Source organism: Lepisosteus platostomus, chromosome 10 (genome assembly GCF_059453375.1).
Source record: "Lepisosteus platostomus isolate fLepPlt1 chromosome 10, fLepPlt1.hap1, whole genome shotgun sequence".
Lineage (NCBI taxonomy): Eukaryota > Metazoa > Chordata > Actinopteri > Semionotiformes > Lepisosteidae > Lepisosteus > Lepisosteus platostomus.
This window is the reverse complement of record NC_142620.1, coordinates 56,009,291-56,586,006: the sequence shown is the minus strand read 5'-3', so window position 1 is coordinate 56,586,006 and position 576,716 is coordinate 56,009,291. Positions and strand designations below refer to the sequence as shown.

Genomic DNA, 576,716 nt, shown 5'->3' with positions numbered 1-576,716 from the left:
TGCACTGTATCTCTGCACAGTTAAAAATAACATTGTCTCATTCAGCAGCTGGGGGAAGTTCATGCACAACAATACAATGTCCAGTGTTAACTGATAAACTATAAGACTTACAAGGGAGTTAAACCGGGCTCTGGGATTAGTGATCAGCGTGACCTGTAAAGCATTGAGAGATTGATGAGGCAGAACACTCAGCAGCTGTGATGGTGAGTGAGCAAGTGACTTGCCTTGCTGAACAATTAGCAGAGATTTAGTGTTTTTAACTGATAAATAGATTTGGCTAAAGGCACACTTTAGGGAACGTCATAGGACAATAAATCAATATGGAGAACAGAATACTGTATCAAATAATTATCTGATTTTCAGAAGGCTATGCATAGAAATTCAAGGAAAAGCATACAGTATATCTGCTTTAAAATTTAGAGAATGTGATGTATTTCAGGGAGTAAAACGAGGATCTGTATTAGGACTACTGCTTCTCAATATGTGTCCTGTATGCTACAGTAGTAGTCATCAACTATCTAGATTCTGTTGCGGTTCCTAAATGAATCAAGTTAATTGATATCAGAATATTAGAACTAGCAAACACGTAAGAAGCTGCAAATGAGTTTTAAAAAGATCTAGATAGAATTCAGGAGTGGACTAACAGTTGACAGATGCCATGTAATGTAGCCAAGGAAAGAGTGTAACAAGCACGTAGCAAATGCCTAATCTATAAAAAATAATATTGGAACACTAAACTTAGAGAAGCTGCTTCTAAAGACTTGGGTATTTATGCTGACACATTTTTTTCATCTTCCACAGAATGTAGAGAAGCAATAAAAAAGATAAACAGAATGTTAGGGTTAACAGCAGACAATTGAAATCAAATAAATTTGATAGGTTAAATGGTGTTCTTTCGTCTGTAACCTGATTGTTTTTTTACGTCTCTGGGCTGCCTAACTATTACTGTACATCAATGGTATATAGCTTCAGTATCTGCATATTATCTGGTTATTAGTTGCACCAGATCCATACTGGAATGCTCTGTACAGTAGCTGAAGTAAGATCATAAGACTATAAGGAACAATACAAAGGAGGAGACCATACAGCCAACCAGAACGTATCTCGTTGCTAGTAGCTAATCGATCCAAGGATCTCATCAAGTTATTTCTTGAAATAGATCAGGATAACAGCTTCAACAACACGGTAGCCTGCCACAATAATCTTACAATCCTTTTCATTAAGAAGTTGTCTCTGTTCTTGGTTTTAAGGCATTTACCCTTAGTTTCTATGTCCCACTGCTGAATTTGGTAATGCCCCTCATGGTACTCTATTCACTGCTAAAAGATTTAGTTATTCTATTCTGTGAGTGTAGAACATTCCTTTTGAGCCCAGGAATATACATGTGTCAATTACTTAATTATCCTTCACATCAATTTCACTAGAGAAGACTGATTGACAATTTGGCAGTTTCACTGGAAAGCAGGTGGGTCAGGACTTTATTGCTGCATCGGTGTTTCACGGACATCAAATACACATAGATGTATTCTATTACAAAAGGGAAAGTGTCAGATTTTAGCCCTAAAAGCAGGTATTGTTAATGGCCATAGGTTCTTCTGAGCCAAAGAGTCTACATCGATCAGTGACCCTACAACAAAAAGCCATCCATTACTGTTCTTCACCACTCTCTTTTATTGACTTGAAAGAGAAAAATGAGGTTGTTTTAACTTCTATAGTAGTGTGTATTCTTGCTTTTCGTCTCGTCTGGAATGGCTCACTCATGGTAGCTGCTATTTTTCACACAGTATACAGCAAATAATAGTGAATACAATACTATCCCTCTACTTGCAATTAGAAGGATTACAATTAAAGGAATGATAAGATATCCTGTTTACAGAATTATTTTTAAAAAGACTTTTCACCTGTCTGTGAGACTATGTTTAACAAGGGGAGGAGTGAGTAAGAAGACAATAGCTTATTGCTTCCATTAGACTCGCATGTACTGTATGCTCTACAAATGGCCTTTTTAACTGTTTGAAAGGTATGTGAATGGTCATACAGTAACTCAAAAACAGAATAATAAAATGTAAAAAGGTATATATTAAATCAAGCTTTACCGCTCTTTATTTTAAAATAATTAACCTAAGTCCCTGCAGATTAGTTATTTTTTCTATATTGTTAGGCAATTCAGAACATTTTTACTACAAGGTATAATACTGATTTTAGTAAATTAACTTTTCTTAAAAATAAAACTGAATCCTCCTGAAATGTTATTAGTCCTACAATTAGCTGTATAACTTACAATGATGGTGAAGATGCATAATACTGATGTACAGTAATTCAGTCAGTTTCTTCAGAAATATTGCTAAAAAGGAAATATGAGAAAATAATATTTGAACTTCTTTCATTTGTTTTGATGATATTGAGGTCAGCTGGTTGGAAATAGCAGTAAATATTGTTTTTGTACTGAGAATAGACATTAAGCAGGTACTCAAACATCTTTTTCCTTTTGCTTAGAGGGGTGAAATGGGCTTGTACTTCTACAATGCACTGTATAGATAAGAAGTGTTTACAGAGTTATAGAGAAGGAGAGAAGATTTTTAATGCGTACTACAGTATGTCTTGGTTTAGAACCCCGCCTACTCCTTCTCTCTCACAGAAGCGTGTGGAGGCTGTGACTCAGACTCATGAAGTTGTTCGCCCACAACACCCTGGTTTCATCCTATCCCCAAAGTGCTCGTGTCTGTGAACAGGGTCGCTAAGACAGCTTGTAGTGTTGAAGGGTCAGGGGCTGTGCTGCTGGGTAGCATGGTTATGAGAACATGAGACGGGTTATAGAATGAGAATGAGAATGGCCCTTCTAGCCCATTTGCTAGGTACAGTAGCAGCTCATAGATCTGAGGATCTCACCCAGCTGTTTCCCGAAAGATGCCAGAATATCATGTTCAACAACATGGCTGGGTTGCCTGCCCCATTCTCTCACCTCTTTCTAAAGAGGTTCATTTGGCTGACTTTGGCAATTCCTTTGAGGATTTTAAAAATTCAGATCAAGTCCCTTCCTATTCCTTTCTGTTTGAGACCAAAAGGTTACAGATCTTTTAGTCCGCCAGAGTGGGATATTCCCTTAAGCTGCAGCTGGGCCAATGACATTGGTCAGTGCCAGTTATAGAGTTAGCAGGTATCATCCTGTACTGTTCACATGTTGCCTCCCTCCAGTCCAGCACAGATGGTCACACTAGATCTTTCATGTATAACTAACCCAACAGGCCTCACTGTATGCTTAAGTCGCATCATACTGTAAGTCGTAATAGTTAAAATGCAACCAAACTGTTCTGGAACTGAAAGAGAAAGAGATCGGATTCATCTTATTATTATTATTTGAATTCAGGGTTCAACGATATAAGGAGAGCTCAGCACATGTGGGGTCCCAGGACCAGGGTTAGGATTACAACAGACTGTAATTTCTAGCTGAAAGAAACCTTTTCACTGACAGAACAAAGTGGTGTAGCCGGTGTAGCGTAGGTCAGCATTATTAAAACACAAAGTGCATAGCAAAGAATATAACTTTTAATGTTAGGATGGCATAGCCTGGCAGATCACAGGTATTTCATATTTTGTATTGCAGGTAATATGAATCTTATACAAGATGTGTGTGGTAATAAAAACAGGGCAGGAGGCAATGGCACCCAGGGACCCCTTCGCTTTGTGTTTTAAATGATGTCTCAACGGTAAGAAATGTGTCTGGATTCACAATCCTGCTGCTTACAACAAAAATGAAAATAATAAAACAGCAGGAGTTGAAAAGTCCAGCTGAGAATGAAAAGACAAGTTGTGCCGCTTTTTATTTTTTTTATACAATGTGGTTCTGCTTTTACTAGTTTTTTTTTATAAAAAGAGAAAAAAATACAGTATGTAACATATGAGTGCCAAATAGATCTAGTTATTTAAGGGGAAATCCAGAGCAAACCAAAAATCAAATGCAAACAACAGCCAATTTGCAGAACATGCGATCAGAACATACTGTAGGAAGAGCTTCAAAGGAGGCCATTAGGCGTATATTTGGGACAAGAGCCATTTTGTCTAGGCCACTAGGTGGCGGTATTCTGCATTCATTCTTTCATTCATTCATTCTAATTCGGGACCTCTCTCCTTTGCTGTTAATTACCTTTTAGGGGAGGGGTTTTAATAATGAACAAATAATATATATACAGTATATAGTAAAGCATTTTTAGTTAATTTAGACAATGCATTCAATAGTAACATCATTGTTCTGGTCTCAGAAATATACTAAAAGTTTGATTTAATCACACATCAGACCTCATACAGCATTGTTTTTTTTTAATTATTTTGTAAACAAAGCAAGTTCGATATTATATTGCATTAATGTTATTTTTTTGGTTAATTAAGTGTTACATTTACAGCATACATTCTGCCTTTGATTCAAAATTAAAACAACTGAACCCCTTCCAGCAAGATACAGGGTGAAACATTAGAGTATTTAAATATTCAACCTTCTGTAATTGGCAGAATTGGCCATCTAGGGTTGTTTTATCTGGCATGGCAATCACTTTTTGGAGTGACTCAAACACCAGATATAATATCGAGTGCCCATTTGGTGTCTCTGTGCTACTTTATATTATGTGAACATAAAGGAGGGGATCGTCTCTTGCTCACTTCAACTCTCTCAGCTACTACGAATTCTCATCATATTGTTTGTGAACAATACTAGAAAAATGTGTGTACAGTGTGTAAGCACTTTGCTAGCCAGTGTTATCATACTGTATAATTATGGGTGGCTATATTTTTCAATATGCATATGTTGTATTCTAACATGTAGAAAATCATTTTTAGCATATATGATGCTATAAATTTGTTGTCTCAATTACAGTAGTTTTTCATTTCTACATTAAATTATATGTACTGTACCTACCTATCTCCAGTGCAAAGGAAGTTATACAGTACAGGCAGTTGTATAATTACAGTGTCCAAATTTGCAATTTTTGGCTCAATGCACCTCCAGATTATATATTAATTCTTAATTTATGACAAATTAGTTATCACTTTAAAACACTTCAGCACAGCCAGAAGCGGGCAACATGACAGAGTGTTGAATCACAATAAGCTGTGTGTACCAGTTGTTTCCAGGGATGAATAGAGATACTTAGGTGACATCCAGACACCTGAGCGATCTTTGTCTCTGTCAGCCAGCACTCATCTTCCATCATTTCATGCTTGCTATATCAATCCATAAAATGGCTTTATAATATTAGTTTTACCATATGTTTACAGTATATGGCATTAAACCTAAATAAATTCAATTCAAAATTAAGAGACAGAACACAATCTGTAAATAAAACATTGTTAAATTAGACTTAGCTTTAAAAAATACTGAAAAAACAAAATCACATACATTTAATCAATAAAATGGGTAAAATTAAAAATCACCTAAAAACCTAAAGTACAAATTTATTTTTAGTACTAATGAGACTTTATATTACGTGTATTTTAATACATTGCTACCTTGTACCTAATACTGTACATTTGAAACTGCAATTTTGTTTTTAGATTTTTTTTTGCTTTGCACTGGTTTTCCTCTTTAATTTAATCCCTTGGTCTCTGTAGGGAAACATTTCTTTTATTATTTTATTTTTCTTTAAATTGCATCTCTATATTGCCTGAGGTTTTACTGAAAGAACACACTGGTCTCCCAGGAATTGTCTACCGGATAAACTCTTCAATAAATAAATATGAAAGAGCTGAATGGTGATTTATAAGGTTTGGATGACAAAGGGTATTTTCAAGCAGAACTTTGTCCCTGTTTTTTTTTAAATCTAATATGATTGGAAAAAATCGAATTGCATACATCAAGCTATCAATAAATCATTAGTTGATAAATGCACAATTTGAGAGAGGTGAAATTTAATTAACATCACCATTAATCATTAACTGATTGGATGGACAAAGCCAAACTGTCAGAGGTTCCATGACAAAACTAGTACTCCTTTCTGGAATGAGATATCAGTCATGCTGTAAATACGTGAACTAAAGACAAGTGAATGCTATTGATTTCCAATAGTCTTGTTAAAACCCCAGACTACCGTAGAGAAGTAATACATCATACTTAGCTTCAATATGGATTTTTTTTTCTTATATGCTGTTGGACTTGCAAGATATCGATTATGTCTGTTTTGTCAAAACACAAAAATATTTTCAAAAACATTTCTTTACCAGGATTGACCAAATCTGAGAGGAAATACCAAGCAAGAAGAGAACTAGTATGTAAATTGTTCTGTTGCGGACTAGATTGTATGAAACTAAAACTGTTAGAAGCATGGAGGGAGAAAATACAGTAGCTCAGTATTTCAGATTAAGGTTTGTTCGGGAGACCTCTTTTTATTGTCTTCAAGAAGCTCGTCCTAGAATTGAACCTCAAATTCCTGAAAAATGCTTAAATGCTTCAGATGCTTACAAGCCTCATGAGCGTTTTACTATTTTGGTCAGTTTAATTTTGCCTATCTTGTACTTAGTTTTACAAAGCTCTAAATTAAAGAATGCAAACAGATTTTATTTCATTTTTTTACACTCTCAAATCAAATGTTTCAGATTACTGACAGTAATACTGGCATTGTACAGCACAACTGGATTACTATTAAAACAGGTGCAGTTACAAGTTGTTATTAAACATGTGAAGGGCATTGACCAGGTGTTAAACTTATTCAGCTAGATCCTGCAGACAGTACAGTAACAGCCCATAAACTAGGGTATCAGAACAGATTCACAGTTCATATTTACCTGTGTGCACCTCTAGACTCCAGATGAACAAAAACCCATCATTCCTATGTAGAACTTGCTGGGGACATGAAACAGGTGGGAAAAGTAACATACTTTATGCCTTATGTACGATTCAAGCACAAGCTTTTCTTTCATTTGGAGTGGTGTAATACAACTTTATATGATAATTTCCAGTCAATTTACAGGTACTGTATGTGTGCACTGTGACACATTAGAACATGCAGAGGAAACGGATTCTCAGATCACACTCCTTGTAAGGTCAGATTCCTTTCTGCTTGTAAAGGTCATTTGTCTTGTGCAGAAATTGACTTGTGTGTGTTTAAGGACCAGAAATTTTGATAAATGTCAAGAGGCAGTAATCAGCAATTATCATTTCTAAAAACATCAGTTATTTCTAAAACTCATGGTTAGCACAAAAAACAACAGGTCAACAAAGAAACAAAAATGTAACAAACTCCTTTGAGGAAGGTTGGCTCTTGCTTCTTCTAGAAGCCTTTTTTAGACTGTGAATGAGCTGTTAATTAGATATCAGACATGTTGCAAATAGGTAAGCTAAAGACAAGTGAATGATATTGATTTCCAATAGTCGTGTTAAAACTCCACACTAGCTTAGAAAATAAGTTCTGTATGTTTCTGCTTAAGACAGTCAGATTTAGTCAGTATACTTAAGAAAAAAACATTGATGACAACTTCCAGATAAGTTATTTGTCACTAAGTAAAATTATTCCACAGCCCACAACGTAAGTGTCATCTTTAATGATTTCTAATTGTGGAGTAGGAGTAGTTTTTATGATTTACTGATGTAATTCCAATTATTTCTTTAAGATCTGAAGCTGTGCAGTATAATAAAGCCAGTTAGGTCTTTGCTCTTTGCTTAGGATCACAAATTGTGTTACTGTTACAGTATATAGTCAGAAATTCACATTCCAGAGTGAAAAGAAAAAAGGGAACTTTGAAGATAAATACTGTAGGATGACTTTTCTTGGCAGAAGTGAACTTAACTTTTACTTGGTGAAAGGTTTTCTTCTCATTGTTTCTTCTTAGCCTCAATGTATTTGAAAGCAATTTACAATAGTGACCAAAGATAAAAGTTGTGGCTAAACCACACATCATTGAAGAAAGACCTCAAAGCTATGCTATAGTCATGGAAGCACAATAATTTCATCCATGGCTTAACTCTCACACTGCAGAAACTGTACAAAGGCTTGTGTATCAGTAGTTTGATCATTTAATGGCTCACTGGGATAGGAAATTATACCACCACCAAGAAAAAGCAATGCCTGTGCTCAAATTAATTTATAAGGTACAGAGAGCTGTGGTTTGTTTTGTCTGCTTAACAACAAACAGCTTTGTACTTTTTCTGTGGAAACAGGATTGATCCAGTCCTCAGAAATGATCTTAAAACATCACTAGATTTAATGCATTTTCATTAAACAATATTCTTTAAAAAGTATTATGTTTGGTATTTTACTGCTTGTCTTATGAACATCAATAGAAGTCACTACACACAGTAAAGAAATGAAACAAGTACGAAATAATTAGAACTAAAATAAAAATGTGTCTTTAATTTACTAGACCAAATTATTATTATATGTAAAGTTTCTTTTAGAAAATGATTGTGTTCTCTAAGCCTTTAACAAAGGTCACAGGCATACAGTGCAATTCTAAAAGGAAAATAATTTAGAGAGCTTTTTTAGTCTTTTATATGTAATATTGTTCTTGGTCAACTTCGAAACCTCTATGAAAGCCTTCAGAGCAGCACACTTCGGCAGTGTCCTACAGCTGACACTAGTTCTGTACAGTGCAACCCGACAGCACAGCATGCAAAAACAATTTGAATTCTGTAGCTGAAATCAATTCACCTTTAAAGAGTTATTGATGAACTCCATTGGGATTTTTAAGTAGTATTAGGAGGTTTAGGAAGCCTGCCTTGAAGACTCGATACAGAAATTAAACTGGGTGCCTGACCTTCACAGTAGACATTGTGAATAAAACCACTATGCCCTTTTCCACAACAGCTGGGTTGTAACCTCTGCATTCGTAAATGGCTTAAACACTGTTTTTCTCAACTTCCTCCTTTATTCCATTTGCTGCTAATAGTGACAAAATGGAAACTGGAAAAAAAAAAACTTTTTTTTCAGCTTAATCTCCCTTAGCTCCAATGTGTATCTGTTCCCTTACCACACACATTATTAATTAGAGGAAAACTCTTGTGAGCAAATTTCCAAGCCACTGAAGAATTTGTTCAGAAGCTGTAATAATGGACTCACATCAAAATCATTTTTTTTCTTTCATTTTAATTCTAACATAATGGGATAAGAAATAATATTTAAAATCTCATTGGTTCTCATCTACATTTATTGTTCCACATTTTTATTTGTATAAAACAAAATTTAACCCTTAAATTATGATCTTTTTAAAAGCAAGGCAATGTTTCTGTACTGTACATCATATCCACATCATAACAGCACGCCATAAGATGTGGTCACATCGAAACATCAGTTTAATAGAAAAAGAATACCCTTACTCAGTGGTGTTTACTTATTTAAAATGGAAATCACATTTACTATGCTATTTCATGTGAATACTTTTGCTTAATTAAGTGATACTAATGAATAAGAAATGTAAAATATGTTACCCATTTATTTTATTTTGAGAAAACAAAGTCTCTCTCTTGGTAAAAGTACTCAGAGCAAGTTCCATGCTGTGATAATCTAGGACAGGTTTACTAATTCATTATTAAACCACAGCTGTAAGTGAACTGTAAAGAAAATTGCTGTCCTTATAAATGAAAAAGGAAAGTGTTTTCCCACTGTTTTGTAAGCCCATGTGATGTGATGTTTCTAAAATGATACACGTTCCTTTTCCTGGTCTCTGTAATTTTATTAAAATATATTAGGGTTCCCCAAATCTGGCAGAATGGTGACCTTTTCGTTCAACTTCCGAAATTGGGCCAGACCTGTAATATCCAGCAGCTGCCAACCGTGGGGTTTTACCTTTGCTGACTTATCTTCCTGAAGTGTCCCATTTTTGTGAACAACACATTTTTACAGATCCCAGTAAAGGAACAAAGAGCACCAGGTGTGTGTGCATATGAAAAGTAAAGGGTTTATATTTACCACAGGTACTTATTCCACTGCAAAGCATCAAACCTGAGTTCATCCCCATGATATTCCAGGGGTTTCCCAAATCCTCCCACTGACATGCAAGAAGGAGACGGGAGCACCTGGGACCGATAGAGGAAAACAGTCACACAACCCCACAGAAGGAATATAAGAAAATGTGTCAGCAATCCAGAATCTCACAATACAGTTAGCAATATTTAGAGTTCTTAATAATATTGTGCTATTTTGAGAGACTTGTGTTTGTCTTGTGTTTGTTATCACACACACACTCTTTTTTTAGAAAGATTTTAATCCAGTTTCATACATAAGGCTCACAGGATTAAGTTGAAAGCCAGATATTGGTATTAAGCAATTAAATCCGATGTCTGACAAAGCCAGAGAAATTCAATGTTGCCACAACGTCCTTTTGAAAACCATTTTTTTTGTGTGCATGTTAGAAAATACAGCTCTGGTGGGATGATGGAGCATGCTGGTGACCTTCTTTCAAACACAAAGAAATTACTGTGCATAACTCTAAATATACATCCCTGCGTGGAACAGCAGAGCATAAAATTATTTAAGGGATTTGCAATTAGAAGAGCATGCTATGAATATATGATTAACAGATAAAAAACTTATAAAGTATTTTCAAGTGCTCACTTGCAGCCTGTGAAGTAAAGTAATTTCTTTTAGAAATTGCTTAGAAATCATGAAAAATATTTTTTGTGCATTACTTGAAGCATCTTCACAGGGTGTCAATTTTGTGCTCTCATTTTCATGTAACAGAATCCTCATGCCTTTAAAGAATGTTTCCATATAAACACCACCTTCTTCAAACAGTGTGTGAAGGTCTCGCTCGAAAACCTCTCAAAGCTGTTTATGAGCTCTCTTGCAGACCAAAATAGAAATTATCAAGGCATTCCATGACCTAAATAGGCAATTAGAGAGTAAAAAGGTGTCATAAGCTACATCAGATCATGACGAATTCCCCTGGCTGACAACAATTAAGCCAAGAAAAGGCAAAGAAAACAATGAGAAGAATAGGAAATAGGGGCAAAAAAACTGAAATGACAAGGAACCGTCTCTAACGGTAACAAAAGCCCTGGGGAAATTGAGTTTTCCAGTTAATAAATGTGAGAACTGTCCACGAGTCATCATTGCTCTACTCTGATAGTTCTGTAATGAATTGAACTTGTTCGCAGTTGTCTGAAAGGAATACTGAACACTGAGTGCAGAATGAATGTAGTTTAGAGCACAATCAAGAAGCTAAATGTTAACATATTAGGAGACATTCACATCATAGCTGCTGCACTTTTAGAGAGCAAAGAATCTACTTCTAAATTAATTCTCAGTTTAGTGTTTTATTGTTTGCACTTTCTCCTCAATATACTCTATGTTCCTTTATAATTTTCTTTTTGGGTGGCGATTTGTGAATTGATTCAAATCTGATGCTTTTTTAGAATAATAACATAACCGGTTGTACTTTATATACAGTATGTACTGTATTTCGTTTAAAGTCTTGATGTAAACAGAAATGTTCTGGAACTCCATGTTGATAGTAATGCTTATATTATTGTTGGTGTACATTTTGTATTGTTTCAAAATCTGAAAGTTTTACAGAATTCCATGAAAGGCTCAGTTTAGACACATCATAAAGAAATGCACCTCTCGTTTTATGTAATGCTATGAACTCTCTTCCGAGGTTGCTTTGTATCAGCTGAATATGACTGAATATGATACAAAATGACCAGGCCATCATTACCCTTTGGTTCTATTTCTTTACAGACCCATAGCCAGTGGTGGTTATACTTGGATGGGCCATCAGACCTTAATTCAGAGGCAGGAGGAAGCTGAAGGCCCCTAAGAAACCCCATGCAGACAAAGACGCAGGACCCAGAGAAAACCCAGGACACTGGCGCTGTGAGGTAATACCACTTTCTTGCTCACTCATCCAGTCTCTCTGTACTGTAGTAACACACAGATCACCTTTGGGGTGAAGCAGACAAATTAAATGTGCTCAGTTTAGCCTTTTAACAAAACAGATATGGCATGACATGATACCATGCCACATTAATAATAATGTGTTTTTATTAGTGGTTTTAAAAAACACACACAAAGCACTGTATAATGGTGCACACGTACAAGGCATGACAGAATAAAAAAGAAATAGAAAGAAGGAGCACAGTAAACTAAATTCTGTACTCAAATCTCCTGCAGAGCTTAAAATATACAGCAGGTACAGTATTTAGCGTTTTGAGCAAGTTCAGTCTCAAGCCTTTGGCAGAATAAAAGGGTCTGAATCATCAGATTTCCTCAAGCAGGTTGTCCTTAAAATAACCTAGAGTTAGACCATTCTGTGCCTTATGCATGAGCAAGAGAGGTCCACTTAAAGTCCTCTCTAAATATCAGAGGAAGCCAGTACAATTTACGGAGGACAGAGTTTGTGCTGATGCAGAGTACTTTTAGTTGGCACATGAGCCGCAGAGTCACAGAACTCTGGACATACCAAAGACTATTTTAGTACCTTAATAAATACCCCAGTAAATGAGGCATTACAATAATCTCGGTTAAATTAAGGAATGTATTAATATTTCATCATCAGATAGACAGCAAAGGCTTTAGCCAGGCAGTATTAAATAGATTACTCTTAATGCCCTTCTGATATTCCTGAAAAGAGCTTCATATGAAATTACAGGGTCAAAACTAACAACTACTGTAGGTTTCTAACTTCCATCAAGGGTTTAGTGTCAGCACTGAAAATAATAATTAGGTCTTTACAAAGCTGATGTTCGCAAGTGTCTAAGCACACTATAAGAACATACGAAAGCTCAGAAACCTTTGACCACAAGACTATTTGGCCCATTTGGATGTTTGTAGCTAATTGATCCAAAGATGTCGCCCATCTTATTCTTGAAAGAATAATGCTTCCTTACAGCCAACTTCAATATAAATAGCCTCTTCACATTCTTTGTCTTCCATTTTATATGTGAAGTTCATATTGGAGTTACTGTACATACAGTACAGTACATGCTCACTACACTCAATGTGCTTGTTAACAGTAAAATCCATCTGACATATGTTTGCCCAGTCCTGAGTATGGTCTGAATCTTTCTAAATCTTTCTTTTTGGAGCTTCTACAACATTGGCTAATCTCCTAGTCTTTTCCTAGAGAAAAACAGCTGTATTATACAAATCCTTGAGCTACTTCACTAATTCACTTCTTCACGGCAGAGTGGTGGCTCTGTGGCTAAGGGTCTGCGCCTGTGGCTGGAAGGTTGCCGGTGTAAATCCCGTGGCCGACAGAGGAGTCCTACTCTGTTGGGCCCCTGAACAAGGCCCTTAACCCCAGCTGCTCCAGGGGCGCCGTACAATGGCCGACCCTGTGCTCTGATCCCAAGCTTCTCTCCCTGTCTGTGTGTCTGTGTCTCATGGAGAGCAATCTGGAGTATGCGAAAAGATGAATTCCTAATGCAAGAAGCTGTATACTGTAGGGCTAATAAAGTGATGTTATGATGTTATGTTATGTTAGTTATATCACCCCAATATGAGCATGCACCATTCACCTTTCCATACTCCTAGTTTCCAACTCAGTTATATGCATTTCCTTGAATGCCTGCCTTAAATTTTAAAACTAATTGATTATGAGAAACTTTATATTTCTTTTTTCTCAGGTTCAAAATTTTCCATATCATATGCTGCATGTACAGTAACAATAGCTGCCGCTGCTTGTTGAAAGATGGTTCAATGACAATTTTACTAAGCTTCTGAAATGAAATTAATTAATATTGTGTCTTAATACTTTGATGCATTTTCTTGGATGTCACACAAACGGATTGGGCACAAGTTATTTTATAATGCAGAAAGAGCATCTTAATATAAAATGAATCTCTGAACAAATGTTCAAATTGCAGCCTGTTACAATAATACCAAGATGATTAATTATGCCAGTGCAATTTTCTCAGACGACATCAAGAACACCTGGTGTAAGCTCAGAGACCTTTTATGTGTAAAGAGAGTAGTGTGTTGGTTCCCTGCACTATATACAGTAGTAAATTATTCCTGAAAAACAGAAAGAAGAAAGATCACCTGTAGCTGGTTTCGATGACTTTCAACTGTGAATTGGTGCTTTAATATGAAAGATTACAGACTGGCCTAGATTTCTACTGATTTACATTAATTCGTTTGCTGGCGAACGCAATGTTGACGTAGAATCGTTTGTTCAGCCACAGACTTGGGCTTCATTTTGCATGCACAACACATTTTTGCATTGCCTCGAGATAAAAACACAGCCTAATCACTTTTTTGATGGATCAAGATTGGGGAGGGATGGAGAGAGGGAAGTTTCTATGGATTAGGAGTGTCAAACAAAAGATCTAAGAGACTGCTCAGACAGGTATGCATATTTATTATTTTTCTACTGCAAACACAAAGCAAATTCCACAGTGTTCTTAACTATTAGGCATTAAAAGGCTTTTTCTTTGTTTACTTGTGTTATGTCTTTCCCTATAGTTTGTTGTTCTCGCAAAGCTATTCCTGTCATTTATCTTGCTATTACTATTCTGAAATAGAAATTTGAACAACCTGTGCTGTTTATGACAAAAAATTAAAGCATAAAACATACAGAGGATTAAGGGAGTAAAAACTATTATATACAGTATATGCATGTTTGTGTGTAAAGACAGCAAAAGCTGAAAGAAAAAACATGCTTGGTCTTTGTGTTGGTTAAAGTTAATGACTAATTAATAAATTGTACAAAGACAAGTTTCTTCATATCTGGAAGTCTCTATTTTGTAGCTGGTATTGATTACTTTAATCTGTGAATTGGTGCTTTAATTTAATTGTAGTTCTAAGAGAATGTCACCAGAAACTGAGCTCCAGCTCGTGACCATTGTCAGAGCTGCTTGGGATTTCCTGTTCCAGCTCCACTGAAGCCACAGTTGACACTAAGCCTCCTGAAATGACAGAGGGAAAGAGCTCTCTCATGAGACCCCAGGATTCCCAGTGTGCAGCTCAAGTCCAGCCCTCAACACCCCTGTTAATTGGCCTGGATCCCGCTTCTTGGAATCAATAACCAGCTCATTATGAGCAGCAGGGTGAGCAACCAAAACATACATCAAACAGTTTTAACACTAATTCTTAATTTACACAAGTTTTACAATAACTCAGTATAATCTTTGGCTGTGTTGCAAAAACCATTTGGGGGCACAGCAGTCATCTTCCCTGACATCACCTGCCGACGCTTGCTCAGAATGTGCCTTTGGCATTAAGTTAGAGGAGCACAGCTCTGATCTGTGTTTTGATCTGTGACTTGGGGCTGATGGGAAATACCTATTCATAAGATCAGTCTGCACTGGCCTGCCCTGTGAGGAGCAAAATGATCATTCACAGGAGGGTGTCTCTTGTCATCACAGGGAAAGAATCACAGGGACCTGTGGTTCAGTAGCATCTCAAATCATGCGATCAACAGCATTGCCATTCTCTACCAAGGAAACACAATTTTGTGCTATGCTGTGCTGTATGTGCTATAATTGTAATAATTATAGTATGTTATAAGTTCTAAAAATATACAGTCAGTTTCTCCAATCATGAAACATGTTTATTAACAGAATGTCAGGGCACTAACACTGGATTGTATGCAGCCGGGTGCTGTCTGCTGTCAGAAACAAAATCAGGATTGTTGTATTAAAGTGCAAGGCAAAAAAATGAAATAATCTTAGTGGAACAATGAATTCTGTGTTCTTTGAGAAAAAAATACCTAGCAGAAACTCAGCAATGTCTGAATTTTATTCACGGCCATATATTTATTGTATGTATGCTTAGAGGTCTTACTCTAATTTTTAGACTATACTGTACGGCATCATTACAAACATGTTTTTGGTTTTGAGCGTCACTGCAAATGGTCTTGCAGCAGGAGTCTGAATACATTACTGATCCAGCCTCTGACTCCTATAGCAGACTGAAGGAAGAGGGGACTTAGTGTGAGAAACAACAGGCTCTTCCAGGAGTCAAGGAACTGCAGACCAGACTCAGTGATGTAATGCAGATCATGTCTAAAGCTGTTCTGCATCACTCTAGGAATATGTAAGGATTTGCAAATCATCGCAAATCCCACTTAAGAATGTTTAAGACTATATAAGAATTTAAAATCTTAAATCAAGCTGATGCATTAGTCATTACATTTATGGTTTCTTGGAAATGTCTCTACAAGACCTTTCAATCTTAACACAAAACAAGCGAATAAGAAACCCAGTGGAATGAATCAAGTTCTGATTTTGAACTTGGCAAGGAGGCACAGACACTCATCTAAAACAGTGGCTTTCTGATGGGGCGAAAGCTTCACCTCTCTGCTGTGACTCATTGCATCCTACGGCTGAGCAAGCCAGCTGGATTTCCATTAGTCAGAAAGTAAATGAGATTGAAATACAAAAAAGGCCATCCGAAACTAGTGCAGCAATGCATTTAATTTCCCTCCACTGTTTCTTCACCTCTTTCTAGAGTACCATAAACCTAGGAGCGATATACAGTATGTCACTTTCTGTAATGAAGGAGGAAATGTTTATACTCAGTACAAGCAGCAGCCTTTCTCAATCCACTGCATAATGAAGTCCACCCCAAGACTTCTCCACTTATATTTTTATCGTGTTTTTCGCTGTTATTAGAGCTATTCGGGCTCTTGAAAGCACTCTGATCTGGTATTTATAGATCAATTGGATATCTGGAGAATTTGCCTGTCTAATGACCTACTGCAGTGCTTACAAGAGCTAAAGACTGCTGATAATGCTGTAGTTCCATAATCCTCAGTAATTTAATGAGAATTTCTTTTCTGCCAGAAATAGAGAAAAAAACTGCTCCTTACCACCTAAAGCATGTGAAAGGAAAGTGGAATTATGATTATTGATCAGTAATAGGAATGAAAAAAAGTGTATTTGCTTCATAAGAGGCACTTTGAGCCTTCCTGAGTGCCAGTGATAAAAGCTTGCTTTGGTTTCTGTAGGTCATTGGTAATCTTGTCTTGACACATCTAGTTTCGGAAAGATGATGTTTTAAAATCAATGACCGGACAGCATGTGTCTAGGACACCTGACGCAAAAGAAACAACTGCAGCAGTGTCAAGCACCTTGCCTGTCGTCAATGGATTTCTTGCTGAGACATGACTCCCAATAGTTCTCACCCTGATCTGTATTGAAATCTGAAAGCAGAGCAAATTAACAGGACACATTTTTGTACCGTACCTCTGAAGAAATATTCATTTTGGTTTCCCGGAAGTACAGTAACTGTAAAATCATAAAGGTGTAAAGCCAGCAGGCAGCCAGTAAAAAAAAAGGGGAAATGTGTTTTTTTTTCCAGCTTTTGCTCATGAGTGTCACTCACTGTGGTATTTTCATTGGGATATTCATTGTCCTAGTAATTTTAAGTTTTTGTTATTTACATTTTCATGTTTCAAACAAGTACTTTCAAGTGTATGGGAAATTTGTATGTGTTTACTCTCAATTTATAGCCACAGCAGTCCACAAGTTTGAATGCTGTTATAGTGTTTTATGTAGCTTCTGTGAAGATGTGATGAATAGGTACTGTAGGCAAACCACTTTAAAAACTAAAAATAAAGAATACTGGAAAACACATGTCCATTAAGCAGTGGAGTTTCTTCGGGTGTGTTGTGGAATAAAAGAGAGTGGAAACATGGGACAAAGGCATGGTAAAATGAAATCACGGGTGAGGCAGGAAAGATGCTAGTCTGGCTGTGAATTCCACAGGAAGTCTGGAAGACAGCAAGCTGTAAATGAGTGAACAGGTTAGTAAGAGTTTATTCAATTGTTGAGTGCTGGGGTAATATTCTTCTAGGTTATTGCTTACATCTCAGTGGAGTCCAGACCAACTTCTGTTTGTTTCAAATGGTGAAAAATATTTTTATGCTTTTTTTATTATTCTGCAAACACCAGTGGATTTACTGCTCTCGAACGTTTTAAGATTGGCAGGGTTTTAGAGTCTGGAGGATGAGTTTATTAGATGGGTCAGTGCAGAGGCTCAGTGTAATAAAATCTGAGTGCTTGTGTCCCTGTGCCAGCCAGGGACCAAACCTCTTTCTATCACAATTACCTGAGTTTGACAGCAGTGTGTTGGAAAGCCCGTAGATTTATCAGTAGTGTAGATGCACTTGAAAAAGTCTCACTGGACTACACCCCAGCCTTTTTTCTCAACAGACCGTAAGGTGAAGAGTAAGAAGGGTTTTTATCACACAGGCCTTCATGGACACAGTGCAACTTAAACTATGCTATAAGTCAATCTGCCTCTTGTTACTGGTTGTCTAAAGCTTTGATCTTTCCTCTTGGGTTTACTCATTAGTGCCCAGTTGGAGCCACAACAATCTTGCAGCTCTGAAACAAGCCCATCAGATGAGTTTTTCTCAAGATCAGAATTCTTTCTTCTGTTTTCTGCCACATTAAAACAAACCTGACATTAACTAAAATGGGCTTAAATGTAGTTGTTTTCTGTAAGGTAATGTCAACAGATCACTTGTTCCTGTTCTTTAAATAATAAAAGGGTCGCCACAAGCATTATGAATCAAAAGTGGAAAAAGTGGAAAGTGCTCAGGGGGAACCTTGACTCTCAGATTTTGAAAGCTGTTTCTGCAGAGGGACATCTTATAAACCTGTTCAGAACTGTAACTGGTATACTCCAGAATGTGTCTAAAGTTTCCCTTTAGGTATTTGTTTTCGTGAAAGGAAAAAAGCATCCATTGATATTAGAAAACAGCTTGGGAGTGTAATTAAAAGGTTCCTTAATTAAAAGATTTGATGTTCCTGAGACTAAATGTCAAAATCTCATTGACAACATTGATAAGCTTACTCTCAAGTGCATTTTTAAAAATCAAAAGATGAAATTGCTAAACCAGAAATTGTTTTGTTTTGTTTTGGGTTGTTTTGGTTTGTTTTTGTTTTTTTTGCGGCTGAAAGTCATATTCACTTAGCTTTACTGGGAAATTATTAACAAACAAAAAGGCTCCACAGCCAAAACGTTGTGTTTTCTTTCATCTCTTTTCAGCACAGAATAAACCTATGACTTGTTCCTTTGCAGCCTATGCATGCTGACACAGCTCCCCACCTGAACTAAAAGTATATTTATGCTCACTTCTCCTTAACTCACCTCAGATTGCCAGCTTGCATGGAGGTAACAGTCTCCCTGGCCTGAGGTCTTATTTAGTACCTCTGGCTTCTTCTGCAGAAACTGCTTCCCCCAGTTTGCCAGTCACAACCAATGCAGAACACCTAGCAAAACGCTCAAGGACTTTTTAATACTGGGAACATTTTGCTTGTGTGTTTATGTGGTTGGAAAGACACTTCTGATGTTCACTGCACATTACAGCATATTGATTAACCACCAATTCAAAAAAATACTGCTGTTATGTATTTTTGGAAATGAGTGAGTGGCCCCCAAATAAAAAGGGCCATGAATCTTTGTCTTTGAGTCAACCAGAACCTCTTTTACTGACCTTTTATTAAAGATTAAAAGAACACATATACAATATGTTTTTCTTATGACAAAATAATGCATTCTTTTCGTGATCTTATGCACCTCATAGCTTTAAATTGTTATATTTTAAGTTGTGCAGTTTATGTCTGGATATGATTTCTTTTAAACTCAGACTAAAGCCATTGACCATAAAACATTACCAGAGCCTGTTTACAGCTTTTACCAATGTTTTCAAGAATGCTACTTGTGTTTATGTGTTTAGTAGTAGATCATTTTAAAGAAATTAATTCCTGAGTTTGCTGCTTCCTGACATGCAGTTGGGCTTCATTGATATTCTGCAAGAATTCCTGCAAGCTCTTGCCAGAGAAAACAAAGTTTAGTTGCTGTTCAGGAAAGAACTGTTTGGCTTTGCTAATGAAGACAGCTTGTGCTGCAATGAGGCACAGCCCTTCTGACAAGGATTCATAAAGCAGAGAAACCCACACAATATATTGATTGTATTTTAATTCTGACTGAAAAACAATATTGTTAGAACAGCAACAGTATAATGCAAAACAATCATTTATTTTGTAATGGGATCCAATCTTGTCCTAGAAATTCCTTATGAAATGTCTTCAGTCCAGTGCAGCGCATTCTGATCACACACCATCAGCAGCTCTGCTGTACATCTGCTTGTTTTTTCATCAGTCAGTCCATTAAGGTGGAGATAATGTGGTGTCAGTTATTGCTGACTTACTCAGTCATCGGAATGTGCTCCCTCAGGTTGTTCATTAGTTATAGAGCCTGTTAAATATTTCAGCAGCGCAAAACATAACCAACTATCTACTCTCTGCAAACTGACATGGTAGGGTACATTAAGCTCCAGGAGCACCAAACCTTTGTATACATACATACAGTACTGTATATCTGTGAAAGTAATAGAGGAATTTAAGGAAAACCCATCCCACTCTGTTCACAAACTGTGTGTCCTTTTGATTGAAATGACTGATTAATCATCACAGTATAAATAGCTGCAGGTGCTTAACCTAAGACCCTTTAAAGCCACATTGTTGCTAAACAAGCCAAGGTCTTTCTCCTTTGCTTAAAATGCTTTTCAGTAAGAAAGCTTTCAGTCAGTAATATGCATTTGTCATCTAATTTCTGTCTCCAGTAATGATGTACGTCACTCCTGAGAAGAGTTGCATGTTTATTTAATCAAGAGTTTGTTTACTGGTAAGTGAAATTGCACAGCTTCTGCAAGAAATTAGAATTTAAAACAACTGTGCAGCTAAACAGCTATAAAGCCTTGGCTGAAATTTCATTAGATACAGTATGTGTTTGAAAGCTTTAAAGTAATAATGCGATTGTGTTCTTTTTCAGAAATTTATTCTTCTAATGGTGAATATGGCAGCCATTGTTGGTACTTTACTGTATGAATTATTTCAAAGTATAACACCAAGGTCAACTACAACACCAGCACTTAGAGCAGGATGGGGAATCAAGGACGACTGATGAAACAAGGTTCCATAATTCAGCAGAACTGAAGTTCTCTTGAATTGGGGGAAAAGAGTACCTACGGTATTTTTGAAGAGCCTGGCGATATTATAAATAATAACGAGGTAAGGAAGGTTGAAAATTAAAGGAAATAATTTGGCAATTATTGCTATGAGAAGCCCATTAAGATGCTTCTTGAAGGATCCCAGTGAATACTTTATGAAAGACATTTAAATCCCTTAATATAACTCTAGAGGCATATTTTCAGATTTTTTTGTTTGTTAAAAGGGGCTTATTTATTATTAAATCCCTCAGCAGGTGTCTATCCATATCACTATAGCACTTCAGCCACACCAGCAATCAGATTGTCATTGAGACTGATGTTTCCACTGGGATAAGATGGATACACATCTACCAGCTACATCTTTTTTACAGGAGAGACTTTTTGTTTAATACATCTTCACAGTAATCAAATAATCATCATAGGTGAACATTACTGAAACAATAATAAATAAATATGGTAAATTTATTTGGGGTTCAGAAAAAGGGGCCACAAATCAGTAATGGAGACACTTACTGTATAAGACATGTATCACTGCATAATTAATTAAACACAGATTGTGGAGTGCTGGTACAAATTGTTGAGATAGTATCATTCAGACATAACTAACATTTTGCACAGCCTGCTGGTTTCTGGCTCACTGCAGCACAGTATTACAATAAAAAGTTATTGAAAATGGTTGAATGGATTTTCATTGAACTCTGCCACTGTCATGTTCTTCTGAATTGTAGTAGCTGCCACATTGATGATCTAGAAAACTACAAAAAGTTTTCTATGTTGAAAATAAAAAAAATAAAAAGGAAAACAAATTTGAACTCAATGAGTATTTGATTAACTGTACAGCAATGCCAGTATGAGCATCAAATGAGACAATTCAGGGAGAATTGCTTTACACACATTGTTCAGTAAGGGATCAATAAAGCATGAAAGCTGGCATTTCTATCTCCATCTCAGTGTTAAACTCCTGGGTGGACAGTTTCAACAACTTTTAGCCCTTGTAGGATTAGGGTGTCGAGTGATATGGATTATAGATCACATTACATTATTTTTCTCTCCAGTGTGCAGGAATTATGTCACACACAAGCTACAGTATCATTCTCTTTTTTATCCACTTTTTCTAGGTAAAAATACTACTGCTAGTATTAGTCACAATAAAATTAATCATGCTTTTCTACATCAAGATGTGAACGACTGGCTTTCCTATTAATTAAAACAAAATACTTGAAATGCCAGCCCCCCACCCCCCACATTTTTAATTTCTTTGCACTTCTGTAGTTTAAATTCTTGTGTTAAATACAATACAATGTTATACTGTACTTTCATACCTAAAACAGCTGTGCTATTGATGCCAGGAGAATGACTATCTTGAAAAGTGGTTCTGTAAGACACTCCCATGTCTTTTCCTGAACATCAACTGTAATGTCTTGGGTGCTGTATTTTTCCCTAGGTTTGGTTCATTAGTGGGATGGTTTAAGAGGTTTTAAGTATTATGAGCCTACTAATGTCACTTGGTGAATTCCTGGCAGGCTCAGTGTCGTTTTTTTATAATTTCTATTTTATTAGAGCTACATTTTAATATGGTTCTCACTGAAAACACCTACAGTAAGTGATGATGTTTACTGTCAGAAAGAGGCAATATGGAAGAAACAAGGGAATTATGATTTGTACATACTGTATCAGGGATGTTTGTATCAATTATTTTATTGCACCACCTCACCCTCTAGTGTAGTTATAATTGCTAAATAGAAAAGCAGATGTTAATGTACTGACATAGTACAAGGTTTATCTGAACATGTAGACCTTAAGAGGACTTGACAACTTTGCAGTCCAGAACCTTCTTGAATTGACTTTCCATCCACAGCTTGTAGATGATAATCATTAGACTTACAATGGCAGGCTGCAGGAAGATTGTTTCACACGTCGCAGGCAGCAGAGCAGCATAGTAGAAGTTCAGCACCAACTGGAGAAGATGCAGGTCCATCACCCACAGCACTGCGCGCTTATGTTAATATTTTGTTTGCATTCGAATGCATTAATGATTGTCCCATTTTAGCTTTAGTTAGATGTGGGCTGGGCTTACCTGTGGAGACTTTTTTTACTGTGGAGTCTTTCCAGTCTCTCAGTGGGGAGGAAAACAGAGTGATGAAGCCAATTCACAGAGGGGGATTATTAGGAGGCCATGATTGGTAAAAGCCAGGGAAATTTTGCCAGGACACCGGGGTTACACCCCTACTCTTTTCAAGAAACGCCCTGGGATTTTTAATGACCACAGAGAGTAAGGACCTTGGTTTTACGTCTCATCTGAAGGACAGCGCCTTTTTACAGTGTAGTGTCCCCGTCACTATACTGGGAGATTAGGACCCACATAGACTGCAGGGTGAGCGCCCCCTGCTGGCCCCACTAACACCTCTTCCAGCAGCAACAGGAGGTCTCCCATCCAGGTACTGACCAGGCAGTCTGTCTTTAAATTTTTTTCTTTTATTTTTCATCAACCAAAGTGCTCTTGAAAAAACTGAAGAAACAGAGTCTCACTGGCTGTTTCCTTGTAGGACTGTTTTTTTTTATTTAACTTTCAGAGCCAGTGTCAGGAGTAACAAAAAAATATTATTATTATTATTATTATTATTATTATTATAATTATTATTATTATTATTATACCCCTGTCATCACCTCCTGTATTGCATATAGATATTAAATGATTGCACATGAATTAATATATATCTATACATCAGTACATTAATAATTCAATTAATACATCATTGTGTATATGTGTATGTTACTACCTGGAGGATCATGTCTGGTGGCATGAGTTTAATCCTGTTGGAAAAGATAAAAAAGTATATTCTTACATATTCAACAACACTTTAGCAATGAATAACCTGACTAGTATTATTATATATAATCAAACATTTTGTTTTTTAAATTATTATATTTTAATGTCTAATGTCTAACAGTTTTCACTGTTCTTTTTTATTTTTGCAGCAGCTGAAGATAAAATATTTTACCCCTCCAGTTTTTTCCTTCTAGTGCACATACAGTAATGCAGATCTGGTGGGTAGCTGCATACATTTCTTACAACCAAAGAAGGCTCCACAACTGAAAAGTTGTGTTTTACTTCTCTTTTCAGCATGGAATAAACCTATTACTTATTCTAATGCAGGTCTGCCTTGTTATAAAAGAGCAGGAGCTCACGGAATCAATACACTTAGTAAAAGAAATTGACCCATGTGGAGTCTGTGAGCTCTTCGCACAGTGCACACAGCAGAGAACGCAGACAGGGTGCTTGGAAACATTTTTACGAGCAGAAAACATTTCATCTGTAGACATCACTGGGCCCTTTCCAAGGCCCTTTTGTTTTATAGCAAGCTTTGCAAAGCAAAGACAAACGCTGAGTACAAAATTAAAGCTTGCACTTAGAGCTGCATAAAACAATGGCCATAACTATACATGAGGTACAGCTAAGGTGTCATTTCAATGTGTGGGTGTGAAACAGGAACGGAAGAGTGATAATAGTAGGGCAATTGGGAGCATTAACACAACTCATCATTTTGAAATACTTACTGTATGAAGATTAAGTTTCATACAACATTTGATTGGCATTAACACACCTGAAGAAGGCTCCACGGCCGAAACGTTGTGTTCTCTTTCTTCTTTTTTCAGCATGGAATAAACCTATTACTTGTTCCTTTGCAACATGTAAAGGTATATTTCTATCTCATACAGAATATACTTGGAACCATGATCTTTTTTGCACTTGTTCAAGTTACACTTCATGATTTAAGCTTCAAAGATTTCTTGTTGAAGTGACATAAAATATAATTTTACTGTAATCCATTTTGCTACAAAGTATGTTTTTTTTTCCTATTATAATTAACCTTTGAGATATACATTGCCTTTAAGCAGATTATAAATTAATTAACAGTATTAAATTGATTCTTTCATCCTACATGGGCCATGTTAGTGCCCTAAATTCAAGCATCTGATGCCTAAAATGTATAATGTTGCATTGACATTGTTAAAAGTTGGTTTTGCTGTGCCATACTGTAGTTCAAAACATTAGCAATAGTGTCAAACACCACATGCCCTTATTAGGATTTGCTTCAACATCCCACAGGCTCTAAGCAATCATTTTGTCATATTAACTTGTAGCCATTGTACAAAAAAGATAAAAAAGGAATAGGTGTCAGGAACAAAAATCTAAAGTGGTTCCTTGTTAAGAAAAAACTAAAAAGAACCATTAAGTAGGTTAAAGAGGGTGACTTTGCTTTTCATGCATAAAAAACCTACTGTAAAAAAAGAAGGAAAATTTGAATTAGCTGAAAAATGAAGCCCAAAACAAAATCTTTCCCTTTATTGCTTCACCTTCATGGTAACTAGAATATGAGCCTCCTAGAGCTGCGATGTGTTAGTATTCTGGGCTGCTTGTTTCACAGCAGGCAGATCAATAGGAGGTGTCAGTACATGAAAGCCTTTTTTTCTATTTTACTACATAAAAGCTTTGCTCTCCAAGTGCCTGAAATATGGAAAGAGATCTTCACCTGCCCCTCGACTACAGGTCTAACAACCTGACAGTTTCTGGGTGCATAAATTCTGGTTGCTATCTTGCAATATGAACCAAGCTCTGCGGTTGTTGCTCAGGGCCGGATACAAAAACACAAAAGAACAGAAGTCTTCCAAGGTACAAATATTTCCAATCCAAGGAATCATGCCAGGGTCAGGAAAGACAGAAAAGCTTTGAAATAGATCAGGAGATTTTGCTTAAATTGTTGACAGTCATCTCTGCTCCCCGAAAGCTGAAAACAGGATGTGCATAATTGCCGACACATTAGCCACACAATCTCATTAGGAGTGCAGAGAAAGTGGATTAGTTTGCTTAAACCAGTGCACAACACCCACAGAATGTGAATTTTGGCCTGCTTGGTACAATACTTCATTGTAACGGCATGGGCTGCCAGCATGTTAAATACCAACTGTGCTTGCTGACTGTTTACCTTCCTGAGGTACTCCAGGGAAAGTTAATGCTCATATAAGGCATCGTTTCCAAGCCTAGATTAGACAGCACCTTGGATTTATGATCCAGTACAAAGAAATACTGAGGGACCTTCAAATCCATTGAATTCGTATTTCACAAATTTTACATGAGGGATACCTGCTGCAAAGAGGCAGTCAGTACAACCTTTCTGAAAAATGGAAATGTTTGTTAAAAGTGTCTGATAGATCACTGTTAAACAATATGTATGCACTCATATTCTATCTATAATTTTGCGTCCAGATTGATATTGTTTGTCTTTTCTGTAAACTCAGATGCCAGTATTTTATGTTTATTTGTTCTGTTATTTCGATCTTGGCAGGAGACCTCCTCAACAACAAACTCACTTACAGTAATTTCCTTTCTGGATTTGCTTTAGGAGTAAGTACACAGAGATCTACTGTAAATGTTATGTGATAAACATAGACAGATAGCCCTATATTATTACTGTGTTTCTTTTCAGAATGTTTTCACAGTTATCTGGTGTTTCAGCTCCTTTGATGAGAATGTCTTTCACATTTCAGCAACTTTCTACCTGAACAACGCAGGTGTTCATGTGATCTTCAAAGACAAAACATCTGCAAGGAAGTGGCATCAGGTATTTAATAACTTATTTAAAACAGTATCAGCAATACAGAAGGATCCTGATGCACTTCCATTTGAATTCCCCATGATTGTACAAGGCTTAGTTCTAATCGCAGTGCAGATCAGTGCATAGTGGGCTCCTAGAAAGCACCATTATAGCACATGACTATATGAGTCACATTTACATTAATATGAGCATGGATTGTATTTTTATAAATCATTTTTACTTTCTTAAAGTTTCAGTCATTTTAAGAAGAAATGTGGATTAATGAAACATACTTTATTTGTGTTTTATATGGATGTTTACCTAGGCATGTTATTGTGATTATTTTTTGGCTTTCTAATATGGATAGATTTACTGCTTACTGTATGTCTTTATTGATTTCAATTTTTTTCAGTTGTATACAGTATCTCGCCTGTGTCTCACTTGCAAAAGAGATTTTAATCTCAATTTAACTCCATAGCACAGTATTTAAAAAAAAAAAATCTTGTAACCAGGGTAACTGTTACTGGGGTAACAGTATGTCCACCGGGCTTGAGTCAGTCAGGGTTGCCGGGCAACACCAACTTTAAGAACTTACGGGTACCTGTGAGCTTGCAGCACTGTCAGTAAGAGCTGCATCATTCCTCCAGTCATGCTAACTGTGTTGTACAGCACTGTGCATAGACAACCTGTGACTCTGACACGTGGCCAGCTTAAGGGGAAGGAAGGAGCACATCTGTGGAGGAAAGCAAAAGTTCTAGCATGAGGGTCACAATGGCTAGACAAGATGAATGAAAACAAACAAAGAAAAGAGCATTGCTGCTGCCATTACAAGGTGCTATCATCCAAACCCACAGGCTTTCACTGGGCAAAAAAGCATAAAAATAAGATATTTAAATTCTCTCAAGCAGTTGGAGCTTAAAGAAAATCAACTCTTTATCAACATTTTTCATGTCCTTCTTTCTTTTTTCATGGTTTTGTGAATAAAGGAGAATTAGAGAAGAGAAGAGCCTTCTCCTTCGTTTCCATGTTCTTTGTCTGTTTTTCTTCCAGTTCTGTCTCTTTGAAAAGCTCTAGATGACTCTGTTCTTACATAAATTACACCTATAGTAAACTCACATGATCATGTATATGAAGAATGGAAAATGAAACCTTGCTGATACATATTATAATTTAAAAAGGGACCTACAGTAACTAGATGTCTATCTGATAATGGTTCTATCAAATTCACTATCAGCTTATATTTAAAAAATGACGGTGGGAGGTGGGTATTTGTAATCCATAATGTTTACAAAATCCCAATGTATGTTGCCATATGTAACAATTTGAAAATAGATTTTAGCATAAAAGAATGTATTATTTCTGAGGCAGTAAAAGGAAACCTCTGTTGGCAACAATGCTCCCATGTATTTGTTTAAGAATAGCTTTAATATAATCAAGTGGCAGGTATCATCAAAGACGATGAAAGTTAGTTAAGCAAATAGCTAAATTACTAAATTACTGTCCCACTGTCACATTCATAAATCTGTAGGTATGTGCTAAATATTTTCACTGTGTTACATGAAGGGTTTCTTTCTTTCAGCTTTGTACAGTATGTCCACTTTAAAATCTTCTGTGTTTGTTAGATAGCTGTAATAACACAGACCTTCACTCTGAATCATTGGCCTACGACACCTCACACAAATACAACTGCTGTCAGGAAAAAGATTACCAACATGGCTTAAAACTGTGTATCACAAACCCCCGTAGTTCTTATTTAAGTCAAAGATTCTGCTCCACATAAGGTCTCTCACCATACTTTCCCCCGGAGTGCTAAGCTGCCTTGATTTGTACAGACAATCAAATGGAATCCTCTACCAACTTTGGGCTTTATATCTACCAGTCCTTCATGATTGGCCTCTAAGGGGTTGAGTAGAAGTAATGTCATTGAGACAATGTCATTGAGAATCTCATGGTCAAATTCAGACAGTGTGGCCAAAAATCGCATTGAGTTCAAATAGTCTAATGTAATAGAGTCAAATGTGTATGTTTTTTATTTTTTAATAAAGTCAAGTCACATACTGCCTTTCCATCTGGAGTTTTGTGCATTGTTAGTGCAGAATTCCATGTTCAGGGAAAAAAAACTGAAAATATAGTCACATGCTCACAGGAGTATACCAACTCCTCTTTTTCCATGTTTTCTTCTTCAGAGAAAATTTGACTTCCCTCAGAGAACAAGGCAATGATAGTAAATTACCTTTCATTTTCACTGTCGAGACTCGTGCGTTTATAGAACCATTTCATTGTTTCCTCTCTTATATAGTGAGTCCGTTTTGATTCAAAGCACTATGCAAGGACTTTGCAGAAAAGGTTCAGAAAGCATTCCAAGCAGGCTGTTTTACAACCAGGAAGAAATGCACATTTATATAAAAAAAAGCTTCATTAAAGCCTCTTGAAAAAAAAATTCTCAGTGGCTTTACAAAAACTAGCTTGGAAGTAAACCATCAACTGCACTACAAGCTGATGCAGAAGCTGGGTGGCTGTTGAAAGCTACAGTACTATTATAATTTAAGAAAACCTTCTATCTGGTGCCTTGTGAGGCAGAAGAAACCTTCATTTAGACAAGCAAAGTTCTACTGTAGGCCAATAAGGGATCCACTGGCCAATTCATGACAACAAGATTCCTGCCACAGCTTTTCACTTCACTTGTGAAATGAGATCATTTAGTAGGTATTTGTTATGTACATACTCTCTACCAAACCATGAACATTAATATGTTGCTTCCCTTACGAGTTTGTTGCAAATTGTATCAAAAAGAGCATTGCTTTCAATGGCAGAAATACAGTGCCTTGCGAAAGTATTCGGCCCCCTTGAACTTTTCAACCTTTTGCCACATTTCAGGCTTCAAACATAAAGATATAAATTTTTTATTTTATGTGAAGAATCACCAACAAGTGGGACACAATTGTGAAGTGGAACGAAATCTATTGGATTTTTGAAACTTTTTTAACTAATAAAAAAATGAAAAGTGGGGCGTGCAAAATTATTCGGCCCCTTTACTTTCAGTGCAGCCATCTCACTCCAGAAGTTCAGCGAGGATCTCTGAATGATCCAATGTTGTCCTAAATGACTGATGGTGATAAATAGAATCCACCTGTGTGTAATCAAGTCTCTGTATAAATGCACCTGCTCGGTGATAGTCTCAAGGTTCTGTTGAAAGCGCAGAGAGCATCATGAAGACCAAGGAACACACCAGGCAGGTCCGTAATACTGTTGTGGAGAAGTTTAAAGCCGGATTTGGATACAAAAAGATTTCCCAAGCTTCAAACATCCCAAGGAGCACTGTGCAAGCGATCATCTTGAAATGGAAGGAGTATCAGACCACTGCAAATCTACCAAGACCTGGCCGTCCCTCTAAACTTTCAGCTCAGACAAGGAGAAGACTGATCAGAGATGCAGCCAAGAGGCCCATGATCACTCTGGATGAACTGCAGAGAACTACAGCTGAGGTGGGAGAGTCTGTCCATAGGACAACAATCAGTCTTACACTGCACAAATCTGGCCTTTATGGAAGAGTGGCAAGAAGAAAGCCATTTCTCAAAGATATCCATAAAAAGTCTCGTCTAAAGTTTGCCACAAGCCACCTGGGACACACCCCAAACATGTGTAAGAAGGTGCTCTGGTCAGATGAAACCAAAATCGAACTTTTTGGCCACAATGCAAAACGATATGTTTGGCGTAAAAGCAACACAGCTCATCACCCTCAACACACCATCCCCACTGTCAAACATGGTGGTGGCAGCATCATGGTTTGGGCCTGCTTTTCTTCAGCAGGGACAGGGAAGATGGTTAAAATTGAGGGGAAGATGGATGCAGCCAAATACAGGACCATTCTGGATGAAAACCTGTTGGAGTCTGCAAAAGACCTGAAACTGGGACGGAGATTTATCTTCCAACAAGACAATGATCCCAAACATACAGCAAAATCTACAAAGGAATGGTTCACAAATAAACGTATCCAGGTGTTTGAATGGCCAAGTCAAAGTCCAGACCTGAATCCAATCGAGAATCTGTGGAAAGAGCTGAAAACTGCTGTTCACAAACGCTCTCCATCCAACCTCACTGAGCTCGAGCTGTTTTGCAAGGAAGAATGGGCAAGAATTTCAGTCTCTCGATGTGCAAAACTGATAGAGACATACCCCAAGCGACTTGCAGCTGTAATCGCAGCAAAAGGTGGCTCTACAAAGTATTAACGCAAGGGGGCCGAATAATTTTGCACGCCCCACTTTTCATTTTTTTATTAGTTAAAAAAGTTTCAAAAATCCAATAGATTTCGTTCCACTTCACAATTGTGTCCCACTTGTTGGTGATTCTTCACATAAAATAAAAAATTTATATCTTTATGTTTGAAGCCTGAAATGTGGCAAAAGGTTGAAAAGTTCAAGGGGGCCGAATACTTTCACAAGGCACTGTATGCGTCACCATTAGTACACTGATGTAGGCTCCTTTCTACATGACGTGGATGAAATTTGGCTTTGTGTTTTCAGAAACCCTTGAGGGTCACAGGTTTATGCTCTGACAGCTGAATCTCAGATTCTGTGGCTCTGCTTCTCCACTCCAGGCACTAACTCCTGCAATTAGTGAACAGAAGGAGATACTTAGTGGTGAAAGAAAGAAAGAGGCTTGAACATCACTGATCCCTTCACTGGGAAAAGGGATTGAATGTTAGAAACTATTATTGTGCTAGTGTTACTCTTCATTCCCCCCCAAAAAACAGGAAATAAATGAGATGACAACTGCCAAATTACAGAGCAAAGAAAACCTATCGCTTTTAATCCAGTTCGTCTTAGCTGTTTTAATTATCTGCATCAACCAAGAAAGAGACACTATAAAAAGAGACAATATGTCTGTGCACTTCAAAATGCAATCAGACCTGCTTCAAGGAATGCACCTTTCAAGGTTAACAGAGATGCTGCTAATAAAAACACAGAAAGTCAATTAACTAGAATAGAGCAACATTGCACCTTGAATTGGTTTGTCTTTTGTCTTACATATCTGTCCTTGAAAGAAAGAATTCTGTTTACAGGCCACCTGAATGATTCTTACAGCAGCTGAGAACCATTAGAATCATTTCTATATTTTAACTCCATGGACTTTACATTCCTCAACATTGAAAAACAAGTAGAATCTAAGTTGGTATATCTATTTAGTGTCAGGCCTTTCTTTAAATGGCCCCATTTTAAAAGGTTGAGTACTGTATATTTCATTTTATTACTGAAATTTCTCAAGAGTCCTGTTATTTCATCTCACTGCTTTCAAAAGTGACAGACCATCAGGGTTGATTGAGGTCCCCAGATTTGCAGTGTAACATTAATTAAGGCAGCTTTAGTCTGCAGAGGAACTTGTTTGTATAAATAATAGAGTGAAGGTAGATGCCTTGTCAATTTAAATAGTAAAGTCTTTTGAAAAGGCCTGGTATAACTGACAGCACCTGACATTACTGAGCTCAAAGCCATGTGCCACAAAGGACAAAGAAATATTACCTCTGTAATTATAGTCATTAACCGGGTGCCTTATTGTCAGGAGATGATAGCAGCCTTTTGCCCTCAGCCATGTGGGCACAGGGAATAATGAATAGTGGTAGCACTGTCTAATAACTGGGCTTTGGAACCTTGCAAGCACTTTGCTACTTTTCTGAAATGCATTGGTTTTAAATATTGACTTTAAGCACTTTGCTTTACTGTATAACAGGTTTTATGGAGACTGCAGGATGTACTCACGAACGAAAAATTATATCAATGCATTTTGTACTTTCTGTAGATCAGCATACTTTTTCATTTGTACTTGGAAACGCATGGTTTATCACAGTGAACAAGAATTGTCAGTGGAGACTTTACAAGGGAATCTCCTCCTAGCCAATACAATCGGACACGCAGGTGCACAAACTTCCACTCAGCCATTACTTGTAAGCTGCTTTACCCGGAGGGGGGATGAGTTGGTCATAGCAGGACAGGGCTCTTGATCTCAATTCCTTATTATTGGGTCTTCATTATGACAATTAGTGGATCCAGTTATTTGATTAACTTCACAACAGTAATATTTCTAATCTGGTGTTTTCTACAGTTGGTAGTTGTACCTTTAGTGAAGTGAATAATTAAGCAGCTGTAATGTTACTGAGTAAGAAAACAGCATCCCTGAGGTCAGCAGTGAGAGCACACAGCCGTCCTCCTCCTGCGCGGGACATCGTCAGAAGCTTGCCTGCAGTGGCAGTTAAACCCAGGACCCTCAAGCCATGTGGCACCAGCACACTCCCCCCCAGCCCTAACCCTGTCATCAACCCAATGTACTCTGCCAGTACCTTTTGAAGATGTATTGTTGACATATAAATATAATTTAGTAAATATTATTTTCTGATTAAATTAGCAATTACCCTTGTGTCAGAGATCAGATATTACTCAGCAGCATGCAGTCAGTCCTGCCATTGTTATAGGAGGTTTACATTGTTACGCAAGCAAAAGATACTTTTTGATGATGTGCAGTGTCTAAGTAAGGCATCTAACTTTCTGTTTTATTCTAGTACAGTTGCCCTGTCAAATATTGTACACAGCTTCATGTTTTTTGGTAAATCCAATGCTAAAGTACCTGTTAAACTACCTCAGTAAAGCATCGCTTGCAAATCTCTAGCAAATAAGCAAATAAGAACCTAAGTACCTTATAACTTAGCAAATAAGTAAAGAAATCCCCTTCACACGGACATTTAACCTTCATTTCAAATTGCTCTGGAGATTCTATTCTCTTGTTGCTACATTATATTAAATGTATTTCTTTTTTTATGTACTGTATCGCACTGCAGCAAGCTTGAGTTTAAAGTGATGTGGAGAAGGCAAATTCTTAATTTCTCTTGTGAAAGAAAATTGATTTTCATTGTATTTTCAAATAACAATAATACGAATTTCTAACATGTAACAATGCTTGTGTGTTGTATGGCACGCAGCATTAAACTGCCTATAATCTGTAAGAAATTAATGCATTTTTTTAATTATGTGATACATGTTGCAGAAAATAGTCCTTTTTTGTACAGTATATTCAGAGCAAGTGCGAAAATTCAGAAAAACAGTTTAGGGAACATCTACATGTAAAGGAGATAAACATTACTGAATACAATTTAAAACGTTTGCCACTATTGATTTTGGACCCCTCTTCCAACTGCAGGAGCTGAGCTGGAGAGCAACAGTCATTCAAGAAAGAGCTCCTCTTATCAAGAGCCTTTTTGACGTGATTCTAATTCAGATCACAAGGAAAGACATTTTCTTGGATAACAAAATGAATGATTTTTTTTCCATTTGAGTGTGCTTTGGTACACTTCGGCTGCAGTCCAGTGTTTTGGCTCAAAGCTCCTGCAGTGCAGTGAATCATAGAAAGTAAAGAACCAGCAGGGTGTTTTGTAAATTATAATCTGTCTTTAATCAGCCAGGTTGAAGCCTCGACATATTTGTGTGTCATTTTATGTCAACTAAATCAAGTGCATAACCAGACCAGAATTTAATGAAACTCTGAAATCAGTAAAAGCTAAGTTAAGCAACTTTTTTTTACCTTTTGAATCAAAATAAACCATGAAATACAAAAGAGTACACTTGGGTGGAGCGGTGGCTCTGTGGCTAAGGGTCACTTGCTGTGGCTGGAAGGTTGTTTGTATCTCGTGGCTGGAAGAGGAATCCTACTCTGTTGGGCCCCTGAGCGAGGCCCTTAACCCCAGCTGCTCCAGGGGTGCTGTATAAATGGCTGACCCTGCGCTCTGACCCCAAGCTTCTCTCCCTGTCTGTTGGTCTCATGGAGAGTAGGTAGGGGTACTTAAAAAGACAAATTCCTAATACAAGAAATTAGATATGGCCAATATAGTTATCTTATCTTAAATGAAATTCACATTTTTGATAGTCCCAAAATCTTCTGAGGATGTGTTAAGGCAATAAACTTTTTTTATTAAAAAAACATGGAATCACCAAATATGCCAATACCCCCCTAATGGGCATTGTCAATCACTGAACAGTTCAGTTTTGTCCTGCAATGCTTGTGCCTGCAAAGACGGAACAAGGATGTTTAACTCTCCAATGAGACACAGGCTCCACGGCGCCTTCCAGGAGCAGAGGTACTGTACATCACCCACTGATGGCATGATGCAATTCTGTGCATGTGATATTCTGGAATAATACAGTATATACTGTAATACAAGACATATAGGTCACATTTTCTAATAATGGCTCAAAATCCTGATGAAATTCTACAAAACAACTGAAGGATGAGCACATAAATACCTTGTGCATTTCTGCATTTCCTTGGAGTTCCGATGTTGATCACTTGTACAAGGTTCTCATTGGGGTTGTGGCAAAGGTCAGGAGGCCAGGGATGGGCTGAGAGACTAGGACGGGAGTTAGCGTTTACACATGTGAGGAATTCAGAGAAAGGGCAGAAGGCCTCATCCTTAGTCTTTACAGCCATCATTATAAAGTGTTAAAGAAAACTGCATGTGCACTTACTATACTGTATATTCATAATTTTATAATGTGGTTCACATACAGTTTCATTCCAAGAAAATCTCAAACATTTCAGACAAGGCTGAAAAATATCTCTCCCAGTTGTCACAGAAAACCTTATAAACATCACCTCATAAATAATATAATTTATTGACTTGAAAGTCTTATACCATTTTAGTTAATTTATAATCAAAAAGGGATGTGCTTCACATCATTCTGTTACAGAGCCTTCCTCTCCTACGTTGTGATCATATCTCCTAAATGAGAAACCCTGCTTATTGATTATTCTGCATTGTGCTTCAGCCTTGCAGTGCATGCTCTGCAGTGAGGTTTTTATTTTTAGAATAATTAAAATGAATAGTTGGGTGTTTGTTTAATTAGAGGTTACTTGAAGCACAAGAATCAGTTAAAGGAAAGGAGACAACATTGTCGGCAACCTTATTATTCTTTAATTGGAAGGATATGTACCCTAGATAATAAATTTGGCTTCCTATTGAGTGTTGAGCAATACCATATCTTGTGTGGGTTATGAAAAGGGGGGGCAGGGGAATCTTCACGTATCAATAATATTAAATGTGACATTACCTATAGAGAAGTTCGAGTGGGTAGCTGTGTTAGCATGCGTAGGCTGCTCACACCTGAAGAAGGCTCTACAGCCAAAACATTGTGTCTCTTTTCTTTTCCTTTCAGCATGGAATAAACCATTACTTATAGAGTGCTAGTACCTGCTGGACATTCCTATTATAACAGTTCTTACATAGCACAGTATAATATAGTAAATATAAGGTAAGTAAATTCTCTTTCTCTGAGTGCATCACAGTTAATGTAAATTATTTACTTAATAATCCCTTATGGTCACTTGCGTTGTGATTCAATTGCTTAAAGGTACAGTGGCAGAGTGTTACAGATAGGATTCTTCATTAAACATGTGCTATTGAAGTAAATAGGTCTTTGTCCCTGTGCAACAAAATTAATGCCAATTATTAAGGTCTTGAAGGCACTGCTATTTACAAATTGAATACCCAGGTTCTATCGCCAATCTGGCAATTGAATCATAGTCAAAACATAGGGGAGCTTGTTAGATACTAAATGCTTCCTGTATCTCCAAATGTCAGGCTGCATCACTGCTTTAAAACCTGAGGTGAAGAAGAGTCTCGGTCTCACTTTCTTAAGATGTGCCAAGACATAGCCTGATGTTAATGAAAAGACTAGGATGATGGAAAAATTCATTTACTGTAGTATTTAATTAGTATATAGGCCGTTAAAGAAAGCTGAAAAGGTCTTGCTGTCAGTCTGCTTCAGTTGCATTAATTGTTGGCAACAATGTGTTTAATTACTCTAATTAATAAATCTGGCTCTCTTAATTCCTAATTAACCATTCTGAGCAGATGTTGCCAACATGCATTCTTAAAAGTACAATTTCATGAATGAAATTCAACTTATTGTACTACTCACAACTTATCAATGAAGTCTGTTTCCTGAATTTAGTTTTCATCCAAGCCACTCTGAATTTCACCAGATGTTACATGCTCTCTCTCTTTCCTAGCGTTAATCCCGCATCAGCAGGGTCCACTTGTCGGCACGCCCGTCTCCATTTGGCGGTTTGAACCAAATCTTTGAGCTGACGTTGCCATTAAATGCGACCAGGAATACTCCAACCGGCGCGTCGCTCCGCCAGCTGTCGGAGGGGGGGAGAAGAGCAGAGTCATGAAGCCATTTCATAGATGGGGATTATTAGGAGGCCATGATTGGTAAGGGCCAATTGGAAATTTGGCCAGGACACATGGGTTACACCCCTACTCTTTTCGAGAAACACCCTGGGATTTTTAATGACCACAGAGAGTCAGGACCTCGGTTTTACATCTCATCCGAAGGACGGCGCCTGTTTACAGTATTGTGTTCCCGTCACTATACTGGGGCATTAGGACCCACATGGACCGCGGGGTGATGTTGCATGCTCTAATATGTGTTAACATATTGAGGCCTGGACTGAATCAAACCCACTTCGGCGATTTCCCATTAGGAAAGACAGCCTGCCCTACTGTGACATATTAAAAAAACTTTTTTGGTAACTTCAAAAAACAGATTACATCACCAGGAGTGAAGGACTGTCCTACACTCAAAGTTTAAAATAACTAATATACTGAGGAGACTTTATTCAGAGATTCCAAATTTTCATAGGCAGTGATTAGTCAACCCAATTGACTTCTCTGGGAATAACAGTATAACCCAGAGAGGAAAGAGGCTCACATTAAGAGGAACTGCATTACGGACAGAGAACAGAAGGCCTACCGCAGCAAGTGACCCAGACACATTTTTTACACTGAATTCTAGGAAGCCTTAAAGAATAAATACACTATTAATCCTTCAGAGGCTATTGAAGTTCTAGCCATATAACCATTCTTATGTTGTGTTATGAAGTCAAGACTGGCCAAGTTCTTGTTAACTAGTCCTAATTGAGAGCCCATAAGACAGCTTACTGACAGTTTTCCTTAATGTTTTGTTAATGTAACAGATCAAAGCACACCACTTATATTACATGCAATGCCTTAATTAACTTATGGTTTGATTTTAGATGTATTAGAAACCAGCTGAGGTAGCACATGTTAACAGTGTTTATAAAAACCAAGCAAAAACAATAAAAAACGGTAGTTTTAGGACAAGGAATGAGAAGTTTCCACCCTGTCTTTGACTCACCCAAATTCCACTTTTGTGATGATTAATTTTGGTATGTAATTTATTTTAGAGCTTTGAGGAATGTTCACTTATTATGTTGTTCTACAAAGTTGAAAGGGAATCAAAATACAGTATAGCAAGGAAGATTGACACATTCCTGGATTGAGTCTCATCAGTTCCAGTATTCAGGAACTGTGAGGAAATAAAGAATCTCCACTTACTTCACGTCTGTTCACTTTTGCACATTGCAGAAAAAGTAATTGATTAACATAAGCCTTATCTGTGCCATTAAAAATACTACTTCTTTAAATGGATGTGACAGACTTTAACAGGCATTCCCAGTTAAACAGACAAGTGACTGTTCACCAAAATCATTTGCCCCCTACAGCCACCTTGACAGCTGTCAGCAGGTGGCCAATTAATAGCCTACAGTCTCAGGTAAGACACATTGCTTCATTAATGCCTCTGTCCCTTTCTGAGGCTCTGGCGCTCAGCCATGTAATTAAAGCACTTAATTGAGAGAAGCTCTGAATCTTTCGGATGGGTTCCTTTGTTTTGTTGTTGTCTTATTTAATTTAAAATCGATCCATAGTCAAGAGTATCCCTGAACACAGAGCATATTAAATTCTTGTTGTTTTTGTGTGGTTGGACATATTGCAGGCAACTTTGTCCCAGAGATGTGCATGGACGTGTCTACAGCAGTGGTGTGCCACACTGTGCCTTTCATTAAATTGGACAGCAGTCCAGCGGACAACAGGAGAGAGCAGAAGCACAAACCATTCCAGTCAGTAGCCCTGCGCAAGGAGGGGGGAGACCGCGAGAGAACAGTGTGGCTGCTTCCAGAAATGCAAGATTAGGAAGGGGAACTGGGAGTGCTGGTATAATTTGCAATCCTCAGTGTGTCAGAGCAGGATAATGAACTATGGTTGTTATGAAATATTTATGGAGGAGAGGGGTAAAATCCCAGAGCAGGATCACTTCTGCTTTGCAAATACTGTATCTAAAACCTGCACTGTACCCAGTTGTAAGCAAGCCTTTATCTCGAGGAGCCAGGAGAGTAGCGTTGCTCTGTGAGGCTTGCTCTCCACACTGACTGACATTTTCTAAATGGCATATGTTTGTCAGGATACACAAGGATAGCCCAGCTAATTCTCTGAACAGATTTTTTTTATTTTGCTGTAGATGACAGGGTCCAAGGGAGATAAATAATAATTATCTGTTAAATATTTTATCATTGAAATAAAATATGACAAAGGTCCTCATCGCTCTTTGTAATAATTATTATGTAAAATGAAATGACAGATTTTTTTATTCATTTCAAAATGTTACCAGAGCTTGTTCTTCTTCAGAAGAGAAAAGAGGGAAAATAATGATAGGGAATGATAGAAAAGCATAAGATACAGAAATTGAGCTTTGAATGAGGCTAGATCAGCATAGAGCTATTCTTTATCTTGATGAATAGAAACCAAAATCAAATAAAAGTCTGAAAAGCAACCATCAATTTCTAAACTGCTTTATCCAATACGGGGTCTCAGGGGAGCAGGAGCCTATCCCAGCAAGCAATGGGCACAAGGCAGGATACACCCTGGATGGGACGCCAGTCCATTGCAGGGCACACACAGGCACAAACATTCACATTCTCACTCCAGCGACAGTTTTCCCAATTAACCTCCAATTAACCTCCCAGCCAATTAACCTCCCAGTATGTTTTGGAGTGTGAGAGGAAAACAAAGCACCCAGAGGAAAATCCACACAAATATCACCCCAAGAATTGAACCCAGGACTCCAGGGCTGTAAGGTAGCAATGCTAACAACTGCACCATCATGCTACCACTGCTTTGTAAGCCTTTGGGATGAAAAGAGCTAAATCAATTTCACTCCTAATTTATTCATTAATAACTCATTACCCGAATCCTAATTATTACTTCTGAAGTTAGAATCATGATCCAAATACACCTCATTTTACTTGGCTTATATTTCTCATAACACCAAGTACAGTTCAGCATATGTTTTATCACAAGTTTTTGAAACTCAAAAAACAGGATGAAAGAGTCACGTGTAAATGAAAATTGAAGTTCTGGGTCAGCTGAAGCAAGTCACCTTGTGGAGCTTCTCAGCAGAAAAAAATGCTTAAAACAGTCTTTCTGTAGCTACAATGTGAAATTATTGACTCTCTTAAGACTGATTTGAATAATGTTAGAACTTGATGTACAGAAAGGCCACATTTGTTGTTGAGTAAACAATTCAGAATTATTGGACTTCAGCTGAGCCCAAATCGTCTGTGGTTGGTGGTGAAAATTGCCCCATCTTTTGATCTCCTTCCAGTACAAAGAGGCTCTTAACGTCAGGTCATATTACTGATGTAGAACAGACTGTTTTTAATACACAGACTCAGAGGACTATCCATGCTGGACTTCTGCCCTTGAAACAGCTTTTGTAGAGGAGACAAAGGTTCTGCATCCCTTCAATAGTGACATTACTGTCATCTGTTATTTTCTTCTACACTTGACCAGCACATATTTTGTTTATACTGTATGTCTATTTCACTTATTTTGTTTAAAAAAAGAAACATGCGAAATGGATTTTGATTTACTTCGTTGTAATTGGACATACAAGGCAGAAAGAATTACAAGAATTGCATGGGGGGGCATCAAAGCCATTGGGGTGAATAATCTTCAAGATGTCCTGGGACACCTCAGTGTCCCCACCTGGGTTTTACACCGCTTTGGGCAAGACAGTGCCCTTTACTACTGTATCCATTCTGTATTGTATCAGATTTTTTTGGTATTGTCAGCTGGGAATGGTGACATTTAACAGGATTAGGCTGCCTACCAGAGATATATTTCCGACAGGAAATTCTTTCAAGTCCCTGTTCTTTACAGTAATTCAAGTAGAGGGTTGGAGATCATTCTGAAAGTGCTGGTTTATTGAAATGCCTCCTTGCACAAGAGAATTCACAGGGATTAAATAAGATGAGCACATTGTATGCAGAAGTCATTATTTTGATGTCCTTTACCACTGCTGTGGAAAACACAGAGCAAAGTTTGCTTTCAAAAGTTTGCATTTAACCCGATTCATAACTCAAAGGGAAACAGGGAAACATTATTTTTGGTATTTAAAACCAGAACTGTTAATCTAAAAAATGATTGTACTAGTACAGTAAGTAAAAATGATTTTGAAAGCTTAATTATAAATTTAATAAAAATGCAGCACATTTCTATCCCTTTAGAGATCTATAATGAACAATATGTTACATAAACCTACAGTAAAGTGATACTAATATTAATCATTTGTGCTGGCTTTCCTATAGCTGTGCTGTACTTCATCAAGGGGCTCCTTTCAACTCTGCTAGTCTTGTCGTGCTCAGTCCTGGACTGGCATAACCTTTCTGTATGTGAGTTTGTCCCAGCTGAGTTCTTAATTACAGGCTAAGTGCTTCTAATTTATTACTTTCATCCTACTTTTACATTTGCTTTCAGTTTATTCAGTACCAGCCCTGAACCAAGCAGTGAGCTTAATTAACATTAAGCTTAATTGATTATTAGTTATTAGTGATAGGAAACACTCGCTGTGGACGTGTTCGGCTCATTATCATTCCCACCTGTGTCAGTTCTTCATAAACAGATCACCTATTGAGAGTGCTAAGTCTGGAAAAAGGAAAGATATTCTTAATTGCCGAGTTTTAGAGAAGACTGCACAAAGTGTTCTAGGTTAAACTATGCTAGTTTTGAAACCAAGGACCGTGGGCAGAGAAAGTCTAAAACTGTTAGAGGCACCACCCAATTATCTGTGGATCAGTGGTAATTAACAGTCCAGAGGGGTCAATAAAAACCCCAGCAAACACAGAAAAGGTCCCTAGGGGACACGACTGAGAGCCACTGTGGAAGAGGCTGGAGGCCCCTTCTGTACCGCGATTAGTGTTTAATGCAAATTGCCACTTTAGAACTACTACTGTATATGAACAAATACGAAAAACATCACCTCCTCCAAAACTGTGATATCTTCCTAAAGCCTTTCATTTTATTTATAATACATATTTGAGGTATTGTAGAAAAAAGTACTGTGTTTTCCCACCGATGTGAAGAATAAATGGAGGAAACAACTCCCCACCGCAGCCCCAGGCCACAAGAGGGCGCTGTAGAAGTTAACCAGTGGCGTCCTGTTCCAGTTTCACATATATATTCTGGACATGGTTTGAATGCGGTTTTGATGTGCCATGTCGGCGTGTGCAAAAGTTTGAATTACAAACAAGCATAATTCTAACAAACATCTACAGCTATTTACTCGTCTGCTTTCAACCTTTTCCTGGACTGCTGATGTGGATCCCGTGAAGCACGTTTTCGGAGGTGCGTTCGCTTTTAATTTGTTTTGCAGCCAGGTGCACAGGTGTTCTGATTGTCCTGTTCAGAAGATATTCCAGGCCGTGTGCGGGCGCACAATTTACATACTGTAATACTACAGCACACATCTGCAGTGTGCTGTAGTATTACCTAATGCTAACTGATGCACTTGAAAATATGAATGCTGAGTGATAAAATGAATTAAAAACCCCAGCCCCACCATAGAAAAAACAAATATACTGTTGTACAAAAGTTGCAAACGGTGAACTGGCATTGCTCTGTACTGTAGTGTGAGAAACAGGCACTTTTTCATTACAATTAAAATAACCTACAACACCTACCAGAATTCTTGTTCTGGTAAACCTCCTACCTTCTCCAGCTGTGCTCTCCACATTGTTGAACTTTTCCACAGTGCAAGTGACAAGAGATGCCCTATCCTACAGTATGTGAAAGATCACATAATCCCCTGTGATTCAGAAGTTCAGATCAGACTGGTGTCATTGCACCCTTCCATTTTAAGAGGGAGAGTAGTGAAATAAGCAACTTGCAGACCCCAGATGCAGCCCACACCAACCTGCATAGATTTTTTTCTGATGCTAGTTTATTCAAATTGTTCTGTGTTTTTGTTTGTTACACACGACTTAATAAAATGGGTTTATACAAATGCTGTCCATTTTGCAGGCTCTCCAGCAGAACGGCTCCCAGCTTCACCCTTCTTGAATTCAACTCTCGGGTAAGTACAGCACATTGGCTATTGTTTTTAATGAGTATTTATTCTCATTGTGTGCTTTTCGTGTAGTTCTGTTCTCTAACCACCTGGTTAAAATAGAATCAGCTTGAAAGTTTTTTTTTTTCCATAAAGAAGTCTGACTGTGATGAGCTACTTTCACCTTTCCCCCGTACACACTGATATCTTTAGCAGACAGAAGACTAGAGTGGAACCACATGTTTCTTAAACCTCCAATGTTTGGCCATTGGACCTGGGCTTCAGTTCAGCCCTGTAAAGGTCTTCTGTTTGATAAAGAAATTCAGTTTTTCCTTTTTGTACTCTGGAGTATTCACACCATTCATTATTGTTAAAATCAGAGCAGAACAGCTCCTTGGTAAAAAATCTGGTAAACTTGCACAAAGCGCTGCCTTCAAGGTCATTAAAAGTCAACTATGTGCTTCAGCCTTCTTTGCACTGTCTTGGTGATTTGAAACTACTAGATCATTGCCTAAACTGACGTTAGTGGGTGCCATGACAGTCTGAACTCTTACCACTGACCTGCCAAATGGGTCTTCTCAACCAGTACAAGACAAGTGTCCTGCAGCTTCTCCCATTTACATGCTAATCCAACAGTCTGAATGATTGCAGTCTGAAGTCAGTGTGCTGCAGCAGCTCTGGCTCGCCTAGTTTCCGACACCCTGGATTCCAGACAGAAGGACGGAAATGTTCCCCAGAGAGATGCTTCTGCTGTTGTAGTAAAGGCAAAACTCTGTCAACCTTGTGAACGTGTGAAGTGCTTTGCCTGTCGGGCAGCAGCTTATCTGTAGCACAAGGCAGCTGCTGCAAACAAAACATATTGTGCTGCTACATCAAAACAAAGTAACACAAAGGTTTTCAAGTCAAAGAGAAGCTACTCCATAATTCTGGCGCCTTTGCAGAAACTGTCCTGCAGTAGAGAAGAGTCCTGAGAGCTCAGGGGTAGATAAGAAAAGAAATTGAAAAAAGTTTTGCTCAGAAACCATTGCTTTCTTCCCAGTGATGGAAATAAAAGCTTTCCCATTAAAGGTGAATTAGCATGTACTTCTGATGGCATTGATAGATATTTATGAAAACATGTCATGTGCTTTGCAGTGTAGCTGGGTGAACATTTGGTTAATTTAGAAGCATTGAAGCGAACAGCAGTGTAGTAAATACAAATTAAGTAGCAGCACAAAGAGAAAGAAGAAAAAGTGATTCCTCAAGTTCTCTGCCCTTCCACTGGTTTCTAAACTCTCTGCAGGCTGTCCTTAATGGCTGCTCTCTACAATATGAAAGGAAAAAGCTTGCATGGTGCCAGATTTGATGGATGCAGGAGATGAATAAAATGTTCAAAGTCCATTTCCTTCTTTGTCTCTTGTGGACTCGCAGTATACACAGTCTCAGAATATTTCTGGAGGAAATAAAAGCCTTACTTTATTACAAATATTCTTTGGATATTCCTGACCTGTGTCTTGTCTATGTGATCTTGTGCTATATCTCTTTTTTTTTAGTCAGTTGAGAGCCTTTCCTTCTAGGGTGCTGACAACAGTCATGAAAATAATTAAATCAATACCATTGCATCACACATAAAAACATGTAAAATCACTTTACAGAGATCTACACAGCCTTTATCTGAGTGGACCATAGTGTGGGGAAATACATTTTTAGTAGAAGAGAAAAATGATAAAACTAGTTTATCCACTTCAACACCTTGCAGATGTTCCAGATGAGGCTGGCCCGAGCCTCAGATGTACTCCTGGTGTGATTGACACCTGTCCCAGGTTTTGGCCGTGCTCTATGATGGAATGGTTCTGGCTTGATGTAGCTGGTATACTATCAAACATATCTGGTGCAAACATAGCAGTGAGTCCCAAACTGATCCTGCTCAATGGCAACTCGAACATTGCTGTCTACTTTCATAAACTGTATTGTGACTTTTGTTTGCGTGTTTCACTGTGTCCAGATACTCTGTCTTGCTGGTCTGGTTGTAAACTTAAATCTTTTAAAGATAATTATTTTTTTTACTACAAAAAAGAGTGGGGACTATGTACATGTCACTCACAAAGTAGCATTTAATACTCAACATCAAGCAGAATGTTGCCACACTTAGTATGTGAGTAGATTGAAGCCAGGATGTACCCCTTGATCTTTGTACAAGTCTGTTGTTTTTGCATTGACCCATGGCTATAAAGATTTTAAAATCAAAATTAAGTGTAATGTTGTCTGAAGTGTACAGTATTTGAGAGTGCACATTGTAAAAATCCTTGAAACAGACTACTTTGACCTTACTTAAGAAACTGTTTCAGTAATATTTCATGGTGCGTTGGTGCTGGGTGGGTACTGTGATTTATTCTGACATTTTTAGGACGTATAGTATATGGTGGACTCCATTCTAGCTGTATGCCAAATTATGCCAAAGTAGGGCATGCAGAATATCTGAGATATGTGGAGACGAGGAGAAATGTTGTTGGTCCTTGAATCATTTTTATCATGTTTATTTGTTTTGACTTTTTTTTTGCAGCTTCACAGTCAATTTGTAGAGATGCACGCTGACTACATCCAGGGACTTCTTTGCAAATCCTCTGTGGACGGCTCCTGCTGTTATTACTTAAAGTAGATGAACAATTGCTTTGTATGCCAAATAAAGTAAAAATATGAGTACATACAGTACAAATGATCTTGAGCAACCCTGGGGAGATGGACAGCTTCATTTGTTCCAATAAGAAAGTAAAAATTGAAAAAAACTCCCATGACCCTTTTAAATAAAAGTAAGAAAAGTTACAGACATTTGGTCCATCTAGCCTATGTGGTAGTTAGTAAGTAATTGATGATAGAATCTCATCCAGCCTTTTTTTTTCAACAATATGGTTGGGTAGCTTATTCTTCAACTCTGTAAAAAATGTGCTGTTTCTTGTTTCTCCTCCTGATGCTGTTGCTTCACCTCTTAAATATAAATAGAGGTTAAAAGGGTGGTAAAGGTCACACTGAGAAAAGTGTGTTGAGCCAGTTGTTTACACAGAACTGAGAAACTCTGTTTGTCGTTAATGTCTGGATGCTTTTCTGTCCTCTTCCACGCACACTTTACCAAAAACTGGCTTTGAAAAAAGAGGACAGTTCCTGCACGAGCACAATCCGATGTACTGGACATGTAGAAAAGGAGTAAGGAAATGTAAGGGTGTCAGGAAATGTTTTGCTGGTGTTCTGTTTACAGAAATGTTGATGAAACTGAATGCTGAAATTCCTGCATATAGCAGGGCAGAACTGCACAGTCAGCACAGAGAAACCCACTGTGTTCGACCAGCCTCCTCCACCAACAGCTCAGCATCCCCTTGTTCACAAGCTACTGGGGTATGGATTGAGCTGTCAGCCACAGAGAGCTCCTCAATTATTCATGGAACAATATTGTCGTCTTAAGCGCTTCATCACAGCAATGGAACAAACTATGGAATTCAGCGCAAAATTCAAATAAGGCAATACAGTAGTTCAAATCCCGTCATTTGTTTATTGCTTCCACACCAAGACAAATCTTGTCACTCTTGGTGGGCTCTGAGACTTATAATTTCTTGGTGTTAGACAGCTTAAATATAAAATTGTAAATGCTTTTATACACACTCTATGATCATGTGTTGCAACATTACAGAATTACAGATTAGTTGTGTATAAAAATAAATGTTTAAATGTTTAAGCACAACAGTACTCAGGAGCATGTTTGGAAAAATTCTCTTATATTTTTCACATTGCGTATTTTACCTATGAAGAAGTATCTGACTTAAAGGCAGCGTTGTTTTTTTTATTGTATGCATGGTTAGTTTAATTGGAAAGCTAGGCATCTTGAGCTGAGCAGTAAGATAACCAAGTAGAGAATATAGGTGAGCTACCCATGACTGAGCCCCTTCCAGAGAGTCCATTGCACAGTGACAGCTTGTGTTTTTGCAGAAGCCTAATCGAAATACCTCATTACTTCCAGGACCCTGCAGCAGTGACAATATACACTACCGTACATTCTTCTCATTCTTTCCTCTGACAGAGTGCTGGACAGTCTAAAAACAGGACGAAGCCAGGACATACTTTTGGAAAAAATGGGGATGACAGATAAAAAACAGTGAACATCAATACCAATCAATTCAGGATCTATTCTGCACTTGACTCTGCTGCATGAGACAGCTGCTGGCGATAAAACACAGAACCGTGATTTTCTGCGTTCAGGAAAATTAAATCCATGCTCTTCTATTGCACACAGTTCACTGCAGCCAACTAATGGGCCAAAATGAGGTTCTGTGTAAGCATTTCTTAATGGGTTTCTTTTTAATACACACAGAAAATTGAGCACATTATTGCTTTTGTATTTATCAGTTTTTAATTACAACTGACAGCATGCTGGGACATTAGCAACTGCTTGAAGTGGCCCAGACTGAAGCGAGCGTTGTGCTGCTCCTCTGTATGGAAAGGCAGTGGCTGGCCTCACTAGATGAGAAGTCTGCCATAGCCTTGCTGAGTGGCTGTTTTTACAGCACTCCAGAGGAAAGTGGTGGGTCCTGCAGTGCTTTCTGGGAATGGCTAGACAGGTTTGCCGCTCATCACTGCGTGATACGTGCTTCCAAAGAGATCTGTCCTCTCTTCCTCGTGCACGGCTGGACTCTGCACTCTGTTCAAAATGTGCTTAAAAATCTGAATAGTTTTTGAATCAACAGATGTATGAATTATAATAGTTTTCACTATGAAGGGTTTTTTGTTTGTTTCTTTTTGAATTTGTATGTCTTAGTCAAGCAGCTTAAATTATTTCTATCTTGGTAAACTAGCATTAGCTGTTACTATAAAAAAGAAAGCACAAAGTTTTTCTATAAAAGTTTGATTTTATTGAAACAACTTAAGTTTGGTTTAAGAGCTCTCAGCTCTCTTAATGATACATTTTTCTGACAAAATAGTTGTCTAAGCTTCCACAGCTGAAGTCTGTTAAACAGGGGGTTAGTGTTTTGCCATGTGTGAAGTAATGTGTATTGTGGTGGCCTCATGCTGCTGTAGTTGACAGCTGTATTGATGTGTTTTTTTCACAACGTGGTTTTTTGCAGTGTACCTCTATAAAGATACATTGTGTAAACATTTTCTGAATCTTGTCTTTGCCTTCAAGGACAGATTCTACATTGCTGATAAAGTTCTTAATTTATGTTCATGACATTTCTGCATGGATTTCAGTGAGCAAAAGCCCTGGGTTCTCAAAGAAGATGCTCTAAGGCCTTCTTGCCCTCAAGAAAGGTTTGATTTCTGAAAAGAACCACAGACAGTATGTGATGCATATGAAACTTGTGATAGGTAAGTCACTTAAAGCCCCGTGCTGAGTCTGAGCCTATGGCTAGAAATAGATTAGCTTATAATACATAAATAGTAACTTGAAATGAGCTTTTTATTTGAAAACACATTAGCATATCAAATTATTAACATTATTCCAAAATAATTGATTCAAAGAAAACCCAGCAAAATAATAATAAACTGCTTCAAAATTACCCAGAACAATCCTATTTTAAACATTTCAATTAAAATCAATTTGAATTCGACAGACTCTGGAAACAGTCATTCAGGCTTTGGGTATGTTAATTACACTGCACAGTATATGATGGGATTGCCTGTCTCATGCACAATTTCTGGTCAAAGCAACTGTTTACTTGTCCCATTAAATGTCTTTTTTTTCTTGATAATATAGGTGAATTCTTTGCCAGCTACAAAATCTTCAGGCCTTACAATGGAATTTCACATGTGTTAACGTTTTCTAAAGTCTAAAAAAGATTTCTTACATACAAAATAAAAGGAAAAACACACTCAAACTGTGGCTTTGGGTGTAATTGAGACTCTGCATAGGTCTAATGCGGTGGTTGGAATTGTGCCATCATTTTGCAATTAAGCCATTTTCTTTTTTAGATGCTGAGCATTTTTCACTTCAGCTTTCAGCATATTTTTAAGCCATGTTTATGAATAAGCCTGAAACGGGAAAAGATGCATTCTTTCATTAAGTAAATTGGCAATTAGCAACCCTTGTATAGTTTACAGCTCTATAACAGACTTCTTCTTGGTGTTGCAGACTGATAAATTTTAAAATTAGTCATGGGATAGGCATTTCTGGATTCTTGCACCAAAGATAAGCATATTAACTTCCTCAGCATTATAATTAAAAGTTGTAAATTACAGAGTATGTATTCAGACTTCTGTTTTGTTAGACTAATCTGTTTTCTGTGATTATGAATTTTAAACATATGTAGTGTTTTAAAACATTATTGAACTGTTAACATTTTTTTAAATCACATTGGTATGAAGTTATTATTAGAGCTTATCAGTGCTATTTTCCAATTGTATTAGCATTACAAAGTAGTAAAGTTAAAAAAGTAAGGCAAATATTACATTTGAATTCCCAAACTTCAATTTTTAGTAAATTATTTTCCAGTGTTACAATCCATATCCTACGGATATTTATCATAGCTTTACAAAGTACTGTAAGTACTTTATTTACACCCCAGAGTTCATTTGTTATCGTAGTAATTGCTTTTATTGTTGGGGGGCTAAAAACTCCAAGAACTGTGCAGAGCAATTTAGTTTTGTTTAGAAACTTGCCATGCTCTTTTGACATACACCTAAAACTCAGGACAGCAACCCAGATTCAGACAAGTGTCATTGTCTTTTCTCAGTGGCTGTTTTTTACTGCAGAAAAAGGAAAAAGGTCACCCACAGGCATACAAAAGTATTATAAACTCTGAGGCACCCAAGCAAACTGCCACAGTGTGTATGGAAAATAAGATTGATGTGATGAAAGAGAAACATACCCCATCAAAGGTGGTTGCCAAGCAGCACAGCTTTGTAAATAAACAGTTCCAGTCCTGTCAATCTGTGAAACCTTTCATGAACAGGTAAAAATAACAAGTTACACTGTCAGTCTGCACCGTAAGCAGAGTGAATGGTCAGTTTAAGGCTTAACTGTCCTTATTGCACTGGGCCTCTGCACCAGCCCTCTGAATAACCTTTAAAAAAAGAAAACTTTGTCAAATGTGCTTGCTGACCTTTCGCCCAGTGGTCTGCATTTCCACTCTCCTCTTCTTTTCTAGGGTCAGTGTTGCAGTCTGCAGAACCCTAAACACTCTGTTAATGCACTCCATTTGAAAGTGACAGTAACAGATGGGTAGGTGTTATTCTGATTAAGAAATCTGCTGCGGTCTGCGATTTCCGCTTTGGTGCTTTGATTTTGATTGATAACAAACATGAGGAATCCTTGGAGAATTTATCAATGCAAACTCATTGTCTGCACTTGTGGACAGCTAGGGAGAAAAGTCTCATTCCCAGCATTGTACCAGATATCAGCATAAAGTAAAATCGGGAAATTTGTGGATTTAGAATTGTCCTCTATCATAAATTATGATAACCCCTTTAAAATAAAGGATAATTCCTTGTGACAATCCATTCATTTTGTAAACTGCTTTATCCAGTACAGGGTCACAGCAGGAGCTAGAGCCTAACTGGGTAAGCAACACAATTCATTGCATGTGAAAAATAAATGGTAATGAAAGTGTACCTCTGTCTTTTATCCCATTTATTTAACTTCTTAAGTTCCTTCTTTTCATAACAACAAATGTTATAAATGAGAGAAGGCCTTTCAGCCTGTCTACCTCATTTGTTTTTCAGTAGTTAATCGATCCAAAGATGACATCCTGGTGTCTCTCGAAGGAGGCCAGTGTATCAGCTTGGCTAGGAGGATTGTTCCATACTCCCACAAATGTTTGTGTACAGAAATGCCTCCTGTTTTTAGTTTTAAATGCACTTGCATAGTTTCCATTTGTGTCATCTGGAAAGAGTCCAGTAACTTGACTTTTAATACTTTAGTCTGGTCTGACATAGTCTTTCGTTCAAAGTTAAAAACATTTGATTTTTTAGCTGTTTAGTGTACGATGTTCCTTTGAACTCAGGAATGTATCTGGTTGCTCATTTCAGAACTAACTCAAAATATACTGTATATTCTGACACCCTCTTTTATTGGTTCCCTGCATGCAGATGTTTACATGAGCAAGTCTTTTTCACAAGCAAGCACAGCATTTTCCATTTCATGTCTGTATTTTGTTTTTGCTACCTGCATTGCAACACCATGCACTTGTCTACATTGTCATTGGCCAGGAGTTTTTCCCCATACTGAATATTGTCTGAGCCGTTTTTAATTTCTTCTCCAGCTTCTACAGTGTTTGCCATATTTTCTCCTTGGCATTATCTACAAACTTGAAATGTTTGCCTACCATGCAGGAATCCTGGTAGCTGATATAATGTGGAAGGGCCGTGTTCCTAATAAAGATCCTTGTTGCACTGTACTAATTACAGCAGTTTGATCATTTACTTATCTTTATCCTGTCCATTAAGCAATATATTATTTAAGTGCAAACATTACTTTGAATGTCTACTGTCTGCAATTTGAGAATTTTTCATGAATGATTATCTATCAAAGCAGTCTGCAAATCTACATATAATATATGGCATGTTCTTTATGTCAATTACTACTGATTTTTGGTCAAAGAAATGTTAATTACTCAGAACTTCTATCATTAAATCCATGTTTACTACCCCTTAGAATCCTACTGCCACAGAGATGATTCTCTAGTTTAGATCTAATTATTGTTTCTGTAACCTTGCATATAATGAAAGAAAAGACTTATTGGTCTATAATTACTTACTTCAGTTTTGTCACCCTTTTTATGGAGGAGCACTACATTAGCAATTTTCCAGTCAGTGGGTATTACCCCCATCTCCAGAGACTGCTGGAAGACTTTGTTAATGGCCTATGAATAACATCTCGTGTTTTCTTAAGTGGGAGGGGTATAATACCATACGGCTCAGGAGATTCTGAGCTTTTACATTGCTATATGACTGTGCCTTATAATAAGAAACGTCATCTTATAGCACAAATTGGCAATGCCAGATAATTCCAGGAGTGCAACACCATTCTGAAGCAATACCCTTGGGGCCTCCGAAGCATTTTAAACCTGTCATGTTAAATCTTTTGTGGTGCCTTTAAACCTTGTTTTTTCCGCCCATGTGCAGTAAATGTTCACAGCTCACTTCCTTTGGCATGAGACAATGAACTGCGCGGTGCTCTAGTAGGGTGATCCTCAGTCTCTTCTCAGTTAAGATTTTAATTAACTTATTTCCATCATTGTAGGAAGCACTTTGTATAAACAAATACTGTGGTGTAACTGGTTCAACTGAACTGTGAAACATCAGGTACGATATTGAGTCTCTTCAATAAGAGAAAGAATGTTTCTTAAGAACACAAGGAAGCTGCTCAAGGAAAGGGCACTCTCAGGGGGCTGAATGTATAATAAACACTGTTATAGATAAACAGCCCTAGGATAATTTCAATTACTGCTGCAGTTTTAAAGGACTGAATGTCTTCTGTTTAGAAAAGTAAAAGTTATCTTACCTGCTTTGCTTTGATTAAACTTTTTGTCTTATCCTTTTCAGGAGGTTACCCAAGGGTTTCCAATCCTTGTTTTAAGTGAGTTCACTCTCACGCTTACCCTTAACAACCAGGTCTCTCACTGGGACCAATTTGATTCTGTTGCTTTTCTGTATTTGCCACAGTAAATATATGGGATAAGATTAAAGGTTAACATTCTGTTTTTTGCCATGTTTTCTAAATTTTCTTGAGTCCTTTTAATAAGGGTGAAAGATGCTCTGCTTATTGTTAGGTTTTTATTGTGTGCTTATTTTAATTTCACAAGGAATAACAACATCCAAGAATCATATGCTTTTGCAAATGTTTGAGTATTTAAGTACAATAAGTTTTGGTTTAAGTTGTAGCCTGAGCAGTGGGGCTCAACCCCCCATTCAGACATTCAGAGAGAGGAGTTCACCAACAGGGAGCTGCAAAGGTGGTGGTTGGGTGAATGCAAACAATGCAGTAAGAGGTGTGCAAGAGTTATGTACAGTACAGTACATAGTAAAAGTCTGAAATGATGTGATTTGAAACAGCTGGGTGAGATTGTGTTGTCTGTTGTTATCCCTCCTGAACTTCAGTTAAGAACTTTAATTTAAAAAAAATCCAAACTTGAACCCCATATGATCTGGGGATTTAATATTAAAACTGGATTTTTTTTTAAATGTGTATATATTCCCAAAAAATCTTTTTCAGTGCTTGGGTTGGTAGTCACTAATTGATCTGAGGATCTTATCCAGCACTTTCACGTTAGGAGCCAGGGAATCAGTTTCAACATCCATCAGCATTAGCAACAGAGCTGAGTTTTACATGGTATTTCTTCAGAGGTTAGATACCAGAGCAGCATTAGCATGTAAATGAGTTGCAAAAGAACAGTGAGTATTTTACTTTTCAGTGCGGAATTAACTTCTACTTATTCCTTTGTCTTACACTACTGTTTTTCATAAGTAGACAAAATTAATGAATTCTTATATTTTCTTTCTTGGCCAGAAACTTAGTGACGCACTGAGAGCTTCATTCAACAACATCAGTATTCATTGGCATGAATATTCCCCATATGTTCTCATAAGCATCTTTCAAAGTATGTATTACAAAAATATGATCTTTTTTAGTACAAATTAGTACAGATATATTTGTTGTTCTCCTTCCAGTGGTTTTGACCATGGAGAAGTTTTGAGACACAGACACTGGGGGGGAAAGGCAGTCCATTATTTTTGCACTGCGTTGAGTCATGTGTGTGGAACAAACAGTGGTGGGATAGGCAGCAGTAAGGTTGGTCGAGATATGGGTGATGGGTTGGTGAAGGAGTGAATCAATCTGTGCGTGTTCTTGAAGTGTGACTGTATAGTAAACTGAATTAGTTTTGCTGAATGAAGTGGCACCTAATGAGATGAGCCTGCAGTATCTAGACAGAGACAGCAGTGCTCCAGTCAAGTAGATTGGCATTATGGTCTGGGCCGTGCTGACCAGTGTGTGAGCATTGCACTTCCAGACGAGGTGAGCCAGCTGCACTGGGAGTCCTGTGATGATCACAGAGAGGACATCTCACAACATGCATCATTTTCTTCTGTACCCACTTCAAGGTATAAATGCCTCTTTGATTCTTGTTTGTTGTGATGTTTTTTTCTAATTGTGGGGGAATTAAATACAGTAGCTATCAATCTCCGTAAGAGGTTCTGTTGTTTGTATTTTCGTTTTGTTTTGTTTTGTTTTGTTCGGTCGTGGAAAAAGGACGGGGCTGGTGGTGAAGCCCAACTTGTAGCGCACCCATCGTGGGAGGTGTTTCGAACATACAGTACTTATTTTGTTGCTTTGCTCACAGACACTTAACAAGGCCATGTGGTCAATTTTTAATGAAGACGGGCTACCACGTATGTGTGCCTGGGATTTGGAACGGAAATCACTGTTATGTTTTTATGGGGTGAACAGCCTTCTTAGTAAGTCAACACAGTCCTTTGAATAAAGTATTAATGCACTCCAAGGGATGTTATTTTTCCTTTTCTTACCATCTGTCTAGCCTGATTCATCACTATTTTTAGCTCACAAATTAAAATGCTTTCAGAGCTCTTACGTTTTGAATATGCAGTCGCAGTTAAGAAGCTATCATGCTTAAGAAGCTATCTAAGATATACGGTTCTGTGCAATATGTCCACCTCTTGCTTGTTGTTGATATAAGGTAAGTGCTTAAGAGGAATGTAAAATTATCACATTCTGTAACTCTAGGAGAGGCACACTGGAGAGGAAGGCTATTGTCAAAACATTTTAAATGAGAAGAAAATCAGGTCAGGGTGAAAAGCAGAACTTCCTTGAGAGAGAGAAGATGCAATAAAAAAGTAGACCTTCACTCTCACTATGGCTATAGTTGTGTTTACAGACCACAAAGTAAGAGACGGTAGTAACAAGGATAAAAATTGGAATGGAATTAAAGCCTATATAAATAAAACACAAATCAATATTAAAAAATAAATGTTTGGGCCATTTCCAAATTGAAGTGCATGGGCCGCTTGTTTCTGCAGCCTTGTTCCTTTGCTCCCATTCCGTCTCGGTGTCTGACGTGCGTCTCTCCATCACAGCCTGCCAGCTGCACCCCGGGCCTGCGCTGGCTGTGCTTGCAGCTCCTGACAGGGAGACTGTCAATGAGGGTTTTCACAGGGGAATGCAGAGGATGCTAATCAGTCTAAAACCTGTGAGGCTGGCTAGGACAGCCTCGCCCAACCTCACAGACACAATTTAATAAAGGCCCTGGAAACATAAATACATTGAGAGAATGTGATGCTTTTTATGGGTTAATTTGAAAACAACATGAAAGTACGGTTGTTCACAAATCAGAAAAGTTCCCCTATTAATTTTGGAGACCAGGTAAAAGATGGCGTTCACAAAATTGATCATTGTGCATCTCCAATTGTTCCGAATACTGCAGAGGTCACATGTTTGAGCAACTATTATGTTTGAGTTAGTTTTGCAGGTCTAAGTGAAGGACTATTCCAAATGTTTTTGCAAGGTCCGCTTTTGCATGCAGTCTGCTTTAGCATGTGCAAGAGCTATGGGTTCTTCAGCAGGAAGCAGACATTTTTTATCCATATCTAGTGAGCTGCAAGCCACAAGAATGTGTAATACCCTTTAATTACCAACACACTCACCGCTGGTTCTCATTCACAGAGAGCAAAAAAAAGACAGCAGTCACTAGGAAATACTGTCCTTCCAGACCTGAGGGAAGGTCGCATTAGTCACAGTCCTGTCCTGTCTACTACATGAGATCCAGAGGCTTCTGGGCATCACCGTACTTTCTATTTGGAAAGATTACACCTTGTCTTCTCTAGCTTTCTACTTCTTAATTTTTGAAGTGTTTTAAAAATTCTTTATCCCATGTATGTATTGAAACAATAAGAAGGCAAGTTGTAAATTAGTATTCTTTTCACACATTGTCTGAAGTTTTCCTTGGGCTGCCTATGTATTGATGCTTGTTTGAGTCTCAGCTCTCTTGTTTTGCACATATTCAGCACATTTGATTTGGTTGCTCCACATCTTTTCCAATTAAAATGCAGATTTCTCTAACCCAGACATTCAATTCTCCACAGCTGTAAATATTCAAATACCTTTACAAGGCTTTCAGAGCAAAAACAGAAGATGGGTATGAAACTCAAGTCACTGAGTTAAAGAGAATTAAAGTGCAGAATATATCCTACACCAACATGCTTTTTCAAGCTGCATCTCATACTGCAGGGTCTCTGGGATTCCTGTGCCTTTAAATCCTGTCAAAAACATTAACAAAGCAATATTGTCTCCTGTTTTTTTTAAACATCGCTGGAGGTTTATAAGTAAAAGCCTGAGAGATGTATCAGAAAATAAAAAGTAGAAAGTCATGCACAGCCTGCAACACTGAATGTGCTCAATCTAGGAAAGAAATGAATGTGTCCTTCTGGCATCTGATGGCTTTGTTAAGGTGTTAATTTGTGGTGCTGTTTTTATATTGTTTTTGGGATAAAGGGAGATGTATGACATGAAAATAAAAGCAAATAAATAACTGGGTCCAAACCTCACCCCAGAACTGTCAGTGTGCTTGAAAACTAATAGAGGATGACAGTGTCTTGGCATGTGGAGATGGTCCCTTGGGGAAAGACTGAGCTAATGGAGGTGACAAACACCAAACTGATAGAAAGGTACAGACTGCCTGCCAGAGGATAAGTCCTGTACATCTATTGTTTGGACTAAGAGAGAGGACAGTGTGGATGTTTCATTTTGTATGCGTATTTTTCATAATATAACTAATTTTAATAGAAAATAGCTATTTAATATCCACTTAAACAAGTGTCTGGTACAACATAAAATTCATTTGATCTGCAGCATTTTTATTTTGTGATTTTTCTGAGCGATATTAACTCCATGTGCAGTTCTCTTGCAAACTATTTTTTATCAGATGTTTCCTAATTGACAGCTGAACTGTTCAGTGCGTTATTGTTTATTATTTTAATTTGTTGTGGTTACTCCATCAATGGATTGTTGAGGTATTAATGCTAAGTGCATTAATATTTGAATTATTATTGTGGTTTTGATTGAGATTATAGTACATTTTGGTATAAAATGTGTGACATCCACTAACAGAGTACTTGGAAGCCAAATGCATAAAAAATGGTTTCTAGAATTTCTACCCCAAAATAAAAACATGAGCAAAACCAATATTTAGAACTCTGAAAAGTAACAAGGGTGGAATATCATTTAAGAGCAGCTCTGTTCCTTCTGCTTCCTTTGCAGGAAGAGCTCATCGTTTCCATTTTCCAGCCATTGCACCTGATAAACTTTCTCTCTTTATATCTGCAAGTGCATACTGATATCCCCTCGCTTTTTCTTGAATCTCTCCTTCATTAGACTCGTGGAGAAGTCTATGACTGACGCCTGCTTGACAGCAGATGATAGTGGCTTGAAATACTGTGAATTGAGCTCTCACTGGTCCACAGAACAAGAACATTTTTAAATGAACACTGCAGGAGGAGAGCCCACGTGCTGTCTGTCACCTCTAGACGATTCATGCTTTCGGTGTGCATCTGAGTATGCATGTTAATTAAGAAGGCAGGGAACAACAAAACACTTGTAAATACTCTTTTCCGACGTGTTCCCAAGGATAAGGAATGTCTTTGTCTAAAGAAAAAGCATGCGTATTTCAAAGGTGTTATTTAAAGGATGGCTTGGAATATAGCAACTTTCTATACTGTGTGCGCTGTATCCTAAATGTTCTGCTGCTCTTTCGCCATATTGTGAATATGTTTAGGTTTCGTTGTGCAGCAGTATTGAGTAATTTAAGGTGAGGTGGTTAGGGTTGGGAGTGGGCTTAAGCTGTTATCGCAAGTGCTGTGCATGTTTTCCACTCCTGCTGTATGATGCATCCTTGCGGTTGTGGAAAATGGCCATTTGATGCCAAGTTACCTGACAGTGGTTACACTTCTTGTCTATCTCGTGGGGGGTTAAACAGTTCTCTTTCCTGCTGGTATATAGGATTTGCCTTTAATTTAAAATGATTATAAAGGTGGCTTAAATTCTTTTGGTTTTCAAATTGAGTGACTTCATGCTCTGGCTAAAATTGAGAAATGTGTTGATTCTTTATTTTTCTTCGTGTTCTTGTTTTGTTTTCTATTTTGGAATAATGATTTAAAAATTAATACTAAAGACAACGGCTCTTGGCAGCCCGAGTTTTCAGCCCCAGTTGTGGATCAGTAGTTCACAACACAATGCAACATTGAATGAATTGACAGGTCTATGCAGCTGTTCAGCAGCAGTGCTAGAAAATATGAATTCTTGAATTCCACAAAGAATGTGATAGTGGCAGGTTGTCACCAGCCCTTCCATCAGCTCAGCTACAGATCTGATCAGCTTGCCCATCGAAACCATCTCCCAAGTCGAGCCAAAATAGCGATAATAGTGGAAATCAATTGCCAGAAAGAGCAGTCTCTTTCAGCTGGGCTGTGGCTTATAAATCCTGCATGCAAAGTGTAGCCCAAGGCAATATGCTATAGAGCCCTAAATAACTTTCAAATTCTTCACTCACAAATTGTGCTGGCAGCTATAGATCTCAGAACTGTGTGCCACATTCTTTGCTTTGAGCACTTACATTCAGCTGCCCAGACTGTCAACATTTAATACAAGACAAACACCTAGTAACCTATTTAAAGCATAAGCTTAAGGCTGTAATTTTTTCCAATATAGAGCTGTTTTTAAAGCATGTTTTTTTTTCATATTTCTATAGTTAGAAAACTTTTTTGCCATGAAACAAAAGTTCAAAGCTCTTAAATTTTGTAACACTTGAGTCTGATCTTTCAGTTGCACTTTCTAATTTTAAAGGAACAAGTAACAGGTTTATTCCACGCTGGAAAGAGAAGAAAGAAAACAACGTTTCGGCCGTGGAGCCTTCCTCAGGTGTCAGGCACACCTGAAGAAGGCTCCACGGCTGAAACATTGTATTTTCTTTCTTCTCTTTCCAGCGTGGAATAAACTTGTTACTTGTTCCTTTGCAGCTTACCCATCCTGACGCAGCTACACACCCTTTCTAATTTTAGGCTAGCCTGTATTTAAGATATGTCTGTAATTTATATTAAGGATTAAGTGTAAAAATTGCCTTATCATGTGATCTAAGAAAAAGATACAGTACTTGTGTCTAACAGGCCTTTTAAAGAGGTAAAATCTTGAAGTGTCACGTGGGGCTTTGCATCAGTGAGACTGGAGAAAAACTTGGCAAACATCCATATTTTTCAATTTCCTGCTTTATTAGTATTTTTATCTCTGGATAATTCCCCACTAATAATGTTTTGCTTGCAGTCTAAATCTTGGTTATGAGTTGTGGCATTCAAAAATGTGGGATGATAATTAAACAAAGCTCACTAAGCTGTCTCTCAAGAAATATGTTTTGATCGATTTGCATTGTTTGGATGCTGCATAGCCGGGTTACAAACAAGAATAGTTTTGATGACTAAATGCCTTACACTTTATTTTAGACCTATGTTTTTTATTTCTATTTTATTGAACTCTGTCCAAGTGCCACAGTGATTTTTCAGGAAGCCCTAAGCACCACTAAAGCCAGGAGTTACGTTCCCACACTCCTCAGCAGTAAGGTTAACATCAAAGACGCGAACAGTTCATTAAACAAGCCAATAGAGTGGTTCAGTCTGAACAAACCCACAGGCCCTAATGCACTTTCTGGTGTAAATCCTACCTCTGAAAAGGGAAAAAGCTTTTTTAGTTAACTTATTTTGAGGCCACTTAAGAAACTTCACACACCGGAGCACTCGCAATTCTCGATTTTGCATCTGAGTTACAGTTTGTACCCCCCTGCCAGAAACAGCACCAGGCCCAATCCATTCTGATGTCTCTTCTCGTTGCATCCTCGTTTTAAAGTGTCAGCTGCCAGAAGCATTTTTTTAAGGAGCAAGACAACCACTTGCTTTGATTCGTCTCGCTGCTTAGGTTTAACGCTGACCCAGAATAAATAAGCTGAAATGAGATAAAATGTGATGGCAGTAAGATACGGACTGAAGGACTGCAGTGAAGCCTGTCAAATGACAATTTTTCTTTTGGAGCCAGCGCATTGCAGTTTTGTTTCTTGTGCTTTGTTCTGTCCCACAGCTTGGTCAAGCTGCTGTTTTCTTCACTAGAGCAGGGCTCTTCAGCCCTGGTCCGGGAGAGCCCCACTCCAGTCATTAGGGCATCCTAGATCACCTGTCATTTAAAAATTATAGACACTTGTTTGAACAATTGATCAGTTAAGCAAGTAATATTTTAATAAAATCTTTGAGGGCTGGAGGATATTCTAATTTTTATTCCAAACAATCTCTAAAACACTTAGTTGAACAGGCAACATGTTTAATTGATCATAGATAAATTGCTCCAGGCCTTTAGAAATGTTTTATTTAAAGTCTATGAAATCTGCTGGTCTTGGGGTTTCCAGGACCAGGGTTAGAAACCCCTGCATCAGAGGATGCTTTGTGATCTACGCAGTTGTATACCAGGTGCATATATAGAAAAGACTTGCACACTTTACCCTTACAGATGATAAAACTTGTTCTGTAATGCGGATGGGAAAATGGCAGCACAGGCTACACAGAGTCCCTTAGGAATATATTCTCTACATCCTTCTGACGAAGGTGAAGTCTGATATGAATTCTAATGGGAAATGTCTTTGTAAAATAACACCAGAAAGCCAAATTGTTTCCTTTATTCTTTATTCTTATGCAAATGTTTTTGCACTAAAGGCATGCCTTTGGATATAATGACCAGAGCTAATGGGTTGGGCTGCATTACTGAGTTAACCCACTAGCGTGAAACATGAAATAAAAATAAAAGTCTATCATTGCATGCAAAAGGATTTATGAGCAGAAAATAGTGTGGTTTCAAATGAGCATCTGGGACCCTGGAGGATATAAATCCATCGTGCCAAATTAAACGTTGATGAAAAGTCATTGAAAAACAAAGATTCTCTCCTGCCAGTAGAGTTTCAAGGGCCTCATTTCGAAAGCCTTAAATCTAAAGTTCTTTACTTTATTATCTTTTTTTTTTTCCCAAGGTCTGATTTTAATATCTAAAAAATATTTCAGTTTCCCCAAAGTGATTTTTGATATTGGTGGGAGCGGATCAGAGCCATTTTTTCTAAAATAAAATTTTATTTTAAACTGATTATCCAGAAAGCTTTCATGACACAAAACATTTGTGTTTTTTGCTCAGTACTTTATTGTAGATGATAGAGCATCTACAAGTATTTCAGTGCTCGGATGCAGGAGGGACCGCACTTACTGGGAATCCCTTGTTTAGAAAGGGATTCGGATTCTGTAATTGTCAGCCTGGCTATTTCAGATATAACAGACTGATTATTCTTAATCAGTAAGGCATTTGGCAGCCCCAACCTCTGTGGTATTTCAAATCAAACATGAAAGGCTTGTTTGCAGCTATCAATGAGAATAATATTCTCTTGTCATGTGTCAGATTCAACATGTTCCTGGGATGAGCAGACAGCCTTTCACTTACAAAGCTCTGTTTTGGTACCAATTCAATTTATAGCAAAACTGAAAATTCCCTTCCCCCATCTGCGTACTGCCAGTCACTGTGGGATTATCCTCAGTCTGCTTTGGTTAATTTTATCTTTTATTAATATGTGTATTTGGGCTGCGCAGCAAGCTCTTGATAACAGAGGAAGACATCTGCTAACAAAAAAAGGGAATAATTAACTGGTCCCCAAAGCGGCAGGAAAATGCATTTTCCTGAAAGATTTAAAAATGATTTGCAAAAGTTAGGTCCATTTTCAAATGACTTTGAGTCATCTGTTATTTGCTATGGGAGTATGTCTCAGACAACAATGCACTAGTTTTAATGCTAAGATTCCCTGTGGGTTTTTTTAGATCTAGCTCTGAAATGTCTGATTCATCGGAGGGGGGTGTAATAGTCCAATCCAATCCATACATTTCAGGATTCTTCCTGCTGCCCGGCTTGCAGCAGCAAAGAGGGAATTTACGTGGATTTAAGTGGACAGAGAGGGAGACGGACACAAAAACAAAAATAGTTTGTTAGGAACCTTTTATTCTTCTTGCATCAACCTCTCTGTTGTGGGAACAGAAGACAAAAACCTTGCTCATAAAGAATTTTGGAAAAAGCAAGTGAGCAGACTATCTTTAGGGTGCAAAGTTACCATCAGCAAGACTGAAAACGATAACCTGGTCTCTTTACATTTCAGAAGCTAAGCAAGGCTGGGCCTGGTCCATACTAGGGTGGGAGACCTTAATTTCAAAACCAAGTCAAGCCCCAGTCAGGTGATCAGGGACTTTGCGCTGTACAAGATGCAGAGGTGCTGTCTAATGGGTGAGACGTTAAACCCAGGTCCTGACTATTGGAGACTAATTAAGACTAAGTGATAATGTTCATACTGTAGAGTATTGGTGTAAATCCTTGTAACTTGGATACTCACTCTTAGCACTGATAAGCACTAGTATTAGTATTATATACAAAACTGATCCAATCCTTTACATGTCAACATTTCCAAAGCAAGTGATGAACCCCATTTTGTTTTCAAACTCTGAAGTTCATCTCAGGTGTGTAGTGGCTTAGCTCCTGGATGTGAGGTTCACTGGTGATGAGGCAGAGCTCACAGCCCCTGGTCTCCACGGATACCAGGCACTTTCGCACAAGGAGTCAGACGCCTCCCAGAGCTGTATAAACTGTCTGGGGCCTGTTGTTCCGGTTAACAGGTGCTTATTCCCTCAGCCCAGGATGTTTAAACCCTGATCTGCCACTGATCAGGTGCTCTGTCCTTGAGTTACCTCCTGACCAGGGTAGTGTTTGCAGCACAGCCACCCCCCTTTCCAGAAGGACACTCAGCCAGAATTCAGCCCAGATATGTCTCCATCTGTCTTAATTCCACTCTGCCTGTCAGCACCCCATCTGCCCAGCCAGGCCCTGGACCACAGACGCTGAATCATCCTTCAGTCGGCAACCCTGCGTGGAGGCACATCCGCCCAGCCCGAGCGTCTCCGATGGCGGCACTCGTCTGTTAACGCCTCCGCCAGGCTTCGCTCTCCAACCTGCTTCAGCTTCTTCCGTCACCTCTCGTCACTCTCCAAGCCTTTACACGGATCGAGCTTTTGGATTTTGGATTGCTTTTGGATTATACAGCCTGTCGGCAAGATGCAGCTTTCTTCATCTGCTCGCTGCGTCCTAACAGGTGACACAGGCGATATTGTGTGGGACGTTTTCCTCTGTTTACTGACACTTTATGCAGCAGAGTGAGAAAAAAGATTGTGTTGGTGGCTGAAGTCCTGTCCCTGCCAGTACCTTGAATGTCTGAGATAGCTGAGGTTTCATATCCACTCATAATTTCAGAATGCATGATTGCGAGATGCCCAGCTTTTCAAATTGTTTAGAAAAAAGGAGAAGCTTGTATAGCAATAGCTGGAAGGTGTCGTAATCCGAATTATGGACGTAACACCTTTTGATTTTACACAGTATTTAACATACAGAGTTGTATTTTATGTGTGTTTGTCATGAATTAGAGCAAAACTGTAGGACAGTGCTTCCCTCCACATGCCTGTGATGTGTGCTGTAATTACAGCTCTGTAGGAGCACATACCTTGTGATTATGATGTTTTGGATTTTTGTTTCTCCTAGAAAATGACAGTGTTTACTGCCTCAGTCACCATTAAGAACTAATACAGCTTTGGATTTCATCCACTAATGCTGTATCATTAAAGAAAGTGTTTAGTTATGCACAATATTGTGATGTAGTATTGAATGTTTCCATGTCAACAGAGACTTAAGAGGAATCTTTATCTAGCAATTTTGAGACATATTATTTATATCCACTAAGTGTTTGGGGAAAGTTGCTTATAAATAAAATACGTAAGTTAAAATATTTTGCTGAATTGCTTTTAAGAGGTATTGTACTGTATACTAAATATGGAAATAAATATATTACCTCTTAAAAACAATTTACCCCAATTTATGAATTGAAAAATTAATACCATGTAAGTAATTTATAACTACTCTGGATTACACTGGATTCCCATTGGTTTCCATTCCCACTTAAGTGATGTGAGCTAGATTTCCTTCTTTCTTGATTGTACTGTGTACTGTATAGTGCAGAGTAGTGCACAGAATCCTCTATGTGTGTCTGCCAGGAGCACACAGGAGCCACGGAATGCAGCTCAGTTCTTTAACCCTGGGCGGCACTAAAACTCTGCCTCAGGTCATGTCAGGCACTTCGGGTCTTGATGGAAGAGTTAGACAGCAGGGCTAGTCCTGGAGGCCCAGAGTGCCAACAGGATGAAAATGATTCAGTTCTACTCTGTCCAACAATTGTATAGATTCTGTGTTGGGCTCCTTGACTTCAGGCACTTTTCTGAAGTCTAACATTTATCTTTCTATCCTCCTCTTCACTTCTGTACCTGGACATGACATTTAGCGGTGCTGTTTAATCTCCTATTATCCCTAAACACAGACTGAGTTTATTTTGAGTCAAAGCAAACTCAAGTCAAGCTCAGAAACTTTCCAACAAGATTACAAAAGATTTTGGCAGCTTGAGCCAAGTTTTATTTCCTTTTTAAAGCACAAAAGTAATAATGTTGTTTCTTAAGCTAAAAGGCCACAAAACTAATAGTATATATTTATAAATTCCTTATTTTTGTTTCTTTTAGCTTGTATTGAGAATTATTTTGTCCTACGCAGTAAAAATAACATGTATGTTCTTGTATTTTGTTTTTCTTTTTTCTAATTATGAAAATTGAAAGGGAGTAATATTAAGTTGCTTTTTTAATAACAATAGGTTTTAAACAGCTAAGGAAAATAGCAGACAGCTGTAATTAAACTAAGCGAACATGGATATTCCTGAACTGGATTGTTGCACCTTATCTTTGGCTGCGGAAACTAATATTGACATGCAAACCAAATAAATTTATTTTCTGTATCTTTATAGCAAAACATTCTCCATTACCCAAGTGCAGGTCTCAGTATCAGTGTTTGTGTGCAACTGTACACAAAACACGGTTTGCAGTGCCAAATCATGCAGCTCTCTAGAACAGTGACATGATGCTGTGTCATGTTTAATATCAAGGTTTTAGAGCACTTCGCTGCCTTTTTCACAAGCACTGTACCACTTTCTTCGTCTGGTGACGATTAATCTTGCAGACCCAAAACTCAAATCACTAAAAATACAGTTCAAAAATATTCCAAAACTTTCCAATCATTAATAAACCCTAACAGAGCACACCCAAAACTTTATTGTGCTCAAATTACAATACTAAACACAAATATTTGCAACATAACATTCATTGAAAATTAAATCACTTCAAATACATTGCATTACAAATTAAAAAAAAACTTTGCAATTCAGATTTTTCACACTAGCTCATTTAAAAAAAACAAGACAAATTCTCACATCACTAAAATACAGTACAGCTTAAAGCAATGACAATGACTTTACTGTGCTCAAAGATGTTATATGCTATTTTGTTCTTGTCCATCACTATACAGTATATATATATCAGTATAAAACTGTAACTAAAACATAAAAAAATCTTTAGTTTATGTTGAGAATAATTTCCTTTTCTTTCAGTTGAGATCGTGCTCAGGCTATCTGAAGATGGCAAGGAAATATATTTTAAAATTCAGGCCTCATGACATTGGATGTTTCACTGCAGGATGAATATTATATGTTTGAAACCCCTTACCAGAGCTTTTAAAGTCCCTCATTATCAGACTTTTTTTTTTGTTATACTTTAGTTGAAAAATGAGAACTTTCTGCGGGAGCCTTTCTACCTTGAAAAAATACTAATCAAAGCTGAAGCCACATCAGAGAATAATGATGAATTATGGATAAAGTTATATGAAACAGCCAAAACATTAAAATACAGAGAATGCCATGGCATGCATCAAATACACAAGAACGTATTTTATCACGTTTTCATTTCTGTTGGGACCGGAGCTAAAATGTCACCCCACGCTGCCAGTTTTGAGGACTCAATTCCAGCTGCACTTGTCTGAAGGCTGAGGGCTCTTCCTGCAGTGGAAGAACGTGGACGTGGTAATGTCCAAACCCGACGGTACTGTAACAGGCCGCACAGCGCTGTGGCGCGCGGGCGAAGGTTTCAGGGTGGGTGTCTGCAGAGACCCCCCAAAGAAAGAACAGCGCTGCGCCCCGCTCTCCCAGGGCTTCCGCCTTCCCACAGCGCAGCCCCGGGTATCGGGAGGGGGAGGGGGACTCCCGCCGCGCGCTGCCCCTGCTGCTGAAACGCCAGCCGCAATCTCTAAGGGGAGAGAAAGAAATACTCTGCCGCCTTATCTGTGTCCCCATGCCTTAAATCCCTTTGGGCAGAACGCTGAGATAATTGCATCTTCTGCTTTTATAGCACTGTGGCAATTGATTGCATTACTCAATTAATGAATGTGTTCCTTATTTCAATCACAAACTTAATCCCACATACTTCCGTTATCTGCTTCAGAAGCCGCTTGTTTGTTGTACAAAGTGGGATGGTCCTTAATGAATTTTCTAAATTATTCCACCCAAGTCGCACTCATCAGCCTGTGTCCCAGCTGTTCTGCCTGGGCTCTGTGTTTCTCTGTGTTTTGGCTTGTCTCCCCAGTTAAGCTATGAAACAGCACATGTCCGTTGCACCTCCGAGACCCAATGCAAGACTTAGATTTCCTGAACTGGGAACTTCTGATAGATGTGAAAAGAACATGCTTACAGAGCAAAGGAGGTCACAGCTTGTTGGGTTGCTAGGAGGTCATTGACTTGAGGATCTTATCCAGCTGTTTCTTGAATAAAGCCAGGGGTTTCTTTCTTTGATACTTAATTACAAGTCTTGTTCCATGAATGCTAGATATGCAAATCATACCAAGAAAACTCTCATTTAGATGGAAGCTGATTTTGTATTTTTACCCCCCAGCATCTGTGACAGTGATGCCTTGACTCCCGTCATGCAGTTGAAGATTGTATGCTCTCACCAAACTGACGCCCTTGTGTAAGTCCTGCTTCTGCACCTTCTGTTCTGCCGTGTCTGTATTTAGCTCAATAACAAACACCTTGAAAAACGTACACTGCCTCAGATGGAGCTGTGTGCAAGGTTGCGAGGCGATTTTCTATCCCTGAGATCTGAAACTTCACAGCCCTTGTTCCTGTACTAACGTGCTGGTGTTTTTACTGATCTTGCTGAGCTGGTTTCATAAGTGCTGAGTTTCAGACAGACAGGTATATTTTGAAGTTTAATGATACAATATTGTCAGGAAAAGCCAAAGCTAATACTAACATAAAAAGAATGAAATGTGTCAAGGAAAACTGACTGGAAGACTTGTTTTGAAAAATAAAATCTGTTTAGGTATAAAGCTTTTTTTTAAAACAATGTATAGCGTGTATCATTGAAATATCCTGAATACGGAGAGATGACAGGAACCAAGGCTTCACTGTCTAATGCTTTCTAAAACATCCATTTATTTTTTTAGGTTTTCAAGAATGCTCTGAATGCTCGTGCTTTGTTGGTTTGTGTGTTACTTTTGAGGATGCAGACTCCTGCCCAGAGGTGGTTGAAAAGAAAAAGAAGTGGCAGGATAACTTTTCGAAGGGCTTTCGAAGCTGTGGTCCAACATGAGAGAATAGAGAGGGGTGCTTCTGCCTAACACAAACCGTAGGAAAACCTGGCTAAACCTTATGGTGGAGGAATGGTAAAAGACAGCCAGAAGACCACAACTGGCATGAGTGCAGTACAGGCTCTCTTACCCTCTCACATGGAATCTTTCTCCTGCCTGCTGGTGGCCGTTCTGGGCACACCCCCGCAGGGCCTGCAGTCCCTGGCTTGCTTGGCAGCCTGCGAGCCTCCATCTCTCTGCCCTTCAGGGTTCCAGCTCTCAGCTGTCAGCTGGCTCAGCAGAGTGCTGTGGGAGAGTCCAGCCGCCGCTTGATAGCTGCTGGAGTGACTTGCAATGATTAGAGGTGCTTTGCTTTTTTGCCAGCGCAGGTACTTGGAAATTCAGCTATTTCACTGTCATTGCAGTTTTTGAGCCAGATTAATGCCGTTATTACTATTATTATGGTGATGACTGTACCATTTGAAAAAGCAATAGTGAAACAAGGATCCATCAGCATAAGTGGATAAATAAGGGCTTTCTGAACTGAGAACTGGAGACTTCTGGGACAAGGCTGCCCACACTGGTGTAGCTGAACCTCTGGAATCCTTCAAGATCCTTGATCCCACCAGTTACTAAAAGCCGAAGAAGCTAAATGGGTCAAATTGCCTTCGCTCTTTTTTGGCCTTTACTCTTTCACTTTGGTACAAATCCTTAATCTCTCAGAATTTTGCAATAATTCCTCAGCTCCACAGGTGATTTCACAGGTGTCTTCTATTATGCAAAACAATTGAAGCTTATTACTCCTTATTTTAGTAAAATGTTTGCTATCAGAGTTTCTTTTGTATTATCTTTCTGTTCTCAATGTGTTACTTGTTGCTGTGTAGATAAAATGTGCTTCTGACACAGTCAAAATAACACCTTGTACCTCGATGTACGATAATTCTGCATAGAACGTTTACATTGTTTTTTAATAAGGCATGAAAATGTATTTGAACACAAGTCTGTCTTTTACAGAACTCTGCAATGCATTACAGCTATTTAAAAGAGAGTTAAAGGAAACAGAAAGTTAATTAAACCCTTAAGAGAATATCCTGTCTGATTAATTCGCTGTTTTATCAAGCAGCAAAATGAAGCTTTCAGCAAAGCATGGTCATTTATGCAGCATTAATCTCCAAAAACAATCAAAAACACCTTTACAAGATTACAAAAATACAAAATCTGTGTTTGGGAACTTTGTTTGCGACATACGGATTTAAAACCAGACACAGGGGGTGGGTATCTGCCCATTTAGTTTTTCAATAACTAATTTCTGAGGTTCTCATTTGCACATTTGTTAAAAGAAGCAAAAGGTATCAGCTTCAATAATGTTGCTGGACAGCTTATTCTAGTTCTCAGTTTTTTGGGCAAAGTTTTTTGCGGCCAGTTTTACAGCAGTTTCGGTTTTGTGTCCTCTGGCTCATGTTTCACTGTTGGTGCTGAAGTCTTGATTTTGAAGTCACTACTTTGTCAGTAGCTTTGAAAATATTAAATACGTGAACCCTGTCCCTCTGCTTGTTTAAGCCCATATGTGTATGACATTCCCCAAGGCTTCATCTAGAGCAGCTGCATCTCTCTGCACTGATTCCATGATGCCAAAGTTGTGAAAACATGTTCTCTTTTCTGTGTTATGTCATTTGCACAGCTTGAACAGAAGTGGTACATGTACTGTACTCGTGCCTTCTAATATCTCTTATTTGAATCCCTAACATTTGTCTACTGATTTCAAGAAAGGTTCAACTATCTTTTATTTATTATTTATTTTTAACAGAATCCTAATAATTGTAAAATGTAAATAGTCCAAAACTGCTGTAGACAGTGCTATGTCTACAACATATAGACAATATATAGACAATTCTATGTTTTAAATTATGTGTTAGTGATCAGCATGGAAGTTGCAGTTTTGACTAAATTGCATGTGCATGAATTCCCATATGTGTCTCGGATGCACATACTGTATTTCTGTGCTTAAATTAAAAATATAATTTTTGTGTGATCTGCAACTGGGCAATAATATTAAAAAAGATTATGAAGTATAGTGTGAAAAAGGAAGGAAAAATAGCAGGTACTGTATATACAGTATATCATCAAAACCATAATGTGCAGCCTGGGATCTGTTTCTATATGAAGCATAATGAATAGGCAGATACAAATTGCAGCTTGTCAAAGTGAGAGGGAGAACAAGGCACTTTCTTTCATTAGAAATGCTGTTTTCTGTGCCGCATCGGTATAAAAAAGATCTCTAGTTACAAGGAATAAGAGCTGCTGAGAGAATTTCATAGTCTTACTGGAGTACAGGGACTCACAGCACAGAAGATAGTGAGAGAGGTGTTCTTCACTTTGCCTGTTGAAAGCAAGATGCACCTGGGACCATCTTATTACCCAATGAAAAATAAAGATTTCTGTTTAACACCGATATCCTTGGGATTGATGAGAGAAGCTTACACAAGTAACATTGTTCGTGTACATGAAAGAAAAGATTAGCTCTTCCTAAAACCTGCATTCTTATTTATAGCAAAAGCCAATTAAAACTTAAAATATGCTTGTGCATGTTTTCAATTTAGCATACATTTTGGGGGAGTTGGGATAATGTAACTAGATTTGCTGCTTGATAAATATACTTAAAACCTGAAAAGATCTATTACCTAATTAACGTAATGCACTGTTAGCTGAAGAGAGGAAAGGGAAATCATTATTCAAAACAAACTAGACAAAATAGAAAAGGGTTCTAATCAATTCTTGACAAATAATTTATTAAGTAAATGCTTCCAATAAAAGCAAAAAACAATTTTCATGCAAAATGATTTGCATCTAAAACTAAACGTTAAGTTTTAGTGGCATCCTTTCTTAAAAAGATGTTATGCCTAATAGTGGCAGGAAGTACTAAACTTTAGTTAAACGTTTGGATTTCCAGGTTCACTACATTGTTGAATTTTACTTTAAATTAAACTAATAACAGGTAGAATAATTATTTACAATGTTCAGTAAGGTTATATGACCTGCTGTAAACCTGAAAATCATTTGTTTATCATTTTTTGTCTTTTCTTGTACGTTATCGGATACACACATTCTACTATATAATTAGGTTAGCAAATTTGAGAAAACTATCACTACCCATTTAAGAAGTTCTCAATACCAATTCAGAACATATTTTCCATGTCTTTTTTACAGTTACATTTTGTTTTTCCTTGCAAAATGTAATCTGTAATAAATATTTATCTGCTATGTATGAAGTTATGAAATACCCCTAACAGTTGCCTTGTCCACCTGCAACCATGATAATAGCTACATTATCCATTCCACTGGACCTTCACAGATATCCAGGGAGATAGAGCACCACTCAGCCAACAGTATCTAGTACCTAAGGCATGTACACCAATACTCATTCTTCTTGTGAAGCTGCTTACATCAGATGGTCTTCTGTCCCATATATAGTACATTGAGAAAAAGTCTGGGTGCTTTAAAGTACTATGAAATCATGGAACGTGACACATGCCTGGATATGTCTACTACCATTTAACAGGGTGTCACTCCTGTAGAACATACTGTACGTTTCTCTATTATTTTATATAGAGGCAGTGTATTTCATATTAAAAAATTAAAAGCACCATTGGCAGTGAATCATTATAGCTATGCCTTTCTTCCTTGCTTTGTGCTTAAAGATCGATATGGGAGGATGTACAAAAAGCCCAGAGGCAAGCGAATGGCTCTTAGCGACAAGGTGCAGCAGGAGAAATTTACTGGGAACGTGTCTGACCCTGCCTCATGTTTTGGGAAAACAGCTGCGGGGCCTGGTTATGCATTATCTGTAGCCTATAGCTTCATAGTGGATTTCAGCCGCTTATACTTGTGTCCGCTGGGTTTCCTCTATTTATTCATGAATTGCAATCCATGCTAATACCAATACCTGCCCATCAAATCGAACTACAAGCCTAGAACACACTCTCTTTTTCTTACCTTTCACTTCTTCACTTGTGATTTCCCAGTATTGATTTTTCTTTCCTGAATAGTATCCATTAAACAGTACACACAGTATTACTCCCGTTCACTCATTCTATTGCTCATGAAGAGGATGAATACTAAATTTTACACTATAGTCATGCAGTTTCCTTCTGATCTGAAGCAGGGCTGCATCACTATAGTGATTCTGTCTTAATGAGCACGTTCATCACACCAAGCTGAGGTAATGGGTTCTTGCCTTGGCACAGTCAGCTCTATCCCGACGCGTCTGAAACCACAAGTGAAGAGATTTGGAATAAATAGCACAGAGGAGAGGAGAGAATCTAATTTTATCTTGCATATAGTTCAGCCAACTTTGATGTGTTATCCTTAGAATTAGTAAGAAAAATGTACTGCCTGTTTTTTTGTAGTGTCTGACTCATTTAATCTTAAAGAAAAGAAGACTAAAGAGTAGAGGCAGTTAAATTGCCATTGTTACATTGATCTGTTTTTGAAGTCTTGTTAGTGGTATTTGGAAGACATTGTCGTAACATTTTAATGTGGTCATAAATGTATACATGCAGTTTGTAATGAAAGCCACTTGATTTATGAGTCATCTGCATGCCATTAAGACCTTTTCTAACTGGTTTTGTCTGAGGAAGATGTCAAAGAGTACTGCACCTGCTCCTGAAATACCATGGCTGTCAAAACAAGGATTATTAGGAAATTGTAATGCGAATAATTCACCTAATTTGCATGCAGCTAAAATGAACCTTCCTCAGTTTTGCTCAAGGATCACAACACCTGCTTGGAGCATAATTCACCTTTTTGAAGACTTGAGACTACTGTAAGAGCTTGCCATTAGAAAAGGTAAGACTATGCTTAAATGATAAATTAAAGTGGTGCATTTTAAGTGACAGGTGTCTGAATTATGATTCACTGCAGGAAACTCAAATGACCTTTTAGAGTTCCTGATTTTCTCTGAAGCCCATAGCTCCATAGTGGATATATGATCTGCTCATATTTTAGAAGTGGAAGCAAAGCAACTATGAGCAACTTCACTGTCACACACTTTATCTCGACTTTGGCCTGTCAGTCGGCAGCTAATGAAGTTTTTGGGAGTACAGTCCAACCATGGTCCAGAACACGTGCTGTATTTGACCACCTGATTGAAGTCAGAACAGCGCTTTCCATAGCTTGACACTCTCTCTACCATTTGCCTATATCACTTAAGCTGAAAAGCACTAAATATGAACAGACACTTTGCAGCTTGTTAAAACATGAAGACTGTAGTTGTTTGATAGCTGGATGTGCACATGGAAGCATGCAGTGTGATTGCAATTTAAACAGACACATCTGCTCTGAGCCCAGCCAGCCTGACCTGAGCAAAGAGAGAGGTCCTCTTTCACAGAGGACAACCTTTTCAATAACACAGCAGCCTCCTCTTGAGCCCTCCTTTGGTCATCAACCCATTTTAGTTCCTGTGCCTTTGTGAGACCCTATCCATCAAAAAAGAAATGGAAAGTCTCAAACGAATGAGTTTAATAAAACGTTCAATTAATTCTTATCCCTGGGGAGCTGTATACTGTGAATTTACTACCTCATAGTCACAAAGTAAACGTTTTCCACTTGGCTGCTATGTTATCTAGGTTGGAAGCGAATCAAAAATAATATGTTGTAGAAACAGTGAACTTTAGCGGCATGCAATCAGAAGCCTTGATTTCAGTTTGGACCAAAAGCACACAGAGTTCTTTGTATAATTGAAGAGCAAGTCAGCTTAGCACTCAAGAAAGTCTGAGATGGTAAGCTATGAGATGGAATAGTCGACAGGCCATAAACTAGATGTGAAAGAGGTTAATGGTCCATAAGTAACATTTAAAACTTCAAGGCAGACTTCACCAAAGTTGAAAGATAGGTCATAATAGCTAAGCAGAGGGACAGAAACATGAGAATCCAACACCCCACACATCAGTAATGTCTGCCCAAATAACTCCCATTAAGACAAACGCTCAGATAACGCTCCACTCTTTCCTCAGTATGGCTCCCAAGATCAGCAAGACATACAGTTGCAACAGAATTGCTGCTGAGCTCCACACCCCAGGCAGCTGCATTTCCTTAGATATTAAAGGCAGCATCTAGTTCCAGGTGAACTCCAGCTTCAAAGATAGGCAAGGGAGAGCAATACAGCATCAATGCTATTCACTCATTCACTCTCCCAGACATGAATATCTGCCAGTCTAACACTGTGCCCCATGTCATTCAGAAAAGCATCCTCCTTTAAATGATGTTCCTTTCAGTTTCTCTCTTATATTATGGGCTTCTAGATTTTTAGTTTAAAGTCCCAAAGACAGCAGACACTGTAATATATTGTTTTGTTCCATTATCCAGTCAGATTCAGTAATTTTGTTGTCTTCTGTCAAGCAAGACACTATGAATGGTAACATAGATGCTAAAGAGACCCAAACCTTAGAACTGCAAATTGCACATCTCTTACCAATACTTCAGTTATTTCTTATAACTGATCAGTTATATCAGACATCTTCTTAACTCTGTCCATCATATTTGTAATCCCCACTCTAGACACTAATGTTTTTTTATAGCATAAGTAAACAAGTTGCTTTTGATAATCTTCTGCTAGAATATATAAAGGTATTTAAAATGAGCAGAAACTTGACATGGAGGCTATGCGGAAGGGCAATGCGAGCTGGAAGCTGGTGGCACTTGTTTGTCGAAGGGTTGTGAGAGGGCAGAATAAGCTATCTTGTTGGAGCCTATTCCCTTGCTACGGCTGGAGGGGATCCTTGCATCAGTTGGCTACTGAACTAATTACCAAACATTAGAAAATGTATAGTAGATTCTAGACTATTACAATAATTTAAAAAAATATATCCCCTTTTAACTCGCAGTTAGTTGCTGCAGGTCATGCTTTTGTAGAATGCAAAGGTCTGTAGATGTTTGTTATAGCTGTCCTCTTTAAAGATATTCTCTCAGGGCATTGATCTCAGCTAATATCTTTTTAAAAATACATTCATGTATATTCAGACTTTTTAAAAAGATATATACTCCCACTACCTGCATTTACTGTATATCTGTCTAAGTTTCAGAATCTTTCCATGAGTCTGTCTCTGTCATTCTTGATTCAATCCCTTTTAACTGTAAGCTTTCTTCAGTATATCTCTAATTATGTATAATTTCCGATCTGCCTGTCTGTCTGTTTATCTTTCCTTTATTAACAATCTGCATCAGTCTAATAGCCTGTCAGTCGGTCCTGATGTCTGACTATCTCTGTAGAACAGGTGAGCATACATTATTGAGGACAGAGCTGTGAAGGATTCCTGGAGCCTTTCTTGTATGAAATGCAGCTAGGAGATGTGTGTGTTTGAATCCCCTGAATGACTTTGATATTAAAGTACTTAGGATCCAGCCCAGAACCTTCCAGCTTTAATGAATAAGCTATTTAAAAAAAAACAATACCAATCCACAGCCAGACATGAACAGCTGCCTCCCTACCTGCCTGAACTTCATTTGTTTGTTGAAATGGATTCTGCTGATGAATAGAAAGATAAACCGATTGATAGAATTTGCTTTGTTCACCCTACAAGCCCACTGTAAAACACAAAGCAGTCAAACCTTGTAGCTTTGGCAACGTCCCTATAGAAGTGCCCTTTAGAGGTATAAATTAGTCTTACCCACACATGCTTATAAAATACATTAGCCAGTGAGAAAGAGAGGGGATTGCTTCACACTGATATTACTCAGCCCTAGTGCTGACAGAGAATGAAGAATACCTTCCCTGTAGCGAAATGGAGGTTGCATTATGATTTATTGACACAAAGACTTGCTTTTACAGCAGAAACCTTATTCTCCATAGCATTATTTATTTAAAAGCATCAAGAGTTCATTATTCAGTTTAGACAAAGCAGTCAGGTGGTTGAGAGAGGGGTTTTCAAAAGTGGACTAGTGTCAGAGGTTGAAGGAGTAATTATATTCTGCTACAGTGCCTTGCGAAAGTATTCGGCCCCCTTGAACTTTTCAACCTTTTGCCACATTTCAGGCTTCAAACATAAAGATATAAATTTTTTATTTTATGTGAAGAATCACCAACAAGTGGGACACAATTGTGAAGTGGAACGAAATCTATTGGATTTTTGAAACTTTTTTAACTAATAAAAAAATGAAAAGTGGGGCGTGCAAAATTATTTGGCCCCTTTACTTTCAGTGCAGCAAACTCACTCCAGAAGTTCAGCGAGGATCTCTGAATGATCCAATGTTGTCCTAAATGACTGATGGTGATAAATAGAATCCACCTGTGTGTAATCAAGTCTCTGTATAAATGCACCTGCTCTGTGATAGTCTCAAGGTTCTGTTGAAAGCGCAGAGAGCATCATGAAGACCAAGGAACACACCAGGCAGGTCCGTAATACTGTTGTGGAGAAGTTTAAAGCCGGATTTGGATACAAAAAGATTTCCCAGGCTTCAAACATCCCAAGGAGCACTGTGCAAGCGATCATCTTGAAATGGAAGGAGTATCAGACCACTGCAAATCTACCAAGACCTGGCCGTCCCTCTAAACTTTCAGCTCAGACAAGGAGAAGACTGATCAGAGATGCAGCCAAGAGGCCCATGATCACTCTGGATGAACTGCAGAGAACTACAGCTGAGGTGGGAGAGTCTGTCCATAGGACAACAATCAGTCTTACACTGCACAAATCTGGCCTTTATGGAAGAGTGGCAAGAAGAAAGCCATTTCTCAAAGATATCCATAAAAAGTCTCGTCTAAAGTTTGCCACAAGCCACCTGGGAGACACCCCAAACATGTGGAAGAAGGTGCTCTGGTCAGATGAAACCAAAATCGAACTTTTTGGCCACAATGCAAAACGATATGTTTGGCGTAAAAGCAACACAGCTCATCACCCTCAACACACCATCCCCACTGTCAAACATGGTGGTGGCAGCATCATGGTTTGGGCCTGCTTTTCTTCAGCAGGGACAGGGAAGATGGTTAAAATTGAGGGGAAGATGGATGCAGCCAAATACAGGACCATTCTGGATGAAAACCTGTTGGAGTCTGCAAAAGACCTGAAACTGGGACGGAGATTTATCTTCCAACAAGACAATGATCCCAAACATACAGCAAAATCTACAAAGGAATGGTTCACAAATAAACGTATCCAGGTGTTTGAATGGCCAAGTCAAAGTCCAGACCTGAATCCAATCGAGAATCTGTGGAAAGAGCTGAAAACTGCTGTTCACAAACGCTCTCCATCCAACCTCACTGAGCTCGAGCTGTTTTGCAAGGAAGAATGGGCAAGAATTTCAGTCTCTCGATGTGCAAAACTGATAGAGACATACCCCAAGCGACTTGCAGCTGTAATCGCAGCAAAAGGTGGCTCTACAAAGTATTAACGCAAGGGGGCCGAATAATTTTGCACGCCCCACTTTTCATTTTTTTATTAGTTAAAAAAGTTTCAAAAATCCAATAGATTTCGTTCCACTTCACAATTGTGTCCCACTTGTTGGTGATTCTTCACATAAAATAAAAAATTTATATCTTTATGTTTGAAGCCTGAAATGTGGCAAAAGGTTGAAAAGTTCAAGGGGGCCGAATACTTTCGCAAGGCAGTGTATATTCGTGTACAAGATTAGTATGTTGTATTTTAATAAAAGATGTACACAAAAATAAATTCAGAGTTATGACATTCAAATTTAAGAACTTTTTTAACCAGAAAGCTGATGATTTAGTTAGAGTCTCTCCAGAGTAACTTTCAGAGTTCTGCTTGCTGACATTTTTCAGTGCAGCCTGACCCATTCCATTTCTGAGATGTGGCTCGGTCCCAGAGATGTTTGTACAAAATGCTGTGCCGCGCAAATTCTGGCTTGGCTGTGCTGATTCACAAGAGACGGATGTTTTTCATGTGAGATTCCATCCTCTGTCTTTTGTTTCCAGTGTTTCTGGGTTGCCACTCAGGGCAGTGTACTCTGACTGATTTGCGCTGTATTCATTCTTCTTATCAGAGGTCAAAAAGCTTTGCAGAATCCTTTAATAATGGACAAGTCACTTAGCCAATTCCATTTGATTTTGAATTCAGCTTTGAGATTAGTGAAATTCCCTCATTAATAAAGCTTCATCTCACATGTAACTATTTTGCTTTTACATCTGATCCTCATTAATTTGTGCAATCCTTCTGAAAGTTTAACTTGGTAAATTTAGCATAGACTTTGCATTTACGATGGTAACATACTGTAACAACATAGCAGTCAGCATTTTATCATAGTTTTTCTGTTGTTTCTGGTTTCTGGGCAAATGTGCCCAAGAGGCACTTATCATGATCAAGTAGTGTAAAACATAGTGAAGAGATGTTGAAATTATGGCAAATAACAGTGAAAACACAGCATAACTGTAAAGGTCCACAGAGAGGTCCACTATGAGAATATATACAGTATATTAGGCAAACTGATGAAAATGCTCTGCTTCCACTACTGCAGTAGTTTTGCGGTGCATCCAAAAAAAAGGATGTACTTCCTTAACAGAAGGGATGTACAGTAGTGCATCACGCACCCAGAGGCAATGCATATCAAAGAAAATATTTCAGCACAAAACGGAAGGTAGGGCAGGGACTGGTCTCAGTTCAGCAGATGGTGGGAATCGGAGAGCTCCCAGGTGAAGAGTATGGGTGGACAGGAGCAGAGCAGCATTCAGCACATCATTTGAATTACGAGTGAAACAAAGCAGGGATCGTGTGAGGTCACAGTTGTTCCGCCTCAAAGGTGTAATCACAACCATCTTCAGTGGAAATGAGACGCAGAAGCCCAGCAAAAATGAATGAACTGTAACAATAGTGATACAACACCCAATAAAACGCAGCTGCCAGAAGGTGGCAGAATCTAATGGCATTGGAAGAACCCAGATTCCGACTGACAGTAAAAATGATCTGTTTCAATCCTGTGAAGAAAGTACACTGTTTAAACTGCCAGTTTCCTAAGCTGTTGGTAAGCTATAAAAAGAACATTAACACTAAATCAATAAGATTTATAAAATGTCATTTTGCAAACCTTTATGTCTGACATATTGATTTCTCATTTTTCTCATGATTCTTATTCGATGTTGGATGCGTTCAGGAAAAAATATTTCCACACCCCTGTCACTAGTGTTCGATGCAGCTTAGCAGTACATTTGCATTAAAAGACCCTCGCTTATCTTAATTCCACATTTGTTGCCATTTCAGCTGTTACCAGTCTTGCATGATTATCTCTGACGTTCCAGGAGCTGAAATTGTTTTTATGTATTAATTTCCATCTCTGCAGTCAGTGACCAACAGGGAACATATTCCATTTAAATTTTTCTGGGTCTTTTTCTCTCAATGTCACAAGCATCCCTAATGATTTTGTAGCTTGTAGCAAAACCCTGAAGACTTTAGCTTGACTGTTTAAATTAACTGGATTCTGAGAATTATTAGTTATTCTCATTACCTGCTCTGTTTGATATGCATGAGAAATTTGATCTCTTTCTTTTGTTTGTGAATTTAACACTCATGGTGAGTTGAGAATGCCCCTTGGTGATATACAGGCATGCTTAGGTTGGTACTTGTACATTTTCTAGTTTGTCAGTTCTAAACCATCCCTTGATTGCAGAAGTACTGCAGAAGTAAGTTTGCACTATAGAGGTTAGAGTAGAAATGGAAGATTTTATCAAATAAGCTACAGTGGTGCCCGTTACCAGGCAGAGCTCAGAGTTAAACTTGGGTTGATGCAGATGCCTTAAATGATTTTGCATAAAAAAACTTGTTTTGTGTATGTCCTGTATATTTCCATTAAAATTAAATGCATAGTAAAGATTCCAAAATATCCAGTTAGAAAACAGAAACAGCCCACTATATAAAGGTTTCAACTTGATTAAAGTCTCTGAGTCATGTGCCTGTGTGTGTATTTGCCCCTGCGGTGCACTGCCATCCCATCCAGAACACCATTCTGCCTTGAGCCCTGCACCGAGATAGAATTCAGGTTGCTATGACCCTTATCAGGAATACTGGAAGTGGCTTTCTGATAATGGATGGGTGCAGAGAGACATGATTTCACTATAAAATACTGCCTACAGAGCAAATACGTAGCAGAAAATGCAGAAAGACAGACTGCAGAGGGATCATGGTGGCTGTTGGTTTCTGTCCTGTAAACTGCTACAGTTTTGGAATTCATTATATTAGATTGAAAAACACAAATCTCTCTTGATAGTGTCTTTAATGAACAAATCCTGAATTATCCTGCCAGATATACAGTAACAGTGTCGCCCAAATGATGTGATGTACTGTTCACGCTGCATCAGATATGACGGTTTGTGTGAGCTGTTTAAAAATGTCAATTTAAAAATCTACATGCTCACTTCATAATACACTATAATTGTAACCTTGCTGTGATGTCCTCATTATTTCTTCAAAATGAAAACTGTAAATCCTGTTATATTGGTAAGTTATCAGGAGGTACATTCAAAATGACTGTTGAGATAATATGAAGCATATTTTAAACTTTTTTTCTTCTAAAATGAACTGCTTTAGATTGCAAGAGTGGCTTTAACACCCCATATAAATAATTTGTTTATATTAAATATATATTTTAGTTATTGGCTTAGCAGACATCTGTATTTAGGGGGGACTTACAAAATATGCAATGATACCAAAGGTAAATACAAAAAAAAACAATTCATTCGTAAAAGGTATCAAAGACAGTAAAATTCCAAAAGGAAAGAAATACATTAAGGCAGTGAGGGTAAAAGTGCGATGTTATGGTGCGATGAATTAAATGAGCATAAACCGTGTGTTCTCTATGGCTTTCTTGGATTTCACACAGATACTCAGGCTTTGAGTGACTATACTGAGGGACCTTTTTACATTTCTGAGTTCTGTTAAAAATGCCCTCTTCCTAAATCGCTTTACAAAATCAATTTTTGTAGCAGGCTATTACTTAATTGTGATCCAAGATATGAAGATGCTAATTCTCATGATGTGAACATTAAGGCAACCCCACAGACAAATGTTGAATCGTAAGGTGTGTTTTAGGAAACATGGTATTGCTTTAGTTAAAGTAATGTTGATTCCGAGAATGTTAAAGTGTTTCATTTTGCAGACATCAGAGAAATTCACACACTCTGATCTCTCAGAATATGAGAAAAGCGTAAAGCCTGAAGGTGTAAGAATCCCAAAGCACTCTTTCTTGGTTACAAGTTTATAGTCATGCATAGTCTCAGAGTTACAGCTGGAATATAAATTAGAAACGGGGCAATTACTGTCAGAGGCTGACTTGATAAATCCCTGGTATAGTTGCTGCTGTGTTTAAAGTACCTACACTGATGTTTGATCCACTTGGGTTTGAGAAGCCGCACAATATTGTCATCATTAGTCACTTACTGATTTGATTGCCACTTGAGCAATTTTAAGACTGGTATTTTAAATAAATGCAAAAAAGCATGTCCAGACAGTTTATTGTAGGTTTAGAGTGGAATATTTTGCAACTCTCACAGTTTGTAGTTAAATTAGCTTTGTTTTCCAAGGCAGTTGTTTGTATTAGAGGACACAAAGATCTATGCCTGTGTTTAGTTAGCTTGACTCTTAAGCAGAGATAACTTTTTAGTGGTAATGATCTGTGTTCTTTAGACATCAGTCTTTCTATCCCTTTCTTTTACCAAAATTTCAGATTCCTTTTGTTCCCACAGATTTTTTTCCCACTCATTAAGTTGAATTACTGCAAATTGTAGCTGCTAGGAAGTGAAATAAATTTATTTTTGTCCTCTAACCACAATAACATTGAAAATTCAATAACATCACAAATATTTCTGAAAAATGCAAACTCTCGTACATATTCAGAACAGCTTGAAACATTCTGTTCTTGATCTGTCATTTCAATGATTGTTCTGATGATTTTTTTTTCTTAGTTTTGTGTGAGTAATGAATTCTGTGTGCTCTTCATTCATGCCTGCAGGACATTCCACAACTTTAAAAACAGTCTGTCATAGTTTGAAGTGATTTAGAATGAAGTAGAAAGATGTCAGGACTAACGAGTTGGCCACAATATGTTTACTGAAATAGTAAAAATTATCTGGATAGAAGAAGAGCTAAAGAAAACTTCTGAACTATAATTGGTCCATGCTTCCTGCCTCACTCCAGGGTACTTCGAAGGTTTGTCTGATGTGTCCTGTTCATTCTCAGTTTTGAATGTACAAAGTAACAGTCACAAATAAGGTAACCAGGGATTTGTATAAATAAGGCAAAGCAACAAATTACTTTAATCGAGGTCAGGAGAAGGAATTCTCAGATGGCTTCTCAGAATCTCCAGTCACAGTCACTCCACTTTATTCTTTATATTGCCTCTCACTCACTGTAATTGTGCTTTTCAGCTGCTATGTTGACAAAGAATCAATTAAATAATCCATCAATATCATGTTCACAAGCTGGGGCTTCAATGCCCCCTGCAGAAAATGCAGGACACGGTAATGAGAGCTCCATTCATTGGGAACTTTTTAAACATGGAAATTGCATTAATAAACTTGAAATTGCCCAGAGCTCTATTTACCTTTCAGAGCCACTCTGGGGTAATTGATCCACCAAAGGGTGAGTTTGCAAAACAGGATTTAAACCTGATTAAAAAAAAAAGAGAATGACTGTAATCTAAAAGAGAACCTGCTAATTACTTCTTTAATTATTTAACTAATATAGGCAATGAACGGTTTTGACATTCAAGAAAGGAAGAAAAAATTGGATTTTTTTTCTGTAGGCACCAAGTACATCAGTGGGTTTAAAACGGTGCTCTAGAGAAATTGCATTCACTGAACCTCACTCTCATGATTACATCAGTCAGCATTAGGCTACTGAAAAAACAGATGAATAAGGATCTTTAAGTATGTTTTACACATTATTAAAATGGAACTCTACCTCATAAGCTCTCTGGCAAATTTAAAGATTTTTACCTCAAACAGAACATGCATTTTAAACAGCTTTAAAAGAAGTTGTTATAAAAGGTGACTGCTGCTATAATAATAATAATAATAATAATAATAATAATAATAATAATAATAATACATGTAAGTTATATTGCTGAGAATGATTTAAGTAATTGTCAGTCTTTTGTTTAAAATTCTGATGTTCCTAATTCCAATCCCATCTTGCTCTGCTCCGAGACAGAATCTTGCAAGATTTATTGGGGCCTTTATTTTATCGGTTATGCTGAAAATCTGAAAAATGCTAAGAATACAACCAACAATTTGTTTTAAAAAAGAACTTGTGTGGAATGAAAATCAAAGGACCATAATCTCTGCAGGATCAGGACCATCTTGGATCTGCTGTGTGGAGATTGCTGAGTTTCCTGTGCATAATATGTGCACAAGAGGGATGTGCAGACAGGCATTCTCCTTCAATACTTGATAGCATCCAGAAGTCCAGTTGTGGCTGGTTTCTGCGAAGGACTGAAGCTTTTTCTGGAAGTTCAGGATGATTTGGGGAGTATGAAATGTAAAAATGGCTTTCGTGCTCAGGAACACAATTCATTACTTATTGTCTTAAGTCATGAATGAACAGCTGCAGTTTAGTTTTTTAACAAAAATCTGTTTCAGACATAAACACTTCATTTCTAGATCATTCAGCATTGCAGAGGTAGCTATTATAAATGTACTTGTATATGGTTTATCATGTTTTTTAATCATTGAAGCTAATTCTAACTCCTTTGCTGTTCTTAATTTCAGTTTTATTTTTTTTAACTTGGTTCTTATTTACAATGGAGACCCATTAATGCAGCAGGGCATTTCCTGGAGTGAAGAGAGTGAAGCACCTTGCTCAAGTACCTGGCCCACCTGGGAACCCACAGGCCACTGCCCTGCTGCTGGGTCTGGAGCCCCTACTCACTGCTCCATCCCTGTGCAGCTATCCTGCAGCGTGAGCTGTTACCTACCTGTCAGCTAGCCCTCTAATTGCCACAAATAAAAATACAAACGTGGCAACCAAAAGATTCATTTTTAATTTTTAACTTCATGGCCCGGGTTTCATTGCCTGCAAGATGCCTTTTATCAGGTTTAGGCCAATACATCCATCGGAAGATAAATTATTTACAAGAAACAACCAGATGCAGTTCGCCAATATCATGGTATTGCTTTGCAATTTGTCACCAAGGGATCTATTAAGACATCTTCTCATCTTCATAAAACAATCTTTGAAATTCAAATCCAGTTCCCAGTCAATATCTGCACTGGTTTTAGCTCAGATGTTTCTTGCTGAAGATGGGTAGAAACTCATGCACAGTACCACTGGCACAACCAATGGCTTCTCTCTCTTCTCTTCTGCCAGTTACACGCGGTCGGCTACTTTTTGCCTTCTCTCCTGACATGCTCTGTGCTTCCCTGTTTCTTGGCCCAGGACTGCTCCTTTTTCGTTGATGTGAGCAGCCATGCGTTTCTATCTGGGCTCCACATGCACACAGGCCATTTGACTGTGATGTGAGAAAAATCAAAACTCAGGAGCACAAGGGCTCTGTGTTTGAAAACAAATGAGGAAGCTTAGACTTTTTGGTAAGGAGGTTTGGTGCTCCAGAAAATGGAGCACCAAAGAATTGGGTGTCTTTAAATATAGATTGAACACCTTAGGTCCATCTGTTATGTGCTGTAAGTGAAGTGAAGAGAATGTGTATTTTGAACAAAGGGATAATGAAACATTTATAAGTGACAGAGAACTCTGAGAAGCAGGGATGCTATGAAACTACCCATCAGGAAGCTAGCATTCCCTATAATATTGTCTCCACAGGCAAACCCACATTTCAAAGTCCCTGCCCAAACACCACCTCAAGCGAACTTTTTAGAGTTTGCTTTTAATATTGATTTTCTTTTCAAAGGACACTTTTTTGGGATGGAGAGAATGTTAAGTTTGTGCTATTAAATCGTAGGGTGTGCAGTTTGCAGCGATATGTTGCCTGCTCTCTGGCTTTCAAGAGTATTTTTTATTTTTTAGAGAGCCTGCAGTGTGAACTGCAGATCGTCTTTACCTTAACTAACAATTGGAAAACCAGCTGCACACAACAGCTGTATTAACCTAAGCGATACACTTTTTCATTTCAAATTTCTTTTAAAATAATGTTTAGACCCGATGCAGAAGACAGTTGTTACAGAATTTTATTTTCCTCCATCACGGAAGACTATATTAAACATTGATTTGAAAAAATACATGCTGAAAAAAAGATACAGGATTAAAAGATTTATAGCAATACTATATCTCACTGAAAGACTAATTAGTTCTAAGAAAATGTTATTGTGATCAATGTAAAAGATCTGACAGCAAATCTAAACTTAAAGAACCCTTAAAGATGTTCCTTTTACTGCTGCACCATACCAAGAACTACTCAAAGGAAGATACGATGTACAGTATATCTATTAACAATAATGCTTCAAAATAAGTCAGATTTTATAGGGATTCGTTTAGACCAGCCAAACAAACAGGCAAAAAAATTGATTTTGTAAGATGAAATTTCTCTTAATGCATTAGTCAAAGATGTGCAATTCTTTGTCATGGGACAGCTATACCACCAGCCTTGAGATTAGTAAGGATATTATGTTATATTGTACTGTATCTAACAAAAATGATATATATATATATTAAATCTGTAAATGAAATGCTATATGCTGTATTAAAATGTGTAACATATTGCAAGAATATAGCTTTGTAAACCACTACAGGGAGGGTCAAAATTATGGCCACAGCCAAGGCAGTAATAGAACTATGTGGTATGACTCTATAAACAGTATGGACAAAATTATGTACAATCTCTTCTACTAATAAGAATGTCAAGTTGTTGGTAAATAATGTCGTTACTCCACAAAACAAAGGTGCACTGAGATGTCACAATTAGAGGAAGCCCTGGTTTGTTAAATTAAGCGAACATTACTGCTACAAATCTGCTTCTCTGATAAGGACAGGAGGCTATTTGCAAAGGATATACAGAATTTTTGTCCACAGCTGGAAAGAATACTGACATGTTAATGAGACAAGACAAACAAATGTTTTCTTTATTTGCATTTGAAAAGAGGTGATCTGGTTCATGACAGGAAACAGAAGGGAAACTATGATCAAATATCAATCAGAATAAAAGAAGTGGCTTGTCCAACAATCTAATGAGGTAAAAAATATGCATTAACACTAGCACAGCAACATACCGTTGTCTTCCATGATTGCAATTTGAGATTGGGATGAAACCTCTCCACGAGTATGTGTTTCTCCTTCTGTTTTAACAATGATCAAAATGTCACCCTTTCAAACCACTCTATAATTTCTTATTCCGGCAAAACGTAAAATTAACACCTACACTATTTACCTCTATTGTGGGCGATTTTTTCTCCTAATGTCTCATTTTAAAGACTAATAACAGCAGAATCAGGTTTTTTAATAATCTCCCTGTCTTCCACAATATTAGTATCTTTAACCATCAGAATCATTTTAATAACATTGGCCTCCCTGATTAAACCATTCAGTATTCCTTCTGGTGCTCTCATGTGTTAAGTCAGGCTCCATGTTTAATTAAAGAAGGGCTGTTGTATTATTCTGTACTGCCCTGTTAAATTAAATAGTCACAAAGACTGAATCAGTGGCTAGGTAGATGCTTTTACGGAGCACCATGGCAACAGGTAAATTGTGCCCCAAGAGCACTGAATGTTTCTCTCACTCTCTCTGCCCAGGGAGCAAGGCTGTGCCAATAAATTTTCAGTGGCAACTACAGTACCTACCCTGTAGGAATCCCTGTGTCGATTCATATTCACTGATCAGCAGGTCTGAACAGAAATGTTCCTGAAGAGCATTGTTATTTGAGCTGGAAAGGTCATCATTTCTTTGTGACCAGGCAAGAGACCCAGTACCTAATTATTATTTACGTCAAAGTTAATCTGTTTCACTTGCTGGAACAGATCTGGGGCATGTCTACATGTAACCACCTGAGGCTTGGACTAAAAACACTGGTGGCATTTGACATATTTGCTCTCTTTTTCTTTAATGGAATCCTAGCAATTTACAGACCTGGAAGACCAGCAAGTCATTGCATTATACTGTAAACTAGCCTTGTGTCTAGCCAAGATACTGTAAATGCATCTTCTATTTAACAAATTTAAGGATTTTGGTGTAGAAGAACATTTGAAAAGTTGCACATTTGAAAGAGGTCATTCCTCACATCTACTGTAGCTTTTTTGGTTGCTAGAAGCTAATTGACCAACTTCAACAGCATGGCTAACGCACACGTGAGGGGCACAGCTTTGCATATTAGATACCCAAGCTGGATTAAAACACTTGAACACTTGGAAATGTTAAGTTCACTCTGTGTCATATTGTACTGTACCTTGAATTGGCAAGTCACTTTGGTTGTCTTTAAAAACTACTTTGACTTCACTGGTAGTGTTAGTCTCTGTGACCTTTTCTCCTGGCCTTCAGTCATACAGACAGAGTAATTTGGTTTGCTTGTGTTTATATAATCATATTAAATGTTAGCATTTAAAGAAAATGCTTCCTCCAAGCCATTGCACACTGATCTAAAACCAATCTTGCCTTATGTTTACCCACCTCTGTATCCTGATTGTGTGTTCCTGTACTACATAACCATTCAGCCTTCAATTCCCACTTTTTCTTCCAGACTGCACTCAAGAGCCTTATCATTTCAGTGCCACTCTGGTCTGATCTTGCAATGTGCTGCCCATATTTGTTCCACAGTATAACAGAAATGTAGCTGTTTGTGTGTGTGAACTGAGTGCTTCTGTGACAGGATGTACCCAGCTGGCACCCTGGAGTATTTCTTTCAGACACTGAAGAGAGGTGCGTTTCTATGTTGTACAATAAAGTACAGTAAGCGACGCAAGAAGGAAACCACAGAGGCAAAGAGGTTTACGTTACCTCCTGTGGAAGATCACAAGATGTTATTGAAGGTAAATTAAGATTCTTACGTCCACCACACCGTGGTCTTGCCCTTTAGAGCTCCCTTTCAAAGAGCGAATCAGGATCATCACAGGTCATTCAGTTATTCCTTTTCTGTAGTGGTGCAAATTCCAATTAGTGCAACGGACCCCCAACTTGGAGCGATGTAGTGCCTACGTGAGACTGTAGTTTTAATCCAGTTGGTAAAGTCATTACTGTTCATGGATTTGATAGCTCCAGATGGCACACATGAGATGTGATAGGTGCTTTAAATAGAAATGTTCTTTCATTAAAATGAGATAAACAGTTGTGCTCAGATGAAAAAAGCTTGCAGACAGATAGCAGTTCATGTGTTAAAACATGGGGCTCGTACACAGAGCTCGACTAAAACCTTTTTTTTAAGTTTGCAAATAGAGAATTCGTGTATGAACTAGTAAGCAATTCATAGATGTATATTTCATGAGAAATTATGAAAGTATACACAATACGTTTTCCTGTAACTTATTTAGAATTTTAGAATTTTATTTTTTCAGTATGAGTTTTGTGTGATTGAAAAAGCACGTTCTAGCAAAAGCAGGTGCTCCCCTGGCTTCCAGCTTTTTTTCAAGACTGCATAATTTTTCATGATTCATAATCCACGTTCAACTCGGGGATCGCCTGGGGGTGAAAAATGGAAATGAAAACTATTCAAAATTGAATATTAAGATTTGTAAAGAAAGATCTCATGAACCTTAACAAAACAGATATATAACCCAAAGAGGACAGGGTGAGTTAATTGTTATTTTACATGTAGTATCTTTTGTCAAATTCAAGGTGTCCAAAAGAACTTCAGGAGAGGTGAAGAGAATTATCCTCCACTGAAATTGTGTTTCGAGGGAAGATAGGTGGTAGTAGCCAATTGGCAACAGCCAGTAGCAAAACTCTGCTTGTAGTTTGAAATTAAAAATGTCTCACAAACCTTATTTCATCAATGAGGAAAAGTGTCTCTGAGGTTTAGGGACCTGGGCAGTGGATAGGAAAGCAGACAGTGAGGCATTATTACCCTGAGAGCATCTCTGAAAGAATTAAAAATCAATCAAAGAATTAAGCCTTTAGATAGGCTCTGTAAAGACATTTAACACGTTATCTCCAATGCTGTCCGCTTACCTTGACATTGTCTTATCATGCAATTAGCCCAACTGTCAAGAAGGTCTGAGGCAACTAAATCATCTTTTGTCTTAAACATCTACTCAGTTTGAAATGTCTCTCTTAGCAACAGTAAATCTGTAAACAGTCCCACTCCCATATAAGAAATTGGTATTGCAGAGTTATTTATAATATGCTGTAGGAGTCTGATGTCACGTGGCTAGGCCACACACAGGCAAAAAAGAGAGGTTTCCTGTAAGAGATCTGGCATTCAGTGGTTTTAACAGGCAACAAAAGTAAACTGCTGTTTTTCAAACAAAACCAAGAGCAGTTTTTAAAATGACCTTTCACCCCGTCGGACAAATTGCTTCATTACTCCCTAGCTTTCGGTGAGGAAGAAAGAAAGCCGGCTGCTCTTTTGTTTGTTAGAGATGCGTTTTCTTTTTTTGTCTCTTTCTTGTTATCTGAATATGGCTTGATTTCTAATTACCAATGTGACCCATTTTACATCAGGCAGTTCGATTTTGCAGTGGAGAGCCGCTGTCAGTTACAGGAAAGACGGGTCATAACGTGTGCACCTGCTGTCTGCCAATCATGGAGACGGCCCCCTGCCTTCCTTCTCAATTTACAACACAAGAGCCCAAGGCCTTACCCAATTCACATCACCTGTGCTTGCCCCTGCTCCTGGAGATATTTTGTGGCTGAGGTGTGGAGTAGGGCAAACCTTGTGACTCAACTGAAAGTGAAATGTGGGAAAAGCCATTTCATTATTTCTGTGCTCAACCAGCAGTGTCGAGCAGCAGCAGGCTAAAGGCACCACACTTTGAAACCAGCAGACTCATTTCAGGGCAAACCGTGAAGACCCACAGCTGCATTACACTTTGGCCACTTATTTTCAGCCTCACAAGCTTGCCTTCTGTTTTTAAACCAGGGAAAATGAGGCAACAAGCAAACTCGAGTGGGCTGCAGCAGAAAGATATTAACAGGTGGATGTTTGCTGAAAAAAATCATGCTTCTTCGAGAGACTGTTTTTCATTTTTCTGTATTTTTGTTTTCAGAACTGATGCATTGTCTTTCCGAATCGAAAGTGGTTTTCCTCGTTCTGTGCCTTTAGAGGGATAATTGTGCTTTTATAAACAAAATAATCACTTAAAACATTGGGCTGCCTCTTATGGTTTAATTTCAACTTAAAGATCCATAAATAATTCATAACATGGACAAAAGAGGTTTATAATGTATGTAAAGCAATGAGTAACTAATAACAGCAGACAGCAGCAATGAAGTGTTTTGCTGGAGCAGTTTTTACCGAGTGAGAGACCAAGTAGCACAAGTCCCTCCATCTCTCTACTTAATGTTTGTTTCCTGTCACCCAACCACTGGAGTCCTCTCTCACAATAATTCCTCCTCTCTTTAAAAACAGAAAGCACTCTTTCAAGGCATTTTTATTGAGAGAACAGAAACTTGCACAGCATGGCGTTCGCTAAGCAAGAATGTTTTCTTTCTCCCTGGACACCAAGCTCCAGTAAAAGGTGGACCCCGGCCGGCTGGTCCCCAGTCAGCTTCCCCTCGCTGGTCTCGCCAGCCCCCCATGGTCCTCACCTGCAGCTCCACTCTCTGCCAGCCAGCAGGACACGATGCTCCGAGAATTACCACACCGTTTCAGAAGGGCAGAATAAAAAGCAGCATGGACTGAGTGAAGAGCCCTGTTGGTTTGTCAGAAAAGCTAAAGTATTCCCTGTCCGTACACATCGGGATTTATTTTACTGATGCTCACTGTGAAGGTTACAGTTGCCTGGTTCTTTTTCCCACCCAGGCTTTGACTGCCGCAGTCTTGCAAACTTGGGTTTATACCCCAGCCACTGCTCTGTGCTGCTGCACTGTCCCTCTGGCCCCTCTGCACAGCAGCGTACAGGAGGGGATCCACAGTCACGGCCCTTCTGCTGACTCAGTCACCAGCCAAGCAAATGCAATGTCATTATTACTAATTTATCTGGCTGTGACTTTTCTCTCAAGAGACTTGCTTGTGCAGTGTTACTCCCTCGCAGGCTGATCTCATCTTACTCCACAGGCTGAGCCCTGATCGGCCCAGTCAGGCCCAGTCAGACCTGGGCTGGGGGCTGCTGGGTGTCACCCAGCTGGGGGGCTGATCTTCAGTGGTGCATGATCTGGGCACCTGTGTGTCAAAGCAGAGTGCCTTGGGAAGAAAAGTGCTGCATCAGCATCAGGAAATCATTACAGTTCTTCATTTTTATTGTGAAAGTACAAAGTAATCTTCGAGCAACTCCATGAGAATTTCTGATGCAGTTTATCAAACGACTGTGGCTTCCTGCAGCAGTGGTGAGCCCGTTTAACTCTAACCTGAGACAGCTGGACGCAGTTGTCACAGACAGCCTTCCTGTAGAGCACCTGCCATTACCTGTGGTCACACCGCCTGTCTCATCACGGCATAATGCATCCCCACACGTAAACTGAAATTAAATGTGCTGCGTGGATTTCACCGTTGATTTCCATTTTGCCTAACTGAAAAAAACATTACTTGTGCTGTCAGATTATGATCTTATAAATAATAACTATATTAACCGGTATGGCTGGTAACTACAGTGAGAAGTACAAACCACATGGTGCAACAGGACAGCAGCTGTTCCTCAGAACTTCAATTTGACATAAGCGCCATCTGCTGACGTTTTGGAGGTACTGTGTCCATATGCGCTACAGTAAGTGGCTTTGGTCTGTGCTGGACAAGCCGAAAAAGATCCATTGCAGCAAGGCTCAGCTGTTGTTCATTTGGTATATATTTTTTTCTTTTCTTATTCAGTGGCACAACTCTTTTTTAATATTAAGTTCTTTGTAGTCTTGGCTCTTTTTAATTGTCCCATTGATCCATCAAACCTTACCACACCTCTGTGGTTTACATGCTGTTGACATGCTGTCACTGTGCTTTAAAGCACGGGAAACTGTAGAATTTTGTTACCAGTATTAGTGAATAAGTGCAATCAGTGCACTGAGCAGTGTCGTGTCCTCTGTTGTTTTAAGCTGTCGTTTAGCCGAAACAGCAAAGTGAAAAAGGCTTTGTCTCGATAGGTAGTTTGATTGTTAAGTAGCATGCCAAGTGGATTAAAAAAAGCAGGTCCATAAGCAAAAGTAGATTTGTGCTGTGCACTTTGGTGGAGATGTATTTCACCTGTGAGATTTCCTGCAACAGACAACAGTGCCCCCGACCTCCTTTCAGGTGGACGCGGAGGGCTTCAGCCTCCTCTGCAGTGAACACCTGTAGCACACAGAGGAGAGTGATCTCTACAGCAGTCAGTTCTCAAGCCTCTTCTTACTGAACAACGTCTTCAAAAATGTTAGTCAACAGGTCACTCTAACTTGTAAAAGCTTCTTAATGATTGATTCTGTATGGATTTTCCGACCTATTTTTTGTTCTCCGTGATCAATATTACAAATACACTAGGTATTAAGAAAAGATCTTTGCATAGAAGAAAAATCTTATTGATTAGCACCGCATAAATAGCTCTCTCTGCTGTGGATCTCCATGGAAAAGTGAAGTTTTCAGTCTGTTTTATGAAAGGGCATTGATGTTCATTCAAGGACATAGAAGGTATCTGTACAACTTTAATTTACTGTGCAGTAAATCTTAACCCAACCATTGCAGTGTTTCTGCTTGTCACTTGTACACTGTTGCAATGACATTAAATGGTACCACAAAAAGACAAGTATTCATGCTGTGGATGATACCTCTGCTTTTGATATGATGAAAAGGCTATGCTCAAGTTGTTCTGGAGCATGACGGACAAATAGTGAGCTAGAGGACCTGGGCACAGGCACTGTGAGCCTTAATTCCCTAGTCTTTCACCTGTGATGTCCTGGGCTGGAGCCTCACTGCCATCCACTGGAATGTTTCTTGTGTTGGCAGGTTGCTAACACTGAAGACTCCTTGTGCAGTTTGTGACCAGCCTGGCCAACACCCAGCAGTGACTGGTAAGGAGTACTGGGTCCAGGACAGAGCTGCTGTGGAAGATCAGGGTGTTACAGATCTTGCGGATGTCAAAGTCTGTGATTGCAGACAGCGTGCAACATGCTAAGTAAATTAGCAGGATTTCCAAAGGTGTTTCTTGACAACATACACATTAATATATTGCTAACTTTCATTCGAATGTGTTAATAATTTCAATCAATTTTGTTAATAATGTAATTAAGGCTGCATATTTGTACAAAAAATATTTTAATCACACTGCTAGCAAGAAATCTCTCTTTGATTTCTGCAGCTGAAGTGTATTTTTCCTGAGCCTTCCTGATGGCGAAAGGATGGTGTTTGCGAGATGGGAGGTGGGAGAAATCAGTGACAGTGCTGCCCACTGTGAGGTGTCATGAGGGAGGTCCCACTTTTTAATAGAAATATCCTCCTCCAATTTTAAATAAAGGACAGCTATTGCCCTGACTTTCAAAAAGAAAAGATTTTCTGTCTTTTTAATATTTTTCTTTTCCACAATATACTGTCATAACGTCCAGCTGTTGAACTTCTGTACATCCGATAATATGTCATTGGCAGGCAAGGGGCAAAAATGTAACTATACAGGAATATAAAAATATCTTAAATGTCATTGCAGTCAGCTTGCTTAATTCACGATGTGTGTTGATTATTGTGAATTTTGCTTTTGGCGAAAGAAAGGGAAGACACTAGCATTTAAATGTAGACCCATGTGACAACTGGCTTAAATGGGAACATATGGACAGCATCTCTCACTTTCCTCATCTCAGTAATCCAGGAGGTATGTGCCCAAGCAGTGGTCCCTGACAGCTGCTGATGTGCAGTTTTGTCTTTCTTTTTTGCAGCATATTAAATAGAAGCAGAAGAACCCACAAAACAATCTGCATTAAGCACACTTGAGTAAAGGTACCAGGGTGAACAGCCTCTTACACTTTTCCCAGTTCAGTATTTTGTCACAAAAATTGAAGACTGAAATGGACTCTTGTTTGGGAGCTTCATCCTCAGTGAGCTGGCTTCAAAGTTTCACTGAGCTGAGCTTTAGCAGCCTCCTCAGGACTGACACTCCTCAGAGAAGGTATCAGCTCTGGAGAGGTCTGTGCCAGTCCTGAGTGAAAAGGCGTGTTTGCAGCTCTGAGATGAGCTCCTAGTTTTGGCACTGGATTCTGCACAGTGGAGGGAGATCAGTGGTTATAGCAGATGATTCAGGACATTGTGAACCAGAGTGCTCTCTCTCTGGATAATATGCAACGTGAAGAGCTTTGGAAAAGTGCAGGGAATCCTTGCAGAGCTGCTCAGCAGAGGAAATCTGGAAGGAAATCAAAAACAAAATCAAGGCTCTCTGCCTTTGAGGCTGGGGAGCCTAACTGAGCAATAATGCCAGAGCTGTAGATTTGCTCAGAAAGCAAAGCGCAGCAGAGTGTTGGCACTGACAGTGGTGAGGAGTTTGTGGGAATAAGAAATGGAGTGTTGTGGGAATTAACATACTGGGAGTTCTTCCTCTCTCCAAATGAGCTCTCTCTTTATATAATCGTTATTATTTAAATGCCCAGTTTTCCGACTAGATTTTATAATTGCTGCATTTAGTGGCGGGGGGTCATTTTGTTGTTAAAACCAGCTGTGTTGGAAGCATCTTTTTCCTGTATAATTAGCAAGTGTAATTTTTGCTTTTTTAAATTTTGTATAATTAAATCTTTTGTCTTTGATAGGCTCAGGGCTGCTGGATAATGTGTTTGCTTTATGAAGATGTTATTCTGCTGGTTCTCATGCATAATATTTGTCCTCTGAAATGGCTGATAACAGCTTAGTTGAAAGCAGTAATATGTCTGTTCTAGTGTTTGGGCTGAAATAGAATATTGAATGCTTTATTTAATTGTGTTTCAATGTATTAGGCATGTCTGTTTTGCATTTTCATCAATTTGTGGCAACTTGCCTGAATGCAGTATGCAATTAATACTGTACGTCCATGATCAGACTGATATTTAATGGACTTCCTAAGGCTCAAGAGCAGTCACATCAGACGAATCCAGGATACCAGTTAATATTGAGACCAAGAAACTATTGGTAACCATTAGTAAAAAAAACATGCAGAAAGCAGACAGCTTTGTAGTATTATGATAAATCAAATAAGTGTAGGACAATAAAGATGGGGATAAGAACCATATTAAAATTCTATATCATCTAGCTCAGATTTCAAGACAGAGCCATTTCAAGACTGTTCTCAGTCAGGCTGTATTTTCAGCTGTGCAATGCTATGGCACAGAAAAACAACAATAAAACACTCCTGTCGCCACAAAGCATGTCTTCTGTTCAAAAGCTTCGACATTACAGTATCCCACAAGTGAAGAGAGAAGTTGGGAACCAAGAGGGAGCCTGGTTTTTAACAGATAGAATAATACATAGACACTATGTATAATTAAGCAATTGCCAGAGGGTGTTGAGTGCACTAGTGGAGAGAAGCATCTGCCTGGCTGATGAGCTAGCAGACTGTAGGCGTGGCTGTTTAAACCCACCAAGGAGCAGATCTCTTCTGTTCAGAACGAGGGGCTCTGTCAGGGGGAGGTGAAGAAATAGTGTGTGCTGGAGGAGTGGGGGCAGTGCAATGGCTGCATGAAATGAGTGTCCTGCTTCAGATTCCACCACGAGATGGAAAGTAGGAAGTGGATGATCTACGCAGCCCAGTGGGCAGAATGGGTCATTTGATATGAACAAACAGCCTTTTGTGAGGTGGGGGGCTGCCTTCTACCAAATTGTTTCTTACCGGATTTAATTTGTTTTCATTCCTTTATTATTTTTGTATAAACTCTAGTGAGAGATCAGGGTAGAAGGGAGAGAAAGAGAAGTGATCATCTCGCTGGACTGTCAGACTCATCCAGTGCTCCACGAGTCTGTTGCACTATGTGGCTGTGAGACAGCACCCTTGGTGTGGATGCAGTACGGCACTATTGCAGGATCTCAGGAGCAAAGCTTAGATACACAGTGGCACATCCCTGACTTTCACAGCTTCCTGGTCACAAGGCCCATAGTCTGTCTGGCTGCTTCTCTCTCAGGGGTCCCTCTGTCCTGACGGCAGGTTCAGCTGCAGTGCAGCACAGCCAGAATACAATCATAAAATGCAGAAGAATAGAACAGGTTAATACGAGTAAGATTTCCATATTTTTATTAACGCAATGAATGCATATGTTTTCCAGGGAGGAACCGGAAAATCTCAAGTTGACACCATGAAGCCTGACTCAACAATCTTGTTCCACTTTTGTTTTAGAAAGCTGCATACAGTACATTCATTTTTTCAAGCTTTTTCTGCAGGCTGGCTACCTCAGTCTTACTGGTAGTGTGGCATGTGTGTGTTTGGGTTTTTTTGCCCTTTCCAATAGTAATGAGGCCAGGTGTTGCTATGGGAACCAGTGTGCTCTGATAAGATGTCATTTATCTTTGTATATGTTGGTGTTTTATGTATATAAATAAGTGAAGTTTGACAAACCCTGCTAACAAGACTGAACACTGGGGACAAAAAAATGCATTTAGTGATTATTAGCAAATGTCATTCCAAAGAACAATGCATAAGCTAAGTTTGAACCTGATTTAATTGTTTTAAAAATGAGAAATTGAGTAATCTAAAATCTTTCAGTGCCTACTGGTTTACTTCTTTTTAATTTCTCAAAACTAAGAAGTTGTCTTGTGATTGATCAACTATAATTTCAATCCAGTTTGAACTCTTCAATAATGCTCAGAAGGAAGAAAAGCCAAACAAGTAAGGCTTTCAACCAGTGTTGTTCTTAGAAGATAGTCTGTTAAGCTCTTTATTTACTACAATTACTATCTTTTAGTTTTACCTATGATTAAAACTCCACTGTGAGCAGGGTGGTCAACAGCAGTGTGAAAGTAATACATGAATAATTAATTCCATTTGATATCATGGCATGAAGATGAACACATGCCTTTGTGCTCTGGGCTCTCTCTGTTCTGCTGTGCAAGCAAGTCAGGGTGTCGGGATACATATAATTTGGCTTTAGTATTGAACAAAAGAGGGGAGAAAGCTGTACATTATTTTTTAATGATCTTATGAAATAGTGTTCCTTTGTTTGAAGAAAAAGGAAAATTAAAGAAAGGGAGAGAATCTGGGGGAGGGGCAGCTCACAAAGCAAGACGTGATTTTTATTTTATCAAGCGCACGTGCTGTGTAAGCAGTGCTTGCAGGGCTTTGCTGGATGGATGTGGTTGTATGAAAGAGAGACACTTTTAAATATTAAGACCTCATCTACATGCATTCACTCACTGTTAGAGCAGAACTTGTCTTTGGAAGTGCCTTCACTCTGGGGTAGCACTCCACATCCTGTCAGCAGTCAGGTAATCGACTGAAGATTCACTAGCAGCTACAGTACGTCCAACATCTGCACCTGTCCCAGATGAGGACTTAAGGGAGAGTGCCTAAAGCGATCCTTTAATATTTCACTGGTGAGGGACTTACCGGTGTCACCAGCTGTCTTGGAACAGTTGCAGTACCTTGTCTGTGGGGGTAATGCGTCTCTTGAAGTGCTGTGTGTTGTATATCAAACCACAGTGGAAGCAGAAGCTAATTTGTTTTGTTTTTTAATTCTGAAATTAATATATACTGTATATAAAAGTTATACATTCCAATTGCAAAGTTCATTAGCTGTTAATTAAAGGGAAAAAAACATGTTTCTTGGATAATTTACCAAAGTTCATGTACTACAAAGGGAATATGTTTTGAACAGTCTTTTTTCACAGTGAGGAAAGTAGTAAGGACTTTCTCGTGTATGCTGTCACACTGACATGTGAGTTTAATATTATTATTTTTTTTCATTCTGGTAGAAACACATTTTATAAGTGAAGATATTTTCATCTTTGCACACTTCCGCATCCTACAGTTCTGCATTTTCCAGTGATTAGTTTTTCATTCATCGTTGTTCTAAATATGATCTAACAGCTGAAGTGTTGTGAGGCTCAGCTCATGAACGATTCCAGGGATGCAGAAAATTGCAGCAGCAGTCAGAGGTCAGCAGCTCACCATTATGCTGTTTTCTTGATGCTTATCTCATTGCACTCTAACCATAGAGCTTGCAATCAATATCTGCTAAATGTCATGTAATCCATCTCCTTGCAGCAAGGCTCATTTAAAAAATGATGCAGTTTTCTTTTTAAAAGTGTAGTGTGGGGGGTGTAGGCAGGCCTTTTTCTCCTCTTTTCAAAGACTTTTGAATTTTAAAAGGATTTCTTAGGGAAATTTCATTTTCATGCTCATTTCCGTGCCTGCCGTGTGCTTCTACTAATTTTACGTCTTAAGAAGTAATCCCTTCCACTACAGCAGCAATCAAAAGGAGACAAGTATGGCAGGTAATCCCTTAAATTAAATGCTGCGAGTTCAGGATGATTTTTTTTTTCTTTAGCGAATGAACAGCATTCAAGTCATCAAAAGACAGTAGCTTTAATTTTAAAATAAATGAAAAATCCAAGGCACTGGAACGTTTTCCCAACATACTGACTACTGAATTAGTCAATAGGTATTGAACATTGTGTTGAAATTCCTGTATCCAAATAAGTATAAAAAGCTGCCTTTTACAGTTCCTAAAGAATTCATTACTTATTCCGACCAAAATTGAATTGTTTAATTACTCAGACAATAGGAAAATCTGAACAGTATCGCTTGGAAATGCAAATAACTTTGTAGTGGGTGTGCGCAATGACTACAACTACACAAGCACATCATTATGCCAATTCCTATCACTAGGAGGAAATACCAAACAAGCCTAGTGTTAGTGTAAGGAGCCTAGTGCACCTTAAAACTGGGATACAGTTGGAAAGGTCTAGGATATGAAGAGGATATTTGATTTAACTTCGAGTCCTTCGAGTTGTCTGACATGGTTTTTTTTCTTTCAGACAAGAGCTGCAACAGCGTAGCCATTTCCTGTTCCTTTTTTAAAACAAATTTTCATTAATTTTTAAGACCAGTACAAGAAAACACTCTTTCTGGCAGTGCTTCTTTCCATGAAAACAGCTTCTGTAAATGAGTGTAACCGAGTGCAATTTCAGGGAATCTCAGTTGCATAAAAGTGAATTTTGCTCTGCTTCACAGGGCATGGTTGGAAAGCACGTAGGAAGATTCCAGGTATACCTTGAGTGTGACAAAGTTGAAAGCAATCTTCATCTGGAGTGGCAGTGTAGTCTTTTGTACATTCTGTGTGCAAGTTGACAACGGGTTAGCTAATGTATTTCCTGTAAATGTCTACAGGAAAACAAAGTATCATCTAGCTTTTCCTTATTTAAAGGTAACTGGGAGGGGGCTGATTTTAGGTAAGAGCAGAAAGTCACATGGAGACGTGACCAAATCCAACGATACAACTGCTTACATGATCCATGGTGAAGAGACTGCTGTCCAAGAATGATTTCAGCCTCATAAATGTGCATGACCTTTCCTTGTGCATCTTTAGGTCACATTAGTGGAACTAAGTAGTCTTCTGCTTTCAGATACTCCATAATCCGAGCGTTAAAACCGATTATTTTTACCAGCTCAGTGCAGTCCATGCAAGTCTGAAGTGCTGGGCATCACCTTCATGGGGAATCAGGAGAGGCAGGAAGAATGTAAAGCAGCTGTATCTTTCCAGCTGAACATTTTGAGCGTTCAGTCTGGTGTTGATTGCCAGCACCACATACCGTCGTGTGACAGAGCACGTAGTTGACAAAGCGTGAAGGCTGCACTTCTGCAGATTAGTCAGATCCATTCAGGGCAGGTCCTCCAGGGAAGCAGTGTCACAAAGTGTAAGTTCATCGTTGTACTTTGCTGGGAAGTCTCACACATGAGGGACTTGAATTTGTCCATGCGGAGAGCCTGGCACACAATCTGCAGGTATTCTTGAAATTATAGGAGCTTTTAAGGCTTGGCTGTGGATCAGTTTTTTTTTTTGCATTGCAGCAGCCTTCCATAAAACATGTGAAATTAAACCTTGGGCAGTGGACATATTCAAAAAGCTTTCTGATGCAAATGCAGTGCAGGACTTTGCAAGTGGCCAATCTGTATCAGAGCTTGCTTTTGTGCTGAGAATGGCACTCATTGAAACAGCTCCCATCTGCCTGGTCTGCTGCTGCCAAAATCCTTTAAAATACTGGTCTGCAGATCCTGTTTCCCATTGTGACACCATGGTGTAGAACTATTCTCAATTACATGCTTCCAGAAGAAACAAAGGAAATGAAGAAAAGTTGCAATTACAGAAAAAAAATGTTATTATATCCCAGTACATCCCAAATCATATCTTTTCAACAACAGTTTGTTAAATCTTGTTAAAGGTTACAAGGACTCTAGAATAGGGGTTTTAAATCCTGGTGCTGGGGACCCCACACCTGCTGGTTTCTTCCCAGCTGAGCTCTTGTTACATAATTGAGCCTTTGATTGACCTAATAATGGGGTTAATTAAAGCCCTACTTTCAGTGGACTATCTTCATTCAGTATCTCCAGGAAAAGCAGCCTTCTGTGTACTGTTATCTAGCCCAATCACAAAGTATTTTACTGCATTTTCCCATTTCTCAATCCTTTAAAACTAATTTGAAAACATGCCAGCCGTTTCAGTGAGTTTGTTTTAACTGAGACTACCAGCTTAGGAGCCAAGTGCTATTTTAAATATAAAGACCTCTGGGATTCCCTGAACTTCATATATGAGCAGGAGCTTTCCTTGGCAACACGTTCCACAATGTACCTAAAAACACAAATGTTACACAATAGAGATCTATTTAAAGTATGTTTTTTCCTTCACAGAAGAGACGAAAATACAGGGGATGGTTTATCATATGTGATCTATGACTCAGGAGTACGAAAATTAAAACTAGCTCTCAGGAGCTGTGACCTAAGGCCTACGTAATATTCATAAGACCTTTAGCTTGCTTAATGAATGACCTGAATGCATTACTTTCACAGATGTATAATAGTTCACATCATCTCAGACCCTAAAGCATTACAGAGTGATCTCCAAAGAGTCTCACCATGAGACTGTGCAACATTGAAGAGATTAATCTTTCTGTCAGAGTCCCTGTAATGCAAATGGAACAGTCAGGCATCAACTGTTGACTGAACTTGAAAGTAAGTCATGCTGTAGCAAGTTAGCACTGTTAAGGTAACAGTGCTAAGAGTCATGTGCTATTAATATCATTTGCTCAGTGGTAGGTATAGTATAGATTATGACTATGCTTTACATCTAACAACACTCACACCTATTTTTACTCATGTCGGTTTCTCGTCATTCATCCATGTTGAAGCATTTTGTTTTATTCATATTGCACTTTCTGAAACCTGAAACATGCTTGGTTTTTCTTAAACTCAGTAGTTATTTTATGACGGGCTTCGCATTTTCCTTTTGTCCTGCAAGTGGTTTAGAAATGATTAAACGTAGTCTTGACGTGAAGTGAAAGCGTTGAAGTGTTGTCTGCTGTGATGCCTCATCGTACTCGGGAGTTCCGTCTGTTGCTTCTGAAAGGCGGATTATAGTACTTGAGCTGAGAGGATAATGAAACAATGAACTGAAAAGGAAAGGGAATTATGACCTGTGAAAGTATTAATTGCATGCCATACTTCAGTGCAAAGGGCAATCCAGTGGGTTTAGGTACTTTATTGGCAGCATTCTGGCACAGTTGTTTTAATTTGACTAATTAATGAAAATGAGATTTGCCGATTTGATCCCAGTCTCAGTAGTTGCAAAACCCATAAGCCAGCAGGGGAGAAGGGGGTTAAAAATATTTTAGTTGTTAATTTAGATGCTTAAAGTTCTGAGATTCCAGCACCTTATTTCACCAATTTGTTTGCTTTTCTCCCTTTTCCACACATTGCAACATTGTAGGTACAGTGAGCTGTCTGAGCTGTTAAGCAAACCAGAAAGCAAGAAAAAAGCAGGGTATTGAAGCATGGGGGAAAATGTATGCCAATAATACTATCTGAAGACTACTAATAATAATTTCTAACAGGTTGCCCAAGCACACCTCGCTATTCAATAATAAAATATTGTCTTTTACCCTGCAGGTTACTTTATAGATAGAAGTTTTTTCTACTTCAATACCAGCACTACAAAGAGCAGACACTCTGTTAGATTATACATTATATGTTGATAGTGTAGTGCAGAATGAAATTGCTATATGCTTTTAGTGTGTTTCCGAGTAAATGGGTCTCTTTCATTTTAGCCTCTTGATATTTGCAGGTCTGTGGCCAATGTGAAATACAAAAAAAAAACTAAAATTGATTGCACTCTCAGCAAAGAGTCTGAGACTTTGCCATGGATTTTAAGTTTGCTTGTTTTTTGTTGCATTAGAATGTGCTGAAGGATGGCTTGAAGCCTTATAGCTGGAGGGCTGATCTACAGGAACAGTAGAAAGGAACAGGTCTGTCAAAGCCCTTGAAATCGAAAGAAGATAAAAAAAAACAGTTCTAGCTTTATTTTAAGTTCAGAGAGCAAAATCAGCAAAGGAAAATGTTTTCACCCGTGTCTTTGCTGTGGGAAACTGAAACTCTGAAATTCACCATTCTCTTAACCCCCACCTCTCCACACCCTGATACACACTTTGTAAGAGATGAAAAGGCCGGTGACCAGTCTCTGGGGTGCTTTAGCAATCCGGGAATAGATGGGACAAAGTCTCCCAAGCTTGAGCTCTGAGCAGGCTCTTTTTGATCAGTTTTTCATGCCCGTGTCTTTCAGTAGTTTTTAGTGTAGTCCTACAGCACTGCCACCACTTTCGTACTGACATGTAACTGTGGTGCTTCAAGGCCAATATACTGTAAAGGCTGGAAACTTTTTTGGAGTGCAGAATAAGCTTCTAACTCAAAAATGGGAGCTCATTCTGTAAGCAGTATCTTGTGTTTGGGCTAATTCTGAGGAAGGAGAGTGTAATAATAATAATGAGGGATGAGAAAGAATGTTGCATGAAGCTCTGAAAGTTATTGAGGAAATGCTGTTGACTGAAGCACAAATATGAAGTACAAATCTCCTTTCACTCCATTTCCTCAAATCCACCTCAGGCAGGGACTATTTCAGGGGCTTTTTTGTTCATTTCCAGGACACTTCACTGGACAAAATTCAAATGATTAAAAAAAAAAGTAAGAAGAAGCAAAATAGTGATCGACCTAGAGCTTAGATTGTCATTATTTACCAATATTTATCTTCAGAAAGTACAGGCGTATAGAAAATAAACAGATTGTTAACACAGTGAAAGTGATAGACATATGGTAAATGATTGTATTGGGGTCCCATGGTTAAGACAAAACTAAAAGCTCCTTCCGTCTGCCATGGTGGAACTTTGCCAGGCTTCAGATGGTCAAGAGCCCTAGTGCCCTGCTTGTACGTCCAAATTATCTTCTGCAGTCGAGTGAAGGAAAGAAGAGTAAAGACCTGCCTGAGCTGTGTACCTGCGTAGAATCCAGGGAGGCTTTCACACAAACACGCAATACTGTGATCAAATATAATAGCACAGTACTCTTATTTGATTTCCTTGGGGAAGCTTATGAAGATTAATGCTTTTATTTCCCAGGCTCATAAACTTCAGCCAGTCTCTCTTTTTTCTTTAATTTGATTTCTCAAACTCCTATGGGTAGACAATGTCATTTAAAATATGCACACACAGCCCCACATATGCCATTGCTCACATATCACGTGTCTCTGCACCTACTGTTCTGTTTCTACAAATATAATGCATCAGGATTCAGGAAAACACTTTTGTTCTGCATTATATATTTATATCAGTACATCAATTGTTTATGTTCCATGTCAAACTGAGTTTTGTACAGTATAAGCAGGGCACTGACAGGCAGAATTAACTAGATTGCTGTATATTAAGATAACAAAATAGCTGTAACCGAGAATGTTACTGAATTTAACTTTATCAGAAACTGTCTACGTGCACAGTAGAAAATATGTGTATGATATCAAAATGTTAGAAACGCAAGAGCCGTGCATCCTATACTGCCTCATGATTCAGTTAATTTAAAGCCTTTTGTGTAAAGCCATTATAGATTCAGGAGTGCAAGAGAGCTTGTCAACTTTTAAATCTTATAAAAGAGTAATTCCTGACAGGCCTGGGACTGGGATCAGAGCTGCACTCCATCATTTTCATGTTTTAAGACTGCCTGCATCTCACACTCTTTACCACATTATTGTACATATAATTTGTGACACCAGAAGTGCTACTAAATTAGTCGTCGGGGGAAAAAGGCCAAACAAGATTGTAAAAAAACTGTAAATCAAAGTATTTGTTTGCTAAATCAGAGTATTGCTGCATCAGTGTGTTTGCTGCAGTGTTAAGAGAAGCCTCCGTCTATTTTCCTTGTCTTCAAGCCGGTTTTCTGTGCTTTGCTTACGCATTAGTGGGAAGACTTAAGACTGGCAGCCTAGGCTGCTTGGGGACTGTGTCATTATGCCATCTCTCAGTGGAGCCTGGCATTAATAAGATGTGTTTATCTCGGAGTGAAAGCAGGAAGTCAAGGCAGAGCAATTATCAGGTTTTCCTTCAGCACAATAAAACAAAGAGTATCATGTTTCTCCTTCATTGTGGGTTTTTGTGGTTTCAAAACAATAAAACAGCTGTAGTTCTACAACATTTCTGACCCCATTTGGCATAAGTTGCCCTGACTGCCACCTCTCGGTGCCAACAGCATGCAAATGCTCCCTTTAAAAATATCCGGTGCCCTTATTGGATTGTACAAGCTGCAGGAAGAATGACGTACGTCTTCACCGGCTTGTGAAGAAACTCTACTGAAACTACAATTTAGGGTTGAAACTAAGTTTTACTTGGTTAAATTAAGGACTTAATAATTTATTGTAATATTTATTACAATAAATATTACAATTTAATTAAAGTCAGTCACTGCTGACTCACTGGGTGTTCTCCCAATTCAGTCTAATTCTTGGTTAGAAAGCCTTCTTATTTGCCCTTAGATGGTACTTTGCATCTAAGAACTTAAAATGAATACACCTTCAAAATAGAACTAATCAGCAATTTGCATCTGTATAGTATCTTTTTTTTCTATTTTTCCAAGACCTCAACGCTTCTTTACAGTAAAACAAATGCAAAACAAATCAATTCAACTAAGAAATGTCTTCCTCCTCTAGGGGTGACGGTGGCACCTCTTTCTGTAATGGTATGCTTTGTAAATATAAAGCTTATTAACGCGCTTCATCAGGTTGGTCTGACTTTAGGTTTACAAATCACATACAGTAGAAGGCGCAGACTTGCTGCAGGGCAGATTCACCCAGGTGAGCATTTATTTACACATGATGCCAAACCAGCTCATTCATAATCAGTTCTGAAAGGCTTTTTCCCTGGGTGTAGACTGTGTGGTTGTTAATGAAGCGAGCATACAGGATATCCTGCTGGCAGGAGAGATGAAGATAGAACTGCTTGTAGCTTATTGGTTAAGTGCTATTGTGTGCAGGGGTTTTGCTCACACAAGTGACCACAGTCCAATTAACTGATGGGGAATGTGGTGCAAGCCTGAATGAGTGGCAGATTGGATTTTTTAAACTAATGAGCATGTTACCTTTCCTGCTGAGATGTGTCTATGATGTGATGTCTGAGGACATTAACCTTAATAAAGCCACATCACCATCACAGAAACTCCACTGCCTGTGCTGCAGAGAACAATTGGCATGTGTTTTGCTTTTGCTAACACTATATACAGTATTTAATTTAAGCAGGAGGTCTAGTAACTCTGTCGCTTACTTGATAATGTGAAGGAAACGGTCATTGAATAAATAATGTAAACAGGCTTTGAAACTACAAAACAGCAGGAAAGTTCTACTTCACACTTCATGCTTGATTGTTACATAGACAGGAAGTTTTTGTTCTTGATCAAGGTGTTATTGGCCTTATTTTCTTCAGTCCATATGAGGGTGACATTAAACTTACTGTGCCAACAGGCATTTCAAAATTTTTGCCAAAAGGAGTAATATGGGTGTTAGAACAGTTTCTTTCAGTATCCTATTAGTGTAAAAATAAATTCCATTCACATTCTGCTAGTCATTTTTTAACAGAATCCTAATAGCTAATGTTACAGGACACCAAAGTCACTGCTCCTCTCCATAAATAGACAAAGTGTGCAGTGAATTTTATATTAGGTCAGTACAGCAATGCAATCTTCTGCCATAACACTATTGAAAAGGTTTTTTGTTAATCTTTTGCAGAATTATTTGACTCTACGTTGGTTGTAGTCATCTAGCATAGAGTGCTATGACCACTAAGTCAAACACAAAAACAAAGTAATTTTTCTGCAACTTCTAATTTTCATAATTAGAAATGTCTCGTGTTCTTTCTGAACACCCCTCTCATGTGATATCTACTACAGAAGTCTCATTTTCGGAGACATGCTGAAGCCAATCACAAAGAGTGAGTATGAGACACTCATTCCGAGTGTCCCAGATTAAACTGTGCCTTAGAAGGGTCATCTACTGAGACTCAATTTTCTTTTGTCAGAACACAAAGAAATGTCAGGCTAATCATTTTCACCTCTTTTAAATTATGTCACAGAAAATTGTTTTATCATAAAAGTACAGCACGTCTAATGCTGTAACTGACAAAAAAGGTAGGAGCTTCTTTGCAGGAGCACATACAAATATTACTCTCTCCCAAAAGTACCCTTTACTCTTACTGTGTACAGATGTCTGCCTCTGAAAGTGAAAAACATACAGTATACATGGAATTGTCTGTGAGTTTATAATCTGGGAGTCATGAACAGTTCTTCAAGCAAAGATGTTATTCATTTCATTTATTTGTCAATACTGAGATGATGAGTATTGATTTCTGCTTTATTTATAATAAGCCACTGAAGCAGATGAATTGAAAGAGAGGAAATTGACTTGTATAAGTGGAAAACACAAGCATGTTAGGATTATGATAGTTCAATACACAGCTTTCACCTCCATCATCTGTGTGTTTTGAGATTTTCTGTTTTATATGCTTTTAGACACTACTAAATATAGTCATAATATGGTTCATTATTTTATTAATACTCCATAAGGCTTTTATTAGCCTTATAATATATAATAAAAATATGAATTAAGCATTTATGTGGGGTTTCCTGACAAAAAGTGAATTTATGTAGCTTTAAGCCATAGAATAAAATACAAAGTGCAGCTTTCTGCAGCTTTGGGTTTATTCATATTTATAGTGACTTCCGATTCAGCAGACAGCCTGTGAAGGTGATTGAGGTGAAAGGGGAACTGTAACGCTGTAAGCAACAGGATTTTTAAAATTATTTATTTTTAAATCACCATTCCCATATTTTACCGAAGTCCTTCCTTCCTTCCTCCCTCCCTCCCAGTCATTAAGAGATGAAACAAAGGCCACAGAGATTCCTGCCTTGGGTAGTATATAACATGTTGCTGACATGTTAATAGAGATACCATTCAGGTCACCGAAGCTCTGTCAAATTTCCCAAGAGTGCCTCTTCAGGAATTATTTAAGAAGTTGTGGTTGAGACAGACATCATCTGAAAGTCTGTCTCTCGTGTTCTCCCTGTTCTGTCGTATGTATGGCAGGCACAGAGCCGCTGGAAGACAGCGTCACCTTGACGATGACCTGCTCCCCGTCTCACCACGGCACATCTCCATTAGTGAAGCTTTCATGCGTCCGTTTGGATGGCTGATGTGGTGCCAGAGCCCCTTTCACTGGAAAACCACTGTTAGTCTCTCCTGCAGTTATTAGCCATCTTTTTATTATATATATGTATGACCTGCAGTCAGGGTGGATAGTAATATCTATCTGTTGTCTGACATCTGACACAGCCATTAAGACACCCATCAAGATTTTTCACTGGTATGGTGAGACAATAAATTACTGTACAGCTTATGTTAGACCCCTCTCTCTTTTTCATGACCAAATTAAAGTACAGATGTGCGTTGTCTCCATTAGCTTATCAAGGCTGCCATGCTGATTAATCCTCCATTGCTTCGCTGGGGCCTCTGTACACAGAGGCAGAGATTCATGTTGTGGAGGAGAGCGGAGGTGAGGGCTGCATAATTAATTCTGAGCTAATCGGCACGTCGTTACTGCAGTGAGGCTGAGAAAGAGCAGCTCTCCCAGCTCTTTATCGCGGGTACGAACCCTCACCAGGGCTGACGATTGGACACAGAGGCAATCCTGCCCAGCAACACGTTGGCATGGGTGAGAAACCAGGGGTGCTCTACAGAGCTGTAGAGATGGCAAAGGTAAACAGGCAGCAGGAGATAATATTATATCATTCTGTGATTTTCGTTCACTGCCAAGAAATCTGGAGCTCACTGTAACCCTGTAGCAATAGCTTGCTAAATGCACACAGCCTTTCAAGCCCTGCTCTTACACCCCCAATTCTAAAATAAAAAAAAACTGTCTATTTCGGACAGACACATTTCTCCAGTTTTAGCTGTGGGCATTAACCATCAAAGTGAAGTAGCATTAAGCCAAACACAGCATGATCATTTTCAAGTACTGGGAATGACTGCTTTCAGTAATGTAATAGCATTCCTGTTGACTTTTATATGACAGTGCTATTGTTTTCTCTATGTTTCCATGACAGTGTGTTCATAAGGCAGTTGTACATTAGATTTCTAAAATGTTTCAGTACTGTGGCCCCTCCTGACACTTTAGTAGATAGGTGGATACTGTGTCTTTCCATTGTCCCCCAGACCATACATCTCTTTAAACCCCTAGACACCATGCTGACATCTCTGACATGAGATCTTCACAGTGCACAGTCTTCACACCTGTAAATGCATATTAAAACAAATGTGGAAGTTTGTTAATAATAACGCTTGTTGATAAGACCCTGAAATATAGAGACATTGACCCTGTTTTTCAGGAAGATCTCAGAAATGACGATGATGTATAATTTTCACATGCTGGAGTAACAGACTATAACCTTGTGTCCAGTAAGCACCTCTTCTTGTGTTGTGTAATTCCAAGAAAGTATATGTTAAATTATTCAGTTTAACACTGAAGACTGCTCTGTTGTGTGCCAGCCCTTTATGAAAAGCATGCATTTGCTCCAGTCAACAGTGAATCCCATGACCAAACTGATGTGTCTAATAGGGATAACATATGAACTTGCCTAGACATGAAAAATGAGCACCTTAGTTCTGTGGAAAAAAGCCTCAAGGTAAATCCTAAATATAAGGCAAATCGTCCCTGTTCTGAAATTAGAACCATTCATTTTCTTTATGGAAGTCTGCCTTGTACTATCAGCTCTCTAGTTTGATAAAGAAACTGGATATCTGATTCAGTTCCGGATTCAGGTGTCCTAACATTCTGTAGCAATAATTATTTTGTAGGAATCAAATGGATTAAATCTTAGTGTTCTCTGCCATTTACCCAAGCTATTTTAAATTCTGTTCCACAAACCTAGTAATTGTGTATGGCTCGCAAAGACATTAAATAATCTCTTTAACATAAGAAATATCCTTGGTATTCATTATAAAGAGATTCGTTATGAGTCTCAATTCCTGATTTCCACATACTGTATATTGCAGACAGGTCGTGCTCTGTACCATATGAACTGTATATGTGACGTCACTCTGATGAATCTGCTAGTGCTAATGAGTCAGATGAAGGAGTTGGCCATTTCTGTGGTTGCTACAGGACCTACTGTATTGCACGCAAAATATCACAGCAACAGACAATAATAATAATCATAATTGCTTACACTTTTCTGAACACTCCACTCAAAGTGCTTTACAGGTAATGGGGATCCCCTCCACCACCACCAATGTGCAGCCCCACCAGGATGATGCGACGGCAGCCATAGTGCGCCAGAACGCTCCCCACACATCAGCTACCAGTGGGGAGGAGAGCAGAGTAATGAAGCCAGTTCATAGATGGGGATTATTAGGAGACCATGATTGGTAAGGGCCAATGGGAGATTTGGCCAGGATGCCAGGGTTACACCCCTACTCTTTTTGAGAAACGCCCTGGGATTTTTAATGACCACAGAGAGTCGGGACCTCGGTTTTATGTCTCATGCGAAGGACGGCACCTGTTTACAGTATAGTGTCCCCGTCACTATACTGGAGCATTAGGACCCACATGGACTGCAGGGTGAGCACCCTTTGCTGGCCCCACTAACACCTAGTTTTTTCCAGGAGGTCTCCCATCCAGGTACTGACCAGGCTCACACCTGCTTAGCTTCAGTGAGTTGCCAGTTGTGAGTTGCAGAGTGATACAATGTCTCCAATGACATGAAAGACCAGGAATCTGAATAGTTTAGTTTTGCAGGTGATCACTCCTGAGCTAAACAGGTTAAAGCTTGACCAATACCATCATCACTGCCATTGTATCAGTGAGCATCCTAATGACACTGCGTGTAATTGTTAGAGTTGCTGGAGTCAGAAGCACTTCTGTTAAAATCAATATATTTATCTTGATTTCCTCATATTGTGAGGGCAAAAAGAGAAGGTTCATCAAGTCTTTAACTTTTGTATTAATGGGTGTGGAGATCGAACCTGGTCAGTCCCCTGCCAGGGCAGGCTGACAGTCTCCAAAGCTCCCAGCCAAAGCTGTCTTAGCCAAGCAACATCCATGCCAGTATATGGGCTGCCAGGGAATTCACAACAAAGGGCTTAATTAAATGAAGCCTTAATTAACTGGCAACTTACTGGGATCCTCATTACAAAGATTCTTCATTTAGGGTGAGTGAATTAGCAAATGCACTGTCTTTTTTTATATAGGACTTTGGATAATGCTTTTTGAAATACACTGAAATGATGAATGAAATGATGGCATGTGACCCTATTGGTAAAAAAGACAGGGGTCTTCTTGTTCTATGTAGGCATGCTGTGAAGTGAATCAACAAGGTTGTTTGCAGGGTTTTTTTAAGGAATGCTTACAGCAACAAGGAAATAACTGTGCTGTCCGTAGTTTGATTAAATTGCACCTCTCAGACTATTTAGGAGATCCAGCTTCCAGGCCACTGGAAAACTTTAAAATGTGAGGGTGCATGTCTGAGGGGGTGGAGGAGGTGACTGTGTTTAATTTGATGACACAAATTGAATTGGTAGAAGCAGTAAACGGAGATTAAGAGTGGGGCTGTACTTGAGGGCCCAGAGGTGCCTTCTCTTTAATATATATATAAAAATACTGAGCAAGTAAGCATGTTCCAAAAGCACGGCAATCAATTATTTCCCTCCTCTGCAAAAGGTACCGGGGAGACAGCAAAGCTTTGTGGGAAGGGGTGATGTTTCTGTTTACGCCAGCCAATTACCGCGCTGCTGTGGTGACTGCTGTGTGGAAACACAGGGGGTGCTGTGACCAATTCTAGCCAGGGAGGAATGTAAACAACATGTATTATTATATGTGAGTCACGGCAGTGTGGGCGCCTGTCATTAGCGGATCATCATGCCACGCGCTCCTTTGCCGGCTCTGCCAGAAAGCAGCTTTGTGGCATTCCATCTCAGCGTGCCTTGGGTGTTCGGTCTGCCGCTAGCACTGCATGACAGTCTTCTCCTTGCCGGGGCCTTGGCATTCAGCGCGGCCCGGCCCCTGCAGTGAAAAGAGCGACGTTAATGAGCTGTGCTGCAGCAGGACACGGCATGCAGGAAGAGCTCCTGGAGGCTGCGGGAGAGTCCTGCAACACTTACAGTCCGCTACCCCGGCAGAAATACATTAGTCTCCGCTTTGATTCCTTCCTGCCAGAAGAAAAGACCTGGTTAATAATCAGAGAATTAAAAAAAAGATTTACAGAAACGTATTGCCGTAGGCTAATTGAAAAGGCAGGGAGCTCTGAATTGAGCTCTCGCATGTCTTTGAGCATCAGAACTTCAAAAGATTTCTGAGCCCATTATAAATCAACAGTTTCAGCATTGGGATCAGCAGGTGCAAGGCAGGTATTAAACCTCTGGAAACCTCAGTGAAAGAGAGACTTTGAAGTTTTCTGTGTAATAGAAATTATCTCCTTTTGCCTCACAATAATGTAAGTAGGACCACAAATCTCAAGGAGAAAAATAAATTAATGAGATATTAGGGATGACCCTGACACTGAAGAGACACAACTCTTAACCAGTGTCCCAGCTGCCCCCTTTTTAACTTAATCCCCAGCATTGTGCTTTGTGCAGGTCTGACACAGAAAGGGAATGAGAGGCACATATAAACTGTGATCTTAAGACCTGCTTTGCTGGAAACAAAGCTATCCAGGTTGAAAGAGTGATTTCTCCTACTCTCCAGTATTTTGTTTTTACAAGCACAGGCTGGTGTCAGAGCTCACAGTGCCTCTGGATCACAAAGTCATGGATATTTTAGGAACAGAGAAACTCTGCATTACCACCTCCCACCTCCCAGAAGGAAAACCAAGAAAAAAACTGTGGAAGATGTACTTGAAGGAAGTACACCTGACTCAAGTTTCAAGACAGGTACACAGGCCTGCCTCTCATGAATACTCCCCTGTTTTCCTTTCAGTCAGCTATGCTGCATATTAGGATCTAATCGCCACCAAACAGATATTTAGTTTCTCCAACCGATTTAGCAAAAACCTAATCTTACGGTTTAGCAAGAGGGTTTTTTTTCTTTTTTCCATCTGGGCATTGACGGATCATTAAGTAGTAAATCTCTCAGCCTGGGCCGTGTCTGTCCCTTGCTGTCTTTCTGAATGCCAGCGCCTGCAGCCGTGCAGGCTGTCAGAACCGGGCTGGAGCTGGGCTCCTGCTCTCCCCGGTCAACAAGCTGCTTGGCTGCCGCTTCTCGTTTCGCGGCTCACCGATCGATCCTCTGACAGCCACTCCAGCCAGAAATCTGCTGTGCCTGTGGGCTCGATAGCTGGCAGGCTTTCCCTCCCCATCAGGGGCCGAGGCTGCTGGGACGGTTTCTGAAGTAACTGGCACACCGGAGCTCAGAGAGCGGCTCTTTTCATTTTCATTTGCTCTCATCTCTAAATAAATGTCATTTGGGAAATTGTAATAAAATCTTTATTTTACATTGGTTACATTTTAATCCTGTGAAAGGTTGATGCTACGGTCATTATTTCATCCTGTGTTAACTGGAACACTTTTGAAGGTTCGGTTCTATTATCCTATTACAGTAAGTAACCTTACTGTAACTTTACTCACCTCAAATAAAGATTTCTGGCAAATCCTCATTTATGTCTCTAATGTTACACTGTGGCATTTTTAAAAATCAATTAACCTTATACATGAGTGGATATGCTTTGCACCCAGTCTGCCTTTTATTTGCTGCTTTTTACAATTTTTATTTTTTATTTCTATGTTTGGAAAGGGGCCACAGATATCTCGTCGATTTGCTCAGAGGCTGGATTCATTGCTCAAAATCTGATTCAACAGTCTTCAAGAAGCCTTTCCTTTGGATGAGTAATGCATTCCTGTCTTTCAGAAGCATGCCCAGAGAGGAGGAGGAGAAGATAAGGTTCTTGTCCTTTTTTCTTTCCTCAGTCAAACTTTGGCTAGAAAGAGCAGAATTTCTTCTTTGAAGAAAAAATATCACAAGCTTTTGTTACCTAGGTAACCCAGCATTAATTCAGTTAGTCATTGATTCTAAGTTATATTTATTTATTTCCTTCAAGTGTTTAGCTTCAGAAGCAAACAATATACAGGGGAAGAAATCCTACAGATCGATCAGATTATAATGAAAATCCACAGACTCCATATTAAGGGTCTATTTTAATCCCTGTACTGCCTGCAGCACACATGTGCAGTGTGTATGACTATAGAACGAGGGCAGGATGGGTATTTCACAGTGCTAGATGGCCAGCAGGGGGGGCTCCTGTCAATTAACAGCTCTTTATGAGCACACTCTCTGTAATGGAGTCTCCTTTGGCCCTTTTCTGCACTAGCTAACATCTTCCGTTTGATCCTGCTTCTGTTGTACACACAAGGAATGGACAGACAATTACAATGGGGTTTCTGCTAAAAAAAGAATGTAGCTATTATGCAGGAAAGTTTTTTTTTTCAGTGTAATTTTCATGACAAAAATAATCAATTTAAACAATAAGTCTTATGAGGGATGCCGTCACTGTCAGATGCCATGGTAACCAACTGCTTGAGTCCTGGTACACACCTGCCTTCAGAAAGCGCCTGTCAGCCACTTTGAGTCAAACGCTGTCACCCAGCACTTATTAGCATCAGTAAATGCCTTTTCAGTGTTTGCTGCCTCCCACTCCTCTCATACTCCTTCGGGTCTAGTCAGGCCCGTCGTGATGATGTAGCATTACTGAGGTGGATCACTGCAGGGGCAGACGCAGGCAATCAGTCAGTCTTTGTTTCTGTGGTTCCTACCCCAAATCCCATAAGAATGCAAAGATATGAAACCAGTAGTTTTTACTTTGTGCTTTTACACATTTTTCCAACGTTTCATTAATTTAATTTGTATTGGCTTGATTTTCTATGGCTTGAATTGGACTGACTCACACCTTGGTGCTTTACTCTGATTATTATAACATGCAACTTTCTTCACTTAAACTGACATACATATAGTACAGCTATTTAAAACATGAAATCTTCAGCTCTCAAACCTCCACTTACTGTATATGATTACAGAGCTTTTTCAAGCAATCAAGCAGTATCTTGATTGATTGACTCCGATTTATCTAAACAAAGTATAGCCTGTAGCTGTGTGAAACCTGCTGGATTTGGTCAGTATTGGGATAAGACTGCTTGGAGTGGAATCAGTGAAATAATTGACAGACACTCCCTGCATTCTGACCATCTGACTTACAAACATCCATAGATACAGACAGAGCTTCCTCGGATATTAATTTAATAATTCAGGCTTATGAACGGCACCTGCACATGAGAATGAGTCATCAGTCTCGGGAGCTACGGGTGGCAGCACAGGGGACTAAGTGCTACTAAGTTGCTTTGTTCTTGCTTTGAGAGTTAAATTATGTGTTTCTGCCATACTGTATGTAATCCAAATTGTTTGGCATAAGTTGCTCCATGATCACAGAGACCAGACGTTCAGCTGCATTATAGGTTAAATAGGCTTGTTATCTAATCTAACCATCATTTATAAAATTGTTTCTGTGGAAAAAAGCTTTCTTAGTTCATCACAACCAACTAGCTGTCTGTCCAGTGGGATCTTCCTGAACTATTGAAGGGGGGCTTGGGCACCTGTAGGTGGCACCATTCATGCCCTGTCCAAGTATGGCAATGGAGGATTCTGTGGTACAGTGCAGTGCAGACCGCCTGACAAATGAAATCTCTCAATGACATAACCAAATGAACAGCCCTTGCTGATAGAAAAGACCTGCCTGTGACCCTCAGAGACTGGACGGCCCCTGTGTGTTAGACTCACCTGGCCATCCTGTTCAAACTGAATGATGTCCCATGTCTTCACCTTAGCAGCAATGCAGTGAATGTTAACTTCCGAAGGTGGTATTATTATTATAGTAGTTCAGGTGGGTAGCTCCATCAGCATGTGAAGGCTGCAAAGGAACAAGTAATAGGTTCATTCTGTGCTGAAAAGAGAAGAACACCCGAAGAAGGCTCCACAGCCGAAATGTTGTGTTTTCTTTCTTCTCTTTTCAGCATGGAATAAACCTATATACCTTGTTCCTTATTATTATATACATTTCTCAATCATTACTTCTCTGATCTCTTGTATTTTAGCCTCCCTTTTGAAGTTCTTTGCTGCTGATGTTAATGGGATTTGGATTATTTTAGAATTGTGAGAGTTACTATATCTTTACTTTGTACTTTATCCCCTGAAAGGGTTGTTTTAACCAGTGCTCTAAGTTAAATGCAGATGGCGTCTACCTTTTTTTTGGCTTTTATTCTAAATTCGGTTTTCAGCATTTGGAGGCGGGGACCTCTTTCCACAGGGAAAGTCGCTCGGCGTGTCCGTGCGCATCAGAATGCGTCAAGGCGGCTGTGTGGTCGGTAGTAATCGCTGAAGAACAGCGACATCTAGTGGACTGCTAGTGTGATACATGTAGGGGTGGAAGTTTTTTTTAAATCGGAGTCATTGCTTTGTGTTCCCGTTTTACAACAAAAACAACGATCGTTTCCTAAAAATAATCTGTGTACAAATGGTACTTTACATCCATAAGTATTGTAAATGCTCTGTACATGGGCGCAGGCTGCATTTACCCAGAAATACGCATTATTCAGTATAGATACCTACTGAAAGAAAACAAGGCAACAACAACAGTACATTATGTTCTTAAATTCAAATCGCTCTGGGGAGGATAATAGCTTTGGCAGTAGCCTAGCTCTTTTGGTCTTGATGCTTTTAGACTGAATGGAAATTGGGCTCATTTATTTTTATTTACGAGCATTTGCAGTTGAATTTAGTGCTGGTGCTCAGTAAACGGCGTTAATCCCGCTGACAGCAGAGGAGCTTGGACCCCCCCTCCAGGGCGCGAGTCTGCGGTGTCCACGCCGGCCACGACCCTGTGTTCCGGATCGCAGGTCAAGGGCAGCAGGAACACGCGGGACTGGCCACTGCGACAGAATAACGCTGGGAGAAGGATGGCTTTATTCTTGCTCTCTTCAAGACAGCAGCTCTTGTCTTCTTGTCCCCACCCTGTAAAACGAGTGCCCACAAACACCTATTCACTGTAACGATCATCAGCATCAATGCTACTCTGCATCCATACCTATGCAATTTAAAAAAATAATAATAATGCCTTTTATGATCCCAGTATACCCTCAGGACCAAATAATCATCTAAGCTTTCCATTATTCTTTTGCAGTACAGGGTGCCAGACAAGTCTCTCCCTTCAGCTGAAGTCTATCAAGCACAGCACAGCACCCCTGCGTCTGGAGTCTCTCCCTGGCAGGTTCTGGGAACGCGATGTCCTGAGAGACAGCTCAGCCACAGGGCTGATTTGTTCAGTGCTGGGCTTTATTAGCACAGTTATTCAGAGTTACTCTTGACCACATCATGGGCACAATGTTTGCAGCGTTTCCAGGATTTTTATGAGCTGCTGCAGGAACGAAGTGAAACCTAAATTCACTGCTCTCTCTGTAAAATCAGTGTGAAAATCAATTTATTTGATGAGGGGCTGAAAGCTTGCCTGTTAACTGAAAGTCGGCTCTCATCTGTGTAAGTCCCTCTCGATACAGGATTGAAAGTGTGCTGGTCGGAATCTGAGTTTATTTCCCAAAACCGAATCGACGGATATCAATTCTCCATCTAAAACACTTAGAGGTACTGTTAATCTGTCATGGACTCAAGTTGTTACCCCTTGGCCTGCTTCAGTTCAGCCACCGCAGTCCGAAGAGGTGTTGGCTGGCGCATATAACCAAGCAACAGCACAGGACTTCGCTGCTCCTTGGCTCTTTCAGCTGGTCCGGGCACTGTCCTAGTACCTGCTCGAGAAGCTGAGGTGGAGTTTAAGGAAATCCATATTCCACAGACGCTGGCTCTGGAATGCAGACACAGACGGATGGAACAAATCTGGAACTTTCTGGGCAGCAGAGACCAGGAAGTACTAAATACAGAGCGGGGGAAATATAAATCTCCCTCAGTCCCCAGACAGACGCCTGCTTGGCCGCTGCAGCCCTGTTCACGTGCTCGTCCACATCTGGCCTGGCTATCAGGCCCCCTCATGGAGCCATTCCTAAAGTGGGCTTCCCCGCCCCAGCTCTCCTCTCTGTCTGCGGGGTCTCTCTCACATGCCTCCGTCACCGGGGATGAAATCTGAACCTCTCCTGCTTCATGGGACCACCTGCTGCCCGTGGCTGCTGACTCATTGTGCGGACACCTTCAGAGGCCCACGTACTGTACATGGCACGCTCCGCACTGCCGATTAAATTACCGCCAATTGTATTAACTTCAGATAATTCAGAGATCAGAATTAATGCGAGTACTAATTACTAATAACAAATCTATCAGTACTGTATTACGGTCTGTCTCTTATTTCCAAGTTTCCTATTTAAAAGTTACAGTATACTGTGTATAAATGATATACTGTATTCTTTTTCCCATGACATCCTTTTCTTATCTTATAACGCAAAGTGTTTGCACATCGGTTTTAAAACAAATGGCTTTGTTGCTCCTCTGCGTTCAGGTAGCTTGATTAAATATTGTACTGTAAAGGCATTTGTGATGTGTCATTAGTGATTTTTGTTCATATAGAAATAGGAATTAAAAGTGACTCCATAATCCTGTGAATTCCAGTGATTGCACGGTAGACTGTTTTCATTCTGCGTCTGCTGCCTTCCTACAGCAGGTAAGAAAGGCTGTATTTTGCAAGCTCTGTATTCCTCTTAATCACTGACCCTCAGGGGAGAATTGTTAGCGGGTGGGTTTAACCCCATCGCTCTCCTGTAGCTCTCCGTATGGAGCTGCAAGAGCAGGCTTGTTGGATGGCATGCTTCGGAATGTCTCCGCTCAGCGAGGCAGCATTTCCAGCTCTGCACAGGTCCCAGGAAAGGGGAGCTCTCCATTCCCAGCTCTAAGAACGAGGTGCCGGAAGAGCACAGTGTGGACACAGGGCAGGTGGACCTGATCCCTTGTAGTTGCTCTGAAAGCGGGAGTCCATGTGCACAGTCCTGAAGCCAGATCAGCATGTCCCTCCTCTATCACTCCATTTGGCCGGCTGAGATGAGTCAAGAGAAGGGAGGGAGCGAGGGCAAACTTTCCCAGCAGACATTTTTAAAAACTGCTTTTTGCCACACATTCAAGCCTTTGAGGCTAGCAGTTTTGGATTTGCATAATTACACAAATGTACAGCCATCGTGGTCATTTCTTAAATTTGTGATTTAGCCATTGGCAGATTGCTTTACATCCAGGCAGTTGTCTGAGCCTGCTTGTAAATTCTAGGGAATAACACCAGTCATTCCAGATAGGAGCCTCTGCATATTTTAATAATAATCAGAATCATAAAGGCCTTTTATTTTATATGACTATTTCTCTTTCCTGCTTACAGTATGCAAGAGTTTTGTTTGCTTTTCCTTTTATATAAAAGTATGCTGGGGTTTAAGAGGTTATGGCCCTCCTTTATTGACAGCTACTGTGCAATTGAGTCTATTATAATTGAGTCTATTACAGTTTAAGTTCATTTCCCTATGTGGACTTTTTTTAAAGTAGATCAGGAAATGAAATGTTATTCTTGTGGTAAATGAGATGTTTGTCAGATGATAATGCTTTTTCTTCAGCTCGGAATCTGCCACAGGAACAGGCCCACTCTTCCCTTCAGTGCCCTTGGATTTTAATGAATACCTGAAGACAGCTCAATTCCAGCGAAACTGAAATCCTGCCTCAGCCTCCTAATCCTGGCTCTAATCCCTCTTTATGAGGTGCTTATTTTAAACCTCCAGCCTGACAATTAGGTCTGTAGTCTGCAGCGTTAGTCAGGTGCGCTGCGGCTGCACCAGTGGCAGCAGGGGCAGAAGCCCTTGTGGAGAGCGAGACCGTGCCAGGTCGTGTTCAAACACTTTAGCAACAGTAAGAGGCCATTAACTCGAGCTGCTGCTGTCAAGGATGGTTCCAAATGGATGCGGGCCTTGTTGCCATCTGCCAGTGAGACTGGGATGGGCCATTCGGTTTCATCCCTGTCCCTCTCCATATGCGCCCCGCATTCCTCTTCTTTATTCACACTGTAAGTCCCCACACTACTGGGTGTTTACAGTGTACAGGGCCTCAGTTACATTGCTCTGCAGTATCACCGAAATGAATACATGCACCTTAAAGTGTTCTTGCTTTGTGAATACTGCATTTAAAGTTCCCATGGCACTCCCATGGTGGTGTTGATGAAATGCCCAGAAGGCCTGACTCTGATGTTTTCAGATAGCTGCAGCTTGCACCGAGGCACATGGGGCAAACCCACTTTCACCGTGTTCCCCTTCCCTGCCTGTGGAGTGGCAGGAACGAGGGCAGTCTGGTGTTCACAGTGCTCTGGAAAGGGAAGCGGAACTTCCGAGGGACCCTGCTCGGGAAAGAGAAAGACCACATTTCTGTGGCCCCGGTGGCACCTATTTATCGCAGTATTAGGGAGCCAACAAAAAATTTTCTTGTTATGGCACTTTAACTACAAACAGACCGACATCGTTTCCCAACCCGGCAATCTTGCTCTGAAGAGATCTGGAACAGATGGTTGCTAATTCAGAGACCATACTGAAGGGATTAGTAAGAGCAGTTTACTCCTCGGAAAGACAAGAAACCGGCACTTCCTGCTGCAGAGCACATAGCGGCGAGAGTGGAGGCAGATGGGAAGCAGTCAGTAGGTGCCTGAGTAGACAGCGCCTGATGGCGTGGGGAGCTCCGCAGTCGGGGTGTAGTGTGGCAGGGCCCTGGGTGGTGTGAGGTACAGGCACAGATTGGAGACTGTGGGGTCAAAAGTTAAGGTCAGAACAATATGACACTACCTCACTGGTGACCAATCCATTGCAGAGAATTCCCTCTCCCCACTTTCGTGACCTAATCCTTCCTGTTTGAAGAGGAGAAAAACAGGTGAAATCTTTTGTGACTTAAAATCGCAACAATTCCTTCATCAGCTCATTTTTTTCCTTCTACTGCCGCGCTCCGTCTTTGCTTGTGAAAGCGTTCTGGGGCGGACAGTGCTGAAAGCAGAATGCAGTGTAGTAAAGGAGGTGTAGAACATGGTAAAAGTATGGTAAGCATAAAGTGTGGGATCCAGGGTGGTGCCAAATAAACTAAGCAGTGTGAATCCAGAGGCTCAGATTCATCATGGACCTCAGGAGGAGGGTGGCAGAGTTTTAGCTGTTCCTCCTGCCCTCCTTCTGTCTCTCATTCATTCCAGAATCTGCCTCCTCTTTCTCTTCTTCTGTCGCCATAATTAAAAGGACAGACTTGGTACATAAAAACTGCTAAAAAGCTGAAGGAATGCAGACATTCCAAAACACCCACTAACTCACTGAGAAGCAAGGAATGGGGGGCTAGATGCCTTTTTGATGTGGTTTCAGAAGAAAGGAAGAAAAAGAAAGATTTCACTCTAACGAGGGAATTTCAAAGGTTTATTTGGAAGATGCTCAATCTCAAGTAAGCTGACTGTACTTTTCATTTGTGCCTTTCTTTCTTTTTGTCTGACACCTCTTTGGGAACAGGTTTCAAGAGCACTTCTCTTCCTGAGATGAGCTGGGATGTGTGCTGTGACATGCAGGCTTATGGAGCTGGACACAGCTGTTCAGTCTCTCTCTGTATCTCATTGCTACCATTTTTTCTTGCTGCATTCAACCTCACAACATTTATCTCTGGGGCTCCTGCTGCTTTGAGTGATAAGCCATGAGTAGGCAATGATGCACAGTACACACCAGTCCTTTCACACAGAGGCATTTCTCTTGACAAGGCTCCACTGACATGTTACAGTCTGGTATCTGCTGCGGACAGGAATTGTCCAAATTCTCACCTTCCCTTAACCTTTGTTGTTGCTGGTTATATTGTTTCTGTTTAAAACCTGCCTATCCTGGATTTTAAAGTATCTCATCATTATTAAAATGAAGAATATTTATATACTCTACAAAGAAAAAGCCCTAATCACAGCTCCTTCAGATAGCGTTGTTACAAGAGCTTCTGGTAGCAATTGTGTTTTCTAAGCCCTGAACAAGAATCCAATATTTAATATTAAATATTTCCGTTTGTGTTGCTTTACCCGCGATGCCAAGGAATAGACTAGGGAGCGAAGTCACGGAGTCCTTCCATTGTCTGCTTTTCTATTGTGGGTCAGTTCAGAAAATGATATGGTAGCTGCTGCACTTCATTTGCAACTCTCATGTGCTACATCTTTCAGAAGGAAGGCGATAACCCAGGGCTCAAAGATTCTTTCCGTTAATGGTTTATTATGAAAAGCTTGAGGAAGATCTGGCAGCAGCTGTTAGCAATAAAAAATGTATCTGCTGAATCCCTTTATAACTCTCACCTGGGACTGAAGAGAAACTGTTATGCCGAGTAACACCTGTAGGCTCTCCAATGGTTCTTCAAGCATGTGGAAAAGAGCTTTCTGACATCACATGCTTCCGAATGCTGGGCATCACACAGCAAGTCTGTGGTCAGACTAAAAGAGAAAGCAACCCATTTCATTCAGTGGCTGTCAGTGGTGTAAGTCTGTGAAGTGGCATTCATTTGTTTCTGTTGTAGGAGTCTGTCCCTAGTGGCTCATGAAAAGCATCTGTTAAAACTGAGGTCGTTGTTGGTCCTAGCATCCAGAAATTACATTTTAATACATATATTTTAGAAGGCCAATGATTCTTAAATAAAGATCAATTAAAAACAATTATTATTTATTGATTGGGTTGAACATTTTCTCCCCAAATAGACCAATTAGGCAAGAGAATCATTTTTCATAGCAGTTCAAGCACACAGATCTGGCTTGGTGACTCTTGGATGTTTCAGCATTTCTTGGCATGTATGTGCCACTGTGTCTGACTTTTCCTTTTCCCTGTCACTGTGATTTACACCACGAGTTCAAGCCCCCTCAGAGCTCACTGCACATGTAAAACAAGAGCGTGGATAAACAGACCAGCATGTCGGCAAGTTCCAACTCATCATCCGTCAGTAGCTCCTGACCTGCCACCTTTTCCTACACATTTGGGGAAAGTGAGACCAAAGCAATAATTAAACCACTGTATTAACTTACATGCTCTAAAACACCCACACCCACACAAGGCTAACGATGTCCTGCCCCTGACCCGAGGAGATTAATGGCTCAGCAGTGGGGTGGGCGTGGCTGAGTGTGGAGCTGGGTTCAGCTGCTGAGAGCTGCCTTAATTTATCGTCTGTAGGAGTGTCACCTTGGCTGCAGTCCTCCTGGCAGGAAGAACAATTTACAGCTGGAAACGGTTAGACAGATCCCACCTCCTGCTCTGCTAGGACTGAGCTGATCGGCGTTAGCAGCATCTGTTAATGGGCAGGGAACAAGCTAATTGTGAAATAATGGGATAGAGGGAGAGAAAGGGATGAGGGTCATACTGGAAGACAAATATTTGGGTGCTTTTACGGCCTTGTTTGTTTTGCTAATCTCTTATCATCCAGCTTTGATTTTCATCTGAATACCCTGTTAAACAGCCATAAAGTAGGCTGTGATTTCTTTTTATTTCCGGTAATTTAAGGGATGTACTTTAGCATCCCACATTCTTATTCCTCTTTGCACTAAATTAGTTCAGCTAGATTGGTTCTGAATTAATTTACCTTAGAATGTCCTTGTTATGGATTGCAGCTCTGAAGAGTTTACTTCTTCTTTTGAGGTCCTGTTTTTTTCCTACATTGCTTCACTCTGGGTTTTGTAGTTTGCCTGAAGTTTAACAGCATTGCATCCACGTAACGGATGATGAGCAGCATGGTGGTATGAGAGTACTGTAGCTCTGCTGCTTCACAGCTCTTGGGTTCTATGTCTGCATAGTGTCCTCCTGTTCACATGGTCCTCCTGCTCTTCTCCAGCTGCTTCCGTTTCCTCCCATCTTCCCAAGCCATGCTATGTGGACCGTTGGTCCGCTGTCCAGGGTGAGAAAAGTCCTGTGCTCAGTTTCCTTCCTTGTTCCCTCTAATGCAGGACTGGCTCCAGAGTGCTGTGATCTTCACCGGGACATGGGGCTTATGATAATATATATGGAATCAACTAATGACTAAAAATGAAAGCAAACATTACATTTACAAAAACTCCCATTTTAGTAATCAAACAGTATTGACAGGATTTATGGCAGCTCTGGCTATATTAAACCCCTCCAGTGTTTATCTGTGATGAAACATTCAGTACATGTGGGCAGACACATGACCTTGCTGCAGACTCTGCTTACATTCCGTGTGTTAAAAGCTCTGCTTTAAAGGGAAGAATTGACTTGACTCCCACTTAGAGCTTGACCTTGTCTGTGTATGAGGCATCCAGGCAGCAGCCTGTCACCTATCCCAAATGTCACAAGCTTCAGCAGGTCCCGAGCCACTTTCCCCCTCAGTGGAGGCTGGAATAATGAGTCGGCCCCCCTGTTGTATCCGAGGATCAGAGCGCCGCCGGAGCCTCGCGGAGGAACGCACTCCACCGTGTAATTACTCCACTGGGGAAGGGAATGCCCAAATAAACTTTCAAAGCTTTCAAGACATGGCTTCAAACACGAATGCAACACACAAAATATCAATTTTGAGATTTAAATTTAATCCCTTACTTCTCAAAGAGAACTTCGGAAACTGGTTCCGAAGAAGTGTGGCTTCTCTGCACGGGGATAAAAAGCAGCTGCGTGCAGCAGGTAGGGTGCAGGGCTTGGAACTGTAGGGCTGTGGGTCCAGGTCACTGGAGGGGCGAAACGGGGCGCTTCAGAGGAATGCACAGCTGTAAGTGGGGACACTTGCAAGTCACTTTAGGTACAAATGTCAGCCAAGTTATGAATAATCTGTGTCCCTTTTTGCACAAATATTTATTAACTGTGTCCTCGCTGCAGCAATCTGTGGCTTTCTCTCTAACTCATAGATTGAAGCCAGTGGTTTCTATGATGTGGAGACAGGCAGCACATCTAACATCATTTTTTAAATGAATTTAATCCTCCAGCAAGCATCAGTTCACCGGAGACAAGGAGACGGCAGTTGTAAAAAGCCCACACAGCAACCTGAACAGTTCCTCTTTTTTCCCTGTTTTGACTAATACGGCCACACTCTCAGAGGAGCCAGGTAATGACAGGGTGCAGGGTGGGGACTCACGTAAACACTCATTTGTACCCCTGTGAGAGTTTTTGGCTCAGGATTTCCCCCTTGTTTGGATCTAACGTGCTCATCGCCAGGGGGTGTTCCTGAAAATTAGTGGCCAGCCCCTGCTAATTAAGTGGTTCATGGACCACAGCACAGTGGGAGTGAAAAGGATTTGTTAGTGTGTGAAGAAACAGCAGTGTAGGCCACTGTACTGTAGGAAAAACATATTGGCAAGGCACAGTAGTCTCAAGGGCATCTCATGATATAAGGCACCATTGGTAGTTTTCTCTTATTCCAATCCATGATTGTGTTTGTTTCGCACAGGGCTGTTGCCATGCTAGTTTCCTTCCAGGTATTACTAGGGGTAGCCAGTACAAGGTGTGGGCAGCAGACCTTGCCTAAGTGTGACCCCTGTGATTTCGAACCACATGGGAGGAATACTGGTGTGCTCCTGAAGACCATGCGGAGAAGCCAGCGATCCAATCAGGAAAACTTAATGGCTGAAAGCATGAACAGTTTCTTAGACGTAGCCTGTGCTGCACGATGGTAGCATACCCACACATACTGTACCGATTACAATGTCCTTGGGTTTGGAAAGGCGCTTTAATAATAAAACGTTCACATTGTTATTAATTATATCAACACTAACAAGTATGAAACATACAGTACGGCACCTGCTGCAGACCTGCATAGCAGAACCTGAAACAGCCTAGATATACAGTATACAGAAGGGGAGTTAGTGGAAAAACACTATGGACGGCCGAGGGAGAACGACAAGCCAGGCTTCACAGTGTGGGGTTACGGGGCTATGCTGAAACAATCATGTCCTCAACAGCTACTGGCAGAAAGTGCTTGTAGGCAGAGCAGCAAGGCATGATTCTGTATCAGCCAGAGCTAATATGAGCAATTTGTAAGCACTCACTCCCTCCAGGGTAGGTGAAAGTGTGTATGATGGGATCAGAATAGAACATTTTGGAAATGTGCCCATGCTCTCACGACAGTCTCCAGTGTGGTTTAACAGGATTACATATTTCAGTGAAATTCTGAGTATTTCACCCATTTACTCTGGAACTTGAGTGTGGATTAAAGATGGAGTTGTTCTTTGTAACGTCTGCTAATCATATCTTCATCAATCAAAGAGCTCAGCTGCTGTCAAGGCCATATGAGCTCTGGGCTCCATGGGAGTGGCAGGGCTCCGCCCTGGAGGGGAAGAGGAGAGCCCACACAGGGGTCTTTGTACAATGGCAATTCAGAAACCTTATACAACAGGTTGCTATAGCACTGGCAAACAGTGAATGGAAACTAAATTAGAAACATACAATATATTAGTGAAAATGAAAAGATAATAACAACTGTGATAATAACCAAACCCTCCTGTAACTGAATTGTATATCAGTACAAAACCATAACCCTGACCACAGCCTGAAACATAAGCCTAAATAAAAGTTAGCTTGTCCCATATCTAATACTTTCTAAAAGTATTAACAGCTGGCTTACTTTATGAGGTGTAATTTTGCAACACCTGAACTAAAGTGTAATTCTAAATTCTCCACAGTCATATTCTAATGGCTAGCGGTGGTCGTTGGGCAAAATCAGATTTACGTTCTTCAGGAAATATGTGTTGGTTTATCCATGTAACACTGAAAGGGCAGAAACGTATTCAAAATGCATTAAATGTTTAGGATGCAGTATGCATTGGTAAGGGATACTCACACTTGCTTTGCTCCGCAGTAACCTCTGGGATCAGGCTGAGGAGGACAGCAGCGCAGCCTCGTGCTGGAGTTGGTGAGGGGGTCTTGTCTGGTGGTCTAGCACAGACACCAGAATGTGAAGGGTGGCGACTGTTTTCACCACTTTGACAGAATGCCTGTAATCTGGTGCTGATTAATAGCACCCTCTCAAGAGGAGGGAAAACACACATTAGGCCCCCGATAATAGTTTCATCTTTTCAACCTTGAAGTTGCAGACAGTCTATAGTTAAAGGTAGGAGATTTTTCCCAAGCATAAAACTGTGGAAATGCTGTGTAATTAGACCTCATTATGTTTGGTATTAGACAAGGGCAGGGTTTTTAATTATCAGTTATTGTTTATGTTATTCCAGAAGACCTGGAGTTTGTAATTAAATCCCATTCATGAGGATGGATTCATGTGGGATAGAATCTTGCTTTAATACTATCTTTCCAGACAGGGACTATGAATGAAACGTTGTTTTTTTCCTTGATGATAAAAGAATGATAAAAATGGGTGGGTTTGGTTACTCTCTCTGTGGAGAGCTCCACACTCATTTGGAACAGTGCTTTATTTCGCTTGAGGGGCCTCAAGTGTGATTGAAAGCTTTCTGTAGCAAAGCCATTTTAAACACAGTCAATATCCAATCCTTTTATATTCCATTTAATCTTACAGATTATACAGATTCTAAGTATCCCTTGCTGAAAGTGGCTGAAATCAAATCTTGTTTGAATGCAGTCTGTTTCTTTCAAATACAGTTAAAACGGCTGACGTGAAATTTTAGAAGAAATCAGGTGCATTTTGGTGCCAGTATAAACTCCACACTGTGTACCTGCTGATTCATCTGCCTGGGTATAGCCGTGCAAATGGAGTTTCCACCAAGGCATGAGGAAATATGAAACACGTCTGTTTTTTTCTTGTAAATATCTCTAGATTTCGTAGATGATCTATGAGCCGGCATTGTACCACATTTTAAAATAGAGAGCTTGACAAACTGAACTGGGATTCTGAAAGGAATAACAAGAAAAGCTCACAATTCTACAGGCTTATATATGATGGGAATCAAGTGGGGCTCTAAAAAGCTTCTTCTATTACTTTGCTGAGTGAAAAAATGGCATCAAGGGAAACAGCAAAAATGAGGAATTTGTGCACCTCAGTTGAAAATTTGTGCCATTCATAAAAAACACATGGCAAGATACGCCGTAGGCAAACTTCTGCTACATTGCTGTGAAATCGGATGAGGTAAAACTAGATTAGTGGGTCCCAATATTCTCAACAATTATTAACAGAGCAGGCAACAGAATGTGGCACCAAACAGCTCAACATTGTTCCTTGTAAACCTGAATTTGTTTTCACAAATGACCATTAAAATGGATGTGGTCTTTGATGAGTTTTGTAAAACAAGTGAAGTTATAATTCACGGCTAAATAAAAACACCATAAGTCCATGCACCATGCACCGCTAGACCTGAAGGCTGAGGTGCGTTTATCACTGTTGACTGTATTTTCTTTACAGATGTGGGGGGGGGGTGCTTTTATAGCAATACTGAAAACACAAATATTAAATATTTATATAAAATAAATATAAACTTAAACATACACTAGACCCCTTTTGCCTGCTGTGACTAAGAAATCCTTTGACAGATATTGAACTGTAATTCTCTCTATAAAACTGCTGGAATGGGCTTAGAAAAGCCCCCTTGGCAGATAGGAAGAATAGCCATCTATGTGTGGTGCAAGACTGAGATTAGCTGAGGGCAGCTGTTGGATAACCGTGTACATGAGATGTGAGGAGACAGTGTCTTCAGGTAAGCAGGAAATGTGCAGAAAGATCCAGCAACAACATGGAAGCCCCCACTGGGTCATGCACTACAGAACCCTGTGCAGCCCTGGGAGGGGAGACAGACTGAAGTAAATGAAGGCTGCTGGTGTGTAGGACCAGGTCAAACACAGGAAAATATGAATGACATGGAGGGGCTGGACGATTCTGATCTCCTTAAGGGGGACACAAGGCACCAAACTGCGCAGCTCATCTAGGGAGGGATTCTAAAAATCCACTCCAGCAATGAGGCTGAACAGCAGATCAGCAGAGAATTTTAGAAAGCAAATGGACCATGAACTGCATCTTCAGGGATGGGGGCAGGAGAGAGAACAGAGTGCAAATACAGCACAAAACCCCTGTCAGTCAGGGAAAGCAGCCTGTAGCACAGATCCAGACAGCTTGGCTGTTTCAGAGGCAGCACAGTCCCAGTGGCATACTGCGCATGCTGAGTTCATACTGAATAACTCTTACCTTTGACGAGGCTGCTGTTTGCATCAGCTGCGCTATTCTTCCATCCCTTTTACTGGTCTGACATCTATTTGAAGGAGACCTTTCCTCAGGAAGCCATTCATTCAGCTCAAAGAAAATACTGGAGAAAGGATTTCCTTTGGTTCACAAAGATTGCATTGCCTTGTGTTAAAAGTATGAAAAAAAGTTCAGATTCATAATATTGTTTGAATTGTTATTTTCTCAAAGGGAACTAAATGCAGGAACTGCAAATGTCTTTGTGAGTGTGGCCTAACTCCCATAGCTACATTTACTTTTGTGCCAGACTTTGTTGGATGTCTTTGAATCTCTGGTTCTAAACCTTCTGCATAAAGCTGGACATTTTGAAAACTATACGTGGGCTGAGGAGCAGTGAGCTCTGCCCTCACAAGGCAAATCACTTTTTTATTCACCATCTTCTGAAACTCTGTTCTGTGTCTACTGTCCCCCCGTGCTGAGTTTCATCTGGCTGACGCATAAAGCAGTAAATTAAAATAGAATTTGAGACAACGCTGGTCTTCACAACTATAAATGTTTGTGTGTCTTTAACCTAAAACTGATAGAAACACGGGTTCACAGAGTCACCTGTGCAGTTGATTTCTTGTGCTCAAAAATAATAGCCCAGTCAAGAGAGCTCAGCAGAAAAGACCAAGAGGAACAGGGAGGGGTAGCAGGGTAAATGTCTTGAAAGAGGGGAGGGGGAGAGGAGTCCCAGTGGGTTCGGGGAGAGAGAGAGACTCACAGGGAGAGGCAGCACCTGAGAGGGAGTGAGCACCTCCCGACTCCAGAGGTTCTGACGAGACGAGGAGAGACGGGGCAGAGCGCACAGAGAGGAAGGCAGTTGAGCTCGGCTCCGCGCAGCGCTGGCGGCTGGGGAGAGAGGAACTTAAGCACTAATCCAGGTGTGGAGCACAGGAGCTGCTGCCAGAGTACAGCTCTTTCTGCGATTCCTGCTCCAGGACTCGTCCTGAGGAGGAACAACCTTCTCCCTGTCTGCTCTGCTCTGGGTCCCCTTTCTGAAGGGAAGGTTTAATTGTCACTGGTCGTACTGGGCAGTTATTCCACCACCTGTGGAAGGATCCGAGTTTCCCTCTTTACCAGGTAAGGAGTGTCATGTGTTATTATCTGAGTGATTAATACAACTACCAATCATATACTGCAGATTATTTTTTTAGTCCGTTTGGTAATTTCTGCCAAGTTCTTTTCGGTGTTTGTTTGATTTTGATATTTTTATATGGAAGCAGAGATTCTTTTTTAAAATTAGAAATCAAATTTTATAAACCTCATGAAAACTGTACCCATGACATGTTTTGATGTGGGGAAAAAGCTACAATAGGTAATTCTGTTAACAGTTCTGTTTATAATGCAGAAAAACCACAAATGATGATGCTTTTTAAACAAATCTAGTTATAATTTGATGTTTGTACCAATCATTCGAAGTTCTGTTCTAAGTTAAAGACTCAATGTGAAGTGACATTTGTCAGTTACCAAGACGGTCGAAAGGACGCTTCTTCAGGCAGCAGACTCTCATAGCTTTAAGACTGAAAACACAAACACAACCTGAACCCCCTGGGCCACTGTCTGTACGGCACTGTAAGCAATACTTGAATCAGATACAGCAGTGTATACAAGTGAACTGTTCATGTACGATTCTTACAGTATAGTATTTTTTAAAGGGCAGACATGTTTGGTTGCATCAAGGATCCCAGCATAGTAACTCACACGATGGCTTCTCCACAGCTGTGCTCTGTAAGAGTTTAGAATACTGAGATGGGAACAGGTGTTGCTCTTCTGTAATGCTGCAGGGCAGCACCTCAGCAGTGCTTGAAAGTGTAGAAAAGGGTTAAAGGCATCAATGTTAAATTTAACCAAGTTTCTGTAATAACATGTTCTGAACTCCCAGTGCACCCAAATGAGTTCAGAAGAGCTTCAGAAACACCCCCAGGTAAACACGGGAGTATATCCCTTGGAGTATAAATTGAGGAGTCAGTGTGGGCTGCCCCCAAAACCCGCAGAAGTGCAGTAATTATGCAGCTGTTAAAGAGACAAGACAAATGTCATTCTAACTCCAGCACAACCTGTACAGATAGATCGCTGGCTCTGCCTGCTGCACTGAAGTCCCTCAGATTCTGGGAATAATTGCTACTGAAAGCAGCTGGACTGATTCAGGAGCTGGGGGGAGTCGTGGCTTCCTGCCACAATCACAACTACATTACTGACGACTTGTAATAACACAACTGGTCGTGTATCCAGCAGGCTCAAAGCCAATTCTTCTCTTTTGTCCTGCTTGTCCTGCGTCCTCTTACCTTGATTTATCAGGACAATTGTACCTTGCAGTGATTCTACAAGCCAGTAAAAATTTTACATGCTGTTGAAGCCCTGTAAGAAGGAACATTAAACTCCAACCAAAAATCATACCTCAGCTCTGTAAAGGGTAATTGTGATCATTTTTCACTGTCACTGAATCCATTTCTGTGCTTTGCATGGGGCTAGAGAGAGACAAAAATAGAATAAAAATAGTTTTAAAGAATGTCTTCTGCATTGTGTTAATTAGAATTATTTATTTATTTTACTTTTATTATCATGTATGTGTCCGAAATACAAAGTGATTCCACTGCAGGTAGCTGTTGCATTTACCTTTTTTCCTCTTCAAAATATTTGCAGCATTTTAGAAATGTGTTGCAGTTCATCACCTTTTTAAAGTGTTTTTTTTTGTCAATTAAATAGAGCTAGTGGAGACTTGCAATCCTTAATGTAAATGCTATGTTTTTTCTTGGGTTAAATATTTTAGTAATGATATTTTTTCAAGTATTCATCAAGTTCTGGGTTTGGCAGCGTGAGACAGCTTAAAAAAAACATTTTCTTTCCACAGGGCAGACAAGACATAGGCAGGTGCAAAGATAAACCTTTCATTGTGTGAACTGACACAGATTGACAGAACATGAGATTGAAATAAAATAGTAACAGTATACAGATTCAAAAAGAGAGAGAACTAGTCGCTATAGCTTATACAGCTCCTGATTTGAAAGTCAAGTTCACATTAAAATAAATTCAATATGCAATTTCAGACACAGAGCTGATGAGCGGTGGGATCAGATTAATACCATGTACTAACCTTTTTAGCAGCTGGGAGAAAGTACATTTATAATGAACGTGTATGAATCTGAGAGTGGTGATCTCAATACCCTTCAGTTGCACACTTTATAAGAACTTAAGAAAGGTTACAAAGGGAGGCTATCTTGCACATTTAGCCCACATATTAGAGAAGTACAGTAGGTAATCAATCTAAGGATCTTATTCGGTGGTTGAAGGTTTCAACTTCAACAACATGGATAAGTAGTTTGATCCACAACTCTCTGGGGAAACAAGTGTCCCCTGTTCTCAGGCTTAAATGCACGTCCACACTGCACTTTTACATTATACTTTTACGGTTCTTTTGCAGTTGACAGAACCTTTGAATATTTGTTTTAGCCTCCTTTCCTTCTCCCTGTTGCTCTTCATAATTTCCTTTTGTTAGAAATTATCTCTGCTTAGAATTCTTTGCTCTATATTGTCTTTTTCTTTTACGGGAAATATTAGTCAAAAGGTGTGAGTTTCATAGCCTTAGTAGCAGATTGGCAGAGGCAGATGGGATGGATTTTGTGACATTTGGACACTAGAAAGAAGAGGAAGTGGTTTAACGTTTGTGTCGTGTTCATGACTGACCTTTCCGAGAAGAAAGCAAGCCTGTTTCTTTTAATAGTGTCTCTGTGTGGTGATTAGTGCAAAATGATGCTGTTCTGTTTTGCTTTTTTCAATTACTGATTCACATTGTCTGGATATTTCTTAACAAAGTCATGCCTGTACACCTCTACACACTCCCACCAGCAAACCTAATAACATCTGTGTGGGAGTTTGCCAGCCTGGGTGAATCATCGCAGGCTCCACACGAGCAAGGAAACCCACTGCATTGGAGAGTTTTAATTATGTTTCGTATTATAAAAACAGGGTTTGTAAGGAGCAGTTTGCACTACCTTTGCAGTGAGAGCAGGGGTCCTAAGCCTAGTAATAGCCTTCAGCTTCAACGATAAGGCCGCGAACCCTCACCAGGCCTCGGCCTCACTTCAGCAGGAGACACGATGGAGTGAGGAAGAGCCATGTCTCCCCTGGGAACCCACCCCCTCCATGCCGGAGCTGCCCTGGGCCTGCTGCTGGCGCTGCCCCTCGTCCTGCAGGCCTGCCCCCAGCCCTGCAGCTGTCCAGGGCCCAGGGAGGTGCACTGCACCTTCCGCCATCTGGCCTCCCCGCCGGCCGGCCTCCCGCCCGACTCCGAGCGCGTCAACCTGGGGTGAGCCTCCCGTTCCTCTCCCCCACAGCAGTCCTGAAGGGCGTCAGTGACCCTGCTCGCCACTGTGTTCACGACGCAGAGCTGCAGCTGCCTTGAATGATCAAATTGCAGTGCCATTCAACTTGTTTCCACGAGAACAGACATAAAATTCTAAATTTGCACAGGCTGTTTTCTTTTACCAGTTAATCCAAAGCAGTGCGCCCTGCCTCTGGGAGCCCCCGGCGGTGCAGAGAGAATTCACATTCCTTTCCACAGATGGCAGCACTTTGTCATGTCTTGTCTCTCGTGGCACAAAGCTTTGTGCACCTCTGACTGACAGGCCCTGTTTGTGCAGCCTCGAAACATGAACATCCTGTACAAGTAAAGCTGTCTATATTGTAATTGGACTAAAAAATAGCTTAGAAAAGAAGCAACAGTAGCTTGAATTTGTATGACTCCTAAGAGCCAGAGTGTTCTGCTCTGATTTTGCACAGTCTGGCCACCTTAAGTTAAAGTTCCCCCTTAATTCAGCTGGTGCAGTAATTTCTCCCTCCTTATCCTGATCGGCCGTGCAGCCAGGCTGCTGTGTCGCCCAGCTGGCACCCACACCAGTTTCAGCATCAGGAAGTGTGGTGCTCACATCGCTTTGGAATAAACTCCCTTTCTACTTAAGTTGTAATTTTCCTGTCCTTCAGGTATTACAATAATTACAAAAATAACAATTAGAAATAAAACTGCATGTTTTGTTAAAATTTGAAAGCAGTTTGTTTTACTGTAAAAAGCTGATTTGTGTTCCAATATACACTTCTTCAATTAAAATAGACGGACCAATTTTAATTTTAATGCAGTAGGAATGATGCATATCAACAAGTATTAGCCTGTATTCCTTTTTTGTGTGCAGATTTGAACATAAAAAAAGTTTCCAAATCTCCACATCTCTCTCCAGCTACAACAATATCCAGGGTGTGGGCGTCTTGGAGTTCACAGCCCTTAGTCGCCTGGAGTTGCTGATGCTTCATGGAAACAGCATTGACTCCGTGTCTCCAGGGGCCTTCAGTGATCTCCATTCCCTGCAGGTACACAGCCTCAGGAGCAGAATATGTGTGGGAGGGCTGTAATTAAATGTGTTCATCTTTATCTGAAACACACATGCGCTCACAAGAAAGGGAGGTTAATTTATCCTTGAAGTCTCTGATATTGCTGCTTCAATTTAGAACAAGAGTGGGCAACCTTGGCTTTTCATATCCAAAGCATTCTGTCACTTTTATCCCTTTCAGGTATTTAATTTGCGATCTTGGTTCTGCTCACTTGAATAAATGAAGACCTCGTCCAAGCATAAACGACACAGAAAAGCTAAGGTCACTGTGCTGTAATGTGAGAAAGCTGTAAAAGTAGTACTAAATATTTAGTGCATTAAACAGTTTCAGCTCTGGAGCTCGGAGATCAGATTGCCAGTATGCCAGACTGGTACAGTCGGAGCAGTGCTAGGGCAAGGCAGACTCGAATTGGCTTAGCTTTAGTTTGCCTTGTTTTCGAACCGCAGCATTCCCACCTGTCCTTCAGTAGATACATGTGCCCTGCGGATGGCAGCATGAAGTGGGAATCAGGCTGGTAGGAGCATCTCTGTGAGTTTTGCTCCCATGCACCTGAAATAAAAATGTTTTAACTTCTGAGACAGATATTTCTCCAACATAGGCCATGAAGACGATGCCTTGTATGTTGTGTAGTTTTAATTCTGGATCCAGCCCAGTACAATGTAAACATTCAGTACAATTCTCACTTTAATAAAAAGGGACAATTAGCTTCTGGTTATTTTTTCCTTCATGTAATGTCCAGCTGTTTGTAATGTCTGTACTTTGTTGACAGATCCTGAAGCTGAGCTACAATAAACTGAAAAGGCTCAGCCCTGGCATGTTCCAAGGGCTCTCCGGCCTCGTCCGCCTCTACCTGGACCACAACACCATCGCGTTCGTCGAGCCTTTCAGCTTCAGTGGTCTGACAGCACTCAAGCTGCTGCAGCTGGAGGGGAACCAGCTCAGGGACGTTCACCCTCACACTTTCATGACCCTCTCCTTCCTGGGGAGTTTCTGGAGTTCCAGCCTCCGTCACCTTTACCTCTCAGACAACAGCCTTGAGTCCCTCCTGCCTGGGACTCTGCAGCACCTGGACAAACTGGAGGTGCTCTATCTCCATGGCAACCCCTGGACATGTGACTGCCAGATGCGCTGGCTCTTAGAGTGGAACAAGAAGAGAGAAGGTAGGGCCTCTGTATCTCTGTAGACGAGATACAGACACATTAGTCTTTCACACCTGTGACACAGCCAAAGAGCACAGTCGCACTGGAGCCTGCGGGAATCACAACCTCCTGTCTTAGCCTCGCCTTACTCCCTGGGCCCTCACCATCATTCAGGATTTGGGTAAATGCAAAACACAGTGAAAGCAAGAAAATCTAAAGCATGATCAGAACTAAAAATCGAAATATAGAGATGTGCATAGAAAATATTTTTTCAAATTTACCAACAGAAAATATTGTTTTGTTATCCTTAAAATGTTTTTTTTTTTTATTTAAAGGAGGTCTAATTGATGGCAATAAAAAAATCACGAGCCGATGATTCTTAATGATCTATAAAAGGAGTCTGATAGAAACCTAGAAACTCTAGTTTTTGTATTCTGTGAAGATACTAATAATTAATAGCACTCACTCTACAACTCGTATTAGTGTTGGTTTTCTACATTTGTGTAATTGCTGAATGTAGTCAAGTTATATTTAAATTAAGGTTTGCTTTTCTATTTTTTAATTATTTTCCAGTAACAAGTGGCTTTTATTAAGATACAGATATAATGCCATCTAATGCCCTCAAAGCGGCATTGCCAGTTCATTTAATGTACTCTCAGTTTCAGACTACAAATCAGAAACACATTACCATAATGTATGCAATTACTAATGAAGTGCATAATATCTAGCTAAGTGTCTCATGTAGCCATCTGCCCTTTTTTGGTGTACTATGCATTTCTAAACCTAAGCATCAGTGGTTTTCAATGAAAATGAAATAAGAAAACAAGATCACTTGTTTTGGGTGCAGCCTTGTAAAACTAATCCAACAAAATGACACAACCTCCAGGGTTAAAATCTAAAACACTTGTGCTTTCTTACTTGTTTCTGCTCAGGGGTGATTAAATGCAAGAAAGAACGGGACTCTGGAGGCAGCGAACTCTGCTCTCTCTGCTCCACACCTCAGCACCTGAACAGCTCACAAGTCTTCCTGCTTTCTCCTGAAGAGCTCTCATGTGACAGACCAGCACTCCAGTCACCAATGAAGCTAAAGGAAAGTTTCAGCTGGGAGGACCCAGAGCCTGAGTCCCCTGTGGTCCAGGACTTTGACCCAGCCCTTGGACAGCTCACTTTCATGCTGTCAGACAACCAGGAGAATGTGGCGCATGTTGGCTGTGTTGTGAAACATCCAGGCGAAGGCACATCTCTTGTCTGGGAGAATCTGAGTGTGCCAGGGCAGGTGGCGGTCAATGTGACTCTGATAACCTTATTGGAATGCGAGATTGAAAAGGATGAGCTCCAGAAACTCTGGAGACTTATCGCCTATTACTACGAGAGCCCAGCAATCCTGGAGAGAGGCCTTGAGCAAAAGAACACTTCCAGAACAGCTTTTCAATACTCTCAAGTTTCTAATGAGGATTCACCATACTTCACAGAACTCAAGGGACATTTGCTTGCTGAGCCAGGATGGCTGCTACAGCCCAGGGTAACTCTGCAACTCAACAGACACAAGACTACTACCAAGAAACTTGTACTCAACTACTCCACCTTCATCTCTGACCACATTGCTGGCTGGGGGCCGCACAGGACCTGGGTGGTGATACACAGGGGGCACGTGGGCAGGGTGCAGACAGTTTTGGAGGGATCCAAAGCCACTCTGGTGTGTAAAGCAGAGAGTTCTGGAGAAGCCACCTTCAAGTGGATGCTGCCAGATTTATCAACAGCAAACAGTTCTCATACTAGGCTGGTGGCCTCAGATAAAGGCAAACTAATTATAAGCCCCACGGTAGTTTCTGACTCTGGGCTTTACCACTGCCTTGTACGGACTGAGGATGAAGTGGATTTGGTGTCCTTCAGGCTAATAGTGAGGGAGCAGCTGCTCAGTCCAGATAGTCTAAATGGGCAGCAGGTGTCAGTGCACAGTGGACACTCACTCACACTTCCTTGCTCTGTCTCTTCCGTCCCTCCCAGCAGAGTCGCCTGGTACCTGCCCACAAGTCACATCCTGCTCCCTTCTCCTCCAAGCGGGAGGGTTTACATGTCCACCAACGGCAGCCTGGTTATTACAAAGGCATCACAAGAGGATGCTGGAGAATACAGCTGTTTGGCCGCCAACCTCTATGGAGCAGACATGCTTTCACATCTTGTTTTAATCAAAGAGAAAGTGGATTTAGTTCCACCTAGACTTGGAGGTACTGGAAAAGAGTCAACAGGTGGCATTTCTTACAAGAGGTACCAGGCAACACAGGTAGAGGAAGAGGAAGGATCAGGTGGTCTAGAGGTTGAGATTAGTGGGCCAGATCCTATTAGGGTACAGGACAAGACCCGTTTACAGCATGCAAGCTCTAGGGGAAATTCCAACCGAAACAGCAAGGCAAAGAAGGTGTGGGAGGGTAAGAGGAGAAATAACTTGTCTGTGAAGGAACTGGATCCAAAACGCTGGGCTCAGATACTTGCTAAAGCTCATAGGAAAGTCCCTGACACTACAACAACAACCACTCCTGAAGGAGATGATGGTTCATGGCTTTTAGCAACTTCTGTACCATCAGTGAATACAGAAAAGACATTAGAATCTGCAAAAATCAAACTGGAACTCTTGCAAACAACACCAACACAACCAATACAGCCAACACAGGATTCTCCTATACATGTTTATGTTGAGAGAGAAAAATCAAGTATTCCTATAACACTTTTGGTACTATCTGAATCCATTACAAAAAATCCAGATAAAAACCCCTTGGCAAAACCTAATCCTCAAGAGGTGGCACAGCCTACCAAACCAAAGCCGCGAGTCCAGGCAGTTGAGAAGACCACAGCCGATGAAACACATGGGCGAACACCCCTTTACAGACGCAGGAGACCACAGCATAGAATTCGCCCGAATGGTTCATCCCAAAATCCTTCTTTCCCTTCTTTTACAAGACTAAACTTTAGACCAGGCAACACGGACTATACTCCAACAAATCAAAAGGGAGACTACTCTACTACTTCAAGATATAGTAACTCAACTCAAAGCACAGACAAAAATGAAAATTCAACTGATTCAAACCCATCGGTACATTACAATATTAACAAGGACTACACCATGGCTACAACCACCCAGCCACTACCTGTAACCATGAAGACCATGCCATCCTCTGTAGAGTACAAGAAATATCTCGCTGCTGCAGAACACAGTGGATCACCTTATAATGTGACACCAGCTTTCACAAGAAGTCCAGCAATGTCTACATCCACAGAACAGATAAGTAGCTCCACAATCATTTTAGGTCTAAAATTTACAAGTATCCAACCTAATATACAAAATACACCTTGGACTTCCGAGAATCGAAATTTACAGAGATTAATGTTTGAAACAGCTGAAAGAACTGTTCCACAGTCAACCACAAGTGAGAGTGTACATTCCCTGACTACCATGCAGTGGAGGGCTACAGTCCCACCAAGTTTTAAAGTGCTACAGACTATACCTACTACACATACTGACAGTCTTTTCAGTAAACCAAAGATCAACCACATCCTGTCCCAGAGTCCTTCATCCCCCTTGGTCTCTACAGTCTCTACAGAAGCAACACATTTGGCCAAACCCAGCCTTTCAAAGTGGAATGCATTTTTTCCAATAACCCAGTCAACATTAATCACCCCTGAAAAGGCACTGATGCAAACCGTAGGCTCAGATTCCAGGAGTCCAAGTGGGCCATATGAGAAGGGTGACAATAGAGGACTATTCTTCAACCAGCCAGCTAACACGCACAAAGACTTGTCACAGACGATCAGAAGGAAAGGGAATTCCTTCAGAGGACAAACTGAGAGCTTTTCAAAGGTCAAAGACAAGACCCCCTTGCTGCCTCAGCCACACAGTCAGAAAAGGTTTCAAGCACCACCTACACACTGGCCTTCCACCACCACCTTCTCTGGGCCAGTCCGTAACCTGGCACCAGGAAAACCTCCAGTTCATGGCCCATGGCAATACTATCCCTTCCCTAACCGGGCCTGGCCCTTCCATTACCCCTGGGGCAGAGGTTTTGTGGTTACCAACCGTCCTGAAATCACAGCACTGACTGCCAAGCCTACACTTTCTGTCTCTCTAACATCCTCCCCTCTGCAGAACACAACCACTAACCCAGCCTTCAAGCTACAAGTCACCAACTCGGGCAGCAGAAGCAGGGACTTTCTGCTGCTGTCCAAGCTGCGGGACAGGTATAGGCACCCATACCTTGACCCCAGCATTCTTTCACAACTGAGGCGAAGTGCCACCAAGCCTCCGAAGGTCACAGCTCTCACCTCGCGGCCTCATCAGGCTCCCACCTCATCAAAAAGCCACAGCCCCATCACGCCAGCTTCCCCATCCCTGCTGTCACCCACTAACAAGCCTTCCTCCACTGCAAGCGTTCTATTTGGCAGCCGGTGGCATTATAACCATGGGGCTCCTAGGAAATTAAGCACAGCCCTGCCGTTTCCCAACCTGATGGGCAGCGGGGTGAAGCCAAGAATCGCGTCTGTGAACTTAGTCAGCTTATCTGTCCTGGCGGAGGAAGATGTGTTCTTGCCCTGCGAGTCCTCAGGCGACCCCAAACCCTCAGTGTCCTGGACCAAAGTCTCCACAGGTAGGCAGCACAGTCAGACTGTTACAACGCTATGTAATATTTTTTAAAATCCTTCCCGGATGAAAAACATTTCACTATGACAGTTCAACTGCCAATTCTCTTCATTTCACTGTATGACTCAGAACAGCAAAGTAGAGGAGCTGGTGGTATTTGCTTTCTGCTCTGCCCATGACATACGGCATGAAATAATTGCAGAAGTTAAAATTTAATTTAAAACCCACTTATTAACAGATTAATATTATTTACACTATCTGGCAGACTTAATTGCTTTCTCAAGACAAGAATATTATTTTAATCTTTCAAACACACAAAACAAAAACCCTTTGCAATAAAAAAGCTATGTAAACTGTTACAGTGCTTCTGGAATAACATGACTGATTCAGTGAACACAAAAAGAGAAAGAGAAAGAGACCATTCAGCTCATCTGGCCTGTTGCTGGACAGTAGCTAAATGATCCAAGGATTTCCTCTTTTCCTGAAAAAAGCCAGAGTATCAGTTTCAGGATTATGGCTAAAGAGAAGATAAAAAGAGTCTTAAGTTTCTGATACTTGTTTGTCTTGTGGTTAAAACAAGACCCTCCCAATGCAGGGCTTTTCCTGTGAGCTCAGGAGAAAAACCTGATTGCTCTTCCCTGGACTAATTCAAGAACAATAATATCTTTTTGTAACATGGTGCCAAAATAGGGCACAATAGTCTAAGTCTAGGCACAGTGCAATTTTAGGATAAAATCTAAAATTATACCCATTCAACTACAGTATATATCATGATATTCTTTTTTACTTTTTAAATGCTTCCCTATTGTCTATAAGACAAAAGTGATGTACCAACACAGACATTAATAATTCATCTTTCATGAGGAGCTTTATCTAACTTTTTCTGAAATACTGTAATATACACTGTTTTATGCACCACTAATGTTACTCATTAACTCATTTAATTAAGCAGAATTCACATTTCCTTAATCCTTGTCAACTAATTACAAAAATCCTATTGCTATACAGAAGATCCTCTAGTTTTCAATGTTGTTTCTGTAACCTTGCTTTCAATGAAAGTAAGACATGTTGGTCTATAATTACTTGGTTTAGTTTTGTCACCCTTTTTATGGTTGGGTGATACTTTCACAATCTTCCAGTCAATGGTCATTACTGCTGTCATGAGTGACTGCTAGAGAGATTTGCTAATGGGCTGTGAATAACATCTCTTATTTCCTTAAGTACAATTAGCAGAATACCATCAGTCCCTGGAGATTTTATGATGTTAAGCTTTTCTTAAACTTGTAACACACCTTCTATGCTAATAACATTGCCTTTGCTCAGCCTGAGGCATTTTATGCAAGTCATCATCGAAAACACCAATGTTAATTTATCTTCATCCTTTACTTTTCTTTTTTTGTTGAAGTTTTTAACTTCAATTACAATATATTCACATTGTTATTCTAATGTAGTTTTCGCTAGCACTTGAAGTTAATTGTAGTGCGTTTCTTTAACTGGTGACTAATGTTTCCCTTAGCTCTGTTTTCCTTACATTTCTTCCAGTACATGTTCTGACAGACTCACAAAGCATTAAATTAGAATGCAAAGGCTACCACTTCAGTTGGCTTATTCTAAATGTGAAGTAAATTATAGTTTTTTAAGATAACTTACTCTTCCTTCAAATGAAGAAGGTGCTGCTAAGGGTTAACCTGAATTATACCAGGATGTAACTTGCATGCACTCTGTGAAGGTTGGATTAAGCACAAGAGTTGCTCTCTGTTACTAATGATTCCTGTAGCGACACAGGGAGAAGAGATGCCCTAGAGGGGGGTCTCTGTGTTGCCTTTATCTAACCCATTGATCTTTGACTTGCTGACCTTGCTAAGGGGACACTGACTAATTACTACTTCCACAGCTGTACTGATTCATTTTTCTTTTTGTAACAGGTGCTACTATTCAAGCCAACACAAGGCATGGCCAGAGGTTTGAAGTTTTAGAGAATGGCACATTTGTAATTAAGAATGTTCAGCTGCAGGACAGAGGCCAGTATCTCTGCACAGCACAGAACGCATTTGGGTCAGACAGGGTGGTTGTTACCCTTGCAGTATTGACCCAACCGCCAAGAATTCTGCCTCCGAAATCCGCAGAGGTTTCTGTGTATGTGGGACGTTCTGCAAACCTGGACTGCATGGCAGCGGGGAAGCCTCAGGCCCAGATCTCTTGGATTCTGCCAGACAGGACGTTTGTGCGGAATGTGGGCCTCGTTGACATTAGAGTCACGCTGCTCCTCAACGGCACATTAAGGATCCAGGCGGCCAACTTCTCCAGTAAAGGAGACTATAAGTGCATCGCCAGCAATGCAGCTGGTGCAGACACAGTAACCTACCACCTCCATGTCGTGGCATTACCACCCTCTATCTACGAGGGGGCCTCCGAAAATGTTGTTCTCCCCATAGGGCGCAGTGTGTATGTCCACTGCACAGCCAGGGGGGAACCCCAGCCCAGCCTCAAGTGGACAACGCCAGGGGGCATGCAGATTAAGCCCTCACAGTTCCTGGGAGGCAGGCTCTTTGTCTTCCCCAACGGGACACTGTACGTGAAGAACGTTTCGCCGGCTGAGGCCGGGAAGTACGAGTGCTCGGCCGCCAACACTGTGGGGACCACCAGCAGAGTGGTGCAACTGGTTGTCAAGGAGGCCGGCAGCCTCAGGCATGCCCCTTCCCAGCAGCACAAAGTGGCAGCCACCTACGGCTCCACGGTGTACCTGCACTGCCCAGAGTCTGCCAGCACACAGCCTGGGGCCCTCTGGAGACTCCCTGCCAAGACCCTGGTGGACCACCGCCACAGGTAAGATTCCCACCCTGTGTTCGGCACAGCTGCTGGCCAACAGGGGCTGAAACAGAAGAGATCAACAGCTGATGACGCAATTTTACCTCGTAAAACAATCAATCACAGTCAAGCTCAGCAAACCTAGGTAAGAAAAGTCCACCAACTAAAATCCCAAGAAAAGAGCTGTCCCTATCAGCCTACAATAGAGCACTCAAGACATCCTAAGAGAAAGACGCTATATCCTTTACCTAAAAAACAAAAAACAGAAAACTGAAGTGGAAGTAAATTCGAGTGGTTTCACGATTAACATTTCACTAATAAGCAAAGGGTTAATAGAAGAAAAATCCATGCCAGTTAATTTCCTTGCCTTGGCTTCTGAGTGATTCATTTCTTGTCAAAGTCTTTCCTCCTTTATAGCAGACACTTTGATGGACTAGTGAGTTTCGGAGAGGCCTAATTAAAGGCAATTAGTGTAATTAATGCAGAAAAAAGACCTGACGGAGCCTGACGAAGGTCAAACAGTCTGTGGTCAAGAGGTTCAGGAGAAGTGACGGTTCCTACTGCTAATCAGATAATGTGATTGAAAACAACCTCAGGGTCAGCCCCAGCCTGCTGCTCATCAAGTGCTATCAATTATTCTATTAACAACAGGCCCTTTGGAGCTGTGGGCGACACATCTGAAACTAGGTCAGTCTCCCAAATCCAATCACACCTACACTGTCCTCCTCATTTGAGGTTTGCATAATTCAGAAGGAGACAAAAGTAAAGTTGACATCAAACTTTTCTGTAATAACAGCAGAAGTTTTGTTCAGCGCTGGCAAAGTTAAACTTTGTCAATTATGTCAACCAGCCAAGGGACTTTTATCTGTGATTATGTCCCAGGATTCACACTCATAATTTTTATTCATTATGCCAGGAGTTGCTGTCACTTAAATGCAACAACCTGGTTACATTAATATAAAGTTTACTGTCACTGCAGTCTTGTAACCAAAATGTTATCCAGGCTAAGCAGGTACCTTACTGACTGTGGTCGTATTTGTAATTGATTGACCACATATAATTTACACATAAGCCAATAACTAGACAGCATGATCTAATGTATTCTCTAAAGAGCATCCTGGGAGTTTTATTAGGATGTGTATTTTATGTAGTTAAAAAGAGAGGAGTTGTAAAGAAAGGCTGTTGCTGTGATAGAAAGATTAGAATTGATTAGATGTTTCTTTTCATACCATCATAAAGTGCCTTAATGGGAAATTTGGCTGGGTTTTGACCTAATGTTTCTTTTTCTCAGTATATTAATTGTGTAGTCTAGGCTCCCCATCCTGATATTGGTCTACCTTGCACTCCTTCCCTTTGGGATAGGCTCTGGGCTTGACATGACCTTTGCTAGGAATAAGCAAATTTCTGAGAATGGATTTATAATAATAATACATTTTTATAAATTAGCCAGTTTTCCATAAAGCTACATTTCATGTAATTCTTGCATTTGTGTAGCAATGTAAGTAGAGAAATGGAGCTCTTCATTAAGAGGGACACTTTGTTTTTTGTCTACTCCAGCCCCCTCAGACATGTTTCCGCATTCCCTAATGGGACGCTCCGGATCCAGCTGCTGACCGAACAGGACGGCGGAGATTACCTCTGCATGTACCGGAGACCCAATGGGGACGACCTCGAGCTCTTCCAGCTGGAGGTCCTTATGAAGCCACCGAAGATCAAGCACAGGGGCACTGTCCACAAGAAAGTCGGCTATGGGGAAAACGTCCGAGTGGATTGTGTCGCGTCGGGGCTTCCAGATCCCGAGGTCACATGGAGCCTGCCGGATGGCACCGTGATCAGCAATGCTCTCCAGTCCGATGACAGCGGGGCCCGATCTCGTCGCTATGTCATATTTGGCAACGGGACCCTCCTGCTCCAGCAGATGGAGATGAGGGACGAGGGGGATTACACATGCTATGCAGAGAATAGGCTGGGGAAGGACGAGATGAAGGTAAGAGTCAGGGTGGTCCCAGAGTCTCCCAGGATCCTATCCAAGGAGCAGGTTTCCCTCTGGGGCAAGCCTGGTGAGCCTGTGCACATGAAGTGCGAAGCCACTGGGGAACCTTCCCCCGCAATCATATGGCTGTCCCCACGCAATGAAATCATTACAGCTTCTTCAGGCAGGTACCAGATCCTGGGAGACGGTACCCTGGTAATCAGGAAGGTGGGCATGGGGGACCGGGGGACATACGCTTGCGTGGCCAGGAACACTGCTGGGGATGACATCAAAAATGTGAAGTTGGAGGTCGAGGGCGAAGAACCCCAGATTAACGGACGGAAGGGGAGCACTAATTTAAGGGTGTCAGCAGTGTCTTACCAGACGAAGATGCTGGACTGCAAGGCAGATGGCATGCCAGAGCCCCTGGTCAGCTGGACAACGTCTTATGGCATCACACTGCCTACACCTTACCTGGGTGGGAGGTTTCAAGTCCACAGAAATGGAAGCCTAGAGCTGCGAGGCCTTAGGAGATCTGATGCTGGTCAGTTTGTCTGTCTGGCACGCAGCGACTTAGGAGAGGCAAGGCTGGAGGTAGAGCTCGATGTGGCACCTACTGCAGAAAGGCCCAGCTTCCCTGTGCCTCACACCGAAGCGGTAATCCTCAAACCAGACGGCAGTGACGTTACCATGGAATGTCCTGCGCAAGGCAGACCAGCCCCAGAGCTCAAATGGGCGCTGCCCAACAGCACCATTCTGGCTCCTGGCACAAGACTCTCACGCTTCCTCCACTATCCAGGCAACGGGACTCTACGCATAGTGCATCCGGCCCCTGCCGATTCTGGGGTTTATCGCTGCTTAGCAAGAAACATGGCTGGACAGTCTGAGAAGAGGTATGTTTTAGAACTGGGAAGAAAGCCCCAGATCCGAGGAATATCGGGAGTGTTCAAGATTTCATTTGGACAGAGTATGAATCTCCGCTGTCCTGTTGATGGCTGGCCCCAGCCAACCATTTCCTGGACTCTGCCCAATGGTGTGGTTCTGGACAAGCCTCAGGTCAATGGAAGGATGACATATTTAATAAACAGTACACTTCATCTTCGAGACACGGCAACATTTGACAGAGGCACCTATGTCTGCAAAGCCACAAATGCATTTGGCTCTGCAGCTTTGTCAATCCCTGTTGTGGTGATGGTGTATCCGCCACATATAACCAGTTCACCACCATCCATCACAAGAGTTAACAGAGGATCCCCAGTCAAGCTCAGCTGTGTAGCTGCTGGGATACCCAAACCAGACATCTCCTGGACTCTGCCAGGGCGCACTACCCTTGTTCCTAGCAGCAGGTTCAGCTTGCAAGGTGGCATTCACATGACAGCTGAAGGCAGCCTTATAATACAAAACCCGATGTTAATGAACTCAGGGATTTACAAATGCAATGCAAGAAATGCTCTGGGGATGGATTTTAAACCAACATACCTTCAGGTGCTATGAATAGTTGTGATTGCAAAGAAGTACCACAAAGATGCCCAACTATCTCAACTCAACTGACACAATCCTTTTTTTTCTCAGACTGAAACTTTATCCCCCTACAAGTGCAAAAATATAAAACCCCCTTTATAATACATGAAGCCTGTCATCAAGTCTCGGGTCTGGGCAACACAAATAGCTAACAGAATTCATGCAACGAACGTTCTGTGAACCTTTTATTTCTTGAAAGCTATATTGGTGCATGGTGCCAAGATGCACTGGGGAAAAACACAATATTGCAATTTAAAAAATAACTATATCCATACCTCTATGGCTTCTAAATGACTAACTGGTTTAATGAACAGGTTCATTTGTCTGTCTGCCCATTATCAGAAAACTGTTTATTTCTGAAAAAGATCACAGTGCTTTGTGAATGACTGTGGCAGCACAGGGCACTACACAGGACTACATTGTGCACTGGGCCACCATTCCAGACACACACAAGGCCAAGTGAGAGATACTGACAAGCCCAACCAGCATCTCTTTGGGTTGTAGAGGTAAAGCAGAGCATGCAAACTCTAAGCAGATGGTGCTCCAGCCAAGAAACAAACCCAGGGGCCTCAAGCTGTGAGGAAGCAGTGATGTTATGTGCTTGTACCACCCTTAACAGATGCAATGTTTATTTATATAAATACTGGTATGTACATATTAAAATACATTGTATGCTTTGTACTATTTGAAAACAGTATTTATGCTGGATGTTTATAACAAGCTATTCTTTCTAAAAATATTTTTAAAAATCTCAACCTATCTCAGAGGAATTGGATTTAACAGTGCAGTTTTCTTCAGTGCTACACACCCCTGCTATTTGAAAATGAATACTAAACCATCCTGGATAACGTACCACTTTTTTCACCTGGAGAATATAGTAGAATTTCAGAGGCATCCTAAAAACTTCAAAAGACTTGGCAAATGGTAATTTAATACCAATTAATTCCATAATTGACTGAATTAAGTAAGTAAGGGCTCAGGTGGAATGAGAATCCAAGGATTTCATCCAGCCATGACGAGGAGGAGTAGTGCTGAAGAAGGCTGTGTGTAGACGAGGCTTTCCTTTGTGCAAGTCTGCTGCACAACATCAAAGCCACCTTCTAGCTGCAGTCAAGAGATTTCAACAGGGTGCAGTCCATGCTGCTGATGTGTGTGGCACTCTGGAGAGCAGTGGTCTCAAAGACCGTTCCCGGCACACCTAATTTCCTGCAGATTTTGTTCCAGTCAACAATTAACGTTTTTTTTTCCTACCCTTGACTACTAAAATGTTTTCATTAGAGGCAGTTAACAATGAAAAAATCTCAAAGAAGTATCATGATAATGCTGTTAACAAAAATACTGAGGTATGAGAGCTCGTGTGGAACAGCAACCATAAGACCAAACGCAAAGGGAACCGAGAACCCTGCTGTGTCAAAACACCTTTCATTTCTTACTGTTATTCTCTTTGAGACTTTAGCTGTCCTGGATTTATTCTATACCACTCCCTGCACTGTCAATGGATAACTTGATATGAAGACTGTAGGTCTTTACCAACCAGAACTTCAATTTTCTTACACAGCTTTGTGCTTTTCATTGGCTGAATGCGGGGTCACGCTGATCTTGTGCACATTTCCCTAGCTCTTACCTGTTTATTGAAATAGAAAACCTTTATTATTTTCAGAAAACAAAGAAACAAAGATGAGATAATAAGTATCCTATTTTCAAATAAAATATATTCTTATAAAGAATTACTGCTGGGATTTAAAGGCATACCACTGAAGGGTGATAAATCAGAACCCGGGAAACCCCATGACAGCCAAATCAAAAGCACAGATAACTAATACAGAAAAAACGCCCAAAGGTTAAAAGCTATAAAATATCAGCTAAGCATTTAGCTTTTCCAGGAGGCTTTATCCTGCCGACTAACCTACACGGGCACAGCAGCCCCTGTATCTGGATCTGGAAGGTAATCTGAAACCCATGGAGGAAGCGAGATCAGTATTATTTCAATAAGCCCTCAAAACCCCAACATGTGACTTTTGTACACAGGGAAAACTCCTGCAAGTAAAGAAAACTAAATGTAAGCAAACTACTCCAGTAAAAGGCAGGTTGCCATGAACTGGAAGATTGCTGTACAGGCAGCCTTATTTAACTTGTCTGTACCCGATTTGTTTTCCTTTTTAAGATTTTTAATTATACCACCACTAGATTAATAACTGACAGGTGAGTTTAAAGGTGGAGTGCTCATTGCAGAGGCTTTGTTTGTCAAAGAGACTAGATACTAGAACAGTTTTAAGTTATAATTCAGTTAAAGGCTGAAAACAGCTAACATCAAAACACTGAAAATCCACTTTATGTGGCATCATCATAGACACAAAAATTAAACTTAATTAGTGCTCAATCAATCATACGGAATGGTCTTTTAGCTTTACAGAACGTCTTCAAACTTCCACCTGAATCAACAGCCTCAAAGCGACTAGTGAGTCAGTGGTATTTGGCATACTTGGAAAGCAAGATGAAAAACAGTCTTCTTGTTCTTAATTTATCCTAAATTTGGCTTTATAGATCCAATTCTGTACCCAGAGGAGGTTGGAAATGTTGCTTGGGAGTAACTAAAAATCTCAATCATATATGTTTTATCCAAATTATAAAAAGTGAGTTTATACTATTAATACCAATGTGTGTTGTACCATTTGAGAAAGAAACTGAAAAGGATTTTTATCACAGTTGTGTTAAGCCTAACCTTAATTCACAGATCGTATTCCCACATTTTGTGAAAAAGAAAAAGAAGCTCAAGTTCACCACCCCAGTCTCTTCTCAGCATGCGCTTTCTAACCTGGGGCCAGTGTAAATATCCACCTCTTTCTTTCAATTCATGATTTACCACTTCCCCCAGAAAAATAATACCAGGTTATAAAGTCCTTATTATAAAACAGGAAAACCCTGTAGGTCTTTAATCCATTAGGTCTGTAACAAATGCCTATATGTTGACTGTAAAAACAGTTCCAAAACATGACTTCAGGAGTCTCAGATAAACTTGTCTCAGTATTGATATTAGAGTGTTGAAGCACAAATAAAACATTGTATGTACACATTTATACACTTTTTTTAATCAAAACAACTGCACTCCTTCCTCCTATCTGCTCCTCTGGTAAGTCTAAAGGGACACTCTGATGTACGAGCACACTAGACTAAAAGACTTGTCAAAAGACTGATAAAAACTGACATGATTTTTTTAATGAGAAATAAACAAAACCAAGAAAGAAATTGTACAAATTGAAATAAAATAAAAAATTACATTATTCTTATAATTTCTTGTACTTTTTTTTTACACAACTTCCAAGTTCTCCATGAGCTCTACTGAGCACTCTTCCCAGCAGGATCCCACTCTGGGGAAAGGAATTTCACAATTTTTCAAGTGGAGTCTCTAGAGTCCGTCAATATTCATGGTTTTTGTCTTTTTTGTGTTTCCAAGATTGTAAAGGGGCAGGAGTTGCCCAAGTCAGTGAAATTAATAATCTCCTCTTCTCCAGCCCTATTCTCTCCTTTTCTCAGCGCAGCTGGTTGACGTAGCAGGCTTAAGGCAGAGGAACGGTTAGAGTGTTGTGCACTAAAGTACCCTGCAGCAGTGATAATACCTTTGCCATTCCTCTCTTAGCTGGGGAGGTGCAGACATTGAGGCAATCCATTTTTTCTGCACAGTAAACTACACCCAGTAGTTCAGTAGAATGAATTGGTATTTTGTTGAGGCTGAGTATCTGTAAAACAGGGGAAAAAAGACTGAATGAATTATGGCATAAAATTAATTTTGTTGAAAACATTAATCATATTTATTAAATTCAGATGTATCAGTTTTTTCCCCAATGGTACTAGCAATGAATAAGTGCACTGCTATTTTATATTGCTGAAAACAGCACTGGCTCAACCAGTTAATGTGGGTGCAGTTTGAGGCCTTTAATCCAGACAGACCCCATCATCTTAACTGCAAAATGCTGCTGGACTCCTGCGACATGTGGGGCTGTCTCAGAAACTGCTGTCTCGTCAGGGAGAGATGCATCATTCCTACAAAAGGATGCTAACTCTGGAACAAGAACTGTAGTGGTGGTTGTTCAAGACTAGAGTGGTGGGGTCATGTAAAAATAATTGGCAATTTAAAATTCTACATCACTACTATGCAAAGATGGTGTGCAGTGCCAAAGGAGAAGGGCAGGCTTACTTGAGAGCTGTTGCTGGAGCTGTCTGACCAGGGCCGCCGTCTGCTGCTGCTGCTGTGTCTGCTGCATTCCCTGTCGGGGGAACTGAGGAAATACAGAGGAACACTGCGTCACACAAGCTGGCTGGGAGAGCCGTCGCTCCGGATAAACCCATTCAGGAGCTGTCTGAAGCTTCCACAGTTTCAAGGTCAGGAGGAGTGTGCATAAGAACATAAACGTTTCAAACAAACATCAGACTGTTTGGGAGTTAGTACCACTGAGAGAAAGACACTAAGGCTGGTCACGTACAGCCAAAGCAACGCTTCTGCCCTAAGTGTTAATATTAAAATGCCATTGGTCTCCCCAGTCTGAACAGGAACTTTAATTACTGCAATGAGACTATAAGATTACAGTACAGGACAGAATAGCAAATGCCATACACAGGAAATAAGTACCCCAAAGCTTCTTTCAAAAAAACATCTTTGCATGAAACTTTTCTAAAACATGTTTACAGCAGAACCTAAGAGGATTTCAAAAGGAGAAATGCATCTACTTCAAAACATATAGCACATATTTACAAATATGTTTTCTCCAACTGAGTTGAGCTGCAGAGCTCTTGTAGTTACATTTGCATGTCGACAAGCTGTATATTTGAACATACGAAGATTAGAGGCTGAATGCTGACAGTATCTTCTCAGAATGTGGGAGAACAAAGCCAACAAGCAGCGTAATCATTGATTTTAAACTTTCTAAAATCAATAATGAATTTAATCGTTATTTGTTCATGCAAGCTAGCTTTTCTTACTACCACTCATTGGCAGACCTTTATAAGTTATAAAAAACATCAATTCTTCCAGTTCCTCTGGATGACAGTGCTCCCAAGCCTCACTTTGAACCCCAGGAAGGGGGATAATGACTAAAACAGACCAGGGCCAAACTCAGGCTAACTAACAGGCTATCAGCTCAGACAGAATAACATGACTGAACTAAAACTGATAAGAACATACAGAGACGCTAGGAAAACACACTTTTCCTCATAACAGAGGTGAAATGGAAGTTTCTGCTTTTGACCTTCCTGTTGCTGAGTTTTTGCAGGCTCACATAAAGAAAGTAAATATATTAATTTCTGCAGAGCAAACATGTTGAGACCACATTTCTGTGCACAGTGAAAGATGCCCGAGAAAGAGCACACTCTCCACATAAAACAAGATACTGCAAGCAAAGGAACATACACCTCTTACTCTGGGTAGAGCCACTCACTTGCTTTTTAACTACAGGCAAATGAATCATTAAACAGGCATTCGTTCTGATTTGATTACATTGTGTTCAGAGAAACATGGCATGGCATGTGATATGTTTGTTCCACCCTGAACTTGCTGGAATAACTACAAAAATTTGAAAGCTGAGTGAAATACCATAATAATTAGGAAGATTAAGTAAATTGGCATATGAGCAGTGAATTATCGATTTTAAAAGTAACTTAAAATTAACTTTACTAGGCTCTTCAAACTTAAAACTTTCAAGCCCATGTTACTTGAATCTGTCAAATCTGTTCTTACTAATAGTCTAGCTCTGTGTACCATCTCTGTTAAACTGAAAAGGCAGAAAGTGCATGTAGAAGTGAGATCAGAGGACTTTACGCCAAGGCCTGTGAGAGGATGGAACTACCCGTCCAACCATGTACCCAAGCAAGGCAGAGACCTTTCAAGGCCAGTCTGGACGAGATCCTTGGGTCAGTAATCCACAAGCGACCAAATGATTCAGAAGGGTGAAATGACCTCAGGACATTTGCAACATTCCCCATGAGCTCATGCTCTTAAACAAGGTAATAGTGACAGCCCTTCCAATAAGCCTGACTGTGACTCCTCATTCTGGCACACTGAGCATGTACAGGCAGGGAGGTGCACCATGCCTTACCATGGGCTGCTGAGGGGGCAGGGGCTGCATTCCCAAGGCCTGTGGCTGGGCCTGCGCCGGTGGCTGGGCAGCAGACACCTGCTGCTGTTGCTGGACTTGCTGCTGCTGGACCTGTTGCTGCTGGACCTGCTGCTGCTGGACCTGCTGCTGCTGGACCTGCTGCTGCTGCTGTTGGACCTGCTGCTGCTGCTGCATCCACATGGGGAGGAACCACACAAACCACGCGAGATCAGACACAACTGATTAAGACAGTTCAAGATATTACAGATGTGATTAAGAATACATCCATATTATGCAAAACGACATCTGATCAAACGGTGTTTGATAAAGGCAGAGGAGCATTACTGTGACGTGAGCCCCTGCCCTCCAGTGTAATAACAGACAAGCTTGATGTCCAGAGAGCCCAAAAAGGGAATGAATGCCTACCCTCAGAGCTTGTTGCTGTCTCAAGAAGTGCTGCGCTTGCTGCTGCTGTTGCTGTGCCTGTTGCTGCTGTTGCTGTGCCTGTTGCTGCTGTTGCTGTTGCTGTGCCTGCTGTTGCTGTTCAGCCAGCATCTGATTTGATCTCATGCCTGGATGCACACCCTGGCCAGGCATGTGACTCAGGCCCTGTATTATAGAAGCCTGCTGGTGGGCAAACCTGCAGACAATCAAAAGCCATACATGGGTAAAGACCATCACGATGAATAAGTCTTCCAACTCCCCCCCACAGAAATAATTGCCTGGACATTCATACAGCATTGTGTATTTAATCATGCCAACTCTGTAGCTTCCATTTTTCCTGTCCTGGACTGGAACACTTGGCTAGATGTAATTTGTTTCATAATGTTACAAATGCACCAGAAACCTATTGCATAATGCCTTCCAAAAGAAACAGCCGCCACTGTCTTCTCACACATCATGAATTGGTCTTCTCTCAGGGTTAAAGGGAAACACCCAGATTTCCAACACTGTCACAGCGGCCCTCTGCCCTCTGCTCACCGCGGGGTGTTCTGCATGGCATGCACGTAGCCGGGCGCCTGCTGATGGATGTATCCGCTCGGCCTCTGCTGCATCTGCCTGAGAGAGTCCACCATGGCAGGGTTGGGGGCCGGGTGCGAGCCCTGGAAGGGCTGGTTAGCGTACGCAGGAGGAACCATTCCGCCGGTCTGGGAGGGGTGCTGCTGCATCCCCATGTGCGGGCCATACGAGGTATACCCCTAGTTCAACGTTCAGCAACAAGAACACACATTACACAAAGCAGGGGGGGAAAATAAAAACTAATCTCACGAGCAGACCCAAACCTGAGGTGGAGGTACCTGTGTGGGCTGCAAGGACCCGTAGGAAGGATTGGGAGGCATCTGTCTCACTTGCTGCCCCAGCATGCCCTGACTCTGGTGAAGGAAACAGAGGGGAGAGAAACTTCAGGCACAGATCTACCCCTGGTCAGGCAGGTGGTTTAGCTGCCTTTCCCGTCTTTACTAGTTTTCCATGCTACTCAATCCCAATCCCAAGTGCCACAATTCCGAGATTTCAGCAGTTTTCACAGCGCTGCGAGCCAGCAGGCTTGCGACAGCCGCAGGCTGAAGGGCCCTTTCAGCGAGAACAGCCGAGTCTCTCACCAGCTTGGCCTGCAGCTGCTGGCGCAGGATCTGCCCCTGTATGGGTGGCTGGGGCTTGTAGGCTCGGTAGGCCTGCTGGTCCAGCGCAGTGATGAGGTTGCCCACACCCCCCGGCATGCCGGTCATCATGTTCGGGTAGGCGGCAGGCCGGTTTGGTCGCATTGGGAGGGTGCGGGTCGGCCGATACGTTGTGTCCAGTCGTGGGCCGCCTGAGGCAGAGACGGATTTCAGTGCAGGAACTGTGCACCAGAAACACCGGGAGCCACAGAGGCAGGAATACACACAGACACTGCATCTTCAGCACCCAATTACAGATCACTGATTAATGTAAACACATACGGCACGACTGCAAGATTGTGATGTAACATATCCACAGGCACAAACAGACCTCATACCAAGTCTGCTAAAGTTTTCTCTGGGGGCTTGTGAGATCTGAAAAATATGTACTCTAAAATTAAGCAGATGGCTCCCACATATAACCATATAACCAAAGCAACAGTCTGATTTAACAAATCCTGCACTCTGAATATCCAACCTGTCCTTCTGCTCCTCTGGGAGACAGACTCCTTAAATTGCTTTTACCACCCCTACATTTTAAAGCAACAGCAAGGATATGACAGCAAAAGAACATTTATCAAAGTACGCTACACAATGACAATCTCTTAGCACATCTGTGGAGCTTTTGCAGGTGGAAGAATGAGCGAAAAATGATCATACGGTTATAATTCAGGTTTTACTAGCAATAGAACTTGAAAAAAAGCCATTTTTTAAATTTGATTTTTAACTGATTTGAATTTCCAGAAAAGATTTAGCCTGTGCTTAGCTCTCATAATGATACAAAAAATGTTTTTGAATATGACCCCGGGATTGTTGAGACAGGTATTGCAGACTACTCTGTAAATTTACTAAATATAAAAAAATCAATCAAAAGTTCTGTATTTCCAAATATTACAGAGCTCAACTGAATTTTAATCATTCAACATAAAACCTATGGAAACAAGTCTCATCCTCCAAATATTTTCTTATTATACACTATGTACAAGTCAGTTTTCTTCTTGGATTTTTTCTGTCAAAAGATCTTTGCTGCCAACTGGTTTTCCCTCTTCACCTACAATGACAACCATTCCAGCCTCAAATCTCTTAGGCGCCTCTTGAAGAATTTACAAAGCACACTCAGACAGCACACAGGATGGTGCTGCATTGCCCTACACAGTATGTAATGTTCAAAACAGGCTCCAACATCCCAGGAGACTACCACCCCTGCCCACTCATACTCCATGCAGTCAGCGCATATTGCAAACAAGCCCCTTCCACAAGCCTCCAGACTATGATTCATGCATCTCTTGAACTCTGCTAACATTTTACAGGACACGGTTTTAATCTCCTGATAAAGGAGGTGTGTAGCAGAGCTTCTGGAGCTCGGGCGCGGAGATAATTGTGAGCTAGAAGTAATAAACAAACACAGGAGGTCATCCCTCAAGGCCTTCTGCGCACATTAATTTACGTGTACACTTCATAGTGAGAGAAATTACAATCATTAAACTTGACCAGATCATCTCTCATGCAGGTATTACTAAAAAGACAAAAAAATGTTTTTTTATAGAAAACTCAGAAAATCTGATCATGACAGGGGCGTATCTCCTTATGGAAGCCAGACCCCCGCAGAAGCACAAGCGCGCCGCCTGGTGCACACGTACCTGGGGGCAGGGGCTGGTTCTGCGGGTACATGCCCATGGACTGCGGCCCGTACACCATCCGGTTGAAAGGGTGTCCCTGCTGACCGTGCAGCATCTCCGGAGGCATTCCCGCTGTATAGGGCACTCCCCGCTGTGTGCTGGCAAAGTCCTGGGCCGGCCGGAAAAGACAAAACCCTCACTGCCAGGCCACCTTACTCGTAAGCTCACTTTAACTGTCATTTAAAGCACACGGTGCATTCTCATTTTATCACCACACACACATATCTATATATTCCAATTCATGCATTTTTCAGATACAGAAGACATTAGCAAGTCTCAGTCACCCCAGTGGTTAAGGGATCTATCCATCACGCAGCGCTTTGCCCCTGCAGCTAAATGCTAAATAATCTTAAGAGTGGCAGGCATTATTTTCACAAGTCTCTTACTCCAGAAGCTTTCTCTGAGCTTAGCCGTTGTTCTTTTGCAAGGTACTTAAAAAGGCCTTGGCGTGACAGAGCCCTGCGCTTATCTGTGAAGGACCGAGGCTCCGAGAGCTCACGGCATTATCCGCCCTCCTGGCTCACCTCTGTCTTGCTGCTGGAGTGGTTGCGTTTCTTCTTGCTGCTCTTCTTCTTGCTGGAGTCCGTGGCGACGGCGGCTGAGCTCTTCTCCGGCTTCACGGCCTCCGCCAGTTTCTTCTCGGGCTCAGGGGCGACGGGGGTGGGCGGCTCCTCCTCCTCGGGGGGCAGGGGCAGGGGCTCCAGGTAGTAGCTACGGGGTTTGGGCTTCAGGTGGGTGTGGTAGAGGAGGAGCCGCTGCTGCTCCTCGAACTTCGTGACTTTGCGGTCCACGCGTACCGTCCCAAACCAGCCCCAGGACAGGGGGGCGGAGTGCTTCAGGCCCTCAAACACGTCCCAGGGGGAGATCTTTTGCTTTGTGGACACTTGCAAGCCCTGCAGAGAGGTGGTTTCCCAAGTAAATACTCTGACTTGTATTACTGAGAAATAATTAATTACTATTAATAATTGGCACAGTATACTTCTTAATGATGGAACTCCACATATCAGAATTTTTTTTTTTAAATAAGGATTCCTTCTGGTTTTACAAACATAAAGCAATAGTCTCAACCAAGGCCAAATTATTTTGAAGCATTAAAATAATAATAATTATATACAGGACAATGACCTGAGAAGGGGTTTGACTAAGGCTTTATTACAGTTCTGAATAGCAGAAGTAAAGAACAAGATCTGAAACCAGAATAAAGACTGAAGGAACAAAGCGTCTTTACCTCTTTCTCGAAGCCTGCGATCTTGTTGCCCTTGGTGTCGATGAGCGACCCCTGGGGCTCGCAGGTGATGACATCGCGCGTCTGTTTGGGGAGGGGCAGCAGCTGCCGCACTTTCTCCAGGCTCTCCGACTGACGGTCCCCCAGCTCCTTCTGCAGAGGAACCGAGTCTCAGAACACCCTTCCACTCGTAGCACCCAAGCCAAACGATCAAGACATCCCAAACGGACTTTCACTAGACATCCCTCACTGCTGCACAGTGAATGAAAGTTTGACTCAACCTTTATTATGGAAGCCTTTTAACCCCCTTTTCTCACGTTTATGCTTTTTCAAAAAAAATTAAATCCACCCAACAAACACCAACAGAATGAATCACATTCATGTCAAGGCAGCTCAGTGTTAAGACTTCTGTCTGCACGGCAGCCTGAGCCTCACCCAGCAGGTAATCATCCAGACTCATGTAGATAACTCCTTTACAATCAACAGCTTCGCTGTGCTTTTAATTGTTTTGACCAGCTCGTTTCAGAATTAAATCTTAACAAGGCTGAACAACAAAACTGGATACAGGAAGAGTACATTTGACAAGACCTACAGGATGTATGGCAGTATTACAGAACAAAAAGTAAGATAACCATATCGGTCAAATGGTAATTCGATTATAAAGGGCTGTAAGATTTTAAATTAGATCCACATGCGCCCACAAATTCTTACTGGTTAGTTGTACAAATGAATTATGCTGAGGTTTCTTGAATAAAACCTTTAGAAAGAAACGGGCCAAAATTACTTAATCATTTCAACTGAGGCTGCAGTCTGAAGGTTATTAGGTAACTGGGTCACAAGAGTCAGAGGTGTCCCTCAATTTCTTAAATAGTGGATTCCCTACCCCCCTACTTACAGCTGGCTCAATCTTTCAACAAAAGCTAGGAATCAGCTTATAATGTTCCCTTTATAATATAAAGTTATCATGTTTTAAATTTTTGAAAAGAAGATAAACTCACTTATGGCATCTTCTTATCAATAAGTTACTATAGTTTTTAAAACTTCAGAAAAAGGTAACATTACCTATAGCAGAGTTAAATAAGTTAAATAAAAAAAATAGTGTTGACCATAAATACCAAGATAAACCAGGACAGTCAGAACTGAACTGAGAGCATAGTACCAGAATTAAAACACCTATTTTCCATCCTTTCACAGTGAAATATTAGTAAAATATTGTCTTAAAATATTAAAAATGTCCTCTCATTGTTCAATTATATTAATTTGTAAGTGCAATTTAAGGAGAACACAACCGGTATCATGTGTGTCTAAGGAACCCAATATGAAGTGAGGTAACCAACAACCACAAAAATAAATCTATAATGCAGTGCCTGTATAATCCAACAGGATAATCCAATTATTCCATTCATCATGTAAAAAGTGTATTGCCATTAATATACAGTGCCTTGCGAAAGTATTCGGCCCCCTTGAACTTTTCAACCTTTTGCCACATTTCAGGCTTCAAACATAAAGATATACATTTTTTATTTTATGTGAAGAATCACCAACAAGTGGGACACAATTGTGAAGTGGAACGAAATCTATTGGATTTTTGAAACTTTTTTAACTAATAAAAAAATGAAAAGTGGGGCGTGCAAAATTATTCGGCCCCCTTGCGTTAATACTTTGTAGAGCCACCTTTTGCTGCGATTACAGCTGCAAGTCGCTTGGGGTATGTCTCTATCAGTTTTGCACATCGAGAGACTGAAATTCTTGCCCATTCTTCCTTGCAAAACAGCTCGAGCTCAGTGAGGTTGGATGGAGAGCGTTTGTGAACAGCAGTTTTCAGCTCTTTCCACAGATTCTCGATTGGATTCAGGTCTGGACTTTGACTTGGCCATTCAAACACCTGGATACGTTTATTTGTGAACCATTCCTTTGTAGATTTTGCTGTATGTTTGGGATCATTGTCTTGTTGGAAGATAAATCTCCGTCCCAGTTTCAGGTCTTTTGCAGACTCCAACAGGTTTTCATCCAGAATGGTCCTGTATTTGGCTGCATCCATCTTCCCCTCAATTTTAACCATCTTCCCTGTCCCTGCTGAAGAAAAGCAGGCCCAAACCATGATGCTGCCACCACCATGTTTGACAGTGGGGATGGTGTGTTGAGGGTGATGAGCTGTGTTGCTTTTACGCCAAACATATCGTTTTGCATTGTGGCCAAAAAGTTCGATTTTGGTTTCATCTGACCAGAGCACCTTCTTCCACATGTTTGGGGTGTCTCCCAGGTGGCTTGTGGCAAACTTTAGACGAGACTTTTTATGGATATCTTTGAGAAATGGCTTTCTTCTTGCCACTCTTCCATAAAGGCCAGATTTGTGCAGTGTAAGACTGATTGTTGTCCTATGGACAGACTCTCCCACCTCAGCTGTAGTTCTCTGCAGTTCATCCAGAGTGATCATGGGCCTCTTGGCTGCATCTCTGATCAGTCTTCTGCTTGTCTGAGCTGAAAGTTTAGAGGGACGGCCAGGTCTTGGTAGATTTGCAGTGGTCTGATACTCCTTCCATTTCAAGATGATCGCTTGCACAGTGCTCCTTGGGATGTTTGAAGCTTGGGAAATCTTTTTGTCTTTTTGTTTTGTAAAGTTTTGCTTTAAACTTCTCCACAACAGTATTACGGACCTGCCTGGTGTGTTCCTTGGTCTTCATGATGCTCTCTGCGCTTTCAACAGAACCTTGAGACTATCACAGAGCAGGTGCATTTATACAGAGACTTGATTACACACAGGTGGATTCTATTTATCACCATCAGTCATTTAGGACAACATTGGATCATTCAGAGATCCTCGCTGAACTTCTGGAGTGAGTTTGCTGCACTGAAAGTAAAGGGGCCGAATAATTTTGCACGCCCCACTTTTCATTTTTTTATTAGTTAAAAAAGTTTCAAAAATCCAATAGATTTTGTTCCACTTCACAATTGTGTCCCACTTGTTGGTGATTCTTCACATAAAATAAAAAAATTATATCTTTATGTTTGAAGCCTGAAATGTGGCAAAAGGTTGAAAAGTTCAAGGGGGCCGAATACTTTCGCAAGGCACTGTAGGTCCCTATTTTGATACCAAGATAAACAACAATGGTTAAAATACTTGTTTCCAATAAAAAAAAAGTTTATTCTGAAGCTTACTAAAATCTAGCATTCAAATTGTGATTTGTTTAAAACTATTGACAAAACACATTGTTGAAATTCAGTAACAAATGATTTTTTGCATTTCCATAAAAACCACCATAAATCCAGTAACACCACACTTTCATACCATAGAGCAGAACAGGAAGATCAGAACAAAAAGCCAAGCCAACATAACCCAGACAGCCCTGTGGCCAGGTGTGCCTTACCCTGAGTTTCTTGACCAGGTTCATGTAGGCCCTCTTATTCTCTTCCATGCTCCCCTGAGAGATGCTGGACATGTCAGCAGCTAACGTACCATTAATGAGTACACTGAGCATGTCCAGGACAGTGGTGAACAGCTCGCTGCAACACACACGAGAAAGAAAGAGGTCAGCCAGGCACTGAAAGAGGCCAGAGAAGTCAGAGCTGCAGGAAGACATATTATGCATGAAACATCACTTTACTGGACTGTGCTGAGCGGTTTATTATTAAAGCAAGCAAAATACAAAAGCTGTTTAACAGATAAACAAAATTCCCCCTTTTTTCCCCAACTCTAGAATATATCATATTCAGAACAGCATGTACCCTTGAGGATTTTAATTTAGTAATAAGGATGTCAGGTTTCAGTCTCGGTTTTTCAGCAATCTTAACAACATTCATCTCAGGCAATTTAGACAGGCCTGGGAACATCGGCACCTAGAGATATAAAATGAGCTCTAGTTTCAAAGTGCGTCACCAAGAACAGTGCTCTGCAATATGTATCACTCAAAACACTACTTCAAACAGGCTCAGAAGCTGTTAAAAATGCCACCAGAAGATTAGGTTTGAGACATATTTCACTTTTTTACATGATTTTTAAAAATGTTATAACAGTTTAAACTAGGATTTAGTACAACATGGTAACAGAACTGCCTTGTAAAAATTTCATTAAAGCATCTTTTGATACCATTTTTTCCCAAACATTTGTCTCAAACCTGGATTCCACAATCAGGCATGTATACAGTTAAAGTGTTCCAAGCTTGTCACTGGAAACTTCAAAAACAGGTATTTAAATAAGGGAGTTCAAGGCTTTTTCAAGTTCTTTTATATTGAACTGTATGGCAATCACGCCTTTGTCTAAAGACAAGTTGGTAAATCTATTCACCGAACACAGCCCAGCTAATTCAAGAACAAGCTGACACGACCACTCGAGCCCATTCACTCCGCACTACTCTTGTCTGCCCCCTAAGCAGGCTGAATGGGTAAGGCCTTGTGTGGCTCAGACACGTCTCGGCTTTCTGCACTCAAGTGCAGTGCCAGTACAGGGGAGGGGGGGCAGGTGTGGACCCACTTGTTAGACTGCATGTCCACGGTGCCGCTGCTGATGATGTCCAGGAGAAGAACAGCCCACTCGGTGGTCTGCTGGGTGCTGCGCTGCACCGTGTCAAACATCCCGCCGACCTGCAGGGGGCACAGGGAACCACAGGCTTGAGGACAGCAGAGAAAATGGGTTCCCTTCCAATGAAAACCATGCCAGCACGGACTCGGTTTCAACACTAGTGGAGAAGAAACTCTTCAGAGCTTTTAGACCTTATTTTATAATGTATGGCACTTTAAAACTCAATTATTTTTACATTAACCATTCTTATTTTACAATATAAGAGTCAATAATGAACACTGAATATATCTTTGTTCTATTGAAAAGAATATTGCCAGAGGACTCACTGAACAAGTGACAAATATAAAAACACCACCATATGCATGTAAATTAGCCAACTGAACCCGAGTTGGAAAGGCTCTCGGGTTTGTGATTAGCATCATCTGTAAACTCGGCTTAAGGGATTGATATGGCAAAACTCTCAGCAACTGTGATGTTGAGTGAAAACCCTGTTTCTGAATTAGCAGTTTTAATGTTTTTGACTAAGATGTAGACGTTTATAGGGATGTGACAAAATAAATAAACACCAAAAAAGAAGAACACTAAGAAAAGGTCAAGGATTACGAATAAAGTTTTATTTTTAACTTTAAAAGGTTTAATGCATGTGATAAAGAAAATAAAGAATTTGGAACTAGACATCCTACATGGAGAGAGCAAACTGTCTTTTGATAAGGACAAACTACAGCTGCACTTGAAGCTAATTGTTGACTTAATTCCGTTTTATTTTTTTTAGCCTACATTCCAGCCACATTTTCCCCCATACATGCTATCAGTCATGAGTGTTGACAGCTGGTGTATGGGAAGGGTGTGTACTCATGCCAGGCAAAAAGCAGATAACAGCGCAGGTGCTCAACACAAGTCCTCACCAGATTGAGCCGCAGTTTCAAAGCCTCATGCATCATCTGTTTGGCCTTGCAGTCATCCTGATACTGGTCCTCTCGCCAGTTGGTGACAATCTGTGAAGCAAGTCTAATTTCACTGCAACGTTCAAGTGGGCCCACATTCAGCAACTAAAAACTTGTCTAAATAAATAAATTCATAATTTGATCAAATACAAGAATGAAAAAGCAGGATTATCAAGCACTCAGAACACAGCTAGACTATAATGCATGATCTGTACGTAATGTACAACTAAAAGCCACTTTTGAAGCTACAGCAATGCCAGCTGAATCCCCAGTGGAGTGAGCGAGTATCCCTACCTGCTGCACCTGGCTGTAGAGGGAAGTCAGGAGCCCCTCCCTCTGCTCGTCCTGCCCCTTCAGACACGTCAGCACCAGGGACAGGAAGGGCTGCTGGCTCAGGAGGGACATGCTGGGGAAAAAAGGGTATCACACATCGCAGAACTGAGTTAAAGCTTTCATCCTTCAATTTACCTGTAACGTCTTGAGAATCAGCTTAGCTAACTAACACAACAATATTTTAAACCAACCAGTCAGCTCAGAAAGGGATGCACATCCCGACAGAAGAAGGCAACCATTATTGTTGCTGTGTAGGGCTCAGCCCAACATCGCTTACCTCTTCTGTTTCTGGCGGTCCCTCTCTTTGCGGGACGACGAGCCGAGGTGCTGTCCCTTCTCCAGCTCCTCACCTGCTGCCTTTAGCACATGGCCCTGGACTGTAGTGGGCAGCTTGGCAATCAGAGGGGCAACAAGCCAGACACCCGAGCGCTCTGATGAGCTGGAGCCACAGACAGAGGATCAGCAATACATCATTAGTGATACATCTATCTGCTGTATATAGTTAGAAGTGTAAAATGTAAATCAAGGGATGTTACGTTAAAATTGTACAATGTAATGGGAAGACCTCATTTGGAATACCTTTGTATATCCATTTTTATGATACAAATAAAGAAAAAGACAAATTCCTAAAGCAAGTAATTGTATATGGCTAATAAAGTGATCTTATCTTATTGCTGCTCTTGAGTTACTCTGGGGAAAAATCAGGGACGATCAACCGTGGACGCCTTCAGAAGCAACAGTACAACACAAGAGGAAACTATGGGATTGTAACTTTACTTACATTCTTACACCAGGAGATGCCTGCATATCAAAAGGCTAATTTGTGTTCAAACAAAAAAGGTATTCAAGACTCTTTTATAATTCTTTAAGACAAATCTGTCAATAACAGGGGACTAGATTGTTTGGTGGTAAAATAAAAGTGACAGCCCTGCAACCACCTTGAATGTTGCGATTCCTTTAGAAAAGAACATTCAGCAAGTCACAAAAAGTATGCCCGATTTACTAGAGATGGGTTTATATACTGTCACCACTACAGAAACAAAAAAATAAAATAAGATAAAAGGCGAATTGAAAGAAGCCCTTCGAGTACAGAAGCTATAAAGATTGACTTTGATGTGTTTGCAAGGCAGGAAAGGTGCCTTGTCTATCAGCAGCTCTGTGGAAGAGCAGCCCTGTGGTGTGGTCCCATCGGTGCAAAGGAGAAAACACCAACCTTAGCACTGGCTTCATCTTGCTGGCGTTGTTGCTGTTGGTCACTGGGCCCTGAATGGGACCAGACACAGCTGAGCCATTGCCCAGGGGATTGCTGGAGATCATCTCAGCTGATTTCTGGAACACTTCAATCGTGGCCTTCGCAATGTTTTCCAGCAGGGAGTTTAGCTCCTGAAACAAAACACAAGTCCTTTTACCTCTTTCTTGAACACAAAGCTCCGACTACAATAATTAAAAAAAATAAGTAAAAAATAGATTATGGATTTTTTACAGTGATAACATAAAACCAGGGTAAACAGGTAGAAATCCACATGTCACTGTAAAGAACACAAGTTAGAAATGCTAGTGAAAAACACCTATCAATGTCCAAAAATTGTGCTTGCAATCAAACACAATAGTAGTATACGTTTGTGGTTTGTTTCTACTTATTTGCGGAGAAGTCTGTTTTTTTGTTTGAGGGCAAAACTATATAGCGACTTGATTATTCACAGTTGTATGGAGCAAGGAGATTTTGGACCCAGAGGAGACACAGCAGCCACAAAGCAAGTTTCCAAAATACCTCCGAAACTCACAGAAGAGAAGGGATAGATGCCAAAACAAGTACTGAACTGTAACAAAACATATTTCAAAGCACAAAATGGTTTGAAGCGGAAAAAGGACAGGCTGTTGCAGCTGCTTTGTTCAAGTGCCTCCGGAGACTGCACGGTCAAGCGTGTGCTGATAAACCCCAGTGCTTTGAAAGGTAAAAACAAAACCGATTTGCATGTGAGCTGGAAAACTAATAAAAGCTTCTGTGTTACTGCACAGGCATTCATAGACTGGTTTAACGACGGTTTCACACACAGTGGAGCACTGCTTGGACTCGGAGGATTTGGCCTTCAAAGTTCTTTTAAACCTAGACAAAGCAATAGTTTTTACTCTTTACTCTTTACTGTCACTCTTTACTGTCGTTTTCTTTAGGGGCTTTGGATAATCAAAAACATTTTTTAACACTTAAGCTTATGTTTAGTTCCTTCCACACACAAAATAACAGATTTAACACTGTCTTTTATTATAACAACAATGATGAACAGAAAAAAAAGAGCTAAAAAATAATTTTGCCTAAGCCAGGGAATCGAATCCTATTTTTTTCCTTAAGATCTTCTATTTGCACATTGTGGATCTGACTTGGAGAGGGTTTTCCAGACTGAAATCCCTTCCAAGGGCAAGGTTATACTATCCTAAAACCCTTTGTTCTTTTCAATATTGTTGTTACCCCAGCAAGTGCTATAACTTGCAAAATCCATCCTTACAAGCAAACAAACTGGAAACTTACATTGTTTGTGCTCTGTTTAATCATGAGTTGGAGCTCCAGGGAGGACTGCCTCATGGTCCACTGATCCATGTTCTGAGAAGCATATAATCATACAAGACATTAGAAAAAAGCACAAATATTTAAAAATGAACCCAAGGACACCATCACACAAATCTACTCCCTACGCCTCATCTGGTACTTCGTTTTCAGACCTCTTCTGGAATGCGATAATGGAGAAATCAGCCGCGAACAACTGGAATCAGACTGAAGCCATCCTCTCCTGCACAGAGGGAAACTATCTTTCACAGGCTATAAGAACTCACCCATCCAGAAACCACTTAAAACAGTTTTTGAACTCAAATGGGCTTGTAATCAATTGGTTAAGTGCTCTGAAAATTAAACAGATTCACTGCAGATTCAAAAGAAGTAAATTAAAGTTAATAAAAGGAGGGGCACTGCTTCTTTAGTGCTTGTGTAGACAATTCATAAAAAGTTTAGTTGTGGACATCAGGCTTCTCCTGACAGACTGCTGCTTCTTCATTCATTCCTGCCCACACACTAATCTCTGGTTGAACCACCTGAGCAGAAAAGAAACAATGTTCTGTAGGGCTTGCATCTCTCCCCTTTGCTGCTGTTAATGCTAGACATATCGTAAGGTGGTTCATCAGCAGAACCTCACACAGAGGTTTTCATTCATCCTCTAAATCCAGCTTAAGTAAAACTCCCCCAGCCGTCTGACTGAAGAGTGCTAGTGGAGAACGTTTACTGGAAGGGCTCACAATGTCAAGCTACACACCATATCGTATCCAGTGCTGGATACAGAATATCCTCTCTGCTTGCTCACCAGCATCTGTTTTTCCCTGGCCAAGCTGCTCTTGCCCAGCACAGCAGAGGCAGATGCCTGGCTCGCCTCACTGTCCGAAATGTCGGGCTCAGCATGTGGCCGTGAAGAGCTGGGCTCTACTTCTGCTTCAGCACACAGCGTTGCAATTGAAAGGCATCAGCATCATAAAATGTTGCAAGTAAATAAAGCAGAATAGGTTCAGCTTCAGCTATGAGAAAGATCCCAGGGCTCTCAGGACAAAACAAAGCCTTTACAGAAAGGCCAATTTAATTTATCCTCCAAACCACAGGCTCAGGTGTGATTCACAATAAACCCTTGAAATAGATTAATCTGCTACTCTCTACAAGAACCACGTGATGCACTTCCTTGTCCAGCTGATTGTACTTTGAGGCAGGACAGCTTAAAAAAATGTGCACATAAACATATTAGTAATCATTTGAAATAAAAGCATCAGAATCTCCTCTTGGTAATCATGGTTATCACATGGACTTAATTCTTCAATCAATCCAACGGAATAAGGTTTCCCATAATTTTGGCTGTATTACAGATTTGGCATAAAGTAACACCAGAAAAGCAATGTATTTATTTACTAGGAATGAAAAAATATTAGCATTTCAAGCACTTTCACAGATTAAACTTATGTTTACATTCTTTTAACTAAGTCCGCATGAAAATCAGATGTGTAAAAAAAAGGCAGCAAATGAACCAGACCCAGCTATCTGTCAGCATTCAGAGAACAGCTCACATTTACGGACGCCTGCTTAATTTTGTCTTTGAAAACTCACAGCAGCTTTGACATGTCTTGGGTCCTGAGAAGTGGGCAAAAAAATGCCTTAACAGTTGAGTATTGCATTTGAGTACTATTATTAATTCCATGAATTTATATAGACCTTCTCATCACAAAGTGCTCTGCATAAAGTAGAGGAATCATTTCATCCACCACTGAAGCCAAGAGCCCAGCTTGGTGGCGCTGAGCAGCCATTATCTGCAGAGCAGTGAGATCCCGGAGTTAGTCAACATGCTCAGAAACACTATAAATATAGAATAGGAAAGGCTGAAAATGAAAATAAATGCCTATGCAAAAAGACTTCGATTTTGACATATTTACATCTTCTAGGCACTGAGGGTAAGCAATAAAAAGTCAAACAAGATAAGGATCATTAAAAGCGTAGAATCTAAAGGAGTGTTAAAATTATACACAGCACTTGCAAGACCCATTTAGACCACTGTCTAACATTTTAGTCAGCAAAGTACAAATAAAAATGTTTTTGCATATTTTATAAATATTAGTGCTGTGTAATTTGTCCAGAGAAGAAGTCAAGGTACACTCCTTGGCTTAAAGGAATGTCCTATTTAAGCTGCTGAACAGATAACACTACGAGGGGGTTCTGATTCAAGTATTCGAAAGGCCTCCTCTCATTTCTTACAATGGGCCAGCAACCCCATTACACCGCATATCATGTAGAGACATAAGTAACTGCTCTACCAACTGAACAAAGGGGGTATAATCAAGTAGGTGAGACTGGTCAAGCCCAGGCTCTACCTCAGCTAGGACATCAGGGTCAATACCCCCAGATCAAATAGTGACAGGACCTTGGTTTTGGTTGTAAACTTCTGGTCAAGAGGGAAGAAGAGCAATTGGTGGGCTAAAAAACAATCCAAAAGCTCCAGGGAAATGAAAATTCCAGGATTCTAAAAAATGTAAAGGTGATAATAATCCAATCCAATCCACCCCCCAATAAAGATCTTTAAAGCAAACCAGCTTCTCACATATCAATGAATGATAGAAATGGACATATGAAAATTCTGCAGTGGAACAGACTGTAAGATCAGGTATCTGACTTCCCCTAGTGAACTGAATGCAACTGTAAGACTCTTTTGGTGCCACAGGGATTAACTGTTGTCACTACATAGACTGTATTCTAATTCAGAAGGAGGAACTGGCACAGCATGGTGCAGGGTTGTGCCTTACCTGTAGGATGCGCTTTATGCGCTGTCTCTGAGGGTTCTCCCCTTCCTCGCTGTCCAGCTGCCTGTGAGGGTAGCAGATGAGCTGTAGGAGGCGCTGTGCCTGAATGTTGACCAAGACGGGGTCCTGTAGGGCACTGCTGTCCTCCGAGAGGGACTTCAGGCACCGCTCCCCCACCCACTCCTGCGAGAGAAGGAAGAATGAGCCCAGGGCACACTGCTGCCATCGCTCAGCCACATCGGTAGCTCAGCCACAGTCCGAGACGTCTGCGCGGAAAATACACATGATCAAAACAGAAATGATGCAGGACAGAAAGAGCGCACCCTAATGACAGTACTCTACACCATTCTCCAAAGCAACCCATAAGCCAACAGAAAAACTTGAAACCGACTTTATGATTTTCTGACACGCATGAGTTTTGATTAGAAGAAAGGATGATAATACAAGCAGAAGGATGTGGATGTGCAGACTATTATAAAGTATTTCTGGATAAATCTTTATTTAGGGAGAATAACAATGCTTAATTTCTATAAAAATACATTAGACCTTTTGTGTTTTTCTTCTGTTTTTTTTTCTAAGACAGTTTAATAACTTTGCAATTCAGCCTAGAAAGCAGGACAGGATCCGATTTCACAGCTGGAAGGGGATCTTTGTTTTTGTTAATCTATTTTCTTAGGCAGGTCGTGAGCAGTGCAGTAAAACAGCAAATGATCGGAAAATCTCTCCGCCTTTTCATGAGCATACCAGATGTCTGAAAGCAGAGCTTGGGAGGAAAAGAGCATAGCAGTGCACAAAAGAAAATAATGCTGTCTTTAAATTCTTTATTGAGGCATCACTGTAAGGCCCCTAATTCCAGCAAAGGTGCTTTGTGCAGCCAACTGTAACATTAACACCCCCTAAGCTCCATCTGTGAAAGCCAGTGCCATTCAGATTTTATCCCCTCATCCCTGCCGCTCTCAAAAGGAACAATTTTATTTCTTCTCTGCTATTCTAACCTGTAACATCTGAGCCTCTTCAAACAGACAGACTGCAAGGTCCATCGTTTAAGGCAGTAAAAAGTACAGAAATAGTGCATTCATGAGGAAAACAGATTTGAACATTCAATGAATAATGTAAAAAAAGATCTTCTATAATCTTCTATTAGAAAAATATCTTCAGCTTTGTTTGAAACTACTACATGAACCCCAGAGAAAATGACAATGGATGGCCAGCTCATCAGTAGCACTCCTGCTCCCGTCAGGCACAGCCCTACCTGCTGGCAGATGCTCTTCAGCACGTATTTTGCGTACACATCCAAGCTGGCCGTTTCTATGGAAACGGCGCGACCACCTGACTTCTTGGAACCCAGGTCATCTTCTGGAGTGTCATCCAGCCCAGCAGGGTGAGGGAAACCAGAGCCCTTCAGCTCTGCGTCTCCTAGAAAGGCACAGAAAGGAGTCAGGCAGGAGCAAGGTGCACAAAGACAATGCGGTTGATCTGTATCCCATTAACTGGATGACAGTCCAAAACAAGTACATTTAAATTGGCCATTTAAAACGTTAGATCAATTTTAACTACACGAAACACTGTGACTTTAGATTTTTTACTAATAAACTTCATCGACAGCAAAATTTGGTTATAACTTGCATTTTTATTCAAAATGCGACTCAAAACACTTCAAAAGCCCATCGCTTTAAATGCAAAAATTCAGATAACAAGGTTAAAAGAAGCTCTGAACACAGAAAATGAAAAAAACTTTCCATTTAGGCATTTAACACTAAGAAGCATAACCAACAAGCATACAGGTTAGCCTACAGAAACTATCAATATCAATATGATCTCCCTTAATCTATGTGCAAATAATACACATTGTCATGTCATGTGCATCGTACCCTTTTGACAACTAAATGTATCCAAAGTAAAATAACCAGAGCAACGCTGCATCCCGAACGGTAACTGCATCAATTAATTAGCTTGAGCTGCCCTCTAGTGGAAATAACATTTTGAGAATTATTCTTCCTTAAACTGAAAAACTGGCATTTCAATGTCCATTAAAGGTTAGGGAAGGGAAAAGCTAACCGGACAGCACTTGGAAAAAAGTACCAATACCAGGTATTTACACTCAATTTTGGATTGTGCAATTTTGTCACAACAAATTCATTTAAAATCAGATACGTTTTGTAGGGTTTGTTATAGCAGTACTTAAGTTTTACATAAAATCAGTTTTATATGTCTATAAATTACTGTAGGAATGCAGCTGAGACTCGTTAGCTTTTGATCCAGTATTAAATTCCTTCCATTCAAATGTCTTGGATGTTTATGAGGGCATGCTATTAACAGTGGCAGCAGATGCTGCACTGAACACGTCACAGCTCGGCTTCAGGATCAAGCAGAACAGTCAATCCCAGACAAGAAAGGACAGCAGATAAAGACTCCATACCTCATCCTGACATAGGACAAATTCATTGACTCTGGTAAAACTACACTTGCAAATCCCAGGTTGCACCTAAGATAAAAAGCTGCAATGCTCACCCAGCATGAACACAGCCTTAAGGACGGCAAAGACTGCCCCCACTACAATGCTGTTCTGGGATGCAGCCAGCAGGTGGCGATCACAAGATGAGCGAATACCGACAGCGGGCTTATCTGAGAGAAATGAGAGACAGGGGTCATAAAGGTTTTTAAATGTGTGCAATATTCAAACATTTCTCACAGGAGGCTTAACAGCAATTAGCACAGCAGGGGGAGGATTATCGAAGTTGTCAAATGTTGTTTTGAAACAATGACAAAAAAACGAGAAAGGGAACCACAGAGCAATTTAGCGTTCCCACCACGAGGAACGATTGGCCCTAATGGAATAATTTAGTATTCCAAATGAACAGCTGAAAAGCAGATGTCTTGATGTGCTGTGATTATTCCATGTGGAGATGGGCTAATCACACCAAAAGTGCATGAAGGAAAGCTCTTCTTCAAGATTTTACTGAATTTAGCATTCAGGTTTGCATGAGTTGATTCCAAAACAATCAATGAATAATGCACCAAACATAGCAGTGTTGGCAAGATGCGTCACAAAGTCAAGTGCTGAAACATTACCAGACTGTGGACATAAGAAAAACTACTAGTCTGCAGTGATACATTACTTCTTTAAGGAAAAGTAAGCAAAATATATGCAAGCTAAACATCCTTCCATGAAAAATGATGCTTACAGCAACTTTTTTATTGCTTTTCAGATTTCTGGATTAGAGAAGCTTGAAACCTCTCTGTTGACATATTCTTTTCTTTAAAGTTCATTTTCTTTAGCTAGAACCCACCCTGCAATGGGCTGCATTACCTGACTTGGAGCTGTCCTGCGGGCTGGGATTGCGCTGGGGGGTTTTGAAGAGATGGAGAAGGATCCTGCAGGTGAGCCTTGCGCCGGGCTCTGAGTCCTGCTCACTGCAGGCTGAGAGGAGAGGAGGCAAGAGTGAGACCAGGAGTCAGGGAGCACTGTATCCAACCAGAAACGAAGGGGGAGCATCAGGACCGTTTTGGTACATTTTAAGAGAATTATTTAAAGTCTAGCTTTTAAGAAAATACCCTCTTATATAAAAAAAAGGTTAGAATTCGCAAAATATCAAAAAGATCTGTAAAGCTGGATGCCCTCAAATGGCCCACGCATATTTGGGCACCATGCGTAACTGCTTTCAACAAATCTCCAACCCACCTTTCAATGGGCCCTTTTGCCTCAGGCAACAAGAGATGTGGTTTATCTGCAAATTTGACAGATCTCTGGCCTTACTACAAAGTGTGTTGGAAAGCAAGAGCCTTGAGCGTCTGAGATCAAACTAAGCCCATGTCTATACCTCTGCCTGACATTCCCACAGCCCCCCATTCCTTATTCTGCAGACAGCACCGGAACACGGCAGCAGAGCCCCATCTCTTCCAGTTAAACTGCACAACCCAGAGTGTGAAACGCTTATTTCCACGTGCTGACAAGTTATTAAATATAGGCCTAGAATGATCGACATCTCTTTCACAATGAAATACAAGCGCCCTAACACAAAAAGAAATTCACAAAGTCTACGGTGAAAAAAAAGAGTGCATCTGCAAAAACGCAACCTTAACCTACAGAATACCAGAAAGGCAGGCTTTCTTAAACGCATTTCGCAAACAGGAACTCGCTACTGTAAAGATTCATTGAATTTTACAATGTGTCATTTGCAATAAGAAATTACCAGATGGATTTCATTTAATAACATATCGAGTTCTGAAGAAACACAAGCTTATCAAAATGCGAGCAGACAAAATACAGGAAGATTTTAATGCATTTCTCAATTTCTGCAAAGACTGTCAAAGGTTAAAGGCAGTTTGTTTCTCTTTACACAGCATTCTCTGAATGGGAAACTGAACTGAAAATGAAAGAACAATCTGTGCTCCTAGAAAGGCTGGTGATTCACACCAGCGGCTTGGGAGAAGCACTGACCTGCATTCAGAAGGGAAGGTATTGCTACACAGCGAACCAGGTCCTCCAAAAGCAGACACTGCCGAGCAATCAGGATGGCAACAAAGGTAGCCAAGGAGTCGTGGAAGGAGAGGTCACTCACCTGAGTTAAATGTGGGGAAAAAAAGAGGCAGATGGATCGCCTGCAGAACTGCAGAATGTTCTTGCCACTTATTCAGCTGCATTTTTAAAATATAATTCATTTAATTTTTTTTTAATCCTTTGACCACCCTATTACTGATTCTCAATGCATAGCACCTCACTTTTGCATGCGAGACAAAATAAACCACCAATGACCTAAACAGTGATTAAAAGGGAATGCATGTTTCAGATAAGCTACAAGGTTACCACAGTCATCCTTAATCTTGTGTTGTCCTTTATGGACCACAGACATTATAACAAGAATTACACCAGTTACCTACTTCAACTGAGAAGATTTAATACAACATTTCAGGAGAGAAGCAGCTTAGAAAAGAAAGTTCATAAAACCTGCCTGGTTTAGATCTGTGCAATCAGTCATGAACACCACAAATAAATCATGAATAACCCCATCAGCCAAAAACCAGACATCTAAATGAGTGACTTTTTCTGTTTAGGTTGCACAATATCTGTACAATGCTTACATCCACATTGCAGAGAAGGTCATTGAAGCCACAGTTTCCATTATTGGAGGAGCAGCACAGAGCCTTGAGTACTCCAAGCCACTCAGCACTCAGAGAACGGCAGTAAGCAGTCAGCTCTGCGCACAGGATCCCAATGTCATTCACCCTGCCAGAGACAGACACAGACAAGTCACGCCATCATTCCTGCGTTCCCCGTTTCCTGATCTTCAGGTTCAGGATAGTTGGACTATATGTGCATGGAAACTGCTAAGAGTCAAAGGAGTTCATTTGAAATGAGCCATTTGGGAGCATGTAATGAGTAGTCCTTGAAGACAACCACAATAAACAGAACAGGTTTCATCAAAACAATTGGGAGAACTGTTAACGGCCCTTCCACACTGCAGAAATGTGGACAGCACTTAAAGTAAAGGGCCCACAAGAGTCACAGTAAAAAGACAACAGTACACTGTAACCAGCCTAGTTTCTACAACAGGAGGCACTGAGGCCGATCGGACATTACAGGAAGGAAGACGATCTTAGAGAACAGTATGAAGGGATGGAAAGGGCACCTCTCTGGGTCACGGTGGTCCACACACACGTCCATGAGCACGTTACACACAAAGCTGTAGCGATTCGCTGGGCTGTCGTTGAGGATCTTTCCCACCATGGAGTGGTTGAAGTTGTGAGCGGAGGGGTTGGCGATCGTCTCGATCATGAACACGGGGTCCCACAGCATGTTGGAGTCGGAGGGGTCAATGTTGCAATAGATAGAGTTTTTCACCTTGGAGCAAAAATCGCTGTCAAGGAAGAAGGGTAGGTAAAAAGGATAAAAAGGATTTTTCACGGATATTTCAAAACACCCATTTTGGAATTAAAATGTTCCAACGTCATTTTAAATATAGAGGAATCTCTGTAAAATGCAAATAGGCAGACATGAAGAAAACAGAGTTAGGTACCATAAAACCAAAATTCCTGATTTACCTGAAGATCTCCCCAAACTTGCTCTTGAGGTGGCTGCAAGAGGTGTAGAGGTCATAGAGGTAGGCCAGTATACAGCGCTCAGCAGAGGAGCAGTCTGCAGGGTTCACCCCATGCTTCACCACGATCCGCAGCCTGAAACACACATGGCCTCCATCAGACACATATTACAACCTCAGCATGACACTTTTTTACATACAAAATCACTTTAACATGAGCATGTTTGAGTGCCTTTTTTTCTCAAATCAAAATAATTTAATTTACCTACTAAACTGAAAACGTCAAATGTGGGTTTTGAAAATGAAGTCAATGTCATGTAATATAGATCTGGCCAGGCCAACAAAGCCGGGGTCAGAACGTACCCGTCAAAGACCTGGGCAGTCTGGTCAGGGTTGAGGATGAGGCAGGAGTGGTATCGCCGCAGCACAGCCACAATGCACAGACACAGGCCTGTGGTGTAGCTGCCCACCAGGCTGGACGACTTCAGTAGCAGCTCAGCCTCCACCAGGCTCAGCTCATTCAGTAGCTACATACAGGAAGATAGTGAGACATGAGACATGAACATACCTTTGAGAACCAAGTGGTAAGAAAAAAAACTGATCTTTCTACCGTCTTTAATGGATAACAAGCTTGGCACGGTTTAGGGCCTCTTTTAGGACTTTTGTTGACAAGTCTGAATATTGGTGAATATTCAGGGAGAGCAGCTACTAGCAGGCTGAGCAATGTTTGCTCACTCATGTACTGGACCTGGGTCAGACCTTGTGCACACCTTTTAGGAAAACCGAGCTTGAAGGTAAACCAACCTCAAAACAACTCTAGCCAGTAATTCTTTGTTGCAACACAGCTGCAACAAATTCAGCATCAGCTTTATCTCTTCACAGAATGGCCTGGTCAGTGTTGCATTGGATGTGTATATGTATATGTACAGTGCCTTGCGAAAGTATTCGGCCCCCTTGAACTTTTCAACCTTTTGCCACATTTCAGGCTTCAAACATAAAGATATAAATTTTTTATTTTATGTGAAGAATCACCAACAAGTGGGACACAATTGTGAAGTGGAACGAAATCTATTGGATTTTTGAAACTTTTTTAACTAATAAAAAAATGAAAAGTGGGGCGCGCAAAATTATTCGGCCCCTTTACTTTCAGTGCAGCAAACTCACTCCAGAAGTTCAGCGAGGATCTCTGAATGATCCAATGTTGTCCTAAATGACTGATGGTGATAAATAGAATCCACCTGTGTGTAATCAAGTCTCTGTATAAATGCACCTGCTCTGTGATAGTCTCAAGGTTCTGTTGAAAGCGCAGAGAGCATCATGAAGACCAAGGAACACACCAGGCAGGTCCGTAATACTGTTGTGGAGAAGTTTAAAGCCGGATTTGGATACAAAAAGATTTCCCAAGCTTCAAACATCCCAAGGAGCACTGTGCAAGCGATCATCTTGAAATGGAAGGAGTATCAGACCACTGCAAATCTACCAAGACCTGGCCGTCCCTCTAAACTTTCAGCTCAGACAAGGAGAAGACTGATCAGAGATGCAGCCAAGAGCCCCATGATCACTCTGGATGAACTGCAGAGAACTACAGCTGAGGTGGGAGAGTCTGTCCATAGGACAACAATCAGTCTTACACTGCACAAATCTGGCCTTTATGGAAGAGTGGCAAGAAGAAAGCCATTTCTCAAAGATATCCATAAAAAGTCTCGTCTAAAGTTTGCCACAAGCCACCTGGGAGACACCCCAAACATGTGGAAGAAGGTGCTCTGGTCAGATGAAACCAAAATCGAACTTTTTGGCCACAATGCAAAACGATATGTTTGGCGTAAAAGCAACACAGCTCATCACCCTTCTGGACCATTCTGGATGAAAACCTGTTGGAGTCTGCAAAAGACCTGAAACTGGGACAGAGATTTATCTTCCAACAAGACAATGATCCCAAACATACAGCAAAATCTACAAAGGAATGGTTCACAAATAAACGTATCCAGGTGTTTGAATGGCCAAGTCAAAGTCCAGACCTGAATCCAATCGAGAATCTGTGGAAAGAGCTGAAAACTGCTGTTCACAAACGCTCTCCATCCAACCTCACTGAGCTCGAGCTGTTTTGCAAGGAAGAATGGGCAAGAATTTCAGTCTCTCGATGTGCAAAACTGATAGAGACATACCCCAAGCGACTTGCAGCTGTAATCGCAGCAAAAGGTGGCTCTACAAAGTATTAACGCAAGGGGGCCGAATAATTTTGCACGCCCCACTTTTCATTTTTTTATTAGTTAAAAAAGTTTCAAAAATCCAATAGATTTCGTTCCACTTCACAATTGTGTCCCACTTGTTGGTGATTCTTCACATAAAATAAAAAATTAATATCTTTATGTTTGAAGCCTGAAATGTGGCAAAAGGTTGAAAAGTTCAAGGGGGCCGAATACTTTCGCAAGGCACTGTATATAAATGTGTAAGTTCAATATTTAATTATAAACCCAGAGAATTAAACTATTATTCCAAACATGTATGATAAAGTTTAGTTAATGACAGTTACTATTTACTTGTTTTCAAGTATGTGAATTTCGAAACTATTACATAAAACTTTTAAATTATGAGGTTTACAAGTGTTCAGTTAATATAGTCTAACCCTATTATTACCAATATTTTTGTAATCCCCAAGTAAGTGATCTGCTGCATCACTGCCGAATTATTCATACTCTGTATTGTGTATTGTTGTATAGCATCTACGTACACATATTGTTTTTGTTTGTCCAATAGATTCCTGCTAGCCATTAAAATAATCACAATTTACTGTTCTCATTTCTAAATGTTCCAGTACACTCAAATCTACAGACAACATCAAAATGTGATTTAAGTCAACAGACCAAAAAAAAGTCCAGTCCAGGAATGGTAGGAAAGTAGAGAATAACTATTAAATCAGCACAAATACATATATAATTATTCCAAAAAAACTAAGGAATTCAACAAGTATACTTGTTGCGTACTGGCGCACTATGGCTACTGTCACGTCATCCAGGTGGGGCTGCACACTGGTGGAGGGGAGTCCCCATTACCCATAAAGCACTTTGAGTGGAGTGTCCAGAAAAGCGCTATATAAGTGTAAGCAATTATTATTATTAACAAAAGGGGCACCTGAACTGCCCTGTGATGTGCGATGTTAGGCATATGCAACTAATGCACAAATGAACAATATCAGAATACAATGTCCTAACAAAAAGTTACTGTGGAAGCCTAAAGCAGTGCTCACAGTGCACCCCATCCAGTTGCTGATACCTGTATTGCAAAGTCAATGAGCCCACTAATGTTGAGAGAGTATTCCATGAGGTCAAAGATGAACTGGATGTGCTGGACCAAGGGGAGGTGGTACGACATCCCTAAGGCAAAGCTGGTGATCTGTTCCAGGACATTCCGGGACACCTGACAATCAGAAACACAGAGACATCAACCACGTTTCTACTTAACCTGGAATGTACACACAAAACAACAGAAAAACTGTGATACAACTGTGATAAAATTAATGATGCTGAGCTCTGGGGTAAGCGACAAAACTGCTATTCCGTTAAAAGCCAAAATGCAGAGCATTTGCCTACGCTGACAGTAAACCACACTTTACACACACATTTATCCGAATTTGCAGAAACTCAAATGACAGCAGATGGCCATTAACTTTCCATCATGTCTTTTCTGGCAGATGCACATGAAAGCAGATATTGAAACTTCAAACAAAGGCTCAGCCCATCGGAGAAGCTCCACTTCAGAATCTCACTGCCGACAGCCTGCCACAGCGCCAAGGACACCAGTGGTCCTTCTCACCTGAGAGGTGACCTGGTGCTGATCAAAATGGGAAAGGTGCTGGAATTTGGAGAAGATGTCCTCTGCTGTGGGGAAGGCTTCTGGCTTAGTCCTCTTCCTTTTCTGTCCCTCTTCTCCTCCTAGAGTAAAAGAAAACGTCTTTCCCCAAAAGATCCAGAGATCACACAGTGGTCAGACAATGGAGAGAGCTCCAGCCCATGAAAGCCCAAGGTTCTCCTTAATTTTTCATCCATATCTACCCAAGGCCTGTCAAAGCAGCATAACAGAGCTAATCTAAATTTACTGCAGGCCATCAGGAGCCAAATTAAAGCTTTACATCCCCATGCAGACCAGAGAGGTCCTTAAGGACTAGGGTTGTGCTTCAGTGGATTAGGGCAAAACAGTTTGAAACTTTAATCACAAAAGAAATATCTCACAGAAAAAGTCATATTTAATTTAGTGAAAAACTTCATGAAGACTAAGATTCACCTAATAGTTATATATATATATAAAATATATGCTGCACTTAAAGTGCAAGTGTCTTTAGGGAAAACGGCAAAAAGAATGAAATCAGTTGAAAGCTGAAACATTAATCACTCCACTGTTTCAAGTGCCTCACTTTGACACCAGCACACAAGACAGCAGATGAATACTTAAGATACAACAGTCTACACTGCATAAAATTGCTTGAATCCTCTTTACAGGATATAAATGTGGTTCGTATAAGGCAGTCCGGATCTATGAAGACTGTTCAAGTTTTAAAAGGAAAACCTAGTTAACAAGGTTCTTACTTCCAATTAACTTGTTCACAGTAACAATGGTATTTAAAATCCTCAAGGACACTGACAAAGTCAGCTTCTACAGATTAAAGAGTGAAACATGAGCCAGAAGAAACGATGGCAAATTACACAGAAATTCATTAAAAAGGAAGGAAGTGAGGCTTTTTTTTTTTAAGGACATGGGAGTCTGAAACATGCTATTAAAGCATAGAATCTAAACTGATACCCTGGCATCTTATAAAGAGCGGAAAAGATCCCCAAATCAATTGGCTACTAGCAACCAGAGGATCTGTATGGGCTGGGTGGCCTCCCCTGGTGTGCAACCTCTCAGGTTCCTAAACACTTTTCACTGCTCATACCAGTCTCCGCGGTGCTCTTTCGGTTCAACACTTTCAAGATATCTTTGGTGATTTTCTTGATGGTGTGCCGTGCTTCATCACGCTGCTTCCCAACACCGTACAGCACCACTAATCTCTGATTACACTCGTGACTGGCACTCTCTTCCTAAAAGGGGAAAAAAAGGCCCATCAGTGGAAGCTGACACTGCCACCTGCTGGAAGCACGGCAGTACTAGCAAAACACCCCTTAAGCATCACTTAAATCTGACATCAAAAACATTTAGAGATAAAACATTAGAACAATTCTACATCATAAAACAATGTACATACAGCAGGTTTAACTTGATTTTTGTGCTCTAAAAGTACTCTAAAAAAGGGAAACAAAAATATCACATGTGACACACCTGACACACAAATCCTGGTTTCCTGTCAGTGTGGGCACACCTCCACACTGGTCTCGCTCACCTGTGGGATTGGGAAGTGTGTGGCATACTGGATGTGCCGTGGCAGCTCATACACCAGGGGGAAGGCAGGGTCCAAGGTCTTGTCCTTCGTAGTGCTCTTCCCATCCTGTTCGGGGGCAGGCTTCTCCGGCGAGGGGCTGCCTTTAGACTCACAGTGCATGGGTGGAGAAAACATCTGGGGGAGGAAAGCAACCCACATGCTGCACTCTCCAAAGCACACCAACAGCGTGCAACCGAGCGAATCAATTCTCCTGCATATAGTCTGTTTCATCAAATGTCTAAAACAAATTTAAAACCGGTCAGATTATGAACAAGGGCTTTTGTAGAAAAACTTACTACATCATCAAAAATAGCGCTGGAGTTGTGGTCTATTTCCATCGATTCAGAGAGACCAGCATCCTAATGAGAAGAGACAAAAGTGAGATTTCTTGAGCACTGGTCAATAATATTGTGCTGGCAGTCCTTAAGTGCAGTTACACGGAGAGAAAGGGTGCAGTACCTCCATCTTGACGCTGCTTGCTGCTTCTTGTTCCTTTCGCTCCGATTCGTCCGACGGCTCGTCGCTGGGGGAGCGAGGGCGGGGCAGGTGGGAGTCGGAGGCCAGGTCCCCGCGGGAAATCAGCGTGCACATGTAGATGTTGTGGGAGAAAACGTCGTGTCGGATCAGCTCACAGAACAGGAGAACCAGGTTTGAAAACTCAACCCGCTCGCTCTCATTCCCAGGCTCAGCTGCAAAAAGATCATGCCAGCAAATCAAATTCAAGCCTTTGAGAAAGTCAATCCTTTAAGTGATGTTTGGCACGAGAAACGCCAAACACTCGAGAATGATGTCTCATGATAAAAGACTTGGTCATAGCCCTGGATAACTGTGAGACGGGCAAACAAATCAAAATCTGAACAACAAACAGGAAGGAATACATATACAACTTATATTTATTAATCTGTGTGAGATATGCATCTACTGTTGTGACTAATAGCCTGAAGTTGGTTGGAACCAAGCAAGCCAAAGGCAGGACATACTCAGCATGGGAGCCTGTGTGTCCAGGAACTGCAGAAGGACGTCCTGGAAGACAGGCAGGGTAGCAGCAGAGAGCGAGCCTGAGGACACCGAACCCTTCTCATCGACCACCTCCGACTCCCCACACCGCTGTGCACAGAGAGACAGCACATACAGAACAGTCCTCCACACTGCACATCTGCGACATCAATGGCTCATCAGTGCTGGGGTCAAGACTTTGCAAAGTAAGGCATTCTGATCACAGATACCTCACCCCTTCTGTAATTAGCATACAAAGCTTTCTTCCTGCAGATTTATTACGATTAAACTACTACCACTGGACCACTTCAGGAGTGACAGGACAACATATGGTTGCAACAGTGAAAGTGCTGCAAGTAAGCAAATCATTTTTCTCAATAGGTATCGCTGGTGTTTTAATTTGTCATAATTTGTCCAGGATATGCAAGAGATGTTTTTTTATGCACAGCTGCCTGAAGACGTGTGTTGAACACAAATGCCAAGCATACAGATTCCGTGCCGGCGCCTACCTCAGCCTCAATCTCAGCCTGCCTTTTCTCCAGCAGCTTGGCCACCACCATGGCCCTGTGTCGCCCAGACCTCTTGCAGCTCACAGCCCACTCACACAGCAATGTCACCACTGCATCATCGTCAGGGTTCATCTGGAGGCAAGGACAGGCCAGAGAACACTCTCAGAGATCTCAGCGGCAAGCAAATGCTTTTGTGACCTTTGTCCCCATCTACCTCACTGGCATGATGCTACAACAGAAGCCAGCACCATGGACACTGTAATTTTGTGATATTCTAATAAAAATGTTATCACAACTATATAATAATCGTATTACAGCTAAATGTTATTATTCAAAACAAAACTATAAGTCAAAAGGGAACTGAGAATGCTCTTCACAAAATAATCAAAGCTCAAAGACAACTGCTCAGATAACAGTTTAAAAACCAGTAAGCAAAATCTTTCTGTGCTGACCACCATGAGATTCTCCTCATTTTGGAAGTTTTTATATTATGAAGAGTCTCAGAGAAACAGAGACTTCCATTTGTTTGCAAGAACTTTGTGAAGCCCCAGAGTGAGACTGGAACTGAGCCTTGTTAACAATCTGGAAGAGTAAGTGCTTCTGCTGCTGGTAAGCAGCTTAGCTGCTCAGCTATGAAAAACAAGGACCTCATAAAGAGGTTCAGTCAGTAGCTCAAGAAGACCTTAGGATTTTGTTTATCTTAGTTTGATTGTGCTGTATCTGATTTTTCCCCGCATTGTAAAAGTAAAGAGCAACTGGTCAGGTGGCAGAGAGCAGCAGCTCAATACCCCAGAGGTTTCTGGTGAAGACAGGGCTGTGCTTTCATTTTACCCATCAACACAAGGGAGACCTACAAACACAAAAACACAACTGTAACCCAAATACTGCCTGTTGAAACACAACTGGCTTTGGTTGTGAACCAACAGCAAACCAAAGTGACAAGTAAACTTTACAGCACTCTAAATCAAAACATGCTTTCTTAACACACCGAACAGCATTAAAGGAGCTGAGAGGCCTCACCTCATGGCCATCTTTGCTTTGACCCGACCCAAAAATGCGGTTGTACAGCGAGTCCAGCGAGTTACTGAAGTCAGACTTCTCAAAGCTGTGGCTGTCCAAAACCTCCAAGGTGTGTAGCACCCTGCCAATAGTGAAGCCTGGGGACAGACAATAAGTCAAGTGTCTCTGTTAAAATCGAATTCATGATGGCTGTCATGGCAAAGTGAAGCACCCAGATTCGATCCCCATTGAGAACTAATTAGGGACACGTTGGGTAGAAAGCACATCACTAACTTGCAGATGAATTTGAAATTTCTTAGAAAATGAAAGATGGGAATCCCTCTCTCCACACCTGCTGTAGTTTCTTGGCATTTATCGAAGGACCACCTGAACTCCACAGCCTGGCCCCGCTCCTTGACCTGCTCCTCAATCTCCCGCACCTTCGCTCGAACCTGGAACACAGGCCAACACACCGCTCTCAACAGGGGAAAGTTCTTGCACCTTTCTCAGACTACAGGAACGCCCAGCAGGACAACTACAGACACCAAATGCTGAAAAATACGTTTATGACCTAGACTGTGAAATAGATCTTTACAGAACAGCACAATGGCACTCGCCCTCACAACATGATCAGCACTCAATGACCAAAAAGAACACTGAAAGAATTTCTTCATGTTAATCTGGCACTACCATAATAATATAGTAAAAATAGTCATGATTATAGAAAAATAGTGACTGACGAGCTGTGGGTTTGAAATATCACCTTGATAAAAAGTCATAAATTTGCATGAGGAAGGACATAAAATTACAGAAAACTGTAATGTGTAATAAAATGTGTCATTTGGTTAAACACGTGTCCCAAGAGGGTAAAAACAATTAATGTATGAAGCAGCTGTGACCGAACAGATTAAACACCTCTGAAGGGAGAGGGCTGTAGGATTAGCAGCAGACCATGCCTGCACGAGCAGTACCTGCTGTGTGAAGGTGGTGTTGCCCCCTGGCATGGGCAGATGGGAAGGTGCAATGGGCAGCAGGTCCAGGGGGGAGCCAGTCTTGTTCCTGCTGTCTGTCAGGGAGTAGTGCCAAACCAAAGCGCTGGGGCAGCACAGGACAATGCTCTGCAGAAAAGGAGGACAGGCTGAATTATCACGTCACAGGCGTGCTAAGGCAGCAAAATCCAGACATTCGGGCAACTACTCCTTTCAACCACATACTGCTAAAAAAGAAATGTTCCTCTGACACAGCAAATTCAAAGTCCACGCTACAACTCGAACCTTAGAAATGGGTGAAACTGGTTTTCGACTAACAGAAAAAGAGCAATTCAGACTAACAAACAAATCAACCACGGACCTTCACAGTGTAGGAAAAACAAATTACAGGATGGGTGATGATGGTCAATGCAGTGCAGGGGAAACGAAACTCCCAGCATTAAAAAATGTAAAGAGGTGCTGGTAAACACCCCAAGAGGCAGAAAGCAGCTTACCTGCAGCATACAGCTGAGCCCAAAGACTAGGGGCCGGTGCTGGGGGCAGATGTAGAAGTCTGTGAAGGGAGTCTGCGGCTGGTTGCCCCCCGCAGGCTGGGGGGTTGGCGTGGGTGGCAAGGCATTGCCTGGCTGAGCCGTGATGCTGTGGGTCTGATGCCCCCCAGCTCCTGGTCCCACAGTCCCATCGCTCAGCAGCAGGTTCAGCCGGCGCGTGCAGAAATAGGCCAGCCTTCTGGAGAGGTAGGCCGACTGCACAAACTCCCCGGAATACTGCAACACAGAGGCCAAGCACACTCCGTTAACAAGCACAGGGCTAGACACATTTTTATTTGAAACAGGAAAACACTGTGGGAAAGATACCAGCTGAAAATGCTGCATTGGAGTTGGATTAGGAATCGCTGTGAAACGCTGGTGATCAGCATTAAGCCAGCATTAGCCAGCAGCCATATCAATATACAACTCACAACTGGCAACTCACTGAAGCTCAGCAGGTATGAGCCTCGTCAGTACCTGGATGGGAGACCTCCTGGGAAAAACTAAGGTTGCTGCTGGAAGAGGTGTTAGTGGGGCCAGCAGGGGGTGCTCACCCTGCGGTCCATGTGGGTCCTAATGTCCCAGTATAGTGACGGGGGCACTATACTGTAAACAGGCGCCGTCCTTCAGATGAGACGTAAAACTGAGGTCCTGACTCTCTGTGGTCATTAAAAATCCCAGGGTGTTTCTCGAAACGAGTAAGGGTGTAACCCCAGCATCCTGGTCAAATTTCCCATTGTCCCTTACCAATCAAGGCCTCCTAATAATCCCCATCTATGAATTGGCTTCATGACTCTTCTCTCCTCCCCACTGATAGCTGATGTGCAGTGAGCATACTATGGCTGCCATCGCATCATCCAGGTGGGGCTGCACATTGGTGGTGGGTGAGAAGAGTCCCCATTACCTGTAAAGCGCTGAGTGGAGTGTCTAAAGCGCTATATAAGTGTAAGGAATTATTATTATTAACCTGGGAAAATGTTCTTGCAACTACATGACCAGCGGCTGTGTCAGCTTACCTGCAGCATCAGCGGTAGAAGCAGTTTCAGCAGCTCATCCTCTCCTGGTCTGATCTTCTCAAAGCACTCCAGAACCCAAGTGAGGAACTCGTGTCTGTCCAGCATGCCATCCTAAAAACACGTGAACCCGGCAACACAAATAAGACACCATTTTACACAATTACAGTTTGCACCAGCCCAACACAGCTACTGTACCTCCAAGAGCACAGAAGATACACCCTTTTCCCCAAACACATAAACTGCGCTCAATGTCACATCCCTGAATAATCCATTATTTCCTTTAACACTCTTTAAAGCACATTGGAAGAAAAGTGATCACCCTTTTGAACACTAAACACTAATATATAAGGGAAATATAATAAGTCATCAATAAATATTTGATTACAACTAAATGTCTGGAAGAGTTTTGTATTACACTCTCCAGGAGGACGAGCGGAATTGCATTCATCTGACCTGGAACATGAACATGGCTAGCTTCTCGTTGTACTCCCACTGCTTCATCGCCGTCTCCACCTCCACTGGGGTAGAGGGCAGTGGAGAGACACAGCCCTGGCTGGACGACTGACGGTAAAACTCAGCCACCTTCTGCAGCTGCTCCCACAGGTACTTTGTGATGATCTGGGTCCATTCTGCACACGGGCACAACGATAAAAAAACCTACAGGCTCAAGGGGAACATCTTACATTGTGGTCAAACAGAATTATATTTACTGTGTCCTTGATGAAGCCGTTAAATGCACAACTAACACTGTATAGCCTTTAAGTAACTGAGGTGAAATCAGATCCTGCCCCGGACTGCTGAAGGCTATGAAAACAAAACTTTCAACATCTTACAAAAAAAAACATTTGTCTTCTTCCTAAAGAGTTCCAAAAAGCCTCAAAGCCCCGCTACAAGCATGCTACTAATCAACAGCTTCACATCAGTCAAAGCTCGGCAACACTGACATGAAGGACAAGGGAGAGGAGTGGTTACCTATACAGGGGTCAATCACATGCCTCTTCTTCACTTTGGTCTCGGTTATGGCTGCATAGTAGGCACAGGTCATCTTGATCATCCATGCAGCACGCATTACTGGCACAGTGTACTTGGCCAAGTAGCCAAAAACCTCCTCCTTTTTACTGAAAATGGGTACCTGGTCAAAGCACAGGACAAACAAAAAGGAATCAAAGACTCTCAGAGGCACATATGGCTTTCATCATTCTCCCTTACTTGCAGTTAATTTCAGAATTATTTTATTTACATATTTAGACTGAAGTTCCATAAACAAATTAACATGTGTTTTTTACATTTCATGTGAAGTTGTGTTCTTTTCATTTTAAAAGAAAAATGCATTTTGTACCAAGCATAACACTTAACGTATAACTTGAGAAAGGTCAGCATGATGAACTGGATTTGACTGTTCACACCTTCTTAGCAAGCTGGGTGAGAGGCTTTGTTCCAGCCAGGTCTGTGAACCAGTTGTTGATGGAGCTCTGGGATCTCGCAGTGACCAACCAAAAGTTGTCTTTCTGGTTGACTTGGGGTTTCCTCTTTCCTGTGTCGGGGAACGTGTTGCATCGCAGCTTCTCTGCAATAATGCTACTGAAATTGGAGCTGATCTGTGAACAGAATGTGAACCGAATGAGCACTGAATCCATACTGTAACAGAAGCGTGGATGGACTAAAAGGGTTAGAGACTTCCACTATTATTATCCCATAACTTGACAGAAAGCTGAAGTATTACTTAAAGGACTATCTATTGAGAAGCAAAGAAAACCAAACAAATAACATCAGTTACAAAAACAGCACATAGGTGAAATAAAGACAATCAGAGTGGCGATGTTAAGTTGTTATCTTTCGAAAGCTCATGTTCACAAATGCCCTTCTGTTTACAGTAAAGCCAAAGAAACAAAAAGGTACACAACTCCATCAACCCATGTCAACTCATCACAAATTCAGCAGACAATGAGAGCTTTTGCTTCCTACAGTGGCACACACTGCTGCAACCAGATGGCACTGAAGAACGCAGGCCAAGCAAACCTTGAGGGCTCTTCCTTACCTTGGAGGGGTTAAAGTTGACGTTCTTGGCGCTGCCATGCTCGTCCCCCGAAACCGCCGGCTGGTTATTGAACCCCTGCTTCACATTCAGAGCTGTCAACTCATCCTGACGGGATAAAGCACCAAGACTGAGTGGCCAGCAGCACAGCACTGTCATCGCCACCCTGCGGCTGGGACAGGAGGTGCTACACACTTCCATTCCCCCACCGGCGCACGAGCTACACTGGCCGTTCGTTTGCAGACACCGGAGTGTGAAAGCTGCACTGACGATAGACACAGGACATCCCACACAGCACAACTTTGATCACCGAGCTGTACACAAAAAAGGCAAAGCATTCCCCGTGTCTCGTCTAAAATGTCACCCCAAGCCTCTTACTTTGCAGACTCCTGACAAGCTAGTGTTTTCCTCACTGATAAACAGCAGTGTGCTTAATGACAAGACAGTCGTGATTACAAACTGAAAATGAAAACCGTTCCTTAGAGTTATCTAATGTTGCCTGCTTTGTGCTGGAGGGCTCTTTTCCAAACCAGCTGGCACAAGTGCCCTGAGCTGTAAGAACCTCGGCAGCAAGCTATGTCGTTGCAGTAGTGCGATATATTTGTATATTATATACACTATTCCACACTGATAAATGACCTCTGACGCCTTCTACGTGTGCTCTTCACACAGCAATAAGACATGAAATTTCAGAAACGTCTCTCAGACCGTAAGGGGCAGCGACTGAAGTGCTTCTCGCCGTCTGTCACCCCGGTACGATCTGGGGAAGGCTGATCACAACCGCACTGAAACTGTAAAGTTTCCTGTACGGGACTGGTTAATAAGGACAGCAGAACTGCTTCTCAACGACAAACCGGCGTCCAGGCTCACAGAGCCAGTGCACAACAGCTCGTCACGTCATTTAGCACCACTGCTGCACTCAGTTACTGGTAACCGTAGCTCCGTGCATAATTAAAACACATTGCTGTGGCGTATTCAGCTTGCTCGGGAATATTCCCATCTCTGCCATAAACACTGGAACACAGCGTCTATGTTTAAGGCAGAAAACCACCTTGCGCATATAAAATTATTAAAAAATACAAGGTGAGCAGCATTTCTGGTGTTATTTTTACAAGTCCCTGTACAACAGCGGCTACTGAGCTCTCCGGCTGCACGTAAAACTCAAACAGTTTTGCAAGAACCTAATGTCATTTTTCACGTCTGTGTATCTGCTCATTGTTATTGTTACTGAAGCACAAAACAGGCCCAGGCTGCATCCTCGGACTCTCCTGCAAGCCCGACTCCCAGCCAGCCCGCTCGGGCACCCCCTCCAGTGCCCTGCTGGGGCTCAGACAGCCCGGAGCCCCCTTTCCTCACCTCCTTTTGCTTGGGGTCCTGCGGATAAACATCGGGAGGCCCGAGCCTCGGCCGCTTTAGGGGCCGGTGCTCGTAACTCAGGATCCCGAAAGCGGCCATCTTTCCAGCGGCATCACAGCAAAGGCTTTCCCCCTTCCGCTACGACAAGTGCCGAGTCTTTGCGGAAACACACGAAAGGGGAACCGAATAACCACGGCGGTAACGGCGAGACAACACAATCGCTGTGTCGGATCCGCCAGACCCGCGTACGGAAATTGCCGAAGCAGCCAGACATACTGACGGAAGTTTCCGAAGGTCGGGGGCGGATCCTATATAAACAGACATATGGATATATTGCAAATTCCATAGGGTTGAATTTGAACCTTCCCCCAGTAAACCAGCCCACTATTCACGACTGCACAGAGAGCAAACAAGTCTGTTCATTAATATAGTACTGTACCGCTTAATAATATACAATATACTGTAAATACAGAAACAGTGGTGGCAGGACATCATAGTCAACAAAACTATATTTTCTTCAGAATAAGAAGTCTTCGGAGAATGAACAGTTTCTGTTGTTGTTGGGGTTTTTTGATTATGTAGATTGAGAACTTTTTTTTTCATTTCTGCTAATCCAATCATCTCCTGTCCTCTGATTTGTTTTTTTAAGTAGTTTACAATTTTCGATTCTGTCTTAATTTTAAAGATAGTTTGTTGTGTTTTCTAAATAATGCGTGCGCTACATTATTTTTTTTCCGCTGTGAGTTTTCTTCACCGATCTTTCTTATCTCGATGGCCATAGATGAGGTCCAGGTCAGCTGTGTGTTGTCTACATTTTCTCAGGCTGCGACAAAACGCATTCATGCATGCATACCTGTGAAGTTCAAAAACAAAAAAAAAATAATATCATCATCTTCGTTGTCGCTGTTGTTAATCGCTAGCATTAAAATTGTAGAAATAACTGCAGTGGGCTGCAAGGTTAAAGGTTTAAACCAAAATAAATCAATGCCTCCGAAAACGTTCATCCCACCTACAGTGACTCAGGAGGCGTTGACTGCGCTCGGGACTTTCCGACTGGGAAGGACCGCAGTTCTTGTAACGGGCAGGTTTGCTTGGGCTCAGTCAGGCGGCTGGGGGGCTCCCATTTCTCTGTAGACCCCGTTTTTAATCTTTACTGCTGAGTTATCATAACGATGTGGATCCCCACGACAGAAACATGACTACCGAGTCCCAGACCCACCGCATCTACAGGCAGCTGGAGGAGAAATTGTCGCCCAAGAGGAAGCTGAGCGCCGGGAGCTGGAATAGTTTCGTTTTGGTTTTGTGTTTTTTACTCGGAGCGGAAGTGGTTGGGGCTGCCTATCTGTTCTACAGCTTGGCTCTGGAAATAAAGCAGGTAAGCTTATCATATTAATACACACTGTTCTTGATTAAACAGTAAAAACTGGCTTTGCTCATCCTTACAGAACTCCTTGAAGGTACAGTAATGTCGGTGGACTTTTGTACGCGCTGCTCAGCAACAGATCAGTTTCGGTTCTGGCTGGTCTTCACTTAGGGGACAGAATAAAACGGCGATGAAAACTATTTTGGAACATTAGTTTGCTTGAATATGTTTTTTTTTTGTCGGAATACTGATTTCCTGTACTATGGATTACTTTTTTTGTGCATATAAGCCGCTCGTTTTCTAGATGTTTTAAAAACTTTTAAATTGTTTGATGACTACTGGGTTAAACTATCTAAAAAAAAGTGAGTTGAACTGTGATTTTGAGTGCATGTTGATCATTCGAAACACAAGAGGCGCAGGTACTTGTGCCGCCCGGTTTCAGAGAAGTATGCGTCCTGCGTTTGCAAGTACGCCTCTGATTGTACTTCACTAATCCAGACCCAGGAGGTGGCCAGGCTCGGAGAGTATCCTGTACAGTGTTTGCAGTACCTAGTGGATCCAGGCCTTCGAGAAAATGCATCTTTCAGCTCTGAAGACCTTGCCGGCTGCGACCAGTGGAATGCGGAGCTCAAGAAAACTATCGAGAAGGTAACGAGACTCCCACTTAACAGGCAGTGATTCACTCACGCTGGACTAACCTAGACTAGGGAAAGGAGAGCTTAATAGACGAGCCAGCAGCTACCGTACATCAAACTGCAACTCACAACTGGCAATCCATTGAAGCTCAGCAGGAATGAGACTGGTTAGTACCTGGATTGAGGCCAGTAGGGGTGCTCTTCGTGCAGTCTGTGTGGGTCCTAATGCCCCACTACAGTGATAGGGACACTTAGTAAAACCAAGGTCCTGACTCTCTGTGGTCATTATCAATCCCAGGATGATTCTCGAAAAGAATCTCGACGAGTGTTACTCTGGCGTCCTGGCCAAATTTCCCATTGGACCTTACCAATCATGGCCTCCTAATAATCCCCATCTCTGAACTGGCTTCATTATTCTGCTCTCTTCCCCACTGAGAGCTGGTGTGTGGGGAGTGTACTGGTGCACTCTGGCTGCACTAAGGTAGAGGGGAGTCCCTATTACCTGTAAAACACTTTGAGTGGAGTGTCCAGAAAAGTGCTATTTAAGTGTAAATAATTATTATAACAGAACAGAAACACCCAATTCCATTCTCAATGGGAGTCCTGATCTGTAATGCTCCCTTCTCCTTGCAGTCCCAAGCAAGAGAGAAATAAGTGACGTAGACAAGTGGGATATGTCATTCAGTCCACCACATACACGCTCTCGTTCCAGTGCTGACTACTGGAGCCTGTTGTTTTGTCTTGCAGCAACTGATATCTGATGTCAGGAACACCCTGTATCAGGAGCTTACAGGTATGTTTTTGTTTTGCAACATATTCAAATCACTGTCCTCATTGGCACAGCGCACTGTCAGAATCCTGTCCAACAGGTTCCCTTGCCCAGCACTGCTCCTAAAGATCACTTTAGTAGGCATATACAATTCCCAATGGAGTAGGATTCCTCTGCCGACCACAGAATTTGAACCGGCAACCTTCCAGCCACAGGTGCAGATCCTTAACCACAGAGCCACAGCTCCGCCCAAGTGTCACGACAGTCGCGCTGAGTCACTGCGGCATGTTTTTGAGAAGCACAGTGTTTTTGTTTATGTTTATCAAGAAGACGAACGAAAGTTGGAGGTTTGAGCATGTACTGTAGGCATTGTGATAAGTATCAGACCATCTGCAAGACAAATGAGGGGTTTTTGTAAGGTACTTTTCTTTCCGTGATGTTTTCATCTATTTCTCACAGCCCACAATGTGTCCCTGACCCACGCCAACAAACCAGCCATCCACCTGGGCCCCGAGCAGGGCTGGAGACAGTTTCTGTGGCTAAAGCCAGGTGGGAGCATGTTTTTACACGACGGTGTTGTGTTTAGTGTCTTGTTCGATTTCCGTAGGAAAGCTTGTTGCTCATTGTCTTTATTCTGTACTCCACAGGCAGTCAATGGGGCCCCATGACGACTCCCAGAGGAGACGTTGTACGCTGGGACAATGTGAATGGCGTGGCCGTGCAAGAAGGCATGATGGGATACAGTCAGGATGGAGGCATAGTGGTGCCGCGAGATGGGCTTTACTTCGTCTATTCCCAGGTTTATTACCACTCGCAGCGCCCAGCTGGCAAGGAGCAGGCCCAGCCTTTTCTACACTACATATACAGGAAGACATCTTACCAGGAGCCTATCCTTCTTTCTAAAGCTGCCTCCACTGGATGCTGGAACATGGAGCTGGAACGCGATCTAGTTTCCAGCCACCAGGGGGCACTGTTCCAGCTGCAACAGGGGGACCAGCTCATTTTGAAGGTTCATGACATCCACTCTGTGTATTTGAATGAGGATTCCACTTATTTTGGAGCATTTATGGTAATTTAACTGGTGAAGTTCAAAATTACTGAACAGGTATTGGGTTAATCGATTTTCTTCTCTATTATTGTTCTAGAAGAGCACTAAGGAAATCTTTATGTAATCTCTTAATGCCCACAAAGGCCATGTCGCTAAAGTCTTACAAGTGTGTTATTTTACAGAAACTCTAGTTTTTAACTGCTGTGGTATTTATAATGATAATAATTAGCACACACGTATTTCCCTTTGTGAGGATTTGTGTCTGATCAGGTTTGCACTCATATGATTGCTAGCCAGATCCACTCTGATAATGGTATTAATGGGAAAAGTAAAAAAAAAAAAAGCTTAGTTTAATTTTCAAACAACGCACATCCGTTCTAAAGAATAAAAATTAGATCTAATTTTTCCCTTTTGTACAAAAATATTTTTATTAAAATATTCTCGTGTTTTTAATAAAAGTCTGTAATGAAACAACTGAAAAAAATACTCATTTCAGTAATTTGACAAGGCAAACTTATGGACAGGTCTTCTGATGTCACAGATTATATCTGGAGTGGGTAACACCAGCTCAGGGGTGCCAGGTTCCTACGGGCTCCTTTAGCTTAGAGTAGCACCTGCTCATACCAGGAGAACAGCCAGTTGATCTTCTGATATTCTCCATTAGTTCAGTTAAGGTTAAGGTCTAAGCTATATTAAAAAACCAAAACCAAATGCAGCCTCGGCAGTCTGGAGTTGCCCACCCCAGTTACAACACAAATAATATTCGGAGCTGGGACGTATTTTTGCTGTGCAGTTTTGCAAACGACTGATATTTCTCTTTGACCGCAGTGCTGCTCAAGCATCTGGGATGCATTTTCTCAGCACAGCCAGTCTGGCTCATTTCTTCAGTCACATTTTACACTGCAGATACCCCCTGGTACATTGGGTGCACAGTGGAAGCTATAGGGAGCAAGTTCAGCAAGAGTATGACACTGTTTTGGGAAGACAGTTAAGATAAGGGTTTGTCTGTACACAGTGCAAAAAAAATGAAAATATAGAGAGTAAATTGTATGCATTACATTCAAACACTTTCACCTCACAGATACTTTTAAAGTTTATACAATTTGTGATTTATTGTTCTCACACAGGCACTTGTAGGGTTAACTGAGGTGCACTCAGAGGTGGACCCTTCTACACAAGGCTTAGACATTCTGTTAAAGTGACTCTTACAAATAGAACTATTTGTAAGGTGTCCCCTTTAAATACAGTGTCTAGTTCCATAATGGTAATTGGATCAAATAAGGCCTGCTCTTCAAGCCTATTTTTCCATTGAAAGAGGTTTGGTAGGCCAAACCAGTGGGCAATAGCTGTACTGCATAAACTACACTAGGCTTCACAGTTTTATCCCCATTCAGAAATGCATGTCCAATCTCTGGCATTTAAGAGATTAGCCTACATTTAATGATCACATAGAACATTTCTTTTAGATGCGAGCCATGATGCTCCCTGTCTTTCAATTATTGTAATAAGTATTCTAAGGGAAATTCAGTCCTTGTTAATTGTTTCTGTTGTCAGTAACATGCTTCTGTATTTGTCCTTTGCTAAGGTTTTCTGTTTTTTTTTCTTTGGGAGTTCTTTGGGAGTTGAGCTATATCTTTTGAAAAGTTGACAGAAATGTTTGGCAAGACTCGTGAAGAAGAACAGCTGATTGTCATCGTGCAAAGGGAGATCTACGTCCCCATGGACTGATAGCAAATACAAATTTAAAACTGGAAACCAGTTACACTGTGAATGTAGGTCACAAACTCCCACAGTGGTACTGTATGTGCAAAGACCATACGTAGAAATAGAACCTCATAATGAGTTCCCCAGAGGCCAGAGAAAGCCACTGATACTTTCTTTGATCTGAACATAAGCAGCCCGCAGCATTTCAGTGTTTCCCTGCTTAGAAAAATAAATGCCTGCAACAAGTGGCCAGGCTCACAGTTACTGTGTCCTTGGCTCTCTCGCAGCCCAGCGCTGGAGGAACAGTCTTCTGCTCTGTAGGGTCCACAGGGCTCCCAAGTCACCCATCTGTAGGTCACTGGGCTTCCAATCTGCCTCATCAAGTGATCCTGCAGGACTAATACAAATATCACCGCTGGCGCCATGCGGAAAGTGTTTAGTGCAAATTGAGAAGAAGAAATGGAGCCATTTGTCATCATTATTCAGGGGCTGTAATGTTGGCTCCTTCCTGATTTAGCACTTGTCCAAAGTTTATCTAATCCGATACTACAGAAACTGAAAGTGGTTTATTCCGCAGACGAGGAGCGCTCGCAAGGTAATTAACAGCTTCGATCAGGATGACGTCGTTCTTTCCGCGGTTTACGCGGGGAGCTGTGGTGTCAGGTCAGGCTGCGGAGCCGCGACAGGGTGGGGCAGAGCCTCAGCCAGAGTCTGCTTCAGCGCTTCTTCCTTCTGCGGCCTCCACCAGGGCTCGAAAGCAGGAGTCCTTTCTGGCCAGCAGGACAGAGGGGGCGTCGAACTCCACAACCTGTAACCAGGCGAGAGGGGGACGAATCAGCGTCATACGTGCCGACTCGCGCAAAGATCATCCGATCTTGATGAGCCTGTTTGTTAAAGCAGATTAAATAATTAATTTAAGACATTAAATAGAATTAGGAAGTCCAAGAAAAGAAAACAGGATGAGCCCTACTTTGTCCTCCTGATAAACTCAATCTGGAAGTCCCTAAAAAACTGCAGAAACTTTAAGTTTATTGGCTGTGTACCATGGAATAGTGAGGCTGGACCCAGCAACATGAGGGAGTGTTCTCTGAGATCAAGAGCTTCTACACTTAAACAGCTTGACCTGCAAAATCCCTAAAATGGATCCCTTTCATGTACCCAGCTGGCCCAGGGTGTGCACCCTCAGGGGAGGCAGGAAACAGTCAGACGTTCATGCTCCTCTGCTTCAAACAGCAGCAGGAAAGCTGTGTTACAGGCCTCCTCCCGGTATTTCCTGCACGACAGCTGTGCGCAGGTAGATGTTCAGAGGCACGACTCGACCTCTGAGTGGACTAACGATCTGGTTTCTCTGAACCCGCTGGTTTCGGCTTTTAAACGAGTTGCAAATGATCTTTTAGCCATTGCATTTTTCAAAGTAAAACCGTCCGCTTTGGCGGATCAACATTTTAAAGAGAGAGGCGGAGTTAATTTAACTCGCAGCGAGCTGAGCGGACGTGAGCGGGACCAGGGTGGGAGGCACCGACGCTGTCCTTCAGTGTACCCGGGAGGGAGGGGCGAGGGGAGGCGCCCCATGTCAGCCTACCTCTCCCTGGTCCAGCACCAGCACCCTGTCGCAGCCCAGGACGCAGCTGAGCCGGTGCGCGATCACCAGCGTGGTGCAGCCGGCGAAGGAGCGGCGGATCGTGTGCTGCAGCAGCCTGTCGGTCTCCGAGTCGATCGCGGCCGTCGCCTCGTCCAGCAGCAAGATCTGACACGGGAACGCGGAGAAAAACACATTCCCACCTCAGAACACTGCATGCAGGCTGCTGGCAGGATGTCCTTTCAGTATTTGTCTAACTCTACCGGCTAACTTCTCAAGCACTTCTCCTACAACACAACTCTTGGCACTGGGCACTTTTGGCCACAAGGGGGCACTGCTCCCCACATCATAGCTAGAACAGAAACGGCAAAACTATCACGTCACAGCAATGTTTCCTTCCATCTCACATTTTGTTTAATATCGATATTTATAACAACTCAAATAATTTGGATCGGAATATAGATACACGCAACTATAATAGCACCTTTAATCTCAAAATATACTGTATATATCAATGTCCTTGAAGATAAAAACGAGCTCAGAAAGTGCTCAGCAGCATTGGCGAGGAACCACTGTTTCTCTGCAGAGCACTGCAGATCAGCCTGTACCTTGCTGTGCCTCAGGAGGGCTCTGGCCACACACAGGAGCTGCCTCTCTCCCACGGAGAAGTTCTCTCCATTCTCTATCACCTCGAAGTCCAGGCCCTGAGGCAGCAGGGCGATCTAACGCACACAGAAGCAGAGAGCACGTTGCAGTCACACATGAAGCACATGCAAGACCGATGCCCTTCAGCAGGAGAAGGCAAACTGGGCCCCCGAGAGCCACTGGATCACCTGTCTCTCGTTGCATCAGACATCTCCACTGCAGAGCTGAGCCCCAGCTTTATTTCACTGGTCATGCATGCCAGAAGGATAACATTTCATCTGTAGTCTTCCCAGCCTGTGTTAGGACTTAATCTCGTGTCAGGGCACTAAGACAATTAATTCCCTGTTCTCTCCCACACACTGCAGCATCCTGTATCAGAATAGGGAGCTACCAGGGAGCAGGGAGCAGTAAACCTGAACAGCTGCCAAATTTAATTTTACATGATATGACAAAACACAACTCCCGTTTCCTCTCCCCAACCTCTCTTCTTTCCTGCTCTGTGCTGCCTTGCAAGTTGAAGATCACAACAAATCAAAGGGATTTCTGATTATCCCCACCTTTAAACACATTTTAACATCCAATAATTTAAGTAACATGGAAAGTGTTAAAAATGTGCTCATCGCAGGATAAAATTCACTTCTTTTTTCTTCATTTTCAAACAGCGTGTACATTCAGTCTCGGCACTTTTAAACAAAGTTGAACTTTGACAGCGTTTTTGGCAGCTGGTTCGGTTTCCAGGTGTGGAGTGAAGTGTTTGAGCGGCCTGCGTCTCCACACAGCAGCACTGCGTGTGCACAGGAGAACAGTCACACTCAGCAGACAGAAACAGCCCCTCTGGTAATGAGCACCATGTTTCTGATTTCTCTGTAATCAAGCACTGCTAGTAGAAAATCATGTGTATTGTAATGGAATGAAACTACAGGGAGCCTCATCTTGTAATTTACAAGTCTTTGATATCCAGGATGTTAAAACAGGTTAAACCAGGAAGGAATATATAAAACACACTAACTCGTGCTTCACCTTACAAGCTGCTATTGTTTGATATCCAGGGGTAGTTTAACATGCAAATACACAGGCAAATGTCTTCCCAATAACTGCGATGCCAGCTTGCCCCTATCCTGTACTCACAGAGTCCTTCATGTGCGTCTTCTCCAGAGCCTCCCAGAGCTGGCTGTCCGAGTGCTGAGCCCATGGATCCAGATTGGACCTGGGAGAAAAAGAATCTAAACACTGCATCCACATTACAGGAATGGGAGGAGACAGCTATAGACTCTCTGCATGTCCACTATGTCATTCTCTAATAATTAGATAATTCCTATTAAAAAGTGGACAATAGGTTAACTGTAGGTTTGGTTTGATATACTGTAGTCACATTTCAGCTACAGTATGGTGATATCCAGGAGACTGTCTAAATGCTGACTGTAGATCGGAGAATGAATGTGCTCTAATATATCTGAGGAAGAGACAGCAGGTACCTGACAGTGCCGATGAACAGAACAGGGTCCTGAGGGATGATTGACAGCTTCGTCCTCAGCTCCTCTAGTCCTGTCTCTGCGATATTCACACCGTCAATGGTGATGGAGCCTCCGGACAGCTCCACCAGCCTGAAGAGCGTGACTCCCAAGGAGGACTTCCCTGAGAAGACAGAGCTGTTACAGAGAGAGAGCTCGACACTGTACACACACTGTGCAGTGCTGACACAGAGCTGTTACACAGAGAGAGCTCGACACTGTACACACACTGTGCAGTGCTGATACAGGGCTGTTATAGAGAGAGAGATCCACACTGTACACACACTGTGCAGTGCTGAGAAAGAGGTGTTACAGAGAGAGAGCTCCACACTGTACACACACTGTGCAGTGCTGACACAGGGCTGTTACAGAGAGAGAGCTCCACACTGTACACACACTGTGCAGTGCTGAGAAAGAGCTGTTACAGAGAGAGAGCTCCACACTGTACACACACTGTGCAGTACTGACACAGCGCTGTTACACAGAGAGCTTCACACTTTACAGTGCTGACACAGGGCTGTTACAGAGAGAGAGCTCCACACTGTACACATACTGTGTAGTGCTGACACAGGGCTGTTACAAAGTGAGAGCTCCACAATGTATACACACTCTGCTGACACAGGGCTGTTACAGACAGTCTGATGTGCTGTGGCATCAAATAGAACGTTTTGTATTTTTTAAACACACTTAAAACTGATCTGATAAATATTTTGTTGTAAGTTAATAATATTTGGTTATGTTTGTGTTCTATCTGTTATGTTTGAAAATTACAAAATAAAATGTTCATAAAAAATATATTACTGTTTTAAAGAAAGAATTACATTTTCAGTTATTTTCAGTTATTTTGTTAATCATTAATTGATTCATTAACTGTCAAGTGGCTCTTGCTAAAGGATTAAAAAGAAAAGGAGTAAGAAACACAGCTACCTGATCCAGTTCGTCCCACAATCCCAACAGTCTCTTCAGGCTGGATGCAGAAGGACAGCTTCTTGAGTACCAGGGGTAGGTTGTCACGGTAACGCATTTCCACATCTTCAAACTGGATGTGACCTTCCTGTGGCCAGCAGGGGGAGGCAGGGGAGGATGCAGGGCTGTTTCTTGGTGCCTCCACCTTCAGGTCCTGAGCAAGATGTGAAGGGGGTTGAAGTCCAAATATCAATGATATTGGAATGAAATATAATTATGTAATTATTGTCAAGAATAGCTGATCCCATGCTATGCTGAGTGTCTTCCACATCTTACTGTTTATGTGCTGTAGGGGGCGTAATGTTTTCATATTACTCTGATGTTGCACACTTCACTGTCACTGCGTCACACACCACGTGCTGGCTTGTCTTGTTCTGTGTTGTCTGGAGTGGGCTGCCCCACACTGTGTGTGCTAATTAGCTTGCTGTGCCGTGGAATGGTGTTGCTGCTCTGTGAGCCCAGTGCTGTCCCTCCCCCAGCTGGCTCCTCTCCCAGCTATTCCCAGCAGCCCACAGTCCACGCCACCGGATCCCACCTGGATGTAATGACTGATCCGCTCCACGGACGTGAATCTGGCCTCCGTCTCGGAGAGCATGCGCACAGTGAACTGGAACAAGCCACTGAGCTAGGAGACAAGCACACAGGGCAGACAGGCTTTTATTAATCCACACAGCAGCAGGCCTTAGACTTTATATAACAAGAACACAACCTGGGGCATTCAATCAAAATCTAATCAGTTTGTGTCACAATGTTTAGTTTCCTAAATTAAACAGCAGGTAGAATGCCAGTGCATTTACAATTGAGAATGTCGAGCAACTCTGAAATTTAGATTAAGAAACATACAGTAGTTTTCCACTGTAACATGGAGGGAGCACATAAATGTCGTTTATGTTGTTATGGTTTTAATTGAAAAATATTGTTTTATTTCTTATCCTTTCCCCCATTTTCAGTACACCCATCCTTGTGAAAGCTTCTGTGTCAATACATACACTATTTCTTTAAGTTTCTCTCTCTTGGAATCATTTCTACCAAGCGGCAGCAGACGCTGACCGGGCTCGGGAGGGTGAAGACTGTTGTCTGTCCTGGTCCCCAGTTATCCTGGCTGTCTGAGTGCTGGTAGGGGCCTCACTGTACCTGCATGGCGTACGTGATGGCCAGCCCGGCGGATGCAGGGGGGATACTCCCATGCATCAGCACGATGAGCAGCGCGACCAGGGTGACGAGGAAGATGCTGATGAGGTCCAGGCGCACGGCCAGCCAGCGCATCGCGCAGCTGAAGAGGTAGTGAGGAGCTTGGTTAGAGTCCAGCAGCTCCTGGTACCTGACAGGCAAACAGGGCCCAAGACAAGAAGGACACAGAGAAAGGAGAATTGATTTTTTTTTCTTAATTTCTTTGGATTTCAGGTTTTATCCCAGCAGAGAAGACCGTAGTGCCCTGTGCCCTGACCAACATAGGGGATTAGTGTAGGCCTGTGTCCAGGGAGAAGAGTGGGATAAAAAAAAATGAAGCTAAAAACGTCCAGTGGCTTTCCTGTCACCACACTAGTGATCTGATCTTCCAGACAGCGAGCTGTGTGAGCAGACAGAGGTGCAGACATCTGCGGCCTCACCTGCACAGGAAGTCCGGGCCCCTGCCATAGGCGTGGATGGTGGACAGTCCCTGCAGGCTGCAGGTGATGTGGGAGGTGAAGGGCGACAGGCTGATGTTGTCCAGACGCTTGAGCTCACGGAGCAGGACCCTGTGGGAGAAGAGAGGGGTGAGGCGGCATGCAGCTCGCAGGCCAGGTGTCTTTGAGTGCAAGTGTAAGACGAGACGACTGGACATCTTCAGCAACAACAGCGAATCAGGTGCGCAAGAGGACAGCCTTCGATTATCCTTTCACAAAGCAGCGCTGCTTGGTTTACTTCATGTCATCGAGTTTTTAGACTCCAGTTATTAAAGCAAGCTTTAGTATTTCTGGTGATGAATGATGTCTGACGAGGGGATGAAAACAGACCATTGTACACTGTGAGTCACAGCATGTGATTTTATAAATATGCATACTATATATCTCAAGCTGGGAAGTTTCAGAAATTAAATTAGTTACATGATTAATAAGCAACAGGCTTAATTCAAGAATATTACCAGAAACAAGCTAAACCCTTTTGTTTTACACAGACGTTTTGCACTTCAGTAGCCAGTACCTTCAAGAGGCATGATCTCCTACTGTGTCCAACAACTACAAACAGAAGACTGACTCTTCTGCAATGTGAAGAAACTGATGAGTTTAGCTGACTGAGGGTAAGGTTTTGCTTTGTCTCACCTTGAGATGCGGTTGACCAGGAAGAGGAAGAGACCCAGGGGCAGGATAGAGAGCAGGATCCAGGGGAAGACCATGCTGACCATCACCAGGCAGAACAGCACCATGGCCAGGCTCTGCAAGAGCATCTCAGCCTGCATGGGTAGACGCACATCCACTGAGGAGACAGGAAACACTGCGCATTGAGCAAAGGCAACACCAACGTACATGGGTTCTAAGACATGCAATGGGCAAGCTGGCACACAAGCTGAGGGGCTGAGGAAGCCGCAGCTCTCCTGAGCCCAGGAGCTGCTGAGGCTGGAGGGACTCACCTTCATCCAGGTCCCTGGAGAAGCGGTTGAGGATGCGGCCGAGAGGCGTGGTGTCAAAGAAGCTCATGGGGCTGTGGAGGACTCTGCGGAACAGGTGGTCGTGGAGCGTGGAGGCGGCTCTCAGCGTGAACTGATAAAGAGACACACTGCGCGTCACTCTGCACTACAGCGCACACGCAGGCGCTGCGTGAACTGCACTGGATATTGTTAGTTTGCTCAATAACAACAACATTTCTAACATGGCTCTGTACTAAAGAGTCAGGCGATTTAAACTGCAGGCTGAAGAAGCATTTATCTTTTAATTCTGAATTTGTTTTTACTGTTGACCTTTACTGTATGTATCAAAATTTACAAATCATGAAGACAAATACAGTATAGAAAATCACTCTCCTGAGCATTCAAGCTCTTAGGCTCACAGTAATAATGGCTAATTGTTTTTATTTTCTCTGGGAACTCTGAAAATAAGAAATAAATCAGAATGAATATATTGCAAACAAACATTTAAGGAACTAATGACTTTTGGCATAAATTAAAAATGTGGGTTTTGAATTTAATCATTTAAATTCACATTTTTGTCATCACACCTCTGGAAGATAGACCATCTTTCTTTGAAGATCTAACAAACCCAAACATACTTAAAAATACAGGGGGAAATTTAAATGCCCTTGCGGGGATAATTCCCACAAACAGAAACGCAGGCGAATTCTAATACAATTATACTGGTTCAGTGAAGATAAATGGATGTATCCCGCAGGCGCTGCTCGCAAATGTTCTTTCAATTATTGCAATTCCTGTCAAGGAATTATTGCACAGAAAGGAAATGAAACAGAAAGACACTGACTGAAAGTTTTAGAAATTCTGGGACTATTCTCTGCATTTCTGAGAGATACAAATAGATTCCCCGCTGAAAAACTGGAGGATATTATTGACAGAAGTTTGTAGTTTAGGAGCTGTGCAATTCCATGGGTCTCTGCAACAATGGGTAGGTGCACATATACTTACAGCATGCAGAATCAAACAAACTGTCATGTGCGCTTACACATGTCAGTCTTAATGACACAGTGAACAGCTAAACAGAACTGTTAACTGTTTAAGAAACAGAGTTCCGGTTTTTCTTCACCAATCTGTGATAGCTGGCTAACAGTGAAGAGAGCCTAGAGATGATAGTGGCTGTAGAGAGACTCTCTAGTCTCTGTAGTGCTGCCTGTACAGCTTGTAACTCATAATGCAAATGAACTAAAAAAAACACAATTTCAGACTTCTCAATATTTATAGCACATTCATTTCCTAAGCACAAAAGCAGATGTTAATTTACTGCTTATATTGTGTGCACATAAATAAATAAACTTAGATTAGTGGAAAAGGCTTGTGAGCTCTGAACCCTTTCTCCTGAGGCACAGAAGAAACAGGCAAAGCTACTTTGCACATCTCAATTTGAGGCACTAAATTAAGGCAAGTGGCAGCAACTCTCAAGGCAAAGAATGGAGAAAAAAGGTCTTTATTTTTAGGAAAAACAGCAGCGCTTTTCAGCAATAAATGATTGTCTGGATATCATCATGGGATAGACACAGCTCTGGTAAAACTAATTACAAGAATTCATTGCTTTTATCTCAAAGGATCACAAAGCTCCTTGCATACAAGAGGGGTCCCACTTCATCCCCCACTGATGTGCAGCACCCACTTAGGTGACACATGGCAGCCATTGGCAGCACAAGAGTTAACGCCCCTATTCCTTTGAACATAGTTCTTTAATGGGATATTCAATGGTATAGTAAAAAGGACCCCTGTTTCACATCTCATCCAAAGGATGACACCTCCTGCACCACAGTGTCCCAGTTCACCACACTGCCACCTACGGGTCCACCAACACCACTGACAGCAGCAATCTGATTTTCCCTGGGCTCTCCCAGTGCTGACAGCCAAGGCCTTGCTGATGGATACCTTCACGAACACCAGCCCCCGCACTGCCTTCAGCAGCAGCAGGGCCACCACGGAGAGCATGTAGACGGTGGAGTAGGCCTGGAAGTGCGGGTTCAGCCTCATGCTGTCACTGGCCACCGTCTCGTTCCCCAGGAGCTCCGACGAGTTCTGAGCAGAGACAGACAGACCGGCCACGGCCGCAGGAATCAGAACATCTCCATCATCGTTTACATACAGTCACTTGCCACAGCAATCTTAAAACAGCAAACAAAAAACTGTGAGCAGTTGAAATGATGTACAGAAGCTGTGTTTTGTCTGTTTCTCTAACATTGAGAGGCAGGATAGTATAAGTGCCTGTCTCAATCACGTTTTGCAAAAACAGCCAAAATTCAAACTGGGAGTCTTGGTACCCCAGAACCTGGTCAATGTTGAACACAGAGAAAAAGAATTGAATCCGTTTGTCCTGACCTGGTCCTTCCGTTGCTAACAATTTAACATTCAAAGAATCTCATCAAGCTACAGCTTAAAAGATCTCACAGAGTCAGCGTTAAGAATGTGTAGACGAAGTTTGATCCACACTCCCACAATGCTCCGGGAGGGCCCACTCACCCCACTGCCCTGACGGATCCAGTAGCTCAGCCACCAGTTACTGAAGGCAATGCTGCCCGTGGTGAGGAGGAAGAGGAAGATGTTGGTGAGGAAGGCCAGGGCGCCCCCTGCTGCCTTTATGTAAGCTCTGTACACAGACCAGGACACTGCCCCCAGGCCCTTCTCCTCTGTCTTCATCAGCTGGCCCGCTGGAGAGGCAGAGACACACGCTGAGACAGAATCGGTCTCGTCTTGCTTCCGTGAAGAGAGAGAGTCACATGCACAGGCCTTTTCCCCTGGTGATGAGATTTGCTGAGTAGTTTCTATATCCATAGATCACTGATGTAGTGTATATCCTTACTGCTGAGGCCAATCACCCCCAGTTCCCTGCAGTGGATTAACTCCGATACAGCAATATCCCACTTTGTCAATGCCGGGAGCTGGAGACCCTGCAAACATGCCTGGGGACAGGTGCAGGGATAGAGACTGTGAGAGCAGCGCATCCCTTACCTGCCCTCCTGTCGCTCAGCTCGCTGTCCGTGGTGCTGACGCTGGGGGACAGCTGGGCTCTGCCCTCCGCACCCTGCGGTCTGGTGCTCATGTCCTTCCGCACCAGGTTCTGCAATAAAGGGCTTCGGCTTAGAGCACCAGAGGAGATATCACAGGGGTTTCTGGGCATAATAACATGCTGTTGCTTGTCTAAGGAAGGAACGGAATGGTAAATACAAGATTTATTATAACCATTATAAAATGAAAAGGGAAAACATTTTCCTTCACTGGTTGTTTTATCTGCCATCCCCATGGTATTGACCTTTGTGGTGATGGCATCTGAAGAGCCTTATGTCTCTTGCCTGCTCAGAAGGACGGTCCCCCGGCTGGGCACTTACCTCCCGCTGCAGGCTTCTGAAGAGCGTGGCGTAGTGGTGGCCCCGGGCCATCAGCTCAGCGTGCGTGCCCTGCTCGGCAATCCGCCCCTCCTTCATCAGCACCACCTCGTCGCATTCGGGCAGGAACTGCCAGACACCAGACACGCGTCAGCAAGCTCTGCCCCCACGCCAGGGGCAATCTGACCAGGGGGTAGATTCACTACCACTCAGCAAGCGACAGGCTCAAGGCAGGGCACACCCTGGACGGGACGCCATTCCATCCCAGGGTGGACACAGCCACAGACACTCAAGGCAGGGCCAGTTTTCCTGGTTTTTGCATGGTGGGAGGAAAGCGGAGCACCCAGAGGAAAGCCACGTGAGCACAGGGAGAAGTTACGAACCCCCAGGTCCAGAATTGAACCCAGGGCTCCAGCTCTGCGAGGCAGCAATGCTCACCACTGCGCCATCATGCCATCCTCAGGACCTAGATATGAATCCAGAAATCCTGCGCCTGCTAGAAAAGTTGTTTACATTTTGAGTAAAAGAAAACTGGAGCAAAACTGTACTTCATTCAGAAAAGATGTATAAATTCAGAGCACTAATGGCTGCTGAGTATTTGCACACATGCACGGGCCAGCTGGTGATCAGCAACAACAGCAGACACTCCTCATACACAGCAGGGTGCAGGAACCCCGAGATGTCCTACCTGCAGCTGGTGTGTGACAAACAGCACAGTCTTCCCCTTTGCTGCCCCTCGGATGGCGCTGTGGAACAGGTGAGCCCCCACGTGGGCATCCATGGCACTGAGGGGGTCGTCGAGCAGCAGGAGGGGCCGGTCGCTGTACAGGGCTCTGGCCAGGCTGACACGCTGGCGCTGGCCGCCACTGAGGTTGGCTCCTCGCTCCCCGATCTACAACACAGCAAACATGCGGAGACCAGCAGCTCCACAGCCGCAGAGCCCAGCCTCAGGAAGCGTGGGGCCTCCGAGCAGCTGGGAGGACACTGGGGCTGGAGCCCGGCCATGCTGGAATATGACACATATCCGAAATTTAAAAAAACTCTCTGAGAAAGCCCTGTGAGGGCCCAGAACTGGAAGAGCTTCCAGAGCTTGAGGGAGACTCTAACAGTAGTTAATGAAGCGTGTTGTGTGACAGACAATCACCTCCGTCATGTCTCCATGGGGCAGCTCAGTAATGTCAGGGTCCAAGCAGCAGGCCTCAAGAACAGCTCGGTACCTGGGACAGGGAGTAGGAGGAGCGATGAGAAGACAGAAGCTGTTATAGAGAGAACTTGCACAGAGTCAGGCTCCCAGATTATATCAAGGTTTAATAAAAAATACAAAAGTATCCTTAACCAAAAACTTAAATTGTCTGTGTTACGGAAAAAAGAAGCCTAGACAGACAGATGGACTGACAGAGATGCTGTATCTGCATTTCTTACTTTTCCTCATCATGTTTATTTCCAAACAAGATGTTTTCCTTCAGTGAGTCATTCAGAATCCACGCCTGCTGCGGTACATAGGCAAACTCCCCCGTCACTGCAATGGAACCTTCCAGCAGGGTCATCTGGAGAGAACAAACACCTGAGGGTGAGGCTGGGACTGAACCATTGCAAGGCTGGGCAAGAGGCCAGTGTTCCAGATAGAAGCAAACTGGGTGCAGAACAACAGACCAACGGATACACAAGAGAAACCTCACTACTATAAATATTCATTTTTTTTTCAGAAAAAGCGGTGTGATGTAGTGGTAACAGCTCTAGACAGAAGAGTTGTTGGTTCACACCCCAGGCAAGGTGCTGCTATTGTTCCCCTTAAGTGAGATATTTCCCTCAGCTTGTTCCAGTAAAGGCCCTGCTGTATAAATGGGTCTCCAGCCAGACACTGTCAATAGGACTTTCTTTTCAATTGACCTTGCTGGTAATATAAAAAAATAAACAATGCTTTTGAATCAAGAACGGGACTAATCACAGATGACCAAGAACACACAGCTAACTCACAAAACTTTTGAAAAGCTCCAGTCATGGACAGGCGTTACAGAAACAATCCCAATGAAGGAAGAGAGGGATCTCCAAGGAGAGGCTGAGACGCAGGAGGAGCAGCACCACACAGGGCCAGGGCGAAGAGGACAGGGCGAAGGTGAAGAGACTCGGGGAGCGCGGCCTCACCTGTCCCAGCAGAGCCGACAGGAGAGAACTCTTGCCGCTTCCCACAGCGCCACAGATCCCCAGCAGCCTGCCCTGCGGACACAGCACAGCCGTGAGCGTGCGACAGCACAGGAATCTCCCCCTCCGGATTCACAGCACAGCCGTGAGCGTGCGACAGCACAGGAATCTCCCCCTCTGGATTCACAGCACAGGGCTGGCTGTAATCGTCACTGTGAAGGAGGGCTCCCAGACGGAAGAACACAAAAGCACAGTGGGCGGCAGGAAGTTGGCAGAGGTGGGAGCTTGTGTAGGAACGCACAGCAGAACCACAGCCTCAAGGGGGGAGAGCCGGGTGCGAGCTATACCTTCCTGACGTGCAGGTCCACCTGCAGCAGCGGGCGAGGGTCCTGTCCCGAGGTCACGGTGCTCTGAGGGCTGTCCTGCTCCATGTTGGGGAGGAGGAGTGGGCCGCTGTGCTCCCCAGGGCTGCCCTTCTCCTCCTCCCCGGCGATGGAGCGGCTCAGCCTCTCCTCCCGTAGCACCCTGTCCATCCTCCCCGCTGGGCCGGACCTGGCGGCTGCTGCCCGGCCACTGTCCCTTCTGCTCGGCCAGGCCAGCGTGGCCCCGCTGAACTCCACTGCATTCTTGGGGTCCTCCACCCTCGCCGTCAGGGCCGCGCGCTCCTCCATCTGGAACAGCCGCTGCGGGATGGAGACAGGCACACTGAGCAGCGCCCCCAGAAGAGAGCTTCCTGGATTCTCTTTGCTTTGAAAATGAAACTCACACCCTCCATGGGCACAATCGGTGGAAATCAACTTTCTGTTCATCTTAATATCTGTTCCCTATAGGTTCTGTTCACATTTTTGTTAAAATTAAAAACAAGAACTCTTTGCCATAGTGTTGAAAAAAGGTATTACCCACAATTAAGACTATGGCAAGTTTACAGAGCCATGATCGAAGTGATCAAAGGAATGTCTGCCACAGTTGTTTTCTTCTTCTAAATGAACTCCATATCAGTAATCACCTGAAAACGCCTCACTGCCACAGCACCTTCAGACAAAGTGCGGACAGCCAAGGGTATGACCTTGAGGGCAAAGGTCATGGAATTGAAGATGGCGACCACAGTGAAGGCCTGTCAAGGAAAAAGAACAGAGGACCAGCTCAGCTTGTTGTGCAGTCTTTCAAGGAAAATCCTGGGATAAATGTGACACACGACTCAATGAATTTGTAGTGTGTAATGGTTACATGAGTACTTCAACTTCTCTTACTGAGTTAGAATAATCAGAATCCTCTATCTGCAGAAACCAATTCAACCTAACTCTGAAGCAAATGATAAAATATGGAACAAGTAATAGGTTTATTCCATGCTGAAAAAAAGAAGAAAGAGAACACAAAGTTACGACCGTGGAGCCTTCTTCAGGTGTGAGAGAGACAGGGCAGTAGGCAAAGGTAAAGTAGCAGGAGAACAAAGGTTGGGAGGGAGGAGGAGTGAGAGGCGGGAGCAGGGGACAGAAAGAGAGGTGTGAAGGCAGAATGGGTGCAGAGAGGTGTGAAATGAAACTTCCAATGAATGGAGAAAATTTAAAAGAACAGTAGTCTGTCGTTAAGAGAAGGGAGTGTGTGTGATCCTAGCTGCAGAATAATTTTAGTTTTGGTGGTCTTTCTGATGTATGAGTTCGGAAAACCGTCTTTGAGAACACAGACGGAGAGATTAGAGTGGTCGTGGCCGTCAGAGGTGAAATGAGAAACAATGGGCTTGGAGAGATCTTTAATCTTCACAGCCCTGACGTGTTCTCTGAAGCGGTCTCCGAGTCTCCTTCCTGTTTCTCCAATGTAGATGGCTGGGCATTTACTGCAAGAGATACAGTAAATAAGGTTGCTGGAGGTACAAGATGCCCTCTGGGTGATCCGGAATTGTCCTGAGGGGCCTTGAATGAGTGTGGTGGTGGCTGTGTACTTGCAGGTGATACAGCGAGCTCTGTTGCAGGGGAAAGTGCCTGGTGTGGATGGTTGTTGAGGGCGGTCAAGGGAGCTGTGAACAAGGAGGTGGGAAAGTAGGATGGAAAAGTTGTGGTTAATTGTCCTGGGGATAGGAAGTGTGTTAGGGTGGTAAGGAAGCACCAAAGGAATGCGGTTGTTACGGCAGGAGTTCCTGATTGAGTTGGTGGTCTGAGGGGTGTTTTTGGCTCATAACCCAGTGCCATGCACAGAGTGAACCCACCTGAGCTGCGCTAAGGTCATAATCCAGCGCCATACACAGAGTGAATCCATCTGAGCTGCGCTGAGGTCATAACCCAGTGCCATGCACAGAGTGAACCTACCTGAGCTGCGCTGAGGTCATAACCCAGCGCCATGTGCAGAGTGAAAGTGCACACACTGGCGATCACGACAACAACCGGAGCCATGCCCACTGTGATGGTCTGGACATAGCCAGCTCGCTCCAAGATCCCCTGCTCCTTCGACCGGACCTCTGGGACACAGAGAGGGAGCGAACGATCAGTCTGCCGAAACGCAGCTACAGTACATGACACCAGACAGGATGAGTAGCGAACACAGAAGCAGCTGCCAGGGACTTAGAAAAAGACTTTAAAGATGAATTGGTCAGACACTTGTCCAGTCAAAATAAGACATTATCAAGTACACAGAGATCCACACTGGAACACACTGGAACACACTGTAAAATAACCACATGTGATTCCCCCTTCATCAGCTGTGCCTCCCTGTGTCCCTGAATCGGCTGGTGAGAGGATCTTAGGCCGCCATCCTTCATAGCCAGCCTCAGAGGAGCACTCAGAGCATGCGGACACTAGGAGCTCTGCACCTTCCATTTTACTGCTTCCTGTTCTCTTGCCAAGATATATTACAGTGTCTCTGATCATGTAAATGTTTCTGTGCCCTGTATCAGGCAGTGCCCTGGTACCCCCTCGAGCTTGAGGGGATTATTCAAACTATCGCAACCAGTGTTTCTGCCTCCTGAGATATAGGCAAACTCACAACCCAGCAGCAGAAACAAGGTGTTCTCCCAGATGAAGCAATAAACCGTGTCTTCTGTAAATTAAAGGAATATTGTTCCATTTAATTTAACAGCTAAAAGATGCCAACGACAGGATGAAGTACGCTCTGTAGTTTTTCAGATCTGTTATTCAAACCATAAGGAGGGTTATATAGAAATCTCCCATTGATGGTTATTAATTAAAGCAAATGTCTAAACTGCAGGTTAATGGAATTAACGGGCTTTCAAACTGTAAAGAAGCTGTTTGTTTAATTGGTGCTCCATTCTGAAGCACCTAAGGATCCTTATCTGTGATGAATGGGACAGCTTCAATGTTCACTCATTTATTTAATCACTCCTTGGCTGAGCAGCAAAGACTACTATGGAATTCAAGCACTAGAGAGCCTTGGCCTCTCAGATCAGCCCTGAAGACAAGAATTTTACAGCAGCTCGGGTAGCAGCAGGGCAGAGAGTAGTTTAGGACAGTGAAGCTTGTTAAATGAATCACTTGGGTACTGGAGAGATGTACTGAAAGGGCTGGAAATGGAAATTTGGGGAGATGTCCATTCTGGTGCACATACTGATGTGTGGATGTGGGAAAAGAGAGGTGCTGGCAGAGACTTAGGGAAAGAAAAATAGAAATTTTAGAGAAACATTTGACCTCTATTGAAGACTTCCTTCATGTAGGGATCCAGGTTAGCTTATATACAGTACTGTGCTCCTGGCTGAAACTCACACAGAGATTTAGGAATAAAACTATAGCCTGGCTAGGTGCCTGTCTGCGTCACTATGAGCTGATGTACAAACTCTGGGGTCTCCAGTGTGCCCACGTGCAACTTGGAGAGCTGAGACACAGGTCGCTGGGACATTACTCACTGTGCACATTATGAGCAAAGGCCTTCTCCCAGCAGTACATCTTGATGAACTTAATGCAGCCCAGAATTTCGTTCATGAGGCGCACACGCTGGTCTGTCACAGCGACGCACCGCCGTCGATAATGAGCCGTCAGCCGCGAGGCAACCATCTAGCAGAGGGGATGGGAGTTAAGCACATCAGAAGACAGGAATCAAAGAGCGAGAGCTGCACAGAGTGCTCATTGACTGGACAGCTCTAACTCGCTTGCATCCTACATGCTTCTCCCAGAGGGAGATTCTCCCAGAGGGAATGAACTGGGCACAATATACAGAATCAAAGTCACACCCTACTCCCTTCTGTTTACAAAGAGGAGCTTGTTTATTCTACAGTGTGATCAATTCACAAAGGTTTACGACAGTAAATACAATTTTAAATAGCGAACTCTAGGCAGATTGGATAAAGTAAAAAAAATCTTCATCAACATTTTTCATCAAAAAGTTTTTTTTTCATGACACTAAGGAGAAGAGGAAATATAATCAAATGGAAGTTCAACAAGCTGTGATTTTCGCTGTAGAATGATGTCACAGATTCTGATCACATGTCACAGATAGAAAAATCAGCCTGGAACTTGTAAGTTCTTGTCTATGCTTGCAGGAGAGGTGACCTGAAGTTCTGAATTAGTTAAGAAGGGCAATTTTCCAAACTTTAAGAACCAGCCTGATAATTGGGGTGATGTTACAGAAAAGTTTTTGAGCAGTAATTGGGTTATAGACAAAAACCTGAGATGGGACAAATGTTGTGGAACCATTTTTAAAAAAGGCCAAAAGAGAGCCTATTTCTTGGGAAACTCCACTTTTTAAAGATAGAAAGAACTACATTTTCTACAAGTCATTTATTGAATGTGTCTTAACATACTGTCTCACTTGTTGGTTTGGCAATGTCAATACTGTTAATTGTAAAAGGTTGGGAAAATGAGTGAAAATAAGTAGAAAAATAATTGCAAGAAATCAAATTAACTTAAATATCCTCTACAAACAAAGGGTTGTAATGAAGGGCAAGAGTGTCACTCCCATCTGGTCTTATCCCTGCTGCAAATCTCTCTTCAACAGTATAAAGTAAATATCTTATCTCCTGTATCACCATGGTACTGTCTTCCCTGTTGTACAGTTGTATAGTTGTATTGGACTTATTGGACTGGCTGTAAGTCAAATGTCCCCCAGAGGATAATAAAGCTGGAAATGCACAGAATTTGCTAACAGCTCTGACCTGCTCTGACCGACCCACACTGCAGACATTGCGTGTGAAGGTGTCCCGAGAGGGGGCATACCATGGAGGGATAGAAGAGGATGAAAATGGCCGAGCCCAGCAGTGCAGTGGGTCCCAGGAAGGCAGCAGTGTAGGACAGCCCCAAAGCGGCCACTACAGGGCCCCCTGCCAGCAGGCACCCCGCAACGGCCGCCTCATACAGCCGCTGCCCATCGGCGGAGCACATGTTCACCAGCTGCAGGAGCGGCAGGCAGGGAGAGGGTGACATGAGCACGCAGCCGCAGCCTTTCCTGCAACATCGTCCAGTTTCTAGAGCCTCTAGCTGAAAGTACCCCTCTAATGGACAGAATTACAGAAATACCTCTTGGCAGCCTTTACAATCACGGCTATACACCACAGAGCACTGCAAATCGTTGTGTTTTCACACCCGAGAGAGAAAAACATACACAACTAACACTGCCAAACCCTCCTCCAGTTCTTTAAGTTCTTTATCACCCTTTCTTCTCTTAGAGAACAGGAGGACAGCAGATCTAATCTGAAGAGAACTGTGACAAAGAAGAAAATTACACCCCCAAACCTAAATAACAGCTGCATTGTGTCCAAAAATAGACACAGACAAAAGGTTAGAGCGCTTTGAAACAAACAGGTTTTTTTCACTATAAGCACACAGCAACAGAGAAGATCAGCGCAGGTTCAACATGTAGTGTTTATATTACATTTCCATTATCATACATAATTACAAGTTTTTTTAAATGGTAACAAAAAATATACAGGAGCAGATCAGTCAAAGATCAAAACACCTGTTACACAGCATTCTTCTTTGCAAGGCTCTGACTAACAGGTGGCCACAGAAACACTCACCTCCCCAACGCTGGTGTCCTTGGTGCTGCGCAGGCGCAGGATCTTCTGGAAGGCCAGGGTGAGCGCTGCCCCCCGCAGGCGGGTGGCAGTGCGGTAGTTCACAGCCCACATGAGCGCAAAGGACCAGGAGCGGGTCAGCTCCATCAGGAAGATCCCACCCACCAGGGACAGGCCGTGCAGCAGCCTGGGCTCTGGGCTCTGGGAATACTCCAGCAGGGCACGGACCAGCAGGGCCTGCAGAGAGACCGGGGCCGAGACAGGAAGGCGGGGAGACAGGGGACACAGAAGCGAGAGGAGGGTGAGACAGGCGACAGGGTGTTTTTGGAAAAGATGAGAAGAGGCAGAGGGGGGTGACGTGTATATGAAAAGGAGGAGAAGGAGAGGGAGGGGAAAGACAGTAAGAGGATCGTTCGATTGTTTTTCGCACTCAACAGGCTTACAGTAAGCAATGAAAAGCCAGTTGAGTCCTTTGTGATAAGAGTAACCAAAATGTTATTTGATTATTGTTTTTGGAGACAGAAACATACTGCATAAAAGGTGTGGGGGGGGGGGACCAACCTTCCAATACCAAGCTCTTATCTAGAGTTACCTGTGCTCATTAATGATAAAGTGCAAAATGGGACAATCTTCAAATAAGATCTGTCAGTGAGGATGGATCCTCACCGACAGCATGCAGCGACTAAACATCAGCTGCTAAGAATGTGTTGTAGTTTGTTCTTTGCTTTCGCTGTTTTTCTCATTCGGTGCATGCTCAAAAGAGCCCATATACTCAAAGCAGAACGATTAGACATTGTTATATCTTTTTTGCTGAGTCATTTTAATAAACCCCTGAGTATGTAAAGAGAACTTTCAACACAAAGAACAGGAACAGTCCTGTAGAAATTCCTGGGTGTGACTGTTATTTAACAACTATGTATTCACAGCACTGAAACAGAAGCTTCCATGAAGCTCAGACCTTTACAACACGTAAGTCCTTGTACAGATACTATACAGTTCTACACTGAAAAGTAATTTCATATCTATTTACAAATATACATGTATCCAAAGACTGGATATAAATTAATTTAGAAAGAACTTTATAGGGATGAGCCATGTAGAGATCTACAAACACATGGGTGGGGTAAATTTACTGAAGTCCTGTATTAACCTTGCTGGAAAAATTACAAATGTCAAGGATACACAGTAAACCGTAAAAAACAAAGAAGGTCTTTAATAAACAGTAGTTAAAATAAAATTTTAACTGGAATTATGTCAAGGGGATTAAGGATGATGATGCACAATCCAGCAAGGGGAAAAAGATCTAAACCTACAGGCCCGGCGAAGCCTGTGACCATGGTAACCAGCAGGGCGAAGATGGCCACCAGAGTGCGCGTCTTACAGAACCTCCACAGGACACTGGTCAGCGAGGCCCCCTCTCTGCCCCTCCTCTTCAGCTCCTCGTGCCACAAGCGCTCCAGCCTGGCACAGAGAGACAGGGAGGCAAGGAGACAGCAAGATCCATTGAGGACAAGAGAACTGGCAGCAAAGGAAAAAGAAGACGGGCAATGGGGATGAAAGCAAGAGTGATCTGCACATGTCTGCGATTGTACACAGAGACTGAGAAACAGAGAGAGTCACGGAGACAAACAGACACACAAAGCGTGGCTTCCATACTACAGGAAGTGTGTTTCAAAGTGAGTCACATAAAAATTTAAAAAATCCATTCCATTGGGTAAACTGACTCAACTCAAGTGGAGCCAGAAGCAGAAATGCCATTGAAATTGGATGATTCTTGTAACCCTAACCCTACCCTGCCCTGAAATGTGTGCTCATCTACTCTAATTAACTTACTGAAAATATGTCTATACAAGGTCCATTATGAAAGAAAACAAATTTACAAGAGTGTTAATGGGTGGATTTAATTATTTTAGGCTCATATTTTTTGGATTGAGGAATATAACATCAATATTACATCAATTTCCCTTCTGGATCAATAAAGTCTTATCTATTTTCAAATCTGATGAATGGAGGGCTTCAGAGACAGATCGCAGGATTGTTCTGTGGAAACCCCAGCTAGGGTTAGGGTTAGCAATCCCACAGCAGTTAGACATTTTTAATCCTCAAGTCTGTACTTTGGAGCTCAAATGAACTCTAGGAAGAGTTCAGAAAAAGTCCATTCCACTGGATAAACTCACACAATTTTGTCATTTCAAGTGGAACCAGAAGTAGAAATTGTGTCAACATTGGATGGTTTTTATAACCCTAACCCTAGCCTTGCCTGAAATATATAATCGTTTAAATACCATGTTAAAAGCATTTTTTAAATGATTAAAAACTACCGACAAAAGATACATTATTAAAGAAGACAGATTTAAAAGAGTGTTTATGAATGGATTTCTTTTAGGCTCATGTGTTTTGGATTGAAGAACATTTTCAAATCCAATATACTGTGCAGTAGTGTCAGGGTTAAACAAAACAGATAGCTGGAGTTCCTTGAACAGGAGACATAACCACAAATTATTGTAGCTACTCTTTGATCTTGTGATCAAAATTTCTTTCAATGTCCAATACATCTCCAACACTCAAATGAATCTGCCGTCAGAGACACAGTTGAGGTTTTTGAGTCCTTGTACATGTGCTCACGAGACTGTGGCTGTAATGTGGACTGCTCTCTTGCTCACTCTCACTCATTTTCTACTGAACTGCTCTTAGCAGGGAGGCAGCAACTTTTAACTTTTTCCACATCTCCACCCTCTAACCCCCAGTACACACACAGACCACTTGAGTGAGTCAGTATGTTTCTGTTACTGCAGCTTATCGCCATAGAGGGCAAGCAGGAGTGAGTACAGTCCGACTGCAGGACGGGTGCAACAGAGAATTCAACAAGTAAACTTCTTAGCACATCTGTAATAATAATCAATGATTACACAAAGAGATTTTGATGATACAAGAGATAATAAAAGTAAAAACAATTGTCATTCCAAATATTTACTTCTAAAACACTGGTGGCTGGATTCCACTGGTCCCACGGGTTTCTATTTAAGTCCAAGCCCGGGGTCCTGTGTCACTCAAGACTGACCCTCCTTCTGTAACACTTGACCCTTCCTGCCAGTTTCTATAAACAGCTCAGCTGCCAATGAGACACTCAGCTTAGAAGAAACAACCTGAGGACAGAGGAACAGTCTTAATGATATAACCTGTTTTAGGAACAGTGACTCTCTAATCATTGCTATTAATAACAACCTTGGCAGAATTATTCCTGCCATCATAATACAGAGGTAACAGGGAAACTCCTCTGTCTCTCCTTGACTCAGGGAATCCCACGTCAAGAAAAAAGCAGCTCCAGTGATCCAGCATGCTCCCTGCCAGCTGCTCATCTCAGACACACATAAGGGGTTTCTCAGTAGAGCTGACCTCAACAAGGACACGGCTACAGCAGATTCCGCACACTAGCAAAGACCTGCCTGACTTGAGCAAGAATTAAATTTGCAGTAGCTCATGCGATAAATCACATTATAATCTGTTAAAAAATAATCAAAAGAAAATGTCATGATCAAAAAATAGTGTTGCAAAGCCTTTGTTCTGAGGTTGTGGTAGCTACAGTTATGCAGAAATCTGCAACAACATGACTGTAAGACGGTTACCCTTCTGAGAGGATAAGGCACTGTGGCAGAAGTACCTGATTGTGAAGAGTAACAACACTCCCCCACTGGAGATAATAAACAAAGATGGGCAGTTGGTCTGTCTGCACTCTTAACCTGAAACTAACTGGTTGCACTCTAGGTCCTACAGAGGAGACTTTACACCTCATCCTGGAGTCGGGCGGGTATACAGTTCCATCTGCGCCTCACCGTTGGCAGTTGGTGTCAGAGGCCTCGTGGCAGGAAAGCCCCCAGATGTTGCCCATCTCCAAGCGAGACATCCTGTGGCCCCTCCAGGCCAGTGGGGACAGCCACTGCAGAGTCATGAAGGAGAAGAGCCCTGCGTTGTCCACAGGGTGCTGGTGCCTGCGAGGGGAAAGCAACACTGTCAGGCCTGCAGCACCGAGGGCTGAGACCTCTGACCGAACTCCAGCTAAAGAGAAAACCCACAGGCCCCAGACTGCAGCTTCTGGACTCCATGTCAATATCACTGTACAAGTCCACTGGATTACTCTGGGAGAAAGGTCAGCAGCTGACACAGCAGAAGTGGTCTATTTGCTACAGTGTTCTCAAAAGTGTGTATCAAGACGTCTTTGCAAGAACTGTGCTTCAGAAACAATCTTTCCTCTGGGAGGCCTGACAGAAGGCAGACCCAGCATATTTACAGAGCAGTTTAAAGGAGAATCAGGCGTCTCTCAGGGTGGCAGAAGAGCACAGTGTGAGGCTGTGAATAAAGTCCCCTGAGTCCACCTGCCCAGCCAGAAGCGCTCAGGACTCACCTGTGTGTGGTTCTGACTGGCTTGAGCAGCTGCAGGCTGTGACGGTACCTGCCCTTCCTTTTCACCCCTCTCTCCTCCTCCTCCAGGTCCAGCAGCGCCCGGGGGTCGGTCAGGGCAGGGTTGTGCAGGGTCAAGCCCTCTGCCCGGCCCACGGACTCAAGGGCATCGGGGTACACAGCGGGATTCTGAGCCCGGGACACAAGCATGGGGCATTAGGGAGGAACAGCAGAGCAGGGGCAACAACACTAGCTATGGGCTGACACACTGAAGAGGCCCTGCATATGGACCCTCAGCCTCAATGATGTTCATTCCACAGCTCTGCAACACCATGACTCTGCAGTAACACCCACTGGAGCCACCAGGGGTGCCCTGGAGATTTAACAACGCTGAAGCTGTTTATGACAGAGCAGAAGAAGTATCAGAGGACAAAACAAGCAGTTCAAAATACTCTCTGCAGGAGTTAATAATGAACACCAAAAGAAGGGTCAAAACCCAGAATAAAAGAATGAATGATTTGTTCCAAAATAATTACCACTGCTAATTGATGTTGAGAAACTAGCCGTACTGCACAGAAGGGTCTAAGGGTGTCTGCTAAGCAAATAAATCATCAAAGCAATACTGCATGTCTACTGGTCTTTGTTCCTTGCTGGATCGCCATGCAGACTACTGGTGACAGAAAGTGCCCCGCAAGAAGGTCACTTGGAGGGAATATACGGTACAAGCTGCTTATCTATTAAAAGAAGTTGGCTTGTAACACCAAGGGCTTATAGAGGCGGGACTGGCAGACCTACAGTATCAACTGCATGAGCGTCTCAAACAAATGTCCCAGTTTCTCCTGCAGCACAGTCAGCGATAAGCACAGTGCCTCTCGGTGTGCTCAGCAGATAAGTCACAAGCACACAGAAAACACGCAGTTGTTGGGGTGGACTGTTCAGATAGCACAGAGCCTTTGGCTGAAAGGGACACTGTTGGATTACAGATACACAAAGAAAAAATTACTTGTACCATTAGAAACCTTGGCTAAATGAGGAGATAAGCTTAAGTGAATTTGACTCTGAACAGTGTACATACGAACTGTGAGTGTCAATAGAGTACCTATGGAGTAAGGGCTGCACTGAAGAAATGTCACAGGTGCAGGAAAAATCAGAGCTAAGAATACACCCCGACCTCAGCGTTGTACCCGTGTCCCTTACAAATACATGTACCACCTCTAAACTAGTGCACTCGGGGGCTTGTGGTCACGTCTTTCTCTCTCTTAGGAAAGTCAGGTATCGTTCGTGTGAGACTGCCTGTCCCCCCAGCGCCTGTTCACAGAGCGCAGCGCCTGTCAGAGTCTGTCAGGATCGGATCGCTGTCATACGTCAAGAAGCTGTTGTATACAGTATATCCACCGATAACAAGCCGGAGAAGCTCTCGGAAAGAGGAAAAAAAGGTGCACAGTAGAGAGACAGAGAAAGGAGGCAGAGTTTTGACGGGTGACTTACCGTTTGGCACTCCGAGTCGGATCTGAAAGTTTCTGAAGCCATGAGCAGAGCTTCCTTGTTCAGAAAAGTGGGCTGCAGCGATAATACAAATAAAATAATAATAATAATAATAATAATAATAATAATAATAATAATAATAATAATAATAATAATAATAGTGTTGTGTTTTTCAATTGAATTCAAGTTTTTCAGAAATTCCGGCAGTATTACATAAGGAGCGCGGAGACACCGTAGCGAATCAAACAACTTTCAGAACTCGGTCGCACTTGCGCAGAGCGTCACAGGTGTGCCATTCCACCTGCGAGCATCGTCTGAGCTCAGAAACAGGCGGCTACTCGAAAGACCGCACTTTCCTAGCTTAAACTACTGAAAGCATTATAACAGCGCAAAAGGTGCGTTTTGATTCTTTCCGTGCGGGACGCGGTCTGCGAGGTGCGTCCCTCCAGCCTGTCCTGTCTCCAGTCCCTGTTCCCAGTTCCCAGTCAGCTGCTCTCGTCCTTGCGGAATCTCCGCTGTCAGCTTGACGTCACTGACAGACACCGAACCTGGGGGCAGACGGGATGGTCGCCCAGGCAACACCTGGACCTTCACAGCTGACGGGAGGCGCGGCTGGCGAGCGGACTGGGAGCTATATTCGGCTGAACTGCTAAACAGTCTCAGCGTCTCAGCCTCAGTCCCCTTTAACTGCACTGTCCGCTGGAGTACTGTACTGTACCTCGATGTGCTTTGAAACGGAGTGCTTGTGTCTAGTTTATACACTGTGCGAATTGCAGGTTGTACAGTTTTTTTTTTAAAGACGGATAAAATCTGACAGCATTAACTATCATCAAAAGTACAATTTGAAAACCCTCGAGCTACAATCAGGTAAGCAGAAATATACGCGCTAAGAGGTTTTCGGATACTGTGTGTGATCCGTTAATATCGGTTAATCGACTTCAATAGTGGAGGAGGATGAACTATTTATGACATTGTTTCTGATTATCCTACGTCACAGTTACCAATTCTATAACTTCTTGCGGAATAACATCATAACACTTTCTTTCGATAGGGTATTTTTAAATTTTTTGACATGAACGGTCTTAAACAAGTTTTATATTGCTTGTAGTAATCAGTGAAGTCGCAACTCGCAACTAATGTTACAACAACGGGCTATAATGAAATACAAGATTTGAAAATAAAAGACAAGGCAAACAGCCAGCTAGTTTTGAATGCAATCCATGAAAGAGTTTTCCCAATCAAACATCTTTAACTGGATGATGGAAGAGAAGAAGGTATTCGATGGAGATATTTCCAGAAGGAAAGTGTGACATTGAGTGATGTTTTCAATTGGCAGACAAAACAATCTTCCAGTTTATCTAACCATATAAATTATGCAACATATGCAAATTAAATTTCCATAACCAATTTCAGTGTCAGAAGCAGAATGTCTGAGTGTAATTTTGCATGTGCTCTATTTGATTGTGCTGAGGTAAGAGTCTATAGACAGTTTTACTGGAACTCATCAGTGTGAAACAGCTGTGCCTGCACATCTGCCTGCCTGGCTCATGATATATTGCTCATTGCTCATGATACAGAAGGGTGCATTTATTTAGGTGATACAGTACAGGAGGCCTCACCACAATCAAACACATGCTCTAGTCCAGCTCGGCAGCTCAATGTCATTCCAATTACAGCCACCTGCACCTGCAGCTGTTGGAGAAGATCAGTGTGGACATAATCCTGCTTGTGAGGGGAACAGCACCGACTGCCTTTCCTAAATGTGCTTTGTATTGTCATATTATTTCACCTAGAAGTCTCCACAGTGTGGAAAGCCATCACTCCACGCTTACATTGTGTCAAATATGGTCAAACCTCTGTGAGACACAATTCTGCAGGCTCTTTAAACAAACAGATTTAAATATTATGTTGTTATGAACAGCCAAATTTATTTCTGTTTTCTAGTGTCCATATATTGGATAGATATAATGTAACAAAACGACTATAACAATCTTCTGTCACAATTCCAAACTACACATTTTCAGCCCATTTCTCCCTGTGAGGCAAATAGCTGGCCTAGCTGGTGAGCCAGGGAAAGTCCCTGGTGAGTCTGCGGACTGTTGCTCTTCATTACCTCGGTTTGGTGCTTCAAACTGCTCTCTTTCCTCTTCTTTTCAGTTGCTTTTCACCAGCTTAGTGCTGAACAGTAGACTTCTCACACAACCAGAGCTAGTCTGCTCTGGGTCTGAAGGAGAGAACGAGGGATTTTAGACCCACAGCTGCACACTGCCTTCAGAGTTTAAGCATTCAGGACCACAGGCTCCATAATAAAGCAATGTGATCTAAGCACATCTAACCTTGGCTGTGTGACTGACAGCCAGCAGTAAACCATACATAAACTGTCCAGAAAATCGTTTAAGTGGTCTCACTTTACTGAGCCAGGAAATTTGTGGAATGCAGACAATCAATGAACTGGATCGAGCCTTCTCTATCAATTTCCTAACAGATCTGTGATCTTGGCTCGTTTTGGCTGTGCTCCAGAGCCAGCCCTCAGCACAGAGCTGGGCCGCATCCTGGTCTATGTCTTGTACAAGGGTAGAGTCTGGACCACGGGAAACAGGGCAGCAGAGGTGACTCAGCACTAACAGTAAAAACGCTCTGGTCTGAGGACGTCTAGAAGACCATTTCCTTTTATTTAATTTGTACATCATATTTGTCTAGTTGCTAATTGCAACACTGTTGTGTGCAAATGTGATCACCAGTGAAATAAATGACCTTTATCCTCTGTAATACCTGCAACCATATTAAAGTTATCTTTTACTGAGCCTTTTGTTATATGTGTCAAGACCAAGTTAACATAATATCATGATGTTATAATTATATCATATTTAGTGACACGTTAGAGTAACAATCTCCTGATATCAATAATGCAGAAAGTTTTTACCCCTAAATCTCGAATCTCATTAGTTACAACCATTTGTTTCTGTGACACCAGTCCAACAAGCAGTGCACCTACACGTCTCTATGAAATAATCTCTAAAGGGACTCCCCTGGCTTGCAGAGTGTGATCCCAGGCTGCCACAGCACCAGGACCTTGACCACAAGGTACATGAATCCCTTTGTCTTGCCAGTCTCACAAAGCACACTCAGGCCCCTTTGCTCACCTTCAGCAGTGAAGAGAAGGTTAAACGGGAAGGAAAAGAGCAGCTGGGGCTGTATGTGCACAACACATCCTACTGTAACTGGAATACACACTAAATAGATCTGCTGACAACAGCAATTTTAGGGCTATGGACATTTCCGACTATGCAAAGAAGACAGCCTTTCCTGTGGGTTTGGATAACTGGAGCTTTTTATCCTCTAGTAAAAACGGCAAGGAAGCCTTTTGCCAATCTTTGGGGAGTAAGGCTTACAAACGCAGCTATCAATCAAGCCTAATATGGACCATTCATGCGTTTAGTTTGAGTTTTTGGGCTGTCACTGTTCATTTTTCTTCGCTATAATTCTTTGGGAATTGTATTAAGCTTAACGGCCAAAGATCAAAATGCATTAGGAGACAACTCGGCTAATGCTGGTTCAGTTCATATGGCAGTTCTCTGAACTTCAGAGCAGTTAATTCCAGAATAACCATGAAACTTGTTCATAATCATTATGGGAAAGGACATGTAGTCTCTCCATACACGGCCAGCAGCTCCGGCGGGAAACTGGACAACTTTACAGCAATGCTCACCTGTCAAAGCTACACATCTCACATACATAGGACTGTTTTCTGATGTTGTCTGTTTACTACAAAAAACATGACCTTCACCTTGCTATAACACACTGTGGCCATAATGGTTTCACTGCCCTGAAAACATGTCCTTGATAAAAGAAGCAAAAATAAAATAGGATTTTACCAACATATGAAGAGAACCTGGCAGGTACAGTACATGGCACTTAGATTTGTACTGGCCTCTCCATGCTCCTCACTGCATGTTCTACAGTCTGAGACAGCACTCCAAGCTCATTAGATCAGTCACAATAAACGGTTTGAAAAAATATGAAAGCTTTTTGAGATCTCAAACTTTAAATGAAAATTACAAAGCAGCACTCAAAATACAAGTCAATGAAAGTCCAAATGAGAAAGTTTAATATTTATAAAAAATTATTTTATTTCTAAAAATACAATTTTTAACAATACAGATGATTGCTGGCTATACAAAGAATGTTCTCTTGTCTTTCATCTTTTTTTCTGAAAGGTAAGAAGATTCACAGAGTTGCCTGTCTGGGACTGTAGCTGATTAAAACAGCTCACCGGGGCTTCATTACTGTGAGGAAATGCTGAGAGTGAAAACTGTAGTGTGAAAAGATAATTACAATGATCAAGACAAAGAAAAGAGTTGAGACATTTTATCTTGATAAGCTGACCAACAGACCTTCAGCCAAAATATTTTCATAAATGGATAAAAATCATGAAAGACTGGTGTTTCGTCTTCTCATCACTCTGTTATCTTTGTGGGTTTAAAACTGCTGGACAAAGTCTTGAAAGAGGCAGTGAACAATAACCCCTTCAGCTCTCCTTGCAAATTAATTTCAGACCTTAACATCTTAGAAACTGTCCTACATTGCACAAAGGAGAAAAAAATATCAACAGTAAAAATGTTCTGGAGGTTTAAGGGAATGATTCTGTACTTCTTTTCTCCCTGCCTTTTAATTCTGAAAGTAATTACTAAACCAAGAGTGCATGACACTATCAATGCTATAATTTTGCAGTGACTTTTATAGGGGTGAGTAAATCATACCTGTTCTGCTCAAAGACAGAATCGTGGCATTTTCTCCATCTCAAACTAGGTTAGACATGAAGTGGCTCCAGCCATCCTTGGGGCCAGATGGTAAAACTAAACTATATATTACCTGAACACATATAGGAGCTAAACTGCTCCTTTTGCACAGTAGAGGGCACTATTGTATCAGAAAACCAACCACTTGGCACCTGCTGGAGTCCATTATTTCTGGCAAAATATTCCACATTTTTGTGTCTGTGGCTGGACAGGCACACAGATCAAGGAAGACCAGGTCACCAGCCTTACAAAGGCATCCGAGCTGGGGATGATTTCTCAGAGCGTTTGTGCACTGTGCATCCTGCCCAGCTTTATTTCAGGCAAATAGCAAACAATTAAATCTACACATGGAGACTTGCTAAGGTGATATGAGCCAATACTGTTGACTAACTCCCACTGGCAACAGGAAATTGTTTTCATTGGACAATCATTAAACCAAACAGGTAATTATCTAATATATAGGTTTACAGTCACTATTTAACAGGAACGGCCTAAGAGTTCATAAATCACCATTAAGCCCCTGATAAGCAGCTCAGCTCTAATTAGGCATAGAGTGAATCTAGCTACATGCTGTGCTAGACTAAGGTACTGTCTGTGAATTTAAGAAGTGTGAAGGCTGGCTGATTTGAGAATTATTAAATGCTGGCTTTATGCATTGTCGTATGGCATTAAATCGATTTCAGACTCCATTGTGATGTATGTAATCCGTTCCCTTTATTTGCGTTTCACTGTTGCCCCACCTTTAATCCACCTTGAGTGAGAATAACTATGCTTTATATGAGCAACAGATGCTACTAGAAATGACCAGTGGTTATGAACTATGAACAGAAAGGACAGATCGCAAGTACAGGACTCCAGTAAAACTCAGGCTGCGGCTGTAAATAGCGCAAAGTCTCAGTATAGAAAACACTTCAGAGCTGAAGTCACAGGGAACAAATAAAAAAACCTCTTATCCAGACGTGTACAGTGAGCTGCAACCAGACTTTGACTCTGACGTTCTTTTTCGACTTCTTGATTGACAACTGGCACTCAACATTAATTTCATATTTCCATGACAGAAAAACAGGACCGTATGATGCAGGTAAATCAACAGCAAGACTGAAGTCAGCATGAGGGGGAGCCAGAAGGGGCCACACCGATCGTCATCTTTTTATGCGGGACAGAAGGGCAGAGACGTGTGTCCCAGTCGCGAGCCGCACTGACAGCACACCTGGAGATGGAGGTGAAGAGACAGAGGAGCCCCAGCGGCACCCCACTGTGTCCGCAGCACTGCGCCGCGCAGCCACAGCTCACGAGTGCAGAGCAAAGCAGAGCATTTCTGTTTCTCTGCGTCAGCCCTCACCCTCTGCCAGAACCGACCTTTTCAAAGCGCAGCCTTAGGATGACATAAGAAGGGAAATAAAAAGCCATAAAACAACCATTTACATTTAAACCTAATATTCATATGAACACAGATTTTGAGCTTTTAGGAATAACAATTAGAAAAAATGGAGAATTCCCACGTACAAGAACATAGGAAGTACATTCATGAGGCTGGTGTGATAACTGACCTTCCAGCGCTTCTTTTCTGTAAGATGTGATGAAAATATTGTCTTTGGAATATACCACTGTACATCGTAGTGCACTTGTTCCACTCTGAGAACAAGAAAACACAGAAGAAGAATGAAGAGGTGTTGAAAAGATCAAACTTGACCCACAAGGGTAAACCTGCCAACAGCTGGGAACGGCTTTTCCCAAACTCACTGTGTTCATTTCCAGCACAAACCCTTTGGGTCAGTCCTTTCTGCACTAATCAATCAGCCTTTACACTGAGACATCATTTTATGTTGCAGTAACCCATGTAGTGCTGATTACCCAATTACTTTGGCTTATTTATTGCATTTACTAAGCATCAAAAGAACATCTTCCTTTCTTTAGACTTATGGATAAATGTTTTTGGTTGATGACTGACTGCTCAAGAGTCATCGTGACTGTAGCACCTAATGACCTCATCAGCATTCTTGCAAGACAAGAAGGCAGCAGTAATGCCATGGATGCACTCTGTCAGACTGGAGCCTCAAGGAACAATTCTGGGAACTGGGATGACTTGTGGCATCTTGGGCTCAGACACCAGTGAAAAGATACATACTTGTCCAGGTTCTAGTAGGGGTAAGGGGCACACTTCGACAAAACTGCATCCATTTAAGTTTCATTTGATGCTCAGTATACACACTATCTGTGTGTGTGCATACCTGGAAACAAAAGTACTGAGAAAAGTACCCTAAGGCTATTTAGTAATAAATACCTAATAAATACTTTATAAAATACTGAGTTTTAACTATAGTAATTTACCAGTAGTAACTGAGCACTCAGTCACCAAAGCAAGTGGTAGTCAAGATACCCTAGGTAACAAAGTTCACAGAACACCAATACTGATGCCTACAGCTCTACAGACTCTGGGTGGTCCTGATGTGTGTTTATATGTGTGCGAGTAAAAGCTTTGAATGAAAACATATTGCATGTTTAACTTAAGCTACACGCCAAGGCTATCATTTAGAAATTGTTATGGCCTAAGAAATTAATAAAATATAAAACATACACTACTTTAGGAAACTCAGAAGTGCAGCAAATGAAGTGCATTAAACCTCTGGTTTCCCAGAGCTACAAAAATCAAACAACTGTTTTTCTTAACTCAGCCATGTAGTTGGCACTCATATGGACTCGGAGAAGACTACTGACTTCACGGGCCGAGCTGTATCCCCCCAACTCCAGCACGCTTTTCAACCTCCCTTCACCCAGTCTTTAAACATTCAAAACACCAAAGGACATGGAATCACAAGGGAGTTACAGTAATTCAAAACCAGCATTACAAAAATCACCTAGAACAGATTTTTGCGAGCATGAAAACACTGTATTTTTAAAGTGTTTTAAAAACCACTAAAACCACCTGATATGTAACTGAAAACCTAACTTGGCTACAGGAAGAAAGATGGCCTTTCAGTATAAAAATGACCCAAAAGAAAAGAAAAGAAACTTCAGAAGATACAAAGGCTAAGAGGCTGTCCTCTGGCGGTAGCACAAATGGAGTTAGCAGACGCTTTTGCAGAAGCCGAATGGATTGACGCTACCTGAAGGAAAGCCAGGAGGCTGGTCACGCACAGCCACCTCTCTCTTCACGAGAGATAACATCAATGAATGACACGGACTCCAGCTCCACAGGCACTCCGCACACCCGCCTGTCCCCCACCCCAGTGAAGAAGAGGGGAGACGAGATTAGATCTAGATCAGCTCACCCTGCGAACACCGGCAAGCAGGGCTGGCTGGAGCACATCGACAGCGGAGCTGCTAGAGGCACTGGTTTGCTGCTCTTGAGGGTGAAAGTGGACCCCGGCTGGCTGCAACTGCGCAGTTAAGCATCTCAGACAGCCCAGGGATGCTGAACTGAATGCTGAATGTCCACCATCAAACCAATCATGTCTTCCAAACTAAGAGAAGCTCCTTGCCTTAAAACCATCCATAAGCATTAATGAATTTTAAAAAAAGTGTTGAAAATAAATAGAACAAAAACAAACTCAATTGGAAGAAATCAATACATGATTTTCCCTTTTTCTTTTATGATATACAGTATCAAGTTTTTATATATCTAGTGACAAAATCTGCTCAGCAACAGTTAACATCCTGTACACCAAAATATTGTTATTAGAAATGAGAGACAAAATGAACAGAGCAAGAGAGAAAGAAAGAGATACAAAGAAAGAAGATTGGGGCCACAGAAGCCCTGATCATGGCGTCGTCTTGTTTGTTATCCAGGCCTAGAGGCTCATCTTGAGGAAGAAAAGGATCCGTCTGAGTTCCGAGTCGGCCTGGGAGACAGACACCGGTGCGGAGCGCGGGTCTGGGCCTCAGACCCTGCCGGGCCCTGTCAGTCTGCCCGTCCTTCCGAGCGAAGCCGGGACCCCAAACCCACCAGGAGTGCCCGGCAAGGGGGCAGGCGTCTGAAAACGCCCTGCCCGTGCTCTGTCTCTGCTCCACGTGCTCCCCTCCTGGCGGCTGCCCTACGCAGTCTTGATGCCCTCGAAGCCACAGAACTTCCACCTCTTCTCCAGGCTGGCTCCCACGCCCGTCAGCTCCTGCCTGAATGTGCAGGGCAGCCTGCTGAGGAGCGCTTCCACCTCGCTGGCGCTGATCTGGACACAGAGCACAACGCAATGACTGAGGAAGGAATTCGACCCTTGATTCAGCAACAGAAAGCCCCATGAGTAAGATATCCCACATTACAAACCCTTAGAACACAAACACACACGCAGAAACGCTGTATAAACAGGATGTCTTTGTGCATACAGAACCACTGAGGGTAGGAAGGTTTTTTAAGTGACAAAACTGCTGCATTGTCAGTACAACTGGTTCTTGCACAAAACTAGATTAACTGTGAGCACAGACCACTGATTGTGACAAATCGTCACAGAAAGGGATAGGAACCCTTGCTCAGGTGTGGCAAACATACAGTGCTGCAGGTAAATGTGGGCAACAGCAGATTCTAGGATATTAAATCTAGTTTGAGCTTTAATGTATGAAAGAATCAACATCTCACCCACAACGCCGCAGTAGTAATAAACATGCAGCAAGCGGGGTCATTCATCAGAGTGCTGTTCTGACAAGAGCATCGCTAAGGAAGTGTCTCTCCACAGACTCTTCCAGGCAGAGGTAATGTGATGTGACACAGGACTGAGACCGCAGTCTTAAAGTACTTCAGTACTCTGAGCCTTGTGGTTAAAGGAAGAGGAATCCATGATGCATTTTAACTAGCTGGATTGCACAGGCATAACCCACTTCCATACTAAACACAGGACTGATGAAACATACTGATCATACAGCATTAAAATGAGATGTTTTTTAATTAAATGTTTTTTTCTTTACTTTCTTTAGACGTAAAATTATTTGGTGGTATTTTTGGGGTTTCAGGAATTTAATACCATATTAATTAAAAATAAAGAAATGGCTTGCTGGTGGCAGAAGTAATTAAAGGGAGTCCCTGCGAAGGAGCTCCTCAGACAGCTGTGCTCGCCCACTCAGGCAGACTCTGCCGGAGCCAGGCGAGTCGGAGGGAAGCATGACAGCAACAACACAGAGCGCTTTCGCACATGCACGCAGCTCTCCCATGTGACACTGCTGTCTTGCTTTTGAAGTACAGGGATTGGAAGTGTCGGAGGTTTTCAAGAACATGAGGATTTAGTACTTACAATTCCCTCAAAAAAAGGAAAGCGAGGTGAAGAAATCAAAGGTGCTCGACTGGGACAATACCTCCCCGTGTACACTCAACCCCATCAATCAACAACCAGGAAGCCCCTGGCCAGGCAAGAGGAAATGTCTCTTTAAAGATGACCTGTGCTTTATGTGTTCTATTCTACATGTATTCAGGGGCTTCCTTGTACATGAATCCTGGTGCTGAGGACCATGTGCCAAACTGTGTATTTAATGTACACAATCGTATTCATATAGAGTGTGCCGGCTAGACATTAACCCCTGATGGCAGCACAGCCCGTCCAGTCTCGTCACATTTAATCCGTTCACTGTCAGGTGACACTGAGGGATTGCAGGATCCAGCAGGAGAAGGCAGGAGGAAGAAATGTCAGTTGCACCGGAGGACACAGATGTTGTGCCCAACTCTGTTTCCTTCTGGGCTGTGGTTTTCCCCTCTGCCTGCTGCCCTCCTGCAGCCTACCTTGGTGTCGAGCCTCTGCAGGTAGGAGCAGATGTATTCGATGCTGGCTCCGAAGGGATGGACATGGAGGAAGGTGGAGATGATACCTGAGAGAGGAGCAAAGAATCATCAACACAAGCTCGGTGCAGAGAAACAAACCCTGTTACTGTTAGTAACTGTGCTCTCTGTGCCCCCTCCTCTGCTGAAATCAAAGGCAAAGAGACAAGGGAGAAACAGAGCCTCTGCAGCTCAGATAAACAAGATGCCTAATAGACCAACTCAGGCATTCAGGCATGCAACACATGAAACATCGAGTGTGGTTGTTTTATTACTGCTACCCACTGTCACAAGTTCAGTTTGATTTCAGCTGGAGCCCCTTGGCATAAACAGCAGTGGTTTGCAGTCTCCGGCTACACACAAACTTAATTGTCAGCATATTATACTGTACCTCTTTGTACATTTTTTAAGTAAACAAACCTGTATACAAAAAACATGCAGCATTATTTTAAAAGCTTTGCAGACTTTGTAATGGGAGACATATAACGTATTTGTAATACCAGTATTGACACTGGGATTGGCATTATTTTGTTTAAATTGTATTTGGTCACAGCAGCAGCAGATGTTTTCAGCTAAGAATGTGATGAGAGAGCAGAGGTATTCCCTGGGAAAGCTGGTTTCAGATGTAGTGGGGCAGCTCAGCATGCTTTGCTAAAACAATGTCACACTCACAGCACAAATGACAGCAAGCCCTCTCTCTCTCTGTGCTGTCGGTGTGCTGTGAGCAGGTGAGAGCCCTGCAGTGCTGCAGCACTCCTCCAAGTGTCTATCAGAGTGGAAACGCTTAATTATTAGTCTTGCACAACTAACATTAATTAATAGCAATTACAGGTGCATACGAAAGCATTTTATTTCCAAACCTGAGCTGCATGAGTATTTAATGTAAATGAAGGATTTAAAGTATCAGATTAGACACTTGAGATCTGCAGAGTGTTTTTTATTGGTTTTATTGACATTTAATTACTTAATGCTTTCCAGGCATCAAAGGACAGAACATGGGCACCTGTATGCTTCTGCATGATAAGAGTGCTGGCCAGCTGAGCCAAGGTATGAATATCTGCCTGTGCTCAACAAGTGTATTAGAACAGTTTGCTTGTCTGATGCTGAGCAGCAATGCTGACACAGAATGTCATACTCTTGCGATACGTACCACCAGAATCATGATGCAGACCCAGCCTCACTAAAGCTGTTGAACAGAAGGGTGGCAACTGCTTTCAATAAAGGGTAGGTTTAATTTGGGCTTTATTACCATGAGACATTTCAGAGAGAAAGTAACTGCAATGCAATAAGCATTTTTGCAAATGTTTCTTGCTGCAAGCTGTTGCTAACTTCTAGCTAAACTATGTAAGGGATAGTTCTCCCACCACGGAGAAATATTTTGAAGTAAATCCAATATAATTCAGTATGTAGAGCAAAGCAATGAAAAGAGACAGACTTCTCCGTCTCTCGCTCCCCGCTTGCTCATGAGTGATGGGTGCAGACGCACGTTCAAAGAGCAGCCCATCAGCTGCTCCACAAGCTCATAGCTAATCATGGCACTCACTCCGGCGTGTGATGACTTCCATGCAGTGCCCAGAATGCCCTGTCCTAATCCACCGCTGCCAGGTCAGATTCGCACACTCCTCGTCTACCTGGAGAGGAGAGTTCCGGATCTCCTCTGTCCCTCAGCTGGGGAGACCACAGCTCAGTTCTAGGGTGCACCCCTCAATGAAACGCACTCTAGCCTCATGGGGATTATTGACAGGGTGCAGAGCTGACACCTGTGCTCCTGCCCCAGCCGAGAGTGCGGGAGAAACGATTCCGAGCTCATCCGTGCTCGCTCTCGGCTTCACTGTTCTAGCGCGTCTGCTGGCGGTGTTAAGGCCACGCTAGGGGGGCCCTGCTGTGACGGCGCTTACCGACGAGCAAGGCCTCTCTCTCGGACCGGACTGGGCCTGGGGGGCTCCTGTCGGGGGGGCTGTCCCGCTCCGCGCTGCAGGACGCCGCCGTCAGAGCAGCGCTGTCCTGCTGCAGGGGCCGCACACAGACACGAGGCAGAGTTGGAAAAAACAAAAATAAATTAATAAGCATTTGAGGAAGTCTTTCCTGTAAATTTAACAGCGGGGAAACGTCAAATTGGTAGTGCACAGTTCTCTGGCTGGTCATAATACAAACACGGTGTCTGGTGAGAAGAATAATAGGGGTGATAACCCAAAAAGCTCCCTGGTATTATTCTCATAAAAGGTGATTCCTTTAGGAACAGAGTATTTCTCCTTGCAGACTGCTGTCAAGCAGCAAATGCTATGTATTTATTTTTTCCTTCTTTTGTTCATTTCCTAGTGGTTTGAGGTCAACAAGTAGCAACAGAAATCATATCTCAACAGCTGGGAGAAGGCTGAAGAGTTCGAGAACTGTTCTTAGGTGAATCGCGACTGGTGAGACACCGAGATGCTGATAAGCAGCGCCTGAACAAAAAAGAAGGAAAAACTGGAGTGAAAGGATAAAAAAAGTTTGCAAAGCAGGAGCTGACAGCATTGGTTTTCACTCCATGCGAGACGAAAAATCAAAACTTTAACACAATTGTGGTGTTGGCTGTGCTAATGATCAAGCTGTTGTCTACTGCCTTTGTTTGACAAGTTAGCAGGGGCTTTTGCATCTCCTAGCGAGAGGCAGCTTGCTGCTCTCAAGGATACACAACTTCAAACACAAAGGTTTCCCATGCCTGCCAGCACCTTGGTCTCCCAGTTCCCAACTCTCCCAGCTTACTGTTACCCTCGGAGGCCCTGGTCCTCATATCCCCCAAAGATCGGACAGTTTTGTTTTCTAACCCAGTTGTGTCACGGTGATTTATTGTCCAACAAATAAAGTTCTTCGGCGCTCGATCGGCCTGTAACGATCTGTCATGTCGCTGGGAAAAGAGAGCAGGCAGTAGCTTGAAGACAGCTACAGAGCAACAAGAGAAAAAAAAAACAACCTTTTCCACTTACATTGCCTTGATTAGCGCTCTCATCGCTCCCTCTGTCATCTCTGTCGGCTGTCTCCAGCTGCAATCAATTAAAACAATAAGGAGAGCTTTCAGCAACAAATCGTGCCATGTCAAAAACAACACTCCACCACAGGACAGATTCGTTCGGCTGCACTCTGGGTTTGAATTAAAATAGAAATGAACATACATGCAAACAGCTGTACTCACACATTCTCCCTCACCTCTTTTAGAGAACAAACACATATAACACATATCACCAGATCAAGCTCAGACCTCATACAGTTTTCTGCACTCACTGAAATTGCTTTCCACAATCCACCTACAGTACTTGTGTAGACAATCAAAAGCACTGCAATACATTACAACCGCCAGTGAAGTTTTTTCACTGCTGGTCAGTGGCGGCTCTGAAGAAAGCCCAGAGGCTTGTTGGCTGATCGTTAGACTGTCTAACTTGTCTCCACAAACACACCGATCTTGGATGCAATGCAGTCGTTTTATTTCTCCAAATTCAGCCGCAGCTGGGAGTGAGAGGAAACCGATCCGTACAGGCTGGGGAAGGGAGACAGGGAAAGCTGTGCTCGGGCAGCGAAAGCAACTCAGTAACCCTACAAACACAGCTAGGCAGACACAAACAAGTACGGGAGCAGTCCTGACTGCATTCGATACCTAATTTAAAATAATGGAGAGAGTGAGATCAGAGATGAAAGAAAGGTTACAAACGAGATGGCTAAATTCAGCTCCTTTCGTATCAGCAGGCGAGTGATCCAAGGATCTCAAGCTGCCATTTCTTGAAGGAAGACTCATCCCCTTGAGCATCGTGGCTGAGTTACTTGTGCCAAACCCCCACGAGTCCTTGTGTCAGGAAGTGGCTCCTGATTCCAATTTCAAATGCACTTCCTCTTGGACTCCATTTGAACACCTTACTTTGTGTTTCACTGTTGATCCTGAAGAAGTTCACTGGGTTAGCTTTGTTTATACCTTTCTATTCTTGAACCAAGTCCTCTCCGAGTTGCCTTACTGAGGACAGTCTTTTAATCTTGGGAATATACGTACTTGTTCATCCTTTGAAGGTTGAAAGGCAATAATAACTTTCTTTCTTCTGTGGGAGATATCTTGTGAAATACCTTTCAAGGCAGAGATCTTTTCTCTGTCATCTCCAGTGCCAACTGGTTATCTTGGCAAACAGATTCCCTGTAGCTACCGCACTGAAGCTGGAGGAGGCAGACTTTGAAAACGAAGAAGTAGTTTTTGTTCCGAGAAGTAAATACTGTGAAATATGTAAAGGTCTGTAAATGCTGTTTTTTTTTCAGCCTTGTTAAATGAATCACTTGCTTTCAATAAAAATGAAACAAAAGACTTGGTGTGAGCCCTATTCCCAATATCTGACGAATTATTTTAAAAATATTTTTCAAGCATTGAAACTCATTTTAAACTAATTTCATTTTAATTAAAGCATATATCAGATCCATCAGTTCTACTTTACTTTTTTAATGAGCCTCTCCAGCATGCCAGATGTATTAGACACGCGGTTTTCTCTGGAGCACAATCAGTTCTGTTTTGTTGTTTTGCATTTAAAGGACCTCATGAAGACCGATGCCAGAGATCTCCTAATATAATCTACTGTTTCATGTGAATCTTCACTGGGCCTTCTGCTTGGGAAGGAGTGTGTCAGGGTAGAAGGGAGGAGCTGCCGTGGAGGCATCTCCTTGGACAGCAACAGGCTGCTGTGCTGTACCGCACGGCCTTACTGTGGTTAGTGTTCAACCTTATCATGGCTGAGCACAGCTGAATTCCGCCGGGGAAATAAAACATTCTTAATGTTTCACTTTAGCTGCCATGGGCCTCATGACCATGTAATTGAAAAATAAAGGCTGCAGAAGGAAGTGACAAGAAACCTTTCCACTTCATTTTCTGACAAAGGGGAAAGAGGATCCTCCTTCGCAGGGAGCGATAGTGACTCATGCCGCCCACGCAGCGCTGTGCCATCTCCGCGGGGGGGCAGAGCTCTGGCGGCGCTGGCGGCTGGAGAAGGAAGGCGGACTGTGGGCTCTGGAGCGGCGGGCCGGCAGGCGGGAGGCCGCACTCCTGACCAGCGCCTCGCAGCAGCAGGAGCGGCGGGCTGACCTGGCGCGGGTGTCCATGCGTCCCCCGGTCCTTCAGGGTCTGCAGCTCCGCCTCCAGGAGCTTCTTCTCCTCCAGGGTCCGCTCCAGCTCTGCCTCGCGCTGCGTCAGCTCATCGCGGATCTTCAGCAGTTGCTGCGAAAGGAGAAAAGGACAGAGGAGATATCAAAATGCTTCTGTGTAACAGTTTCCTGTAAATGAGTGCTCTTTCACATTTACTAAAGTTGTGCTTTTCCGTTTGACCAAGACCTGGAACATTTTCATTTCCCCAAATGCAAAACGTGTGATGAACAAACACCTGTTGAGTTCCATGTCTTTAATGTTTTCATTTTCATTCTTTATCTAAAAGGATTTCCAGGCACCAACACGGTAGCACCACGGCAAGGTACCGAACTACTGCAGACTTTAGTGGACACCAAGGACAGTTCAGCATCACCTCGTATATGTGCTGTAGAGAGGGACTGTGCACCTTTCCTGCACCCTGAGGTGCTGCTGCTGTTTAGACTCACGCTGATGTGCTTACATTCCTCACAGGCTGTTTACTTCTGCGCTCTGTCAGTCTAGAAGCTAAGCAATTACCCCCCTGACCCCACCACCACGATGCCCAGGGCTAGGAGGGTCCTCCCCTGGGCTCTTCCTTGAGCAAGGAAGCTCAATAAATGACTTCAAAACAAGAGTGTTTGTCTGCTGCTGTGTGTTTCTCTACTGTTACTGCGAAGAACAACCTCAAACCTTCCCACTTGTTCTCTGCTGTCTGAGAACCTAACAGCTTTAAAAACCTCTGCAGTGATACAATCCCAATTCTAACTTTACAATCGCAAACATTTCTGAATTCGGTCCCTCACTGGGGATGAAACACAATTCATGATTTATTTTGAGACTTAGCCTCTCCCTTCGTCCACAGACACTTACACAGACTAGGCTGTGAACCTTAGTATCAACAACAGGTCATTTCAGGCTCAGCTGGCAAAGCACCTGAAGAACAGAGCAGGAGAATATGTGGCCCTTCTGGTTAACTACTGGAGACCTAACCTCCCCTGTCACACACAGGGCATTCACCTGTGGGACAGAAGGCCTGCGGACTGTGCTGCATCATCACGAGGGGAACACCTATGTCCTACAGATACTAAACTGTAGCCACTGAGGCTATAATGTTTGAGCTGCTGTAATCAATAATTGAAACGCTGGTACCTGCTCAGACTCTTATACCCAGAGAATAACTCATCCGTTTCTATTTCAGTCATAATCCCTCATGAATAAATGAGACACGACTGCACAGAATGGCTGGTATCTAAACACTCCTGCGCAAGAGAAACTGAACTAACTGCTTCAAGCACGAGAGACACCAATCCTACAGAAAGAACGTCTCCCCCAGGACTATCAATGAGAAAAACACCTCTGGGAAGAGTGAGCGGGCCTGTGGGGTGCAGGAGGCAGTCAGTCTTGGTTGTGTGAGTGAGAACGAGGCAGAACAGAATGTTTTTGCAGAAAGGTTCCTGCTGCAAAGAAAATGAAAAGTTAGGGGGACAGCAGAAGATACACATTATGGCTTCACAAGCAGCTCAACAACCTGGAGCTTGTACAAGTCAGAGTTCTGTTCAGAAAAAAAGGTTAGTTTGATCTTAGCACAAGAGCTCTTCCAGCAGCGCCATGCTAATTATCACTGCCCTGACAGTGAGTGTGTTAGAAGTGTTACAACAGAAGGACTCTAAGTCTTGTTAAATTCTAATATCTGCAACAATTCCAGGTTGTGCCTGGACATGTGCATGATTATGCCACTGTGTCCAGGCTGAACCTTCCTGTTACAATACTGCATACCCTCAGCACAGGCCTGGTACAATACAGCGTACCCTGAGCACAGGCCTGGTGCAATACAGCGTACCCTGAGCACAGGCCTGGTGCAATACTGCGTACCCTGAGCACAGGCCTGGTGCAATACTGCGTACCCTGAGCACATACCAATACCATGCAAACATTATTTTTTCCCATTGCACATGCAGTGTAAAGGTAATACAAGCCTTCCATAATTTAGTACATTATCGATATCTTTCAATTCTAAAATGAGGTCTGTAGTAGTTCAGGTGGGTAGCTGCGCCAGCATGCGTAGCTGAGAAGGCTTCACACCTGAAGAAGGCTCCACAGACGAAACGTTGTGTTTTCTTTCTTTTTTTTTTCAGCATGGAATAAACCTATTATTTGTTCCTAAAATGAGGTCTTATTACCACTTTATGTGGCTTTAATTGAGATGTCAGTTATCTGAACTCCAACCCTGAAAAACATGCTAAAGATGGTTCATGCCCTGTGTTGCCGGTACCTTCTCTAGCCCTGCGTTGCCGGTACTTTCTCTAGCCCTGTGCCTTCAGTACCTTGTGCACGAGTGCCCTACCTTCTGCATGCCCTGCAGTGCCTGTTGCAGGAAGCTCAGCTGCTGCTGGCGGGTGGCATCTTCCTCGCTGCGCTGCGGCAGCGCCTTCCCCTGCTCCTGCTTCAGCAGCTCCACCTCGTTCCGGTAGGCGTCCAGCTGGCAGCGCAGGCTGTCGTTCTCCTCCTTCAGAGCCTCTGCCTGAGCCGCTGGCCCTGCGGGCGAGAGCAGGCCACCCAGGGGAGGGAGTGGCAGTGAGGCAGGGCAGGAGGCAGGTGTGGCAGAAACGAACAACAACACAGGCAGTGTTTCTCGACTGAAGCCACCATGGGACATTAATGAACGCAATCTTCAAGAGCACTGTAGATCATTTCCTGTACCCAGGTATCTTATTTTAATGAGGAAACATTATGCAAAAGCCATTTGTTAAAATTTCTATACAAATCTAACTTAGTATGTATTTGGATTGTAAACTATTATTTTCAATCAAATTTATGCAAAGTGTTCCCTTTCTGGTATTCACAGCCACTTGCTATAGCTACAGGTGATCAGGGTTCAGTGTGTCAGAGTAGCACATTAGAGAAGAGCTCCATTTGTATTCATAGACAACTAAGGGATGAGATGCTAAGAGGCACTGCTAATGCTTCCAGGAGCTACTTCTATTGAAAATGCATTAACAATCATTATCTGTGCTATGGTTCACAAAAAACACTTGACTGTAAATGCTTTAAGCACTGTATGGTTGCCTTATGCAAGGGCTTGATATTCATGCCTCTCATACTCCCCATCTTAAAGTGCAGAATAGGTAAGCAAATATCTGAGACAGGAGCCGAGTGAGTCAAGCAGGAGAATATTTCTTAGATATAAACCTGCATACCAGCTGTACAGAGATACAGCAGTGTCAAGGAGAATTTGTAAATGCAGCTCTGTATTCGGAACAGGGGAAAGGTTATTAATGGGAAGAGGCCATTCAGACTATTTTGCTTGTCTGGTTCATGTTAACGTCCCTGATTCTAGAGCCTCATGAAGCCATTTGTTGAAGTATTTTGGCGATTTGGCCTCAACGGCAGGGCAGTTTGGTACAAGGTCTTAGCAATTCAGAGACGCTCATGGATTGGAGCTGTACTGTATATAACATGTTCTTCAGCTAGCCTCTGCACTTCATATCAAGGCGTGCCAATTTGTGTTTCTAATGTGCAGTGATCAGGGAGGAAAATGCAGGAACTCTCATATTGGAATTAACAATCAAGCTATACCTGCTGGCCTACAGCAAGCTGAAGAATATTGGTTGTAGAACACTGCAACAGATCTGATTTGCACAGCAAGTCTCAAAAATCCACCTGGTGCAAAATACGTATTGGAACTAGAGTTGTTGGCAATAAATCAAATAAAACAGCACAGATACAAACTTAAACTAAACATACAGCTATGAACAATAAACATCTAATGAATTTCATTTTCAATCCCTTCAGGTTATTGGTAGTCTTTGTGTCATTATTGTGATAATTTAATAACTGGGGTGGCACACAAAATCAAAACTCAGTAAAATAATGATTACATTTGCATATATTTGCATAGTAACAAGCAACATGTCATATTAGAAAATCCAGAAGATCATTAATGCTGAGTTCAAAACAAAACAGAACGCTTCATGGAACAACATGCATCCTCAGAACCTGCCTGTGGTGCTTCTAGCTTGGGTGACTCTTCCTGAGATAAGGTGATGTGAAGCAATTCAGTGCTTGTGCTGTAGTTCTTGCAGATAAGGCTGCAGGCATTGCAACAAGACCATTGCTTTAAGGTTCGTCTTTCTTTTATTATGGTTCATTTGTTACAGCGTATATCCTGAGTCAAGCCCTTGCAACACAGCTTGCAATTCTGCTTCCAAAGAGCAGCTGCAGACTGATACCTACTGACTTCTCTTCACAGACCATGCTGCTGCAGGGCAGGGCCAGCACAGCAGAGAGCCCCACGTGTGCGTCACCCCAACCCTCCATGCCCGAGGGTCACACAGGAAGCACTTCGGGAAGCTCTCCACTGAGAGAAATGGAGCCCTCAAATTAATCTGAATTTAAACCTTCAGGGAGGCAAGCCATTTGGTAAGCTCCATTAAACCCAGTGCAGATGGCTCTATTTGACAAAGGAGTGCTCTGTTGTGTAGAACAAGAGGAGGAATAGCTGCTAGATTATGTGTTGGGGAGTCATTGCTGTACGGACAGAGTAAACAGGAAGAAGGCAGTCCAGACTGATTCTTCCCCATGTGAAATACTAGAACAAGATGCAATTAGGCTGTCTCTGTATGTGCTTTCCACTGACTGATACGGCCACTTAAAGGACAGAATCTGTCAGCTGTTGCTGCCTGTGATTCTTGTACCATATGGCATAATGGAACATCACAGTATTTAGGGATACCTAAATCGGCATCATTCTAACAGCTCTAAAAAAGATCTTTTTAAGAACCCATAAAAATACATCACAGTCCTCCTTTTTCTTCTCTCCCAGTCTTTTAAGTATCTCCCAGGTCCAGTCAACTGCCTTCAAGGGTACTAACTGTACTACTGCTCTACTCCCCATTCTGACTTCTTCATTGACACAGGGGCTTCTACGCCCAGCTCAGCCAGTGTTTAATTGACAGCTGGGCGTTCTGGGTCATGGCTGCTCTGACACCTGCCCAGGACATCCTACAGAGACAGCGAGGTACCTGTCTCATCGGAGTCCTTGCTTTCTGGAACATCCTCCATGTCATCGTCCGACATCTCCATCTCCTCCTCTCTGCGGATTCCCATCAGCTCCTCGTTGTGGATGTTTCGTATTTCCTGCGGGAACATGAGTGTGGTAGGGGGCGACTATTATTCCAAAATGCAAAAACAAATCCATCGGGAACATATTCAGCAACACCTTTACTTAACTGTTCTTCTGCAACCTGGAGGAAAACCAGTTTCCCGAACTTCACCAAAACACCCCTCCTCCAAAAGACAGTTCAACTTTCATTTAATCAAAAATCCTTTAAACTGAGAAATCGTGCTGTGAAGTTTTGAAAATTAAATTTATGAAATTAAATTTTAATTGATATATGTATGTGTGTGCAGGTTATAATATTACAGAAATGATATAGTACATGAACAACACATTCAGAAATATGAGCTGGAAGACCATTGCAGAACAGATGCCTTCTCTTAGAAGAGCCTCATTTCAATCTTTCAGCAAGCTATGACTGTGTGCCATCAGATCATTATCCTAATATTGTTGGAGGCCTATTATCATTCTCCATGCTTGCCCTGCCTGCTCTTTGTGTGGTTCAGTGCTGTTCATATGACCATGCGCTAGCTTGCCATGCTGGGCCCCTTTAGTTGGGCAGAGCAGCCCAGGAGGCAGAACAGATGTCCACATCGCCGCACGGAAGAGAAAAGTGCACTCAGCCGCTCAGGAGCCAATGGACTGAAGTGAACACAAACACGATATGCTGCAGTATGGCAGCGTGGCCCCATGATGTTACCAAACACCATTAGGAAAAGACTCCTTAAGCAAACAAACAAAAAGGCTGTAAACAAACACTGCCATCTGTCGTGAGTTTCATACGGTTTTACATTGAACTACGAAGGTCAGTCAGATGGCACCAAAATGAGTCAATATATACGACTAGGATAATGAAACAATGAACATTTAAGGACATAATGAACGCGTGTCATTTACAAGATATCTCTCGGCAATGAAGCCTTTGAAAATGTAGAGAATTCCTACCAGACCTTCAAACTTTAAAGTTCTGTGAAAGCAGAGCTCAAGTTGTTCACAGACCCTGCGTGCAGGTTCTCCTGCACAGACTTGGAGAAAGACAGACCAGGAGGAAAAACACACATAGGCTCCCTTGAAAACTTCCGGCTTCAAACTCATTTTGTCTGCTTGAAAAAAAGGCTTGTCATTACAGCATGGGAAGACTGGTGTTGGCAGCCAGACTGGAAATAAATGCATGACCTACTCATGTGAAGACAGAAATCGTTGATCTGCTGATGTAATTATTGGCACTCTGTATTGTAAGTGAGTTAATTTGTCACCAGAAAATATTAATTTCCACGTCCTGGGATGAATGAGCATTTGAGAAACTTAGAGTAGATATTGCTGAAGTATGTGCAATTTATTGAAGAAAAAGTACTGATCAGATTATTGTTTCAGATAGTGTTCTAATGCCCAAGCTCAACAAAACATACTCCTGACAGAACCAGAATAATGAATTGCATATTGTGAAAAACTGGTCAAATAAATCAAAGGTCTGTTCTTGACCTTACCAGGAGGGATTTATCTTTGCTTTTTCAGAGATATTATAACATTAGAAGATGCAAAACACACAGATCCTGGACAATGTCTGAATCTCACAGACAGGTCTTTAGGAAGTAGGACATCCTTGAATGTCAAAACACTAGTCTGCACATACAAGAAAACCCCATGTCTAGTGAAAATCTGTTTCTTAATAATCCAGATGTTGACTGCAATTACAACTGGATTTTTCATTTAACAAATTGGTCTTTGGCACAAAGATTTGTTAGACATGATCATACTGTTTATTTGCAGTCCCTGCAAGTGGGCAACAGATCATATTATTCAGTTACTAACACATTATAATACTGATAATGTATACTAAATATTTGACTTGAACATCTGAATTTGTTGTGAATCAGATTTAGGAAGGTAAGCCAACAGCACTTAAAAACTATTACTTACCAAAGCCAAGATGGTACAAAGGGATGTCTAACTGACTTACCTAGAGGGTGAGCACCTGTCCTCTGCGGACATGCAAACAGAATGCCCCTTTATACCCACAGGGAAATGCTGATTGTGTCTGCAAAGGGTCTGACTGTGCGACCTTACCTTCCATTAACAGGAAATTAACAATACACCCAACTCAATCCCAAGGTCTCGAAGGAAAAAAAGCTATGCAACAGGAGCAATTGATATAACAACAAGACAGACAGAGGCCCACTTATAGGACTAAGGAAAAAACAGAGCTGACATCCACCTTTGGAAAAGCAGAATGTAGTCATAGTGGGCATTTTATACACAACCCAGCAATTATAAAATATTCTATCAATTGCCAATCCCCAGGAACATTCATTTGTATTAATTTCTTGCATGATGGCATCAGACAAAAAATATAATGAGCTTGATCACAGAAACTCCTGCTGCTACAGGTATGAAGTCATTTATTGCTCTCGTTTCTTGCAGAATGAAAAGGACAGTGTCAAGTTTTGAAGAGACACCAACTCTTTGTTAGGCCGATATACTTATTTTCTGTATAACTGGAGAACAATTAAAACTGAATTAGGTCTTCTGTACAAAGAGAGTGGGAGAAAATAAAATTGAAACAGAACAGTGAGAATGAAACCAGGAAAAAAACTAAAAGTAAAAAAAGAAAATCTATACAAGGCAGAGGAAGAAGGCAGCTGAAATATCATTTTGAAAATTGCAAATCTGAAATGCAAGTCACTTCTTCTGCCAACCATTACAGGCAGAAGATGCAGGTCACACATTCTCCCTCTTTTTCTCAGGTTTCTCACATCCAAGCATGTTACTTTTCCTCTGCAGATGCAGAAAATTGCTTTTGCAAGTTTGTCCTACATGAAGCCACTGCGTCTGCTGCTGCAATGGGCTTCCTGACCCTGAGAAGGTGTGAGCCCTGGTGACTGCCTTAATCAAGAGGGCTGAAGGCTCTCTCATAGCTAATCACCCCCGCAGCGAGGGATTTTAATTTGCACTGGTGTGAGGCAGGCAGAGAGAGGAGAGCCAGGGTCCTGGGGCTGGAGTTGCCACAGACAAGGGGATGGAGGTGCAGCTACATTCTGCGGTAGCCATGGGCAATCTCGATACAACTGCCACATACAAAATAAAAATAAACAAACAGATTCACAATCATTTCTAACATAAAAAACTTCTTCTTGCCAAGATAGAGAGAAGCCGTAAGAAGAGAAGAGAAGAGTAAGTCAGTGAGAAGAAGCTATTGACAGCCTTTAACACTGTATCTTACACCAGCATTTCCACAACTGCTCTGGACGCCACTGCCTGGAAAAGAACACAGTTTTGGCTGATGGATGAAATATAGAAGGACAGGCAGATAGACAGACAGGGACAGACACAGGACGCAAACAGAGAAGGACACTTGAGACACAGCTGGGCTGAGACAGAGACGGGGGAGACAGCTGGCACAGGAAGGACCAGCAGAGAGGCTGGAGGAAAGGCTGGCTGACTGCTGGACCAAGGGTCAGCAATAAAGACATAACCCACAATTCCTGCCCTATCACCTTCCTGTGGAGATCTCCTCTCTCTTACACTCCAACACACTCCTCAGCCTTTCACCAGCAAGGAACACTGAGAACAGCTGACATTAAATAATGAGACTGAGACTATTATGATGTAGTAATGAGCCCCGTTTAAACCACAGCTTTAGCAAAAAGAAAATCTGTCCAGTCTCTTAAAACCATGAAAAAATTAAATATTTGCTTTACTTGCAAAAAGCCCCTTTAGATTAATGGCTTAAAAGGATGTAGAAAAACGACAAGAGAGAAGGGGAGAGAAGGAAAATAAGAGACTACTTAGATATCAGAGGGAAATTGTGTTAATAGTTTTTAAAGTGACAGACTAACCTACATTAATTAAAAAAATCGTGTTTTCCTCTTTTCTAAACATCTGCAAAATAATTCAGTGCAATCTGGGAAGTGGTTATTTTGAATTTAATTCACACTGCTTGTACCCAATAACTCTGCTGTCTTAAGCAATAATTACATTAGCATCAGAGCAAGTTCTTTAGCAAATTATGGAAATGAGTCAAATGGAAATACAGAAAAATGTGTAAAGATGCAATTCAGGGTGCATAATTATAAATAAAGGTTAAGAAAGAAAAAATAAAAGAATCACATTAATTAAAAGCCTGTCGGAAGCCCTTAAATACAGTAGGAGCACCTCAAAGACAAATTGATCATTCTGTGGTAGAAACCACAGACAAAATTTAAAACCTTACGTAACAATACAGTTTAAATAATGGACATGGCCATGTGCAATTCAGACACTCTGTCCACAGGGTTAGCTTTGCAAACAATATAGAGGTCTACGAATGCACAGACTCTTCTTTTAGAACATAATTTACTTCTAAATTCAAACTATTCGCAGCTGAAGCGACACTGGGACTCACAAAGACACAAGCATGAAACGGAAGATAACACATTCAATGTAACCTCAATCATAAATTAACAATATCACAGGAATACTGGATAAATGGGAAAATGTGCTCAAGATGTTTTTTAAAAGGTAAGAATAACAGCAGTTATTCATTGCTTCGAAGAGAGATCTGTGGCAACAAATAGATGTTGGTGTGATCTGACTTTGCAGGCACAATGGATAACAAGCCAAAAACGAGACGAATGAGAGAGAACATCACACAGTAGGAAGCCACTGTCACAGCTGCCCTCCGGTGACAGAGGCAGCAGAGAGAACGCACCCATGATCCAGAAAAAACTCACTGCTCTTCTGTCGGCAAATTATTGTTGCAGAGCTCCTCGCTTAGAAAAAAAAAATCCTGGAAGAGCTTTGACCCATAAGAGTTTATCCTTCACTGCTGAAGAAATTAGGCTGTTAATTACAGTGGAAGAACTGTTTGCTCATTTAAGCACCAGAAGGGTGTGCTATTGATTAAAGTGAGGGAACGCACAGAAAGTCATCAAATATCAACCCTTCCCCTAGGGAAAAAATAGCTTTTCAAGCATAAAAAAACAACTATGTGAGCCACTTTTTAAAAACAGACATGACAGGCTTTAATGCTTTAAAAAAAGCAAGGAAGCTATAAGGGCTTGCTTCAGCCATTGAGCATAAACATTGAGAGGTACAGCTGTCTTGTCATGGAGACCTTCTGGGGCAGTGGGGGTGCGGGGAGGGTGACAGTCTGGGGGTGTGGGGAGGGTGACAGTGGGGGTGTGGGGAGGGTGACAGTGGCAGTGGGGGTGTGGGGAGGGTGACAGTCTGGGGGTGTGGGGAGGGTGACAGTGGGGGTGCGGGGAGGGTGACAGTCTGGGGGTGTGGGGAGGGTGACAGTGGGGGTGTGGGGAGGGTGACAGTGGCAGTGGGGGTGTGGGGAGGGTGACAGTCTGGGGGTGTGGGGAGGGTGACAGTCTGGGGGTGTGGGGAGGGTGACAGTGGGGGTGTGGGGAGGGTGACAGTCTGGGGGTGTGGGGAGGGTGACAGTGGGGGTGTGGGGAGGGTGACAGTCTGGGGGTGTGGGGAGGGTGACAGTGGGGGTGTGGGGAGGGTGACAGTGGCAGTGGGGGTGTGGGGAGGGTGACAGTCTGGGGGTGTGGGGAGGGTGACAGTCTGGGGGTGTGGGGAGGGTGACAGTCTGGGGGTGTGGGGAGGGTGACAGTCTGGGGCAGTGGAGCTCTGCATTCATATGCAACAGTAAAAGCAGAATTCCCTAAATGCTAGTAACTAAATATCATTGTGTGCTTTACCTTTTCTATGAACATGGAATCAAAGCCCTTAGGAGTCCATTTCAAACCAGCATTCAGCCAGCTGTGCTACCTTCTGCACAGCAGCTGGCCTCCCCATAAAGCATAGGCAAGCCTAGATGATAAGGAAAAGCTCACCGAGTTTCACATAATGGAGTGTTGTAGAGCGCTGGGCACTTAGCTGCCTTAATTCCTTGCTTAACTCTAAATTAATTCTCTGTTAAAAAACTGGCAAACTCTAGAGAAAAACAGAGGGTGGGGTGGAAGATGTGGAAATGGAGAAAGGAAGAAGAAATGAGAGAGGGAGCTACTGACAGAAGAAACAAACACATACAGAAGTATAAACAGAAAAAATGACCAACCTCTGCTTGCTTGCGCCACACGTCCAGGTTCTTGCGCTGGGCTTTCGAGAAATGGTCCCATGCCTTTTGTTTGGAAGCAGCGTGGAATACAGACACAATCTGCTCAACTGTGGTGGTGTGCAGGGCCGGTCAGATAGCGAACCCAGATTGTACCGTCCGGACAGAGGGCGGGTGGGAGGAGCAGAGGAGTAAAAAAGTGGAATCAGGCAGGTAGGCAGTCATGCTGTACTCTCCGTTACAGCACAGGGCTGTGTTTCGGGTCTGGGTCATGTCAGGTGGGGAGGTTGTGGGACCATGATAAAACGAGAGGCCCACGGTCCCACCGCGAGATGACTGCTGTCCTAAAACACCAGACGGTGCGGCACACTGCATGAAAAACAGACGGCTTACCCCGGTCAGGCTGTCAGAAGTCTTGGAATCCCATCATAAATGGTGGAGGGCATGCAATAAATCAACCAATCAAGAGCTTTGGAAGTCTGGAGCCAGTTCCCTGTGGAACCTAGCCCAGCAAGCAGGCCAGTGTCTTTGTAAGTCACTGGAGCTGCCTGTTTCCTGGGGATGTATCACCAGTTTCTGTCACACTGTTCGTCCCCAGGTTGCAGTCGAACAGTTCAAGCGATCTGACTGCGGTCACGCACACACAAAGACGTTTCCTCCATTGGAAAATGAATTTCTCTTCAAAAATCATTTAACAATTTCCACCTTTACTGTGGTTGTTATTCTGGAAGGGGTGTAGGTCTTGTTTACGCTCTTAACAAAGGGAATTTGTCATCTGAGTTTGACTTACCTCATTGCCTCCTACAGTGCGAATTAGAAATGATGCAGCATTAATGACAAATCACTCCTAAAACAGCTCTAGTAGCTGATAGATTTTCCTTCACTTTCAACGCGAGTCACTATTTTCTCATTAAATAATCCATTTGTGATATAATCCCCAAAGAAAAAAAAAACTCTGTGTAAAAATTTACATTCAATCTTTATGAGCTTTAAATGTATAAGTCAAACCAGAAGTTCTGACCACACTGTGACCACTGTAAGCCGTTAATTTCATGCAGTGATGACTTGAATCTTATAACACACCCCTGACAGTAACAGCACTCTCTCACCGTCAGAGCTATCATAGCAGATGTCAGCACAGTGCAGGCAAGCTGTTTACAAAGTCATTTCATTTTTAAGAAGAGGCATGAATCACAGGAAAACATGTGGCCCTGTGTGAGTGTGTGCTTGTCTATATGCCTCTCGATTGAACATATTTCATTAAGGGTATAAAGGGAAAAATCGTGCAAAGTGTCCTCATCTTTCTTAGGTTCAATTTCCAACTCAGTTTACAGATGAAATCAGATGCTGCTCAGACTTCACTTTGGACAACATTAATACAGTGAGTACAACAGGGGCTTAATGGTGATGCACTTACAGAGCTATGAGTCCGCACTCATAACTACTGCTTCTGTTCAGGGTTCATTTTTGTTTTCTGGCACTAAGTCAGTGAGCACTAATTAGAAATAAATACAGCAAGCACTAATTAGAAATAAATACAGCAAGCACTAATTAGAAATATGTACACACTAATAAAATAGAACAAGAAATGGACATCAAATAATTTCAGCGCCTTTGAGCTGTCATGCATGGCTTCATTCCAAAGTTTGCTCTGGAGCACAAATTTCCTGACAGCTGAGGCTTCCCTATTCTTCCAAGGGTAAAGGGCGAGGAAATAATCAAATCCCGCCGGGACGTGCTGACTTGTGTCCAGCTGGTCAAAAACAGTTACAAAGTGAAGATGCCACCAGCGTTTCTGTGGAATCTGACATGCACATATGCACAGATGTTAAACAGCAATGCTGCTGAAAACAGTTTGCTTGGCTCTCGGTCATTCTGGTTTGCAATGCAACGCCTATATGCATTCCAGCCAACATAGTGATACTGTGCAGGACAGAAAGCTAGTTGCTGCTGCTCCCTGCCACAGCTGATGAAGACGAGGATGAAAATTTTGCAGAGCCTCCCTTACTGGACTGAAAAATTCTTGTGATGAAAAAGCAAAGTTACTAGCACGTGCCTTTTATTTGGAGAATAATTTGGAGTTGCTTGTTTGACAGAAAAATGCAAGTTCAGCACTCCCCTGAGAGCAGCTCCGAAAGAGCCAATCTGCCACCACTCCTCGGAGGACCTCCGGTCCCACCACTGCCAGGGGAAGGAGCAGTCTCTCCGAAACCTTATTATAATCGGTCTTAATAAACCTCTGTGTCGATAAGGCATCCTCAGCTCTCACCGTGGCTGTGAGACGCTGGAGTGAAGGGATGTTATCAAGATCGATAACTACTTTAGCATCCTTTAATTTGACGGAAGCAATCGATAGGGAAGGCAGAGGAGTGTTCGGAGCTCCCCTTTCCCCCCCCGCAGACTCGGAGAGCTGACAGCACCTGTCTGACAGTCAGCCCACGCTCCTGCTTCTGCACAGGCTGCTCCGGAAACCGGTGACATTTAGAAAGCTGGTATTTCTTAATCAGTCACCATCTTACCTGCCTTTGCAGCACATTCCAGTCTTGACTGCGGCTGCAGCCTGCTGTTTTGGGAATGCTTTGCCTTTTTTTTATTTGTCCCAATTTTCACGCGGGAACCTTTTATTTAAGGGCTTATCGAAGTGGGGACAAAAACATTGTAAAGAGGAGCAAAACCAAGTCAAAACAAGCGCTGCTGTCCTGGGGCCGTTTATTCCTATTATTGAGAATTAAAGATTGACTCGGGAACGGATCTTGCCCCAATGTTAGGATTTGTTTTATTTTATTTTTTTTCTGCAAAGAAGATTAATCTAATGATAATGCAACAAATTTCTTTTAATATAATTCTCTCACTATTCAACTTAATATGTAATTTGTGAAAACATCTCCTCCCAAGTAAAGGTTACTACAGTACTTCTTTTAAGATCTGCACCTCGGAGTTAGTAACACTCAAAATGAGGATAAGGTCCTGATCTGAATACAGGCACTGCTGGCTTACTGCAGGTAGGCCACACTCCTGATGAGTGAATGGTCGGCGCAGAGGAGACTGTTGCCTCCCCAGACAGTCCATAGGTGCCTGGAGTGTAATTCTACACACTCACTGTTCACTCCCTCAGAGAGTACTTTTGCTAACATGATTCATCGTTTTCATTTTGCCTTTTTTATCCACAGCAGCAAAGGAAATCAATTTTGAACATCTACTGTTGCGCCAGGTCTTCTGTACTTTTTAATCTGAGATGTTATGTAAAACAAACCAAGTAATAACTCATAGGTTTGCTTCTTGCTTCCTGGTGTAACAGCACATTAAATTGAAAAGCACCCAGCTTCACATGTGTCTACAAAGTGTGGCTAAATGTGCAGTATCAGTCCAATACAATAAGCCAGATAAATCAGAATTTATATAATGGAAAACATTTTTTTAAATATGTATGAGATCTTGTTTGTATATGTGTCACATTTATAAACCCCTGCCAGAATTAAACTCCAGCGTGACATTTTCAAAACTAGAACTGGAGTGAAAAACCAAGCCCATGAAAGGAAATGACTGTTGACCTGGTTGATTTGGATCATTCCACCATGGTGCTCTTACTGCCCTACCCACTCCGACTGGGCTGTGCTGACACTGCCTGGGCCTGCAGGATGCCCTTCTAACCCCCTCTACTGGTCCTTAAGAATTGAACTGAGCCCTATAATAGTCAATGAATTAATTAGCTAGGGAGTACTAAAAGTCTGTAATATATTCAACTGAAGGGCTCCATATTACATAGCAATATTCTAATGTACGTTTTGTCATGGGTGTGCTACGAAAGTCAATTGTCTCTGCACATTTGTGATTCTTTATTATTCATGTTGTTTTGTTACTTACTTCAACTCTATTGCAGACTTATCTTCTCCAGGTTAGTTGCCCAGGATTAATATAAACAAGTAGAACAAACAACAGTGCTGCATTTTAATTGAGCACTGCATTTAATCTACAGCTTAAAACTGCAAACCAATATTTCTTCATGCTGTTTGTTATGTTTTATAAAAGCATTCTTTGGCTTCTGTCTCGTACCTCTGCACTTTAAGACATCACATCTGGTTTCCAGACCAGGCATTTATTAGAAACTCATACTCTACCTGTACGTCTTTCACTTCACTTCCTCCCCAGTCTGACCTCCAACACCTCCAACAGACTTACCTTTTCCAGTAACCCCCCCACCTCCCATCCCTTTAAGCATAAGAAATTCACAGCAGATGCATTATGCAAGCGGTGAACTCTTTTTGAAAGAGAGAGAACTTAAGAACTGAAGGAGGAATGGATTGATGCAGATTTCAGCTGACTCTATGAGTGCTTCTCAATGTTCGCAAGCACAGAAGAGCTGTTCTTTTCTAGATTCTTGGACACCCATTCTTGTAGGATAAGATTAGATAAGAGGCACAGATCCTTAGCCACAGAGCCACTGCTCCGCCCCAGTTGGTTTTTAACAACAAGAGGGGAAGGGTAAATCCAAAATGACTTAGCAATGACTTGGCAATGGTATCTCTGTGACTTGGAGACTGTGCTCTCCGAGTGCAGGCTGATGTGTGGGTTTAGTTGCCGTGACTGTGAGAGGTGCTGTCACTACACAGCCCTTCGCGCTTGCTGAAGTGAGAAGCAGATGCCAAATTTTTCTTTCCTCCTTTTTTAACCTCCTAAGCAGCCAGGAGTTTTAAACCACAGCCATGCAGACATGGTACAGTCTGGGCTAGGAAGGTACAAGGGCCTACAATGGCGTGACCTTAGAACTGAGGGTATTAAATCTTGTAGTGGGGTCACTGAGTTCACCACTTGTGAGGTTTACAGAGAAAATACTGGAATGAAGGTTTTGGAATACAATGGTAAATTTCTTCTTAAAGATGGGGCTGACTCATAAAGTGGAGACACGGTGGCTGCAAATTTGTCCTACTGAGCCATCTCCCAGTACTGTGAGCTGATGGTTCTTCTTCTTGCTGCTTAACTGCACTGTGGCAGAAACCACAGCTCACACCTATGTAATAATACTGAAGCGCACTGAGGCCTTTCTGACCTCAATGTTAACAGGCAGTCTTCGGAGAGATGCTGAGTAATGCTTAATGCTCTGCCTTTTCTTTGCATTTTCCCAAGTCATCAGTGTGTGGGAAGAGCTATTTTGCCAATCAGTCAATCTCCATTAAGACGTTCTTCTGCAAAGAGCTATGAACCTGTAACCAAAGGAGCTGCAGCTCTGTCATTTCACGAAGAGCACCTGCACGCCATCTATGAAGTAGAATGTGTCTGTGGAGCCCTGACACAATCAGGATGCAGGTCGCACAGTACTCACATTGAACCAGGATCCCAGCAAGGGCGTTCTTGAACTTCTCCTTTGCCTCCTCCATCTCCTTCTCGTGTGCCGCCTTCTCATTCATGAGCCTCCGGATGTGGCTGTTGGAGGACTGGATCATGGAGTAGAAGTTGTTGGCGTTTCTCCGGTTCACTTCACCTCGTTCCACCCAGGTCAGCAGAATGCGGATCGCCTCTGGGAACTTGGAGTCATCTGGAAGGGAAGCCAACAGCAGAGAGGGAGATGGTGAGAAAATGAATAAGAAGAGACATAAAGAGAAATTTCTTTAAAAGAGAATTCCGGGTGGAAACACAATGGATTTAATGGCACTGGTTTAGCACAAAGGCACAGGTGAGATCAAGGGTGCAACTGAAATCTTTAAGACAACTGGTGAGTCACACTGATGAGAAAGGAAACTGCCAGCTCCTCCTACCACCATCAACTCTGTTACTGTCTTCAGCACAGAAACCTAAAGAAAACTGGCAAATGCAAGGAGCTTGTACTGGGACTCCATATTCCTAAGTCTGCAATGACAAAAGCAGGTTTCAGGCTGCTTTCAATACGTACAACAAAGAGCACTTGCTTCTCATCTGTATTGGGCAACTGGTATAAAAGGATAAAGAATCAGGATAGGGAATGCAGCTGTGATCCATGAGAGTGGGATTCTGTCTTTGTGTTTTCGAGCTTTGTTGAAAGAGCGGGGCTCTGTGATCCAAAGCCTCAGTGAAAGCTGAGCACTTTAGGCTTTGTCCTGGATGTGGATGGGTTTTTGACATGGTGCCTTTGTGCAGCAGCGAAATCTGCTTCTAATCCCATCACCAGCCTCCCACCCTACATTTCCCTTAGTCTTAAACTGCCCCACACAATAACCACATTGTCTGTTTTTTGTAATTTAGCTGGATGCTTGGGCTGTATCTGGTTATTGCCATAAACAGATAAGGCAGAGAGAGGGAAAATGCCGTATTGATTTTCATTGTTACTAACGCACTTAGACATCTACCCTACAGCCATACTCTTCTGTGCCATTCTCCAGATGTGCGGTCACACACACTGCGCTTTAAAGCCCTGCAAACAATACTCAAAGCAAGCCTTGTAGTAATTTGACAGCTTTTTATAAAACGTAGCAAATTCATTGGAAACAAAGAGAAAAAAAACTACTGAGAAGAAAATCAAGGCATCTCGCTCTACTGTCTTGTGAAGCACAGCGCTGAAGGACTGAGTGTGAGAACTGATTTATTTACAATCTGCACAAGCTGTAGAAACCCAGGGGCCTGTCAAATTATTCACATCAATAATCTATCGCCATCTAAATACTGAATCAATGCATCACAACGGTAAATCCACAGGGAGAGTCCATCAGTTTATCCATTGTGAGATTTAGTTGTCTGTGTTGTCAAAACATCAAAAGGGCAAATCCACTGTTTACTTGCTGCCACTGGTAGCAAAAAAAGAGAAGAAAATCGTAACTCCTAAGCACAGTTCATGCAAACGTTCTAAAGAAAATAGAAATGCTCAGAATTCTAAAAGTCTTCAAAATGCAAAATTACATGGTTTGGCCCAGTAAAAACATCCTCTGATCTAAGCATGTGTGAGTTATATGGGCTCATAAGAGAAACCCGTTGCCAAAAAATCAATGAAGCAGCAGCGAGACTTAACCCTGATAGTCAGAGAGGAATTTTTGCTAAGATGGTTCAGCCTAAGCCTGTTCATATCTGGCTGAGGACTCTTGGGAGGGCACTGCAGATGACTAGAAAAAGATGCAAAAAACAGCAACCTAAACCACACCTCTAATCTCACTGCAAATCTCCATGCACAGAGCTTATCCTCATACATGCAACACAGCACAGCACAAGCTATACAGTACAGTGAGGCAAAGGCACACAGATAACACTTCAAAAGGTAGATGAGTTGCAATTTATTCGTCTTACTCCATTCCAGCTGCCAAGCTGATTTTCCTATTTTGCCTTCCCAGGCAAATGAAAACAGAGAGCCTCCTGTTAACTTACAGGATGATTAAAGTGTCACTTTGAACAGCAACTGCTGGCTTGTTAGAGTGCTAAAAATGCTGCCTGTATGTTATAAAGAACAATAGACAATTTCACGTACAGTTGCTCGAGCAAACAATAATGTGAAACTGCCTGGAAAAGTCTGCAACATTAATTTTTAAAGCTGCTTTGAGTGCTGGTTTCTGAGGGCAGGTTTGTCTAAATTAGCCAAAAGCAGTGGGTAGGAGCTATGCGCTCACACATCACACAGGAGGAGCTTAAGCCTGTTAGTTTCCAGACCAGCCTGGCTGCTCCAAGCCTTTCAGAGCTGCTCCTAAACAGAGGAAAGTACATCTTGACACAGATGTACAGCAGGCAGAAACAGAATGGCGCAGACAAGCTGTAAATAATAAATAGCAGTCGTTATTGTTCCTACTTAAAATTTTCTGTGGAAAAAATACCCGAAAGGAGTAAGTTTTACATCTTCATAATGAAATATCCTATCAGTTAAAGTCAAGTGACAGCACAAACAACAGGAATAAAAAACAGCCACTTCAACAGTCTTGTCCTGTGAAAAATACTTATAATTTGTAAATTACAGCTGCATTATTGTGGGAAAAGAACACACAAGGGAAATAAATGTGAAGACAAAAATGATACAGGGCACAGTGAAACACAATACAACTCAGAGGCACACAAGGGACACACTGTAGATGAATGAAGAGGGGAGTGCACTCAATAAGAGCAGGAAATGCACAGGGAGATCCAGGTCGACACAGATGGACCCTGGATGAGAGGGGCTGGCAGGGGACGGAGTTGTGGGTCAGAGCGACAGACCCTGCCCGACTCGGGCCGGTGAGGGAGGGGATTGTGGGTCAGAGCGACAGACCCTGCCCGACTCGGGCCGGTGAGGGAGGGGATTGTGGGTCAGAGCGACAGACCCTGCCCGACTCGGGCCGGTGAGGGAGGGGATTGTGGGTCAGAGCGACAGACCCTGCCCGACTCGGGCCGGTGAGGGAGGGGATTGTGGGTCAGAGCGACAGACCCTGCCCGACTCGGGCCGGTGAGGGAGCATGGGTGAGGGAGAAATGCCAAACCTTTGATCTTCTCGCCCAGCTGGCTGCACTCGTGCTCGGAGAAGTGGACGATGGGAGGCGGGGAGGGGGGTCGAAGCCTGTCCTCCTCGATTCTCCGGCGATGGCGCTCCTCGCGGGCCAGCATGCGCTGCCGGCACTCCCACTCGTACAAGTCGTCCCGGGCCTGAGCGAAGTCCACATGCAGACGCCCAGTGTCCTTCTTGTCCGTGCTGGAGCCCAGCCTGATCCGGTACCCTGAGTGACAGGAGAGAGTGGGGACGTGTGTGGGCATGTGGGCACAGAAAGTCATTTTTCCTCACAGTACCACACAGCGAAAGAACAAGAATAGGAGACCTGAGTCAAACATTGGAAATGTGGCGAAACCAAAAAAAAACCTAACAGCCCACATTTCAACATCCAACCCTCTTTTGAAAGGTAAAATTGGGAGGGGGTTGGGATTTTATACTAAACCTATGCTACAACCCCACAGGCAGTAATCTGTTGGATAAACACATCTAAAGACCCATTTCATTTGTGGTTTTAACATTATACTCCTAAAGCGAGCCTTCCTCCTTGAACTCTTGATGACAGTACGCTCTTTTGCTGTTGGCTAGAACTTGTGAATTTAGGTTGATGCTAATTTCAGTGTAAACTCATTTGTGGCGTCACGGTTTTAAGCACACTTCAACACTGTGCTTAATCCAGTCACAGAAATGTGATTTGACAAACAATCTTGCAATGTGAATCGTAAGACCAGAAAAGGGCTGCTTTACATTTCTTTACAGCCATCTGGTTGTCACTTATTTCCCTCCACACATCCATCTTTAGAAGAAATCTGCAACTCAGCTTTCCAAACCCACACAGGTGGAAGACTACTAATTTGTCCATGCATGTGTCTACCCTTCAGAAAACAACATCCTACCTTATTAATCTGTTTGTGCTGCTTAGCAGCTATGATGTCCAGAATGAGAAAAAAGAATAACTGCTGTGACAGAATATGGAGTGTAGGGGTTGTAGGGGGAGTCAGTTACGGGCCTAGGATATTGCAGAAGATAGGGAAAGCACAGAGCACAAAGCACCGAGGATGACTGACAGTATTTCCAGACTCTTCTCAGTTCCTACCCCCATTTTGTGTCTGTAGTACAAATAGCTTATCAGAAGGGAACTGCATTTCCCAGTGGACTAGGGGATAATGAGGGTCATTTGCGGGTTTGTGGATTCCGGAGCTAACTGTCAATACACAGTACAGAGGTACTGTCAATGAAGGCCTGTGCTCAGTGAATATAAGGATGTGGGAGACTGAAGTGAGATGTCTGCTGTTGGAGGCCTAGCGGTTGTGGTGAAAAGTGGGGGTCTTGACAGACTAGAGGATAAAGCAAAGAAGAAGCCTTGTTTTTGATGAGTATTGTTCAGAAGAGTAAAAGTGTCCTTTACGTTTGTAGAATTCATTAGGATCTGGGAAAAAAAAGTATTTGGGAAAAATATTATTAGGCCTCCAAAAGAAGGAACATATATATTTTTTTCTGTTTTGCAATTCCTGACTGAAACACTAAGACCTGTGTGCTAGCAGAGCACAGATTCACCCAGTACTGGCTAGAGGACAAGCCGGAAAGAGCCCAGCACCCCAGAGGTGTCACACTGTACAGAGATAAGGAAACATGATCAGTTCTTCAGACAGGTTCAATTCTCTTTTGGTGGTTTTGGCTGGGAGCACCGAGGGGGAAGGAGGATGCTAAAGCAACGCAGTGTGAAAACTGAGTTAAAGCTCTTGCTCATTGACTGTTCCCCATTAGGTCTGTGCCGGCTCACTCTTTAATATTTCCTATCAATTAATTTCAGACCGCGGCTGCTTGTACAACCTGCATCTCATCTACTGTATTCAGCCCAAGTCAGGTCCCTTCAGCTCACCACAGCAACCTCTTGCCCCAGGACAGAAGAAGCCTTGTTGTGCAATTGGAGAGCCACAGTGGTCATGGCTGTTGAGCCCCACTGACAGAAACAAGAACAGGTTTGCAGTTTATGTCTCCTTCTTTCATGCTTTACTGCTCCTGGTAGCATTAAATATTTTATAAGGTGTATTCCGTGCAAAAAATAAGTAGGATTATTTATGGGTAGGCCTATGAGGAACTGTCATATGGCTATATAATATATGGAGCGTCGCTGGTGTCTCACAATACTAATATTTCCAGCCCAGCAGAGAGTGCCCTGAAAAGAAATCATAAATAATTCAGGGGTATTATCAAAGTGTACTGTTCTTAATGGCCTTTGTGAAACCTGGATATACGTCCCACAGTGTGCAATACACGGGATCACTCAGAGTAAGTCTACTTGTTGGGAAACCGATGTAAGATAGGGAAAGCAGAAAGACCTCAGAAAGAGGATATCTAAGAGTATTTCCAGACTCTTCCCATGATTTATCTGCTTTTTAAAGCATAATAAAAATGTGGGAGAGGGATTTATTACCCTGCGGCTATGGTTTCTCCTGCACCTTCTCCGTGTCGACCCCTGCAGGGTCTCTCCCTGCTCAGGAGGGCAGGGCCCTGGTACTGTCTCCTAGCAAGTCAAGCGAGGGGATTAGAGAACCCGTGTGCCAGGTGTAATTGAGTCCAGGAGGTAGCCCACAGCCTGGCCTGGAAGAGGCGTACCGGAGAGGAAGAGAGCCTTGTCTACGGTGTGCTCCTCGGCGAAGCGGATGTGGCAGAAGTTCTTCTTGCTCTTGCGGATGGCGATGATCTCGCCGCACTGCTCGAACACCTCCACGATGAGCTGCTCGGTGGCGTTCTCCGGCAGGCCGCCCACGAACACCGTCTTGCAGCCGGGGGGCCTCTCCCTGGTGGCCGGGGGTGGCAGGTCTGCGGGAGGAAGGAACGGGGGTTTGATCTGCACTCATGAGTCTGTGTGCCAGCAGATTGGGAAACTATTCTTTTCAGACACCCAAGGCACGAGCTGTCTATTTTGAGCAATGCGTTCCTCATTCATCCTCTCCCCCTACTGGTTTTCCTCACATGGGTAGGGTTATTCGGCCCTAAGTTCATTATTATTCAGTGTTTTCCTTAGCGCCCCTACAGCTTGGACCTCTGTCCGGACTGATCAGTGTAACCTGTACAAATCAGTATTCTCTCACTGGTTTCAATAGTAAAAGTAAAGCAAAAATAGATGCAGCTTAGACCCAGTGAGGCTGTGTATGTTATGAGCATCAACAATTTACTTACAGTAAAGTCTCAATTAGGGTTTCCTACTATAGTTACAACTTAATTGTTATTAATGCAGCCTAGATGTATTAAGAAGAAACCAAGCTTGTTATTTAGCAGTCTGTAATGCTAAATGCACATTAAACTAATAACTTATTTTATATCTCACCATAACTTGTGGTACATCCCACACACATTACAACAGTCAATTAAGCAGAACTAAAAGCTAGAGTATAAACGACATGTAGGACAAGATTGAAAAGTGCAAAAGAATAGAATAGTACAGTCTCCCAGCGTTTGGCTCCTCGTTCTGGGAGCACTATCTGGAGAGTACTAACAACGTGTAGCTGTACAGGGAGGTAACAGCTTGTTGATGTAGACAGGATCCAAATCTTTATTAACAGCAGTATAAACTCGACACGAGCAGCCAGTGTGAGGTGTTGTAGTAGCTAATCCAGCACATTTGCCAGGAAGATCTAATTGACTCTTTGCCAGGTGTTCCTCGTCATTAACAAACATGCGTTCCTCTCTACTCATCCCTAAAGATAAAAGGCTTTGTACAACATAATACAAATCTGTCAGGATTAACTGTTAGTTTTAAACAAAATGGCTACAGTTTCTATAGATCATCAGAGGTCTGTATTTTTGCAACCGAACTCAGTGTACAATATACAGTAAACAGAACACTGGAATTTCCCTTTATGGTCTTGTGAAAAAGAAACTCAGGTGCTCATTGCCCCCAAGGCAGAATACCGCTGTACACAATAAGAGAACCCACTGCTGATTTGCCTTTTTGTAGCTTACAGTTGAACACTTCAAGGTTCCTCAAGTTCCTTATTTTGATGAAACAGCTGGGTGCCAGTGTGTCTGAAAGCACTGAGAGATAAGTCGTGACTGCTTGCTTTATTGCATTAGCATGAGACGGTGTAATTTGAAGTTAAGACAGCCTGAAGCAGAATTTTTGCACGGAATTGTATTTTCTTCTAAAAGCTCTCACGTTAACAGTTAAATATACATGCACATGTTTGTTTAAATATTTAACTTGTTGACGCTTATTAGTTTAAAGCATTTCTGAATACATAATGGTTTTCGAAAATCTTTTGAGATGGAGGTATGCTTCCATTTAAATCACTTGAAACAGCTGCTAAAGAAAAAATGGCACAAAACAATCACGTCAAAGGAACAAAAAAGATTCCTGCACTGTCTCAATATTCAAAAAAGAGAAAAGCTGAGAATATAAATCAAATACAGTACATAAACATATACATGAATCAAGAGCACTTATATTCAATGGGTTCCCAGGTACGCAGACAGACTTGAAAGTGGACTTTGAAGGAAAGAAGCCCTCATCAGGACACTGGAGACAGGTCTTTGTTGAAGACATCAATGTTTTTTTTACAAATAACTCATTTTATTATGTGGGTACCAAAGTTGTTTCAGGAAAATTAAACAAAAAAAAAATTGAATGTTGAAGATTTGCATGCAGGCTCTTTTTACACACATACTCACATACAGAGAAGGTTTTAACTCGTGAAACATCTCAGAAACATTTTGTTGCCGATTACAACACCACAGAGTAACAGACAGGGTTGTCAGGCACTGTGTTTCCTGCACTGATGAGCAGCGCTGGTTTGAAGCAGACGAGGGGTCTAGGAGCAAACTTTAAAAGTTGTGACAGAGCTGGCCCCCAGCCACACACTGGAAATAGTTTGCACCCCCCCCCCACAGAACAGACATCATCCATCATGCCCAGGATTAGCTTAATTCCTGTTTATTGCACTGTTGCTTTTAAAGATGAGCTCTCATCTCATAAAGCTCAAGGTCCTTGGTTGACTAGTAACTGATATAACAAAAGCTTTGCACCAGTAAGACTGTTATCACAGAGTAAAGGGCAGCAGAGTGACTGCCAGCTCTTTACGGAGGGACAGCTCTGGGTGGCATGCCACCTCAAAATCCCCCCCGATCACCTCCCCAGTGATGGCCGTCCCGCCAGCACTGCCTCCAGCCCTTGCCTCCTGGAGGAAAGAATGCACTGGTCAAAGACATGCCAGCGATCGCCGGGTCTGATGACTCTGGATGAACCATACAACACTGCATTCCAGGGCTGCTTTAATGTTACCCCTGAGCAGCAGAAACAGTACTGGCTCTGAACTGCGGGCTCAAATAACGGCTGCAGCAAATGGTCTGTAATCACTACTGGTGTCACTGAGAACTACTAACAATTGATGTTTTTAGTAGTGGATTCTTACTTTGCACTAATAATATGGATCAGTCACCTGAGGAAGCATTTATTAGCCTTGCAATCCTTATTGCAAGTGCAGATAAAACCTTACTTCTATTATAAGAATTTTCTGCTTTATGTGGTGCCAACACCAATGTGACATCAGCCTGCAATAAATGCTTGTTTCCCTTTCGCTAAGGTTGAAATTAAAAACTGCAGGGGACAAAATATAACACATCTTACAAGTTTTTTTAATGTATTTTATGCTACAGCAGAAAGGCTAAAGCATTACTTTTGAGAATTTTCTATATTTTTTTATTTCATGTCATGTCAGTCTAAGAAAGAAAGCTATTTCCCTGCCTTGTACTGCTCCTGACAGGGACAATACTTCTCCAGTCAGAACAACAACTCGTAACAGAGCCTTGTTCTAGAGACCGGTCCCAGGCTGAGGAGGGGACAGGTTTTAGGGAGAGAGGGAGTGTTAATTCATCTTTTTGCTGACGTGCTTTGAAATCATTCAGATTCCTGGGTGATTTGGTCATGGAAGTTGCCTTCTCCTTCTCAGCGAGAGCACATTCAGAGGATTCTTGGCAGCGAGGCGGCCCGGCAGCGGCCAGATTGTGTGTCGGAAGGCTGCGCGGGCTGCCAGCGAAGCAGGTCTCTGCCAAGTGACATGTCACCTTCCCGTGCTCGCTGGGACGGAGAGCTGGGCGGCTTTTAATGTAGTTTTTGACTTTGATTTCCAGTCCCGGTTCTTAGAGATTGGGATCTCCGATTCTTGCTTGTCCAGTAATGACAACTGTTAGTGATAGCCAGAGTTCACGACTGCCCTGGGGAATAATGCCCTTCTCTGGAAGTAATAAGTACAGACAGAGGTCTGCACCTCCTATCAAGGCACGAATCAAATGCAAAAAACGCCACCAGGCTTCAGAGAGGCGGATGGGATTTCATCTGCCCTGCAACTTGGTGACAGAGAGATCTTTTTTCAAGCAGCGCAGTGGAGCTGAAATGAGGGGCTTACTGAAGGATTCCTGAGCACTTCTTTGTAAGGTGTGGGGATGAGAGGAGCACGAGCAGGGCTCTGATCCTGTGAACCTGAGGATATGGGAGGGTGGCTTTAATTCCCTCTTCCAGCTTTGCCTGGCTCTGCAGTGACTTCGGCCTCTGAATCGGAGTCCCACACACTGAAACCACCAATCTACAGCACTTCTGAGGAAGCCAGGCTGGCCAGGAGAGCAGCATGCCACAGACGCAAAAGTGAAAAAACGTATTCAGTGGGGTGTAGAAATACTTACATCCGCAACACATATGCTACGTAACACAGCTTTGTCTTTTAAGGTAATTTCAAAGCATTATCAATGTAAAGGTGAGTTTCAGAGCCCATGAGGACAGAAAGTGCAGGTCTAACCCTTGGTGACGGGAAGCACATGTACACGTTCTTCCACGGCCACACGGGCCTGGACAGGGCACTGACTCACAGACAAGGTACCGACGGCTGGAAAGGAGGTGAGGCTCGCGGAACAACGCACAGCACTCCTGACAGCCTGGAGTGAGTGACATAACGAGCTTGGAAAGGTGACAAAGGAGAGAAGGCTTTTCAACCCATCTAGCCCATTTTGTTGCTAGCAGCAGGGATCTCAGGGAATTACATTACCATCGTCCTATTAAGAAACATCACTGCAACCTGTGATTTGCCATGACAAGATCTAGCTCTACCACACTTCTAATGATTCCAACAATGGCGTCCAAGGTCATTCCACAGATACATACTCTCTATATCTTTTATTCCTGCCTTCATGTACAATAATTATATCACTAAAGTTATGTTTTGAATAGCTCAACAACCCTTTAAGGCAAACTATCTTTCACTTTTTTCAGATTCTTAATGATATGCATTCAGCACTCGAGTACTGTATTATAGATGTTAGAAATGCCATCATGGATTATATACATCTTTCCCAATTCATGCATATTCTACATTTCTTTTATTAAATTCTGATCAGAGACAAGAGTAAATGCTTTCAAACAGACAGACTTTATTTCATACGGTTCCCTAGAATTACATGTTAAAAGAAATTCTTATTATTTATTATTTTTTTATTATACATTTATTATACTTCTACTAAATGGAAGAGGTGTTAGTGGGGCCAGCAGGGGGCGCTCACCCTGCAGTCCATGTGGGTCCTAATGCCCCAGTATAGTGATGGGGACACTATACTGTAAACAGGCGCCGTCCTTCGGATGAGACGTAAAACCGAGGTCCTGACTCTCTGTGGTCATTAAAAATCCCAGGGCGCTTCTCGAAAAGAGTAGGGGTGTAACCCCGGTGTCCTGGCCAAATTTCCAAATTGACCCTTACCAATCATGGCCTCCTAATAATCCCCTTCTATGAATTGGCTACATTACTCTGCTCTCCTCCCCACTGATAGCTGATGTGTGGTGAGCGTTCTGGCGCACTATGGCTGCCGTCGCATCATCCAGGTGGATGCTGCACATTGGTGGTGGTGGAGGGGAGTCCCCATTACCTGTAAAGCGCTTTGAGTGGAGTGTCCAGAAAAGCGCTATATAAGTGTAAGCAATTATAATTATTATTATTATTATTATTATTAAATAATAAAAATGCTGAAGCATGATCAATAAAGTAATTACCTACATGGCTGTTACAGACCCCTGAACATGCTGCGTGTCAGGAGGCCAGATGTTTCCTGGCCATGAGTGGAACATCGAGCTGGTCAGCTCCGTTCTGTCAACCTGTCTTCTGTCTTAGGGTGAGGGACTCAGCCCGGAGTTAATCAAGTGTATGAGCTCATCAGTCACATATAGTACCAAGAACTACAGCAATCCAGTACCCATATGAGCTCTGTGTGAACAGGGCAGCTGCCACCTCCAGTTTTTTGGATTTTTTTTGCTGCAGGAGCAATTGAATCCCTAGGCTTAAAAAAAACCATGTGAATTACAAAGGAATTAGCCTGCCACATGCCCAGAGGCCCAGTTCTGTGGCACATCAAATCAAAAAGCGGTTGAATTATGTGAAGTAGACAGCAATATCCTAAATTGCAACACCTGATTAAAAACACAAAAGCAGCAGCAAGCAATCGGTGCCATCTGCCATTCATGAAATCGAGCAGCGCAGCACACCGGCTCAAAGACACGTTGACTGCCTTTATCTAACCAAGACAAACAAAGAGGAAAACAAACCTTGTGACTCCTTTCAAGAGCATTTCCCTGTCTAAAAAAACGTGACAAGCAACGATGGAGAGAAACGATAAAACTTGCAAAGAAGGAATGACAGACAGGAAAGCTTGACGGGGGGGCTGAGTTTGAGTCTGGCGGTTTCGGGCAGCAGCACCAGCCTGCACAATCCCCTTCGGGGAAGGGATACGAGTCAGCAGACCCCTAACCAGCTGTGAAGTGAGAGGGGAAAAACTGCACTGATTGCGATGTAAATGATAGAGCAGCACCAGAGGCACACCAGCAGAAGTCCCTCTCCCTGCCCTCCGATTTCACAGCTCTTTGTGCTGACTGAGGCCCGAAGAGGAGGGACAGAGGCCCCTGTGCGGGCGGTCTCTGGGCCAGTCCCCCACTGCCCGCTGCTGGGGCAGGGCCTACTCACCATTCACATTTCAAGTCCTTAAACACCACTGATTCAAAACACATTTTCATCGTTTTTCAGCCGTTTTATTCCTAATACTGTGTGGGCCATAGCACAGTGGATTGTTCTGGACAAGAAAAGACACTCAGAATGCTGCTTCAGAATGGATTGCAGAAACAGGAGACTATGGCCACTCTGTGGTCATCTGTATGGTGCAGAGATGTGCATCAGTCTGAACCAGCTAGTCAGAATTGTTAAAACCTGCAAGGAAAACAGCGCGTTTCGTGTGCATTTTTCTTTTTTGCACTAGTAGGGCATATTTACAAAGTAACTTTTTTGGTAATGTGGTTTGGTATTTCTGTTTTAGTGCTCTTGTTTTTAAAAGATGAAAAGTAGTTCTTTTTCTAGTTTAATTCCAGTTGCACTCTTTTAATTTGCAACAAGTTGCGAAACAGGAACACTGATGACAGGTGTGGAGCCGATGTATTAATTAAAAACAACACTTTTCCAGAAATGCCTATTGAAATAGAATTTGTTTGTTTTAAAAGAAGTTGGCTGCAGCTGTCAGAAACTGTGCAGCACCTTCTCCTGAGTAGATTTCAATGCTGAACAACCCTTTAGAGCATGGTGGAAACTCATTAATACACATCTCCTTGAACATAACTGCTTGTGAATTACCAGGTAGGGAATTGAGACAGACTAGAATATTATAACTAGCACTGATATTAATTAATTATTTTTTTCATTTAAGTTAATTTAATTTCCCCAGTGGAAATCATGATTTTTATAACAAAAAGGGACTCACCATCTCTTCTGTATTCAGCTCCTGGTATGTAAATTTATTCTTTTATTTTTGGGTTTGAATAGCCTGTTTCATATACTGTATCATCTCACCATTTCCAACGCTCATGTGAATACAGAAGACTGAGGATCAATAGATGCCTCAGTATAAACATGTCCTGATTGCATAAGGCCAACTGAATAAGAGGATCTTTGAAACTCAGGCCGGGACTAAACCCAGGCATCAGTGTGTACCAGGAACGGCACACTGTGGGGCCAATAAAAACATTATTTTTATTATAAGTTATACATTGTCTCATTAAAAATGAGTACTGCTGATATGATGTATCCCTTTGATTCTCTCTTTTCATATGCTTTTCCAAAGAAGAAGCCGAAGCAGAGGTAAAGGTGTGGTTTGAAAGATGAGATTCCAGCAAGTCCCCCCCCTCCCGGTAGTTAGCTGCGGCCGGGGCTGTACACCTGATCTGAGAACTGATCACCGCCCACTTGCTCTGCCCCCAGAAGGGGGTTTATGGATGGGGTTAGTCCATCACACTCTGCTGAGGTCACACCTCTGATTACAGGTGAGTCCTCAGCTCTCCCACTTTGTCTTCCTTTGTCTGGATCAGAATGCAAACCTCGAGTCTCGAGAGGAAACATGTCAGAAAGTAGCAGGAGCTCAGACATATTGCTGCGCATAACTTAAAAAAAAACGCAGCTGGGCTTGCAACTGTTTTTTTCTCCATTGCTAAGTATTAAACACATCATATACTGTAAAGTGGATTTTCACACTTATGTTGAGCGCTATTTAAATGTTTTTGATTTACATTTTGCATCGGCACTGCATATGGAAATGGAATTTAAAACTCAATGAGATATATTAAAACTTCACCATCACTGCTCTCCCCCAGATATTTGTACATTATCCTCCGGATTGCAGAAATGTTCCAAGAGACCTTGAAGCCTTTATAGTCTCCGTCTGAGGTTACGCTGCCATTGTCAATACAATCTTTTAATGCTGGAGGAAATAAAAAAACTAATTAAATCTGCCACTGTCTCAATTTAGGGAAGAATATAACAGAGCAAGATGAGGACAGAAGGAGAGGCGTTGAAAGTCATGCTGCAGATTTGTAAAATGTAAAACACGTTTTAAAACACATTGCCAGCAAAGCACAGAGCAAGTGGCCACATGTGTGGGTCAGCGACCGCGGCAGCCTTACTGGGGTTGGGAGGAAACAGGGTGCAGCTCTTGCAGTGGATGATCTCCTTCACAATCGGCATGTCCTGGGAGATGGGAGGGGGTACGATTCCCAGCCCGGGCATCATCGGAGCAATGCCAGCCATCATGCCAAGACCTGGATCAAAATCTGCACAGGACACAGAGAAAGCAAAGACAAAATTTGTTTGCGGACTGCAGTGTGCATTGGGCTGTTCAGATATGTCATTTGTCTCTTGTCAAAAGAAGAAAAACCCAACTACATCAAAAATAAATAAAATCTAAACTCCAGTTCCAGCTTTTACAGACTGCCTTTTAAACTTTGTTTTCTTTCCAGAGTTAACCTTTACAAGTGTATTTTCATTTTCCCCCTTTTGTAATTTTTATTCTCTGCTTGTCAGTACACATAAATACCCTGGTAAGAACAGAGGCTTTCATATGTGGTATTGATCTGCACTGATGCTATTCTCCTCTGTAGAAATTGTGTGAAATGGAAATACCATCATCTTCTTTCCCCTCTCTCACCTGTGCCTACTGTCTGCATTCTTACCAAAAACCTCAATTTCTTTTTGTACACCACAAAACAGGGAAACAAATCGGAAACTACAGAGCAAGATGAAAGGATGCAAAATTGTTACAGAAGCTGTTAGCAGAACTTGACGATGGAGTAGAAGACATGAAAGAAAACGTATGCAAACAGATGTTGCTGATATTAAGTTGGGTTTTTAATACACCGTAAATTCAAATTCTCTCTGTGTCACCAAGTCAGCTTCAATCAGATTTCCGTAAGTTACAATATTTGGACAGCTGGTCTCACAACACTCCGAGAGTTCACCCATTAGAAATGCACATACTAATACTGAAGTGTGTGCATGAAAAACTCCTCAAAAGATAAACCTGAAAAGGAGAAACTGCGTTTGGTGTAGGCGCTGCAGCAGAAGGGCTGAGGAGATGGAGTAGCTGGCACATAGGAGGTGCAGACCGGCAGCTGTCACACTGCTGAGGACGACAGGGGCGCAGACTGACAGCTTGAGCTAATGACAAGCGCAATAACAAAGGAAAACGCAGCCAGTGCAGGAGGATATAAAAGGAAAAGAAACACAGGAAACAGTGAAGCAGGCACCAAACAGCAGCTTCTCAGATGGGAGAGAAGCCAAGGGCTTACTGAAGAGCTGCTGTATTTTCTTTTCTTATTTACTGCACAGCTTCACCTCCAGGAACAAACCGAAAGGAACCAGAACCCTCTATTCCCTTTCCTGCAAAGCGGGCCGAGTGGAGTAAACAGGTCCTGGAGCAGGAGGCACCTGAATGAAACTGGCCATGGTGAATCTTAGTTTTCTTAGTGTTTTACCATACTTTAGGGTTTCAGCAGAGAACACTGCAGGAAAACACAGCAACAGCGTGAAATGCAAAGGATAAATTCACCATGGCAGACTCTCACAAGGCATGCTGTGCTTCAGCAAGCAGTCCTCAAGAATGCCAAGGCCCACATCTGGCCACCCCCCCCCCCCTCCCCCGGCCAGCTCTGACACACACAGCTACTGCCAACACGCTTCAGCTCGCCATGGGCATGCTGCATGCATAGTTCCTTGTGGAAATCATCTCTACAGCGGGATGCTACCACACATGAGGCAAATCCTATTACGATTTGTAATGTGATTATTTATTTAAAGTGAAAAACACAGAGGATTTTCACCTACCACTTGCTGTACTGGGCGGCTAAGTACCAACCACATACAGTGATCTTGGACCACTTTTGGGCCAGTAATGTCACCCCTATCAGCTGCAGCCCAGCTAGTAATGGATCACGGCAAACAGCGTACCAAAGCTGAGGCGATGGGCATGTAGAAATCAGCGTGGAGTGGTTGAAAAGATACTGGCTTTGAAACCAAAAAAAGCAAGCACAACAAACCCACCAGCACACAAAGCCCTGGGATACTTACTCCCTCGTCTGTGAAAGATGGGAAAGCAGAGTCAGATTTGCCAGATATGGTTTCTGATTCCAAGCTGTTTCAAGCTACAGTCACTGTTATTAAGAGGCTCTTTTGCAGTAGCAAAAGTAGCTGTGAGGTCCAGGGCAGCAGGCATCAAGGGAGGCACTCCATGCCCCGCCAGCCTGCAGCAAAGTGACCCTGAAGCAGATCTCATCACAGTCAGGGCCAATCAGTGTCAGCAGTCACTGCAGGGCCAGCAGGCCTGAGCGGCAGAGGTGTGGGCAGCAATGGCTCCTTTCCATCTGTCTCAGGGACTCAGGCACACGCAGCTGTCCTGCGGCCGCCTCCAGGGCCCAGCTTTCCTTTCTCCAGCCCGCACATTTCCAGGGAAGAACAAGCCACAGACTCTCACCGAACAGACGGTGAGTTCCTCCTGAGCTTTCACAGCTATGCGTGTAAATATCAGAAGAGTACCTGGTACTCTTATGCACACAAGGGCTTAAACTCCTAACCTACTAAGTCAATGCTTATCACTGTGAAGTTTGGGGAAGAGCTGAAGAACCGGGAGTAAGGCAGAGCTCTACAAATCCACTGGCACAGAGCTAACGGGCACAGCGCTGACAAGTGTGGGAGCACTTTGTGAGGAGCCCCAGCACATTCTTAATACACGTCATAGTTTCAGGAGTTTAAATATCAGTTTCATGATCAACAGCAGTAATCCATTCATTTATAAAGTTACATAAAAATGCTCTAGCGTTCTAGATAACTTATAAATGCTCAGAAAACAACGTGATTATGGAACAGACTGAAATTTTAATATCTATATAAAAATGTTGCTTACGTGACTGCTTAAGAAATACATATACAGTACACCTTTCAAGAATGTTTATATTTGGGCATACAGTAAAAAAAATTACTTAAAAAAACATTTTAAGCTGGAGATTTTGGAGTTAGGTAAATTTGAGCTTTTGCTTTTCCAGCTGTGCAGATATGAAATTAATACATTAGGTGCTTTTAAAAAGAGGAAACAATAGAAATCTACCACGGAGGCAAAGAATTTCTTGAAACAGCACACTGCTCTACTACACTCAGCTTTAACTGCTATGCCCTGTTCTTCACTCTTCCTAGGGGTAAGGCCAGACTGCAGATGATAATCAGGCTCTGGGTTTTCAAGTGGAGGGTCAGCATAGGGGCAGACAATAACAAGGTCCAGAGCACGTTTTCTTTGTATCTCTCATCAGTCTCTTTCCAGCACAATGTTTAACAATCTATTTCCTTTAGGTTTGCTGAATGTAATTACATAGCATAAGCTAGCTATCAATCAGCTGGCAGGCACAGGGAAAAAGTGCAGAAAAGCTCTGGCACTCAGATTAAGTGAAGTCATTGAGGCCTTTGCCCGTCAGAAATGGAAAAAGACATGAGTGGAGAAAAAAGCCCATATTCGCAGTTTCTCCTGCAGACTGAGCCCGGACCCACATACAGTACAGGCACATGGAAGGGACAGACATCTCTGGGGTATGTTGGTCATCTTCTGACAAAGATGTCTAGCACCCCTGCCACTGCTAGACTTCTGTAGCCACAGCCTGACTCACTCAGCACAGCCCCGACTGGAGTCTGTCTAAGAGGACTTGTTGTTAAAATCCCTGCTAAAATGCTGTACGTGAAAGTACTGCACATGGAAGGATTTGCTCCTGACTCTCAGTGCAGGGATGAGTTAAGATGACCTGTATGTTTAAAGAATCACTATTTAGAAATTATTCTTCTCCCTGGATCTGAACTTAGTGTGACTTTGCAAAACAACATCCGCCGCGTTAAAAGTACAATGCATATCAGGGCAATTCCCAGTGGACTGTGAAATGCTTATGTATGCATTCATAAGGAGGAGTGACAGTTTCTGCAGTGGATGCCGTGCTTAGAGAAATACACTTTCATTGTATGGATGGTGATCCTGATCTCGTTTCAATTAATCTGCACAAGACAAAATAGAAACAAACACACCAATGACAGAGCAATGAGTTCAGGGCCCTGGAGAGGGATATCAACTCTTTATTTCTGCCACTTCAAGAATCTCAAACACAGGGCCAGAAAGGCTGTTAAGGAACAACGGACAGTGTGAATTCGAGCAACCTCCAGCAGAACAGAGCAGAAAACAACCAGTATAGCTCAAGCTGTAGAAGACTGGGCTGCTCAGATTGAGACTCTTGAAAGTAGATGAGCTTTTTGCAGGACCCTATTTCATCACAAGTGTACACACCAGATGTACTGATGCAGACCATGAATGCACAGCAGGCAAAAACAACGCTCTCTGCACTCTATCTTTTTCCTAAAGATAGATTTATAAATATTTTTTATATCAGTTTTATAAAACTGGGCAAACATGTCCCGGGGGGGAGTTTCAAGTTCTGATAATGCAGGCTTGACAGCTTTATTTCCCAAAAGGCTGCAGCGTGTTAGCTGTAATTGGAGTGTGTCATAAGTACACTGTGTACCTGTGTAAACCCAGGGGTATAATTAGAGACACTTATAAAACTCCTACTGGAACAGGAAGAACCCAATTATTTGTAAGCGTGTGGCACAAGCTCTTAATTTTTTATCTCAATCGGTGTTTGTAGTTCAGGAACCCGAAAAGAAACAAACAATAAAAAAGCAATTTTCACAGAATTACCCTCAAGCAAATACAATGCTGTTGTAATATGTTTGAAGAGATGATTAACAATGAAAATGAATTGAAAAAAAGAAAACAAAATTAATCAGGTGATTTGCAGGAGTTTGCTGTCAGAATTATAGGGCCATTGCTAAAAGTCCTCTCTATTAATTCTGGCCACCTCAGATGTTAATACTGGCTCTTTGTGTTTCTTTGACTTTTTACAAAGGCATGCTGGTGCAAACAGTGGCCCGTCCCCAAGGCAGTGAAGGTACCAATTTGAGGAGAGGTTTCAGTGAAAACCCTGTGACAGAGTCCAAACAGACTCTGGGGGCCTGAGTTTAAGGGGAGAGCCTGTCCACTGAGCCAAGGCCGCTGTGGGGAAGAGCACAAAATAACCATATTACAGTAATCTCAACAAGGTCAAAAAGGGGAAGACATCAGGGACCTTACTTTTGTTTCCTGCCCTTCTTTTCTGATGTAAAACAAAAACAAAATAAAACCAGGTTTTTGGATAGTTTTGCCACAATGATTCTTTTGTCTTTTTCAAATACTCAGATTCTCACAGGGGCTAAAACTGGCAGTGTATAAACAAGACTGATGTGATTATCTAAGACAGGGATGAGCTCCAGTCCTTGGAGGTCACATGCGACTTTGGTTTGCTTTTAACCCTGAGCTCAATGACTTGACTGAACTAATCATTTGGACAAGATTTCAAACCACTTGTTTTTTTTGTTTTTTTTTAGGAGTTTACAAAGTGCTAATTGAAAAGCATCTGCAAAGCCAAAGCCTGGCCATCCAGGACAGAAGCAGGTCATATCTGGTCTAAATATTTTAACAGCACACTGCTCCTCTGGCACAGACACTGTACAAGGATTCTCCTGCACTGTCTAATGGAGGCTGGTGAAGTGCCTGTACAAAAATAAAAAGGCTAAATAAAGATTTACGATAAAAAAGAAACATTGCTTTGATAACAGGAATCATAAGGAAGTCTGCGGATTTTGCATGGGTTCATCAACACTCCTTGGCAAAGCAATCTGGAGAGGGAATGTGGAGAGCAGTCAGTAATGTGATACACCTGTCAGTCTTCAGAGAATTATAATTGGGGAAACACAGATCAAGGGTCTGCAAAACCATGTGTGCTTCAGCTATTTGGGACTTGACTTTGCCTAGAGAGAGACATCATACTAACTGCACATAGCCTGGGACAGAGCAGGAGGCATTCTACAGCTTTCTGCATTCTCTCAGGCTCTCCTGCAGTGTCGTGACTGTACAGCCTCTCTCAGCTCGACAGACAGCAGAGGCTCAAGTCGTCAGATTCTGTGTGGAGTCCGGTCAGACACAGAGCATGACATCTGGCGTTGGTGTATGTGTAAGCACTGCAAAGCAGAGATTCCGCGCAGCACAGGCAACACTGACAAATGTTATGTCAGACATTGTTTAGAGCAGAAGTGAAAAACTGCACCTACAGTACAATGTAATTCTTGTTAAAGGCAAAAAATAAACATTTTTACTCTTCATTTAACTCTTTAAGGACAAACTATTTAAAGGCGAATATGAAGTTATCAGATCTATGCTGAATCAGCAGAGAAAGGTAATCCAACAAGGTTAACTTGTCTAATAGCCAAATCCGGCCTGAGCAGGCCTCAGTGTTGTATGTTAAATAATCCAGGCTGCAAGTAAACAGTGAATCATTGCTATGCTGCAGCACGCCTGAGACAGATGTTTTACACATCACCAGCAGCAGTTGGTAAAGAAATCTAATCCTGCCATGCCAATGTTCTGGCACAGTTAAGTAATAATTAATAAATGAATGAATCCATCAATAAATAAAAGGTTTCAGCTCTTAAGTCTTGGTTATTTAAACACAACTCTTTGCAGCCTATCCAGTAAACGTGTACTCTAGGATGGTGGCTTCACAAAAATTTGTTAAGATGAAACACAAAATGTTTTTTTTGCACCAAGACAGTGTGGAGGTACAGTATTAATAGGTGGGAAAGAATAAAAACAGATGAGGTGACCTTGATGTTACTTGATCCAAAAACAGACCGCTTCATTATGTCTGATTGATCTTGTACACAACACCTGTGAAGGGAGAGGCAGTGTATCGCACAACGTGACTGCTGATAAATGACCCCAAGGAACACCGGCCTTCACTTTGCGATTCTGTCTCAACTACTACTGGCACTACTGGGGCCCATTTCCTTCACCCGACACACCCAAAATCCAATACTTTAGAATAAAAAACAGCCAATATGGAAGAGATGGGAGTAATGTGTGCACAAAGGAAGGGGGGCTATAGAGGAGACATGAATTATTTGTCATCTGAATTGGGAAACTGCTGAGGCAGCGGGTTGATTGCTGTAATTAAGATGCTCAAAAGAGCTGTTTTAATGCAGGATGACTGGGACAGAGCAGCTGCTTCCCCCTCCGATTAATGTGCAGCGCAGATAAGAGTCCGACTCTCTCCCTGAGCCGACAAACTGGGGTCTAATGAGCTGCCCTCATCAGGCTTCCCCGCAGAAAGCACCCCTCTGCAGGACTCCACCGCAGCCCCATCCCCCCAGAGTGAGAAAAACGGGGAGCGTGTGTTTATGGGGGGACAGATGAGGCGGCTGGGCAATGTCTAGCCCTCTCAGACAAGCCCTGGATGAAACCCTCCTGAACTGCACACACAGCTGTGGGAAGGGGGCCAGTGTCTGTCTATAGAACCTGGAAACAAAACCTCCCTCATTGGACATCTGCACATTAGAAGCATTAAACACAGCTATGGATTCCAAACGATACATTTACTTAAAATAAGCACCAAACTAATTTTGTTTAATTCTACAGTATGTAAACTAAAACCTATAAATGGAGTGCTATAACTTGCATGTTCCGTTTTTGACAGTGCTAAGTGCAGCCTTGCAGGCCCTGTGCAGCTGTCTATCTTTGAACAAGCTGCCGAGGGCTTGAGGACAAAGGGAGAAACCGTGATAATGAGCAGCCTGGGTCCACATTTCAAGTCTCAGGAATGACCTTGATGGGTGCAGACAATTCATTATGTATCATAACAGATGAATCACGCCATGCAACTGTTGTTGTGTCTTAATAATTCAGTTTATAAATGTGGTTTAGAAACGTGGTTTGAAGTGAGGGAAAGATTGGCCCAGATATTCCTGAAGCTAGTAATCCCTCCAGGAAGAGCAGTGTGCTTGATGCAAACTGCAATTGTAAAACCAGTGTCAGTATCACAATAATCCAGAGTTCATTAGCAGTGCAGTGAGAGGACCAGTCAACCCAGATACATTGGCTCACAGATTAAGAACCTCTATCGGGCTGACAGTACTCACCACTCAGTATTCTGCTCATTCACTGAAGTCTATAAGTTGCTTGGCAAAGTATATAATTTGTTTTTAAGCAGTGAGCTACCAAGGCAACTCAGGAAAGTATGTAACTAGCTCAGTAAACTGTGCAAATTAAACTTGGTAGATAAAGTATGTGGAGAGAATTTCCCTCCTCCCGTTTAAACACAAAAACAGAGACTCGGGAGGATGGTCACACACTTCAATCAGTGAGGAAGGTGATGGGAATGGGAGCATGTTCTTTTAATTAGATGAAATAGATAATTTCTAAACACCATCTCCAAATTAATCAATCAAACTAAGGTCTTACTTAAAAAAACAACAGCTTACATTAATCACCATGTGTTCACACAGAAAAATGTCAAGTATATTCTCCTGTTTGACATGATAAATGTTCCTGACACTTCCACAGTATTGAAGGAAGAAGACAAAAACAAAATTCAGATTAAGTGCAATCAAAGCTGAGGATGTCGGCTGGTTTGAAATTCACCTTCTCAGTTCCAGGCCATTACCCTGCAGTCATATTCAGTCAGTCTGAGCGTGCTTTTTCTGCACAGTCTGCCTTGCTTTCCAAGGGCACCCCAATGACGCAGCTCCTCAGAAGACTGACCTTGCAGAACGGACCTGCACTGGGCAACTTCCTCTGCCCCCCGCAGAGAAATGGCATCTCTGCTACTTTGCCTAACAGGTGGAAGAGCTAAGCGGACAGGTCTGAGACAGTCTTTACCTGACAGACGTTTTTCCACAAGTACTTGGATTTAGGCTGTTAACCCCTGAGCCTTTGGTAAGCTTCCCTCTGGCCTCCCTATATGCGCTCAGCCTCTCAGTTCTCAAGCTGGTCTGCTGTACTGGGGCTGCTGCTGCAGAAGGCAGGAAAACCCCCTCCACGTTTCCCCCCAGACCACCCGTAGACAAGACCGGAAGGGCTGCTGTCCATCAGATCTTGTGGCCTGCTTTTATATTTTGACCACAGGACAAAGAAAGGTGACCAATACTGGCAAGTGAGAAAGCACTACGGATACTATATGTATTAATCCACAGGTATGTCTGTCATGACTGTAAATTAGCTTCACATCGTAGTGGAGTTCTAGGTCTTTGCTAATGTCTCCTTTTTGGTATCACATAGATTCACTGCAGTCTGCACATCACTGATCGAACCTGGCACAGTATTTTTTGCTACACTAAGCTACAGGCCCAACTGGACAGTCTGAGACAGCTGCGAGAGTGGCCTGAGCCAACATGCAGGAAGTCTTATGCACTGAGAAAAGAAGATACACCTGAAGTACAACACAGTTCCAAGCTTGGTGTTGTGCTGGGTGCACTTCGCCCTGTATTGTGGCACCACTGGCAATCCAGTACCTGACATGAGTGGCTGCCCCGTCATGCCCATTGGCGGCATCCCTAGGTTGTTCATTGCTGTTGCCCAGGCGGTCGGATCAGACATCGGCATTCCCATCTGGCTGGAATCCATGGCCATGTTCCGGATGCCTTCTGTGGAGACAAAAGCGCATACGCAGTTTTAATAACTGGCTTCACTTCTACACGAAGCTACAGTTTGTTCACATTTTCCACATGGTTGTGCTAAGGAGCATCCTCTCTCTACACAGCAGCAGCCTCAGCGGTCCTAAAAAGAAATGTTCCTGGTTTATCTTTCTTCATCAAGCAATAAGCAAGCATACTGTCCATAAAGAAAACCTCTAGGAAAAAAATACTGGGACTAATCTATGCCATCTACAAGGTTTTTGTTAGGACACTTTTCTATTGAGTTAAGTATTTTTTTATTTAAATTTGTCCCCTGACACTCTCTGTCCCCATTGTGCATGTTTGTGCCAGAGATATTACTTCTCTGTCGTCCCAGTGACATGTTTAAAGAAAGCAGAATGAATGAGGTGCACCACGGGCAGAGGAAATAAGGGCCCATCACTGCCACACCAGCAAATAAACGATAAGAAATTTAATTTTTATGCTGTTTTCGAGAACAACAGTGAAGCTGAGACAAAGGGTACTCCCCTGCTCCACCAGGGTCGACAACCCCTGAAGATCATTCTTCAATGGCAGGAGAGGCAGAGCTGCGGTGCTAATTCTATCCCAATTGTTCAAAATCAGCATTTTTCAGATAATGTACTATCAGTGACAAGGAGGAAGCGATGTATCCATGTATTCATACTTCCCTGAGTCAAGTATTAGAAATCACAGAAGTTCTTCACTGATTTCCTGCAACTTACACATTATTAAATTGGGAGTTGGACAAATTCTGGTCCAACCAGAAAACCCGCAGCACACAAAACACATAGTGCACAGTCATCCTCCACCTTTACAACGTGTTGTAAGAATACCAGACATGGGTCAGTTAGAAAGAGCTGGGAAGGAAATTAAATCTACTTTACCGCCTGTCTTGTAGAAGACAAGATGCATGAGCCACGGACACCACAAACTAATAGTTACAGGGCTTCCTGCATTCGCCTAGGGAGGTCAGAAGACCAAGGAGCTACACAATAAGTGTGCAGTACCTACAGTACAAACATCTCCAGGGGGGCGCCCCCAAAATGTCAGTGACAACATAATAAAAGAGCTTTGCCTCCAATGTTAAGCAGGATGTCAATGTTAAAACATATGGCTGACACACACGTCAAAATCAAAGTGACGGCACATAGCATGTGTAGGTACACTTCAACAGGTTATGCAGTCGATAATGTAACAAGTCTCATTTCTTGCAGTGAGGAGATGGTTTTCAAGGTTTCACAGCAGGATGGTGCTTTACTGTGAAGAGACCTGGGGAATCTACATTTTGCCCTGGATTCCTTCCATAAAAGTCTGGATGAGATCTTTGGACCAATCAGATGCTACCTGGCAAATGAGCTGATGGGCTGAGTGGCTCCTGCCTTTCATAACCTTTCTGATGTTCTAATGTTCTTATGAACAATAAATCCATTACAATCCATTAACTGGTAAGAGAGCCTGTTAAATAAGTGCTAATGCTCTGCTGGCTAATCCCATTCACAATACACAAGAGAAAGAAAAACAGAAACAGAAAAACTGTAGACAGAGAAAGAGGAGTATGTTAATTCGGCACAGCAATCAGCAAATTAACGATTCTGCCTTAAGAAAAACTGGCAGGTACAAGCATTTCAAACAACAACAGCCCCTCTGACATCAAAAACACTGCTGTCACTACTAATGCCGTCTACAGACACAGCCCGAGGTATCAAGGCTGCTATCACTGTGTAAATCAGTTAAAAGCAGGCTGAATTGTTTTGCCACAGCTGCTCAGCTGTAGTAATGAAAGAGTAATGCTGTTACCTGTGCTCGCCCCCACTGCCATGCCAGGCTAAACTATATTCCTTTACACACACCCATAACAGAGGCAGCCGGGGAGGGTGACATGTACTGTACCATTTCTGTGTTTCTTTTCCTGAATCTGTCAAGCTAATGTCACCAATGAGAGTTTACGTTCTCGGCACCTAATTCTTGCCTGGGAGAAGATTACTCTTCTTACACTAAACACAAGCAGAGACACTGAAATTTCTGCAACGGTTTTCAAGAAACAAGGGTAGGAGATCTTGAGATTAATTAGCCGGCAGCGAGCAAGACAGACGTGCTGAATGGTCCCCTCTCGTTTGTATGTTTCTTCTGTTTTATGAGTTTTATAGGTCCAGCAATGTTATCATTCTGAAGGTTTGCTTGTGTAAATCCATGCACACCCATTGCTCTGCCACTCCCTTCCAGCACTGCTTGCCATGCGGGGAGTTTCCTCCAGTTAGTTATTTGACAGTGTAGCAGTATGTTTCATCTCTGAGTCTATATTTCTGGCCTTCTTAAGCGGCCATGCAGTTTCCCAAAAAATGGAGCAAAGGCCAATGTCCAATGTAAGCAAAGATATGGTCGGAGAAGCTCTCTTCTGCTCCATGAAGCACTCTGCAAGCCAGCAGTAATTTTTTAGAATGTACTGTATATGATGACCCTGGTGAGCGACTTGGCACTACAAGCATTTCATTGCACTTGTACACATAACAAACAAGCTGAGCTGAACTGTTTTACAGACATATTAAAAGCAAACAGTCCTGTGGAGCTATGACCTAAAATCTGACGTCTCCACTCAGTAATGTGTTCTGATGTCCAAATACCCAGTGTTAAAACTAATTCATAATTACATTAAAAGGTCAGCAGAGGGCATAAAAAACAAAATATTCTGAAAGTCAAGACTTTTTCTTCACTTGAGTTCAAAGTGTGGCTGTTTGATACTTGCTAACCCATTGTACCCAACTTCTGCCCTTAGGCAGCAAAAAAAAATATAACGATTTTAAATCAAGTAGCTGGCTCAGCAAGATCCATTCGGACTGGCATAGTTAGCACAGAAGTGCTGACAGGGCATTCTCCTAAAAGGTTGAAGTAGTAAGTTGTTGTGTGCAGCGTCACTTCAGTCAGAGCACTGATGAGATATTTCTAATCCAGCTGCCTGGGCTGTGGGCCCTTTCTGAAGACCTTTACTAGATTACTTTAACGAGCAGATGTTCTAAATGCACTCTTGAGCTGGGCATTTTTAATAATGCACTACTGGAAAATTTCCAGGATGCTGCATGATTACAGAACCAATCAATCTTGTTTTTTTTAATAGAGCACCTCTAAAAGGGGCACACCATCTCTAAGTGCTTCAAATTGTTAAGATCAAAGAGCTGTGAATCTTTTCTTCTGCTTTCACACAGCACTCTTATCTCCCTCTACCTCCCCCATCTTTTCATTTTTCTTTCACTTCCTCTCTTTACATGTCTCTTTCCATCTCCATTCCTGCTTTCCTCCCTCCCCCTCTCTCTGTTTATTAGAACAACAGTGACAGAGAGCTGGTCCCTGCTCTGGACGTGAAAACTGTGCTGCAGTGTTTACTGAAGGTGAAGTAAAATTAGAGCTCTTTCTAGCCAGAGGGATACAGAGAGATAGGGAATATCTGCTTTCACATGTACAAGGTTTAACAGCAATGTGCAATGTGATTACAGGATCTTTAGAAAAAAAATGTCAGGGAATCAACCAGGTTCACACCAGGGCCACAGGTGGTTTATATAGAATATTGGAACAAAGAGAGAAGCTTCTCTTTAGCTCTGAGATTTCAAAAGGGAGCAAGGAAAGCAGCCCACATTTCACAGTATGCAGCAGGGCACTTCTGTACGAGTAAAAACAACAACAGAATATCAGACTTTGACACCACACAGCCATCTCCTTATCTTCGTAATTATACTGCATTTCAGATGTAGCTGAATCGAAGCCCAGGAGTATTTGTTACAGATGCTTCTTGATCCGAATTGTCAGTATTGGGAGCACAGCAAGACTGAAACACAGCCTAACTCATCCTGATCAGGCCTTCCACCTCATTCACAAGCACCTGCATCTAATGACAACACAAACACAGGCATAAGCACACTCATGGTCTTGCTCAGGATTAACAGGGTTTCATTAGCCTGCTGCTTTCTGATTTTCTTTTACTTTTTTGCTCTCATTTTTTAAACAAGCTTCAGGCATTTTTCATTAGTGGATGTACAGCACCACATGAGAACAGAGTGCAGCAGATAACAGATCCACTCATTTCGGATGAGGAGTGACTGGATCACGAGCGCTCACAGGACACGCAGTGGGGTCTGTGGATCTTCCTCCACTCGGGGGGCTTCTATAGCCCTGTGGGACCTGTGGTGGTTTTCAAAAGACGCCATGATGTCAGATCTGATTATTTAACAGAGCCCTGGCTAACTGTGTACCCACCAACACCATGTGCAGAGCTGCACTCCGCTTCAGCCTCGGTAGTTTTAATTAGCTGTCCACCACGGAAAGGCCATTTGAAAAGAACGGCTAATTTGCAATAAACAGTTCTTCGATTTACATATGATTGTTGTTTTCTTTTTGTGATAACATACTTATTAGGTGTCTTCAGGCAGAGTTAGATTAATCATGTACAAAACAAAACTAAACCGATACCGTCTTGCATTCTGTATTACACACGACAAGCGTGTGTCATTTCTGGGAGCTTTACAAGTGAAGCCAGGGCACTCTGGTTCACCATGCAGAACTAGATCTGTTGCTTTTTTATCTTATTAAGCTCATAAGGCTGTAATAAACAAGCCACCATAGGCATGAGCTTCAAGGAGCCAAGCAAAAGGTGGGAGGCAGGACAGCCAGAACCTCAGATAATATACACTGCTTAGAAGTCAGAGCACTTGCTTTTGTAGTCTTAACCAGCTGCTAAAACTGGTTAAAGGAAAAGTAATTGTAAAATCTGAAGCAATCCACCCTCTATGGATAGGAGCTGCCCTTCCCTGGAGTACAAGAAAAAAAAGCAAAAACCAACACGAATTTCACCACCTGAACACCTCTAAAAAGCTAAAAAACTGCACCCCCCCCCCCCCATAAATGAATGAGCAGAAAAGGGCATTATCAACCAATCTGTTCACTAACACTTAAGAGTGAGAGCATAAGTGCAAAATATGCAGACATCTGGGGGAGACTGTGCAGCTGGTGGAATTGGACATTTTATGCCACATAATCAAATATATCAGCAATGAGGAACAAAAAGCTGGTGATTAACATCAAAATATTTTGGTCTAAATCCAACATTAACAGAGATGTTCAGATGTTCTACCCCCACTAGAGCGACACCTTATCCTAGCTGATACACCTGAAAGCAGGGTGCAAACGGAGTAAGACAGATAACTTACCATTCTGCACAGACATTAGAAGTTGTCAAATTAGACATCAAAGTTCCTGCACTTCATCGCACAATTAGCGGGTCTTTACAATGTGCCAGTGTGGTTCCCAGAGGATTGTGGAAATGGGTAATTGATTTTGAAAAATAAAGAAATCAGTGTTGTATGAACTCTAAAACAAACACAAGCGGTTTAGTTCTGCACCCCTGCAATGTGGGGCGCTGGACAGAGCTGCCCAAGAGGCAGCCAATGATTTTCAGCCGTTGAGTGTCTGGGTATCAGCTCAAATCACCAAGCGACACATAAAAGATGCTATACTTATGTGAATCCATTCAAGCTGCACATATTCAGTGGGCACAAGTAGAAAGAAGAAGTTGAAGTACCTTTAAAACCGAGAACAGGAAGTTGTGGGAGTCTGGAACAGGCTACCCAGCTAACTTCAAATGCTGTTGAAGTCGATACCCTGCTTTTTATCAAGACACTGCTGGCTGAGATCCTGGGATCAATTCTCTGCTAATTACCAAATGGGCTAGACGGACCAGAAGTCCCCCTCTTGTTTGTAACTAATCCTATGTTGTTCCAGACTACTGCAACCCTTTGAGTAAAAACATGGCTCCTGTTCTCAGTCTTAGCTCTGCCTTTTTTGCCTGCCAGCACCATGGACAAAACATTTATCATTGACAACATGAGAGTTTTATGAGGAGTTTTCATGAGCTGTACTGCTTCTACAAAATACTGAGCTCTGAGGAAAATGTATTAGTGATTTATTAATATGCAAGAGTTTCTGGAGTAACAAACTGAGCTTCTCCATCACAGAGACATAGCGTGACTGCTCTCAGCATCTCCTCTTCTCTGGTCATAAGATGCAGTAATAGTTCCAATACCAGGCAAATATATATACATACATAAAATAAATAAATGAAATATCTAATTCCGATGCACTTGAAATGAAAACCAGCCTGGTCCCTGCTCCAGACTTTTAGGGAACAGCCATTAATATCCCCCTCTGGTTTCTCTGTATTAACATCAATAAGACAATGGATTAATGAAGGCTGGATTGCCAATCAATGCGCTCTGAATGAAGGGCATGATTATTAAATGATAAACTGCTATTTCAAACCCTCCTACACAGGCATTGATTGTGACATGAAACCCCATAAAAAATCTATGTCTCCCCTTTCCTGAAGCCTGCAATCTCAGTTTTCCTGATACAAACTAGCACAGAGCGATACACTGTTTTTTTCATAGCACTCTGGCCTCTGGATGGGAAACTAACGGCTGTTGTTCCAGCTGCTGGGGAACTTGATGGCACTAACAGCATTATAAATATGCCACTGAACTCATTGTTATTTTTTATAATTAAATCCATGTGTGGTTTTGGCTCTAGGTCTATAACACTGGTGTATAATGTTTCACTCTTATCTTAAGTATTGTAGCCTAGATAAATACACCATTTGATATCTAAGAGAGCAATTGTCCAGTTGTCTTTTCACAATGGTTAATCTTATAAGAGCAATTTCATGGAAAGACAGCAGGACAAACACAAGGTGACACCAAATGAAACGTGCTTTCTTCTGTACTTCTGCCTACATGTTCTCCAGCCATATGAATTACATATAATCTGACATCAAAAGCTTCAATATCGCAAAGATTTTTTTCCCCCACATTTTACAGTTTTTTCCATTTCAAAGATTTCTGAAGAGGCTGACACACAGAGATTTATTATGTCTAAATTACACTTATAAATATCTCATTGTGCACAAAAGAAAGTCTAAGAATTGATACAGATCTCTCAATTTGCCACGTGTCATTTTATCTGAAATTGACTAGGACATGCTGAACAGAGTTTTTGAACTCATTAACAAAGAAGAGAAAAAAGGTTTCCACATGGAAATAAAACACAACTATTCGAACTTGCATGATAAAAGTGCAGGATTACTAAGGAATAGCATCTCAGAAGATCTGTTCAGATCTTTTGCTAAGATTAAATATTTAAATATTCATAATATCATTTGCTGTTCTGGTAAATATTTGTGAATCACTAAGCTGATATTAATAGAATGTGGTCACTCTTTTTGTGTTCCATTACTTTAAACAGCATCTTGATCTTCATCTTGAACACTTAAGGCCCTACTGGGACCATATGATCTCATGGCTGGTTAGATTATTTTCAGCAGATCCCCCCCCAAAAAACAATATTTTTATTCTGAGCAGATCCAAAACAAAAAGAAAATAAAATCAATATTTTATTCTAAGTGAGCACCAGGATACTGCTGAGAGGGTCCACATTCTAGTAATTCCTTAAATATAGTGTATACAAGCATTCACATATTTTACATGGCACAGGTGGGGGTAATCTGTTTCCAGCAGATTTTGATTTGATTTGATGATTTGTCTCTGAGTAAACACCTGAAATGGTGAAATGTCAGTAAAACAGTGGCAGACTTGAATGGCACTAGTTTACTGGACCCCAAAATAGGATATTGGTGAAAAAGCATTATCCCACCTTGTTTTCAGTAACATAATTTATAAAGACCTGTGCCATTGAAGACTCTTTCCCAACCTCTCTCTGTATTTATTAACATATGTTGCACCCAAAGCACTCAAGGTCTTTCAGAATGATTTCTGCAGTATGGCAGAATATAACTTTAAGAATATAAATTGCTCAGCTCTGCGGTACACATAGTGTCACTCAAGGCTACCCTATCAACCTAAAAAAACAATGAAAACAGGGTCCCCTCTGACGATAAGTACTATTTGCAATTTTTGTAACAAAATAACATTCAAATGAAGACAGGATTCTTGCAAAATAGTTCAGTGATAAAAATGCTGCTTTCATGCCTCCCAAGAGCTGTTAGGCAGCAGGAAGAGAGCCGTGCACTGGCACAGGGAAAGAGCAGCCGCCTCTTGACCCCTGACCTGCAGGGGGAGGCGCCCCTCTGCTGGGGCTGATGGACAAGTCTGCTGTTGTGGAACCATCTGGTCGCGGCTCCCTCTCAGCCCAGAGCTCCCAAGCTGCCAGTGTGCTGCTTACAGCGGGGCAGGCCGATCAATAAAGAGGTCACCCCAGTGGTCACCCCGAGCCACCCCTCTCACACAAGCGCCTCCTGCAGCGGCATAAATGATTCTCAAACAATAACGCTGCGAGCAAAGTAAATGCAGAGCTCCAGGGCTCCCTGGCAATCGATATCTGCCAGAAACATCGCACGCACCCGAGCTCCCGAGCTCCCGGCTGCAGTGGCACTGCCCCTCCGGACTGCACAGCTCAGCCACTGCGACCCGCGCTGCAGCCACCGGCACAGCCTCACACCGGCATGCGGACAGCAGCTCTCACCACACTCACGCCAGCTTGGTTGGCATCTTCGAATTCTGCTGCTCATTTTTAATAGACGCGTCAAAAGTAAGATTCTTCTTGCTCCCCATGAAGAGGTGAAACACAAATGCCAGGCCACCTCCTTCCTCTGTGGCAGACAAGACACTCGAACCTTCAGTACCAGCAGTGACCCCCTTGGGGAGAGCCCATTGTCTCTGCCCATAGCGGCTTTTCCATCAAACATTAACATTCGTCCGCTGACATTAAAAGACTGCTTCAGAGAGACTGCAAGCCTACCGTCTGATTGCAAGCCCATGCTTTTACATGCTTTAAAACTCACTTTCTTCTTCTTTTAAAGGTGGTCAGCATATATCTGGTGGCAAGGAAGCTTTAATCCTTTAATGTCAAAGCAATTTTTGCAAAGTTTAATTTGTTTACAAAAACAGCACAGAAAGCACCAGCTTATTATATTAGTTTTTAAGATTATAAAGGCGACAAACAGCTGAACTTGAACAAAAGTTTAGGACGGATGTCTGTCAGTGAAGAACTGAGTACCAATGTGCTACTGAAAGAAAGGTCTTTTAGGAATAAGACTAATACTTTAACTTTCAGCAATTTGATTTTCTATGTACAGATCCTCAACTCACTGCCTCTGTACCACTCATATACCTGATCTTAAATACTTCAGCTTTATCCTTTCAAAAACACTGCAGGCAAGCATGTGAAGAATTCAAACCTAGAGATTCAAACCATCTGCATTGCAGTCCCATGTCGAACAAACATGCATGGAGGACCACATCCCCAGGTTGTGGGCAAGACAAGTAATGGTGATTCAGTAATGCCTTGAAACAGACAGACTTGTGCATCACTATAAAACACTGCAAATAAGCAAGGCTGGAGCTGTTTATTTATTTAAACAACTCTGTTGCTTTGCTTTTCTTGGCAACTTCTAGTTTTTTTGCAGGCTGTACAGTCAGGACTGACCGTGGCCAGGGAGTGTCTGCTGAACACTGTCAGTAAGCAGCCCCAGCCTAACTGCAGCTCACACAGTGTGGAACTGGCATCCTGCACGGAGCAGAGAGTACCCTCGGAGTCTGGCATAATTCAGTCTGGATACGTCCACGGGGCGACCCCTTTGAAAATCTCCTACCTGCTCACAACAAAGGCCCCCTGGCTCAGACAGAAGTGCAGGTGCAAGCTCACAGCAGTCAGGGGTCCAGGGCGACAGCTCCACTGGTGAAGGAAGGTTCTTGCTTCGTATACAATCACCACACAGACCTTCAAGCCAACAAACTGCCTCACATGAGCTCGAAGAGCCCGAGCACACAGCACAAGAAACCACTGTGCGCATTTGTTTCCTACTGGCAGTGCACATTACTCTGAGTGTGACAATTACTTTAAGGTCTGAAAAGAATGGGTTTAATTTACTTGTTCTGTACAAGAAGAATTAGCACAACAATCCAAGGCAGACATCAATACCTTCCAGGACATTAATATTAAGCACTGCCTTTAAAAGAAAGCAAAGGACAATGGAAGGCAGTTCTGCTTTCTTAACATTTTTTTGTAGCCAATATTTGATCATAAATATTTGTCAAGCAAAGACAGGATATCTATGTTAAGATTACTTAGCAGGTGTCCTATTAACATAGTTTTGTAGGGATTGCTTTTGAGGGAGCTTGTCTGTATTCTGTTGGTGCAGTTAATTTTGGCTGGCAGTCCTTTAGGGAAAACTTAGAGAGCACAGATTAGGGACAGGTTCAGTCTCTCAGCAGCTGATGAAGAGCCAGCAGAGTGAAAGGGCATAATAATCTTTGGAAAACCTGCAATCTGCAGTCCTTGTTAGATTCAAGCCTGCAGAATAAAAAGTCTTTTATTTCAAAAACTCAAAAGCCATAGCCCCACAGGAGCCAAAGTCCCTGGCAATGAAAGGGACCAAAGCTTTTGTTTGAGCAGTTTCAAAATCAGCAAATCCCCAAAATGCTAGAGTTTGAATTAGGCAATCCCTGAACTGAAAGCTGCCGTCCTGTAAAGGAATCTATAAACTCCTCTGCCATAACAGGTAAACACAATGCAGGATCCATCCTTATAAGGAACCAGAGGAACCAGACTGCAAGTCAAAAAGAAAACCTACAAAGTCTGCAGGTGACCTCTGCATGGTACCTACAGCTGAACAGAGCTTAAGATTTTACAAATATCAAAATGCAAAAAATGCAAGCACTTGTTCCCTGGGGATAATGTAGGAAACAAAATTAGGAAATTTTAGATCCTTTTATTCTGCAACACTGCTGGGAGAAACACAAACATATAGACAGTTATTTTGGTAAAACAGAGCATAGGAACATACCATTTATATGCAACACAATGTTTCGGCTGTGTCACCCCCGAAGAAGGCTCCATAGCCGTAACATTGTGTTTTTCTTGTTTTTTCAGAATGGAATAAACCTTTACTTGTTCCTTTGCAACCCACACATACTGATGCAGCTCCCTACTTGAACTACTGTATATGTAATGCATTACAAACCTGAGGATATCACAAGACACAGAGCACTACCCCGGCCCCCACCAGCCCCGGGCCCCCTGATAGTCTGTCCCTGTCCTCCCTCCCAGGTGGCTGCAGTGTACTTTGTTTGGAAGTCTGCCCACCAGTTCCCACTGCTCCATTAGCCAAGCCTGTTCCTGGCAGACACCTCTGTCTGACCCAGAGCCCCACCGTGTCACCCCAAGCCCTATCACCTGGCCACTGAGAGCAGCCACACTGCTCCAGCCCACACTCGCTGCTGGCCCAGGGACTGCTCACACACACACACATTCACTGCTGGTCCAATGACTGCTTCCACACACACACACACACACACACACACACACACACACACACACACACACACACACACACACTGCTGGTCCAGGGACTGCTCTCACACACACACACACACCGCTGGTCCAGGGACTGCTCACACACACACATCCATACACACACACACTCACTTCTGGTCCAATGACTGCTCACACACACACACACACACACACACACACACACACACACACACACACACACACACACACACACACACACACTGCTGGTCCAGGGACTGCTCCCACTGCCAGCTGCCAGTTATGTAATTATACCAACCTGTTTTCAGAAGGTATATTTTGTAAAAGCAAATAAAAATTAATAGGGCTCTTATGAATAAATTTAGTCATTACCTGTGAAAAAGGAAAAACATAAACAAAATTAATATATAGTCATATCTTCCATAAGAGACTTGTGTTTGGTTTTACTTCAAGTGTAGAAAACCAGAACAGAAAAACAAACTGAGCTCTATAACCTGGTTTCCATACACAAGGTGTTTAATAATTAACCAGCTGGTCTGGGCCACTTACCACTCTCACATGGGTATCTGACAGTTTGTATCATTAATCGAAATTGCCTGTAATGCCACTGTCCTGTAACATGACATGTCTTGGTGTTTAAAAAAAGAATGGGAAAAAGTGTGATACTCCACTGAACACTACCTCCCTGCCACAGAGGAGCCTACTTACAAACTCATTGCAGATCAATGTCTGATTTGCAACTGTTCTAGATAGGCCAGCAAAAGGGAATCTGTCTTGTTTTTTAAAGTGAAATGCATGAAAAAGGGCAGTCCTACAGTATTTCATTCCACTTGAGCCTTGTAACAATGCAGGCATTATTGATTCAATTATCATATTGTGCATTGCACAAAACAGCACATCAGGAAAGTCTTGTAAAGTGGCCTGTGTAGTGTCGTACATTGTGACAGGCCTGCTGGTGATGTCAGGTGCCATTAACTGTTAGATGAAGAATATAAGGTAGAGCAGCTGAGCTGGGATGTCAGGGGAATTCAATATGAATGCAACACAAATTTTGTGTTAGACACACCCTTCATAGGGGTGTTTAACATACAAAAAGCTATGACAAGACTCATTAACAAAATCCAATTCTACACAAAAGCAAGTAGAAAAAGGGGGCTCATTTTTGATTATTCTATTAGTCCTATAAATATTTACTGTAGGGCACAGGGGCTCAATGCCAACAGCAGGTCCTTGTGTTAGACACAGAGACAGCAATGCCAATGCTAAGAGCACAGTGTATAATCTGTTTGCTGGCAGCCAAGAGTTGGCATTATCTCAGTTCTTACAGTTGCTGCTGCCAGAATTTTTAAACGCAGCCAGTAAGAAAGTCAGGAGCAGAATCGGGAAAATGCTAACAGTTCAGTAACCTAGCGCTTATCTGTCACCAGCAGCCCCCTGACACAACAGCAGCTCCGCTGCGACTGACTGGCTGGTTACTGGCTGTAACCCACAGCCGGGCCTCTCCCCAGCCCCCCGCCCACAGCTCTTCTCACCATCTGTAATTGGGAACATCAAAAAGATCAAATTTATTTATTATTTATTAAAAAGATGCATCTGTCCCGACAGTCTGGTTGACCCCCTGAGCTCACAGAGCATTAGAAATAAAGGAACAAGATGGGCAGGACAGAGAGTGGGCTTCAGACGTCTTGCCTTTTCGATCCCACAGATTGATCAGAAGAGGGGGCAGGCGGGAATTCGCTCCCGCTCTGTTTATTCTCCTCTCCTCGGCTTCCATGCGCTTTCTGCTGATCAATTTTTACAGAGGTCTAAATGCTCGAGAATTCGAAAAAAGAGTTTGGCTGACAAATCCCATGTTGGTTTATTGTACAGTTAATGGACTGTTCTTAATGTACTGTTACTGGTACAGAGGAGCACCCTGATGAGCAGAAACCCCTCAGAGCTTAAGCCTCACCGAACACAGCCCGAAGGAAAACATGGTTTTGCATGCCGGCATCCTGTAGCACCGGCACTGAAACGCTAGGGCTCAGGCTTAAGTGTTGTAAGTGCATGTAAGTACATGACATGCTTCACATTATCTTCTTGATCGTGTTTCGAACATACACAGAAATGATCAGTAAGTTCCATTCTGTGCATTTCATTCTATTTCACAATTAAATTATAAAAATGCAACCCGATTTGCCAATACGCATGAGTTATGAACTGTTCTTATTCTAATCCAGCCTATCCTGCTTTCACATTTATTGACAGCACAGGTTTGTCAGTACCTAAGAATAATAACCTAACCCCCTTTTGGCACAGGAAAGCAAGGAGTGGCATGTACAGGGATTGCTCTCCATAGCTGCATGGCCTTGGAAGGGTTAAGAGCACATGCAGAGAAGTCCGTTTCCACATGGATGGTGTACTTCACAGACAACTTCAAGCATTTTAGAAATCTGTCCAGGAGTAATTAAATCCTTGGTTAACACTCAATTAGCATGATAGGATCTGGCTCTGCAGAGCACATTTCACCAAACCTCATGTGGTGAATGTAGCAGAATTAGGCTAAGCTATAGTGTGACTGTCTCTTCCTTTAGGGACTTGAAACAAAGAAGCTATACATAGGATAAAACAACTTACTTCGCGCCGTTTGGTCTGAGCAGATACAGTACATGGAATGCTTTCCAATAATTGCTTTCTCATTAAAGGTCTGCAGAGTAGTCCTCCTAACAACACTGCCCTGAAACTGGCTGCACTGGGAGGCTTTACAGAACAGGACCGTAGAGAGGCTTTTCATGTGGAATATAAAAGACACACTCAGACATCACACACACACATTGTTACACCTCTCTCATCACTGCTCATGAGGCAGAGGGAGATATCAAACAGCACGGTGAGATAGGCCGGGGAGTATCTGCAAACATCTGATTCTAAAGAAGAAGAAAAAGATCATTTGAAAAATAAAGGTGTCACGTACATTCTGCACACACCTACGGCATACAAAGCCAGTAAAGGCCTTGGCCTTGAAGGCGAGGCTGCGGATCGCAGGTCCTCCTAATGGACCGCTCCATACCTGCCGAAAGGCTTTATTTACAGCAAAGCACATCATTTACCACGCTAAGAGGGAATAGCCAGAAAACGTGCAGCCCCCTTTCGCACCTTAATGAGACGGTTCAGGTGCCTCATCTAAGTGCGAATCTGGCTGTGGGGTCATTCATCCGTGTGCGGAGGCAGGCAGCGAGTAGCCACAGGCTGAGGAGACTGACATCTTTACTGCCATGTCTCCTGGCAGACTCTGCCTTACGGGAAGCTGTCTTCAGCCCCTAAAGGCTGAGTTTGATGAAGAACAGAGATGGATATTGGAGTGTGTGCTGGGTTGTAAAAACGAAATGTATATTTCATGGAGATTTAATATTTACAGTTCACTGAGGGGTTAAGAAGCTGCACACAAAACTGCTTCGAGCTGAGAATGAAATCAGTTCATGTCAACCTAAATGCCTAGCAAAAGCCACATTGCCTGTCCCCTTATCTCAAGATTTGAAACAAATAAAAAAAATGGAAAAATGGCTTGCTGAACAAATCCATCTTCGGCCTGAAAAGGTGTTCATCTGTTACGCAGCACTTATTCAAGTTTTGACACTGGCACATAATCCCACCGGCAGGAGAAGAAAACACCTCCAACAGGAGATGTGAGCCCCATCACGACAGACATACTGCAAGTGCATGTTACTAGCATTCTACTATCTGGAAATTCAGTAAAAGAAAAAATGAAAACTTTTTTTTAAATTGTTAAGTACTTCAATAAATCCGACGTCCTCCCATTTCTAGTTAATGAGGTAGTGTCATTGTCCCTTAGCGGAAGCCATTACACCTTACTCTGAGTGAGGAAGAGTTTAAATTATTTCTAAATACAGTAGTCTATGAAATAAACAGGATGTGGATGTATTGGAAGGCAGGGGACTGGACAGGGAGGAGAGGGATGATGAGATACAGCACTAGAGTTCGTTAATGAGAGTTAACAGGAGTGTAAGGGAAACACAGCCCGCTGCCCCTCCTGGGACAAGAGGCTGATGAAGTCCCCCTGACGTGGGGAGCTCAGGTCGGCAGCAGGAGCTCACAGAGCGATGGCGACACAGACAGGCACAGAGCTCCATGGGCGAGGGAAGCCCGAGAGGTGCCAGGAAAGTCAGTGGGCACGGGGGAGATAAGGCCAAGAGAATAATAACGTGTTTTATAATTGGACTTGGTTTATAAATATAAAGAGTATTCTTGAGGGTTGTCAAGCAGAGCAGCTGTCCACTGGGTAGTGAGAGCAGAGGATGTTGGGAGTTGAAGTGGGAGCTTGGCTCTTCACTCAGGGTTGTTTGGGTTGGCGTGACAGCACACAAGGGCTTTAAAACAACAAATAAACAGGAGGGCTCAGGTCTGGTCTCTTAACTTGTCCGAGCGCTTTGGTGCGCTTCCAGCCGGCCTAAGTAAATGAAGTAAGCCACAATATGCGTGTAAGACGCTTTCAGGGTGAATCATGATGCACTGTACATATGTGGGTGTTCGTACAGAGAGACCTTTACACTGTGAAGGCAGAAGCAAAAATGACTTAAATGAAATGATTGCAGAAATTCAAAGTCACCAAAAATGTTTTCTAACTTACATAAAGTAATCTAAAGTTTTAATTACCATTATATATACATTTAAAGACAGGTTAAAGACAACATTTCTGTATTAATTCCAGACTTGTACACCAATATAATTAGTTTCTTTATTTCTGAGGAACACTGAGCATTCTCTCCTCAAACCTGCATATTATTTTTAATTACATTTGACAGTTCAGACAAAAGGTAAAGCAAATCACAATAAAAGATAAAACCCCATTTTAAAAACATTCTTTGCAGTCTATGTAATCTCCAATGTCTTTATAGAGCTCATAGACAGGGTTAGCATTGTTTTGGTGTCCTTAAATGTTCAAATACCAGAGTGTAACACAGTGCTGTCTACCTGACTGCACACAAACATGTTTTTTCAAGGTGAATAAAACAACTTTTTTCACACAGTACAACTACCACAATGCCAGCAGCTGCATGAAAGTCTCACAGTAAAAGTTACTCAGAAAAAAATGAGTTTTAAATATGCTAATTAATTTCACTTAAAGTAATTTGAAAGCATTCTACTGAAGAGTCTCTTAATTAAAAAATGTTCAAGCAAATAAACCACTCTTCTGCTCAAAGGAAATTACTTTTTAGAAATGGTATTAATATATACTATCAGAAAGGAGTACTGAATATTAACTTTACCACTTAGTATTAATAATCTCATAATTTATCACATCAGTTGTATAATCTAGGTCTGCTACCAGACCAACACACACTGCTGGAAGCCACTGAAGAACATGACGTGTGTAAAAGCTCCTGCAATATTTTGGAACAAAAGGGAATTATTTGGATTTAAGTCTTTAATTGCATTTTAAGTTTTTATAATGTCATGTAATATTTTTTATTAATTTTTGCTCAATTTCTCCTTTAAGAGGAGGACATCGACAGCTCAACTATGAGTAGTTAAAACCTCCTCATTTTACAGTGCATGACTGTAAACAACCCCGCTGATTAATGTTTTTCTTGCTCGTGTGTTTGCTGCCGGAGTTCCTTCAAGAAACAGCTGGATGAGACGGCTGGATTAATTAGCTACTAGCTAATACCACACGGGCTGAACGAGCCAAACAGCCTCTCGTCTGTGTTCCAGATTTCCCACTGAAAATTCAGATCATTCTGCACTCGTTCCAGTCAAACATGCGGCTCTGTCTGGGCTTTGCCAGCTGAGAAGGGAGATGACAATACCCACCAAAACAAACTAGAAACAGAGTCGACAGGGGACCAGAGGCATGGTTACGCAGAGGGCTGGCTGTAACTGTTGTAACAACATTCTGCTGTTGTTCGTTTTTGCAGATTTGTCTTGCAACATAGCTGTTCACATCACGGTTCTGTCAGAGCAGAGGTTAAACACATGTATGGAAAAACAGAAAAAAGAAACCTTTTGTATTGAATCACTTCTCTTCAGGTGTCTCCCTCTGAGAAAACACATTAACTCGCAGCCCTCTGTGCTTGTCGCCCTGTCGCACACACAGCACATGGCCTGTGCTGGAGCCCCAAGATTAATGCCTCCTGGGGCAGAAGTGGCTGCTGCCCCTTTAAACGCTGTTCCCAGCCACATAACCTTGTTTAGAATCACCTTGAATTCATCATTTCCTACACCGACTACAAGTCGACAAACAGCAAAGAGCTGGATGACTCGCCTGCTATTCATTATTCATCACGAGACATGAGAAAGATTCATTCACACAAAACAGCAGAATAATTGATGTGGGCACGCAATGGACGTTCAGTCGGTAGGAATAATATAGTTACCAAGGAAAAGTGTACACAGAAAGAAAAGAAAAACAACCACAAAAACAGATGGTGAAGAATATTTAAGTATAAATAATACTGACGTGTCAAATGCTGACAGCAAACAAAAAAGTAATTAACATTCTAAAAAAAAAACATAACGTGCAAATTGAAAATAAAAATGACAATCCCAGGCTAGAAACCGAAACCTCGCTCTGTCGCAAAAGGGCTCTGGGATGCCTGCAGAGTCTAACAGCGCCCGGAGCAAAATAAACACACATGCTTATAAAGGTAATCAGCATGGCCTTGGAAGCAGAAACTGTTGCCAGACAACCATAAAAAGGGATGAAATGTTCAGACTTTAATTGGAGTACGATAAGGGAGAAAATACAACAGGAGAGACGGGCAGGAGTCTTATTGTGGAGTATCCAGTGTACTTGATAACCTACACTATAGGCTAGGTGGACTCCATCCAATTTGGAGAGAGTCAAAATAGAAATGGAAAAGAAAAAATGTTGGCACAGCTCCACGGTACAATATACACTCTTATCCTCTTGCTTAAAACCAAGAAAAGACCAAACAGCACGGCGAGTTTTAATTGAAACGAGAGGTCTCGGTGATTTCTAAATGACAGCACAGGGTGTCAGTTGCCTATGGTACTGCACTGTGAACCATACTCTAAGGAAAGCCCAAACCCAAGCAGTGACAGGTTCAGCTAAGTGGAAAACCAGAAGGCTGTGCACTCTCTTCTGCACAGAGCAGACGGTCACTTTCTTACTTATGCAATACAGAAGAATGCAGCCCTTAACGTATTGTGTTCTGATCATCTATTTCGTTCTACCAGCTGAGATCAGGGCTAAAGAATGAAAACTTACCTAATGACAACTGTTCAGTGGCACAGGGGTTGTATGGGTGTGGAAACAGCACAGACCACGATTTCGACAGAAGGGGGGATCTCCTTCCAAGACATTTCTACTGAACCCTTGAGGTTCTGCTAGCTCATGTGTTCTTGGCCTCTGATCCTGAAGAAACCGTGGTGTGTGATTTTCTAAATGGATTAGGAAGGAAACACTGCTTTTGACCTTGTTCCAGTGGAATATTGTTCTTTTCCACAGAAACTGGTATTGCTTTGAAACACTTACACAGAATCTAACCTCTTCCAGGAAAAAAAAAACAGAGAGCAGTAAACCTGCTAATTCACCAGTCCTTTAACTGCAGGATTACACAAGGAAAGCAGGTGGCCAAACAGCATTAAACTATTAAATTTTATTTATTTATTATTTCTCTTAACTTAGCGCCACATCCTGACAGGTCTTTCCAAACACTGTCAAGCCAGGATGGACCCAGCAGATCTGGCCGGTGCCTGGAAACCACTCTGCTCTGGAAGCCAGGAATAGGACAAGCCTGCCCCTGCAGGACAGGTGTGACTAAATTACAAAAGTGCAGAGAATTCAACCAACAGTGTGGACAAGCATGATGAACAAATCCATGGTATAAAATGGTACATTATTACACACACTATTAAGTCCCAAGCACAGCACAAAAGTACTACAGGTTTCTAACTTATTTAAACCTACATGTTTACAAATCACACAAATATGAATTATAAAGCCTTATTTTATAAATTTATTTCAATAATTTAATAGCTGTTCATTCCTGTTATTACACACCCTGCTGAAGGCCTACCCCACAGAGAGGAGAGGAGACAGATCTACTCCACAGAGACAGTCAGGAGAGGAGACAGGTTTACTCCACAGAGACAGTCAGGAGAGGGGACAGGTCTACTCCACAGAGACAGTCAGGAGATGGGACAGATCTACTCCACAGAGACAGTCAGGAGAGGTGACACACTAATGTAGGAGTAGTCTTCTAGCATATTTTGGTTTCCACAGCGATGGATTAAAGGGGATCCAGACTATCCACCTATCTACAAGGTGAGTGACATTGATAAAATGATCCCATGCTGGGAGAGGAAGGCACGAGCTACATTATCTGCGCAGATGACATTTACTGTTCATTCAGCTGTGTAATGTGCTCAAATACAATCTGCCCTGTGCAGGGCTTCACAGTAAACTTCTCATCAGCGTTTACAACAGCAGAGATCTGTAATTTGCCGGTGAATGATGAGTCTTTGTTCTTGGAAAAGGAGCCGTTTCTTTTGTGCTCATCTAGGTACGAACTTCATTCGCAAAGTTTCACAAACGGAAGTGTGAATTTTACTTTTTTCATAATTAATACATAAACATTTTTTGGCTTTTACATTAAAAAATGGTTTTTAGCCATTTCTCTACACAAGATTGAATAAAAAACACTCAAATGCAGCACATCAAGGATCCCTGCAAACACAGCCAGGTCATGGGATAAGATCATCTTGATTACAGTTTGAAAGCTGCAAGAGCTAAAATATTTGCTGAACTAAAAACACGCACTTATTTACATGCCAGAGGCCAGCATTCCCCCCTCCGCAGTGCTGACTGCATCACAGAGCCGTCAATCTCAGCACTTGCAACCAATAAGTTAGACACCCTCAAAGTTAGAAGATGCCATTGTGCATTTCAGAACCTTGGTGTGACTTTCCTGGCTCCCTTGTCACTCTTTGGAAACGACACATGTGCTAAAGAAGTGCTTTCTCGCTCTGTCAGATAAAACCTTACGACACAAGCTATGCTATAGTAAATGTCACCTACAATTAAAGCCGATGCTAAACATGGAAGTACAACTTGCCACAGCTCCAGCGAGGCTGAGCAGTTTAATTAAGGTGAAGGCAGAGTCTGGAGTGGCTCACACTGCTGTTAAATAGTAGAGCAGAGTAGTGGAGTATTTTATAGGTGAAAATCCCTCTTCACTACACTGGAGACCATCCTTTGATAAACTGAAAAAAGATATGAAATAGTGACAGAATTCATCATTTGTGTTTAACACAGACGGTCTGCTTTTCCATTACACAAAGACATCTTTTACCAAATTGTATTTCAACAGACAAGCCTATGGGGAGAGTCTCTCTGGCTAGACACGGAAGGCGGTGATGTTGCTGTTCTGCTCACGCTGTGAAGCAAGGCAGAGCACACCGGAGCACCCTCTGCATCAGCCTCAGTATGAGCTTAGCTCCGGCTCTGCCTCAGCTCGCAGCGGGGAAGCAGAGGAGATTGTTTCTTAATCTGCTTTTTTAGCAGTAGATATCAGAGGCTTGAATTTCAGAGGCGCTGAAGAATCTCTCTACGCTCTGAAAGACTCGCGGCCTTCAAGACTTTGAGAACAGCAACTGTTTCCTCTCCCTTGACTGTTATTCAGAAGAGAACCAGAAGCAGCCCTGTTTGCTGCTGATTCTCCAGTGCGAGGACGTTCACGCAGTTCCAGAATGATGAACAAAGGTGCTCAGGGAAAGCCTGCAGCAGCTGGTGACAGGGACTTCCCTCCAGTAGGACTAGGAATGGGAAGGGACAGAAATCAGGGATTAAATGCCTTGAACTCAAAACTACTCCTCTTCTTTTTTTCCTTCCTTCTGGTAAACAAAACCTTTCACTGGGTAAATAAAATACATCTGCTCTCAACTTCTCTCGTAAAGTCACATTTTTTTGTATCCTGGAGTTTAATGGAACATATGCTGAAGCCTCCCAGGAGAAAGCTCTAATCTTGTTCTACAATGGGAAACTTCATTACGGAGAGCGTGGCTAGGGAGCTCTGAGAAACGGAAAGCAGAAAAGTCTGTTAACCTCTGAGCTGCCACAGAGGAGAAGCTCAGCGGGGAATTTCACACTGTAGACCTGCCAGTGCTAGCTGCCTCTCTGTCTGTCTGGATCTTCTCTGGGTTTAACAAACGGGGGTCCTGGCCTGTAAGTAAGAGCCGTGGAAGAGCTGGCGAAGGGCTGGGAGAAAAGGCAACTTTAGAACAAAATTGGAATGACTTGAATTGCCTTTAAATAGAAGTAAGTTAAAACTGCATTCCTAAACACTTTTAATGGTGCAACCTTTCTGCGTTATAACACCGTTTGCAGATCTACGAGTGTGCACGAATGCCCGACTAGTAAAGGAGTCCCAGTTGGAAAGCTGGCCAATGTGGTGTAGAGGCCAGCTGCGCTAAAGCCAGTCTGACCTGCCGCTCAGGTCTACTCTTCAATTCAGTCTGACCCCATATTCAGCATCACAGCTGCTGGCCTGTGCTCAGGCAGGGTAGGCAATGAAGTTAGTGCAAAAAACAACATGCTAAACAGCTTTTCAGTATTGCATTAAACTTCACACCGTGCTTAATGTGAAAACTCCAGGATTTCACTTGGCTCTTCCTGAAAACCAACAACCAGAAGAAATTACATTCAATATGAAGGCAGTTCTACCCTTTTCAAGATCAATTTATTTCATATTGGATGGAATATTATTTTTGAGCACAAAAGAAATCTGAAAATGTATGAGTTTCATACAGAATTTTGGCAAGAAAAAATAATTAACAATTTAAAAAACAAAACAAAAAGCAGAATTTCCAATCAGCTTTGAAACGGTACAGCCTAGTTTAGTTTAAGACATGTCAGCTTATTTGCATTCCAAAGACTATATCTTAAAGGGCTATAGAAAAAAAATATCTCACATAGTTATTTCTTTCCTGTAAGTGTGCAGTTAATGTTTCAGTGAAAATACTGATATCTCCTGTGTTCGCCTCAGTGAATGGAAAAGGCGGGGAGGCCCCGTCGTCTGCCTGTCCCTGAAGACAGAACTCAGCAGCACGAATCTGCCAGCTCTTCAGGGCGAGAACAGCCACATCATACTTCTGCACATTAATAAAGAATTGTTCTGGGTCCTCTGGCTCTCGGTATTAAAATACTCAGATACAGAAGCCTGGAGCGCTCAGATCTTGAGATGTAATGGAGCAGCATCATATAGACGTGACGGGTTCATTTGATATCAAGCTGTTTTTCAGCGACAAGGTACGTAAATCACCAGGCTGCTCATTCCAGGCAGGGATGACCAGAAATTTCTGTTTTCTGTAAATACACAGTCGCAACGGTAAGAAAATACACCCTGAAGCCCATTCGCCTGGCGGCTGCGTGCGAGGCCGTGCGAGGCCGTGCGAGGCATGGAGAAAGGCCCTAGAAGGAGAGAGCAGAGACACACGCAGCCCGAGGTGACCGGGAATCTCTTTGTGATCAAAACTGCATCTAATATTTTATTCATCATGGGACTTCACTTGTGTGAGGTTCACAAAGGTTGAGGTATTGATTTACACACAGCTGATCTTCCATTACAGGATCTCCCCAAACAGCGCTTGTTTTTACCCAGTGTGGCAGGGTTTACAATCCACACACCCTTCTGGAGTCCAGAAGAACAGAATCAATGACAAAATTGTCCTCTCTTGTTCCCTTTGTTAGTAGATTACCGATGGTTTTCTATCTTGATGCTGTTCCGGTGGTGAAACCTCTTTTACTAGTTATTACACCAAAGCAGTTATTCAGATTGTCAATACTTTCCACATCTCCAACTGAAAATTGTTCCAGTTGTTATTTCAACAAGATTGTTCAACATTTCCATCATAATATGACATTTTAATTCCCCAGTGCAATCCAGAGGCTCTATAAATAAAGGAGAAGCCAGGAAACCTAGGAGGGAGATTAGTGAAAATCTGAAAGTGAACCTTATGCACTCCAACAGATTCTGAGCTCAAAAGGGATCAAATAGGGAGAGAAAGTGGCATTTATTCTGTCAAGAACAAGTGTCATTACAGAGGTACTGCCAAGTCTCCTATATCAGGAATCTCTGTTCTGGAAGCTGCTGATATCAAAATTCATACTCTCTGTCTAACCTTCCTCTTTGTTAAACAATATCGAAGAAGCAATTCTCACAATTTATCTCTCTCACTGAGTGGTGTGCTCAGATCTTGGCTCGGAACTAGAAAATGAGAACACTTGGCCTTCAAAAAGAGAGAGCAGGAACAGCAGTAACTGATATTGTTCTCTGCAAACTTGAGCCACATACATTCATTTGCACCGACTGTTTGTGTTTCGCTGGTTAACTGAAAATGGCCCCTGGGGTTTCAATGGGAAAACTGCTGATTAAAGACACTGCAACATAAATAAATGCATGAACACAAAAATGTGAGGAGTTCCAAGGATAAAAGCAAATACAAATTTTCAAAGACTATTTGGCGAAAGAAAATTAAAAAAGAATAAAAGTAACAAAACTCCATCAGTGCCTGTTTGTCCGGAAATTAAGGTCACGGTCAGAAAGGAAAAAAGTGGAGAGAGCCGGGGGAGGGGGAGGTGCAGAGAGCTGCGTGACAAGCAGAGAAACAGGAGTCTGGAAGGGCAGCTCAGTCCTGCTGGATAGTATAACAGCCCCAGCTTTAACTCACACAGGCTGGTGAGGGGAAGCCAGGGGACGGCCGAGTGGACGGAGGGGGAGTCTGGGACGGAGAGCCGCACCACCGCTCAGGCGCAGGCAGGAGTGCTTCCACCCGCTGGCGGCCCGAGCCCATCCGCCTCCGAGGGCGTCCTTTCCAGCACTTCGCAGCTGGATCATTAAACATTCATCCGGAGGAACACCAGCGGGAAGCGTGCTGGTGCTTCTTCCCACGTTCCTGTCCCTGCTGGGCAAGCGGGACGCCAGCTCACTCGCTCAGCCATTAGCGCCCCCCGCAGGAACCAGTGAGCCCTGAGCAGACAGGTGGTGAAGCTTCCAGATCCCCCCCCGATTGCCCTCTGTCTCGGCCCCCTGACGCTGCTCACCTGTGTTCAGCCGGAAAGCAGGAGTGAAAACAAACTGCTGTAGCCTGATTTTATAATACCTGTCTGTATGGATTTACCAAGCCTTTAGGAGACACTTTTAACAGTTGCTTATTTTCACTATCTAGAGCTGCACAAACTGGAGGTTATTGCTAACATTATTACGGAAGGGCATAAAAAAGTACCATTCCAACACTTGAAGGCAAATCAGCAATCTTTTTCCTTTTAATACTCAACATTGCTGGAGGACCTGATTATAATGACTGAAGACAAATTTCACATTTTTCTCTACCTGTGTACGAGCGTCGTACTCTGCAGGGGCTGATCAAATACATCACCTGATTTTCCTCAAACCGCAAAAGACAAAAGCAGAGACAACGAGCCCTGGAATACCCTGTCACAGTAGATTCAGCCGTGGTCAAGAGCTGCGCTCATCAGCAATAACGAGGACAGCCCTTGCTCTTCTGCATAAGCTGCCACTCCTTACTTAAAAAGACGACTTCATTTAAACGGGAATAAAAAAGCCACACAGCTCAAGTGATGGCTTCCAGGCGTGATTCACAGCCCATGATGTCATTCTGCTAAAAGAAGGGTGCGAACTGTTTTTAAAACAGCCTTCTTTTGTAATGTTTAAATGAAATGGAACACATAGTACCATTAAATTACAGCAAAATCAAAAGCATCAAAATGCGGTGCTGCTGCATGCCCTCAAACCACTTCCCTGTGTTATTATTTAAATTCTGTGGCTTGGCAATCTGAACCAGTAAAAAACAAAAGCCGAGGGCTCACGAGTCCTAATGCTGAGCTGCTGTTTTACAGCAATCTAAGGGACTCTCTGAACTGCTGCACTAGTGTATGTAAAACACTACACATGGGTGCAACATTTGCTAATCAAAAAGACCAACATGGCGAAATACTCAGTTTACATGCGGCTCTGTTTTTTTAAAGTCTTTCAAGTTAAGTTTTCAACAAATGGTGGGGGGGGCATTTTTAAAAAATACTTTTATTGCAGTGAACGTCATATATTTACTTTTTGCCTTGAACAGAAATGCATGCTCTGGAGAAATTATTTTAGTAAACAATGGCAACTACCTGAAAGGCACACCAATTAACAGACCTACTCATACTCCAGCACCCAATTAGCGACAATCCTTCCGAGTCTGGTCGAAGTTTTGTTGTAGGACTCAATGTTTCTTGCATGATTATCAGACACGCAGATATCAGGACTACAGGCTCCTCCAGAAGGGGGCACTTAATTGAGTGCTTAAAGTAATGAGATGGAGCCTTCAGTTATAATGCTTTAATGAGGATAAATCTGCATCAGTGCTAATTAGGCTAAACCTGTGTGACATCTTTTTTCCCGTATAGTGGAAGAGTTTTCAGTCCTTCCTTTATTGCAAAAGCACATTAAAAAGACATAATGTATAGCTCTACAGATGCTTTGCTATTTTTTTCAATGCTTTCATATTTAGAATAGATTAATTACATGCAAGTCAATAACAGGAGGAGAGCACAGGCATCACAGAAATTCTACAGCAACAGCTCAGATACAGCCTGTGTTACCAACCAAAAGCAGCCACTGTCAGGCTCAGAACGTAAACTCTACTACAGGACAACCACAGATGAAACGACTGACATACCCCCAGTGTTTTCTGTCGAGTAAAAACTTACTTATTACAACGGAAAACAATAAGGGGTTACTTATAAAAAATGCAACTTCCTCCGACCTCAAAACTAAAATTGTGGTACATCTCCCAAGATAATGATGTCATCTATAAGAACACAAGCAATTTCTTACTTAAAATTGGAAGGCAAGCTCCCAGCTGTACTCTATTATAATAATAATTCTTTACATTTATATAGCGTTTTTCTGGACACTCCACATTTAAAGCGCTTTACAAGTAATGGGGACTCCCCTCCACAACCACCAGCGTGCAGCCCCACCCGGATGATGCGATGGCAGCCATAGTGCGCCAATATGCTCACCGCACACCAGCTCTCAGTGGGGAGGAGAGCAGAGTGATGAAGCCAGTTCAGAGATGGGGCTTATAAGAAGGGAAATTTGGCCAGGGTTACACCCCTACTCTTTTCGAGAAGCACCCTGGGATTTTTAATGACCACAGAGTTAGGACCTCGGTTTTACGTCTCATTCGAAGGACGGAGCCTATTTACAGTATAGTGTCCCCGTCACTGTTGCAAGGTGATACTGGCTCAATACTCTAACAGCACTATGAGAGGGAACACCTTTCAAATGCTGAATTCTTAAAACTTTTTATGATTTTTTTTCTAAGCAAACCCTTTTTGCAATCAAATCCTTCCTAAAGATCATCCTCCACCGTGTTTGACAAATTGCTTTGGAACTCCTGAAAAGAACTGAAAACCAGGAACGCCTTGACATAAAAAGGACAGATTAGATTTGCACTAAATCACCTTGTCTTGACTTGTGTCACATGTCACACGTCATGCACATGTCTGCATTCAGTGATGGTTCTTGCCAACAGCCTTCAGTTGTCTGAGGGATTTCAGCTGTTTCAGTGTCTTGTGTTATTCCAGTGACCTCTGGGCATATTCATCGCTGCTCCTCAGATTGAGAAGGAGCTGGTGCCAAACCTGTTACAGACCACTGCCTCACCTTCTGCAGACTTCCACCTACCCTGACCTCTCCGAAGCACAATCTATTGGTCACAGAGGAGTTAAATAAAATGGTAACTCTGTGCACGTCCTGCAATCCACACAAGCACACCGTAGAGGAAAACAGCCCCGATTGTGGACCATGGGAACTGAGCCAGATCTGCATCCCAGGAGAGCCGGCCCAGGGCAGTGCAATAAAGGCTGGCCCAGAGATAGCCCAAGGGCGAATTATATTACAAACCACAGACAGACGGAGAGAGGCGGGGTTTTTTATACTGCAGTGATATGAATCAGCAGTTAATATGGCAGTCTGCCTCTGCCCTCGCCAGGCTCCTGCTCAGGAGAGGTCAGTGCTGTGCGCTGAGGTACATCAAAGCTAGTCAACCCCCACCACAGGAGCTGCAGCACATCGGCGGCCAGCCCTGCAATTCTCCAGGCAGGCCAGGTGACCCGGCCAGCCACACCAACAGCCCACTGACCCTGTGGCTCTCGGCTCGCGTGGCCCCACGAGCTGCTCTGTTCTTGCAGATCTGTGCAGGACGTCCACACTCCCTGTTCCTAACTCCAGCTGACGAGCACCGGTAATCAAGACAAACACATCAACCCCAGCCAACAGGTAAGTGTGGTGTAATCAAACACACAAACCCATCTTCAGCACCAAGCTCTTGATGCTGCATGAGACTGAATGATAACCTTTGTGACTGGCGGCGGCCTTTTGCTCATTCCCGTTGTGCAAACATCTTTGTGTTTAAAGATTCCGAACAATAAAAGCCAAATAAACAGAAGCAGTGTTTCTTCCTGTGATTTCTAAATTCAAATTAGGAGCACTAATGTTTTTTGCCATGAAATGACCTAAAATAACCTGGAAAGTGGAGGTGCAAGCTCTGTATGATGGTACAGGGGTATGAATGTTCAACATACATTTCGAAAGGGCATGAATCATTCAAAGGCTGTAAGGTTCATTATTTAACACTCGCAATGTTAATGATGGCCGCTTAATGTCAATCAGCATGACAGCACTGAAAATGAGACAGCCCAACTCTTATTCTTCAAGAGAGTCTTTTTTCTCTTCCCTTTATAATACAATTAACTAGAAATTAATTCTTTAATTATTATTTTCAGCTAGTTAATTCAATGCACGCATTAGCAAAAATAACTTCTGACAATGAGGCGGAATGAATTTATGCATGGCATATTAGTCTCCCATCTGTAGGTCATCTGCAGTTAATAGGCTAAAAAGCCATTTTTTATGTGTTGCTTGACACTGACGGTAAGAGGTTGTGAAGGAGGGAGGAGGTTGTTAGGGAAAATAATAAAGGCACGTGCCTCTGTCACCTGCCCATAATGTTCCTCTGCAGTGTCTGAGAGCAGATAAGAGTTTTAATGCCTATAATGTACTGTAGCTAGACAGACACCTCCAGCAACCACCTCATAGAGGAACTCCACTATTAATATCATTAGAAATACTGGGACCAGAGTGCTGTTTACAACTGCTAATACAACTTTAGCTCTGATTTTTGTGATTTTGGCAAGTTAGACGCAGAATATGTCTCAACAACATGCACATGAGTAGTATGTTCATGTGGTGTGCACAGATATAGTATCCGGGGAGTGACAAACTGTAATGGAGGCATTCAGAGATACAGGCAGACACACGGGAAGACACGTGCAGCCCTGTGACCCTGCTCTAAACACAGCCTTTTCTGCTCTTACCTGGGGGCAGGCTGGGCCTCTTTCTCTTCTTGCTGTTTTCTGCTCCGTTCTCTAACGGGCAATCTGTCACTAGAGGCCCACTGGAGTTGGTGAACTGCAGAGGCTCATTGTTGGAGGCTGGGTCAAAGGAAAGTGGGTTCAGGCCTATAAACAAAAAAAGAAAGCAAAATAATTAACAAGTTTCATTGATTTGGTTGTATTTTCTTGATTTCCCCCTTAACTAAAAAAACCCAAAGCACTCAAAAAATTAAGAGCTCATAAAAAATATACTTTAGAAATAAGGTATGAAATAAACCCTTTGAGGCCCATCCTTTATTCTTTCTGTGCATGTCTCATGGTTGGAAATACGCTTGAAAGCAAACTATAGGCAGCCTTGAGAATAAGAGAATTTCTATTGAGCTCTTAAGAATTCATTGGTTTCACTAATATTGCTGAACATGCTGCTGAGAAAAGCACAAAGAAAGGATTATTAACTTAAAGGCTTCTATTAGTTATTAACCCTCACACATCGTTAATAGAATTCTATTATCTAAATTGACTCTGAGGGCTTAGATGGTGTAAATGGGTGAGACTGTCAGACTACTCTTGGCACACAATCAATTTCCAAAACTGTTATTTCTTTTCAGATTTTAAACTCCTTCAAGAACACATAACAGTGAAGGGAATGCTATACAATTAATTCAGAAAATAACACAAGGAAATTGAGAAAAACGATAAAATGAAATGTATTGTTTTTCTGAACCAGCTTTATCAGCTTTTCATAAATAAGTACATTGCCCACCCATCCATCACAAGAACCCAGTTCCTTCCCGGTCAGGGCTGCAATCCCATGAGCACTGGATACATGGCAGGTCTCCATCCTGGATGGGTCACCAGTCCAGCACAAATAAGTACATTATCTACCACATAAAACGTTAGCTGTCAGAGATTCATCCCCTGCACCTCATTCTCCTGAGTAAGATGACAGGACAATCAAGTTGTAAAGTGTCACAGGAGTCTTTCAGATCCCCTTCTGCAAAGGTTAGCTGAGTTCTCGCCGGAGGTGTCAGATTCCCTCGCTGCTACGAAATCAAATGTTGTGCAGTGAAGCTTAACACCACATCGCCAGGCAGTGGCAGGAGGAGAGAAGTGGACGAGGGTGAGCTCCTACTTCAATTTAGCTTAAAGACTTCAGTGAGGGTGATGAAGATGACTGGGGCTCTATCATCAACAAGAGGATAAATAATTACAACCAATCAACAGAAACTAATTAGCAAGTTCTCAGATTTTTGTGTCCGGTACTGCTTTAGCCTTCTTTATCAACTGGATGGGATTTTGTGGATGGGCGGATAAAGAACAAACGTGTTGAAACACAGGGGAGGCTTTGCAGTCTGACTGGTTGATGACACCTGGTCGGAGTCCCAGTGCAGAGCACCTTGAAAGAGCTCGGGGAGACTCTCACTTCACTGCAGCCTCCTGCTGCTTCTGCTCCTATTTGCTCTCTAAAAGCTCCTCTCTCTCACAGATACACACACACACGCCCAGGAACCCGCTCCCCGGCAGCTGCCAAGGGCACGGGAGTCACACGTTAAAATAAAAGCCAAGGTTAATCAAAACAATTTGAACGCTAGCAAAATAAACTAGGAATAAAACATTTTAAAAACATACTTAAGTATGGTTAATCGTAAAGGAAAGGTATGATAAAATATAGATTCTGTTCATGTTTCCATGGTCTTCCTATCACTACAACATTTTGAATAAACCATTTAAATGATTTGTGGAAATAAACTACAGTAATTTTAGTAAAGATAAATTGCAAACACAAAATCCGTGTCAGAAAGAGGCATGACAATGAACCCATCGCCTCCAGACACACGAGCTGACCGAGCCCAGATCTCCGGGGAGTGCCGACTGCCACGCCCACCTGCTCCCACACCAGACCAGCCTCACGCACTTATGGATGCAAGGAGCTATTTTCTGCCGAACATTTTTCTTTCTCGCTCCCAAAGACTGGCAACTCCTTAATGTGTTTACGGGTGGAGTTCGAATAGTGCAATTTGCTCGTGTGTTTCTCTGATTCCCCTTGATGACAGTGAGGTTTTGGGGGGAAAGCAGCTTAAGTGAGTTCATTTTCAAAGTGCTCTCTTACTGCCATATAAACAAATAAATGTCTTCCTGCCGTTTATTTTGTGCTCCAATGCTCTTAGACATTTTTATTTTGTTTTTTGCTGATTCCCTCTCTCCAAGCCAGGCTTCATTATTTTCTGCAGAGGCCTACGTGATACTGTTTCACCACCCCGTCTCCTAGGAAGAATTAACAGTTGTGGAAGAGTGAGCTTGGCCAACACAGACCTGTTTCCGACAGTGAGGAGAAAAACAGATGCACAGTGAGAAATTACATTTTTCCTCAGCATTCTTTCAGCCCTACAGGGAGTTCTGATACAGTGAAAGTGATGATTGCAATTCTTGTCTTTATCTTTTTTTAGTGCCTAAATTTGAAGTCAGAAGTCCACAGTCCCACTTATCTGAGCTGCTTAGGAACAGGTCTCATTTGTGCATCTTTAAAGTCCAACTAATTGCGTGGCACTTTTATAGCCAAGCCGATAAAACCAGTTACAGCATAGATGCAGCCTTTGAGTCTCATACTCTCTGCCTGTAAGGAGGGTAAATTACATAATAGTGAAACTGGTTTCTTTGCTTTACCCCAGAACACAATAAGTGTTGCAAGTATTCAAATTGAGAAATATGTATTAACAGTCGGTCCCATGGACTAGTCCAGAAAAAGGGACCCGAATTCCGCAAACAGGGCACTCAAGTGTAAAAATTGGTGTGGGCATCTGGAACAAACTGTCCAGCCAAAGTGTTGAAACAGATTCTTTAAGAACCTTCAAAACATGAGCCAGGTTGCCTTTTCTCAGTTTGAACTCCTCTTGTATTCCCAGGACAAGAAGAATGCACTGCTGTTGCTGGACTGCGGCCGAACTAAATCAAACCACACCTTGTGCACAGACACACTCCCACATCCTCGCTCATCCTCGGCTGCTCAGTCATTCTCTCTCCACAGTGTGCTCTGCCCAGCGCCATCCATCTGCTCTCTGCCTGGCAGCCCCTCCGCTCCCTGATGACCTCTCAGGTATGAAAAATGGTTCAATTAATCTTGTAAACATACAGGCCTCGCTTGCTGTAAAACACTAATTTATACCGGCCTGTTTAATTAAGCTAGCTTTTTAGATGGATTCACTCATGTTGTCCTGAGGGAATTGGCTGTTTTATGACACATTTCACTCAATCCCATCAACACTCAGTGCCGTCTCTATTCCCAGGGCAGGTATCCTGCTGGTGCACAGTGCTCACTGCTGCAAAGAGATACTGTCCAGTGATGTCAATTTATTCTTGCCAGCACCCTTGCTTTGAGTTGCGGGCTAAAGTTTAATTGGAATATGCAGCAATTCAAGTGTGTGGCTCTCAGCACACAATGCGAAAGCTGCACAGTGTGGAGCCTTGAGCTCTGAAGCAGGTCACACTGTCTCCGCAAGTTCAGTTCACATGGTATGGCTTAGAGCAGCTGTAACAAGTGACAAATGTTTTATATAAATGGATAACATCTGGTCTGCTTTGTATCATACTGTATGTGTGTATGCATGTTGCAGAGGAAGCTGGATTAGTCTATGTACAAAATAAAGCATTGGGAAAGAAAATTTTGATTTCAGGCAGAGAAGGACTTTTGTCTGAAACATTGTATAATGTGTTTTTAATCATTTAAACCTGGAGTACATCACACAGCCTTTATCAGTCTTATATATAAACTGTATATACATATAAAATAAAAAATGAAACACTAGAGCAATGGCAGATGAAAACAAGAAAAGAAATGAGACACAGTACAGAGCCCGGTATACTGAAATGCTAAAACACCAAGCTCACAAAGCAGGAGGCATGAACACAGTGTTTGCTACAGCATCTCTAGGAGCCTCACACACACCAGCATGTTCGTTATCTGAAGTCAACACGCAGAGGGGTGATAGCTGAACTGAGTGACTTAACAGGGGGCACATTTAAAGGACTCAGAAAGTGGACAAGGGAAGGAGGAAGAGAGTAAAAGACACAAATTTGAGAGCAAAGGACTCATGGAGAGAGAGGAATCACACACCCAGAGTCACAGAGAGCAGTGAAAGGGAGAAAAAGATATGAGAGTTGAGAAGGAGAGGCAGCAGGAGAAAAAGAATGTGAGTGTGACAGTGAAAGACAAAAGATTATGGCTAAAACACAGAAAGGGGTGGAGGGAGAGTCAGAGGGGATACAAGAGAGAGATGTGTATCCCACAGACTGTACAGCTGTCAGGACTACACAGCAGGGAATGTCAGACCACTGATAAGAGGGGGTGCCCTTAATGGCTTGACACCAATGTAAATAATATGGCAATACTATCAGCGCCACTCTGAAGGATCTGGTGCAGTATGCAAGCTGTCAGAGCTGCACAGGACTCTGAATGCTAAAGGCTGGAGGCCAGATCTCTGCTTTTACGTCACCGGATTGAAAAGGAACACATTTTTCCCCAGCAGGGGGGTGTTTAACTTGAATACCCCCTTGTTCCTTTTCTTTTCTAACAGGATCTCATTGATTGTCGGCAGTGAGAGTCACTGGCGATAAGGGCAACTAAACAATGTGTTGCAGCAGAAAGGCTTTGTGATTCTGCATGAAAACCTGCAACACAGGACAACAAGGCACAGCAGGGCTGGAATAAAGAAATATGAGTCAATAATAACAGCACCAGCAACAATAACAGAGAGCAATCTCTGCATTTCTCTGTGAGCACCCATTCATAGTTACTGAAATGAAGCAGCAAGGGAATCATCCTACTGTATACAGTAAACATTTTCTCTCCGTATGGCATGTCTCTTGGCTTTGTGCACCACTATTTACATTTCTAACTATAGAAACGGAAATCCTGTGTATGTTTTTGCTCATTTATAATGCCTCATTATTCACCTTAATGCACTGCATGATTCTGTTCCCTAGTCTGCACATCTATCCCAGGGCTTCAGTCCTCTCCTGATGTTTACTGCTAACTGTCTTACTTTATATCATGATACACACCCAGATTGGCACAATCAGCACCACACAAAGCTAAGGCATCAACACAAAGACACGATTCTCGCAGACAGATGGCACCAAAGCTGGAGCAAACATAGACAGAGTCACAGCCCGTGCTGAAGAAAGCCCGCTGGAAGCAGGCTGAGGAAAATGAAGAAAGGAGAGCAGAAGGAACAGTTCGGAGGGATGCCTTGATGAGCTCTTCAGTGGGCGCACATGGAGAAAGGCCTGGTTCCAGGGGAGGAGATCTAATCCTTTATTCTAACTGCTGAAATAATGATTTATAACCGTTGTTTAACTTTAATGGTATTCTTCACTTCCACTTAGCCCCCTGACTGTAAAAACATCGAACTGAACTGAATTTCACAATATTGTTGAATACAATTGCTGAATCATTGCCACAGACAGATGCCGTGATTTCTGGGAGCACGGTGGAGTGTTTCCACAGGTTCCTGTGTGCTAAAACACAACTAAGGCAGCTGGAAGACCAGAGAGAGAGAACAGTGAAGAGAGAAGCTCTCAATTCGGCGAGCTCACACAAATTAATTTCCATTTAAAATTCTATCAATCACAAACTGCTCACTGCTTATTTCTGCAACTTTTCAAACCATTAAAGAATACCAAAGTAACAGAAGATAGTAAGAATTCCCAGAATGCCAGCCCTGAGCACAGTATAGCAGTGCATTTACAGTATTTTGAGATGTTTCAGCTTCACTTACTTTTAACACTGATGTATTGTTTTCTATATACAGTATATAATCTGGTTTACGTCAGTGATATGGCCTCTGAAACTACATGAAAGCTATTTATTTTATTTTAAACAGAACCAAGACGGAATCTATGTGACAGAGAGGAGGGACAGAGGATCATTAATCTTCACAGTGCATGAAAAACAACTTAACAGGGAGATTAAACAGAATTCGTCTGCCCAGGAAAAAAGACTACAATGTCACGCAGAATTAACACATCAATGGCACAATGAATTCAATTTAATTTTTTTAACTCCAGAACCAATGCTCCCTTCAAAGTCCCATTTCTTACCGCTAATGTTTTCATGAACAAACGCGCTGCAATAATGTGATGCATTAGCAGTGCTAATTGCAAGTGCAGGCCTTGAGATCTGGGGAACGTGTGAAGCCCTGTGTAACTTCAGACTGTTGCACTCTCAACAGCCAAGCAAACTTCAGACGTATTTGTTTGAATTATATCAGATGGCCAGGTCTGGGCTTAAGAACCCAGTCCATACCTCTGGGAAAAGCTTAACTGATTGAAATTAAGAATGGTTACAAAAGAAAGAAGCCCAGTCAGCTCATCCAGCCCCTTTGGTTTTCAGGTTCTTAATTGATCCCAGGATCTCATCCAGCCGTCTCCTTGGAAGAAGCCAGAATACTGGCTTTAGGAACATGGCTGCGCAGCTTCTGCACTGAAGCCTTAAATTAATGGAAAGATCAGGTAAGGATTTTATAAACAACTGTTGAAAAGTGCAGAGAAAAAAAATGATAAAGATTTCCATGAACAAACAAAATCGGTGTATAGAGAAAACCAGAGCTGAAGGCAGAACCAACTTGTAGTTGATTAATTGGCTTCTTTTACAGGCTTTTCTTTTGCATTTTAAAGCCACGGAATAGCAAGGACACCTACATCAGCTCAAATCATTAAACATCCATTCTCTTTCTCTGCTGCTTTTATAGCAGTATTGGGTCCAAACTGTGTGGCCTGACTCAGTTTCAGGAGAAAGAAAACACTTAGCCCAGGTTAATAATTAAAAGCCCTGAAGAAGGAGCTGGCAGACCTATAAAACCCTAATTCTGTTGTCCTGTTGTAAAGACTGTTTTACTGTTGTAAAGACTGTGGGTGGAGGCCTTCATCAATGAGCAGTAATGATCACGCTCAAGGCAGCGCCTCGGCTGCTGGCCAATCAGCTAATCGATCACCCAACCCGCCCGTTCCACTGACAACACGATCAGGCAGAGTGTCTACACCACGTCCCATAATTAAACAGCACTCGCCTGATTACCGGAATGATATTTAATCCCACTTCACTGTCATTGCAGTGCTCAGCCTAAGCCCTGGCTATGTCACTTGGTGTTTTCTCTCTCCCCTTCGGCTCTGTTTCGTCTCCAGTAATCGACCCTGACCGCCCAATAGTATTTCTCCTCTCCAGTGCTTTGACTTCCTGCCTGTCGGCAATCCTACCTGAATTTCCGCTCTTGTCTTTCTTGCATGCAGCGATCACAGCTGCACACCTGCAGCTCTGCCACCTCTGCGCGGCTGCCTGGCTGCGCAGCCAGGACTCACTGGCTGCCTCAGCTGCTCTGCCTGCCTGCACGCCTCTGTCTCACACCACCTTTACTGAGCTCAGCAACATCCCTCTCCCGCACAGGGATCCGGTCTCCAACATGGGCCGCCACAGCCTTTCATGAACTAGAAGCTCATCCTGGGCTCCTACAACCTCTTTCTTGTTCTGATGAGTGAAACACTGACTGCTTGTTCAGAATGAACAAGCCTTTTCGTAAAGAACAAGAGGTTACAAACAAGTAGAGGCCTTCTGGCCTATCTGCTCTGTTTGGGTGCTAGTAGTTAACCGATCAGAGGATAACATTCAGCTATTTCTTGAATGAACCCAGGGCACTGGCTCCACCAGCACATCACATAACCCTTTGTGTAAAGAAGTAACTCTTGTTTTCGGTTTTATTTGTGCTTTGCCATATTTTCCATTTGTCAATGTCTTTGTAGACCTCTTGTAGTCTTCTCTGTTTAAGACTAAACATGAAACCTCTGAACTGATTCCAGAGCAAAAATACTATTTTTGCAACACAGCAAACAGAATTGTACAATATCTCTTGACTTTTATATCTATATACTAACATTCTGTTTTCTCTTTTTAACTTTTTCATGGTTTCCCATAGAGTCTAAAAAATGTAAACAGTACATTATGTGTATTTCAACATTTTTCATAAAAATCTTTACAATCTGAATAACCCCTCAATAAAATCATACTTAAATATTAGCAACGTTACTCTTTTTGTGCACAGTTAAAAAATCAAACCTTTTCATAATCAAGACCAGGCCACAGCATTATACTGAAGAGTCTCACCAGCTTTTCTGTTATTTATGCTATAAAGTTACCCTGCTCACTTCTAAACAGGAAATCTTAAGAGGCTCGGGGGGTATGAATGAACACAAGAGTTTGATTAGGGGATCAGACTTAGCTTATCCCTTGGCTGTTCACATTTGTACAAAAAATCATTTTGGAAGTGACTTGAAACATTGACAAAGCTGACAAATGCCTCTCCCGTACTATAGACTATAATTTAAAAAAGAAGCAAGATGGATATGTTGTTTGAATTCAGTTACACCAAATGGACTAAAGGTTGTGGTGGATTTGTCTTGCTTTTGAAAATGTATCTTGCTAATTTCAGTTCTATCCTTTGTTGTAGAAAGGTAAACCTTTTTTCTCATCCTGAGTGCTATGCGCTGAAAGAATAATGTGCCTTATTTAACTTTATTGCTTACAACATTTAAGAATTCAGTGAACTACTTTTTGTGTATTTTAGGACAGGCCATAAAAGCCAGTTCGTTTTCTTTTTCTGCTGACCGAAGATCTGATTGGATAAAAAGTTTCAGATAATTACCCACGATATTGATTAATGAAGCGCTGCTAATCTTTATATACAGTAGACTGTAAATCTCATCAAAATCAATTCACTGCACCTGCTTTGCTTTTGTATGAAACTTTTTAAATCCCGTTTTCTTGTTCTTGAGAATCGCTGCCTTGATAAAGATCAATGTAAGATCGAAATGTTGCACAGATGTGATTTTATTCATCGGCAAGCCCTGCCACTTGTTCTGACCTCGCAAGATGTTATGGATATTCTTCGGATGTTCAGTCCTGTTGTTTCTGCTCCTGCACTATAACACAGCTGTTATCCCAGACTATCCCAGCGGACGAGAGATTTCTCAACTAAAGAATCCTTATTTCTCAAAGCCCTCATTCCCAGGATTCCTTTTGATAGACCCCTTGATTTCCCTCAAAGCTTCTCAGTTTTTACAAACACTGTGCTTTTATTTTAACTACAAGAGAGTCTATTCTGGATTAGGAACATGAGAGCTGTATTAGTTTAATATGAGACTTAGTAATGGAGTTAGTAATGGCCCCTACAACCGCCTAGAATCTTGAACTCAAAAACTTCGGTTTCAATTTAGTGTTTAAAGACAGAATGTATTGTTCAGGTTTATCCTTGACCTACAAAGTCTTGATCAAAATGTTAGTTTATACATCCCATAAGGTTCAGCGTCACAGATGAAAGATTTAAAACATAGAGGATCATTATTACGATAATCCATGTACAGGTTGCCAGAGACCATTTTTAAACACCAACAGTTAATTCAAATATTTGCTTTCATTGAAGAGTACATTTGCATAAGAACACTGATCAGTATTCAACAGCCACACTTGTATTACACTCAAAATAAGGAAGTCAGAGTCAAAAACCATTCCCAAACAGAGTACAGTGTTAAGGTTTACAGCGCAGTATAATTCACAACAGTTCCTTGAACTTCCATAGCAATCTTCATGCCCTCATGGACTTTATAAAGCTAAGGTTATACAGTACTTAAAAGCACATCATGTGGACGAGCGCCTGATTTCTTTTCGGGAGAGTGTTACAGGGCTGTGCGGCACAGCGACAGATGACAGTAGACAGTAGGCTAACAGTGGGAACACACAATAAACCAGAACCAGCTGAGTGTAGGTCACACGTGAAAGAGGAAACAAATAACATATCGACTAGATACGGTGGAGCCAAGCTACGTGAAGCCCCGAATGAAGGCAGAAAGATTTAAAAAATAACTCCAAATCTGACAGGAAGTCCAGTGCAAGGACTCCAAGGCAGCAGTGATGTAATAAAATAGGAGTTACCTAGTCGTGATTTTATCTGCTGATGTCTGAAAATGTGAGTGTCATTTAAGTGTAGTTCTACCTAGAGACTCCTGCAAGCAGGGTGTTGCAATAATCATACACACACCCTCCCAGAATAGTGATGCCACAAACTAAACACTTCCCACTTCGAAAGAAAAGTGCTAAAGTAAATAAGTAGCAGGTAACTGCTACAGCTCCACACACAGGATTATTTTTCTCAAAGGTCACAAAACATCGCAGTGGCGTTCCAGCTGGTGTTGACAGCTGGCACCTAAGTGTCCATGATCCAAAATTAGCTAAGAGGGAAAGATATAGCACAAGTGCCTGCCAGCAGGGTGATGAAGCACAGTCATAGGACTAGAGGAAAGTGATAAATAAAACAGAAAATTAAATTCTAATGCACAAGACGGCTAATCTCAGTCTCTAGTCAGCAGCTACTGACATTTGTAAATGTGCACCGTGACAATATACACAGAGAGACGGGAGAAAAAATAAACAAATGTGCCTGACTGACCTCTTCTGCTCTTCATGACAGCAGAGTTATTTCAATTATCCAGAGAATTATAATGCCCCTATTAACTTAGCTTTGCACTCCCTGAGGTTAGAAATCCACCTGCAGTCTGAAACACCCAGCTAATGCTGCCAAACACATGCGAGGTGACACTACTGACTGAGGAGCTTGTGTGTATGGCAGGGGGGCTTTTTGAGAAAATTCTTCTGTAACATGAATAAGGCTGCATTCATAACCAGCCCAGTTTCCAAAGGAAACAGACTGGTTCAGAAGTGGGTTTGTTTTGTATATCTTGGGCAGTTTGACCAAGAGGTTCTGTCTCAAACAGGCAGAGTATAGACCTCAGGAAAAAAAACACAACTCGCAAAATGATAGCGTGCCTTTACATCCACTGTACATTAAAAACAGGTTTAAATGCACAGAAGCCCTCGATGGCTTGAAACACAGCAGGGTTTGTCTTGACTGCATGAAAAGCGGCACAGCCAAAGCGTACTGCTTCTCAATAGCCTGCAGTGTGCCTGGAACCCAGCTGCCCGAGGGAGCCAGATGAAAGCCGCTGGAGTTCAGTGCTGCCTCTCTAACCAAGCCCCCGGTGATGTTACAGAGCTCTGTGTTCACGCTCTTGATGGCATCATTTTGAAATCTAGACTGAGAGGAATGGGCCTGCTCCAACAGGGCCTGGGGAGGAAGTGACAAACAGATTTTTTTTCTTAACAAAAATAATCAACAGAGTTGCCCTGTAGCCCTTATTTAATGATGTGTGCAGGGCCCGCCTGACGTGCAGGAGGGTAAGACCAGAGACCGGGCCACCACTGACAGAGATGGTAATGAGGGGTGCAGCCTTCCACTTCTGTCTCTTTACTCATGTACTGCACAAGGGGGCCAGGCAAGGCAGCTGGGAGTCCACACACTTAGTGTTCATTTCCACCACCCTTCACATCACTGTTCAGGGAATAAATCTCCTGCTGCATGAGAAATCGTGATGGGTAATTTAGAAAAGAAAAGGTAAATCACTACCGACAGCAGCACTAATCGAAGACGGCGAACGAAAGCAGTCTGGTCTCTGCTATATCCCCTTCAAAGGGGTGCCATCATCAAGTCATTCACTGCTGGTTCTGACAGACATCTGTTTGTGCATGCTGTGCGCTTTTGTTGTTTTGTTCTTTTGATTGTTGATAGTCAATTTTTTTTTCGTTTTTTGAGACACTGAGATAATCAAAATATTCACATCTGAAAGGCCGCATCTGTAAGACTTGTCATCTCTGCTTACCAGACCAGCTGTTGAAGACTGTGGCTTTGTCACTGAAAGCCAGGAATGTCTGTCCGGGAATCAGTAGGCTGGCTGAGAGAGGCCAGCCTGCCTGCCCCAGGCTGAACACGTTCTGTGCACTTAGAAATCGGCCACATCTGGACTTGCAATGTGTCAGAAAGCATGAGTAAAAAAAAGGAAAACACAAAATGCGTTTGACATGTTTTTGAATGAAGATTTTCAGTTGCTGGCATTTAAGAATGGGTTTCTGACACAAGCTCTTATACATCTGAGACTTGTGGAATGAACAGTATTTGAGATGAGGGAGCCACATTAAATCTGATTGCTAGTGTTGTACCTCTGTGCCTTTGCTGCTGGTATGGCACTGGGGACAGCAGGCAAGATGCACTGTGCTGCACTGTCTGCACACATGTTTCTTTCTGCCCACATCAAAACAGATCATATCTTGAATGGCCAAGGAATTGTCACTCCCCTGAACACTGTTTGCAGGCGTCACATACGCATCCCTCCTGCAGCTGTGCGTGTCAGCTCAGCGCCGGGAGGGCCTCTCCCAGAGGAGCGCTGAAGCGAGCTGCAAGGGCACAGACGTGAAGACAGAAGGCAGGGGGCCGCGCACACTGGCAGTGTGGGACCTGGTGTGAAGGGAGACATACTGTAGGTCTGGAATAAAGAATAGCAGTGACATGGGATAGAAAAGTCTAAATGAAAGAAAACACATCCTGATTTCTGATATAAATTCCTTTCTCCATTCTCTAAAGCAGTAAATCAAGACAAACAAAGCAGACAGAACTACAGCACATCTGCTCCAAACACAATTTAGAGATAAAAATCCATGGAACAGGACAGCCTCATTTTAAAATTCACCCCAATCTGTAAAGAAGGTGTACAAGTTATGCTCTGTGTTTTTCTTCCCAAATGCAATTATTGCAGTAATTAAAATTCTCCTAATCATGATCACTGGGACACTTTTCTGCACTGGCAAAGGCTCATCCGTTCTCAGGACAGCACAGATGTCATGAGGGGCCGTGCCTGGCAGCGCGCAGGCTGCTCAGACCTCACTGCCAGCTGTGTCTGCGGCTGCACGCACCAGTGTAAGTCCGAGGTTAAATGATAACATATTTCATGCAAAAATAATGTAATCAGTATTCATTATATCAGTGACAAGGAGAAAATTCTTCCTAATCCCTCTCTGTCATTCCAACAGCCCTCTGGGGATTTATTGAAGGTTAATTTATTTAAATCTCCCAACCACTCATTTCAATTCCATTAAACAAAACTAATGAATCTTTGGTTTGCACTCTAATCAGCTTACATTGTCAAAGTCCCCAGATCTCTCCAAGAACACAACATTTGTAGATTCAGGAGAGCTTTGACTGGTAAAATATCCCAGGAAAAGGTCACACCAATTCCTATACATATATATATATTTGTGGGTTTTTTTTGTCTGCTGTTAGGTTTTCTAGAGACACAGGGATTCATTAAATCCCCAAACAGGAGTAAAAAGCAGTTTCACTGACCTACCCACTTGACACCAGGGCATCAGTGGACAGGCAAGGGTAAGGTGCACATGCTCCTGTGCCAGAATACACAGGGGACGCCACCTTTGCAGACCTCAGATCGATGTGCCTCACAGATAGATTCAAATCATGCAACAATGCTGCACATTTCTAAAAAAAGTTCACAGGTGTGCTCTGCATATCAGCATTTATATACCTAGAAAAAGGGCCTGATCTCACCATAATGGATTTTGATCCAAGCTAAAATTCTTAGTCTAAAGATTTGAACCAGAGAAGTCGTCATTGGAATAGCACGAACAGGGAATATAAAACAAAGTGCTCAAGCCCTACAGCTCCTACCTTCTTTTGAAGTGCTCAATAATGTCTTAGTCACGTTTTGTAGCCTTGTATCTTGCTGTGTGAACGTCAGTATATTCACTCAAGTGGCTTAAACACACACTCACAGCTTCTAAGCTGTATACTGAAGAGTTTTTTCTTCAAAGCTTTTCTTGGAAATGTTAGGTAGTCAGGCAGTTTTCTAAGACACAACTGGGGGGGGGGGGGTATCATATTCTGCTTTCCCTTTTTCTGCTTCACTAAATTACTGCTTAAGAATTTATGAAAGAGAGGAAGAGAGTTCAGACTTAAGGCTGAAGACTTATTGCACAAAAAACAGCCCAAAAATATTTAAAGACATGGAATCTGAGCACTCCTTTTTCTGTTGGATTTTGAAACACCATATTTAGACACGACTGGAGAAGAGTTTCAGCAGAAAACAAGGCTCTCAAGGCTAAAATGAATAACATCCCATAGAGCTGAGGTGTGCTTCTCAGCTGAACCACTCTTTCTACCAGGATGCTCTCGATACTTAGACACTTGAGCACCTAGCCAGCAGATTCCTTGGGCCCACTAACTGAGAGCCTGCACCTGAACATCAAATGCAGTGGCCCTTTCCACTGGCTGAGACTGGAGCCCCTGGGGCTCCACAGTGTTCTCTCCCAACTCTCCCAATTAAAATGCATTTATCTCATTGCAGCCTTAGCCCAATAGAACAGGACACATACCCGAAAAACACACAAACACTTTGGAATGGGAACAGCATGTTTTGAAAGGGAAACATCTTTCCATGCATTTGCTGGAGGCAGCTTTAAGAGTTTAGCGGCTCGATTGCCAGCATGGGCTTCAGGATTCATATCCGGTATGATAATGTACTGTTCGCTCAGACAGGGACTCACTCTGTCACCCGGACTCTCACAGTCACATTGCCTCTTTTACCATAAATGGCTGATCAATTGGTTTAATTTTGCCTTTGCAAATGGCACAGGGTTATTTTTCCCCTCTTAAAACTTTACCCTTTGCCTTGGTCCTAGTTTACCGCGACACACAAAAACTCTTTGTGCATTTCTTTGCAGGTGGCCCAAAGCTTTCTTTCAAGAAACACCATGAAATCCTACATAAAACTGAATATATCAAGCAGGACTTTATTCTAGACTTCCTATGGTTTCATTATTAACTCTCTCTTGATACAAGGTCGGCCTTTTGATTTTAAGTCGTCTTTATTGTGCTTGGTTGTTTTGGGTAGGGGCTCCTGGGACAGCATGCCTGTTTCTGTGGAAATGCAGGTCAATCACAAACAGAAGAAGAGTGTCAAGAGAGAGGGGCCAGTGATTACCCACGATACAGCACAGGCACTCACCCCCTTTAAGCCTGCAAGCAAGTGAAGCAGATTGTTGAAAGCAAGAGTTAAATCCGCTATGCAGCAGAAATAAAATTACAGCTTGACAAATCAGAGAGACAGGCGAGGACAACTAATTTCCAGAACAACAGTGCACTTAATAAGGAAACCTGAGACTTGTCATGGAATTGATTGCATTCTGCTGCTCCAACAAGATGGATGTCAGATCAGAGGAAAAATAAAGAAGAAGAAAATTATTGTTCCAAACAAATTCTGTTTTCTACAAAGCAATAGTACTGGTCTTTTGACTGACTTACTGGGATTTGTTCCCTCACTGGGTGGCTGTCTGTTTTCTTTTTCATGATAAATCACAACACTATCCCTTCTATTTCATTTACCTTTATAATCTGTAACACTCAAAAGACAGGGGAGTCATACATTCAATTATCACCAGAAAATTATTATTCGCCTACAGTGTCAGTTTGAATGTTATCCCAATTGACATCTCTCTGAGCTCTTATCAAATCAAAGGCACCCCTCTTACTGTTCTCAGCACCACCTGTTTCCTTGTAATTGACAATGTGCTGTTGTAATTGAATATGGAACACGACACACTTCCTAGGGCAGGGGGGAGGGACAAGTCACTACAACAGACCACCCAAGTCACTGTGCAAGAGCTGCTAACCAGTTATGCTCCATTTTGTTAAACACTCATATTTTCAGCTTTGAAGTTATTTCAGGATGCAGCAAATAAGCCTTAAAAAATCCTGCCAGATGTCTCTTTTCCTTGCTTAAATTAAGCTGAATTTCTGATTCCAGCTTGTAAGGCTCAGATCTCTGGTGAGAGGACAGGCGCAGATCAATGCAAGCTCTGCATCGCCCTCCTCCATCACACTTTCTCTATCAGGAGGAAAAAATCAGATCTACACCAAAATTATAATCCCTGGTGACTGTATCTTTTGGCAGGTGTCAAAAGAAATGAGAGCCAGGCCCATCATGCTACCTGACAGCAGCCTACATCCCAGGGTAGGCGTACAGAGGATCATTAACGGAGCACAGAATACACACAGCAAAATCAGCACACAGGCTGCCTGTGCCTTCCCCTGGAGCTCTGCAGCCTCCCAGCTGAGCTGTCACTTGTCTTATCCACCTATGCAAGAGCTCCACACTCACATGGCACCTAGTACACAGACTGCATAAAGCAAGGTGCTAATATGATGTATCATCACATCGGAGAGCGATAACGCCCTATAGCTAGGGAGTACCCAGCATTAAGGGTTGGATTTATTTCGAAAGAGAGAAAGGGAAGCCCGATCTGGGAACAGAATATAGAGAATGCACAACTGAACAAAGTAGGGTTTGTGTAAAAAAAAATGAAAGGAATTAAAGGAAAATGAACCACGTCCAAATGCTAGATCAAAACCACAAGTACACATCATGTGAAGGATGCAGGAGATTGTGCGTGAAGACAGAGCAGGCTCATTCAGCCAACTTTTCCTTTCTCAGGAAAGGCTGGAGTTGTGATGCTTCCAGCAGGACGCTGCAGGACGCCACAGACACAGTCCACCCAAGGGAGGTGTCCTGCCCTGCCAGCTGTCACCATGGGAACAAGCCACAGGCCTGACTGAGATCATAGGCTCCGTTTGAAGACTCTAATTACCCTTCCTGAAACCACACAGCCAGTTGGAAATCAAGCTGGAGTACTCCACTTTCCAAAAAGCTGCACTTATTTTTAGATGAGCGTTCCACTGTTTCTTTTCAACTTTGTCTTGTGATCCCCAAAGTAGAGAGAGATGTACACAGTAAGGTCTGAGTCACCCAGACAGGGCAACAGGACAACAGAATCATTGTCATAGCGAGTCTAAACAGCCTCTAGCTTATATTGCTACATACAGTATTCTTCCAAAAATAGAAGACTTATCACGTACATCCCTGAAAGTATGTACAGTTTAAGCAGACCTACACTTCATGTGCATTAATAATAGAAGCTTGGGATTCCCACCAGAACTGCTTCACTGAAGAGAGGAAGACTTCACCATCATCACCTCCAGCTACAACAGTCTGAGTCAGACACCGCAGACCCACATAGTGGGTGGGTTTGGCTGGAGGCAAACCAGAAACTCTACTTGCATTTTGGCTCTAGAGAATTATATATACTTCTGTACATGTTTCCTTTCTCTAAATGAAGACAACAGGGACAAGGCCTTTCCCATTTATGCTCTTATGAACATATTTTTTTATCCTGAATGTATGGTTACTTGGAGGATCAGGAAGCTGAGGAGAGGGCAAAATCCCCATTTAGCAATCAGAGCAAAAATGGTCTGCCATGATCTTCACACAAGCTGGGAAGTTAGTGAACACCAGAGCTCCTCAGCTGATCTTAAATCCACAAAAATCCTCAAGGCAAACATAATGCATATCGTGATATTACAGCAATTGCTACTCTATAGGTAAACACAAACAACAGTTATGAAACCGCAGCATTTGTGCATGATTTCAGAAATTACTTTGATATTTCCAATTTAACATGTACTGCTCCATCCTCAGACAAGGCTGCGCTCCACATGAATCCCTGTCAGAAATTTAACCCAGCATCTAAGAACAAAGATTGCATGAGGGTCTTGTCCGGGATACTGTATGTGCTGTGGATCGAAGAATTACAGTTTCATTTCTTTAGGGTTTGTGAAATAAATGAAAAAACATGCAAAAATATTTCAGGAAAATAATGTGATTTATAGATATCTGACTAGGAAAATGACGATGACTGAATATTAATCTACATAGTAAATGAGGTTTTAAACACTGAATGACACTATGCACAAGTTTAAAAAATAAAACTGATGAAGGCAAACTAAAACATTGTTTAAAATGAAGGCACCCATGGATAGAGGACTCTTCTCAGATGTGGTGGGAGGAGAAGAAAGAAAGGCAGCTGCTACAGTGAAGTTGCGAACACAAACATACACAGGATGTATTAAAAGCAGCTTATGTTGTGATGATGAGGAGTGTATTGCAGACTAATGCGGATTACAATTCCAACAAGGGAAAATAAACCTGTTTGAGTGTGTAACTGTGTATGATTATGAGTGACTGACAGATGGAATCGTAATGCTTTCTAGGGCTTTAGAACTGTGCAGTACAGAGCATTTTTATGTGATAAAAAGCGTATACTGTACTAGCCCCTAAGTTCTAAACTCTTTACAGGAGAAAAGCTGGGTTTGGCCGTTTCTTCCTGCTCCACTCCAGAGAAATTCTAATCCTTTCAGAATTAAAGCAAGCCCATTTTTACCACCGTTACTCTGCCAGAAAGCATACTTTCCTTCAAGGGCTTCATACACAGCTCCAGATTTTACAATCACGCTGCACAATACTCATCAACCAGATAGCTATTCTGCAATTGCTAACTGAGATTCATGTTGTGCACATACTGTGCCTCCACACACACTACACCTGAAGCAAACAGACAGTCTGGACTTGAGATGGACAGAAGAAGCACAACTGAATCCTGATGGACACATTGGTGACCTGGGATTTAATTTAGGTACTAAACTGAGAGGCTACTCTTCTATTTTCTGAAACAAAGAAAAAGAACTTATTGTGTCAAAAAAAGTGTCTCCTTTCTCTTACTAACTCCATTGTCCACTTACACTACAGTGTAGGACTGAAAGGCATTCAGGTCATTTTAAAACCCTGAGTTGTGCTAACAGTGAAAAAAAAGCATATCTCCTTCATCTCCTGTCTAGTGCTCGATGATCTAAAGACCAGTCTATGTAGCATTTCTGTCTGCTGTTCAGATCCACTGACTGATTAGCATGTAAGTAACTGGCCTGGATGCTGTGCCCTTGGTTTTTGTTAGAATGTGAAACGCCAAGTCCATCCACCTTTTGAATGGCAGCTCTGAGCGGCAGGTAAGGTGACATGAAGATTAACTGCAGATTTGGAAGCCTGTAGTGTTTTTTTCGAAGGGCTGAAAGAAATGTCTGGATCATTAAAATTGAGCCCAAATGAGAACACTCAGATTGTGGCGATGCCCAGAAACACCGACACCTGGATCCTGCCAAATGCGAGACAGATACCACAAGGCAGGCTGTACCTTTTAAGGCACAGCAACAAAGTGTTTTACAGCCTACTGGAATAGCGCCCGGCTCTCACCAGAAAGTCTATTTCAGGACTGTGCTGGAGTCACATAATTGCAAAAACAGAGAGTGGTGCACTGGGATTAAGAACAGTCACATTGGTAACATTACACAAACTCAAGCAGCTCATTTTTACATCCCTTATGCCGACAGGTACCATCCAAGGGACAGACATGCTTTCCAGTACCCCTAAATAGAACCTGAACTGGCAGCTCCTGAGAAACTATGAATCCAAATGTTGTTTTTTTCCATCTAACGTAGGTAATAAACACTTTGGGGACAAAAAAAATGTTCCCTCTTAATTTTTTTTTTCTACATTGTATTTCTACATACGGGAAAGAAAATGTATGAAAAGTACCGGATTTTCCAGGTCTTCTCACACACTTTTTATTTAAAAAAATCAAAACACTGTGCACTGTCTCCTAGAAGAACACAAGCCATTTCCGACAGAGCTAATAGGAAACGAGCTGCACACTTCCCATCCTGTGCTAAAACCAGCAGAGCAAAGAATGAAGAGTTAATGTCTCAGTCTCCTGGCATCTCTGCCGTGAGGCCGTGAGCACCGAGGAACAGATTGCTTCCACATGACTGCCTAAAAGGGAGTTGCTGGATCTATTTGTCCTGACAATTTATTAAAAGTTATTTCAACAGGCACTGCTGTGACGGCAGCTCTCCGTTAAAAGAGACACACTGCCGGCACAAGGAAAGGGCAGAATTGACAAAGAGCTGAGAAAGCTAAAAGCTGCGACAGCGTGGCGATAAAACACAATGACACTTCACAGCGAGTGGCCCTCCACGCCTGAGCTCGAGCTGCATCTGAGGCTTTACAGACAGCACGTCAGCATGACAGCCAGGGACAACTTCACACTGAAGTGCGGCAGCTCCCCATAGATAAAAACTTAAAGTGGAAACTGTGATATTTCTGATGTCCCCTGGCATAGAGAGCAGTGTCCAAAAAGGGGGCAGGGTCCAGTCCAGCTCCTCGTCGAAAGAAGGCTTCTCTTCCGGGCTGCTTCTCTTTCCAGTCACAGCAGGGCCCAGGGGACAGCGCCGTGCTCAAGGATGGTCTTAATGAATTCTGGAATATGTTTGCTGTCGCCTTGCATTATGGGAATTGTCACGCTCTGACATCCAATAACACTGCACCTAGGATAAGACAGATCATGAAAGACCAAAAACAAGTGCCTTATGAGGTATAGTTTTAACACAATCCCCTGCTATAGCCATCATCTACCTGTCTCCCAACATTTCTATTGGGAGAAGGTGTTTCACAATCCAGCGCAGACGCCTGTTCTCAAATAAAATCAATCAAAATCATTAAAAACCCATTAAAGCCGCCACAAGCACGATGACCTGAATCATTTATGAAGGCTCATTTTGAAGATATATTCAAAGGACACAGTTCTGCCCCTAAGAGGCTCCGAATCCAACAAAAGAGAACTCAACAGCTGGAAAGAACTTTTCTTTAATAATGACAATGACACAAAATACAAGGTTATCTTATAAGCTGGTTAAGATTTACAAAGTGGAGGAAAAACCATCACTTGCTTCTCTGAGCGAGCATGTCTGCACAGAGTGATCTAGATTTAGCCTTCTCTCTTTTTTATCTTTCCCTTCTGTACAGTTGTCAAACTCTTGCATGCAAATGCCAAGAATAAACTTTCTAAACTTGAGAAACTGCTCCCCAAACACATCAAAGGACAAGTAAACTTGTTGCAAAGAGATGGGTCAAAGCCACAGATGGGACATCAAAGACAGGATGAAGCGCTGCCTTATTCCAATGAGGGGCGAGTGGGTGTGGAGATGACTCCAGTGTACCAGCTCTAAAGCCACCTACCCAGCGCCCGGGTCCAACTGCACTGCCCCCGGGGAGCCCACTGCTGTGGCACCACACTGCCTGTCTGCTCTATGGTTTTATAAGCCCACTCATCAATGCTTTCCGAGCTGCGGCAAGAAAGCTGGGTTTTTGCTGTAAGGAGAAAGCTGTAAGCATAAAGTATATGTGATATACATATATATTCCAGGACCAGAAAGGTAAAGGATACTGGGATTAACTAATTTCTTTCCAGATACCAAATACAGAACATTCAAGATTCTCATTCCTCCTACCCCAGAACACAAGGTCATACTACAGCACCAGGCTCCTCCCTGCTCTGTTCCTCTGTCCCCAGATACTCCCCTGCCTCTGCTTCCTCCTTCCTACTTCTACACCAATGTTTGCCTGTACCAGACATGTGCTGCAGGAACCCACCACAGACCTCCCTAATCCTTTTTACCCCAGTCATAAAATGAGACTGGCTAGACTGATCCAAGGTAAAGAGTCCCTTACACAGAGCCTCCGGAGGGTGACTCTTCAAACACTTTCACAGTGGACATCTTTCTTGCTGGATAACCGAACCCCAACAGTCCCTGCTGCTCTTTACTGGGGGGCAATGCTGGGAGCCGAGTCAGTGACGATCTTTTCCCCCCCATTTGGCTCTAAATGGGCCCATTGCAAGCAGGTGGACTGACCCCCTTTAACACAACAAAGCTCAGTCCTTATAATAGTGCAGGAAGGCCTGGCACTTGCACTTTATTTATACGATACACACTTGGTACTAAGTAACAATCAGAACGAAATATGAAATCACAGACCTACAGGTAGCTACATATATTAAGGAGGTGTTGTATATTTAAAATGGACAACGGAAATGAAACTGTTGGAAGTGGAAACGACAAGCTAAGGCAGTGCAGCTTTCGGAGAGCTGCTCTCTAAGCAGTGGCGACACGCATTGGTCTCACTCTTTTGGTGGCAGCTTCAGCAGAGTCTGTCAGAAGCCGGGCTGAAAAGGGCAGGCCAAATTCCCTCAGGAGTATCCGCACAGGAATTCTGTCATATCAAACGTTTGCTCAACGCACCTGGGCTAAGACATGTCTAATAGTGTATAATGTAAACAGGCTGTTACTGGACTGTCAGTTCTACACCACATTCCTCCCTCTGGTGACCACAGAGCTAGGCAGAGGGAAGATACCTCACACGCCTGCATCAAATATCTTCATTCCTACAACATTTTTATGGGAAACATCATTTACCGAGAAGAGCTTGGTCTGTTTACAGGTTCTGTGGCACATCGTTCACTCTCTTGCATCGCAGCTCTATGAGCGTTTATCAATCTTGCCGTTTCCTCGCGGGCCGGTTCCTTGTACCTCTGCTGGAAACCAGGTCCAATTGCATTTCCCCTACCGGACCTCCATTAAAACCGCCTGGCTCATTTCCCGATAGGTGAGTGAGTTGGAGGGCTGAGTAGACAAACACAATCTCATCCATTAACACAGGAGCCACAAAGCCCCCTGGTGGCCTGTCATTAATTATATGAGTGTACACAAGAAAAATAAAGCACAGCAAGGCTTCTTTGAATCCCCCTGCTTTAATTACACTTCCAAGGTAAACAGGGGAAAAATGACTAACATTATATAGACAACACAGGGCATTTCACGGTCCAACGGGGTTCAGCTTTTTTTGCAGCCCTCTACATCAGCGAAACAAACGAGCTGGGAGCTCTTCTGGGTTTCAGCAGCGTTTCCTCGCCAGGCCACAGGAGCAGGAGGGCTGGCTGGCTGCTCACAGACGTGCTGTGCATCTGAAACCCCAGCCTCCGCGGGCCGGCGTGTGGGCCAGCAAGGGGAGAACGGCATCTTTGGATCTGCTGCTATCCATTATTAAAATTTTAATCCTTCAAAGTGGGATAAAGCAAATGTTTGATGGAAGGGAAGTAGATTGATATGGAGGTGCTGTCACTCCCCCTGGAGAGCGCACACAGCAGGCCGTCACGCGCTCCTGAAGGTCATTAACAGGCATCTCCACTGCTGGAGCCAGAGCTGTGTGTTCAGTGTGCTCCTTTCTCAGGGTGAGATGGGCGGTGAAAGAGCTCTCTGAGTCGACAGGAAAGCACTGAGAGGTGAACATTTTTAGCCAAAAGACACTGATGTTCTCTCCCTTTGGACACACCTGCTGCAGAAATGGGAGTCGTTGTGCTGTTCCCAGGCTTGTGTGCCCGTCTAACTGATGAGAAAAGGTGTGCTGCATTGTGAAGATTTGTGCAAGCGATTTACGATGTGGAACAAAGAAGACGTCAGCCCCAGTGCCTCGTCACCAGATACTGTCAGTTTTCAGAGGCTGGACAGTAATGGTATGGGAGACATCTAAATAAAAGGTGGGACTCTTCCCTCTATGCTTGAATTTCCAAACCAATGCTTCAGCATACTAAATTGCACTCTGGGCACATGCAATCTGGCCTCCTAAACCAACTGGTGGAGCAGTTTCTCACTCCTGCACCTGACCAGCAGTGCAGTGGGGCTGCAGTGTGTCACACTGATGCTGCTACACCTCAGTAGTGGATGAAGTAATTCCCCAAATACATAAAGCACTTGGAATCCTCTGAGATGAAATGAGCTACACAAATACAAGCAATCACTATTATTGCTGTCCATGACAACTATACCTTTGTCAAAGCTGAGGTCTTAGAAGTCAAACTCTGTTATTTTTGCTTTTTTATATGTGTTTCAGGACCCTGTTTGTGAGGGGACACAAACTCAATCCCCATAATGCAATCAAAGAGTGACAGTAATACACTGAAGAACAAAATTCAAATTCAGGGTGAAGGCCAAGCAGATTTATTAATTAGACATTTTCCAAGCCAGGGATCTTTTTCAATCATGAGAGTTTCATCAGAATCAGAGTTCAGAATTGAAAGGTCCTTGAAATAATTGAATACACTCCAGTAAGTCATGACTCAGATTTTTTTCCTGTTTTATTGTAATATAAGGAAATCCACATGTCAACAGACCACTAGTCCTAATGATCATAGAAGCTGGCAAAAACACAAAGACCCGATGGAGAAATTGAAATGCCTTACACCTAACCAGAAAAGCAAAAGCAGGGCAAAGCTTTGCAGCACGCCAGTCCTTTGTGTTCTTCTTTTTATTACCTTTTATTAGAAGCAATCAGTGCAGAATAGGCACTTTCCAGTACTCCCTACCAGGCTGAGCTGATGGTTTCTGCAACCAATTAAATGCAGCCTTTCCAAATTTTTAAGGAATTCCTGATGTGGTCCACCAGTGATAAATTTTCTAACAAAACATTTTGTATTGTGCAAGTGTTCAGTGTCTCTGGAGAAATGATGTATCCTGGCAAGAACAAAAGTCCCAGAGCTTAGTTTTCAGGGTGTTTTCTTGCTGTCAGTACAGAAATGACTTCCCTTGATTTGTAAGTGTTCCATTGGTCTCTCAAACATACACCCTGAATGGCTTAATTGTGAGAATGTACCATCAGTGTATTTAAAATAGATTACCAACTGCAACTGTACCTAAACTAAAGAACAGGCATGATACAGAGATTTCTAAGCATTGTGTAAATTATTCTCTTACAACAAGGTTTGTCTCGTTACATGTAAGTGTTAAATATTCTCACAAATCATCTTATCCAAGACTTGTCTCAGCATTTCTTTCTTTCATCCTTTGGCTGTGGTTTGATAAACATCAGGCGACTCAATCCCTTCAGCTCTGCAGTGGCATGAGGACTGAAAACAGCTTCAGACATCTGTCAGTATGAGCAGCTATGATTTGACGTTAAGGTACAATTTCTAGACAATCTAATACATGGAGGTGGAATAATGTCAGGATTAGATCATTCTGGGTTGCCCTACATACCTCCTGTAGAACACTATCAGAAACCTTGCTCTGTAAGGTTAAGGAATCATAAACAGAGCAACACACAAAATAATTAACAGGACAAGCTTAATAACAGGTTTGTTGAACTGCTGGCCACCAGAAAATCCCACTCCTTTTAATCCACCGATTACTACATTTTTTGTGACTAACAGTGGAGGTTTCATTTTGCTGTTTATAGAAAAAGGTCAAAGTAACAGGCAGCCAAGGGGTTTACAGAATACCTACGACTATAAAACAGACCTTTACCGTGGAGAGCAAAAATTCTGCTAAAATAAACTGTCAAAAGACCAAAGTCTAATTATATTTCATGAACATTTTGTGTGAACATCTTCAGGTGATTAATCTAGGCCTTATTTCCCCATCAGCACCAACATACAGTATACAGCTCATCTCTGGTATCTACCAGGGATCAACACCACAAGCCCTATCACATGTCAAGTGACGAAAATGCTTGATTAATCAATGAAAGCCAATCTGGTGACAAAATACCATTCAGGCAACTGATTCAGATTTTTCATAAAAGAAATCCAACACCCCAACATTTTCAAACTAATACAAATAAAGGAAAATCCTACAGAAAATATATAATGACAACCAACTAAAAATAATCACTGCATAAAATAAACTCTCTGGCCAGTCTGTCTGTTGAAAGGAGACATCATTTTTGAGAACTGACAGACAGCACACTGCAGAATAGCTGCAAAAGCGAATGTGAGAAAGTTATAGAGAAGCAAACTGCTGACTGCACAAGACACTGAACGGAGTGTGACAGAGATACCGGCCCAACTTTAGGGCCCAACAGTCACTATCAATAGATTAGCAGGGGGTTTTTTTGCATCTCAGGAAGAGACTGAACACAGAAGCAACAGATGCTGAAGCAATGTGTAATGAAGCACCTTTTCAAAAAATGAAATTCAACTGTATACACAGAAAAAAGATTCAGAATCTCTTCATGCTGCAATTAGAAGAGGACCCAGGCATTGCAGCACGTCTGAGAAACGTTGTTGGAGTCTCCCATCTGCAGACAAGATTAATAAGCCGAGGACACTTCTGCAGTCTGTGCGGTACCGTGGGGCGCTTGGAGACCAGCCCGATGCTGTCTAGCACGATGCCATGGCTGAGCGCACTCTTCACGCACTTGGGCACAAGAAGGGCAACAGCTTTCCGATGCCATAAGGAGGCTCACCGGGATGTGAATAAGCAAACAGTTAGTTATGTCCTCCTTACCTGCAGAAAACAATTAATCCCACTCTCCTTTCCTACCTGACGTTTCACTCGCTGCGGAGACGCAGTCTGTAAGAAAGGTGCTCGGCACGTTCGCCCCAGCCCCAGGCCAAGGGGTCAGAGCCCCACTCGGATCAGCCAGCAGCCCGCCCAGCCGCGGGCCCGCCGCGTCAGCCTTCTTCTTGGGAAGTAAAAAGAGCAAAGGCAAGAACACGGCGCCACGGGAAAATAAGGCCAGAACAAATAACGCTTCTCCTCGTCAGCAGAGCGAGAGGGAGGACAAGAGCTAAAAAGCGTGAGGTTTCAGTAACAAGCCCGCCACAGCGAGAGAGGTGAAGAGTATGTGCTGGCACTGCCTGCTGACTTGTGCATTAGTCACGCAGAAATACAGCTGCAGATCAAGACACTAATCTATCTTCCCTGCCACACATTTTTTATTATTTTATTTTGTGTATTGGCCAACCAATACATTAGAAACTCTAAACCGGACACTTGAATTTTCTGTTGTATTAAGTCTTCTTTAACACAGTCACTGCCAAGATTCCCAGAAACTGTGAAACTGAGGCTGTTCTGTATGTAAACTCATTTTCAAGCAGGCTTATGAGTGGCTTCTGGAGTATGTCAAATTGGTAATGTATAAAGAGATTCAATTGCACAGAGGAAAGTGTATCTCAAGCTTTATTCAAGGCTTAACTCACTATAGCTGGACTTCATTAAATTCTTCCTGAAGACAGGAGGCTCTGATTTAATAGTAAGAGCTCACACATGAGACTAAAATAGAAGCTAATGAACACAGAAGTGGAAATGGTTGTTGTTGAATCAATCTGGTGTCTGTTTATTTTATGAAGATAATGCTGTTTGAAGAGAGATGGCTGCCAGATGAATAGCTTCCTAAAATCTTATAGTGACTCATAAACCAACAAAGGTCTTTCAAATTAAAATATAGTGCATATTCAGACCAGCTATGCAGACATAATATCTGTCCTGATATTATCCAATGGAGGTTCTTCTATATCAGTTGTTCTCTTGATCTGCAATGTTCTCCAGTGATAACCTTAAGAAGGAGCACATTTGCATTAATTCATTTTGGATTGTTAATTGTCATAATTTCACAATTCAAGACAAAAATATGCTGTCTTCTTTTTCTTGAATAAGTGACCTGGCAGGTGCAGTCAGTCCCACTCAGCCAGAGTGTGGATCATAATTACAGCTGATTTTATTACAAGACCCCCTGAGCTCAGGGCGGGCGGGGCGGGGCTCACACTGCTTGTCTTGACAACTTCCCAGGAAGCTTTGAAATACTGGGCTGTGGAGAAGTGCAAAACTATAAACCTGTACCTACTGTCTGATTTGTGGTTCCAATTATTTTGTTCCCATACTGGCTGTTCAGATGATGGACTGTCAGCCCCTCCCCTCCTCAAGTCTGTACGTTCTAATCACCATGTTACACGACAGAGGACTCCGGCACCAGCCCAGCTCAGCAACACTCAGGATAACGCTCACAAGAGCTTCCCTGACCTGAACCCAGCTAGGAGGAACATAAAATACCACTACACTAATAAAAACGTACAACTCTACTGCCTCTCCAGTATTGTAGGGAATCCCACGTGCATTGAGGGGGCTTCCTTTCTGTGCTGGTGAGGACTAGATTTCACAGGAAAAAAAACAAAAAAAGCATAAAAATATTTTGGATCACACATTAAAACATTCCCTAAAAAAGAGATCCTGAAAAACAACAATGAAACAAACTACATCTCAGCGCAGACTTCCTGACTTCTTGTCTTATTCCAGAGCTTTTACAAAAGAGAAGACGAAAATCAACCTCTAGCCATGGTTATGCCACAGAGATCTGCCTGCAGAGGAAACCCCTACCTGCAAGACACGGAGGATGACAATAAAAACCCACACTGGGTGCTTGGCTTTGATGAGGAGATTTCTCTTTTCAAAAGAGATGCTTCTACCTGCGGCAGTAAGTTGAAACCTCCTGCTATGTTATGTAACCCGGCATGAGAGCGGTAAGGTCTGGAAAACATGAAGCCGGTAGCGCAGCTCGCCCTGCGCCCCGTGCTACATGACGGGCCGATCGTTTCCAGGACGTCCTCCGGCAACAGTCAGATCCCACAGCCGGCAAACAGTTACCACGGCAGCCGGTGGCAGGCTAAGTCCGCAGCCCCCAAGCGTGGAGAATCGGAATCAAGACAGAAAATAAAGAATATTACCACTGAAGCACTGAGAGTCTCCGTTGGGTATCTTTGGTACAGTATCTTTTTAAAGCAGCTATGGTGCGCTTGTTCCTTCCTGCTCCAATCCAGTACCCTGGTTTTAGGTTCAGCTGCCAGGAACTGCCAGAGCTTTACGTTCCTGTCCAGTTTAGCATCTTCTTAACAGCATTTGTTTTGTCAGCATCCTGTTACCATGGTGTATAAAGATGTGATCCCCACCAAGCTGTGGAAAACTGCCTTTTCATGTCTGGAAAGGGTTCTTGTGTTAAAGAAAATAAAATTAGCCCTGATGTACTGTATATGGATGCTGTATGCGTGTGTCCTCAAGGTTAATCTTTGCAATGTTAGATCTGTTAGGTTTGGTATAAAAGTAATGCCTATTATTCTACCCAATGAGCTTAAAATAAAAGACATTACTTTCTTAGTGACCCTCGTACACAGAAGGTCCAGTGCAGTCCGATAAGCAGTGCTTTTCCTAGCTGTTCAAAAGAATACTTGATAGGAGGCAATGTCAAGATTTGAAACCAGGATTAAGTTTCAACACGCACATAAATATAAAAATAAAGATACACCAGCTAAATTAAAAAGCACAGATAGATAAAAGTGAGTCATAAAGACAAATCTTCAAGCAGAATATTAGACATCTGTTTTGCAAGGAATCACTCTCCTGCGAGCTAAACCCCTGTCAATGCAGAGAGAAAGTTCCATACCAACAACGAAAAACAGAAATACAAATCAGCCTGGGATCAGCAGACAACAAGCTCAGTTCAAAGAACGCAGGGCTGAACTCTGAAAGTCAAGAGTTCAGTACAGGGATGAGTGAAGCATTGCAAAATATCCTACCGTTAGCTGTGTGCACTGAGAGATGAAGCCAGCAATGATAATTAATCCGGTCAAGGCAAAAAAATTTTTTTTAGATTTATCGTTTGAGAGAGTTCTGTACAAGTAAACACAGGAGCTGAAAGTCCATTAGGTTTCTGTGCATGCTCCATAACACAAAAAGAAAAGAAAGCTTTGCATCATCATTACTTTGTTGCATCATTCAGAAAAAGAGGAGTACAAAGAAAACTGTGTACAATAGCACTATTTCAATGGATTTAGCTACAGGGCGCGTGTACTATCAGAGCACAGTCTATTATAAGGTGACAGCCTATCTTCTCTAGTTACGTACTTTCTGAGGAGCTGAACAAAGCCCACATTGCCTTAGTATAGCATCTTATCTAAGAGGCTTGACTACAGTACTTTATATAATGTTCAACTTCAAAAGTTGTTTTGAGGTTTCAGTGGTATGCTTTCAAGGTTAGGGTTAAGACCAAGCAGATGAGAGAGAAAACCCATATGTCCAAAGCCAGAAAAGAAGACTAGGTCTGTCTGCTCATATCTTATCAGCATGCAGTGCAACAGTGTTTAAGGTACATTTTAAAGGTTAAACGACACAGGAGGAAAAGTCTTTGGAAAGGAACCATGACCTTGAAAGAAAGACTGTAGAATGCCGAGTCTTGTTTAAAAAATATTGAAGAAAAAATAAACAGGCCAAAAAGGTTATAAATTCTCCTCAAAGATTTAAATAGGTCTGTTTCTTTGCATACAATATCTCTATGTGTTTACTGGACTATGCCCTGGCGTCCTACAGTTTACAAGACACCTTGGCCAAATCATTACATTGTCCACCTTAGTAAAGCTTCAGGGGATTCTCCATGCGTTTCCACAATTAAGGAATGCCTTTATATTAACAAAGCTGATTGTGACATGCTTGCTGTCTGAGGATGTTCCTGAACGCTTTTACATTTGGAAGAGGCATTGCAAAGGGAATACTGATACTGGGGCAGCAGGAGCAGAAAGTATCAAAGCAAATGTGCACAAAGCGTGCATGACTCCTATAAGGTATAAAAACAGAAATGGCACTGAAGTGTGTGTTAAAACAAAGCCAGATCATCCTCTATCTGAAATCTCACACTTGTTCTATTGATTCCCATTTAATGCTGAGCATGAATGTAATACACTGCAAGAGAGGGAGAAGGAAGAAAACACAGAAAATATTTCTACAGCTACAAACTAAAGGCACCAGACAGAATCCAGGCTCCACGCTCTCTGACCCAACTGACTGGCTCAGAAACCACAGAAGCCTGGTCCTGACTTGCTCTGCCCCTGTAGACACACACTTACACCAACCCACCTCGTGCAAAAAACAGCAAACATGCAGTTACAAACGTTTCTTTCACACAGGTTTGGTTTCAGTTGGATAATGTACCTCTTTATATGCCCTGGAATCTTGTTGGGGTTGCAGGTTTGAAAGGCAAATGAAAGCCGAGCACACTGAGGTTCTGTGTATGTGTGTCTCAATGTGTAAAAAAACATGGTCTGATTTTTCTTCAATACCTGCCTTATGCCCTGAAGGACAAGTGGAAAAATACAACCCACTAAGATGGACAGGCTGAGCAGCTAGAATTAAATTAAACACATATGGATTTGATAAGCTACGCAACAAATTCTACAAAAATGAAAAACGAGGATCTTGCAGAGAACTTGATCATCAATGCTAAAATTTTTATCTTTTATCTGAAAATCTTTTTTTAAATGTGTGGATTGGGTTAAATTGGCTCTCTCTCACTGTGCTCTCTAGCGATCGGATACCATTGCCGATCAACTCAGGACACTTATTTTAACCTTTCCAGAAACAGAAGTCTTGGCACAGGCATTTGTCACACTGAAAATTGACTAACTGTGTGTCACTATTTACTGCTGCCCTCCTCCTTCAATCTCCACACAGCAGATGGCACTTCAATTCAAATTCTAACCCACATAAAAGAAAATGATTAGATCACAATACTCAGATACTGATCCAAAACTGCTATCTTTTTACACACTGGACGTCAGTGCTGAAAAAGCTCAGGTCACAAGAGTTTTTTTTCTGGAGCTTTTTTTCCATTCTGGGCTTCAAGAACCAGCAGGCAGTACATTATTCAGTCTGAATCGCCACTTTTGTTCTGTGCAATACTAACTACCAACTGAACAGCCATCTCTCATTTGTATCCTTTCTCATGTTGTTATTTTAACTTTTAAATCCTCCCTGCAGTTTCTTCCTGCTGGTCAAACGCAAATGATTCCATCTATGGAGACCAATGCTGAATTCATGCCACATTGTTTAGGCTGCAAAATGCACAACTGTTAACTGTTAATCCAAAACCATAAAGACGCGCTCATGCAATCTCTACTTATTAAGCTGCTCAAAGATTTATGAAGCAGGGCCTCCTTGATCTGAACTCTACAGACCTACAGACTTCCTGTATTTCTTGTAGCCCCTGGCAGCAGCGGCTCCATCTTTATAAAGCAGGACGGGTCAGGGCTGCCCCAGGACAGGGAGACATCCTGCTGGCTACGCTGCTCCAGAAGGCCGCCGAACTGTCTGGAGCCCCTTCTGCCGCCAACTAGATGAGCTAAGGCAAGCAAAATAGGGGTGGGGGCCCTCTCATTTTACCTAGTATCCAAATACAAGATGTGACCTGAACAACGAAATAAGCCTTTGCCATAAAAATAACTAGAAACCAAATAATGAAATAATTAGATTCAGATTAGTCCCTTAATTGAGCCAAATGGTTCTTGCTGAGGAAAAAAGACCAAAACCTGACCTGCAGTCCAATCAGACTTCTCCCCTGCCATTTATCTCCCGGCGCGGGAGAGAGGGCTCTCATGCATCACCTGCGACTCCAAACTATGGTAAGAACCACAAGACGTATTTTTCCAATTATCTATTTCATACTAGCATTCATACTGCTCTCCCCTTCCCAGCACAATGACAAACCAGGCCAGTTCCATGATTTAGAGCGCTGAGCACCTCCAGCGATTCATTACGGGACGCACAGCGCCATTTCCAGTTGTTTTTTCTGGCAGCATTGGGGAAAAACAAAAATGTCAACGCAAAAAAATCTCATTCACTTTATCTCCCATGAGGCCTTAGCACATGGAAACTGATGTTCTATATTACTGCTGGAATTTCTCACGAGAAGGACTTCTACTACTTACAGAATCCATAGCCCGTAGCATAGACCCGTATTTCACCCCTTGCCCCACGCCAAAACAAACAAAACGGGATATTCTTTAATACACATTTTATACAAATCAGTATGACTGTGTATAATACAAACCGTCACTTTGATATTTTTACAAAATATGAATACAGGCAATCTGCTGCATTGGACATATTTAAAACTTTGAACTTTTAACTTCACGTACATTTTATTTTTGCAATAACAGTACACTTACATTAAAGCCACTAGGAGCTTAATGCATGACCTTTCATCTACGGACACCAACTTCTAAATTATTTACCTGACAATTAGCAGGATCGATCTAGAATATATCTCTATAAGGGGCTGGTTTATACACTTGCAGTGGGGCGGATAGGAAGGGCTGCTGGCTCAGTAGCCCTGTTGTAAGCCATGAACACGAGGGGAAACCCAGAATTTTATCCACATCATCACTATTGCTTTGCCAGCCCTACTAGGCTGTCCTTCTTCTCATGGACGTGACTTCCATTTCAGGATTGCTTCATGAATAAAACCACATGGCAACACCAGAAGCCTCTGTCAGTCTCATGGGGTAATGAAAATGTGGTTCAAAATGACTCATACAGACAAAACAGACAAATTTAGATCATGTGCCCTAGATCAGGGCTTCTTGGGTGCAGCCAGTCTCTGCAGATACAAGCGTCACTGTCAGACTTGGGGTCAAACGCATTTAAATGCAAATAGTTTCCTGTTGTCGCAAGTGCAATTAATGTGCCTTCACTATAAATACTAGATACACTGCAAATATGTGACTTATTCCGAATGAAGTTCACTCTTTTGCATAAGGCATTCATTGGGTGATTAATAAACACAAACATTAGTGCAAGCAGTTTATCATCATTAAGTTGGCTGATGTCCTTATCCAAGGCAAACAAAAATACAACTCCTATCATAACAAACACAATTATATAATATGGCCTAACTATTCACAATTCCTAAGTATGTAACTATACAGAAATAAGAATATATTAAAGTTAATATGCACACTACTCAGTTCAGTTTTACACAGTTTCTGCTGGCTGCATTGGAAAAAGGTCAGTTGTATAATGGAAATGACCCACCTTGCTTATAAAACTGTCTTCGGGATTTTATTGGCTGTGGAGTGCCTGGAAGTGTTTCTGGCTGAGTGCTGACTCCCTCCACCTCCCCCCTCCCCCCTCCCCCCTCCCCTGACATCGCGACTGAGCTCTGCGCTGTTGTGCAGCTGGCACAGTCCACCACTGGCCAGGGGTGCCTAGAGCCAGTCCTCCGCACGGCCCTCTGTTTCCTCTGCTGTCTTACCAGCCTCTCCGTCTACACAGGGCTTCATGCTCAGAGCTCTCACCTGAGCTCCAGATGCACTGCTGGTCTTCACAAGCCGCCCACTGCTACAGTGGGCCCGTTTTTCTTTTAATCTCATATTTGATGTGCAGAGCATGGAGAGGCTTCTAGATGAAAAACAGCAGTCGAATCTTCAGTAATTTGTGTAATTGCTAAAACAGTTATCTTGAGAACTGCTGAGCTAGGAAAGCTTGTCCCCACAAATGAGCAACTGTGCTCAATGAATTTTCTACCAAACATATTTAAATATAAAGTAATAAAACCACCAAGAAAGATTAAGCCAGGGACTACAAGATTGAAATAATTTTAATGTGCTAACCTCATCATCATAACTAATTACAAACAATTAAAATGTTGATATTCCTTACATCTGGAGAGATGACTCCCCCAGAATTAAATCACCACAGGTTTACACTTCACAGCACTTATTTGAAAGATTATTGAGCAAATGCATTACAAATAGGTAACATAGCTAAAACTGATTATGAATAGTCCACTCATCTTTTCATTTGTATTTTTAATCATTTTTCCTTTCCTTTTAGTAGGCTATTTTCATGTCTTGTGAGAACATGCAGAACAAGTTACGGGCAGAGTGGCACAGCGCTGTGCAGTTAGGCGAGTTCCGGACTGGGGTGTCTTCTGCACGTTCTCCTGCATATCTGTGGGGGCGTTCTCCCAGCTTCCAGAGACCTGCTGGCTAGTTCCAGGGAGCTTTGCACACTTCCCACCCTCCACTGGAGCAGGAATTTCGCTTTCAGCTGCTGAACTGGGCTCTACTAGTGGGAGAAGTGTTTACCCATACTGTTGTAGATTCTTTTTGGCACTGTGCACCGTGGGCCACCAAGCCTCCTGATAAGAGGATCCGGACAGCATGATGCCCCTTCCCATCAGCCCCAGAGCCATCCACACCTGTCTCTGGGCAGGGGCTCTGCTCGCGTGCTGCCAAGGGTGAGAAGGGCTGAAGAAGCTGAGGCACCGTGAGGGGCACTAGCTCACTCATTACTTTTCAATCCCAACTTCTTAACCAATGACACACAGCAGGCTATTTTAGAAATAGGCAAAACAAAATCACAGAAAAATAAACAGACATTTAATGGGTAATTCAGGGATGTTTGTTATACATTTATTGAGTTAAACATTCAGTAAAAACGGGCAGAAAATTTAGCAAAAAAAACATGATGTGATTTGAGTTTTAAACATATAGGTTAATGGTGTGTGGATAGGATTCATGAATGCATAGCTTAACGATACGCATGGTAAACTATTCCCCCAGCACAGTAATGACAATAATTTTTCTAGCAAACACAAGGGTCTATATTTTGATTAAAAAACTGAAAAAATATTTTTACAGGAAGGCACAAAGCAATACAGCTTCTCATTAACAGAGACACCATGCTATCTATTGCAATACCAATTATCAGTCGCATGGCTTTTCAGGCTAAAAAACCATTGCTTTCAATTAGCAAGCCATGAGGGGCTACTGCAGCCAGGGACTCTCTAGCATGTATGAGATGCACAAATCAACACAAATACTAGCAACTCAATTACTGCAATACATGGTGAAGACAAGCCCTTCCATCAGAAACATCAAATCCATTCTGTTTTTTCAAAAACTGGACTGCATTCAAATGAGGTTTGTGCTGTAGAATGTAGGATAACACACATTTCTTGTGGTTCTAAAGGAAGAAAAATCCTGACATGAACTTTAAAAAAGAAACGTGTTAGAACTATGGGTCTATTCATGGTGCCTGGCAGAAAAAGCCCAAAGTAGGACAACTCACTACTATAATACATTCAATCTCTTCCTATTTTGTCCCATTAGAAAATAGTGAATTTAATATTAGTATGATACTGTTAACTATATTTGCAAAGCTCTATGGTCTTCTATACAAGAATGAAACAATGTTTTTTACACTCTCCACTTGAAATTTAACATTTTCACAGTAAGAACATGTTTTAGGACCGTACTCGGTTTTATGAGGGTTTTCCGTGCACAAAATGCAATTAGACTAATGGAGAAACCAAGCTAAAATCTACGTTAAAGTCTTTAGAGGGAAGAGCGGATGTCTTTGATGTTGGCGTTAAAAAGCTACAGACTTCAGGGATTCTTCTATTTTCAACATCTGTTGCAAAGCTCCAGTCAGAGCAGAGATAACACTCCTGTTGAATGCAACATCAAGAATCAGTCCAAGGACCTCTAAGAAGCCCCACATCAATTATTTAGAAGTCTGTTGAGAAGCAAAAGGGGAAATTGAAAATTAGAGCAAACTACTGATACCAACAAATCACCATGCCTTCATATACAAAAAGACATAAAACTGAGAAGATTTCGTTTGCAAGATCAATTGAGAGAGCATCACGAGTGACTTTTAAGGAGAATGTCACAAAATAAGAGACTAAAACGGGTCTACGATATCCTTAAAGATACTCAGAAGAGAATGGAATATCCCTAAATGATCACAGGCAAAGTTAGAAGCTTGGGTAGGAATGGGATAGGACTGGGGGGTTAAAATTAACTAATCCTACAAAAAATAAAAAAAAATTCCTTCCAGACCAGGACTTCAGGACTTGTAACTCCCGTTCACCGACGCAGACTGCATCAGAGAACACAGGCCGGTGAGGTTGCTGCTGTCTCCGGTAATGGACTCTACATGACTGAATAAGCCATCTCAGCTCAAACTTGGGGAAAACTGCATTTAGTAAACACTCTTCTCTGAAGACAGAGCAGCATTTATCCCTACTCTCTCGCTCGGCACCCTTCCTGTCTCACCCCAGCAACGAAACTGGCTAATGACCACACAGCTGGCTGAGATCAGACAGGGCAAAAGTGCGGTATCCATGGCAACACAAGGTATATCTGTGATTAATGCAGCTGCAGTGGGTAACCCATTTTCTGAGCCTTGCCTTTTGGCTTGTTCTTAGTAATCCCTAATCAAGTTACAAATGATACGAATCCCTCCCTTTCAGCAATACCCCCACCCCTACGCATTCACAATTCCCAAGGAAGTCCACTTTCCAGGGCAGGATATTGATCACTGGCTACAGTCGTATTAATGGATGTTTTTACCGTCACGGTTCTTGACCCACAGCTTAGTTTTGATACTCTCTCCCTGAACAGTCACAGCTCCCCACCCAGAGGTCAGGGTCCACCGATTACAAAACCCAGTCCCCAGACTCCGCAGTTTTCACTGATGATTCAGTTCACTTTCAGAATATACTCCAACAGCTTCTGCAACATCCTGGCCTTTGAGCAAAGAGCATCCTTACCACACAGGCTCCCTGTGTCTCTGTCGCGGTCTCGGTCTCTTACTTGAGCCAGCACACACACACACTGTAGATTTTTTTAAAGTCATCTAAGCAATCGATCAACAGAGAGCACTACAAGATGGAAGTAAATGGCTGTCATATTCCCAGATGGGCTTTTATCCATCACGGTTCCTAGGTTCGGGGTAAACAGTCAGACATGATTCACTTGGACAGATCCCGACAAGTGTTGCCTGTGGCCATGTGAAGAGCAGAGAGCCGGAAAGGTCTGTCACATGGCTGTTTGAACCTGCTCTGAAGGAGGACCGGCCCTGCCTGTCTCAGCAGACAAGGACAAGTCCACCCTCCCTGCCAGCAGAAGTCGCATCCTCTGCTCCAGAGCAGAACAAGGCACAGGCCCTCTTCACTCTGATGACCTACATAGCTTCTCAGCTGTTGACAAGTCTTTTTTATATATATATATATCATATTCTCATTTATTTTAACCTGGAACATTCTTTCAGATATTTTCTTCACGCTTCAATCAGCTCTCTGCTTCAAGGCTGTACAACAGATACAGTAGCGCCTGTTGCAAGTGGTTCTATATCTATAACAAAGTTAGATGCTATTTTGGGAGTTAGGTTTATAAAATAAAGTCATAAAGATGACGTGAGATTGTTGCTGTCCACTGTCACTTCTTATTCAGCTACACCTCACAGTTTGAAGATTTATTGACATTTTCATTTAATTTTCTGTCATCACAGCCACAGCAGATAACAATTAGAGGGGGCCGGACACAGACCTGGAATTTATGCAGCACAACTGTAACAGAAGCAAAAACAAAAGTAACATACTAGTTGACATACTAAAATGCTATCAAAAGCAAGCCAGAGACATAAATGATAAAGAAGTATATTTAAAAAAATTGAATGTAGACAATAATATATATTAGGCTGCAGTCTCATGGACACTGATAACTATTAATCCTACACTACCTCCTGTGTATTTCAGTAAATGAGTCCAGTATCAGAGTAAACCAGTGGAGAATAACTTTGTGTCAATCAGTATACACCCAACCAGGAGCATTGGGAGAGGATCTAGAATGCTCAATGTTATTTCTAATCAGCCCATTTTCTGTGTTTTTATGCTTATAAAGCAGCTTTCATTGACATGATGTCAAAATAGATTGTGTTTTCAGTTACTTTAATCAATTCTAATATAGGACACAGCAGACACAATGGGGGGAGCTTGTGAAATGTCTCTGAATGCTTCCTCTATAAATGGTACCAAACTGCAAGTTGTGCAGCTGTGCAAGGCAGTTTGGCAGTGAGGTCGGATCTCATTGCAGCGTCAATGTGCTCTTTCATCCCGGCGGGTGGCACGGCACCCTCCAGCACCCACTCACACAGAACACCAGGTTCAAAGCTGGCAATTTAAGGGAAAGTTCAAAATGCAAAAACAAAAAGTAAGTTTGGTTCCATTCCCTCAACTCCGGTTAACACGGAGAAGAGTGACTCGATCCAGCTGTGTTTGATATGCTAATCGATAAGCAGCAGAGGCTCAATGACTAGGTAGAGATCTCCAGCTGGCAGGCAGTACAGGCGACTGTGAAAGTGGTCCAGCGGCAAGAATCTGGATCGCAGAGCCGGGAGGACATGCAGGGCGTCGGGATCGCATTGTCTCTAGACATAACCTCAGCTCTGTCTATATAGAGTGAAGGCTGTGCACCGCATATCGTACCCTTTAGATAAACGCTTCATAACATCACCATATAACCACGGCTAGCATGTATCGTCTTTCTGTGTGATTGCTGAGAGAGTGCAGCTGCGTTCTGAATACTGGAGCAAAAACGGAACAAAAAGGCTCCGCATGTGCACACAGTGCCGGCTGTTCACTTTTTTTTTATAAGAACAGAAATGACAGATTAGCTCTGGGAATTAACTGCTTACTAACTAGTGCCAAATCCCACGGAGTCACAATCGAGCATTTGAAACTCAGTTGCCTGTGTGACAATCTCAAATCCCAACTTCAGCGCAGATGATGTTTGAGCCATCTAAAGCACATAACACACGCCCCGACCACACCACCGGCAACTTAAAAACAGCACGAACGTATATTATCCATTTGTTCACAATGCTCATGTAGGAAACACTGACTTAAAGACAAAAACTCTCCTACAGTTTTAAAGTCGCGCTCTATCAAGGAGGAAATGACAGACCCCCTCCGTGACGATGATGATAAAGATGGAATTTAAACTATTTTAAAGTCTTCACTTAGTCCACAGGGTAAACTGGGGGAAAAAAACATTTATTTCGTTAACTGCAGAAAGTCCGGTGAATGATTCCTCTCTCGCTAACATTCTGCCTTCTCGAAGTCACAATGCTTAAATCGTATAAAATAGCGGCATTTTAATATAACATGCTGATACTATGAGGATACAGCAAACAATTTTATAGAATAAATTGTAAATCAGCAAACGGAATAAAAAAAACACATTTATTAAACCGTAGCAATAATGTTGTACCATACCTGCGTACTGCACAAGAAACATTGTCCCGAGAGCTAGTGCCCAAGAATCTCGACTCCCCTCGGCTTAAATCCCCCAGCAACGCCAATGTAACACTAGAGAAATCTCCCGGTCTGGATTCCTAGATCGCTGAAGTCCGTCCTGCTCTCCGCTCCGCAGACTGAGCTACAGTAGGCAGGACGAGATGAGGAGGATCCTTTTTAGCTAATACCAGTGTGCGCACACACGCTCGCCGACATGCACACACACACAGAAGCACAGAAAGCCGGCAGCTGCAGGGGGGCAAGTGGGCTGGGACGGGTTTCTGCGCGCTGCTAGACACATGTCAGTGTCGGTCTGACTGCGAAGGGGACGGCAGCGAGCGAGCAGGGCGGAGGAGGGGACGGGGAGGGGCAGGTGTTAAATCAATTAGCAGCGATGCTCATCTGTACATGTGTCAGGGCCTGGGCACGCACAACCGTGCCGGAGAGACTCGAGAGGCGCTTGAGAAAGACTCGGCGTCCGTCGTTTGCTTTGCTCTCCACTGCCTGCGCGTCCGCACACAGCCCTCGCCCGGTAGGGTCCTGCACTGCCTCTGCTTTCAGTGCACACTGCGCAATTAACAGGGATGAAAATAATGAAAGCGGGGAGGGGGGCTCACAGAGGCGAGGAGGTCGAAACCGCAAACCCGTGATTAACAGACTCTTAACGAGCCTTATCACTAATGAGCCCCGGACATGATCTCCGGAACGGGAGTGTGTCGATGGCAGCGGAGCTGCTTTGCAAATCAGGAGGTAAAAGAAGAGAAGTAGATGGAAAATTCAATAAATGAGGCAGGAGATATTGATTGGAAAAACAGAAAATGTCAGTTCAATGTAAATTTATCTATTAGAAATGTGTCACGCCTTAATTGGGATTGCCTAGCGAAAATAAAGGTTTAATTTTGCATGAGAGTTGATTTGTCGAAAAGAGAAATACTTTTAGGACAAAAATGAACAAGGACCCCCAAACAACCTAATATCGGGGCTCATCTGCAACGGGACACCTAGAAACTACCTTTCGGACAGGATTCACCAAAGCCTAACGTGCAGCCCGGCCGGTGTCGAGAGGCAGGACTGGCGCCCCCTGAGCTCTCGCACCACGACCTGGCCGTGCTGACGAAACCCTTGGCGCAGAGAAAGGAACACCAGCAGAACTCATCTGTTACAAGACGCCATTACACATTTAAAAAAACCTATTCGACTCTCAAGAGTCATATAAGAGCCATGAAAGAGCACGTACTGCACTGCGGGTCCAACTGTACTTAAGTAACGGTGACTTTAGGGCCAGCAACCGTTAACCAAACTGAACAGCGCCGAGCGCACTCTAGGCTGACCACACAGGATTAACTGCACGCAAACACTACCATGCGAGAGTCAGCTGAAAGCGATGAGCAGCGCCTTCAGACACCAGCCGCTGCCGAGGGCGGCGTCACAGATGACGGGCTGTGAGGCCGAGCCGCCGGATCCTTCTCCCTATCGCTTGTCTGCGCGACGTCGAGGGGAAAACTCCCAGGTAATTAGGGGGCCGATTCTCCCCCACTGACACAGCTGGAGAAAAGGCAAAACCCCCAGCGCCCGCTGTTGATGTGCCTGCACAAGAGAAAAAAACGAAACTGGCCGAAACAATATTGTGATCGTCGGACTGAAGGGAGCAGCGGGGATGACAACAGTTCTAAAAGGTGTCCCGAGAGCTCAGATACTGCATGGCGAGCAGGAAGAGTTTGCCGTGGAAGCCTTTCTCTTCAAACCAGTTTCCCAGCCTTCTGACACCTCCTCCTGCGCAGCTCTCCAAGCTCCAGCAGGGGGTGGTGTGGCGCTCAAATAAACTGCGCTCGGCAGCTCCGGGCCGCCGGCAGGCTGGAGGGCTCTCTGAGGCACACCTCGGACATGAGCAGACACGGCGGATTCTTTTTAAAGCGCGTCTGACGGAGCGCTTCAAGCACAGCACCCCCAAACCCCAGAAAGAGAAACAGAAATATGTAAAAGGAAACGCGCATCAATGGGACCCATCATATAAATGGGAATTTTCTCAATTTTGTCCGAATTTGCTCCCAATCTTATGACAGTAAATCAAAAACTTGAATACAAATGTAGTGGAGATGCCAATGGATTTTTCACTTAAATACTTTAGGAATTTTACCTGAACTTAATTAGATACAAAAGTTTAAAATAAAATTCAGATTTAAAAGTCTTTGTTTATTTTATTATACATTGCTTTTATACTTTTTTCGTAATCGAGAAATGGAAGAAAACCCTTTTCAGTTTTGCAAAAAAGTTTTTTAAATCCCATAAACATCAATTTTATCCCCTAAAAAATAATTGAAAGGAAACTGATCTCCATTCCATTGCAAACATCTGGCTTCTTCATACCCAGCCAGCAATTTCAGACAGGTGAGAGTAGCTCTTTTACCCAGCTGCACAGAGAAATCCACCACTAGATTCTAGCTTCTGCACTGACACTGTTAAAGGACAGGCTGACTTTCAAAGATCACACTGCTGATGTCATCACTCCGATTTACAGAAAGTCTTTAAAAAAGAGTTAATATCTTGCATGCCATGTAATCAGCTGAAAGAAAGGGTATTTTTGTCATTGCCACTTGTAAATTATAATTATGCAATGTTGTTAAACTAATTAGTTGTTAATTAGCACCAATGCTGTTCATGCATGTTCTGCTGTAGCTGATTTGGATCTGCTTTGTGTTTGTGTGCTCAAATATCTCAGAACCGTAATCTGTGAGCACAAAACTGACAGGAAATGTGAAGAGTCATCACCTGTTCTTGGAACATAATACTATAGGCTTTCACTGTTTAGGAAATGAATTATAATTGGAGAGACAGGGCTGTAAATGTGTTTCTCAGATCTAAAGAAACACTGGATTTATTATGACTATGTTCAGGTGAGAAGGCTCCACGGCTGAAACGTTGTTTTCTTTCTTCTCTTTTCAGCATGGAATAAACCTATTGTTCCTTATTATGACTATGCCAAACACCAACAGCTGTAAGGCAGCCATGTGTCTTAACGTGTAATTCAGGCAATTGGATTCTTATGTTAGTTTTATTGACTCATCTATGCTAAAAGTCACTTTATTTTAGTGACTGCTTGATTTCACTCTTATTACTGTTAATGGTCTCAAACCTCTTACGCTCGTACATTTTAAATTTTATCTTTTAGTTTTTCAATGATTGGAGCTTTAAAATGTTATGAGCAGGCATAGTAATATATTTTGAAAAATCCTCTAGCATTCTACCAAAAACCTGCCAGAAAAACTTTAGCATACTGAACAAAACAAGGCCTAGGAAGTCTAACCCAGCAGGTACTGCCCCCACATGCTAGGAAAATTTACAGACATGTTCTCTTCTTGATCTTCAGTCACAGAGCAAAATTCTACAAAATTAAATTTTACTTTGAAACTTTGGAAAATGAGTATAGCTTAAACATAATTTTACCCAGACAGACACTGTGCCCTGTCTCACAGGCAAAGTCAAGCTGGGGGGGAGAATACCTGTGAAGTTTCCAGCTCAAAAAGCAAGAACTCCACTTACTTTCAATTAACACTCAAATCAGTGCCCTGCAGAGATTAGGCATTTGCCACACACAGTTCTGATTCTCTGCCGCTTTTCAGCTCTTTTAGGACAATTTATACACTGGGGTAGGGTCCAGATCAGGGGCTGGAACCTGGTGATGGCGGAGCCATTAATCAGTGAGGGAATCTTAAAGAGTGTGATTAAGCTGTAGGTGATGGCAATCCACAGCCTGCTGTGAACCTCTGCTTCCATCTCATACACCAGTGATCTCAAGTGCCGTTGACTCACCCGCCTTGTTAATCACTTTGTTGCCTGAAAGCAAAATGTATACTAACTAATCAGCATCAGAGGGATCACTCCCATAGAGCTGAGTACACTGAATGTGCCAACCCAATACCCTCTTGGAACAGGAGTGCCAAAAGAATTACAGCAATTACCCCAGGTCTGCTGGGGTTCCCAAATATATTCATCAGTATAACCCCAACAAACTGCTGTCCTGGTCACAAAAATCCTTCAAAATTGAGTGTTTTACTGCAGTTTACATTAAATGATTAAATGTCTGAGAATCAGGGTGAGACGCGGTAGTACTGTCTGCACACACAGCAAACAAAAACATTTCAGAGAAAATAAAATTGCAAATGAAGTCCTTTTGGACAAATGCAGAATGGACATGACTCATAAACAAAACCACAAATCGAGTGCATTCACACAGCACAGCCTAAGCACTGATTTTTAAAGAACTTCAGTGTTGAAAGACACACACTCCAAAGCTGTGTGAACTCTAACTTCTTGCAAGGTGTAGAGCCAGGGATATCTGGTGCTTTAAGAAAATGTGCATTTCCACTGAGCTGCAATGCCCACTAAAGAATTCATTTAAACTTCAAACTTATACTACTGCACTCTGACATTTGCACTACTACCACACTATCATGACATAGCTTTTGAACTGTTTAATCGTTTTTCATTGACTACATCATAATTACAGTGGTGTGAAAAAGTGTTTGCCCCCTTCCTGATTTCTTATTTTTTGTCACACTGAAATGTTTCAGATCATCAAACAAATTGAAATATTAGACAAAGATAACACAAGTAAACACAAAATGCAGTTTTTAAATGAAGGTTTTATTAAGGGAAAAAAAAATCCAAACCTACATGGCCCTGTGTGAAAAAGTGATTGCCCCCCTGTTAAAACATAAATCAACTGTGGTTTATCACATCTTTGGAAAGCTGAGTTCAATTTCTCTAGCCACACCCAGGCCTGATTACTGCCACACCTGTTCTCAATCAAGAAATTACTTAAATAGGACCTGCCTGACAAAGTGAAGTAGACCAAAAGATCAAAAGTGAAGAAGACAAATTCAGGAACAAATGAGAAACAGAGTAATTGAGATTTATCAGTCTGGAAAATGTTATAAAGCCATTTCTAAAGCTTTGGGACTCCAGCGAACCACAGTGAGAGCCATTATCCACAAATGGCGAAAACATGGAACAGTGGTGAACCTTCTCAGGAGTGGCCAGCCGACCAAAATTACCCCAAGAGCGCAGCAACGACTCATCCAAGAGGTCACAAAAAACCCCACAACAACATCCAAAGAACTGCAGGCACACTTTTTCACACCACTGTATATTTAAACCAAAACGTATTAAATTCAGAAATGTGACTGGGAAAACAAGTAACAGGGACTTTTTTCCAGCCTAATAATAATCATTCTGTGCTGCAGCAACCATCTTCCTGACGAACATACTAAATCTTCGTGAAGAAAAAAGATCATTCTAAATCCTCTTCACACATCTTCTCTAGTCTTTCTTCATGTCATTTATTTCTTGTAAGACTGCAGGGCTGGTGCCAAAGCAGCAGATACCAGAGCAGCGAAACAAGCCTTCAAACAACGGGTCACAGAACCAATTACAACATCAGCTGGAAGACTGCAGGTAGAAGCAGTGAAAACCCTGTGTCTCTGCTGACTGAATTACCTTGCGCTTCGCGCAGACAGGGAAAGTGATGACCTCTGCTCCACGGGCTATCTGCTGAAGAGCTCAGGAAAAAAAGCTTTTCTTATCTCATGAATTAAACACACACATCTCGAAACAAACCGCATACTAACAGGGCATTTCACTTCATCTAAATGTTAACAGCGTCACCACTCTTACGGGTTGTGATGTATTTTTTAAAATTGTTCTCCAATGCAAGTTTGTCTTTGATCCAACAAATAAACTTTTTTTTTTAAACTCCCAGCTAATTCTGAGCAATACTTCAGTAAAAACTCTTGGGCATTCAGACAGTTTGTAAACAGAATTTTTGTTTTCTGGAAATCATACATTAGCTCTATGGCTCCCTGTGGTTACACACAATTTAAGAAGCCAGTGCATGGCTCTAGTTCCTGTACTACACTGCAACATGTTCTAGTTCCTTCTTTGGTTTGAAGGAAATTTACAGGGTGCCAAATAAATAACCCCAGTGAAAGATTAGTTATAGTCTACCCACATTAAGGTATATAAAGCATACTATTTTGACTTTTCAGCAAAATATTTCATGGTAAAATGATATGGAAAGGGATCACCTATATATGTCAGCCCCACATCTTGACTATATGGTGCAACACAAAGTGGTATTTCAAGTTCTGTGTTAAATACAGAGCTTCTGAAGTTTAATGACTGCAATGATATTTAGAACCATCTGTGTCAGGATCAATGAAATATCCCATTACAGTGCAGGGAGAGAGAAAAATGCCAAGTTGAAAGGTTTGCCTTTAATGAACTCCTCTGTGTTTCAGGGAGATGAAGTCTCACGATGTTTGACTTCCCTTCCCAGCACTGAGTGACAAGCAGTGCAGCGAGGATTAGCAGAAGGAAAGGTGACTTCTTCCTACTTTATTGTAGCTCAAAGGCTCTGTCGGGTGGGCCTTTTCTATTTCTAGACATAAGTGAAAGTGGGAAAAGGGGAACTTTGGTGTTTCATTAAGGGACTGGAGCCTGTTATTGCTGTTGTGGCAATCTATTGTGTTCAGAAACCTTTTCAAAGCACGGGCTCACAGAGCAAGGAAAGCTGGGAGCGACGTTAAGAAACTGTGAATTGGATTAAGTCCGAACTCAGGCAAGCCTGTCTCCAGGGAGTTTTGCCCTACTATGAATATTTATGGGTTAGGATTTCACAGACTGTGCAAGATACCTTTTAACCCCACTCTGTGTTAGCATTCCTCTTCACGTTACAGTGCAAACCCCTGTTAACTGCAGAACCTGGTTCCATCTCAGTCTGCATGGGTCAAAGTGCTTACTTTCACAATGCAATTAACAACAATAGAAATGCTAATATTTGTTACACATGCTGACTCTGAGGAGATCATCCATTACAGAGATTTAACCAGACCTTTGGAGTTGGTGTGCACTGTGACAGATTTTGGCAGTGGCTATGGTTCAGAGCACCAAATCTGTTATCTGCTTAGACAAACACACTGGCACACACTCTGGTGCGCTGTGCCTGAAAGAGAAAAGGTTTGCTGAGTGTTTTAACTGTGTACAGAAAAAAAGAGGGAAAGAAGATTGAAATTGGTTTCTCTTCAGCTGCAATTCAACATGTACTTATGTGCTGTTTTCCCACATGAAAAGAACTATCAAATTTTAAATGAAAATAGGACAGACACTAAAATGCATTCCTCCTCTAAGTCAAGTTTTTGAGCTGCAGACGTCACCAGGAAGAAAAAAACAAGTTTATTTCAGGCCTTAAGCAAGAGCTGTCCTTTCTGATTGCAGATCAGCATGACAAGGCAGATATAGCTGTCTACACATTTCAGAGGTTAATCTGACATTCAATTAATTAGGACTTCCCTTATTTCCCCAACATTGAGCCCTGGATTGAGTTGAAACTGCATCATTAAAGTACATCCCACTAACTGGTCAATGCCTGTAGCTTTGTCCCTGCCTCCTCCAGATTCGAAACATTTTTACCAGCATCATAACAAACACCTACGAGCCTTAGATTCATATAAATCCTGCTTTTTAACTATATTTTTTGGATATCAATCTAGGGTGTATGACACAAGCAGAAGGTTATTTTGTTACTAAAACCAATTACAGAGTGCTCAGGAAAGGGCTGTACTGACTTTGAGGGATTAGCAGGACAGATTCACTCAGTCAGATGTCACTTCGCACTATTGCAGAATCCCAGAATCTGTGAGACAGAGGTAAAGCACTCCTGCAGGCCTGTCTTACTGAAGTCAGGCCTGGCAGCAGTGAGTACGTTGAAAAAGCTACCAGTTCAATGGATAAGGTGAGAGGTGCACCAACTCTGCCATGATCACTTTATTACAGCTCAGCCAGCTCTACATCCCCAGCTGGGTTTAATAAAGAACAAGACCTTTACCTTCAAGTGCCAGTTTATCTGGGGAAGCAAGAATGAGCAGCTCTCCTTCATCCCCTCACTCTCTCTCCCCTTTCCTCTATGATCTCAACTCCTTCTTCTTTTTCAATAACAACTGTCCTCACTAACAAAAATGTGTTTAAGTGTTTTAAGAAAGGAGGGCGGTAGGTTCAGCCTAGCTTCAGCTCTGAAAAAGTCTCACATCATGTCATCAGGAGAATAAATCTTTTAGAAACACTCTCAAATAAAAGTAGGTAAAAAAGGAATACTAAAGCCAGATGAAACATATGAAGAAATAAAGTAAAGCCTTGCAAATTGTTGAACTATTATGACATTTTCAGTGAAGTCACACTTCTTTTACTTTCTAGTAGCAGATTTTTATTTTAAAAAATAGGTGGTCTAAATAACTTCACACAACACAAAGCTGTTTTAATCTACAACTAGTTCAATGTCTAGACCGGTGTGGCATGGACAGATACCTAGAGAAATATCTGTATTTATAGCTTTCTATGCCACACATACTAATTCTAGGCAATTATTTTTTACTGTGTGCAGTCATAGTGAAGAGCCTGTTCACCTGACTGTGTGACCCTGAAGATGCACATTTCCCTCAGTAACGTAGCCCTGAGTGAATCTGTAAGCCCAAGGAGTTTCCATCTGTGTGTGTGAGCAAGAGAGCGTCTCTGCAGAGACTGAGGTCCTTCCTCCTTTTGGGTGATTTTAACCACCACAAGGTGAAGAGACTTGACAGCTGTTACAAATGAGGAGCACATTCGCTACAAACCTTGGCAGCTTGCAGTGTGCTCCAAAAGATCGGGTAATAAAAAAAGAAAGAATAAAGTCAAAGGAGAAAAGTAAGTTAAAATCTTCAAGGGCACCATAACTGCCTTTCAATACCTGGTCGATGCTGGGGGCTGTGTGTGGGCTGAGGTTAGGGATGGGATTGAGGAGCTTTTAAAACTGAGTTACCAGTTTAGAAAGGCAGAGACAACCTTGAGTGAAGGGAAGCAGAATCCAAGATAATCCCTTTAACACCCCAGGAACCTGATTTCCTCTCAAACACGGGCCACAGCGGTGCACCACCTTTTGATAATTTCATGCTGAACAAGCCTAGAACCCAAAACACAATCCGGTAACCAGCTGCAGTGAGTTCCTTACCTCCTGCTCTGCCCGCTCTGTAGTCCTTGAACATCATTAGCAGCAAGGCCGTGTGCAAGACCTCAGCTCCTGGTGTCTCCAAAAGGCAGTCCTGTTACAACAGCAATGAAATATTTATTTCCTTTTCATCCAACAATATACAGGAAACTTAAAACCTGTGCTGTTTGGAATCTCAAATCATAAATCCGATTCCCAGTTCAAGGACGAAGAAAAATAATCTGATGTATAGATTATAGATTGTGTTTTAGAGCTTCTATAACATATTACCAAGAACGATCCGTGTAGACATCTACACTTCCGTGCAAGCTTGACATTGTGTTGCACTTCAGTGTTTTCCCTTCAACACAGAGAAACACGATTCTCTGGTTATGTATTGAGCTTTAAGCACAATAAAATGTATTTAATAATATGAGAAAACATTAGTGGGGTCTTGTTTAATTGTTAATACTCACAACACATCAAGATTTTAACTTGTGTCCAGGATGTCCAAGATTTTTGCACAGTGGTGTATATTATTATTAAACACAGGAAATAAGAAGGGGTAGAAGGAAAAAAGATCTAAGTAAACGGGCAGACAGACTGCAGCTTAAAAAAACAAAATATGAGACAAACAAAAAACTGGAACATGAGCCCCTGAGGGAATGCAATGACAAGACCTGTTGACTTTGTCAAATGCTCTGCCCTGTGCTTTCTCTGCAGTGGTATTCAGATCGCTAGTCCCTCTGATTTCTGCTTCTAAATCTGCATCAGCAAGGAAGAAAAGGAACTCCTTTTAAAGTCCTGGTTCTAGCACAGCTTAAATTCCTCGTCTGCCCACTTGCTTGCAGTTCAAGATGACATTTACTGAGCTGCTTGTCTTTAATTGTAAGAGCCAGCTGTCTACAAATCAACAGCAAATGCCACCTTCCAAAATGCTGAAGGCTCTGACTTTTCACACTAACACTCCCAACACGTGTTAAAATGAAAATAAAGGTGGTTTACCTCAAAGAAGCTAGATATTTCAGTTTTTATTGTTCCAGGCATTCAGATGGAATATAATTTATTCTTTAAATCCTGCCTGTTCTGCAACCTACAGCATAATGCAGACATTGATCATACAAAAAGATGAACCACTAATCAATATCATTACAAAAACCAAGAGCATGCACAAGCACATAGTATGAGTACAATGACAGTAAGGGAAGGTCAGGCTTCTCTCATGTTTCAGCAAAGACTGGCAAGAGTCAGAAACCTACTAAGTAACTGAGTGAAGATAAATTTGAAGAGCCCTGGAATTACATGGAGCATGCTAATCTCTGTACTTGTATTGAATTTTTGACCTATTCTGATACTACGTATAAATTCTGTTGCTGTTGTCCCCATTACATTCATATGAGCATATGAGGCATATTGCCATATTGAACAAGTAAAGGTTTATTCCATGCTGAAAAGAAAAGAAAGGAAACACAATGTTTCGGCTGCGGAACCTTCTTCAGGTGTGAGCAGGCTCCACAGCCGAAATGTTGTGTTTCCTTTCTTCTCTTTTCAGCATGGAATAAACCTATTACTTGTTCCTTTGCAGCCTACGCATGCTGACGCAGCTCCCCACCTGAACTACATGTTGCCATATTGCCTTGTTCTCTGCAGCCAAGCACTAAAAAAAAATCAATAAACACTGGGCCCTCAAAGACACCTCTCCCTTACTGCTGCAACAATTCTCCTTCTCTATCTGTTGACCTGACCCTGTGAAGGTGACCTTTACTCCATTTGTGACCCAAGATCATTATAATTCCTTTGCTCAAAGTTAAGTTTGCCTTCTCCACTGCAGTCCTCTGTGACCTATTACCCTGTTTACTGTGTTTTGGATTATCCAATTAGCACAGCCACACATCTGATGATTAAGACTAATTTTGATAAACCACAAGCAAAGTCAGTTTTGAGTCTACCTAGGGGTAGGTGGGGAACAATTTTGGCTTGTCACACTCTCTCACTTTCTGCTTCGCAGTAGGTTGGGAGATTCGCTCCCCTTACACTTTCTGAGAGGGGTCTAAACTAAGGAGCCATATTCTACAGAGACAGGTCTCTTCCTTGGCTGAGTCAGTAAAGTTCAGTAAATACTACAGACCTTTTCACATTTTACAATTCAGAGAAACACTCCATAGAAGTGGCTGCATCGTAACCATTTTTTACCCCGTTCACTTGAAGAGGCATTGCTCTGATCTACCACAGAGCTCTTCACATAAAAGCTTTTGTTTACACTGCATAATGAATGTGTAAAATGCTAAAAACAAGTGAAGACAGATTACTAAAAAATGAGGTACATTCACTTAATAATTTAACTAGTGTTTATTGAATGTGCAATTCAAGGCTATAAGCCAGTGCTTAAAAAGCCAATAAAGTAATTACAAGACTTTTCCCTGACCTTCTAGCAACTGGTGGGTCTGCCCTGACTGGCTTGACTCCTGTCACTGATGTCAATGCTCAGTGGGCAGTGAGTTTACTTTGGAAACAGGCCAGCACTGGACATTTGAGACACATTCCTGAACATCTACATAAACACAGGCCTTCCCAGATGACATATAAACTGCACATCTTCCTGCACACAACAGTATCAGGTGACCAATAAGCCGGGGAAAACTTGTAACAATTTTATGAATGTACTGCTTTGAATTCCAAAAAAGTTGCAACTTTCAGCAACGTAACTCCCTTGCTGTTACCAGGCCATGACTGTCATCCATTATCTTTCTCACACTACCCACAGCGAGACACCTGCTCACGAGAAAGGAGGGCTCCCAGAGCAGGGCTGGGGATATTTATTTCAGCAGAAGGTTGCACAAACATATCATTGAGCTGAAGACTCTGGGAGGAGTCATCAGGGCTGCAGGGTCACTGGTTCAGATCCTGAGTGGGGCACTGCTGTGGTACGCTTCATTTTCAGATGGCTTCAGTAAATCGCCCATTCTTGAATTGACTGGATTCTTTGAAAAACCTTCATTTAGGATTCAGCTTATCTCTTTTCCTGAAGAGTTGGTAGTGGGATGTGCAGTGTCATCCAACAGGGGCTAATGCCATGGAAACTAAACACATCTAGGCAATCATGCTGTCATTGCTGATTAATTTTGTTAACCACAATATTTATGCTTGCTATATCTCACTGAATGCCAGAGATTTTATCAACATTTTTTCAGTCGGACACAATTATTTAATTGGAACACTGTAGTAGAGGCTTTATGAAACATATGGGTGCCTGCATGGTGTGAGGTCATTTTACTGTCTGTGCATGCTTTTGACACGTGGAAGTCCAATTTAACAGGATTCAGTGGAGCAATGTAAGGCATAGTCAAGTATGTGACCTGGACACTCCGTCCTCCATTACACGCAGTGATAGTGACCACTGTAATATGAAATCAGAGAGAACAATCAATCAGTTTAATTCATGCAAGTAGTACAGAACATGACCTTATGACTACAGATAGCATTCTAGTTCCAAACTATTTTATCAGATGTCTGGCTTTACCCAAGACATTTTTCTATTTTCTTATATGCTTCGTGTTTAATGTTATTCTTCACCCAACATACTGACATCCTATGTGACTGTCATGCCTTGAGGCACTCGGGATGAAAGACACAATAGGAAATAAATGTTATCGTCAAAGTCATACTCTTTAAGGCAAAAATGCACCAGGAAGATTACAGTGCATACAATCCATTAGAAGGCAAGGAATTGCTTTTCAGCTATTTCTTTGATGAGAGTCTTTCATGTCAACTGTCAGAGGTCTTTGTTTACTTAGAGTGGGGGCAGATCTCAGATGTAAAGGAGAGCACACTGAGGAGCCAGCCAGCTCCCTGAAGTCACATGTGCAACATCTCTGAACGCCCCGCAGCGCCCTGCGCCTTTCAATGACAATTTTTAAAAAAATCTAATACAGTTTGCTTCTCAGATATCATCGATGAAATTTTCTTCCTTTAGAATGATGAGATTCTGTAAGTGCCAGAGGGCCCCAAAGCAAAAGGCATAAACCGCAAAGACAGAATCCAAAATATCATTAAAGACCGCACAACATTGAGAACCTCTTTTTAATGTGAGCTCCATTTGCGGATGTTATTAAAATTGAGTACGTGGGTGATTACATTCGAACGTTCCCTACATGTCATGATGGGCTTAATGGACTCTCAGTGTTTTTCAGAAGAAAAAAAAACAAATGTAATTTAGAATGCTGATTAAAACACTGTGCCTGGTCTTGGGCAAAGAAGCTTAAAGTATGATATGAAATATTAACAAAAAAGGGGGATCTCATGAAGTCAAATGAAACCATCTATCCATCCATTTTCTTACCACTTTAACCACAAATGAAACCAATCCTCAAAAACACATGCCAGCGACTGCAACACGCATTTCCAGAAGAAGACCCCATCACACACAATGCCAGGTTCAGCTTTATTTCTGCAGCCAGAACTGAATGATTAGGGGCCCAAAAAATAGTGAGCAAGAAGTGTGAGCAATCAGTCCTGAACCTGTTCTGGTACAGAAAGTTAAAATACAGATGAATTCCATGATGAAATTAAAAGCTACTTAACGGTGGTGCAAAGTGACTGGGCGTTTAGACTGAAAATGCCCATGCATGTACTATCTTTATTAACGGAAGAGCTCCTTTAACAAAAATTGAAAAACTCCTCAGGCTAGAATAATATTTGATTATGGAAGCCTGAATTGAAAGTCCATTACTCACACTAAAAGGTTAAAAAATTACAATTTAATGAATAAGAATTTAGCGGCAATAACGTAAAGAATGGACACAGGCCAATTTCGTGCAATCAGAGGGCTAAGAGCAAAGGGCACAGCAGCACACGCCACGCAGAATCTCTGCACAGCCCTTTCGCAGGCCACAAAGGAAAGGACAGCCTGGCAGTAAATACAAGTTGGCAGAAAAAAGAAGCCAGGATGCAGAGACCTGCTAGCCAAGATAATATAGTCTGCTGTAGCCAGCTAAATTGCTTCCTACTGAATAAAAAGCACTTAGGTGCACTGAGATGGAGAGAGGTGTGTAGAAAGCCTGTTCTCAGGCCTGGCTAAGAGTACTGCTGCTGTGCTGTTCAATTTACTTTACAGCAAGAGCAGTAATAGCAAACCCACTGGCAACAGCACTTACTGCCCGTCTCTTATTCTAAACAGGCAGGCAGCTGAGAGACTCATAAAAATCCCATTCCTCACATGCGCTCACTCGCATTATTTAAAATGATTTGAACCCTGTGACTTCAGAGACGAAGTCGCTCATTGTGCTTTATTTCTTAATCTTTTCCTACTCTGTTTAAAAAAAAACAACAATTTGCTTGCTGTATTGACAGATGGACAATGTAGAACTCCCAGTATGTCATGCAAAATGATTTATCACTCCTGCTGCTGTTTTTCCTTCCTCTTCTGACTGTTGTGATTTTTCATTTCATTGTCATTTCCTAAGCGTTACTTTCCATAAACACTGCGCAAAGGCCCTGCTGGACAGCAGCACGTTTCCACCCAGTATTAACAAGGTGAATCATTAAAAAATAAATAAAAATAAAAGACGCCTCAATCATACTCTCTTTGAATCTTTTTTTTTTCCTTGCTGTTAGAAGATGTGGAAATTTGAACTGACAAGAGCTGCTATGAAGGCATCCTTGGTTACATCAGTACCTCATGGTACACATTACAGTGCCCTGGAACAATGTCTCACGGCAACCTGGTTCCCATTAAAGGACAGCTGAAGCAAGGCCCCTACAAAAAAAGTTCTTTTGGAGGCTTTTCTACAATCTATTAAATGCCAGACTGTGTTTTTAGGGTTTTCCTAAGAACAACTAAATGCCAGGTTGTATTTTTATAGTTTTCTGTGATACTTTAAATGCCAGATTATGTTTGGGGGATTTTCACGATCCAACAAATGCCTTTAGTTACTTAAAGTGTCAACCACTGACAAATCTGAACACACATGGAAAGAAAATCACACAAAACAGGATAGAGGCACTGTGCAAACTACAAAGATGAAACACAAACTGTCTACAGGAACAGAGTTTCTTTCCATCGCTTCTTTTTCTCAGTTATTCTCAGCTTGATTCTGGAGGTAGGATGCTGTGCTCTTGCAGATAAGATTGTATCACTACAGCTTTTAACCCTTCTGATCAAGTTCTGTCTTCTGCCCAGCAGAGCCCTTCCTTAGCACTGACACTGCTGAACAACGGCTTTCACAGATCCAGATTTGTTCTGCCCATTCACTCCAGTTTACGTCGATTAAATACACATGAAAAGGGTGTCTAATACAAAGCCAGATATATAAAGAGAACAGGCACTGGAAGACAAAAAGAGGCATTTTTTACTATTCCACAGTTTATCCATTTAAACATACTGAAGCAGGTGGTATTTTACAGATCCAACCTTTTACAGTTTTAGTAGCTGCAATGACTACTGAGACTTAGCACTGGAGAGAAAGAAATAAATGAAAATAAGAAAATAAATGATCAATCAGTAAATAAACAATCAGCTTGAAGAAAGCAGACTGACCGCCAATTGAAAAAAAGTTTAGGCGAGTCAATTGACATTTACCTGTAGTTAAAAATGAGGGGAAAAAAATGGTTTGAAAGCCCTCCCATTGAAATCAAAATTAATTAAAAACCTTGTTTTGCTTAAAAAAGCAATTTAGACTCCTAAAAACTGGAGCTCCTAGAGAATGACTATGAGAATCCCAGCTCATCTCGGAACCGAAGCAGAATCTCACTGGATGCAACACCTGCAGACAAACCAGAATGTGTTTGTATGGTTATAGAGAAGAAGATTTGAACAACTAAACCCAGGAATCCATGGGGGCACAAACCCAGGAGCTTAGCCCTTTCTCTCCCAGTGACAGGGATGGGTGCCCACGGACGACGCAAGGTGGCAATCCCCAAAAATACAGGACCAGCCAGCTGAAATATAATCAAGCAGAATCCCTGCCCAGGAGAAACAAAGCCCTATCAAAAGCAATCAAGGGGATCACATTGCTGTGAGGCTGATAAGAAATCTGGCAATCTGAGCCCATTCATCTTGCCCAAGCAGAGACAGGATAAAAGCAGAAAATACCAAAGATATCACAGCATGTCAGAGACGGAATATAGCTCACATTACGGAGAGCCGGATTAATCTTACAAACTTTAACCAGCCTGTGATTTATATTGTTCGCCCTTGATTTACTTCTTTCTGCTTTGATTCCCGCAGGGGTTATCTCCGGGGCCTTATATGATTTAGTATCGGGAATGCGGAGCAGCACCATGACAAAATGTTCCTTTAACACTTCAAGAGTGAAAGTGAGCAAAGAGGGGCGCAGCTCAGGGTGGCAAAGGGCGATGCCGGTGACGGCTCAGCAAGCTCTCACCATCAGGCTGCGATTCAAACCTCAAAACCACAAGAAAAGTTGACTGCCAGGTCGGTGGCTTCCCACTGGATCTGTATCCCAGGGCTCGCGCCTCTAAGATAGCGGTGACGTCCTTCGCTCCTCAAGGATGCTGGTTACCATGGTCACCGATGTCACAATGGCAGCGTGAGTGTAGAACACAGCGCTCCACTTCCACTCATCCACTCTCACTCATTGTTCGCAGCACTGCTATAGACACAGGCGACTTGCATTAAACAAGACAAGCGAGACATTCATTATGTAAATGGTGAATCATGCACTCCTGTGAATCTGTCATGCCCTCACACTGTGTGGAGGCAAAGGTGATAAGGTCAGGAGAGCTAGTGTGCACTGGACTATTTGAATTTGAAAAAACAGTATTTAAAAAAGGTACATATGTAACGTACCCTGTTGTACATTCCTTCAGGAGAACAGGAAGGGGAACAAGAAAGGGAAAAGGTAATTTGCTTTTTTATTTTATTAAGTTCCCTAGATGAACAGCAGCAAAAACAAAGATTGTTTTCCCAGTCCTCCACATTGTTCAGACAGTGTTTTTGTACTGAACCTATAGGGAGAAATAATTTGAGTATAATATTTTTTTTCTCTTGCTCCAAACCCTTCTGCAGCAAACCACATGGAGTCAATATGTCTGGAGAAATAAAATACATTTGTTATCTGAAGGGCTGAACAGCACCTAAGCTGCTCGACTAAAAACTTTATCATCGTATCCTGTAACTGTCTCAGCCCTCAGCCTATGTGACTATACCGACCCAACTGTAATTATTGGCAATAGAAAGACGAGTGAGTGTTGGGTCATGAAAGAATTTAATTAGAAGGAGAGCACAACAGATGGACAGCAGGAAGCAAACATACTGCAGTTCCTTTAAAAGAAAATCTAGAAAGGTCAGTGTCATCAGTTTGCCTGTCATTGTGCCCAAAATCGTTTTATAGTACAGCTTTCCAGGAAATGAGAGCTGCCAATGAATTCAGTCCTAAATCTATTTCAAGGAAAATTCCCTCCCAGCTTTTTAAGGGAACAAATCTGATCAATGGCACAGCACTGTTAATATTGTCACCCTAAGCCCACTGCCCTTGGTAATGGCACTGGATTCTCAGAAACCCCCTGTTAATTGTCTGTATGCAAGTGTCACTTCAGCATGAACCGAACATTTTCCGTGTGTTCTTTTTCCCTAAACATCATGTGTAGAGCGACTACAAAAACTTTTTAGCAGTGGCATCTGAGAGGTCACAAATATACAACTCCTGTAGTTGGTAGTGTGCACAAAACGTGTTAGTTTCAGTTATGCTTCGTGTCTCAGAAGCATGAGAAGATTTACACTCCCTTTTGCATGGCAAATCACAGAGACATTACTGTTGCATTGGTAATGTGCATGTTTGGAACACGTCGCATCAGAGTCTCACTCCAAAACCATTAGAACCCAGACAACATTCTGTTCCAATCCACAAAGGATAACATTTTTTAAACTGTTACTTAAAATCGGTAGAATATTTTTTGGTAAAAAGTAGTTTAATTGAACTTTTTTGACTTAAATACTATAGGACCTCTCTCCCTACCCCAAATGGAAGACTGAAAGTGCTGCTTATAGGTGCCTCTCCTTTTCCAATGTAACCCGCCTCGGCGCCCAAGGGTGACCTGTGTCGAGGCCCCTGAGAGCCTGACAGACTGCTGTGCACACGGCAGCACGCAGCCCTCGGCTCCCAGATTCCTTGGCATCGTGTTGTCAGGACCGATTCCAACAGCTGACAGCCACCAGGAGTCCACATCATGACAAGGGTGATTATATGTTGCACAGGAATGATTTTCAAAAGGTTCACATACTTTTATATTTTTTTGGCAGCAATTTCTGTACCTTGTTGCAAACTACTTGACAGGTTGATTGCGGGCATGCCAATAATCTGTACATACCGGAAATTCTTCCTGTAAACAATGCCATTTATTAATGGAAAGATGCATGTTTTTCTTCAAAAATAATCTCATAGGACACATCAGATCTCTTGTGTTTCAAATGTACTGTCAGGTATCCCAATACATTTATCCTCACCTGTGTAGTACAACTCTGCAGAAGCTGTACAAAACTAATACTAAATGCTTTGTGTAGATATCAAAGGATTGCTTTTAGATAAAAATCTGATTAATAGTGTTCAAATAATAGGTGTTTTTTTATTCAAGGCCTGATACTGATAAACAATGTACTGTATGTGCTAGTCTTACTTCTAATGAAGAGAGCACTGCTACAATAAAAACTTGGCAAGGGTGAAATTTCCCATTCATGGAGAAACCTCCAGTTAACAAATTATACAGCAAAAAAAGTAAGTGATATTGACACAACACTGCAGTAAGCAAAACATGGTTAGAGTTACAACCAACTGAGCACAATTTGTTTCTTTTGGCATCTGCTTCCTGGAAACAGAGAGCATTTGTGGCTGCACCAACACACACCCTACCAAGAGAAGTTCAATAAAACTCAAAAAGGTGTAGTTTAATAATCAATATTTATTCTACAAATTGAATAAATGAAAGACTGCCTGAAAACAAGGGCAAAGCACATGTATATAAGCGTATACAAGGAAAGCACAAAAGAAGGAAAACGAAGAGTTCAGAAGTACAATGGCCTTGAGATGTCCAGAGATGTCATTAATTGAGCAGAGTAACCAGGTGCCACTTCACAGGTGAAGAAGCGCACTCCAAAGGGCCTTTCGCACTGCATGTGATTATGCTCATCTGTCACTGTCATGGCAACAGCGCCTCTAAGCTGAGGACGGGCACGTTAAGGTACAAGTGCGGCACTAGAACCCCAGATTGGCCAGTGTGGCCCCAACCAATAACTTCTGCAGGATTTTTTCTAACACAGTCTGCTGCCACAAGTACTTTTAAGTGTCACCAGTCCCGCATGTACAAAGAAACATAGCTTTCCTCATCTGTCAACGTCAGCGACATCAAAGCAATTCTACAGTTTTTTCTTAAACTTGTGTCAGCATGATTGTCTCTAACAAAGCAAATGCAGCATATCCTATGCCTAGATACCAGTTTAATATAATTGCCATAATGTTTCATTACTTGGGATGTTACCTGCATTAATTATTGACATTTTTATTAATTCTCTAGCAGGAAGGGAAACAAATGCGATTCATTTTTTGCTCCTGAAAGTCCTTTTGTGTCACTGCACTTCGGCAAATGCTGCTATTGCTCTAACTGATGGGCTTGAGCTAGACCTGACACTCACAAGGAAAGACGAGAAATAAAGTTAACAGCACAAAATAACAAGCAATTTAGTTTACTGTGGGGAAAAAAAGCCTTGTAATTGAATTTTCTTGTGGGACTCATCTATTAGACTGGCATGCAGAATTGCTATCTCTAATAATTGCTTTTTACTTACAAATGTTTTGAGTTACACTGGCATTCTTATCTTCACAAAAGTCGGTTTATGTGCATAGACAGATAAATTGATAGTGGGTGGGTAGAAAGCAGATATTTATATAAAACTGAGTACTGTACTTACAAAAACAAGTGTGATTAACCACCATTAAGTACGTGGTGTTGACTGAGATCAAAGACAGTGATCAGAAAGCAAGCGACTATACTTGAAAATGTCATGAGGCAATGATAAGCCTGTCTTAAAAAACCAAACAGGCATTGCAAAAACACCCCATTGGAGCTGGCACTGGATAACACCAATAAGCAAACAGAAATCAAAAGAAAGGTTAAGTTTATTATTTCTATGAAGGTATTAAAATGACTAAAACGCAATGGCGTATCCTTTCTAGAGGAAGACGGGTTCCTGCAGTGCTATCCCACATGGCCCTGTACCGGGTTAGGAAGGCTTTGCTCCTAGCCCGGGTGAACACTGGAAACTGGAAAGGTTTTGACATGGCGTTGAAACGACAATGCTTAGAAACAAAGCTTTAAACATTTATTAGTGATTGACCTTTGATAATCAGTCATTGCCAGTGACGCACAAAAACATATAATTTGAATTCTTATAATTTAAGAAAGTTTCAGGTATTTTATGTGGGGCTGAGAAAGAACACACACTGGAAGAGATCAAGAGGGGGTCCATATCCACATTCAGTCTGCTACCTCCATTATTTCCAGTGAGGGATGCCTACCAGTACCAGGTTTTGGCTCTGCATAGGAAAGATGTAAATTGAAAATGCACAGCCTTTATTACTTTCTACAGCATCACAAACCTATAAAATCCAACCACCTGGGACCAGGGGCTGGTGAAATCAAATTGCTAAGATAATGGAATTTCTCCTATAAAATGGTTCAGAAGGCATCCCTAAATCAGTGACTCTTCAGAAAGAAGGAACTTGAAATAACTATTGCAAATCATTCAGCAGTGAAACACAGTGTGCCGTTTCCATCCTGGGTATGTCTGAACAGGAAAAATGACATCTGCTTTTTCATTCGCCCCCGGCAGAACATTCAAAAGAATTTGAAGGCAAATCTGGACTGGAGGGTCTAATTGGGTCCTTTCCTGACATGAAGACTTTGTGATAAAATAAACTCCATGAAAAGTTTACATAAGGCACTAGTCAAAAGTAAAAGTTTGCATAAATTATAAGGGAATCACTGGTAGAATTGACTAACGCCTGTGGCACGGGCTGTGGGCTCCTCCGGTATGTTCTCAACCCTAAGTCTCCAAGAGCTTTCATTCTCTGAGGATCATGTGGGGTTCATAACTTACAGTTTCTGAACATCAAGTCAGCAGGACTGTCCCTCCAACAAGCCAGCCACATTCACAGAGTAAAACAAAGTGATGAGTCTGAGATTTCTCAGATTTCAAAAATAGGGAAAAAGAAAGTCTTTGACAGCAACCAAAAGCTGAGCAGCCTGGCAGGTCTGCAGCACTGGCAACTATAAATCATCTTGACGACACTAACATACACATTCACAACACGCCGCACATCTGCATGCAGGAAATACAAGCGATACAGCAAGCTACACCGGAGCATACACCCCATTGTGTGGCACTGCTAATATTTATAAAACAGAATGAAAACAAAGAAGACTGATTTTCTCTCCAGACCCCTCTGAATGAAAAAGGCAGCTGAAAGCAGACACTCTGGTCACTCGCTCGAGATGTCAAGTCACTTCACACAAATGCAGGCCTGCACCTTTCAGCTGCTGAAGAAAGCTGCCCTGTCTTCCCTCCACACGGAGCTCCTCACACTTGATTTGAATATGTAAAAAGCAACAATACGAAATCGCCAGATTAATGTGGCTTCTGTCGTATTTCCACACCTTTCTTATAAAAGGGCTTCTGAGAAGAGATTACTGCTTCTCACTCTCGCTTCTACAGACATTTCATTTAAAAGTGAATGCATTATTTATTCAAGGGAAAAAAGTTACAGATGAAAATTTTACAGTAAGAGAACTAAATTAGTCCCTGGAGGTGTTATACTCACACCCCCATTAGCTATATTCAATAAAGAAAAAGATTTATGCTTCATTTCTGAGATCAAGGGTTGCATTTGGATACTGTTCTTGACAGAGACTTAAAATGGATCTTGCCACAAAAAATGAACATGGTTAACACAGACTAAAGAGGATTTCCTGTGCATGCAGAGGGGTATAAGATTATTAGACTATCCCAGCTGCTAGAATAGATTCTGTCAATGCTGTTTTGCAAAATGCTGTCAATATGAATGTACCAAACCAGCCTCAGCAGAAGTTCTGCTCTTTGCTGTCCACTCCTGTGCCCACATTCTTTATTTTTTATTTGTGCACTTTCAAATTTTAAATGTCTATATTGCTTTTAATTGTGCAATATAAATGAGCCATTTAAACTGAAATGTCAGCCACAATACATAGATTCCTTTATGTAACTGAGCAAGTTGTCTTTTTTAAAGCCTGTTTCTTTTTACTAGTCTTGTGTGAAGAGGTGTAAAAACACCTCCACCCCCTGCAGTGAGTTACGAGTTACACAAGACACCCAATGTCACTGTGACATTAATGACATCGCTTGTACTTTGTTCCAAGCAGCCAAAGTTGTTCTTAGGAAAGATGAGGCACCTTGTAAGGCTGCTTTGAAAAACAGAATTAAAAAATCAAGTTTTAAAGCAGAACATATGCCGGAAGGGGGTCTTGTATTATGCACGTGCACATATGAGAGAGAGAGAGAGCGCATAGACAGGCATTGCGTCTGCAGGTCTGGGGAAATCACTTACAGCTGCATCTACATCTCCGATCCTAGAACTTGGCAGCCAGGAAAAACTGGCAGCTTTCGACAGTACTGAATTTCACTGAAAAGAAAAAAATATCATAAAGGGCATGCAAGAAAAGGAAACTGGTGTACCAATTGGTGGAAAGCAAAGAGTGTGTGAATAGCAATGGCTGGGCATAACAGGATCATCCACCCACACTGTATTGATGTTTTCAATTATGATCACTAATGCAGCATTAAAAGAGAGACCTCAGTAGAAGCTGATAGTATCAGCCTAATGAACTATAATGAGAGCAGTTTGGATTGTGGCTGACGATTTTAAGCAAGTGTAGCAAGAACATCCAGTTCATAAATCTGATCTTGTTGCTTCTCTGAAGACGTCCTCCATGATATCGGAGGACGGGCTCTTTTTGATTCTCTAAAGTGTAGCCCTTAATGCAGCTCTGTGTGCTGTCTGTCAGGTTCATTTAAGTTACCCGTCACAGCAGCTGCTATTTCTTCTTTTTCCTTCTTAAATTTTTCAGCGACTCGTAATGGAGGTGCGCAGCACAGGGAGAAGGGGCCTGTGCCAGGCGACAGCCCCTTCGGAAGAGGCAGCCAGTGGGATTTGCTCTCAGACGCCACACAGCTGTGCCGACATGAAAGGCAGCAGGCCGGAGACAGGAAGCTCTCTGCAGGAGCAAGTGCAGGAGGCTAAACCACTGAAGTCAAGACTGAAAAGGTTCAAAGAACTGCTTTCGGATACAAAATGGTAGAAATGCCAATTTGAAGTTAAAAACAGATATATTTAGCAAAACTGCTGCAAACCACAATGCATGTTAATCATGGGGGGGGGGGAGTAAAGATATACCTCTTCTTGCCATTTTAACTTGGTAACACCAAGAAATAAACTCACATTTTGTCATTAAGTCTACATGATGATTTCAAAAATGACATACAGCATATACATTATTGCAGTTGCAGCTAAATTGTGCCCACTTTCTCTCAATTGCTAATCAGGCAGTCATCCTATTTTCAAATGGCCCATTCAGCACCCCGCAACGCTGTGACCTAAAAGCCGCCTTCAAATTCATCCCTGATGAGCACATTCTTCTGCTTATTGTCATCCGCTGCCCTGCACAATTTCATATAATGGTTAATTATAGTATTTCAACAAGGGCTGAAGTTGCACAAAAAGCTTAAAAATGGAAGGGGTCGTGCTCAATAACTCAATGAGCACACTTTACCACACTGGAGTTACACATTCCTGGCTTTGACTGTGACCTTTTTTTGCAGTTTTATGCACATGATTCAGTGAAGCTGAACATGGAGAACAGCAAGGTAAAACCACGTGTGAGAGTGCCAGCCCTAACACATCCCCGGTGCCCAATGCCAACTCCCCATATAAATCCAATTAATCCACTCTGGATAAGGGTCACATTGGACAGAATTTTTAGAAAAAAAAAAGAAAAAAGAAAAAGGTCTTTCAGAACCTCTGCAGAGTGGCTTTGTAACGTGCCCAAACCACCTGCGTACCAATCAAATGAAAATGACCCATCAACTCTGCTTCACCTACAATTTTTAGACCTTTTCACAAAAAACTGTTAGAGCTTCTCTTAATGTTGGGACTTACAACCCGTCCTACAGCACTTGATCCTGCTCCACTTGTTAGGCATTTGCTGGTGTCAGGTCTCTCATATTTAATGCATTAATTTAACAGCAAGAGGAAGAGTCATCATGTGCCTTAAATGCTTTCGTCAGCAAAGCTGAAAAATCAAGCCGCCTGTCATTTCCCTGCAAGACTTGGAGAGATCCTAGTGCTGAGTGAGACCATGTGAGGAGCCCAAGACTTGAACACAGAAAGAAAAGGATAAGCAGCTATCACAGCCCCTGAGCATAGAAGGTAAATGCATACCATTTGCTCACATTTCCCAGTGTGCCTATAAGACTTTTTCTTTTGGAAATCATCTGCATGCATTTGAAAGAGCAGATTACTTACGAATGTACAGTGGCAAAGCTGCAATTTTTCTCAGCATCAGCGTGGAGACATCTTTCAGAGTACAAACAGTAGCACCATTTAAGAAACTAGCTTGTAGACTGAGAGACTGTCTGCAAGGTGCAATGGTTTTAACAAATCAGCTACTATGCTGGAAAAATGCAGTGCATTTCTTAGCAGCCAAAGGCAGGCAGGCAATATTTTTTTCTTTATGTGTATAAGGCATTTATTATAAACATGACTCTGTTCACCATTTAGCCCCGACATTCTTTCCCATCCTCACAGAATGGAGCATTTGCTTTAAGCAAAGCATAAATAATTCAATGTTTAGAGCTGACACAACGAATACTAATTTCAACATATTACAAAGCCTCATCATGTAGGCTGATTGCAGTACCCGGGGTCATTAACGTCATGAAAAGCAACGTGCCTGTAATTTGAAACTATTGGCATGGACTCCTGACACCAAGGTTACCCACCAACCTGTTAGAGAGGATGTATGCTGCTCTGGCACTCTACTGTAATGAGTACAAATACTTTTCCAGCCAAAATTGTTTTCGCAAAATGCTTGCTCTCTGGTCTCTGAAAAATAAATAAAAATAAAAACCATGCATTAAAAGCATGATTAAGAATTATTATCCATGGATGAAACACAAAAAAACTAATTAAACAAGTAAAAAATGAAGCCAGAGAATTACATCACTAGCATGGCCTTGAGACAGAATGCTGCAGCTTCAACTGTTAATTAATTCATTTTAAAACCAAGTTATTAAAATTAGATATTCTAAAAAAAGTTATTAACTGGAAAATTAGTTTTGCTCTTCTTCACTGCATCTCCCTTCACTCTGTAAAGCTCCAAGGGATAGGCTTAATGTAGAGGACCTGATGCATACCATAGGATCTGAATACTCCATGAGATAAAGTAACAGCCGCTGAACTCCACAAAATCAATCACGGCTCCCTGCTCGCTGAAGTAAAGCACACAGCTCGAGTCCTGCCTCTAGAGACAGCCCCGAAGGGTACAGGCTACAGGATGGTGCAGTCAAGACAAAGCCAAGGTGCACGAAACAGCAGAATGACTGGAAAGGTATTGTAGTCAGGTACTACAGGCTTCGAGGACGAGGAAGGGTGGAGGAAAGGAGAATACTTTTAAAAAAATAGAATTTTAAAATTCAGGGAAACTGCATCGAAATCTAATGTGGATCTCTCACTCTTACCCTGAAAAACATTACCAAAATCAACAGCTGTTCAGAATCCTACCTCTTCCAGCCTTCACTCACCATAAGGTTAAACAGCCCTTCTCAACTCTGTCTGCCTCCTGATGAGCAGAAGCTCATCCTGCCCTAATCATCACAGACTATTAAGTGGTCTGCTGGAGCAAAATGGCTTCGCTGTTCCCAAGGTGGAGCAAGTGTTCAGCAATTCCCATTCGCTTATTGTCTTCTAACAGCTTAACTAACTTAATTCATTGCAAGACACACTCTGACAAACACGCATACACACATGAGGAAAAAAAAGAAATAATGAGGTTCACCCTTTGTTTCAGGCCATACATTTGCCTATGGTATCAACTGGCATGGCTATTTTTTAAACAAGGCAGACACAAAAGAATAGCCCTTCAACGAAAATCCCAAAGTGACAAAACGATTTCAGACCTGAAATTAATTTATTTCTGCTAGGACTTCAGTTTCAGTTAAGTGCTTTTCTTTATTTCAGTTCCTGCTTAGAGTAATGTTTGGGCATCAAACCATCGCCATCCACATGGCCCAGGGCAATTTACAGTCCTCCCACACAGTTCAAGAATGGCATAACCATTAGATGAATTTGTGCAAACTAATACTTGTTACACTGCATTACATTTTATACAGTCTCGGTTCCAGTCTTCTTGACACGTTATTGTTTCCTTGTGTGTATGAAAACATATTATGTATGTTTTATATTTCTGCAGAAGCAGCTGTTAGCACTGTGTAGCTTTCGTGATTGCTAGCAGCTAATTAACATGAAGATCATCATCTTTCTTGGAAGACGCGAGGGAATCGGCTTCAACAACAAGGCTGGGCAGCTTTTTCCACACTCCCACCACCCTTGGTGTAGAAAAGCATTTCCTGTTCTTGGTTTTAAAAGCTCTTTCTTGTGGTTTCCACTGATGATTATGAAGACGTTCAAATTTGACCATTTGAACTATATTATCATAATTGAGATGAAGCATTGATAGAAATTAGGAAGAGCAGTGGTCCTAGAACAGATCCCTGGTGTACTCCAATAATTAAAGCACCCTTATCAAAGCATTCACACCATATTTGTACTTGTTTCTGTAATGAGACATTATCTTGGATATAATTAATCAATTAAACGCAACTTCATCAAAATCTTTCTGAGAAGCAAAAAAATCCAAAACTTTGTACACTTATAGCACGTCTTCATTACACTGACTTGCTACTTCTTTTCTTAAGATTAATAAACATTGAAATAAATTTATTTCATCTTCACTCATTTACTAGTTATGTATTAACATCTAACCTAGTAAAGGAGTTTGAGCTACTGTATTTGTAAAAAAAAAAAACACAATGCAAATCTTAGCCAAAAATTATTCTAAGAATTAGCTCTGGCCTTCAACGTCTGTTGTCAGTGTAAGTATCTGATATAAAAACCTGGCGCAGTTGAGGCATGAGGATGGACCAACCAGCCTGAGCTCACACTTTCTCAGCAGGCCTGCATGTCCAGAGAGTGCCACTGCCAGACATGGGAATTCAGAGCCAACCCCGAGGCTGCACTGGCACTGGGCTGCTCACACTGCACTACCCAGATAAGGCAGGGAAATCAAGAGCAAGGCACTAGGACCATATCAACCCGGTTTCACTTTGTTTGAGCTGCTGTCCACCCAAACCTACAGACTTCAAGCAAGGCACCGTATAGACCAGCCGCTAACCTCTGCTTGGCTTGACTGCACTATTGTATTACTTCAATTCCACGCCCACACACGAACACGCTGCCTGTCAGACAGCCATTTCTAATTTACTCTGTCCAGCCTTCCCCCATCTCACCCAACTGACCTGCCAAGAGCTCTGAAACCTCTGCTGAGACGGGGCAGACGGGAGGGCAGCATCTCCCGAAGGTGGAGTGAGACGTCATCGCTGTGTAGGAGCAGTCCTGGCAGTTCGCACATGGCCATGCACGAGCAGCCTCTTCCCAAGGGCAGCAGACCATGCACACCGCGCAACAACAGAGGTTTCTGATACATCTAATCACTTTCACTGTGTTGCCGTTCTCGCCACCAACACACAGGTGCCCTTCACGTTTGATAGTGTAAAAAAAGGACACTCATTTTCAGGAATGAAAGAGTAAACAGGAAACCTCAAAGTGTGGGGGTACAGGTTTCATTCACTTGCAGGACATTTAAAAAGAACCAAGAGTGCGCACTGCAGATACCCAGGCAGATTCAACCCATCTTCTTACCTCACTGTAAAAAGGAGCCAGTACTTTCCCTTCCTTGCACATGTCTTAGTCATATGGTGTCCCCTATGGTATCAGTATGCACACCGCACATAGTCCTTGGTCCCCTAATGAGTCACGGCATTCCTTCCCCCAGGCTTGGAGAAGCTTATCCGTGTTCATCTGCAGTGCTGCAGTGACTCTAACCTTACTAGCCCTCCAGCGTTGCTTTAGAACTCCAATTCCTTCATTTTTAGGGATTTGTGCACCAGCTATATTGAAGCTTCTTCAAGTTTCATTCTATAACTTAAATTAGCTATCCGGCTTTTAAAACCCAGATATGTGTTATGAAGGTCCTAAACTGAGCCTTTATAAAAATGAGTCATTTCTATATAGTTTTATAATACAATAAAAAAAATAGAATGACCCTTTTTGGAAAGATCCAGCTAAAAAAGGGAGGGAATAGAAACTCTGGAAATTGTTTGAAAGGGGTTTAAACACACTAATTTGAATTCCATCTACATTATCTCTGTACTTCCTGACTGAAAAAGAGAAAGTAGCTCTGGGCAATACAGAATCATATAGGGGGATACACAGACTGGAAGCCTGATGGTACATCATACCATTTTTCTATATATTTTTGGCCTCAACAAATATTTAAAAAGTTTGTACAGCAGAGTCGACAGGCCATGGCCAGCAGCCTTATCTCTCCCTCTAGTGAGACCTGCGCTGTGTTTTGAATTGGCAAGGTGATGGAGTGGAGGCCTGTGTCCCCAGATAAAGCCCCCCCGTAACTCAGTGTGTAAATGACAAGCCCTGCACTCGCCAGCGGTTGTGAAAAGGCAGCTCCCCGAGCGATTAGCAGGCGCTGCTCGTCAAGGAAAGATTCTGCAGTCAGGAATGGCGAGCACTGTGGTCATCAGGCTCCGAGCAATTTGCTACCAGAATTTCAAACTTCTGGAGCTACTGAGAAAACAATCGCTCACAGCTGTCTCCTCCTTTTGTCTGCATAATTGGGTAGAGATTGTATGCAGGTTTATTAAACAGCATCTTCCATGCATCTCCCAAAAGATGCAGCCTAGTTCTTGGTAATATCCTGGATTAAGAATCCACTCTTTTCCAAAACCTACACAGAAATCCCACAAACATTTGCTGTTCTTTCTCAATAATTGTGCTATTACACTGATGCGAGTTTTAAAAGCACACAGTAACTGAATACCCAGTGCTTTTCTAACCACTACACACCATTGATCACTTCTAATCAAGGGTACAGTTGTTTACTGTAGAGACTGGTACTGGTGCCAGCTGTGTCTCAGAGCTTGAAGAAAACAGAATGACAAAGATGTCCATATTTGTTTACATCACAAAGAGAGGAGCACAAAAAATGTCAAGAGGGAAATTAGCAAAAATTATTTGAGACAGAGAGATGACTTTATAAAGAATCCAATGCTTGAAAAATACAAAGCCTCACAACTGCAGCCCAACTAGCTTTCCTAATCTTCAATACACAATTAAAAGAAAAATAATTAAAATCCAAAGTGATAACCTAGTCATTGTAGAAATATTTATCAAATTAGTTTTGACCCTCATTAACACCGCCTAGATTCCAACGAAATCCCATTTATTGCCCAGAGGGTGTTGAAAGCAGATTTGTTCTTCTTTTGCACAAACTTCTACTTTAATAGCGAACCTCAGGACCTCCAGCACTTTATGAAGATGTACATTGTTAATTCACAAGCCAGAGTGAAATAATCCATTTAACTTGCTCGGAGCTTTTACACTTAAGAAGGTTCCTTAAATTTAAGAAGGTCGTTTTTTTAAGACACCTATTCTTTAAACACTTGAACCCACTAATTCCCTCATTGCTAGATTTATAATCCGGGATCTGAGAGAGGGATCATGAGGATTGAAGATGCCGGACAATGCTGCTGAATTTGTGGAGTAGCTAATAAATCCTGCCCACAGAGATTTGTCAGGAGCGGAGAGAAGCTCACTTTATTTCTTTCCAGAACAGTAACAACCCTGGCAAAACTGGTGGGTCTGTAATGGAGGTGCCGGGACAGACATCCACCTTTGTGCTGGATTGCGATGGGGGAGCTGAGCCAGTGAAAAAAACCACCTGCCTCAATGATCTTGCCATCCTGTTTATACCCCTGACAATAAATTACAGCTGCTGGACAGCCAGCACAGACACAGGGAGGGAGGAACAGCACTTGCCTTCGCAGAAGAAAAAAGTGGAAGCACTGTTGATGTCCTTTTAGATCATCAGTATTTTATACAATCAGAACTTATTACTGTATAATAGTATTCAACCCCAGATACTTTCCCAGGCAGCATCCGACAGGGGGAGATTTTAATGTGCTAAAGGACAAGACGTATCCAGCATATCTGGACCACTTCGGATCACTGTAACCCATCACAACAAGAATAGTAACATCCATAAATTAAAAACGGTGTGTTATTTCTGTCTTTTAGGGGTAAAGAAGAGGGATAATGGTGAAATGTTATGGCTATTGATTTTTATAATGAATGTTTTAAGACTACAAAAAGAAAAAAAGCCTTAACTTTCTACTTAATGTTTCAGACAATGTAACCATTTGACCACATATAAAGTATCAACCTTCAATAAACCTCTCTGCCAGTCAAGCCAAAGGTCCTCAGTTTCAGTGTTGTGAAAATCCAAGAATAACATTTTCTAGCTAGAGGTGCAGGTGACATTTTCAAGCAGCTCTTTGTTTTCTCTCCAGGGGAAGTGCACATAGGAATTGATTCAGAAAGGTCACTTGAAACCAGTGGCCTAGACACTAGCTAGAAAGTTATTCAATGTTTCACAGTCTTAGGAGTGAGCGATAGGCTCTGCTCCAGATGCTATCAGCCATCATTCTAATTGATGAATGGACTTCTGACTCCTTCAGTTTCTTTTGGAAAAAAAAATCCAAAAATACTAAGACTGCTGGTTTTAGGTCAGCCTAACATCCAGTTATTCAGTTAGACTCGTTTCCATTGGCTAGAAGACAAAACCAAAAGATAAAATCACACCAAAGACAAGCAGAGGTGAAGCTGCACGGGTGGGCACTATTCAGACAGAGAAGCCCCACAACCAGGGGTTAAAACCTCCAGCTTAACAGATTAATGGCAGCCGATGATCTCCAGCCATTTATTGCGCTATAAATCATGGGAGCTCTCCAGCAGCAGCGGCGAGGCAGTCAGGGCCCAGGACAGGGGCTGCACGCAGACGTGTGAGCACTGGGAGCAGGTGGAAGGCAGAGCCTGCCCAGCCCGGCTCACAGGAAGCGCAAAGGGAGAAATACGCCGGCTGCTGGAAGAACATGCTGCGTCACACTCAGGCGCCCGGCAGGTTACTCTTTTCTCCGAGACGCAAGGCACTCGCAGCAGAGGCCAGCCCCAACCCCCGACAAGAGCCCAGCCAGTCCTGCTTGTGTGGACAGAGTCTCACGACACTGCTCTAAATTCCGACATGAAGAGAAAGCATAAAATGCCTATCTCCGTGAGCATACCGAAGCGACGCTTCCATTTGTAATTCCTCAGGTTAATGGGCCCCTGATGAAAACCCAGGGCAATCAGGAGTCATTTAATTGAAACGAAGAGAAAAAGAAAAATTGCAAGTCGTGAGGTGCAAAGGTGTTAACTAATCTCGGAATCTAAGACTGGATTTCAAGCAGTCGGATAACAGAGAGAATCCTGATGCAACAGACTGGCCTTTTCTTTTCAAAGCAATTTTCCAGCTGTTGAGACAGACTGTCCACTTCACATTACTCACAGTCAGTTCTGGACTTTAATTGCTCTGTATGAATAAATAGTTTCTTTTGATGCACTCTCTCTTTTTCAAAAACAAGCTCATCTCACAGAAGTTGAGGTTCCTACAGTTCAGTAACTCCTTCATTTACACTGGCTCCTTAAGTAATGCCTGGAGATGTTTAGTTAAGAAAAGCATTATATAAAATTAAGTGCTGCTGTTGAATAAAAATGAAGTGAATATATCACTTTTAAAACACGAAAAAGTGAAGCAATTTAACTTGTAATTAAAAAATCTAATTATATGCAGCAGTAGCTTGATTTCTGCAACTCACACTCAAATGAGTAGGGACAGGCATATACCTTTGTTTTGTGCCAAGGTTGACATTCAAGTAATGTTTTTTGTAAGAAAAATACAAAATCTCTAGGAGTTCTTAATATGTTTTAATGTAAAGACATGGTAGTGTTACCATCATAAAAAAAGCTATTAATTTGAATTCTTTTTCATATGTGATTAAGCAACAATTACACTTTCCACAAGCATCTATAAAGATATCAGTACTTATATGGGAAATGTAGGTTTATAAACACCTTGACCCCAGTCACTGAAACCCAGAATTATTTATTTATAAAAGCTGTTCCATGCCATGTGGTTGAACGTTGAAGGGAAACAATTGAAAAAGATGCATTTTGTCTAGGGAATACATTTTTAAAAACGACCAAACTCACAATAGTAAAACAGCCCTGATAAAACAGAATACATTCAAAAATTAAATCAACATTGTGCTGCGGGTTTTCCAGTCTATCAAGAGCTTTAGCAGGGCTGTATCGATGGCTCAGGATTATCACTGTCAATAAAGCAGAAAAGCCCATTGCTGCTGTGTCAAAAGGGCTGTTATTTGTGTAATAGCTGAGGTGGGTGTTTTGATGAACCCCTTATATCAAATTCCACAGCAGCAGCTCCCCCAAGCCTCCCAGCAAGGCAGCCAGCAGGTAAGAAATGTCAAAGGCCTAAATAAGGAAAAAGTAATGGATTGAATCCATGTGACAGTAAGCGATGTAGAACAAGTGAAGGGCTGTGGGATAAAATCTCCCAGTAACAGGCAGCACTCAAGGTTCTGTCCTGATGATAAATAGCTCTCTGCACATGGCCACACCACTGTCTGCAGGACATAATGGAATGACCATTCAAGTGAAATAATTTAACCCTTCAACCTTTCCATTATAGAAAAGGCATGGAAAAAGGACACATCTCATTCTCGTGTAGTGAACCTCTAAAGCAAAAGGAAACAGGATATAAGCCACATTGTGACCTCCAATCACACTGCTTTTGCACTGTGCCCTGCCACTGGTGCCTGAATACTTATTTGGAATAACTTGCACTTATTAAAATGGAATATGTCATTAAATAAACTTGCAATGCAGTCCTTATACTAAGTGTGTAACACTTCAGAACATCTAAGAAAATCTCCTGGCCTACACGACACACAGGGTGCAGGAAGTAAGCTCAGACAGAATTGCCATAAAATTAGGAGATGATTACAGTATGTGGCTCATGCTAAGAATATTACTTCTCACAGTTAATAATTTCTAATATTTCCCAACACCTTGGATTTAATTTGTTATAGTATGTTCTTATTGATCTATAGAGATAGGGTTTCTTAATTTTACAGTATGCAAACATCCATTAGAAGTTCACCTGCATGATGTATCAAGCAGGTATTACAAAGCTGTTTAGGGACAGCTTTTTACCAGGTCTTCCTTAAAATAACAAATTGATAAACCACTAAAATTCACTATCATCACACAAGTGCAAGTTTAATAGAATGAAACTTAACTCCCAGTAATTACTCCAGCTGAAAGCCTAGAAGCTAGCTCAAGCATGTGGATCTATACAAAACATATTAATAGTTTCAGCAAACTTTGGCAGACAGCCCCACTGTGGAGAGTCCTGCCAGTTCACCAAGTGAGATTTAATAACTGGTCCAGTTTTAGTTAAAAAAAAAAACGAGGTACAGATGGATTTAAATTTTGGTTTTACAGACAAATTTTGCTCAAGACAAAATCTAAGTTTATTTACCCTTCAATTCTCTATTTTATTCAAAGCTCAAGAGCATTTCACTGGCACCTATCGTGTTTATTGCTTTGCTTGACATTGTAGCTTTAGCCCAAAGAGAATGCTCAACACTGCCATACACAGTCAACATACCAAACACTGGCATAGCCAATCCTATCCAGGGAGCTGGGGTTGAATTGAGAATGAAAATAACCTGCAGCTACTGGTTACAGTGCACATGCAAACCCATGGCCATGATGAATTAACAGAGTGCACTTCAGACAAGAAAAAAACCACGGTCTTGCAGCACACAGTGACATATTTCTTGATCATTATGAGTCAATTTCCCTCTGTTTGCTTACTTTGATTTCAAATATTCCTTCTACTTATTCATTAATTTCCTGATTTACCAGTTTATTTTTAATTTATTTTAACAGGTAAGTTAATTTAGAATGCTGGAGTCCCATATTTACTGCAGGGTGTCATTTTCATATAAAAAAAATGCAGAACTCCCTAAATGAATTAACTATATATAATTTTCCTTCAACATACATTTTCCATATCTGTGACTGAGAACTTACAAGATACTTTGAATATATTTATAAGCTTGTTAGTCATTAAAAAACTAAGCCTAATGCGTAACCGTGTAAGTTTATGTTTTTTTTAGAATAAATCCAATTTTCACTGAATGTGATTAAAAAAAACAAATTACATTTCTGAGGATTTAAAAAAAATGTCCTAATTACGCTCATGTTGCAGAGCAAAATGAATTGGCTGAACACTTTCTGCTAATAAGCAGTGTACCAAATATAAGATAGAAAAGGCTATGCTAATCAAGATATTCCTCTCACTGAAAACAAGCACAGATGTATAAAAGCCCCCCTCCCCTACATTTTATTAGCCAAACAATATTGATCAGTATGCATTTGCAGTTTCTTCCCTGTGTCACAGAGTGTTTGGCTGTATGGTGATACAACGAGATCTCATCTTAATTCATTTAAATAGAGGTCACTCACTACTAGAAGTTGCCTATAGCTATAATTTAGAAGACTTCAGAAATTTAACCTTTTATGTCCTGATGAAAAATACATAGTGGCCGCTGCCATTGGTTTTTAAGGCCTAATATTCCAATGGGCTAAGCTGCCCACGCAATCTGCTGGCAGTGGTGAGGCTTTCCGCATCCAGTGAGAACCGCAGCCAGGATGCGTTAATCTCCCTGCGTGGGCCCACCGGCTCTCCTTCACACGGCTGAAAACTTCATATTCTTCCTGCTGCTCCCTGTGCATCTAGAAAAAGTCTTATTTGTTTTGTTTTAATTACTACACTTACAAATCCTTTATATTTGATACATGAAGTTCCCAAAGCACAGCATCTAACATTCACTGTTCTCCCTGGTGGTATCACAAGTTTAATGTCTGCTTAGGCAGCAGTGCCAAGCAGTGGTGAGGACTCTGGACTCATATCCAGACGTTTGTGATCTCTGTTGTTCTCTTGAGCGAGGCGCTTCACTCAGATTGCAGCAGTAACATACCCAGCTGTACAGCTGCACCAAAATAAGTCACTTTTGATAAAAGGGCCAGTCAAATAAATACGGTTATTTATTCAGTCATACATCTAAAAGCTTTAAATAATTTAAAAAGACAAATAATACACTTACAATTTGTTAGGCTGCATTATATCATATCTTGAGAGGATTGTGGGATGTGAGGAGTAATAATAACATGGCTTCCAGCACGTGTTCCGGAATACCCATGACCCAGTGCACACTGAACTCGCCTATGCCTGCAGCATTCAAGTGCTTTACCAATTAAAAGAAGGTGGGAGTTTAGGGAAGCCAGACTGTCCAAGCCCAAAGTGGAACTTAGTCAGGACACTTGTTTAACAGCACCTTATACAACATGGTGCCTCCCACCACCATACTGGGGCATTGGTATGGAACTTCTGGTCCTGAAAGAGTGCCACCTACAGGTTGTCCATCACCACTTTCAGCAACAGCCTGCATTCCTTAGGGGAAAGCACCATCACAGTATTAACCAGGTGCTACCCTTACTTAGCTTCAGAGAACTGATGAGATCAGGCTACAAAGTGCTAATGCTGCTGTCAGAAAAGATCAAACGAATGCTTTCTGGCATAATATCATAAGGGAAAAAGCCCTCAAAGCAATGTGGATAACAACAGAAAGAGCTTGACACTGCTCTTCTCTGTAGTGGAGTACTGGAGACTGACTTTAGAAAACAAAACAATATTGACATCTCATTTCAATCAATAGGAGGGGAAAACAAATTGCATTTTTTAACTGCTGAGATGTTACTTGCAGATGTTTTATAATATAAACCTTAAAGATCCAGTACAAACCTCTCTTTTAAACATCACTTTCAAACCTCAGTCTGTAACACTGTATGTATGTAACATATCCTTTCCTACTCAATAATAACATTTATATATTTATATATAAAGGTACACATGCTTTTTTGCTACAAGGACAAAAATTTGCAGTGTTAAACAGCAGCAGATGTTTCTGTGTCTGACATATGTTGCCAGACAGAAAAGGGCATTTTGCTTCTTGCTCTGTTCCCAGCCTTGGGGGCAGGGGGCTGGCTGGGCAGGCAGCAGCAGTCTGATGTCCAGGAGGCTGCAGTGTGCACACAGACTGGGCTTGGAGGGGTCAAAACAGCTGCCTTCATACCTCGCAAACTGGGCAGCAGCTCTTTCCCAAACTTATTTTTCCGGCTGCACATTTCCCATTTTATCACTTGCTGATAAAAAAAAAATGTAACTCACCTGCTATGTTCAGTGAAGCTGTCAGTGGGGAGAACTAGAATACCTTATAGAAAGCTCAGTTTTTGGGTGGCACTGACTTGTGGACACCTAGGTGGCAGCAGAAAATAGTTTAAACCTCCTGCCATAGTAGGAAAAAACAAGCAAGGAACGGCAAACCTCTTAATTATCTCAACTGTCACAGTGTGTTAACAGGCGACAGGGGCATAAGGTGACCACAACACTTGTCATGGTTGTCACTAACATTTTTGTAAGTACATCTGAGTGAAGAGTTCTTTCTAACACAAGCAGAACTGGGAGTGAAGGCAGTCTATTAAACAATACTTCTTGTGCGTTATTTGTGTCCAACTTCTCATCTTTAGTATGCTAATTGCATTACCACTAGACCAGAGTTCAATAGCTTTTACATAGCTTTGTAAATATTAACTTCAATGTTCTCAAGTTGTTGTCCTAATTACTCACCATTGCTTGAATAATCTATATCACCTAGACTCTGCTACAAGACTTATTTCAGACTTCATCTAAACCTAAATCTAAGATAACCTCTGAACTTGAACTGAGCTTCACTAATCAATGGAGAATATTCTATCTCAGCTAACTTAATGTTCGTATCACCTGGTCTGGTCATCTCGAATATGTTCAACCTGCTGTATTCATTTATTCTTTTGTAATAAACCACCCGTTTTCTGGATTGGAACAAGTTATCTTCTCCTCTCTGCTGTCGGTCTGTCTGACAGGGCTCTTGTCTCTTTGTTACAAGGCCAGGGTTAGACTCAGTTATAAGGATGCTGCAACACTATAGCACTCATTCAGGTGAATTGACAAGGTGCTCTTCCTCAACTTATTATGAGTCCAGAAACTCATCCTTTTTGGCAACATCTTATACCACAGAAAAGTAGACATAGACAGACCAGACAAGCATCCAGCAAAAGTTTGTGTTCTGGTATCTGAGTTTTACACAAGCATACATTAACTCTTTATGTTGTAAATCTATACTTTACCAGAGAAATATTCCTATTGTTAAAGACAAACTAGAGTGAAAGGGGTTAACCTATGACGCCTTTTGGCTGCTTCCAACTTTAAAAAAAGTGACAACCTGCCTGACAGTAATTGCTGTAATTATACAGAACATCCCTGCCTTTTTAATGGAACTGACACTGGTTTCTCTCAAGAGCAGAGATAAGACAAATTAAAATTAATGTTGACAAAGGCATTGCAACACAGAAGCTACTTTTTACAAAATAGCACACTGGCAAGAAGAGTGTTCTTCACCTCCTGTCAGCTAACTCCTTAACTCCCCTGCACATTTGCTTCTTGAGAACTCCATAAACACAGAACAATAATAATTTTAAGACGTTGTCAAGAATCTAAATATCCAAATATTTTAAAGGATTAGAGGAGAATATATAAGAACACACCTGGAAAAACCACCAAGGACAAACAAGTCTAAACTGCTGATTTCAAAGTGTTTCTCTAAACAAAAATACAGGGGATGCCAACCTGCCTAGTTCTCTTCACTATTCTAGTATCTTCTATTCCCAGCGACTTTACCAGGATTTTCACATGTCAGCAAGTCGAACAGCAAGTGGAATATGACTGTTCCTGTCACTCTGGACCGATGATCCCCCACACAATAGAACTGCAAGAACAGAACAAACAGAAGCAGGAATGTCAGTTGTCTTTGTGCCTGTCTCCTAATTAGCTCTTCATTTTGGCAAGGCAACATGTGCGAGTAGAACAGAAGTGGTTAAACAGCACCACTTAGTTCTGACAACTGAGTGTGTGTCGTGTCCAACATACAAAAAAACTATCTGATCTTACCATTTCTGGTCACAGTTAATAGAATAATAAAATGAGACAGGCAGTTTTTCCATGAAATATACAGAAAATTTCTGTGAAATATGTAATATGTACAAAGTTTTTGTTGAAACTGGTCTGGGAGGTGTAAATGGCAATTTCTGAGACTTGTTTTGTGGTTTTCAGCAACTGTCTTGGTATGTATCCATCTATCCCTGTTGGTGAGCTTCAGCTTACAATAACTATTCCTCTTTCCTGATGCCGTTTTCCCTTTTCAGGTGTACACCATCATGATTTTCCACACTGTTCCCAACACTGTTAACGCATTAAAGCCGTTTCTATGACCTGATGCACCTGCAGTTTGGGGCACTAAGTATTTGACCACTTTTAAAATATGTTAGATCTCTCATATTGCTTTCGAAACACACATACAAAGTCTTAATTTTAAAACAACTTTTACAGTGGAAACATATTAACCTCAACACTAATTAGCAATATGAAAAGTGCGGAATCCTTTTAAATTGAGATTTAGTTACTTTACAATATGAGCCTATTTTCATTAGATGTTCCATTATTTTTTCCAACCCATGTGTATTTACTGTAATATTTTGAAAAACTTTAAGTAAGTCTCAATTTACAACATCAAAAAGTAAACAGTGGATTGCTTGGGCAGTGCTATTAATCACTGCTCCAGACAAGAAGCCACTGGAGCCCTGACTAAAATGTCTTTGGCACCAAATCCAGTTCTCTGGAATCAGAAATCCTAAATACATCACTTGGGGGAGCCAAGGGTAGTCATGTGATCTCAGGCCACTGCTGATCATTTTTCTCCTTCTGGAGGAGATGAGCACCATTCGCATCAGCAACAGGTCGGTGACTGAGGCTGGCAGGTGCTCTGGCCTGCGTTTTAAAGACAAAGGCACCGTTCATGTGGTCAGGTAGCACTAGCGACAACCCTCAAGAAAGTCCGCAGTCTTGTTAATAACCAAAAACAGCATATTTAGCAAGGCTTTTTTCCTAAGAAATGACGTAAATGATGTAAATCTTGAATTATGTAAATTCAAGAAACTATTAACAGAAGGAGACATCTGCTTGGTATGCAGACAGCATTTGTATTTGTGTTCTGTGGCACAGGAATTAAAGAGAAGGCCACCTCAACGTTTGCTAGAAATCCAAAGGGAGCCAGTTTCGCACTTCAGGGGCTTGCAGAAGAGAAACATCTGCTCTTGTAATGCAAGGTGCAACACCTAAAGGAGCACTAGTGTCATTTCCTCCTGTCGTTTTTCACACGTCTGAACTTAACATGCAGTAATCAAGCACAGGTGGGCTCTTCTTGGAAAACTACCAAACTTAAAAATCTCCCAAGAGTGAGACTCGGAAAAAGCTGAAACAGGAAACTGAGGAGATAAGTGGGTCAGATGACAATGCATCCTCTCCATGCCTTCCCTGAGAATAGCTCTCTGCACTTCCATTGAAACTGATCAGTACACTGTACTAAAAAGAGACGGTATTACATTGATCTAGCTCGGTCAGCATCTCTACTCCCAATTCAGCTTTTACTCTGTTTCCATCATTTGTTAAAGGCTACAAAAAAGATCTGACACACAAGGTCTGACCTTGTGTGTCATTTCCTGCATTTGTACATTTTCTGTTGATTGGTCCACATCAAATTTTAGGGTAACTTAAGACAATCTGTCAGCCTGCTGAAACTGACCCACTTTAAGAAGGCGCCAAACTGTCTCAGTCTTCCCCAATGTTTAATTCGCTGTTTGTGATATATTAAACTACTTTCATAACCTGAGAAACATACAAAAAAGAATGACTTTGAACCACTGTAAAGTACGCTGAAAAAGCCACACAAAGCACGTGAAGAACAGGAGAGATAATACAAGCCCTGCACATCCTTCCCTGCTAATCTGAGAACACACTGAGCCCCCTCCCCGGCCTCTAGTGGCATGGCAAACCCAGCTACCGAAAGTAGCTGCTAATTATTGCAAAAAGATGTAATTCACTCCTCAAAAGTCATCTGAAATATGTAAAGCGATTTATTACATTAGAAAGGGAGCTACAACACTGTGTAACAAATCACCACAGAACAGCAAAGAATCCATTGTTTTGGGGATTAAAGACAACACTATTTATTTTAATTTTCCTGCTGGTTTATAAAACACCCCAAGGGGGGCTTTCCAGAGTGTGTTGAGATAATCCAACAAATATGCAAATCCTCTGCACTTCCAATGGGCTGCAGCAGATCTGAGGGCCAAAGCTATCAGCGCTCACCCCATGCTGATTAGAATTACTACCATGGAATCCATCATTGACAAGCCTGTCCTTTCTCCAGATAATTAAGAGGCTCATCCTGTTAAGTGAAGCCCGCCTATCCGGGAGCACTCCTTGGTCTTGCCTGAGAAAACCGCTGTCTTCCGAGTGCTGAAACGTCTCACCTCTGCCACAGCAGAGGTCAGCTCTTCACACATCACTCGATTCATCCTGCTTTGTCTGCAGCCCCCCCAGAGCAAGATTACTGGACTGGAAAAGCTATTAGTAGTAATGAGAATCGATGACGGCTTTGGAAAATACTGACTCACTTAAGAGCACACTACACGGGTACCCCCCAAACTTTCTTTATGAGCTGGTAAACACGATGCTGCCCCTCCAGCAAGTTGTCTGCAAATGGATAGAACAGACTAACAGGTCACTGGGGGCAAGGCTGGGGCTTCTAATTGCAAACATCGCTCCACTGTCCAGATGTCGCTGTGGTGCTGGTACGCCGGGCCGCGCCGAGCTGCGCCACGTGCCAGAGAGGCCGCAGTGAATGATGACCCCCCTTGCTAGAAATAACTCACTTTTATTACTTTTTGAAATACTGAAAACAATCCTTTAAAACCCCATTCAGAACGCAAGTGTGGTGGAGGAGCAAAGCAAGAGCTCCGAGGTGTATGGATAGGATTTAAATTTAGCAGACCGGACAAACATTGCAGTCTCCTCGGCAAAGCTAAGCACACGGCTTGCCTGCATGCAGAGCAGGGGGTGCGGCATCAGGATGTAGCAGAGTCATTAAATGTGATTGAAGAACATCACAGAAATCGTGATTCCAGTGTTTTGGTATCCCAGTAAAGCTACCCTGGCCTGTGGAGATTTCATCATTCTGATCTCTTCATCTGTCAAAAACAATGCTCTAGTTATAAAAACCCTGCCTCTCCCCCAATACATTAATTAAATATCAAAAACTACATAAAACCACAGAACAAAAACACAGCTGTATTTACACTGTGAGAGCCCACCTCACGTCTCTGCCCCTTGCCCCTTAAAAATACTTCATTACAGAAATATATAAATAAATCAGCAAACAGCCTTACATCTAAATAGCATCTGTCACCGCCTCAAGGGCAAGTCAGATAATTGGTAATCATTACCCTGCTCTGGCAACACATTTCTCTCGCTGTGTTAATTACGAATAAAAGAGCAGGCTATGTTTAAATGAACCCTGCTGCCAGTACCTTAGTCTCAGGATAGGCCAGATTTTAGAATGTCGCAACAGCTATGAAATCATAACGAGCTCTTTGCTAACAGCGTCAAAATAATAAGAGCCTGCCGTGACTGCTTGAGCTATATGCACTACGGGAAAGGAGTGATTAAAGACGAATCTGGTAAAACAAGGAAAGACAGATTTTATGTTGTATGGAATTATGTTAAGGGCATATCAAGCCATGGATATGCAGTGCTGCTCAGTACTTCCAGTTAGTCATGATGCTGTAGTGACTCACTGTGAATCTGTAACTGACACCTGAGCTCCTGTGACTAGGTGGACCACAGGAGCACTAGTTACGGCTCACAGACCAGCACAAGTGGGGTCCCAGCTGGCGATGCTCCAGTGTGCAGAGCACTTACTCTATTTTTTCACCACATTCCACCTAAAATAAAAGCGATTGTAAGTACACTTATGAAATAAAGCACAGGGCAGAGTTAATTATGTGTTGCACAAACAAACTCAACAGGCAGCCCAAAAAATGACTCAGAATTGATCAGAACTCTGAACCCCCCCTGATGAAGCACTAATTATAGGCCATTAGCAGGGTTCCTCTTTTTTACAGAAGCAACCTCCCAGACTGTATAATTACATTGTTGGGCCTCACCAGTCAACCTCCCTCTTCTGCATGGCTCTTGACCTAACTTTCTCAGCTCTGTCAGGAAGAGGCACAGCCACGACGTCCTGGCTGCACTCGTTACGGCATTAAACCATGAACAATCTGCTTATTGCTGCCTCTTTAACGTCAACTACTTCATATCACAAAAATAATCTTGTTTTTCCAGAAATGCTGAGAATTGCTCCTAACCAATATGACAGGCTGGCATGCTCAGCTCTCTGATGATAAAAAAGCAGACTGTCTGCCTTATTTAAGTGTCAGTCATCACATCCTGCAATGTAAATGGCTCGCAAGAGCAACAGAACCTCTTCCTTGTGCTGTATTAGCCCAGACGCCTGTCCCATCTCACTTCAAATTCAGTCACAATCCTCAACTGGGTTTTGAAATTATTCTCTCTTTTAAGAGTCTCTTGGAATGAAGTGAATGATTTATGTGCCAAATGTTATTCAGATACTTAGAAGATAATTATAACAACAACATCTCACCAACTCCCAATTCCCCCATTACAGATGCAGATTTGATCTCTACAGTGTGTGAATGGGCTATATTCAGTGCCTTGCAAAAGTTTTCAGCCCCCTACAAAGTTTCCATATTTGGCTACTGTCACGCTTTGGTTCACAAATCATGATACCTTCACATAGGACTTCACATTTAGAGTCTACATCATCTACTCCACACTGATAAAGTTCAAGCATGCCGATAGCAATGAAAGCACTGCTCCAGCTGTCAAGCACGGGTGGCAGCACCATGTTCGGGGATGTTTCTCATCAGCTGGGACTAAGAAGGGTGTCAGGATTAAGGGGAAAATGGATGATCAAAAATACAGGTGAATCCTAGAAGAAAACCTTCCTGAGTCACCCAGGAAGCTAAAACTGGGTTTAAAATTTTATTTTAACTGGACAACAATGCGAATAGAATAGAATTAGTAGGTAAAGATTGCAATTGACAAAATAAATGTAAACGAATAAGTATTCCACTAATTTTCCCATGCCTGCTTTCCACGTTGCCTGAGAATCAGACCATCTGAATGGCCTTGAATCAGTAGTCAGGATTTTCCTGTGCGGCACACATGATAGGTATGCAAAAGGAATCACCGGCAGCCACACAAACAACCCCTTTCAAAATCATTAATTAAGGAACTGGGGAAACACAGCAGCTGTTAAAACTAGAGGAAGAAAAAACACTTCTCCCTCTACACCATGCAGCACACCATGGGGAGCATAACAATAAATTCTCAGGCTATTCGAAGAATACGGCAGTTTGCTCTTCCATCTATAGATGCAAAATGGTGGGCTTTGCAGCTCCTATCTGATTGTGCACATGGAATATGTCCACGTAATTTATGCTGAAGAGAGAACAGTGCCAGAAGTATGACATGGGCATAAGCACCAATAGCCAGAAGCAATGCTATTATAATAATAGCCGGCTTTTTGTTTTTATTGCACTGCTCAGAGTTTATTACCAATAAAGAGGTTCCCATTCCACCAGCAGACATCTAATCTGACCCCAAAACTGACTAGCTGTCTGTAAGAAATATATGTGCTGTTTATGAATGCATGAGTTCACTGGAGCCCATAACACTGACACAGTGGTCAAAAGCAACCCAGTTCTACACACAGTTAGAAACAAAGCACAGAGCACCACCCTGTCCTTTCATATACTGATCAGAAGACAGAAAAAAAATCAATTTGCTTTCAGGAAGAAGTAAGTGCAGTGCCAGACATACCAGGGCAATTTCAAACAGAAAAGTCCAATTTCCTTTATTTTTGCACTCCACAGAACAAATTTAACTGATTAAACTGTATGGACAAGAAAATAATTATCCTAGATGTTGTTTTTTTTTTCTGTAAGCATCTGCTCTTCTTAATATATCAATTTATGCAAAGAGCAAACTTGAAGTGATGTGTCTTCAGTATTAACATGTTATATTAGTATGTACTATGCATATCGTTTATATATAGAAAACTATATAGTTATGGGTAGAGCCATAACACCCCTCAGATGTACTTGTTCTCCACCCTGTGGGCCTCCGGCTCCCCAGAGACAGGTGGAATCCTGTGTTATTTATTTTCATAGCTACAAGCACACACATACTGTATATATTGTACATACATATATTCATGCCTGGGGTGTAAAAACTCTCTATACAATAATACAATAGATAATTGAGAAATGAACAGTAACACAAAGAAAACCTGAAGCACTAAGGTACTCACTATCAACACAGAACATGTATAATTTAGGCCTATTGATTTTTAAACTTGGCTGGAGAGCTATCACATCAGATGGGGCTGTCCCGTTACTCTTCCAAGTGCGATAAAGAAACCAGCCCTGTTCCCATCTCCAAGTGAAATGTCTTCTATGACTCCCGTTTTGTTCAGGGCACACAGAGGCTACAGCCGTGCAGTTCTGACTATCAGGGAGACACACTGGATTTACAAATTATGTAGTCAGCACAGAGAAACTTTCGCAAGCATGCAAAAAGTAACTGATTGCAATGAAAAAAAACCTAAAAAGTAAAACATATATGCAAATCCGCATACCGGGTTTATAGTATGACAAATTTAGAGCCTTCTTCAGGCACTACAGTTTGTGTCTTTTTTAAAGGACTTTGTTATTTCCTAGTTCAATAGGCAGCCTGTTCAAAGAAAAAGAGGCAAGAAACTAATGTGATTTTCTATGACACGCAGGCTCCCTCACACCTCAGCAATCTGGTGTTGATGTCATAGAAGAAGCAGAGACAAGGTGCTTTGTTGAGCTTGCAGCTGTCATTTCTTCCCAGATTGTTCAACACATAAGGCAAAGTCAGTTCTCTAAAAATAATGACTGTGACTTAATTCAAAACAGACAATAAACCAAGAGTGGCCTCTATCATTTATTACATCAATAAGAAATTAAAAGTTAAAAAATACTCTCTTGCAGAATCATTAATAATACCACTCTGAAATTGTACAAATGTGTGTGCAAATGAAGGCTTAAATAATGTCTGTTGCTTGCAAAAAAGAAGCAGAGGCTGATCAACTGACTAACATCAATCTTAAATGCTGTCTGAAAATAGTATATTTAGAGGAATTAATGGTGATGCCACTTCCTCGTTAACCTATGCTGTCTGGAGTAACTATACAACCTGTAGAGGCATTGCTCTAAATCATGTAATTACAAACAAGGTCATAGAAACAACTATTAAAACTAAAAAATCAAATATATATATATATTGAAACAGGATCACTGGGGAAAATCAACATGCATTTAGAATGGCAGAACTAACTTGTTAGAATTTCTTTGAGCTTGCAATATGTAATGGACACACATACTGTAGCATAGGATATGGAGTTTTTCAGAAGGCTTTGGATAAAGTTCCTCATACAGAAGAACGAGCACAATCTTAATCTCCATCTGAAGCTAGATTTATTCTACCCCTTTCCGGCTGCTTTAGTGGATAAACACAGGGTTGACCTCAGAGCCTGCAACTGTGATGCCACACTACTATATTCATATAACAAAACCAACACATACGCCATTACCAGTCACGGAAGATTGTAAGCCTGGGGTTTATATGCTGACACGATTTGATGTCATAATCATGGGACTGTAGGAAATGGTTTGGATGATGATAATAATATCCAAATCATCCAACATATCTAGATTTTTAATTGAAAGAATGGAATAATGTTAAAGCATAAAGTCCAGTAGATTCATTTATGTGTTTTTGCAATGATATGAAGGCAAACATTAATTATAGGAAACATTCTTTTTATGCTGTTAGGTGGTGAAATGCTACAAAATAGGACAAAAATCAGCACTCTTGTCTACTCTCTGTTCTGGGCAAAGCTCTTCCATGACTTTCCATGATAATCCAAATGACTAGATAGTGACAGGCAAAAAGGAGGGAAATTGGCATTACTGAGTGATTAAAATGCCATTTAACAAAGGCATACAAATATCTAAAAGCAACAGAAGACCTGAAATTAGTGCTGGGGCACTACCATAGCACCAAGACAACCAAGACACCACAGCAAAATTCCCAGTGTTCTGGATTTCCTGTCAAGGCAATGCAAAGAGAATTCATTTATACTCTCTTTCACTAGCCAACCTACACAACCAGGAAGGACCAACCCCTACCACCCCCCCACAAAAAAGCCTTCCATCATTAATAGCCAATTAACTACGACGTATCCATCTGTCAAAGGCTTTTCCAAGCAATTAATGGTGGAGGGCCAATTAGTCCACAGACATCACCTTCGAAATTCTATTTTTACAGGACAAAATCAGCTTTAAAAGGCTTTTTGGCTCTTTAGACACGAGAGGACACTGACATCAAAGGGGAAATAGAAAAAATAATAAAAGGAAATAGGTTAGAAACAGGTAAAATATTAACATCTGAAAGCTTATAAAACAATGTGCTTGGATAATCAGCAGTAATCTGAGAATGGAACCTCGTCCTCACATCTAGAACCTGATTTTAACATCTTTGGCTTCAAAGGGGTCTAACAGAAACGACAGCCAAGTGGCTCTTGCAGACAGATAAGGACTGAAAAAGTACTGCTGACCAGGGGGAATAAAAACACTTCTGACTGCTGAGAATGAGACTCATGTTATCTTTTAAAAAACTTCCCATTCACCTGGGGGGTCAACGGATATATATCAGAATGAGAACCATTACCGCCAGTAGGGTCGAACCAGAACAATACAAAAAGGTAAGAAAATTGATGGTTAATGTTTGGGCAAAACATGGTCTCCTGCTTTTGGCTGGCCACACCTGCATGCTAAGTGTGGTCTTGTCACCCGAGGCAGGAGATAACACAGTATCGTATCATTCCTAGGCCTCCAATATAACCAGCCCAAAAATGAAAACGTATCTTATACCAGGAAAAAATTCCCGACGTGAGATGCATGGGCACATTCTTTAAGAAGCTAAAGAAAAAAAATAATGTTACACAATTAAAAAAAAAACACAAATAACGAGAGTAATCTCAGAATATTAAGAGCCTGTGATTTAAAGTCCGGTAATGAGATGCCCTGGACAAAGCCCTCAATTATCTTCCACAGACAGGAAACCTGTAATGATTTTAACTTCTAAAAAATTCACCACCAACATAATCTTGAGGTTGAAAATTCTCTCTTCCAGATGTCCATCATGCTTGTTCATTTTGCTAACAGATTTTTCCTTACAAATCAGAAATCGGGTAAAAATTGAACAATGAACAAAACTGAATGCTTCTCTAGCGTGTAAGAAACAAAATCATCAGTTATAATACTTTTTTTAAGGTAAAGTCTGCAGTCTAGAGTGCTAATAAGCATTAAAATTGATACAGAAAAGCCCCTAAAAGCATTACTGAAACATGTTCAAGACAGAAATAAGCCTCTTCCTTAGCTCAGAAGTTGCTAGGATTCATTTTTCTGTCAATAATCAAGACACGGGCTCTCAAATTACAAACCAACCATTGTTTCCACAGAAGACATCCTTACTGTAAAGGACCTGCACAGCATTATGTTACAGTACGGGGGTACAGCACTTCATACACAAACAGCTATCTGTGTTGGACACATTTATGACTGAAAAGCAATTGGCTGACTATATCATCTACAGTCGGGGAAAGAACTGTGCCCTCACTTAATTAGGACAGATACACAAGCAGACATGAACTGGAAAGTTTTAAGTCGGCTACAAACTACTTAATTCAAGACCCAGATTAGACAGCACCATAATTTATTTAGGAAAAACACAACATAATCAAAGATTAAGGAACAAGTGGTGTGAGAGGATGACAAAGAGAGCAGGAATATGAGGAAGAGCAGCGTGGGAGGGAGGGAGAAAGGAAAAATAAGAATGGGTACGGGGGTGAAAATAAAAATGAGGCTAAAGAGATCAATATTCCAGGGGAAGTGTGGAAAAAAGATATCTTTAAATGAACAGAGAGATTTAGTAAGAAATTAGTTGATCACTAAGAGCTGAGGTAAGGTGTGAAACCAATTAAAAGATCATTCCGGCTTCTGGTGTTGTTCTGGGTCTTTGGATCTCTACAAAAGGACGCAGGCAGAAACATCAGGATAGTCATAGCTGGGAGACATAAAATAGAAAACTATGGACTTGGAGAGATCTGAGATTCTCACTGCGCTCACACGTTCCTTGAAACAGTCAGACAGACTTCCTCCTGTTTCACCAATGTAATGGCAGTTTCCTTTCTGCAAAAGAAGCAATACATAAGATTGCTGGACTAACATATCCTCTGGGTGATCTTGAAATGGTCAGAGAGGCCATGCGTGTGCATGCAGTGTGCTAATTTATTGCAACTCTGGCAATAATCTAGAAAGACAAAGAATCAACACAGAGTTATCCTCAGAAAAGGTTCACAGAATCAGAGTGAATCAGAGTGCTTGAGAGTGAGAGAACTATTTCCCATCTTGAACCACAGATTAGATTTTGTATTCTCACACTTCACAGTCACCTGTGAGTTTTAGCTAAGAATACGACCACTAACTCAAGCATTTCCACCTGCCCAAAAGACAAAAAAAGGTCAATAAAAAATCTATACAACTTTACTTTATATATTTATTCATCTGAAATAAACAATCTCCAAAGGCAATGGGCCAGTTGGATTAATAACCCTAATAAAATGCAGAAATACGGAGTCTTTCTATATTTTAACTATTAAGTGTTAAGCTGTTGGTTTCAAACTGATCCTGACTGACTGTAATGACTGCTATTCCTGTGCAGCTATTAATACAGGCTGAGATTTTTTTACATAAGGTTCGGCTAAGATAATAAGCATTCAGAGATAACTCAGAACTAAAATGGAACAACCAATCATGTTCTTATAATTTTATTTTTTTTAAAAGCATTATCATTCTTCATGACCCAGAAGGGACCACATTTCAGAAATAACTATAAAAAGTAGACAGGGTGGAAGTTTAAAGCATATTAAGTGCCTTGGCCTTCCCCCAAACCTAAATCTGTCCTGTATTTTGAATATGATCCCCATTTGGCTCCAGATTCTTATTCCACACCACTGATGTTCATCTCTGCACCACACATGCAGAGCACAGAGCCCCTGCCCCCCCTTCCCTGCACCACCTCCTGCACTGCCCGAGATCCAGTAAACAGCCCACAGTCGGATCACCCAAAGTACAGCAGCTCCCCCTCACTCTGCAGGCTCTGCAGAAATACAAGAACAAAAGCACGCAGGAGAGGTTACAAACAAGACGAGGCTTTTGAGCTTATTTGATTGCTAGTAACTAATGAATTGGAGGATGTCATCCAGACATCTCTTCAGAAAAAGTCAAGGTATCGGCTTAAATAAAAGTGCCAGGTTGCTTATTCCAGCTTCCCACAACCCTTTGTGTACAAAATGCTCTCCCACCGAGTTTCCACTAGTTTCCTCTGCTTCTTATGAAGCTTCTTCTTAAAGCCGCCTTTCCGGACTTTGAATACTTCAATCGCATCATGTCAAAATCCTCTCTTTTCCAAACTGAAAATATTTTGTTCCTTGAGCCAGTCAGAGAAGGATATTTTCTGTTTGCCTTTTTATTTCATCCCCACTTACATGTCATCATAAAGACGAAAGTCTTTTTTACAAGGAGTGTTTCTCATCGTATACCCACAGATCATGTTTTTTCTTCACTCACTTCAGCATTTGTACAAATTACATGTAATCTGTAACATTTTACCAGCTCTACAATTTTGTCTTTAAGTTTCCTTTCCTGCTCCTGCAGTGTTTGCTATTTTGCCGTTATTTCCTCCTATTTTGGTATCAGCATTGAATTTGACCGTTTTACTAACTAGGTGAGAATCGTCTATATCACTGATATAAACTACAATGAATTGTCAGTCATCACACACATTTCTCACACCGCGCAAACAAACACATTTCCCCAAATGCCCATAGTCTGTTATTTGATGCAAATTTTATGAGGAACTTTATCAAAACAACCTGAAATAAATAGAGTATAGCGTATGTTCTGTGTGTATCCTTTAATGTTGTTTCTTGTTTTCCAACTCTAACAAGATAGTTAAGCAACAACTACCTTTTAAATCCATGATGTGTGCCCCTTAGCATCCCATTTCTCTACAGGTGACCCTTCACTTATTTTGTTTTCTAACAATTAATCAGTTCCAATGCATTACGTTGTCTGCAATTTCAGGATTATTTTTATGTGGAACTTTCTCAGAAGCCTGCTAAAAATCAAAACATACCATGCCCTGTCCGTAATAAGCAAAATCTCTGAGATCAAACACTAGTTTTCATACTGAAATTACATCCATTGCCTTGGGTCTCATCCAAATCAACACATTGCCAATAAATCCCATGAATGAGGGTCGATGTTTTTAATGATGATTAATCCTCTCCAGTACAGAATGCACTAAAGTTGAAGGGTGAAACCCCATCTCTTTCACATCAACAACATTTATTTGTTGGATTCAACATTTAACAGCACTTAACAAAATAACCTGGGGAATAATATATTTTAGCTCCACCACTGTGCAGGACATCATTTATTGTATCAGTTGTGCTCTTAATATGCACTGTGCATAACAAAATGAAGAACTGCTGGGTGCAGCATGCTATACTGTCTTATTTAGCACCTTGCCAAGCTAACAAGCTTGGTATCTCTCATTGAAGAAAGAATCTTAAGAGTCAGAAATATTCATTGGCCCACAAATGGAACAATAACTAAAGAAGGACACATTAATATGCTTCTGAAGAAAAAGCAGAGAGAAGGAATACTGGTTACGCTGGATTTCATCTATGTACAGCCTTATATGCAGGGACTCAGCCTTCACCTGTCGAGAATGGAATAATCTTGGTCACAGGCTATCCCAGGAGATTAACTCTGTTGCATTTTACACTGGCAATATAAACTTTACAAATATATTTGGTGCTCAGCAGAGAAGAATACCTAAATGAAAAGAACTGAAATACAGATTCCACAGATCAAGGGGCACACTTAAACTAACTCGGAGCAATGGTATGCACATTGAGTTACAAAGAAAAGAAGAAAAGACGAGCAGTAACCAAATCAGCCTCCATGACACTGAGGTCTGTGTCTTAGTCGATTACAACTCAGGCAGCATGATGTCTTTCCAAAGCATACAGGTTTCTGCTGGGTTTATCAGCCAAGACAATGTGTGTGCTTGTTAGCCTACTGGAAGCACTGCTTCTTCATGTATAATCTGACATTTGTGTCCCTCACAGACTAGGCCATCCATCAGTATAGGTATCATACCTCTTCTATAACAAAAGATATGACACTAGCTTTGTAAGTGGTCCATTCAGAAGATATTACAATGGCTCTTTCATATATCTTATGTTGACAACTAGGGCTCCATTAACCTCAGTCAGATGCAGAGAGCGTGGTAATGAACCACGACAGAAAAGTGCTTAATTCCGTGCTTGAATGCTAGACAAGCACAGTGCTTTCTGTGTCCTGACCAAGATTTCCCAGGCAAAAGCATACTTCTTAGACCAGAAGGCAAGGATTACAACAGGATAGGCCTATGATGAGTCAGATTTTCTTCTAACTGTGGGCAATTATTGACAGAAGGAACCCCAAGGTCTCATAGAAAGATGGTGACTTGTGCTGGAATGACTTCATCAAAGAGGTATCCAAAAAGCAGACAGACTCCCAGACTGAAAGTCAGCAAGCAAATATCCCACTTACACACCATTCTCATATGGTTTTCATTTTATACAGATTTAAAATACATCTCAACTAAACCCTCACCTTTAAAAAATTAAAATCAGATTGGCATTTTATTGTAATGTGTGGGAGTATGGTCTCTAAACGGAGCTTCCAGTATTTTAGACTCACAAAAATGTCTAAGAAAAAAGAAAACTGAAGAGCATACAGTTATACGATTTCCATTGCTACTGCAAATTAGTCATATGATACTGACTAACCTTTATATAAAATATTCATGGATGACTCTTTCAATAAAGGTGAAAATGTTAGAAAACTAGTAAAACTGTTTTTAATGCTAACAGGAGTTACCACTTCCATGATAATTTTAAACACATAAATCTATGATAGGACATATCTGCATCAGCCTGCTGACAGATCAGTTCCAACGAGGACATCCAAGTAGATTAATCAAGATTTTTCTTCAGAACACTGTATGCCAGTCATCAGTCATGCCAGCACGGCTCAGAAACCTTAGCTCAGATGCCAGAAAGCAAAATCAGTGTGCCTGCCAATGAGAGAAACCTCCTGGTACCATTTTCCTGAAGATACATGGCAATGTAACCAACTTCCTCACTCGCCCACCTCCACTCAGTGCTATCTTGATATAATTACCTTATCACTGCATGACAAAGGAAAATGTTCCCTTATCTACGGTATGATGAGGGCTGTAGAAATTCAGTGATGCATTTTTCCCCACTTGGATTACACAGATGAAACAAATTAGAATCTGGAAATATACTTTTGCACCATTTAAACAGTGAAAAAGGAAGATGTTACAAAACGTCTCTGTGTTAAGGTCTACTGTGTAGCACTTTGTTTTAATAGCTACAGAATAAGGATAAAATCCTTCAAAAAACGTATTCTGTTAATAAGCAGTGAACAATAAAAGGCCAATTAAGTAATTAGCTAGATTACAATAATGTAAATGGAAGTAGTTTGGCAGATCACTGAAGAGATCTTCGCATTACTCCAAACAAGAGAAATAAATTACAGAGATAGAGCTGGATCTTTGTCTCCTTGAAATCACTTTCAGGGTACTCTGCATGGAGTGCATCATTTCTGGAAATACATTCTGACAAATGAGGTGAAAAAAAGAAAAAAAAAGTCCCCAAATCATTTAATTGTCCCTCGGGTGTCTTCTTACAGAAAAACTGAATATTAAAACTGGTTAATGTTTCCCTGCAGGGCAATTCTTGCACAGGGACTGCATTTCAACTCTTTTTATCTAGTCACACAAACACTTTTGCTTAGCTTCTTCTTAGCAATTAGGGGAAACCAAAAACAACTTGAGACAAATACACACGTACTTATAGCCAGGATAAAAATTAAAGAGACAAAATGTCTTTATGTTTCAGAATCTCATTTATGCCATCTCATAAACTGAGAACTGTGTTACTATCAGTGCTGATGGGTTTGTTTGAAGAAGCAGCAATCATTAGTCCCCTTCTCTCTTATCACTGCACAAGAAAATATACTGTACAGACCAACACTGCCAACCATATTGTGATATGCTGTTGAATTTCTGCATGAATCACAATACATTTAAATATTCAGACAGCCATACAGTGTCACATAGCTCAATAAGCCGATAGTGAAGAACACAAAATGGTTCTTTGTTTTTTACAATGTTTCTTATATTATATAAACGTTTGTGGCATATTTGATGTTCTTGATATAAATCACAGCTAATTATTTATACTATTGTGTCTAGTCTGAACACTGTAGTACAGCAGACATCACTACAGTTTGGGTAGTGCTATACACACCTGTAGTAGTAGCATACCGTGGAAAACACACACAGTCCCCTTGTTATCAGACACCTAAACGAGCACCCTGATCGTGGAACATTTGTAGACTTATATCCTTCCTCTGAAACAGTACACTCTGCACTCAATGAGAAAACAAAAGTCTCACTGCCTTATTTACCATCAAGCATTAAAACTTTCACTTTAAATCCAACATGGCTCTGAGATAAGTATGTTGACTTGAGTTGCGGGAACGTAAATTACTCTCCCATGAGTATTGAAAAAGGCAAATACATACAAAATTTTCTCACAGTAGATTTTAATTTAGTATTCAGATTGATAACATTCTGTCTGACATGACAACTTAAAAAAATGTGTAGCCCGTGTCATAATTTCCTTCTGTTCTGATTAGAACTATGATACATAGTACAGAGGGGATGAGGGGGGCACAGTGTTGTAGTAATTAGAGCTGCTAATGAGCAAAGATCTATATCAGCATAGAGCAATCAATCACTTAATCATTAATCAATCACTTAACTGGCACAGCTTCTTATTATTGCAGAAGATTTCATTGAAGGTAAACATTTGTTCGCTGGAGCTCAGACAGAGATCCCCTTTACAGCCTGGTACTGAGAGATACCCACTAGCGAGAGCTTTCTCTTCGTGTTGCTAGGATACAAATCTTCCACACGAATCACAGTGGACATATTGTGGGTGCAGTGCCTCCCCCTTCCACAACAGCCAGCCCAGTGCACACCTCACTTCACGGCAGAGGCATCAGGTTGTCAAATATCATCGGAAATTCAAATGCTTCAGGGCTTATCAATATAATGCTGAAAATTAACTGAAGTACCTGAGAAAAAGGACACTTAAATGTTTGAGATTTTACACTGGATCTGCCAGAACCCAAGTACTATGGAAAAATAGACACGAGAAAAAACACATTCCAGGAACCTGAACAAGGTTTTGTGCATTTCGTAAATTTCCCCTTGCTCCCATGGAGCAAGACAGCAGCTGATACAACCTTTTAAACCTTGCATCCAACCCTCAAAAACAGAGTTATACTTGGATTTAAAGGGGGAAAAATCTCTATAGTGAAATGAACAGTGGAAAGCACAAGTGCTGAGGATAGGTGATTCAGAAAAAGAAAAAAATCAATATCATGCTATCTAACTCCAGGTCTGTTGAAGCTCCGTAGCAAGGTTATGCCAGCCTTTGTAACCAGAGTTCAAGATCAATATGGGTAGCATTCAAGCATTAATTACCCCATTAGCACATTTTATCTAAAACAAATCCCTCACACACAGCACTAACAAGGTATGTGGTATCCCAAATCTCTGACACAATTCCTCTTCTTTTCTGCCTACCCAGTAAAGTTTCATCTTGCATGGAAATAAACAGGTGCATCACAATAAACATGCTCCATTTAACACACTGAAAGCTCTGTTCTTCTGTACTCCAGCAGAGCCCAGGCCATTCCTGCACTTCCTCCTTCATTGCCTGTGACCCAACAAACAGCCCACAGCAGGGACTGCAAGCCGCTCCCCCTCGCTCCAAATGCTATGCATTCCCCAGACTCAGCTGAGAAATCCCAACAGAACGCAAGAAGGATTAAGAAAGGTTACAAACGAGAAGAGGCCATTCGGCCCATCTGGCATGCTTTCTTGTTAGCAGCTTATTGATCCAAGGATCTCACCCAGCTGTCTCTGGTAGGCACCGGCTTCAGTTACATGGCTGGGAAGCCTGTTCCACTTCCCCAAAGTCCTTTGAGCACAGAAATGCCTCGTGTTCTCAGTTTAGTTATAGTTTCTACTTGTTTCCTCGGGTTCACATTTCAATGTTGATTCTGAAGAAGTCCACTGGGCTGAATTCATCATTGCTTTTGAGGATTTTGAATTATGGTATCAGGACCCTTCATAGCCTCTGTTCAAGGCTAAAAAGATTTAGGGATTTTATATCCTGTCAGAGCAGGATGATTCTTCAAGCTCTGGGATATATGGGAAGTCTAAAGCCATACAAAGATGACACCACACAACTAAGAGACATGCTATAATATCATTCATGTAAAAAAATGTACAGCTTAAACAAAACATTAGAAAATACAGTGGGTTACACTATTAAAGACTTAAAAGATACCCTGGAAGTTTGTGTTAAAAGTGGCAATTGAAGAAGACATGAGGAAACAGGATATTTCTAAGAAATTTTTAATTCTGCCTTTCAGAAATTTTCCAACAACTCAAGTGTATGCCAGGCTTTCACCAGGGCTCCCTATAATTAAGCCACTTCTCACCATCCAGAGTTTACAAACCATTTAGCGTCAAAGATTAAGTATGCCAATAAAACCTATTCCTATTTCCATGAAGCCCTGTGTTCTTTAATCACAAAGCAATATGTCTGCATCTGTAGGATTCGGCTGTGACAGCAATGCAAAAATCAGACATCCAAAGGCTAAATGTCAGACATCAAGCTTAATCTTCAAATAATTTAAAACACACGAGCCAAGAGGAGGACAGAAACCTGAGGTACAAAAAGCGGCCAGCCTGGAAGATTCAAGCTGGTCATTCTAATTACTTGAAAAGCACACGGCGACCACCTTGCGCTATGAGGGAGAGGTCTGAAGTCTGGATCTGCAGAAAACCAGGCAACAGACAGGAAGTTCCTGAGAGCTGTCAGAAGTACAGTTTGGTCCATTAGCTGCAAGCATGATAGAGCATCTGTGTGTGGCCATGGAAACCATCACACAAGTGAAACGATGGAAGAGCAGCGAGACAGATGTTCACTGCTAAACTACTGCAACAGTAAAGGTACAATACAGAATGTGCCCCAAGACTGAATATGATAAAATGCAGAACGGCTATAAAATAAATAATGGTGGCAGGATTTTCACACTAGAACATAAATAGCTCAGTATGATAAAAATCTATGTATAGAACAATATTTATCTACAAAACAGTAATTAAAGCTTCCAGCAGTGAAATCAGATACCTACCAGACCCCCCAGTGTAAACAAGATGTTGCAGCACAGCGATCTGGGCTAAATTAAAACATTTTCACAATGGTACAATTAAAATGCAGAGGATAATAATAAGGAAAATAAAATATGTTGTAAGTATAGTTAAATGTTAGGCTATAGATTAATACAATCTCACTCTTTCTGGACAAATGTTGGGCTTGTAGTTGTATACCACTGTTTATATGTGAACTTTTTACATCAGTATATGTAAATAATTAAACTGCCCCAAGTTACGATGTAATGTACATCAGATTTACAGAGTTTCTAAAAAGATAAGATGAATGATAAATGCCATTCAAAATACCTACTGAGGGAAAAGAGCATCCCTAACACTGTAATTGACAATAAAACCATGCAAATTGGAAATTACTAGGGATTGCAAACAATTTGGCATAAAGGAACATTTTATAATCCCTGGTAATTAGAATGTACTGGATATCTGGAGCTTTGTTCGTGCTGCAGCATCATTCAGGGAGCTTAATAACAGGGACAGTAATGATAAAGCCACGAGGCAAGACAAGCACAAACTGTATTTGTAGCATGAGAAAGAAAAAACCACACATCAGCACTTCTGCGTTTCTTATTTTAAAGCAAGCGGTTCTCAAGTCAAGGGACATACTGAGAGAAAGCTGGAGTCTCTGAGGGACTGAAGATGGGCCTGGGGCAGCGCTCAGAGATAACGTTACCCTGCACAGGTGTGTGTGCACATAATGGACACATCCCACTGAGAGATCAGCTCATCCTCATCAAGGCAGAGCCAACCTGAAAAGTGCCTCTAATGTGCTCTAGCACTGAGAGGCAAAGCCCCCTTTGTGTATCTTACCTTAGTGATTTCCCCCTCAATGTGTTTTCTGAATGAGCTGTAAGGTATACTGAGCCAGAAATGCTAGTTAGCAGGGCACTGCACTAATCCAGTCTGGGGTCCCATTACTCAATTATTACATCCAATTCACTTCAGCAGCTCATCATCCCCAACACTTCTCTTTCCGCAAAGCGGACTTGAACTTGTCAACTTCTGCTCACCCGACTGCAAAGATTTCTCTCTCATCACGGCACAGGCTAAAAATAAACCCAGCTGCCCTACAACCCCCGTTCACTCTGGCTTTTAAAACACAAAGACAGAACAAAGGGAATAAAGAGCGACATTTACTTTTATAACAAAGTGAATAAATAGAGCAGATTTTGCGAGATGATTAGTAAGTCATAGTGTCCATTCCCACTGACACAGACCTCAGCCTGCAGCAGTAATGGTTTCAGACGTCCAGGGCAATTTGTATGGATCAACTGTGCCATCCAGCGACTGCACCAGGGGTCAGTGAATATTAACCCTCCCTGGGGGCACTCACACTGGCAGCCTGCTTCTCTTCTCCTGTCTTCTCAAGTGCAGAGCAATGGAATAACAGTCTGATTAAGAAACAGCTCAGATTCCTTCGGATGTGAGAAAATCAGGGGCATTCTGCTTAGCATTATTTTTAATGCTGTGAGATCTGCCACAGCTGCAGATGCACCATGGAAGGAGTTATTCACGGGGATTAGATCGTGTCATAGACCACAAACGCACAGCCTACCAGGCCTCCTGCACTCCATCCCATAACTTCATACGGGGCAAATCAGATGTCTTTGCCCACCTGTGGTGTATTATATTACATGCTAAGAAAACAAAATATTTTCTTTTTTGTACAGATCCTGTAATAGTTTTTTCCTTCGTCATAGCTGTCAATTTCAGTTTACAGGAGCACAGTAATGCCACTCGACAATGTGTGCTTAAGATCTAAGAAGTGTCCGGCGATTATGTGTGTATGATATGTCCTGCAACCTCAGTGGCTTTGGAAGATACTGACGTTTAAATGCAAAACACCAGAGAAAGAGTCATATCTCACCACTTCTAATAGCTCAGCGGCAAAATAATGCCATTTTTAGGAGCACTCATTGTATTTTTGCATCTCAAGGGCTACATGGTGAACTATCTACACATTAAAAAAGGTTTTTACCATTAGTTGTAAATGTCTTGATCGTTTTACATGACTTCCCAAGAAATGTTGAACATTCGCATGTATTATTATTGCAGAAGCTATTGAAAAGGAATGGTAAGGTCATAAAGTTATAATCCAGACCACATCTACAGTTACCTGAAAATGCTGCGTGGAACCTTATGATAAATTCACATTAGATAACAAAAACAAATACACAATAAAAGGCATAAATATATTTCTGTTTTTAAAACTGTATTTTACAATACCTATTCCACAAATAATTTGCACAAAGCTACAGACCGACAGTATCTCCCAGAATCATTTAATAAAGTACAATATTATGCAACAAAAGTTCACTCCAAGACAACATCTGCTTCAAAAAGAAGTTTAATTTTATTTATATAACATATATAATTAAACTTTTTGTATAGGCCAAATTAAATAATAAGTTTTAAATGTAAGATCATGTTTGTTAAGAAAAACACACAATCCAAGTTTATAAACAAAAGTACCACATTTTGATTGTGTGTACCCCATCTAATCAAAGAGATTTGTATGCAAACTTATTATTGGTACTGAAGCCTATTAATACAACATGTTACTGTTTTCTCATTTTTGTGAAGAGACTGCATTAGACTTTAACATTTAAATCTCTATATGACAGCCAGAATATATTTTGAAGCAGTGGACTCCTATAACCTGGGCAATTATCTTATCTTTTTGTATCCAAAAAAAAGATGTAGCCATCTAATTTGCTGATTTTGCTGAAAGTACAAAAAGAGACAGCTCCATCCTCCCACATAACTGATTTGTCTTCTGAATAGTGGGTACAGTAATATAACCCCAGACCCCATACAGCAAGAACAAAACTCTAACTGTAACACACCCAGAATAAGTAATCAGCAAATGTAAAAACCTCCTAGTTTTGATTGCTCACATCTGTTCAGACTCAAACATATTCCCCATTCTTGCTAAAAAATGTCTTATTGAAACCATAAATGTTTCTTTCTGCTACATTAATCTGCTCTTAATCTTACTTTAAAGAAAAAAAACAAAAATTGTAACTTCTCCTGGGAAAATTGCCAGCCACCTTTTTACCAGCAATGTATATTTTACAGATCCTGCCAAGAAGAAAATTGTATCCCTTTAAAAGCAATGATAAACCAGGACGTTAAAACTGAGGGAAAAATACATCAGGGTCAGTAAAAAAAAAACATTTCATGACCGGGAACTGGTTCAGAAGTAAGCATCAGGCAACTCTTTAATGGAGCATGGTAGATTTGACTCCTGGCCAGGGGCAGTACGAGAAGCAATTTAATAAAATACATATTGATCATGCTGCACGACTCAATAGCAGCCACGTCCTCATCCCAACATGAAGATATATCACAGCTGCAGAACAGGGAACAAAAGGCTCCCTTACTAACGGAAAGATAGAAGAGACCATGGCTGAAACACACACGTGCATCTCAATCACCATTTTAGTCCGAAAATGAGTTATTAATGTCAGTAGGAAATGCAAGCACCAATGATCCAATTTTAGGATAAAAGCCATAATCACAAGTCACATTAAAAATGACCTGCAAACTCCTGATAGTGGGAACTGTAATGGGAGTCAGAGTCTGAAATGTCACGATTTTACAAGCAAAAGCCAGCAGCAGTAAAACAAGGAAATATTCTAGGTTCTCCACACCAAGTCAACTTACAGATAATAGATAAAGGATGCAAAGCAGGACAGCAATGAGTTCTGAACAGGCCAGGTTTTACAGTTATTGTATTAACAGATTCATGGATTGATATACATTATTAATACGTACAATATGTTGATTTCTGACACTTTTTTAAGTGTTTATGAGACTTTTCAATTAGAAATGTGTAACAGTCCGTCATCATTCATTTCCACTCAAAGCTGATTAGGACTTCACTGGAGGATTCAACAGATACAAATGTACTAAAATATCAGCGCAGAAAAAAGGTTTTACCAACCAATTCTTTGATTATGTGTGCAGTTTGATTTTGCATACACCCTCAAACCCATTTGGAACAGTACAAGAGTATTTGGTATTCCAAGATTATGTTAGTTTACATCAGTATTGTATTTAAGTAGCGGTACTATGCTAAGAGATGGCCCATTTAATGACGCTACAGGTAATGCTTTGAGCTGCATTCATTTCAAGTACGTTTATTTTCTTATTTTCTAATGCTTTGAGCTGCATTCATTTCAAGTACATTTATTTTCTTCATTTTTCTAAGGAAACCTTAATTATATTTTTTTGCAACGCTACCATTTTTTAATTAGTCACTTTTTTCACATCTAAAGCAAGGTTTACCCTAGATAAATACATTCTACATTGTTAAGAAGGAACCATAAGCCTAGGGCACATTTTGTTAAAATGAAACTCCTCCACTCATTAAATCGCTGTATAAAATTATCTTTATATAAAATTAGAGAAAAAGTAGCATGCTATCTGAACAAGGTTGTTTGAAGCAGGAAGAACACAGTCGCAGGCTGTTCAGTGACGGAAATGCAGTGTGAAACTAGCACCTATTTGCCTTCATAATATCTCTCGTTCTGCCATCATAACATCTATCCCATCACAGCACAGTTGTCATGGAAGGACAAGTTCCAAAGCAGCCCCAGCCTACGTGACAACAATACTGTCCGAATGGATGTGTCGACACATTTTAAACTGCCACTGCTGTGTTTAAAGTCATGTCTGTCAGATGGGACAGGTACGGTCTACTTCCATTGACAACATCCTCCTTTTCTTTTGGAATCCTAAAATAGTTGATTTAGAGCTATAACATAATAAACCAAGTTAACATGAGCATTAATGTGCCATGGGAATGACCATATCTTTTTCATTTTAAAGGTGCCACGACACAGAACAGTGAGAGGGACATCACAAGTCCCCCAAATACTTCAATCACTGCGTCTCCAATAGACCCTACCACAAATGTAGGCGCTGACTCAGGTCCTTCATGTGTGATGAGTTTCTGAAAGACAGAAAACTCTTCAGTAATAAGAGGAATATGAACATTAATTAAGCCTAGCCCCACCTTTTATGAAACAATATTCTTGTGCATAAGCAGTGGTCTGGGTTTGCCCCAACAGTGCTTATGCACTGATTGTCTAGAAATTGAGAGAATCCTGTCAAAAACATTAAGTTTGTTCAGATAACTAAGAATGGAAACTGTTCGCTGAGAAGTAATAACATGATCTTCATTGAGCAGTTAAGTTTTTGCTAAACGTATCTCATCCCTGCTAGGCAGTGCACAATGAAACAGATTTGGAAGACTTTAATCCTAAAACTAGTTCAGGGGTTTCCAGATGGCTGCTGTCTGAATTATTACAGATATAGTGTAGAAACATACAGATGACCACATCACCCTATTTTAGCCAATGGCTCATAACAAAGTCCATGGGGTATCCAGAAAAATACAGAAGCTTTTCACCCATAAGCTCAGCAATGTATTAAAACAAGGCTTTCACTCCACGATCATTGCAAAAAAATCATTGGTTTGTTTTTATGTAATTAAATAGTCATTAATACAGGTGTCTTTCTGACTAGTGCCTTCAGGCTGTTAAACAGACTATGAAGTTAGCAAAGCTGCTGCAATGAACAATGTATTTAAATAGGCCAAGAGTTCATTTCACAAAGGTTTGTTTGCTTTGAATTGTTACAGCCTGCCAAGTTTCCTTTTCTTGTGATGTCCCTTTAGAACAATTGAATGCATTTGTCAATTACTTCATTCCACCACCACCATCCTTAAACCCTCAAATTATCTCTTACATGAGCCAAACCTGTTTCATGAAAACAATAATCATACTGTATATGCAATAATGCACACAAGGAGGAGCACTTTGACAAAGAAAAGCACAGATATATGTAATCAGTCCATACAAATATATCCAACATGACACTTTTGTCAGCTGTACAAACAGAACTATTATTTCCTGCTGATTTCATCAATAAAAGTGTAACAGTAACTACTATAATGCCATTACCAGACTCTCAACTATAAGACAAAAATAGCTTCTGAATATATAAAAATGCAGCATTATCATTTGATGCTTCTTTGCCTTTTTAAAAAGCAACACTAGGTCTGCATACAAAATGCAAAAAAACAAAACAAAAGAAAACATGTTGATTAAATTTCTTCAACAAATATTTAAATAAATGTGACAAAAGGGGTATTAATAATGAAAACATTTTAAATGCATGCTATTATTATGAATAAAAGTGCACGCTCACAGTGTTTTGAACAATGCATTAGGACTCCATTTTCATCATTTACAGAAAAGTATTTGCATTGGGCAAAACATTAATAACAATATGAAGAATTAAATGATTCATAATCTAGGTCTGCTTCCTTGAAAAACACTCTGCATAAATCAATTAAAACACAGTACCTGTCAGGAGTAGCTGTAATAGCACACCTGACTTAGATGTACCAGGGAGACAGCTTTTCACTTTCAATTTTTATTTTAGCAAAACTCATGAAGAAATCAAAAACATTCAGTCACTTCAGTTTCTTTTGGACATTAAACAAACACTGCAACCTCTATGCCACTCCTGACGCAGGTCCTGGGATCTTCTGGCTGCCAGTGAGGTGCCAGCCAGTCTCTAAATGGCAAGTCCACAAGGCAGCCAAAAATGTCTGGAAGCATTTCACCTCCAGTTCAGCAACTGTCAAATCAACACTTTCACTCAGTAATCAGTTTTGCTCTTATTAAAAGAACCGCTTTGACACATCGTTCCCTGCAAAACAAATCTAAAAACACAGTAATGACATTTTGCTGTAGGCTTTGTTAGTTCAACAGCACTGGGCTGTCAAAGAGAACCGTTTTCTCATCCCCTCTTTTCTTATTGTAATAAAACCCTTAATTTACATTGTATGTCCTTGACTGCCTTGTTTCCATAAAATAAAATTGGATGAAACAGGATTCTGCTCAACCTGAAGCTCTCACAACATTAGAGTATGCACATTTAACACAGGTAATAACTTGCAATTTAGATCTACAAAAACACAAAAATAATCCACACTTTGACTACTTTGTGTGGGTCAGATTCAACTCTGAAACTCTGAAAGTCATTAAGGTATTTTACTCTAACACCGTCACTGAATGTAACCTTCTTCATCATGAAAAAGATCTGGTGAACAGCGAATCAATAATACAATAAAGCCATTCCCAAAGACCTTGGGTATTTCATCAATGAGTTAACTGTTTTTTTAAAAAACACAGAAGTTCTTAAAAGCCTCTTAAAATGTCACCCAAAGAAAAACCAGCTGCTTGCAATACACAGATTTGGATTTTATTATTAAGGATAAGTCTTTTGACACAATAACTGAATACCTGCATCTGAACCATGGGATGTGCAGGAAACCCAATACACTTTTAGCAAAAAAGCTATACATGAGTCACAGGTACAGTTGCATGTATTTGAATGTCACTGCATGCATGGTATTGGAATGAAGTTCTTCTCTGGTGTGCAAACATTACACAAACATGAAGGGAAACAGGCATTTACAGCCCAGTGAGTCATCAGACATACTAAGCTCATTACAATCACATCAAAAAGTCAATGATAGGATTTGTGCGTTGGAGTTGTTACAATAGACATTTGGCAAAAACACAAAGGACGATCAGAAAGTTCTTGCTAGCGTGTACACAATGTCTTACATTGTCTTGAAGTGACATTAAACAAAGACATTTTGAGAATAATATCGGTAACGAGAGCTTCAGTACCTAAACAATATCAAAGAAAACAGTAACACAATGGATACGAGCATCAAATAAACTTACCACACAAATGGAAAAAAAAACTTTTTTATGACGAACATATAATTTTTTTAGAACAGATTGACTTACATTTTATTGAACAGACCTGACAGGTAAATTCATTATGATGATTGACATCTGTCATCAATAGGGTTGATTAACAGGGGTTCTGCTGTGAGAGTCACAGGCTGGTGGTGTGTGTTGTCACCACTGGAAACAATTAGACTAAAGTTCTGCACATCAGTGCCAAACTCGCTCACATCCATCAGCATGATCTACACAACCTTGATCATCAGTAAAGAGGGCTCTGCAAAACTGGGGTGTTTCAGTCAGCATACTGAAGGTGTTGTTCCCTTGATAAGCAGGGTGAATTGGTTACTTCTTGTGTTTTCCTTCTGTCGAATCTCACCAGGCTTGACATTTAACAGATTAAATCACCTCCACACCTGTACAGAATAAACTCTCATTAAATGGGTGTTTAAATGCTTACTCCAGTCAAGGTCACTGGAGTGTATCTCGATAAATTAAAACGACGCCAAACCCCCTTAATCAATATCGAAAATCCGTCTACATTATTTTCCTGAAGATATTCATGCATAAACTGAGTGATAACGTTTTGATTGCTAACCATATGTGCTGTAACTCGCAGTCGACAAAGGCGTCCACTAAGCAAATGGACAAACTGCTGACCAATAACAGAACAGCGAGATTTTCGTGAAACGCTGCAAGATATTCACGGTGCGAAACAAAGCAGCATTCATACCCTGTATTCGACAGAGGTCACTTTGTGTTTGCGAATTCCTCCCAAGGGGAAAACTCCCTTTAAAGCAAACCTAGAGTAGACAGGACGAGGAAAACTTAATGCGCTCATGCCTACGGTTTAAGGAGCCACGCTCTCTTTTTCTCCTCTGCAGTTGTGCTTCAGACGAACCACATTATAAATTAGCGGACTACTAAAGACTAGCCGGTGCCAGTTTCAGCCATGCTTGGAGCACTGCGAATAGTCCGATGTCAGATTTCTAAGACTAGCGCAGAAAATAAAAAGAACAGTCGCTGCCTAGCAGTAAACGGACTACATCCAGCTTTTCAAAGTAACGGACAAACTTTGGTGGTTCCGGGATGAAAGGCAATGAAGACGCAGGAAAACGGGTGAATTTTGCTTGTCACTAAGGATAATCTACAGCACTTCATTCGCCCGGATATGAATTGGGTTCTCAAACAGCTAACAACACGCCTGGGCCAGCCAGTAGTATACCAGCGCCTTCAGACAAGAGGAACATGAGCTTGGAGAAAGCAGACCAAAACAACTGAAACTTTCAGCAGCTGTGAGTGCCTCTGGACTGGGCAGTTTCCGCCGCAAGGAAACGCCGTTGCATTGCACACATTAATCAGCATAACAGGAAGCAAAGGTTCATATTAGCCGAATGCACTACCCATGTATGAACGAAATGTTGAACACTTACGTGTTAAAACTGCTTCGTTCAAGAATCGGACGTTTAGTCCGCTGTCCCTTGTCAACCTCGCATTTCCTCCTGGTTACCAAGCAAGCGGACAACAACAAGCAGAGCAACCTGCCGAGCAAGAGGGACGCGGACCTCTGCTCTGAACTCTGGGAAACAGGAGGACCTACTTTCCTTCCTCCTGTCATGGGTGGCCGACAGAGCCACCTAACGGCGAAGAGAAGCAGACCGTGGCGTGCTATATCTATCGTTTGAAATCGACTTTGTAACGTACTGTATATGCAGACTATAAAATACAGTATTTAACATCACTAAGCTCCATATTTGGTAGATACACTATCCTCTGGATAACTGTAGCTAAAGCTCTGAAATAATAATAGAAATAACTCAAAAGCGTTTGACCAGGCATATTGGAAGGTCTGTATTTATTAATATTTAGCAATTATGTATAGGTCCCTGAATGGCTGGAAGAACTGATGAAAAAGAAAACCTTTGAAATACACATACGAGACCGTCTAAACTGAAGGAGAATTCCGGCAGAGATGACAGAATATATCTGTCAGCTTGCTCAGTGAACTATGACCAAAACGACGAAAACTGGTCAACCCCACCACGTACATAGAGCTGTTCATTTAAATGTCGGCTCTCCCTCTCCTTTAAGTAATCAATCTGCCCCCTTCCCCCCAAAAAAAAGTCTTGACAAGGAAGATCCCCCTCCCTACACACACACCTCCACGTCGGTGTGAAAACTCCCTCCTGTATGCTCATCAGAGCATTGTTTTCTTCCTGCTTTTAACTCCATGATCATGAATTAACCTTGGAGTATGCAAATAGTATAACCCCCATATCCCCCCCACAGAACAAGAAAAGCTGACAGAACCAATTTTTTTTGCAAATTGATCCTGCACTCATGGGCGCACAACATGCAGTCTCAGTTTACCGTCTCCATTACGGTGTAGTCGGAGAAGCCTCTAAAAGAATCTCTCATTCCCAAGATGGTGACAGACTTTACTTTCTTTATAATTTTCACTTGAGCCAAAAGGTTTAACTGCCAAATGTGTCATTGAAACGTTATATTGAATTACACTGATCGATTTAGGCTTAGGAGGATGTAATGCTATAAATCATTTTCATTTGTCATCACAAACCTTTATCCTTCACACATACCTGTATGAGAAACCAGAGGGAGAGAAAAAAAGGACGAAGCAGAACTGGCTGTCAGGAAATCTTGAAAGACTACACTTAGAAAAGGACACCTAAACGGTTAAAGAAACAGATCGGATTCTATCGAAGTAACAGCACGAAGTGCCAAACCCAGACCTCGTACAAGGCAGCGGCATGGTGCTGACTCTGCAGCTCCGCAGGCGTCAGTGCTCCCGCGCAGGTTTGTGATGGCCTCACCTGCTGAGACACGGGCTTCAGATCGTGCTACTGAGTCCACCACGTCCTGGACTCCATCAAGCTTTCCTCCCTCTACTCACTGCAGGACCCTCCAGCGTGTACTGCGTTTCTGATCACCACTGAGACTGGAAGTGGAAAAACTTCAGTTGGTTCCCTCCTTTTTTAAAGTTTTTAAATCATTTTTGAAGGTGCTCTTGGACATCTGTGACATCTCTGATGATGTAATCTGCTGCTATTTCCAACCCGTCGTTGAGGGACAAGTCGTGTCACACAAGCTAATGAGGTGTCAGAACACCTCAGGAGCACAGGAAGGCTGAAAACCAGGACAAGAAGGAGGTTAGAGATAGCGAATGACTTCCCGCTGATCCGTGAATGAGATTTCACTTGGCACGTGTAACAATCCTTCACAGTGGCGAGGACAGGTCTTGCTTTACCAGCAGGCTTTACCAATGGGAAAACTAATTCCTCTCCTGAAGGAAAGGACTGCTAACACTAATTAAAAGTGATATCTTTAAAAAATCTATCAAAAGAATGATCAAACTTTAAAGAAACTTTAAAAAAAGAATCAGACACGAGGGACAGACATTCCTAGAAGGGTATTTCAATAGTGCAGATTATTTGCTTTGCATGCTAATCCATGCATCCTAATTCAAATGATCTTTTTTCTTCTTATTCAGCATGACAGCTCACCACTTCCACTCTCGTCAAGTTCCACAACACAACCAGAGACTCAGCCCCAGCCACACACACCCCCCCCCCTTGTATGCAAGCTCATAGTGGTATTTGGCCAGTCACCTGCAGTTAAACCCCTTGCTCTTACAGTGCCAAATAGCCTAGATCCTGGCGTAGGTCTCCTGAGAAAGACGTTATCTCCTGCTTTTCGACGTCCCCAGACACCATCTTGGGACAGTGGTGCGGAAATTCTGGAAAGTCGAGATGAATCAGTGCCACCTACTGGCTCACTGACACCACTTACCGTGAGCACTTCGAGGTAGGCTCTGCAGGTTTTTGGATGTTAGGAATGTCATTTCCCGATTTCAGCTTGAAGCCCTTTCTCAAGGTCTGGCCTGTGACTGCAACCAGAGCAGGGCTGTCATATTTGTTTTCTGCACCATGGCAGCTGCCCGAGAAACATCTTCTTCCAAAATCTTTCACAGGTGATGTCTTGACACTAGAATGTTAAAATCATCAATTTGTGGACCAGGCAGCTTTACAGGTGGCAAGCGATAGACGGGTACAGTTTGTTTCATTCAAGAATGTCATTCCCCACGTTAGACATTTTGGAAAACCGCTTTGACATCACACCACATGCATCACTTTTTGCACAATCCAAGACGGGAATCAAGATGAAACATAACCCTGATGTGGGGTTATGGTTCATCTTGAAAGTTAAGGGCAACGTGCTGGGACAGAGGTTATCCAAGTTGATGGATTGTCTCCATTCTGAAAATGTATCTCTGATCCTCCAGGGGAAAGCACTCATGAAGTAGCCATTAATGTACAGTATTCTTAGTACCTTATATTCAATAATAATATTCAGTTACATAAAGCTTTCAAACCTAATTATGGTAGCAATTATTTTGAATATACCTCATCAATTGAAAGCGTTCCATTTTCATTGCAAATTCATATTTATTCCCCTTTCACCTTTTTGTAGCTTTACCACATTAGATGAAAAGTAGAGAAACGCTGACTTTGGGGAAAAAAACAGGACAACTGGGCCTGTTCTGTGAACAGAGTAAATAACCAAGTGGACAGCTGATCATTTCAATCCTCCACAGCACTGCAGCCTCCCGCTTCACAGCCAAAACAGGCCGCTGAGGTTCAAAGTGCATCAGAAAGAAGTGTTTCAGTGGGCGAGATTCTTATTGAAGGTAATTTTTATTACAGTCAGCTCTTGAAATGCAGTTTACAATAACTAATTCATAAAAATGCTTAAAATACAACAAAATTGCAATTCTTTAGGACTTGCAAGGACTTGTTTCGTACACAGGCATCGATTAAATCACCTGATTAGCAGTACAAACTTTCCTTCCCCAAATGGAAACCTACCATTAAATACTGGCTTTTGAAAGCCTTAAATCCAGACCAAGCCAGCACTAACAACCCTTCAAAATTAGAAAAGAGCGTTCCCCTCTCACTCCCATTAAAACAAAAGCATGAGAAGATGAAGGTTGACCTGTTGAAAGTTTTTATTGTTAATATTGACAGACAACTAAGAGACCAAGGCAGGAACAATGAAAAACCTAAGCTACCCAATAAGAGAAAGTACATGTCCAGAACCTAACTTTCGGCTTAAATTGAAAGCCAAGCCTTTTACCAAAGCTTGACTTTGAAGAGAGACTCAAATGAAACAGAACCCATGTAAAATCTGGATCATAGTTTCTCCGATGTTACTCTCCCAAGTAAATGTGAATCAAATCCTTCAGCCCTTTACTGCTGCAAGAAAAGGGGAGACAGCACAAATGAGCTTCTGGGAAAACAGACTAATTCAAGTCCACATTGTCTGTTCTCTTGGCAGTGCTTTTTCAAAAGGAAACCGACAGGATTTAGTTAATGGGAAATTAATAATGTCTGTCAAATCACGTCTAATATAGTGGGAGAAGGAACAGGAGAGTAGACATGGAAAAAACACAAACCCAGGCCACATTGTTATTTTTAAAGCTATGAGGAATCAGTGTACTTTATCATGGACTTTTAAATTTTATTACACTATAAAAACTACTTAAGTAGCTTAAACATAAATTTAAAACATTCTTGTACCAAGCAAAGCTAAATTGTTTTCTAACCCCTATCATCTTTCCTATTTATTTTAATTTATGTTTTATTTTTTAGCTCTTATTTAGCTCTTAACCCATAATAGCAGGACCTTCTGTTTTCTTTATAATCTGCAGATCGCTGGAACAAGACGCAGATTACTCTCAGGCCTCTTCAGCTGCTACAGCTGGGACTAAAGAACTGCACTTCCTCTGAGGCAGGTGGGCCAGTGGGAAAGAGACAACCAAGTTTACAACATGTACACCTTCAAGTACTCTGCTAAATCAGTTTACAAATGACTTGCTAAACAAATGTGAGACTAATGTAAGACTTATCCCACCTGCTGCAGGCAAGTGACACAAAGATCTGAATGCAATAATAACATAAGAAAAGACCCAGGCCTGGCAGGAACATGTTCTTCCACTGGGCAGGTTCTCAGATTCACATTTTAAACATGCGTTGACTGAAATCCGTACACTTGAGAACAGCATCACAGAAAGATCAGCAGCTTGCATCTTCTATTGTGATAAATTTATGACGTGAGGTATTAATCAAGGAGATGAGGCACAGTTTGCTAGCTGGATGATTATTATCACACAACACTTATAACCCCTGAACTAAAACAAAGCCTCTCCGGCTTTTTAACCCAAGAAATAGAAGTGCCTCTGGTTTAAATATACCTTATATACACCTGAACAATTAACAAGAAATCGACAATACGTAACATCTATTCCATTCAAGCCTTTTTTTAAATTCTGCCAGATGGAGGTTTTAAAACGGTTCTAACAGCCAACTGGGCTTCTTCCGCAGGTCCAGCACCGGAGAACAAGAACAGCTTTTGTGACAATGTGAGAAGCGCCAATTGACTGGCTTGTGCCGTTTGCAGAGGCAATGTCAAATCTCGCCTGCCCTGACACTTCACACTGCTGACATGCACTCGGGAGGAGAAGAGGCTCCATGTTTACCTCACCCGCGTCACAGAAAAAGAAAAATGACACAAGTCTTACAGATTCGTTATGTAAATAAGTGTGATCGGAATGGGGAATCGCCATCTTTATGGATTGCTCTGGGCCGATGTTCCCCCGTGTTCCTGCAGGACGGAGCGCTTCCTAGAGCCGCGGAAATGTGTGGAGCAGCAGGGACGTCCAGCCTGCACTCACAGCGAGCTGCTTTCCGTGCGGGCCTTCATTAAACCACAGCACAGTCCCGCCGGCCTGGGAAACCTGTGGGCAGAGCACACGGCCTTCAGCAGAGGATCCTGCCAGCCAAAGCCCCCCCCCACACACACACACACAACAGGAAGCCATGCTCCGGATCTGGAATCACTGAACTGACACATTTTACCGCGAGTTACTAACCCACCGCACCACGACGCTGTTTCCACAGAATTCAGCTCCCACGCACAGAGGCAAACAAGCCACATGATGTACAAATTCACAGCTGACTTTTGTCAACAAAAAGGCTTCTATGCAGAGAGCCTTAAAAGGTCTTAAGAAAATCTGAAATACAAACTTCATGATAAAAATGGGAAAAAAAATATTTAACGTGACCAAGGATACAAGCTATAATACGATGGACACACAAAATGAGCTCTGAGTACTACGAGGGTATGGGAGATTAATGATTTCTTGTATCAATCATAAGATGACCCAAATCTCTGCAAAAACAATATTTTCTCTATTATCATAAAATTATTCTAGACACGGGGCTGCCAATCAGATCGTATTAGTGGTGGGTAGGGACTAATCAGTCTCCTTTTATGGGCTTTCAAATACCCAACTATCATCTGTAGAGGAAAATCAGCTGCTGAAGCTATGATGAGAAGTCTGTGCTTAATTACTTACTAATCCGTCTGCTTGAAATTCAGTGCTATGGAGTTGGAAAGGAGATCTTGTCTACTTGATTCATCTTCAGGTGATTATCAAGAATCTGAAACAGCTCTTGGATGTTCGGCACGTGTCCTGACTGCAGCTTTGACCAGACTGGGACATCTTCAGAAAGCACAAGGAGAAAAAAAAGTTGGGAAAAATTAAAAATGACAACTTTATAATTACAAAATGCATATCCTACAGTGAAATTGGAAAATGAAAACGCTATCACAGTACAGTAACTTTGTCCTGGCAGTCAAATATTTATCTTGTGTTTGGAACACTGCATTATAATAAAGAGTAGCCATGGAGACGAGACTGAACTGAACTGGGCAGCAGTTCAATGTAAGTGCCTGCTCTATCTCTAATCAGTAGAAGGAGATCTGAGTTTCTCTATGTTCCAAGGGCACCTTGCTGAAAACATAGCTATGAGAAGTAACTTGCTGTGCAGCAGAATTGTCAGGTAAGGATACTTTAAGGAAAGCCAGTTTACTTTCATAAATTAAGCTGATTGTGAACTGGAACATTCAATAAGCAATGCACGATATGGAAAAACATATCCATTAGAGGGCTGAGTCACAGTCTCTCGAGGTGTTCTGGGAATGTAGCAGTTAAAAAAATGCACCAGTGCATTTAAACAAAAAATACCCTCATTCAAAAATATTACACTGCTTTTTGCTTATAAAGAAAATAAATCAGTAAACAAAGTAGACGATTTCACAAAATTGTCTGTCTACTGATTCTGGAGATCAACTGCAGCTCAAAGTTTTCATTTGTACCTGATCATTAATGGCTGACAGACGGGACAGGCAGTGAACACCTGAACACCAGAGTGGCAACTGAGTGTTGCAGTCCTGCTACAGTCAAAGAATACATAACGAAAGCCACTCACCATTGAGAGTGATTTCAAAAGCACCCGTAGATAAGAAATGGGTCTCCAACATGTTACTGAAGAAAAACGTCATGAGGCATGAAAATATCTGGAGAAAAAAAAAATAAAAGGTCCCATTTTTCCTCATCCTGCTTAATTCCCAGGAAAAGCTGCTGGTATAAGATGTCTCCAGAAATGAGAAGCTCTGCCTGCTAGCAGACACTGTACACTTCAAACCAATTCCAGATTTCACCACTCTGACATTCTGTGCTAACGAGAGCAGGCCTGATGTGAGGAGAGCACTGGAGTGGGGAGAGGGGTCTGTTTGCTCATTAATGAGCTTCATGTCAGATCCGATTAGCAGAGCCAGGCTACACCCACACTCAGACGCCTGGCTGCTAACAGCATACAGGAGTGTCCAGAGAATAATTATAAATTGGAACAGAAATTCTGGAAATCCGTCTGATACCAATTTCAAGTCTTAAGAAATTCTTGGCATTTAATTTAGCGACTATCATGTAACTTTCATTTTTTTAATTAGTTCCCTAACTACATAATTATAAACAGAATGGTGGAGCACATCCCAGACTACATACTGCATTTGTAATTAGTTTACTTTGTCTACATAAAATGATTGATACTGTGCATCTGAAACAATCATCAGAGCCGAAGAATAGCAGAATACAAAATACGAGGAAGAATGTAGTCTAAAACCTTGACATAAAGTTCTGACTTTATATTTCCGTATTCAAGGAAAGTCCCTAATCTTTTACCTTATTCTCTTGGCTCCATGTCCATATTCTTGGAGTGTCCATTCCGAGCACAGGGAAGGGATTGTATCCGCTCACAATCAGTGCAATTGCAATAAGTTTGAAGTAAGAAATGAAAGAAGCAATGTATCTAGGAAATAAAATTAAAATGATACAGCATAACAACACTGACAAGTATTACAGAAGGCATAAACCATTTTACAAACAGAATCGCATGAGGCTCAATCACTAAAGGTGCCCTTTCAGTTTCCAGTCCTTATGGGTCTTAGCCTTGAAGGACAGAGAAGACAGCTACGTGTAGTTTTGTATCTGCCTTCTGTGCTGGGGCAGAGATAAACATATTCTTAGAACATCCTGTGCCCTTGACTCGCTGGGTACAATCACACTTTGTTCATTGAATCCAGCTGCTTTTACAACAAGCTCTGCCCGTAAACTACATTTTTAGGATAAAACACCTTTCTTCAGTAACTGTCCATTACAACACCGACACTGGTTGAAATAAATACAAGCATGGAAAGTATTTCATTAGTACGGACACTATTCTTACCTGTAAATAGGCTTGGTGGGGTAGTTCTCGCCCTCGATTCGGATGTCGGGGTACAGCTGGCTGATTGACCGGGAGTACTCCTCGAACACCCTACTGTACCCTCAGGATATGCTGCAGAGCAAGAGACACAATTGGACACGTCAGTCTCAAGCATTCTGCTGCGCCAAGAAGCTCAGCAGATGGCTTCAGAAACCTCTTTCACTCTGCACTGCTTTTGTACAAAACTGCTACTGAACTTCACACCAGGAGCATTACTAAAAAACAGAAAATCTCATCAAACCTGAAGTCTTCCTGAAGCAAACCTTATTTGCCAAATCGGCTTTCTGCTGCACATCCACACTCCATATGGATACCATGTACCTGGATCTGAGGTAGCCCTGCATAAATCACAGAGTACAGACGGTACATACTGGCCAGCAGCCATATCACTCTGCAACTCACAACTTTCAACCCACTGAAGCCCAGCAGGTGTGAGCCTTCTCAGTACCTGGATGGGAGACCTCCTGGGAAAAACTAAGGTTGCTGCTGGAAGAGGTGTTAGTGGGGCCAGCAGGGGGCGCTCACCCTGCGGTCCATGAGGGTCCTAATGCCCCAGTATAGTGATGGGGACACTATACTGTAAACAGGCGCCGTCCTTCAGATGAAACGTAAAACTGAGGTCCAGACTCTCTGTGGTCATTAAAAATCCCAGGGTGTTTCTCGTAAAGAGTAGAGGTGTAACCCATGTGTCCTGGCCAAATTTCCCATTGGCCCTTACCAATCATGGCCTCCTAATAATCCCCATCTTTGAACTGGCTTCATTACTCTGCTCTCCTCCCCACTGATAGCTGATGTGTGGTGAGCGTACTGGTGCACTATGGCTGCCGTCGCATCATCCAGGTGGGGCTGCACACTGGTGGTGGTGGAGGGGATCCCCATTACCTGTAAAGCGCTTTGAGTGGAGTGTCCAGAAAAGCACTATATAAGTGTAAGCAATTATTAATTATTATTATTATAACTGCGACAGGCTAAACTGCAGAAAACAAAGAAACATTCATGGACAAAAACACTACAAATACTGAAGAAAGAAATGTTGGACACAGAGGCACATGCAGCAAAGTATACCAAAAATGGCTGATTTGAAAAATGTTCATTACAATGGCAAGACCTGGCCCTGCTGGTGCCTCAGCAACGCGCTTCACGAACAGGAGCAGACGAGGCTGAGCACAGGGGGATAAAAGGGATTTACACTCATTAGCCCTGGTGCAGACGCCATACTGAAATCCCCTCGGCTTCGCAAACATAATTTTTCCAGTCCCGTTACTGTTTCAGGGAGCCATCTGCATCTCCTCTGAAAGATTCAGAGCTGGTTCCAAACAAAGTGGGAATTTCTGCTACATCCACACCATGCTAACGTCTTGATTTCAAACTCAGCTCCCAGCCCATCTGTGATCAATAAACAAGCCAGAAATGACCCTCCATCTGGATGAGGCACCAAAGCAGACTTTGTTTTTGTATTTTTGAAGGCCTTACTCTGCTTTATACTATGTGAAATGCACAGGTTGTCGCTGCTGGGCTGAAGTGTCGGGCTCTGAGATTTCTTAGAAAACCCCTGTGAAAGTGAAAGCGAAGAATCTGCTGACCAGGCTACCGACAGGGCGCCAGCGAACAGGGTGGCATCACCCGGTACTGCTTAACAACCACGGACGTGCGCGTCTGACACTCCTACGATAATCAATAATCGTCATCCCTGCGCTGGTGCTGTCCGGGGAGCGAGCCTGGACTGCAACAATCGGGGCAGAATATCTCCCGTACCGAGTCAGTCTTTAAATGGCACAAAATTGTAAAACAAAATCTTACTAAATCGTAACTTTTTTCTGTCCAATCATGTCTTTCAAAAATGACTCGGCGTTTCCAGAAACAAGTCAATTAAACAACAGTATCGAATCAAGGGCGTGTTTTTGCCCTCTCCCTACCAGAACTGGAACCTCAGGACCGGCCCGGTGTACATCTTCTGCTTGGCCGGCTTCTGATAGTCCCCGTCCCGCAGGCCGTCGGGCCCCACGCCCAGGCTGTCCGCGGCCTGGCGCTGCTGCTGCTGCTGCTGCTGCTGCTGCTGAGCCCAGTTCTTCCCCAGGTAGATATCCCGCACCGTCACCACCGTGAACAGCAGCAGGGCCATCAGGATACCCGCCTGGCTGTACTCCGCCATCCTCCCCCAGATCCGGGGGTAATCAATTCCCCGATTGAAAATATGCGGCTCACGGCTCTCCGGCGACCGAAACAGGATCACTCTCTCCCCGGATTCAGCCGGAATCCACCTGCGTCTCGTCAAACGTCTTACGCTGATCACACGCTCCACCCAGCGGCGGGAGGTCGGAAGGGCACCTCATTTGCGTGCTATCATTTTGCCTCACGTCTCGCTAAATCAGAAGCCAAAGAGTTCGAGATAAGGAGACTGGGACACAGTTAAAATCAGCGCTGGGATTAGCTGTTGCATCGATACTTGTGATCATTTTACACTAGCCCATCTTGTTAAACTGGGCTGCTGTAATCTGACTGTCTCGCATAGAAAAGGGGGGTAGTCGCTCAGAACCACAGGAATACTAGGATTTAATGTTAAGTATATAATAATACAGCAAACACAAATGTTATTGCTTAGGTTCCCGAAAGCTTAAGTGGTGCTTTTGTGTCCTAACTGGGTATTTCAAATAAATTACATTTATAGTAAGATCTTAATTACCACAGGCAATTTGCTTTTGGGAGTGGACGTTTTATTGCCGTAATGGAAGAGCGAGGCCGGCCGTCTGTGATTTATTTTTTCAGTGAGTTACGCTGCAAGGGTTGACAGCAAGAAAAGCCCAATTTTGCCTTCAATTGTTTTCTCGTCGACGTCTTTGGTTCTGTTCTCAGGGACTCGAACAGCAAACCCAAAGGCGCTTGGGCCAGGGACAGCTCTCATCTTCGGAACAGACAAACTGTTTAATTAGCAGGGCGAAAGGAGCAGGGGAGCAGGGAGATGTCAAACCAGAGGGTAACAGCACCCAGCACATCCAGCCCACGGAGGCCAGGTCCTGAACAGGCTGTGGCCCTGAGCGCCTGCACAGTCCAGCGCTGTGTCTCATGGACTGAGGAACAGGACGGGGAAAGAAACAGTTTTTCCTGACGAGTTTCTTCAAGCCTGCGTAGCTCAGCCCTTGTGCTACTGTTTGGGTTCCATCACTCTGCGTCAAGGTCTTGTGTATTTGCTGTAAAGGCTGTTAAAGGTGACGCCAACTCAGACACCCTTCAGCACCTCCGCTCTGCGATAGGGGATACTGTATGTTTAGGCATGTGCATGTCTGAGCCTCTTCATTTACACAGCACTTATCTAGATAACCCAAAGAACCGTAGGAGAGGAGCACATGAACAAACTTAAATGTGCTTATTTGTAATTCCATAGTCTGTAACTTCTCAATAAAGAATGAATAAATTCTTTAAAAACCTTATTCTATACAGAATGGGTTGTTGTTTATGCTCCTTTTAATTTGACAGTGTGGTAGGTACTGTGGAAACTGATTTAATGACAAAACAGCAACAGGCCAATTTGAAGCTGATTTGACCCGTCAACTAGTAAGAAAGAAGGAATGAAAATTCAGGTTTTCATTTTCATTGATTACTGTTTCCAGTTTTGCCACGGATTCAGGTGGCACAGTGTCCAGTCTTTGTGCCTCAGCCAAGCGTGTCTCATACCTGTGGCCAGGTGGGGATATCGCCTAGCCCCACTCATAACTAATATCCCATTATTAGTGCTGCAGTGGTCTGCGGAAAGCTCCAAGTAACAAAGGCTGTTGGCACTAACCCTACAATCGCCACTTGTTTCCTCTCTCATGGGTTGTCCACGGTGATTAATGACACTGTAGCTGATGAATTGGTTTCCTTCTCTGCACTTTATTGATGTTCACTGAGTGTAGCTTATTAGCTGTAAGCAGAAGGTGATCTAAATGCTGCCAAACTGCAAGGACCAAACATGATGTATCACACCCTGTAGGTGAAGCTGTGCTGGTCCTGAGGTCACTGTGTAATCATGACTTCATGGAGGTGCAACTTTGGCAGTGAGGTCATTGTGCTAGCTCATCAGTCTATCCCGAAGAGCTGAAACACAAAGAACCAACTCAAATTCTTAGCCTTTCTCATATGCTAAAAAATGTCCCATTTCCTTTATCACATTGTGCTTTGGTGGTAGCTACTCTTCGGATTTTGTTCCTGTTTTTCTTTATATCTGACATTTTGTTTTCCTGTTACACATCAGAATATTTTGGCTACTTGATCAATCAGGACTCTTTCCAATGATTTCTGTTTCCATGGTGATAAGGCTTCTGATGTTGGGCAGAAAGGGGGACAGTTTTTGATGGTGACTTCTTTGAAAAATAATTTTCTGCAAGAAACTAGAACAACAATCCTGAGATTATGTTGTTGATACTATAAAAAACTAAACAGATAAATACAAAGAAGGGCAAATGAAACAGTTATTCTATTTCAAGGAAAATATAAACTAGGGAATCACACAATGACATACAGGGCTAAAATGCCACACAGCTAACTGAAGTGACCAGAACAGCTCATCTGAATTGCTGAGAAATGAGAAAACTGAAGAAAGAAAAACAAAACAGAATTAGTCCACAGTGCTTTTTCATTTATTTTTCTTCCAACTAAAATGAACACATTTGTCCTGTTTATGTTCTCTTTGGAGAGACAGGACCTCTGGTGCTATCTTCAAGACCTTCTTCAAGAAAGATGGAGGTCTTCTTTGGGGGAGAGGAGAGGTTTGGATTGATCCAGGGATGCAGCAGAACTCCGGGAAGAGCACAAGACAGGTTTTATCCAAGAGAGAGGGCTGTGAATGTGAAAGATAAACCTGTCCACCTGCAGCCACTGGGAGTAAATATCTGAGCTTCCGATCAAGTAATGTCTTTCATCAGCCTGGGAGTCATCACACTCTTACAAGATTACATCATCAAGGCCTATTAGCAGATACTGAATAAATAACAACAGTGATCTAATTCTGAAACAGAAGAGGGAAGACATTTAATAAGAATTACGTCCATAACATTAATTCCCATTATGATTTAATAAAAGAAAATCTGAGTTTTTAACATGTTCTACTGCACTCAGTACTCTTTACTGTACTAGAGATGACCTCTGTCCAGATCTATTGTTGATGTCAAATTTGCTGTGCAGGTTTTTCAAGCTAATTTCTTTTTAAACAAAAGTTCAAATGTCTTAGCTGCATTTTTTGAACGCAATTAGAAAAGTGAGAAAATAAACATCATATTGCTCCCCAAAAGACAGAATCCAGCACTTTCAGTCAAACAGGAGTCCCAGGGGCACATTTATAGCCTCTTCAGTCTTCAGGTCAATTTGAACCTCTCTTTACACAAACAGTTGTGGGAGCATGGAACAAACTGTCCAGCCATTGTTGAAGCTGATACTCTATAGCTACGTCCAAGAAGGGGCTGGATTACAGCCTCTAATCAGTTATGGACTAGCAGCCCAATGTGCTTGATGTGCCCAATGGCCTCCTCTCATGTGAAACCCGATTTTAGCCAGATTGCAATGGGAAGATAATTAGTCTGCTTTTGAGAAACATCAGTCTAAAAACCATGACACAATCAAAGAAAGTTGCATGTCTGCTTGCTGTGTATTTTTTTCACCCTTAAATGATAAAACCTGTCATGCTGCACATGACAGCAATATGATTAAGGCACCAGCAGTACTACTTGTCTGACCTAGTGCTGTAACATGAGAGGCATTCAGGACAATATATGGCCTTAATGACAGCATTTTAAAAATGTCATTATTGCTCATCTTACTGCAAAATTTCTGCTGCATTTGAATAAAGGCACCCTGATCCTGACCAACATCCATCTCCGGTCAAGTCAGTCAGACCATAGCCCCATTCACACACTGACTATATGTTTGTTTTGTGGTCAATGAAGGTAAATTATTCAGATTAAACTTAAAAAAATATTTACCTAAAAGGAACATGGTAGGACTGAGAAGGTTATTTACCCAATTCGTTTGTCTCGTTCAGTGACAGCTGACCTGCTCCCTCAAGGAGACAGAGTCCTTTCCGAGCGTAGGAGGGTGTCAATGTCGTCCTTGACACACATCGCTCCAGACAGAAATAAGAAACACACCAGGTTACTGTGAGGAGAACTGCAACTTTTTGTGTGCATGTCCCTGTACATAACTAGATTGGAAATTAACTTTCTTTTATAAAAGAGTCACTGTATGCAGGAAACTGGACATCTTATTGAGTTTGCTGGGTTATTATTCAGTACTTCTAGTAATAATATGAAAAACCTATCCGTGAGTGAAATACGTCCATCTGTAATTTAAGAGATCTTATTCTATATTAGCAAGGGATTTTATATGAGAGTGCAAATTACTTTGAGCAGCACAAACCAGTACTTTTTTATGCTGAGGGACATTGTCCTTCTCAGTTCTTGACGAAGGGCGGCAAACCTTTGGCATCTCTGCGATCGGAAGGCCATAAGAGACTTAAAAAAACAGGCAGTGGGATGATATGCACTGATTTGCAACGGAGGGGAAGAATTCAAAAGAGAAATCCAAGAAGAAGGGTTAATCTTGCACAAACGTTTTTCAGAAAAACAAAATGCAGGCACATTCTTTCCCTTAGACCAGTCCTTTACATGACTATATCTCTGCATGTCTGAAATTCTTGCAGCTGCTTCCAGGGGGACAGAGGGCACGGCTCCCTCAGCAGGGACACGAGTTCTTGGCGCTGGGCTCGTGACACAGCTGCAGCCTGCCCTGCTCCCTCTCCACATCCCTGGACAGCAGGGACTTCTGGGCCTTCAGGCGGCAGGCCAGGCACATGAAGATGGACTCCACGTTCTGCGTCTCCTTGGGGTCCTTGGCGGAGGTCTCGAACAGCAGCATGTTGTGGGCGTCGGCAAACTTCAGCGCCGTGTTGGAGGGCACCTGGATCTGGCTCACCAGGTCGCACTTGTTGCCCACCAGGACGCGGGGCACGGAGGGCGACACGTGGTGCCCGTTGCACTCCTGGATCCAGGTCTTGAGGTTCTCGAAGGAGGCCATCTTGGTGACGTCGTACACAAAGACGACGGCGTGGACGTTACGGTAGTAGTGCTCCACCATGCTCTTCCTGAAACGCTCCTGACCTGCCGTGTCCCAGACCTGCACCTGCCAACGGGAGAAGAGGAACAGCGCAGGGTTACCCAGGGCCCGAGGCAGCAGGCCCAGAGCTTAGATAGCACTTACCTGGACACTCCACTCAAAGCGCTACAGGTCACGGGGATCCTCTACACCCCCACCAGTAGTTTAGTACTCTCCCCACACAGCAACTCTCAGTGAGGAGGAGAGCAGAGTGATGAAGCCAGTTCAGAGATGGGGATTATTAAATGATGAAGACATAAGGAACTAAATCGCAGATACACAGGCTGAGATGTAGGCCTGTGTGATGGGAGGTGGGAGAGTGCACAGACACTGTTCCAAAGTGTCAGGGCCTTCGACTCCAGAAGGACTAGAATGGAGAAACCTCTTGCAGTACAGGTCAAAGAAGCAATTGTTTTCACATGGGAGCTTCTGGAAGTATGGGTTCATTTGAGTCACATGGGGAAAAAAAAACAACAATAGGAATCTTTTAGGAAAGAGCACATCAAGGCTCTTTGGGTCCAGAAGGTTTGCTTTATTCTCAGGCTCTTCTCAGAGCTTGAGTCTCTTCACAGCCTCAGAGAACAAAGCAATGACCTTCTCAACGAGCATCAGAGCTCCTGGGCTCCACACAGAACTTAATCTGAGCCCCACTTGCTTCCACAGAGCTTGGGCAATGTACTGTATACACAAATAAAGTGTTTTGAGTATTTCTCAATACTCAACTCATTTTCAAAGTGTGTGTTGTTGGGCTTTTTTTTCTGAGTGCTCAGAGTGGGGAGTCATAATCCAGACATCCCAGGTCACAGCTGCTCAGATGTAGTCGCACCTCTGCTCTCCACGGGCACGGGTGCGACACGGTGTACCAGGGCCACGGGCAGGGCGCTTGGAGATGCTGTCCTTTGCTTAAGGTGACACGTGTAACAGTTTAACGGGAAACACTCAAGCCAGCCTGTATGAAAATATTCCATGGAAGAATATTAAATATTAAATATTTGTGAAGCCGTTGCTGCATATGAGCAGATGAACAGGCCTGTCAAAGCACGCACGAAATAGAGAAAATGCACGAAATCGATTCTCGCCTCTCTTTGGGAGACGTTAATACTACAAAGACTCCATGAAACCCGACTGCATCATCATTATTATGTTCTGAACGTACCCGCTACACTGCGGCTGACCATGTCTAATCCACCTCGAGCTAACTGGGGGAAAACAATCACAAAGAAAAACAACCCAGCGACATTATTCTAACCTCCCTGCCTTTCTTTCGTCTCGCCTCTGTTTTACATACCTTGATTTTTTCACCTTCGATCTCCACCGCCTTCTCTCTGAAATCCACGCCGATAGTGGCCTCTGTTTTGTCCGGGAAGCTCCCTCCGGTGAAGCGGAAGGTTAGGCAGGTCTTCCCCACATTCGAGTCCCCTATCACGATAATCTTAAATATCCGGGTCTGGACACTGCGCTCCATGGACGCGTTCAGCTCCGCGGAGGACGAAAGGCTCCGGGGTTTGGACTGACTCGGTCCTCCTCCATTTGCTAGCGATTCGTTTGCCATAACGGTGAGCGAGAATATGGACAGAAGGGTACTACTCTGTTATGCCGTTTAACAGGGGGAGGGGGGCTCTATCCACTCCCCTTAATAACACCACACCATGCAAAAACAAAATCCACAGAGATGCTAATGACACGACAACAACATCCCGTCCTGCCCGTAGTGTGAAGGAGAGAAATGTCCTCTGCTGTGTTTAATGGTGGCTCGGTAATAAAGATGCTTCTCTTGCTACCTCCTCGTAATGAATTCGACCAATAAAACCGCAATGGCAGCTCCACGTTACATCCTCGGAGAGAGACCGGGCGTGTGTGCGTGTGCTCTGCCTGTTTCGCGAAGTGTGTGGGACGCCGTGGCCGAGGGCTGCACACGCAGGGCGCCGCGCTGCCGGACCGGTGCACCTGGCCGGGGCGCCCCGGGGCTCCTCCCCGCGAGCCCAGGTGCGCTCCAGGACAAGCAGAGCTGCGGCACAGGTCCGCCGCGCCTGGCGCTACAGTGCTGCAGCAGTACAGGCATAGAGCGGAAACAAGGCTTGTTTGTAGGAGCGTCCTCTTCTTCAGCGCCGGCCAACAAACGAGGCGAAGTCAGACTGTTAAATCAGAAGTCTGCCATAAGAAGCGTACACTTCTTTTACTGGAAAGTAAAGTAATAATGCAAATTTTAGTCTGAATCAATATGCAGCCGCATGTCCTACATGCATCTAAAAGTATGTTTGATCAACATCAAATATATTTTAATGATCCATACTGCATCATTAAAGCATATTTTTGTAGTAGTAAAACTCAAATTGAGAGTACCAAGCAGAAGTAAGTGCTGTGGGTTAGTTAGATAGTTTTGTCTATCTGCTGACTGTGGGATTCAGGGCATGAAATTATGGGAAATTATTTTTTCTCTTTAATAGTTTATTAATTTCACATACATCTTTCAAAGATTAACCATAGTGTTATGGCTCAGGTGGGTAGCTGTGTCAGCATGCGTAGGCTGCAAAGGAACAAGTAATAGGTTTATTCCATGCTGAAAAAAAAGAAGAAAGAGAACACAACGTTTCGGCCGTGGAGCCTTCTTCAGGGGTTCAAGGCTCCACGGCCGAAACGTTGTGTTCTCTTTCTTCTTTTCAGCATGGAATAAACCTATAGTGTTATGGCTGCCAGTTATGGCTCCCAGTGTTGTTACCTCAGCTGGCCACTGGGTGTCACTGTGATCCGCGAAGCAGACTCCAGAGCCCCGCGGATCAATGGAGTCGATTCTCAGGCTTAGAACAAGAACACCCAAGAAATTACAAAAAGGACACAACCTTCATTTTCTTTTCAAACAGGAATAAGAATTTGTGTTGATTGCCGATTTCAGGGCATTCGAGGGCTGACACCCCCGTCCCGTGTGCTGGCCCGCGCCTCCGGCAGCACCGCGCTGCCGCCCGTCTCCAGCCTCACTCGCCGGCCCTGGGGCCGCTCCAGCCTGGGGAAGAGCACGCCGGGGTCGGGGCCCAGCGGCCGGCCCTCGAAGGGGCAGTGCTCCCCGCGCAGGCGGGCCAGCAGGCTCAGGCCCGGCCAGGTCCGCTCCTCCGCTCTCACCGCCAGCCTGGACAGGATGGTGCCGGCGATCCCGGGCACCGCCGGCTGCAGCAGGGTGCCGTAGAGCCGCAGGCACTCCAGGGAGACGTGCAGGACGGTGTCCAGCCAGCGGCGCTCCCGGGGGTCCGCGGGGTCCAGCTTCCACGGGGCGTGCCTCTGGAAGAAGGCGTGGGTGAGCCGCACGCAGCCGGCGATGGCCTCCAGCGCCTTGTACGCCTGCAGGCTCTCGAGGTGGCGCTCCACCGCGGCCGGCAGGGCCGCCACGCGCGCCAGCAGCGCGTAGTCCTCCGGGCCGGCCCGGCTCCCGCCCGCGCCCCCCGCGGGCGCCCCGGGGAAGCACTGGCCGCAGAAGCTGGGGTACACCTGGCGCGGGTTGAGGGCGGGGGCCGTGCAGCGGCTCAGGAGCCCCCCGAGAGAGTCCGCCAGCTCGGCGTTGAGCAGCTTCACCACCTTGTCGTCGTAGTAGTCGCAGTCCGAGTCCGGGACGCCCTGTCTGAGCAGGAAGTACCTCATCCCATCTGCGGTGAAGTCCCGGCACCTCTCCAGGGGGTCCACCACATTGCCCAGGCTCTTCGACATCTTCTGCCCGCCCGCTGTCCAGTGCGAGTGCACGTAGAGGGCCCGGGGCAGGGGCAGGCCGGCGGCCAGGAGGAAGGCCGGCCAGTAGATGGCGTGAAACTTAAGGATGTCCTTGCCCACCACGTGATAGGCAGCGGCCCACCACTCAGCGCAGGAGTGGGGGTACCCGGCTACTGTCAGGTAGTTGACCAGGGCGTCCAGCCACACGTATATGGTCTGGCTGGGGTCTCCGGGCACGGGGATCCCCCACTGCAGCCGGTCTCTCTGCCGCGAAACGGACAGGTCGGGCAGCTCCTCCTGCAGCCAGCGGAGAGCCGCGGCGTGAAACCTCTCGGGCCGCACGGCCTGCGGGCTCTCGGCCAGCCAGGCCCGCAGCGGGGCCCGGAACGCCGACAGGCGGAACAGGTAGTTCTCCTCCTTCACCCAGTCCACCTAGCAGGGACAGGGAGCAACACGGGAGAGCGTGAGAAACCAGGAGAGCCACACGGCTGGGCCTCCGTCTCTGAAGACAAGCAGGCTCTGGGAGCAGAGTCCTAGACACTGTTTACGAGAACTGGACACAGAATTCCACTAGCCAGTGGCTATTTCTACACACACAGGCAGCCGCAAGTCTTCCTCTCCTACCTGTGCAGTTTGCTTCTCTTATTTATGACCTAATCCTAACTTTTATCAGTTATTCAATTACTAAAAAATGGTCATTAGAAATTAATATACAAATCTTTAAAAACAGCTGTTTCATGGTAGTTGAACTAGACATCTCTAACCCCAGAAGGCACGCTTCTAAAAGTCAGCGTGAAATGACAGCGCCACCTCTGGCGGAGGGAGCGCACGCACCTTGTGACCGCTCTCCTGGGATATCTTGATTGGCCTCCCCATTGAGTCCACGCTGTCCCCCACCTGTGAGGGGGTCAGGAAGCTCTCATCCTGAGTGGAATACCAGCCTTCGTAGCTCCCTTTGTAGATGAAGCCCTTGTCCCGCAAGACGTTCCAGAAATGCTCCACAGCGCTGCGGTGTCTGCGGTCCGTGGTCCTGATGTAGTCCGTGTATGCAATGTCGCACCGCTGGAACAGGGTTTTAAATTTCTCGGATACTTCATTGCAAAACGTCTGGGGGTCTTTCCCGGCAGCTAGCGCCGCCTGCTGGATTTTTAATCCATGCTCATCCGTCCCTGAAAGCGCACACACAAATGAAGTGAAGTGCATTAAAGTCCACAAAGTTTTGCTTTGAGTTTTTTTTTTTACAAGCCTGAGAAATTCGGCCTCAGGACAATTTAAGTGAATTCCCATCGCCTGCAGTGACGCCAGGGCCACCTGTGTGACTTACCCGTGGAAAACCTCGACCGGCATCCCCGCATCAGCTTGTACCTGTGCAGGCAGTCCGCGATGACGGCGGAGTACAGGTGTCCGATGTGCGGGGCGGCGTTCACGTAGAAGATGGGAGTGGTGATGTAGTGGGGCTCGCCGGCCAGGGAGGTGTCCTGGCACAGGCTGCGCTGCGCAGTCCCCCCCCAGCACCCCGCCGGAGAGCGGCGCTGCCAGCACGACCTGGAGGAAGGCGAGAACCCCCGGCCCGCTACCCCCACGCAGCGGAAGGGTCTCCTTGTGAGGGCGCCTCCGAAATACGCCATTCTGTTCATCACCGCAGCCATTGAAGGTCCCTGGATGTATTATTGAGAAGATGAGGTTTCTCTATAACGATATCTAGTCATCTCGCTCTGTTACTTTTCCGTTCAGTTGCATCACATGTTCAATGATTCACACGATCTGTGAATGCCAGATTGTACTCCAATAACAGGAAAATTGAAACTGATGTATTATTTATGTTTTAGGATTATCGACCTACTGCAAGTACTTCACAGGGTGGAAATTATCTACAGTACTTTAGCACACAGTAACTTCATAGAGCATATAAAGCGTACTCCCGCGAACTCTTATTCAGCTATTTGTTACCATAAATTAATTAAAATTATTGCAATGCAAATCATTCACTCCACACTCCACACCAAAACTTGTAAGCCTTTTTATTCCATGTGACATTGAACTGCCACTTCCGGGGTCGTAAGACGGAAAAAAGTTAACTGGGAATGTGTCCAATTGGAACGGAAAGCAGTCGCGTCCAGCCCGCCCCTCTTTCTTAAGCAAGCCAATCAAAAGAGGGGTGTTGCCGAAAGATAGATGGACGTCTGAAGTAACCAATAAAAATTTGGTGGTGGTGACGCTAGATCTTTACTTTACAGGACTAGACGGGTCTTCCGCTCTGAAGCTAAATAATAGCCAATCATCTTTGAGGAAGGGCAGCTTCGGTGGATTGATGGGAAAAGCGGCCTCTGAGACGCTGGTTAGCTGCGCTGGCGGCCAATCGCGGCGAAGCGGGGGCGGGGTTAACCCGGGCGAAGGGCCCAGCGCTGACCCGGTGTTCAGTGAGAGGAGGTTGCGCTGGGTGAGAGGCTGCAGGAGTTCCGGCACCCTGGCTGAGAGGAGGGCTGTGGTGTCGTGTCTGTACTGTAGGCTGCAGTTGGATTATTTTTTATTCCGCTGGTAGTGAGCACCGCTTGTGCTGGTGGGAATCCGCCGGAAGATGCTGCAGTGCAGGGCGGTGTGGAGAAAGCTGGGTCCTCTGGCCAGGACGTCCTCGACATTGTGCCGCAAAAACGCGAAGAAAGCAGGTGGGACATCGGGGCTGTTTTGTTTTGGGGGTGCGATGTGGATGAAGGGGCCGGAGTGTGATCTGCTAGTGCAGATACAGCGGTCCTGAACTCTGAAGTATCTGCTGCAGCTCGACGGCTGTCTTCGGCGCTGAACCGTGTCACTCACTCGTGCAGTGTGACACGGGAGTGACCTCTGTTCATTCGTGGCTGCTGTTTTGCCAGTTGCAATAGAGACCAGAAGTTAGCCTCTTAAGGAATTGCGCGTAGGCCGCGCACCCTGGAGTGGGGAGGACCGCACTCTCTGTGGCCGCACACTGCAAACCGTGTCAAGCCGTGTGGGCCTTCTTCAGCAGCACAGGTGCCGGATTTGAACTATCCCCGACCCCGGGCTCTTCCACAGTTCGCCTGAGCCCATCTGGTCCGGCCGAGGGGTTTCCACCTCGTCCCAGCAGCAGGTGCGGGCCGAGTGCGGCCGCGTTGTGACGGCCCGGCTCAGCCATGTTGAGTTAGCCCTGATGAGGTGGGATCGGTTTCTATGAAACGCAGAGACGGAGTTTGCTGCGGTCTTATTTCTCGACCTTAGAAGTGTTTGCGACCCATGTCTGCTTTCATGCGCAGGGCTCTTCCAAGGTCGTCGAAAGCAAAGTTGGCTTCGCTTTAGCCACAGGAGGGATGTCCGGCATGTTGTTAAATCTGTAAAATAGTTTTTCTTTAATCGCTAAAACTTAATGTGGGAAGAATTTAGTTTTTTTAGACTATGCTGTCTAATTAAGAGTTTCGTGGTTTAGTCATCTAATAATATCTTGGCTGGTTGGCCTTTCTGCTTGAATTCTTACGTTAGGGCTTGTGATCCAGGCATTTCAAAGATGTATTCCTTTGAGACATGGAGGTCTTTTAGACTTGCTCATCAATGCTCCGTGAAGTCAAGGGAGGAGCCTTTAAAGCAGGTTATTAGCACAGGTTACTAGCAATGAAGAGCTCTTAGTAGCTGAAAGAAACTTAGAAAACCTGATGTATTCCAGACACCGGTGACTGCTTTGTGTCATCTGTGTTAGACCTGGAAAAAGTGTTGAGCAATTTACTAACTCGGTTAGAAAGTCGTATTCGAGACCAAACCTCAAGCAGAATATTAGCGCTCTGGCCTTTGGTGATTGTTGTGTAATAGTTTGATATCTCATCTTGATCTCAGAACCAGTTTAGTACAGGATTTTTTATTTTTCATATCAAATGCCGGCGATTGTAAATTGAGAATAGCCGCGAAAGACACTCTAAATGTCAAATCACCGTGCTTATCATTCACATGCACGCGTGAGTTACCTGAGCGCGCAGTAAAGGGGTTTTTCTCTGTTTCTGCGTCTTGCGCCCCAGTTCTGAAGTGCGAGAGCTCTCTGAGGCCGACGCAGAGGGTCCATGCGTCGTCTGGGGTCCCCGGCAGCGGTGGGCAGAACCTGCTGTATTATCTGCTTGTGGGGGGATCTGTGCTCGGTGCAGGAGCGTATGTAAGTAGTAAACCTGACGTATTGCTGATTCGTTTAGTTTGAGGGCACTCTGCTGCTGTAAACCAGATAAATTAGTAAACTCGGGAACACTCTTGCGTCGAAGTGGAAAAGATTGACTGTTTGGTCTTGAAAACCGTCACGGTCCTCTTTTGCAGGTGTACAACATCATACAGGGAGACAAGCAGAGATTCCAAGAAAGAATGTCTCAGCTGGCCACAAAGCCAAGTCAAGAGACAGCACCCAGCCAGGTGGAGCCTACAGGTGGGTAAGAGCCAGCTGCCTCCTCACCTACCTTTAAATAGCTTAATGTCTTACCAGTCATTTCCAAATACCACATCTCAGAACTTTGTCATCTTGAAAAATATTCTGTGGATTTGTTGAGAAGTGTCAAGCATATTTTTCATGTTAATTCGTTTTTTCAGTAAATGAATGTTGTGATATTTTTATCTCAGTGTAATCAAACATTTTAACTGGCATTTCATGCATTCTTCTTGTTGCAGAGAAAACAGCGGATGAAACTACAAAGGGTGAGTGATGCTATTTGAAGACAGAAATATCAACCCAACGGTTTTTCAGCTGCACAGCTGCTGTCACAGTCGGAGCAGAATGTCTGTGATTGGGAATTACCTGTTGATGCAACAGATAGCTTTTAGCTTGTATCCTGAAGGAACATGGAGAATCTGACATCACTTGGGAGGATTGCTGGCCTTTTATTATTTCTGATGAGTTGACATGCATTTACAGTGCATCATCATGATCATCCAACTACATCATTGAATCCATGATGGACTATTAAACTTTCCACTGTATTCACTGTCTCAAGAGTGTGCAAGCCATATATACCTTACTGGAAAGTGTATGGTTAGTTTTGACTAATTTTTAAGATCTTTACTTGATAACAATAATGGGAGAAGGAAAATATTTGATCATTCTGATGTATTCCCATAGTTTGACAGTGTGCGTTATAAGATGGAACTGCCAGTAAACTATAAAAACAGCCTGCGCCTGGACAGTATAGCCTGAAACAAATGAGACTGTGTGTGTACAAAGGCATAGGCAATGAGGCATGCCTTGTTAAAAGGACAATGTTGAAGTATGAAACTGGAGCTTCAGTTCCAGTGAGATGGAGGCAATAAGTCTGTTTTGAGTTTCCCGACACGGACGAATGTCTGGTTGACTGTGTATTCTCATGCTCCTTTATGCCTTTGATGGTTTGCAAAACAGTAGTTTGTGCTGTCTTGCCTTCTCCGTGCTGTGCGCTTATCTTCCCTGCCCTCGATAACCGTCCATAATCTAAAGAGAACGCTAGATTCAGAGCCATCTGGACTTGCTGTGATTTCTCACCATCAAGACCCGGGCCTGCAGAGTGCTGAGGAGGGGGAGGTTTTAGCAGAGAGTGCAGCCCCTGCTTTATCAGAAGGGGACCCCCGGGAGCAGAGAGGTGAGGGGGCGGAGCCCCCCGCCTCAGGAGCCCGCGCCGACCCCCAGGTGGAAATTGAGGGACCGGCTGAAGTCTCAGAAGCTCAAGGTTCTATTTTTAAAAACAATTCACAACTGGAGCTTATTTTTTAGCGGATGTTTATTGGCAAAAGAACAGAAAATCTACACCAAGGTGAAGGGAAGAAGCTTCTCTCCTTTTGGCCTTTTCTAACCACGTTGAAAAAGAAGCCCAATGTCTTTTGCGTCTCTTCCATCAAGCTTCTTTCTCTCCGCTGTGCTGGCCTGTCAGAAGTGGAGGGAGCACTCCTGGCTCGTCCCTAACGTACTAACCCTCCTGAGCAACCTGGGCCCAGCTCTGTTCCCCACCCTCTCCCCACTCTGTCTCTGACTTTCTGTGCACCGTGGAGGAAGAGCTCTGAAAAAGCATGCTGTTGTGCCCTCTCACTTCTCCCCGCCGTCAGTGTGGCACACTAACCCTCAGTGCACGAGTGCTGCCTTTTCCCCAATTCAGCCACAGCCCCTGCTTGCTGGCAGGGTTCCCTCTTTGCTTGTGAGGAAGCGAATGCAGGAAAGGAGATGGTGCCAAACAGTCTTTCCCCTCCTCGTGTCAGCCTGGGATCTGTGGTTGGATCGTGGGCTTCACCTTCCAGAGCCTCCCAGTGGTGTCTTGATGTCTTGGGAGTCACGGGATGCATTGTTTTTTGTGAATCCCTGCAATGGCACTTAAGTCTCTTCGTTCCTCCGTCTTCTGTTTGTTCCGCTGAAACTTTTACAAAGTTGAAAGTTTTAAATGAAGATAAATCCAGCTTGAATTCTTTCCTTCCGGTCCTTTATTAGTAAAGAAAGAATGCTTCCTGGGACGTTGGTGTTCTTTCCGGTCTCTCACGCATGTGTTGCAGCCCAGAATGTAACTATTTTTTTTGCTGAACGTTGTTTGGACTAAAGAAGAGTTTTTCTTTTTAATGTTTCGGGTTTTACAAGCAGAGGCTGCGCCTGTGTCAGAGTCCGTCCCTGCAGAATCGACAGACCAGCCCCCCACAGCTGCAGCTGACAGTGGTAAGAGCAGAGGGTGGACAGAAGGGGCCTCTCCTGACATTCCCGTGTGTTCTGGCCCTTTTCAGATTTCCGCCATCTCTCTCGAGTCACGCAGGTGTCGTACTGGTACTTCAGATTTTATTTGTAAGTTAAAGGCGGCAGGGTCATGTGTGGTTGATGAGGACTTTCCTTTTATACACACCTTCCCGGGAGAGGTGGATTGGCACATGTTCATGCTCCTCGGCCCTTCCAGTTGCTGCCGATGGGGGTGCGTGTTGGCTGGATGCCGGGAAGGAGGAAAGAGGCCGGGAATGAGGGATGTAGGGATCGTAAGAGCCCTGTGTCTGTGTGTCCTCCAGGAGAAGCTCCTGCTGCTGCTGCCCGCTCCGAGATTCCCTCCCACGCTCCCTACCTCCTCATTGGCGGTGGCACGGCCTCGTTCGCCGCGGCCCGGTCCATCCGCGCGCGGGATCCGGGTGCACGGGTGAGTCCTGGGCCAGGTGACAAGCCAGTGCTCCAGCTCGCCGTTGACTGCGCAGTGTTGCTGGGGTTTTGCGTACGTGTGCTCTGCTGGAATGCGACGGGATCCTGCGTCGTGCTCTTCCTTGACTCCACTGAGTTGGATCGCATCATGCTTCCCCGAGCGACCGGGGCTCTGTTCACGGAGGAGTCCTGAATGCCGAGCCTCAGTGCTCTGAGGGGCAGGAAGCGATATTTGACTGCTTGAGTTACTCAAGAGTGGCTCTGCCTACTACAGGTCTTGATAATCTCGGAGGAGCCCAACCTGCCCTACATGCGCCCCCCTCTCTCGAAGGAGCTCTGGTTTTCCGATGACCCCCACGTGACGGAGACTCTGCGCTTCAAACAGTGGAACGGCAAAGAGCGAAGGTGACTTTCTCTGCTGCATGGGTGTGACGGGACAGGTGCTCTTTACAAGGTTATGCACGCTACCTGTACAGGGGCCTGTACTGTGTAGAAGAAGGTACCAGCTGAAATTGAAGAGAAATCTTAATGTTATTGGCACATTCTGGTACTTCATGAGATATCGTAGCCTTTGCTGTAGGCCTCTTGCTTTTTAGTTGATACTTTCATCAAAATCTGATGTTGGAGCTTCTTCACTGACATGTGGACTGTTTTGCAGCCTCTATTTCCAGCCGCCCTCCTTCTATGTCAGCCCTCAAGACTTGCCCCATATTGAGAATGGAGGAGTGGCAGTTCTCAGCGGCAAAAAGGTTTGTCACTTCTGCCTCCGTTTTGAATTTCTTCAAAATGCTGCTGCCTGTGGGGTTAATGACCTTATAAAAAGCAGTCAGCTCACCCCAGAGAAAAATCACCTGATCATATACCCTGAACTTGTAACATCTGGGCTACTTTTATCTTTGTGGTTCCATTGCAAGCATCACCCAGAATCAGTGAGTCCTGCAATTTTCTCGAGCTTGATCTCTGCCGGGTGTTGTTGACCTGTCCTGTTCTGTGGTAGGTGGTGCACATGGATGTCAGAGGGAACAAAGTGTGCCTGAATGACGGCTCAGAAATCTCCTATGAGAAGTGTCTGATAGCCACAGGTGAGCTCGCTGGACGTCTCTCTTATTACTTGCAACTTACCAGGGTGAAGTGGGGTTTTAAAAGTGAGCCTCTGTCTCAGTCGGGTCAGTGGAGTGTCTTGCTTACTCTCTGCCATGGAGACATTGTAGATCTCTGTCTGCCTCATGGTGAAGTGCTTGACTGTAACCCTCAACTCGTGACGACTTCTGTCCACTGCCATGTTTCATCTCGTTTCTTCTCCTACTTTGGGCTGATGTCTCCGTTTCTGCTTTTAGGTGGAACTCCCAGGAATATCCAAGCCATTGAGCGGGCTGGGGAGGAGGTCATGAAGAGGACAACTCTGTTCAGGAAGGTGAGTGGGCTCCTCATTGACGATTTTCTGCACTCTTTTACAGCCTTCACTAAATCTACCTTGTAGAACCTGTCCTTTGTATATCCTTGACTAGCTGAAGTGCAGATCTCATGACAGAACCCAAAAGTGTTGGTAGTGCTGTTATGTGGTTGCTTGTGTAGCTGTTATAGCTTACTGAAGCTTGATTTTGCTTGTTTTTCCATCTCCTCCTTTTCAGATCGAAGACTTCAAGTCCCTGGAGAAGATTTCCAGGGAAGTGGAGTCTATAGCCATTATCGGAGGTGGATTTCTGGGGAGCGAATTGGCCTGCGCCCTAGGGAGGAGAGGTATGCTGTAAAAAAAGAGCCGAATGCAAGTAGACAAGTAGAGTGTCCATATGTTTTGGCTGTGGTGATTCTTTAGTTGTGTACAGGAGAGTGTCCTGCTCTCCACAGTCACAATATCTAAACCATTACGCGTTTAGAAAAATACACATTTTTGCTGTTGAAGTTCCTGCTGGACTGCTGTTATTACAGCTTCTGTATTTACATGACAATAACTGTTGTTCTTTTTGAAATGGTTTTAAAATTACTTTTGGATTATCTTCTTCAGCAAAGGAAACTGGTTTGGAGGTCATACAGATGTTCCCTGAAGGAGGTAACATGGGGAAGGTTCTGCCGGAGTATCTCAGTAACTGGACTACAGAGAAGGTCAGGAGAGGTGAGGGGGCGCTCGTTACTTCTACCCCGACTCTTCCCTTCTCTTCACGTCCCTCCCTCTGTGATTGTGCAGTTCCCCATGGGCTGTGTGGTCTGTTGCAGAGGGGGTGAACGTCATGCCAGAAGCGCTGGTGAAGTCAGTGAAGTATCAGGAGGGGAAGTTGGAAATTAAACTGAAGGATGGCAGACAGGTAAGTGTGGAAAAACAGTTCTATTAAATATAACGGGGTGAAGAAAGATTGCAGAATAAAGTAGCACTGTTGGTCCCTTTCTCAAAGTAGACTAGATGCAGTTGATGAAATCTGATCACAAACATGACTAATTCTGGGTCCGACTTTCCTGGTGCCATAATGGAAGGAAGCAGAAGAAAACTCAGTGGTTGCAATTTGAGGTACCCAAAAATGTTTACAATTTTACGTCATAAAACTTTTGTTATTAGAGAGTTGTGTGCTTGAAGTTTCTCAATGCAAATGGATAATGGCCAGATGATGCTTTGTGAGAAAGGGCGGCTGTGAGGTTGTCCCTCTGTCCCTGGACAGGTGAGAACTGACCACCTTGTGGCCGCGGTGGGGCTGGAGCCCAGCGTGGAGCTCGCCAAGTCAGGGGGGCTGGAGGTGGACTCGGACTTCGGAGGGTTCAGGGTCAACGCAGAGCTCCAGGCTCGCTCCAACATCTGGGTGGTACGTGCCGGAGAGCAGGGTTGAAAGGCAGACGTTTCCTTTGATGTCAACAGTTGGTTTCAGATGCTGAAATGTTAAGCACGGTAGACGTTTTGAAATGGTTGATAGCTTTTTCACATCATACAATGCCATTTTTCAAGTTAATGTATTATAACCACAGAACGTAACGGCTTTAAAATTGCTTTTATACATCTAACTGCAAACATTGAATCATTTCAGTCTGACATGTAAAGGATAAGTGGTTACTCGTTTTAACCTTGTTCATTTGGCCTAAGCGTTAAGTACTAGACTATAGTAGCCTGGCTGTGTATGTGTGCTGTGTATGTTTAACAGCTGAGCTTAGTGTGGAAAGTAGTAAGTGTGTGCGGTCTAGGCTACAGTGTACAGTAGGATGTCGAGCTAGGAGCCAGCGAGCATGTTTGAAACTGCTGCTCCTTCTCCTGGGGTGTCGAGCGAGGCGACGGGGTTGTAGAGACCGGGCGGGGCTTGACCAGCACCTCGCTGCGCTGTGCCCGCAGGCTGGCGATGCCGCGTGCTTCTATGACATCAAGCTGGGCCGGCGGCGGGTGGAGCACCACGACCACGCAGTGGTGAGCGGCAGGCTGGCGGGGGAGAACATGACCGGGGCCAACAAACCCTACTGGCACCAGTCCATGTTCTGGTGAGTCTGCCCAGCGCCGGGCTGCGGGCCGCCTTCAGTTAAAGGACAGCGTGTGGCGTGAGCCTTGGCAGCAACGTGTGGCTCAGGGGAGGGGGTGCTTTGTTCTAACAAGGCCTTGAAAGAAGGGGGACATCTTTTTTTTTTGTTTGTTTGTTTTGAGTTCCTGGGAGTCTGGAGCGCTTTTGTTTTTCAGTTGCGAGGCCAGATCCCTTTTTTTTTCCACGACAGCTGTCAGTTGTCTTAACGTTTCTGTGAGCAGGATGATCTGCCAACTGCGCTCTGTGTTTTCCGTCAGGCTGGAGTTGAGTTCCAGCGTTGTGTCCTCGAGGGGGCTGAGGCTCTGACAGGTGGTGGTGTCCCTGTCTGCGTCGTGCTGCTGTTACTGCACTGAGCCCTGTCTGTGTTCCAGGAGTGACTTGGGGCCGGAGGTGGGATATGAAGCCATTGGGATTGTAGACAGCAGCCTCCCCACTGTGGGTGTGTTTGCCAAAGCCACTGCGAAAGACACCCCCAGAGCAGCTACAGAGGAGTCAGGTACCCTGTGCGACAGCCGTGAGACTGAGATCTGTTCATGCTGGACTTTCTTTTTCCTCTTCATTCATTCCTCTGGAAACCTGCCGGTGTAGCAGTGACCTTCACCCTGCTGCTCAGCTTAACTGAGTTTTTTTTATTTTTAACCAGACTCATTAACAAAATCATCCGGTGCCAGTGTCTTTAGATGGTAATTGGGCCTAAGTAATTTGTATCCAGCAGCCTGTCCTCAAACCTCCCTGGCGCTGTTCCGATGTTCTTACTCATCCCGTTCCTCTGGGATTGTGCGCAGGTACGGGCATCCGGTCGGAGAGCGAGACTGAGGCGACTGCCAGCACGGCCGGGGTGCCAGACAAAGCTCCCTCAGTGCCACGGGTACCGGAGCAGGGAGAGGACTACGGGAAGGGCGTCATCTTCTACCTGCGGGACAAGGTGGTAGTGGGCGTCATCCTGTGGAATGTCTTCAACCGAATGCCCATTGCCAGGAAGGTGAGCAGAGACGAGCTGCCGCTGTAGTGTCTTGGAGCGCGTGTCCGAGCCTGCACTCGTGGTTGTGTAGCCTCTTTACAGAGCTCCTGTTACATAACCTTGTAGGCAAAGAAAACACTGTTTTTGTCTTGCTTTCCCTTTGCTAGCAAACACCTAGCTGCAAACAAAAAGAGAGCTGGTCAGTTGGGCCATTTGTTCAGCTCTTATGGAGTGCCTTGTCACTCTCCTGGCATGCTTCCTTCATCAGGGGGTCATCGGTGATTTTTCTGTTGCGCCCCCCTGATTTGCTCTTTGCCACTTGCTAGTGGGAGTTAGGGATGGGGGCCTGTGCTTGTGTTTCTCCACACGGCCTGCCAGTGCACTGCCCATGCCTCAGTGCTGAGGTGGGCGTGGAGCTCTAGCTGGCAGAGTTCTCGGCTGTGTGCCAAGTCGAGGACACCATGGCCAGCTAGAAGCCACTCAAACAATTTTGTGCCACCAATTGGAAAGTCTTGGCATCCAGCTGTTACCCACTGACAGAGCCCAGGCTCCAGCCAGAGTGCTTGTTTGAAATGTGCTGGAGGCACTGTGTTCTCTCCCTCTGTTCCACTTTTCTGTCCAGTACAGTGGCTTTCGCCTGCCTGCATTTCTTCTGCGTATCTGAGCTGGACTTTGTCTTCAGCCTCGTGTTAACTGCCCATGTTTATTTCTTCTCATGTGCTCAGATTATCAAAGATGGAGAGGAGCACGCAGATCTAAATGAAGTGGCCAAGCTCTTCAACATTCACGAAGAATGAGGATGGGGAGTCTGAGCTGTGGCTATAAATCGAGGACTTAATCAAGGCATTGGTGCCCCTTTTTGGGATCCGAACAACGTCGACAGTCCCAACCCGAGACGGGGAGAGAAAAGATGCTCAATGCATGAGATGAATCTATTTTGTGTACGTTTTTCACTGTCTGAATTAGTCACTGTTTGTAAATTGTGATGCATAAAGCCAGGTCCGCTAGGTTCTTGGTGTTCTATTAAAGTAAAATATATATTGAATAACATCCGACCAAAGTAACTCCCCTTCTTGTAAACGGGCATTGTGAAAATTGGAAAAACGAGCCCTTCAAGTTTTTTTTTTAATCCGGTGGCACTTTTGGATGTTTATCCCTGGAACAGACATCCTCATGGCAAGGACTAACTTGAATAAAATGCGTACAATGGTTTTATATTTCAGAATTTAATTGTTCTCAATTATTTATTGCATGATGCAGAATTATAACACTTCCTCAGTTTGTATTTTTGTAGTTCTTTTTTATCAGATTTACAAATTACTGTGGAATCTTTTCTGTAGTCAGTACTCGGATATTTTATTGAATGGACTAGATTTATTATGCTGATGTAGCATTTGTCATCAAGAGCGGCTCCACTGTGAAGCTTGCAGGGCAGCAGCGTGTGGGGACAGTTTTAGAAGCCGAGACTCATGCTTTGTACCAGGTCCTTGTGGATTCTCCTGTTCCTCTTGTAGAGCCCCAGAAGCCGCACGCAAGTACAACTCATCCCACAAATGTTCAACAGGGCTCAGGTTTAGTGAGTGGAGCAAGGCAGCAGTTGGTACACAAGCGTTATGAGAATGTTTGTCACCCGCCTGCATCGGGAAGGGCAGCACGAGGTGCCCAGACTTGATCAGTATAGCACCTCTGTTCATTCTTCAGCAGGCTCGTCACTCAGCAGCTGTGGCCACGCAGGAGCCACCTTAGTGTTGATGCAGTTTTAGGCCATCAGTCATTTGCATGTGTCATGATCAGTCATGGAAGATCAATTAATCAAAATGTCAACAATTGATCAGTCCGTATTCTTCATTCACAAAAATAAAAATGCATTGTGTGAGCATAAACAGAGCTTTATCTTGATGTTCAGTGTAAAGATGCTGTATATTGCCAGCAGCTATATCACCCTGCATCTTACAGCTGACTTCCTGCTGGTGCAAAGCAGGTGTGAGCCTGGTCAGTCCCTGGCTGAGAGACCTCCTGGGAAAGCTGAGGTTGCTGCTGGAAGAGTTATTAGTGGGGCCAGCAGCGGGTGCTCACCCTGCGGTCTGTGTGGCCCAGTAAAAAGGCACTGTCCTTTAGATGAGATGTAAAACCAAGGGTCTGACTCTGTGGTCATTGGAAATCCCAGGGTGCTTCTTGAAAAGAGTAGGGGTGTTACCCCAGTGTCCTGGGCAAATTTCTCCCAGACCTTTACCAATCATGGCCTTCTAATAATGCCCATCTGTGAACTGACTTCATCTCTCTGCTCTCCTCCCCACTGAGAGCTGGTGTGTGAGGAGTGTACTGGTGCACTATGGCTGCTAGTGCATCATCCAGGTGGGGCTGGACACTGGTGGAGGGGAGTCCCCATTGCCTGTAAAGCACTTTGAGTGGGGTGTCCAGAAAAGCGCTATGTAAGTAAGGAAATTATTATTTTGAGGTCTTGTACTATTATCAATCTGCCAGTAGAGGGAGCGGGTGTCTTTCACAAGTGTTCTTCGCTGATCTTTTTCAAGCGGGAAATCCTTACACTGCACTACCGAAGGCCAACACTAGGTGGAGAAAGGATGCTGTGTGTCATCTGTGATTCAACTGATAGTCGCGTTTATACCTGTGCATTGGGAGGGTTACATGGGCCAACTGAGATGAGCAAGGAACACGTTACTCCACTTGTCGTTGTGATTTGGATTGGCTCTCTAAAATGCTCCACCCCTGCAATTAAGACGAAAACAAATAGTATATAAGCTCTTGATGAAAGTGGCTGCAATGAGCGTGGTTGTCTGTTGTCGAATCTTGCTCACGGCGTGGAGCAGTGTTTAGTGAGCCTGACCCGAATGGTGCCGGCACATTGAAGTGGGTGACGTGACCTAGAGTTCGGTGTATCATATCCAAAGGATGGGCTCCCTAACAGCACAGTGACCCCTTATCATGCAGTGGCTTTAGTCTTGAAATTCTATTTGAGCGGATGAGCGCCACCTACTGGTCGACCAGCGTCACTTACGGCAGCAGGCGGTTTTTCTGGGAGGTCTCCCGCCCCATTGCTGCTCTGCCTTGCCCTGCTTCTGCGATGTAGCTCTATCGGGCTTCAGAAACGGTAGTATAATATATCCCACGCATAGGAAAGAACCCAGATCGCATCTAATTGATGTAACGTTATGTGCACATAGATGAATCTAATAAGCTTCTGCGAAGAGGGAGCACTACAAGCTCCCATATGGTCTAGCGGTTAGGATTCCTGGTTTTCACCCAGGCGGCCCGGGTTCGACTCCCGGTATGGGAACGGGTCGTTTTGTTACCCTTTCGTAGGGATACTAATAAACATTTTATAATGTTGTTTTTTTTTTCTAATTCACAAATGTCGACGCCCGTTTTGAAAAATTAACTTAAAGCAATTGCTGCTATAGCCCCGAATAGCATGGCAGCCAGCGACTCGTTTTATCGCATTTTAAAGAAAAGCTGTAAAAGGGTCAATCGATAAAAGTCTTTAGCTAATGCACGTTACAGAAACCGTGTTATTGAATTTGTTCAGGGTCCTTTAAAACGATTGCCGGCCGTCTGAAATTATTTTGCAATGCTCCGAAACTGCGCTCCTCCTTTCTGTCAGAATAACCCGAGGCTAGGCGGGGCGCGGAGGAGCGCTGATAAGAACAGGCACCGGCAGCAAATTGTCAACTCACTTGAAAAGAGTATAATTCTCAAAACCTAATTAAAATTATAGGACATGATACCGGCTACGGAGTTTTATTTATTATGTAGAGTACAGCTTCCGAAATAGATCAGTTGCCGTTTGGCATGTCATTTTATTTTTACAAAGTTATAAAATGACAAAGGTTTGAATCGTTTTTTTTTAAATGGCTTGCATTTCATTGAGGCTTCCTAATGTGGCTTTTGGCCAATGTTGTGGAAAAAATGTGACTCGCCCACGCCAGCCAATAGACAGAGGTCGGCGCTAGGAAATCCCCAAGCATTTACTGGCTTTTAAACACTGAAACTACCCAGCCAGGACTGGGAGCGACTGAGTCTTAGTTCTTCCCAGGGTCCGGACTGCACGGGCTGAAGGAATTCGCTGGGATCATGTGAGTGTGCTCTAGCTGGCAGAGCTGTTTTATAGGATGGGGTGCGTTTTGTGCGTGACGCTTTGGTAAAACTTTGAATTAGCTGAACTACATCAGAAGAAACTTCCAAAATCTGCTCTTGGCGAGACTGAGTCACAAAGTGGTATGAATTTGCTGACATGATGGTGTTCTGGGAATTTTCCCATTCATTTTAACGTCGCCCTCTTAGCATGCACATAAACTAGTGTCTCTTTCAATTCTATATCTACTTAATATTTTTTTATTTATAGCGGACTGAAGGCGCTTCTTATCCGTCGCTGAGGTCGCTCATTTGTTTGCTTTAAACTTTATTAAGATGCTCGTTCCAGCCCTGTGTTTTCGCTGAGTTTTGGCATTTCAACCAAAATGTATCACAATACAGCAATAGGCGCTGAATGCGTTGACAAGCGCTGTACTGTACATTAAACTTGGCTTGTGAAGTCGTGGGGATCTACAGATATAGCACATCGCCCCAGCACTCGGAATTTTCCCCGAATAAAATTACCCGGGATTCCCGGAAAGGGTGTTCCCTGGGAATTGTGAGAAAACTGGAGTTCTGTAAAATACAGCCGCCTGATTTCCAGCGTGCCTTACTTGCATGTTGTTAACGAATGTGCGTGATGGATGGGCAATAGTCCTGCCGTGTTGTAGTACTGTTCAGTCCTAGCGAAAAAAGAAACTCGGGCGGTTTCTAAATTATAGAGGGACAGACCTTTTTCCTTTCCTACTGCGCTCCATTAACAGAAATGTTAAATATTCTGTGAATGCACGACACCATGCAGAGCCCCTCTGTCTGTATCCAAGATCTGAATGATCTGCTGGTGCCAGTGTTTCTCTGCGCTGGCACCTCCTTATCTCCTCTTTTGAAAAACAATAAACGATTCTGTTTTAAAGAGGATTCTCAGGAAGGTGCTGATAGCTGCCTCTCCTCAGATGATCCTGAACTGTGGTTACGCGGCCCTGTGTTGATGTGTCACAGTACTGTGTTTGTATATGGTGCAGTCAGGCTGCGTACAGAGAACACCGATGAATGCTTTCATGCTCTGAGCAATGCAAGAAAAATCAATAATTCACTTCAGGGGAAGCTGACCTTTCCGGGGGAGGAGAGAATTGAAACTGCTGGTGTGAGAAAAGGCAAGTGCTGTGAGGTATTTGTCTGCTGCCCTCCGCCAGGGGTGCGTGTGACCACTCTGCGCCGGTGTCAGAGCCCGCCTGTGCCGCACAGCCTCTCCACAGATTGGTCATCCCTGCTGACTGTCTCCTCACTGTGGCCGACAGATAATTGGAAATCTCAGTCTTCTGACACTAATTATCCTCAATAAGAGCTTCTAAATTTACCCGTCTGGAGCAGAGTGGGTCCCTGGCCCATGGTGGCCTGAGACCCTTCCCTCTCCGGCTCCTTCGTGACTCTCCCTCCCTGCCCTGCTGTTTCCAGCAGTCATGTGCGCCGACCCCACTCCGCCTTTGAGCTCTTGGCTGGAGGGCTTTCTCGGCACAAAGGGACTTTGAGCCAACCTCCTTTGCCTTTCATCAAAGACGGCTGGGATTAAAATGCAGGAGAATGGCAAGGGGAGCATTAGAGAGCAGCTGATAGCCTCTTCAACTGGGCTGAAAGAGCAGGGCTGTCAGAGGGGCTGATGGAGGCCGGGAACTCTCTGTGGTGAGAGACTCTGATGTCACTGCCAGCACAGTGCCCACAGCCTGGAGGAAGGCGCTGCAGTTCAGACAGCAGTGGACCTCTTTCATGTTGATACAGTACTTCTGGGTTTTCACTGCAGTATATTCCAATACACACACGATCCACTAGGCAGCGGTGACCGGCCTGTTTCTGTGTGATGTGCGATTGTGTGTGCACGTTTTATAAAAAATTCCATGAATTCTGCGGAATTCTTGATTTTATTAGCTGGAGATTCCTAGTCCTGTTCCTGGAGACTCTCACACTTGCTGGTTAAAGATTAGCTCTTTACTTAATGCTTACCGAGCCAAAAAGTTGTTTGGCTGGAAACTTTGCAAGGTTTTTTTTTCTCTGGAAGGCTGGAGATTTTCAGTAACTTACGAAGCACAATTTTTAAAAGGCGCCCTCCTGCTTCTTTATAAACTGAAGACAGTTAAAGAGGTCAATTTAAACCTATGGTTAGGATCATTAAGAGTTCAATTAGTTAATTGGGTGCTCAGGTGTGTGAGACTCCGGGAGCAGGACAGGGAACCCCTGTTATGATTGGAGCTGAGAGTGCAGACAAGCCTGGGTCTCTTTAATAAAACAAGAGTTTGCTGACAGACTGACAGAGCAGAGTCTCAGACTGGCTCTTCAGTACACGATCTTTAGATCTTTACATCTGTTCTTTAGAGAAGATGTGTGCTGGCCAGTCACCACGCTCAGAGTTTGTGTGGAACAGCCACAGTAGTGATTTCCATCTTAAGAACCTGATGCTGGTAATTGCCATTATGATAGTAACTGCATCTTTTGCCTCCAGGTGGCGATGTTTGCTCAGGTGTTTTGTTGGGCCGTTAGGTGTAAAGGCTGGACTGTTAAAAAGGAAGACATAACCCCACTTTCCATGTGGATTATGTTCTGAATTAAAGCACTAATAAACTCATCTCACAGCCTTGACATCTCACTGATACCCCCATCACCATGTAAAACTTGCCTGATTTGTTATGAAGTTGGATCTAATTTGTGAATCACAGCACAACTGAAACAGCAGACATGAAAGTTTGTCTCAAGGACATTCGGTCTTGTTTAGCTGAGTTAGATGACCCACTCTCACAGAGCTGTGGGACACGAGCTGACAGGGCTTCACTTTAAAGACATAAATAGACTGGTTTATTGTTTCTGCTGCTTTTGAAAAGTGCTTATAAAAATATCAATAGTGGAACAGCAGACAAAGAAATGCATATATATATAATACAAAACTTCCTTATTTCAGACTGAGAAGTTGAGAACATTGTTCTGGCTGAATGACAAAAGCCTGCTTCTGTTGAAGCCCAATGAGGAACTGCCCGTGTTCTGTTCCTCATTTTTGCCCGAGAATCAGGCAGAAAAGGCCTGATGTCACCTGAGTTTTGTTTCTGGAGTTAGATAACAGATTGTTTAATGAAATACAACATCACCAGCACAGGTGAGGGAAGCGTGGGGAATTCTGCTTGTAACTTGTGTGACTATGTCTGTATTTGACTTGGGGAAACTTCCTCAGATGTCTCTGTACTGCTGTGTATTGAAAATAAATGTGGGAACTTTTAGAATTTCTTTTCTTTTTTCAGCTTGTCATTTGTTGTATTTTTTTAGTTCTATAATTTGTGGCTTATAATACTGTAACTCTGTGTGGTGGAAATGTGGAGAACATATCTCTAGAAGGTTGGCAAATGGTACTTTCTTTTTAATTCACCTCTCTTAAGGAGTATAATTTCGACATTCCTTTAAATGCATGCCTGTGATAGTGACGGATACAATTTTCACACTGTAATAAAAATGCAAATGTGAGGATACATAGAATTGGCTTTCAGTTGTTCTTGAGGGGTAGAGTAGCTTCTGTTGAAGTATTGCCGATTAGCGAGAATGGTTACTGAAATATGCTGCAGTATATGTTGTCAAGAGTTTAAACTTCCTAGGAAAGACAAAGGCTGCAGTAAGTTCTTTTTTCAACTAAACTGGTCTTGGGATCACACTCTATTTCTCTTGTTGAGCTATGGTTGCAATGACACAAAAATGAGCGCTTTCAAACATTAATATAAGAATAGGGTATTAAGTGCTCTATGTAGTTTGTAAGTCTGTGTGTTGTGTGTGTTGGGGGGGTAGTTTTGAAAAGAGACAGTCAGAGCTCTCTTCTGCTGAGATCTTAAACTCTATAACATTCATTTTCAAAACTGTTATTTGGACTTTTTCATGTAGACAGGCAGCCTTCTTCTTTTAAACTGTGCTGCAATGAGCGTGATGAGTGAAGCCTTGAGTGGCTTCCTTCTCTCTGTCTGTAAACCCCTGTGTGCCAGCTGGTCCTCTACAGACTCTCGCTGGTTTTTATCACAGCCTGGGCAGTGAGCCTGTCTTCTGCCAGGCTTTGCCAGCTGGCAACCTGGCTCCCAGTGGGCACTGCTGCCAGAGTGCCAGAGTGCCAGAGCTCTCTCTGCCAGATCCATTCGTAAGAAGACAAAACAGGAGGGAAAATAAAACAAACCATCTGAGATTTAAATGCTAAGATGTGATCGTAGTTTCCATTCCACACAACCCTTGACACTATGGAGGAAAGTAACAGTCAGGTCGTGTCGTACAAAATCCCAGTCAGTATAAAAACAGACGGTAGAGGACGGCATGTTTCAGCACAGTCCCAGCACACTGTGTTTGTGTCTGCAGAGGGGTCCAAGCTAGCGGTACACGAATGCAGGGTTGTGCTGTTCCCGCTGGTGTCTGTCGGGATGCTGTGGAAGGGCAGCCTTTTGTTTCCAGTGTTACTGCCTGTACATGAACCCACACGTGACGTGGAACTGAGAAGGAGTGCGGGGTCGTGTGCCCCTTCTCAGGCTGCCTAGCATCTTTCATGGTGCTTAATACTCCATGCTCAGTGTCACCACACCCCTGTGGCTTCTGTAGCCACAAACAGACACTACAGAGGTAGCAGTATTTTTAGATGATGTAGCGGGAACTGAATCTATTGGATGTTCTGATCTGGTGAGGAGGTGGCAGGCTGCTGTATTAAAGCTTCAGTGTTAAATACTCCAGTCTGCCGTCTTCTGTTTCTGGGAAGGGCTCAGGGCTCTTGTATCACTTCAGATCCGTGCGCCATGCTGGATTATGGTAGTTCAAATGTCTTATTGTTTTTTTGTCTGCAGCACTACAGAGGGATAAGACCGTCATTTGTATTTCATGCTCTCTATTTAATTAGAAGTTTTAGCTGCTAAACCTAGGATAGTCTCAGTGGCTGGCTTGACAAGGGACTTGTCAGCATCGGTGCTGAAGAAAGAAAACACTTGTCTTAAATTTTGTAATGGGAGTTTGCAGCAACACTGTGTGCAGGGGTGGAAGAGAAACACCTGTTTCGGATATAGGATCATCTGAAACATCATCTTCATGTGACGCATTGCTGCACTTTCTGTTTTAACCAGGAGCAAAGGAAAAAGAGAATTGGCCCTTTGAAGGTTGAAACATTTAACCTGCATAGTAATCGGCCACGTAAAAAAGAATCGTTTCTGACTGATGTCATGTGATCACAGCAGAGCGCGGAAGCTACCTGCTCCACTCATCACATTTGAACTCATGTGACTGTAACCATGCTGCCATCTTGGTTTCCCCCTGTTTCTCTGCGTCGTCCTGCTGGTGCTGGCGACCACTGCTCTGTCCATCCAGTGGCTTCCTGTTCTGTTTCTCTGGTGCCGTTCCGGCTGTTGCTGTCCCATGTTTTAACATCAGCAGGCCAGCTTTAGTCACAGATACGGTGTCCACGTCGGGGCCTTCAGACATTCTTGTCTGCGAAGGCTGCAACACCTGTTTCCCCCAGTTGTGACATTCCAAACTCTCTCTCTGCTCAAGGGGAATTACCTGGTCAGAAAGCAGCTAGCCTCAGGGCTGACCCTCATCTCCTATTTTCCTGTCGGAGAGGGAGGACAGTAATCGTCTGCGTTCTTGCTGTGCGAGGAGTAAGCTGGTCGGAGAAAGCCTTTCATTTCTGCGGCTCTCTTCTGAGTCTGCTGTCTTAACATTGCTTTAGATTTGCATTGCGCTGTGGGGTATTTTTATTGTTTGTAGAAGCAGTAGTAGTTTTAAAAAAAAACTTTTTGGAGGGAGTGCTTCTGCTGTGACTGTGAATGCAGGAAGATCCATTGGGCTGGCTGGAACGGTTTCATAAGAACACAGAAAAGTTACTTGCAAGAGCCAGCCTTTCCTGACACTAGTTTGTTTGGTTGCAAGTAGGTTTTTAATCTGAGGACCTTGTCCAGCTGCTTCTTGAAAGAAGCTGGTGTTGGGCAGCTTGTTCTGTATTTCCACAGCTCAGTTGGTTAAATGGGTGCCTCCTGCTCTCGGTTTTAAAGGCACTTCCCCATAATCTCCACACGTGTCCTCTGGTTCGTGTTTCGCTTTTGATTCTGAAGAGGTCCAGGAGAATTGTTGAGAATTGTGAAAACTGGGATCAGGTCTCGCTAAGACTAAGAAGCCTCAGTTCTTCTGGTCTGTTAAAACGGGCCTTTTCCTTTAAGGTCAGGAATGTATTTGTTGTCCTCCCTTGGACTCATTCCAAGCAGCAATATCATTTTCGTATTTTGGTGACCAAAACAGTACACAATATTCTCAACTAGGTTTTACTAGTGAGTGGAACGATCTTCACATAATATCTCTCGATTTAAATTCTACACTCATAACTACTGTATATATTAATGTTTGCTTTTTTATTGCCACCCCCCCCCTCCCACAGTGTCTAGAAGAGGTAAACTAAATAATGTGTGAACAGAAACACCCAGGTCTTTTTCAGATAATTATTTCAATCTTAGAATCTCTTTTCTTCTTGCCTACTGCAGAGTTTCCTCTGTCTTTCTCCTTCAAAACTCATTCCATTCCAAAACCCATTACTGGAAAACCCTGATTATAGTAAGAGAGGAAGCCAACAGCTCAGAAACCGAGCCTCTTCCAAGTGGCAGGAGTCTGGCCTGTGTCATCTTGGACCCTCTCTGTGTGCTCATGTTAATGACAGGGGACTGTGCACCAGGCCTGCCCACGCTGCTGTAGTGTTAGTATGTCACTCAGTGGTGGTGACTGGACCGCCGTCCTCATCCCTCCTGTATTGATCTGCTGAGGGTACAAGAGCTTGGCAGTGGCAGCCCCTGGCTGTGACCCAGCCTTGTCTTTCTGGACCATGAAGGGAGCTCGTCTGTGGGACCTGTGAAGAGGAGGTATGAGGGCCTATTTATGAGCGAGCTCTAACGTTGCCCTGTGTGCTTGTGTGCAGGCCCCGTTCCCTGGTTCGTGTCTGGTATTGGGTAAGATTCGCTCCCTCACTTTCACCTGTCATTTTGAAAACACCCAAAAATAAAATCTCCTTTCACTCAGTGTTCTGCTCTCTTTTCCTCTGTGACATTCCTCCCTCCCTCCTTTCTGACTTGCACACAGGCAGGTGGGATAGCTGTGCAGCCGAAAGGTCTGGGTGCCCTCAGTCTGGGGCGTAGCTGGTGATGGATGGGAATTTGCTGCAGCCCAGCCAGAGACAGCTCAAGGTCAGAGATGCTCTTCTACACACGGAGGCAGGGAGAGTGCTGAGGTTGATGACATGTTTACACACAACTTAATGGTTATCGTTATTTTAATTTATTGCGCTCAGATTGGATATTTCTTGCCCTTTGCTCAAATTGAGTGGACATGCAGTTCTTGACTGCAGTTTCAGCATCTTGTCTATAAACTATCCTATAGGAGGTGAGAGAGCCGGAACTTTTGCAAAGTGTACGTTTGTCAATGTGAAGATAAAAGGCACTTCATAATCACATTTTTGCTTCCTTACCATCCTCATCATCTTATCAGATGTTCTCCCGTGTCCCTGCTGAGCACCACTGCCCACCCCTCTCCTGTCTGTAGAAGAGCAGATGTTCCCAAGTAATAGTGACCCCTACACTGCTGGCACCCAGTAGAAAGACTTCTGTGTGTCTGTGGGAATGGAACCCTGTGCCCCTAGATTTCTTTTTTTAAGTGTGTGTTATTTTTTTAATTTTGTCTTTATTTTTTATCAGGCTGTGTGTATGATTATTGAAAATGAGTGTTGTGCAGAACATTTCCTATTGTGAGTGCTGATATTGCTATTGTGCCTAAAATCTGTTGGGCTTCCGGAGATTCTGATTCTGTGCAGTCTGGCACAGATAGTGATGATATACACCATTGCAACGAGTTTATGAGACCAAAAGTCACCGGGTCTGTTGACAGAGGTGTGAATGACCTTTGATTTTGCAAACCTTTTGTGTATGAATGAAAAATATGTTTAAATTGGATCTGTTGTTCTGTCTTATGGCTTCAGTTACAGAAGAGGTATAAACCTGGATTTTTAAATGTAAAGTCTTAAGCAAAAATAGTGCACGAGTGTACAAAAAACACAACAAAAGCAAGTCGTTTAGTTTTGTGAATACTCTGGGATCACTCTGTTACAAGCTGACAGCCATGTTGCTGGAGACAGTACTTGGCTTCTTTCAGTGAAAAGCTGGATGAGATCCTCAGCTCATTAGCTCCTAACTATCAAACAGCCCAGATGGAATGAATGGCCTCATCTTGTTTGTAATCTTTCTTTGTTCTGATAGTCTCATAAGCACGTTTGCTCTTTGATTATTGCTGACTGAGTTGTTGACAGATGGGATTATATGAACTTTTAATTAATTAAGCCTAAATGAGCTAGTAATTGTCTAAATATTATAATAGACTGTTATATTGATTTAAGTTAAGGTATCTGTACCAAATTGTGGTATCTGTATTTAGAATTGGACACACTGGGGAAAAAAACTGTCTCTCTATTTTTTCTGTGGCTTTTTTTTCCATGTTGGTGTGGGGGTTACTTACCGAGCTTTTAATAAATGAAACTAAGCAGTCTTTATTTTTAGGCTATAAAGGAAAGGCGTGTGTTTGCACTTAGTCATTACAGTCACGTGGCTAACCTGCAGGAGGCCCAGCTCATGAGTGGTAGTGACTGCTGATGCCCCTAGTGGTGGTGTGCAGTAATGCACGTCTCCCACTTGCACTCTGCCTTTCTGTGCTGTGTTCATCATTCCTTTGTTTGAGGTCTCATCTGGGGGTGGGCAGATCTGTTCCCAGGCAGCCCTTGTGTTTTGCAGGTTTTCTAGGTGTTTTCGAAGCAGCAGCCCCTGAAGATCTAGAAGAAGCTGTTAAGTGGATCCCAGTTAGCTTCATGCTTGTTAGAATGAAAACCTGCAGAAATACAGGCCCACCAGTAACCGGGACTGTCATTCAGTTCCAGGACATTTCAGGACTTCCTTCCTATGAGTACTGGCGATCCTTGACTGCTTTATTTACCCAGGTGCTGAAGATTAGCTGGATTACGGGTTTGTAATGGACCTGCCACAGCTGACTGGCTCTGGTTTAAATGGGGGGCCCCTCCCAGTACTCCCTGACCTTTTTTTTCCCTTGCAGCAAGCGTCTTCAGTCAGTTATTTTGCTTTTTGTGGTACGCTGGTGTGCTTCTGCAGTGCAGCAGCTCGGTGAGGTTCTGCTGAGCTTGTGGTTGTTTCTGTTGCCTTGATGAGGAAAGCGTTCATTGGTCAGCAGCTGTGCAGGAAGTGAAATGAACCCTTTGGTTAAGGGAACAAAATGTCAGCTTTTTATTTCTGAGTTCTTCTGAACAGCATGCAGACCAAAACCAGTTTCCACACTCATTTCCTTTAGTTTCAGAAAGCCTTTGGTCTTGTAGCTTCTGTTGTTGAAATCTTTTGTTCCGATGTGTCCTGGACACTTTATTGCTGGGCTGCCAAGGGGAAGAACTGGGGGAATGTGGTCTTTGGCACTGATGCTGCCACAAAGTAGAAAGGAAAGTGCTTCTCAGCTTCCATTATGGAGAGGATAATGAAGAACAGCTGCTTGCCAGATATGAGCTCATTGTCTATGATGTGCATTTTTTTATCATCATTATTTTCAGTAAACAATGATTGTGTGCGTGCAGGGGACCCGCTGACGGGTATTGCCACATTCTGCTGGTCTGATTCTCTTACCCTGTGTCTATGAACACTGATCAATTAATACATTGTGGTTAAAAAAAGCCTGACATCACAGTGTGACACATGCAGTAGGACCGTGGATGGGACCTGTTGCAGTTCTGGGGTCAATTCTACGAATTCAACTCCGTGTCAGTCAAATCCAATAAACCTCACATTAAATCCCAGTTCTTTAAAATCACTAGGTATATATTCTTTCCCTGTCGATTTTGTCATTCCATATGCAATGTTACCTTTGGTCTACAAAATCTTTCTAAATTAAAGGATAAGGGAAACTTACAGCATACTTACAGCATTTTTGCACCATAGCAGCAATAAATGATGTGATGCACATAAGATGTGCATATTGCCATAAAATTCTTTACTACTCAGCAGGTTATTACATACGATCATCATTGGCTCTTCACATTGATATACAGATTACCAATTGATTACAATAAATCGATTATATTTTTATACCGCCAGCAGCTATATCACCTGCAACTCACAACTGACATCCTGCTGAAGCTCAGCAAGTGTGAGCTTGGTTGGAACCTGGATGAGAGACCTCCTGGGAATATCTAGGGTTGCTGCTGGAAGAGGTGGTATTGGGGTCAGTAGGGGGTGCTTTCCCTGCAGTCCGTGTGGGTCCTAATGCCCCAGTATAGTGTCGGAGATGCTATACTGTAAAAAGGAATCTCATTCAAAACAAGTGTTTTACCAGAAGAGGCATTTGTGGTGGCAATGCTACACATTTTGGTGGGGAAAGATGCTAAAACTATTTAGTGAGAGCAGCAGAGACACTGTAAAGTATTATTTTTTTAGGAAGCAGATTCTTGTAACCAGCAGTGCAATTATGTGAGAGCTGCCCCTTGGGGAACAGATGCACTAGACCAATTTCTTGTAAAAACTAGATGTTTATGATAGAAATTGACTTGGTGGCGCTTGACTGATTTAACACTATTAAATAGCCACCAAAATATGCCGCACAGTCTCTATTCCATTCGTCAATTACACAGGTGGGATTCTCTGTTCCAGCTAGGTCCAAAACCACAGCACTCCTTCACAGACTCCCCAACACTTTCAATCCTTGTCTTTCCAAAAATGTGCTCAGCAAAAGGTGTGTGGCAGTGTTAAGGTTGAGCCTTAGTCTGAACTGTAGGGCAGATTAGCTCGTCCTAGAGAATTTAAAACAAAAGTTAACACTCACACCACGACTGTCATACAAATACACTCACTTGTAATGATGACAACAAAGCAGTTTATCAATAGAAATGGCAACTAGTGATCTCAGGTTCCTCTTCCTTGTGGAAACCTCTGCTGTCTTCATATCTGTTGTTGTGTTTGTCTGAATTGCATACAGGTGTGTTGACCATTGAGTCAGGCTACACTGGACATACTATTCCTGAGGTCTGTTAAAGCACTTTGGCACAATTGTTTTGTGTGGAAATGGGTGCTGTCCAGTGGAATCATATAGGACTCTAGACTGGAGGCCCTGTTCCTCCAGTGTGCCCTTAGCAAATTGCCTGTTGCTGCAGTAAATGCCCTGCTGCATCAGTGACTTACAAGTCACTGAAGACCCCTTTTGTTCTGTTTTTTCAGTCATTGCCATGGCATTAAAGAAGATACAATTGCTTTGGAATCAACACAAAAGCTACCTGTATAAAGAGGAATTAATAAGTTCACTAATTGTCAAGCTTGGGGCCCTGCAGCTATTATAATGTGTATGTCTGCACTAAAAAGAGAATTTTCCTTTAGCAAAACGAATGCAAATTTTGACCCAGGCTTGGAACAGCAACACAGACAATATGTAAGCTGTCTGTAGGTTATATCTCTGATTCAGTGGAACAGTGGAATAAGAGCATGAGAAACATTACAAACTTGAGGCCATGTGGCCCGTTTGGTAGATAGTGGTTAATTGATCTCATCCAGACAGAAGCCAGAGGTTCAGCAACATGGCTGGGTACCTTGTTCCATACTCTCACAACCCTGTGGATAAAGAAGAGCCTCCTGTTCCAGGTTTTCCGTGGACTTCCATGTAGTTTTCTCGTGTGCCCTCTGGTGTGTGCCGCTGCTCAGTTTGAAGAAGTCCTGGGTTGCCTTTCTCAGGGCCTCTGAGGGATCACAATACTTGTATCAGGTCCCCTCATAGTCTTCTCTGTTCAAGATCAAAATGGTTTGGTTCCTTTCGACAGTCAGCGTAGGATATTCCTTAAAGTCTTGGAAAGCGTCTCTTTTTTTTATAAACTGGTGACCAAAATTGTACATAATATCTAAATGACAACTTACCATTGCATTATACAATTTTAACATAAATCACTTAAATTCTATACTTTGCACTATATATTCTAATATCTATATATCCTGTATATACTGTATATTCTAGCATTTTGTTTGATTTTTTTATTGCTGTACAACCTTGTCTAGAAGATGTAAATGTGTCTCTTCTTGCTCAGCATTTCCCATTTGATGTTTATAGTTCATGTTTTTACTACCTGCGGGCCAAACCCTGTACTTCTCCACATTCATCTGTCGTGTGTTCCAGGCGAGGTCGTGTCTGCGGCGGCTTTAAGACGCTCCAGTGGAAGGACCTAGCTCCAGTGAGCCTGCGTGTCTGAACTTGGAAGCCTCTCTCTGTGGCTGTAGGAGCAGGGCGGCACGATCCCTGCTGTCTGGATGCTCCTGCTCTAGACGCAGGTGTTGTTTTCCATTCGGACGGCTTTATCCCCCCTCTCCCCCCCCAGTTCGACGCCCTGGCTGCTGGTTCCCAGCTTCTGGAGGATATTGTTGCGAAAAGGAGAGAAATAAACAAAGTCCTGCCAAAGGTTGTTTCTTTCAGCTCCTTTAGTTGCCCTGTTTTGTCTGGGACGACGTGTCGACCATGTTGTAGTGGCACAGTGTGCCCTGTAGGGCAAGGCGCTGAGGGTGTGGCCTCTATATTAGGAGCACTAATCCTTCCTATCACAGAAGCCTCAAGATGCATTTTTTTTCACATATTCTTTGTGTTGCCTAGGAATGTTGCCTCCACCTGGACTTGAACAGGCGTGGACACCATTATTAGCATTGCCAGCAGCTGTTTGCTATCCGAATGGAAACCAGTGGTCAGCTAATCCTGGGGAGATAGTGAGTGCCATTGTGCTCTCTGTTTCTGAGCCCAAAGGTGGAGCAGCTACTGTAGGTATTACCTGTTGGCAGCGTATGTGCAGTGATGTTTTTAAGAGTCAGGGCTTCGTTTACAAAAAAAAACAGACAAACTGAGAAGTGAAATCATAAGAGATGCAAGTGTTTAATGTTGTCTGCATGTTTTGCTGTTCCTCTCATGTTGCATTCAAGAGGAGGTGAATAGTTTTGTTCCAGTCACCTGTGTCCTGCCCTTTCCTTACTATCCTGGTCAACAGCTTGTGCTTGAAGGTCATGTGGAAAGCACTCTGCACAGAACAGTGAGTCCTCTGGGAAGCGCTTGGCTCTGATGCCCTGGGCCTGCGCTGAGCTGGGCTACTGAGGTAGGCTGGAGCACCAGGTACCCTGATGCGACCTTGCATCGACTCTCAGCCCTGGTCTGAACTCAGGGCCATTTCCAAGGAAACAAACTTGAAGCCTTTGCTGCCCGTTGTTTTAAGGAGTGGTCTGCCCTTCGCCACTGCTTGTTTTGACTGTACTTCTGGGGCCTCTTTCACGGTGCTCTGAGTGGCAAACTGTATTCAGACTTTTTTGGTTTTACAGAGGCTCTAGATCTGAATGCCACATGTTTGGAAAATGTAGTATAAACCAGTCACTGGCTATCCCTTTGCTTTCCTGAAAACATGTCTTTGCTGCTGGTGTGCCTGTGGTGCGGGTGTGAGAGAGTTTGATCCGGTGGGTGACCTTTCTTTACACCATTCAGTTGATGTCAGTTGGTGAGAGGCCAGAGGTGTACTGTGTTGCTCATCCTTTTTCGCAGGCTGTCTGCCTCACGCTCGTCGAGTACATCCAGGTGCTGTTCGCTGATTAGTTTGCTTTGCCTCCTCCCCTCCCCCACTCTGGCTCCAGCCAATCTTCATCCTGCCCAGAGCTCACCTGGGCTAATTTGCATAGTGGCTCCACCTCCCTACCCCTCATTGGCCAGGTGTGGATGTTGTGTCCCTGGTGCCCCTGCTAGTGGCTGTGTGTTCAGTGACTCACTGTGAGAGAGCAAGTTGCTACACCACACTTCTCCTTTTAATTTCAAACAGCAGCCATTACTTCTTCTTTTGCTTTTCTTTTTTTTCACACGGGGAGAGAGATCAGGTTGAGGGCTCTTCTCTTAGAGTGCTCCAGCCTGCTCTCTGGCACATCCAAGGATTATTTTCTCCTGAGCTCTTCACATAAGTTTTTATTTGGATTTCTCCTGTTTTTAACTTTCAAGTTCCGCTCCTCTGCTGATTTTGACGTTAACATGGAGAGCAAACCTCCAGTCATTTAAGGTTTGTCATAAAAATTCGCTTTATCTTGGTAATGTGTGTCTGTCTGTGTGTGATAGTTACAGTAAAGTAAAATGTTAACAGATTTGTTTTTGTGAGACTGTGGCATAGCACTTTTAAAATGTATTTTTAATGTTTTAGTCTTATAGCACATTAAATCCTTGATACACCAGGAACATCAATATCCTGACTTCATGAGCTCTTCACAGCAGGGGATGCTGAAATTGTTGGTGATGTCCGTTGTTATTTGGAGTCTTCAAGTGAAACCGTTCTCTAAATGAAATGCTTGATACTCTGCATAAGCTCCACGGCAAGAATTAACCAATGTTAGCTCAGTCATTTGTGGATTCAAGCCAATGGGCTATATTGAAAGTTTGTCAAAAGTACAGTTAATTAACAGACGTGATTACTACTTTTCCCATCCTCAGTTCAGCCAACTCTTATGGAGAACACTGATTGCACTGACAGGTCTATGGTGATTAACTGAAGAGTATGGGTGTTATTTTGAATGTTTTGTCTTGTAATGAAAGCAGGATTCTTGTTTTTCTGGTTTATTGCCTTATATGGGCTGTTGCAACAAGGTGGGGAACGAGTTTCGCAAGCCCACTGGCCAAGCCTCTGTTAATGCGGCAAATATTGGACACCCCTGTGCTGCGTGTTGCCGTTTTGCATGAGGGATTTTTTTATGTATCTTCCACCCCAGTGCTAGATTGCAGGTTTATCCTCAACTTTTTTCAGGGCAGAGAACAAGTTCTTTGACAATCTTTTTAAACACTACAATCAGAGGGTTTTCAATATCTACGTTGGACAACTAGTGATGTCTTTTGCTCTGCCTAGGAGTTTAAAAAGAAATCCTGAAAATAATAAGTGCTCTGCCCCTTATTCAGAGCATTTCACTGTTCTTTATTCAGTTTGTTACCAGTTTAGCACCAGCATTCATGCCCACCTAGTTGCACAGTTGAGCTTGTTTATCAGATCTGTTTCGGTTTGATAGAGATCACACAGGGATGAATGCTGTTTGTCCAGTTGTGTTATTTCAGGCTTAACATTGCTGTAGAATTTTCTTTGTATATTAAATCTCTGGTCAGAACTGAGTGTCCATTGCTTAATAAGACTGCTCTTTGCTATCTTATTAAGAAAGATCTGTTAAAAGAAATTTTGATCTCTTGGTGAAGTTGCACATAAGCTCCAGGAACGAATGGGTTAAAAGTTTCTTTGCATGGAAGCCGCATAGATAACCGTTTCCTGTTTTGCAATAAAAAGAAAATACATATAAAACATTCTGTGCCTTGCTTCTCCCTGGCTCCTGGCCTGCAGGTGCTCCTTGGTTTTGGACTTCTGTACATGCAGGTTCATAGCGGAACTAACTGCACTGCTCTAGTTTGTCATCAATTTAGGAAGTGCCAAATATCTGGTGCCACATGCTCAAAACCAGAATTTCAATACTTTCAGCAGCTTGAGGCTGTTGAACCAGTCCAGTCAGGCCGGTTGTTCATGAAATCCTTTTCTACACTACTCGGCAAAGGGCATTGAAGGAATTCACGTATGTGCTTCTTTGTCAATCAAATGTGAAATTGGGTGAACTGATTTTAATCACCATGCCTTGGATACTTACTTGCTGACAGGAGCAATTGTCTCTCCATGGCTTTTCAGTACAAGCAAGGTTGTGTGTTCTGTGTTCCCTTCTGCACATTTCTCTGCATTGGGAAATTTTATGTGACTGGACAAGCTGATTGCTGGTGCCTATTGTCTGTGTTATTGTCCAGGTGAAACAAGCTAAGCGTGGCTTAGGCAGAGAAAATGGTAGTGCGTTTCAAAGGGGTGCCTGTCTCTTTAAAGGCCCAGTGTGTGCTGAGAGCTGAAGAGACTTGTTCCACCACACGGTGACCTGTCGCCCGTGGGCGGGTGTTCGCGCCTGGCTGGCCAATCGGCACCTCTGTGTTTGTCACAGGAGAAGGGTGTGCCTGCCGTCCCGGACGCCCCAGTGCCTGCAGTGCCAGAGGCTGGGTGTCTCAATAACACAGGTACAGGCCAAAGATAATAAAGGGAGTGCTGGGCTCCGCACAAAGGCCTGTTTTTCACTGCAGAGCCCAGCACCTACTTAATACGTTCAGCGAGAGCTATACACCCACCACAGTCACTCTGTGTGTCCCGGCACACCGCCCGCGAGCAGACTGAGCTGCGTTACACTTGGCAACCGATGAGACAGGTGGACTGTCTCTCTCTGGTGTTGCTTGTAGACGTTGTTTCCAGACAGCAGAGACATAGGGGAAAATACGCTGTGTCTGGGGAAAGTGGAGTTCGGGGGTCTCCTGCTCCATACACACTGCAATGGTGGCAAAGATATGGGCAAGAATTCATTCAATGAGCACAACACTCTTGTGCTTCGTTTTGCGCCCAATGTAGGATCCTGTTCTTTTAAAGAAGTCATCTGGAGGGGTACATGGATGGGCTTCTCAGAGAAGGGGGTGATGCGAGGGTTTCTCGGATGGTTGTGATGAGTGAGGATGGGCCAGCAGAAGGCTCATGTGTGCTGCTGTGCCTCTAGGTAATTAACAGTTAGCAGGTTATTGCTGTTAATAAGATCATTAGAGTGCAGAAGGGAGGGGAAGCGAATCTTTAATCATCACTGGTTTGTTGAGGCAGAATGTGCAGCAGACACTGGAGAACCAGACTGCTCCAGAGTGGGCTGGACTGTAATTCTTTATTTTTGTTTTTTTTTGTAGCAGGGAATGGGAGGAGGGCTTTTCTTGAAGAGGTTTCATGAAGCACCCTGCATTTGTTGTTTTCTTTAATGTAAAACTTGCACGTGGCTTAGTGTGAATGTAAAGAGTGCTTATTTAAGCAGTGTTTACTGTTCTAACTAGCATGACGCTGATATCTAGGTCTGGACAGCAGATTGTGCATAATTGTTGTTTTGTGAGCTCAAGCTATGTGTGTGGCAGTGAAGTGTGGAGCACCCGAAAACCTGTTGAACTGACAACATGAGGATAGAGTCCCTTTTCCCCTTTCAGTTCTCTGAAGTGTGGTTATTTTATTTCTAATTATTTTGGAGAATGCTTTCATCTAAAGAGGCTTACATTTGTGTCTGTTTCTACAGCTGGGCAATTATGAAGCGATCTGGGTGAAGTGCCTTGTTCAGGGCTACAAGAGCAGTGGCCCAGTAGGGTGTTTGTCGAAATGCTATGACAGCTTTCACAGAATCGTTCTCCAACACAAAACTGTTCCTTAAAACTTTCTCTCTTTAAATAGGTTCTGTTTTTTTTTAAATTGCAAATTAGGAACAAATCTTGCCTTGGAGGAGATGGCTTTGACGATCCTCCAGCAAGTTTTTCCCGGAAGTTTCCCCAGGCCCATGTCCCGACTGTTTTTTCTCTCCTCTGGCAGGCACAGACAGCCATCTCTCCCGGTCAGACACCCCTATGCCCAACCCCCCCCAACACCTGGTACTGTCTGCACTTCTCAACACATCTGGTCCACAGTTCCCCCTCTCGCACTACTGTTGCCGGCACAGTCTCCCACACGAATGCCTGAAAGGCAAAGGAAAATGTGTCCAGTGGTCTCTCTGCGCAGCTCTTAATGCTCCTTTCTGAAGAGGCTGAATTATTCATGGCCCTTGTGAGAGTGGGCCTTGGGGGCTCTGCTGCCAGTGAGGGCTTTTGTCAGGGCTGCACACCTGCTGCACATGCGCCCCTGATAGGAATACCTGGATGGGAAACTGTAGAACTCTGAACACACCCACAATAATAAAAAACATTATTTCGCTAGGCTTTATAGTACGTTTCTAGGAGTTTTTGCACTCTTTCAACATTTCTTGGGATGAAACATTCTGACAACATCAGTCTGAAAATGCCAGTCAGATTGTAAAGGAAAATGCGGCGTGGTCATTGTGATCTTTTTTGGTGAGAAGAACATGCTGTAGTTCACAACAGCTTCTCTCCAGTGAAAGTGAAAGTGGCCTTGTGTGCTGTCAGTTCTACCTGTGTGCTGATCACCTGGCACACAGGACATTTGCATTGAATTTCCATACTGGGCATCCATTTCCCTGGAACAATACTCACTTCTGTGTGTCGCAACTGTCAGACTGTCAGTCTGAGTAACGAGCTTACGCTGGTGGTCTTTTGTTCTCAAAGAGAGGTTGGTAACCGGTGTTTGAAATGCTTGTTTTATTTCTTTGATTTAAATGTATTTTTTAGGAGGGGAAAAAAAAGACCAATAACTGAAGAGCAAGCAGAAATGAGTACAATACAGGTCCACTGTTCCGTCCGAACTTGTATCTGTCCTGGGCAGACCTACAGCGGATTCTCAGAGGGCCGGGTGGTCTGATTTCAGTGGTGTGAGGCTGTAGACTGGGCCATAGTCCTTAGACCTACAGTACATGGAAATATGGCTCTGCAGACACTCTGTGGTCAGGGGCAGGGGCCCTTGATCTGCAGCTCTGGTGATATATCTTGAGGTTAGAGCTGGGGCTGACACTGGGCTGACACTGACACGCAGAGAGGCTATCTGGCAGGAGGTGATGGTTTTGGTATGACAGTAAAGGTCAATATCTCATCTGGGTCTTGACGGCTGTTTTTTGCCTTAGATCAATGATACAAGAAGTGTTCATCAAGTATTGGTTTAGATGCAATGGGAATTTTCTTGATATTTATCTGTTTATATCAAGCAAATGTGCAAAAGATCAACCTAGGCACAGATCTGCATATCTTTGAGTTTAGAGTAGACTGTTGTATGCTTTATTGTTGATAATCAAATTGGCCTTATTAAAGCACAATTTTATGTCTGTCCTTGCTTGTTTACCAGACGTGACTATGCCTGTATTGTTTTAAAAGCACTCATCACTTCTGCTTTATTTCTGTGATGATGGAATGGGTCCTGTGTCTGTACTGTGTAAAGAGGGCCTTGAGGAGTGCCTGGGTGGCAGTTGTGCTGTGAGGGCGTGGTGCTGTTGGCGCTATGTGCGGCATGCGCTTAAAGGGCCAGCCCTTGAAACCTGCCAGGCCCTTCTTGTCAGGACAGGGCTGCTCCCAGGGTCCCAGCCTGCTGATCTAGGCATTGAGCTCCTGAACCCCACTAGAAACATGTGCGCCTTGCCTGAAGGGGATGGTGGAATAACACAGAACAGCACCAGGGTTTGGAGCGTGAGGGAGGGAGGGGTGGTGTGAGAATCCACTCTCTTAAGGTGCTCAGCCTGGAGCAAAGTCTGGATGAAACTTGGTTCCTGTTCTTCATTCTCTTTGAGTTGTAGTCATCTGTAGTCAACGTGTATCTGAGAGGCAGAAGCTGTTCACATGCACTCTACCACATGGGGACAGGTGATGTTTATTTTGAAGAGTGTCTTGAGGAGCCTGTTCATTCAGTGAAGATTTGGGGCCACTGAGGTTTAACCTGAGAGCCTGCCAGGCTGTGGCTGGGGCTCTGCCTGCTGGACGCCCTTGTCCTCCAGCTTTCATTACGAGGAACATTGCTGTGAATGGGGCACTACATGAAGGTGCCACACAGTCTCCAAGGGGATTGTGGAGCTTGGTTGGGTCTCAGGATGTGTATTTTGTTCAGACTGAAATTCCAGTTAAATTGCAGAAGTGATGGAGCAACGGATTGCCGTTTACATTTTTCCAAACCTTAGCTCAGAGCCCACGGTGAACGCCACCCTGTGTTAGCCAGATGTCCTGGGAATGGATCAGTGAAAGGGCTCTTGAGGAGCCAGAGGCCTTGTGGGTGCCTGTGTGTCCCTCCGCCCCTCGTCTAGACATGACTCCGCCGACAGCTCCCTGCCCAGGGATGTCTTCAGCGCCGGCCAGCGAAGGGCCACTCAGCAGGGTGATGGCAGGAGTGAGAGTGGAAAGTCCAGCTCAGCCTGTAGTTTCTGACTTAACGCTCGAAACCACCGGCTCACAGACCTGGAGACTTTGCGCTGGCTGTGCAGGGAGCAGGTCAGGACTGGTCACCTCACTCGCTGCTCTTCTTCTCATGGTTTGTGGCGGAGATGCCCGAGGACGCAGATGCAAAGCAGAGCGAGAGAAAAGCACGACGGTGCCTCGTCCTGCATCCACAGCCCACTGTGGTCACTCTGCGCTCCAGCCCCCCAGTACATCAAGAACGCTGTAAGAGTATGGTGAGTGTTGCTGTGGCATCGTGCTGATCGTGTTTTCCCTGTGAGCAGTGGACTATAAAGGGAAGCTTGGTGGAAATCTCTAAGCTGAAGTTAAACTTAGGTGCTTTGTTTAGAGCTTTATAAACAATGGGAATGCTTCATCCGAAGGGATTTGAATCTCATTTCTGAGTTTTTTCCAAATCCTGTTTTAGATCCTCAGAAATGCTGCTGTACAAGAAAGGTGGGCTGTTGTCAGAGCAGTGAGTCGAAACCTGTACTCTTGGTGTTGGGGATCTCCGGGGTCCCCCTGCCCGAGCAGCCCCAGGGCCTGGGCCTTCAGCCCATATGCAGCTCTCTCTGGACTCTGGGGTAGCAGCACAGCACTCACCCCCACAGGAGCTGTCTGGGTTTGTCACATATTTAGCAATTGACAAGCAACTGTGTTGGCTCTCGTGTGTGTACTTCACTGTTCAAGTTTTATTGTGCCTGGAGTGTCAAACTCTTGGTTTGGTGTCTAGTGCAGATTTGCCAGGAGCTCCTCTGCTTTGTGATTGTGGGCTGTGCAGGCTTGTCAGACTCATACTCTCGGCTGTTAGCTGTTTTTTTAGCTGATCTCGAAGCTGGGTAAAGGGGGAGTGAACATGCATGTACTATAGTTTCTTGACAGCCCTCTTCAGTCTGTGGGATAAAACTAGGATCTTCTGTCTTTCAAATCTGCCAGAATACTCCTAGCAGCTGATTACTGACACATAATTCTGTCCCTTGGTTAGATCAATAGCAGGCTTTGCTTTGTGAAATAATAGTGGTTTTTTGAATGGTTGGAGAAGATAGTCAAATAGTGCTGGAAAGTCAGAAACCGCTCTTGTTTGGGGGTCATTGGTTTTATGTCAGGAGTGCAGAGCTGGTGGAAATTGAACTTAATCTGAAAGCATAAGAGCATTGCTGTTGAAATTAAACCCCTGCTCATTTGAGAAAACTGAAAACCAATTAGAATAAATTACAGTGATTACTTTATGATTAAGGATAAAGCAAAATAAATCCTTTACAGGAATGAGTTAGTCTTTATATGCATTTCATTTGTAATTATTATTACAGATCACACTTAATTAACTAAAGTACAAATTTCGGTTGGTGCTTTTGTAGGTAGCTATTTTTAAGTGGCCTACTGCCATCATACCCAAATAAATGCAAATCCCCTGAGAACTCATGAGTCATGAGGCTGATGTTTTGTGGTGTGTTTATCCTCGAAAGGCAGTTAGTGTTTGCTGTTAGAAAGGAAAAGGTCTCCAGAAGATGGCTGGAGTTCTCAAGATTAGGATAGCAAAGCCCTTGAATTACAGCATTCCAAGCTGTGCTTTATCATCTAGGGGTCACAATATTTCACAAGTGTTCGCAAAAATTTAAAATACACAGGTAATTTTCCTATCTTTGGAAATAATTGCTACAATAAATTTAAATATGTACAAACATTCAAATATTGAATATGTGTATATATGCTGCTGTACAAACGTATTGGAGGTTTTGGTTACAGTCAGGAGATACAATATAGTTTTCTGAGCATCGCATATTTACTCCAGTAGTATAAAGTATTATGACAACTTCAGCACTTATTAATACAGCTCATTTTGGGTATGAAGAAACCCTAATGCAGTCTCATTGATCAGATCTTCAGAAACATGATCAAGGTCACTGCAGGAAAACTATTCAGGAGCAGCCAGTGTTAAATGCTGTAGTGTCCAATCAAGCATATTAACCAATCACATCTGACTGAGTCTTCGTCAGGTGTCAGCCCTTTATCAGAAAACCGCTTGCCCTTGACAGGGTCATGGTGAACCCACTGAAGCTCAGCAGGTGTGAGCCTGGTCAGTACCTGGATGGGAGACCTCCTGGGAAAAACTAAGGTTGCTGCTGGAAGAGGTGTTAGTGGGGCCAGCAGGGGGCGCTCACCCTGCGGTCCATGTGGGTCCTAATGCCCCAGTATAGTGACGGGGACACTATACTGTAAACTGGCGCCGTCCTTCAGATGAGACTTAAAACCGAGGTCCTGACTCTCTGTGGTCATGAAAAAATCCCAGGGCGCTTCTCGAAAAGAGTAGGGGTGTAACCCCGGTGTCCTGGCCAAATTTCCAATTGGCCCTTACCAATCATGGCTTCCTAATAATCCCCCTCTATGAATTGGCTACATTACTCTGCTCTCCTCCCCACTGATAACTGATGTGTGGGGAGCGTTCTGGTGCACTATGGCTGCCGTCGCATCATCCAGGTGGGGCTGCACATTGGTGGTGGTGGAGGGGAGTCCCCATTACCTGTAAAGCGCTTTGAGTGGAGTGTCCAGAAAAGCGCTATATAAGTGTAAGCAATTATTAATTATTATGATGAAAAGGCCACAAGGAGCTCCAGTCCAGATGTGCTCTGTCACTGACATGATCTGTTCCCTTCCACGAGCCCTAAAGGCTCCTTTGTACCTCAAGATCTGAAAACATTAACTGACATTTAAAGCAAATCAGCTAAATGTTCGATAGAAAATTGCCCAGTAGAGCTGAACAATACAAAACGTCTAAGATGTTCAACGGTTCTTTTCAATTTGAAATAAAGCCCTTATTGCTCACACACGTTGGGGCTGATGCGCGGTCTGCTTTGGGCTCTCGTGGTGAGCTCTGGAGTCAGCTGTTGACTTCCTGTCAATCTAGGCCACTGAAGCTCATCCTGCAGTTGGGGGGCCAGAATGCAGAAGATGGACATTGTAGACCTGATTTATTAATGCTCAATATATTTAATCTATACAGCTCTAAAATCCTGTTCACCGCATTATCACAGATGCCGCTGGTCCCTTTGATTCTTAGGGGCCGTGGAAGTCGTCTGATTCTCAAAGAGCTATTGCTTGAGTGTGAATTGAACTAAATAAATTTAGTGCCTCAGCAACAGTGCATCACATAGATACAAGAAATTAATTATAATGAATCATTCTCTCTGTTTGACGTACTGCTTTTATCTTAATGTGACCTGTAAGATCTGTGAAATCTGGTATCTTTCATTTCCTTGCCTTCTCACTCTCCTGTTATCTTCAGAACTGTTTTTTATGCATGCTGGTGCGTTCATGATGTTGTAGCAATTAAAACATGCGGGTGAAGGGCAAGCAACGCATCTCTTGGCCTTTTTCTTTTACTTGAGCACTTTATTAACTTGGGCATGGAGGTGAGTGAAGGTGAACGAGGGGTTAATTTGGGAGTATTTAATCCACTTATCCTGCACAGCCATTGGCTTCAAAACAGAGTGAAAGATAGGTGATGCTTGATAATTCCTCCTTCCAAATACCCAGGGGTGGGAAGTTTGTGCAGCTCCACTGGATAAGGCACACTTCTGAGATCTCCGAGTCTTTTCTTCTGCACAGGGGTGAGCAGGAGCAGGATAGCAGAGCAGTTCGTGTAGATCCATACAGATTTCAGTACTTGCAGAGACTCCAGGGGTACAGCCACTTGTTAGGATTGCCATTTGTACGAACATTCCTGAATTGCATGTCAGAAAATCATTTTTTTTCGTAGTTGAGGTTTCTTGTTTCGAAGTGTTTGCAGTGGGTCCACTAAGTGTTGAGTGTGCCTGTCCTGATGATCTGACCAGCGACCAGGGCTGCTCAGCGTTAGCACCTGGACTCTGCACCGTTTCAGAACATGGACACTTCCAGTAAGTTAAGTACTGACTTAAACCTTAATTGCTTAATTAACCCAGACACTGCAGTAGATCATAAATTGTAGCATTGACAGCAATTCAGGTATCAAGGCTGTGCATCCCAGGGCAATGATCAGCTTTCTGTTGTGGTTCCAGTTGTGAATCCTGCGTGGGGAGGGGGTGTGCATTTTCCCCCCTTCCCTCTTTCTGTTTCTGACGTTAATAAAAAAGTCATATTACTGAAACCTAAAGCCTGTTCCCTAGCAACGGCCACTCCCAGCTGGTCTATTGTTCGCTCAGGTATACAGTGGCTCTTAGCAATGCAAAGCGCCTCTCGGCTTCACCTCCAGGCCGCTGTTTGTGTTGGCCGTGTGCTCTCTGCTCTCGGAGCCCAGCCCTGCTGAACAAAGCCCCGCTCGTCTGATCCACAGCCAGACAAACACATCGTCACAGCGCCTCTGTTCCTTCCTCTCCTGGACTAACGTTCCATGAAGCCCTGGATAGATAGGGAAAGTTTCTTATTTGCATGTGGCAAAACCTTTCTGGCCCATCAACAAGTGATTATTATTTGGTTGTGTTTGGGGCTGGTTTGTTTTTAACTTTTTTTTTTCTCCTGTCATGGAGTGTGTAGCGCATTGTGCTCCCCAACAACAGCTCTATATCTGTTTTCATGTTAGTGCATAAAGAGATTGAACATCTTTTTCTTTATTTCTCCGAAAGGCTATAACAGAACTAGACAGATGGTGAGCAATTCACAGTTTGGATGATTTAATACATTTAATTTTACTGAACTGTTTTGAAAACCATGTGGCTCACAGCAATTTTTCTTCTTTTTTTAAAACTTGCCAAGGAGTGAGCTCCTCACCCATTGCCTGCAGGAAGTGACAGCAGTCAGTAGAGGTATTTTTACTAGACATTCTCCTGACCTGTTACTTGTGCATTTCAAGCATTACAAGGTTTTCCCTGCGCATAGTGCAGTGGTGCTGTTTCTGCACGCCTTGTTGTAAATGTGACTCTGCTGCTTGTGAAGGGTGACCCAGGTTTTACGGGCCCCACCCCACCCTCTGATCCCCGTCTCTCCCCTCATCAGACATCCCTGTAAGTGGCGGCAGAGACACCACACAGCCTGCCGCCTGCTGGCTGCGATTTTCACCATGAAGCTGGAAAGTCAGCTAAGGCTCCAGGGTGGGATCAGAAGCTCTGAGGGACTTGTGGAAAGTCTCTGTTCTTGTCTTGTGAGGAAGTTGATGTGTGTTGTTAGCGAGCTGTGCTGGTTTTCCTCTTTGGGTTTACTCTGTTTTCCTGATTTCAGTGACTAAAATGAAGTAATAATTATACTGGTTTATCATTTCTTAAGGGGAAGGCATAGAACAGTGGGTTAGCTGCTGGACAATAGAGGCAATAGGTGCACTGCTGTTGTACCCTGGAGCAAAGTCCAGCCAGCTGCTCAGGGAGACCAGCATTGCTGGGGGTAGCCCTGCGATGGCCCAGCATTAGGATGTCACATGTGCTCAGTCCACTTTATGTTAGCCAGGATCAGCTCGGGCCTGGTTTGGACTTTGTCTTTGCCTTATCTTTTCTCCTGTCAGGGATGTTTTCTCTGCTCTACATTCTTAGTTGTGTTTCACCTGTTCCTGAGAAGTTCACTGTGTCCTCTGGGAACTCCTGGTCGTCTCTCGCCTCTCTTTCAGTCTGGGCCGGTGGGAAGGTGTCTCTGTCAGATCGCTGGACGTCTGTTCAGGACTGGGATGAATAGCAAAGGGCTAAAGGCTAATACTATGTATATATACTATGAGCTAAAACGTAAAGGTGAAATTTACTCCAGTTTTGAGACCCACGTTATTTTAGTCTTTGGTACAATTTTTGTACACTGTCCTATACAAAATAAAACATTGATAAACATTGTTTTACCAAATCAGCTTTAGTTTATAGGTTGCAAAGTTCTTCTGTGGACTTCTAACTTGAACTTAGAAGCAGAGTGTGTATGAAGTGTTAAATGCTGTAATGGGTGTCCGTTTCAAAGTCCTTCAGGAAGTCTCCATTCAATTACCCCAGTGCTCAGTCTCAGGTTAGTTTGCTGTGTCAGGAATGAATGATTCTGAAATGAATACTACAGATTTATTGAGCTGGAGTCTAAGGATTCATGATTTGGCTTAATCCAACCAGCCATCTGACCCTGGGCCCAGGACGGGACGCCAGTCCATTGCAAACCTTATGGTAATGTTGGATTTAAAGAAATCCAACACAAAAAGATCACAGCTCATATCATTAGATCTTCATGTGTTGAAAAGAGAAGTGCATTTGCTACAACACAACAGAGTCTTCTTGCGTTGCCACAGAGTATTTTGCTCCTGTGGGTGCAGTGTGCTGATGAGACCATGCCACTCACCATAGATAAGAGATAATCAGGCTCATCTTGTCTGCGCATTCCAGCTCTCCACTTTGAAGAACTTGGTGTGATTGTTTCGAGAGGCTTGGACTGAAAAGGGGTGGGATATTTTGTGGGTTCTCTCTCTCGAGGAGAGCCAGCGGTGCGAGAGGGTTTGTGCCCCTGAGTCTGAGCTGTCCTAGATACCCCGAGCCAGGGCACAGGGCAGGCTGCAACGAGTGACGGAGCAGATCTCGCACACTGGCTGCAGACAGGGGGCTATTTATACCCACCCTGGGCCTGCTCGACAGCCCCTTTCTCTTCCTTCTCATCCTGGGGAAGTACAGCAGTGGCCTTGAACATAAGATGCCAGGTTTTGAATTTGAAGGAATCTGCCTTGTTACATAATTTTTTTGTTGTGCCTGTTTAACAGAATAAAAGGTCACTGTCACCAAAAACGACAACAAGAGCTTTTGGTTTGAGTTTTTTACTTTGCCCTTTGCAAAACTTCAAAGGGTTTTGTTGGTTACTTTTTCTCGTTACGTTTTCCTTCGGTCACTTGTTACTCTTGGGCAGGTCACTGTCCAAAAACAGAAGCCTGGAAAGAGGTCCTGAATCCAGCACTAAACACACTGAGCCACCCTGTTCCCTTCCTTCATGAAATGTGATAAGGCAGGCGGTAAATGTTGTAAATACGCAGAATAGCCAACTGTCCAAACAGATCAGCTTGCAGTGCAATTGAATGTGGGCTGTACTCCCTATAGCTGCCTTTGAGGGGAATGTTTACATTTTAGTTTATTGTCTTTTGCATGGAAGGTGCCAATAAAAGACAGGGGCCACTTAGACAGCCACTAGGCTTGATCTTCTAAAAATGAACAGCAGTTTGTATCGGTTCATAATAAAAGCTGTACATATGTACTGGTGCAGAACCTTTCAGATTTTGCTCTTTGCCTCTTTCTTTTGCTAATAAAAGTGGTTGGCCTGACCACATTCTTAAACCTCAGTCGAAGTGGCGAGACTACTGTGGAGCTGTAACAGCACTGAATTCTTGGTAAAAGAGAGCTGGGTTGCTGTTGATCCTTTTAAAGAATCTTAATTTCATTTGCATGCATTCAGGATCAGCAAGTTTTCTTATTGTGATGGATCACTGACTAGCTATAAAACGCCTTGTATGAGTGGGAGTTCAGTGGGTGGGAAGGAGCTCTGGATTTTTCTGGGTTGTTCCTCAACATGGTGACGCAGTAAGTTCAGCAGGCATTTCATCCAGAGAGATCCTTCATTGTCAAAGTGATCTGCAGCACCTTGGTTTGTTAAGCAATTAAGGGTCAATTTAGTACTTACTGGAAGGACAGAGCCTCTGTCCAAAACCAGGAAGAGAAAATGGAGCACTATTGAATGTGGAGTGACGACAGGGCTCAGTCTGCCTGCTCAGTCTCATCTTTCATTACAGATCAACATATCAGTGTCTGAGTCTGGATAGGTGCTGAGAACCATGCGGGTTTGCTCCAGGATCTGACACTTTGCTGCTGGCTTGTTTGGCTATGGGTTATTCCTAAGGGCTCCAGGTTCTGTAGTGAGTGACAAGTGTGTCAAACTGGGGTAGATGAGCCACTTAGGAACTGAGCCAGAGGTGCTACATCAGGGGCTCAAGAGGGTGGTGTCATCCTGGACGCAATGCAGTGTCTTCCCAGGACTTCCACCATGTTGGCAAAGTGACATCATGGGCTGAAGAATGTGCAGAAAATTCCCCAGTATTCTCGTCTGTGTCCTCTTCAGAAGTAAAATGAATGACAAAAAATAAAAAATCTCAAAGTAGAGTCTGCTAGCATTTTCTTGTGCCACTACCAGATATTTGTTCCTAAGTTTGTTAACTTACCTGTGTGTTTAACTTTTTAAATTAGAAATAACATAAGAATAGCAGGTCACATGGCATGGCCATTTTGTACAAAGGCTGCTGTGTCACACTGCGCTAAACTGATAAAGGACATGTTGATTATACTGGATTAACACTTTGTATTAATCCTGTACAAAGTACTGGGCAGTGTTTCAGAGGTAGGCAAACAGAGGTGCTTTATTAGCTCATATTGTGTCAGAGAGTGATGGGGGGGTTAGGGGAGCAGTTTAGAAGAAAATTAATGTTACTCTCTTCTTAATGCAGAAGCAGGATTAGCTAGGAAAACCAACCCAATTGCATCTTGAGCTCCAGGTGGAGGTGAATGGGGACCTCATTAACTGGTGCACAGTTTATCCCGGGCTGTCTGCATGGATTCAGCCCCATCTCTGCAGGATGGGCATCTCAGTCAGGGGAGGTATTTCAGTACAAATCAGACAGAGAAATTTGACTTCTGATGTCAGAGTCTCCAAAAACAGCTCTTCCACACCTGCCTTAGACTTAGCATTAACAGTGCCGGCAAGCCTGGAGGTTTTACTGTAAAGACCCCTGGATAGGAACATGTGTAGGATTAATGTTCCAGTCAGCTGACGCCTCTGTTGCTCACCAGTGTATAGTTCCAGTGGAGAATTTGATCAGTTAGTTTAGGTGAGTTTTCCTCATTTATATCTAAAATTCTGCCTACATTTTAGAGTTCTCCAAGGAGCCCAGAGGGTATTAAAAGAGCCTAGGGAGAAGTCCACAGTGATGTAAAAATAAGCATTTTTGTTAATGAAAATACCACAACCCCTAGGGAATTGGCTGTAGGCAGAAAATAAAAGCACTCTGTCTTTCAGGATCTCCACCCAAAATCTCCTCTCACAATGTGCAGCCTTTTTAGCTAGAGGAGGGTATGTGGGGAGCACAGGAATGTGTCTGCATTCTTACTCTGTTGAATGAGCCGGTCGCCAACCGAGGGACCTAGCACAGCCTGACGAGGGTGTGGCTGGCACCTGGCCTCCCCACAGGAACTCTGGCCCAGTGGCGTCATTTTAATACTGCATCTCTGCCATGCCAGGCGTGGTTCAGTCACATGGCATTCTTACGATACACAAACGCCTGTTTTATCATCTGCATTTTTTTCTCTTCTCTCATGTTTTGTTTACCACAGAGGCTGTTGCCTTTGTCCTGCATGTTACTGTTTTGTGATTTCTGCTTGTACTGAAGCATGAAATGCTGACGAAAACTACCCCAGCTACTGCAAAGGAACTTTAAGGCAGAAGGAGGGGAAATGATATGGGGAAATGTGGCAGAGTTGCATTATAATGTTGTTCCAATTATTCAATGCCATATTGGGACATTCACTGCTTCCTCTGTGTACAGCACCTAGTGGAAACTCTGTAAAGAAGTGGAAAAATGGACTTTGGAATTGAGAAGCAAAATATGTCTACACTTAATTCATACCACAGTAAAATTAAATGATTTTTCAGTATTAAGATCATTTGTCAGTAATAATAAGAGATGAATGAATCTTTTTAAAGATCCGATTGGCCTTGTCCTTAAACAAGTCTTCATCTACAGATGCATCTGAAATTTTGTCCTGTACTGTCCTGTCAGGTCCTGAATTTTATTTGGTATTGTTCGTGGGTGAATCTTGACATGGCATAAATCATCCCTGCTAGAGGATAGAGCAGGAGATATTGATCCCTAACTAACGAGCTGAACCTCGTAAGGGCTTATTTTCCTACTCACAGACTGCAGTCAGCTTTGCAAATGTTTAGTGAGATTACAGCTTTTCTGAATGTTGGTCCTGGTTACACTTCATAGTGCAGTCATGTTGCTGGGACTTGTGTTGTCCTCAGCAATTGTGTGCATCGTCTTGAGAAAGCTGCTCTAGAACAGTCTGAAGTCTTCTTATCGGAATCTGGAGAATACATTCCCGCCCAGGATCTGAGCGGATGTGAAGCCACTGTGATCCAGGTTTTTTGGGAGCTAAAGTGTCGTGTGTTTTCGGGGGCTGGAGACTGCAGTGGCTTTCCCAGCTGTGCCATGCAGTCTGTTCTTCCCCCTTGCTTTGAGTCGCGTGTGGAGGGGTGGGGGGTGCATGGCGTTACGCTGCAGCCCAGCTGTTATCTCTCCCCCCACTGCCTGACACCGAGGCCTCTCATCGCACAGATCAAGACTTGAAGCTGAAAAAAAAAGTCCAAAGCCAGGAGCAGGCATGACTCATGCCTGTTTTGCTGTTGTGTTCTGAGTTTGTGTTTTTCCAGTCTTCCCGTGCTATGACATGTCAGCCGTGGTATGAGTGTAAACGGGGCTGCAGGGCGGGACCGGGGTTGTGAAAGTCTGGCGGAGGCCCTGCTTGTCCTGAGCCTCTGGCCTGACGGAGCGTGTCCTGGCCCGTGGCCCTCCGCCCAGAGCTAGCCCCTCGCCTGCCTCCATCCCACTCGGGGTTTCAGGTGCCTGGCTTCGCCTTTGGCTCTTTCTTTTACTAGTTAGAGTCTTAAAAGGTAAACCTGTACAGACAGAGAGGCACTGAAAGGCCTTTTTGGTTCCCCTTCAACCACGGCAGAAAAGGGGATGTTGTCGCCAAGTCAGTCTCAGTTTCTTTATGTAACAGGATCATACTTCACCTTTCTGGTGCTAAAGAGATTTTTCCAACTTCATAGCAGGCAGCGTAAGGGAAAGCCTGCACTGTGAGAGTTTCTGAAACCCACTCCTGTTCATTTTTGTTGCATGAGAAGTTTTGTTCAGTGTGTGCGTACACTCTACCCGGGCTCTGAGAGAGGGCCAAGGAGATACGCTGAGCTGTGGCTATGTTTTTATTTTCCAGTCTGGTCTTGTACCAGATACGTACACAGCAGCCAAAATAACAAAAGTGTCTTCAAACCAAAGTATTTAAAAAATTTCTGCAGCGGAGATGTTGCTCGTGCAGGAAGGCCTTTCTCAGACAGATGAGAAATGCACGCCTTTTCAGTTTGCGTGTCCAGATATGAGATGGGGTGTCGCTTCTGCCTGTGTGCGTAGTGTTGTGTGGCTGTTGGATGTAACTGCAGTGCTGAGCGCCAGGCAGCCTGCTAAGCCGGTGTTGAAGGATAAATGGCGGCGCTCCTATGCTGCAGTGCCCTGCGGTGGGAGATTCGCAAGGCTAGTTTGGCGATGGCTTGTGGTTTCTCACATGGGTGGAACACAGGATTGCATAAACCAGCTCACACAATCACGGGCATAAATCAGGCATCCACTGTTGGGATTAACATGAAATAAATATCTGAATATTCTTCTGATTCCATATTTAGTCTCAGTGGCTCACTGACGAGACTTCTGTGTTTCCCACAGAAACTAAAGCGATGTTCTCCATTGCCAAATGACAGCTAATTGTTGTTGTTCAGGCAGCCGGATCCATCTGAGAAGTGCTGCTCGTGGCGTCTCGCAGCACTAGACAGGCTGAGGATGGGCGTGCCTGTCTTGGGTTAGGCCATTTTATTTAACCCATCTGTACAGTCACATGTGTTTGGAATTTGCACCCACAGATGTCTTTTGGGTCCTGCACCCTCAGACATGTTGCTCTGAGGTCTTTTGACTTTGTCATAACTCTGCTTTACACAAAAAACATTTGCAAAAACCCTCCTTAGTCTGAACGGAATGTTAAAGAAACTGAGCAGCAGTTGTTTTGTCTTTAGTGTTAAGTGTTCTTTTTTCATCCACACATGTGTTTAAATATTGCACTGAGTGACACAGGGCTGCTTGCTTGCTGCTCAGACGTTGACCAAGAATACCACAGCATAACTATTTGGAAATTAACAGTTTGAACAGTGCTTTGTTTGTTGTGTGACTATTCTTTTCCTTGGTCTTGTCATTGTTTATTATTAAGTTCACTGAATCTGAAGATGGTTTTTCAGAGTCCTTTTGATGCAATTTCCTGTCTTGTTGTCACAACCCTTTGCGACGGTTCCTCTCTGTTTTGTGTGGCCACCCTGAAGAGCCGTCCTGCTGTGGGTGAACACATTTCAGTTCTCCGAGTAGAGAAGAGGGCAGCGGGTCCCTGTTCACAGCCATGGGTCAGCAGCTGCCGAGCTCTGTGGAATCTTGTGTGAGTGTGTAGTCTATTTATGCTGGCTTTTCCAATTTTCTTCTGCTGTTTTGAGGGAAATGTCATTCACATAGCACTTGCTTGATGGAATCTATCTACATTTGGCATTCAGTAACAGGCCAGGATATTTGCTCTAGGTTGGCATGCATTCTTTTGAAGCATGGAGCAGGATTGGGATGAGAAGCCACAGGTCTACTGCTGGACTGCCGGTTTAAACAGGATGCAAAACCACAGGGCTCTAGTGGCACCTTCGCGATTCCTTGCACAGCTTAATCTTGTAATAGTCTGGTTCTGTCGCCTTTTCTGGCCCCAGATGTTCAGTGTCTTTTGGCAGGTTTCCTATCAGGGGTTCATATTCTGCAAGTGTCCATTGGACCGCGGTGTGTCTCTCATCCCTGCCTCTTTGTGTAATGGTCATCAGAAGAGAAGTCCAGTTCCTACAGGAAGGGACCAGGCTTCACGAGAGGGTATACTCAAGGTTTAACTAATAAATTATCTCGGACCATTGCGAATGCATAATGAATGTAGAATTCATTATGCTGGATTCTTTTGCAGACTGTATGAGGATCAGCACCAAGGATGTGGGTGAAGAGCTCAAAGGTTTTGACTCTCATTCTTATTTTCTAAAAAAAAAATGGTCTAAAGGCTCATGCTTCAATAGGAGATTGTAATTTTTTAAAAAAAAATTCTGCCTGAGACTTTTGTACAAGTTGGCACAAAAGGCTCACAGTAATACAACTACTATGTTTTAAATATAATTTAAAGCCAGAGAGGTGGAATCATTTTAGAAAGGACAACATTTTTGGCTTACTTGGTGCTGGGAAAGGAGACAGTACCAGGACGAGGGCCTGTACTGAGATGAAGCGCCATTTTTGTATCAAAAACTGCTTGAAAATACAGGAACTCATTTTGTACTTCTCAGAAAGTACAGCGCAAAACCGCCGAGTGTCACAGGGGAGGCAGGCTGCGGCTGCCTGTGTCACAGAGGATCAGCAGTTCCATCTCTGAGACAGGAACTGGCAGTAGGGGGGTGGGGGGTTCTTGGCGCTGTAGCAGGGTCTGGTGTAGCGCAGGAGGGGTTTGCCATTACCTCGGTCGAAGCTCCATTCGCACACATTAATTACTAGTCCTGCGCCAGCGAGACTGGGAATAAAGTACAGAACTCTGTGGGTTTTCTGGAAAAACAAATAATAAAAGCTAAAAGCTATATAGCCTATAAAATCTAATGTACTTCAGGGCCTAAATGCTATACTCACGAAATCTTCTCTGTGAAGCTGATGCATGCATTCATCATGGTGCACTGAAGGACAAGGCAGTGAAACTCCTGCTATCTCCAGGGCAGAGGGACAGTGTCAGGAATGTGTGCAAGCACACTGCTTCACAGACTAAGCCTTCTTTTTTGCATATCACCCTGTAGTTCGAGGTTCTCAGCCCATGTGCTTGCCTCAGTTCAGCTCCATCTTATCAGTTATCTGGAATCCGGCCCTGTGTGTCTCCATGTGCCTCACGCTGGATAGCCGCATGGTGTAGGAACATGTGACGCCCAGTATGTCAGTCTCCCTGCACTGAAGAACCAAAATCAATTTGCAGGTCATAGCCACCACTAACCCACTGCCCATCAAAACTGTGTAAAAACTAGTCTCAAGTCTCTGTAGAAATCAGGAGCCAAACAGAATGTTACAGGTCTTAAAGTGTACTTTATCAGCTTTGTTGAAAAAGAAAAATTGCCCTGTGCAGTGTAGTTAACAGCCTGAGACTCCAGCCGATCTAGAGGTGGAGATGATCAGTAGCTGTCAGTGATGAGATGTTTTTATTTTCATAATTTTTCAAGTCTAATGAGGGTGAAAAGCTAGAAATTATTGTCGGTTTTGAAAGGACAGTGAGTCATTTTAAGTCCACCACCACTGTGCTAATGGTGACGGAAACCTCAATAACTAAAATAGGCCAGAACTGAGCACGTGGGAAAGAACAGAGAGCGGAGGTAGGGCTAAAATAAACCAGGTGCATGCTGGGAGAAAGAGCTGTGCTTGTCTTTGCAGACTGTGGACCCTTCAGTGCAACCACTTCACTTCACGACATGTTTCGTGTTTTTAAAAGTCAAGAAATACACTGGGGGATGGGGGCTCCCCTTAGAAAACTAATTTCCTGTAGCAGATGCAACCTGCTACTTTTTTCCTCGGGAATGTGCATTAAATCGACTGTTGACATTGGTGAAAAACTCTCGTTTGGTTTTACAATCCAGTTTAAAAATTGGCCCTCGATTAGTCAAGGCTGGCCTGTCCAAGAGTAGCCTGCCTTTCAGTGGTTGGATGTTTGTTCCTGGATGTGAACCATGTGACAGAAAAGGCTGTGCTTTCTCGAAAATAAATCAAAAGCAGCATTGCTGCCTTTTTCGTCAGCTCTCAAAAGCTAAGCAAAGTTTAGGGCTAGTTAATAATGGGATGGGACACCTCTGAGGAAAACCAGATTACTGGCATACAGTAAGAGTTGTAGGGGGACTAGTAGGTGACTTTCTTCTTCAAGAACTGCATTTCCAAACCAGCAAACAAGTAAGATGACAGAAGACTCCATATTATATTTTGTAAGAGTAGTTCAACCAAGGTTTGTGTGCAGAATTGTTGCTTTCACCTTGCGCTATAGGCTAAATTATGATGTGACTAATTTTATTTGTGCAATCAGAAATTGGTCACAAACTATCTGTGCAAGACTTTCCCCCTCAGCCTTGCAGCCAGCTGACAGCCCTTGAGCGCCGTCAGCCACCAGCCCCTCAGCTGACAGCTGATGAGCAGTTTCAGGGCAGCGAAGTGAGTTTGATACAGGTTAATTGTGCCATCAAGGGGGGCCTTAGCAGCAAAGGAGAGGAGAGAGTTTCCACCCCTGCAGTGAAAAGAGAGAAGTGTTAGCATAAATGTGGTCTAACAGTCAGGAAGTAACAGAAAACCTATCGCTCAGTGATGCATTTCCTGTGAGTGTAGGATTCACAGGTCAGTTTGTGGGTGTTTCTTTTCTCTCTCGTATTCTCTTTCTCTTCCTGTCTTCTATATTTACTACCAGGGCCTGTTTTACATTGATAAGAGGAAGATTTTTTTTAAAAATACAAGACCTCAGTGGCTTCTATAGCTATTGCATACTGAAAAAAAATAGAGAGGTGCTAAGATATGAAGTGTGTGCATACATGTATGTGCATGAACACATTTAACACATTTTGTGCAAACGAGTTGAATTCTGGTTACTTTCCTTTCAATCTCTAAGCAGAAAAGGTTTTTGGATTGTCCAATTATTTTAAAATTGGTTTTGTTTATTTTTTGCATGTTGAGTTACATACTAACAGCACAATTTTAGATAGAAAATGCAAAATACAAAATGTATTTGTATTTTGACGTGCAATCTGCACAATAGTTTTTAGTCGGTTGTTAAGACCTGGAGTAGCTTTTGGAATGTATCTATTTTATATGAAGGTGATATGGTGTATGAGAGATTGCCCTTACCTTTCTTTTTGCCATGTTTCTGAATAAGATTTAGATCTAAGATAGAGGTGCTTCCTTCATTTTCTCATGTTACACATACAGTAACAAACCCTCAGGTGTGCTCAGTTTGTCCACTTGTCCTCCTCGTCCCAGAGGTCCCGAACAGGTGGGCTTCTGGACCCTGAAGCCATGCAAGGGACGTCCACCTGGACACAGAAGGGCAGAACAGCCCTGATCTTGAGCCAATACTGGTAGAGGTACAGACTGAGGTGGGCATTTTCTGTTTCCCTGTGGTGTCTGAGATTAAATTCCATTCTTTTACTGGAAGCTCAGGAGGTGTATCTGTCCTGGTATTTAACATATCATAGCATTCTCAGTGCAGCAGCAGACACTTAGGCTGTATCGTAGCTGATTACTGGTCAAGATTAGGATGTTTTGTTCTTCGTCAAGCATTGTGTGCTGTCATAGTGCAGCCGTCTTCAGTCTGGACTGGGAAAACACAAAATCATTTTTTGCCTGTGTTCCAGAAATTGCAATGAGTGTCGTGGTATGACTCAAGTACTAATGAACTAATGAAGATTAATTTATTTAATGGGTGCTGTATAATGTTCTGAATAACATGAAAACATATCTATGAACTGCATGTCAGGTTTGCAAGAATCTTGAATGTGAGTGAAGATCTTTCGTTGTTTGCCCATTCTATGTTACTGAAATATTCTACAGTCCATTTAAATAGTTGAGTGCATTCTTAGTACCTCTTGCTGGAGATTACAACACAATTTCTTAACTGAGTTGTCCAGTGCACAATAGGTTTTGTTTCACAACTAACAGGCGTTTAAGGGTTTGAAGTCTCTGTGTTTTATTCTGATTTTTCTTAGCAGGTTTCTTTATCATGGCAGCTGCCAAAACAATGGGTTTATGCAGTTGTATGGAATTTTGCTGATTAGTTTTGTGCAATTCCAAGGGTAGACTGAAGTACCCCTGCAGATCTGACAAGGCCTGTATGTTGCTAGGATCAATCTTGCTGAATCTTTCATGAATCTTTCACGAACAAGACAAAGCATTCATGGATTTGATATACTGTAGAAGTCCCCGTCTGCACTTCCTCTCTTCTCATGTCTCATAAAATGCAGTGTTGTTAGAGCTCAAATTAACAATAAGACACCCTTAATCTGAAGCTGTTCAAAATGTACTTTTGTGGTAGAACTATACATTAGCTTGTATTAAAATTATTCAGCACCAACTAATCTCTGGTTGCTTCCTACTAGGTTATAGAACCGATTATATTAGCACCTGACATGAAGTATGAACTATATGGTTGAACCATAACCTTGTAAATGAAAAGCAGGGTAGAAAAAAAAAGATGATGGCTTTCGCATAACAAAATAGGCCAGTGAGGCATTTACCGGCAAGGTAAATCCTTTATCCCACCTCTGTGCACTATACAGCACTAGTTGTCCTGCAGGCCTTTGTCGCAGTGAGCAGTTCTGTGGGCAGCAAAGTGGACCGTGTGCTCATTAGTTCAGGGCCTGTTCTGAGGTTTCCACTTCTTTCTGAAGTATTAATACCATCTGGGCAGTGACCTCATCTTGCTATCTTGCTGTCTTGCTGTTACAAGAAGCATGGAGGCTGAAAGGTTTAAAAAAGTTAAGAAAAGCCATGCGACCAAGGCCTTGGAGCCAGCCCCTCCTCTTCAGAGCGCTATTTTGTGGAGTCAGAGGAGGATCGCAGTTTCTCATTATTAATCACTCCCTCGGCTGGCGGTGGGCTCCTCTGTGCTGATGATGAAACTTGTTCCAGACTAGATGGCTTTTTTTTTTGCTAAGTAAGCCACATGGAGGGTTTGTCTTTCTCAGTCTTTTATTTTTTTTCCCACATTTTTCCAGACTGCTTGCCGGGGGCAGAGTGACTCAGTACGTAGCCATTCAGATGGGTTTAATTACAGCACCTCCTTTCATGGTCAACACAGCCCTGAAGCCACGGTGATGGCGGGGCGGGAGGTGCACTGTAGGAAATGTAGTGTCTCTGCAGCTGTGGCAGGACCAGTGTTTTGTCATTATGCATTTTGTTCTCTCTTTAATGAGAATAATAGAGATCGTTTTTTTTTATCACAGAAATGGATGCTTTTCTAAAATACTTGTTTGATACAGGCTGTTTGTAAAACATCACACCTGGAATTCTAACTCCATTCTGGAGCTTCTGGTCACTGGTCGGTAAAGATGACCTGCTTCAGCTCATCAGGTCTTCCGAATCCTGCCAGCTGGGTGAGAACCCAATCGCTCGAGATTTGTGGCTGAAGCTTCCATGTGTATGTTGGTTGCACACTATTTGCGTTTAAATAATTCAGGACTTATAAATAAATACCCCTCCTGGCTCCTGTTGAAGGTCAGGTGTTTTTGCAGAGCATTGCTGTGTCTCTTCGGTGTTGTGCTCAGACCAGGCTGTTCCTTTGTCAAACTCACACTTTTGCTTTGTAGCCTGGGGCTGTCATCCTGCGCGTCGCATGGTCTCTGTCTGTCCTGTCTGCGCACTGCCGGCTGGCCCTCGTGCAGCAGGGCGCAGGAGCAGTGTGCTGGGCAGTGCTGTAAACTGCAGTGAGATGGGCTTGTAGGGACCTGACTCTGCAATGAGCGTGGAGGCTGACAGGCAGGGTGAGACAGGCTCCCTCCATTCCTTTGCTTAACTGTTTAGGCTCAGCTCACAAATGCTGAACTGATCAGTAGCGCCACCTACTGTGAAGGCCTGATTGCTTTATGCGATAGCTAGTTCTGCACTGCTTCTGCAAACAAGACTGTATGGGTTGTAGTTTTGTCCTCTGTGGATGTAGACTGTTTCTTCTGATGTGACAACATTATACCTGTGTACCTGTGTATCTCGTTTAGTGTGGAAAAGTGTTGATAATGGCAAAAGGTGGCAGTAAAAAGTGTTTACAGAACAGGTTCACGGGGGGTCCTGTGACCCTCAGGCTGGGGTCTGGGTCTGGGGAGAGATAGTGAGAGGGGGAAAGGCTTGCTGGCCTGGTGTGAGTTTGTTTGGTTTAATGACTTGGGAGTCGGTCCGGAAGGAGCTGTGACACCCTGGGCATATGCAGGGCCCGACAGGTGAGAGTGCTCTTGTGATTTCTGCTCTGGGGAGGAGAGGCAGGCTTGTGATCTGGGGCTGATTGAGCGGACTGGAGGAGTTCATTGGGAGGAGCTGATCATTGTGATTGGAGCCACGGCAGGTGTTGGATCAGCCAGCCCTGCCCTGCAATTAAAGCTTGGGAGCCTGGAGACCGATGGACGGGCCGCCTCCATTTCCCAGACATCCTGTTTCTCACTCTGAGCCACTGGAACTTCAGAAGCCTTGGCACAAGGAACACAGTTCGGTGGTCTAGAGCTGCCAACTTCTACTGCAGTCCGGGAGGAGGGCAGGGAGCCCTGGGCTGGAGAGGGGAAGAAACCTGTCCCTGCACAGCTGTGGGGCTGGAGGGCATTGTTGTGTGTCTCAGTTTTATCCCTCTTCATAATGAGCCAATAACCCCCCCCCCCCCTTCTTGTGCTCCTCTGGGGATTAGCACTCCAAAGCAGAGCCACATGTGGACAAATCCAACAGCTGTAGCACACGCTTGACCCCAGGCAGGCATTCCAGAGCAGTAGCCCCACCCCAGCGAGCCAGGAGGCAGGAGGCAGGAGGCAGGGACAGAGCTGGGGGGGGGCGAGGTGAGGTGGGTGCCATCTCATAACTTGTCCCCACTGCTCTGCCAGTTCTTCTGTTAATCGTTAACCAGCCTTGCAGTGCTGGTTCACTCCTCTCAATGACGAGGTTATCAAGTGTTCCTATAAAACAGGCAAGGGCTTTAGCCTTTGAACTGCAGGAGATTGAGAACATGGAGCTCTTGAAGGTGCTGCATATTACTGAGGAGATCACTGAGCCCCCCAGCTCCCCGCCCCCCTGGTGCACTGGGAAGGCCGAACTGCACCCAGTTTGGGGCGAGGGCTTGTCAGGGGCGTGACTGATGGCTGTGAACTCTGAGCCCTGTCCTCCATTCAGCTACTGCCTTGTCATTCAGAAGATGTAGCAAGGGAGCAAGGCCACATACTGTAGTAAAGAACTGTTTTGACAGTAAGGAGATTTTTAAGCCATTTGTAAAGCATATTAGCCAAGATGAATGTAATCAAATAGTACAGAATTATTATTTATCTTTTCCATTAACAAATTACCATATTACCAGCAATATTCATCCATTTAATTGAGGAAGCTGGATGGATTAAAAGTTCTAGGGTTTTTTTCTGTTGTTGGGAGTGAAAAGGGCTGAGGGGTATAAACGAGGCATCGAACACTGACTGTAACATAACATAATTTGTTTCCACGTTGTATTTGGTGTCTGAGTCCATTTCCAGCCATGACATTTCATCCTTTGGTTAACATTAATGCTGCATTGCTAAGCTAGGAATTGGGCTAATTTCCTAATGCCTCTCTTTCTCTCTCTTCTAGGTTTTGAAACTCTAGGGACAGCAGGACACAGACAGCGTGACAGAAAGCGAAGATCTTGTCTCATCTCAGCCAGGAAGTGACTGCTGAATACCAGATTTTTTTTCTGTTGCTGGATTATTACCCAATCAGGCTTTGGCCATAAAAGAAAGAAGGATTCAGACAAAGCAAGAAGACAGAGGTTAAAAAAGGAACCTGCTCCAGATACTATAACAGCCCCCCTCCCTTCACATCTTTCTTGTGAAACGCAGAACAGTTCAGCTTTCTGTGACTCTCTGACAACTTCCTGTTTTGTGGTGAACTGCTGAGGGGAGGGAGCCCTCTCTCTCGCTCACTCTCTGGTCTCTCGCTCACTCCTCTGGTCGTCATGACGACTGCAGTCCAGCCCACTGAGCTGGTGTTCGAATTCGCCAGCAATGGAATGGACGAAATTCACCAGGTACCTCCATCCAGACACCCACATGCAACTCTTCCCACCTGCGACTCTTTGAGGGAGCAGAAAGAGTGGCTGTGTGAGAAGGAAACCAAAGTATCCGTGAGCAACAGGGTCCTCTTGTCATAGGGATAGGGTCTACAATCATACTGCATTTAGCATTCAGTGGCTCAATAGTGTGGTAAGAAGCTAATGACCAAAAAGCACTGGCAAAGCTGAGTTTGTGCTCACAAGACTGGAGATGAGCTGCGGATGGAATTATCCAGTCCAGTCACCAGTCCAGCTCCAGTCTCTTGCATGAAGGAAATGCTTAACTGCACATACTGTATGTCTGGAATTCGGTTAAGACCTTATTTACTGTACTCTCACACGCACGTTATTGTTCCCCTTGAGCCTAACCTTCTGTTGACACTGGCTTGTTTTGGTGTGTAGCCTGACGGAAAGGGCCTGTGAGAGAGGGAGCAGGGCAGCAGGGCCTGAGATCAACGAAACGATGGATCCCTGCAGGCACTCCAAGTGTGTGTGTGTGTGTGTGCAAAACTACAGAAAGTGTGTTCTCTACAATGCTAGTGGCTTTTTTATATACCAAAGGACGCATTTTGTCAAGGCAAGAACCAGACTAGTTGTTGTTTAGGGTTTCTTTTCACCACTTGTGGACTTTCATGTGAGTGGAGATGAGAACAGCAAGCACATGTGGAATGGGAGTCGCTGGGACACTATCACCCACAGAAACGATAGGGATGGGATCCGCTCCAGTCACACCAGGCAGGCTGCGCTGCTGCTCTCTGTCTTGTTCATCTCTTTGCGACCGATAACAACAAACCTGTCGGCCCTGATGAGAGCCCTCGGGGGGCTTGGCCAGTGTATGTTTACCAAAACACACCACGACGTTGCCCTGGCTGCAGTCACAGTGCCATCCAGCAGGAGGCAGTGCTTCAGTTCCGCATTGCTGGTGGTGGTTTGTGACCTTATTCATGTACAACAAGTATCTGAAAACCTTGATTTAATTAGAGACTGTTCCCTGAAGTCTGAAGCCATGAAAGAGAAATTCGGTCAGGGTATGGCCATTGAGTCAGTATTTATTTCTTCGCATGAGTCTTTTGAAAAAGGCACAGTACTGGGTGCTGCGTGCCTGCTGTTGCTTGCTTCTCATCTCTGGTGTGTTGGGTTTTGCGGAGTCGATAATCGGCGCTGTGGTGGGAGGGGCTGTGATGATTGTAGACAGCGCCGAGTGGCGTGGAGGAAGGCCGGGAAGGCAGATTGTTTTGCTGAAAGGGCTCAAAGAGGAAGTGGTTATTACCAGCTTGTGCCTCTCGTTCTTTTTTTTTTCCGAAGCCAAGCTGTCCGTGACTCTCACATGCACAGCAGAGGCGATGGGAGGGGGTCGCCCCTGTGGTCCTGGAGGCTGATCTCCCCAGGGGTTCATCAGGCCCGGACACAGGTCGTGCTTCCCATCCCTGTCCGCGGAGGAGTCCCTGATTTCGTTCTTGCTGAAGCCTTCAGTCCTCATAGCAGAAGACAAATCCGGCAGTTCGTTGGAAAAGCAGAAGAAGGTAGAATGTAGGAGGAACCCTTTTTTTAAAAAAAAGTTTCCTCTGCTTATCAGGGAACTCAGATATGCAAATGCAGCCTCCAGGAGCTGTGGGACTGATCTGTGAGCAGAGCCGCCCTCATTATGACTTGAGTGGCTTGTCCCAAGCTCCCTTCATTTACATCTCTTCCACGTCCGATCGCTCCCAGCAACCCTGGCGAAGGCGAAATTGCTCTCGCTGGGATCTAATCTGGAGCTCGATGGTGCAGGGTCTTCGCTGCGTCTGAGTGTGTCTTCTACATTGCCTGCAGCGTCCGCTGTCTGCCTGCTGGGTTTATTTTCAGATGGATTACCCTTGATTTTTAAATATTTCCCTTTTTGATATTTTATCTGACTTTCCTGAGGGAAGTCTCTAAAGTTAAACTTCTAAAGTTAAAATTAAAGAAAGATAATTTATTTAAAAGAAAAAATAAATGTATTCCCTTGAGCCTCTTGACCTACAAGTCTCTTAATTGTTACCATTTTCCTGCTATATGTATATTTTGCAGGAGAAAAAAACACATTTCTCAAAGGAAATGTGTGAACAGTGTAATGAACGTCACCGGGAGTCTTCCAGATAAGGGATGTTAAGTATTGTCTTGTCCAGTACTGTGAAGTGTAGGGGTTATCCACTCAGTGTCCTGGTGTCTCAACTTCCAGTCCGAGTTAATTCTGTGCGCGAGTGTTTTTGATATTTGTACTTAAAAGATATTTTAAATCTTGGTGACTTAAGGTTTCGTTACATTTTCTTTGGATATCAAGATGAGAGGATCAGTGTGTGTAGTTTGTGCTTGGGCTGAAGTAGCGAGACCATTGATTTGATGATGTCTATTGCCATCTCCTGGACAGAGCTTGCAATTGCTGTTGATGCCACTCTGGATGATTACAGTGCTTGTTAGAATTACTTGTTGAATAGTTTACCAATAGCAGTTTTATGAAAGTTTCAGGTCCAATCTGCTCTCTCATTATGTACTTGATCAAGTGCAGTAACACAAGTTTGACTTAGGAATTTTTTGCTGTGGCTTTTCATCTTTCCCACACATCTCTTCTGTTTCTGAAATTTATTTTTCATAATATTGCAGGATTCTATTAATTTGCCTTGAATGAGCATGAAACCCTAACATGAATTATTGCCAATAAAAGCAAAACGTCTCTGTGTGGACTTGCGTTCTTTCCTTGAGTGCAGTGACCTTGTTTGTAAATTGTACATTTATTGGTCAGCTCCTCAGTAAGACATAAGCATTGCAGTGAACAGATGTTTCTCTTTTCTCTAAGGACACCATAGAGCATGTAGCAAAAAACTGCTCCAGCACTGGTAAGCAGCAGTATTCGTTTTTCGTTTCATGGGTTAGCAGTTGAATGGCGGCTACGCATGGCGTTATTCAGTGTGCTCTGCTGTAAACTGTTCTAGAGTTTTGGAAGTCTCTCAGAATGAGAGGCGATGTTCTGGATCTTTGGGTGTTTGTTGGTGCCTCCTGGTTTCCCTGCAGGCTGGGGTTTGAATGGGCCTGAGCAGGGCTTGCCTGGGTGTGGAGATGTTGGGCGGCGTGGGGGCCAACAGGAGTGCTTCCCGTGGTGTGGTAATCCCCAGACATGCTGTAACCCCACTTTGAGACGTTTTCTCCCCACTTGGAGTATCTTTCACCGCAGGTGCGAGATTTGCCGGGCTGGGGAACCAGTTTAGCTGGCAGTGCCACTTGTTGGTGTTCTTCTCTTCCCAATCCCTCCCAGCTGCCCTCACCTGCTGCGGCTTCATTCAGGCCTGGTTTGTGGGTTGAGTCTGTGCCAAGTCTAATGGGCACTGCAGTGCTTCTCACGGATGTTTTCAAACACAACCTGCAGCTTGCCTCTGCGAATAATGTATTTAAAAAGTATTCTGCAGATGCACACAGCTAATCTCGCGGGTTGACAGAAACCTGTCTGCAAGCCATGTGAATATTTTCCAGATTTCTGTGTGAAGTGAGGCGTTACTCTGGAGTGTGAAAAGGTGCCACTCTGCTAAGAAAGCAAAGATAATGGGGCAGACTTAGAGTATAAATGGAATCTGTGTCTGCAGATGAAAAATTAAAAAGTTAGATCATTTATTTTGCTTACCTCTTTTAACCTCACAAACTGTACTGTGGTACAGTTTTTAAGTGACACTGCTTAGAACTCCACAATCTTACAAATGGAAGGTATGAAAAGAATGAGCTGCATCAAATTGTTTCCATTGATGTGGAACAAAAGACACTTTCACCTTATGCATTGTTTTATAATGCCTAGAAATAAAACAAATATTGTCAATAATGACCTATAATCTCTTTTGATGCCAGTGGTAGATTTTATCTACCTGTTATTCAGTTCTAGTGCCTGTGTCTCTTGGGTAAGAGGGTGAGAGGGTGCTCACCTGCAAGCCCATTTGGCATCATTTGGATACAAGCTGCAGGGCCACCAGACATTGAGTCAGAAACAGGTTCCCCAGCCAGCATGGCTCTTCAGATCAGTGACCGAAAGAGACATAACTATGTGAGCTTAATACACTATGGCTCCGAGAGGTTTCAGCTGTTAACGATGCACTTGGTGAGAGTGACCTGGCCATAAGGAATCTCAAAGGTTACCATCATTATTAACTTTTTGCATAGCAGTTGCTCTTATAGTATTAATGACTTACATTAAGTATCAGTACAAGGAAGCGTTTTTTAGGTACAATAAGCTTGAATAAAAAGATTAATAAATGAGGCAAGAACCAGTGATGCAATTGCCAAGAGAACAAACTGAACTGTAAGAATTAAAATGCATACAGATACTGTAGCTGGGGTTCAGAGCAGTAGTGGAACGCCCTGTTGGTGTGTAGTCCACATGTGTAGGGAGTACAGTTAGAAAGTAGCACTGCCAGTTTGTGAGTTAACATCAGTGCAATACTGTGTAAAACTGATGTCTAACATAAATAGATCACAGGCGCTGTAACACTTTCAGGGACTGAGCAGTTCTAATTTCTCTGAAAAGTTAAATCCCACACAGTGTGTGTGCTCACAAATAGGGATACAGAGAGAAAGAATGTCCTGGAGGAGTCTATCGAGAAATAAGAGACTGAACACAGGCAGGTCCAGAGCAGCCGAGACGTTTTGAATAAGGTGCCTGAAGGAATCGGAGCCTATATTTTACAACGAGTCTTACAACAAACTATGTGAATATTTATAAGCACAAGCTTTTGAAGGCCAGAGCAGTGCTGAGTGATGGGTGTGTCGGTGTAAAATGACACGCTCACTCATGACTAAGCACTGCTGACGGTTCTTGTTGTCAAGTTTGTCCCGTGTTTCTAAGCAGTACTAATTTTTAACGAGTGACATCACTATAAAACACGCTCGACCTGCCTAGGAGTGTCACAAGACTGGGTTCAGAGTTACACACAAGGTTTGCCTCCCCCAGTGGCCCAGACACACCTCTTTCAGTAGTGCTCAGTGTGACAGAGGTCAGGATATTGCACAAGCTTTTAGAAATGTACCCCCAGAAGTGCGAGAGATATCTGTTCATGCTTCACCGTTGCTAAAACCTCGTGAAGTGGGAAGTGTATTTAAACACGTGGTAGATGGTTAGGGTGGTGTTCTGCTTCCTACTGCTCCCTCAGGATGGTGCTGTATGCTACTGGACTGATCCAGGACAGCCTCATTGCCCTGTCTCTCTCTCCCTCGGGGTGGTGCTGTAAGCTAGAGACAGTGTCCTGTCTCTCTGCCTCAGGGTGGTGCTGTAAGCTCTGCCTCTCTCCCTCAGAGTGGTGCTGTAAGCTAAGGGACTGATCCAGCACAGCCTCAGTGCCCTGCCTCTCTCCCTGCCTCGGGGTGGTGCTGTAAGCTAAGGGACTGATCCAGCACAGCCTCAGTGCCCTGCCTTTCTGCCTCAGGGTGGTGCTGCATGCTACTGGACTGATCCAGCACAGCCTCACCGCTGCTGTCTCCCTCTCTCTGCAGCTGGACGACCCCTCTGTGTTTCCTGCGGTGATTGTGGAGCAGGTCCCAGCTGCCGACCTCATGCAGGTGTATTCTGGGCTGGAGTCCGATGAGGTGCCCAATGGGATCATGGCCGACACGTCGCTGGACGTGGTAGAGGAGCAGATCATGGGCAGGGACCTCGGACTCGCAGGTAGGAGAGAGCCCCTGTCAGACAGAGAAGGAGCGAGAGATGAAGCGCGGGTAATGAGCAGCTGTTTTGTACAGTAAAGTGAGGTCATACACCACCACTGCTCACTCGGTTCCAAAGGGCAACAGAGAAACTGCATGAAGTTGCAAACAGTGCCCCCATGTGGTCAATGCACAGAACACACCAAAATGTCTCCTACGAACGTGCTGACGATGATTTTAAACAAGGTTTATTTTGTCCTACTGTGCACGCTTATTAGTGAGGCAGAATCTTGTTTGATTTCCGTCATCTTCTTTGCTGAGATCTGCAGCGTTAATATTTTTCTCCTGTGCAGTGGAAGCCGCTGGCCAGGACACAGAAGAGAACATGGAGACGATTGAGGCTGCAGAGGCTCTTCTGAACATGGAGTCACCCAATAACATCCTGGACGAGAAGCGCATGAGTAAGGGCCCTTTACTCAGGGGAGGGCATGGGGAAGGGCAGTGCACTGCAGGGCATTGCTTTCGAATTGTTGGATGCTGACATGAAGAGCAGGTACATTCAAGGGACAACATCCAGGCTCCCACACCTATTATATCCAGGTGCTGATTTGCATCAGTGCACTGGAAAAAGCAATAAGATCACTTATTAGCCAGCAGCCATATCACTCTGCAACTCGCAACTGGCAACCCACTGAAACTAAGCAGGTGTGAGCCTGGTCAGTACTTGGATAGGAGACCTCCTGGGAAAAACTAAGGTTGCTGCTGGAAGAGGTGTTAGCGGGGCCATGTGGGTCCTAATGCCCCAGTATAGTGATAGGGACACTATACTGTAAACAGGCGCCGTCCTTCGGATGAGACATAAAACTGAGGTCCTCACTCTGTGGTTATTAAAATTCCCAGGGCGTTTCTCGAAAAGAGTAGGGGTGTAACCCCAGCGTCCTGGCCAAATTTCCCATTGGCCCTTACCAATCATGGCCTCCTAATAATCCCCATCTATGAATTGGCTTCATTATACTGCTCTCCTCCCCACTGATAGCTGATGTATGGTGAGCGTACTGGTGCACTATGGCTGCCGTCGCATCATCCAGGTGGGGCTGCACATTGGTGGTGGTGGAGGGGATCCCCATTACCTGTAAAGCGCTTTGAGTGGAATGTCCAGAAAAGCGCTATATAAGTGTAAGCAATTATTATTAATTATGAATTATTATATACAATTTCTTGTATTAGGAATTTGTCTTTTCGCATACCCCAGCTTGCTCTCCATGAGCCACACAGGCACACAGACAGGGAGAGAGAAGTTTGGGGTCAGAGCGCAGGGTCAGCCCCCTGGAGCAGCTGGGGTTAAGGGCCTTGCTCAGGGGCCCAAGGGAGAACGATTCTGCTGCTGGCTGCCGGCTGCCGGCATTATACAGGATGTCCTGTATAATGCAATGCAAGTGTTTTAGTCTTAACAGCAGTCTTTTTAAATCCAACATCCTCTTTAGCTTTTATCCCTGCGCGAGCCTCTGCCTGCTGTGCCTGTTACGGGAGCACGTCTGATTGTTCTAGCCAGCTGTCTGCTGTTGTTGGGTCTTGGCTGTCTGAGCTCAGGTCTGACGAGCTGGGAGTGAAACTCTGCTTCTCTTGTCCTGGTCCTGCCCAGTTCATGGCTACGGTACCTTGCTGGACTCCGATCTCACGTACATCTCTCTGCGACCGGACCAGCTCCATGCCCATGGAAACGGGGTGGACATATCGCTGGACGAGGAGGAGTCGATGGACGAGATCCCACAGAAGAACCCCACCAAGCCCCCGAGGAAAAACAAGGGTACATTGACAGCTCTCCTCTGCTTCCTGACACCATAGACATGCTTCTGCACTTGTTAGTGACAGGCCCAGGCCAGTGAGCCTGACATCAGACCAGACGTGTTACTGGAAGCACAGGCAGTCAGGAGCAAAGTGCCAGTAATTACAGTAGCATCTGGAGACTTCAGTGTCTATTCACTGCACGTCCAAACTGCTCACTGCACTCCACACTGCCAGGCTTTCACTAAACCTCTGAAAAAGTAGCCTGGCAGCAGGCATTTGCTTTGAACATTCAGTTTGGCAGTGTGGACTGTAGCCACTGCTAATTTAACTGGAGTCTGGTCCTCTCGTCTCCTCCCCCCAGTCCGCAAACCCAGGGTGGTGCGTCCCTGTTCCCCCGTGACCACGCCAAGCCTTCCTCTGAGGAAGAAGAGCAAGGATGGGAAAGGTAGGTGAAGAGGGAGGGGCAGAGGGACTGCTGCTCACAATAATTGTTACGTTCTCTCTGGGGGGATGTTTCCTGAGCAGCTGGGAAGGCTGGCTTTGGGCGATTTAACTGTTGAGGTGTTCCCATCGTGCGATATTTCACTCAAGGATTTTGTGTCCAGGAAGATGGATTAGAGAATATGCTTCAATTGTGATCTTCAACAGTCCTTACTTAGACTTTGATGCATTTGGTTAAAAAAATGACTTTATGGTTATACAGCAATAGTCCAAATTTCAGGGTGCTACAGTTCCAGCTGGCACACACGGGGTGCACCTTTAGCTTGACCTTCCTGATTTCGGCTCATTTTGTATACCGCCTCCATTGTCTAAACAGGGAACACGATCTACCTGTGGGAGTTCCTCCTGGCCCTCCTGCAGGACAAGAACACCTGTCCCAAATACATCAAGTGGACTCAGAGGGAGAAGGGCATCTTTAAGCTGGTGGACTCCAAGGCTGTGTCCAAGCTTTGGGGCAAACACAAGAACAAGCCTGACATGAACTACGAGACCATGGGCAGGGCGCTGAGGTGAGGGCAGACTGGGGGCTGTTTTTAGCAGAGCTCATTGCCCTCATTCTCCTCTGAAAAAGTCGGGTTCTGGGTTGTTGGCTCTGTCCTTCAAATACAGGAACCCATGGCAATGTGGAGAAGTGCAACATGCAGAAGCTTTTTCTGTACTTACATATGGATGTAGAGCAACACAAGTTACCAACCGAGTAATTCCACGGATAAGTAGGACGTCATGTCATATTTCCATAATCCGTTCTGAAAGGTACTCTAGCATAAATTAAAAAGCCAAAAAGAACAGCAGTTTGCAGATGAGATCTTACCTTTCTGTCAACCGTCATTCTTCATGAAGACTGGAGGTGGCTGTGAGTTTGCCGTTGGCCTCCTCCGGCCCCCTCCAGCTCCTTACCTCCTTGATCTCTTTACCTCCCCAGATATTACTACCAGCGTGGCATCCTTGCCAAGGTGGAAGGGCAGCGGCTGGTGTACCAGTTCAAGGAGATGCCCAAGGACCTGATCGTGATCGACGACGAGGACAACCAGGGCTCCGGCTCCAGCCCCGGCCACGGCACCAACCACTCCAGCTCCCACGGCAGGGCCCTCTCCCGCGGGACGTCCCGGGCCGGCCAGGGCAGGGGCGCCGGGCAGCCGGTGCTGGTGCGGCCCGTGAAGAGGGAGCAGAACGCGGGGGTGCTGTACCAGGGGGCGAACGGCCGGCAGCAGGAACAGCTCCTCCAGACGGTGCACGTGCTCCAGCCCAACCAGGGAGCAGCTGTGCCAGCCCCATCTCACGCTGTCCGGTAAGCATGTGCACCCTGCAGTCTGCTCAGGAACAGCTGGGGCTTAACATGAGGTGTTTCATCAGCTTTTTTATTTTTATTCCTTTCCATTGTGGTCATAGCCCTGGCACTCCTGCACAGATAAGACATTTTACAGAAAAAAAAACACCAACTGCATCGGTTGTTCATTATCTTCTTTGTGCCTTTACAGTTTAGGCACACACTTTCGTTGTAGTGCATGGGTAAACGAAGCAGAGCACTCGCCCATCATTCTGCAAATGTCTGGATGAGCATTGTGGCTTAACTAACCTGGGATACCAGCCAAAGCGCTGATTTGTAAATGGATCAGTTCCAAACAGTGTCAACAATCCTATCAACAGGTGCATCTGCTGAAGTTCTCATTCCCCTCCCCCTGTCTCTGCAGAACCATCAATGTGCCAGCCTCTGTACAGGCCACAGTTCCTGTGATGATGACCTCAGGGGCCCAGGGAGGGGGCACGGTCACCCTGCAGACTGTGCCACTGACCACTGTGCTGGCCAATGGAGATGCCGCCCATTCGTCCCCGCAGAGGGTGATCCTGCACACGGTGCCCTCCTCCACACCCGGGCTCAAAGATATGGTGACCTTCCAGGCCACAGCTTTGAGCTCTGCAGCCTGCAGCCTGTCCGACAGCCCCCAGCCCCCACAGCTGCTGGTCACCAGCCTGGGCTCTTCCTCCGGTGGGCTGATCAACACTACTGCCCAGTCCAGCTCCCTGAACGGCATCACCCGGCTGGTCACCGTCAATGCAGGGGGCCAGCCGGTGGTGGCCCAGCAGCCTGGCACCGTCATCGCCACTGTGCTCAAGCCCGGCGACCTCAATGGCATCCAGGTCAAGGAGGAGATCCTGGACCCCCAGTACCTGCAGTCGCTGGTGAACGGCGACCCCTCTGCCAGCTCGGAGGGGAAGGCCCTGGCGCTGGATGGGGGCGGAGCCGAACTCAGCTACCGAACCGTCATCATTAGCAGTGGTGCGCAGGAGCCCGGCCAGGGCTTTGAGACCCAGGCCCATGGACCCGCGGGGCAGATGGAGGCCGGGGACCAGAGCAGCCCCACAGTTGGCCTGACCCCCGTGGAAGAGCTGGAGGTCAATGGGGAGTTGGCCCTGGAGGCCGAGCCCACATCCAAGCAGCTGGCCTCCCTTGCCCAGCGCCTTGTCCCCCAGCTGCAGCTTTCGGGGTGCCAGCCTGTGCCGATCCAGGTCGCCCCCTCCCCCTACAGCCCTGTGCAGGTCAAGACAGAGCCCGAGGACACATAAGGAGGGACAGAGGCAGTCCTCGACAGTGAAGCAATACGGAAATAATCAAAAGTTAAAATTCCGACAAGACTTCTTTTTTATAACCTGGTCAGCTGTCTTCGTGTAATAGAGGGTTCTTAATTTATTGCTCTTAAAAGCTGGTCATGTTTGGACCTTTCAGAATTCTGTTTACCTACAAATAATGTGCCTAAATTTGAACATCAAGGGATTGTTTTTTGTGGTGCGAATCTTGATGGCCTGGAGTTGGCTCCCTAAAGCACACAGCGCAGCTGTTATTGTTACTCTCCCATACCAAGCCACAAGAATAGCCATTTGAGGACTTCAACAGACTGCTCAGAGATGCCAGATGAAAGATTCATTGATCTAACCTCCACGGCTCCATTAGACAGAGTTTGGAGTACACTCTGCAGTAACGCTGTGCAACAGGAGGAAAGTCCCCTCTCCATGGATGTGCTGTACTGTGCAATGTCGAGGAATGATAAAAGCAAAACCAAAACAAGAGAAGTTGTGGAATCTCAAAAAAGATGCTGAAATTGATATAAAAAATGCTGTTCCACTGTTCAGCCTTTTGTGTTGAACTCATCGGCAGGCCTGAGTTCAAAGAAGAAATCATTCCCATTCAAAACATAAAGACTGTTGTTCCTGAACTAATAATTGCCCTAGAGACAGTTCTAATGTTTATAATGAACAATAGTATTTTTGTATGGACAACATTTTTCAGTGCTTGAGGCAAAACAATAACCAAATGATCTGTACTGTTATGACAGTACACTGGGATACTGACTAGTCTTAGTAACCCTGAGCGTTCACTCTTAGCGGTGGAGCAGGGTCAGTGAAGTGTCCCGGTGTCTTTGTGGTTCTTAGATATAGAGAGCTGTGGCCTTAAAGCATGTGTGGTTGCCATGGAAATGGGCATTTCCTGTCTTCACGGACGAATTACAGCCATGTTTGTATATAGCTATAAACTCTGATGACGGTGCAGCTCAGAAAAGATTCTTGCGAAAAAAAAGACTGATTTAATGTGTGCTGCCAAAGTGAAGACAGAGTCGGTTTCTCAAAGCTTTAAGAAATGTTAATAAAAAAGTGAGAAATATATATATTAAAATATACTAGTGAGATGGATTGTTAGGCCACAAATTTATTTATTTTTTAGTAAATTCCAAATTGTGTATTACAAAAATATATATCTTGAGGCACGTTTTTTTATTATATATAAACATGAGAGGGGGGAAATCCATCTATGATATATTATAAGGAAGCTGAATGATGGTAGATGAATATTAATTTTTATAAACTCAAAAAGAATTACCAAAAAATGTTTTCTTAACATTCCGTACATGCTGTGAGCAGCAGATTTTTTTATATTTTCTTACTTTTTAAACTGAAACAGGAAAACCCCAAAAAAACACAATGTGAAGTGATAACTTTTCTTGGTAACGATGCCCTGTTATTGAAGTGTAAATATTCTTTGTGGTGTGTTGATATTTTTGTCTTTTGTGTTCTTTTGGTTTCTATTCTTATAGCTGACACTCCCCTCCAGCTGGCCCCTGTTGGATATTCACTGGCTAGTGTCCTCTGCATCAACTGCATGCATGCACAAAATTAGGACACCACCGTAAGGTTACTGCTGGAGACCAATTGGTTATTTGCTTATTTTAATAGCTAATTTATATAAAGATATCATTTAGCTCTCTATCGAAAGAAACCCAGTTATTGCCTTCAGCAATATAGCTGGGTAACTTGTCTACATTTCTGTGTAAAGTGCCTTCTGATCTTGATTTTAAATGCACTTCCCTGTAGTTTCCACTTGTGACCTCTGGACTCCTGTTTCACTGTTCATTCTGAAGACATCCACTGGGTGGCTTTGGTCGTGCCTTTGAGATTTTTGAATACTTGAATCAACTTCCAGGTGTAACTCTTAACAACAGTGTAGGAGTTCTGTATCTGTTTTATATATTTTTATACATCTGTGTTGGAAAACATGCTCCTCCTCATGCAGTAACATGGGTGTGCTGGTTAGGGCTCTGGCCTGACTGGGGGCTTCTAATCCCACACATTGCTCCAGTCACTGCCCTGCAGTATAAATGGGTACTCTCCAAGATGTCAAGATAAATGACATTTTGTTGTCAGCTGGTTAAATAAAATAAATTATTCCAAAATGTTAACTAAGAGTGGCTTTTAGGTTTTATGAGCTGAATGGAACCCATTTTCTGTCTTCCTCCTGAAAGATCAGTAGGGGGCAGCTGTGAGCCCTGGGTTGGTGATCTAGTGTGATTATTATGAAGGACTGAAGGTCTAAGATTGTGAGTTTCAATGGGTAAGGGCCCTCAGTCCAAGCACTATGAATTCTCTTAAGCTCCGTTTTAAACTAGTGCTAAGTACTTGGCTCAAGACTGTACACCCTGACAGCGCTGACCCTTAACAGATGAATTTACCTGGCCTTATATCAGCATACCTCTGTACAAAAGTTGCTAGAAGTCCAAAGTTTTAAATCTCACTACTGAGAGACAAAAGGTGTTTTGAGGTCAAGCTGTTCTGTACTGGGCACCAGGAATAATAAAGAGCTTCTGTTACAAATCCTTGTGCGGCCACCTTAGTCTGCTCCACCCACCTTAATCCATAAAACATTCCCCCAGATTTGTAACTTTGGCAGTCTGGCTCTCTGTGAGTGGACATAAAGATGAAAAGTTTATTTCAAGTGAGAGGTTTTTAACCCTCTGTCTAGCCCCGGTGTTAAGTTCAGTCTTCCTTGCAGGCTTGACAATCAGCAAGGTCACAGTCTTGTGTTTATCTGCATTTAAGCCTGTAGCTAAAAAAGCCTAGGTATATCTGAGGATTTTTTTTTTTTGGAGCATAATCTCAAAAAGGGAACTTGCATTTAAAATCAAGCACTCTGAACTGTAGATGGTTAGTACTTGTTACAGCAGTTGACTCCCCTTTCCTGACAGATGTGTCCAGGTGTTAGTCTGTATGCTTGCGTTGTGCTGATGACAGCACCACCCTGTGCACCCCATGCACAGCCCTTGTCCATTGCCTTCCTTTCCTCCTGTAGTCGGGGAGGGTGTCAGTTGTTTTCTTCCTGTTCCTTTTGGTCAGGCTTTGTATTCAACCATAGAAAGTAGTGTAGTGTTTTTTTTCTTAAAACAGAAATAAAACTTATTTTGCTTTACGACAAGCAAAAAAACATTACTTGTGCTTTGCAGTTTTCTTTATAAATTGTCACTTAAATAGGACCAACCGTTTAGGTTTTTGTTGTTTAATGAGGGTAAGGTGGAATGTGCACTGTTAAACCCAATTATGGTGATCTCTTGAAACTTGCAAAGCAGATGGAAAGATGGATTTCTTTTCCAGATCTGGCCCAGGCTGTACCACATTCATAGAATTCTAATTTATTAGAAAATGTAAGAAATGAAAATGCTAAGAAGTCTATATTATATGATTTTCAAGAAGTTCAGAAATGCATTTTCCCACAAAACCTGGTCAATTGCAATTTCTACAAAAATGAAACTTGTTTTTCCAGGCATTTGCTCACTCTCTGCGAGTTTAAAAGCCTGTTCGAGAAGAGGGCAGATCTACTACACCTCAACATGTGTGTGTTGTTCGCAAGATGTCACCAACAAAAGCTGAAAAGAGAAAATGTAAACAAGCGTTTGCGACCTGGGACCCGAGGATTCTAAAAGGTGTCTTGAACTGAATGAGAAGCTTTTTCAAGAAGCCTTTTAGGGAATATTTATACTACAGCCCAACAAAGTAATGGTGTGATTTGTGTCTGCACATAGACTACATTTCAGAAAGAAAAGTAAAAAACAGGAAAGTCCACATTTATTGTGAGTAAAAACAAAGCCACAGCATCTATTTATCTTTGCAACCACCTACCCACCTCTCTGCCTCAGTGTGGCTCGCATCATTTCCATTTCCAAGTAATTCAAGGTTGATGAGGAAAATAAAATAATAGCAGTGTGCTGTGAATGTGATTGGGTGTTGAGAAGAACTAATCGGATACATTAAGTCAACAGGCAAAATAAAATTGGCAGGGAAATGTTACTAGGTTAGATCCTTTAGGGTCTCTTCAGCCTTAAAAATGGTTTTAGGAAATACTGAAAGTAGGAACATACAGGCACAGTATGGAAATTCAGACATTAAGTTAAAAAGAGAAGGCAGCCATTTAAAACTGTATGACGTCAATTGAACTGGAGCAGGGGCCGAGAAGGAGGAACCCGGGGCTGAAGGCACCAAAGCTGTTGGGCAGGTTGGACACCAGGAACAGCAGCAGGAGGAAATGCAGAACGCCTGCTGACTGAGCTGGAGGTAGGACGCCGGGCACAACTGGGGCCAAGATGGAATCGGGAGCAGCGGGGGCTCCAAGAGAAAGACGGCCTTAAGGTTTGTGCAACTGGTTCACGGTTGATGCAGGGGACAGAAGTAGAAGAGAGCACAAGACAAAGAATATAGTCAGTTAATGAAAAGGAAATGGAGGAACACAAGAGCGAGGGACCAACATAAGCATCAGGGATAGCAAGCAAAAAGCAGGAAAGACCGATCCAGACTGTGAATGAGAAGTAGATGGGGACGAGGCTGAATGGAAGCTCCTGGGCATGGCAGTAGGGACATACCAGGGATCCTTTTGGTAACTGGCATCTACCTGCGTGCTGGGTGATGTCATCCTGGGAGGCATAAGTAGGCTGGGAGACATGCAAGCATGCAAGCGGACCTCATTGAAGAAAAAACCTTGAAGAAAATGCCATATTTGTGGAGCATCTTTGCAATTTAGCTAGAGCCCAGTCATTGATGTGAGGGATTGCAGTAAAAGGAATTGTTTGAGTTTAAGTGTTCTTTGAGCAGATCTGCAAATCCACAGCAAAGATGGTTATTTTGAAAAGGAAGCAGCTGGGAGTTTCTTTCCTTCTGCCTGAGTTTATTGTCCAGTTTAAACAGATTCGTAGAGACACGCATAGAAGTTTTCTGTTACTTCTGTTGTTTTTGATTGTTTTAGATGTTTTTGTTTTATTCCATCATAAGGAGCACAGTCCACCTGTTGAATTGTGCACGTGCGAAAATGAGAGATGAGCACAATATACAGGTATTTCTGTTTTTTGTAGTTTGGAACTTGGTCCACACATAAATGAATTATGGCGAATGTGAGGCAGGCAGCATATTTTCTCTTTTGCTCTTTGTTATTTGGAGCGTGGTCCTCATATTGAATGAATGCAACAAAAATGTGAGATGTAGACGAAAGAGATGTAGTGAAATCTGGTAATGATTGTGATAAAACAGCTGGGTGAGACTAGCTTGTCTGTCGGTGTACCTCCCGAATGGTAGTTCGCTTTCCTGGAGTTGGAGACCATTAAAAAAACAGCAGCATGACTGGGGTGGTGAAAGAATGGATAACCAAAAGTTAAGACCACCCTGAAGTCATTAATAAATTAATTTAAAAAGTAGCATTTTCATTTACTTCTTAACTCCTAGCCAGAAGAGCTATGCACAGGTACAGAAATTGTACAGTATTCAAAGAGACTGAAATGAATTCTTTCTGTGTCCATCAATCCAGACACCAGAGCACGCAGAGGGAACCCGTGCAAACACGAGGAGACCATAGAAACAAGTTAATAGAGTGGGACACAGGGCCCAGCACTGTGAGGTAACAATGCTGCCCACCGCACCACTAGGTCACCCGCTTTCTGTGTCCCCATTAAAAACACAAGCTGATTATATTATACAATATGTTTCACAATTTGTTTAGGAGAAAAAACCTGCAACAAAAAGGCTAGTAATTACTAGGGCTAGTAAAGTTCGTACTCCTTTGTGCAATTATTCATAAAAATATATCCAAAGCAAACTTGCCAAGTACCGTTTTCATGCTCAAAAAAGAATATCGTCTTTTCCAACTTTATGGTTGTTCACGAGTAGAGCCACAAGGTGGCACTACAACATCATAATTCCCCCAGTCCGACGCCACACATGAAAAATGAATCGGGCTCAGAGCTCACCATGCACACCAGGAGCTAGGGGCCTGCTCTTTGTATGTACTGGACTCCCCTAAGGAATGTTGTGACCTGTAAAAATACAATAAATAAATTATATTTATTTTTGTAGAGGACAAATTCAGTCATCCAATAGGAGAGGTGCAATAGAAATGGACATGTCTGTTTCTCCTAATTAACTCTTCCCTTATTTGCTTATGTGATTTTGAGGTATAGGCCCAATTAAACAACATCCATTTAATTAATAAAAGCCCTGGCAGAATCCTGACATGACACAGGGCAGAAGTGTGGTGACAAACAGTCCCAGGTGCGAGGACACAGCTGTAGATGATGGATACCTGTGAATTCTGAAATACCTCAGAATGTGTGCTGGATGTCTCCCCTACCACAAAAATTCCTGTAACGTGCTTTTTGGTAGCAATTCCAACAGACAGCAGGATTCAGGAAGAGACCAAAGCAAGTCTAACTTGATGACAGTCAGAGGGTAACATTATAATACCAGTAGAACAAGACATTATTATGTTGAGGATTTTTGTATCATATAAGAAATGAGATGTTTCCTGTTTCTTTGTGCACACAGAGTCTATGAAGGGCTTTGTGTGCTCACAAAATCTGTCCGCAGCACAGGCTGAGCAAAGTTCAGTCAGCTTTATGCAAGATTTCATGGTTTGAAACAAGACAACAGGTGGATTTGCTTGATGGAAAGACTTGTAGGAGCCTGGTTATCCCACTGCAGGGTTTCTGTTCTCACAAATTTGCCAAACACTTTTCCTGATCGGCTGCAATCTAATAATTCTGGACATGGAAGGTGTCAGTTTCTGCTGCAGAACGGATTAGAAGAGTGCAGACTGACAATGTGAATATAAAGCCAGAACAATGGGCTCCAATCTGGGCCCCCGTCAGTACTGTGTAAGGAAGAGTTGAGCCTGATTTCTATCACATGCCCATTATTCTTTTATATCGTCCCTGAAGCAATGCTCAGATTCCTGCCAAATTCACTACTCTTTGCCAGTTCTTTTGTGTAATTAATGCTGCACTTGTATGCTATTTAAATTAATGAGCATTTAGTATCCTGGGATTCAGAGCAAATAAAATATACTATAATATTTAAAACACTATTGTGGAGAGCTGATATCAGTTCCTGAACTTTATTAAAATGTATCTTGATCAAAGCAGTCTTAAGAAAATTCTCCATTGAAGATATCTGTTTAAGTGTTATGGATATAAGGGTAATATGTCTGATGCATTAAAGATGCATGAAAAAGAAACAGAAGTGTTCACCGTCGCAAAAACAGGACGAGTATCTCAAGCAGTCATGAGAAAATGACAGAACAGTATAAGAACTGCTGAACTGTGAAAGCACATCACAAGCCAGATTCTCACTGAACAAGCCAAAGCAGAAAAAAAGAGTTCTCATTATGCCTTTTGCTAAACTAACTCTTTTGTCCTTTGTGCTGAGCAGATTGCTTTGTTCTGCGCAGAAGACAATCTTCAGTTCCCTCTAATAGCATTTGATATTTCCATCATCTCACTAACTGTATTGCGATTTTGTCTTTACGATCAACATCTGGTTGGCTCTAACAACAAGCTATCAGGCTTTTGTTAAAGACATTCCATGTGCTGTTTGAACGCTCTATTGGCAATGAACTCAGGCAGCTAATCTAAAGCGCCTATTTATCAGGGAGTCCTTGCTGGATTGACAAGGAATGATAGATGGGCAGTTGCTGTTATTGGAGCACCATGCGCACACAATAGCCAGCTATACTGTACTTGTACCTGGGCATCCACTATTGTCCACCATGCACAACTTCAAGATACTAGTTTTTCCACTCATTTATTTCAGTTTTCTCTTTTACACATTCAAACGTTGCTGGCATTCATAGAGCAACGAATTAATAAAATTAAGAGAACTAGCAGACGTACAGTATTTCTTTAGGAGTAGAAAGCTTCTTGTTTGTTCAAAATCATAGACGAGTATAATTCATAGCTAAGAGTGACTCTAACACTGAGACTCAGGCTTAGGCCTGTAGTCACAGCATTGCCATTGAGGAATATTCAAATGATTATTTAATTGCTTTAAAAATATGAATTCCAGTCTTCAAAGCCAATAATGCAAAGCACTGATGTGTCAAGTGAACGCTTAGCTGGTATTGATCTTTTTGGTGAGTCAGTATTTTACTGCTAAATCGGTGAAGATTTAAAATCCAATTTTAATTTCCATTATTTTTTTAAATAAGATGAAACGGGTGTGATTATGTTCAGGGTCTAGGGTATTGAATCAACCTGATGCAGTTGGGTAGAGCTGACTCTTGTCTCCTCACTCATGACATCCTTCCACGCCACCCAGGACTTGGGCCTGACCTCAATAGCAGGGTGTGCATCATCCCAACCTCCTGCACACAGAAATAACAAGCAACAGGTCCATTTGCAGTACCAGTCTGTTTGGACCTTGCCTGACTGGCACCAGCTCTAAAGTGGACGCTCTGTGACACTGACCCAAAGAAGGGTCTTCTGGGCTCTCCAGACGTCAGTGAGACCGATGTATTTGCCAAACATGCACAAAAAACCTGCAGCTGTTTCACTGCGTTTGGACATCCTGCCCTGCAGATGAACAGCTGAAGGGTGGACAATCCAGATGTCTATATTATGTGAAGTCACACTATAAAATATCACCATCCCAGGTTCTGTGGTGTGAAGCCAGACATTTTTCTGTTTTGCTTTAACATTTCAAAGATTGTATATAAATAACTTTCTCTCTGCTCTGTTTACAATCACACTGCATTCTGTACATAAAAATGATAGTGTTTAAATATTGGAAAAGAGCCTCATATTAGAGATTGAGAGAAAGAGAAGAAAAAGGATAACTTTCAAAATCTTTCCATTCAAGATTGTCTTTGAACTGTGTTTTTCTTTCTTTTCTTTATAGATGAAAGGAACGGCTTCGTTTTTAAACGCACACCCATGCTTTTCTATTCCTGTTTCTTTTTTTGGGGGGGGGGGTCATTTCACATTCTTATTCTAATTTTATTTGTAATTACATACACCACCCAAATGAAACCCCTCATGGGGAGAAAATACACCCCCAAGCACATTTAGATTTCAAATAAATCAAAATTTATTTTGATTGAAATGATTTATTTAAAAATTCCATTTGTATGGTGGGGGATGTCTCCATTGTTGTCGGGGAATTTCCTGGGATTTTGTCCCCAGCAAGTGCACGTGCATTAGGGGGCGCTGCCGAAATTCTTGAAAGGAGGGGGGAGGCGGCAATGAGGAGGAAGAATTACACAAGCCAGCTGTCGGGTCTCAAAGTGACCACCAGCCACAGAGCAGGATGAGCCTGATGCCCTCCTGGCATTCGTAATGTGTGAGAGAGAGAGAGAGATCTACTCCTGTACCAGAGGCGTGAAACTCCAGGAGCAGGCCTGTGACAGCTTGGAAATTTATCACAGAGAAAAACTTAATAAATAGATTTTTACACCACAGATCTGCATGATTAAACCTGTAATTTATTAGAGCATGCTAATGTATCACATTAAAAATACTGTAAAAAGGTACAGTTTATCGCATTTCATAATTTATTTCACCGAGGCTATTTTTTTTCTGAGTTGACAAGGAGGGATAAGAGAAGAGCGAAGGGCCCAGAGATGAATCACATCACAGAGGGGGGCCTGCCAGTCAAGTCCCTGCAACACCACAAGGGGTAATTGAGTGGCCTGAAGAGCTCTCATACCGAACAAGCAAGTTAATAGTGTTAATATATAAAAAATGCCGACTTACTCAGTAATTATTAGGGTGAAAAGGCTGAATTTCACTCAGAGGTATATTCACATAAAAAAGCAGACTTCCCTGTTCCTTGTGTGTTATAATGGTGATATCTCAGGTTACAGGCTCAGAAAGGAAAGCGGACATGTAAAACAAAAAACGATTTTAAGGAGAAGCAGTGCCGTGAAAAAAAATAAAATAGGAAGTCAAGCCAATACAAAGACATGTGTACTAGAGATACAGGAAAATAAAAAGGGACAGACAATAATGAAAGTGATTAGGCAGTGGAAACACCTAGTCTAATTGTCAGGGCCCAGATGGAGGACACTGAACATCCTATTGTACGAGAAAGAAAGGCTCTTGGCATAAAAACACCAGTTGCAGAGCCAGGAATCTTGAATGATTATTATTAAATTCCAAAGACTGTAATTTTGTAATGCAATGACTTGAAATTCTTTTGTGAAAGTTAAATAAGGAAAAAAAAAATACATGATAAGAAATGGTTAAATTAGAATAGGAATATGTTTTAACATAACCTGTAAACATAAGTTACAAAATGCTACAAAACGCCTAGTCTAACTTCAAACATACCTCCTCCTTATAAAAGCAGGTGAACCCTGAAATTCTAGGCACGAGTAATCAAAACAATAGTTCACGTTGTTGATGGTCTGGGACAATCCTGTCCAGTCCAGAGTGTAGATGAGCTTCACGCAGGAGGGCCCTGTTCAGACCCTTCCAAGCATGCGAGCAATCCACCAGTTGCATGGCATCACAATCCTGCAGATCACGACGCCCCCGTGGTAGTAGTAGGGGTGGGGCATGTAGCCGCCCAGGGGCTGATAGTAACGCTGGCAGAAACGGTAACCACGGCGACAGTGCTGGCAGCAGACCCCCGTCTCGTCCAGCCTGTCGTCCAGCTCGATTCCGTTCTCCCTCTGTGAGGAACAGCAGACACAGGGCAGCTCAGAGAACAGGTGTAAGGAGGTGGGTTAACGTTACCCCGTCATGCTATAAGAAAGCTCAATGTCTCAACTGAGGGCAGGACGGAACTGACTCGACTGTTTCTGAATGAAGTGTTAATCAGCAGAGGGGGTATGAGTACGAATTGCGCAGAAATACAGCGTGTCTTTCAGCAGCTGGACTTCACACAGCGGGAGAGAGCACATGGCCATAACACACTGCACTGAAGCCACTTAGCACTCTGATCCTTTTCTCTTCAGCTCTCTTGATGGATCAGGACAAAGCCTTCCCTGACAGCTGCTAGATATCAGAGTTTCTGAAAAAAATGCTCAGCTTCCCAAATTTGCTTAATTTGTGTTTGTTGTTCACAATGTACAGTATGCTGTGTTTGAACAACAGCTGTCTTAAGCTCATGTAGTTCTGTAGGTATATTAAAAATGGTACCTTTTATTTGCTGGTACAGTATGTTATACAGTATTTAGACACCTTTTACATGCTGTCTGAACCAGTCTCTTCTGGAATCCTAAAATGAATCTACTGTCAGATTTACTTTGCTTCCTGTATCTTGGCCCACATTTTGTATTGCTTTCACATCTTTAGTGCTCCCTGACAATCTTCAGTAGAAGTGTTTGTTCACTTGTTTTTCCTTTCCCTCATGAATAGAAATGCATGTCAGTGGTCAGGCATGCTTCTCTGGGCTGCATTCCTACTAACCTCTTCACTGCAAGTCTAGAGCCCACATGACCACTGCATCTCACCTGCAGTGCAACTGCATCATACCGTATCATAACAAAAGTGATCGTAACTGTATAATAACATGATTAATTGAATGCAGAAACACTCTTTTGTAGGCTGATCGCTAAAGATGCCCTGCTCTTCTTCTGTAGTTGGCTTTTTTTTTGTTACATGATAGGGTCCATGAAAGAATGTAAATGAAAACATTTAATTTTTCTTATATAGATATGGATGAACTGTTTGTTAACCACATCTGCTTAACCACTATAATCACTGCATCACACAGGGAGAATGAGGGCCAGAGCCTGTTCTTTCCTGTACAGCTTCTGTGCGTCCTTTGGCTATCATGCGCTGGGTTTTCTACAGCGCCCAAGAGGATCCTGTGCACAACACAGGGGAGACGCGCATCTCTCACTCATGTGAGCGATAAATGCATGAAGTGAAGAGCATCTTCAATGGCTCAGGCCTCAGGTTCTGTCTGACCAAGCGTCTTTACGGGATGAGTCACCTGGAGCTCTCTACAGCGGAGCACGGAAAACCAGAACTGGGGGCACCGGGCTCGAAGGGGCAAACTGATTATCACTAGAGCTGCATTGACTCTTGTCTCCAAAACAATTCAGATCTTGACAGACAGCACCCATTGTCCACGGCATGTCCTCAGTAGCCCCTCACACACAGCCACACACTCTCTGAATTAGCAGGTGGAGATTCACATGAACCTGAGACACTGGGATGATGATATTGTTGGGATACCAGAGCAGACGTTGGGACAGAAGCTCTGGTGGCATTTCTTCAGTGTTTCCTGTGCTGCAGGAGGAGGCAGGGAGGTAAAGTCTGTGATCTAACCTACAAGGCGCACAGCCAGCTGTGCAATCCTAACCAAGATGCCATACTTCCACATACAGAGGTTAGGAGGAACTCGGCAGGTCAGTGTCAGTATTCATGCGGACGGCCAAGCCTTGATTCGCAGCTGCAGGGACACACTGGCCTGTCCCCGAGGCAGCGGCTCTGCCGCTGTGCTGAAGGAGAAGAACAAACACGATGCTTCGGGGGGGTGGGGTTGGGTGAGGGGGCATGAGCAAGGTGGTCGAGAGAATAACGGCGACGTTTAACCTTAACACTGACACCTGAATCAAAATTGCTTTTTTATGAGAAGCTGGAGCAAGTAACAGCATGATGGTAATGCTCTTGATCTGGGTTACCGAGGCATCAAACACGACACAGAACGCCCTTGACCTTTCTTTCTATGACGCTAGGAACACATCTCGGCACTCCCAGCTTTCCTGTCTGATCCCAGGGTGCCATCTGCAGTTTTGTCTGGGGGCGCTGCTTTCAATTAAAGTGGTCCTGGCACCGCTGGATGAGAGGATAATTGCACAATATTTGTTATTGCTGGCAGGACCCCCTTCCCTGCCTCCCCCTCCTGCTCCATCCCCAGGCCCCACTATTTCTTCATCTCCAGCAACAGGCTGAGCTTTGTCTTCCTCCCCAGCAGGCTGTCTTTGACATTGACTTTAAGTGAAATGGACAATCCTAAAGCAATTAGCAGAATAATTATTGTGCAACGAGAATCCTTTGTTTTGCTCTTACGGGAAGGGCCTAGAATTTTATGAGGGTTAAATGAAACCAGAACCCAGTGTACATTGGGTAGAATTATCTGCTCTTCTCTGGATCACTGTGCACATTCACACAAAGCTCTGTGATTTAAGTAGGATTGAAAGGCAGGCTTGCATCCAGAAACAGTAGCCCAGGGCTGCACGAGAAAATCTGCACTACAGTCTACCTCCAGCAGGAGGCGATCAAAAACACAGTTCTGACTGTAACATAAGATAAGATCACTTTATTAGCCATATACAATTTCTTGCATTAGGAATTTGTCTTTTCTCATACCCTAGCTTGCTCGCCACGAGACACAGACACACAGACTGGGAGAGAAGTTTGGGGTCAGAGTGCAGAGTCAGCCATTGTACAGCACCCCTAGAGCAGTTGGGGTTAAGGGCCTTGCTCAGGGGCCCAACGGAGTAGGACTCCTCTGCCAGCTGTGGGATTTGAACCATCAACCATCCAGCCACAGGCACAGATCCTGAGCCACAATGCTACAGCTCCACCCAAAGTGCACTTCTTAATGCACACTGCACTTCATCTGGCACATCTAAATGAGCAAGGATTTATTGCATTTATATATTACTTTTTATATAAAAGGGCACAATTAATATATTTAATCATTTATGATAGCGTGGTAAATATTTTCAGTGGGAGTGGCTAAGCTGTTATTGATTAACGTATTTGTATTTTAATGTCAATCTGGTACTCAGTTATTCTACTTTGAAAACATATGTAAACAACGTTCTGCCACAATGGATGATTTAATCAGAGAGATGAAGGCATGCATATGTATTACAGAAAAACAAGTTATTCATAATTCAGCCTGCTTTGGGGGGAAAGTTGGAGGCTTAAAGCTGAAAGTAGGTTCAAATGATGCCAGAAAACAACTGAATCTTCCTTTCATCAGAAAATTATCAATGTATGCTGCCCTTTAAAATTCAATACCAACTCAAATCGAATCACTCTTGCATTTACATTTATAATGGCTTGTGGTAGCCAACAGAACACAGTACCTTGGGAAATTTGTCCAACTGGTAATAAACAAGCAACATTAATTAATGATAGGAGTAATTATTTCAGCATTCATTGTGTTTTCAGTCACACATTAAAATATGTGCCAGTCCCTGGAGCATAATCTTAAACATTTAATATGAATGAGCCTGTCATGTAGAAAACTTTGTCAGGACCATTCAAAATGAATTCATCAGCACATAACAAGTGGAATGCATTTAAATGATTAATGCTTACTTTTAAATTCTGCTGTTTCTATAAAATTCTGCCCCGGAAAACAAACAAACATCTCACACTTTGTACAATACAATGAGCACCAGGGGCTGTGCAGGAATCTAGAATCTGGCTAGCTTTTACCTAAGAGGAAAATTAGCCCTCGGTTCCGGTTTACCCAGGAGAGACAGTGGTTTAATCCGGATCCTAGTCTGCAGTGCTCCCATTTGGAAGGCCCATCTAGCCTGGGCTAAACTGTGAGGGTCACATTGAGGCTACTCAGCTACCTCTAAAAACTCCGGTTAGGGCTGTATTTTCAAGTTGGACAGCTGAGCAGACCAACAGGGCCCAATCATCTAGGAAGCGTATCTGTGGAATGTAGGTCAAGGTCCGTGGTGCAGTTTCTCTAATGCTCCGGGATGAGAGCTATTCAGTTTGAAAGATGTCCAGGAATGCTCCACAGCTCGACGCTTAAGCATGGCAGCTGTGGCGAAAGGTCAGCCTTATATTTCCCGCAACCTCTGTCACCAGAGTTTTAATGATTATTTATGAAAAGTGCACAGCGGGGAAGACTGCTGCGAAATATTAATGCTTCCCCATGGCCAGCCTGCAATGGCATTGTGAGATGAAGGCAAGAACTTAGAGCTTTTAGGAAAGGTCAATGATACCTGCCTTCTCACCAGCCTTCACAAGACACTTGCTGAAGTGTCCAACACAAAATCTGCCTGCTCTACACCAAGCATGCACGATATGCATCATAAAGTACTCACTTTTGTGAAAGGGGATCTCCTTCTTTCCATTGTAATCATACATTTCCATTTCACTTCTTATTGTTTCGTTGTGTCTTTGCACTTTAAACCTAACAAAAAGTCTAGGGCATCTAACACAGAAGGTGTATTTTAATCCTGTAAAATTCTAAGTATATCTCAGAGTGCAGGTACAGTACCATAGCCAGGAGACAAAAACAGGTCTGGACAGAGAACCCAGAGAGTGTTCCACCCGGGCCCAGCTGCTGAATTGGGGTATTCTGGGTCTGCTCACTGTGCTTGGCGCCTGCACCCCTGGGTGACCTGCTTTCTCTGAGCCCAGCATAGGGGCTGCAGCAGGCTGCTCTCCCTCTCAATGTATTCACTTGTTATTTTTAACGGCTTTGCTGCTCAGCTGCTGCCACAAAACAGGACAGTTTGGGGAAAAGGCAGATTCTTTGAAGAGGAAAAACCATCAAGGCTTCAAAAGGCAATATTAATTAACTTGTGTGTCACAGCCAGTGGAGTCATCTGATAGATAAGATGGATCTGATCTGCTGTTTTCCCTAATTTCTCCAAAGCCCCATGTCTTAATGCACCGTTATTGGGATTACAATAAAGATATTCACTATAGTGTTTATTTTCTTCTTTTCACTATGGGTAAAACTGGGTTTGTGAGTTTAGGATTGGGCAAGCTGCTAATCAAAGCTTTGCAGCATCTCTGAAGCAGCACCTACTCCCCCCTTGAAAAAACAGGTGCCTCCCATGATAAAACTGAATTACTTAGAAGTACATTTTTTTAATTGGATTAGCGGCATTTGCAATTGCACTTGTTAATATTGTAAGTGTGTTTTTGTACTGTATGTACTGACTTTTAGAGTTGTGTGTGCGCCTGGAACACAATGTTGCCACTGCTGTTGTGCTGTATCTACCAGTTTCTTACTTAAACCTAAGGTGCTTGTTAATTAAGGAATAATTAATGAATCCATTCATTCATTAACTAATGACCTGAGGAAAACATTCAGCAAAGCTACTAGTACCCTAGAAGAATGAGACAGAAGAAATTTTCCTACTAAGGAGAAATTTGAAGAAAACACACCTTACTATACAGAACTATTCCCTTGTGTTTAAGAAAGTTCATTCTGTAATGTCATTAATTGTTTAAAATTTTGCTCATTTTTAAAAAGGACCCATTGACAAGTATTTTGCACCATTAAATAATTGTTTTTTAAACTTTCCCTTCTGTGGTAAAACAGGACATGAGGAGAGCTATCACGTGTCCACTCCCAGGTTGTCGACGCTGCATGGGTAAACGGAGAACTCACGTAGTCATTGACGTCCAGGTAATCTGTGACATCACGGGCCTGCCGCCGACCTTTCACCCCAGCCTCAGACTCCTTCTCCACCTCCGCGTCCACAGTGTCGTGGAGCTTGGCGTCTGTGAGGGCAGGACACAGAGGAACAGTGGTGAGAACATCTTCACAGGTGATCTTTAAGGAAAACATAAGGCTCCAGAGTTATCTCACCCATAACACTCTCAAGCTCAGAAACATGAAACCAAGCCCAAACAAAACTGGGGTATTAATATTATGTGATTCTGTCTCATTTTCAGAACCTCTTCTTTGATCCAAATGCAAAAATAATTTGAACAATGGAGATACAGTACTTTCTTCTTAGAATTAAGAATCTTAACAGTATGTCTTAAAGACATGTGGTAGAAACATTTAATTTATTGTAAGAGAAAGGTATAGATGCATATATGGTATAACAGTACAATATGGCTACAGATAAACCACCTCCTTCCCTTTTTTAAGAATAATTATTATTATAATTATCTGGAACTGTGTTTTTCATACAACATACATTCTAATGCTCCTGAGAGGCAATTAACATGCAACTTATGCATTAAAGGAAGTGTAGCCAGTGATGACAAATTTGTGAAAAGATGTCCAATAGAGACCTGGGAAGCTATCAGGCTGACCTTCCAAAGCAAAAGCAACCTGAATGATGACAACAGATAGTGGCCTGAGAGATAAACAGCCTCTGTGGCCCGTCAGAAACCAGACACGCACCTCTCTGCCTGACAGCCCTGTGCTGTATGCTAATGAGCTAATAATGTCCTCTTTAAAACACTAGCAATCAAACAGCTTCATCAGGACGTTCCCTTGAAAAGCTTGTGCAGGGGGTTACAAAAAAGAAATCTAAAGGCTGCTGCAAGGTGATTTATTGTTAGGTGGCCTGTAAGCATGGTGCTCCCTTTCGGTCTTCTGGGACGCGTGTCTGCATGTGTTTTTCTCTATTCGTCCGAATGTTTCACTCAAAAGCCCACCTTCAGCATGTCAGAGAGAAATTTCACTACAGTGTGGTGAACTACAAACAAAGAAGTTTACTTCTGTTACGACCCCAAGCGTCTAGAGGTAAAGGGGTGTAACATTTAGGATAGTTTTTGGATGCAGGTGGGTTCTGGTGAAGGACTTAGGAACATGATAACAAGTGTTGGTAAATAATAATAATAAAGTGATTATTTTAAGGTGGATAAGTGACTGGTACGTAATAGGACACAATAACACACAGGGAGGGGGAACTAGAGCGGTGCCACAGAAAAGAAAATAAACAAACAAAATGGAGCTCGCTAAGAAAGTGAGGGAAAGCGGACCTGACTACAAAAGAAAACCTGAAACACTTGGTCTTCGGCGTCTTCAACACCCTAGCTAACCTTCACTGACTACCTACATACAAGACAAACGGCACTCACCCATACTAAACAAGTGTACTAATACAAAATCAACTATGTGTGCAGAATGTACCCAACAACCTTAACTAAACCAATACACAAAAGTTCACAAGTGAACTACGAATACCAAGGGGAAAACGAGACTAGACACAAGTAACAGGGTACAAAAGAACACAGAGATTGATACAACACATCTGGACAAGGTAATTGCTAAACAAGGATAAACACAAACAAACAAATGAAAGTACAAGGAGACGAACACAAACCAACAAAAGCCGAAGCTATACAAAAACACGCACACACGAAGCGAAACAAAGCAGAAGCAAAAACCAAAAGCGAAGCCAAACGAAACCGAAGCTGAGCTGAGCTGAGCTGAGCTGAGCTGGACCAAAGTCAAACGAAAGGCCCATTTATTCTGAAAACCTCCAAGTTATATACTGAATAAGCTTCATTCTGATTGGCCAAGAAGCTGATTGATGATGACGTAATACGGAAACAATGGTGTAATGATGGACCAATGGGGGAGGGAGAACAATCAAGGTCAGGAAGTGTGGAACATAGCAACAAAAACACACATGGACCACACACTGGGACATAACAACTACACTGGTTAAATTTAGTCTAAATAGATGAAGGTCACATTTGTGTAGAATCAGCAGAAACAAGTTTTATATACATAATAAAAACTGCCTTTTCTTTTTCAGTTATTTATCTGGCTAACATTACATTATGCTCATACTGGATCAGATGAAACATTCCACAATTATTAAAAAAGTCTCAGGCGAAAAAATGTATTCCATGATGAAATGGGTTATTTGTCTACCTGATTTCTTCTTGATTTAGAGCACAAACAGAAACCTTCCAGACAGTCCTGCCCTGCATGGAGGAGAGCTTACCGTTCAGAGATGAGGGGTGGATCCAGTGCACGGGCAGGTGTTCACACATTTCTGAGATTCTGGAGCTGAGCAGGACAGCTCGGTTCTCAATGGGCTCCTCTGCAGGGACCCAGACCTGTGAGTCTTCAAACTGTGTATCTGCAATCTCAGTGCCCTGCCGTCAAGAAAGACATGCAGAGAATGGAGGAAAACAGCCCTGCCTTCATTTCTCATCTCTTTGGTCTGTCTTCAGAAGGCTTCACCTGTCAAAAGCAACTCAGCTAATCTTTTTATTCCGAGCTTTACTCATAAAAAAAAAAAAATGCAGTTCATGTTTCCGTTTCTCCAAGCACTGTAATTTTACATAGAACTTTCAAGTCACACTTGTAATGTGCTCATCTGTCTCTCTGTGGTGTTCCATGTTGTTTTACAACAACAATGTATTTTATAGCAGCTTTAAAAGCAAGCATCTCAAAGCATTTCACACTACATAAAAACACATTACACAATAAAATATAATTAAAGAAAATTACTAAGCAAATAAAACAAAGCAGATATGAAGACAATATATCACCTTACTTTATTACAACTCCATACTATATACTACTTAATTATCTTTACCACTGTACAATGCAGTAAAGCTCTTAAAGACAAGACATACTGTATGTATATAAGACATAATGTATAATATAATACATAATATAAGACATACTGTATAATACTCCTTAGAAATTTTAGGGACTTCCTCAACAACTCAACTTCCCTGCCAGCTCTGTGTAATTAATTATACCAGTAACTACAGACCCTTCAAAACACAACATGGATGCAAAAGTGACAGAAAATGCTTAGTATTGCCAGACTTTCTTATGAATGAAACCATTACAGTTTGTGTAGTGACTGTAACAAGAGGAAGGCCTTTGTCAGTATTTAAAGTGCACAGCCCTCAGGTCTAACAAACTACAACACCCCCCTCCCTCGCTCTCCTGAACACATTAATACCCTTAATTTATGGAGCCTTGAGTTCATGAGCTGTAAAGTAAACTATTATTACTTAATGATTGTGAATGCGTGTCATTTCCATTTAATAAAGATATATGAAGCTACTTGGGTAATTTATTCATATATAGCACAAATAAATTTGTGTGTTGCTCATTTAATCAAATGCATATGCAAATGTTGTTCATGGACCAATGTTAATTAGTGTATGAAACAGAAAACAGTTCTCTTGACAAATGTTTTCACTAGATTCTTTTCTTGGAGTCTAAAGCTTAATTGCACATTAGTTAAGCTTGATATAAAGCCTTGGAGCTAAACTGTAAATCTTTAGAATTTATATTAAACTATTGTATCCAAATGATTTTGCTGTTGCTTTAATAACAGTGCATTTCCTCCCCGGAAGCTTCAGAGAGAGGCGATATGAGAAGAGAATATGATAATAGATGCTGCTGTTCCTGGGGAGGCTATACTGTGTGTTTAGCAGGGGTGCACAGTGAGCGAACATGGCAGGCACTGCCGGTGCAGGTCTGAGCTTTGCGGCTGCCTGCCTCTGGCCAGGATTAACCCAGCAGTGGTGCTCAACACTCTGGGCCCTGCAAGGGTGGTCCGGGTTCGAGTCAGGGGATCTCTGTCGCAGTGGCGCCTGCCAGCTGGCAGCGGGGGCGAGCTGTGGCCCCGGCTGTGATGCCAGATCTTGAACTTGCGGTGTGAGTAAGAGGTGGTTGCCCACACAAGTGCTCTGTGGGAACACTGCGTTGCTGGTGCTGATTGAGCAGCTGTACTAGTGAGCTGTTTCCACAGTAAGGCAGGTAAAAGGAAACGTTTGGCCAAACTCAATTTGGAAAAATAAAACAAGAAGAAAGCATGTAGTTGCTCTGACTGCCTCAATATTTCACCAGTCCCCAGTGGTTTTTCTTGCCTTTGATACTTTTACCCATTATAACAAACAAAAGGTGGTTATGAATACATATCTGCTTACAGCCTGTGCTGTTTTCCTTTGCTGGAGAATTTAAAAACCTATAGAAAAAAAAGTATTTTAATTGCCCCTTTTAACTGTTAAAGGAAATAAAGTATTCCTTACAAGTAAATAGAGGTTATGACACAGATTTCAGTACAACATGACTTCAGCTTCAGAGTTGAGAAATGAACCAATAATTTGTAAGAGAGGATGCCTTGGGGGAGTTGTGAAGGTCATTACTCAAGAGTGGAATAAAAACTGTGTACACCAGAGCAGCCCCAATATTGCATGATAATTCGAATTTTATAGGCTGCAAACACCTATGAGGTTCCTTGGTGTTGACGGTGTTATACTGAGTGTGGCCCCAGGCATCTTTAGGAACAGGACCTCCTCTCACAATCTGATTCTCACAGGCTTCTCCTGGTGAGAAATAGTTCTGCTCATGCACAAGGAAAGAATTTAAACACAAAACATGGGCAGTACACTCTAACACTTAATGGTGTTTTATAACCATTAATATATTTCAATATCTCTTTCAGGAAGCTATATTTAAAGTATATATCTGATATAGAAAATTAATTAACAACTGGGTCTGTTAAGAGTGTAGAGTGCTAAGGAGGAGCACAGCTCTTTGCAGTAATACTTGATGTCCAGTTGCAACCTGCCAGACTCCTTCATCACTGACCGTGACTGGAGCAGCCACCTAATAATTTTGAGCACAGTTTGAGATCTGGACCTTTAAAAGTGAAAGTGGCCCCTGTGTGAAATCTTTATATACAGTCTTCTCTACAAATACTGGCTATGTACAAATACTTCCTCAACAACCATGTGATTCTTGAGTTTTTTTGCTGAGAAAGTGAACAAATCTGTTTTCTCTTAAATTAAACTCATAATTAAAGAAAGGTTTAGATGAACGATTTGTTTAATCACGCGGGTAATTAGCCTGTTCGAAAGGGTGTGATACCTGGAGTTCAGCTGTGCTCTGCCAGCTTCTCTTCAGGGTTGTATGAGGTTCAGATTTCCAGGTTTGTGAAAGGTTGAGGGCCTCCTTTTCTCCAGTAAGGGTTGTAATTTAATGGTGATTTGTTCTGTTTTGATGATTTACGAAGTCAAGGCAACCATATGGATTCCCGTGAAGCAGAAAGTTTGTGTTTATAAATGTTTTGTACCTATTTTGCAATTGAGTGGATTTCAGAGATTTATCTTAGGTACAGAGTAAACTAGTTTTGTCTCCAAAAAAACTTTCCCATGCTGTACAACCATATGCTGTACTTGTAATGACCTGTATTTACATTTTGCTCATCCTGATATTTACTTTTAAAATGTAGTTAGCTCTCTTTAGAATTTGTAAATCAAGTTTAATTTTAGACGTCTGAAGTATAGTAAAACATGAATATTTACTTTCAGCCAAAAGATAAAGGAACTGGAATTTGACAAACCACAGATGGCAAATTTGTAGCTTTCTCTGAGAAAGAAACAAAAAAAGAAAAAAAGGAAACTTGCTCAAATGTGAGGGCGTGTAAAAATCAAACACAAGTCAAGACTGCCAGGACCTTTGAATTAATTTGCACTGTTTCAGTGAAGATGCCAAAGCTGAATTGAAAAGAGACAAAGTTTGTGAGGGGTCCATGTGAGAGAAAGTGCCTTTGCTTCCTCTCAACAGTTTCACACACAACACATTCATTCCTTCACAGCAAAAAGCACCAGGGAGCTCTCAGGTTAGATGATAACCTAAGTCACCTGTTGCTCCAGCTGCTCAAAATCCTTATCGTTCCTGACGTTATCTTTTTCAAAGCTGTCAAATACAGCAGATCACAAGCAAACTCCTCTTTACACATTTTGCCTCCTGCACCCCTCCTCCAGCCCACGTCCTGGCCCTTGGTTCACTCCTCTGTCTGCAGGGGGGCCCCAGCCTGCTGGTCCTCCGGACAAGGGGACGACACTCAATAAACACTGCCTCTAATTCTAGGGTGTCGTGAATTGCGCCGTCTGCTGCTCTCGCAGATCTGAGCTTTTCTCTCTTTACTGCTGTGGATGCTGCTTATGTGACTGAGCTGGCAGTGAGGCTTTCTTTCTGTGTTTTGGACTGTGTCCCTACTTTCCTGCTCAAATTTCGCATCTTGGCTCTTAGACAGTCCATCACTATCTTTGTCAATGTGTCCCTGAAAGTTTTCCTTGTACTTACATGCCTAATCTGCAGGCCATTACAGCTGTGTTTCAGGCCTGGGCCTCGAAGAGCTTCAGAACATCAGTCCTCTTTGTAATCTGACTTTTCTCCAGAATTCCTGGAACAGGCAGCGGCAGCTCAATTACAATCTCATTTTGTACCTAATGAGCTCTCTGAACCTTTCACTTCTGTGTTTATACAGGTGCCTATACAAAGACACAGCACTGAATCAGCCCTTGTTAAGGTATTTAATAATTTGCTGATGTGTCGTAACTCTTGGACTGTTAATATTCTCCTCCTTCTGGATTTAAATGTAGTTTTACATACTGTTAATCATGGTGTTTTTCCGATTTGTATGGATACCCATAGTCATAGTCATATGGATAGTCATAAATCATAGTGATCACTGATGCTTCTGTTGATTGATTTGTCTCCTGATAGGAGCTTATATGTAAATCCTGGTTATGTGAAATATGATAATGTCTCAGTTACTCAAGGTGTTCCACAGGTTCTCTACTGGGACCTTCACAGTTAAGTATTTACATGTTGTCTCTTGGTTAGGTTAATTGTCGTCACAGACTTGGGTTTCTATGTTTATGACAGTCACATTTACTTGCATGTGTAATTATATACTACAGCAGCATTTTTTAATTTTACAGGTGTCCATCTTACACAACATACAGTACATACAGTACCTTTATTTCATCGACATTTACCTACTGCAATGCCTGACTTACTGCACTATCAATGAAGCTACAAGAGGATTAAGTGTGTCCAGAGCTGCTCCTTGTGTACAAACTAAAGGTACTGTATGTGAGAACATAACTTCCGTCCTCATTATACTGCACTGACTCCCTTTGAAATTTAGAGAGCTTTAGAGTTCTCCTGCTCATGCATAAGGCACAAATGAATGGTCTAGTTCCAGGTTATCTTTAAGGACGTACTGCATAGGCATAAAGCTTAGCTCTTAGGCTGAGATCTGCTGCTTCAGGCCTCCTCACGGGTGACAGATCCTCCTCACTCTGCCATAGACCAGGTATCAGATCATGGGCCACGGAGCTCTCGTGTGCAGAACCACATCTCTGTTCGACTGAATGCTGTCAGTCTGTCCTTGGCCAAAGTAGGTTGACCCGAATCTTGACCTTCATATCCAACTCCCACTCTGCAACCCAGTATGCTCGGCAGCTGTGAAAGCCCTCCAAGAAAGACTTGTGAGCTCAACACAGTGGGCCATATTGGATGAGAAAGGACTGAGCAGAGGATATAATGACCACCATGGGTTGGAGCACAAATGAAAAAAACAACATGCAGAAGACAACGGCACTACTTCCTAATGATTCATGGGCCACCTGAGCTTCTCACGAGTGTGGGAGACAGAAGAGAGTACGAAGAATTGCATTGACCCAGGGTCAGCAGAAATCCAAGGAGTAAACACCTTCAAATCCCATAATAATAGCTTAATCCCATTTTAATAGCTTACTTTTTTTTTCTCAGGGCCTTTTATTCCTTTCCTAAAGGCTATTTACCCAAAACGATGGGCGCAGTCAATTAAAAATTAATGTAGGTTGAAAGACTGTGAATGAATGCAAACATACTCCTGCAGTCAAGCAGGGACGAGGCATCATGACTGCTGTGTGAAACTGTCCTGAAAGGCACACTGCACCTGTACGGCCTGTACGCTGGTGTTGTGAGGGCGTCTTTAAAATGAGACTGCTCTGTGAGTTACTATAGAGTAGGGGACCCACATTCAAGCTCTAGGGAACCAGTGAGGGAAATCTTTTTTGCACTATTTTTTGGTTATTTCTTATCACCCTAAGGAGGAGATTAATACCTTGCCAAAAATATCTTAGTTTGATAAGTATTCTTCTGTGAGTCTGACAAATTCTGTGTAATAAAACAAAGTTATTTATACCAACTGCTTCCAGCTGAAAATCCAAAGTATTCCTAGGAGAGCAGCTCTCACCTCCACGTCCATGTCTTCCCGCTGCACTGCTGTGATTTCAGGAAACTCTTTGGTTTGCGCCCTGATGTAGCATCTCTGATGTCTGGCAAAGAGGACTGCAGCTATTCCCTTGGCAAGGAAAGACAAAGGTAAAAAACTGTCACTGGGATAAAGCACAGTTATTGTTAGCATCAGTCTGCAACAAATATTTTTCTATTTTAGGACAGCAAAAAAGACTCTCCTTCAACAGAGGTGTTAAAGAATTCCCAACGTTCCCGCAATATTTCTGCAAGAAGGTTCTAGTCTTTAAAACAAAACGCACACACAAAAGGGTTAAACTTTGAAATGCTCTGAAGTCACCACGGGCTTCAAGTGCTTCTCCTGAAACCAGATCGTTGATCCTCTGCCATACAGATTCCTTCCCTTTGCACTAGTGGAAAGAAATCCATCTCACAGGCCTAAATATTTCATTGGATTTGTTTCCAGTGACATACCCAGTGTCTCTTCTCCTGCAGGAAAACACCGAATCTGATTTCAGTGGTAAAGGAAAAACAAACCATTATATAAAACTAGACTTTGGGACTGGTTTTCATTTGAAATATTTCACCTTATTTCTCACTTCAGTGCTACAGTTGGTTATTTTTTCTTTCAAAATAAAGACTACCATGAAAATCAGCCACCTTCAATGATGCACTAAATACTTTTACACAATAACATCTCAAACATTTTATCAATCAGTTAATATAATTAAACAGATGCCTTTTTTCCTTTTAAATTGCTAAATTTTAAAAACCTGATATAAATGATACCTGATTTAATCATGCATACATAATTAGCTTTAAAAAATAAAACACCAAATGCAGGCATAGCTACACGTTTAGACCTCCTGGCTGCGCTGGGCTCCTGCTTAATTTGCTGTAATAGTAATCCTCCACACTAAAGAAAGAACAATCTAGAGATGAGATGATTACAAAGGTTGTTCAACCAGAAAATAAAGAAAAGACAGTTCATTAAAGGGAAAGCAATGGGAAAAGGATGCGATTAAAAATAAAATGTCAAAATACCGCCTCATGGTTTTACTGATTAAATAAACATAGATACAGAAACAGCTTCCCGTTGAACAATTATCTGATTGTGACCATCAGCCATCCCAGCTGCTCTGTGTAACGCAGGGAGAGGTGAGGGATCACCATTCTAATCTCCGTTGTATCAGTTGTTTCTTTCTGTTTGCATTTATGGGCTGTCAGTGCCAATGACATGCCGAGGAAATAATACTTAGGATGCATCCTTTCAAATTATCTGTGAGCCTGCTTCACAAAATTAATAAACACAACTCAGTGTGTCTTACTGGCAGTGTGTTTCACAGCAAAGTGCTGAACTAGTTACAATGACTTGCTCAAAAGTCTCAAGTGTTTTTCACATGGCTTAGAAATGTATCCAAATTGCATGTGAAAGTGGGTGTAAATATATTAAAAATGTAAATAAAATGTTATCACATAGAAAAGATGAAGAAACCCAATTATTTAGAAAAGCACATCTGAATGTCAGAGCCTCACAGATGTGTATTTATATTTTGTATTAAATTAAGAAATGTGAGACGCTGGCTCATCTGGTTTGAATTAAACAGAAGACAAGGAATTTGGTGATATGAGCTTTTTCTGTGCCTCTACAGCCCACATTCCTACACTGCCAAGAAGCCCTGAGCTGTACAGCCTTCTGATCCTTAGCCATTTCCAAGGCAAAGGTTTCTAGACGAAGTGGTACTGTTATTTAAATCTATATTTATACTGTTTTTATCTGTACCAATAATTGTTTTTACATATTTATTTGCCTGATGCTTTCATCCAAAGTGATTGACATTATCACCTGTTTATGCAGCTGGGTTTGTTAACAAGAGCAGTTTGGGATTAAGTACTTTGGTCAAGAATATAACATCATCGTCTCAGCTGGGAATCTGAACCCACATCCTTCCAGTTATGAGAACAGAACCCTGAGCACAGGGTTACCCTGGTTTCATGTAGGTAAGTTTCTTGCAAGGTTCTAGTCCCTGCAGGTTCCATCAGAAAACAAGTGAGCTTTAAAGGAAACAAAAGGACAAAACCATGATAACAGGAGTGGAAACGCATGGAAAGTACATTGAAGATTGAGAACAATAAGCACCTCTTTATGTACTGAAGGGTGGCTGGAATCTGTAACAAGCATCCCAGCCATGTTGTCAAAACTGACGCTCTGGCTTCTTTCAAATGACTGCGTAAGTTCCTCAGAACAATCAGCTGTTAACAACCAGACAAGTTTCATTTTGAAACCTTTATGTTCAATGCTACTGTACACCCATGGATCCTGGCTAACCATTGCTACACCAGTAACCCGATCAGAGAGATCTGCTGACCATGACTACACCTCAGAGCCCTGCTTGTTTCTTTCAGAACTGAGGCCTGTGTGCTGTGACTGTAAATAGCAAAGCAATGAAGAAAATTCCACCTAAGCAATAGGACCAGAGTGTCCAGCTGCTGCCTTTTTGATAGCAGGCTGGCGGAAGGAGAGAGCGAGAATGTGTATGTGGGGGGTTCTTTTATGAAGAATAAAGAACACATTTTGCTGGTGATTGTTATCGAAAATAAATTTCCAGTGTTTGAATACAAGCAATTTTGCACGACAAAAGGGCAAAAGATGTACCATGTAATATTCATCAAAGACATCCCTTAAGACTATTAAAAATGAAAGACAAAGGGACCAGCTACTACGAGCAATGATATAGGTCCAGAGTTTTAAAGCCTGCATTGTAGTGAACAATTGGTTCACCGCACACTGGAGACAAGGTCAATAATTAATACTGCTCTCCTCCTGTCGGCAAAGAGACCAGAGACAGATTCACAATGAGCTAACTCCATTGTATACCGCGGAATAACAAAAGACATCTGAAAGAAAAGAAGCGAGGCAATCTGTGAAAAAATGAAAATCTCAAAAGATTTTGACAAGAACGAGGCTAAGGTTTCAGTTTCAGTTTTCTGTCTTGAAACGCTTCTAGTTTATACAGTATCGCTCCTACTAAAAATAAACGATTAATGGCACAAACTCTACTTCCGTGGCAGATTCGCTTTAAGCTTAATTGTTTAATATGCATTTTCACCTCCTCGTAAGAAATACGTTTTTGGATACAATGCATAATTAGTTGTTAAATGAAGAATCTGAAGTCGGTGTGAATCTGCGTATTACATTTTTAAAGTCGTGAACCTCCAGGACTTCGTCCGTGCCGTTCCCTGTCCGGAAGATCTCCAGCCGGTTGGCGGGGTCGATCTCCATCAGACTGTCCACCTCCACCCCGTCCAGCAGCACGCGGTACTGCAAGCCGTACACCTGCAGGAAGAGCACAGGGCAGCGTCACGCGGACAGCCACAGCACGCTGACACAGCACAGGAGAGCCAGGGCGAACTGGGAAGACAGTACATAGTGCAAAAGCGCTATTGTGAACCACAAACGATTTTAGACCGATTAGTGATCTAATTATTAATACTTCTCAGTGATTGTTGATAAGTGCAGGGCTGGCAGCGTATTGTGCAAAATATCAAGATTTAAAAAATGTAATTACATGTGTTAACATAATACAATGTATTTCTTGAAACTTTTTAGTTGAGAGCCTGAATTCACAGGGCTGACAGGTTGAAAATCAACTTTAATTTAATGGTCCTACTCAAGGGTTACCAGATTATACAGGGAGACTTTTTTGCTGTGCACATTCGTAGCAGTTTTTCTTTAGTCTGCAGCAGAAGTCACTGAACTCTGAGTTTTTTGTCCTTTGGTTGAGTATACACAGGTAACTCTTCCAAAGAAGAATGATTTATGCCTACTAGCCTAAACACACAGCACACACTGCCTGATGAATATTTATGCAAGAGTAATGTTTTTTTTAGCTGGAGTATTATTTCAAAGATCTCATATAACAGTCTTCGATAAAGACACAAGTTTGCTCTTTGAACTCTTAACAATATGTACAGTAGCTCCTGAAGAAATAAACAATGGTTTTCATCTAAAACAAAAAAAATATTATTTTTTGCTGTTCTGCTGTTTAAGAGCCTACAATAGATTATTTACAATCTGAGCAAAGTGGTGTCACTTGGTCATGAATTAAGTAGAAAAAAAAACAGTAATGTAATAATGTTACATTAGTATTTTCTGATGTGGAAAACAAAACAAACTGTCCAGCACACCCACCTGTTCAAACGCACAGTACACTGAGTATTGCAAGACATTTATTGTGCACCTGTGATGTTTTGGATAGAAACATCAATAGAAAACTTTCTTTTTACAGTCTCTGTAAGGGATTTAACTTTTTTCTTGAATTTGTCAAATTATAAATTGCTTCTTTCCCTTTTTAGCCAAATAACATACAAACTGTTTTATGTGGATCTTTAAATATGAGGCCAAAAACCCATGATTTTCAGAAACTATGAATAAAATCACAATACCTTACAATTGAAACAAGCTACAATTGAGAACAATTGCCCTTTTCCTTTCAGCTTCATTTTTTTCCATTATGCTTCCACTAAAAGAACACAGTTCCTAAACTCTTTTCTTTACTTCCTTTGTCTTTTATTCATAGCTAAACCCATTGTAATTGGGTTCTCTTCAACAAACTTTGCAGCAATTCTGCTATTCTGCTCAGCAATAGCTGCCTGCGTGAGTAACACAGAACCTTGACTTTGTGAAGAAATAATTATAATGGCAGTTGATTTCTTGTTTGTGACAGAACTCATGGAGGCCTGTTAACACACAGCAATTCAAAAAGTGTCCAGTGGAAAAGAAAGAACACAATTTGTGGTTTTAAAATAATTTTCACCAAGGGCACAACATGTTAGAAAAGTGAATGCATTATGAACCTCTGTTTGGCTGTATGCCCAGTTATGTGCTTTAAGATTTCAGGTGCGTTCTCTCATTATAAGGACAGTGGTGGTAGAATCTATCCTCCACTAATTATTCATTTTAGTTTAATTTAGTTTTCTTTCTTTAGTTTCCTTCTGAAATGCTCTACCACCACTTCTACTTTGCTCTTGTGAGCACACAAATAAGAGAAAAAACGTTTTAATATATATTTGCAATTGCTGTTTATTTTTCCATTTTTCTACGAGGAAACATGAATGATTTGGCTACTGGACTGAATGCAACAACATCTGTGCTGTGTGCAGGAAGGAGATCCTGAGTGTGTGAAATGAGCTGTCAGAGCCGCTGGTCACGAGAGTCGGTGCCACTGGAACAGTGGCGAGTGTCTCTGTGGTGTGACAACTGCTTTCATCCGCACTGCCTGCTGATTTCGGGAAGCGCCCGGCAGACTCACGCCCTCCCCGGTGCTCAGCGGCTCTTTAAACTACTGCTGTCCACAGTGTGGTGCTCCCCTGCACTCGGACGGAGAGTGTTTTCTCATCAGACCACGTCAGGAGAGCTGAACAAGTTTGAAAGAATGTGCCTTCTATGGCATAAAAGCTACTGAGTCCGATAACTTGGCCACCATACTAAAACTGGGAACGTGGGAAGACTACATACAATATTTGTACACAGTAGAAACTCATTATTTAGATTAGTTATTAAACCAAACATTGAGATTTCTGAATAAAATGAGGCTTACATTGTACTTTCACATCCCATTAGGCTTCTTAACTTATCTTCTATGCTAGAAGACATCCCTGAGATTTTTTTCTTATTCAATAGGAACTTTTATTTAAGACTGAGACAGGGGAGACATTCTTCCATTTCCTCCCCTCAGAATTTCTGAGTGATGGAAAATGACAGAAGAGAGCAAAATGCCACACGCACACACTTGGAAACCAGAGAGAACCCTATCAATTACCGACAAAACCTACATACAGAAATGCATTATTCCAAACTTATGAAAATCCTCACTCCCTAAAATACAAATCCACAAAATATAGTCAGTAAATCATGGAGGTGTAACATATTTTGATATGATTGTTAACTATGAACACTTATTCCACATTTCAAATCAATAGCTTAGAATGTTGTGGCAGTCTGAATTTAAGCAGTAGGTAAAATGTGTTTTTTTTTGTCTCTAGACCTGGAAGAGGTAATTAAATCCTTAAACTTACATTTTCACTGGTTAATAATTACTATTTATTAATGTTTCAAATTAACATTACATACAAAAACATACAAACCCGGAGGGATATGGCCTATATTTTAAGTTATGTGCAGCAGAGTTATACAACAGAAATGTCATGTTGTTTTCATTTACTCCAATTGTTACTTAATTAAGTGCCTGTCAAGTAAACAAAACAAACACCTGAATGTAACTAACAAAGACATTGAAATATAAGGTATTCGAAATGATGAAACACACTAATTTTAAAAAGCATGCCCTTTTCAAAACTGATTGGTAGAAAACAGAAATGACATTGCAGCCAGAGAGTCATCTTATTCATGTGCTGTGTCTTGGCTGCAAAATTGACTGGGTTGGCTCATTTCACAGGCTCTTTAAATAACATAGCATGCAAACAGTGAGATTAGCTTAATTGATTTTAATTAAGCCTAAGTGAACAATTTAGCCAAACAATAATATCAATAATAATTACAATAACAATATACAGTAAAGACTTGCTAATCTTTTCATTTGCGATTGTTTTGCATTTTTTCAGAGAAAAGCTTCAGTAATTATGTAAATCAGAATCAAAACACAAATCCTGAGTTAATCTGCACTGGAGATAAGCTTCAGTAAAGTAAAGTTGCAGATTCATGTTAAACTAATGTGGCCCTAAGCACTGCATCGACTGTCGGGACCTAATTTAAAAATTGCTTCTCTTCAAAAATACAGTACTTAATTAGTGCGGTTAACAAAGTTTTAATGAAAATATGTGCTATTTTGTACATAAGAACACCATAAAGGTTACTGATGAGGCCCAGCCTGTCCATCCGCTTGCTGTATTTTGTGTTCGAATGACATTTCCAGCTCTCCGCTGTGGCTCAAAACGCAATATTGTCATAGGGACATGAGTGCTCCTGCCTCCCAGCTCTTGGGCTCTTCTGTGTGGAGTCTTCTCCCCAGCTACCCCAGCTTCCCCAGTTTCCTCCTTTCTTCCAAAGCCGTCGTGCCCAGTTCAACTGGAGTCTTTGCCTTATCCCTGTGTGCACCTGTGATGGGCTGTGAACTTGGGAGTTGTCTGAAGAACAGTTGTCTCATCATGACCCTTCCAGCACTACCATTGCCAAAGATATTGGGTACCAACAGCGGGCTTTCTGGTAATGGATAGGTAAGTAATTAATTTTAATTAATTTCTTTCAAATTCACTTGGAAAATTTGCAGGGCGCAAAAGTCTTTACACACATGAAGATTACAGTGGCACTTCAGAGATTAATCAAGATAAGCAACCATAGAGCCAGGCACAATATAAATTCGCTTCATGTCCTCTGCATTTCTTGCACGCAGAGCTCTAGTTTCTTTTTCAATTAACCCACCTAGATGGGTTGGCATCTGGAGTCTAGCCCAAGACAATAATCCAGAGAGACTCAGCTAACCAGTCAGACAGCAGCACACAGGGAAAGAATCCAGACATGCCTCCAATTAGACCTGACCGAAAATCTGTCACAACCTTTCCAGGGCAAAAGAATTTCAGGAGGCAATGAGCCAAACAGCAGAAAACACTTTCACCGTCGCAACGCTGTATAGCAGCTTGAGAAAAAGCTACTCACACACATGCAAACACACAGAGTTTTTTTTTCTTTTTGCAGCTCTCCATATCTTGTTTTCTCTCATGCAGTTCTGCTTTCAATTACATTATGGTAGACAGAGAAGAGAAAAGAGAAAATAAGGGCAAGAGAAAGAATTAAAGGGAACGAGAGCCCCCCTAGACTTCGCTGTATTGAGGTCTCAGTGACACTAGGGGAGTGGAACGGAAGGAAGTGCTCATGAGCTCAGGACAGCTTGCGAGCTGATGGCTGTAGAGCTGACCCACTGACTCAGGGAGGAGCAGCACTGGACCAGGAGGAAGGGCAGCTGCATTGCTGAGAGGGGAGCTGTGCAGGCAATTTACCAGCAACATTAGTAATGAGAGACACTCTGCTGAAGGCACAGAAACAACGACGTCACCTTTAAAACGTCACTGAAAATGCCAGCATATTAGCTAAGAAGTGACCTTGCTCAAGAGAAAGACCATCTTGGACCCCAGACATAGCTAAGATGATTAACAAGAACACACTCAAGACAAGATTCTCACCCCTTAGACTTTTTATTGCTAATTCAGTATTATTTTTTATCTCTGCCACTTGTACCCAAGTGAATACAAACATGCAAGCAAAGGCCAAGCTTAAATATTATTTTCAACTCTGGAGCAGGGGAAGATGCGAAGAGGGCTGGAAAGATGAATAAGAAACTCCCGCCTGTCTTTGAGGCTGCTCAGTCAAACCGCAGGAGTCGTCTGCCATATGATTAAACCATTTTTTAAGACGGCTCTGGGAGTGCCTGCGTGGAAGAGGGTGTGCTGCACACACAGCACTTCCCAGCAGGCACACACCAGTCTCAATGGGAAAAGAAAAATTCGACTCCACTAAGCTATGCATATGAATCAGAGGAGAATAGGTTCACATGCAGCAGAGACAATCCTTGTAATTGATTGTCAAAGATCAGCCCTCCACTAAGGAGCCAAGCTTTTTTCCAGAGGAAGCAACAGCATGATAAAATTAGAACATACCATACAGAAGGAAAGTCAGTGGCAGGAGAGAAAACTTATGCCATCTACTGTATCTCATGGCCAAAATTTGGACCCATATTGCAGTGTAGTATTATTTTTAACTTTTAAAGACAGTCTTAGCAGCTGTAAAATTCATGTAAAGAAAGAATCAATGGCTCTGCCTACAGACAGGCCATTTGCCAAGAGGCTTTATGTAGTTCTGCTTTTCTAGTTTAGTAGTTACAGCTTAGTCCTGTTTCATACAATCATTTCCAGTGTGTCCTTGAGCTCCAGAGTGGAGATGGTGACTGATGAGCACTTCAGCCCAGCGTAGGCATCTGCACTAATTCAATTTAGGAACCTGTGTTCAGACTGTAGTCTTATTCTCTCTGAAGAAGAAGAAGGCGTTTATTCATGACACAGGACTCTTCCTGACAGACTGTTGAGAGGTGCATGACTCTATTTCACATTCTCCAATACAGCAAAAAAGAAAATGCAGGTTAACCTCAATGAAATGATTCATATTAAAGCATTAAGATTCTCAAACAGAAAAGGCGGGTGGAAGACATTAAGCATTAAGCTCATGCCCCCAAGAGCTGAGGAGAAGGAACAGATGAGGAATTAATCTCCAGCCTGAGCGAGACATCAGAACACAGGTGGAAATAGGGAAGTAGACAAAGCAAAAAAAACAAATGGCAGAGGAACAGAAAAGAAAGAAGAGAAAGATAGCAGTTTTCAGCTAATAGGAAGCAATGTTAAAAAGTGCAGACCTGAGGTAAATGGGAAATAAGACTTGAGTGTAAATCTGTTAGGGCACACAACAGACAGGGTGTGTGTGTAGGGGAGTGTCAAGGCTCAGTGTGTGTAGCGAAGTGTCGAGGCTCTGTGTTTGTATAGGATGTGTTGAGGCACTGTGTGTTTGAAGTTCTGTGTGTGTAGGGGAGTGTGGAGGCTCTGTGTGTGTAGAGAGTGTTGAGGCACTGTGTGTTTGAAGTTCTGTGTGTATAGGGGAGTGTTGAGACTCTGTGTGTGTAGAGAGTGTTGAGGCACTGTGTGTTTGAAGTTCTGTGTGTGTAGGGGAGTGTGGAGGCTCTGTGTGTGTAGGGGAGTGTGGAGGCTCTGTGTGTGGAGTGTTGAGGCACTGTGTGTGTAGCGAAGTCTCGAGGCTCTGTGTGTGTATAGGATGTGTTGAGGCACTGTGTGTTTGAAGTTCTGTGTGTATAGGGGAGTGTTGAGACTCTGTGTGTGTATAGGATGTGTTGAGGCACTGTGTGTTTGAAGCTCTGTGTGTATAGGGGAGTGTTGAGACTCTGTGTGTGTAGAGAGTGTTGAGGCACTGTGTGTTTGAAGCTCTGTGTGTATAGGGGAGTGTTGAGACACTGTGTGTGTAGAGAGTGTTGAGGCACTGTGTGTTTGAAGTTCTGTGTGTATAGGGGAGTGTTGAGACTCTGTGTGTGTAGAGAGTGTTGAGGCACTGTGTGTTTGAAGTTCTGTGTGTATAGGGGAGTGTTGAGACTCTGTGTGTGTAGAGAGTGTTGAGGCACTGTGTGTGTGTAGGGGAGTGTGGAGGCTCTGTGTGTTTGAGGCTCTGTGTGTGTGTAGGGGAGTGTCGAGGCGCTGTTGTGTAGGGGAGTCTCCAGACACTGTGTGTGTAGGAACCTTGTCATATCTTTGGCCTACCTCAGGAGAAAAAGGAAGGAGTTTCACATTTGAAGAAGAGAACTTGCATGGTCTGTTCATGAATCTCTAGAAGGTTGTCTAATTTCAGAATAAATTGAGTGACATAAGTTTCCATGAACTGCCTAAACCCCTTTGTCACTGAAGGAGTGTGTCATGCTGAAGTATGCAGCTCTTTCTGGGCTGGTGCCAGCATCACCAATTTAGGTTAAAAAACAGGGGTCAGTCACTAATACATCAACAGCTCAGCAAGTGTGAGGAAAAATGAGCATTCGTGTGAGGAAAAATGAGCATTCTTGCAGCACTGTATTAATCTTGCTGAGCTGCAGGGCTTAAAGCAGTGCGCCAAGGAAATCTCTCATTCTGATCGCTTGGTAAGTATAAACACATTGCAGGGCTTCAGAAAATTGGCAAATGAATATGCATATTTTTCTCAGAGAATAAAATAAAAATTTTCCATACTATTTAGTTAAGCATGATATGCATTTGTTTTTAGTTGACAAAAAAAAAAACAAATATACATTTATATTTTTCAAAGTGTCACTTCATTCTGAAGAATTGCACTCTGTGGAGAAAAACCCACGATGAACATGATATTCTTGCTACAGGTGTAACAGTCTAGTTATCACTATGTCCTTAACCTTAAATGATGGGTTTACAAACTTTAAAATCTCAGCTTCCTTTATATTGTTCTGCATTAAAAACAGAGTGCACCGCTTAGCCAATATTTAACTTACTAAAACGTCCCCTGAGTTCCTAAAGTGCATCTCATTCCAGACCCACAAAATCTCTAAACACTAAGTTAAAAAACTCCAAAGTTCCTACCTGTTCCTAAGCCATGAGTTGCTTGCTCTGCCCCTCTGTTTTCTATGCTCACAGGAGCCCCATACTTACAGAAATAATAAATAACTGCCACTTCAATAGCACATAAAAGATGTAACTTTCGTATTATTTTTATCATTGATGGAGTTTGCACAATTGATCCAGATAACAAATAAATTAAATCAATGTTAAATTGTTCCATTTCAATTTATGGGTTCATATACAGGTCTCCAATTCCTTTTTCATTTTTGTGGAGGCAGCACTGGGGACTGTTCTACTGCATTAAACTCAGCACCTTTGTGCTCCTGGAAGAGTAAACAAAAATGTTTCTGGACACTCAGCAGTAGAAAAGAGGAAACGTACCAACCTCACCAATATCTAATTTTCCACTGACCTTTTGTTCAGCTCATCCTTTTCTGAACTTGATCACAAACACATTATTTGGAATTTTAAACCCAAGCTTGTTTACAGATGTTTAATTAACTTAAATAGGATATAATTAGGATACAAATAATCTGGACTATAAAATCAAAACTATGCCGAAATATATTTTTAGCTTAAAAGTTCTTTGAATTCTGCTATGATGCATTAATTCTGGTGTTTCAACAGGAACTACACATTTCAGCTATGGCAGCTTAAAAATTGAGTCTTAAAACCTGTATGACAGCGAGTCGTAATTGGGTAACAGACTCTGAACAGTGTTTATCTAGAAACACTTCATGCAAAGCGTTACTCAAATTGAAGTCATTTTTCTCTGCTGTTTCTTTCAAAAGTTTGCAGAGCTCCACTTCATTCCTCTCCCCTCACCCCCAGTATCCTCACCTCCAAACGGTTTTAATAACCTGTTTCTAGATCAGATTACCATGTGGGATCCCAGCGGCTGCCACGTCTGACCACTGCGCTGTGCTCTGCTACTGTTTCCACCTGCTTTTAATTTGCCGTAACACTGCGGTTTTCTTTTTCTGAGCTCCAAAGCATACATGACTAATCACGCTGGCCATTTTAAACAACTTCAGATCTCCCTGGCAATAAATCACGTTGATCCACGCTACTGTGCTGGTAATAGAGCTATGTTCAAGAAGGGGGAGAGGACTGAATTTCCTCACGGTCAGCACACTAGTGCGAGCCAAATAAAGCCCTGTCTGGACTTTACGTTTTTTTACTTTGTTTGAACTGTTTTCATTTTAAAAAGGCAAACAATTTGCTCCTTATGTTGTGGCATGAACCTACTGACACCTCCAAAACAATACAATCTCCCTCATTTAATTATAAATCCTAGCTTTCACCGAACCATAACCCCGCCACTTATGTGTGTGTTACCCCTAACTCCAACTCCAACCTTAGCTCCAATCCCATCTCTAAACATTCATCCTAGACCTTATCTCAGCCCTAAACCTTTCCTATCCTTTGTCTCTTTGCCTACACCTTTTCCTCTGTGTCAGTGCAATTCAGTGGCAGAGAACCTCTGTCACCTCAATCCGCAGTGCGAGCAGCTGCGCAGATCTGCTCTGGGCCTGGAGGTGGGACCACAGCTAGCAAAGCCACCATTATGCTTTAATTGCAACAATGCTCTAGCTGCAGTCTGACTAGACACACCACCACATTTTCAGACAGTAGTATTTTCTACCCGCATTTCAATAACTCTCTTTTTCTCCTGGTACTCTTCCCTGCTCTCAAGGTCCCACAGGCGGATCGAAAGCATCCCTTCAGAAAGGAGCAAGCAGCCTTTGGAGGCCTTTAATAATAATAATAATAATAATAATAATAATAATAATAATAATAATTAAAAACTTTATTTTATATAGCACCTTTAAAGGTGGCTTCTCAAAGCACTTTACAGAACAACAAGAACAATAAATAAAAAGACTACACAAGATAAAACACAATAACAATATACAGAGGAGACATGGATGGTGGTACTAAGAAAAGCAGAGGGGTGAAGAATGGAACCAGTTAAGCAAAGGCTCTTCTAAAGGAGAAGGTTTTGAGTCTGGATTTGAAGGAGTTTAGAGAAGGTGACTCTGATATCCTTGGGCAGAGAGTACCAGAGCTTGGAGGTATAACAAGAGAAGGCCCTGTCATCCATACAATGTAGACGGGCTTGGGGGACAGTTAGGAGACTAGAATTAGAAGATCGAAGGTTGCGAGGTGGGGAGTAGGGCAATAATAGTTCAGACAGGTACTGAGGTACCAAGCCATGCAGAGCCTTATAGGAGAGCATGAGGATTTTAAAGTCCACACGGAATATGACAGGAAGCCAGTGCAAGGACTCCAGGATAGGAGTGATGTGATCACTTGCACTAGACCTGGTCAGGATTCTGGCTGCTGAATTTTGGACATACTGCAGTTTGTTCAAAGTAGATTTAGATACCCCAGCGAGTTGGGCATTACAGTAGTCAAAAGGCTACTTTAAAGGATTTAAAGGCTGAGCAGCCCATATGGCAGCAGCATGATTAAGTGGTTGGGGCTCTGGAACTGGAACGAGAAGGTCACAGGTTCAAATCCCAGGTGAGGCACTGCTGCACTCTCAAGTGATCTCACTCAGCTTGATTCTCTCTATCAAAATAGCTGGCTATGTTAATGTAAGTTCTTGAAAATGGAGCCAATCGCCCAAATAAATAAGAGTCAGAATTAGTAGCTCTACTGACAATTGCCACAGCTCTGTTATAGAGGTTTAATTCTTAATTTACCATGGAGAACAGGCTGTCATGTAGGATGACAAACTGGGGTGTGCCAATTAATACAGCATGACACTAATCAGAGCAATCTGGGTGAAGTCCTTTTACTGAAGGGTACAACTTCAGTCTCCTGTCTCGGTTTTGGATCCACACCTTCCAGTCTGGAGCTATAACCATCACTCCACACTGCACCCTAAAGAACATGCACTCCTGGGAAAGGGCTGCTGTTCTAATAACCTTGACACCAACAAGCACAACAACTTTCAGGGCCTGTCAAGTGGACAAGTCTACCTGTAACCTCTGATGACATTGAGTACTCCTGAGCCTCTGCAGACCTGTTGTACACCTGATGGCTCTGCTAGTTTATAACTGAGGCCCGTGTGCTGTGACTGTAAGCAGCAAAGCAAGAGTTAAAGATAATTCCACTGAAGCAATAGGACCAGAGTGTCCAGCTGCTGCCTTTTTGATAGCAGGCTGGCGGAAGGAGAGAGCGAGAATGTGTATGTGGGGGGTTCTTTTATGAAGAATAAAGAACACATTTTGCTGGTGATTGTTATCGAAAATAAATTTTCAGTGTTTGAATACAGGCAATTTTGCACGACAAAAGGGCAAAAGATGTACCATGTAATATTCATCAAAGGCATCCCTTAAGACTCTAGCAGACTCAATGCATCTTCATAAATGAATGACAGAATTGGGGAAACCAAACATTAAGGTAAATACCCATTCATGGCTCTCTGAATTACAAGCAATGTTGCCATGAGAGAGTTCACATCAACAGCAGGATGAAATGTCTTTGTCACCCTGCCAGCTTTTGTTTAGCTGGTGTCCCTTTTAATAAAGAGATTTTTCAATTCTCCCTGAATTCCTGTGGCAAAACAGTATTAACAATCAGTACCAAAGAATCATAAGGCTGCATGCTGCATTGCACATAAGACTACACTTATCTGGCCACCTGTACAGAGTGTGTTGTTAATGGGGAATCAATGGTATTTAAGTCACTTTAAAACTGAAAGCACTAGAGAAATTACAACAAATGTGTCTTTTTGTTACAGCTTGTTTATTGCCTCTTATTACCAAAGCAACAATATTATTCAAGCTTTTGCAGACATTTTCAATATGTTACATTCTTAACAATAACATAAATGCACTTTCTTAATGTGCACCTGCTAAGCCTTTGTTTGCTTTTTTGTTGTGCTGAAAGAAGAACTAAAAATATTTTTACACACATGCCATTTAACCAAGGGCAAGCAGATAAGACCTACCATTACCTAAGCATCCCGATCAATTAAGCATTAGAAGAATGTAACTAAAGGGTTTGTGTATACTTTTATTACTTTAATTACATATTGCCTAAGGAAGAGGCTGATAGGGAAGATGCCTGACTACAGAAGTAGGTGAGAAGACATTTGCAGGCTTTTTATTTCTTCAGCTGTTGTTTGGGCCCAGCTCATGTCAGAGAAAAATAATAAAGAAAGTCATTTGAAAGAACAGACATTTATAGCTGTCTGACTGAGGTAGATACGATATTTTACAAATCTGCTTCCATCGCCTGTAGGTGCGCAGGAGAGCTGTCGTTATGAGTTTCTTCTCATCTTTAAACTATGTCATCATTGCTGCTATGACTTGATGCAGTGCTGACTAAACCAGAGTGGAGACATGTTGATAAGAGATGATATACACTGAGTGTAACGTAGATAATGTATTGTGAAAAATACATGGGCATGAGTGTGCACTTATACTGTATACAGTTAAACCTTACAACAGATAGCCAACAACGAAACAGCGGATTTCAGGCAGAACCTTGTTTCAACGTCAAGGATTGGCACCTTCTACGACACTGTGTATGCACTTTATTGTGAGGGCGCCACCTACTGGTCCTCCAACATCACTTGTAGCAGCAGGATGGTCTTCCTTCGAGCTCTCCCACTTCAGTATTGACCAGGCCCAACCTCGCAGTTTCTTCATTCCATGAGAGAAGGCTATAAAGGACTACTACTTCTGTGTTGATCAGGAAAAGAAATAAGTTGTCTCTTAATTTCCTAAATTTTCTGCTTGAAAACTACTGACATTTAATAAATACATCATTGACTGCATAGAAAGTAATCTCTATAGTTCTCAAGACTTTTTCAATGAAACACAATGGGATTTAATGTTTTTAACAAAGACTGAAAAACAACAGGTTAATTTCTTCTCAGCTCAGCTGCAGTTATCCTGCTACAATTTGAATACAGTATGTGCTGAGTGTATCTTTTTAACTACACATCCATGTGACAGCAAACGTGTAAAATCTCTCCCCAATGCAGGAACTTTATCTCCAAAGCCATATTCGTGAAGGACTGATCACTGCGACTTCTAAGCGATTAGAGGTGAAAAGACACTTGAGCTCTTTACCCACTAACAAGCAAGAGAAGCACAGCAAGTCACCTCATCATGTTATCTTTACAAGAGCCTCTGAAATATTTAATCGCTGAGCTGCAGTGTTCTTCTGAACTGCCACACATTCAAGAAAGTCTAAATCTGACCAGAGATGGCTTTAAGAGATAAGCTTTCTTAGTAGATCAAGGAACACTGTTCTTCGCCATGGCTATCTTATTCTTTATGTACAGATATTAGTATCTGTAAACGTTCTGTCTCACTTCTATGCATTTTTTCTCATTGCTATGCACTGTAGTGTGGAGTAGTGGTTGGGTAATCATGGGTGGGACGCTGCTACTCTTCAACAAAGCAATTCATTCATATTGCTCCAGTAAAATGCCCCACTGCAGAAATGAGTAGAAATACCAGTTGCTTTGGATAAATGCATCAGTTAATCAATTAATAATATTATGGATAATGAAGCCAGGGGCATACTTTAATTTGTAACAAATAAGAGCCAGTTATTCTTAGCTCAGTCCTAAACACAGTGACTCCTCGCAGGCTGAAAACAATCTCACCCACCTCCTCCAGAGGGGCTCCTCTACAGACTAGATCCTGGCCTGCAGTGTAATTTTGCCTCCTTTTACTATTCCCAAACTTTTCTAGAAATTCTCCTGTGATGAAGTTCTGTTATACACCCTCTGTTGAAGCCAGTCATAACTCTTATCATTTATCATCTACTGCCCTGTCTCTCTCACACCTGAAGAAGGCTCCACGGCCGAAACGTTGTGTTCTCTTTCTTCTTTTTTTCAGCATGGAATAAACCTATTACTTGTTCCTTTGCACTCTTATCATTTGCTTACCTGTGATATTTGTCATTCTGAGAAATAATTTCCTTTGCTTACACGTCTTTGGCAATTGTAAATTAGTCTCGTTAATTTAATCTATTTGCACGTTTGTATGTTCTTTTACCTGTTGTGAATCCACACTGTTGTCCCTGAATGTTTACTCCACCATTCTGAATCAGAGTTACAGGCCCGTCTCACCTCTGGATTAAATGGGGTCTCAGCGGTCTCACCTGTCCAGAAGGAGCCAGGGGCAGAACTAAGGGGGTTTACCCTGGTGTAGCCATCAGTCTTGTCTTGGTTTTGGGGTGTAACCTTGTCTGTGTATTTTTTCCATTGCACATTGCAGCCTTTTTCTCTTGCACAAGTACACTACTAATAACCAGACACTTCATGCACCACTTTTTTACGTGGCCATATGTTTTTCTAACTTGTGTGCCCTCCTTTGGACTTACTACCAGTTGGTTTAGTCACATCTCCAAAAACCCGTGCCATCCTTACTCATGCACTTTCATACCACTGCTCCATTCTGCCACGGTACAGCAAAAGTTTCTATTGTTAAGCTCCCACAAAGTCTCTTTTCACTGGACAAAACATTGTAAACAAGTTCCGATAAAGGTGAAATATCTGTCTCTGGTTACTTTCTTTTACCAAACAAACATGAAGCTCAGCAAGAGATCTCTCTAGAGGTTCCACTTTCTAACTTTGCGAAATGGCCTGAGCGAATTGATATCTATGTGTCTTAAAAAGAGTGCGTTCAGGGTTATGGTGTTTTTTAAAAGCAGACAACAGTTTTGCCCTGATTAAATCTATTTATATGGTCCTGCTTCAGCATTGTGAAAAAGCAAGAACTAATTAATATGGATCCCCATAATGTATAATGGCTGCCTGTTCATAAAAGGCACCAATGCAAGACATACAGCATTTACACCAGTTTTACTGCTCAAAACTAGCTATGTCGTGCTGATTAGCAGGACATATAACACCCTAAATAATGCTGTTAGAAGGCTGTTTTATTGGTTTGGGCTCTCAGAGCTGAAGAATGACAAAAGCTAATATCTATAATGTTTTGTTGTCAGTGTCATAATTTTAAAATACTTTAAATATTCGAAAAATGACTGTAAGATAAAGAATAAATAATCATCATAATGCCATTTTATTGCATTATCACATCTACGGGCATCTACATCTTCTCTTTTTCTTCCATAAGCCTCTCTTCACATCTATATTATGGATAAATATCCCATCTGTCTTTTCAGTTATTCTCATGCTTTCAATTGGAAAGCTGTTGGAAAGATGAGTTTTATGGAGAATAAATACATACGGAAGTGTTTTGTAGGGCTGTAGAGAATTCTTACCCTTGCAGCTTAGAAAGAAACCTACATTTCCTACAAAATCTCTAGTTCTTTCTAAACATAAATTTAAGTCTTTTTAGTGACTTGTTCAAGTGGTAAATTGACTAATCTTTTTTTGTCTGCTGCAAATGGTTTGAAAAGTGTGCACAATTATTGCTTTGGCTAAGCCTTTGGAGGAACACCACGATTCGTTACTTGTCAAATAAATAGAAGTTGTGAGGTGTTCTAACGAGCTACTTCTCCTGAAGTCTGACTCTGTACGCCTACAGAGAGAAAAAGGAAGAAAGCCAAGAAAACAGCAAGAGTGATCTCCTTTTATACAGAAAAAAGAGAAATAAAAAAAATATTGCCTCTCCAAACTGAAAACTAAAATATACACAATTTTTTGCCAAGTGGGTTTCACATAGTCTTTCTGGCAAATATACTAGAGTTCTTCACAGTAATTCTATTTGCTGATGCTTTTACTTTCCAGCTTCAATACGACCCGTTGCTTCTAAACATTGCTTCCATTTCATCTAGTGAATTGGCATAGACCGGAAAAAAAATCATTTTCATGTGCATCTGACAATGCAGAGCTCCTGCAGACATCGGCAGCTTTCACCTGCATCACAAGGAAGTGAGAAATACACGCAAGATACTGTTAAAGTTAAAAGCATCACAGTATTAGAGAAATTTCGCTTGCAAGAGAGTTCAATCTTAATCTCTGGGGAAGGTTACATTAGAAATCCATGCATGACTATAGTAAAAGAATTAAGGATGGCTTAGAAAATAAGGAAGACATCTGAGTTTTAATGCTAAAAAATCAAGTGTTGTTAATTGCATCCACATTTTTAGAATTCTACAAAGCTCACAGTAAAAGGTGACAAACTTCAGAAGCATCGTAAAAGAAATGCCATGATAAAACGTTTTACAGCAACAATTCCTGCAAATGGTTCTTGCAAACTGCTTTAGGAGACAGGAAAGACTGCAGAGGCTGACCAAAGCTGTTATTTGGGCTGACACCCATTATACTTTCCATGTGACAGTATTTAAAGAAAACAATCTTTCTTGCTACTGATTAGTCCTGAAATTTTCCATGCTAGTTATCGTTTTACTTTTTTTTCCTTTACATTGGTATCTGGCCTGTATTAGAAAGTAAAAGGAACAGGGAATGGTCAAAACAGATGGTGCTGAATACAAAAATGCTATAAATAAAGCCTAGAAACAAGGGAAAATTCAGCTTTTCATTTTTCCATCACCCATCAACTATGCACTGAGCTGAAACCAATGGCACCTCCTGTGCTGTTTTCTTATCACTGCTCAGAGTTTAATTCTCCACTTGGTGTGATTAAGCTGTGCAATTGCTTTGTGTCTGTACTTGTGGGTGGCAAAGCACAGACATCACTTAAGAAAAGCACTGCTCAGGCACAACGTCTGAGTGACTTAGCCATCTGTGATTGGATTTTAGCAGTTTAGACATTGGCAAGAAATCCTGTCGTTCCAAACCATAGACTGAGGAAGGGGGATCAGTTATTTTGCTCAGTGTCTGTTTGTATCTGAGTTTTCCTCCTTCAGTCAAATTTGTAGACCCAATCCAGATTCAATTTAGGAACATACTGTAGCGGATTCTACTTGAAGTTAAAGTTCAACTCAGAAAATGTGCTGATGTTACGGTACCGCAGCGGTGTCGCTCTGAAACACAGAAAACATTTCTCCATTTTGAGTGCAGTGGGGCATAATTGTATTTAAGGATTTTAATTTATCTTATGTAAACTACATACCAGTGCAATTGTGCAATCAGCACTTCACATACTGAAGATACTGGTAAAATACCATACAAGGATGAGTTATTTTTTTATTTATCTATGAACTGGAGACTCTAAGGTGTACTATTATGTACAGTATGATAAAATATGCCATAGTCTTTGGGTCTTGAAGGAAATAAAACATTTTATAATTCTGACGGAAGTTAGGAAAAAAATCTGATGAAGACCAAATTACAATTTATAGAAAATAACCTATAGATTAGCCAATAGAAATTTGTCATAAGAGGTGAGCAGCATACAGTAAATGTGGTTTCAAAGATTTATTCCAAACTACTGAATGCAGAGTAAGACTTGTCGCTTTTTTCTCAGGCAGCTATAAATCAGAATGTCTAGTCTCTGTTGGTGAAGAATGCAGACCATCCGTTTAAAATCTTGGCATGCACACCGAATAGTATAGAATGTGTGTGATTTATTAATGTGAATAAAAAATGCAAGAACATCTGGTAGAATGAGCAGACTGGTAGACTTGATCCTGGCCCCCTCAACCCTTGTGAAACAACACAACTTTCTCTAACAAGGACCTGCTCCTGAAATTCTCCTAATGGAAAGTAAAAACTGTGTTTGGGCTGTACTGGACACTCAAGGACAATGCAGGATAAAATCTGCTCCAAAGAGTCACAAACAAAAGCACTAGCTTAATCCACCCCCTGCAGTCTCTTAGCCTGTTCTACTTCTTGTAAGTGCAGTGAAGTTTGTTGTCATCCTCTCTCTGACAAGGGACAGGTCATCCAATCAGATGCTTTTTGAGGGGTGTAATTTTGTCTTCTTTGACCTTCCTGAGCAACAATAAAATAAAAATAAAATTCCATTTGCCCCCCATTGATGGCATTTCCTAGCTGAAAATGATAATGTTCTAATGGTCTTGACTAAGGACAGGAGGAAAAGCTTTTCATGGCAAGACATTAACATTGGTTTTTAATTTATTATGTCCAAGCACTGTGTGGTCGTTCATTGTCCTGGTCAAAAACTGACACCTTAGATTGGCTTGCAGGAAAGGAAAAGTGTTGAAAAACTGTAAGTCTGCCCTCAACCTGCACCAGAGGAGTTATTGTGTTAAAGGAGATTTCTTTCTACATCATCACTCTCCCATAGTCCTACCTGCTGGTCTGAACAGAGCAACAGTCAATAAAACACTAACGATTACATCCTCATACTGACATTGGCAAAACAGCATTTATCAGTAAATCATTCCACCAAACTCTCTGCCACTGCCTCAGATGTCTTCTGACACACAGAAGATGACAATTTCATCTCAGTCAGTGTTCAGGCATGGCAATAGTAACCAGGCAGTCTTGGCATGGTCATCTCTTTCATTGTTCTTGAGTTAATTAAAATCATGTCTCAGTGAATGTCTATTTGCACAGATTCTTAATGAACTCATTTTGGCAATTAAACCTCAACTCAAATACTACAGACTGAGTACCTGGCGTTTTTATGAAATCACAAGACTTAAGTGCAGTAATTTGTTATGCCAAGGAACAATACTGCTCAGATAAGCAACATATTTTTCTGATCGCTATTTAAAATATAAATAACATTAGACATGTTCCTGTTTTCTATGGGTTGTTAACTTCAACTAATTTATTTTTGAAAGTTGCTGAAGACTTCATTGCACTTTCTGCAGCACTGTTTAAATTCACCAGCATGCTACAGTAACATCACTCATAAAAGAGGCACTTTCAGATGGTGCTAGCTCTGAGAATAATAGATGAGCACCTGATGGATGTTGCCACGACAATTATTTACAGGACAGGGTGGATAGAAAAAACAAAGATGATACACAATGAGAGTGAGGAAACATCTTTGGCCCTTGAACCCCTTCACACAAATGGGAACTTGAGAAGGCTGAATTAAAGGAACAGGAGAAAAACTGAGACATTAAAATTCGGTTATATATTTGAAATGTGCACTATAATAATAATTCCTTACACTTACTGTATATAGTGTTTTTCTGGACACTCCACTCAAAGCACTTTACAGGTAATGGGGACTCCCCTCCACCTGAGTGCAGCCCCCCCTGGATGATCCAACGGCAGCCAGAGGGCGCCAGTACGCTCCCCACACAGCAGCTCTCAGTGGGGAGGAGAGCAGAGTGATGGAGCCAGTTCAGAGATGGGGGTTATTAGAAAGCAATGATTGGTAACGGCCAATGGGAAATTTGGCCAGGATGTTGGAGTAACACCCCTACTCTTTTCGAGAAACATCCTGGGATTTGTAATGACCACAGAGAGTCAGGTTTTACATCTCATCTGAAGGACGGTGGCTTTCTATGATACAATGTCCTTGTCACTATACTGGGGCATTAGGACCCACACAGACCGCGGGGTGAGCGCCCCCTGCTGGCCCCACTAACACCTCTTCTAGCAGCAACCTCAGTTTTTCCCAGGAGTCTCCCATCCAGGTACTGACCAGGCTCACACCTGCTGAACTTCAGTGGGTAGCCAGCTGTGAGTTGCAGGGTGATATAGCTGCTGGCATAAGATGCAGCTCAGCAGCATTGCCACATGTCAGAAAAAACTGCTGGTGCTGCACTGAAGCACATACCTGTACTGTACGTGCTGATGTTATAGCCAGGAGGTTATAACATCTCATTAGTTCTAAAATCTCATTAGGACAAAAATAAAAGGCTGATGAATTAACAGTTAGCTGCCGCCAATTCAAATTCGAATTTCCTTCACTATGAAAAAAGGTCACACAGTTTCAAGGTACAGAAACTTCTGAGCATTCCTGACATGTGCTAATGTTTCTTTGCATCAAAGCATCTCCTAAGGACCGAGTCCCACTGGCAGGCAAAACAGTGTCTCTGTGGGCACCTGCCTTGCAACACAGCTCAGGATCAGCCGAGCAGCTGGTGATGATTTGGGAAATGGATTTTTTTTGTTGGTAGGACACAATGCATCATCTTAGGCTGAAGGAGCACTGAGCAGTTTATTTAAATAGCTGGGGAGAAGAGGACATAGGGTTTTAAATTAATGAACAGGCTTGACGTGTACAATCAAAAATGATTACAGGCAGGAGGCGGCGATTCCCAGAGGTCTCCTGAAATTGGCTGTTTAGACAAGCAAGTCTGCTGCACTTCTTTCTTCCTCTGCTCTATTAACAAAATTACCTTTCGGGATATACTGAGAAAAGAACATAATGGTTGCCCTGCTAACATACGTCATTAATTTTCACAATACCTGTTAACATATATATATATCATAGGTGTAGCTGTGACTATTTTGTTTTGCATTCACCTGTGACAGTGCTCAAGAGACAAATTTGATCTATTCATCATCCTCAGAATGCTGATATACAATATACAGCTATGCAGAAGTATATATACATGACATCTTAAAAGCCCTTTGGTCAAAAGCTTTTCATAACTGAGCCAGGTAGAGGAAGGACCCCCTCTATCCTCAATCTACCCCCTCACATGTTCTTAGAAATCCATTAACCATGCAGTTATCTGTGTACTCCCTCAGTCTCAGACTGATAGGCTTGTGTAACAAGACCAATTACAGCCCCGCGTTAAACAATCACAGGGAATCTTGTTGTTGGCAGACTGGGGAATAGTTAAGGGGTCTCAGACCACCACCGGTAAAATAAACAGTCATTCCAGAAATGAGTTTTAAGCCCCTGCTGCCCAATTCATGCCTGTAGCTAAAAGTGCACAACATTACAGTGTTAGCATTAGAGTTACATATCAGGCTCTAATGCAGAAGTAATAAAGAATGGCTGTGAAGTGATTCTGAAAGAATGCCTTGGGATCAGTGAAGCCTGTAAATGATCCAAATACCCCACAATACAATCTCCTTCTGAATAATTCAGTGATACCCTCCGGCCTTAGATTCCTCTTTCCCTAAGGCAGTGTCTGTGACACCTGTGCTCTCTGCTTATTCTCCTGTAATGCAAATATTTGGCGTTGGTTAAGGACTCCGGTAAGTAACAGCATGTCCAATCTTGGTAGATTAACATTCACCTTCAGGGCTTTGTGAAGATGAATTATATCACCCAAATGCATCCAGCCACCTTGCAGCTAAAATCTGTATAATCCCCAGCTGCAGGGTCATCAGATTCTAAAGACACAAAGACAGTTTGTTCGCAGTCAGATATTTCTTTTTGCCATGCATTTCCACTATTAAATACACAAAGCCCAGTGTCTCAGAACCATTTGTATCAGGGATGAAAATCTAATTTCCATGGATGAGACAGCTAGAGATACTTTGGGCTGCTACTCACAAGAACAGGTGCAGAGCGTGGCACTGTGATTGTTACACACCGTGTTTGTTAACACGATGGACACCCCCAGTCTACAGGCAGATTCTCTTCTTGGTCAAGGAGTTTGGTACTATCCATTCATCCATTTTCTAACCACTTCATCCAATTCACGGTCTACAATACAGACAAACACAAACACACACAAACTCAAACCTGGGCCAGTTTTCCCAGAAGCCAAATAACCTACCAGTACACCTACCAGTAACCTACCAGTACACAGTGTGGGAGGAAACCCACATGAAAACAGGGAGTATATACTGTACAAACTCCATGCATAGAGCATGCCAGGTCTTGATCTGAACCCAGGGCCCCACAGCTGCGAGGCAGGTACTATTGAGCCATACTATATACTGTATATGGCAGTACTGTAAAATGTATATTATCAGGGTGAGTTTAAGACTATTATTTTCCCAGTGGAACATCATGTAGTTGTGGATTGATATATTTCCATTTCAGGACAATAACTGAAGAGACTGTTCTAAACATAATTTTTCATCTTGTCACATTCAAATTTGTTTCTCTTAAATGTAACTTAATTTGAAAATGCTTTATTTATTTAGTGTAGTGTCTGATTTACTAAAGTTGTGTTCAGTTTTGGTGCCCACTTTATGAAAACGCTATTACTGCTCTGTAATCAGTCTGGAGTGAGCTATTCATAAAGGAATGTCCTACACTGACCAGCTAAAATAACTGCATCTTTTTAGCCCTAAAAAGAGATGAATATGAGGATACCTGATTCAATTATTCAAAATCCTCAAAGGCACCAACTAAGTCAACCCAATGGACTTCTTCAGTATCAACAGTGAAACACAAACTAGAGGACACAAGTCGAAACAAAGGAAAAGTTCATTTAAAACTGTGAACAGGAGGCACTTTTAGCAAGCTAACCAACCATGCTGTCGAAGTTGATAAATTTAAAACAACAGCTGGATGGGATTATCAGATCACATAGATACTAGCAACTAAGCAAGTTCTACAGACTGAACCTGTTTGTAAACTATTGTATATTCTTATGATAGCCCAACATCACTAGAACCATGTCATGTAGTTAGAAAGACTTCATTGCTACAGTACGTAGCTCACTGAGAATGGCATACTCTTGCAAAACATATAGCATGTCATATTAAATAAAAGCGCAACAGATTATAAAAAATGATTACTTAATATCCTTAGTTTTCTTTCATAGAATATATTGTAATATAATTAAGATCAAGTATAACTAGTTAACTAAATTAAAAATTAATGTTGTGGTAATGTAATTAACTGGCAAATAAGCATTTTCTTTTGCAAAAAAGTCTATTTGCATTTATGCCTCAATGATATTTACAGTGTTTTTTGTAAACTGCACTACAGCGTGACTAAGATTTAATGCACCTGCTAGAGATTCCACAAACTCTTCAATTCTTGTCTCTTTCTGCATTCGACCTTCACTGCGGAACCACAATGAGACACACGCACAATAAATTGCTGTGTGCTAGCAATCTCCGGAAAAGGAAAACCAAAGTAATGAACATTTAAAAGATCAAAAAATAACTTTAATAGCTTTCTTTTCTTTATCATAAAAGATGGCACAAAGTACTTAATCAGACATGCCTTGCAAAATGAAAGCCTTATCTTCTTGACATACCACCAATTTCTACAGCACACTTCTCTATATTCAGTGCTTCACTGCGGCCCACACACACAGCACATTGTAAGGAAGATGTTTGAATGTGTGCACAGCTCTTTCCACTTTTCAGGAGCGTGGTGCTAGCAATGGGATTCAAGCTGTGCAAGACCTGAGGGGGCCTTGTCTGCATTAGCATTTGCTGATAGATTTTACACTGGCACACCTCCATAAATAACAGAAAATGGAATGTGGTGCAATAAATTACAATGTAAACAGCTGGTACAGTTGATGCTAAATAGAACAGCAGCTGAAGGGATATTTTTTACCTTTGACCTGAAGCTACAGGACATACATGTTCCTGAGAATGAAAAACAAGTTTAAACACATATATAAATTATTTAGATAATATCAGGTGTATGGGTGTGTAGGTATATCAAGGCTACTGACTAATCCTCTGGGTTTTGTCAGCTTTGATCGTTGAGAATGGACAGGGTGCAGCCTGACGATTTAGGTTCATTCACAGCTTGCTCCTCCATCTGGACTCATCAGAACTGCAGCCAAGGATGTGAAAAGCTTCAGACTCATAATATACAGTGGATCTCAAGCCACAGAGAGAATGTACAGTACAGTTTTGAACGCATTTTAGGTGATACTATAGGGAAGATAGAGATTGCTCAATTCACAAGAAGATAGATGGTAACATACATACAGCCTTTAATATTGCATGCATTGATAGACAATCACATTGATTTCGATAGACCTCTGGCAACAATCATCAACAAAGCAGCACAGTGAAACACAAACACCTCCTGCCCAGATTATTATGCAAAATCCTGGGAAAGTAGCCTGGAGTGAAAGGGGACCTCGGCTGCTCCCATTCACAGGACTGCATGCCGGCAGCCAGGAAAAATAATGGCAAACTCTTTATCTTCTCCGGCTTCTGTAAGAACATATGTTTGCAAGTAATTAAAAGAAGTTCCCAAGTGATTCCTGTGTCATATTGAAATATAATTCACCAAACAAATTACCTTTCCATAGCGGTTCATGCAAAGAGAGGCTCAGGAAACTGCTCTGCCAGAGCTGCTCCTATTGCTCCAGGGGAGGGGCAGCAGACAGTCTCCAGGGGTATTGATGCATTGGCTTCCAATTAGTTTGCCAGAAGTTAGACCTTTAAAAACGGGGAATCATTTACAAGATGTTGGAAGGAATAATAATACTAAGAGTAAGAAGCCTTTGACATTAAGATGCTACTGCACACAAAAATAAGAATCCAGCTTCACATGCTCTGAATTAAATCTGGTTTAATCAGTTTAAAACTGTCTGCCACAGAAAATAGATTAAAACAGCCGGAACTGTTGCACGTTCCATTCAGGTCAGAAATACCGAGCTGTGTTGAAATGTTTTCAGGAGTCCCAGTCCTCCATTAATAAGTCTCCATCAATACTGAATGTTACAGCATGCCAGTGAAACATAGGCCTCAGTCCAGCTGCTTTCTTTAGGCATTTTTAAAAAGGCTTGCTGTCAAACAAGCTGTAGATAATGCTTGGAACTCTTTCCATCTCTTTCATTGTCAGAAGCTAAAGAGCAGCCCACCTCTGCAGATGCCATGATTGCTTAGACACAAAGATCAAGCTACAGTGACAGCCCTTTACGTTAAAGCCCTGGCAGAGCTGACGCAGTCTTCTTCACTTTATGTGCTGCATGTGAACGACTGCACTTTATTAGGGTGCGAATGATACCTCACACCCCCAATCATGAAATATTTACTGTGGACAAAGAACAACCACGAGGTAATTGATTCCCGTGAAAAGTGCTTGTCAGTACAAAAGTTGAGCAGGAGACGGATTAACAAGGTAGAAGAGCACACAGCCTCTCCACAGAGGAGGGCTGCCGAGCACCAAAGACCATTAAAGGCTGCTGCTTTACTTCTTGTTAAAAAGTAATCTGTGCACCTGACGTCTGTGACAAAGTATAATGTATGGGCCCTTGCTTTTTAACTACCGACTCGCTACACCATATTTTGACATCCTGGGAGTCCTCTGGCTCACTGACACATTGGAGTCGCTGTACACTGAGGAGTAAGACTGGTACGTTAATATGTATATACTGTATACACATCATACTGTAGGTATCTCGTATATGACTAAATTTACTCCAAAGCTTAATGATGTACCCGGGGACATTAATCTTAAAATCACATGGCTCTAGGATGTAACTATGATAATTAAAGCTTCCAAACGCAAATTGCTAGCATTCCAAAGAACATTATTTTTCTCTTTATGTTGTCAGTTACAAGAAAAAGATGAATTTCTCTTAGAAAACTTTGAGTTTTAATTCAATGGATTTTAAAACCTAGCTTTTACTGTAGTTTGTAAAACCTAATGGAAAAGGAAAAAGTTTGGAAAAGTTCTGTCATTTGTTTAAGGAATTGAGACATGGAGACTACACACTTATTGTTGCATGAGATTATTGATGAATTGCTATATGCTTATCATTACTGCCCCAGCGAGAAAAAAATGAGCTCATCCTGTAGGCAATAAAAATGCTCTTCATCTGGTGTTAAAGGAGCTTGTTTAGCAAGATGAACTACTGTGACAAGAGTTTTCTCCAATTACAGCAGGAGTGGGCTTTCATTCTGGTTCTGCAGATAAATTGATAGGAAAAACAAGTGTTAAATGGCCAACAGCAATTACAAGTGGACAGGCAGTGGAAACGGCTTGGAACAGTGTCAACAAATTTATTGCAGCCCAGATATTTCATTTTTAGAGCTGAAACTGACAAATATAATAATACACAACACAGCCAGCAAAACCGAAAGCTTTGCCACTGAAGAAATGGCCTGGTAACTAAATTAAGCTAATTCAACTAAGCAGATATGTTTAACGCACATTCTGTCAAGTAAATTACTGTATTTAAAAGGTGGAGATATCTCATTAAAGTGATATTGTATTTCTTTAGCCACACTAGGCTTCATTAGATGCTTATCATATCCTGGCACTTTTGCATATGCAGAGGTAGGTGGATATTAATTAATTTATATCTTTAGTGACAGCCCCTGTTTTCCAATGAGTAAATCACATGCATGGAATCTTTGGATCAATTTGGGGAAGCAATAAAAGAGGCAAACAATGTTATGATATATACTTTCAAGTAAGAGCTCACTTACTCTGTGCATGTTTGGCAAACAAGTTACAAAAAGATTCTGCAAATCTGGAGTCTAGGAAGGAGCAGCCATCCCAAAGCCTAAAGGAATGTCCCACATTGTCAGGCTAAACAGAATCTGTTTCAGTACATTTTATTTTAGGAGCAGAATGTGAAATTAAATGTTCTTTTTTTTAAATCTAAAGGGTATAGTGTTTGGGATATGCTACTGATAACCAAAATCAGATGTTAATTACAATGCAGTTTCATATAAGGCAAAATCAGGGATGTATGTGTACAGGAAGAAATAGTTTTCATGGGAGAATTTCATTTCCTTCATCGGTATTGTCAGCAATTGAAACTGAAATGGTAGACATGGCTAACAATTGCTGCCTTGCTCAGTTTGCCAATACAGCTACAGGAGGAAATGCCTGTATTGAATTAGTATTTTCAAACAATCAATGTAGTGTGAGGAAAACTGAGCTGAGAGAACCAATGGGGAACTGTGATATAATATAGTATTCTTTGAAGTATATTTTGAAATAGTAAAGGTAGAATCCAAAATAAAGGTTTACAATTTCAAGAAACTCCTTTTAAGGAGTGGGACAGGATAGACATGGAATCAGTGGGGAATGGATGGCAACACTTTAAAGAGATTCTTCAGAATCTTCAGAACAGAACAGCTTCCCAAGAGTAAACAAACCAAAGGCAAGGAAACTGCGTTCCTCATGATTGAAGAAATCAATTAAGCAAAATATACAAAGAAAAAACACTTTATAAAATAATTTAAAAAGAATACAATCCTGTTAAAGAAGAGTATAATGAATTATAAGCAAAGGTAAAAAAGGTTATTTAAAAAGAATGAAAAACAGTGATTAAAATAAATATTTTTCCAAGAGAACAACAAAGAAATATAGTAATAGATTAAGTAAAATGTCATAAAAAAATGGAAATATTTTGACCACAAACGGGAAATGACTAATTTATCAATTGCTATTTTGACTGAGGTGCTCACCAAAGAAGAAAATAAAACAAGCCTCAGCCCATAGGAAACAAATATGTAAATAATATCAGCACAAGGGAGGCAGAGGTTTTCCATGTGCTGGAAGTACTCGAGACCTCCAGGGGCTGAATGATATTCCTCACTTATTCATAGGCTCTCTTCCAAAATGTAATACCCATTGTGAAGTAATACTGTAGATACAAACAGCACATGAAATGATGATGCTATATTTTAGATTTTCAGAAGGCTTTTGATAAACTTCTTCATAAAAGATTGAATATTAATCTTTAAGAAATTCCTTTGAGCCTAGAAAACTACACAGTATTCCGAATGCGTTTCTGTTTCTGCATTGTATAACTGTATATACTGTAATTGTTTTAATTAAATGTTTATCTTGACATTCCGTTTGCTTTTATGTTTCCCCATATTTTCTGATGTGAAGTGATGAAAATTATGTGGGAACATTAAAACCAAAAAGAGAACTGATTCAGGTATTTAAAATCTTCAAAGACACTGACAAAATCAACCCATTGGACATCTTCAGAATCAACAGGGGAACACAAACCAGAGGACACCAGCTGAAACTATGTACAAGAGCAACTTAAAACCTGAGTCATGTCTTTACCCGAAGGGTTGTGGGAGTCTGCAACAAGCTGCCCAGCCATGTTGTGGAAGCTGATACTCTGACTTCTTTCAGGAAACAGCTGGATGAGATCCTCAGAGCTACAGTAGATGGCCAAAGGCCTTTTCTTGTTTGTATCCTGTACTGTGTTCTTATGATGACCATCTTTATAATTAAATAATAAACTGCACATTTCCCATTTGTAACATAAAACCATTTAATTTCACAAATAAACATGGTTTATCCATGTTAAACTACAGTTCTTTTGACACAATACAAGGTGCTCCCCTGGATGTAACAAACTTACACATACAACTGAGCAAAACTCCTAAAGGCCTTGACTTGTTTCCCTCAACTTTTCTGTAAATGCTACAATTTATATAATTGGTGCAAACAAACCAGCATTCATATATATACAGTGTGACATTTTGGACAGCACAGCAAAGCATGCCTTGACAGGATTCTACAGTGAAGGACCTTGTCTCCCACCAAGACGACACATGTTGTCATGTCTGCATTTAATGGGCAATAACAGGAAAAACTGATGTGACCAGTCCTGATTAAAATTCAACATTATTCCTCTCTAGTATGGGCTGTCATGAGAAGATGCAAAGCAGAACACCTTCAGCAAAGCTGCAGATGTTTTCAGGGGAAAAACAGGGATCCACTAGGAGTCCATCAAAACTCATTGAATCAGCAGTAATAAGGTCTTGGCTGTGACTCCTGCCAAAGCTGGGCCTCAGTCCTCAGAATGAAAGAATACACATTAAACTTATGTATGCAATCTTTGGTGGAAGCTGGGGAAAATGTGCACTTGATAGTTACTACTCATTTCTAATCTGTCTCATTGTCTATCGGCTGTATTCAGTGGCACTTCAGTTATAATTGGCTGTCTGGTGCTCCTGGGTGGCTCAGCTGGTATAAGACACCCCCTGATGAACAAGCTGGCTCAAATGGAGCCAGTACTAGCAGGCAGCTGTGGCCAGGGGCACCAGAGGGGTTCCCCAGCAGTTTTACTGGGGAAGCTGTGAGGGAGTAGCACTGCTTGTCAAGCTACTGGCTACTGCACCACCAGTGTTTGTCAAGTGTCTCTGAAATAAAAGTTTTTTTTTTCCAGTTATGTGCTTCTGTGTCCAATAGGCAGTAATGCCTGAAAACAATATATTTACATATGGAAACTGAAAAAATATTTTAGGAACCACTTAAAACAGAACAGTTTAAATACAAAGTGAGCTTAAAATTAAAGTTTGCAGGCAAAAGTACTATAATTTTAGTATGAGAAACTTTATTTTAGACGATAAAAGTGAGTTGCAGCATTTCTTATTAGATCAGTGCTCTGACTGTGTTTATTTTGGATATACTGTTCTGATACTGTAGTTTCTCAAGAAACTCAATTCTCACATTCAATTCCCACTCCTGAGTATGGCTGTGGAAGTAGCCTATCGATTGCTCTGTCTCCATGCACCTTTTAATTTAATGCCTTTGTATTTTACATAACAGAAAAGGTGAAGCCAATAATCTAATATGACCTTTTTTTTAAACAAAAGGGCATATGGATCTAAAGCTTAAAAAACGTTTGGTTGCAAATTGAAACCAAAAGACTTGGAAGTGAGTGCAGGGAGTGCTGAAATTTTAGGAAGAGGTTCTGTGTAGGCTCTGTAGGTGCATCAGGAATGATAAATACTGGCATTCTTCTCAGAAACAGTACAGAATAATAAAAGCAGAATGGACCTGTAGGTCTTTATTATTTTCTTTCAGCTTTTAGGTCAGCTATTTTGACTGTCTTTCCTTTAGCTTTAAGCTATTGGCTTGGCTGAGACGTTGCTGTGGAATCTGTTGAATTCTTGCCACAGACGATAGGGGCCATGAACAATTTAGTGAATTGTTAAGAAGAAGCTTTGACTTCTTACCTTCCCAGAGCCTGGGGTCCAGAAGTGTTTGAGGCTGAAGACACAGAGGGTCAGGGAGAGAACTAGGAGGGTCACCACCAGCGCCCCCAGCTGGTAGCTGCGGTATCTGCTCTTCTTCTCCTTTGCTACTTCAACCTTGGACAAAAACAAAAGTATGCAGTCTGAGAGTTTATACATACCTTTAACAACATGGTTTTACCTCATTAGAATAACGTATATATCCTTTTTTTTCAAGTACTTTTTGAAACGATAATTGCGGTGTTACTGTCCATTCATGTCATTGTTAATTTCGACATTGTTAAGTTTCTTAGGAGACGTACAGGAGGCAGTGTGGTCAGCTGGTGAAAGTAAAGGAGTTGTTGCCAGGATGCTCCTGATGGGACCACTAGCTGTACATCCGCTTCTGCATGCGAGGGTCCTGTGTGACTGTGCTCTGTCCTTGGGCTGAGATGTAAAGCAGAACGTCAGCCGTAAGAATCTCTGCAGCAGCTGCTTATGTGCAGACCAGCCCTTAGTCTTTTTATTGCTTTGAATAAAACTATAATTAAGTGTCAGAAAATTTCACATCTTGCTAATTTGCAGTACTCAGTTTTAAAATATTATGAAAATGTGTCAACTTACACATATAAGAGTACTGCATATAAGAGAATAATAAAAAGTCAAATTTAAATAAGAGAAAAAATATAAATTCCATCAGCAGACCTCAGAGAAAGACAATAATTAAGTCCCTCTTTGAGGAAAGGTCCATTTTGCATCCCATAATTTGTTTGGAGTTTGGACATATTTAAACATAAATTAATTTAAGCACATCACTGTACTTTATTTATTTATTTGATGTGCTATTGTGATTTATTGAGTTCTTGGCATGGTGTGTCACAGAGAACTGTATCATGTAATATTGTGAAACACTGGCAGTATAGTTTATACATAATTAAACGAATATGCAGTCAGCCCTGCTCATAATGAGTGCTCAGGGCAATCTTCACATGTACAGTATAACACTGAACCAAGGAAATAGCCTGCACCATGAGACATAATCATACTGGGAAAATACACACAGGGGATTATATCCTCAGTGTGTTTTAGGTAAACTATCATACCACACAGAACAACCATTAATTAACAAAGAAATAGCATGTATTCATTTGAAAGATATATTTAAGGTTAAGTTAAGGAACCCTTTTTCCCAAATGGGAATTTGTATTATCGGGCTCAAAAGCTTTAAGCTATGAAGTATTTAAAGCTTCATTTAAAAAAAAACGTTTGATGCTTACAAGAGCATTCTGGATTAATGATGATGCCTCCAAGACCCAGAGAATTGAGCAGTATAAATTAGCTCTTTAAACAAATATGCAAACAAGTGAACAAACGAGAAGACATCATTAACATCAATAAAGAGCTGTACAATACAAACTTGCTCTATGCTGTGAACTCCTAGCCCTTGGACTAAGTCCACTACATTGGTACAATGTAGTGTATTTGTACTGTACATACACAGTACGGTACAGTAACAGGTATTCAATACAATGTCTCAAAAACTGTAACTTTACTGCAACAACTTACTGGACAGTAACAATTACAATGTGACTGTTTGTTCTGGCTTGCCTGCTTGGTTTTCAGCAGTTTATTGTTCATAGGATCTCATCCCACTGCTTCTTGAGAGACAACAGGGAACTTGCTTCAGCAACATCACCATCTAACTTGTTCCAAACACCTACAGCTCCTTGTGCACTGAAGTACTTCTTGTTTCAGCCCTGTAGGTGCATCCTCCATGAATATTGTACTTTTTATTAATGTTCATGGATCCCTGTTTCAAACCTGTGGAGTAACACAGTCAAGGAGAGCTTGCGGGGGTCATGGAGTAAACTTAATCTATACCGAATATACTGTGCTGGTTAATCCAACTATTCAGTGAAAGTTAGTCGTCTGCACAGGCAATCAAACAGCAGCCACTGTTAAATATCAATTCTGATTTCATTCTGAACTCTTTCTCTGAAAATTTGATTGCTTTCTTGTAATAGGCACTTCATTCTTCATACGGAAACTTAAAAATACAACTTATATCCCACTGAAGAATGGAAACAGGATGATAGTAAGGTCAACCATACTAAGGACAGTAAAGGGAAAAGAAACTACAGAAATAAATAGTGCCATGAAAATCCTTTCTTGCATTTTTTATTTGATAAACTGCAATGGAGAAAAGTACATCTTTTTATTTGGGGATGAATAAAAATTTGAACACTAATTGCACAGGCTGATACGTTTAGTTTTCAACGTGGCACAGACCGCTGTCCTCCCCTTTTCATTTTTCTAAACTGGAAGAACTCCAGCTTGGTAGAACTTTGCTTTGCTCTTTGCCACTCAGGCCAGGGATCACACAAATAGCACAACATTTAATGTATATTTTATTTCAAGGCCGCTGTAAATTGATCTTGCTTTTGGCATCAAGGAATGTTTGGCGATTCTGAACGATAGGAGGCACCGGTCTGGGGCAGCCCCGCTGCACACGATCTGGCACAGAGAGGCTTAATGAGGCGAGATGGGAGACAGGAGGTGATAGATCAAGATTTTTTAGAGGCCTGGAAATTTCTGCCACAATCAAGCCCCTCGTCATGTGTTGCATAACCGATGGAAATTTGACTGCGGGACAAACTTCTGTCTGCTAGGAATTTAAATTACCCAGAAAGCACACACACTGCCAATGATTAACATTAAATCAGTATGAAGTTTAAATGTGGCAAAGACAGCTCCTCATAGGCAGATCATAATGCGTGAGTTATACAGCCATCGTTAAGCTTTTCACCAGGAGCTCCCCTTCTGTCCCATCTGGGAGTTTCCCTGGGAAAAATAAGGCGGACAGGCTGCAGTGGAGGGTGGAGGGGAGGTAATTGCTTGTGTATGAATGCAAGAAATAAAGTAGGGGGTGAAAAGAAGTTGTTCTTTTTTTTTAATTTACAGGACTTAAAATTCATCACAGAATTATGACAATGGAGGGAAAATCTGATAATATAATTAAGAACTGCTCTGCTTGCACAAAAACACAAAATTATTTGTGCGACTACATGATTCAATTGTTTATAGAGGTTTTTTTCCATCACGGTGTTCAGGTGCTGTGCGTCTTTCTGTTGCATGAGGGAAAGCAATCAGGCAGAAACGGGACAGAAAAAATTTCATATAACATCTTGACAGACTTAGCCTAGCAATGAAAGCTTAATATACAGCAGAAACGATCAGTATGCAGAGCTGAAAAAGGCTGCTGAGGCCACTTGGTTTTCCAATAGACACCCTTTGCTTGAAAGCACGACTATACGCACACGTGGATCGACTATGGTCAGAGATACAGGCGCTCCAGGAGAACTCTGTTAAAATTCTTCACTATATGTTTTCAGGGCAAATTCTTTTTCTTCACACCCGGGCTGCTTAGACAGCCATTGCGCTACTTGTTTTTCCTGAGTCTGAAGCCCATACCCTTCGTGTTGTCAAACAGACTGCAGGATATGTGTTTGAAGTGTGCTCGTTATTTAGACACTGCAAGATCAGAGAAACACCACTGTGCACAGTCTCAAACATTCAGACCCCAGGCTCCCTTCAGGAAGGGCCACTACAGTTCCACTGCTAATGTCTTTTAGGTTCTAGGTTAAGATGACCAGCACAGCATGGAAAGATCTTAAAATAACAGTCTGCTTTGCTAAATTCATTTGTGAAATGTTACTAAACTAGTTCCTTTCAGTTTTACAAAGTTATAATACTTTACCATGTTCTAAATTTGATTATGGCAGTTAAACAGCTCAAAATTCTGCAAAAAATTTTTTCTTTCTTAAAAATGTTTAGAGTTTTCATCTCTTTAGAAGAGATGAAATTTTCTTTATTTAAGATAGTCTGAAATGAACTCACGACGCAGTCTGCTATAACCCTAAAGGAACTGCCAGAAATTTTAATATCCTGGCAAAGTGAGCATGTGCTTATTGATAAAGTCTTAAAAATACAATTGCAATTATTATTAAAGATTTTTAGAGAAAATATAAAAAAAATAAAATAACATTTCCAGTGATAATATAATCTGTATAAAAGTTAGCCAAAAAATTAAAATCCATTATTAAAATCCACAACAAATATTAGCTGTAGAATAAATTACATGTAAAAATGTTTTTAAATTAGAATGAAACTCACATCCTTCCAGAGAGTTTGTTGACTGCTGGACTGACAGTTTGAGTCCATGGTGTCCTGAGGAAGACTGACTTGTTAAGAAACACTCCTACTGCCCAAGAAAGAGTTGCTCTGCCTGTGTACGAGTGAGGGAGTTCCAGCTTCATTCTGTAGGTCATTGGGAGCTCGGTTCACAGGGAGGGTTTCTCTCAGCCGAGTAGAGATATACAAGAGCTCAATAAAACTACCCATTTCACACAGCAACTGTATTTGGTTACTTCCAAAAACACTTTTACATATTAGCGTAAAAAGTAAAAGCATAAAACATAATTTTGACCTTATGAAAAAGAACACATATGCAACTAAACATACAATACATAAGATATCTGTATTTCCTTTAATGCATACTAGTGTATATATATTTTGTATTTAGCATATATATTTACACAGCAATAAGAAAGAAGGAAAATGTTTCCCTGCAAAAAATAACTTGGTGGTATCTGATGGACAATAATGTGAGAAATAAAATATACTGTTGAGATCAGTTCACTTCAGGAACAGAAAAGCACGCAGAAGAATGTCTCAAAAGAAAATTGTGCCTTGGCTGGTTTTATAACAGGAGCTTGTTTCAGTTCTCTCCCTGTTGTCCATTAAAAAGTCTTAGTGAATGATTTGATATGAAACCAACACATTGAGCAGCATAGTCCCTCTGTTTCGCACATTGTCAGACACACGCCCACAAATGCAGGTGCACACAACCACCAACGCACACACAACCACATTCATGCACACACCAGAGTACAACACATTCTGCAGCATATAGAAATTGAGCACCACAGTAAAGCACATTGAGATTGAGCACCACAGTACTTCACATTCTATAGCATCTAGAGACTGAACACTGCAGTACAGCACAATATAGCATCTAGAGACTGAACACTGCAGTACAGCACATTCTATAGCATCTAGAGACTGAACACTGCAGTACAGCATATTCTATAGCATCTAGAGACTGAACACTACAGTACAGCACATTCTACACAGTATAGGGACTGAGCACCACAGTACAGTACCACACATTCTATAGCATCTAGAGACTGACCACTGCAGTACAGCACATTCTATAGCATCTAGAGACTGAACACTGCAGTGCAGCACATTCTACACAGTATAGGGACTGAGCACCACCGTACAGAACATTCTACAGCATATAGAAACTGAGCACCACAGTACGGTACATTCTACAGCACATAGAGACTGAGCACTTCAGTACAGCACATTCTACACAGTATAGGAACTGAGCGCCAGGGTACAGCACATTTTGCAGTATATAGAGACTGAGTACAAGGGTACAGCACATTCTACACAGTATAGCAATCACAGTATCACAGTATAGCAATGTTCTGCAAAATATACTGCAAGGACTGTGGATAAAAATGACAGAATGCAGCTCATTTTTCTAGCTACCCTCCAGAGAAAATACTTCCAAGCAGGGTCTGTTTTGACATTCTTACACTTTAGGGCTTTTACTTTTTAACACAATCAAAGCAATGCAGCGGAGTGCTGCGACATCTGTGAAAATCTGGCTGATCCTCAAAATCTAAGCCAAGGAGAATTTTAACAGGATCAAGACTGAAATTTTGAACACGAGGAATATGTAATGAAGCCTATGAACTTAAGAATCCCATAAGAATCCTAGATAACCCTGTATTATGGGAGATATATTTATTCAAATCACACAAATAATTAGGAAATGTATTCTAGTTGCTCTATAAATATGCCTATATACCATATCCTTTTGTAAATTGTACTATGTTAACTTTAAAGTTGACACTGACCTTCTCCTGATGAAAAGTAAGCAGGCGCTTTTCTATAAAATCTAACTCGTGCTAACTCGTCCCTGTTAATTAATTAATATTTGTTTTTTAGTTGTGCACATACAAACGAAGCCCACAGTAAGTGATGCAAATATTTAGAAATTAAGTACATACATTTGAGACAATTCTGAATGTATAAGAAAAACCATCTCTGTTTTCCTAATTATGTTCATAATTAGGGCTTACATCAGGAAAATTGAATTGGTTCAGACATTTCAATACATTTGTAGCTTAATAAACATATATTTTAATTTTCTTCTTTCTAGAATATTGAAAAAAATTAGCAAAACAAAAAATAAATCTAAAAAAGCATCAAAATGACAGTTAAGAATTTCTACAACATCACACTGATCACACTGGACTGATGTGGGTAATTCTGAATGTCCAGGACAGCTGACTATCTAGTTCAATATCAGTTACATGCTGTACACACAAATGAATGCTTGTAGGATACTCACCTCCCCCCCTTCATACTGTTTATACTATGCAGTACATACTGATGATCTGCTCTACCCAATGCACAAAAAGGGACTGTTGTCATACTGATAGATAAAATATGAAGTAATCTTGGTCAACAGAGGTTTAATATACTGGAGAAGATTTTAACACACATGTCCATCAGATCAGATGGCCAAAAGCCTTAGTCAGCTGTTGCTCATTTATATAAATCGCATCCATTACCAAACTGTTTTGTCTGGGCACATCAGGCGGGCCTTTCAAGAATAACGCAGCGTCAGCACTAGGATCAACTCAGGAACCCAAATCCTTCAGCAGCTGGTGGTGCAAAAGAAGAAGTTCTACATGGATGAAAGAAAATAAATAGCAATTTAGGCTCAAATAACACCATATACCGGTAGATTAGAACTGCGGTGCATACTGCCTGAGCAAAATGCTGAAGAATTAGAGAGCAAACAGCAGCTTCTCACTCAGTGCTCTGATAAGACACTGACGAGCTCCGTCACCTTTTTGCTTGTTTTTTTTAGATTTTCTAAAACCAACAATGGAGGGAAAAGTATTCCAAAAGCTCAAGTGTGCATTACAAAGACACACAAACAGCTCGGCAACCAATAGCTTGAAAAGTCTTTGCACAGAAGGAGGGAAACCAGTCTCTTTTCCGTCTTGGTGTTTTTGTATGTCACTCCTGCCTACACAGACTGACTGTTTAATTGTCTACGTATCCTGGGCTGAGAGTCATACATAAGCAAAATGATTTGCAGCACATGGCAAGGCAGTAAGGTTCCACAAGCCTGTGGCTGAAACTGCCTTAGTATCCTATGGTGACTTAATTTTCATTTACATGATTATGGCACTGACAGAGATGAAGATTTAAATAGTACATTTTTGTTTTTATACAAGTATATTCTTAAACCCTAGAACTTTCACTATTGAAGTCACAAGAGAAACTTTTTATCTCCTCTTCCCTTCCTTTCACTATACTCAATGGCATCCTCTCAGCGTTTTCACTCTTTTTCGACACCCACTCTCTCCCACTCCTTCCTCTCCTATTCTTTTTTCCTTTCACCTCTCACTCTCTGCGTTTCTCATTTTTAGTGCCGCAGACAAGCACCCACACGTTTCTCACATAGACAGGACATGCACCCAGACACAGAACAGGTATGCTTCCTGCAGGGGCGGATCGATCCTGTCATGCCCATGACCTGAGAAGAAACATTTCCTCTGCACGGGATGAGGCTAGTGGCAGATCTGCCCTGTCTCTTGCGGGACACTGTTTTGATTCAGCATCAAAGGAAATGTAGTAGCTATGACTGCAAGAATGTACAAACTTGTTAGGAAACTGGCAAAATCTTTATTTCTAGCAGGTGCACTGATATTTTTGTTGACCATCCCTGATGGGTAAATTACGTCATACTGATGAACATTTGTCAGCAACAGGGCTCGTCAATGGGGAGTGGGGGTGGGGGGGGTATACTGTGAAAGCTTCAGGTGTGCAGCTTGTTGGGACACATGCTTTGCACCAGGTTTTAGATGTTTTGTAGGAATCTGTCTCTTTCCTCTCCTAGATTCTGGACAAATATGTGTCTTTCTGCTGGCCATGTCACTCCCCAGATGTGCAATGAGACTGAAGTCTGGAAAATAAGGCATGCAAAGCATAACGTCTCTGACACTTTATAAGAATTACAGGGGCATGCGTTGTCCTGCTGGAATGTGTTCACATCTAGGAGAGCCTACAGAAAAGACAAGTGAGGACCTAGGATTTCATGCTGTGATGTGACATGGCAAAGCCGGGTTGCCAACAATCTCCAAACCTGCACACTTGGACCTTCCCTTTGATCAGCATGTTGTGAACAACAGTCAGACGATGGTTTTGAACAGCGGTGCCACAGTTGGTGATGTGTAGTTGTGTTCTACACAACTGTGATTCATCAGTAAAGAGGACTCCACTGCTCCATTCTGGCTGACCCATTACCTTGACAAGCAGGGTGTATTATTTACCTCCAGTGTTTTCTATCTTGAATTTTACCAGACTTGACATTCAGCTGGATAAATCACCTCCTCTTCATCCGTGGCCAACAAACTCCCTTACTAATCATGTCATTCAGCGCTAATGCAACACCAAAGACACCTAATCAATCACCAAAGTCCATACCCTTTATTTTTCTAAACCCATAACTGCATGAACAGAGAGATTTGTCTCTTTGGATGCTCAATATATGTGTATATAACATATTCAGATGTAATACACATCAGACTTTGAAGACTGTGTGAAATATGTTATATAAATAGGTGCAGTTAATCTATTCACCCAGCTTTGACCCCAACATACTGCATGCACCTACCATGGCAGTGGTTTGCTTTGTACTAGTGAATTAATTTGCCTCCTTTTTAAATGCAGATGATAAACTAAACTTCAGTGAGAACACTGACCCAGTGCAGCTGTGAATGGCTCTTTATGTGTTGTGATTGTATTATGTATTAAACTGCACTACGAGGAGCACTTTAGCATTGCATTACAGAAGAGGAAGTGAAGATGTGTTGCTTGTCATCATACACATTTGTAATGAAATGCATTTTATTGGAGACTTAGTGGAGGCAGAAGAGATGTGGAAATATAAAAGTCTACTCCTACACAGGGCACAAAAAACAATCTGCAGAATTAAAAATCTGTTACTATACACAAAAAAATTGCCTTGACATTAAAACATTCAGCACTGGAAATGTGACATGAAAATTGCTACTTACCATATTTAAAGCAGAGTCAACCAAACAGATCCTTCCAGATTGCTTTCTTGGAAGTGAGTACCTGTACCTCTCTAGTCCAGATACTCATTTAAATGCCAAATATATGGGAACATTTGAAAAAGCTTTTATTTTGTGTGTGTGTGTGATAAAATTCTCAGAAATGCCTTTATGAGAAATGAGCGAATCAATCAGTCTTTGTTCTAGGAATAAATTCTGTTTCCAGCCCTTCAGGTATCCCACCATTAAATCTTTTCAAGTCACAATCAAGCTTTGGCCACCAAAATTTGTGTATTTTACTGTACAGTAACGCATTCTTGCTTATTTCTGGATTTATTTCTGGAGATCATTATTTTCTAAGATGCTTCTTTGCTTTACTTTAAGAATTATGAAAATTAATGGCCAGCTGGTGGGGTAGTGACCCTCTAGGGAGAATAGATGGTCAGCAAAAAATGCCCCCTCAGACCTTCAGTTTAGATAGATCCATTTGGTGTTTGCATCAGAACGGGCCATAAAAATACAGCTGACAAGAAAGGAGGAGCAGCAGTGATGATTGTTTGCTAGGAATGAAGCTGCTTGGAGCGATTTCTCTTATTTGATGTTGGCAGGGCCATCCAATGACAGCAAAAGTGTAGTGGAGTGAGACAGGTTGGACTGTAAATATGACAGTGAGGGTGAACCAGGAGTCTGCTCCTTTCATGTCACCTCTGGGTATTTTTAAGCAAACAAACAAATTAAATAAATAAATGTACAGAACGGTGCTGCCTTGTTTCCAGTTAGACTCTTTGAACTGACAGGGAATGAATAGAATTGTGGATTATGGCTCTCTAAATCTAACATAATTTCTCTATTCATTTCCTAATTCTCAGTGTGAGTGTAAAGCCGCGTGCTGTGGGCTTTTTGCAATTTCCTGCCTGATTCGTATATTGACTTCTTTAAAATGTGTTTGCATACTGATTCACTGTGTGATTAAGCATGAAAAACGCAAACCTTGAAAAATGACGGGAAGATCTCAAGAAAGTGAAAAAAATCCCGTCAAAAAACGTCCCAAATCTGTGATACTCAAACCTAAACCTAAACCAAACTTTAACAAATAACCATTTCAGAAAATAACTTTTTTTCCATTACAATGCTAATACAAATAAACAAATTGGACTATTTTAAGTGTATTAAAGTAACCTTCAATTGCTACAATGCTGTTGTTACGGAGATCATCCCTAAACCAAACCCCTAGTAAAGAGCTGGAAAGGGCAACGTGTATCCAGTCTCCTGGCACAGGTGCCTGCGGGAATGTGCGAGCTGGGAGCTGCAGACAGCAGTGCCGTCTGTAACTCATGATCAAACAGCGATTACAGCCATGTTACACAAGTAAAGTTAATTAACATTTACATTCACTGAGAGACCGCCGAGTGAGGAAAGACCGAAAAGAGACAGTTTAAATTGCTATCTAGAATCACACCTGCTATCTCTTTAACACCTTTGTCTTAGAAAAGCCGTATTTTAAATAGTGGCACTTTACTTAATAAAACTTCAACTTCTCAAGGTGATGACAAAGGATTAAGCTACAGCAGAAATGTTATGCAGCATTTTACTAACTGATGCGTAGTGTACAGTATAGTTAATTTCTGAAGGGCACTAAAAAAAGATGTAAAGGCAACAGCTGTTGGTTAAGCCTGGCCACACAACTCATTGAGTTCCTTCGCTGCTGTGGATCAGTCTCGGCATTTTTTAAAGGCGATGATGCACGCAGTTGCTACTGCAGCCCGGAGCTTCATTACCAGTCTTCTTTTCTGGACGGCGTCCATTGACTATTTGGAGAAACGACGCAATGGGACTGAAGCACATTCACTTCTGGAGAGAAATATACTGTAAACAGCTAGTCGGTTATTTATCCACAAGTTGGGTGCAAAATAAAAACAACGAGCAAATGAACGAGAACGCCGATTCCCAGAGGTTTAAAAAATCTGTCGTTCGCAAAGCTGAAGACCATAAATAAATAATACTGTATTAATGTGCGTTTCAAGACGGGTGACAATTATTTAAAACCAATTTAAAAAGCAAACAATAGTAAACGCTACTCACCCTGCGTTTACGAGCACTGCAAGGACAGAGCGGATATAAAGTTTTTCCAACAGCTGAGATGAGCTCAGACACACAAACGCATAAAAAAACTAATACTAGTGTCATTCACTGAGAAGTGTTGGACAGAAACGGTAGAGTTAAATGGGCACAACAGGTAAACCTGCGTTTCAAAGTTGGGTGCTCTTATGTACGTGGGAACCAGGCCAAACTAATTCTCTAGGCTGGAGATGTAAGGTGAGTGAGGTTCAACAAGCGTCAATTCAGAAACACAGCGCTGTGTGGAGCTGCGTCACTTCAACATAATCACCACATTGGCTACAAACCAGAATTGTTTAAAACAGAAAAGAATAGTAAATATTTTTACTGCACACAATATATTTTGAACTAAAAATAACTTTAAAGGCTTGGATTAAGATATTTGTCTTGCAAATCATGTGTATGATATGAGTCAATGGCACAGTTTTGGGAAAGGTTAAACCAGCGGCCATATCACCCTGCAACTCGCAACTCATTATCCACTATCCACTGAGGCTCAGTAGGTGTGAGCCTGACCAATACTTGGATGAGAGACTTTCTGGGAAAAACTAAGGTTGCTGCTGGGCCAGCAGAGGGAGCTCACCTTGCAATTAATTAATTATAATTGCTTACACTAATATAGTGCTTTTCTGGACACTCCACTCAAAGCGCTTTACAGGTAATGGGGACTCCCCTCCACCACCACCAGTGTGCAGCCCCACCCGGATGATGCGACGGCAGCCATAGTGCACCAGAACGCTCCCCACACATCAGCTATCAGTGGGGAGGAGAGCAGAGTAATGTAGCCAATTCATAGATGGGGATTATTATTAGGAGGAAACGTCCTGGGATATTTAATGACCACAGAGAGTCAGGACCTCAGTTTTACGTCTTATCCGAAAGTAAGGCGCTAAATAAGTGTTAGCAGTTATTAATTATTATTAAAATAAATATTATTAATAATAATAAGGTGGGCAATCTGCAGCAACATGGTCATTGCAATGTCGTGGAACTGATTGCCCTGTCAAGCTCTTCCTGCGTGGGACCTTCCCCAGAGGGAACACTGACCCGTACAGCGGTCGGCAACGTCTCTCTCTCTGAGGGCCGCTTGATTTCACACAGGCGTCCAGTCTCTGTTTCTCAACTAGCCGCCCTGGATTCCTCCTCTTTACTGTTTATTGTTTGCCGAGATTCGCAATGCCTATCTGTTAGGCTGCTGCAGTAAGAACTGGTTTTGCAGTTTTAATTAATGTGCAATTTTTCTAGTTCTTTCAGCACCTGGTGTTCATTTAGTAAGTGAGAAGATGTATATATATATACAGTATATGCACTCATTTGCTTTCCTTTCCCACACAGATACTTTTTATATTGTGTAATTTACTGAATGGCTGATTGTGTTGATATGTAGTTTAAATTGTGGAAAATTACATACGAGGGAAAGAATGTTCAAAAGTCATTGTTTGGACTGTAATATTAAAGAAGATTGGTCCTCCAAACAAACATTTGAAAACAAATTTAGTTGTAAATGAATCTGAAGTCAGTTCTTTTGTTGTCACCTAATCACAATCATGGGTGTGAGACGAAAGACATCACTCAAGTTCGACATCCCATTAATCAGACACAGTATTGTTAAAGTAGCAGTGCTGATTTTGCCAAAGGGACTAAGGTACTCTAAGATCAGAATATAATTAGCCAATTTCAGTTGGCATTAGTGGTTGTTATCCTGCCACTACAGTTAATGTTTACCTCCTAACCCGCTGAGTAACCTTACAAAACGTGTTTTAATTCCGCCACTAGAGGGCGCACAATTATTAGTGAGCATTGTGCACAAATTTGACATCACAAAAATCACAAATGAAACACATGAAATTCAGGTCCAATGTAAAACGCCAGCCCATCTAAAAGTCCAATTTCATTTAATTAATTTTAAAATAAAAGTTAAACAACATCTTTGTGGGTAACTAATGAATTAATTGGATTATGAATTATAAATGATTTTGATCAGGGAAAAAAGCCCCAACAGATATGCCCATCTGTCTTTTCAAAGTCTGCTGACAGCAGGTACACAGCTGCTAGCAAAATTACAGTAATAATTCAGCAGTTTCACTGTAGAAATGTATAGCAAACAAGAAATGTCAGGAAAAAATATACCGTTATTTTTTTGCCTCTCCAGGACTCAGATATGTATAGCTCGCTAGATACATAAATAAAAATAAAAGGCTGAAAAGGGGCTCTGATAGAAACACATAAACAGTTTCTAAGCAACTAGGGCTTCATTGCAGCGGGAGCTGCAGAAAATCTATCGAGATTTGTCGATTAAGCTTCCTCTTCAAAATAAAATGAAAAGGGGGTTTATTTATTTATATATACAGTGTATGCATTTTGTTTGCATGTGATTAAATATTTATCTAAGGTCTCTACTGTAAGGCGAGACTGGCCTGGTGCCAAGCTTTTATGTGCAGTCCTGACAACTGATATGGTGATTGGTTCTGTGCTCATGGACTGTACGTGCTGCTGTTCAGACCAGAGGACTAGGACTTCACTCCTGGATGCATGATCAGCAAATCACTCCTAAATTCTATGATATCATGTTAAAAGGATATAAAACAAAAAACTGAAAGATGTCAGCAGGAACATAAAATGTTTCTTTTTCAAAAAACAATTACAAAACGTTTGCTCCCATAGATAGTATTTGTAGTTTTCGAACCTTATGGATTCTGTACACTCTGATTAGGTCTTCCCCTGTTGACTCAATTGTTAATAACAGGGCAGGAAAGATGACAAAAAGCTTTTGAATGTATTTTGGTAATAAAGACACATAGCTGTTATGCTAACAGACAGTCAGAGACTGAATAACTTGAACGAGTGTTGAGCAATGCATGTGTTATCGAGCCTGCTCTTGTAGGCTGATTTTAGTTTCTTCATACCCATTAATTTTCATTTGTTGTTTCTTCATAATTTCAAATTAGTGTTTATTATGCATTTTTGATAGAGCTTGGGGCACAAGCAGTAACAGCGGAACAAATAAAACCAGACTTGTTTGGAATATAGGGAAAACAGCCCTCTAAATTAAACGTTAATGATAATAACCCTAGACAGCAGTATTTCAAGAAAAAAAACTGAATGATGACAAGGACTGTTCTAGACAGCTTTCAGTAACTGTGGTATCTTTTTATTGAAGTGAGACCCCTAAATTATTTTAATGTAGTCATATTTTTGCTCTCTTTGTCAGATGAGAATTAGCAAGGGAATCCTACATTGCAAGCAGCTATATTTTAATCTTACATGAAGAATGATCAATGTAATTTATCACTTTTCTAATTAGCTATGTAGTTTCTAATTGAATAATGGCTTAACCAAGTTCCATTATCCTTGTTTAATTTACAACCAAGGTTACAAAAATGGCACAGAGTTACCTAGGATATGAAAGCAGTCATTACAAGAACATTGAGGCTTCATCAGCTTAGAATGTTCATGTTTCTCTTAGCTTTGGTTTGGTTTTGTATATCAGCTTACTGAATTAGTTTATCTCTCTTCGGCTATATAATGCAATACAGTTTTGATAAACTGCTTCACAAATCTATGAACCATTTTCACAGTCATGGTGTTAGTCCATTTCTAAAGCTTGTTTTGCATTCCTTAAAGTATCCTAACAGCTGCTGTGTTGTAGAGGTTGGACAGATTCTGCAACTCAGAATTAACACTGTTCTCAACTCGTTCTTTCACTTTCACATTGATTCCCTAATGCAACCTGGGATCCAAGCATACTTTCTCTACCTGTAAGTATGATGATGAGAAAACATCCATCCCTTCAATTACCCATCCATCCATTTTCTAACTGCTTTATCTAATACAGGGTCGCAGGGAGCCAAAACCTCTCCTGGCAAGTAATAGGCGCAAGACAAGATACACCCTGGAAGGGACGCCAATCGCAGGAGACATTTTAATCAGACTCTATTAAAAACCATAGCTATGCCAAGTGCTAATGTAGGCCTTATCTAATGTCAAGTCTAACTGAATACATTTGATCAAACTTTACATTTACAGCATTTGATTTGATAATAACTGAGCAGCAAATCTGTCTTGGCTATATTCACTTGTTGTGCTTCATGTTTTTTAAGCATTTCAGTTTTCCTGACCAGCTATTTAAAATTTCTCTTTATGATAACATTATTTGTATATATTGTATTGTCATAAATTCCAGACAGATCTCTAGAATTAACCACTTTTCTTTCTTGCAATTTAGCCGCCACTCTCATAGTTATTGTTATAATTTTTCGATTCACAACTGGCGTTTGGTAATGGCCTTTCAAACCGTGAGTTTGCTCTCTTTGAAGTTAAAAGATGAAAGTAGCACTTGACGATTGTGTTCTGATGTGAACAGAATTAAGAGCAGAGAACAGAAGAAGAATACTGGTGATCTTTAGAAGGAAGTGAAGGAAGAACATACAGTATCTTGTCCTTTCCCATTTTCTAAAAGACCACAGGAAAATTGTTCTATTTTACCATAAATACAGCAGATGAAAGCACGGAGTACAAAAAAATTATTCCTTGGACATCTCAATTCCTACTTCCCACTGTTTCATCTGCTCTGGAAGATAATAAATCTCAACTAGAAATTTAACCTTTAAGACTGCGATGACTCTATGATTTACATTACAAATGTTTTTGCATACAGTGTTTTAATGGAAAAGACTGTTACCATCTTTGATCATGGTGGGAATGCTCTGTGAGTGCAGGAGAACTACACTGTAATAATAAATCAAATAATAAATAAGACTTTAATGTGAACAATCCAACCATAAAAGAAAACCAATTCACCAAATCTAGTGGAGAGAGAAATATATTATTTACCACACAATGTTTTTGCCTGTTACATGCTATTAAGCTTCCATACTGAGGCAGTGTCCTGCTGTAGCCTCTTTATAGTATAAGCTGTGGAGGACCAGTGCATGCTGTGGAATAACATGGGGTAAAAGTAAATGATTGTTTCTTCATACTCTGTGTGCTTATCCTTTTGAATCTTCATTAACAAGATGTTTTTCTGCAGATTAATAAATTTCTATGTTGCTTCAACATGTGTTTTCCATTTTATCTATTCCTTTTTGATGAATTGGCCATGAAGAATTTTATGTTTTTGATAAAACGTCTAAGAGTTTAGGGATGTGATTAAATTAAAAAATAGGTGATTTGTTTACTGAATTATTTATTCAGTGCACAGCTAATGTCCTATCCTCTGCTAAGCGGAGAATTACTGATGCTATAACTGCTTGGGATTTATTCCTATTATAGATGATATTGAATTGCACGGCAGATACAGCATATAAACTCGGTTCTTCATGGTTCAGAGACAAACCTCCTACTATCCTGTAAAGATCTACATTCTGTGGTGAAACAATGAAAATATGCATGGTATAGATTTACTGTATATATATTGAATTTACATCGCACACAGGATTCTGAAAACTGGTGCACAGGGCATCATCAAAAGTCTGTAAATAATTTATTGTGTACAGTGTACAATAAATTAGTTGCCAGGGGAGAGCCTTCACAGGTTTTCCTTAGTAAATCTACATTTGATCAAGTAAAGGGTACCAGAAAAAAAGAAAGCACCACTGCCACAAAACACGTTTCTTACCCACACCCATGCCATCTGTAAGAGGCTGACTGCAGCAGCCTGGGATGTCCAAAAGAAGAGTGACGAGCTAGTGATCACCCCATAGAACGTAAGGGTAAAGGATAAACTAGAAGGTAAATGGTCCAAATTTAACCAATTTGGGCTAGAAAGAAGCTGTGAAAAAACACAGAAAGTCAGCCTTAATGAAGCGATGAGTCATACCCTCTGCTGGTGACAGAATTCGGCACAAGAAAGTGTGAGATGTCAATTGATGCTCCACAAGGAATGGACACTATACAGTTTAACGAGGAGAGAAAACTGCCTGGGATTAATTCAACTCAGAAATGCTGCAGTGACCTCAGATTAGCCCAGGTTATTCTCCTGTGTCAGAACTCACTCTCCCAGAGAGCTCCGCTCTGCGGTTCCACGCAGGCCAGACCACCCAGAGTAAAGCCAGACGGATTTTTCCTCGACTCCCTTAGTGCTTCACCGAACTGCATGTCTGGTACATTAGAAACTCCAACTAATTATGAGCCTTGCACAGTATTCTGTTAATGACCCTGACAGACATGCCTTAATGAGAATGTTTGAAACGTTCAGACCAGTGATGCTATTGTTATCATAATTAACAATCTTGGATTGTCCTCCCTTTAGCATGTGTAAAGAGTCCATTTAAAGGCTTTTCCGCTTTACATTTCTCCGGAGCTCTTATATGCAATATCTACACTTCACAGATAATTAATTTCTGTATGATCTGAGCTTTATTTCTTGTTTCCCTACAAAAAACATACAATATAGGGAGAATTCATACTAGATGTTAGCAGTTTGAGACACCCGGGCACAAATGCGTACAAAACCATAATTACATTAGAAAACAATTTGGAAGCAACTGAGATTGATTTCAAGGATCATAAGTGCACGACAAAAGAAAGGGCTTTAAGAAAATAGATTTTCTATATAGTCCATCTGGAGTTTCTGAAGGTCTCTTGGCCTCAACCCGGCCCATTCCCAAGCTCAGCAGTGACACCTGCTGGCAGTGATTTGTCAAGACTGCCTTTCCTGCTCAGTCACAGCACAGCACAGATGGCAGAACTTGTATGCTGGGTCTTCACAGTCTGTGGTACATGTCACCGCCTTGGATGAACCTGAAAAAAAACTGCTTGTCTGCTCAGCTTGCTTCTTACACAGCCACAGTGCCCTGCCATTCACTGCAAAGATGGCAATAAAACAACAACTGAGAAAAATGAATCAGCCATCATGAGCAGGCAGAGGAGGCTGACACTGCTGGTTCTGTCGTTATCGCTGTCGTCACTGATGAGTCACTCTCGTTAATGTCCGTAACACGGGCAGTGTCTGGATTTGCAGTGCTCTTGGGTCTGCAATTTTACGTTCATGCCCTTAAATCTGACAGCGCTCAGACTGTGTAAGAAACAGAAAATTAATAAATTAAATAAAAAAACCCACAAAATTTAGCAGAGTTATCAAGTCAAGATCTGACCCGGTCTGATCAAACATTTCAAGCTGCAAGCTCTACACTTCACCTTTGAAAAGAAAGGGCTGTATAAAAAGCTGAAGAAGAAAATGAGGATTTTTTTGCCAGAAATTCTTCAAAATGTCTCCAGCCCAACAGAGAACAAGAAAATAATTGGATTTTAAAATCGATTTTTGGCCACTTTACATTCCCTTTTATTTATACTCTTCAACTACACTTGGCACAGCCAATGGGTCTCTATAAACAATAATATAAAAGTGTGTGCAAAATGGAGAGAGATCGAAATAATGCTTTTACAACACGAGTACTACTACTGCTCTCAATGTACTGATTCTGGAAGCGTTCCCAGCCTGACCAACAGGAATAATAAAAATATCTTATCAGTTCAATCAATTTGTATTATGTAAAGTGAATTTTCATGATCAGAATTATTTACAGTGACATTTTTTTTCTACAAAAGACTACTGGAATAGGGACATAAAAGAATTATTAGGAAATAAAGATTTTAAACAAGCAATCAACATATTTCTAAAAGGAATTATAGAAAGCTAGCAAAAGAAAATCTACCAATTAAGATCAATGTCTAAGCACTTCCACCAAGCTTTAATATTTACATATATCTTTAGGAGATAAAAATAATATTCTTAACAAAACTGCAATTCCCCCAAAATGGGAAAATGCTTTCAGATAACAAACAATGGCATTGATCAACAATGAGACTTTTATGATATTTCAAATTTCCACAAATAAAATAAAGGCATTAAGATTTATGGCAAAGAATGAGTATTCAATGAGCAAAGATTACATAGATGTGGACTTAAGAGAAAACAAAGCCAAGATGAATTAACTCTGCATGACTATAAGCCAAAGAGATGTTGTCAATGAACTGGAGAAAAAAAAAAGTTTCTCTGTTGTGACAAATTGTTTTATCTTAACTGAGCAGTTCTGCAAAGGAATGTTTTTACATCAGGGATAGACTCCATTGTTTCATTGTTGGAGGCCACACCTGCAAATTGATTGCTCCAGCACACATCTGGTCAAAGACAAAGCAAGCTAAACGAGGAATCGCACAGCGCTCAAAGATGTGACAGTCTGTGCGCAGCCACATTCCCCCTGCTGCATTGAACTGGGCCATGAGAGTAATAATAGAAATAAGAGCACTTTGTGACCAATGTGTGATGTGATCAATTGAGGCTGACAGATGGGCCCCAGCCAGCATTAATGTGAAAGCAGTTTCAGACAGCAGGACGGTTTTTGATCTGATCATGACCATGCCTAGGCTTTTGCATATAAATTATTCTCAGAAAAAAAGGAAGAAAAAACAACATTCGATCAAAGGACCATTCTGGATTTGCTTTCTCAGTTCGATACACTTAAGGGTAAATCAAGGATAAATTGTGCTGCTGCTTCATCGTGGCTTGAAATAAAATTTTTGCTTAAAGAAGGTCTTAATACAGAGATCTAGCCAGTAAACCATGGTATATTCAAAAGCATGAGATATGCAATACTGCATGATAAATGTATGCTTATGAGGTGTAGATAGACAGCGATATTAATTATTTACATTTGACATTGACATACATAACTCTGGCCTGCGGTCATTATTCCTTGCCTGGCTTAAGGGCATTTTAACCAGACACCTGTTGTTGTCCGTGAGACCTCAGGAATGGCTGAAAGGCAGGATGACATCATCAGGAACAACCATGGGGCCATAAGTGGAGTGCTCACTCCAACACCCATACATGGTAACAGCAAAACCCTGTAACACTGTGGGAAATACACATTCTGTGTGTCTCCGTCAGTGTTCTCCGGAAATGGCAATTTTTGTCACAATTTAACTTACAGTATCTCAAACCTTTGCTGGTCTGTGCTGTGAATCCCTGTATCCCTACACCGGCCAATAAAACAAGCATCTGTATTACACTGATTATTTGATTTCTATGTAACATGACATCCAACTTGTATCGATGTCAAAGAAAGTGGTTTGTTTGCCATGAGTTTGGTACAGAGGGTTGTATGTGACCAAGTTGTGAGGGACTGTTTGTCTAAGCAGGGCTACTGTACGTACGTTACATTACGTAAATTATTCTAAACAGGACCACTGATGTACATGTCTTTTGTCATAAATATCCTACAAGTCTCTAGACTGTCTCTAACACTCAAGGAGCTGTACCACAGGTCCTCCTTCTTGAAAGAACAGGCACAGAAGAAAGGTGCTGCGCAGCAAAGGCGCTGGTTTAATTGAACTCCTGAACATGCTGTAAGTGGTGGCGACACAGTGCGAGGTTTATTAACACCCTCCTGAAGATGTGACCACATTAAGAGTGAACTGTGACAAGTGCTGTCTTTGTAAAAGCAATTTATTCCCCACATTGTTGGGACTGGAAGGGGGGCCGGTGAAAATCTACTCCAGTCTCAACCAATTTATGAGTGAATTTAATCAAACAGAATTAAAATGATTAAAATATGCAGTGGTGTGGAGAGCACACAGAGTATTAAACTTTATAACATTTCCTCATTCAGATTATCTCATGTATAATTTTAATCAACCCGCATGTACCCTCTTTTATAAATTTGCTCGATTCAGCTAGAATAGAGCGATATAATTGCTGTGTAATTGCTCTGTGATATAATTAGACTGTGATTAGTGGGACGTTCTGAGTTTTAATGAAAACTTTTTTTAAGGTTGAACATGTTAATCGTACTGTATAGGGACATATGAGGGAATAGAGGGATAACAGTTCAGTTCTGTGGCATTTTAAGTTACAGAAGCATTAAGCACAATGCAGCACCTTTGCCTGTTGCAACCCTTCCCTGCATGACGGACTACAGTACGACTACATCCTGCATTCCATTCCGCGGACACCAGCTCACCTCCCGGAGCAGAGGAGAGGAAACCTTACAGGTAAACAAGCAGATTGCAAGGAAAGCATGAAAACCTCTGGGTCAAAAGAGCTAGGATCACCAGGGACCAGAGACCAGTGATGCCCGCAGTAGTCACAGTCAGTTCACTCACACAGTATTCTAGGTTCTTTGTTCCTTGATTAATCATTTACATGCACATCATGGTACAGTAGATCAGGCTGTCACTGAAATCGTAATACTAGACAAAACTTCCAAGTTGAGTTCAGTGGTTTCCAGCATCAAAAACCTGAATGACAGGACAACGCTTGACTTTTTCATTCTTGTTCTCCATTCCAGCTCTCGGTGTCCCATCTATGGCCTGCTCAGAGCTTTTCAACCCAACCCTGGATTTCACAGAAATCTGCAATATTTAAAGTTCATATTGCAGTGCTTGAAGCTTGAAAATGAAAGCATTTATTACCAGCTTAATGGGGTGTATTCAGGCACTACGGAGGTCTTGCGAATTTGGTTTTATTATCTCCCATCATGCTACCGTAAATTCATGTCAACGCAAGTTAAAACCATTAAAGGAAAGATAAAATGAACATAAGTCACTATACGGAGGGGAGTCCTGATTATAAGACTGTCATTTTTTGAAGAGTGCTAAGTTAAATGAAGCAAACATGAATGAAAAGTAGTTGGCAGGCCAGAGAAGACTTATCAGGGCTATCATGCTTTGAAGAGGGCACCGAGAAGGAGCCAGAAAGAAAATGGAGATGCAAATTCACTAAACTGTTCAGGGCAATGGCTGATCAGTCCTGGGATCCTCCTGTTAGTCTCTAGATTCTTCTTTCCAGATGGAAGCCAGGGCTCCTCTTAAAAGCTCATTCAAGGCATGACTCCACTCAGGAATGTGGGTATTCAGAATACTTAATCAGTGCTTTAGATAGGTGGCTCTGTGGCTAAGGATCTGCGGCTGGAAGGTTGCTGGTTTGTATCCCGCAGCTGGCAGAGGAATCCTACAATGTTGGGCCCCTGAGTAAGGCCCTTAACCTCAGCTGCTCCAGGGGCGCCTTATAAATGGCCGACCCTGCGCTCTGACCCCAAGCTTCTCTCTCCCTGTCTGTGTGCCTCTGTGTCTTGTGGAGAGCAAACTGGGGTATGCGAAAAGACAAGTTCCTAAATGAAAGAAATTGTATATGGCCAATAAAGTGATCTTATCTTATAAGGACGTAAGAAACATTACAAATAAGAGTAGGAGGGCATTCACCCCATCTAGGCCACTTAATAATTAGTAGCTACTGTAAGTGGTCTGAGGATCTTATCCAACTGTTGCATGAATCAAGGCAGGGTACCAGCTTCAACAGCCTGGCTGGGTAGATTGTTCTACACTCCCACAGCCCTTTGTAGGACCTGTTTAGATTCTAAATATAAAGTCCCACAGTATTTGAGAATGTCATAATTAGAAGCTCATACTGTAACAGAAAGTGGAAACTTTCCAGGGAGCTGAAAACATTTGCAAAGCACTAGTATCTATCACTGCCGAGAGTTATTAAAAATGCAATAAATGAGTATTGTAACCAAGAGTATTTGTTGCATTATTAATGCTTCTCTGTTTACTATATATAAAGGTGTTCAAGAGTGCGAGCAGAGCAATGCACCGTTAATGAACCATGAACTCTCTTTCCACTTACAAAGGCAAACAAACCACGCATTTAGAAAACCCACAGTGAAAAAGTAACTATAGAACTGCAGAAAAAGTCAACTCCTGCCAAAGCTGTGAAAATAAGTTAGATTTCCTTGATAAGAGAACAGATGTGAATAATTAGTATGCAAATAAACTTTCTGATCTGCACAGTCATGTGTGCTGTTTTTGCAGGCACCCAAACAACATTTTTTCCAGAAAATGAATCAGAAAATTGAGGAGAGAGCTCTTCCTGCTTTTCATATTAATGTTCCACAAAGATAAAGTCTGATCTTCAAACTCTGGACAGACCCTTGTATTTAAAAAGCTGAAGGATTTGAGTTTAAACAACCGCTAGCATTTCCATTTCCAATGCAATTTCTTCCTCTCAAAATTGTTGTCCATATATCATAAGTATGATAATGACTTCTCCTGCTTTTGAGTTCAAGATTCAGTTTATCTAATACTTTACAGTGGTATGCACTGGCTCCCTTTAGGATTCATACACCTGGCATGCTTCAGTGTTTTTGTACTCTAGAATCATGAATACTTATTGTAGCCACTTTAGAAAACAAAACTTCAGGATAGGATGAAAAACCATTAACTTTAAAATAACAAAAATGTAATATGAAATATGAGAATATAGACTATGGATAATAGCTTTATACCTGGTGTGAAAATAGGTTTTTGGGCCACTGTACTCAACTCACGGTACATTTTAGACAATTATACATTCCAATTTGTAAACTATAAACAAGGTAAAGAGATATTGCAATTAATAGTTAAAGACAGTAAGAAGTAAGAACAATATTTTTAATGTAAGCAACATCATCACATAGGTGTGAATGTTCATTTAAAGTCTCCAAAGTAGTATTTCATGGCTGTTTATTGGTTTTGATCTCATAATGTATTCTGGCTGAGAGAAGTAAGCACTAATTAAGGCACAGCAATCTTTCCTCCATACTGACTTTCACGCCTTTAGTAAACGGCTCAGTTACCTGTAGGCTGTATGTTCAGCTGAATCCTGTTAATAGGAAGCTCTGAAATTAAGGCATTAAATACAGAGCTATTAGGGTTTGTGTGCATATCTTTAATTTGCTAATGAAAACATAGCTAAGGAGAAAATTAATAGAATATCACAGCATTATACAAGTGCATAAACAATAGCTTGACTTCTCAGTGGGATTTACTTCTGTTTCACAGATGTGCACACATTGTGATGTACAGAAGACCTTGATATTGTAAATTGTAACTAACAGGTAAATTAGCAAAGATAATGCAGGTAAACACCAATATTTTTCAATTAATTAATATGATAAAAATACATTAAAGCTGTACTGAATATACTAATAGAGTAACTGCAAAATTAACACATTTCTAAATACACAGTATCTAAATACACATCTGTTCGTGCCCTTTAACTCCATTGAAAATAGTGGATTTAATCCTCTCGTGCCATTTAATTATCTGGTAGTCGTACAAAGCCTCAGAGAGCTTGTATGAGTTTCACCTCTATTATCACTATTATCTATCACTAATTAAAAGAAAGTTGAAAGTCATATACTGTAAGTGTTTAGTTTTTCACTCATGTCTATCAAGCAAGAGTGAATGTACACCAGGATTTTCTTGTTTCATTTCATCACGAGTATGAACAGATTGGGAAGCTATTGTATTCATAATAACCTAAAGAAGTCAGGCAGTATTAATGTTCTTGCTCATGGAAAGAACTTGAAACTAAGGCTGAGACTGTCTGCCTGACATGTCTGAGTAGGTTACCTTAAAACCTTTTAAGCCCAAAATAATATTACTGCAACATTTCTTTTGGTGAAAAAGAAAGATAGATGAAGAGAAAACAAAAAAAATCAGCCAGAATAGACACACTGATTTTTAAACATACAATAAAAGATTATTTATAAATGCTGCCATATGGATTAATAGTGCTAGTTTTTTCATTGTTACTTTAAATCTGTCACAGACTGATAGAAGATACCATTTGTACCACAATGAAAAAAAACATTATGCTTTCACTGTATTGTCTGATTTTGATGTGCCTGTGAAAATGCTGCCCTGTTCCAGGAGATACTGTCATAATCACATACCGTATGCATGCATTGCAGGGAAAAATCAGAGCGAAGTGAAACGCCGCAGAACAGCTGTCTGTTAAAAACCTGTGGTGTACCCTTGCTCCAGTCTCCAGGTCTGCTAGGTCGATTCGCTATGCAGGGTATTAGATGGTCAGCATACAGGGATTTATTATGGATGAGGTTTGTGTGCAGGAGAGGTCTTCCTCCTGAGGAGCAATGGGCCTCAGGAACTAATCCAAACTCTTGCAGACAGCCCTCAGCTCTCTCCTCCTAGCTCGGCTCAGGACTGCATCAGATTGGGCATGTCAGCCAGAATGCTCCCGCAGCTCACAAGTAAGCATTTGACTTTCACGAGTCTCGTGTCATCTGAGTTAGCGCACTTTCCATCAAGGTCACACTACCCTCGCGTGGTATTTATATGCCTGCTGTACGTCTGTCCAACTTTGCATGCAGAGCACTAGCACTGCCCTTAACTCAGCTGAGAATTCCTAAGTCCTCCTGCCTGCCTGCCTTGTTCAGAGCAGAGGATTTGTGTCAAGAAGAAGAACCCAGTTAGATCTGGAATCTTAAAGTCATTCTCCTTCAAAGTTTCCTTTTAACTTACAGAATGCACACTCCCTCGCCTCCCCCCCCCCCACAACAGCACAAACACTGCATACAGGCACGCAGACATAATGAGAGACAGAACAATGCTTCCCGGATGAAGTTGACACATTGCGCAGTCAGGAGCATGTGCTTTCTTGGGCTGATTTTCTCACTTTGCATTCTGTAAATATACAGTATTTGATTAGAAGGGAATTTTGTTTTGCCTAAATGTATACAAGTCTTATCTATCATGTAAATGAAGACCTATAGGATTGGGGGATTCAGTTTGAAGTTAAAAGTTATTAAGGATAGCTTTAGGGAAACTATGGGAAAACAACAAATACTGTATAATGAAATTGTAACCAGCCAGTTTTTTAATCAATATTGATTCATGTTTCAAGGTGTGGTATGATTTAATATATATTATATCAAGCTATGGTTTGCATGATTCTAATTCTATTTTTTATTAGGTTTTTGAATCTCAGGAGAGTAAGTCATTTAAGACTGCAGTCTGTCAAAATACGAAATACCACTAAATACAAAATACCACCAGTGGAAAGGTAAAAATCTCTATCCCACCTCTCATTCAGGAGGCCTGACAGATTCTTCATATCCCAGTGTGTCTGAATAATGGACAGATGCAATATCATATTTAACAACTCATCACGGTG

General features: G+C 42.2%; 11 protein-coding genes, 4 long non-coding RNA genes and 1 other non-coding gene across 37 annotated transcripts; 8 read left to right on the top strand and 8 right to left on the bottom strand.

The window, feature by feature from the left end:
• Positions 1-41,846: 41,846 nt before the first annotated feature.
• On the top strand, positions 41,847-46,439 carry LOC148654174 (uncharacterized). The gene is made up of 3 exons (XR_015924984.1): positions 41,847-42,009; positions 42,685-42,736; positions 45,252-46,439. It is a non-coding gene; the product is annotated as an uncharacterized LOC148654174 (long non-coding RNA).
• A 76,855-nt stretch (positions 46,440-123,294) lies between these two features.
• On the bottom strand, positions 123,295-127,981 carry LOC148654173 (uncharacterized). The gene is made up of 3 exons (XR_015941558.1): positions 127,833-127,981; positions 125,526-125,709; positions 123,295-123,420 (listed from the first exon to the last, which is right to left on the bottom strand). It is a non-coding gene; the product is annotated as an uncharacterized LOC148654173 (long non-coding RNA).
• A 732-nt stretch (positions 127,982-128,713) lies between these two features.
• On the top strand, positions 128,714-146,015 carry LOC148654172 (matrix-remodeling-associated protein 5). The gene is made up of 7 exons (XM_088597483.1): positions 128,714-128,948; positions 131,955-132,174; positions 133,100-133,229; positions 134,020-134,410; positions 135,322-139,029; positions 140,948-141,848; positions 143,388-146,015. The coding sequence occupies exons 2-7, from the start codon at positions 131,984-131,986 to the stop codon at positions 145,294-145,296; spliced, it is 7,230 nt and encodes a 2,409-aa protein (XP_088453609.1). The 5' UTR covers positions 128,714-128,948; positions 131,955-131,983; the 3' UTR covers positions 145,297-146,015.
• A 2,504-nt stretch (positions 146,016-148,519) lies between these two features.
• On the bottom strand, positions 148,520-187,202 carry med12 (mediator complex subunit 12). Of its 2 annotated transcripts, none has more exons than XM_088597486.1 (44): positions 186,971-187,202; positions 185,618-185,722; positions 184,986-185,177; positions 184,552-184,711; positions 184,033-184,208; positions 183,580-183,690; positions 182,528-182,800; positions 182,016-182,162; positions 181,397-181,496; positions 181,066-181,202; positions 180,046-180,177; positions 179,521-179,647; positions 179,000-179,229; positions 178,837-178,899; positions 178,502-178,675; positions 178,058-178,202; positions 176,941-177,059; positions 176,401-176,544; positions 173,491-173,654; positions 173,132-173,263; positions 172,720-172,947; positions 172,172-172,316; positions 171,531-171,651; positions 170,400-170,510; positions 169,601-169,714; positions 168,342-168,505; positions 167,093-167,272; positions 164,298-164,369; positions 162,984-163,153; positions 162,048-162,209; positions 161,732-161,843; positions 161,399-161,488; positions 160,446-160,555; positions 159,343-159,478; positions 155,978-156,127; positions 155,274-155,642; positions 154,711-154,858; positions 153,014-153,222; positions 152,711-152,785; positions 152,394-152,611; positions 151,839-152,052; positions 151,413-151,598; positions 149,519-149,600; positions 148,520-149,060 (listed from the first exon to the last, which is right to left on the bottom strand). In XM_088597486.1, exons 1-44 carry the CDS (start codon positions 187,067-187,069, stop codon positions 149,023-149,025), a joined length of 6,534 nt encoding a protein of 2,177 aa, XP_088453612.1. In that variant the 5' UTR covers positions 187,070-187,202; the 3' UTR covers positions 148,520-149,022. The 2 variants fall into 2 exon arrangements, with proteins under 2 accessions (XP_088453612.1, XP_088453611.1); XM_088597485.1 differs by having other exon boundaries at positions 151,413-151,601; positions 186,971-187,201.
• Positions 187,203-187,999: 797 nt separating this feature from the next.
• On the top strand, positions 188,000-191,269 carry tnfsf10l4 (tumor necrosis factor (ligand) superfamily, member 10 like 4). The gene is made up of 5 exons (XM_088597500.1): positions 188,000-188,345; positions 188,832-188,981; positions 189,716-189,761; positions 190,197-190,286; positions 190,385-191,269. Exons 1-5 carry the CDS (start codon positions 188,166-188,168, stop codon positions 190,813-190,815), a joined length of 897 nt encoding a protein of 298 aa, XP_088453626.1. The 5' UTR covers positions 188,000-188,165; the 3' UTR covers positions 190,816-191,269.
• Positions 191,270-193,036: 1,767 nt separating this feature from the next.
• On the bottom strand, positions 193,037-217,472 carry LOC148654169 (ATP-binding cassette sub-family C member 5). Of its 3 annotated transcripts, XM_088597487.1 has the most exons (29): positions 217,175-217,472; positions 215,691-215,875; positions 215,122-215,277; positions 212,602-212,749; positions 211,292-211,525; positions 210,492-210,665; positions 209,186-209,333; positions 207,639-207,787; positions 206,342-206,449; positions 205,683-206,018; positions 205,339-205,410; positions 204,616-204,740; positions 204,338-204,410; positions 203,882-204,085; positions 203,197-203,322; positions 202,820-202,928; positions 202,331-202,518; positions 201,743-201,889; positions 199,802-199,931; positions 199,494-199,647; positions 198,801-198,929; positions 198,325-198,511; positions 197,726-197,815; positions 197,152-197,344; positions 196,189-196,348; positions 195,842-195,920; positions 194,677-194,790; positions 194,072-194,236; positions 193,037-193,297 (listed from the first exon to the last, which is right to left on the bottom strand). In XM_088597487.1, exons 1-29 carry the CDS (start codon positions 217,214-217,216, stop codon positions 193,190-193,192), a joined length of 4,233 nt encoding a protein of 1,410 aa, XP_088453613.1. In that variant the 5' UTR covers positions 217,217-217,472; the 3' UTR covers positions 193,037-193,189. The 3 variants fall into 3 exon arrangements, with proteins under 3 accessions (XP_088453613.1, XP_088453614.1, XP_088453615.1); XM_088597488.1 differs by lacking the exon at positions 205,339-205,410; XM_088597489.1 differs by lacking the exons at positions 215,691-215,875; positions 217,175-217,472 and adding an exon at positions 214,263-214,434 and having other exon boundaries at positions 215,122-215,256.
• Positions 217,468-219,974, top strand: LOC148654168 (uncharacterized). The gene is made up of 2 exons (XR_015924982.1): positions 217,468-218,038; positions 219,329-219,974. It is a non-coding gene; the product is annotated as an uncharacterized LOC148654168 (long non-coding RNA).
• Positions 219,975-221,276: 1,302 nt separating this feature from the next.
• Positions 221,277-407,304, bottom strand: enox2 (ecto-NOX disulfide-thiol exchanger 2). 12 transcript variants are annotated; one of them, XR_015924981.1, is made up of 19 exons: positions 407,156-407,303; positions 349,990-350,080; positions 301,536-301,679; positions 272,660-272,791; positions 263,383-263,529; positions 255,024-255,230; positions 252,400-252,633; positions 249,318-249,530; positions 244,001-244,107; positions 237,857-237,971; positions 235,180-235,370; positions 232,797-232,928; positions 230,674-230,730; positions 229,606-229,714; positions 228,380-228,473; positions 227,672-227,757; positions 225,243-226,136; positions 223,521-223,605; positions 221,277-223,345 (listed from the first exon to the last, which is right to left on the bottom strand). XR_015924981.1 is itself a non-coding variant. In XM_088597491.1 (18 exons), the coding sequence occupies exons 3-18, from the start codon at positions 350,024-350,026 to the stop codon at positions 225,649-225,651; spliced, it is 2,493 nt and encodes an 830-aa protein (XP_088453617.1). In that variant the 5' UTR covers positions 350,027-350,080; positions 379,051-379,189; positions 407,156-407,303; the 3' UTR covers positions 221,277-225,648. The 12 variants fall into 12 exon arrangements, 9 of the variants coding, with proteins under 9 accessions (XP_088453617.1, XP_088453618.1, XP_088453620.1 ...); XR_015924979.1 differs by having other exon boundaries at positions 223,521-226,136; XR_015924980.1 differs by having other exon boundaries at positions 221,277-223,605.
• Positions 303,242-305,358, top strand: LOC148654167 (uncharacterized). Its single transcript, XR_015924983.1, has 3 exons — positions 303,242-303,634; positions 303,766-303,901; positions 304,457-305,358. It is a non-coding gene; the product is annotated as an uncharacterized LOC148654167 (long non-coding RNA).
• Positions 407,305-410,727: 3,423 nt separating the features above from the next.
• On the bottom strand, positions 410,728-417,681 carry selenot2 (selenoprotein T, 2). 2 transcript variants are annotated; one of them, XR_015924978.1, is made up of 7 exons: positions 417,322-417,681; positions 415,367-415,477; positions 414,823-414,949; positions 414,071-414,158; positions 413,155-413,301; positions 412,281-412,533; positions 410,728-412,246 (listed from the first exon to the last, which is right to left on the bottom strand). XR_015924978.1 is itself a non-coding variant. In XM_088597482.1 (6 exons), the coding sequence occupies exons 1-5, from the start codon at positions 417,555-417,557 to the stop codon at positions 413,180-413,182; spliced, it is 684 nt and encodes a 227-aa protein (XP_088453608.1). In that variant the 5' UTR covers positions 417,558-417,681; the 3' UTR covers positions 410,728-412,533; positions 413,155-413,179. The 2 variants fall into 2 exon arrangements, 1 of the variants encoding a protein (XP_088453608.1); XM_088597482.1 differs by having other exon boundaries at positions 410,728-412,533.
• A 2,318-nt stretch (positions 417,682-419,999) lies between these two features.
• Positions 420,000-425,215, bottom strand: rab33a (RAB33A, member RAS oncogene family). Of its 2 annotated transcripts, XR_015924977.1 has the most exons (3): positions 423,816-425,215; positions 421,397-422,554; positions 420,000-420,389 (listed from the first exon to the last, which is right to left on the bottom strand). XR_015924977.1 is itself a non-coding variant. In XM_088597481.1 (2 exons), exons 1-2 carry the CDS (start codon positions 424,077-424,079, stop codon positions 422,108-422,110), a joined length of 711 nt encoding a protein of 236 aa, XP_088453607.1. In that variant the 5' UTR covers positions 424,080-425,215; the 3' UTR covers positions 420,000-422,107. The 2 variants fall into 2 exon arrangements, 1 of the variants encoding a protein (XP_088453607.1); XM_088597481.1 differs by having other exon boundaries at positions 420,000-422,554.
• Positions 425,216-425,372: 157 nt separating this feature from the next.
• mars2 (methionyl-tRNA synthetase 2, mitochondrial) lies at positions 425,373-428,316 on the bottom strand. Its single transcript, XM_088597477.1, has 3 exons — positions 427,548-428,316; positions 427,058-427,392; positions 425,373-426,655 (listed from the first exon to the last, which is right to left on the bottom strand). Exons 1-3 carry the CDS (start codon positions 427,870-427,872, stop codon positions 425,417-425,419), a joined length of 1,899 nt encoding a protein of 632 aa, XP_088453603.1. The 5' UTR covers positions 427,873-428,316; the 3' UTR covers positions 425,373-425,416.
• A 312-nt stretch (positions 428,317-428,628) lies between these two features.
• On the top strand, positions 428,629-439,005 carry aifm1 (apoptosis inducing factor mitochondria associated 1). Of its 3 annotated transcripts, XM_088597471.1 has the most exons (19): positions 428,629-428,889; positions 430,240-430,370; positions 430,526-430,631; positions 430,871-430,897; positions 431,722-431,898; positions 432,795-432,866; positions 433,205-433,329; positions 433,603-433,733; positions 433,987-434,077; positions 434,326-434,410; positions 434,666-434,742; positions 434,960-435,068; positions 435,334-435,441; positions 435,543-435,631; positions 435,980-436,120; positions 436,639-436,781; positions 437,191-437,315; positions 437,605-437,801; positions 438,506-439,005. In XM_088597471.1, the coding sequence occupies exons 1-19, from the start codon at positions 428,802-428,804 to the stop codon at positions 438,575-438,577; spliced, it is 2,094 nt and encodes a 697-aa protein (XP_088453597.1). In that variant the 5' UTR covers positions 428,629-428,801; the 3' UTR covers positions 438,578-439,005. The 3 variants fall into 3 exon arrangements, with proteins under 3 accessions (XP_088453597.1, XP_088453598.1, XP_088453599.1); XM_088597472.1 differs by lacking the exon at positions 431,722-431,898 and having other exon boundaries at positions 428,631-428,889; XM_088597473.1 differs by lacking the exons at positions 431,722-431,898; positions 432,795-432,866 and having other exon boundaries at positions 428,631-428,889.
• Positions 439,006-441,006: 2,001 nt separating this feature from the next.
• On the top strand, positions 441,007-441,078 carry trnae-uuc (transfer RNA glutamic acid (anticodon UUC)). Its single transcript has one exon. It is a non-coding gene; the product is annotated as a tRNA-Glu (tRNA).
• Positions 441,079-455,699: 14,621 nt separating this feature from the next.
• Positions 455,700-496,162, top strand: elf1 (E74-like ETS transcription factor 1). Of its 2 annotated transcripts, none has more exons than XM_088597474.1 (9): positions 455,700-455,997; positions 482,026-482,461; positions 487,973-488,144; positions 488,476-488,583; positions 489,765-489,929; positions 490,272-490,355; positions 490,728-490,920; positions 491,334-491,699; positions 492,103-496,162. In XM_088597474.1, exons 2-9 carry the CDS (start codon positions 482,390-482,392, stop codon positions 492,974-492,976), a joined length of 2,034 nt encoding a protein of 677 aa, XP_088453600.1. In that variant the 5' UTR covers positions 455,700-455,997; positions 482,026-482,389; the 3' UTR covers positions 492,977-496,162. The 2 variants fall into 2 exon arrangements, with proteins under 2 accessions (XP_088453600.1, XP_088453601.1); XM_088597475.1 differs by lacking the exon at positions 455,700-455,997 and adding an exon at positions 473,971-474,082.
• Positions 496,163-502,446: 6,284 nt separating this feature from the next.
• Positions 502,447-575,735, bottom strand: tnmd (tenomodulin). 3 transcript variants are annotated; one of them, XM_088597480.1, is made up of 7 exons: positions 575,476-575,735; positions 550,422-550,556; positions 520,881-521,021; positions 517,686-517,793; positions 511,623-511,776; positions 509,318-509,430; positions 502,447-503,657 (listed from the first exon to the last, which is right to left on the bottom strand). In XM_088597480.1, the coding sequence occupies exons 1-7, from the start codon at positions 575,482-575,484 to the stop codon at positions 503,448-503,450; spliced, it is 870 nt and encodes a 289-aa protein (XP_088453606.1). In that variant the 5' UTR covers positions 575,485-575,735; the 3' UTR covers positions 502,447-503,447. The 3 variants fall into 3 exon arrangements, with proteins under 3 accessions (XP_088453606.1, XP_088453604.1, XP_088453605.1); XM_088597478.1 differs by lacking the exon at positions 575,476-575,735 and adding an exon at positions 561,725-561,936; XM_088597479.1 differs by lacking the exon at positions 575,476-575,735 and adding an exon at positions 554,592-554,725.
• Between the last annotated feature and the right edge of the window lie 981 nt (positions 575,736-576,716).

Coding starts and splice junctions, on each gene's coding strand:
- tnmd (XM_088597478.1), bottom strand. CDS start 561,829: ATGACACTAGTATTAGTTTTTTTATGCGTTTGTGTGTCTGAGCTCATC. Junction 550,557..561,724: donor GCAGTGCTCGTAAACGCAGG/GTGAGTAGCGTT, acceptor TTTTTGTCCAAG/GTTGAAGTAGCAAAGGAGAA. Junction 503,658..509,317: donor ACCTGGACGTCAATGACTAC/GTGAGTTCTCCG, acceptor TGTTCCTCACAG/AGGGAGAACGGAATCGAGCT.
- tnfsf10l4 (XM_088597500.1), top strand. CDS start 188,166: ATGACTACCGAGTCCCAGACCCACCGCATCTACAGGCAGCTGGAGGAG. Junction 188,346..188,831: donor TGGCTCTGGAAATAAAGCAG/GTAAGCTTATCA, acceptor TCACTAATCCAG/ACCCAGGAGGTGGCCAGGCT. Junction 189,762..190,196: donor CCTGTATCAGGAGCTTACAG/GTATGTTTTTGT, acceptor TATTTCTCACAG/CCCACAATGTGTCCCTGACC.
- LOC148654169 (XM_088597487.1), bottom strand. CDS start 217,216: ATGGCTTCAGAAACTTTCAGATCCGACTCGGAGTGCCAAACG. Junction 212,750..215,121: donor TCTGACACCAACTGCCAACG/GTGAGGCGCAGA, acceptor TCTCTGTGCCAG/GCTGGAGCGCTTGTGGCACG. Junction 199,648..199,801: donor CTCCAGGGACCTGGATGAAG/GTGAGTCCCTCC, acceptor CTGTCTCCTCAG/TGGATGTGCGTCTACCCATG.
- LOC148654172 (XM_088597483.1), top strand. CDS start 131,984: ATGTCTCCCCTGGGAACCCACCCCCTCCATGCCGGAGCTGCCCTGGGC. Junction 132,175..133,099: donor TCCGAGCGCGTCAACCTGGG/GTGAGCCTCCCG, acceptor ATCTCTCTCCAG/CTACAACAATATCCAGGGTG. Junction 134,411..135,321: donor GTGGAACAAGAAGAGAGAAG/GTAGGGCCTCTG, acceptor GTTTCTGCTCAG/GGGTGATTAAATGCAAGAAA.
- mars2 (XM_088597477.1), bottom strand. CDS start 427,872: ATGGCTGCGGTGATGAACAGAATGGCGTATTTCGGAGGCGCCCTCACA. Junction 427,393..427,547: donor CCGGTCGAGGTTTTCCACGG/GTAAGTCACACA, acceptor GTGCGCTTTCAG/GGACGGATGAGCATGGATTA. Junction 426,656..427,057: donor CCCAGGAGAGCGGTCACAAG/GTGCGTGCGCTC, acceptor TGTCCCTGCTAG/GTGGACTGGGTGAAGGAGGA.
- enox2 (XM_088597491.1), bottom strand. CDS start 350,026: ATGATGTTCAAGGACTACAGAGCGGGCAGAGCAGGAG. Junction 255,231..263,382: donor CCTGTTTCCTCCCAACCCCA/GTAAGGCTGCCG, acceptor TTCCTCCCGCAG/ACCTGCCACCCCCGGCCACC. Junction 252,634..255,023: donor CAAGGCTCTCTTCCTCTCCG/GTACGCCTCTTC, acceptor CCTGTCACTCAG/GGTACCGGATCAGGCTGGGC.
- med12 (XM_088597485.1), bottom strand. CDS start 187,069: ATGGCCGCTTTCGGGATCCTGAGTTACGAGCACCGGCCCCTAAAGCGG. Junction 176,545..176,940: donor AGCACCAGGTCACCTCTCAG/GTGAGAAGGACC, acceptor TCTGATTGTCAG/GTGTCCCGGAATGTCCTGGA. Junction 149,601..151,412: donor TGCCCCCTCAGCAGCCCATG/GTAAGGCATGGT, acceptor GTATTTCCTCAG/TTCCCCCGACAGGGAATGCA.
- rab33a (XM_088597481.1), bottom strand. CDS start 424,079: ATGGCAAACGAATCGCTAGCAAATGGAGGAGGACCGAGTCAGTCCAAA. Junction 422,555..423,815: donor TCGAAGGTGAAAAAATCAAG/GTATGTAAAACA, acceptor TCCCGTTGGCAG/GTGCAGGTCTGGGACACGGC.
- elf1 (XM_088597474.1), top strand. CDS start 482,390: ATGACGACTGCAGTCCAGCCCACTGAGCTGGTGTTCGAATTCGCCAGC. Junction 488,145..488,475: donor CAGGGACCTCGGACTCGCAG/GTAGGAGAGAGC, acceptor TCTCCTGTGCAG/TGGAAGCCGCTGGCCAGGAC. Junction 489,930..490,271: donor GCCCCCGAGGAAAAACAAGG/GTACATTGACAG, acceptor TCCTCCCCCCAG/TCCGCAAACCCAGGGTGGTG.
- aifm1 (XM_088597471.1), top strand. CDS start 428,802: ATGCTGCAGTGCAGGGCGGTGTGGAGAAAGCTGGGTCCTCTGGCCAGG. Junction 432,867..433,204: donor CACAGCTGCAGCTGACAGTG/GTAAGAGCAGAG, acceptor TGTGTCCTCCAG/GAGAAGCTCCTGCTGCTGCT. Junction 433,330..433,602: donor CGCGGGATCCGGGTGCACGG/GTGAGTCCTGGG, acceptor TGCCTACTACAG/GTCTTGATAATCTCGGAGGA.